The sequence below is a fragment of the Podarcis bocagei genome (genome assembly GCF_964188305.1).
Source record: "Podarcis bocagei genome assembly, chromosome: 5".
Taxonomy (NCBI): Eukaryota; Metazoa; Chordata; class Lepidosauria; order Squamata; family Lacertidae; genus Podarcis; species Podarcis bocagei.
In genome coordinates, this window is record NC_138129.1 from 78,360,593 (window position 1) to 78,937,308 (window position 576,716).

The 576,716-nt window shown below is 41.9% G+C and overlaps 12 protein-coding genes and 1 long non-coding RNA gene across 49 annotated transcripts in view; 6 read left to right on the plus strand and 7 right to left on the minus strand.

The window, feature by feature from the left end:
* Positions 1-5,442: 5,442 nt before the first annotated feature.
* Positions 5,443-54,831, minus strand: LOC308586916 (uncharacterized protein). The gene is made up of 6 exons (XM_081194118.1): positions 47,411-54,831; positions 44,919-45,017; positions 42,475-42,720; positions 40,917-40,983; positions 15,014-15,194; positions 5,443-7,664 (listed from the first exon to the last, which is right to left on the minus strand). The coding sequence occupies exons 1-5, from the start codon at positions 47,423-47,425 to the stop codon at positions 15,016-15,018; spliced, it is 606 nt and encodes a 201-aa protein (XP_081050244.1). The 5' UTR covers positions 47,426-54,831; the 3' UTR covers positions 5,443-7,664; positions 15,014-15,015.
* A 15,771-nt stretch (positions 54,832-70,602) lies between these two features.
* On the minus strand, positions 70,603-88,016 carry RWDD3 (RWD domain containing 3). 3 transcript variants are annotated; one of them, XM_081194100.1, is made up of 5 exons: positions 87,730-88,016; positions 81,990-82,037; positions 75,326-75,813; positions 73,556-73,653; positions 70,603-73,452 (listed from the first exon to the last, which is right to left on the minus strand). In XM_081194100.1, exons 1-5 carry the CDS (start codon positions 87,812-87,814, stop codon positions 73,338-73,340), a joined length of 834 nt encoding a protein of 277 aa, XP_081050226.1. In that variant the 5' UTR covers positions 87,815-88,016; the 3' UTR covers positions 70,603-73,337. The 3 variants fall into 3 exon arrangements, with proteins under 3 accessions (XP_081050226.1, XP_081050225.1, XP_081050227.1); XM_081194099.1 differs by having other exon boundaries at positions 73,556-73,671; positions 87,730-88,009; XM_081194101.1 differs by lacking the exon at positions 81,990-82,037 and having other exon boundaries at positions 73,556-73,671; positions 87,730-88,001.
* Positions 88,017-93,447: 5,431 nt separating this feature from the next.
* Positions 93,448-103,594, minus strand: HCCS (holocytochrome c synthase). 2 transcript variants are annotated; one of them, XM_081194103.1, is made up of 7 exons: positions 103,489-103,594; positions 101,233-101,375; positions 99,244-99,386; positions 97,661-97,809; positions 96,399-96,518; positions 95,640-95,726; positions 93,448-95,426 (listed from the first exon to the last, which is right to left on the minus strand). In XM_081194103.1, exons 2-7 carry the CDS (start codon positions 101,336-101,338, stop codon positions 95,228-95,230), a joined length of 804 nt encoding a protein of 267 aa, XP_081050229.1. In that variant the 5' UTR covers positions 101,339-101,375; positions 103,489-103,594; the 3' UTR covers positions 93,448-95,227. The 2 variants fall into 2 exon arrangements, with proteins under 2 accessions (XP_081050229.1, XP_081050230.1); XM_081194104.1 differs by having other exon boundaries at positions 95,640-95,722; positions 96,395-96,518.
* Positions 103,595-103,723: 129 nt separating this feature from the next.
* Positions 103,724-131,828, plus strand: LOC308586922 (uncharacterized protein). Of its 15 annotated transcripts, XR_014008114.1 has the most exons (7): positions 103,732-104,406; positions 105,612-105,744; positions 108,955-109,029; positions 112,171-114,086; positions 114,871-115,049; positions 120,171-120,337; positions 130,358-131,828. XR_014008114.1 is itself a non-coding variant. In XM_081194127.1 (5 exons), the coding sequence occupies exons 2-5, from the start codon at positions 104,381-104,383 to the stop codon at positions 130,478-130,480; spliced, it is 393 nt and encodes a 130-aa protein (XP_081050253.1). In that variant the 5' UTR covers positions 103,724-104,027; positions 104,311-104,380; the 3' UTR covers positions 130,481-131,828. The 15 variants fall into 15 exon arrangements, 1 of the variants encoding a protein (XP_081050253.1); XR_014008112.1 differs by lacking the exons at positions 105,612-105,744; positions 108,955-109,029 and adding an exon at positions 104,831-104,903 and having other exon boundaries at positions 103,730-104,406; positions 113,937-114,086; XR_014008113.1 differs by lacking the exons at positions 105,612-105,744; positions 108,955-109,029 and having other exon boundaries at positions 103,731-104,027; positions 104,311-104,406; positions 113,937-114,086.
* On the minus strand, positions 110,491-147,090 carry LOC308586912 (TLC domain-containing protein 4-B-like). 5 transcript variants are annotated; one of them, XM_081194108.1, is made up of 7 exons: positions 146,814-147,090; positions 131,818-131,983; positions 129,056-129,145; positions 123,257-123,315; positions 121,519-121,613; positions 120,381-120,454; positions 110,491-114,509 (listed from the first exon to the last, which is right to left on the minus strand). In XM_081194108.1, the coding sequence occupies exons 2-7, from the start codon at positions 131,973-131,975 to the stop codon at positions 114,194-114,196; spliced, it is 792 nt and encodes a 263-aa protein (XP_081050234.1). In that variant the 5' UTR covers positions 131,976-131,983; positions 146,814-147,090; the 3' UTR covers positions 110,491-114,193. The 5 variants fall into 5 exon arrangements, with proteins under 5 accessions (XP_081050234.1, XP_081050231.1, XP_081050235.1 ...); XM_081194105.1 differs by lacking the exon at positions 146,814-147,090 and adding an exon at positions 141,056-141,556; XM_081194109.1 differs by lacking the exon at positions 146,814-147,090 and adding an exon at positions 140,658-140,773.
* Positions 147,091-154,492: 7,402 nt separating this feature from the next.
* Positions 154,493-199,362, plus strand: ALG14 (ALG14 UDP-N-acetylglucosaminyltransferase subunit). 5 transcript variants are annotated; one of them, XM_081194113.1, is made up of 5 exons: positions 154,505-154,997; positions 158,357-158,508; positions 164,182-164,304; positions 185,061-185,587; positions 196,864-199,362. In XM_081194113.1, the coding sequence occupies exons 1-4, from the start codon at positions 154,856-154,858 to the stop codon at positions 185,289-185,291; spliced, it is 648 nt and encodes a 215-aa protein (XP_081050239.1). In that variant the 5' UTR covers positions 154,505-154,855; the 3' UTR covers positions 185,292-185,587; positions 196,864-199,362. The 5 variants fall into 5 exon arrangements, with proteins under 5 accessions (XP_081050242.1, XP_081050239.1, XP_081050241.1 ...); XM_081194115.1 differs by lacking the exon at positions 196,864-199,362 and adding an exon at positions 195,011-196,856; XM_081194112.1 differs by lacking the exon at positions 196,864-199,362 and adding an exon at positions 187,006-189,405.
* An 8,988-nt stretch (positions 199,363-208,350) lies between these two features.
* On the plus strand, positions 208,351-233,280 carry CNN3 (calponin 3). The gene is made up of 7 exons (XM_081194088.1): positions 208,351-208,518; positions 225,718-225,839; positions 227,822-227,888; positions 229,310-229,447; positions 230,007-230,123; positions 230,851-230,997; positions 232,154-233,280. Exons 1-7 carry the CDS (start codon positions 208,462-208,464, stop codon positions 232,499-232,501), a joined length of 996 nt encoding a protein of 331 aa, XP_081050214.1. The 5' UTR covers positions 208,351-208,461; the 3' UTR covers positions 232,502-233,280.
* Positions 233,281-234,512: 1,232 nt separating this feature from the next.
* On the minus strand, positions 234,513-332,887 carry SLC44A3 (solute carrier family 44 member 3). Of its 7 annotated transcripts, none has more exons than XM_081194027.1 (18): positions 305,122-305,374; positions 303,226-303,310; positions 299,501-299,563; positions 264,617-264,724; positions 263,861-264,003; positions 262,554-262,690; positions 258,310-258,403; positions 257,631-257,800; positions 256,009-256,098; positions 255,208-255,332; positions 253,602-253,788; positions 250,825-250,990; positions 244,373-244,529; positions 242,562-242,645; positions 238,805-238,942; positions 237,712-237,948; positions 235,821-235,916; positions 234,513-234,726 (listed from the first exon to the last, which is right to left on the minus strand). In XM_081194027.1, exons 2-18 carry the CDS (start codon positions 303,241-303,243, stop codon positions 234,715-234,717), a joined length of 2,025 nt encoding a protein of 674 aa, XP_081050153.1. In that variant the 5' UTR covers positions 303,244-303,310; positions 305,122-305,374; the 3' UTR covers positions 234,513-234,714. The 7 variants fall into 7 exon arrangements, with proteins under 7 accessions (XP_081050153.1, XP_081050156.1, XP_081050155.1 ...); XM_081194030.1 differs by having other exon boundaries at positions 299,501-301,310; positions 303,156-303,310; positions 305,122-305,373; XM_081194029.1 differs by lacking the exon at positions 299,501-299,563 and having other exon boundaries at positions 305,122-305,373.
* A 3,081-nt stretch (positions 332,888-335,968) lies between these two features.
* On the plus strand, positions 335,969-347,115 carry F3 (coagulation factor III, tissue factor). The gene is made up of 6 exons (XM_081194092.1): positions 335,969-336,151; positions 339,296-339,410; positions 341,158-341,345; positions 343,425-343,609; positions 344,918-345,077; positions 346,067-347,115. The coding sequence occupies exons 1-6, from the start codon at positions 336,073-336,075 to the stop codon at positions 346,210-346,212; spliced, it is 873 nt and encodes a 290-aa protein (XP_081050218.1). The 5' UTR covers positions 335,969-336,072; the 3' UTR covers positions 346,213-347,115.
* A 6,265-nt stretch (positions 347,116-353,380) lies between these two features.
* On the minus strand, positions 353,381-398,312 carry ABCD3 (ATP binding cassette subfamily D member 3). 2 transcript variants are annotated; one of them, XM_081194033.1, is made up of 23 exons: positions 398,181-398,312; positions 383,759-383,792; positions 381,912-382,010; positions 380,295-380,383; positions 376,918-376,987; positions 374,826-374,923; positions 374,527-374,650; positions 373,228-373,284; positions 369,679-369,821; positions 368,957-369,026; positions 367,287-367,356; positions 366,428-366,525; positions 366,246-366,337; positions 365,684-365,772; positions 365,529-365,601; positions 363,769-363,832; positions 362,438-362,515; positions 362,282-362,347; positions 362,103-362,192; positions 360,733-360,852; positions 358,838-358,942; positions 357,940-357,996; positions 353,381-356,666 (listed from the first exon to the last, which is right to left on the minus strand). In XM_081194033.1, exons 1-23 carry the CDS (start codon positions 398,297-398,299, stop codon positions 356,589-356,591), a joined length of 1,983 nt encoding a protein of 660 aa, XP_081050159.1. In that variant the 5' UTR covers positions 398,300-398,312; the 3' UTR covers positions 353,381-356,588. The 2 variants fall into 2 exon arrangements, with proteins under 2 accessions (XP_081050159.1, XP_081050160.1); XM_081194034.1 differs by lacking the exon at positions 376,918-376,987 and adding an exon at positions 378,083-378,152.
* Positions 398,313-398,320: 8 nt separating this feature from the next.
* Positions 398,321-513,515, plus strand: ARHGAP29 (Rho GTPase activating protein 29). 4 transcript variants are annotated; one of them, XM_081193953.1, is made up of 24 exons: positions 398,321-398,425; positions 455,192-455,535; positions 482,515-482,658; positions 490,587-490,683; positions 491,694-491,766; positions 494,306-494,372; positions 494,844-494,981; positions 495,246-495,310; positions 495,721-495,831; positions 495,938-496,018; positions 496,543-496,728; positions 496,936-497,073; positions 499,351-499,541; positions 501,306-501,469; positions 501,836-501,964; positions 503,930-504,028; positions 504,943-505,106; positions 505,865-506,053; positions 506,150-506,287; positions 507,774-508,006; positions 508,304-508,616; positions 508,710-508,818; positions 509,047-509,157; positions 511,494-513,515. In XM_081193953.1, the coding sequence occupies exons 2-24, from the start codon at positions 455,274-455,276 to the stop codon at positions 512,381-512,383; spliced, it is 4,092 nt and encodes a 1,363-aa protein (XP_081050079.1). In that variant the 5' UTR covers positions 398,321-398,425; positions 455,192-455,273; the 3' UTR covers positions 512,384-513,515. The 4 variants fall into 4 exon arrangements, with proteins under 4 accessions (XP_081050079.1, XP_081050080.1, XP_081050078.1 ...); XM_081193952.1 differs by lacking the exon at positions 398,321-398,425 and adding an exon at positions 451,863-452,110; XM_081193954.1 differs by lacking the exons at positions 398,321-398,425; positions 509,047-509,157 and adding an exon at positions 451,862-452,110.
* LOC308586935 lies at positions 431,040-447,124 on the minus strand. The gene is made up of 3 exons (XR_014008149.1): positions 446,990-447,124; positions 440,835-440,898; positions 431,040-431,759 (listed from the first exon to the last, which is right to left on the minus strand). It is a non-coding gene; the product is annotated as an uncharacterized lncRNA (long non-coding RNA).
* A 3,639-nt stretch (positions 513,516-517,154) lies between the features above and the next one.
* ABCA4 (ATP binding cassette subfamily A member 4) overlaps positions 517,155-576,716 on the plus strand; it is a 97,227-nt gene continuing 37,665 nt past the window's right edge. Inside the window, exons 1-17 of one of the 2 annotated variants that reach the window (XM_081194921.1) lie at positions 517,155-517,554; positions 523,658-523,801; positions 529,883-529,976; positions 532,025-532,166; positions 533,217-533,353; positions 536,685-536,812; positions 544,618-544,815; positions 549,861-549,950; positions 550,916-551,156; positions 552,454-552,593; positions 553,655-553,771; positions 554,854-555,051; positions 561,862-562,067; positions 563,070-563,246; positions 568,294-568,516; positions 573,171-573,392; positions 574,798-575,002. In XM_081194921.1, coding sequence (XP_081051047.1) covers positions 523,736-523,801; positions 529,883-529,976; positions 532,025-532,166; positions 533,217-533,353; positions 536,685-536,812; positions 544,618-544,815; positions 549,861-549,950; positions 550,916-551,156; positions 552,454-552,593; positions 553,655-553,771; positions 554,854-555,051; positions 561,862-562,067; positions 563,070-563,246; positions 568,294-568,516; positions 573,171-573,392; positions 574,798-575,002 — 2,584 coding nt within the window. In that variant the 5' untranslated portion in view covers positions 517,155-517,554; positions 523,658-523,735. Of the gene's footprint in view, positions 517,555-519,997; positions 520,767-523,657; positions 523,802-529,882; positions 529,977-532,024; positions 532,167-533,216; positions 533,354-536,684; positions 536,813-544,617; positions 544,816-549,860; positions 549,951-550,915; positions 551,157-552,453; positions 552,594-553,654; positions 553,772-554,853; positions 555,052-561,861; positions 562,068-563,069; positions 563,247-568,293; positions 568,517-573,170; positions 573,393-574,797; positions 575,003-576,716 lie in introns of those variants that run through there. The other variant, XM_081194922.1, reaches the window with a different exon arrangement.

Consider the following 576,716-nt stretch of genomic DNA (forward strand, 5'->3'; position numbering starts at 1 on the left):
AAACCAATAATTTTCAAATATAATCAGATTTAAGGTTTTAATAAGATTCATCCTCCTATTCACACTTGCTTAATTTAAGGATATTAAATCTGCTCAGGAATGAGCTGCTTTTCAAAGCCATGTGTGCCTATTACAGGATTTTATTCCTGATGTGTTAATAGGATTTAATTATATTAGCTTCAGAGACAAGGGACTCGCCACAATAGTCAAACTTGATAAAAATCAAGCAGAAACATGCCAGCAAAGTACTGACCAGTCACTCTTCCTTAAAAGACAAATGAGGCTTGATCATTTTGACAGTTTGTACTCTACTGATATACCTCCTTCTGAAATGTAGAAGGCAGTTTATGGCAGAAAACCTCGTGTAAAATATTTGTATACCAGGCACATTCATGTGAAGTAAGGTCTCAAACCAATAAGGAACCAGAAACTACTGGGTCATAACTTTATTGGCAACATCATTGCCTAATTTGGTGCAGCGAAGTGCATCCATTGGGTAGCTTGCCTACTGGCCAATATCACCACCCAGCCTGCTCACTGGGTTGAACCAGAGAAGTTGACAAACAGGTAGGTGCCACCATAGAACATGCCAAACATCTGGGTCCACAAACAACTGGGGAGTGTGATCACTGGCCTCCACCCGACCCAGCTGGGACAGAATGTCCTGAACCCCTAGCCTACCTGGCAGCAGTGGCATAGCATGGGGGGTGCAGGGGGGGCGGCCGCACCGGGCGCAACATCTGGGGGTTAGGGGGCGCAAATCCACGGGTTAGGGGGCACAAATCCATGGGTTAGGGGGCGCAAATTACTTGCCTTGCCCCGGGTGCTGACAACCCACGCTATGCCACTGCCTGGCAGCAAGTCAGTATGTCAAGTCCAAATGTCCAAAGGTGAGGAAAGGTAGTCCAGGGTCAATTCAAGGAACCAAGTCTGAAGTCCAGCAGTGCAGAGTCAAACCCAAAGTTTGAGACCCTCCCACTGAGGCCCAGGAGCATCCAAGCCAAGGTCCATCAAAACATGGCCAGTTGAGCAGACGCAGCACCTCAGCTCTGCTGCCCTTTTATACTTTGCATGCTGATTGCAGCATCTGGGCTTGATGAGGCATTTGACCCTCACCTGTTCTAAGCCTACTCCAGATGAGGAGTCACACACACCTTCCCAGAGCTAGCGAGCCCCTCCTGGCCAGCTATGGAGCTGGGCAGTGGGCCCTTGCCTGCTTCAGCCTCCTTCTCCTTATGCCTCAGAGCCTGCTGTGTTAAAGGGGACAGGGACCCCTCTGGCTCTGATGATGGGTCCTGCTGCTCTGGTTCCTGTACCTCCATCTCCACGCCATCCTCCGTCACCCTGTGCATACTTCCTTCCTCATTTCCTGCTTGCCCTGGTGTGTCCCAGTCCTAGCTATACACCTTGCCGGGATCCTCTTCCTCTTCTTCCTTCTCCCCAGTTCAGGACACAGAAGCTTTTTGGGGTGACTCCAAGACCCCTTATGGGGCTGCCCTCATAAGCTGTGGATCCCACACAATGCTCTCTCCTGCTAATGGAGAAATTGTGACAGACTAACGTAGCCAACAAATAAATACATACTCAGAACCTTGCTGCTGGGAAGGCAAAAAGCCTCCTGGTGAACCAGCCAATAAAGACCATGAGTAAAACTCCTTCTTGGCCCCGTTAAGCAGCAGTTGACACTGTCCACAGCAAGGATGACTGCGATCCAGGCAGGGTCTGTGGAGAAGCCCAGAGTCTGAATATGGGAATGGAAGGAGAAGGTCTTCTACACAAGCCCCACCCCCCAGGAACCAGCATGGACTACCCATGGGCTCCTGGGGTCCCAGGACCACCTGAGCTGCAGCACAGAAGCCCACCCAGATGAGAGCATGCCTCCACTTCACCAGTGTGCAAAAGTGACACCCATCACACATGTTGAGAAGTGGCAAATTGGCTCTTAAGATGAAGTCAACTAGTTAACAAAAAAGCTGCCTTTCTGTTTGGGTTATTCCTCTGCTGCAAGTGAGGGTGCTGTGTTATAGAAGTTTCTGGTCTACTTGTGCTATTTTCTGCCACATCCAACATATAGTCCAAGATGCAGTGGTCACCACTCGTTGGCCCAGTGACCTCCACACCAGCACATTTTTTATCCTCTCTTTCTTAGTACTTGTGCAATGAATGAATGTTGTTAGTGCAGGACAGAATGAGCCATAAATATACAGCCATCTAAACTTACAAGTGAAATGGTTGACGGATGGCACAGCATTGAGCATTTTTCTTTTCTCAGAAGTATACAATGCAACAAATGCCAGGTTTTTACATATGCATTGTAGACCAATTTTAGCAAAAACTGGCTTAAGATTTGCTTGCAGAAATGTTGCAAATGTTGCAAGTCTATTTTATTTTATTTTATTTTATTTTTTGCAAAGCCCTGAGTACCAGAGTAAATATTTGTGTCTCCTTGAATGTATTACTGTACTGAAAAAAAGAGGGCCTAGGACTTGCCGATCAGAAGGTTGGCGGTTCGAATCCCCGTGATGGGGTGAGCTCCCGTTGCTCGGTCCCAGCTCCTGCCAACCTAGCAGTTAGAAAGCACGTCAAAGTGCAAGTAGATAAATAGGTACCACTCCGACGGGAAGGTAAACGGCGTTTCCGTGCGCTGCTCTGGTTCGCCAGAAGCGGCTTAGTCATGCTGGCCACATGGCTCCCTCGGCCAATAAAGTGAGATGAGCGCCACAACCCCAGAGTCGGCCACGACTGGACCTAATGGTCAGGGGTCCCTTTACCCTTTACCTTATAGACACCACACAACCCTGGAACAAGAACCTCTGTCCTACTGCCATTGCTGAAATAAGATGGTGCTTCTCTGTTTCAGCCATAGCCAGTTTCTCTCTTAACTGCTTTGCATTTCGTTTTTCACAGAAGCTTCTCTTAAAAAAAAGCCTGCTCCATATTCCCCTCTCCTCCTTCGACCTCCTTTTGACTACTGAGCTCATAGCTTTATACAGGTCACACAGAAACGCAGCACAACATTATGAAAAGCAAGGGCATTAACTGCTGCCTTGATTTCTTCCTTTCCTGTGGCTAATTAGGTTAATGGCAAACAGTCACGGAAATCGAAGGCCTTCTGCAGCGGCACAGTTGGGCAGACGACAATGGGAGGGAGGCCCAGGCTGCTGTAGTCTGCATACATCATCAGTTTCTCTGCCAGCATCATTTGCAATTGATTGGAAACCTTGGCTCTGGCTAAGTTTGCATGAAAGCTAAAAGTACAGCAGTCAGGGTTTCCAGTGCCTGCACACAACTTTGAGATGGAAAAAGAGAACCGGCTCTCACAGAAGCAAAAAGGGGAAATGTCTGGTCTGCAATGTTATATAATAATAATAATAATAATAATAATAATAATAATAATAATAATAATTATTATTATTATTATTATTATTATTATTATTATTATTATTATTATTATACCCCGCCCATCTGACTGAGCTTCCTCAGCCACTCTGGGCGGCTTCCAATCAAGTGTTAAAAACAATACAGCATTAAATATTAAAAACTTCCCTAAACAGAGGTTAGAGAATCCAGTCCGTGTTCTTCTGGGTTGCAGTTCAACAGGTTCTGGAGGAGTTCCAGTCCAGGTTTTATAGACAGCTCAGGAACTCTGGATCCTAGCCCAACCCCCTGCAATGCAAGAATCTCAACTAAAGCATCCATGACAGATGGCCACCCAACCTCTGCTTTAAAACCTGCAAGGAAGAAGAGCCCACCACCTTCCAAGGGAGTCTGTTCCGCTGTCAAACAGCTCTGTCAGAAAGTTCTTCCTGATGTTTAGTCAGAATCTCTTCTTAGTTACTTGAAATTTCCTGTTACTTGAAGCCATTTTTCAGTTATTACCCTCCAATGCAGGAGAAAGCAAGCTTGCTCCATCTTCCATGTGACAAACCTTGAGATATTTGAAGATGGCTATCATATCTCCTCTCAGTCTCCCCTCTTTCAGACTAAACATACCCAACTCCCTCAACCATTCCTCATAAGGCTTGGTTTCCAGACCCTTGATCATCTTGGTTGCAATCCTCTACACACGTTCCAACTTCTCAATATCCTTCTTAAATTGTGGCACCCAGAACTGGACACGGTATTCCAGGAGTGGTCTGAGCAAGGCAGAATACAGAGGGATTATTACTTACCTTGGCCTAGACACTTTACTTCTGTTGATGCAGCCTAGAATAGCATTAGCTTTTTTGCAGTTTCATCACACTGTTGACTTATGTTAAATTTGTGGTCTACGAAGACCCCTAGATCCTTTCCACATTTACTACTGACAAGCCAGGTGCCCCCATCTTAGATTTGTGCATCTGGTTCTTGCTGCCTAAGTGCAGAACATTACATTTGTCCCTATTGAAATTCACAACTGGATTTTCTCCCTCTCTCCTCCTTCTGCGTGCCCCCTAAAGAGTACATTTTACAATGTTCAGTTCTGATACATCCACTGGGCATTTCAGTTCCAAATTTTGAAGGCTGTGTGTTAGGTAGCTCAATTGGACTGGTTAGAAGCCGTCTTTTCTTCACTAACTATGCCACATGAGAACGCTACCTTTATTTTGAGGCAGAAGAAATGCAGCCCTTTGTTTCTTGTCCTTATTGTTCCTTAGTTCTTTTTCTGGCCTTTTTTACTGTCAACCTACTCACAGAAATATCAAGTGGAAGCTAAGGTTAGAAATCGAGACAGTTCACGCCAAAACAAATCAGTTCCTGTTAGAGTCAAAAGTTGATTCCTGTTGTTATATTGTCCCTTCTCACTAAATTGATTTGATTTATTTACTAAATCCCTCCCTGTTCAAAGAATCTTGTGAATTGTAGGGGAACATAAAACAATAGCCTTCAGAATTGAATTTAGGCCACCCAATTGAAGATCACAATTGAGATCTCTGCTCACTTACAGGAGGCCTCATCCTCTGGTGACACTGGAAGTGCTGTAGAGATCTTGGTCTATTTATTCATATTTGGTGGGAATGCCCACATGTTAAAAACCTTTGGAAGTATTTGGAGTCTTCTCCATTATATCCACAATTACAGGCCAACCCCTTTCTCCAAATCCTGCCTTAGCCCTACTACCCAGAGAACTGGTAGGCTTCTTACTAACTACACCACAATTAGCGATAGCTCGACAATGGAAGAATCAGACAGAAATACCCCCGATCATATGGGAAAATAATATCTGGGATGCAGCAATGTCTGAGTGTCTCACAAGACACAGAAGGGGAATTAAAGGCATAACAAATAGAGACACCCTCCAAGAAAGGTGGAGCCCTTTTCTCAACTGTGTCAATGGCCAAAATCCAAAACCTCATTATACCAACAGCTTAACATTCTCAGTGGAGAGGTTACATTAAGTGATATGTTTGAATGTTGAATATGTAAGTTTATGTCAATGGATAAAACAAACACCATTAGATGTACTGCTGGGTAAGTGTTTAATAGTTCTTGCATTGGCATTGGCATTTGTTTAAAAACAAAAACAAGGGACGCGGGTGGTGCTGTGGGTTAAACCACAGAGCCTAGGGATTGCCAATCAGAAGGTTGGCGGTTCGAATCCCCACAACGGGGTGAGCTCCCGTTGCTCGGTCCCTGCTCCTGCCAACCTAGCAGTTTGAAAGCACATCAAAGTACAAGTAGATAAATAGGTGGGAAGGTAAATGGCATTTCCGTGCGCTGCTCTGGTTCGCCAAAAGCGGCTTAGTCATGCTGGCCACATGACCTGGAAGCTGTACGCCGGCTTCCTTGGCCAATAAAGCGAGATGAGCGCCGCAACCCCAGAGTCAGCCACGACTGGACCTAATGGTCAGGGGTCCCTTTACCTTTAAAAACAAAAACATTTTTTTAAAAAAAAACAATAGCCTTGCGGAAGAACTTGGTGGCGACTGCAAAACCTGTTCACCACCCTATAGACTTGTGTGTAGCCCATCTTGTGTTCCATCAATAGTCTCCTGGAGGCACATTACACAAGCAATGAAAAGAAGTTGAGTTCTTGAGAAGCGGTCTTATTTCCCACATACCATAGGTTCACTGTTGACCTTTAATTTGCATTAGCACACTGTACATTTGTGATGATGCCCAGAACTCCTTTGCCTGCCTTTGTCTTTCCCTATAGTTATTAGGAGTGAACCATATTCATGTACATTTCCAAACAAAAGGGAGCCAGACTACCGCATGATGAAACTTCATTATGGCCAACTCATTTTTCCCCTTTTAGTTTTGAAGCGCAAGGTCGGGGAGGGGGGTTAGTTTTAGTTGTTTCTTAACTGGATGACAGATTTTGTTCTAATTAATCTAGAGCACTGTGTATAGAAACGACTGCAAAAGCAAACATGTCTATTAACAGAAAAGCAGTGATTACTGCTTGGCTTTCAGCCAGTAACTCTACATAAGCAATGAACTGATGCCTGAAACTGTCTTGGTGCCATATGGGTTCTGCTGTAGCAATGAATTGGATCCAACGCAAGGTTAAGATGTGTCAGATTTAACGGGGGTTTAATTGATACTGGTAAAGAAACTCTAAATAAAGAAACAGTGTGCGTGAGGGAGCTATTAGAAACAAGCTGCATGCTAGCCTCTCTTCCTTAGTTTGTGGGCAACAAAACATTCACTCCGACATCTAAAGGAGTTTCCAAACTCTTTACTTCTTTCGGTTCAATTCAGTCGAAGACAAACAAAACAAAAACAAAAACAAAACAGCAATAATAATACTTCAGGATAACAAGTTTACCTGCATTTAATTGGCACTGAATGGGAACTCTAATCGGATTCATGCTAATAGGCTTTGGGCACTGTTATGGAGACTTCAGCCATTTTGCCAGAAAACGAAATAAAATAAACATAGTGTGTTGAGACCCAGAGTACTCCCAGAGTACTCCAAGCTCTCTGCCTCTGGCTGCGGTCAGTCGGAAACTTCAAAAGGTTCACAAGCCAGGCATCTGCTGTTGAGTATCATCCTCAGCCTCAGAATCACCTCTCAACAGGGCCAGGATCCAAAGAGCTGCTTAGTATCATGCAAATAAAGGAATGGATGGCTCCCTGAACAGGAACACTTCTGTTGTTGTTGTTGTTTAGTCGTTTAGTCGTGTCCGACTCTTCGTGACCCCATGAACCAGCGCACACCAGGCACTCCTGTCTTCCACTGCCTCCCGCAGTTTGGTCAGACTCATGCTGGTAGCTTCGAGAGCACTATCCAACCATCTCGTCCTCTGTCGTCCCCTTCTCCTTGTGCCCTCCATCTTTCCCAACATCAGAGTCTTTTCCAGGGAGTCTTCTCTTCTCATGAGGTGGCCAAAGTATTGGAGCCTCAGCTTCACAATCCGTCCTTCCAGTGAGCACTCAGGGCTGATTTCCTTAAGAATGGATAGGTTTGATCTTCTGCAGTCCATGGGACTCTCAAGAGTCTCCTCCAGCACCATAATTCAAAAGCATCAATTCTTTGGCGATCAGCCTTCTTTATGGTCCAGCTCTCACTTCCATACATCACTACTGGGAAAACCATAGCTTTAACTATACGGACCTTTGTTGATAAGGTGATGTCTCTGCTTTTTAAGATGCTGTCTAGGTTTGTCATTTCTTTTCTCCCAAGAAGCAGGCGCCTTTTAATTTCGTGGCTGCTGTCACCATCTGCAGTGATCACACTTCTGTTAAGAGGCGACAATGCACAACATTTTGTTTTAGGTGCCCCTTGCGAGTTCTATAATTCAGGTCAACATTATGTGAAGCGCCATTTCATCAATTTTAACTTAAACCCAGAGCCTTCCCATTTCACTGGATGGCAGACAGTTCCTATAATTTCCGTTAATAAATTAATTTCCCTTCATTTACTGCCACCCTATTTTTAAACCAGGCATGGTGGGTGGATGCTGCATCCTTCCAGAGTTTCCAAAACTTAGGTCGCTCCAGCTGCTTTTGGACTGAACACTGGTCCTCATAGCTAGGGATGATGGGAGTTGTAGTCCAAAAACAGCTGGAGGCCCAAGTTTGGGAAACCCTGCTATAGACGATGTTGGACTATAACTCCCATTGTCCGTGGCTATGCTGGCTGAAGTTGATGAAAGTTGGAGTACACCAACATATGGACAGCTGAAAGCTACCCACCTCTGTTCTAAACTCTCACAGTAATACACACACACCCTTAAACTAAAAAGTTCTTCACAGCACCAAATGATCATCAAGCATGTGAGAACGAGGCAGTCCTATCAGACTGCAAAAGCGGGAGAGAAGAGGAAGGGGGCAATTCCACTGGCTGTGCTGAGAAACCAGCAAGATTTGGCTCTTCCTCAGTTGTCACCTAGCAGCAGCCGGTCTACTAGGCTATCTCATCAGTACGGAGCTGTAACTTTAAGAACTGGTCCCTGGCTTTGTTTCCTTCCTCCTGCCTCCCCATCCCTTTCCCCTTCAGTGCCACATCTTTTAGATTGTCAACCTGAGTAATTGATACGTAAGTCGATTTGGGAGGTTTTGCACTGAAGGGGAAATGCTTTAAATAAACGAACAAACATGTACCTGCAAGCATTGCTGCAGCCAAAGTCTTACAACAAGGTATTCTTTTTAATACCCATGTGCAAAGACAGAGCTAAGAGAGATGCAGTGGAATCTCGTATGTGTCTATTCAGAAGTAAGCCCCACTAATTTCAGTACAACTCACTCCCTAGTAAGTAAATTTAGGATTGCAGCCTTGTAATACAAGCTCTTTCCACTGCAATAAAAGGAGATGCATCAGAGAAGAGGGAAAGCGTTAGGTGAGATCACTGTCTCTTTTTCAAGTTCATCCCCTGAAGGAGCAAAAATTTTTTTAACACTGCATCACAAGAAAAAATAAATACAATGCTTTGGGGTAGGGATCAAAAGTGGTGGGCTTTTTCCTTAACAAAATACATACAAGTATTTTTTTAAATAAAAAAAATTAACATATTTCTGTCTGGGGATTTTTGGACTATGAATCCATTCAACTGCCTCACAGCCCTCCTGCTAAAATAGAACGCTACGTGCTGTTATCAAATATATATAATTACAGGGAGAGATATGAGGGCAAGGAGACGGAAGCTTATTAACCAAGTCTCTTTCTTTGTTAAACTACCTTAGTACCATGCTTTTATTAGCTATCTCCATTATTTAAGTAGCAAGAACACCTTGAAATGTGAATTTCTTCAGTAATTGCTGTTCTGCTCCTTCCTGAATCTGTACTATTAAAGTCAGCATTTGCAGCCAGAAGTTTAGATTTACATTCCTTACTCATGTAAGCTAACCCTATATTCACGATACACACACACACACACACACACACACACACACATATCATAACCTGATGTTCCTCGCCTTGCAATAGGGTAATACCTTGACCTACCAACTTTTATGAGTATGTTCTATTATTTTTAATGTTTTGCCAATCTCTGCTTATTTCTCTGTAATTCATGCACTTTCCTTCATGGAGTTTTCATGAAGTTAAAATTCTTTTCTGCCTGTGGGGGTGGATTACTCAATCAGGGTTTGTGCAATAAAATAAAAAAAAGCTGTAATACAGCAACATTCACCCCCCTGTTTCTCTGAGCACAGTGCATCAAAGTAGAACATATTTAGGCAGAGCAACCATAGCAGCCTTTTCTACAGAGAGGATAACTGTTCTGGGAAAGGAGGGGGGAGAGAGAAGAAAAGTTTTATTTATGTATGGAGTCATCAATGAACAGAGCAGTCCAGAGATATAGACACATTTGTGGTGTACATGATCATTTCTTTTGTTCCACTGCCACTAACGCCTCTAGTTAAATGGGCTTTGCAGGTTTTGAGCTATTACCAAACGCTGCAAAACCTGTTAGGATCAAGATCTGAGAGAGAGAGGAAAAAGAGCATGCCATGAATAACTTGCAACTGTCTGGGAAATAAAAGCTATTGTCTGCCTCTGCCCACAACATCCAAACATTTCTTATATATACTAAGTTCACACAAGCACAAATGCAAATAAGGCACACACACAAATCTCGTGGATTACAAATCACCCAAGGAATCATTTACTACCGTAGTGTTAATGTGCCATCCTTTGAAACCAGCTGCTGAATTTTCTTTCTTGCTGTCCTTTCGAACAACAAATATGTTGGAGAGGCAAGATTGCCATGTTATTGCCAATCCTGTAAGACATAGCCTTGTACACTGGAAATCAGTATGGAACACTGCACTCCTGTAACTTTTTACAGCCTTTAAATTGCCAGCCTTCTGACTACATTTCTTCAAACAATATTGCCATCTGAGTGATATCAATCAAACCGTACTGCCCTTTGATGTCAGGACTCACAGAGTCAGCCCACTTGACTGAATTCTGATTACCTCTGTATTCAGAGGAAAATAAATGTGATTTGAAAGAGAGATCCTAGCCAGGGTTTGTGAGTATTTAATAAAAGCAGTACTGATTGGGAGGAGAATAATGCCTAAAATATTATATTGGGAAGCTCAGGCATTTCTATAGGGAAGTTTCTTTGTCAGGTGATGTATTAGGAGGCTCTTCCTGAATTTCTGCAGCTTCTAGCCATAGAGCATCAAGACGATAATAAAAATGAAGCAATTTAGCTTCTGGTTTCAGTTTTGATCTGATAGGAATTGAACCACCTTATAAATCTTCAACATGCTACTGGTTCTCCTGGGGAAGAGCTTGACTCACTATCCAGCCTTTACAATACTTTCGTCCTATACTCTGATAGCTTAGATTCAATCACCCGTATATATTTTTTCCTTCAGCTGAGCATTTGTTGGAGCATGGCTCAAAGATAGGCAGCCCAGTCCCATGATAAAACTTGAAGCCTCGAACATGTGCTTCGCAACTTAGAGTGCTGCGATAGTTTTGCAAAGTCATGTTCAGAGTTAGCATCATAAATGATCGTATTAACTGCAAATATGATAGATGAAAGACAGATATTAATTAAAATTTATATGCCACCCATCTGACTGGGATGCACCAGCCACTCTCCCTACAAAATATTAAACACTCAGTAAAATAACATCAACCATTAAAAACTTCCCTGAACAGCGCTGTCTTCAGATGTCTTCTAAAACTCAAATAGTTGTTTGTCTCCTTAACTTTTGATGGGAGGGCATTCCACTGGACGGGTGACACTACCGAGAAGGCCCTCTGCCTGGTTCCTTGTAGCTTCACATCTTGCAGTGAGGGAACCTCCAGAAGGTCCTCAGAGCTGCACACCTCAATGTTCGGGCAATGGAGGTGGAGATGCTCCTTCAGATATACAGGGTCACAGCCATTTAGGGCTTTAAAGGTCAACACCAACACTTTGAATTGGGCTCAGAAACATACTGGGAGACAATGTAGATCTTTTAAGACTGGTGTTACATGGTTCCGGGTGGCTGCTCCCAGTCTGCATTCTGGATTAGCTGTAGTTTCCAGGTCACCTTCAAAGGTGACATACAGTGCATCGCAGTAGTCCAAGCGGGAGATAACCAGAGCATGTACCACTCTGGCAAGACAGTGCCCAGGCAGGTAGGATTTCAGCCGGCATACCAGAAGAGCTGGTAGACAGCCGCCCTGGACATAGAATTAGCCTTCACCTCCATGGATCCAGACAAGTCTCATTTGGTCTAGTCCTGCAACTTCACCTGTCTTTAAAACCAGCCTCATATAGCAATAACCTCACCTGAAAATAATTAGGGGATAACTGGGGGCAAGTTTGTATCATGATCATCTTCATCATCTTTAGCGCTATCTATATATGTGTCTCAAGGTGATGGACACAACGTAATAAAAACAGCTAAAAACAATTATTTTTTGTTTATTAAAATTATATACCTCCCTTCATCCGAGAATCACAAGATGGTTTACAGTACAAAAACGCAATAGTGATTAGCATAATTAAAAATGGCACAGCAAATTAATCGAAAAACAATAAAAGGAGCCACCCATGGCAGAGGCCTCTTCACCTGTCTGAGAAATCTTGTGAGAACAAAAAATGTCTTCAATTGTTTCTGGAAAGTGCAGATAGAGAGCACCTGTCATAACTCAACAGGGCAGCCACACTAAAAGGCCTGCTCTGAGTGACTGTGGATATTTCTGGAACTTTTAAGGTTAAATTGTGGCCTATTGGGTATATAATGGATAGGCAGCCTTTCAAGCCTTTCAAGTCTTCAGAAAAAGTTGGAATCAGCCCAAGGTGGTGAAAGGCCCTCTTTTTCATCACCACTACCTGAGTATCCAATCAAGCATTAAAATGGGGCCTGCACTGCCAAAGGGCGGGGGGGGGGACTAATTTTTAAAATTTGTTGTGTTGCTCAGTCAACAACAAATATGCTTAAAGTTCTTTTTTTATAAGATATTTATTAAAATTTTCAAAGTATTACAAAGTAAAAATAAAAAAGTTTAAAAAAATACAAAATAAAAATGGTTAAAAACAACTCATTCTTTCCATTACTTATTTTTCATTAGCTTATTTCCCGGACCTCCTCACGCCTCCCTTTTTGTATTCCAGTTCAGTTTGTTGGTTCAGCAAATCCTTACCCTCTTTGTTTATCCTAATCATTAATCTTAAAATATTGTAACGTTAAATTTTTGCCTATTAATAATCCATTTTTCATATTCCCTTATAGTATTACAGCTGAAAACCACTTAATTTCTATCCAACATCATTCTAACATTCATTAATTTTACAATATTTCTGTAGATAGTCTTTAAATTTCTTCCAATCTTCTTCCACCGACTCTTCTCCCTGGTCTCGGATTCTGCCAGTCATTTCCGCCAGTTCCATGTAGTCCATCACCTTCATCTGCCATTCTTCCAGGGTGGGTAGATCTTGTGTCTTCCAATACTTTGCAATGAGTATTCTTGCTGCTGTTGTGGCATACATAAAAAAAGTTCTGTCCTTCTTTGGCACCAATTGGCCGACTATGCCTAGGAGAAAGGCCTCTGGTTTCTTCAAGAAGGTATATTTAAATACCTTTTTCAGTTCATTATATATCATCTCCCAGAAAGCCTTAATCCTTGGGCCAAATATGCTTAAAGTTCTTTCCTACTGATGGACTACAGAAGAGAATAAGAAACATTTCAGCAAAGAGCTATGAACTTATGCACAAGGCAACTTAAATCCAGCTGACTTTGGGATGTAATCCGTTTAACGGTGTGCTGGGTTGCAGCCAAAGCCATTTGGAAGCCAGAAGTAATATCAAGTTAAATTCATTATGCAATAGGAACGGTGAATATTTACCATCTTTGCTCAAGAGAATCAATACCTGAGCGTTTTAAAGAAAATATTGATGGTTTCAGAAACTCGCCAGCAGCTGGCTATATTTGAGCTGCCTCTACAATGTATATCTGGGGTATATCATGGGGGCCGCAGACATCCCCTTTGTTGGTGTGTGCAAATTCTCATTCTGAAAGTATGGCCCAGAGGAAAAAAGTTTGAGAACCACAGTCTTAGAAGATCGGTTCTTGGTTTATTTATGTTCTTCCTAGTGATAAGGAAACTATTTCTAAATCTAGCTCTTTCTGCTGTATGGGCATGGAAACTCAAGCAAATACTCCACCCCCACGACCCACAGCTAGAGAAAGTGTACTATACTGGCATTCCAATGTTATGTACAGGGATGTGGTACATAGGGGGTGGGGGTGTATGATATGACCATTCAGTCATGTGGGAGTCTGGAGTGTTACAGGGTTGTCCCCTCGCCTTCTGTTGGTGAGAACTAGTCCTAAAGTTTGGTTATACTGGTTTGATTGTAAATCAAGCAAAAAATGTCAAACCCTAATTGCAAGTAATCACAAGCGAGTGGGATGTCAAAAGGGAGGACAGTCTGGCATCTATTTGACAAGGCAGGAGACGAGGCAGTTGACAAAGGTTGTGTACTAGTCATTGGCTCCTTCTTGTGTTGTGGGCAGCGTAGGCGGGTGGAGAGTTAGCTAAAAAGAGCAGGGAAAAGACAGTACAAAGTACATGAGAAGGTACAAAATAGACTGCAAAGTGAGATGGAAGGGAATTATCTGGTCCTGTTTATTCACAATGGTTGATAGCCACCCTGCGCACAAAGGAAGAGGCAGAAATAAAATGTTCAAAATTAAGAAAATAAACCACTCGCTTGTTACTATTGATCCTGACCTGGCCGCTGAATGTTCATTTAGCTACTGTCATATAGCCAGTCTTCAAATTCTCCTTTCTTGGTGTAATTAACTTTTCTTTAAGCCAGCCCAGGTCACACAGGCTGATTAAAATGTAGCTGTCATCTCAGTACTTTTCTGATGAGTTTTCAAAAAGTTTTTTTTCTCTCTCTCTCTCTCGTTGCATTCTCCCTTCACCAGGGCTGGTAATAACAGGACATTTTCTGATACACCACTGCAGATTAACTCCACCCCTAGATGGCTCATTTTTCTAGGACTGACATATGTCAAAAGGTATCTTGAAATCCCCCCCAAACCCTTTTTTCTTTTTGGCAGTCAGCAAATGTATCTCTGTCCCCTTCTGAGCTACCTCCCATGCCTCCCAGCATACAGAATTAATTTCAATCAAATCCATCTTCACCATTGGTGTAACTGTGCTTTTCCCTCCCTTAAAGGACATTCCTCCCAAAACAATCAACTCATCCCTGATATGAGTTAGGAGAATGATGACTAGAATGGCTTAAAGCGGGGGTGGACGGGACGACCACCAACTTGTTTTTAATTTCAGGCTTCTAAAGGTATCACTGTATCTTCAAGAACCGTTTTCTCTTTTCTATCTAAATTAATCATTTGTCTGTCGCTCTTCCAGAAGGAGACGACATTTTATGAACTTTCTGAGCTTCAGCTTCTGCCTTCGCGTCTATTAATTTCCTGTCGACGCATCACCTGGCAAGTAGAGTTGCACGTATTAGTGGTGCCATACTACTAATGGATTAGGAAGCAAACACATGTTGTTTGTTTTTTAGCTCAGGCGTTGGCATGTGCAACCATTGGTTTTCTGTTCCAATCTACACTTCCACATTGTGTCGTGAAAACCAGGTAATTATTAATATAGGTCATGCATACCTTTATTTTCTTGTCCCATTGTGGACCGCAGTGATGGGGAACCTGTGGCCCTGCAGATTACAGGTCCCCTCATCTCTGGCTGTTGGCCATGCTGGCTGGGACTGATGGGAGATGGAGCCAAACAACATTTGGAGGGTGTCCCCAGCTTTCCCTCCCTGGTTGACCAGCTCCTTTCTGTCGTCTAATAAATAAAAAAATAAGGTGTATGGAAGAGAAAATAGTGCAGAGGCTGTTGCAAAAATGAATTGTAGGGATGTAGAAGAGATTCCACCTATTGAATGAAGTATCCAAGGACTTGTGAAGGGCTCTGGGCACTGCATAGACAGACATGAAACTAACACTAATGATCTAGAGACATTCTGATACAGATTAGAAAATCTATTCATTATGTCTGTTCCTGAACTCTAGTTCTTTATGTATCTGTATTCAGATTCCCATGTGGCAAAGCCCCCAGTTCTTCCCATTTTAGCGGTAATACAGTTTCTGAATAGCACCTGTTGTTATTTTAATTCACTCCTGTGATAGCGAGCTCTGAGAGAGACTTGGAAGGGGGCTTCCATTTTTCACTTGTAATGGAGATTCTCTTTCATGTATTTACTTGGTTGGGCTAGTGTGTGAGAGAGAGGGGGGACGTGGATGATCTTTTTCATTATCTAGGGTGTATTTTCCCACTATATGAGAGAGATCCCAACTCTATCAAATAATAAGATCTTGGATAAAGTTCAATAAGCCCTAAAGCTCCAGGGTGAGAAACTAAAGCTGCTTTAACAAACCCCACCTAAAGAAAATTAGACTAGTGCAACCATCGTATGCGCACACTCGTGGCAGTAGGTCCCATTGAACTCATTCGGAATTAAACAGGAGTGAGACTGCATTGGATCAGACTGCATGGAGAACCTCAGATGTGGCTTACTGAGCATGTACTCAATCCCACATTTCACCAGGGGTGTGTCACACACCTGAAAGAGGAAATTGTGCGGGCTGTATGTACAGTTACAAACAAAACCAAACACAGAGAAGAGTTTCAGAACTATTGACAGCATTGTCTGCCTTCATATTAATTATTCCGTCCTCTCAGTAAATAGGTTTGGGGAAATTCAAGGGCTCTGTGAGAATGCTTCTGAGCAGAGATGGCGAACCAGTGTTCCTCCAGACAGACTGTGCTAAACTATAGTTCTCTTCATTGATGTCAGGGACTGGACTGAGGAGGAATGGTGGCCTCCGTCCTCATGAACCCTCCCGAAAACAGGAGGACAGTATAGAGGCCATAGTTCGGAGGCTGCAGAGGGGAGAAGCTGGGGGATATTGGGAGAGGAACAGCGGGAAGAAGAAGCACCAGGGGAGAGACAGCTGACAGACTCAGTGTCTTTGGAAAGCATGCCAGACCCCCCCCCCAGGTCCCAGCAAGCATTGAGAGTAGTAGAACAGAAAGCTCAGAGGCAGAAAGCACAGTTCAGCCACTGCAGGGATGACGTATGATAGGAGAGATGGAGGGGGTGGGACTTTACTCAGAGCAACACCATTATCTGAGAGGCAGCATCATCCATCTATCTCTGTGAATTTTGAATAAAATTACATGGTAAGAACTTCTTGTTTTCCCATTTCTGGCTGCCAGCCATGAGGGAGGGGGTGTTACGATATAGAAGCAATGAGGCCGCGAGCTGGAAGCTTGAAAGCAAAACATCAATGGGAATGTTGGGACTGTTCCGTGGGAAACAGAGGGACAGTCTATTCACAGTGCGAAGCACCGGAATTAGCTCAGAGTGTAATATGAGCTGTACAGGAAGTACAGGAGGAGTTTGTCTCTCGGCTGCTGGAGTTTGAAGAGAGCAGATGTGTTTTTCTGTAACGCTGCAAAGACAGAAATAAATACATGTAAATACGTTTCTGTCTATCTCTTTCCCCTGCCCACAGGGGGGACAGGAAAGAGTGGTGTGTCCTTCTCACGCTGAGGAGGATCACCGATCGTGACCTCTGCCTGGATCCTGCCGGAGAATGCAGACAGGGAGGTCAACCGGTGATTCAAGCCGGGTGCCTGGAGAGTGGCCAGTTTCTCCTGATAATGGCTTGAATCCCAACAGGGGGATCACTGCCCGGACACTGAGATCCAGCACCGAGGGCCTTCTGGCGGTTCCCTCATTACGAGAAGTGAGGTTACAGGGAACCAGGCAGAGGGCCTTCTCGGAAGTGGCGCCCGCCCTGTGGAACACCCTCCCTTCAGATGTGGAGGAAATAAGCAGCTATCCTATCTTTAAAAGACATCTGAAGGCAGCCCTGTTTAGGGAAGTTTTTAATATTTAATGCTGTATTGTTTTTAACACTCGATTGGGAGCCGCCCAGAGTAGTGGGGAAACTCAGCCAGATGGGCGGGGTATAAATAATAAATTATTATTATTATTATTATTATTATTATTATTATTATTATTATTATTATTATTAGATTCCCTGAAGCCTGACAATTTCTGAATGGGATACATTGCTGAATGGGACTAATAGGACTTGGCATCCAACAAGGTCTGGAGGGCCACAGGTTCCCCCACCGCTGCTTTGAAGCACAAAGGAGGAAGGAGGAAGAATCAGGAACAACCTAGCATGGTTGGACCCAAGACCACATCCCAGCAGGCAACCCCCTACCAACCCCCTGGGCTTTCTGACCATCAGTTTCACTGCCCTGCTCTTTTTCCTTCCACACTCTTGGTAATTTTCATATGTAAAAACAACTTCAGCTCCAGTACAGGCTACAATAACTTTCCATTTTCAGACCTTCGTTCATGTAAGTCAGAGCTTCCTTCATGCCAAAGCACACTTTCTAGACTATATTTCTGTGTAGGACATGGTAGAGGGCCATGCCCCAGCCCTAGTTATACATTGGTAAACATGTCATTAAGGAGGGCTATTTAGGAGATTCTCCACGCCTCCCCAGGAGCTTCTGAAAAGCACTATATGGGAGTGGGGAGGGGCACCATTTTGAAATAACCTTGCAAAATGCCATCTGTAGCCCAGTGAAACGCTACAGTTACTCAACACTGATATGGCAGCTATCTCTTTTGCTGTCTCTTTGGAATTAGTTTGTGTTTTGTAGCTGGACATTTTAAAGATGATAAATGAATGAAGGGCATTTTTCTGTCACTGCTCAAAATGGGTTTGGGATATTTCCTGTCTACCCTTAAGTCTCTTTGATGGTCAGTCTCCAAACAGCTTATCTGTCTGGTTTTCAAACTAAACACAGGACTACTCTAGCACTCTGAGATTCTAACCTTGGTTATTACTTTCTTCTAGCCCCTTGACAGGTTTTGACTTCTGTTGCCCCCCTTGAGATTTCCTTTCACATTCCCCCCCCCCATGTTGAGTCATTTTTAAGCTTCTGAGCATTTGCTGAAGGTGAGGGGGGGGGGAATTATTACTGTCAATAACTGGCACCTAAAATCTGCTAAACACCAAAACCACACTTTCACATAATATGGAATGCATATGCCATGCCACTTGGGTAAATTTTCATAAACAAAAACTCAATGTGCATCCCAGATTCCCAGTGTACGAACAGTGCTGGTTCCAGTGGAGTTATGATAGCAGCAGACTTTGGCAATAAGGGTGAGATGTGCATTCAAAAATCATTCGAATCACCAACAAAAGTTATGAATTTAAATTCTTATATGCCAGTCTAGTACAATGATATCTGCATACTAACAATACCATTAATTCATTGCAGTGTATTTCTATACATATCTATACAGCTATGGAAAATCAGATTAATTGGGTAAAACCATTATTACAGTCGTTGTCATGGATATTTAAACATCTAGCCAATTTTTACAAAATCCACATGCCACACGTTATCCAGTGTCTGTTAAAAACATGCCAATTTTCAGTAATTTCAGGTATCACAATACGTTCTCAGAAAGTTGCAAGACCAGCAGTGTGGGTGATTATTTATTTCCTGTACACACTCTTGCATTACGTATTTCAAATATGCCATTTATCCTGAGAACAAATTGCTTCTCCTGTGGCCTCTGTTCCACAAAGTACTCCAGCGTTTTTCAGATTTTGCACCTTCAAGGAACCCATTCCACATCAAAGTAGCCTACAGTGAACCCCTCTGCATGTCTGCAGCTCTGGCCAAGTCTATTGGAAAGGCTTCGTCACATACCTGATGAACTGAGTGTGCAATCAACACTCTCCTGGGCCACTAAACACAAGGTATGATTGGTACTGATGGGCAAGCTGTCTTTCAGGTAAGCTTTCTCCCATTATTGATCTTTTCATTAAGGAACTCCTGATAAGCCTCTTTGCTCCCCAGAATACAGTTTGAAAACCATTGCAGAGCAATACTTGACACCAGTGGCTCGTAAACCTCTCCCCAACACTGAAGACCATTATTCTGGTTAGTTTTTCTTTGAAAACTAACCGGAATAATTTTCTTATTTTCTAGTCACCATGTGGAAGGACACTAGGGCTTCCGGATTACCTGTTTACTGACCTGATTTGTTTGCACAAAGTAGGTTAGACCATGTCAACTCTTTATTGAGCTTTCATTATGAAAGTTTGTGCCAGGAGTTTGTGTGATGTTGTGCCAAGCATGTGGCATTCCATACTTTGCAGGAATGTTGTGTCAAGCAGGTGCTGCCCCATACTTTTCGTTTTCCTGTCACTTTCTTTACTGCAAAAAGTCTGGTTTGGGGGGAGAAACATATGTGTTGCTGAAGTTCACCACATCAGCTTTAATTCCTGGGAAGCTGTCACACCAATACCAGATTAGTTAAACTGGAGTACAGGGTTCAAATCAAAGTGCTTTTGATGATCTTCAAAGCCCTAAATAATTTAGGTGCGAGTTATCTTAAGGGTGGCCTTCACCCATATCAATCTGCCCCACATCTTAAGATCTACAGTGGTACCTCAGGTTACATACACTTCAGGTTACATACGCTTCAGGTTACAGACTCTACTAACCCAGAAATAGTACCTCGGGTTAAGAACTTTGCTTCAGGATGAGAACAGAAATCGTGCTCCGGTGGCACAGCAGCAGCAGGAGGCCCCATAAGCTAAAGTGGTGCTTCAGGTTAAGAACAGTTTCAGGTTAAGTACGGACCTCCGGAACGAATTAAGTACTTAACCCAAGGTACCACTGTACTTTGGAGGCTCTATTGAGATACCTACCTTTAAAAACAGATTGGAAGATACACAGAACAGGGCCTTTTCAGTGGTGCCCCCTCCCCAATTGGCATTCAGTTCCAAATAAGATCAGGCACACCCCACCCCTTGTTAATTTTAAACAGCTCTTAAAACCTAAGTTTTCATCATAGCCCTTGAGGGCCAATTAAGCTCTATAAATATTAGGAGGGGTTTTCAGCCAGCTGAACTCTTCTTCTTTTTGAATGATATTCTTGTTAGATTTTATGGGTCTATATTCTACATCACCTGAGGGGGGGGTTGCCCAAAGAGCAATTGAAGAAATCACATCTATTGAAGAAATCAAATAAGTCAAATAAATAAAATCATGGTAAAAACCAGTTCCCTGAAGCGATCAGGGGAAAATAGTGTGCTTAGAAACAGAAGGTGTCTTAGACAGCTTTTGTAATGAAAGGAAGGAACACTGCGAAGCAGAATTAAGGCGGCTTTTAACCTTTTCCTGGCAAGGAGAGAATATGTGAAAGCTCCAAAGTTAACCATTCCCTCCCCAGCTGCAACCCTCCCAAATGTGCCTCCAAATATATATCAATGAAAGCTGTGTTGCTATGCAGCAGGAGGGGGGTTAGGGGAGCTCACAGTGCACAGGAAGGGAAGTGTTAATCATTCTCTCCCTTGCTGTGACCCTCCCCTTAAAAAATGTCATACAGCAATTAGATTTTAAATAAAACCTAGCTTTTAAGAAGCCAGGCTCTTGCCTCGGGGAGTGGGTCAGAGATGGCAACCCACAAAGTGAAAATTCCCCGTGTCTGCTCTGAACTACACCAAGGCTCTGGCTTGCTAATCCAGAGGTTGAATTGGGATACAATCGAGAATCTATATTTGAGAAGAGAAAGTTTTCTATATGCAGAAAAGCATGCCGTTTTGAAGCAACGGGTTGCATCCAATGAAGTTGTCCCATTAGCATAAGGGCTTTCTTTCCTTCTCCTCTCGGCAGGTCCCCCTACAATTTTGGGGGGTTCCTCAATCCTTCAGAGTGGATTTGGGGAAAGTGTAGGGGGCACAGAGATCCGAGGGAGAAGAAGTTCTGTTGTGCAGGAGAAGGCCCTTGCACTATAGGATGACTTTGCTGGATGCAACCCTCATTGTGTCAGAAGAACACATCCTAATAGCTTATAGAATCCCAAATATTTCCCTACCCTCAAAGCCACCTTCCTTTCATCACATTGTATCTTTGACTAGGTTAGAGACTATTATAAAAAAATAACAATTAGAAATTCATTTAAATAAATGATGAAACTATTGTCATTTCCCCTTGTGCAAACTATGCTGGTTTTAAAGGGAAAGAGGGGGTGCAATTTCTTTAAAATAAAAATGAAATCACTAGTAGGCCTAATCACATTAGTAAGGTAAAGGTAAAGGGACCCCTGACCATTAGGTCCAGTCGTGACCGACTCTAGGGTTGCGGCACTCATCTCGCTTTATTGGCCGAGGGAGCCGGCGTACAGCTTCCGGGTCATGTGGCCAGCATGACTAAGCCGCTTCTGGCGAACCAGAGCAGCACACGGAAACACCATTTACCTTCCCGCCGGAACGGTACTTATTTATCTACTTGCACTTTGACGTGCTTTCGAGCTGCTAGGTTGGCAGGAGCTGGGACAGAGCAACGGGAGCTCACCCCGTTGTGGGGAGTCGAACGGCCAACCTTCTAATCAGCAAGCCCTAGGCTCTGTGGTTTAACCCACAGCGCCACCCGTGCCCCAATCACATTAGTAAGGCTTTGCAAATTCTTCTCCACCATATTATTTCCATTATGACAAAAACTGATGAGTCAACGGAAAAGACTCATCATCACAAATGCTTGCTGGTGACAATCCCATCAATAACACGATGTCAGGGCTTGTGTTTTCTCTCTCATGCAAGGAAAACTCTACATACCCATCATTGAGAAGTGGACCCTTCCAGGGATAGTCCCAGATTTACAGAAGTTGTCCCGGTTTCTGATTTGATCCCAGAATGTCCTGCTGTTCCTTAAAGGTAAAGGGAACCCTGACCATTAGGTCCAGTCGTGACCGACTCTGGGGTTGCGCGCTCATCTCGCTCTATAGGCCAAGGGAGCCGGCATTTGTCCGCAGACAGCTTTGGGGTCATGTGGCCAGCATGACTAAGCCGCTTCTGATGAACCAGAGCAGCACACAGAAACGCCATTTACCATCCCGCCAAAGCGGTCCCTATTTATCTACTTGCACTTTGACGTGCTTTCGAACTGCTAGGTTGGCAGGAGCAGGGACTGAGCAACGGGAGCTCACCCCATCATGGGGATTCGAACCGCTGACCTTCTGATCGGCAAGTCCTAGGCTCTGTGGTTTAACCCGTGTCCCTGAGTGCTGTTCCTTAGGACATCCCTATTTTCATCCAAGAAATATTGGAGGGTATGCACATGCCACTAAAATAGTCAGAAGAATTAATAATAAGAGACCTGCAGATTCAGGAGGATGTGAAAATAATCAAGCTCTCACTGAGCAGCAGCAATGGAGAAACCTTAAAGGTTTTAGGCCTGAATCCTATATATGTATTACAATACAATTGATGGCCTTCCTTATTCATCATGCTGTTGAGAGGATGAAAGAGTGTGCACTTTCAAATTGTTCATTTAATTGGCATAGAAGCCTTGATCTATTTAAATGGTAACGTTATGAAAGAAGGGTTTATTATTAGCTAGCATGTTGTTCCAGTTACTTTTTCAGCTTTAGGTGCTTTTAGAAAGCCTTTTGAAAACCAAGGAAATGTTTCTCATGGTAGAACAGAGAACAGCTAAGCACAAAACCTGCATGTCTCTTTCATCGTAATCATGTGTACCCTTCTGAACACTCCATTTTATTATAATTATTTGTCAGCTCCTGATTATAAGTTATTTTATTTCTTACAAGATGCTGAGCCTATGCTGGACATACACAAGATATTGTACAACCGTTTGGATATATCTTTGATGTTTTTGTTGTGTTTTGAAGAAAGTTCTGCAAGTAAAGTTTGGAATAATATCTAATAGGTCTGGACAATGCTTTATTCCAAAAGGAATCAGTTTTTATGCATCCAGTTGCTTCAAGCTACACAATATTAATATCTGCAGTGTGTGTGTGTGTGTGTGTGTGTGTGTGTGTGTGTGTGTGTGTGTTGAACTGCCCTTAAATCTCTCTGACCATTTTGGAACCCAAAGGAGCAACACCAAATATCTCATGTCACTTCCAGTGAGGGACATTTAAATGGGCATATACATACAGAAGCGCACAGTTTTTGCTCAGTGCAAAGCTTTATCTTTTGTTTTTAGTCCTGCACCAGAGTCTATTCAAAAATATCCATTTGACTTCTGAATTTCAACCTTTGTTCCTGGCTTCCCTCATTATCCAGCTTGTCCTCACCAAATACTGTGACGAACTTGTGCTGTGATATAATAGGGTGCTTATTTTAAAAACAAAACATTGCATGTGGAATCTTTACAAGCTCTGCTAATAATGTTATGTTTCAGAAACTATTAATCATCCTACTTGACCCTATTTGTTCTGTACCTATGGGAAGTGATAGCCGATTACCACCACTTTGTTTTCCATCTGTGCTCTTTGATTACTTCACTAAAAGAAGAAAAAGATTAAAGTGATATAGTTTGTGCAGAACAAATATGCTGGTTAAAAGCAGGCATTTAGCAGCGGGGATGGAAATGCTGCCTGATAATCACCCAATACGAGTGCAGTGTAATGAAAATGCACAAGAGAGGTACCTTATTTTGGCTTCTTTCGGATTCCGGTGTGCATAGGGCATGCTAGTCTCTGTTAGTATAGTATCAGTTATTCCCATGTATATTAGATACCTGAATATAAATGAATCATAGAATGGTAGAATTTGAAGGGACCTTTGAGAGTCATCTATCTAATCCAACCCCCTGCAATGCAGGAATCTTCCCACATTCATCTCTGGCTGGGCTCGAACCACCAACCTTGTGGTTAACAGCCACAAGCACTGACCCATTGTGCCACCAGAGTATGGTCTTAACAGAAGGCAAAGCAGTCTTAAGGCTTAAAGCATTGTGTTTGCCACAGCAGCTGGGATCTGAAGGCCTGCTTAGGCGAAGTAAAAGCCTTGTGCTAGCATCATTTTTTTTTTTAATTTTAATCTGCTCTTTGGACAGCTGACCCCATGCGATGCAGGTGTAAGGGTAAGTAGTTGCAACAAATTTCATTGAATTGTTGTTGTTGTTGTTATATTTATATATATACCCCACACCCATCTGGCTGGGTTTCTCCAGCCATTCTGGGCAGCTACTAACAGAATATTAAAAACACGATAAAACATCAGCCATTAAAAACTTCCCCTTCAGATGTCTTCTAAAAGTCAAATAGTTGTTTATTTCCTTGACATCTGATGGGCGGGCATTCCACAGGGTGGGCGCCACTGCCTGGTTACCTGAAACCTCACTTCTCGCAGTGAGGGAACCGCCAGAAGGCCCCTGGCACTGAACCTCAGTGTCTGGGCTGAACGATGGGGGTGGAGATGCTCCTTCAGGTATACTGGGCTGAGGCCGTTTAGGGCTTTAAAGGTCAGCACCAACACTTTGAATTGTGCTCAGAAACATACTGGGAGCTAATGTAGGTCTTTAAGGCCTGCCCAAGACATTTTGGCACCTGAGGCAAACCCCAAAATGCCCTCCCAGCAGGAAAGGATAGGTGAAGATCTACATCAGGAACAAAGGGGGTCTGCTGTTAGCAGGACTTAGCTAATGCTGTGAAAGAACCTTTGATTTAGCAAAGCCATATTTGTTGTTTCATTGTTTCTGAGGATTTTAAAAAAGATGGTAGGGCAATAATGCAACAAGTAAGGTAATGCAGTCTGAATATGTTTTCAAGGTTTCGGGCGCAATGTGTATGTTACATACACATGGTATTCAAATAGATTTATGGTCATTAAAGCACTATATCTCTATGGATAATGAAGATAATCCTGAGTTGCAACCAAGAATGCCACATTTGTAACTTAACATGTTATCTGATAACCTATTAATTAGTCGTTACCACATATTGCTGATAGGTTGGGTTGTTGTTTTTTTCCTTATTCTCCGTGTATCAATGTATATATTAAGCATTGCATCATAAATTGGCTTTTTCAAGATATCACAACAGACAAAAAAGTATCATAGGAGCAATCCTATGAATAGGGAAAGAAGAAACCAAGAAAATTGCCTGACTCAGTGGAAATGAAGTAAAAGGGGGAAAAGAACCAGTCAGCACTATAATAGTTTTTGTCCATTCCACAATACAGCTGAGGGGAAGAAATGCTCCCTGCAAACACAAAGGGATGGCATACAAAAGAGATCCTTGCACACTAAGATATTATCAATAGCACCCTGGGGGAAAGAGGGGAAGGCAAATTAAATATATTCAGATTAATGTGAACAAGATGCTGCCTTTAAGAAAAGCTGGGTCTGTTGGAAACACTTTTCGACAGCTATCCTTGGCTCTCAAAACTCTTCCCTTCAGGAGATCCTTGGCTCCCCAAAGCATCTCAGTCTGCTGTTCACAACAGCTTACCTTCTCGTTTGATATTATCTAATGTAACCTAATTAAAGTTGCTCACCAATAAGCCGCACATTGAATTTTAGATGGTGCATTTTCTTCTGTGTTTTTGTATTTTCTAAGGCGCAAATATTCTTTGAACTGATAACTTTCCGCGACACTCCACCTTTGCAGCATCTGTGCTACTGACTCTCAAACTTTGGGATTGCTGAAACAACAAAATTAATCAATTTGAGCCGTGTGACTCAAATTGGGTCTACTAGACCCCAAGTTTCTAAGAAAATTCGCTTCTGGAGCCCCTACGGGATTAGGCGCCCTCAAGCTTAAGCCTCATTAGTTTCATCGTAGATTTGCCCAGGGCCTTCTTTCAGCTGGAACTCTCCGGAATGGCATTCTGGAACTCTCCGGGACTCACAGGATCTTTCCCTCTTCAGTAAAGGTCTCTCTTGGCAGGCAAACCCAACTGGTTCCTAAACAAAAGCCAAACCCCTGCAAAGCTTGCTTTAAAGGAGATCATAATGACTCTATCACACCATCTTCAAGTATCTGAAATGTTTATTGTCAGAACGCAGCCTCAGCAAGACAGCAGTCTTGAATTGCTGCAGATGCCAGGACTCATTCCAGAGAACAAACAAACGGCCGCTCTTTCAGCACTGTGTTTGGGGATAGCAAGAAGACTTGAGAAGTAACATCTCAGCATTCAGACACAAACCACTGAGAAATCCATCGCAAGCCTAACGCAGCCAGGTTGCGCTGGAGCTACCACAAAGAGGCACAATGGAAATATGATATAGGAGACCATCCAGCTCCATTAAAGTGGGTTTTGTCAATGGACTTCAGTGGGCATCGAAGGCAGAGGTGGGTCTAAGGCAGCACAACCATTTCCGTCCACACTGGGCGCTGAGCCAAAGGGGGGGTGCAACTATGACGTAGCGAATTGAGCAGAACGGAAGGCGGGAGGTGCCAAATGTTGGCCTCACACAGGATGCCGCTGAAATCTGAAAGGCCAAAGTCCGCCCCCTAGGCAGCCATAGTTGCTGATTTAAAAGCAAAGTCCAATGCAGTGCATTGTTGGATGGGAGCCACCAGCCTGCATGAATGTATCCAGAGATTTAGCAGCCGATGTAATTTTCTGAGCCTCAGCATTCATCCCTGGAAGCTCATCGCTTGAAATGAGATCACACACACACACACACCAGACCCACCCACCCCCCCCAAAAAAAACCCTTCATATAGCATTAAGGAGCTACACTGAAAGGCAATGTTTGTTTTGAAATAAAGATTACAACCTATACAGTGCTTCATAAATATTTGCATTGTATAATTGTTTCAGCAAATGAATTGGCAAGCCAAACCACACAAGGATGTTACTCTCTTTCCCCTATCCCCGCACCACCCCCATTACAAAGCAGAGACGCTGCAGAATTTTAATTAGTTTCTTTCTAAGCATCTGCGAGGTCTGGTCACTTTTTCCTTTCTTTCTTTTTTAACCACTGTATTGCAAAGATTAACTTTTCTTTCAAGGCTGCCTCTCTGTCGAATGTGATTACCCGTTTTTATAAATCTTCCCAACCCAATGAATACCTGTTAGTTAGCCAAAGGGGGGGGGAGGAGAAAGAAGGAAAGAGGGGGGCCTCGGTGACAGTTTTATGGTGTGAGTTGCAATTTTGTTTGTATTTATGTAATGCATTGTGCAGCCTATAATGTGCTTTAATGTGTTATTGTTTGAAAGAGGCTGAGTTCGGTGAGAGTTCTTGAGCGAGAGGGCAATAAAATTGGATCCCTTGTATCAAACTATCTGAGCTTCATTAAAGTTGTGCTTTCAATGGCCAGAGGCTGCCAGAAAGAGGGCAGGCTTCCTTTACTGTGCTATAGCTTGGCTTAGCGATACTAACATTAAAAAGAAAGAGCACACTCTAAACCAGCATTCCTCAAAGGTTATGAAATTACATTAACCGCGAAGCCTTTCTAAAATTTACTAAGGGTTGAATTCCACCTAGCACTGATGAGACCATTCGTTGGACTCAAGGATCTCTCTGTGCACAATGGAATGCTCTCCCCTTCTCCCCCCTCTTCTATAAGGCCCCTAAATCTGTTCTGGGATTCCCCTGACCCTCCAGAGCAGGTTCAGGGACAGCACAGAACATGGGAACGGGGAAATGAGAAGGGGGGTATTGGAAGAAAGGATCGGTGATCTGGGGCAGCCTGCAACAGCCAGGAGATGAGAGTCACAAGCAGGAGAAGCTGCAAGATTGGAGAGTGAAGAACAGGTGCAGGAGAAGGAAGGGGTAGGTCAGGCTAGTGTAGAGTCAACGGCTTCTACACCACCACCACCTGTCCCCATCTCTCCTGCTGCACTGTCTCCCAGGTCCAGGAAGGATTGAAAAGAGAGGAGCAGAAACAGGCTACATGTAGGTGGAGTCTTCACCTGCTTCCACACAGCTCGGGTGGGGGAGATACATAAGATGAAGTTGGAGGCAGGACCTCACTGATGCTGCAACTGTCAAGGAGCTGCCAACGAACCAGGTCATCCACAGGGCAGGCACACACAGAGAAGGCCCAGAATGCCTTCTTTTTTATTAGCAGAAAAACAACAATACAGCAATGTCCCTGTTGAAACAAAGCTCTATGCATGTCCCTCCCCTTTAGCCTCTCATTCTGGAAGGCTGCATCGAGGGGCGAGCTCCTCCTCTGGCCTGCTTGGCACATTGCTCAGCAACGTGCAGCAACCTCCTGGGGTGAGGGGTAAGAGGGGGGGCAGAGTCAGTAGGACTGGGACTGTGCATAGGCTGTGACTCTCGGTTTCCAAGGCCCTCCTTCTCCTGGACCCCCCTTGATCGCCCAAGTCTCCTGCTTCTATCAGCGCCCAACTCATCCCTTCTGCTGACTGCTCCTCAGTGTACCACCACCAGGCTCCAGGCTAAGATGTCACCTTTAGAGCCTTCCCTGGGGGGGGGGCTCTTGAGAGGCAGGCTCCCAGCAGTCTTCTTCATCCAGCCAATCCAAGCCATCCCTGGGGGGCTCTTGGGCTGGCGGCTCTCACCACTCCTCCACCCAGTGGTCCCTGACACTCATCCGGTGCACACCTGGGAGTAGTTGAGAGAAACGGAACTGATGGATAGGTGTTGTGCTGGTCCCGGGGGGGGGGGGTACTGTGTGGCGAGGTCCATGTCCAGTTCAGGGTGTGGTGTGGAGGCTGTCTGTCAAGGCTAAAGCGGGGCCCAAGGCAGGGAGTCAGGCAAGGTCAGGAACTCTGGCAGAAGAGCAGGACAGGGTGCAGGCAGGAACAGGTTACCAACAATGTTGCTCCCACAACCTGGGACTAGGGCTGACTGGCTTTTATCTGCCCCGAAGCATAGGGCGGCCCCAGTCCACAGGTGACTCGCCTCTCCTGGCCTGGAGGCGAGCACTCCTTCTGCAGGAACTTAGTTCCCTCCGCCTCTCTGCCCTGAGCCTCTGCAGCTCAGGTGAGGCTGGAGGGTTACCGGACCCAGAGGCAACCTCTTCTTCCCCTGATGGGGCTGAGAGTGGAGCACCTGCAGGCAATGGGTCCTCCATCAGGGGCCAGAGCAGACTCAGCTGGTGCCTGCACCTGAGGATCCAGCACAGGTGAGGACCCTTCAGGCTCAGGCCCCTGCCCCAGCTCAGCCGGCCCTGGAGGCGGGGACTCCTGTGCAGGCTGGGATTCCTCAGGTTCAGGCTCTGAGTCCGAATCCCAGGCCATCACAGGCGTACTTTTAACAATAAATTGTTAATTCCTGACTATGAATATCCCTTGCCTGACAACGCTATGACACCTCCCGAAAAACTAGAGTCACCATTGGGAGCAATCACTGCTGCCCAGAATCAAGAGCTTCCTCATGGATGACTATAAATTTTGTAAACACAGCAATGTGATAATCATTCTACACAGCCCAAAAGGTAATCTGATATAAACATGGTGATACTATGTACCGATGCCTGAAGTAGTTGCATAATTTCATTGCCAGGCCAATGTGAAATGAACACAGTAGGAAAGGAAGAAACTGGGGGGGGGGTCACAAAAGGAGCAAGTCGTTTGGGCTCAGCTCTTCTCTGATTTGCATAAGGAAAAGTGTGTGGAATGATGCAAGCTGAGTATTAGCCAAAAAATAATGAAATAAGGACTGTCCAGCCTGGTGGAAACTATTGCCTTTTCCCCAGATTTCAGTCAGACAGCAGAAGCCAAGGAGGAGCATAGGAACCTGTGGAGATGGACCTTCCTGCTAGGTGCACCACATGAGGGTGGAGATGGCCTGCAAAAGGAAGCCTGACCTTGTGGTCCTCTTGACATTTCTTTCCAGGAAACAACACTGTTGTGTACGAGGGTCATTCCCCCTAGCCTATTACACTTGTACTATTCTGTTCTGGGTTCTGTTCTTGAGAAGCACCAGGCTATTCTGCAGGATATGTCTAAAAAAAAGAGGGGGGAGGGGGATGTCCAACCAATTAAGCACTGGATTATTTTCTCCACATCTTTGATAAAGCACAGGCGGTGACCATTGCTGGAAAGAGCAACAGGGCTTAAATGAAGTTGAAAATTACTCGAAGTCACAACGTAGCTTGGGCACAAAGGCCTAACCTTCATGTTTTCACTGTGACATTTCATATCACAGATAACATTTCATATTGTGTTTCTGATGTATTGTTCCCCAGGCTCCCTGCTGCTATTCTTCAACTATGGGGATGACAGCGTGGAATGACATGCTTTGGACTCCTTCAGTAACAGTGTGCACGTATGTGTGTCCAAAGAGGTTGCTTAGTGGTTAAAAAACCCCAGAAAATCCCATCTATAAATGTATTTTTATACATTAGCCAATTTTAAGCAAGAGTTTGCTACTCCAACAATGCCCACAACATTCCCAGAAGCTTCTGAGGGAAGGCATAAGATCCTTGATAGTTCACTGAATAAAAAGGAAATCACTATATACTTTGTAAAATTTAATGTAACGTTAAATCAGCCACTTTTATTATGAAACGAATTACTTTCTCTCTTTTACACACAGAACTTCCCCCTTTCTCCTATACAACTAAGCATACTCATATACTTCCTAAAATAAAAAATAAACCACCTACAATTTGGTAGTTATAATTTTCCTTGGTCCATGTTTTTCTTTTTGGGGGAAGGGCTCCCTAAAAGGTAGTACTATTTTAGGGAAGAAAGTTTAACAAAAGAGTAGGTTTTGAGATTTCCACAATCCCAGTCGATGATGATCCCTGAAATAGGGTTGCCATATTGGCAAATGTTATGTACTGAAGTTCTCATGCTGGGCCAGCAGGGGGATACTGTAGATAGTTTTCACTCAGGTCCACATATGCAAATAGGGGGTTGAAAGTGACGTTCAGTGATTGGATAGTTACAGAAAATGGTTACAGTTGCGTTGTAGTGGAGCTCTATATAAGCAGGCTGGCTGAACCCTTCAGTTCAGTTCTGTTCTGGCCTGTGAATAAACAAGAGCTGTTTGAAGAATTGCTGTGTCATCTGATATGCTCACCCACAACTTAACAGCAAAGTTGTTTAGTTTTGCCCAAAGCTTTTTTATTGTGCAAAATCCCATTACAAAATGACGTTTTTGAGCTATTTTAATGAAAAATTGGCAAAACCATCCATCCAGACTTCCCTAGACATTTGGGCCAATTTCTGCTCAGACACTGCTACAAACCCCAATATTCTGGCTATGTCCGGGAAATATGGCAACCCTACCTGAAACTTCAGATAAGAGCTACACCTGTTTAAACGTTCCATACTTGCTAGTAGTTGCTGGGTAATGCTTCAATTTCGCCACAGAGCTATTGCACTTTGAAGGAAATTCAGCGTACACACTTTGCTACATATTTCTTTGTAAAGAACAAAAAGGACACCATCCATTCTGCGTAACACCTTCACTTCAAGAAAAACAACCCTTGAGCCGTGCTGAATTTACACATCGAACCTGATATTTAAATCAAGCCTGGATCAAATACCACATGAACTGCCTCTGGCTCATCTGAACTATTCCGCTTTTTGCAAATGCCCCATTTCGATGAACTGCAATCCTTTCCTCCTCCCCAACTTTTATATATATAGAGAGAGAGAGACAAGTTCCTCAAGATGGCCCCCAAATTCTGACTGAGATACCAACTTGAATGAGGCTGTTGCTTAGCAACACTTCTCTTTTTTTGTTCAAATTACATTTTTAAAATCCAGTATGTGCTGGATGTGAATAGAAGCTGAAAATGAGGAGCTCTTAAATTTTTTGCTAATGCTATCAAAGCGCCCCAACAAAAAAACAAAAAAAAGGTTGAGAAGTACGATTGTTAAGGGTGGTTTTCCTACCCGCCACCCACCCACTTCTACGATACCTCAGATGAGAATCTCATTTATATAGCAATAATCTCCCTGCAATTTCAGGTCCTATATATTCCTCAGGAGTTTTGAAAAGAAAATAAATGATCGCCCAGTTTCTATGCTACTGAGACCATCCAATACAGCAATGGGCTTCCTTACTATTCATCTCCTGCCAATTCCATGTTCTCTTCTACACATACTTCTCTTCGTAGTCTCCTTTTTCCCTCTCTGATTTTCTTATAGCACTGTCAAAACCAGTATAGAAGGAAGAGTCTGATTCAAAGCCCCAAAGGCCACTCCTACTCTTGATTCCAGTGGTCTCTGAAAAAGAATCTGTTATGTTGGATGAGTTTCGGTTAGTAAGGCTCGAGGCCAGAGAGGTGATTAATGCCTCCTTTGCCCGAGCAGGGGGTCCCTGTCTGCTTGAAGGAGGCAATGGTTAAAATAAAATAAAAAACCTCCTCAAGAAATTCCCTGGATTTGGAAAATCTAAGTAATGATCGGCCAGTTGCTAATTGCAGCTTCTTGGGAAAGGTTCTTGAGCTGGTGGTTGCAGACCAGAACCAGGCACTCTTGGGAAAAAACTGATTTTCTAGATCTACAGTAGAACCTCTACTTACGACCGCCTCTACTTGGGCCCGATCCAAGTTGCGACCGCGGCAAACCCGGAAGTAAATACCGGGTTTGCCATGATTCGCACACATGCAGAAGTGGCATCTGCCATTTGTCCATGCGCAGAAGCGCGCAGCCACCAAATGCACCTGCGCACAATGGAGCTTCTACCAGGAAACTGACTTACAGACGGACCTCCGGAACTGATTCCGTCCATAAGTAGAGGTTCCACTGTATTGGTTTGGGAGCCAGCAAATGCTAAGCATGCACATGGGTGGTATTCAACTAAGCTTTACTCAGTCGCATTGAAATTAATGGACCTGACTTATTTATATTTTCTTGAACACTGTTCTGATTATTTTATGGAAGGACAGCAAAATTATTTCTTCGGATTTCAGGAAGTTGCCAATCTTTCTGACATTTTCTACATTTAAATTTATTCACAGACAACATGCTTTTGAGTCACTATCTCTTTTGCCGTATCTGGAAGCAGTTGGTGATCTCTGAGTTTTGTTTAGTTGGTTATTTGAAATACTGATTATTGTCTTTTCAAGGGCTGCGTGTTTTGAGAGAAAAGATGTTTAAAATGCATGCTGAAATGTGAATTTTTAAACTGATTTTTAAAAATAAAAATGCAGTTTAATTTGGAAAAGGGGGAGGATAGACTTGTGGAACAACACCGTGAAAGCAACACAGATCAAAAATTGGATGATGCACCCATTATTAACTGAGGGTGCCAGAGAATTCTGTCAGAAATGGAAATGGGAGGAGAAATTGCCACAATTTGCATGTGTTTTCAGGGCCAGGAATAGAAATTACGTAAGTGAATATGAGCAGTAGTTGAAATCATGCTTCTTCTTCCACAAATGTTACCGAAATAGTTGTTACCGAATTTTCTGCATGGCTTTAGATGCTTCCCTTTTATTGAAATGCATTGAAGTTAATGGTATTGATTTCTTCCTCCATGGATAGTGAGAAAAATAATATAGGTTTTATTGGAAGCAGAATGAACCCCCTCCCCCCCCCAACATCCCTATTCCTAAGTGGAGTACAAGGTTTGGTTAGAGATGCATCTAAGCTATATTGTCCCATTCTACCCACTGACATAAAATCCAAAGTCGTTGAGGTTTTGGGGCAAAATTGTGCTATTTATATTCACTGCCGACAACTGGAGACAGATGACATTTTCAGTTAGACTTGGGGATTGCCATCTGCTCTCCATTTCTAGAAATTATGCCTTTGAACGCAAAGATTTTCCCTACAGCTCTCTGAGGCACAACAATATAGGCCCCTCTCAGCATTGAAGCCTGTATTGCAGACCCTCCAAGTGTCCCTATTTTCAAGGACAGTCCTGGATTTACAGAAGCCATTCTGGTTTCTGATTTGATCCCGGAAAGTCCCACTTTTCCTTAGGATGTTCCTATTTTCATTGGAGGACTGTTGGAGGGTATGGAGTTATGAAACCTCTGAGTCAAGGAGATAAGTAACTATACAACCTATAGATGACATCTGAAGGCAGCCCCATATAGGGAAGGTTTTTTTAATGTTTTATTGTGTTTTTATATATGTTGGGAGCCACCACAGTGGCTGGGGAACCCAGTCAGATGGGTGGGATATAAAAAATAAAATTATTATTATTATTATTATTATTATTATTATTATTATTATTATTATTATTGAATAGGACGTCCCTATTTTCATCAGAGAAATGTTGTAGGGTATGGTATTGTCACACAAAATCTGGCCTTGGCTTTTAAGTTCATCATGGGGCAGGGAGATTGGTTTAGCAAAATACAAAACGAGAGAAAGCCATATGAGAGGATCAGTCTATTGTGGCAGGTATTAATTTAGAGGTGAGAAGAGCTATGAAAAAAGATGATGTTACAGGTCAGAGGGAACAGGAGAGCCTTTTCTGTAGGCCAATTACAAGCATTTCCTGCTTTCTGTGTCATCCTGCTGCATGTAAAACTAGGAGACTCCATGTAAACACTTCATTATTTTCTAGAACTCCTTCTTTGACCTTTTTAATCTCTGACAGGCTCCGAGTGCCTTTTAGGATGAATCTTTAGAGTTAACACCTCAACTTCAGGCGGTAGGAATCTTTAGACGGAGAATATTAACTTTACTAGCAAACAATGGCAGAGACTCAGCCAGCTTGGATTCCATGGCAAACAGAACCTGCTGGAAATTCCCTCTTTTATAAAATGGTTAAATATATGGGAGACTTGTGCTCCTTTCCCTCAAGGCTAGTGGCATAACCGGATCTGGGAGGAAATTAACTAGAACCAATGAACAATAATGAATGGGGTTTCTTCGGCTATGTTCGAAGTAAGAGGAAGAACAAGCAAGTGGTAGGTCCTCTGTATGGTGAACATGGAGAAATGCTCTTGGGTGACAGAGAAAAGGCGGAACTACTCAACACCTAGTTTGCCTCTATCTTCACCCAAAAAGAAAGCAATACCCAACCTGGTGATAAGAGATTAATTGATGTAAGGCGGGATCTGCAGCCCAAGATAGGAAAAGAGGTAGTAAGGGAACACCCAGCTACTTTAAATGAATTCAAATCTCCAAAGCCTGATGGGCAATATCCAAGGGTACTAAAGGAGATTGCTGGTGTAATTTCAGAGCCTTTGTTACCTTTGAGAATTCTTGGAGAACAGGTGTCTACAGACTAGAGGCAGGCAAATATTGTCCCCCTCTCCAAAAATGGGAAAAAGGAAGACCCAGATAACTACCGACTGGTGAGCTTGACATCGATACCAGGGAAGGTCTTAGAACAGATAATTCAACAGTCGGTCTGTGAACATTTAGAAAAGGATGCATGATTACTAAGACCCAGCATGGGTTTCTCAAAAATATGTCATGCCAGACCAACCTAATTTATTTTTTTCGATGGAATTACAAACTTGGTGGATCAGGGAAATGCTGTGGACATAGTGTATCTTGATTTCAGTAAGGCTTTTGACAAAGTACCCCATTATATTCTTGTGGGGAAGCTGGTAAAATATGGGTTGAATGAGGTAGGTGGATTGTGGCTGGTTGACTGACCAAACCCAAAGAGCACTCATTAATGGTTCCTCGTCATCCTGGGGAAAATGGAGTGCCACAGGGTTCTGTCCTGGGCCCGTTGTTGTTCAACGTCTTTATAAATGAATTGGATGACGGAATTGAGGGGATGCTTATCCAATTTGCAGGTGACACCAAACTGAGAGGGGTAGCTAATGCTGCAGAAAACAGAATCAGAATTCAAGATAACCTTAACAGATTGGAGAACTGGGTGCAAGCTAACAAAATGTATTTCAGTAGGGACAAATGCAAGGTTCTGCACTTAGGCTGGAAGAACCAGATGCACAAATATAGGGTGAGGGACATTTGGCTTACAGCAGTACAAGTGAAAAGGATCGAGGGGTCTTGGTGGACCACAAGCTTCACATGAGTCAACAGTGTAATGCAGCAACAAAAAAAGCTACCGTATTTTTTGCCCTATAGGACGCACTTTTTCCCCTCCAAAAATGAAGGGGAAATGTGTGTGCGTCCTATGGGGCGAACGCAGGCTTTCGCTGAAGCCTGGAGAGCGAGAGGGGTCGGTGCGCACCGACCCCTCTTGCTCTCCAGGCTTCAGGAAGCTCTGCGCAACCCTCGGGAGACCAGCTCCGAGGGTTGCGCAGAGCTGCCTGCAGTCCCGGGATCAGTGCAGCTCTGCGCGGCCACTGGGAGCGTGGCGCGAAGTCCCGCCCAGCTCCGGATGGCCGCGCAGAGCTGCCTGCAGTCCCCGGCTCAGCGCAGCTCTGCGCGGCCATCAAGAGCGGGGCGGGACTTCGCGCCCCGCTCCCGATGGCCGTGCAGAGCTGCCTGCAGTCCCGGGATCAGCGCAGCTCTGCGCGGCCACTGGGAGCCGGGCGCGAAGTCCCGCCCCGCTCTCGATGGCCGAGCAGAACTGCCTGCAGTCCCGGGCTCAGCGCAGCTCTGCGCGGCCACCGGGAGCGGGGCGCGAAGTCCCGCCCCGCTCCGGATAGCCGCGCAGAGCTGCCTGCAGTCCCGGGCTCAGCGCAGCTCTGCGCGGCCACCGGGAGCCGGGCACAAAGTCCCGCCCCGCTCCAGATGGCCGCGCAGAGCTGCCTGCAGTCCCGGGATCAGCGCAGCTCTGCGCGGCCATCGGGAGTGGGGCGCGAAATCCCGCCCAGCTCCGGATGGCCGCGCAGAGCTGCCTGCAGTCCCCGGCTCAGCGCAGCTCTGCGCGGCCACCGGGAGCCGGGCGCAAAGTCCCGCCCCACTCCTGATGGCCGCGCAGAGCTGCCTGCAGTCCCGGGATCAACGCACTTCTCCCCATAGCCAGCCCCACAAGCTCGGGGGACAGCGGGGAGGCAGAGCGCGCCTTCCCGCTGTTCCCCGACCTGGTTCTTCCAGCCCCGCCCCGCACCTGGGGGGGAAATAAAAAAAATTTTCTTTATTTCCCCCCCCCCAAAAAAAAAAAAACCACTGGGTGCGTCCTATGGGCCGGAGCGTCCTATGGGGCGCAAAATACGGTAATGCTTTTCTAGGCTGCAACAACAGAAGTATAGTCTCCAGATCAAGGGAAGTAATAGTTCCACTCTATTCTGCCTAAGCCAGGCCACATTTGGAATACTGTGTCCAGTTCTGGGCACCACAATTTAAGAAGGATGTTGACAAGCTGGAACATGTGAAAAGAAGGGCAACCAAGATGACCAAGGGTTTCGAAACAAAACTTTATGAGGAGCACTTGAAGGAGCTGGGTATGTTTAGCCTGGAAAAGAGGAGACTGAGAGGAGATATGATAGCCGTCTTCAAATATCTCAAGGGCTGTCACATGGAGGAGGGCGCATGCTTGTTTTCTCCTGCTCTGGAGGATAGGACTCGAACCAATGGCTCCAAGTTGCAAGAAAGGAGATTCCGACTAAACATTCAGAAAAACTTTCTAACAGTAAGAGCTGTTCAGCAGTGGAACAGACTCCCATGAGAGGTGGTGGACTCTCCTTCCTTGGTGGTTTTTAAACAGAGGCCATCTGTCATGGATGCTTTAGCTGAGATCCCTGTATTGCAGGGGGTTGGACTAGATGCGCCTTGGGGTCCTTTCCAACTCTAAGATTCCATGATTCTATTATCATCATCATCATGCAGCAAATGCCACAAGTATTAACGAGAAAGGAACAATGATCAGTTCTCAGTCCTTTCTGCAATGGCATCTGTTCCCCCAAGAGATGTGCATTTGCTGAGAACGGCCAAGCTGTTTATCCCCGCCGCTTCTCCTGCCCCTTTTCAGCGAGAAGTACAGGGCAGGACAGGAAGCCAGGACATAGCTGGGAATGAAAGCTTTCAATCAGATGAGAGGAGCAGAGAGGAACGGATGCTTTTCACAGGGGGAGCTCAGTCAGATTCCAGTTGCAAGAGTGCAAGGTCTTTCCAGGGCTGTCTGCATTCTTTCATCATCATTAAAGCTCTGTGATTATATGCTTTTGATTTTAAAATTACACAATACAAAATCCAAGCGATAAGAGTGTAATTTAGAACAAAGGAAGGCAGAGGAAAAGCTATAATTAAAGATACACACAAATGCTAAAAACACTGCATAGAAAAACACTGTAGCAAGGCACAAATTCATGTAATGTGAGCGGGAGAGGGCATGTAACAGACGGGTGCCCTTAATATGAAGCTCTGAATTTCACAAGCATGTTCCATACTATGTTGCCGTTGCTATGGTAACTACCTTTATTTTCTGAATCTGTACAGATGTGTACAATTCATGAACTTACGGCCTGTGAATTATTGCTTTCTGGGGGGGGAGGGGAGTATCAATAACTTATGAAGCTTTTTTTTTTAAGGAAATCACTTCTCGATTCCTCTGAGGGGTGTGGGGCAATTGTACCTGTTTAAAGACAACAGAGATCAGAAATCTGCATGCAGGCTGCAGAGGAGAAAGTGAAATGAAGATAGTTAAGTAAAATTACCGCAGCTGCAATTCTACACACACCTGGAGTAAGTGCCAGGGAATTCAGTGTGAATTACTTCCGAGTAGACATGTATAGGATTGGGCAGCCTGCATTCTATTACATTTCATAGGACTGTTGGTCATCCTACTGGGGAAAGTAGAAAAACAAAGATGAAAGAACTATAGTTTAAACACGAACAAATGCATTTGTTGCAAGAAAGCTAACTATCAGAGTCATGTCACATGAAATGCTATTTGCAGCAGAAACATTAACTAGTGATTTTTGTTTTTAAAATGTGCAAAACCTGTTAGGAAAAAATATTGTTTTTTTAAATGCACACACACACACACACACACACACACAATTACACATTGATTGAGGGCAGAACTCAGCCAGGTTAAGCCTATTAAAATCCCACAGGGAGATCTTAAGTGTGTGCTTAACTCTTTCATTTAAAGTGTTTATATATGGCTGGGTCAGGCCCTTGGTGCGTTTTGTGACATTGTTTGCAAAAAAAAAAAGCAAAGCCTTTTAAAGGAAATCCCTTGGTATTTCAACTACATGTTCTACCTGCGCTTAAGGGGAGGGGAGTGTAGAATTTGTTTTGGTGTGTGTGTGAGAGTGTCAGTGTGTGTGTGTGTGTATGTGTGTGAGAGAGAGAGAGAGAGAGAGAGAGAGAGAGAGAGAGAGAGAGAGAGAGTCTAAAATCCACATGTGAATATTTGAATGCTCATTTCAGCAAATATCCCATTAGGTTTAATGGAAATCTAGGCTTAGGAAAAGAAATTATTACAGTGTATAAATAGATGGAAATCACAGATATGCAGTAAAAATCTGTACCAAAATTAAGTTGGTGGGGGAAATGTCAAAACGTATAATTTGCTTTTGTAGGGCTTTAAAAAAAAACCCACGCATGCAGCTTCCAAACACAATCCTGCCAAAGTTAAAAACTTTTTTTAAAGTCCCATTGGTTTTTATAGCAAATTAAACCACAAGGTTTGTTCTTTCCTGTGGGAACTCATGGGATTCTAAAGTGCATAACTTGGTGGAAGTGTGCCCAAAATGTGTGTGTTTTTTAGAGAAAAGTAGCAAAATATTTTGTAGCAGAATGCATTTAAACAAAAAACCCAAAATACTCTGGGCACATTCCATCAAACATTAGTGTGCAATATTCACTTCACTGTGTTTATGTTGGCTGTCTGTGCAACTCAAAAGAAATTTGACACCAGCAGTAACTTCCCCATCATATAATGTTTTGAGGGTCAGTTCAGAGCATCAGTTTCCCCTTATTCACGCAATACATTTGAATTGCTGCAGGGTCAAATCAATATAGCAAATTCTATTTGTACATGCAAGTATTCAAGGAGAAGCCTCTCACCCTGAAACGCCACACTTCTGGGTCAGGACTTCTAGAGCGGCACCCCATGAGCCACTGGGTGGAAATGTTGTCCTTGCATTGTGTGGACATGGAAGTGCTTTCATAAGGAGGGATAGAGACTGCTACCAATGTACTCTCAAAGGCTAGATTTTTGGTAGCTTCCCAGTCCATCATAGACTGGAGTCAAGCAGACAACTTTAATTCAAGCACCTAGATTGGGAGCTAAAGATCTTGGAAAGTAGGTCCGTACCCCAAAATGGTTCTGAGCTTGGTTTCTTTACACAAACAGCTTCCCTTGCTGTGCTCAGATATGGCAACCCTCTTTTGATGCTGATGGGCTTTAAAAAGCAGTGTCGGCACTCCAGACTTTTAGTATTTTGCAGAAGGGATCTCAGCACCTCCCAGATTTTTAGGTTTGTGCAACTGGAGCAGATTCTAGTGATCTGATGCCCTAGTGCAAAAAAGGAAGCCAAATGTGGATTCACGCTATCCCAAAGCAAATATGAGCTTCAAAAGAGGCTTTTCCCTCCCCCCTAGAGGAGTGTAGCAGGGGGAGAAAAGGGTTAAAATTCCACTCTGTGTCCACTGCAATTTTAATCATTTTCAGCCAACCCCACCCCAGATGCTATTTGCATTTAAAAAACAGCAACTGCCCATGAAATGCAACAACATATTGTGGTTTGGCCCTAATTTTGTCATGGATTTAGGCCCTCGTATTCCAGGGATTAAATACACACTTAGGAGGTAAACAGCTGGGGAAATGAAAGAGAGAGTAAGTTTTAATGGTGGAATAAGGAGACGGTGGTGAAGACAGGGGGGGTTCTGTCATAGTTTGACGAAGACTGTTACATTCGTCACTGATATTATTACAAATCATAACTGTGTGTTATTTATTCAAGTCATTATTAGAAAGATATAAGTTATCGCTTACTGCCAATTCCATCAAGGGCAAAGAATACTGTTGGTAAGAAGATTTCTTCCTTTCTGCCTTGCTGTTTCTGCAAGAATTACATAAATTACATTTAAGTCATTGGATAATTATGAACTTTCTTCTCCTTTATATTTATATGGAATATTGATTGAATTGCACACTGTGCTTTTACAATAAAGTGCTCTCTCCCTTTTTTTAACGTTGGTTCCTTTGTTCATCCAAAAGGAAACTGACAGTTATCCTTTTATAAGCTATTCTAAGAACATTTTCCCTTCTTTGAAACTGATTGATGCACTCTTTTAAATGTTCCTGCAAATATCTTTTGAATTTAAGTTTCTGCATAATGTAATAAGATAAAAAGAATTCTATACTTCAACAAGAGACATTACAAAGCAACCGGAGACATTATCAAGAGCATTAACAACCTCCTAATAGCAATAAAACCTTTTAACTGTCTGATGTTGAACATGCTCCCACCAAACCACCACATATTATGGTAATTGGCTCCAATTTCTGAATCTTTCATTGCAAAGTTACAAGTGAGGTAGGAACTGAGAAGTAAACCTAAATCCACAGCCTCGCCAGTTTATCCCTACCCACCTAACTCGTTCCTTCCCTACAAACCACACACCATTATAATGTTGTTTATGATGTGTGGGATCAGCACACATCTGTCTTCAGGCAGCAGCACTCCTGCCCTGTTGCAGAAGCTGTTATACAACATTTCGTTCTCCGAATGAGTTCTAAAAATAATTCACGTTTTTTTCCTCGTCAAAATCTATCATAACACCTCCAGTTGTTGCCTGCTGATCATCATTGGAAAAGGAAACTTTTACGCTATTTTTGTTATCAATTTTCTGTATTTAACCTTCCTTCTAACCGAGCCAAAGTTTAGTTTCCAGTTTGAGGCTCTGCTAATTGCATGAAGAGAAGTAGCACAAGAGCAGAATGGTTTTTTAAAAAATAAAATAAAAAAATCTGCAAAGTTTGTTCAACCCTATGAAAGCACATGAAAAAGCAGGGATTTCTTGTTTGAAGGCAAAATGAGGTTTAATGGCAATGTCAGCACAAACACTTAACCTTGGGTTTACTTCCCATTTAATGCTGCGAATTCAGATAAATTGTCTATTGTGCAGCAAAGTTCTTTAGAGCCTGACAACTGCACACTGGTTACTTGACTCTCCTCTTAGTGTTGCTGATCTAGCAGCATCTAGCTTTCTAGATGTCTTCATTGCTTTACTATAATGGTCAGTTTCACGTGTGATACATGGTTTGATTACTGAACAGCTCATGACTTGCAGCTGCAAACTGACTCCCCTTGAAAAGCACTGAGGTTTGAGGTGCCACGAGAAGATCTGACCGTTCTCGCTGCAATGCAAAGTCTGCTTTAGGATTATAAAATTTCTGTTTCACTTCTCAGTTTTAAAAGTCCCAAAGTCATTTACTACCAAGAAGAGAAAATATTGTGATCAAATCACGGAAGCGAATGCAGAACACATTTAACAATATAATGTCACTCGTAGCACCCAAATGTCCAGGAAAACCAAAATGTGTTTACCTGGCAACAAAATGATGACAAGGTTTGGGTCAGGCGGGCCTCCCTTGGGAGTGCATTCCATAATGGGGGGGCTGCTACAGAGAAGACCCTTTCTCTCATCGCCATTTCCAGATTTCCCTCAGAGGTGCCATGTTGGGAAAAACTAGCCCATTTGGGGTGACTCATCCACATATGAGGAGCACAAGTTGATGAGCATGAATGTTCAAACCAGCCCTCCATCAGATTTGGGCTAAAGTGTTTGAGGTGCTAAGAAAGAAAGCACAAAGGAAGACTAAGTGGAGTAATTATTTCAAAGCAAAGAATATACATACAGTGGTACCTCGGGTTAAAAACTTAATTCGTTCTGGAGGTCCGTTCTTAACCTGAAACTGTTCTTAACCCGAAGCACCTCTTTAGCTAATGGGGCCTCCTGCTGCCGCTGCACCACCTACGTGCAATTTCTGTTCTCATCCTGAAGCAAAGTTCTTAACCCGAGGTACTATTTCTGGGTTAGTGGAGTCAGTAACTTGAAGCATCTGTAACCTAAGGTACCACTGTACTGTTGATACATCATCACTCAGATCCAAATTAAAAATGGGACGCGGGTGACGCTGTGGGGTAAACCACTGAGCTTCTTGGGCTTGCTGATCAGAAGGTCAGCGGTTCAAATCCCCACAACGGGGTGAGCTCCCGTTGCTCGGTCCCAGCTCCTGGCAACTAAGCAGTTCGAAAGCACGTCAAAGTGCAAGTAGATAAATAGGTACTGCTCCGGCAGGAAGGTAAATGGCGTTTCCGTGCACTGCTCTGGTTCGCCAGAAGCAGCTTAGTCATGCTGGCCACATGACCCAGAAAAACAGTCTGCGGACAAATGCCGGCTCCCTCAGTCAGTAAAGCGAGATGAGCACCACAACCCCAGAGTCGTTTGCGACTGGACTTAACTGTCAGGGGTCCTTTACCTTCACCTTTTTAGGGCTGTATAAACAGTTCTCTTCATTCCTGCTTCTGGATTCCGGAACTGTTTCTGGATTCCCAGCTCCCATCATCCCTGACTTTTGGCCCTGCTGGTTGGAGCTGGTGGAGTCCAACAATATCCGGGGAGCCACAGGTCCCCCACATCTGAGGAAGTGCTGAACGTATCCATATTTTACACCCACAGAGACCCCTACGCAGGGAGCAAGACTCTTCTAGCAACAAACTGGAGAAGACAATGTTCTGGGGTTTTAAAATTGGCCACAACTTCATTGATTCCAGATGTAGGTAGGATTTGGCTCGGCATTGCATGTAAATTCCTCTCAGCCTCCCTGGAATGAACAGGGTCGAGGCTAGGATAATTAGTCATCCACATCACACTCGGATCGCAAGCCTCTGAAGGCAGCTCTACACCTTGGCTTTGGACAGAGATTTCCATCTAGACCCATCTACCGGGGTTCCCTGTGAACACACACTCTTCTGAGGTACCATATGTTTCCTTAACTTCTTATGAGGGGAGCAGAGGTGGACTTTGGTAATACGGTGCCCTCAGCAAGGACAAAATTTGGCACCACCCTAAATCCAGCACTGAGGGGAGAACTTCTGTATTCTGGGAAGCCACAGATATGAAAAATGACGGGCAGCAGCATCTAAGTGGGTTTGTTCTTCACACCTAGATCATGCCACCATTGATGCTACTCTGCAGCTTCCTAAGCAAAATGACGAATTCCATGTGGCTACAAAGGAATTATACACATACTTCTTCCTTAAAGGGGATTCTGTATTTTGAGAGTGAAATTCCCAGATTGCTAAGTATTCAGCAGATTTGAGGGGATTCCTAACCTGCAGATGCAATCAATAAATCAGCGGGGTGGGGAGAAAGGACCATATTCCGTACGTTTCCAAAATTGAGAAGGTAAACAATCCCTTCACTACAAATGGCTCCTGTAAAAATTTACATCAGGTGAATGTGGTTCACCCCCCCCAAAAAAAAAAGCCACCCTTGGGAGTCTTGCAAGTCTAATGAGGCCCAGGGCCCAGAGGTTCCCCGCCAGTACTGTAAATTAAATGCTGCAGCCCATTAACACTCTCATTATTAAGATTCTTTAAAGAGAGCCTTTGCAGTGCTCCAGCAGCTTGGTATACAATTAAGAGATAGCTCTTGTCATGAGCCCAAACATTGTCAGAGCTTACAATTAACTGACCTCTTTGCAACCGCTCCTGAGGAAATAACAAAGCTTAAGAAAAGGGAAAATCGCACAGTTTGTAGAGTGCCATTACTCAGATATTCTGTGTGCATGTGTGTTGCTTGCTAGTAGCAGCTGTGGCAACAATATTAACTATTACGCGTTTGTTGTTCTTTTAAAAAACACCTCTGTATTAAACATATCCAAGTCACACTTGGTAATGAGCGCGGCTTTATTTTCAATAAAATGAAACGGTATTTTGAGTTGCTACAGATTGATTTTCTATAGTCATTCGAATGAAATACGCACCATGTTTTTTCCTTGCTGGCAGTTAGCCTTATCCAATGGGCTCAGATCTCTTGGATTTGTAAAATACTCTTCATACGTTATAAAGCCCTGGATGCAGAGCTGAAGGAAGAACAAGAGGAGGAAGAAGAGGAGGAGCAGGAGGAAGAAGATGAAGAAGAAGCAGTCAAAAATAATTGGTGTCAAGTTATCTTTAATATTACTGTATTACATTGTTCACCAGCGTACAGGCACTTTCTATTCACTTCGAGTTACAAAGTGCAAGCTGTCTTCAGTAGTGTCATTATAATTAATTTCATGGTGGCGTTTTGAAAGCCCAAACTTTACAACGCACACACACACACAAAAGTCAAAGCCATTGCATGCCTTTTATAAGTAAGCAGCAGTAAAGTCACACACACAAAAACACCTTCACAAGCCAGGTAGCAATCTTTAATATATACCCAAGATTAAATCATATTGAGGGAGGCTTTTTAAGAAATAAATAAAGAAGGGGGGAAGAATAAGGACTGGCGTTATTTTTCTCCTGTAAACACAATAAGGTGCAGATTATAGATAAAACCGAACATGGGCTAAGCCTTTAAAAACAGCTTGTCGGCTTTATCATGCAAGTTTAAGTCACGGTATTAGTGCCTTAGACTTTTTAAAAAGACGTCATGGGAGGCACTTTGAAATTAATTAAAAGCCTGCATTCATTTGTTTGGGAAAGATAAACTTTATTCATGGGGAAATAACCCTGACACACTTCCCTGCCCGCCATAGTTTTCAAGCAAAAATTAGACACTGCCAGTAATATCTTAGTATTCCTTTTCCTTGGGGTATGACATACAGCTATACAGGGTATGAAGATTTCTGAAAGAAGTATTTATTACTGGTACATCCAAAAGATTTCATGTATTGCATCAGAAAGGCTTGATCGACACCAGAATGATCTGTCAGTTTGTTCTTCTAATTTTTTTTTAATAATATATATTATTATTATTTTTAAAGGTGCTTGCTTCGGAAGTTCAACAGCAGCCCCTAGTGGAAGCCAGGAGTACTGCTGCTCTGGTCCTTTTCAATACAAACCCACCCCGCAGACCCTGGCAGCTTGCAAAAACCAATGGCAATTGTGAAACCAAGTACCCTAGAGAGACTGCATTAAAAAGGCAAATTTTGCTTGTGCGCTGGCTGTGGCCTGCATGAACCGCTGCTGCTGGCATGTCACAGTCAGAATGCGACCTCCAGGACATTGAAAACGCTGGCCTTTGTCATGGTAATCATTGCAAATTTCAGCCGCTGTCACTCCGAGGGGGGAGCAGGAGAGAGACACAGCCAACAATATACATCTGTCTGGACTGTCACATTCATTTTATGCATGAAGTCTAATAATTACCCACTGAATAATACCAGGGGGTGGAGGTGGGGGGGAGCAGGGAGGGAAGCACTTCGGAATAATGTTCAGCGTGGCTTAAGTCAAAGCAAGAAACAGCACAAGCATGAGCCTATTATGAACCTTTGCTGCACACCTATTATTATGATGAGTTCTGCCTTACATTCTCGCAAACGGAAGACACAAAACAACCCTTGTGTGGAGGGGGAAAGTTTGTTTGAGCCTCTCACACCCCTGAACGGCAGGTCACAGCAGCATTCAAAAGCTGTGAGAGTTGTGGCAGCAGAAGTTACCCTATCTCCTTCGCTACTTACATTGCAGCCATTTATTTGTTTTTAAAGGTCTCATAGATGGAGAAAAAAAATCCTCGCCAGCTCCGGTTAACTGACTGGAATTCCATATTGTTCATTAAGACACTGGAGTAACTATAGATGCTCCACGGGCAAAAACAGAGTTCTGTTTTTGGAATGTTAATTGGAGATGCCATGTGTCCTCTTTTCCCAGGACACGTCCTCTTTTGCATCGGTATGTAAAATGAGAGTCGTCACAGCAATCCATAGTTAAAAGTAGAAGTCGGCAAATGTGTCCTCTTTTTTGCTCTTCAAAATATGGCAAGCCTAGAGTCCATTTTAGAGGGGGGTGAGGGGGAATTGACTTCTTTGGCAGTTACTGCTTCTTGTCTTCACAAGTCCACTTGGTTTTTCAAGGTAAGCGATGGTGGGTGGCAACAAAAGAATGTCTCTATCCAGAGTTATGAAATGTGCTTACCGGTATTTTTGTAGGTGAATGAAGTTGCACCTATTGCTTTTAGTCAAAGGTCTTTTAAAAATAAATGATAAACAGACAGACAGACAGATATACAGTGGTACCTCTGGTTACGAACTTAATTTGTTCCGGAGGTCTGTTCTTAACCTGAATCCGTTCTTAACCTGAGGTACCACTTTAGCTAATGGGGCCTCCCACTGCTGCCACCACCGCACGATTTCTGTTCTCATCCTGAGGTAAAGTTCTTAACCTGAGGTACTACTTCCGGGTTAGCGGAGTCTGTAGCCCAAAGTGTTTGTAATCCGAGGTGTTTGTAACCCGAGGTACCACTGTAGATGATAAAGTAGTAACCATAAACCTTGTTTAATGGCATCTGGTAGATGCAAGTCTTTGAATTTCTGTCTGTATTCTCCTTGGTTTTGGGTCCTCTCTGAACTCTTCCCAATGGAGGAAAAGGAAAGATGGTGCCACTGGTGAAGATACAGGCCTACCGCTCTTTGACAAGAACACTTATGTCTTTATTCCCACCCCCAATAAATACTTTGGCATGGAACTAAAGAATAGGAACCAATCCATTCAGTCAAGTGTTCCCTCAGCTTAAGACTGAAGTGACAAAGCCTGCAAAAGTTTAACACCTCAGTAAGAACTACTCCAGGCCGGCCCTACTATTAAACAGAATGTGGTGACTGTCTCAGGCGGCAAATTCTGGGTTGCATCCTCCAGAGCCCTCTGTTGGATGACAGAGGTGTGAGTGCAAGCACTGAAGAATTAGTTTACAGTCCAGTCGATTTCTGTACATGAAACGGGGGGCAGCCATCTTGTTTGTCCTTCACTTCAGGCTGCAAAATGTATTTGTCCTGTCCTGGAACCACCTCAGTCTTCTCTGCCAAATACAAGCTGTGAGTTGTCTGAGAAGCACTGCCACATTGCATGTATGTTCTGTGTAGGGATGGGTGTCTATTTCGGTTTCTCTCAGTTTCTCATTTTTCCAGTCTTAAATTCAGTTCTCCACATTTCCACATCTTCTCAGATTTTTTCAAAAGTATTTGTGAAAACTCATCCACATTTCTCTGTATATACACATTTCTCTGATGTACATATTTTAACAAAGCAATTTTGCCTAATACAACAAATTTTGTACATTGCTTTCATAAATATATGGATTTGATGCAAACTTTACCCTAGTATATCCATTTCTGCACATATCGATTGTCCAGGGAAGTGCATTGCAAATCTCAGAGGAAATGTGGATTTCAGAGGATGGATGTATTTCGGTTCACACATTGTTTCGGAAATTGTGAATTATGTAGGTTCGCCTTTAAATGTGAAATGAATTGAATGTTTTCCCCACCCCTGGTTCTATGTGTAATGCTTAGGACATCACCAGTGCTCAGCTGGAGCTAAATAGTAATAGCAATGTTACAAAAGCTATGTTATTTGGGGGGGAAATGAACATTAAACATTTCCCTATATAGCTACAGCTGAAGAAGGAGGGAAACAATCTAATTTTCATATGCATTCAATATAAAAGAAATGCACAGGGGGTGAAAGCAAAGAGATATGAAAGAGAACTCAATGGGATTCAATATCTGAAGTTATAAATGTCTGGATAGTTCTGCTACATCAACACTGGGAGAAGGAAAAGTAGCTGGATTGTAGTGCTCCTAATAACACCATCTAAAGCTTGTGTTACCTGGGGATTAGATGAATGAGGGTGGAGGGGAATAGAGTTGCTGAATGTAAGCTAAACAGACAACTAAAAAGGCTAAGTTCCATAGTCAGAATTTCAAACATCATTTTTCTTCAACTGGCTAAAGTATCAAAACTGTTAAAGTCTCACTTAGTATCATAGCATCCATCACAGACAATTTGAAGCAAAGCAATTATTTGTGATCTCTTCGTACATTCATGTTATTCTTCAGTCCTTCCACTATTTGAATACTTTCTTGCTCCAGCACTGATAACAGCGAAAAAGTCCCAGCAGGGAACTCCAAACCTCCAAATCTGTCTATCAATTACTGAAATTTGCCCGTTTGAGCCCAAACATAATTTCTTTTCAGGCAGGGGAAATGCTGCAGTGGTACAGGGAGGTAGGCAAAAATGAATGAATTTGTAGCATAAAAACAGAAGTTTTGTTCACATACAAAATAATTAATGTTAATTTAACAAACTTGCCATGCACCTGTGGATTAAGGCAAGAATCTAAAGAATCTCACAACTTAGCTCTGCATGCCTGAGTCAGGTTTGGATTTGGGTTTCTTGAATGGCAGCCCACTATGCCTGAAGGCCAACCTAAGGAAAGTTTTGAAAGAAGTTTGTGATGTAACACTGTGTGTATGAGAGAGAGAGATGGGCATCCACAGGGAGGCATATTCCCTGGATTCCCAGCTTTCTATATTTTCTTCTGTTTACATAAATCTCTACCCTTGTGGAACCTGAATTGTGTGGCAAGAAGTGCCCGCATTCTTCTCGTTATTTATTTTGTCAGCAACCAGCCTCCTCTACCTTCCTTTGGTTTTAGCCAATGAATATGTCATAGAAATGATTTGACATTTAGAGAAGCAGATCTAGATAGGCAGACAAGGAGACAACTAGAGTGGCACACCCACAATCTAGGGAAGGCACTTCCTGATTCCTTTTCAAGCCTTTTATAATAGGTCCTCTTTTTCCAGGACACATCCTCTTTTTCATGGGTAGAGTCGTCATAGCGATCCATAGTTAAAAGTAGAAGTCGGCAAATATATCCTCTTTTTTGCTCTTCTAAATATGGCAACCCTATTTGCACCCCAAAAAAAGAAGAAGCAGAAATGATGGGTAGTTCATTATATTTTTCTGGATACCCATAGTGTGCATATTGGTTTGTGTATGTCGTTCAATGAAGCCAAAAATCTCAGTGGCCTACCTAAAGTAACTTTTGGGTCCCAGCCTGATTGGTCCCAGACCAGAGAGATTATCACATAGCACTTCTCTTTTTCCCTGGCAAATGCCCAGAACTGTCAACTCTCACATGCTCAGAGGCATGAGGGTACCTGGATCTTCCTTGCCCATCCCTACATATCCAGAGTTATACAGAATTGGCGGGTGGCGCTGTGGTCTAAACTACTGAGCCTCTTGGGCTTGCCGATCAGAAGGTCAGCGGTTTGAATCCCCACAAGGGAGTGAGTTTCCGTTGCTCTGTCCCAGCTCCTGCCAACCTAGCAGTTCAAAAGCACACCAATGCAAGTAGATAAATAGGTACTGCTGTGGCAGGAAGGTAAATGGTGTTTCCGTGCACTCTGGTTTCTGTCACGGTGTTCCATTGTGCCAGAAGTGGTTTAGTCATGCTGGCCACATAACCCGGAAAGCTGTCTGTGGACAAACACCCGCTCCCTTGGCCTGAAAGCGAGATGAGCGCCGCAACTCCAGAGTCGTCTTTGACTGGACTTAACCGTCCAGGGGTCCTTTACCTTTTTATATAGAATTGGTAGGAGTTTCCCCAAATACGTGGTTCAGGTTTCCTTCCCCCACACAGTGGCTCATTGCCGCATGCAGACACAAAACCAACAGAACAAATTATACAGACAGAAAGAGGCAGATTTTTGTGCATGGGCAAAGACTGAGCAAATCTGTACATTACAAGGATTGCCCTCTTTCTTGCGTATTCCATCATAAAAGTGCATCATCTGAGTGAATTTGATAGGTATGCTCGTTTATGACATCACACTGTGACTCGTATCAGTTTTAGAAAATGTTATTGTCAAGTCTTAATCCAACAAATTTTCAATAGCCCAGTTATTCTCCGCTAGATAAAAATTTAGTACAGGGAAAATCATAAAGGGATTTCAAAGAACTGCAAGTTTGGAAGTATTTCTTTAAAAATGTCACCACTAATCTCTGCAAATCGACAACAGAATTTAATAAAAGTTCATCAACATTAATTGCCACACTCTTGAATAACTTTTGCATGTAATTATTACAAATCTAAAAAGACATTGCCTCGGGTTCAATATCTTTTGGGATCATCTGCTCTGTATGTTATCAAAGCTAACGGAAGATACAGCAGCATAAATTAATCTTGCTCCAAAAGTAAAGGAAATTGATGTTGTATAGTGCAATTGGAGTGGAATTTCACTCATCCTAAATCACAGTGGAGATCATGGTACTCCAATGATTTGTAAATTGCACTTGGGAAACCCTGAGGTTCCTTGGAAGCTTATTTCTCAATTAGGATGATAATATTGAACAAGACAGTTTGCCCATCACTACGGATTTTCCCATGCAATATGCAGGCATTATAGCATCATCGTTTTTTTAAAAAAAATAAACCAGATCAACTTATGTATATGCATGTGTGAATCAATCCAAAGTGAAGGGCATGGGAACCAGGTAGCAATAAAGGGTGTGGTGAGGTGGATGCAGAGAGACAGGAAGCCCTGGACAGCAATCTAAGACTGCAGGCAGTGTTGAACTTGAGGCTCAGTTGTTCAGACAGACAAGGGCATGTGTGTGGGAAGGTCATAAAATCACAGTACTGTAGCTTGTTCCAGGTCACCTGACTCCACACCAGCCCTTCCTCTCAAGGTACCTATCTTTCTTTGAAGCATAGTGGCAGCACACCAGGCAATGGTGCTGACTTAAGAAATATATGAACAGCTTGGCTGGATCAGACCAACGGCCTCTCGAGTCCAGCATTCCATTTCCCACAGTGACCAACCAGATGCCTATTTGAGCCCAAAAGCATAACGTGAGGGCAATAGCCCTCTCCTGCAGTTATTCCCTGGCAACTAACATTCATGCACTGGTAATCCTTGTTGTTGGCCAATGGCCAGCTCCAGTGACATTTGACACCACAGAAAATTGTGGGGAGCAGTGAACATACAAGCACATACAATAGAGCAGCTTCATGGCTGATGGATGGAATATATTTTGCTTCACAGTTCAGCTTTACAGTTCCTTTGATACTTCAGGCCTACATGTCACATGCAAGTGTGTACAGGCAGTGGACATTTCGTGTGTGTTCAACTGGCGTGTGGCCGCTGGCCCACACACTATTTTGGGGCCCCGGGAGGGGTGTGTGGCATGGCAGGCTTATGTGTGCACTGATGATGTGCACGATGACCCGGAACAAGACCCCCATGCAAACAGTTGCCTGTATAACGGTAGCCCAATGGCCCATTTAAAACAGGAAGTGACACTGCCAATCCAAGACATGTTGCTGCCTGAGACAAGATGGCGGCCCCGTTGCCTCATTCCGTGTGCAGAAACTTTTTGGACTGGCAGCTGAACACTGTTGACAGGACTGTTCACTGCACTTGTGGGCAGACAAGTAGCCGAAAGAACAAAGGGAAGGCCACATGGTACAGACAGGAGGAACAGCAAGGGACATGCTGCTGTTGCCCCCAACATCTTCTCTCTATGGTGATTACCTCACATCATCTAACGGTAGAACCGGCTCTGCTTCCAGTGGAGCAGAGAAGCCATGAGGTGACGGTAAGCTTAGAACTTTCCCTACGCACTATTTTCACATTCCAAATTGGCCACTCCCCAAGGCTGCTCTCTGTATCACAGGACTTTAAATACATATACATTAGGCCGAGAGCCGATCAAGTATCTCTTCCTCCGGGTGATTCTCTGCTTCCAGTGATCTAAATGAGCCTTGGGGCTACTGTTACATGCATTTTTCTGTAACATGTACTTTGGACCTTATTCTACATGAAAGACTGACGTTCATTTGCAGATTCAGCCAGGGTGTCTGGGTTGTAGCTCAGCCCTTTGGCTCCAAGGAAGGCAAATGTGTCTGTCTGTATGTTCCCTCAGCCCTCTTGCTCACAGTGCTTTCTCCCCGGAGTTTATTTGCATGAATAACGGCAAGCACTGATATAGGCTTTCAGGGTATTAGACCAAACCTGTAAATGAATGCATTGGTTCATCACAATTCATTAATCAAGACTGTGCTGGATTTAACAGACAGCAGATTATTAGACACCAAATTATACAGACTGGGAGTGGCGGGGGGAGAGTTCCCAGAGGGTCATATGTAATGTGAATGGTTTTGCATAAAACTATAAACCCCTATTAAATTAAAGACACACAAAAATTATGTTCACTGCTTATCTAAAGTAATTTTTTTTAAAGGGATGTTACACTAATTTACTTCTTAACTGGTCCTGGTTACACTGCAAAGGGCTAAAGGTTAAATGCAATGTTTCCTTTGATGCTTGGCTAAGCAACTCATACTAACATACCCTTATAGAGGTGAAGAAATTAATGAAATTACTACTGTAATTCATTGCTAATGGAAAATCGTCAATGCATTAAGCCAAGAGTTCAAACAAATTCTCTGTAGACCCCAAGACCTAACCCTATGACTCAGACTATTAGACTCACAACTCTTTTTTCGAGTTCTCTCAACTGGGGATCATGAGATGAAATTGTCACGTAATTCCACAAAGTTTGCAAATTGTTGACCTTGGTAGCTGAGGTCTCCCCACGAGCAAGCACAGGGGAGGGGATCAAACTTTTAATTTCCACCTCCATTCAGAATACTCCCCCAAATTACCAGACGGGAAGAAGAAAGCAGTCAACCCAGAAAATAGTCAACACTCTGAATATTGCAATTTGTGGGTTAATATCATGACAACCAAGTAGAGATGAACTGCTGGACAAAAACTACATATTCGTATCAAATTGTAGAACACAAAGCATACTGACCTTTCAATATTTTTTCTAAGTACCTTGCAACCATGTTTGGGGACCAAAAGAGCTTTGTGTTTGGCATTTATAAACACCAAGGAAAGTGAAGCAAGCCTGCAAGCTATTTGCCGAGGTTGTCAGTGCATCCATTGGGTAGAAGTTCTAAATATTAATGGGTGTGAATGCATTTCGGACGACTTGATTGCTTCCCAGTGGGAAGGAGGACATATGCCCAGTCCAGGAGTCTTAGACCCACCAAACAGAAATGCGGGATGGGGGACTCTTGTGGTCTATTTTAATGGGGGACAGTCAGGAAAGCATGGTTGCTGCTTTCTTCCCACTGGAGACAAAGCCTCACGTCAGTGTACCCTTCCCAAGCAGAATGGAGATTTTGGAGCCAAGATGCTTAGAAAAAAATTTAAATTGTGGCAGCACCAAGTTATAGGGAAGCATTTTCCCCTCCTCCTCCTCCTGCTGCCTGGTTCTTTCGGGGAAGCACCCAGAGTCTGCAATCATTATAATTCTCAAAGACTGGAGAATTGGTTCTGATTGAAGTGAGGACCACTTTAACATCAAAACCCAGCTCCCTTGCACCATTAAAAATTATTAATGTTAAGGCTTATCGTGTCCCTTAATTATATAAAACTCTACAAGGAATAACAACCTGTAAATTTACTATGCAAATGCTCTTAATTTATGACAGATTGCTACTTCAAATACAAGTATTAAGTCACTATTAGATTTGTTTAGGTAATGCACTAATATGCATCACTGAGGTCTTAGATTTCTAAGTAGCAATAGTGTTTGTTAGATGCAAATAAGGATTACTTTAATTAAAACACCATCCCCAGCATCTCAGAAGATTTATTCCAAATCTTTATATAGGGCAGATTCATTATCTTTCTGCAGTTAATAAAAAATACAGCCTTCTTTGGTTACATTTTAGAATTTAGCATTGATTACTATTTTGTTACTAGAAATAAGATACTAATGTCTTTTAATGCAAGCCAAAAGCAATTTTGTCAGCCCAATTAAAATACTATTGAACAGTGGCTAAAGAAACTTTAATTTCTGCATAATTATATAGTGGGTAAATGTTTTTGGTATATATATTTTAAGCATATTAAGCAGCAGAAAGCATACACACCTATTATATTTAGCTAGATCGGCCACTTCCAAAAGAGATAACTGAAGGACTGGAGAGAACAGGTTGATGTTGGGTGGGTGGGTGAGATAGAGAGAGACACAGACAGACAGACAGACAGACAGACAGACAGACAGACACAGAGAGACACAGAGATGGACTGGTTAGACACAGAGAAATGGTGGGAGGAACCAGCTAAGGAACCACCGCCAAGGAACATAGAGCCCAGGGAGTGGTGGTGGGACAATGATGAGTGGTCAGGGAGAAGAGGGAGAAGCAGAAAAAGACTAGGAGGAGGAGGTGTCAGAAGCTGAAAAGGAAACAGGGCTTAGTGAGCTGGGAGAGTCGGTGGCAGAAAGACGTTCAAAATCAGAGGCAAGGCTGGAGCAGGAGGGAGGGACGAGGGAGGCCAAGAGGCAGAGATGAGTCAGGCTGGTGAAGAATCACTGGTGTTTCCCCTCCTGCTGAGACAAGCTCCCCTCCCCTCCTTGTCACTCAGAACCAGGAGAGGCATGAACAGGGTGTAGGAGAGGTTGACTGATGCAAGCGCAGTCTCCAATTGCTTGGAAAAGTTCACCATTCTTCTTTGAACATCCATGTTCCCATCCTGCTTTTCTGAACACATTAACACAAATATACAAGAATTATTGCAATCTCCGCTATTAATTATCTTTGGGGTATTTTCCCAGATCTCTTGCTCACAACCAGATATCCCCTCCTAAAACTCAGTGATGAGCCATGTTTGCAGCCACACTCATCTGTATTGTGATATCTTGCAAGCATCGGCAGAGAGCAGTTTTAGAATCAGAATAGCAATATAACTTCATATTGTGGTTCGAGGACCCGACCCCCGTGTGGTGAAATAAAGACACAAGGACACGTGATATATGGTTAATGGGCAAGAAAAGGCCACAACTTTATTGGTTACAGCAATGGAAAAGGTATTGGCTTAGGCATTGGATGATGGGTTATTCAACCAGTAGGTGGAGCCTGTCGATGCTGATCCGACTCTAGGCTCACCCCCGCTGTCACCGAGGGTCGTGCCAAGGCCTCCCGCCAAGCAGGCATCGGACGGATACACGACCCCCAGATTCCTTTAACGGAATACCCCTAAAAAATTGAAGGCATAGGCGATGGCCACACCTAGCACTTCGACACACCACAACACATTATTCCAATGCCTAACCTACCCGCCAATACCGCAAAAAAGTTGTGACGATTGCTACGAGGTAGGCGAAAAAACCAAATAGCCTAGTGCCAAGTGGAAAAACTCCTACCAGGCCCCCCAGGCAAACGGGGCGACCAACCTAAGGTCCATAGCAAGGCCAAAAGAACCTAAGCCCTGACTAAAAGGGAGTGGAGGGTGGGTGACTTCCCGCAGAGGCGACGACGGAGAATGAGGCCGGGGAAGGGCTGTCGCTGCAGCAAAAAGCTGCTGAACACGCCCCCTCAGCGGCACCTGGTTGGGTGCCCCACAGAGGGGGCGTGAGCACCAGCCAGGTGAGCTGAAGGCAGGGGGCTACGCCCCCTGCTAGGCGGAGCTCGGGCTCCCGACCACAACCCCTCCCCTCTCTTTCAGGGAGGAGAGTCTTTGTGGTTCGAGGACCCGACCCCCGTGTGGTGAAATAAAGACACAAGGACACGTGATATATGGTTAATGGGCAAGAAAAGGCCACAACTTTATTGGTTACAGCAATGGAAAAGGTATTGGCTTAGGCATTGGATGATGGGTTATTCAACCAGTAGGTGGAGCCTGTCGATGCTGATCCGACTCTAGGCTCACCCCCGCTGTCACCGAGGGTCGTGCCAAGGCCTCCCGCCAAGCAGGCATCGGACGGATACACGACCCCCAGATTCCTTTAACGGAATACCCCTAAAAAATTGAAGGCATAGGCGATGGCCACACCTAGCACTTCGACACACCACAACACATTATTCCAATGCCTAACCGCCACCCGAGCCAAAGGCTCGCCGCCAATACCCTCACTGCTGCAACCAATCCCAAATGCTTTTGCTGACACTAGCTAGCCAAATGTCGCTCCCCAAGTCCGATAAGTGGACACCATCATTCCGGTATAGCGCTTGGTCGCTAATACGAATACAATCATGCCGGATGACACGGCCAGACATAAAGCGCACTCAACGGGCTACCGCCCGATTTACGAGTTTCCTGGTTCTTTCAATGGCCAAACAATTTTGCGCTCCGCGCCACTCGAGTCTTTTCAGGAAGGAGGACCAGAACACTGTCGTTCTGGGGCACAAGGCTGCCAAAGTATTCAAGTCTCTTTTAATGCTCCCCAATAAGTCCACACTCTTTCTGCTGGTTAGGTCATTCTCTCCCAACTGTATTACGATGGCGTCGGGAGGGCCAAAATTGGCTACTTTCTCCCGGAGCAAAGGCATCAGCTCCTCCCATCGCATGCCTCTTCTCGCAAACCAGGAAACTCGGACATCATTTGGGAGGCCAAGGTTAGGTGCCAGGCCGCAACTTGCTGCACGTACGCGGGCCCAATGAACAATACTGTGGCCGCAGATCCACACGTTTCTTCTGCGCAGCGCTAGGGGTAAAGACAGAAAAGACGGCAGGTAAGAGGGGCCCAGCGACTGGAGGCGTACTAGCGAATGTAAGACTTATAAGCATTTGATCTCCACCGGCCCATTTCTTTGATCCTATCCGCCGGTAGCCCTAAGTGCGCAGCCGTGGTTGCGGCACCAATCCTAAAAGAGTGCGCAGCGTACTCCTGGGCGGATAGCCCACAGGCCTCAATCGCCTTGCGCAGCACCCTGGTGAATTGGTATCTCGACATGGGCGACCCATCCTCGTGAATCAAAAACGGACCTGGGCCAGGTGGCCTAAGGTCGAGATACCGCCTAGTGTCCTTTACCGGACATGGACCCTGCTGTGTTGACGCTGAGAGTTTGACCAGGACACCCTTGCCGGCCTGATCGGTCTTGGACTGTCGTATGAGCACTGACACAGAAGAGCTAGACAGCTGCACATCCTCGCACCGGAGTCCGCGGTTTGAACCCCGTGCACTAACTTCAAACACAACCTCCTCTCATCCACTGAAACCAAGGCGGCAAGGAAGCAATTGGAGGCCAAAGCCTCTGAACCCTTAAACTCAACACAATTTAAACTGCTGCAGGAGGCCTTATAATATAGCAAGCAGCAGCGTTGGTTAACAAGTTGTGGTAGAGCACAGAAGGGTCCCCCGCCGGTACTGGGTAAAAAACAAATACCGGCCAGCTAGGAGAAGACGGGGAAAAGAACACCCCAGCAAGCTGGGGGGGGGGGCAGAAGCGGAAATCTAAATAGCCAGGCACGACTGGGAGCACACTCACCCGCAAGCCAGGTGAGGTGAAGCTGTAATAATCTCAAACAATAGCCGCGGCAGCAACACGTAGAGCAACGCACGTGGGCTGCACCAATTGCTAGTGAATGAAAATGGGTCCCTCAAAGCCCCGCAAACAAAACAGAAGCTGCAACACAGGTTGGGGTTGGAAGCAACACGCGTAGGTACTTAGATGAAGCCAACCGGTCACCCCCCAACGTGTCCAGCTCTCAGTCGGAAGGGGGGGGAGAGGAACGGGGGGTTGCGGAAACAAAGCTCAAAGAGCAGCGGAAGAAGGCAAACTCCGGCAACTGGGATTTAGATTCTAGGACTGGAGGGGAAGCGCCAGCAACGTCTTTTAAAACTCTAAAAACCTCCAAACAACGCTGTGTTTCCCAAAGTTAAACTGCTCAAGCGGAATAAGTAGCAGGCACACACTCACCCCCCTCTATGGCTCTGGGGGGAATGGAAGATAATGGAGGAGGTGGAAGCAAGCAAAATAGGCTATATGCGCCCGTCAGCTAATAGGCGGCTGAACCCTGCCGGCGGCTGCCAAGAGGTATCGACCACGTGGCTAAACAGGCACCCCGGACCATGGAGCTTCCCTGCAGCACCCTTAAGCTCTCTTCGGCGCGCATCAGCTGTTTGGCGGCCTGAAGCGGGACCGGCGGCTCCCTAACGCAGCCTGCACGTGGGCTGCAGCCCAGACGCTCAATGGGGGAGTGAGCTGTTTGCGCGCGTCAGCTGTGAGGCGGCCGGAAGCGGAACCGGCGGCTCCCGAAGGCAGCCTCCACGTGGGCTGTAGCCCAGCCGCTCAACCAGCGGAGATATCCCAAGCGTTCTGGCTAGAAAGTGGGGGAAAAACGGGTGGAAAGTTGGTAACGAAGGAAGGAACGGTCACGGAGAGGCACTGAAAGGCAGCGCCCACGTGGGCTAAAACCAGCACGGAAAAGAAAAGGATTGAAATAGGAGCCGCTGCGAAGCCCAGGGAAAACAAGCGGGACAGGCACAGTAAGAAACGCCAAAACAGCGCTCAAACACTCACACACTCAGACCCAGCCTCAGCTGCAGCAAAGAATAAAGGACTCAAGCACTCAGCAGACGCAACACAGAATACTTCCCTGGCTTCAGGTAGCGGAGACCTCCTATCCTGACTTCCCGCAGAGGCGACGACGGAGAATGAGGCCGGGGAAGGGCTGTCGCTGCAGCAAAAAGCTGCTGAACACGCCCCCTCAGCGGCACCTGGTTGGGTGCCCCACAGAGGGGGCGTGAGCGCCAGCCAGGTGAGCTGAAGGCAGGGGGCTACGCCCCCTGCTAGGCGGAGCTCGGGCTCCCGACCACAACCCCTCCCCTCTCTTTCAGGGAGGAGAGTCTTAATGAGTAGTAGTGGGTCCCAGTCTCTCACAATGACTGAGCCAGGGCTGATGAGAGTTGCAATCCAACATCTAGTGGGACACAGGCTCCCTACCCATGATCTATAGCAGTGTTTCCCAACCTTTTTTGGGCAAAGGCACACTTGTTTGATGAAAAAAATCTCGAGGCACACCACCATTACAGCCCCGTGACGTCAGCGCGCAGCGTCACGCCGGGAGGGACGCACGAAAGTGTAAGTTTCAATTTTTCCCCCTCCCCCTTGCCGGGGAACCTCCAAGCTTTGGGGGTGGGGGGGGAGGAGGCAGCAAAGCGAGGCAGGAAAGAGAGCGCGGCTTGGCTGGGTGAGCTTTGGCAGGGGCAGGGAATGAGAGCCGCGAGGCGGGCGCTGCGGACGGAGGCGCTGCCCGCCGAGCTCGCAGGCAGCCAGGCAGGCAGACGGCGAGAGCCCCGCGCTGGGTGGCCTCTCCTCGCCGCCGCCTCTCGCCGCCCGACTCGCCCGCCTCCCTCCAGGCAACATCTCGCGGCACACCAGGCAACATCTCGCGGCACACTAGTGTGCCGCGGAACAGTGGTTGGGAAACACTGATCTATAGAATCTGAATGTTCCCCAGCAAGCCAAAAGACTTGACAAAGGTAAAAGACAAGATGGTAAGGCTACAGAAGTCCAGCCTGATCATAATGATTGTTTTCTGCATTATGAAATGCTTAGCGTTGAGTTGGCTCTGTAGGAACTGTTGTCATTTGTGATTAGGGACACATACAAGCAGATACTTAAAACATGCCCGACAGATAAAAACCATGTTAGAATGCACCCCTTGGTAATGTTGGCAAATAGATTTGTGCTCCTTAAGTACACAGTAGACATTTCAATTAATAATTCACCTTGCCAATAGTTTTGTAATATTCTGTAAACAAGCTAATGAAACCAAAGCTTCACATTTTGTGTGCACTAATAATGCTTGTTTAGAAAATGATCATTAGTGGATTTAATTCAGATCTGCCAACTCTAGTTAAAAATTATTGCTGTTTTCATTCCTCTGAAAGGAGGCAGGGAAAGGGAGCATCCCGCTGTTTTGAAACACACTGTTTATGGCAACCCACTAAAAGTTATTTATCCATTTCTCTGTTGTAAATTTGAAAGCGTTGAGGGGAAATAATGCCACAAATATATATATCACCAGAGTACTCGCAGCAAGCGGAAATTCCCAGTTTAATTAAAGACAATGAATATCATCTTCCTATAGATCTTTTTGTACCATAAAAGATGTCTTCCCAAACAGCGGGGGATTCGGGCCTTATCAGAGCAACAGCAAAATTAATGAAGGTTCACTTGGGAGGCTGGGAACAGGTCCTAGCAACAGATAAAAGAGAAGAAAGGAACAGGAGAGAACAAGGCTTGTCATCCCGAGGCTATCTGATACCGCGGTTGTCTCACGTGCATTGCTTTCGTACATCACAAAACTGTCCCCGGCATTCTCCATGCCGGTTTTGTGATGTGTGAATGTTCGTTTCTCCTTGATCTCCTTTGCTCCTTTCAGGGTGCAAGCTTCCAATCTGTCCATTCTGCCGCTTTTGTCAAGACAAATGCCTACCCTCCTGCGTCCCTCGTCACCCATCAGTTTTCAGTGTTTGCACACCACTTGCGGACAATATAAAAGAAGCAAACAGGGTAACCGCTGTGAGTCCGTTCTGCTCCAGAAAGCCCTGAAAACCGTGTCTCAGACCCGACGGTTTTGTCAATGTAGATCCAACAGTAGGGAACCTCAGGCTTTCAGTGCTCCCCCCTCTCCAAGTCACACCCCACACTGTTGAGGCGGCCACCACCCCCTCACCAGCTCTGCTTTGCATCCTCCTTGGGTGTTTTGCCCTGGCTGCAATGTGTCCTTGATCTCAGATAATGCTCCTTTGCTTGGAGAATAAAGAAGTATGAAGACACACCTCCTACAAAAAGTTAAAACTTCCTTTCATTACTTTGCCCAATTTTGCTTTTGCTTCTGCCCACTTCTGGAATACGGCCCCTGAAAGGTTGCCTAGTTGTGAATGTGGCTATCGGGTTCCTCCCCACAACATGTAGACATACGCACATTACATCAGATGGCTTTAGAGTGGTCCTTAGTTGAGTCATCTTCAGCCTAGCTCCATCTAATTTCACCCATTGCCATACTAAGTACCTACACTGGCACATCTGACCAATTGGTGCATCTAACCCAGTGTTTCCCAAACTTGGGTCTCCAGCTGCTTTTGGACTACAGTTCCCATCATCACTGGTCCTGCTAGCTAGGGATGATGGGAGTTGTAGTCCAAAAACAGCTGGAGACCCAAGTTTGGGAAATTCTGAACATTTTCTTCAGCAGTGGTGAACCAGGTGTCCCTGAACAGCTCACAAGCTTGCCTGAGCTTCTGGTAACTATATATTTGAGCGATGGCATAACACTGCCAAAACTAGTGATGGAGACTTCCCCATGCCTAAACATTTATCTGCTGATACCACTGGCATGCGGTCTTCTTGAATCCGAATGGCAGGTTTCTTAATTACTTTATCCTCCCCAATACCTCCTTCCTTGGATGCACAGCTCTGCATCACTAAGGGACTCTTCTACCTTGAAGAAGACCTTGCAAATTGCCTCGGTTTTGCCTCCACAGAGGCTGCTCCTGTCTTCACACCACCACTAATGTGTCTCAGCTCACCCGCAGAAAAGCCAGACTCACTAGCCAAAAAGGGGAATTGAGAGCTGCAATTACTTGCAGGCATGATATGCACAACTCTGGGTTGGTCAGTTGTCCCTAGGATCCTGAGAACTAAGGAGGATTTTTAGGTTTTTGGTTTTTACTATGTCAAAATTACAGAAAGCAGGAGACTTCTGAAATTCTCTTCTCCATATAGTTTATGGAGAGGCTGTGGCCCTCCAGCTGTTGTCGGACTACGACTCTCATCCTTGACCATCGGCCATACTGGCTGATGGGAGTTGCAGTCCAAAAACATCTGGTACTCCACTCCTGACTCGGTCAGTGGTTGTATGTATTACCCTGAGCACCACAGCAATTTTGAAATATGCTGCCCTTTTAACAACAAAAAGGGGTACCAAATACTTGTCAAGTGAGTGTTATTAAAATATCAAGAAATTCTGTTTTTTAATAAAAACCTCAAAAGAATGAAAATGTTGACATTATTAAGCATGTTGTGAATTTTACATTACAAGGGGTGGGTGGAGAGAGAGAGAGAGAGAGAGAGAGAGAGAGAGAGAGAGAGAGAGAGAGAGAGAGAGAATTTGCCATATACATAAATATCACCCACTGAAAGACTGCTGGCACTGATGTCTCTTCTAGGTGCTGGATCTGTCTGTAACGGAGAACATGAGATGCTTGTTCCTAGCCAACGTGCACTTTCCAATCATGACTCATCCTTCAAACATTTATTGAAAATAGGCTTTTATAGCTGTGATGTCAACCTTTCTGAAAGACTGCAGATGTACAGATCACAAGCGCTAAAGCAAGCTAAATTCATACTAGGTTTCCCTGGCAACTGAAGTTAAACACATCTAATGGAGAGATCCTGTCCTCATGTTTTGCTTATTGGGCAGGGCAGGATCGCTCCTAAACACAAACACACACCCATATGCTGATGGAACACAAGGTATATTTCAACTTGAATTGGGGATACAGCTGTTGCACATTAGCAGAGAAGGTGCCATTTCCCACTCTAAATCAACCAGATTTTGCCAGATAATTCAATTCCAGAACAGAAGAGCTTCACACTATTAAAAAGATATTTGTCTTTGTAGGATCAAACTTAGCTATTCTAAAATTCTAGACCTTCCTGAGGCTTGGGCTGTTTTAATGGTATCACATCTTCCTAACAGCACCCAGTAAGTGCCCTTGTGAAGTTATACTAATATCACCCATTTATTTGTCTTAAATCTGCAAGTAATAGCATAAGTATCTGTCATTAGTGGTGATATGCTTTTAGATCTATCATTACCCCTTTTAAGGTTTTTTTAATGTTTTATAAAGCAGACAGAAGACTAATGTTGGCTGGGTGATGTATTAATAAAAATACATTCCGATTTTTCAAAAAAAAATGCACGCCCCACGCCCCAATGTCTGATTTCTTTAATTTAAAACCACTGCTTTCTATCCTGTCCTGATAACACAGGACACAATGAACACTTCTGACATTCTTCTGTCTTCCTCCTAATGCTTGTAAAGATACTTGAAAGGTGTCTCCATATTAACCCAGGATGAACATATTTAACACCTTCAAGCCTTTCATCACAAAACTTGCCTTCCAACTTTTATCATCTTGGTTGATAAGGATATTTTAACCATCCTTTCAGCTTTTCCTTTCTCTTTTGCCACTGATGGTGTTCTCATCTGAATGCTGATCTAAGGAAAGCCATCATACTTACAATGGTATAGTCTATAGTGCTATTATTTCCTGCCTCAGAACAATGGCACAAATTTCCATAAACAGGGCTTCTCAGAGCAAGATTTTCTCCAGCTCCCGTTCCTCTAAAATCTGCTCCTGTGGATAGGGGATGAGGAGAGGTGAGGTTAGATGGCCCGTGATACCCACTCCAAGACTACAGTATATCTGTAACAGGGATTAAATGAGATGCCTCGGGCTTTTAGCCTAACCCTTCAGTCTTGCAAACAAAATTCATGTACAGAAACAAAATTCTTCAGTGGATCAACAGACCTGGTGCAGAAATGTCTCCTCTATCAGAGAGAGAGAGAAGGAGAAAACAACTGCATTCACCAGCAGTACAAGCCTAACTCCTTGCCTAGTCCCATATGTTTTTAATTTTTGGATTTGAAGAAGAGTTTGGATTTGATATCCCGCCTTTCACTCCCTTTAAGGAGTCTCAAAGCGGCTAACATTCTCCTTTCCCTTCCTCCCCCACAACAAACACTCTGCGAGGTGAGTGGGGCTGAGAGACTTCAGAGAAGTGTGACTAGCCCAAGGTCACCCAGCAGCTGCATGTGGAGGAGCGGGGAATCGAACCCGGTTCACCAGATTACGAGTCTACCGCTCTTAACCACTACACCACACTGGCTCTCTTTTGAATATTTAACTCCTATGCTGCTTAATATATTAAATATATCTCTAAGCGGTGAACAGAAATCTGAAGCAACAGACGACTTAAATTGTTACAAAAATACACACTTATTAATTAATGTTACTAATATAAACAAATCAATATCAATTCATTTTCCTCCCGGTTCTCACCCAAGGTCCAAACAAATGTTCAGCTCACCCACAGAAGTCTTACAATGAGAAGAGCTGCTGGAAACAGCAGACATCACCCTTGTCTCTCAATCTAGACTTCTTATCAATGGGCAGGCCCAAGGTAGATGGCACTTCCCCAAGGTGGCCACAGCTGTGTCCCATTCACTCTCCACACCCAGTTCAAGGTGGAGCAGGTTTCTTGAGTTTCCCAGGGGGTCCAGAGGATGAGGAAAGCTTCCCCCTCTCCACTCACAGCTCTTTTGCACCCTCTGTCCTCCTCTTCCAGCTGCTCAGATGAACTCTCCATACTGTTTTGTTTCCATGACTGCTATAATCGTTATGGGTTTTTCCCATGCTCCTGGCAGGTGCCAGCTTCTCAACTGGCATCTGCAGCTATGATTTAAGCACCAGATTGATCTGAATACATTAGCAGGTGAGAACGTTTATCCAAAAGTTTCACCTTCTGACTTCTCCCCTTGTGACCTCAGAAGAGTTGTGATATTTGCCTCTTCTGGTTCGGACTAAATTCACATTAATAAAACCCCGTTTTCTTCAGCATGCTTCCAAGCTTTCTACTTTGCTCTGTTCAGCAAATGAACTGACAAGCACTCTTTCTTTACTGCACTTTCAGAAAAGTAGATAAACATGTTGGATAATGGGTAGAGAAAAGTTTTATGCAAAGGAAACGCAGAAAGCCACCCTATATGAGGTCACACTATTCATCCATCTAGTCTTGTATACCCTAACAGACAGTGGTCATCTGCCCCCTGAACTTTTTTTTAACTAGAGATGTCAGGGGTCTTCTGCATTTGCTCTACTGCTGAGCTATAGCCTGGCACAAGAATAGCACAGTTTACAGGGTGCTCCTAAGAAACCTCATTCAGAAGTGAGTTAAATGGGACTTAACTACCTATGAAATGTGCTTCAGATTCCAAACTTGGCCACCTTAATAAAGGGCAAAAAAGCCAACGTCTCACTACGGCTTCATCTGGAATTCTTTTTTTTCAACACAAAGGCTGGATGCTGAAGAAACCTAGCAAATTACCATAGGTACCTGCTACCACAGATTATTTTACAGGCTAGAGGCAGAAAGTCAACTACAGTAGTACCTTGGTTCTCAAACGCCTTGGTTGGTACTCAAACAACTTGGAACCCAAACACTGTAAACTAAAAATAATTGTTCTGGTTTGCTAACGTTTTTCAGAAGCCAAATGTGCTCTATTTTTAGTGTTATGCTTCCGATTTGAGTGCCACACTTCCGTTTTGAGTGCTACGCTGAAGTCTGTCTATTTTTGCTATTTATTTTGCGTTTTTGTGGCTCTTTTTTGTTTATTTTTTGTAACTGTGTGGAACCCAGTTCAGTTCCTGATTGATTGATTGATTGATTGGTTGATTGAATGTGTGACTGCAGCACATTGTTTATTGCTTTCATTTTATGGATCAATGGTCTCGTTAGATAGTAAAATTCATGTTAAATTGCTGTTTATGGGGTTGTTTTTAAAAGTCTGAAACAGATTAATCCACTTTGCATTACTTTCTATGGGAAAGCACGCCTTTGGTTTTGGAACGGACTTCCAGAATGGATTAAGTTTGAGAACCAAGGTACCACTGTACCTTTGCTATCCTCCCCACCAAACCTGTAATGGATTATTTCCTATGCATGGTAGGAAACACTTTGATTTCCCATTCAGCTGAATGGACAATTAGCACACATTCAAATGAATGGAAAGGTCTACACATGAAATTCTGGATTTGTGCAAACCTTGGTTTTCCCACCATAAACACAGTATCTATTAAGAGGGGGAAGTGGGCAAAGAAGGAGCCATTAACACACCTTCAAGGTATGTTAATCAGGTCCCACAATTCATTTTCGTCCTCTGGATTATAAACCATAGATAATCAAGGTTTGCAACAGAAATGCTTACGAACCATGATCAGTGGAACTGATCACCAGAACGTTAATGCCATGTATGAACTGATTGTTTGCATTAAATTATGCACAAGAAATACAAACAAGAAAAAGGAAAGAAATTAAAGCTTTGTTCCCTTATTAGCATAAGGTTAAAGCCAATGAATACATAATTGTTCCACACCCAAAGTATTAAAGGATTTTATTCTTAAAGTACAAAGAAATTACAGTAATATGCAATGCTGCCTTATTTTACAGGCAAATTGTTGAGTTTCCCCCTCCCTCTCCTTTCCTTCTCTCTCTGAAAAAAACACACATTTTCTTGCTGGAGGATATTGCCATGAACAAGGCTAGACAGCCAAACTAATATTGATTCAAGAGCACATATCTGAGAACAGCTCAGAACAATAACTCTAAAATGCTATTAGCATATTTTCATTTCAAGTTCCATTTACGTCTATAAATCCCATAATTAAGTTACACAATACATATTTCCCGAGTAAGATAACACAAAATTAAGCATAAATATACAGACTGCAAATTGGCAACAATGCAACTAATGTGAAACATTAAAAAGATATAAAATACATCCCAATACTACAAAATGTATGAGATTATTCCAATAATTACAGTTTATTGTCATAAAGACAATTACCGGCTTAAGTTCAAAGACAAACATGGAACTTACAACGATCTATCAATCTCATGAACATCAGCATTGTTGTGTTATTTTAATTTACCCAACAGTCCCAAGAAACGGCTTCTTATAAATAACATTCCTCACCACGAGGGTAGTGATTTTTTGCTTTTATGTTGTTTTGAGTTTTCTGCTCTTCAGAAAACTTTACTCTTCACATTTACAAATGGTTAGTTTCGAAATCTGACTTATCTCGGTATTAGGGTGCCCTGTAGCCTCTTTTATAATTTTGTCCAGTTCAGATATAGAAAAGAATGTTTAAAGCAGCAATGTTTCACCATTATTTTGCTTATTGGGGGTATAATCTATGACCAAGCACTTCACTGGCATATTCTCTATCAGCATATCCATTTAAAAAAACCAAACACAAAACTTCCATTACAGTTTCACCATCCCACTGAATCCTAGCCCTACAAACTGATAACACTGTTACCCAAGCACCATTCAGGACTGAATTGGGGAGCCCTTCAAAAACTCAGGTACAGTTTACCTCATACATCTGGAATCCACACAACTTTTTCCTGTCTTCCAAACCATCACCTTGTCTTCTCCCACACAGGTTTCACTGGGGCATTGATAATAAGCTGCGCCTCACACCAACTGCTTCCTCCTACCTTTCGAAACGAAAAAGTAGCCTACACCAGCCTTCCTAAAATTGGTGCCCCCCAAACATTTTGGACTATAACTCCCATAAACCTCAGGCAACTTGGCTAATGGTGACGGAAGATGGGAAACTGACCCTTTCCATCTGCTCAATTTGGGTAAGAAATGCTTGATACCTTGGTACATTGTTTCTCAGTTCTTCTGCCCCATGATGTCAATGGACCTTACCCATTTCTCCAGTGTGGTGTAGTGGTTAAGAGCGGTGGACTCGTAATCTGGTGAACCGGGTTCGCATCCCCGCTCCTCCACATGCAGCTGCTGAGTGACCTTGGGCTAGTCACACAGAGTGTTTGTTGTGGGGAAGGAAGGGAAAAGGAGATTGCTAGCCACTTTGAGACTCCTTAGGGTAGTGATAAAGCGGGATAACAAATCCAAACTCTTCTTTTAGGAAGATGCCTGTATCACATGCAAATTAGCCTTCAGCAGGGGACCACCACCCCCTTAAAGATGCCAGTTACTTGCTTGAACGCAAGATACCTGCATGCTCTTTACTGTCAATGGCTGATAGATGAGGAAGCAAGAGTATTTGCTTTGATGGAATCAGGTTGACGTCTACTTTGATGTTCTCCAGGTGCCTGAGCAACAGCATGTTCTTTTAAAGTATGTCAAATTAAGCAGAAAAACTCAAGTCATTTCTTATGCTGAATTGATATGTCGATTTAGACAATTTAAGAACAGTGAGTAACAAATTAAGCAGGTGATAGAAGATCGATGCACAAAGCATCTGTTATTATCTCTGGACCTGACAGATAATCAAGCTCTGTTGAACAGGTAATCAACCCTTCTTGCCTGGTGAACGAGGAGATGTTTTAAGGTGGTTGCAGCAGGATCCCAGGATCATTGCGTTGTGGCTCATTTCTGAATGTACAAATGCTGCGCCAAATGTGCTGAAGAGTTTAAGCTGCATTTCCATCTCCAGCCTTAATAAGAGAGCAAGTCAGCAAGGATCACCATCAAGAACACCATTTATAGCGATAGGGTTTGAATATGAATGAGGCTTCAGAGCTGCCTGCGTGACTTACTATACCATCAGCTTTGGCAACAGAGTTTATATTTTTCTGTTAACTACCATACGCAATTGCTGCTTTTAATGCAAAGCATTTGCATGACCAGACTTGGGTCATTGCCAGCTTCTCGCAGAGGCTAAAGCTTTCCTGAAATGTCACGGCAAAGTTTTCAGAGCAAGGATCTGAGCAATCCATTCTGCCACGGGATACTTCCTGACAGGAGTGGCCATGGAAGTCACTCAGTGCTAGCTTCTTCGGGATCTTTTCGTAAACCCACAAACTTTGAAATAACATCCGCACGTACGGAACAAACATAAGTGAGAGGCGGGAACCTCTGTCTAGTAAAGTAGTGAACTGTGCAGCGTCTGAGGACCCACATGCATGTATGCGCAAAAGCTTTATGACCATAAGGATGCTTATTAAAATAGGCAGAATGTGAACACTGCAAAGTTAATAGGTTTAATCATCATGACTTCCACTCAATAAGCCTGAAATGCAGGAACCTGCCACTTAGTCAAGAGCTTCGCTGAAATAACTATGCAGGAACCTGCCACTTAGTCAAGAGCTTCGTCAGAGAATTGCAAAGACACATTTCCCAAGGTACACCAAATGGTTGCATGTGTTGTCCCTGCATTTGTAGCATGTGCATAACTGTGTGTGAGAGAAAGAATGAACTCACATGCACACCGTGTTTGTAGCAAAACATGGCAAGGAGGATATATTTTCTGAGAATATTCCGGAAAAACAATCTCTCAAAGGACCTGTTGATGGCATTTTACCATTGCACTGTGGAGAGCATACTAACTTATGGTCTGTGTGTGTGGTTTGGGAGCTGCACGGCCAGGGAAAAAACAATGCTATCCAGGGTTGTAAAGACTGCAGAGAGAATAATTGGGTGCACTCTTCCCACCTTGGATCAAATCTATGCTGCCAGGTGCCATAAGAAAGCGGCAGAGATAGCGCAGGATAATACGCACCCCGGAAATGATCTCTTTCAGCTTCTGCCTTCTGGAAGAAGGTATTGGGTTATAAACGCCAGGGCTAGCCGCCTGAGAAACAGTTTCTACGCAAATGCAATTCTGGTTCTAAACGCAGCATGAGGGGTCTCTATAGTATAGTGTATTTTAAAATGGGATTTTAGAGTTTTTAGGGGTTTTTGAATGTTTTATGTAGTTTTTATGTAGTTTTATGTAGTTTTTCAATTTCATTGTTCTGCATGGGACAATGACAATAAAGATATCTATCTATCTATCAGTGATTAAAGCATTGACTAGACTAGCCGCCCTAGCCGCCACCAAGTGCTGAATTCACTAGGTTGGAGAGATGGCGCTGACAAATATTGCTTACTACTACTAGCGATGTAGTGGAACAATGATAACAGTGTTTAGGCATCACCCATGTTAAAACTCACTATCACTATGGAGCAAACAAATTGTACACTGGTTAAACAGTATGGTTAGAAGAGTTTGCCATGAAAAGTGGTAGATCACATAGGTGTACGTATATAAAAGGGAACAGAAGCAGCTCGTTTGGCAACATTTAATTTCATTTCACTTTGAAGTTGCATACCGCCTTTCTATATTACTATACGCAAGGCAGGTGACAAGCTGAAGGAACAACCAAACTGACAGCAAAGATTGCACAACTAATAACAATCTGATCCCATACAAAAAAAGTCGTAACGAAAACATCTTTAGAATAATCAACTTATATAAAATAAAGCAATATTCAATAATCCATTAGAATAGTAAACAATATAATAAAATATCAGCAAATAATTATTAAACATTTACATTTAGCCATTTACAATAAAGAATTCCTAAACTGTAGTCAATAAAAATAACAGCAAGTCACAACGCATAAAACACCAAAAAAAATACAAAACCATGTAAAAGGGTCAAGCTGAGAAACAAGGATGCACAATTTATATATTTTTAAAAATGGAATATCGCTGAACTCCTCTCCTCTCTTCCCAGCTGCTTCTGCTGTTCTCAAAGTCATGGTCTGGAAAGGGCTCCTAGGGCTAGAGGGTGGGGCAAGGCGGGTGGAAAAAGCCATTGCCTGATGGCCAGCACAAAGTCTCTCTCCCCTCACAGTTCTTCATCGGGAAACATTGGGGGAGAAAAGTAGTTCCTTGGACCAGGTATGGGGAACCCGCAGCCCTCCAATGTTGCCAAACCTCAAATCCTATCAGCCCCATCATGCCTGGCCAAGGATGATGGAAGTTGTCATTCAACAATATCTGGAGGGTCAAAGATTCCTTCACACATCTTCAACTGGTGTCATGTACCAGACATCTCACCTGCAATTATAGTGCCATCTTCATGGTATCTCTTGAAAGGGTATCTTTAACTTGTACTGGATGATAATGGGTTTTAGATGAGACCAGAGAGATGGAGGGATGAAAGTATTAGGATAGCATCTGAAGTGTGAAGGTGAAGCATACCACATAGTCAGAGGTGTAATGGGCCCCTTGTATCAAAGGCTTTAGAAACACTGCCTTAGTCTGATCCAGCCAAGGCTGTGCTGTGTTCAACCCCTCCTTTCTTTTAAACATCCATGTTTTATGGTTGTTTCCTAAATGTCACAAAGGCAGATGCTGCCATCTGAAACACACGAGCTATAAATCTGATGTCGAAGAGCCATTTCAAACCCATTTCATCTGTAGATGAAATACTTAAGTATCTGCCACAGAAAACTGAAAGAGGTCCCCCCACACACACACACTCTCTTTTTTCCACTCTCTTTTTTACTATTGTCGCAGTAAATAAGCAAGTGTGGATTGAAATGACATCAACCATATGCTTTGAAATGAAGAAAAAAAAATCACAAAGCTCATTCCAGCTTGATGAACTCCAAAGAAGGTCAACCACCTTCTGTATGTGTTTGAGCACTGTTTTGTATCGCGAAAGCAGAGGGGGGGGGAGAGACGCACCACAATTTGTTAAGGGCTACCCACAGCCGGATGCAGGTTTCTAGAGAAAGGAAGTCAATTTGTAGTCTTCCAGATGTTGTTAGAGGTGGTGATACATCTGACATAGGAATGCTACAGTCATCTACAGTGGTACCTCGGGTTACATACGCTTCAGGTTACAGACGCTTCAGGTTACAGACTCCGCTAACCCAGAAATATTACCTCAGGTTAAGAACTTTGCTTCAGGATAAGAACAGAAATCGTGCAGCAGCACGGCGGCAGCAGGAGGCCCTATTAGCTAAAGTGGTGCTTCAGGTTAAGAACAGTTTCAGGTTAAGAACGGACCTCCGGAACGAATTAAGTACTTAATCCGAGGTACCACTATATAAGGAAGTGACTAGCTATAAAATGGCCCTCCAGAGAATGCAAGACTACAACTCCCAGCATCCCTGTCCGCTGCTCAGAGGGCTTGTGGGAGTTGAAGTCCAACAACATTCAGAGGGCTATAGGTTCCCCACCTCTGAGCTAATAAGTTGTAGGGGAAATACAGGCTTTTTTAAAAAAAGAAAATCATAATTAGAATGGTGGTACATGAAAACCTGAGCGTGAAAGGGTTTGACCAAGAAGTCATCTCTGTGAAGTTATTTCCCCTCATTTCCCCAAATCTAAACAAGAGCAAATAAAACTTAAAATGGCTGCAGTCTTGGATATGCAACATCTTATTCACAAATTAACAGTGCCTTCCTACACATGTCTATTCGGAAAAATTGTCCTGTTGAGTTCGGTCGGACTTATTTCCAGGAGTTTGTGCACAGGGCTGCAGCCTAAGCTGCTTTGGGAACTCCTAGAGCAGAAAGGCAGGCTAGAGATGAGGTATAAACAATTGCCATTTTTCTTTATTCCCAACAGAGTTCATTTAAAATGTGGTGGAAAGAAAGGGGTGGTGGTTCTTGTACGGCTTTCCAGGTAGCATAAACATATCCAAAAAAATGTCACTGGAAACAAATTATTCTCAAAGATCATTTATTTATAGAAGAAAGGAGGAACAATCCACCCTGGTCCCAAAGAATAGGGTGATTTCTGTGCTGCCCATGCTTCCCATCTGACCTATGGTTTTTAAATATCATTAATACGCAAAGTGTTCCAGCAAAGAGTTGTCACAATCAAAAACATCACCCGTTCTGAGTGTGAGGAGAACTTCCCAAGGAGACAGCTTCTTCCTGACATTTTGCAAGAGACACTTCAGAGCTGTCCTCCACCAAAACCTTTCATTTTACCTTCTCTCGGCATCCATTTGATATGTTCAATGACAGTTTTAGTCTCAGCCACATGTGCCTGCTTCAGAATTACTTCAAGCGAGCCAGCACAAACTCACTGAACAGTTCTGCCAGGCCCGCAGCCTTGAATTCATTTTGCAGCTCACCCAGCGTTGAGTACTTTTTGACTTCAAATGCCTGAAACCTATGTTGTACAAGAAAGACTTCATGAATATGCCTGCTTCCGTGTCAGAATGTAATTATCAATTCAAAGCTGCTTTTCTAGCCGAAACAGTGCTAAATTATACCTTCTGTGTGCTGCCTGGGCTTTTGTTTCTGAAAGAACGCTAATCATTTTCTCTTTACACTTCTTTCCGCTCGAATCCACATCCACCTTGCTGGTTTTCTGAAGAAGAAGATATTCCTAAATCACACACACACACAAAAAAAAAAAACACACACAACATCAGAACATGAAACGTCAACTGTAAGAGCCTGTTGATTAAACTTTATTGCTGAAAAATAAAAATGGGAGGGAGCTCATCCTTAGCATTGCCCTGGTCAAAATCTCAAGGTTCTTAGGACTAAAGGTGAAAGACCAGGTGAAGTCTGAAGTTGCAAGACCAGTGTTACACTTGTGTTACCATGTAAAGCATGGAAAATATACACCCATGATGGGATACATGAGGGAACGCTGGTGACATGCTCCAGTTGTGCTGGCCAATTATTATTATTATTATTATTATTATTATTATTATTATTATTATTATTATTATTTGATGCACCAAGTCTTCCAGTGTTCTTAACTGCAGCTACCCACAAACTTCTTAAAACCATCAGGGTTGTAATTAGCACTAATTTGGATGATTCTTGCTATTATTTTAGTTTGCTGTTTTAATGTTTCACATTCTGCACTTATGATCTTCATAACTTGCAAACCAACCTGTGACCATTTGGTAAACGGTGGTATAGAAATCCCTAAGTGAGTAAGACATATTAGGAAGTTACATTTTGAAAGAGCAAACATTTATGAGCAGTCTACAGAGTCATTTGACCTTCCTACCTCTATGGTTATGTTACATATACTTATCCCTTTTTAAAAAAAAAAAAATCCTAGTTATGTCTAGGTTTGCAGTTGGCTTATCCTGATCCAAATTATGTAATCTATCTTAGAAAACAGGGTTCCACTGCAATTCTGCTACACTGACTATGAAGAAACTTGTTGCAGGAAGACAAAACACCATATTCTCCATAGTGCAGCCATAATCATATGCATTAGTCTCTAAGGGATGTGGAAGTGCAATGGTCACTATTTACCAGAAGTCTGTTTGGTTAGCATTTGGTTCCATCTGTTCCTAGAATAGGAATAGGCCACAGTAGGCCTCAGACTCCCACCAGCTTCCTGTCTGAAAACCAGCTTTTTTCCTCCCAAGCAAAGATCCTGTGCGAATTGCCACAGAAGTTCGGCACAAAGTTTTCCCAACATGGACTTCAGCCGATTTCTTCCATGTGTGAGGAAAATGCAGGTAAATGCCACCTGAGATACAGCTCTTGGCTAACCCAGTGTTGCTGTTTCCTCTGGAGAAATGAGGATTAAAAGATCCCTTTGCCGGGGGGGGGGGGATCAATGGGTGGGGCTAATATTGCTGGCTCTTCTTCAATTAAGAAATAAGCTCCCTGCTGAAGTTAACAGCTGACCAGATCCTCTTAACCCAATGCTAAATCTTGTTATAAATCAGGATTTCCCAAACTTGGGTTTCCAGATAGTTGAGTACTACAATTCCCATTATCCCTGACGACTGGTCCTGCTAGCTATGGATGATGGGAGTTGTAGTCCAAAAACAGCAGGAGACACAAGTTCGGGAAACCCTGCTCTAAATACAAAGGGCATGCGGGGCGGCAGACAGGGGGCGGACGGGACACAGAGCTTAAACTTTAAAAAGACATTGCTGTTAATAAAACAACCAGTTTCACAAAAAGCCTAACAAACATACAAATAAAAACCTGAATGTATTTGAACTGACATAGTTCTCTGAGCTATCAGCAACCGAACCGGCAAATCAGAGCAATGTCTGCACCTTAATGCTCGCTCTGTCTCCTTGAAGAAGAATCAGAATCATCTTGCCCATGAACATCAGTCTTCCAGTCAGCTTTAGATCTGCACACCATTTTTCTACTGTTTTGACATATTTTCCCTTCGCTCTCATATGATCTAAACGCAGAAGGGCAATCCAGACATCCTCCTCCTCAGGTCCGTCTGTTGATAGAGTACTTTCCCCACTGCAGACTGAAGTTTCAGCTTGCTCGACAGCATCCTTAAGATTCTGCTTTATCCAGAGAATCAGCTCGTGTACCATGGGCTGTGAAAAATGCCTCCTTGCTTCCTCGAGTAATCTCCCTTTCACGGCTGCACACTGCGTCCTTGTAAGCTGCTCAGAGCTAACAGAGATATTCGGCAGGCTTGATGGGTAACCAATCGGCAAATGAAACAACAGCTTCAATAATATATCTGCGCCCAAAGGTCCTTTTGCGCTGGTCTGAATCCTAAATGTGATTCCTTCCGTCTCTGAAAAAGCATCCAAAAGCAATGATCAACTGAGAGTCAACTAACATATTTGCAACAGTTGTTTGTTCGTTCTTACCCTCAGAAAAAAGCTTTATTTACTCTCAGGGGGGCGGACCTGAATGATCTATTAATATTTCATAAAACTATAAAATGTCTGGTGTGAGATTATTTTTGTACAGTGGAGGGATAAAGGTAAAGGTAAAGGTAAAGGGACCCCTGACCATTAGGTCCAGTCGTGGCCGACTCTGGGGTTGCGGCGCTCATCTCGCTTTATTGGCCAAGGGAGCCGGCGTACAGCTTCGGGGTCATGTGGCCAGCATGACTAAGCCGCTTCTGGCGAACCAGAGCAGCACACAGAAACACTGTTTACCTTCCCGCCGGAGCGGTACCTATTTATCTACTTGCACTTTGACGTGCTTTTGAACTGCTAGGTTGGCAGGAGCAGGGACCGAGCAACGGGAGCTCACCCCATCGCGGGGATTCAAACCGCTGACCTTCTGATTAGCAAGTCCTAGGCTCTGTGGTTTAACCCACAGCGCCACAGCGCCACCAAGTACAAAATCCACACATCAAATGTGACGTGTACCATGCAGAGCAGAGGTGGATAACCTGCTTCTGCCTGAGGGTCATATTCATTTGTGGGCAACTTTGTACAGCTAAAGTAGATGTGGTCAGATGACCCTAGAATAATCCCAGTTCATGAACATATAATCCCAGTTCATTAACACAGTCCAACCAGGAAATATCACCAACGGAAATATCAGGGCCAGTTAGCGGTGCAGCCTGAGAGAGAAGGATTTGGTTAGAAGCCTGAGGGCCAGGTAAAATGGCCTGGAGGGCCACATCTAGATCCTGGGCCTGAGGTTTACCACCCTTGATGCAGTGGCTAAAATACTAAGATTGTAATCCAGTATCTACTTACCTGGGAGTAACCCATATTAAATCAATAGGATTTACTTCTTCGTTTCCATTACTTATTTTATTTATTAGACGGACAATACTGCCCTTCATCATAAGATCTTATGGTTCACAGGATAAAAATACAAGGCACAAATAGATAGTTAAAACAAAAACAACAAAACAAGTATAAGATTGCACACTGAGCTGTTTTTGAGAAACTAAGATATTGCATCCACCATGAATATGTTGGGTGGTGTAACCTGGGAGAGCAGGATTCAAACCCCCACTTGGCTATGAAGTTCACTGAGTGACCTTGGGCCAATCACTGTCTCTAACATGGGGAAGGGAGAACCATGAGTATCGCCTTCAGCTCCTTGCAGGAAAAGATGATATATAAATGTAACAAATACAACAAATATTTATTAGCATGGTTTCCCAACCTGAAATATGCTGAAGGTACAAGTTATAAGTTATGTAAATAAAACATTAAGTGAAGCATTTTGGACATTCAAAAACCAATATATAAATGGCAAAGCATTGTGGCATGTTGTCATGTGAATTACGAACTGGATAGGCTACTTCCCAAAAGAGGCGAAGGAAAATCAGTAATCAGGCCAAGCCTATCATTTTCAAGTCACACTGGAGAGTGCTCAAAACAACTTTAAGAAAGGAAAGGAAAAAAAGAGTGTCTAAATGATATTACGCTTACTAAGGTTCCTGAATTCTGCCTTTGGTACTTCTCTGTCCTTTGTGCTTAACAGGGAAGTCGTACAGCCAATTGTTACCCTAAGCATTTTAGTTTAGGGATTAAAGAAGAGATGAACGCTTTAACACACCTGTAATAATTTAATCCAGGATCTGAATTCATAGCAATAGATCTTGAATGGAAAGCAATGTGGAAGGGCCTGTTTAAGTGTTAGTGAAATTCAATATAAGTCTTGGGAATACAAATATGGATTCCATCTAATCAAGAACTATTAGTTAAGATAAGCCAGGACTCTTTGAGGGTGAACTAGCAAGACTTTGATTTTTTTTAATCATGCAAGGAAAGTCATGTTGCTTAAGCGTCAAACTATTTACAGCAAATAGGCCCTTAGACACAGATAGGGCAGGACGGTGCAGAGAAAGAAGGATTAATACCCCCAACTTCTTATGTTGGGGGATTTAACCCCCCTATATCTAGATCACCGTTGCCTGAAGTTTGCTTCCTGCAAAACAAAAAAAGAATGGTAAGAGGGCAATTTGAAGTGCATGCTTAACATTAACTGGCAGTTTGAGCAAAAATGATGGCTTTACAGTAACGTTTAATTTTTGCTTTAAACGTTGTCAAATGCTGCACAATTCTTGTTAATGCTTCAGAAAGGGGGAAAGTTCACAAGTCTTTGGTCCACTTGGGAGACCACTTGGGGGGTCATCAAATGAAACTGACTAACTGGCAAGAGATTCAAGCCAGAACAAATTTCTTCACAAACACCCATAATCAGCTTATGGAACTGACTGCTACCAAATGGGAATGGCTTTAAGCCTAGCCCCACAAATTTGTCTTTCAATGGCTATTAGAAGATTGTGATAATGATGGTGTAAATTATTTTGCATTGGTGGTTTTCATTATATTGTGCATCACTCTGGTTTCCCAACTGGGAAGTAGAGCAGCATATTTAAAAAAACCAAAATAAAATAAATGAATAATACTGTTGAGAGACAGGGTACCCCTAAATGAATACCAGTTGCTATGTGTACAAAAATACTACAAGGAAGCACTGTTGACTTCATGACTTACGGTATTTGTGGACCTTTCTGAACCATCTGACTGGACTAGATGGACTCTGGATATGGTCTAGCACAGGTCTTCCTAGAGAATCATAGAGTTGGAAGGGACCGCAAGGGTCATCTAGTCCAACCCCCTGCAATGCAGGAATCTTTTGCCCAACGGGGGGCTCGAACCCAGGACTCTGAGAGTCAAAGTCTCATGTTCTACTGACTGAGCTATCCCAGCTAAGTTATGTCTTTAGAGTTCACAGTACCCTTTATAGGAGACCCCTGCAATTTATGAACCTTTGCTTTACACGTACCACACTTGTCATAACAACAGGCATTTTGGCAGTACAGAATAAGGTCAGAGAGATCCCAGACCACAAGATCCCAGACTATCCACTGAAACCCTAGTTATGCACAAAACTTGCTTGAAAATACGTAAGTTCCAAGCCAACAGAAACGACCGACCTGCAAGAAGTTCTTCAAAGTACCATAATTCTTTCTTCTATCTTAAGTGTATATGGTACTGTATGACTAAAACTGTGAGCCAGGAAGCTCCCGGTTGAAATCTTCCCTCAGCCATAGCCACTAAACTGGCAACGCTGCCATTACAGCCCTATTTTCTAGAGAGCTGTTGAAAGAATTACTGCAACACGAAAGGCTTTGAACACTCGGAACGTGCTATAAAAATGCTGAGTTTCATTATTGTCATCAGACTAATCGCATGAATCAAAGGCAATGGAAAAAAGGAGAAGAACGGCACGTGGTTTTTTTTGTACTGTGCTGTTTTCCAACAGTAATGCAGTCAGCGTGAAACAATAGCAACACTTTTGCTAAATTAAGAGGGGACAAGGATCTCATCTGCTTCTACTAAAACAGAAAAAAAGTTAGGGTGTAAGATGAAAGGTGCTCTTTTTTCAGATCTTCACTACATCGTTTCTTTGATGTGTTCCAACCACTTCACCCCATTCCTTCAAAAAGTTGCTAAAATGTCAACTTGATTCATTCTGAAGGGGTTGGGAGAGACAGATCTGAAAGACGCCGCGAAGCAGTCCCACGTTTCAGATGAGTTCTTTTGAAGTGGCTTGTCTCTTCCCTACCTCCCAAGATCTACCTCGGCTTCATGGGATGGGCAATGGAGCTATGTCTGATTCCTGCCTCCCGCCCCTTCCTCATGGCTGACACGGCTTTGCAAGCTTCAGTGCCCTCTGCCAAACAACAGACGAAGACGGTTTAGTGAGTGACATCAGCTGAAATGGTTCAGACAACCCTGAGCACTATGAACAGCATGCCGAGAAATGGAGTCTCCTTCTCAGTAGACTGTGTTGCCCTAAGAGGAAGACATTGCACCTCTCTTCCATGGGCACTTTCAAGGAAACAAGAGGGACACAGGCACTGACTGATAGGCAAATACAGAAAAGCCAACCACAGAGCAGCAAAACAGCTTGGAGAGACTTTTATTGTTGTTGTTTAGTGGTTTAGTTGTGTCCAATTCTTCATGAGCCCATGGACCAGAGCACGCCAGGCACTCCTGTCTTCCACTGCCTCCCACAGTTTGGTCAAACTCATGCTGGTAGCTTCGAGAACACTGTCCAACCATCTCGTCCTCTGTCGTCCTCTTCTCCTTGTGCCCTCCATCTTTCCCAACATCAGGGTCTTTTCCAGGGACTCGACTCTTCTCATGAGGTGGCCAAAGTATTGGAGTCTCAGCTTCAGGATCTGTCCTTCCAGTGAGCACTTAGGGCTGATTTCCTTCAGAATGGATCGGTTTGATCTTGGAGAGACTACCATTGTCTAAATCATGAGGACTCAAGGTCTCATGATCTGGACTGCTGTCAAGAGATTTCCAAACGCTGGCCTACAGCATATCAAACTGCAACCCTAGTCTTCTGTTTCACTTGCTGACGCCATTTTCCAACCCCATGCAGCCACTGGGAGATGTCAGCGCCTCCCCCCATGGCCGCACAGAGTGCCGGGCACATCATGTGAGGAGGAAAAAACTTAAACACGTAGCAGAGTTCCCCCCAAAAAAGACCAGAGGTAATTGTACTTCACCCAGCAGAGCTTTACTGCTACTGAAGGCAAATGAGCATAATGGTCACAAATCCAATACATTCAGGATAGGCACAGTCCATAAGCAATCTAGTTGCAGCAGACTTAACTTAAACTTACTTATAACTTATAATAAGACTGAACCTTAACACTATAGCATACAGAACAGAACACCACGCCAGAACAAAGTGACAGAAAGAGAAAGTGTGAAACCCAGGCTCCTCCTGGCCTGACTGTTATAGTCAGCATGACCTTGACAGAAAGGATAACAGAACCAGTTTAAACCAGCTGTACTCAGCTTCCCAGAAGGAACAACCCAAACATCAGAAACCTTCTGCCTGCTTCTTTCACATAGAAAGAAACCCTCCAGAACATTCTTGAACTAAGTAGAATAGGAAATATCTCCACTCATCAGATCAATACTTTCTGTACTAAGAAATACAAACTGACAGGGCATCCCCCATTTGAACAGACCAGCTTCAAGTTGGCTAGGGGAAGGCATGGCAGCAGCAGCGGACCTGACTGACCCAGGTTCCAGGTAAGGTCCACCTATTTCTTATATAAAGAGGCCACGCCTGAGCCATCCATTTGGGTTTGGCATTGGATCCTTTGCCCTGAGAATCAGATTTGGTCCTGCCCGAAGGAGAGCGGGTCAGTCCACATGGAATACTCACTGAAGCACAGAATTGTAGAGTTGCTGTATTGGAAGCCAGGGAAGGATATTTTTTCCTGCAGACAAATTGGGCCTCTTGGGAGGTTTTTGCCAGCAATCATAACTTGATGGTGGATAAGGCCAATATTGGGCTGGATCCTTAGCCTTTTGGGTACCCCGCTAAAGGGGTCTGCGAGGGGGTGTCTCTGTCCAGAAGCCCACACAGGGGCTGTGAGGCTACAGCAACCTTCCAATATGACACTCCTGGTAGGATTGATTCAATGTACGCCAAAATCCAGGGTCGGCCCGGCCAATTAATCCATTAGGAGGAGATGACTTTGTTTTTGTTTTTTCTCTTTTTTTTTTGTTTGTTTCATTTTCTTTCTAGGTATATAAAATTTGTATATAATTTTTGTATACATGTTAGAAATTATATTATAGTAAGTCCTGTAATGTAATATGACAACGTTTACTGATGTAATATAAGAATGTTAACAAATAAATAAAATGCAAATAAATAAAAAAAGGAAGGAGATACATACCCAATGCCTTCGCCAAAGCCTACTTACACCTGCAATCAATAAAGCTGAGGCCTATTTTAACCCAATACCAATGTCCTGTATCTTATTATCTTCCTTATCCGGCCTGCAATGCAAAACCAGCCGGCCACCTTTGTGCCTCGAGTTTGCTTTGGGGTTATTTTTCTTGCACATTTCAAAATAATACTGACATATCAGGCTGAACATGATAACAGCCCTGACTCAGAAGGGGCGCTGGCAGCTGAAGTTGGCGGATTACAAGAAGTCTCCCTACCTACCTGTAATAGCACCTTCTATTTGCCTGACTCTTTCACAAGAGGCGCTATCTGAAATAGAGCGCAGTAAATTACCATTCTGTTGACATTTATTGTGCTAATAAGTTGGAAACCCAGCACATTCTCACTCATTTCCCCTAGCTGCATGCTTATCATCAGTAAATTTAGTGCTGGCATACTTCAAATTGTTTTCTGTGTTTGGTGTCAGCTAGAAAGGGCTCCCTCTCTACCCCTCCTTTTTTTCCTTTTGCTGGCTTTCTGTGTCACCCACTCATTGTGCATTTCTGAGCATTACGTACCTGCAGAAATCCAAATTTTGATGAACAAATATATGTTTTATGGCAAGATAGCTAAGCAAACCATAGAGGAGGACGAGAGAGTGGATTAACAAGTAAATTATGTCGGTCTATCGGCAACACTAATCTTTGAGGCCAGACAAGAAAAAGTAAAGCAGACCTTTGTTAATTAGCTGATTTAAATTCATTCACACATCATTTTCAATAAAACGCCTGCTGCATGTTGAGCGGGTCTCTCCTAAGCTTCAGAAAACTCGGATGTTTTTACAGACTGAGTGGAGGGAGAGCACCCCATACCCACCAACCCTCAAGAAATCTCCACTCTGACCCATTCACGTCCCTTGATTTTAACACAACCATCTCTAATAACGGGCCTAATTTGTTTTCAGTTGATTAGCATTTCCAAACAGCTGAATATATTTGAAACATCTAGGCAGTGTGCAAAATACAAAATGGAGATAAAAGCAACAATCAAGCAATAGCAAGGTCCAATCTTATGAGTCAGAGAAAACCTAGATAGAAAGATATGCCTGTTAGCAAACAATTATTAGATGCTCACTATAGAAAGTCACTGCCAACCTAGCAGTTCGAAAGCACCCCCGGGTGCAAGTAGATAAATAGGGACCGCTTACAAGCGGGAAGGTAAACGGCGTTTCCGTGTGCGGCTCTGGTTCGCCAGAGCAGCGATGTCACGCTGGCCACGTGACCCGGAAGTGTCTTCGGACAGCGCTGGCCCCCGGCCTCTTGAGTGAGATGGGCGCACAACCCTAGAGTCTGGCAAGACTGGCCCGTACGGGCAGGGGTACCTTTTATAGAAAGTCACTAGCAGAGGGACTCGGGAGCGGTGGCGGTTTCACCAGTGATATACTGCTGAGTGATCGCGGTCCGCTCCTCATACCAGTCCTGGGAGATATATTGATATATCACCCAGGCCTAGTGCCTCAGTGATCAGGCATATGGGATTTTTTCCAACCCTAAACATGGGTAAGCAACATTACAGCCGATTTGTATTTTAACAGCAAGCATTTTCATAAATTATTCAATCTAATTTGGATGCTACAAAGATACTCCTGGGATCCACAGAGGCAAAACTAGTTTTGTTTTGCAAAACTGATACATATCTCATACTGGAACATTTTGCAGGACTGGGAGGCACAAAAGATCTCCAGCTTGATGCTGGAAATAAAATGTCTTGCCTGCATTCCCAAAGCATATTATCGTCTAATTTTTATAATCCTCTTTTGACAGTTATTGATTGTGTTTTAAAAATATATATTCTTACCAGACCAAAGATAGGGTTTGACACCTGATTAACAAAACCTTCTCTGATTAATGCGTTAATAAATCAAATGTGCATTTAGGCTGGCCTCAACCAGAGCCAGGGCCTTCTCGGCTGCAGCTCCAAACTGGTGGAATGCTCTGTCAAAAGAGACTAGGGCCCTGCGGGACCTGACATCTTTCCGCAGGGCCTGCAAGACAGAGTTGTTCCGCCAGGCCTTTGGTCAGGGCGCAGCCTGACTCCCTCCTCGGGCAACCTGCACATAATTCTGCTTAATTGGTTGCCATCAATTTGATTTAATTAATTTTTATAATGAAATATTTTTAGATTGTGTGATTATTTGACTGATTATTTGATTGTTGTTAGCCGCCCTGAGCCCGGCTTTGGCTGGGGAGGGCGGGATATAAATAAAATTTATTATTATTATTATTATTATTATTTGTTTGCAGCCTATGACAATCGTTTTGAGAAAGACAGCAAGCTTCTCCTGTTCTTTGAGCAGAGATGGCTACACTGTGGCCCAGATCACCTGTCAAAATGGCTCACAAGGAAAGATAAGGAGATAAGGAGAGATAAGGATCTAGCCAGCCAATGGCAGCTCCCCATCCCCTCTTTAAACCTGGAGAACTTACTCTTGGAAAACGGAGCACAAATCTCCAGTTTCTACAATTCCCTTTAGCAAGTCAAGCAAATTCTGGCTAGTGTCATTCATTTACTAATCACAATTTGTTATATATATACGATATATATATAAAAAATTGTGACAGAAAATTGACACCCATTAGACTCTCTGCTATGTCAAAAGTTAGAAACAGTAAAGATGTGTAACTTTTTTATATCAAAAAATTGACAAGGAGAAAAAAGAAGCCAAGCTGGATTTGCTACCATTAATTATGAGAGAGTCTGGGATTAATTATTTAGGGTAACTTTTAGGTATGCATGTAATGCAGAAGCAAGGAAAAATAAACTGTCACAATGGGCCACATTCAGATGGTGATACAGTGGCTTATTAAGTCAAAATATGAACAACTTCTTTAGAGGGCATATGCAGCCATTTCTTGGTGTAAGTAAACAAACCAGGAAGTCTCTAGTTAACCATAGTTTCTCAAAGTGGATGTAATGGGAAACTATGGTTAATCAGGAGATTCCTGGCTTAACCGCAGTTTGAGTGAAGGGAGGAGTGAAAGTGTTCTGAGTGGATTGATCCAATGACCGTTTGAGATCCAATCTGACTCAATATCTCAGAGCAGTCGTTTTCAAATTTTCGATCTCCGGGGATCCCTTCCTTCACATGCGCTTTTCTCCCAAGGAACACTCTGTCTGCTGCAGAGGTTTCTAAGCTAAGTTCATGCAAAGCACAGACCAGGACAGAATGCACCCACCACACTATGGCTGCACACTGGAGACAGAGGTGGCAAAGATGGGCCAGCTCTTTTTTAAAGGAAAAGTCTGCCTACCATTACTGATCTCATTCAAAAATGCCTCGTAGGTTTCAGAAGAACTCAACGTCCCCCGGAAAGCTGTTTGAAAAGCTACAATGCTGCAGGGGGCGGGCAGGGGACGCTGAGTTTTAACAGAGAAATTGCCACACATTTGCAGCACACCGCAGTGGGGGAAGCAGCTGAACTGTTTTTGGAACATACTCAGATGCATATTTAATGTGCATTGGTGATGTTTAGCAGTCCGACAGTAAACTCGTGCAAAGCAGCCTTGGGGTCTTCGGAGGCGACTGGCAGCAGCGGAGAATGTTTGGTTCAGCTTGCCAGCAGGTGTTGACAGAAAAGCAGGGTACAAGGGCAATGCTTACAAGAGAGTTGGGAACAGAATGGGAACACTTTGCATGTTTACAGACATTTGAGCTGGGAGGAGAAAAATAAAATAAATAAAACTTACATCATTTTAACTTTCCCCCCCATGCTAAGATTCAAAAAACGCCTGAGAGAAAACATATCCAGTAGGAAATTGGGATTTCCTTCCACCGCCCCCGCTTGACATAAAAGGAAGAAGGTATCAGTTGATGGAGAGGGAGAAAAGGATGACAGAGAGGGAAGGGACTCTCAAATATCATCAACAGAGCTGTGTATCCACCGTACATGTAAAGCACATTCCCCGTCTCCTGGCAAAAAAACCAACAATCCTGGGAGTTGTAGTTTAAAGGTGCTGAGAACTGCAGCTCTCAGGATTTTGGGGGGAGGTGTTTTAAATGTATGGTGTGTACACAGCTCAAGTTAGTTAGCTGCTCAGGGCCATTTTTAATGGGCTCACTCAGTAAGCTTGATCTTTCCTGAACACCTGATTGATCCCAGACAATCACCCTTTTGTACAATAAAGTACAGATAAAGGAATGCAAGAGAAGTCTCACGGGTATTTTATTTTGGATGTGGGCATCAGCTTACATCTCACTGCACGCATCTAGGCCAAAATATATCGCCATCAAGCCACTCTCTGTCAATAAAACACACAGGAAGGCAACATCCGCTTGGCTCTGAAAACTGGAGTTCTGGGATCATGTATGTTGCCTACATGAGCAGTCAGACCACTTGCTGCTCCTCTGCAGCTGCTGTCTGTTACAGTGGTGCCTCGCAAGACGAAAAAAATCCGTTCTGTGATTCTCTTCGTCTAGCGGTTTTTTCGTCTTGCGAAGCAAGCCCATTGAAGGATTCGCGGATTAGCACTATTAGCGGCTTACCTGCTGATCGGATCAGCTGATAAGCGGCTTAGCGGCTTAGAAAAAGGGGAAGGGGGGGGAACCAGCAGGAACTCGCAAGACATTGTCATCTTGCGAAGCAAGCCCATAGGAAATTTGTTTTGCGAAGCACCTCCAAAACGGAAAACTCTTTCGTCTAGCGAGTTTTCCGTCTTGCGAGGCATTCATATTGCGGGGCACCACTGTATTTAAAGGGGTATCTCTGGGAAGGAATAGGAACTTACATGGGGGGAGAGAAAGGCAAGGGAATGTCTCAGCACGTTGCTTAAAATGTTTTTAGAAACACTGCATAACTTGAAGAAAAGGGGCAGCACCTGCACACACAACAAACTTAGTTCTGCCTGTTTTTGAACCTCAGCTTCACATTACATCTTGTTTGTGGGCCTATTCAGGAATGTGGCAGTGAAACAGGAAAAAAAAAGTTCTTGCAATGTCTCAGCTGCCCTGGCTGAAATCAAACCACTGATTTTATCCTTTTAAAAAATATATATCTACTTTTAAAAAAGAAGAACCGTAAGCAAGCAGGAACAAGAGTTACCTAGTGTATCTCCTCCTGGATTATTATTATTATTATTGCATTGGTGCTTATTTATGCCATTAAAAACCACCATGCACTCAAGAACTTAGGCCCCATAATGCAGTAGCTTGACTTATCGAATTTGGACCTGGGAGACCAGGACTCAAACCCCAACTCAGCCATGAAACTCACAGGATGACCATGGGCCAGGAAGGCTCAAGCTAGCCTGCGTCTCCCACTTGTCAGAACATAGGAAGCTACCATATACTAAGTACCACCAGTGGATCCATTAAGCTCGGTACGGTCTACATCGGCAGGCAGCTGCTCTCCAGGGCTTCAGCCAGGGTTTTCTCTCAATTATGCTCACACCCTTCTCAAATGCAACCCGTTCCCCCTTTATCCATGGCTGCGTACAAAACAGCAGGAAAAATCAGTAACCAGACAATGGTACTCTGCACATGCTTAAAGATACTTTTTAAGGGAAAGCGTAGGGATAAAAACTGATGAAGCAGCCACCACGGGCACCTGGACAACAGATTAAGCATTCTTATTATTATTATTATTATTATTTAAAAACTGTGCAACGATTTCAAAGGGGAGGGGAAACTAGGGGATTGCTGAAAGGGGGAAGTTCATCTTCGCTAATGAGAATCAAAAGTAATTCTGATTTTGATGGGCTGATAAAGCTGAAATTCATCTACCGCTTGCTGCATCAGTGGCCTTCTTAGCTTCTTCTCTGCCCTCCAGGAGCCGCACAGAATTTCCCCCTCCTCATTTTTATGGGACCCCTGCTTTTCAAACGGGTCTTTTCCCCTCCCCGTGGTGTTGTTTTGAAAGCAGGTGTGCTAAAAGCTGCTCCTATCTGTCGTCATTAGGAGGTTCTCAGCAAAAACTCCCGGTTATGGGTCACTAAGCCAGCGGTGCTAGGATTGGGAAACAGTCACCTGACACCTCCAGCACTTCGCATTCATCTTCCCCGCAGTAAATCGCGGCAATCGCAGAGAGCTCCTCTAAAGCCAAGTCCGACATGGCAGAGAGACGCGCCGCCCCTTCCGCCCGGATTGAAAACGGGGACGGGCTTGAAAAGGAGTCCCGTGTCCACAAGGGGGCGCTCCGCCTCCTCCGCTCATTAAGGCAAAGGCAAAGGATGCGGCTTCTGCCGCTGACAGCTGATTCGTGGTTACCTCTGGTTGCCTCAATAACCACTGTTGTGTACTTTGTGGTGAAAAGAAACCCGTTCCTTCGGGACAAAGCACTGTAAATTTAACAATAAGAACAGTCAGAGGCTCTGCATTCCTAAAGTGTGAAGTTTGATTGCTTTCAGAATTGTTTTTTTAAACAAAGGACCTTTAAACAAAACTTGTGCATGGGAAACAACATAAACTGAAAGTGTGCAAATTGGAAAATTATGGTTATATGGTCCTTTGTAACTCTTCTCAGGTATCTGAAACCTTCCTGGCCCGCTGTCGGCACTGAATTCCGTTGAATAGGCAATCTTTAATTCACAGATAAGTAATCTTGAACAATTCCAAGAAATGCTAAAAGTAGTTCAGTCCTAAACATGGCATAGTGGTTAGAGCTCTGCACGTAAAACAGGGTGAGACCCGAGTCCCAATCCTGCCCCCATCTCCATCACAGAGTTCAAATGGTGTGGTGTTGGGGCCCAGTCATCTTGTGTCAGCCTAAGCTACCTCACAAGGTTGTTGTGAAAAGAGCTGCTTGATCTCCTTTGACAAAAGGCTGGATAAAAAGAAGAGAAATAATGCAGGTGGTAGAGAGAGGGGGGTGAGAAAAATAAACGGTGGCAACTAAAAAAAAAAGCAACCTGAAATATACTCAGAGGCAAGTGTGGATTTCATGCTCTTTATTTAGCTCATAGTAGTGAGGAATGCAAGTTTCCCCAAAATATCTGCTTTATATACATTATTTACACAATATTACACAATGGGCTGCACGTGATTGGCTAATTCCTGGATTCTCCTGTAGGCCAATCAGGTTGTGGATTCACTTCCACCTGGAGTTGGATTGGGTGGCTCCTGCGGACCAATCATATTGCTGCATTGTTCTAGGACCAATCAGACTGCTGCATTCTGAATCCTATTGTTCTAGGACCAATCAGACTGCTGCATTTGGATCCTATTCAACTCAGTACATAACACAACCCATGGCAAAAATAGACAGCGCAACCCAACCCATGTAGTATTATCATGTGAGGTGGCTCCAAACAATTACCTACAAAAGAAGAAGGATTATATGGGAAGTATCTCAAAAGTCTCCACCAAAAGCCTCTGTCAGCTAAATAGAGACAAGGCTTCCTGTGATGATATTAATAACTAGGAGAGTTTATGGGGAATTAGGTGCTCCACGATATGCTGCGCCCGTTATTTGTATGTGGGCAGGGTAGGGCCCAGGCTTGTGGCAAGAGTGTGGGCAGGAGGAAATCAAGGACACACTTTCTGTTTGTACGGCAGTCAGGTTGAAGGCAGCGCAAAACCCTCACGACCACCGCTGCTTTCAGCTGGTGTCATCCTGGAGCATTGTGGGGAAATAAATGGGTGGTTATACAGAGCCACCTGCCAGAATAAGCTCACGGCCAGGGTCCACTGGCAGAGGAGGGAACCATCAGCAGCACCTTCTCCCAAGGCTCCCTCAAAACGTATATGTATTTTATTGTGGGTGCTTAAAATGTCGCCTTCATAGTTGCTGTGGCGGGCCATGAGCCCTTAGGGTCAGGTGGGAAATATATCCGAACAAGCATTTTCCAAGGTACCAGGCCACAGCTGCCCAAGTGAAAGGGTGCTTAACAAAACCACAGTTTCCTTGCTGCTGCTGCTGTGCAAAGATAATTGCACATAAAGCAGCAGGGCCACAAAAAATTCACTTACAAATACTAAGGCAAAAAAACCCCCCACAATTAAAAACAGCAGTGTGGCCATGTTTCAGCAGTCTACATATTTCATACCTGTAAGTATGAAATATTTACAAACTAATAGGGGAATGAGCGGCAGGTGACAGAAACAGTTGAAGAGAGGCTGTCAAAAGTGCAGCAAAGTATTGCTTGCTCCTGTCAGGAAGGCGTCTATGAAAATTAGCAGAAACTTACCACCTTCTTCTTTTATGACAATCTTTTCCTCCCTTCACACTCCCCCAGCAACCATCTTCCTTTCTTAACAATGCTTTGTTTAATACATTTTATACATTTAAATAATTTTTTAAAAATAATAAGTCAATGTAAATGTCTTTTAAACTGACACTATCTAAAGTCACTGAGGTCCCCACACACAAGTTCTTGCACTCTGACATTTGGAAGTCATCAAATGAGACAGCATAATGTCAGTTTGATATTTGTCACACTATGCAAATATCCGCTTCATGTCAAAGATCTAAATCCCATCTAAACGTAATACATTCTCTTGTAGTCACAGGCTTGTGAAAATGCTAAATATTTAAATTCAAGATGAATGTCTATTCTTGGCCTTCTGTTGCATTATTACTGTGTAGGAACTCTTTTCTATTTAAAAAAAAATCCAGTTGTGTGGCTCACAAAACTAATATTATTAGCTGTTCTTATTATTAGCATACCAGCTAATTAGTGTGGCCTACCAATTCCTGGTATGCGAACACTTGTAACTTAGCCCTTTGCAGATTTAATTCACATATAAAAGATATGTGTGGATAAATGGAACTGCCATCAGAATATGGCTTGTTGTAGCCATACTGTTGGGATGTACTGATGCTTAATTGAAAGGGTGCAGTAAACACGCATGTCCCACAGCTAGGGAGGAGAGTACATTTGCACATCCACAGTTGCACTATTCAAGCATAGATTTATATTATATTATCTTTTCTGCTTTCTTCTACAGAAATTTTATCACTTTAAAACTCACCAATGTTGGCAAGGTCTCAGGACCCAAACAGAAACAATATTAATCCCCAGTAGTCAGAATGACTGATTAAAGACGTATTAGTGAATAATACAAGGTTCAGAAATTAATATTACAGCAATGGGGGGGAAGAAAAAGGTCTTCCCTACTGAAGTATGCAATGTGTGCTTTTACACCTCATTTGTAATAAATGTAACCATTTCATTCACTCCTGATTTTTTATACTTCATTACAAAGCTCATTGTGTTGAACCTATATTATTATGTTGTATGGTAATTGTTCTCTTTATGTATATTGTCTGCTTTGGTTGTTCAATCATTATATGTATGTGATGGAGAAAAATCCATCCTTTTCAAAGTATTTAACTGGTATCCAACTCAGCTATAGATGCCATACTTCTGAGAGGATTGAACAAAGTCATTTAATGCACTGCACTCTTGCGTATAAAAATGCAGCCATTAAGTTCATCTGCAGACTGAGAGAATAACACTTTCTGCCAAACATGGCTGTGTTTTAGAGCAGGGCTTCCTAAACTGGTCTGCGAACCGAGCTTCATTCAGGTGGTCTGTGGTGTGTGTATGGATTGGTGGTTGAAGACGGGCGACGACCCATCCATCACATTAAATGTTCTTAATTTTTAATTGCATTTGAATTGCTTCTTTTATTTCTTATATTGTATTTTGTTGCCTTGCAATTTGAATTCTATGGATTATTTGAATTCTTACCATAAAATACAACATAATTTGAGTTCTATACAATAAATTCAGTAAGAAGTAAAAGAAGAAATAACAGCACAATTAAAAAGCAGGGAGTGCATCTAGCACCAGTGCATCACATTTGCTACAGCAGGCAGGGGGGAAAATTAAGTAGTCTGGCAAGACCCTCAAGTTGTCTTGCAGTTGGGTGGAATCGGGGAACCACTGTTTTATAATACTGTTTATAGTTGTGTCATAGGCAGCAATTTTAGCAGAAGGGTACTTAATACATTCACTTTTTACCACCAAGTAATGTAAAATGTTAATGTGGGTCTGCAGGGGCAATGTCAGGGACCATATGGTAAAGATATAATGTGTTCGTAACTTTAGCTGCAAGGATAACACACTTGTTACTTAATCCTTCCCACCTGGGGAATGTATCACTCAGACTTTCCACACGCAGAAACTTTCACACCTCCATAATTTCAGTTCCTTTCGAACATTTTCTTTTGAGTGACTTTTTTCTTTTTAAATGACCTTTATCTAACTGCTCAAACAACCCAAACTGCTTGTGAAATCAAAAGGATCAGAGGGGTAGGTTTATTTGGAACAAGAACAGATGGGCAGTAGTACTGAGATGCTACTAAAAAGAGCTCAATATTGTATGCCCAGAAATCATGACCTACATGGTGTTTTTGAAATATGTATACCCTAACCTGCATGATGTAAAATAAATGAGACTGGCATTTTTAAACCACAAAATTCTGCATTTCACAGAAACTTGAAACTGTGAGGGTTTTGTCTGAGGAATTTAAAAACTATGCAAAAGTCTGTTAGACAAACCGTTAAAGAAAAAGTTTTATTTGAATGCTTAATTGCTATTATACAGTCAGGCAGCATATTTCTTTGGAAGGTAAACTGTGCTTTATAAAGGTCAGAGCAGATTTAAATGTTGTAAACAGAGTTTTAATCTTTTTCTTATGACTCCTCAACTTTGCAAGTATCTGATGGCCTACCATGACATTTGTGGTGTTAATGCAGTCACAATAGCATCATCCTGTGCAATTAATTCATACCTACAATTTGAGAAAGGTCAGATTAAGTGGAGACCATCTGCATCTTCATAAATTCTTAACTACACGCTTTATTTCATCAGAAAAGGAAACATAGCTGTCATTTTCAGAGGGGGGAAATCAAGTCCCTTATTTTTGCAAGGTAGAGTTAATCATTTAGATCTGAGCAAATGGCTCACAGGTGCTAACATATTCCTGAATGAACTTAAACGTGTTAAAAAAACACCTGACTAGAGGCCCAAAACAAGAACACTGCATTTTTTTTGTTCCAATACAAGCAAGCAAAGTATGAACCATGTGTCTCCTTTTAAAGGAACAGAAAAGGCACAGAAAATTCTGAGTAAAATGATGAATTAAAAACAAAACAAAATGCAATTTAAGAAACTTATTTTCATTTGAAAGAATGTCTTTCCTGGTAATATTCATGCCATGAAACAGCTTCTCCTCACAAAATGCAAAGGAGGCAAATCCAAAAGTTTGGCTTAATGCATTTTTTATGAACTCTGCCAAATGGGTACTCAGTAAATACATATTCTGTATAGAGCAAGCATTCCTGGAAATTTTGATGTTACATTTCTGTGTTTAAATGGCCCATACTGATGAATTCAGATGCATGTATTTTCAGTTTCAAAGTGTCTGTGCATTTGGCCCAATATATTTCATACTGGAACCTAAATAGGTTGTTGTCCTCAAAGACATCCACGCCTACCATACAGATGATGGGGGAAGCCACATAACCTTGAGGGCAGTTTGGTTTTGTACCCTGGCAATCCTGGATGGGACTTTTCAGGCTGCACAAAATCTCCCCAACACAGCAAGAGCAATGGGCAATTAAAGCAGGCTTCTGCACACATGTATCATGCTTTGTTCCAGCCTTACTGACTTAGTCAAAAAGCCCACAGGCATGGAAACATTTAAGGAACTCCAAGGCTTTGAATGCTTTGCGCATTGCTAAGGTATCACCAAATCACTGAAGTGTTTACCCCAAGAAAAGAAAATCAGACAAGCAATAAAGTAAAAAATAGTTTATTAAAACCAAAGACACACCAATGAAGTAGTTGACGTGTAACTGAATTCATCTATATACAATGAAAATAAATGTACACACACTAGAACAATGGATAATTGGACAGCAAGTGCATCTTGTAGACATGCCAATATTCCTTGAACAACATCAATTAAGATGCAACATTCAGCATGTCAAGAGGTAGAATTATTGCATCTACATATCTATATAGATACTCCTTGCTGTTTTATACCTACCCTGTATGCTTTTTCAAACACAATTCCAAGATTATTTAATTTAGCAAATCAATTGTGAATAATGTTGAGTATATAGATCCTTCAACAAAAACATTATTGGATATCCTAATAATCAGTGTGTGTGTGTTGTGGTTTTATATCTTGATTTTATTCTGTGAACCACCCTGAGACCCCCATGTATAGGGCAGTATATAAATTCAAATAATAATAATAATATTCTGTCAATGGTTTTCTCCCTAGCAGCATCCCCCCCCCAAATTCCTCTTTGCAAATGTTGTTGTTATTATATCTTTATTTTTTGTGCGAATAATTCCTTCTTTATTCAAAGGCTCTTGAAGAATATGCTTGCAAGGGATATGTACAACAGCCTTGCAAACAATTATACAAGAGTGAATCACCCAACTCTGTCTTCACTCACCTTGCTTGTCCTTGTGCTCTGTCCTTTTAAAGCCAAAAGGAGTGGAGGTGAGAAGGACAAACTGAGTGTGCAATCCTCATAACTTTTATTGTGTTTTCCTAGATACAACCAGCAGCGCTGGTATAGACTTGTTATCAACTCAACTGCACCTACAATTGGCCAAGTGACTTGTCTGCAGCCATCTGAACAGGGAAATGGTACACTCAGGTTTTAACTTGGAGGCAGTTGTTACATTTCCAACACAAGCTGAAAGACTTATTTATGTGTAAGTTTGGATTTAGTGGTAAACGCTGTCATCTCTGGAAAGCAATATTTTTGCCTACATTCATCAAACTAAACGAAATGTTTTAAAGGCGGTTCCATTAACAATACATTTTTGCACTGCATAACTAACTTTGGCATTGATGTTTTAAGACACCTTTCTTCTTAAAAGGGCAAATACAGAACCACACTCCGACGTAAGTGCATTTTTTTTCCAGAAGAGCAACTTAATTAGCCAAGCGCCACCTTAATTTCAGCTTAATATAAAAGGCAGGATATGAATGCTGTTGATTCAGATGACTTCTGATTGCTTTTAAACTGAGTCAGTTACACATATGGTTGTGCATGAATCATGGTTACCTTGAGAATGTATACACTCAGTGTAATATAAAATCTATGGACATTTTAGTCACTCAAAAAGGATTTTGTGGATTTTAAAAGACTAAATGTCATTTTATTTTTTACAGCAGAAGGTATAATTTCAAAACAGTTTATGCACTCATCTTTCAGGTTTTATGTTATCGCTGTTAAAAGGTTGTAATTGCTCGTCCACTAAGATTACAGCTACTCCCATTGCATAGCACTGATATACTACATTCACTAGTTGAGTGCCTTCCGTATTCCTTATTGAGCATGTTTCCATAGAGTTTTTCTGAAAGGTTAACACCGTTGGAACACACACACTCTGTATTATTTAATGAGAGGCTTGTTTAAATAAATGTAATTTCTCCTCCAATGGAAAGTAGAATGCTGTTGACTTAAGTCACCATAAACTTTTATTAAAGTCCAAAGTTAGGGCAGCACCACTTTGCCCAAATAGTGTAACTGTTCATACCGTGCAAATTTAGTTATGAAGTCCAGCGCCACCAAGCCACTTTCATCCTGTCCCATACTGCAGTTAGGGAATCAAAAGCCGGACGGACATCCAAAATGGTGAACTGATAGTTCTTATCTACTTCTCCTCCATCATAATAGTCAATTACATATCGAACTTCCTTTCCACAGCGATCAACAATCCAATCGTGTCTATCAAAAGGTAGTTCATAGCTAGAAAGAAATAAAAGTCTTAATGCTGTTGAATTTTAAAAAGTAGTCCAACTGTATATCAATCATTACATATGCCACATGTAGCAAACATTAAAGTTAAGGGACCTAACAAAGACCTGCCTCGTTCAAGTCCCATTCTGTTAAACACAAAGATTCCAAATTTTAAGACTTTTTGTTTTTAAAATAGAAAGCAATCTGCTCTATACAGCTTACCCCATCCAAGACCTTATTCTGGCTCTTGGCGAGTACTCCTTCGCTTTACCACCAAACCGAATAAGTGCTGGTCCACATGGACACTCCCTAAAGGCAATTTCAGAAACACATAATCAGCAATCGAGGCTAAACAATTGCAGTCAAAAGGACTAAGAAGTATTTGTTCGTGACTTAAATGTGTCCACCATACAACTATAGATACATTTCTTAACTTCAATTTCACAACAGCAAAATGAAATTATAAAATGATATTTATTCTGTGGAGATCACACCTTCCTGTGTCAAAGGCAGCAGATCCCGCCCCCCTTTTTATTTCATACACACACACACCTCTCCCTTTAATTGTAAACAGCTTCAGAGAAGCAATTTTTGTCAGGGCTGTGGCAGGCTTTGCATGGCTACTATTTATGTAACAAAAAAATTGTCACGTTAATTGAACTCACAAAACTACCTCGTCTAGTGTGACCTTTAGATGCTAATTGCAGAACCCCAAAGCATCTTTCAACAGTCTCTGTGAGTTATTTGACCTCTATGGTTCAGAAAGTTAAAGAGGAACAAATTAGTTCTGAAAGTAAAAAAAAAAAAGCCTAATCATGTTAGTGAAAGACCTGCACCAACTTCTCATTTCCATATGTATTTCCTTTCAACACGAAAATGCACAAAACCTAGAATTGCTATGAGAAAACAAAAACTCACCTGTATATCTTTTATTACAAGATACCGTATCAAACTGTGAATATAAATTGTTGCTGTACTTGCCTTGCATGAAGTGCTTCCCATTTTAAAATTTCCTTCCATGCCTGTTCATTATTCTGATTATGAATCTTGATTATATTATTCATATCTTCAGGTTTTATGTCATCATCTTTCCATCTCCATCTACAGAAAGCAATATTGAAAAAGGAGGTATCAGAGGGGAACTGTGGAGTTCCAAGTCTTTATTTTATTGTGCGAGGGGGAACTACTTGACTGAAATCAAGTTCCCCATCTCTCTGCCCTTCCTCCACTGAACAAAGAAATAACTAAGTAGAGATGTTATTTGCCAAGCTGGCACAAAACTCAAATATGCCAACAGCGCTAAGTTTCAGTAATATACTACTTGCCTGTTTCTTGCTGTGATGGTAAATCTTTGTAGGCTTCTTCATTTTTCAGCTAAACTGGGTGTTTGCATAACAGATTGTGGGCCTTTTCTTCAAAGCACAGTCAAAAAGCATAAGTTTAATGGGTTGGTTCCATCAACTCCTTCTGTTTGCAGACTCTAATTCAGAGGAACCTCCTGCTCTGCTAAATGGACATCATCCCCACAGGCAGAAGGTTGATTTCCCCTACAGCCCCAACTCACACTGCTCCCAAGGGTACCCAAAACCCGCCAGAGCAGATTTTCAGGGGGCTGAAAGATGCATGCTATACTACCTACACATTTTAGTCCTTTACCATAGTTGTCTAACTTCTAAAAAGCTTGAAGACATTTTTGCTCAATCACACAACTGCCAGTAGTTTAGAAAGTCTGCATTATAGTCTTGTCTAGAATCAAATGCTCATACACCATGGTTACAAAAAGGCAAGTTGAGAGCTTAAGCATAGCTTCCAGGCAGACTGATTGACAGCATAATCCTATGTATATTTACTCAGACTTATGTCCCTGTGTTCAACAGGGTTACTCACAAATAAGTGTACACAGGACTTTGCAAACTTAACTAGGCCCTGTTCACACCTGTATGTTAATATTTAATGAAAGCACATCAAGTGGTTACTCAAATAAATAAATGAGCCAGCACAGGCACAGCCTCAAATATATTTCAGGGGGTGAGGGATGGGGAATAAAATGAAGAGAGCAATGGGAGAGGCAATGGATGAACACCTGGATGTTTATAAATCCACCTTAAATCCCAGGTGTGCTGAGACAGGTTACAGTTAATCTGAGAAGCACGAGCAGGGTGATTTCAATGCACTTTTTGTTGTACCTGCACCAGCAGGCTAGTCAGCAAACTGATGCTGTACTTAATTTATAATTCACTTACCCTTTTCTAAGCATTGCATTCCAAAACATCTGCTCTGAGGGATAAACCCATTTTTGTTCAGAAGATGCTCTAGGAATAGTAGACTCTTCTCTCACTGTAGACAATGGAAATGGTTGATCGGGGGCTGGTAGCTGATTAGGTGCTGGCATCTAAATAAGGAGCAGGAAATAAGAACAGTGAATATTCTGTGGTAAAGAACCATATCTTCAGTGATAACTTCCCTCCAGGTATGCTTCTCACCTACTCTACTTAAGACATCCTTTAACAAGAGCAAGTTTCATTTAGTCAAGCATTTCAAAGAAGATTGTTTTGTCCAGAGTACTCTGAATGACCCAACACATTGGTTACTTGCTGTTCAACTCAGGAGTTACTTAACATTTGGAAGCAAGAATTCTGCACTGTTAAAAAACAGACTTTATGGGAAAGATTCAGTAAACCAGCCCTGACAGCAAGAATTCTGCACTGTTAAAAAACAGACTTTATGGGAAAGATTCAGTAAACCAGCCCTGACAGCAGAAGCCCTGTGCAAGGACTTCCACTTGCACAACAGGCTTCCTTCCTCTTCCGAACCTGCTGTCCTAAAAGGAGAGAAGGGGAAGGGGCAGGTTGTTCTGTCTGGAACAGTTGCGCAGACAGAGCAAATGGAAGAGAGGATTGTTGAATTCCACCCTATACATTTATTTATAAATAAATTATTTTATTCATGCTTTATACGTCTGAGGTTGGCTTTTCACATTACCTTCTTTTTTGAGCCTTAGGATGCAGAGATTCAAAGGCTCTGAAACCAGGAGGGTGGATGCCCTTTACTAATTTTTAAAAAATATTTTAAACATTTCTATACCACCCTGCATTCAATTCGTATGATGTTTCAAGCTAAAAAGGAACTAAGTTAATGCACGTAAGTAAACTGAGCAGATGATTAGCATTTTAAAAACAACTCATCAAATCTCTAAGGATATTGACAGACATGTCCCTGGTAGGAAAGGAAAGGGTGTCCAAAGGGGAATGACAACAGAAGACATGGCATTAGTTTTAACAAGTATTACTAGAAGAAGAACAAAGGAAGGCAGGATCTGAAAGGCTGAAGCTTTCACTTTCTACAGGTGTTAGTCAAGATTACTATATTTACAGTCAGAATGGCCTTAAATTAATACAGAGACAATACTATGCCTGTCACAAATGTTCTAACTTGCTTGCAAAAATGATAAATTGAACAGAAGTAACGCTATCAGCCTGACAATTTCATAAACAGCAGATATAGAGAAAATTATATTTTGATGGCTACTGTCTATTGTTGAGAGCAGCCAAATGCAATACTGCAATATTAAAAAGCAATATTCAGGATGACTGCCTTTTCAGTCTGAAGACAGGGTGATACTCTGCACTACAGGGTAAACAGCTCAAAGTAATCTCAGTTCAGTTACATTTACAGATGTCTGCAACATGGAATACCAAGTTTTTAGGCATTACTCTTAAAAGTTGCAGCAGAAACATATCAGAATTCTTGTTGGCCTCGTAATAATGTTAAAATATCACTTTTATATTTGATAGCTGCACACTAGGGGGGGAAACTTTGAGGCTACCATATTGCTAGGATCAATCTTCTCATGCATTTGAGATTTCACAGGGCACTCCACATATTCGTATGCTCTTTCTTGATGCGCAGGAACAGGATAGCTCTGGTTCTCACTAAGACTGCCAGCTGACTGCATATTCATTGGACAACCTGAAACAAAACAAACCATAATTTTGTGCAGCAGAATATGAATTTAATGGCAAATGATCTAGTTCACTGTGCCCTTAATTTGAACTTTATTCATGCTTCTATTTATACTGTTTGATGTAGTATCACTGGAAATGTATTTTGTAAGTCAATATTTATATTGCAGCACAATATACCCTGAGGCTTGGGGACAGGTGAATAAAGCAAGCATGTCTCTCTGCACAGCTTTGCCTGGCTATGCCAGGCTTCACTGGCAGGAAGGCTGTTCTGCCAGAGGTCCCACCCTACTGAAAGCATGAATAGGTGGAAGTTGCCACTGGCAGCAGCCAATGTAAAGTCCTGTAACAGGGTGTTCCAGAGCTAGGGAACCCATGGAAGACAATCTTACTCGGCAATGAGTGATCGCCAGAGAAGAAGAAGAAGGATCAAAATAGATCCTAAGCCAGTTCAACAAGCTGTAAGATCCAGCCCTCGTTTCTGCACATCCCCTGCCACTGATATACCAAAACAACCTCCTTTTCCTATCAAGCACAAGTGGTAGGGTTGTGTTGGCTGTTTCACTATTCTGTGAAGCCCTGCTGAAGCCCAGCCAGAGTTAGGACTGGGACCTCGGTTCACATTTTGATTTATGAAAATAAATGTCCTGTATTTCTCTTCTGTAGCTGCAATGGAAAAGTCATTCATGAAGATTGTTTTTTCTCATTAGATTACTAGCTAGGGTTCCATTTAGAATTCATATAACTTCTGTTTTACAACAGCTGCACTAGTTGCCAGGCAACATGTTTAATGTCCTAATGATTGGGCCCAAAATATCAGACGGATCATTTCCATCACTATTCTTGGGTGTTAGGAGTGGGCTCTCTTGGTAATTGCCTCACCCTCAGAATTGTGAGGAATGGCAAGAGAGAGCTTTCTCCCCTAAATTGTGGAACTCTCTCCCCACAAAGTGTGTCTAGCATCTTCATTATGCAGCTTTCAAGGCATGCTGAAGAGGCATCTCTTTACTTTGGATATTAGGACCTTTGTTTTAAGGGACCTGCCTCTTTTGTTGAATTTATATCATTCTCTTCATCTGAAACAGTGTTACATGTTTTATAATTGCATATTGTAATGCTGTAAACTTAAGATGAAGAGGTGGGAAGGCAACCTTATAAATAAATAAGTTATCATAATGAGAAGATCGAATAAGAATTCTAATGTTGGATAAGAAGAGTGTCTAGCCTGAATTCAGAAACTTCTTAATGAGAAAAATAAATCCCAATGGAAAAAGACTCTCTTGCTTTAACATCCACACATTTAGGGCTTAAAGAACCAGCCATATTAGCTCTGGGTCCACAAATACTGGCTGGCCTTGGAAGCCAAGCCAAACGGTTGTGATTGCTGGGACCCCATTTCCCTTTGTCGCAAACCTCATACGAGGGAAGAGATACCCCACTGCTTCCCTTTCCAGCTCCAAGCTTGTTGGTTTGGTCCTACACTTCTAGCATGGTCCAGAGACCTTGACTCCAAAGACACTACCCTTGTCCACCCCACCTTTCCTTACTCAAGCTGAAAAGACTGGCAGAGCCTTGCTGATTTGGCCTGGTATAGCTGAGGCATTTCAGCCACCTCAGAGGCTAAACAATCACCACCCTTCACTCTACTAACCTTTGTGTAGGAGAAGGGGAGAACTACATAGAAACTTTGCAACCTGCACCCACCTCTGTAGCAGCAAGGTTGCTGGGAGTTCTCATATTTACCAGGCCAACAAAAATGTGGAAACCTATTCTTATTGTTAAATAAGCCTCTTTGAAGCGATTTTAGAATCATTTTTCACATGCTTAGCTTGTTTAGTTGAGTGAGCAATTACCTTCCATGTTCTTCTGGTGCATTGGACATTGTGAAGGCACAGCCTGAGGCTGTTCTGATACATTTGCTTGGAGTGCAATTGATGGGGAAGATGCAGATGAACCCATGACAACCTTGTCCTTAAAACCAGATTTGACAGGGCATCTGAAATGCAAAGTCAAGCATATTAATACAGTGTATTATTTACTAGAAAAATGGAGAAATAAAACCAGAAAGGTGACTTGCTAAGAATAATAATTTCAGAGATTGGAAGTGAGTAGTTATGGTCAGGTATGAAGCATGGCCATGAGGGTTATTAAGTACTAGAGGGAAGACTTGGGACAGTGGCTCCAAGTGAGAGAAGGCTCAGAATAGGACAGACAGAGACCCTGAGTGACTTCCAGGCAGCAGCTCCGAACAAGGGAAGGTGCACTGGGCAGCAGCCTTGGCAGCACACATGAGTCTCTCTCTCCTCCTCCTCACCACATGCTCCCTATTAAAGTGAAGTGCTCCCCATTTTATGTGATTTCAGTTATGCACATGGGGGGCTGGAACATAACCCCTGTGTAAGTCGGGGGATGCTTGTAAATATAAACCAGGAACTATCAACTGCACTTCCACCTACTTTCCACATGTATCTTTGAAATTTACAGGGAGGGAAATGTCTGGGGTACTTCAAGTCTTACTAATATTCCTACTCGGAGGCGGGCTTCGCCAAAGGATTCAATGGCAAGACACTCTCAGAGCATTTCATGCAGTGACTGCATAGACTGGATTTTCCACATCAGAAAGGAATTTGGTAACATGCACGCCTGTCCATGTCCAAGCGCTTTCAGGTAGTCACAGCCACCATTCACCTGGATGGTGAGAATTTTCTGTGCGTCAAACGTACAGAAACAGAGGAAGCTACCCGAAGTACATGAACTACTATAGTTATTGAAGCAGTGGAGACTGGTCGATTAAGGCAAAAGGGGCACTTTTCCACCAGCTTCAGCCTGCCTTCTTACAGCCAGTCTTATGGGTGACAGTGACTATCAGCTTCCTGTGCCTTAGTCTGTGTTGCCCTTGAACTTATCAAGGAGGATGGGAACAAAACTAGAGCTGGTTGGTTCCGCTTGTCATTGGCTCTAGCTCCACTTACCATTGTTCTCCCTGCCTTTCAAGCTTCCATCTCCTGTGGGCGCTATCCAGCCCACAGACTTGAAGGCCTCAAAAAGGAGGGGAGAAACAGGACAACTCTTAGGGGATTTCTTTTTCTCATTCTAAACAGAGAACGGGAGCTGAAAAAATAACAAGGTTCTTTATCCAGTCCAGCACATGGCAGTTTAAAAGGTCAAAACCAGAGTACAACTACTGGATACCTGGGATACCCGAGTCAGTAGAGCACGAGACTCTGAATCTCAGGGCCATGGGTTCGAGCCCCACGTTGGGCAAAAGATCCCTGAACTGCAGGGGGTTGGACTAGATGGCCCTCGTGGTCCCTTCCGACTCTACAACTGTGTGATTCTGTGACTTTTTTCTATCCTGCTGCTTCCAAGATGAGGCAGCCTGACAGCATTTGGAGATGCCATGTGAAGGCGGGCTAAGGATCAATGATTTAGCTAATTTTAGTACAGTGGTACCTCAGGTTAAGTACTTAATTCGTTCTGTTCTTAACCTGAAACTGTTCTTAACCTGAAGCACCACTTTAGCTAATGGGGCCTGCCGCTGCGCCACCGCTGCACGATTTCTGTTCTCATCCTGAAGCAAAGCTCTTAACCCAAGGTACTATTTCTGGGTTAGCGGAGTCTGTAACCTGAAGCGTCTGTAACCCGAGGTACCACTGTATTTTAGTAGGAAAGGAGATGGGAGGGGGGAAAGCGCAGAATGAGAATCTGGATTTCCGGCTTTTAGGAGGATCTGCCCAGGGTCACCTTGCAGGGGTCCTTGACGGTTATAAGACCAATGCAATGCATGCGCAGGGAGGTGGGGCAGCACACACATCACCAGCCACATACGAGCCTTCACACAACAACACGGGCAGATCAGGGCGGCGTGAGCAGGCCGAGGCCACGAGCTGGGGAGCTGGACTTGTCGAGGGCGGGTGTCTCCTTGGTCACCAAAACCAGCTCATACGTTCAGTGGGGAAAGCCTGAAGGGCGCTTCTCCCTCAGAGGGAAGGCCTCGCCGCCCACAACACGCAGCGGAGCCCGGATGCCTCTCACGCAAGGCGCGTGACACGCCACCACACACCCACCCGAATCTCACCGGTGGCGGGGGGAGGACAACTGCCGCTTACCTGTTTCCTCGACCTCCTCGGGGGCCCCAGTCACGAGATGCGGCCCACTTCTCGCGAGAGCCGACGCTGCGAGATCAGGGCGGAGCTCAAAGGGCCAACGGGACTGAACTAAGAAGCGGGTGGGGAGGATGGTTTGTGCGCGCGTGCGGGAGGTGAGTTGGGGTGGGGAAGGGGGCGGGGCCTGGAACGCAGCGCTCCGCGAATTCAAAAAGGCGAGGGCGCGAGGGTGGGGGGAATGTGAGGTTCCTCGTTTCCACGGTAACCGCAGAGGTCGCTTCTCTCCCGTCGCGAGCTCCGGGCGTGAGAACAGTTTCTCTTCCCGCCTTCAGGCTTCGTTTTGAAAGGGGGGGAAAGTGTAAATAATAGCACAGAGCATGCTAAGAGTGCCTTTCCTTCTCCATGGAGTAACTATAAACCTCACAGCTTAGCCAATGGCGCTTAGCTTCCCATGTCAAAGAGGGTTCAAGGCGAGTAAGCTCGATTATTGTCCCTTTTCACGTGAGGAAATTAAGGCTTGGTGGTGACCAATGGGGCAAAGGGTGCTTTATCGTGTCAGTCATTTAATCCGCCGGGTCCTCTTCATTTACTAGTAGAAGCTGTGGATAGATAACCACGCCGCCCCCTATTTATAGTGGATCACAAGCACACACATCTTGGATTAATTGGATCCCCACATGCGACCCCCCGCCCTTTCTTCAGATTTCCCAAGACGTGGCTGAAATCTAAACAGCAGCGCATCCCTGGTGGAACAAATTGCGCTTTAGCTCTGCTGAATCCTAAGAAATGCAAAACCGAAAAGAGTGGCTATTTTATTTGTTCCAGTGTGACACGTGTTGGTGCTGAAGCGGCCAGGCGTTCCGGGCCCGTTCGACCACAGCGTTCCGGTCCCGTGATGGCTAAGGACAGAACAGAGAGTAGGTGAGGTCACCCTTCTCCCTCCAAAACCTCCTTCCTTCCTTTTGCTCTCTTTCTGTTGCCACTCCCTTTCTCCCTCCCTGCCCAGCGGACAGGGACCTGCAACAACAGGTCGTTTGCAGGTGCCCACAGGTTGCCCACCTATGAGGTTTTTCCACCTGTAATGGAAAGGCTGTGAAATTCTAAAGCAGGCTTCCTCAACCTCCACCCTCCAGATGTTTTGAGACTACAATTCCCATCATCCCTGACCACTGGTCCTGCTAGCTAGGGATCATGGGAGTTGTAGGCCAAAAACATCTGGAGGGCAGAGGTTGAGGAAGCCTGTCCTAAAGTATGCAAAACCTTGCACCAAATTAACTTTTTTTTAAAAGGAAAGCAAAACTGAACGGACAAAAATACATATTGCTGTCAAATATTATTTCACTAGCGGTTCAGCACCGGTGCTGTGGACAGATCAATTAAAACCATGATCCGTTCTGGAAGAACCACCATTCTGGCAGGTAAAGAAAAAAACACCACCTCAGGCCTTTAATCGGAACTTAGCTTTACAAGTGGCACTGAATGAATTGGGGAACAGATAGGATACCCAACACATTATTTTTCCAACTATTAAAAAATGTAACTATCTGACAACCCTGAAAAATTCAGCTACTTAATTCAGAATGTTACTAGCATTTTATTTATTATTTTGTGTGTGTCCTTTATTCATTGCAAAATAGTGCTCTGTTAAGTTTGCAGCAGCAGCAACAAGTTTAATACTATGGCAGGTAATAAAACTGTCATTAGCTTGTGTAGACTGCAGTGAATTTCATTAAGCACACAGAATTAGTCTGTATATGTATAATCAATAATATTGTTTACAAAAGCACTTACAATGTTGCTTTCTACAGTAAAGCAATATTTAATTGTATCACATCTCTTATTGCTTTGGCACGTTAAGTTCTCGGATTCACAAAACAATTAAGCTTTATAGTCCAGTAGCTTTAAACATCTGTAGAAATCGTTTATCCATTTCTCCTAATGTTTCTACAATTGGAGACTATGAAAAAGAATTATCTGTTTATTCAATGCTGCTATACAGATCTAAATTCTAGAATAGCAAGTGAGAACAGAAAAAGAATGAACTAAGTGGCTCATAGAAAAACAAATGCCAGTAGTTACACAGTCATATTATTGTATTGCTTTATTATGTCCACATGGAACTATAGTGCTGCTATTAAGACTGTTCAAATGAGTAGACAAAATGACAAGATTGCCTACCGCTACTAACTTTGCAAGTAGAAGTAGCTGCAGAGGGAATAATGGCTCTGCCTACTGAATTACATCCTCAGTTCATGCAAGGTATGTTAATGATACCCAACAGGCTTGACTAGCATCCCACATGAACAATGTATGTGGCTCAAACATTCCCAGTAACTGATTGCAAGAGGCACAGGGGTTGTGTGTCACACAACAATTCATCAACAAACAAGTAAATGTGGAAGAAGGTTCTGCAAACATTTGAAATCTACAGATGTAGAATAATGGAGTGGCATAACAACCAGAAATTATATAAAAATTATGAACACTGCACACTGAGGGAACAACCATTAGGTCAGGCCTGCACAAGGTGTCCTGGCTTCTGAAGTCAACAGATACAACTTTCTTAGTTGTAAAATTAGTTCCTAAAGGACACCTGGATGACTCTGCTTCGTTTTTTGCAAGCACTTTTAATGAATGAAGTTTTAACCTGGATTTCTGCTTATAACTTCAATGCCCTTACTAAAGTTCTCTGCTTTCAGTGTTGCTGTTTTGTTGTAAATTATTTTAGTTCTGTGAATGGATTTTAATTTATTGTTGCTGTTATATTTTATTGTTAGATGCAATGGAAACCATCCTGAAAAGAAGGATAAAAATGCTTCACATACAAATATATATATATATATATATATATATATATATATATATATATATGCCCGTCTTAATAGATGGGAGGAAACAACTGTTGAGTATTCAGTGTATTCTGACTTTCAACTCAAAATGGCATACACACAAAATCAAATTGGCAGACTTATTAAGACAAAAAAGTACCATACATGTGCAATTCTGAGGTTGTGCACACTATGGGCATAACATCACATTAAAAAACAAACAAACCCCAAAACAACTTGTTTGATATTAAAGATCTTCTTTCCAGAGCCTTTGAGCACACATCCCAGACCTCTCATTTTTCACAAAATCAGTAAGAAGAAAGGATATCTGATGACACACTGGAAAGGAATGGGAACGGAAATCATTTTCACTTTTCAGAAATCTTCTCATTACCACTATACAGCAAACCCGACCACTTTAGTGCTATAGCACAACAGAAAAACATTTCAGGAGAAATATACAGAAAATGACCCATTTCACCCTTTCCTCACCCCTCACCCCCACCCCCATGTTCCAAGCAGCACTACAAGATTCCTGTTCCAGATTTGTTGGAGGGGCATTGATACACAGCAACTCTTGTTGTGGGTCCACAATGATCATGTTTATGTAACCAAATGTATTACCGTATATTTGGTTGTAAGAGCATATCACAATACAGAAGATAACTTTTCACACTTCACTCTAAAAAATCTACTTAGCTGATCGCTATTACTTTTTTATAGTGTCTTATTTCTGCCACACGAGGCAGCCATCTCATTCTACCTCACAGTGTGTTAGGCTTGTATATACAATAATTCTGGCTACTCCTTTCCCACAGGAAATAAGCCCGTTTATAAAGTAGCTATATTCAGAAGCTGGCAAGTCATTCCAGCTTCAGTGCCAAGTCATTCCTGTTCGTCATAACAGGAGTAGGCTGTTTTAGTTAACATAGTACACACAATTTGAATGAAGAAATTCCAAGAAATACTGCATTCTCTTCCTTTATTCTTATTTACCAGTGCCTTGAATACACATGCAACTTATTGCTTAGACATTATTGCATATACCTCAAACATGAGCAGCCTACACAAATTTACACAAACAGCAAGGCTTTCAAATACCACTGAAGAGCAAACTCATACGCCTATCACAAGCAACATTTAAAAATATTCAAGCAAATGTTAAAGTTCACAAATTGTTTGACCACCCTATAAAGTCAATAGTGCTATCTCACTCTTTTGTGCCATTATCATTATGGGGCTATCAAATCAAGAATATTGCAGGCTTTCAATTTAGTGCAATAGGATTCATAGCCCATCATCTTTATTCCATCCCTGTAAGGGACTTTTCAGTGCTGCCTTTATCAAACATTGTGCTATGATTTAATAAGGCCCCATATCATAGATTCTATTGCACCCCTTTTCCAGCATGGATTTACAACTCAGCAATGTATCTCATTATACTTATTTCAGTAGTGTAATTGGAAAAAAACATCTGTGAAAACTAATACAGAAATTTGGTTCTTGTATTTTTAAAAAGCATTTAAATGAACTTAAAAATAATGTGACCTATTTATTTGAACCAGATTTCTGAACACTTTCCTTCAGAATTTGGGCACCAGTAGCAACTGCTTTTTAAAAAATATATTCTGCAGTACACACTACATTAACTATACATCTGCTTCAGTTTGTAGTAAATATTTACAGATTGTATCAGATTGTGTCCCTCTGCTGCAAGAAGGCTCTTTGATCCAGACGATGCTTCCAGGATCAGAAAAGGGGTGGGGCAATTTTCCCATTTCCTCTTGGAGTTCCCTGCTGCAGTCCCTAAAGCTGAGCCGCAGGAGAATTTCGTGATTTGCAAAAATCACCTCTCCACCACCACTTTTTGTTCTCAAAGAAACTTTGCTGGATCAAAGACTGTTCCAAGACACAATTTGATACAACTCTTATGATTTCATAACTGACAGACACAATCCCACAAACATGTTCTTGTCAGGAAGAGCGTCAAACTAGGTGAGATGCTGGAGTTCTATGGCTAGAACTTCAAAACCTGTTTCTTAAAAAAAATCGGCGGGGGGGGGGGGGCTGATCCAAAATAGACAGTGGTGCTGGTGCTGGTGTTATAACCTGCCCTCATGGTATTTCCCTGCTGGAAATCACTGGCTCTGAACATATTTGCTGCAACTTAACAATAAAGAACTTTCAGAAACATCACCCCATGTGGTTTTTTCCATATACTGGGGCAAACAGTTGTGGGGCGTGTGTGAGATCATATTCAGCAGAAATTTGGACAGGCAAAACAGGTTAACTCCCCTGCCTTGCTCAATCCAGATCAGTGTTTCTGCTTCTGCCTTTTTTTAAAAAAAAAGAAAATGTCAGGAATTAAAGTCATGGAGCTTTCATATTATGCCTAATTTGACCCACAGTTTGATTACTCAGAGATATGTCTAATAAAAGGGGGGAACCACAATATTAGACAGTCAAAAGCATAGGTATACATTACATATATTCTCACTTTCTGTATTTTGGAATTCACTAGCATAAGGGTCTACTTCATAATGCCAGTGTTACCCCAGGCATGATTTGTAGGCTATTACTGGATTAGTAGTATGAATATAAAATGATCTCTGTTTTCCCATCAGGCTCATTTGCCTTGCAGGGTTAAAGAAGATGGTGCTGCTAGCATACATGATTTTAATTATAGTACAAAATAACAAAACTCACCTTCAACCAGGTATGAGAGAATATATTTATTACTCCATCTTGGGGTTTAAAATTGTTCAAGCAGGGCATATTTTAAGTAAGTATTTCAAAGGATTTTCAAAGCAGTTAGCAGCACAACCCTATACATGCCTGCTCAAAGGCAAGTCCCATTGATTTCAATGGAACTTATCCCAAAGTAAGTGAGTATAGGATTGCAGCCTAATTCACCAAGATCCAAACAATTTACTTTAGGATTTGCACACATGTATGAAGTTTCATTTTTCTTTTTTCAAAACGGCAAGCAAAATGTTCACAAATAACTTTTTAAAAACTCATCTGAGTTTTAAAAGCAGCAATGTGGCATGGGGTCTCCAGTCCCAGAAACAAATGCAAAGCCCCTACCCCACACATGTTCTTAGGATGTTTAATCAACTGGCCTTGATTAACAGTTTCTGCTGTGTAGCAAAAAAATCTTCCCCTGCTTCTGTAACATTACCTTTCATTATTTCTGCATACTGAACTACTATTTTCATTACACGGTGCATTAACTCTCACAGTATTATTTCTCCAAATATTTTGGGGGACAGTATCAGAATGCATTAATAGTAAAGCTCAACGGAATCTGTAGTAGATAAAAAGGGCTTGAATCCAAATCTTATTTAATAGGAGGACCCTCACATAAGAGGGTGCTGTGATCTTGGCTTCCTGCTAGTAATTCTTCTCTCAGAGCAGCTATAGGGTGTATAGATGCCCTTTTCTACTCATATGTCTCCCAAGATAAATGGAGATGATAACCTTAAAGAAATTGGGTTTAACTTCTAAGCCATATTTTAAACAAGGAAATAATGACTTAAAAAACCAACAACCTTTAAGTTACAACACATTAGGCCACATCAATGTTTGAGTAAGTTACTTGCTAGACTTTAAAATGTGATTTATAAATGCGAGCATATTTTAAAAGAGGCAATAGGGTATTTTTTACCTTTACCCACAGCAGGGAAAGTCAGCTTTCTAAGTTTGGAAAGCCGTACCCCCACTCTCACCATCCATCAAGCAACACATACGGAGTTGCTGGAATATTCCTGGCTGTTATCTCAGAGGATAAAGGAATGTCCTAAGTAGATAGATGCAAGCCACCAGGCTTAGAGTAGATGGAAAAGTAATAAAGGAGGCACTTGCTTCCACTGAATCTGGCTTCACCATCCTCTTATGTCCTCATGGCATCTTTCTCTTTTGCAGACATCAAATATATGCGCAGTCAGGAAAACCAACTTTCTCCATAAGAATTATCATAATGTTGGAGAAAAATAAATAATGTTGAGGGACAAATACAACTCAATAATCATTATTTGGCCCTGATCTACGGTATTACTCCCCCACTCCCTCCCCCACTCCTTTTCTGAGAGTGTAAAAGTCTCCCAGCTCTACATGACAGTGTTGTAAAACACAATCGAGTTGAATCCAGGTTAAGTGAGTTAAACTTCAGTCTCAATTAAATCAGTAGCAACCGATTTATTCTGGATCCAACCCATTTGATCCAAGATACATATTTTAGCATTAGGAAAGGAAGATGGCATTATAGAGTGATCTATATACAATAATGGATAATGACAGAAGCTGCTCAATGCCTCAGTTTTCCAACTCCTTCATGCTATAGCATATACTGTATAAGGAAACTTAAATCCAAACAAAGAAATAAGACTACACAATGATTGCATATCTGGATCAAAAAGCAGCTTAAAAGATTTATGTATAACTGTAATAAATAAGTAGTGAAATTAAGAGGACTCTCCAATTATGCATCTTTTACTTTCTGATAAGATACCACAATACCACATCTGCCCAGAAAAATTAAGTTATTTTAAATTCCAAAATATGTAAAGCACAACACAGCCAAAATATATTAAAGTGCAATTCTATGTATGTCTACTTAAAAGCAAGGGCCACTTAGTTCAGTGGAACCTACTGTATATGTAAATACAGGATTGCAACTTTAATGGAAAAGAAACTATGCATAAGCACAATTGTGATTCACTATTACAGAGTAATTGCAAACAATACTGATAAAATATTTTGAAGGGTACTTTTCCAGCCCAAAGCAAGTGTTCTTTGAAGTGATTTGCAACATATATAAATAGTGGTCTTCTGCAAGCACAATCTGCTACATGACACTGTTTGGGCAACTACTGAAGTTCCTTCCCCTACCCCCAGAAAAATCTGAAGAAGTGTGCATGCACACGAAAGCTCATACCAATAACAAACTTAGTTGGTCTCTAAGGTGCTACTGGAAGGATTTTTTTTAAGTTTTGTTTCGACTACGGCAGACCAACACGGCTACCTACCTGTATCTATAACCCAGAAAAATCAACAGCAAATTAGGGCTGGCCTACTCATTGGGCAAGAATAGATATATTTAAAAATCCTGAGTCTGGTTAAGGGACAGTGGTCAGCCAGCTGCCAAGTTCAAGGACATGGATCTTTGCAGTTCAGTAGGATCCTGCTACTTCCCTATAAGCAACTGTGCTTCAGTTTGTAACTGGGTTATTTTCGCAATCCCAGAGAAATGTGGGATAAGGACATGAAGACGAGCACCTTCACTATTTCCAGGTAATTGTAGCACTGTGGAGATACCACTCTGCTATGGCTGCTGGGTGGGGGATGGAAAGCATACCAACCTGGCTTAAGAAGTTGCTGGGTCCTGCTTAATAGCTACATTTGAAATGAGTAAGAACAGTATGTCTAGTTCCTTGAAAAGCTTAGTGGGTAACACTTCATTGAACCAGCAATCTGAGGATAAGTTTGTCTACAAGCAAGAAGAGCTTTCAAAGCTACTTCCATTATTCTGCATAAGTGGATGATTTCTTCTAACACATAATATTGGATTGCTATTTCAAAAGTTTTTAATTTAGAAAGTTAAAATGTGTTCAATTTTGTTTCAGGGATAACCCAAAGTAGCTAAGTAATGGTTAACAAATGTGTTAAAAGAAGGCAGTTTACAATCAAAAGAGGCAAATCAAATTAGAAGGATTAAACAGCACCCAATATTGTTACTGCTTGCACCTAACAGCTGTCTTTTCATAAAAGATGAGTCTAAACTATAAAAATATGTTTGTTAGCAACTTTCTGTTTCTACCAGGAAAAAATTGAATATATTTATGATTTGAATTTCTAGGCTTCTTATCCAGACACTCAAAAAAGCCTCCAGGAAAGAGAATGACACATGCACAGATATCACTTGATCTCTCATAATTTGGAGCCTAGGCTGAATGTGTAAAGTGCCACCATGGACAAACATTACATTTGAGGTGACAGGAAATTTCTATCCCTCTTATTCACGGTGTCTACAATGATCTTTCACAAATGCAAGTCAACACTTAAGTTACAGTTATCAAGGGATGAACATGAGTATCTGAACAGGGCCTCTGTGTTTATATTAAATATACAAAATATTATAACACTAATATGAAGAACAGATCCAAACTGTCTTGATTGTCATGACACTTAAAATGCAATTTAAAAGACCTTTGAGAGCAGTCATAATCTTATGAATCCAACAACATTTAGCAAGCTATAAGGAGTTAGAAGCACTCTAAGAAAAGGGGGATTTGCATGTTGTAATAACTCACTTTTAAAAACCTATACTAACTAGTAACCACAGGCTATTATTTGTTATGTAAGACAAATAACCTTTTGCACCAGGCTTTGTTAACAAATAAATATTGGAAGAACTAACACTTTAGGGACCATGAAAGGGACAAACAAAGGGACAGCAAAACAGCTTGTTCTCTACAATACTCCTGCATATTTGCATCACAAACATGAAAATGAACACAACCTTATTAGCAAATTATGACACATGGTATTCATAACAATCAGACAAAGACCTGTCAACTGACTAGTTGATCAACACAAGAATATAATACACCATAAAAGTGGAGGCCACTATAGCAGAGAACATTTGTAAAATTAATGCAAACAAATAGATTACCATTATCTGTTCTTGTGTTTCCTTTTTACATAGTATTCATCAGCAACATGCTCTTGCAATTATGTTGAGAGCTAAGCCACTTGAAGAAAGAAGTTTCTATCATTAGAGAGAAACTATCAACCTATCAGTTTTGTAGAACTGCTCCGAAGTTGAAAATAATAAAATGCATCTACTGTATATATAGTTTTAAATAGGGTTTTCCAACTTAGTAAAGCAATGTTTTTTTAACTTGCTTTAAAGAAAAAAGAGAGCGATAAGAATGTCAGTGAAAATGAATGCATTAGCTACAATTTAAACTTAACAAGCACAGTTGTTCTTGTGACAGATTCACATGTTCTAGACTCGTTAGTTTTTTCCTGCTTCAGTGCTGTAGTTCACACCCCACAAAAATCCTTTTGTTATATGACACTACACTAAAAACATAGATAGGTTCCAACAGCCATGATAGAGAAGGAACACTGGCGCAAGAATTTGCTAATGTCCATACTGTTTACCATGCAAGCATGTACTAGAATTCACATATATTTTAAAAAAACAAAAACCTGGGGGGTGGGGGCCTGCAGATTTCCTTTATGTACAGAAAGAATCAATACAAGTAATTGATTTAAAAGAAAAAGAACCCCTAAACTCTATGGTATGTGTTTATGTAAAACTGTTCTATAAATTAGAAAAGATCATGTGCATGCATACAAGGCAGCAAAAAACGTAGTAAAAGATTATAGATTCAAAGCAAAATTCTCGCAAAAATGTAAAAAAGTTGTCAAAAGATGAAACCTCAGTTATGAACACCATACATTAAGAAAGCAGAGAAACATGCCAGGAAAGTTGCCATATTAGCAGAATGTAAACCAAAGATCCTGACATTCACAGGCATTAAAAACACATTAGTCTAAGAAACCTGAGTGAGAATTCATAGGAACGTACTGCTAGAAAAGTTTGTTCCTTTACAGGTTCGTTTGTCTATTAAGTGCTTAGAACACACTACCAAGGTTGTATATGCAGCATGTTACTGTTTCCCATTCCATGTAATACAAGTCTTCAAATGAAGTGGCCCTGGGTGCCCAGGCAGTGCGCCAAGAGGAAGGCTACATTGAACAGAGGTAATACCTTTTTTCCCTTAACAGGAGTTTTTTATGGCAAAAGTGTGCATTGTTCTTTCAAAGAACCCAAAGTTCCCGTTATAGATGGTTGTTGCATTAAAAATCTTCTAGTTATATTTGCCATTCTTATTAGCTTTGGCTTCTCCATGTCCAATAAGACAAATAACTTTGTAACATCCCTTTGTGATTTTGACCATCCACTTTAAGTTCATGATGTCCAAGATAATGCTGGAGATAAACCAGGCGCTTTGAGCTGCAAGTCCTAATCTGTCGAAAGCTTCTGTTCCTACCTCAGCAGCAACCTTGGCATAATAAATTGGGATGACTATGATCCTCCCCAGGAAAAATGTGATTGTCATTAGTAGTCCATTGATGATGTTGGATTTTGATGCCTTGGAATACCCCAGTACTTCATAGAACCATCTGCAAGAGAAAAAATATTAACAGAAATTAAATCAAATTTTGTGAGTGCAACCTCTGAATACAGACTCAGATTTGGATATAAAGATTCCGTCAGCTCTACAAGCATTCAGAATTCCTGACTTTTATCATAGTTTCATTTCTCATCACTTTCATGCAGCTAGAAAGCTGTAAAGATATCTGTAAAGATATTCATAATTGCTAATGTTATGAATCTTTTTTATATATACCAAATTGTAAACAGATACAATGTTAGTGTCCTTTGATATTTTTTCCTACAGTGCTGCGTTTTGTGAAATACTCTGTTCCAGATCTAAGTGGTTCCTTCATTATTGTAACACAATGTCCTTTATCTTCCTGACAGATCCAAACGAATGGAACCTTGGTACTGAAATGAAATCCATGAAAGCTCTAGAAACAGAGTACAAAGAGTTCAGCACTACTCCATTTTGGCTTGCAAGAAAGGGCATGTGCTGGAAAAGTGAACGTCACATCTTGCCAAATCCTAGACAATATCAAAGCTTTGCCTCTCCCTCTCCACATGTGAGCAGTGTGAGAAAACATATTTAGGGCAGATGCTTATGTTACAGCAGTTAGCATTGTTACTATACTCCACTGGCTGATTTCCACATCACTCTTTTAAAGTAGGTTTATATTTATCTGCCAATACCTCTCCCCAATCTAGTTTTCTTACAATGGCATACTTTCCCCTACACTATCCCATGCTCCCAAATAGTTTTTGCATTTTTCCTTAACAAGAGCTACATGACATGGGAGTACGAGAGATGCTACTCCACAGTGTACATAGAATCATAGAATTGTAGAGTTGGAAGGGACCACGAGGGTCATCAACTCCAACCCCCTGCAATGCAGGAATCTTTGGCTCAACATGAGGCTTGAACCCACAACCCTGAAATTAAGAGTCTCATGCTCTATTGACTGAGCTATCCCACAGAGTTACATAGTGGCCCAAACATAAGCAGGATGGTACCAGGGTTTCTAGAAGGCTCTTGATCTTTGCCACAAGTTTATTTAAACAAAGCCTGACTTACAGATGGTCAGGGTTTCGCAAAGTGCAAGTGGGAAAGACCTATGATTCTATTTTTAATGCACATAAGCATGTCATTTGTTCAAACCACAAAGGCTCCTGCAAAATGATCCACAAGCTAGAACTACCAAATAGGAAAGGAAGGAAGGAAGCTTGGATTTGGTTTGGCTGAGAAATATTCTCCAACACATTAATCAAATATGTTGCTTCCAATTTCAGAACAGTATCTGGTTAATACTGTACACACTAGCTTGACATATCAGGCTTTTTAAACTTTTTGTTGACAATTTTAGAAGGATACTTGGGTTGTTTGCAAAGGTCACTGAGTTCAAAAGTTAAAAATATGACAGAGTAGCATTACTTGACTACTTCATTTTTGTTAATGATACAAACATGTATATCTGAGCTAGTGTCAACAATTTACATTATTTACCATCTGGTTCTTCTCAAATTTAATAAATCTATATATGAATGCTGATGGAATAGCAAATGCTTCACTCTCTCTCGTCACCTTCTGCAAACGTTTATCAAATGAAGTAGCAAGTTAGTTTTATTTTTAGAACACTGCTTCAAAAGAGGAATATGTCCTTTTTCACTGATAAGGCTTCAGTCTCAAAAGTCTCAGTATGGCTCTCTCAGGCAGATAGGCATTTTGTATTCAGTACATTAGCAAGATCACAGCTGAACTTTCCTTTCAAGATCTTTTCGTACAAAAGGCTGTGCATTCGTTGACTGTTCTTGTACTTAAGTGGAAGTCCTGGAGGTTCTTTTATATTGATAAATATAGCAATTCCTCATTTCAAAGAAGCAACTGCCAACAGGGTGCAGTATTTATCCGGTTAGCTGTTGCATTAAATTTTAAGTTTAGCCTATAATAAGGCCCCCTTCTGGCATTAAGTTCTCTGCATGGGAGCTTTCACTTCTTCAAGCACTGTATTAGTTACAAAACGCCACCATCAGCACCACATGAGAAATGTCAGCTCCACAGCTTCTTCCCACACCAGTGTTGCCCCCACATCTGGGAGCAGCATGGGAAGTAGCCATGGTGATAGTTCATCAAGTACAGTTTGAGGATTCAGACATTACATTGTGGCATGGGAGTAACTGTCAGATGATTCCTCCTTACAGTGCAATGGTAATGACAGAAGGGGCCCTCAATTGTCTGCAGAGAGCCTCAGCAGCCTTCTAATAGAAACAATTAAATTATTTGAGCCCATTATCTCTTAAGGACATGGCAGAGAAAGCTAGAAAAAATGTGTTGGCACAGTTCTAACATAGCAGAAAGGGGAAGCCTATTTGCCCTTCATTCCAGAGGAAGCAAAGACACTGCACAGTTTGCTGTCTAAGCCACAGACTGTGGGAAGAAAATAGCATCAGGGAATACTACAAGAACCAGATTTTAAAAGACTTAGAAAGAAACACAAGGGCTGCTGTACTGTACCTAAAAATACCCAGAGAAGCAAATGAGGGTGACGGTATGACTAACACAATATAATGAATTGGCACCCACAAATTCTAAGCAGTAAGGCTGAATCTTGTTGTTGTTTTTTAATGTATAAAGCTGCCTGTTTAAGTACAGGAATAGTATTAAATAGAACACTAGTTAGTTGATTAATGCTGTGACAGCAAAGTATGGTGGTGTGGAATACACTCTTTACATCGACACAGTAAGCCAAACTACGGCTAACCAGGAATGTGTAAATGGAGCCATGTTAATGCTCAGGCTGCTCATGTTTTGAGATGGATTTTGACTGAAACCTTTGATGTATGCCAAAATTTATTAAAGTGGCGGTTTAACAAAAAGCACCACCAGGAGAGAAAAAATTAGGCTACACCTTGCAAAAGATTAGGATGCACATACACAATACCTGACAATGAACACAACTGCCAAAATTGCATCACTTTACTGAGTAGATTTCAAGTATCCTTGTATTAGAGAATTCCAATCTTGTATGTAAAGATTCCTCAGTTTATGTGACTAAAAGTAGTCTTGCTTAGAAATGAAGACTGGCTGAAAATTGGTAATTGCTAACATTATTTTACATAGCAGCTTTGAGAGGATTTATGCCAGTTACAAAAGGGGGAAATTTAATGATACAAAGCAAAATTTTATTAAGGAAGTTAATACTCCAGTATTTAAAAATGTTCCTCATTGCTCTGATAGGCTAACAAAAATAACACTGGGCATCAATTTTTTACTTTTTGAATGTTGTCTAGATTTCTACAACTGATTTAGGGTATTTTTGCACTGCTGAATCAGGAAATGGCATCCGTTTCTCTCCATCAGGTCAGGTTTTCTGTAAACTGAATGGTGGGCATTGATAAAGGTAAGTACATGTAAATTGCATGTTGCTTCACCATTTTTCAAACTTCAGGGCTTGAACTTCTGTTTCTTGGAACTCCTGGAATGCTCAGCAGCACGGAGGTCTCTCTTCAGAGTCCAACAGTAGTCAGCCATCATGACTGCGTCCCAGCGACCCTGAGACCTGGTCTCCATCTCTTTCATGTCCTGATGGAATCTCTCCCCCTGCTCGCCACTCATTGAACCCAGGTTCTCAGGAAACCGGTCCATATGTGAAAATAGGTAGTGCATCTTGACGCTCATATTGCAGCCCAGGTTTCTGAAAGCAGTCAGCATGTTGTTGACAAGTTCTGCATAGTTTCTGGCCTTATTGTTGCCAAGAAACTTCTTCACTACCAGAACAAATGCCTTCCACGCTTCCAGTTCCACTTCGTTCATTGAGTTTCCGAACTCTGGATCTCTGATGAGCTGACGGATCTGAGGACCGTCAAAGATGACAGCTTTCAACTTCTCCATGGTCAATCCTGGAAAAGCCTGGCACAAGTAAATGAAGCAGTCACCATCCTTGTCCAGAGCCTTGGTGAACTGCTTGATGAAGCCGAGCTTGATGTGCAGCGGTAGGAAGAGTATTCTGTCTCTGTCCACCAGAGGGTCGTTGATGACGTTCCTTTCTTTGCAAGGCACCAATTCCTCCCGCACAGGCCAGTCCTTCTTCGTGTAATGCTGAGCACGGTCCCTACTATCCCACATGCACAGAAAACATGGGTACTTGGTGAAGCCAGACTGCTGTCCCAACAAAAAGTTCACCATCTTCAGGTCAACAGAAATAAACCACTTAACCAATTTTCTCCAGCACATACTTCACCGCTTCATAGTTCTCCTTCAGTGTACTCCAGTGAGCCAGGGTTACAGAGGCAAACTGGTTGCCGTTGTGTAGCAGAACACATTTCAGTGATCGCTTGCTGCTGTCAACGAACAGTCTCCAATCTTTGGGTTCGTACTGTGGCACTCCAAGCTTGAGCAGAAGCTGCGCAATATCTGCACAGTACACCAAGTCCTTCTCTTCCGAGAAAAAACGGAGGTACTCTTGATGCCTGTTGCGCAAGAAGCTGATGCGAGCACTGTCAGAGAGGAGATTTTTTTCCTTCAATCTGGATGCCAACAGTTCGGCAGAGTCCTTTGACAAGCTGAGGTCGCGAACTAGATCATTCAACTTCTTTTGGGAAAATGGATGTGGAGCATCATCTTCAAGAACCACTTCTTCTTCATGTCCTTCAACACTGGAGGCATCTTTGTCACTAATATCAGGAAGTTCTCCGAAGATAGGCACTGGAATTTCATCACAATGAGCTACAGGACGACGTGCTGATTGAAAATCAGGATACTTCGTGGGGCGGCTGCCCCATTAACTTAGTTTTGATCCCCCAGCTTTATGCTTTGCTGAACCAATTTATGGAAGATTTTGAGGTTTTATGACTTCAAACTGATCCCTTTTCGACATAATCACCCAGAACTATCGGACCTGAATACTTCTTGTCATTAAAATAATCATTTCCAATCAAAACAATTATATGACAAGGCATTTTACCCCCACCAACTTCTTCTAAAATGCTCCACACAAGCGTACATGTGAACAAAAACGTAAAAAAAGACATGTGGCCATAGCTCAAAAACTTGACCTGATTGAGCAAAACCAATGTGATTTTTGGATTCAGCGCATCAGATTCATCCTAAATCAGCTGAAAAAATGCAGACAACAAATTTGTTGTTGACCAGTGTAATTTATATGTATGTAAAAGAGTGTCTCTCCCACTATCAACCATCTTCAGCCCTACAAACAGCTGCAGAGGCCCTGTTAGTGGTGCCATGACAGGGTCTTATTGGAAGTAGTTCCCTTTTATGAAATGCTTGTCCTTGTGGCTGGCTCTCTTTATTATCAACATTCAGGAAGAATTTAAAAACATACCTGTTCACCCCAGCATTTGATGGCTGAAATATACTGTACCTTGAAATTATTAACTATGAGGATATGGGACTGTTTTAAAATGTTTTTACATGTTTTTAAAACATTGTGGGTGTAGTTTTGCTGTTTTCCTCCCTGTGCAACTTTGGGAGGAAAGGTGGAATAAATATAAAATAAACTTAGGAATGCTAGAATTATATAAAATGGCTCCTACCATTAACATTTGTGTTTGGAAACTAATAAGACAAGATTGAATAAAACCAATAGCCTAAATAATTATATTTATTTCAATGGACATACTCTGAGTATAACTTACTTGGATGCCTCCCCAAAGTTTGTTTTCTTTTACAGTCTTTAACATGCCTGCCTTCACAACAACCCTTTGAAGTGGACTACTGCCATTTCTAATATACTTTGATATGGATTGGAATACTACCTACTGAATGAACTGCATCGGAGCAAAGACCTGACAACAGGTCTTGCTGTGTAGTCCCTGAAATACATACTCTTGGCAACAGGCAAGTTAAGAACAGCTTATTAATGTAAGAAAATGTCACCTACCGCTGATTCACAAAAGGGGTAGATATTTCTGCAAGCAGACGAAAATTAGCAAAGTATGCCAACAGTCCTCTTTCCTAGATAAAATAAGCATTATCACAATCAGAAAGAGAGAGAGATAGAAAGTCTCAGAAAAGCTGTAAAAAAAAATTATTATACAAGATGAAATATACAAATTGAAATATACTGTATATTTCTACAAAATGCCAAATTAAATGTACATAATTAAACAGAATACACTTTAGAAAAGTGCTTAAACTCCCTCAGTTTGGTTCCCACACCACCTATGTACATCAAGTACTTAATGCACCTTGCATTCTGTTGTTAAAATTGTATAATGTTCAAAACTGAATTATATCTTCTAGCAAGGTCAAACCCAGGTTGGTGACCTTTTAGGGTACTTGAAATGGTTCAAGAAAGATCAGATGAGATATGAAATTAAGATCTGCTGACAAAATTGTAGTTTTACCCATTAACCCACAAAACCACATACTCAACAGAAACAAGTTGCATTATCAGAGACCTCTGTAGCCTTGTTTGCAAGAGCTCTGGCTTCGGCTAATGGAGAGGAGCCTTCCTTTGCCATTGGCTCTGCTGCTAAGCTCTTATGTAATGCTTACAAACATTCCGGTTGCTCATAATTTTTTAAAACTGTCAGCACATCGTCCCAAATAAGACTGCATTTGAACCAAAGAGGAACCAATCCAAGTAACTGGGTCCCTGGTGCCACCTGAAAAATAGGAAGCTGCAACACAACTGCTGACAGGAGTGAGGTTCCATCAGCATATTACAACTCTGCTCAAATATTTGCACTGGCTGCTGGAACAGTTAGATGCTATGTAATGTGCAAGTTTTAAATTTGTTTAAAATTATATTTCTGTGAAGACATTGCTATGATCCCCTAGACCCCAAACTTTCCTATAACTAGGTATGTGTAGCCCAAATATTTTAATAACCCTCACCTTTTTACTCCACCCCCATTGCCATCCCTTTCTTCTGTCATTAGGGCAGGGACCTCTCCTTTCATTCTTTAGAAAGCACTATGAACATGGATGGTGCTCTATAAATGACTAATAACGTTCAAATTATGAATCCCACATGGCTCCTTGCTCTGCTATTACAAAAACAATACAGCACTCACCAGTACAAAGTAGTAAGCATACAGAGCTACTAAATGGTGAATTACAAAATATATATCCCCAATCGCATTCCAGTAGAAAATAATAAGCAACAAATCTAAAAGAAAGAGAGAAAAATGAAAGGCTCAGTAATTTTCTTCAATCATTGTATTTCATCTTAAAGCATTTAATAGACAATCATTTGGGGGCAAGGAAGAAGAATTAAAATAGGTATCAAATCATGCAAATACTCAGCAAGTGACAATGCTTCTCCTAATCTATGCTACAAACAATCTGTAATAATTCCTGAAGTGAAAGCTGAGAGCAGAAATATAAATACAGTGTTTGGTGTATCTGCCTGTAATACACACCAGCCAATGCCAGGCTATAGCATGGTGAGGCATTTTATCCTAAGAAATTACACACTGGCACAGCAACGCTATATAAAACCCTTTCTGCATGAGTCACCATTATATGATACTTAGCCTGTCAAAGCTTTCCCATGACTCCCATGTTGCTGCCATGTGCTGACTTGAATGCAGGTGTCCATTGTTTTAGGTAGATTTTGTGTATGTGTGGATAGGACCAGCCTTGGAAGGCATTAATGTTGTTCACCATTTTGTCTCAATCTTATGCTGATGAAAATGTTTCATGTGCTGCTGACATTTTTAGTGAACATGCTGAGCTTTCCTCCTTTCACAGAATAAAACTGAAAGCACCAATGAACAGAGCTACAAGATAGATATTGGTATAAATCAATTAAAATGATAAAATAATAATAGTCTACTTGCCAGTTCCATTGGGGATATCTTTAATGCAATCTATTAAAAAAAAACAAGTCCAAACATCCCACTGTAGTGGCACCTCCAGAGAGAGGGCACACCAGTCAAACTACTGACAATGAGAAGAGTGAAGGATTGGCAAAGGGCAGCTATAAAATAGATAGGAACCCTTTTTCATGGTATTAAGGGTTATAGTTTCCAGCATATCATCAGGAAATAGAGCCCCAAGCCTGGATTGTGGCACCTAATCATATGACTGTGCTGCTTCCCACTAATATGAACCTCAGGTATAAATAATCAAGCCAATTTTAAAGTTGTTTCAATTTCCATATGGTTGTTTGGATGTTGCTATCCATTACCCCTGCACAGCCTCCACAGTTTATAATAAATTCCACCCCAGAATGCCGAAAACACTTTTGAAAATTATTTTTGGTTTTCCCATATGTTTTAGGGCCCAAAAGAAAAGATGCATATTCACGTATGCATTTTTTGCAGCCCTTTAATATGGGGGCTGGGGGGGGGGGGAGAGGTTCAACTTTCACAGGAACAAAACTGAACCGACCAGAAGATGCTTGCCATCTGGTTTAGTTAGCTTCTCTTCCCCTTCGTTGCATTGCTACAGTTATCAAATTACCGTACTGGTGCCAGATCAGGGTTACTGCAGTGGGGCAGGGGGGAGGGGAGGGTAATTCCTGTTGCTTCGGAGGAATGACTGGCTGTATTCAGCCTTGGAGTATTAGAAGCTGGCAGAGGAACTATAAGCTTACAACATTACAATATTGTCGGTAAGCATATAATCATATTTCCCACCAGCATGTTTCCCCACCCCCCAACACAAGAGGCAAGGAAGGTAAATTCTGCTTTTAAGAAACAGGGTTTCCTAAAGGCTAATACCTTGGTAAATATTTTTATTGTAAAAAGTTAAGTTGTGCATGGTGCAAATTACAACAAACTTTATAAATAACATTGTATACTTTACCAGAAATGAGGTAGCCTGAAGTAATAGCAAGGTTTAGTTGCACTGTAGAAGGCTCACCCCTATAAACAATGACACAAAGGATGCAAAAGTTATAACACGTGCAGGACAACTACATATATGTATATTAGTTAACACATATGGAAATATTTGCCTCTTTGCCCCAGAAAAACACCCTGCCTGCCCTCATGCCCACTTTTCTACCCTCCCACACAATTTGGGATGGTGTAGGGAATAAGAAACATTTAACTAACCGTGACATATGACAAAAAGGTATAGTAGCAGCTCTTCAACAAATAGCTTATTAAGAGTATGGACTATGAAAGATGGAGAAACTCTTCACTCTTCACTGAAAAAGTAAAACTACTTGGGCCTCTCTAGTCTTGTTCATTATACCAATGGTTTTCAGAGCCATTCTGTGACATTTTTTCTCTTCCTTTCTGCTGCTTTGCTAGTTTTTATGGGGCCGACAAGCAACATGCTAATCTATTACTGACTGATGGCCAAACCAGTTTGTTAATCTTTCTGCCATCACCTTCACCCTTTATGTGTGTGGGATGGGTTGTGACTCTGTGTGCAGGAAATGGTAGATTGTCCTCTGTCTTCTGCTTCCTAACCTTCACTGATTAGGCTAGATGTATGCATGGGCAAACATTTGGATTTTTTTTGTTTTTTCCGCTAAATTTTGAAATATTTTTTGTTAATACAGTTTGATAGTACAAAACAATCTTCTGCTTGTCTCATAGAAGAGACACAGGGAGTCAAAAGCTATTTTATCCTGTCTTTGTAGTTTATCTTCACTTGCATAAAGAATAAAACACAAATCAGCAACAAATGGGCTACCATTCTAGGGGCTACATGCCAGGAATAGGGGCCAGAGGTAAAAATGGGTGGAGCAACAGATGCAGAAAGAGTCACATTCCAGCCTCACAAAAGTCTGAGGCTGGACATACACCCTCCTGCAAATCTCTCCATCCTTCATCCTGGTTTTTTTAAAATAATATTTATTGCTTTTCCAACCATTTAAACACTACAAAAAACAACAAAAAAAAAAGAATAGACAATACAATACAATGCAAAAACACTACATAACACTAACACTAACACAAAACAAAACACTAACACATAAAACTAACAAAACAAAACAAAAGCAATTTAAAACACATCAAATAATCTTTCATTCACTTATTTCAACGACCTCCTCACACCTCCCTTTTTGTATTCCACTTCTGTTAATTATTTCAGCAATTCCTTTCCATCTTCCTCTGTTTTCTATCCTAAAATTATCTTAACATTCTGACCTTATTTTTTCCCTTTAATATTCTATTAATCTATTTATACTTAATTCCTTATAACATTTCTACTAAAGCCATATAACTTCATTCCAACATTCTTCTAACATTCATTAATTTTGCAGTATTTCTGTAAATAGTCTTTAAACTTTTTCCAATCTTCTTCCACCGACTCTTCTCCCTGGTCTCGGATTCTGCCAGTCATTTCCGCCAATTCCATATAGTCCATGAACTTCATCTGCCATTCTTCCTGGGCGGGTAAATCTTGTGTCTTCCAATACTTCGCGATAAGTATTCTTGCTGCTGTTGTTGCAAAATTCTATCCTTCTTTAACACCAATTGGCCGACCATGCCCAGGAGAAAGGCCTCTGGTTTCTTCAGGAAGGTATATTTGAATACCTTTTTCATTTCGTTATAAATCATCCCCCAGAATGTCTTAATCCTTGGGCATGTCCACCATAGGTGAAAGAATGTACCTTCAGTCTCATTACATTTCCAACATTTATTCTCGGGCAAATGGTAGATTTTTGCAAGCTTTACTGGTGTCATGTACCACCTATAAATCATTTTCATTAAGTTTTCTCTTAAGGCATTACATGCCATGAATTTCATACCTGTGGTCCATAACTGTTCCCAGTCAGCCATCATTATGTTATGTCCAACATCTTGTGCCCATTTAATCATCGCTGATTTCACCATTTCATCCTAAGTATTCCATTTCAACAGCAAGTTATACATTCTTGACAAATTCTTAATTTTGGGGTCTAATAATTCTGTTTCCAATTTGGATTTTTCCACCTGGAAACCAACTTTTTTGTCCAAATTGTATGCCTCCATTATTTGGTAATAATGGAGCCAATCTCGCACTCTGTTTTTCAATTTTTCAAAGCTCTGCAATTTTATTCTGTCTCCATCTTGTTCCAAAATTTCCCAATATTTCGGCCATTTGGCCTCCATATTGAGTTTTTTCTGTGCCTTCGCTTCCATTGGTGACAACCATCTTGGGGTTTTTTTCCCTAACAAATCCTTATATCTTATCCACACATTAAACAATGTTTTTCTAACAATATGATTTTTAAACGCTTTATGTACTTTTACCTTATCGTACCACAAATAAGCATGCCAGCCAAATGCATTATTGAAACCTTCTAAATCCAACACGTTAGTGTTTTCAAGAAGCAGCCATTCTCTCAGCCAGCAAAAAGCAGCTGATTCATAATAAAGTTTAAGGTCTGGCAGGGCAAATCCACCTCTTTCTTTAGCATCAGTTAATATCTTAAATTTTATTCTAGGCTTCTTGCCCTGCCAAACAAATCTGGAAATATCTTTCTGCCACTTCTTGAAACAATCCATCTTATCCAAAATTTGCAATGTTTGGAATAAAAACAACATCCTTGGCAATACATTCATTTTTATCACAGCAATTCGACCTAACAATGGTAACTTCAAATTTGTCCATATTTCTAAATCCTTTTTCACTTCCATCCAACATTTTTCATAATTATCCTTAAATAAATTCACATTTTTGGCAGTCATGTTAACCCCTAAGTATTTCACTTTCTTAACCAATATTAGTCCTGTCTCCTCCTGAAACTTCTCTCTCTCATTCACAGTTAAGTTTTTCTCTAAGACCTTAGTTTTCATCTTGTTCAACTTATAACCTGCTACCTGTCCAAATTCTTGGATCAGTTCCAATACCCCTTTAGTACCCTTTTAGGATGGAGAGATCCTGCAAATCTCTCCATCCTTCATCCTGGCAAGCAAAAGGCATTATCACACTTCAAGGACACATTCTAGCCAGGCAAAAGCAATTGAGAATGATGAGGAGTTTATGAGGAGAGACCCACTACAGATATATCTCACATGTACACAATGATCCCCAGTGATGCAACATATGAACTTGATAGACAAGACAGAGGATTAGGCTTCAAATTAATGTAAGACCTATATTTGAGCCTTAAATAAATCTAAGTTTTGTGAATCTTCAATGCAACCTTTTACCTGAAGAATGTAGCCAACATAAAAGGAAGAAAAGTGGCTGTGGCATGCTTGTCATTCCCCTATAATTTTCACCTACATTTAAATTGCAATTTCCCAGACTTAATTATATTTGCCTCTAATTGTTCCAATTCTCAAATGGCAAGAAAGAGTTCCTAATTAAAAAAGAAAATCTTTCATAAACTGACTTTGGAGCTTAACTCTGCCTTCTCTAGGGAGAAGGCAAATTTTAAACCATGATCATACAACATCGTTTCAATTTCATCAGCGTTTCTTTCAGTGTTTATCATCAGTCATAAAGTCAACTAAAATCAAACCATGGTGGACTAATCAAAAAATGGAAAGCAAACTCTTGCTGTACTAAACATCAAAAGGAGTGTGCAAAGGAATTCCAATCGTAGATAGACCACATGCGTCCAGGTTCTATAAAGTGCATAAACATTGCATCAATGTAAATTGTATAAAACTATTTAGGCCTAATAAGTAGAAACAAGTTTGTTTCCACTTAAAACAATGTGCTCACATTAAAAAAAGGGATCCTAGGTTTCAGTTGCAATCCAACACCCTCAGCAGGGATGTACAGAGCTGTGGGGCCATCACAGCATCTGCAGCCAGGATGGAAGGGAGCAAGCAGACTGCTGTGCACAACCGAGAGCAACAAATAGGCCTGGACTGGGAACCAAAATATACAGGGTGGTTGATTCCCTCATCACTTTCACAACACCTCATTTTCTACAGGCTGCTGCCAGCATGGATCTTACAGGCAGTCTTCCCCCAACACACACACACACACACAATGTGGAGAAGGGGAAAGCTGGACAGAGGGATACCTCCATTCATTTCAACTCTCTCCCCCAAGCCCAGCATAAGGAGGGAGGGCTTAGATTGCTCTGCCCATCATGAATTACATTTCACCTTGATTCTCATGATAGCGAGCCAACAGCAAGTTGTAGCTGAATTTTCTTGTGAAGATGTTTGCACAGATTTCTGGCAATTGTTGCTTGATTATTTTTAAAAAAAGGAAAGTATGAGAACAAACTGAAACTTAGCAGACATATGCAGATAAGGCATACAAACTGCAGTGCCAAGAACTACTGTCCCACTCCACAAATTAGCTGAAAATATGAATCCAGAAGGGAATTATTTCTGTACACACCACTGTACGCCTCAAAACCAGCAACAAAAACTTGAAGCTTCAAAATTAATGAGAAGCTCCAATTTGATCTTCAGCAATGGAAGTGGAATCCTACATTTTATTTGCTATTAAAAACTTAGTAGCGGTGGCGGAGAAAGAATCAGGCACTTTTTACTGCATTAGACAAGTAGATGCTGCTGAAAGAAGCACTTAATATAGCCTTTAAACCTTCTTCTTATTCCCCAACATGCTAGCTAAATCACAGCCAACTGAAGATTGAAACTATTTCAAAGCTCATCCAAAGAACTCCTATTCTAACAAAGGAAACTAGTTCTCTCCCTGAATAATCAGGCATTTAAGAAAGTTTATGTCAGTAGATTTATGTCAGTAGATTTATGTCAGTAGATTTATGTCAGTTTCTTACTCAATAGATTTAAAATCTGGTAAGTCCTCCCCCTGTCCCCTGTACGGAAATCTAACCCGTTATTATTGTAATGCTCCCCAGGTGGAATTAAGAGCAGGTAAAGGGAACACAAAGCACACATTCCAATGAATTGCTTCCAATAGCAACTAGCCACATTTCTCTTGTGCCGCTTTTCAGTGGAAATGCAAGATCAATACCAACATTCATTTTCTAGAAAGACCACCCTCGTTTTGCAATGCTTTGTGTCATCTTTACAAAACGTTTTAGGAAGCAAAGTGGCCTCAAACAGAGATTCTGAAAAAGGGATCTATAATTTCATGCCAAGTTCATACCAGTAAACCATACTGAACCTCAGCTACCTGCATCAGCACCTTATTAAGAAAAAGTATGCACAGTATTGGCTGTCTAATTCTTAATGCTGCCACAGAGTTCTCATCCACACGTTTTATTTGTAGTATCTCATGTTATTATTATTTACTTATTAAATTTATATCCTTCCTCTCGAAGGAGCCCAGGGCAGCAAACACATCCACAAGCAAAACACACAAAAAAGGCCTTGTAACATTCTCTTATCCAGTAGTCTCATGGTTGCCAGGAGCAGCATCCTTCAGCCATCAAATACCTGGGTAAACAATGGTCATAGCGGTAAACAGTATTTATTTAGACAGAAGGTGGTGATGATGGTATCAGTGAGGAAGCTTGCAGGAATTTTATCACTGTAAAGGCAACTTCAATAAGCAACTCTGATAAGAGCCTCAGAATTCTTCTCAACATTATAGCCAACACAAATAAGAAACAACACTTTGGAGCTTTTGTACAATTGGTAGAGGTAAATGTCTTATGCTTTAAATTAAGCTTGGAAATAATTTGACTAGCAGAGTGAAGAGCAATGGAACAGTCGAGTGGGGCAAGGAAAAGGGGAGAGGAGATTTACAAGCAAGAGTGTGCCTTACCAGACATGGTCAGCATTTACAGCTTCATCGTACAATAAAATATACAAACAAAATACTCCAACCAACAAGGCATGGAATGATGATACCGTCCTAAAAAGAAAAGAAAAAACACAACCCAATTAGGAATGAACTGGATTTAAAATTGGGGGAGATGGGTGCAACAATTATATGCTTCTAGAAATTCTCAAAATATTTAAACCTCAGTCAATCAATCAATCAATTTCTTTATTCGACCGATAGTCAGAATTAAAACATTACACAATAATTATAAACTATAACATCATAGGAGATACATAAGTAAGGTAGGGCCACAGAACTAGACCTCTCACAGATAACCCACAGATAACCTCAGTCAGAAAAGCCTGCCATTAATACAGATTGCAAAATAGTATCCATGGAAAATAGTTTTGAGTTGGGAGTCACCTACACTAGAATGTTTCAAAGTGCTTGTTCTGCATGTAGGAAACTGTATTATTATTATACGGCAATGCCATCCAAAAGCTGGGCAGATATGAGTTTCAAAGAACTCACCCATTGCAGGTCATTATCTAGTTTACTTCATAGTGAGAGAGGGAGACCTCAGCTACCAGGCTCCCTACAAACAAGAGTAGGATAACACCAAAAAGGGGGTTCCCTGTTATTATATACAGTGGTACCTCGGGTTAAGAACTTAATTCATCCTGGAGGACTGTTCTTAATCTGAAACTGTTCTTAACCTGAAGCACCACTTTAGCTAATGGGGCCTCCCGCTGCTGCTGTGCCGCCGCTGCACCATTTCTGTTCTCATCCTGAAGCAAAGCTCTTAACCCGGGGTAATATTTCTGGGTTAGCGGAGTCTGTAACCTGAAGCGTCTGTAACCTGAAGCATCTGTAATCCGAGGTGCCACTGTACTATTCATTTTCAAAAGGCCATTGCAGAAGCAGATTTAGGGCAGAGCTATAGTTCTACCATACTGGGCACAAAGTCTAGGGTGTACCACAGGGCGCCACAACTATTACCGTAGAGAATTGAGCAGAACGGAAGACCAGAGGCGGGAGGCACAAATTTTGGCCTCACAGGGTGCTGCTGAAATTTGAAAGACTGAAGTCCATCTCTGACCATTGTCATTTGTGTCCCAAGGTTCAAAGTGCTTCATATACTCTGCAGATAACTGTGCCAGCTTAACACATCAGGTATCAGAAACTTGAATTAGTGTTGTTGAAGCTTCACTTAAGGATGACAGCTAGCACATACAGGAACTCCAACACCATGACGCATAACTCTAACACTAATACATAAACTATGCGTGCTTTTTCATTCAGGCCATTGGTGGCACCAGCAGCAGCTCTGTGACCACATCCCCAAAACTAAAGCAAAGGAGAAGCCTTGAAAATACAGAGGTCCAGCAAATCTTTGGAATGGAGCCATACATTTCAGCGCATTGAACCGTCATCTAGAAGAACCCTGGTCAGAGAGAGAAATTTACAGAAAGAAAGTGAATCTTTTGTTGGTTCACCACACATCTGTTTGCTGGTGTTTTCAGAGATAAAACATTGAACAAACATTATCTTCCACTCACTTTGGGGCTTCAGTTAAGAAAAGCCTAACAGAAACTTTGCCTGTCGTAATGCCACTCCTTTAACGGCAGTTGGTAAACAGTCTTCCAATATCCATTCATTTGGCACCACTCCAACAGAGAAAGATGCCACTACTAAGTATATTCTCTTAGAAATATGGAGTGGTATTTTTCCTTACACCACAGGTAGATCTCACATTCAGCTGCAATACTTGCAACGTGAAAGATGCATTTAGAGCACTATTTTATAAATTGCTAAGTAGTTCGTTTTCCCCGTGTCAAATTTTAAAACGGAAATTCCTCAGAGCAGGGGCCTGTCCTCTTGAACTCTGTAAAGTGCTGTGCGAACTGATAAAGCTATATTTTTGTATGAGATTAATGGTTTCTCCCACAAGAGTACTGCAAAATATCACTTAGGCAACAAATGCAAAGGATATCTGCAGTGGGGGACAGGAGGATCGCAGACAAGATGTGCATATCACAAATCAGTTTTTGTGTATCTTTTCATATTTAAGAACAAAAGTATACTACATCTCAGTGGTCAATTCATGGAAGGCAAGCAATCAGCAAACAGGATACCATCCAATATTTTCTTATAAGTCTCCTACTAAATTCCATAAAAAGTACTTCTTGTGCTCTTATCAGTTTATTTAGGACAAGACAACACTGCTTCCGCTTTGCCCATTTTTGTGCATTTAACAGTAAACACTCAGCAGATGGAGTTTTCTAGTACGGAGCTGAAGTAACAGAGAAAGCTTACATTAGTTTATATGCAACCTGACTGCTCTTAAAAGCACAGAAGCAGGGCCAGTAAATTAGATGGCACCCCTATGTAACCACATATATTTTTCTGCAACTCAGTAATATGCACACTATGTAAACAAAGTTAAATACACTGTCAAAATGGCAACCAAGGTTCATTAATATTTTTAAATTCTAACTCAAGTCACTTTACTTTCACATTTATTTATCGGTACTTATTTATTATTTCAATTTATATCTCACTTTTCAACATATAACATCTAAAGCAGCTTTTGTGTAATGAAAACAAATATTTTTACGGTACCCAAAAAAAGTAACCAAGATCAATTGATTTTTCGAGGTACCAGTATGTTCTTTTGGCAAGTGTGCTAGGAAGCACAACTGAATTGTTACAAGTTTTTGAAAATCTATTAATAGTTGTATCCCATTGTTTATAAACTTTACCTTGAATTCCATTCGATCTTCTTCTTTTGGTCAAGACTGCTAAAACCAGAAGTTACACGTGCAGAAATCCAAGAACTTAGCACGTGGAAAAGAAGTTGAGATATAGCAAAACTGCTAACAGCAACACCCAAATTGAGTTTACTGAAGGCAGACATCATTCTTCAGCCTGTTAAGGGAAGAAGCGGTGGGGGGGAGAGTTCCTTAATTCAGGTATGGATTGTCAATGGAGTATAAGCAAAGCAACAATCATGTCAATTTAAATAACAACAAGAAACACAGAAGCTACAACTCTCTCAACAGCCATGGGTAGAAGAGAAGCAAACATGCATAAACCTGGAGGTGTCCAGCAGGGTGATTGGGCTGTACCTAAAGAAAAACACCTTTTGCTGCATACACGTTTGTCCCCTGCTCACAGTCCAGCTTTCTTTAATTGCAATTATAGTTTTAAAACCTTTCTAATACCAACACACACACTAAATAGATTGGCCCTGACCTCTCAAGTTATGCCAGCTGGGCAAGGGATATGATTTTCACTACATCCTCAACACCAGGATAACTCAAAAGTAATAGTTATGACAGTGCAGTGTCATCATTGTGCCATCATAACTTCAAGTCAGCCAGCTACACGGTTGTAACTGTGACAGCATAAGGGAGGGAAAGGAAGAGAGTTGAAGAGGAGTGCCCAGGTAAGTCAGAACTAGGGTTGGCATGTGTCGTCTTTTTCCCAGAACACACCCTCTTTTCCAGGGGTAAAATTTGGGACAATTTGCATTTATTTGCTTTCAATGGCCGCCATAGCGTCCTCTCTTTTGCTTTTCAAAATATGGCAACCCTAGTTGGAAACTTGTCCTTCTCCAGGGCTAGGTCCAGTCTCCCCACAACACTGATGTGAATTAACATCAGCAAAATACTCACACAAGAAGAATTCAAGGCAGTGATGGCCAGACCTGGCCCTCCAGCTGTTTGGGGACTACAACTCCATCATTCCTAGCTAACAGGACCAGCGGTCAGGGATGATGGGAATTGTAGTCCCAAAAACAGCTGGAGAGCCAAGTTTGGCCATCACTGATTCAAGGCAACAAACCCCAAAGCCACAGAAGACAGAATACTAGCTCAGTAGCCAATCACAAGACTTTCCCAAGAACATAAACTATGAGAGAAGCAGAGCTCACAAACCAAGACCTACAGCCTGCAGCCACATCACTCTGTCCCCATGTAGTTTGGACAAAGAAAATACAAGTGGAGTTCCCCAAATGCCATTGGTGACCACCTCACACTCATAACTCATTTTTCCTTGCAGAATATGAAATGAGGCACACTGAGTAAAACAAAGAGAAGTGAGACACATTGTTTGACTCAGTGTTCGAAATTCCCCAAGTGTCAGGCACGTTTTACTACTGGCGCAGGTCCAATTGCGACTATGTGGAGATTACTGGGCAACAGGTTGGCAACCATGGTTTAAAGAACCTCTGCCGTAGTCCATTGTTAATACCATTTTCCATTTCCACTGTATGTTTTTCCTTCTCCTTGCATGCTAGGACAAGTGAATTGCTGTAAGAGCAAGCGATGTTGTTGAGATCATAGAATCATAGAACTGTAGTGTTGGAAGGGACCCCAGGGGTCAGCGAGTCCAACTCCCTGGTGAGTAGACATTCCGTTGTGACGACCGTAACCTAGGTTTAAGGTGCCATTTGGTGTCCAACTTATATATCTGAGTTTCTAAGCCTATTTGTTCTAGAGGTACAGAGTGTTAACTGCATTTCATAAAGCTAAATGTTGTCCTGCATGAACCGAAAGTGCATCCTAGGATACACCCAACACTCTCAAGTGGTTGTAAATTACAGGGTAAGATCAATAGTGATGTGAAGGAACCTCCATTACTGATCTTATTGGTGAAGCTTAATAAACCTCCAGAAAAGCCCAAGGTTCCCTATAACATTTAAATTCCTGGTGCAGATTAAAAGCACTTCATAAGAACCAGACTTAGACCTATAAAAAACAGTCTATAACTTGGAAGAGTATCTATGCTTTACATTAAATATGTTTAACAGACATGATTTGTGCAGCCTACCAAAACAGTGTTGTATCAATTAGCCATAACCCCGAGAGACTAGATCACAACCCTGTAGACAATTTCTAATTTCAGCAGGAAATCAAATGAGGTTCTTTGGGGGGCAATTTACAGACCTTATTAAGAAACAATTTCCAAAGAGTGTCGACAAATGAGATAATGTTTTTTCAAGGTGCATTGATTTAATCTGCTAGGCAAAGCAAACAAAATCTGGAACACACATGATTGTGTTTAGCTTGTGTTCAAAGTATATGATTCAAAACCATAAAACAAAGTTTGGAGCACATATCCTTATATGGGACGTATGCTTATCAATTCTGTGCTAAGAGCACCACTTTTTAGCTATCTCTGTTTTTACCATTTTGCCTATTCCCCATGCAAACCTGATGGCATGATTGAACTGAAAATAATTAATAGATCTAGCATGAATTGTCACTGAGTGGATCCAGTCTGCTTTTTAAAACTAAGGGCTAATTTAGTAATTATAAAGTCATGGTCTATCCAACTATAATCAGTAAAAGGTAAAGGGACCCTGACCATTAGGTCCAGTCGTGGCCGACTCTGGGGTTGCGGCGCTCATCTCGCTTTATTGGCCGAGGGAACCGGCGTACAGCTTCCGGGTCATGGGGCCAGCATGGCTAAGCCGCTTCTAGCGAACTAGAGCAGCACACGGAAACACCGTTTACCTTCCCGCCGGAGCAGTACCTATTTATCTACTTGTACTTTGATGTGCTTTCAAACTGCTAGGTTGGCAGGAGCAGAGACCGAGCAACGGGAGCTCACCCCGTCGCGGGGATTCGAACCACCGACCTTCTGATTGGCAAGTCCTAGGCTCTGTGGTTTAACCCACAGCACCACCCGTGTCCCAATATTCCCAATTAATTAATTAATGCCACCAATATTCTCCCTAAGCTAATGGCTTCCTGTTGATCCATAAAACCAGAAGCTGAAATATATGTGCAGAAGCAGCCTTCTGTACATTTTTTCCCTTCTGAATTGTTTCTCCCAAATGCAAAATGATGCTATACAGGCAGTTTATTTTGTTAGTGCCCTGTGCACCTTTACCGTGCACCAGTTCTGTTTGTTTCAACAAATGCTTATTTCTAATCCTATTGAGCAACACTACACCAATAACATTAGACATGTACCATTTTTAAACTATAGAGTACAGTAATACCTTTAAATATTATTAACACTTAGAATCTCTAGTAAGCACAGATTTTTAACTATCTACCAAAAGCAGCCATTTTTTTGTTCCAGAGTGCTTATGAATGACTGTTACACTGTAACCCTATGCATAATTAGGCAGCAGTCATATACCGTATTTTTCGCCCTATAAGACGCACTTTTTCCCCTCCAAAAATGAAGGGGAAATGTGGGTGCGTCTTATGGGGCGAATGCAGGCTTTCACTGAAGCCTGGAGAGCGAGAGGGGTTGGTGCGCACCGACCCCTCTCGCTCTCCAGGCTTCAGGAGAGCCCCAGCGCCAGCCCCACAAGGTCGGGGGACAGAGGGAGGCGGAACGCCGCCATCCTGCTGTCTCCCGAAGTGGTTTGGAGGCTGACGGCGGGGAGAAGAGCGCTTCTCCCCGCAGCCTGCCCCACCACTCCGGGGACAGCAGGGAGACGCGCTGCGTCTCCCTGCTGTCCCCGGACCTGATCGCAAGGCGGGCGGGCGGGGGGAGAAGAGCGCTTCTCCCCGCTGCCTGCCCCACCACTCCGGGGACAGCAGGGAGACACGCTGCGTCTCCTTGCTGTCCCCGGACCTGATCGCAAGGCGGGCGGCGGGGAGAAGAGCGCTTCTCCCCGCTGCCTGCCCCACAAGCGCCTGGGGGGGAAATAATTTTTTTTCTTTATTTCCCCCCAAAAAACTTGATGCGTCCTATGGGCCGGTGCGTCCTATGGGGCGAAAAATACGGTATATACCTGAGTGCATGTCCTATTGAATTTACTGGGGCTTAAATCTGAGTTGATATGTATAGGATTGCACTTAAGTTTCAAAGAGTCCAGTAGCGGTGGACAAATTTACTTCCAAATAAATATGAGTAGGATTAGGCTCTAAAAGTTACATAAAAATCAAAGGCAATGTTAAACCTATACCTAATATTCCAACTCCATATCATCGTACAATTATTTTGAGCTACTTTCATGCAACCCGAACAGCTAACAATTGGCCAAGCCTTGCTACTAGGTTTTTACAAAACAGCCATCTAGCTGAACATTTGTGCATGCATTTCAACACCATAATGTAACTCAAGAAACGGGTCTTGGCAACAAGGAACCACGTCACGTATCTTCTAAGACTGAAACAGCTCAATACAGAGATACAAATCTGATTCTGGATGGTACATTTTCACCAACTGGCAAGGCCTCAGAATTGTCATTAAGTATTAGGTGGGTAAAGGTTGTCACTCCTGACCTATGTACTGAAAATAGTCCATGGCCATTCTTCTCTAAATTATTTCTGGGCCTCTCAACATGCACTTCTTCTGGGGCAACAAAACACAAAGAGAATAGGAAATTATAAAACTCAGTCATTTCAAAATACCGTTTCAAGTTTTGCCACTGCTTTTCGTAGTTATAGATACATCATCTCTCATACACACATCTTCTGTACAGACCCTAATTCAATGATAATTAATAATCAGGTGTTTCCATCCCAAGGTCCTTGCATAGATTATACATACCGGTACATAAACTGTTAAGTGTATACATAAACTGAGAATGAATCCTGGTAAGGCAGAACTATGCTATGAATAGGTGGTAAACAACCTGTTTTAGACAGGGCTGCACTACCTGTGAAAGAGCAGGTTCATAGTCTGGGGATACTCCTAGAAACAGGACTGCCACTTGATGCCCAGAAAGCATGAGTGGCAATAAGTTATTTCCTGCCCAGCTACTGCTAGTTCACCAGCTGTGGCCATTTCTCGACTGACACAGCTTCACCAAAGTAACTTACCCTCTGATCATCTCCAGTTTCGATTATTATCCTATGATCTACATGGGGCTACTCTTGAAGACTGTTCAGAAGCTACAACTAGTACAGAATGTGGCAGCCCAAGAGCCAAGTGGGGTGGCTTATTGTAACCATACAACAGTAGTTTTATGAGAGTAGCACTGGTTGCTACTGCTGCTATGCCCAACTCAAGGTGCTGCTGTTGACATATTAAAACCCTGAACAAAATACTTGAAGGAACTCCTCTCCCAGCATCAACCTGCCTGGGCCCAGAGATCTGTAGGAACGATACTTCCAGGGGCCCATCATAGTTGATATGCTATATCAGCTATATATCAGCTATATCAGAGACTCCTTCTCTGTGGTGGCACCCCAGTGATGGAACTCCCCTCCCATTCAAAATGCTACTATACACTTTTTAATGGCAATTGAAGCTGTATCTCTTCACCAAGAAGAGATACAGCTTCAATTTCTGGTGCAGTCAATCAGTGTTGCCCTTTAATGGGGGCGGGGGGGGCGGGGACATCTTTCTACTATTTTTTGTGTAAATCGCCCTGAAGTACTGCCCAGCTACTGCAATATAGAAATTTGTTGAAATAAAAGATAATAATAACAAGTCTTACTCATGGACCTTAGAACCTGAATTCCAAATCTCCCTTAGAACGCAACTGGCTGGTCCAAAACTGCTAAGGCCCTCCGAGATACCACAGCATTTAAGAAAAAGACAACCAAATAAGCTATGACCAAGCCAAAGACATCAATACAGACTGATAATGTGATCAAGAGAAGCAATATCCTGTGGATAAAATTACAAGAGTGAAAAGTTCAAAGGACAAGAAAAAATTCCATGACACGCTGCCCAGTCAAATGGAAGTACCCTACCAAACAGGTTTCAAAGAAAATAGGAAACTACCCAAATATCATATCTTTGCACCATCATCTCCTCTCCAAACATAATTATGCCTCATGCAAATGAATTAAATAAAGGCATTCATCCCAACAGCTCCAATCCAAAACTGTCCATATTCAAAAGACATTTTGCCTTATAATCACTGCATTCGTTTTGTTTAAATTATCTCCTAGCACCTGCTTATCACCAGCATTTCAGGTTCCCAATGATGCCTTAATTATGGGGAACTCCATATGCACTGCGGATTAGAAGCAATATAATTCCTTAAGAAATTCACATATATTTTAAACCTTAAAGCAGCCTATGCACACACTTACCTGAGAGTAAGCCCCAGTAGGAATTATTCCTAAGTAACCATATATAGACATAGATAGTTGTACTGGACTTTTACATATGAAGAGCAAAGGAGAATGATGTTAACAAAGAAACAGAAATAGAAGGGTTCCCCCCCCCACGCACATTGATTCAAACAAATATAAAACTAGTAAGAGATTAGCATCAAAAGACCCATGTGGAATTAGTATATAGAAAGCAGCAAGGCAATACTCAATTATGGCAGCAGTGATAGAAAATATTTTCTCACTTGGAAAACTGAAACTTGAAGGCAGCACTTCAGTAACAGGCTTGACACAGAAAAGTATATAGGCTACAATAATACTAGTGTGGCTTGACTGACCAGACACTAAGTATTCTACAGCGCCACTAAATTATACCACATACAGTAATAGATAAGGATTTAAATACTGCCTTTGAGAACTATGGCATTCTCTCGAGGCAGTTCAAAATAACACTCATAAAACAGATTCAAAAATAAAATGCATAGTAATAACCACATGAAAACCAGAAATCAAATGATAGCAAAGATTAAAATTACAAGGGCATTATAAATCAGTAAAAAGTTGGTGTAAACAGCCAGATTATTAAAGTGTACAGTGGTACCTCGGGTTAAGAACTTAATTCGTTCTGGAGGTCCGTTCTTAACCTGAAACTGTTCTTAACCTGAGGTACCACTTTAGCTAATGGGGCCTTCCGCTGCTGCTGTGCTGCCGCTGCACCATTTCTGTTCTCATCCTGAAGCAAAGTTCTTAACCCGAGGTACTATTTCTGGGTTAGCGGAGTCTGTAACCTGAAGTGTCTGTAACCCGAGGTACCACTGTACTTAAAAGCAGGTAAAGAGGGAAACAGAAACAGTTCCTGTGGAGCCGCAAGGCTTGACAACCTGACAAACCTTATGGGTAAATCCAAGAGCAGGGCCTCCACAGCCAATCTTAAAGGCTGCTGCAGATAGTCCTTTAAATAACCTGACCCCAAGCTGTTTAGGCTTCTAAAAAGGTAACATCTAGCATTCGAAATTGAGCTTGGAAGTGCATTAGGAGCCAGTGCAGCTGGTGCAGAATTGGTGTTGCAGGCTCTTATCACATGGCCTTCACACCTCTTGTCACACTCTCAAGGTATGCACCTGGCCCTTCAAAAGAAGTGCAACCCAATACAACACCAGTGACACACACCTTCACCCAGATCACATTTCTCCGCCGACATTACACCTGTCTTATCTGATCTAAATGCCAGCTTGTTTGCCCTCAGCCATCTCATGCTACCTCCAGACACTGTTCAAGACTTCCGCAGCTTCCCTGGGACAAGCAGGTGATGACACAGCAGCCTTTGGCACAAACTTGGGAAGCAGTAAATAGTAGTTTGAGCAACACCAGCAGGAAGTGGGAGGATGTGCCTTCTCTTATTTTTAACGTGTAGTGTAGTAGTCTTAGTGCTGGATGAAGACTAGTGAGGGCTGAGGTTCAAATCCCCATTCAGTGAGGAACAGGTGAATGACCTCAGGCCAGCCATCAACTCTCAGCCCAAACTACTTTACACTGCAAGTACAAAATGCGAGTGGGAGAACCATGAGTTCCTCAGAGGAAAGGCATGATATAAACAAGTTCAAACCTCTGGATCAGTTCTGTCAACGGCTTCATTTAGACCCTGAAAAGCACAGGAAATAAGATGAAATCCTGAAGCACCCAAAAGGCCACAGGGTGGAGCAGGTGTCTCTCAGCCCTACCTTCTGGGCTTGCCCTCTAGAAATGGCTCCCAATTCCAGAAGGAAACCATAGTCAATGGAATCCAAGGCTATTGAGCGATCCAGGAGAACTAACAGCATTGCATGCAAACCTGGTCCGTTCCTAGCATCATCCACCAGTGCGACGAGGCTGTTTCTGTCCCCCTATCAGGTCAGAAATCCGGCTGGAATGGATCCAAGTAATCAGCATTATCCACTACTACTTGGGAGTGCCCAGGAAGCGGTATCCACTGATGTAAATAAATCTGTGCGGTACTTAAAAGTATTGAAGTCCAAAAGTGTAAGAAGTCTGGGCTGAATCTTTGGTGCATTGTTTCAAAGCGGACAGGCCACTTTCACAACAGCGAAATAGCAGCACAGCCTGAGCTACAGTTAACACTCAATTTGAGGTTGGTACCTGGGCCCTCTCTGCTTGTTTACAGGGGTGCCAACTTTAATAAAATATGGGGGAGGGGCAAGTAAGCCCCACCACACACAATTATTCACATGACATGGCACCCACCCAACCCATTTGAATGGCAATGTCCATCACCTTTTTTGAGGGGGGCAGCCCCCTCAAATATTTTATTGGGGCTGCAGAAGGGACCTTGTCCCCTAAGCACTGGCTCCTATGCGTCAGTTATCTTTGTCCTTATCAATTCAACCAGATTCCTGGTCCTCCCCTTTTCTCGTTTCTTCTCCAGCAGCGCCCCATTTTCAGTCCCCAGAAGAAAGGGAGGAAACCAAAGTCAGGCATGGTGCTGGGAATAGGAAAGAAAAGAGGGGCCTGAAGAAGAGGGATCTCCTTGCAGACTCCCCGCTCCCCCACCCACCCCGAGACTCCCTCACCTTTTCACCCGCGCGCCCCCGATCCAGCAATTGCAGGTTCTCCTCCTTCCCTTAGCCACGCAACGCATTGGGGAGCGGGGCGGTGTGTATGTGTGTGTGTGTCGTGCGCGGAAAGGAAAGGTTGCTACGGCATTTCACCTCCCTCTCCGGCGGCGCTGCGCGACTTGCGCGCATCCTCACCTGCGCCCCGCTGGCTCCCCTCTGCCTTTAATAAGCCCTATAGCACTCGTCCAGAAGCGCGCCGCGCACCAGTGTCTGCAGCCGTGCCGAGAGAAAGGCGGCATCCCCGGACACGCCGCACAAGGGGCCTACGCGCCCGACACACGACCCGCTGCCCAGACACGTCTTCTCCCGTTTCTCGATGGGAGAAGCAGTCCCCCCCCTCCCCCGCTGCTCACCTGAAGTCTCACCGCGGCCGGCCGGGCGGCCCTGCCATCCCTCCTGGCGGGTCCCTGCAGCCGGGGGGAAAGCCCCTCACACGCCCACGCGGCGCGGCTTCTCCGGCGGAAACGGCCTCCGCTGCTGCGGTTGCTGCTGCTGCTACTGCGGCAGCCGCGACAGGCGCCCACTGCGGGATCGCGTTACGCCGGCCTCAGCCTTAAAGGGGCCGCCGAGCCGCCGCCGCCTCGACGTTCCCAGTTGCCGCAGGGCGGGAAGGGGGAAGCCGGCCAACCTGCCGCTCTCACCGCCGCCTCCTGGCCGCCCGCCGAGTGCCCGCGGCGAGAAGCAAGAAGCAAGCCCGCCTCGCCGGCCGGCCGGCTCCAAAAGGCAAGCAGGCAGGCGGCAGAGGCGGCCACCTGCCTCCCACCGGAGGGCACTTGCTTGCGGGTTGTTGATGTCGGAAACGCCCCCCCCCCTTTGGAGACGGGGCAGGAGGCGGGAGTTGGAGACGGACTCAGAAAAATCCACACACATCCCCGCCGCCTCCCAAATATTTCATCTTATGGATTGACAGGGAGGGCCTGGAAATTTCTCACAGGTATTATGAAGAAAGCGACACTTTTGCTTCCCTCTCCCCATACTGTCGAGGATGCGTGCGCCCCAACCCCAAATTTCACTGCTTGTTTCCCACCCTTACAAAAAACCGTATCGCCCCTGTTGTTTGAGAGCCAGCTGGGATTCATAGGCGGGATTTTATGCCCATTTGGCAAAGCCAGATTGTCACCACATGTTAGATTCCCATATTTCCTCCACAAGGCCATGTGCATCAGGGTTGGCTAACTTGGGACCCTTCACATTTTGCCGGACTACAATTCCCATCACCCCAACCATCTGGAGCTGATGGGAGCTGTATTCCAGCACTGGTGGAAGGGCATCACATCACCCACCCCTGAAGTATATGGTATTCCCTTCAACCACCTGCCATTTTATCTGCACAACCATCTTGTGAGGTAGTTTAGGCTGAACTCTCAGCCTCACCAGTCCTAGTCTGATAGAATTAATAATAATAATAAATAAATAAAACTCAGCCATTCTGGGCGGCTCCCAACATATAATAAAACATTACACATTAAAAGGTTTCCCCATACAGAGCTGCCTTCAGATGTCATCTAAAGGTTATATACCGTATTGGCCTGAATATAAGCCTCACTTTTTTTCCAAATTCCGACCGTGAAAAGTTAAACTGCGGCTTAAATTCGCAACCTTACAAAAATTGGCTTTTATTATATCGCTGCTGAAACAAGACATTAGGTAAAATGGACAGGGATGGTGGTAGTTGTAGTCAAACAACATCTGGAAGGCCACAAGTTCCCATACCTAAACTAAAGTCACTTCCACACCACACATTTAAAGCACACTTATTCCATTTTTAAGAGTCATGGCTTCCCTACCATCACCAAGAATCCTGGGAATTATAGATTGTTAAGGGAACTAAGTTGTTCGAAGACCCTGAAGCTACATTTCCCAGGATGCTTTAGTGAGGAGGGGAGCCATGAATAAGAGTGGTTTTAATGTATGGTGTGGATTTGGCCAAAAGAACTGGTTGCCAACTGGTAGGTTGGAAGCCTTACCTGCAGTACATCTCATACAAATATATGGTCAAAATTAATTGGATCCAGCATCAGGGGCACATTTAGAAATCTGATAAACTGTCATAGGCACCACCAATAAATGGCTGGGGGGGGTGCCTAGTCACAAAATGGCTGCCAAGGAGACCTGCCTTGTCACAAATAACTTCCCAAGAAACTAAGTGCAAGACAAAATTATGAATTGAATCCCAATCCCAAGCTACATATTTGCTACGCAAAAGACAACAAAACAAAAGGAAAAGTGATGATGCTCAGAGAAAGAGATCCAGTCCAAAAACCATACAAACTCCATCACAAAAGAAACGGACAGGAATAACTCAACCACACACTCCCTCAAAACCACAACAGAAACGCAAAATCCAGCCACCAACAATGCCCCCCTTGCAAAAGAGAGGCAAATTCCACCACAGAAAATTACAAATAACAAGCAAAATCCACCCCAAAATGCTAGCCACACAGAAAGAAGCAAAACACCCCCAAAAGGCAAAACAGGCATTACACAAACAAGTATGTGTGAGCATGCACATATCAAAAAGCAAGCAGACACCTTCCACCAAAGAGACAAAACACTCCTTCCATTGCTTACCAAACAGCAATGGGGGTCTCCTTTCCTTTTAAATAAATAAATTGGCAAGCAGGTGGATAGTTAGGCATTAGCATCCACCTACCCTGCTCTCTTTGCCTTTGCTGAGAAAAGGCATTCTGAAGAAAGGAAGAGGGCGGGGTGGCTGGAGGCCGTACTTAGTTTTCCAGCCAATGCAGCACCACCAAGAAGAAATACTTGTAAAATTCCAAAACAAATTAAACATTGGGAGAAGAAGGAACTTCAACAGGAAACAAGTAGGGTGTCTGGAGCGCCACTGTGCCTGTGGGCACCATGTTGGGAACTCCAGATCTGTCAAATATGTAAAGAATGTTGCTTAGGGCAACTATTTTAAAGATCACTATCTGCTATTTTGTAAGTTTGTTGAGAGGGGAAGATCTATCTCTTTTATTAACATTGATTTGTAGCACAACCCAAGGCATCCCTTGCTTGGAAGAAATTTCCATTAAGTTCATTTATCTGGATGTGGGTACAGGATTACAGCCTTAATGGCTAGATTCACACAGAGAGCTCAACTGCAACTTCTGGTTTAGGGGCTGAAGTGTGTGCTGTGTGTAGCAAATGGTGGCGAAACCAAGATTTTAGCATAACTCTAATTTGGAGGCTGTATTTGTCTATATTGGCAGGAGCAGGGACCGAGCAACGGTAGCTCACCCCGTAGCCAGGATTTGAACCGCCAACCTTCTGATTGGCAAGCCCTAGACTCTGGTTTAGACCACAGTGCACATCAAAGTAGATAAATAGGTACCGCTGCGGCGGGAAGGTAAACGGCGTTTCCGTGCACTGCTCTGGTTCGCCAGAAGCGGCTTAGTCATGCTGGCTACAACCCAGAAGCTGTATGCTGGCTCCCTCGACCAGTAAAGCGAGATGAGCATCGCAACCCCAGAGTCGTCTGCGACTGGAGCTAACTGTCAGGGGTCCCTTTACCTTTTATTTGTCTATATTATTGCCCAAATACAAACAATAGTAACGAAGATCTGAGATCTTGCAGTTTAGGTCTTTTTTGGGGTTTTAAAGTAATTTTAATTCAAAATAAATGCAACATGTCTGCATGAAAATAAATGGAGCATAATACCTGTTTATACATCTATGTCTGTCTGTCTGTCTGTCTGTCTGTCTATCTATCTTTCTACATATATAGGTGTATGTCCATTCCTATCTAGCTATCTACATATATAGGTGTATGTCCATTCCTGTAACATAAGGAAAATGAACTGTATTGGAATTAGCAGGGCAAGTTTTAAATGTTTATACACTCAAATAACTTAATTCCAAATGAAAACATGGCCTGATCTAGATTTGCTGCTTCCTGCCCTGCCCTGCCCCCGGCAGATACACTACTTTGCACAATCATAGCTGAATACTGTACTGTTAACTATGAGTTACCTTTGCTGAACTGGAGAGACTTTTCACTCCATGCACAACTGCTGTCTCCCCATCCTCTTTTAGAAATTATGCAGCATACAATATGTTTGCCTTTTGATTCAGACAGGGGCATCTGCCTGCCTTGAATATTCTCAGACTCGAAATGTGTCACTATAGTGAATGAATTTTAATTTATTTCTAGGTACATGCACACACACAGACACACATCACAAAGCAAATTAATTTTTTAAAAAACAGATAACCTATACTGACAGCATTACTTTCTCGGTAATGAAAACTGTATAAAATTATTAAATGGAAAGGGTAACCTTGCACAAGAAACTTTGGCAAAACTTCACTGAAACTATGTTTATTCAAGCCTACATCCCGTAGCCTTAAGGAGAGTTCAACTCCCTCCCAGGTTTCTGGACACCATGCTAAGATGGCCATCTTCTGGAGAGCTTTTGAGTTGCCCTTAATATCTAATTTTTATGTTTCTGATTAATGTAGCAATGTTTCTACTGATTAGTTCTTAGGAGGTATTTTGGGTTTTTTTAATGTAACTTTTATATGATTTTATGTTTAATATGTCTTATCATCTATCTTGAAGAGTTTGTCTGAATAAATAAATGGTAGAAGGAAAACAATGCAAACCAAAGCTTTATTGATCTGGACTCAATACACCAATCATCTGTATTCTGGCACTCTACACAATCATGAAGTTTAGAATTACATCAATTAGAAAATCCTTGTGTTGGTAAATACAAAAAACACCAAACATACCAATAAAGAAAACATTTTATCAAGTTAACCTGCTTACATCACCATATAATTCTTATCAATAACACAGCTCATGGTCTGTACCTATATATAGTATATTTACAGTGGAACCTCGGTTGTCGAACGCAATCCATTCCGAAAGACTGTTTAACTTCGAACAACCGAGGCGCAATGGGCTGTCAGCAAGTTCTATGGGGGAAATTGAGAAAGCCGTTCGACTTCTGAGGCACGTTTGAAAACGGAAGCAATTCCATGTTTTTGGCATTTGGCTTCCGAATTGTTCGGCTTCAGGTTCCACTGTGTGTGTGTGTGTGTGTGTGTGTGTGTGTATAAAATAAAATTTATACACCATGATGCACACCACAATTTACAAAAAGATGGAGCAATGAAGTCAAGAAAAATTAAAAACTTAAAACATACAAAAGTATAAATAAGTATTTTAATACATTTATAAGCACTGTTGTATCTTTATATTTGCTGGTTACTTTGGAGAACCTGGGGTGTATCATACACATATAGTATTATATGTATATTAATGCTGATAATATGCTAGAATTGTTTGCATTTTTACTGGAAGCAGGGTGGCTGGTTTTCTGCTTCTTTTGTAAACCACACTATGACCATTTTTGGTATAGACTAGCCTAGATAAATAAATTATTCTTGAAGGCTATGGTCAGGAAGGGGATTGATGAGTGAAGCCTTTGTGCATTTTTTATAAGCCTCAGCACCCTCTGCATATTCAAGTGGCATCAGATACAAATAGGTTAGATAAAAGCGAAATCGAGATATATTTGCAATGGTTTAAAACAAAACAAAAAGCAGGGAACAGACACAATAAGGCACTAAACTGAAAAGAAATCTCAACCTTTTCCTCATTCCCACCCTCCTGGGTAATTCCACAACCGATACATTTATAAACAGCTTTGTACAGGAGCATGCAATAATGGGCAGGTGCTCAGACACACACCCCACCTGATAGTGAAGTGGATAAATATCAAGGCAGCCAATGATATAAAGAGATGTCAAAGAATTCCAGCAGAAATGGCAGTGGAAATTGCCAGTGCCCACATATTCATCTCATGTCTGGAAAGGAAATCAATCCAGTGAATTCAACTGGTATTCACTGTGTTGTTTTCAGTCTGCAAATAATAGGGATAGGTAATTGATGACACATTTGCATTGTCTTTTCTTTTGCATTATGTTTCTCCATCAGAGAAGTCAGAAAATCCTACAGATATGGTAGATACCAAAAGCGATCTCTGCCCAAGCATTTTATGGACTAGCTTTACATTGTGCTTCCCAAGTACATAGTTTTTTGCAGACTTCGGCTTAAAACTATGTAATTGAACATCAAGAACCCAAGTTATGACTACTCACCTCAATAATGGGCTGATTTTCCAGTCTGAAGAGTATCCAAAATCTCCCAGAAGCCTTGCTGTGAATATGTGGTTATTCTGTACTTCTCAGAATGCAACACTGCCACTTCTGCTTGCTTCCTAATAAAAATAAGGTCAGGTTGCTTTACTCAAGAGAGAACATGCCAGGCCCAGAAACCTAGCAATTACATCACACTGTAATATGTAATCACATAGCCATAATCTGAGGATTTAACAAACCCTTACATGTTTTGTTTGTATTTTGTTCAACTGCCACACCCAACCTGCTTCCAGGCTATCATAACATCCTGTGCTTTACTCTCACCGTCCCAGATATGGTGCAAGAAATCCATACCACTTTTTAAACTCCGCAAGCAAACAGACATTAAAATTGCTTCTCAGCCTTCTGGCTAAAATCAAAGTGTCTGTTCTTATCAGTTGAGTATGTAATACAGTACGTTCTCTATGTAAGGACACAGTGTGAATCCGATTTTGGAACCAGGAGTTGGATATGAGGCTAGGTCCACCCACGACATGCATTGACCTGATATCGCAGGGCCCAGTGCAATTTCTTTTTTTGTTTAGGAACAGGTGAGTGAGTTCTTTAATTGTTTTCCATTCTCGTCAATGACCGAAATAAATTGATTCATTCATTAACTTGTTTTCACAAGTATGTTACGAAAAGTTGGGTTTTTTAAAAAAAAATGTTGGCGTAAACATACAGATTAGATTGGCAATTGACACATTTTCCTTTTCCCCCCATGTTGGAGTTTTGTGGTAATTGTTCCTCCATTTCTTTGTTCTTTATGACAGCCATCTTCTTTTCTCCTGTTTTGGGGGCTAGGACCCGTGAAGGTAAATGGCATTTCTGTGCACTCTGGCACTCGTCACGGTGTCCTGTTGTGCCAGAAGCAGTTTAGTCATGCCAACCACATGACCCGGAAAGCTGTCTGTGGACAAACACCGGCTCCCTCAGCCTGGAAGCGAGATGAGTGCCACACCCCATAGTCACCTTGGACTGGATTTAACTGTCCAGGGTTCCTTTACCTTTACCTATTTTACTTAAGGGCTTATTCACACCTCCATTTCCCCTGCTGCTTTCCCTCCAGGAAACCCAATCTGTAGAGCTGAATTGGAACAAACAGCAATTGGGCTTTCTGTGGATTGCCATTTGTTCTGATTTAGCACTAAAGAGCAGCTTTTCAAGGGGAAAGTAGTGGGGTAAAGGCAAAACTGCTCAGACTTGTGCCTAGAATGCACTGGACCAGTGGAAAATTGCTTGGACCCATGCTTTCTAGGCACTGGACAAGCAGAAGTGTGATCAAGCCCTAAATTGTTGTACTTCACATGATTATAATGAAGATTCGTTAAAAATGGCCTAGCGTTGATGTAACTTTAACTTCTTAATTCTGAGGCTGTATAGTGCTCAATATTAGCAGCAGGGTAATAGGTCTGGGGGGGACGCGGGTGGCGCTGTGGGTTAAACCACAGAGCCTAGGACTTGCTGATCAGAAGGTCAGTGGTTCGAATCCCCGCGACGGGGTGAGCTCCTGTTGCTCAGTCACTGCTCCTGTCAACCTAGCAGTTCGAAAGCACCTCAAAGTGCAAGTAGATAAATAGGTACCGCTCCGGCGGGAAGGTAAACAGCATTTCCATGCGCTGCTTTGGTTTGCCAGAAGCGGCTTAGTCATGCTGGCCACATGACCCAGAAGCTGTACACCGGCTCCCTTGGCCAATAAAGCAAGATGAGTGCCTCAACCCCAGAGATGGCCACGACTGGACCCAATGGTCAGGGGTCCCTTTACCTTTACTTTAATAGGTCTGGGACTTTCTTCTGACGAGCTATCCTGTCTGGCCTGCACATGGAGTCTTCACTTAACTACCATGGCTAAAAGATGTTAATTAGCTATCCATCAATTTATCAAATTCTCCGTCAAAAGTCATTTAAGCTAGTAGTCCCCCACATATTGTGCTACAGAATTTCCACTGTGAGAAGATGCACTTCCTTTTCTCTACCCTGAACCTACTACTAACTAACTTAAAGCAGTGTTACCAAATAGTATTATAAGATAGAGAAAAATATTATCTCTATCCATTGGCCCAGTTTGCACATAATGTTAAAACAATGATTTAATGTAATGAGGACAAGCTGTGCCTCTCCTCCTGGGAGAGTTTCTGCATTAACTACAGTTTAACATTACATTAACCCTAAGCTATGAATTTGCCAACAAAGGTCCGTATAGTAAAAGCTATGGTTTTCCCAGTAGTGATGTATGGAAGTGAGAGCTGGACCATAAAGAAGGCTGATCGCCGAAGAACTGATGTTTTTGAATTATGGTGCTGGAGGAGACTCTTGAGAGTCCCATGGACTGCAAGAAGATCAAACGTATCCATTCTTAAGGAAATCAGCCCTGAGTGCTCACTGGAAGGACAGATCGTGAAGCTGAGGCTCCAATACTTTGGCCACCTCATGAGAAGAGAAGACTCCCTGGAAAAGACCCTTATGTTGGGAAAGATGGAGGGCACAAGGAGAAGGGGACAACAGAGGATGAGATGGTTGGATGGTGTTCTTGAAGCTACCAGCATGAGTTTGATCAAACTGCGGGAGGCAGTGGAGGACAGAAGTGCCTGGCGTGCTCTGGTCCATGGGGTCACAAAGAGTCGGAAACGACTAAACAACAACAACAACAAAACTATGATTAATCTTAACTAAACTACAGTATGTTGAAATAAGCCAGCTTCTTAAACTATACCTTGAAGTTAGTGTCTTTCTGCCAGAGTTTGTTCAGATACAGATGACACAGCAAGCTGCGGTTAATGAACAAAAGCAAAAGCTTCCAACCTCCTAATGGCTGAACCAGGGGAGGAGTGAGGCGCAAGCCCAAGGCTTATCTAGGACCATCCTCATCCTATTAAATCAGGAGTGAGAAACGTGTGGCCCACCAAATGCTGTTGAACTCCCAACCCCCTGCAACCCCAGCCTGAATGGCTGATGGTCAGGGAGGATCAGGTCACCTGGGGACCACAATACACACACTCCACAAACTGTTTACTAAATTAAAATACCATTACATTTTCAAATAATTAACTGTTACCTGCTATTAACTTTGTATATTAAATCGATTGGCCTTTGCTTTCTAGTAGGTGAGGTAAGGACCACTTCGGGAAGCAAAAGTATTCCCTTCTCAGGTCACTACCCAATGCATGCTGCACAGGTAACAACATAATGAACTCCAAGCCAAGTCAGACACTCAGCGGTAGTTTTCTAGACCCTGTTTTTCAGGAATATCCAGTGGGGAAAAGAACAGGATCCCTCCCAGCACTTCAGGCAAGATTAAAATAAATGTGAATACTTTGAGCTAGGCAGCATGGATTATAGGTTTAGCTCTACTAAAGTAAATCAGTACTCCCACCTTCTCCAATGTGGTGCTTTTCATGTTTTCAACAACTCCCGTAATATCTGACCACTGGCCATAATGGCTATGGTGGATGGTATTCGGAATCTAACAAAATATGGAGGGCACGGAGTTGGTTCCCATTATTTTATTGTAAGCATTCTTCCCCCCCCCGCCACTCTTTCTGTTTTTAAATAAATTTTATTAGAGTTTAGAAAAAGGAATATAAAGATTATTATCTATTATCTATTTTATTGCAAGCTTTCAAAATGTGAGTTAAGACAGAAACTTATTTTATTTACGACAAGGGGTTTTTTTTAAGAAAAAAGCTGGGGGCTTGTTGTTGTTAAGAAATGGCATTTGTAAGATTTGTGAGGGAAGTCCTTAGAAAAGAACTTTCCATTTTTTTAAAAAAAGGTACTGCTAGATTCTCCCCTACTCTTGGCTGCTTTAAAAAGCAATTGAGAATTGTTTTTCCATGGAATTTTGCAAACTCTACAGATTGCTAACAAAAGATTTTTTTCATGAGCAAATCCTCTCAATTACTACATATGCAGCATTTTCTTCTATAGACAGTGCCACTCAGCTTGTCTGTTATGGAAAGCTCTTTCAGCACATTCTATTTCTAGTTTTTCTCAGTCAGATCCATAGGCATTTGGCAATGAAACAGCTGAACTGATCTCACTTGATGCCAGTTTCCAAAAAGGCTATTAGTAAGTGTGTACTAGAATCATTATCCCAAGGAGTTTCTTTCATTTCCCCCACTCTAAAACCATGGCCTCCAAAGGGTATTAATTTAATCCTGAGTTGGGAAACATGTGGCCTTCTACCTTGTTTCATAAGATCCTCTGTATCGTTCAGCTGGATGTTATGATTCCATCCCTGGTCTTTGGACCACCCCAATGGGCACCGCCAAGTGGGACGCAGGTGGCACTGTGGTCTAAACCACAGAGCCTAGGGCTTGCCGATCAGGAGGTTGGCGGTTCGAATCCCCGCGATGGGGTGAGCTCCCGTTGTTCAGTCCCTGCTCCTGCCAACCTAGCAGTTCAAAAGCATGTCAAAGTGCAAGTAGATAAATAGGTACCTCTCCAGTGGGAAGGTAAACGGCATTTCCGTGTGCTGCTCTGGTTCGCCAGAAGCAGCTTAGTCATGCTGGCCACATGACCTGGAAGCTGTACGTCGGCTACCTTGGCCAGTAAAGCGAGACGAGTGCTGCAACCCCAGAGTCGTCAGCGACAGGATCTAACACTCAGGGGTCCCTTTACCTTTTCTCCAAGTACTGCAAGGTGGCGTACATAGCTCATCATCTTTTTATCCTGTGACATAGGTTAGGGTGAAATAATGACTGGCCCAAGGTCATCGAGCAAGCTTCATGGCTGAATCAGGATTTGAATTCTGGATTCCAAAGTCTTAGTTGAGGGGTAGGGAATCTTTTTCAGCCATTCCCTTCTGGGTAAGGCTTCTAAGCAGCACATGGCAGGCAGGGCTAGAAGCAAAATCAGGCTGAGCAATGGATGCAAAAGGTATCTTTGTACGTTGGGCTAGTTTCCAAACACATTCAGACACTTTTCTTTGTTCTCCATCCAAGGAAGCAAGAGGCATTATCAGACTTCAATGGTATGTTCCTGGAATACAAAAACACTCAAAGAGTACTAGGACAAAGCAGTACTAGGACAGGGTATGGCCTGAGAAGAGTCTCCAGAGCCAGACAGAAAAACCTCATCCCTATCCTAGTTAAGCAATATAACCACTTTACCCAACAGTAGTGAGCCAGCTATAAATCACACTGAGCAAGTTGGATTCTTTATTAGAAAAAACAGGATCTGCAACTCATCTCCAAAAGGTCTCGTCCCCATGAAGTGCTTGCTGAGACTGAATGTCCCTGTCTCCCCACAGCTACCTAAGTTCCCTCTTCTCCAGGGTTTCCCCCAAGCACTCTGAGACTGTGCCTATGTGAAGCTAACTTATCCTCCGCACTCTCCATGCCTCTTGTGGTTCTGGGAGCTTGTCGCAGCTGGAGGGCGAGACACCCATGACTCTTCACCTGCCTGACTCAACTCTGCCTCTTGGCCCCCCTCCTCCCACTCTCCTGCTCCAGCCTCTGCCTCCGATTCTGAACTTCTCTCTGCCACCAACTCTCCCAGCTCACTAATCCCTGTTTCCTCTTCAGTGGTCCTTCATAGGAAAAAGGTTCTCCACTTGATTTAATGCACTCCAGGCAGGGCTAGATTTAGGTTTGATGAGGCCCTAAGCTACTGAAGGTAATGGGGCCCTTTATATGTTCAGCTGTCCTTTGTCAACAACAAATTGTCACTTGAATTGAATATATGCTATATGGTAATTTATGGACCTAAAAGATATCTAAAGTCAGTTGCCACTGTTGCTGTATGTAGGTTTTATTTTATTTGTTTTTTATCTTATATTTTAGAAATGTACATCCAGGTTTTTTTCCTTTAAATTTTTTTGGGGGCCCCAAGAGTGTGGGGCCCTAAGCTATAGCTTGTTTAGTTTATACGTAAATCCAGCACTGACTCTAGGAGAGCTTTTCTTCCAATCTGGATGCTACAGCTAAAATGAACTTAATATATAAAGTTTTGCTTTCTTTTGAAAAGTTCCATAATGCAAAAATGTGGTTTCTTTTGCCATGAAAAAGCGCTTCAAAGGCAACTTCCTGCTGCTGCTTTGGCAGTGTATGATTTTTGTCAGATGGTGACAAGGGAGAGTCTCAGGTTCAAACCAAGTTTTTAGGGCCCTCGCCCAAAACAAATTAAGGTACAAAAAATAGTCTTGAGAGTCCACATTAAGGTGAAAAGGTAATTTCTGGAGCCATGACCAGACTAACTATATGCTTTGGTTTCATCAAGGTACAGCACACTGACATAATTATTAATAAGTACAGCTTGCATTCTGCAACATGATACCTCCTGGCTTTTGTAATACCATGACTGTGAAAATCACATCACATGTCACCTGGCCGGTTTTCAGACTTGCATTCCTGGCAGGCAATAGAGCTTCTTCTCCCACAATCTAAAGGTGAGCAATATGGAAACATAAATTCATGAAAACAGCTGTGATCACCTGATATCACAAAAACAGTGAATTTTGTGGCATCTTAAGACACTGTGCAGCCCAATTCCAAAGCTGTTTATATTTAGTATGGAGTAAGATCCACTGTACTGTAGGACTTTGTTCCCTTTACTCCCTTCCTAGATAGTATGTTTAGGACTGAAGCTTTATTGTGGCATGAAATTTGGGGGACAAGAGCTTAATTCACCAGATGCATGAAACCAACTCTAGGGAAGGAAACTCCTAAGCTGGAAGATCACGTTGCAATAAGGCTGTTGTCTTTGGACAGAAGCAGGGTAGGAAATTATTGTTATTCAAGGTGAACAGGGCTATAGCAAAGAAACACATTAGGGATGTAGGACAGCAAAGGGGCACAGGTTAAACTTTAACCAGGTCTGTGAGACAGTAAAGACGTGTATTGATAGGCAGCAGTGTTTGTCAATTGTGGGGAACCTTTGATGAACCACACTTCCATCATCCCCAGTAATTTGCCATGTTGGCTGGGGCTGATGGGAGTTGGAGTCCAACAGTGGTTAGAGTTTCAGACTAGGACCGGGAGGACCACAGTTCAAATCCCCACTTGGCCATGAAGCTCACTGGGTGGTCTTGGGCCAGTCATTGCCTCTCAGCCTCACGGGATTTTTTGTGAGGATTAAATGAGGAGGAAGAGAACCATGCACAGCACCTTGAGTGCCTTGGAGGGAAAAAAGGTAGGACAAAAAGTGAGAAAGAGGTGAGAGGAGATAAATAAAATAAAATAAATAAATAAACAGCTGGAGGGCCACAGGTTCTCTAGTCCTCATTACTGAATTTCCTTCCACAAAGATAAGAATATCTTTTGCTGGACTCAAAACTTCCTCTCCAGATTTAAGGACTTAGGAACAAATTTTGTGCATTAAAACCAGTGCTTTTTTCCTTAAAAAATGTTCAGGGATACTCTCATTTTGACTCAAGAAAACCACCATTTTATAGTTACAAGTAGGTAGCCGTGTTGGTGTGCCGTAGTTGAAACGAAATAAAATAAATTAAATTTTAAAAAATTCCTTCCAGTAGCACCTTAGAGACCAACTAAGTTAGTTATTGGTATGAGCTTTCGTGTGCATGAAGATGTGTGCATGCACACGAAAGCTCATACCAATAACTAACTTAGATGGTCTCTAAGGTGCTACTGGAAGGAATTATTTATTTATTTTTTGTTGTTTTTTGTTTCCACCATTTTATAGTTCAAATCGGGACAAAAGAACAAAGATTCACAAAAAGTTTAGGTGTATGCGTCCCCCCAGGAAAAAAGCACTGATTAAAACACATACTATCAGCATAACTATGGACAGTACAATTCTCACCCTACACATTTCTAAACATTATTGTTTCGAAAATGGAAAAGCATGCTAGTTCCAGGAAATGTTCCCCTTTTGAAATAAACACCATCTGCATCTACCTACAGGCGCTGCCTGGAAAAAAACCCAAAAGAAAACAGGCGGCGGTGTAGACGACTCGCAAGCGATGGGTGGCAAGGTGACGATTAAATATTTTTGAGCTGCTTCGGCTCCCGTAGTCCGCCGCCCTAGCTACTGTCTTCCCCATGGAGTCCTCCTGGGTGACTCTGGGCATCGCAGCTTTCCTTTTCCTCTTGCCGTTTCTCTTCGCCGCGCGGTTCTTCCAAACGAGGCGCCCGCACGTCCCGCGTAACGCCGCCGTCAGCCTCCTGGTGGTGGCCGGTTCTGGTAAGAAAAAGACGGCGGAGTTTGCCCGCTCCGCGCTTTGTATAGCTAAGCGTGGCCTAGTCCACCCGGACTACAATACCCAGCAAGCACAGCGGCAAGCTTCTCCCCCCCACAGCGTTCTTTGGCGCGAGGCATCCTGGGATCTGTAGTTCATACAGTGGGCAGAGGTTTGCACGGATCGGAGGTTCGTGCATTTGGTTTCGGGAAACCACCGTGAGGAGCCTCGAATCAATTTATAAGTCGCCCAGCTAAAATGACTGTAGTTTTTGCTGAGGGGGATGCAAAGCCGGAAAGCGTCTTACAGAACCGTTCTCGCTGCTGTTGAGAGCAAATGCCACGTGCACTGCGGCTATATTATTATTATTTATTCCGCCTTTTCCCCAGACAGAGACTCAAGGCACCTTACAGATAAAATAAGAACAGCGGAAATAAACATTAAAAACATCAACCAAACATTTATATTATATTATATTATATTATATTATATTATATTATATTATATTATATTATATTATATTATATTATATTATATTAATAAAATATAATTTACTAAGAACATACAGATAATTACCGTGAAAACAGCACAGCCCCAGCCCTTTAATTCAAAACAGTCTGTCCCCAAAACCTGTTGGGATAAGAAGGTCTTCAGCTGCTGGAAGAAGGATAACAAGGAGGGAGCTAGTTTAGCTTCTCTAGGCAGGGAGTTCCAAAGTTGTCCCGGAGCAGGCACAGAGAAGGCCATATACCACACCCCTACCAAGCACACCTGTGAGAGTGGCGGGACTAAGAGAAAGGCCTCCCCGGAATATCTCAGAACTCGGGCAGATTTGTACGAGGAAATGCAGTCTCAGTTAAGTTGGACCTAAGCCATATAGGATTTTTTGTAAGTCATAACCAGCACTTTGAACGGTGCACAGAAACAGACCAATAGCCAGCTTAGCTGTTGTAACATGGGAGTTGTATGTGCTGTTCCTTATATAAAGAGTAGGTGCTACAGAGATGGTCCAAAGCACATAGTTGCCCATGACAGAAAATTAAAATGCACCAATAACAAGCTAATTAATTTACAAATCAAAATGTCAGGTGAGATGACCACATCAGGAAGCAGCTTCTTATTTTAAAAAATCACTTTCAGGTTTGTTTGTGGGTTTTTAAAACAAAAAACAAGCAATGTATATATTTTATGAAATAAATGAATGAATTGTGAGTGTGCAGCAGCAAGGTGTGAGAGGATAGCTTTTGGGAAGGGTCACAGCTCGATGGTAGAGCATCTGCTTTACATGAAGAAGGTTCTAGATCGGGGTCAACAAACTTTTTCAGCAGGGGGCCGGTCCACTGTCCCTCAGACCTTGTGGGGGGCTGGACTATATGGGTGTGTGTGTGAATGAATTCCTATGCCCCACAAATAACCCAGAGATGCCTTTTAAATAAAAGGACACATTCTACTCATGTAAAAACACGCTGATTCCTGGACCGTCTGCGGGCCGGATTTAGAAGGCGCTTGGGCCAGATCCAGCCCCCAGGCCTTAGTTTGCCTATCCATGTCCTAGGTTCTATCCCTGGAATCTCCAGGTAGGGCTGGTAGAGACCCAGTCTAAAATCCTGGAGTCTGGCTGCCAGTAAGTGTATGAGGCAGCTTCTTATTTGTATATACCATGGAGTTTGCCCTGTGCCCCCCAAATTAGCCTGGTGCGGAGGATACTGTGGTAACAGCCAACTGAATGGCTTCTGTTCATCGAGTGGGGGTGGGGAGGTGTCACCTTGTCCATCATCTCAGGCAGCAAAATCTCATGGGCCAAGCCTACACCAAGGCAGGTGAACTCATGGCATGGCTTACTCTGTGCCAGAGAATGAAGGGGCCGTGTGACTACAGAGTCTTGAGTTTAAAGGATGTAAATTGGGTAGCCAGACCCTTGCACAGCGGTTCATCTAATTGCTATATAGGTGAATATTTTTCCACTTGCGTCTCCTGCTGTTGGATGGGAAAGCTGCACCTTACTGAAATTCTCCCTTCAAGATAACTACGAATAGCATGAGAATCCTGCTTCATTTATCTATTCACAGAATGTTTGTTTGTTTATTGCATTTACACCCCACCTTTTTCTCGTAAGGAGCTCAAGACAGCATACAAGGGTTCTCCTCCTCCTCATTTAATCCCCACAACGACCCTGTGAGGTAGGTTAGGCTGAGAGGCGTTGACTGGCCCTAGGTCACCCAGGGAGCTTCATGGCTGAGTGAGGATTTGAACCCTGGTCTCCCAGGTCCTAGTCTGACACCCTAACCACCACCACCACCCAGCGCTGGCTCTGTGGAGGGAGTCAGCGTAGCAGCAGGGTAAGCTATTGGTTAGTCTCAATAGTGTGGCACAGTATGAATATACTATTAAATGCAGCAGTATCTGTGTAAAGGGTATTTCTCAATGTTCTACATGCAGAAGGTCCCACATTTAATCCTCAGTGTCCTCCAGACACAACCGGGAGAGACCTTTTTGAAACCCTCCAAGAGCAGCTGTCAATCAGCATAGAGAATACTGAGTGGGATCGATCATAAGAGCATAAGGAAAGCCCTGCTGGATCACGCAAAAGGCTCATTTAGTACCAAATCCTGTACTCACAGTGGCCATAACCACATAGCTATGAAAGCCCAGATGTTGGACATGAGTGCAAGAGGACTCTCCCCACTCTGAACTAATGTTCAGAAGCAAAACACCTCTAATACTGGAGAAAGTACACAACCATCATAACTAGTAGGCATGGGCAGCCTCTTCCTTCATTAATTTGTCCAACCCCCTTTAAAGGCGTCCCAAGTTTCTCTGACTTGGTATGAAGGAGCTTCTTAGGTTCCTAATATATTCCCAATAATTGGTCCCCTTCTAAAACAGACAGCAGCATCGCATTAGTAGAATGCTTCTTGCAAATATAGACAAAGAATGTAAATTTGCCACAGGAAACCCAGTCGGGTGGGGTACAAATAATAAAATTATTATTAGTAGTAGTAGGAAAAAGAAGTTTGCAAACCTCAAAACAATTTTCTAGTATGTTGTATATATGAATTTTCTTTTAGGAAGGCCCAAGCCATGTAAGCGTAACTTTTAAAAAAACAGAAATGAACTAGAGTTGGAGTACATACATATGGAAAACATTTGGCAGTTCAGACATTAGTTGACTGAGAGGGGGAAATGTGAAATGTCTGAAATGAAAAGCATTGTGCTTTGATATGACATGAAAGTTATCTCTGTGGGGTTTGATATATACCGGCTCAGTCATCAACACACATCAGTCTCCAGTTGATGCTGCAATCATCAGAGTCTTGCAGTTCGCTGATCTCTCACAAGCCACCTTCGCTTTTGTGTTTTTCAGGAGGACACACTACAGAAATCTTGAGGTTACTTAGTAGCCTGTCCCAGACATACTTTCCTAGACATTATGTTTTGGCTGATTCAGACAAAATGAGTGAAGAAAAAATCCGTTCTTTCGAACAACAAAGAGCTGAAACCGCCTCCAGTTCCTTGGTAAGTTGTGGCATCTTTATTGATAACTGTTTGTTTATATTTCACGTGCCGAAATGGTGACTTAAATTGCTTATCAGCATTGGGCTCCATATCTGTAGCTCCAAGCACTTTGCTTCTCAATTTATCCTGCTGAATTGCTTCTTTATGCTTTTATCTTTATTGAATCTTACCTTTTACTCACAAACCCAAAAGTTAGCCAAGGGTGAATGTGGCTTTCACTCAGGCCAAAAAAGATTAGCCACCCCTGCTTTTAACATAAGCCCTCGCTGAAATCAGCAAGGCATTTTCAAATAAGCATGTATAGAATTGGGGATTATAATCAATTACTGTTTGTTCTCATTCATAATAATAATAATTCTGTACACAAGGGAGTAATGTGCACACAGCCAGAGGTTTCTTTTTAAAATGTCTGCTTGAAAAGACAAGTTGCTTTTCATTTTTCAGTTTGTACTTTTCCCAATAAAAAGGGCTTGCTTATCTTCAGGATGTGGCAGAAAGTTCAAAGAGACCTCCATCCTTTCCTTCTCTTTCCACTGACAGTTTAGGAGCTGCCTGAAAATGCATGAGGGATCATTGGTCATCAATGGACTGCAGGTTTAAGAACCAGTGGTAAAAGTGATCTAAACGTATGAGCTCTGTTTCCCTGTACCTGAGAAGGATTTCATATCAATAAGGGTCTTCTGTCCATTGAGTAGAGTGAAAAATGTGGCACATCTGCCAATGCCATTTGCACAAGCACATCTGCCTGCAGTTCCACTACAATGCGGCTGCAGCACCAGACAAGGCCATGCTTTGTGTTGGCATAGCTGCTGGTAGCCGCATCCGAAAACCTAGGTGTGCTTGCCTAGCAAGCCCTAGTAGGCTCGGGATGTTTGTTGTTGTTTAGTCGTTTAGTCGAGTCCAACTCTTCGTGACCCATGGACCAGAGCACGCCAGTCACTACTGTCTTCCACTGCCTCCTGCAGCATGGTCAAACTCATGCTGGTAGCTTCGAGAACACCATCCAACCATCTCATCCTCTGTCGTCCCCTTCTCCTTGTGCCCTCCATCTTTCCCAACATCAGGGTCTTTTTCCAGGGAGTCTTCTCTTCTCATGAGGAGTCCAAAGTATTGGAGCCTCAGCTTCACGATCTGTCCTTCCAGTGAGCACTCAGGGCTGATTTCCTTCAGAATGGATAGGTTTGATCTTCTTGCAGTCCATGGCACTCTCAAGAGTCTCCTCCAGCACCATAATTCAAAAGCATCAATTCTTCGGCGATCAGCCTTCTTTATGGTCGAGGTCTCACTTCCATACATCACTACTGGGAAAACCATAGCTTTAACTATACGGACCTTTGTTGGCAAGGTGATGTCTCTGCTTTTTAAGATGCTTTTTAAGATGCTCGGGATGTTACACGCCCTTTCCTAGCTCTGTATGTGACTTCAGCACATGTATGAAACATGGTCAAGCTTTTCCTCACTACAGCTTAGCCAGCAACTCTGTTATAATCAGTTCAGCATGGAATATAGCCAATTCCCAGCGCATCTTGCACAATGAAGACAAACTGCGGGTGGGGGGGAGGGGCGGGGGAAACAACACAAAGAAATATTTCTCTTTAATCTCTTGCTACATGCAATTATTAACAAAAGTACCAGAAAGAAGGGTGGCATCTGATAGGATCTTTTACAAATGCATGTCAACATACATCTGTTTCCTTTTAAGTATCTTAACAAGTTCTGTGTAACCCAAACTCAGGAAAACGAAAGCTTTGTTTCAGTTGGACCTGCTTCTGAAGCTTTTAAATTTTGTTATTGTTAACATGCTTCTATGCCGTGTTTTGCTTTGTTTTGGGTTGAGGTTTCAGGCTTGGGCTTATCTCCACTAAAGTGTCTTTTACTTTGTAACATTTATTACAATATGAGATTGCTTTTTTTGCAGGGGGGGTGTTGTCGTCTGATCTAGTACCTATCAAGTTATAAGGGTTATGACTCCGCTGAGAACTAAAGTCTCTGAACCACATCACTGTTCTTTCTCAGATCTCTGAGGCGGAATTTTTGTTCCTACTTGGAGGGCATACATTTCTTTCTTTCTTTCTTTCTTTCTTTCTTTCTTTCTTTCTTTCTTTCTTTCTTTCTTTCTTTTTCGTTTGAGCGCTTGTGCTCTCCTCCATGAAACTAGAAGAAGGAATTTAGCCCCCCACCCCTGTAGAACAAGCAATGTTATCAGGCGAAAAGATGAAATGGAATAAAAAAGTAGATTTCAATATGTTGTTTATCTGAATTTATATAAGGTCTGCCACTTGATTAAAGAAATCATAGTGGGTTAGTCATATCTGCCCTGGTAGCTCAGTTGGTAGAGCAGAAGACTCTCGATCTCAGGGCCGTGGGTTTCAGTTCCACATTGGGCAAAAGATTCTTGCATTGCAGGGGGTTGGGTTTATGAGGTTTATGGTGCACTTCTGTGCACATCTACACTGAAGTTAAGTCCTATTGAGTTCAGTGGGTTTTGTTCCCAGGGAAGCAGGTACAGGACTGCAGCACCAACCCGTGAAGGATGCAGTCCTATTACACTCATGTGGGAGTAAGTCTCATTGAACTCAATAGGACTTTCATCTGAGTAGACATATATAGGCTTGCCCTGTAAGACTGCAACCCTACACATGTGTGGTGTAGTGGTTAAGAGCAGTGGACTCGTAATCTGGTGAACCGGGTTCGCGTCCCCGCTCCTCCACATGCAGCTGCTGGGTGACCTTGGGCTAGTCACACTTCTCTGAAGTCTCTTAGCCTCACTCACCTCACAGAGTGTTTGTTGTGGGGGAGGAAGGGAAAGGAGGTTGTTAGCCACTTTGAAATTCCTTAGGGTAGTGATAAAGTAGGATATCAAATCCAAACTCTTCTTCTTCTTCTTCTTCTTCTTCTTATTATTATTATTAAGAATGAACTCCACGGAATACAGTGGGACTTCCTCAGTTTAGTTTCTTCAGTTTGATTTACACATTGCTTCACACAACCAAAAAGAAGTTCCAAAGAGATTTGCAAAAATAAGAACATACAAAATAGAAGCGTCTATAACCACTTAGCCTAACATGAGGATGAGCACCATAAAGCAAACATACAAACAAACAAACAAACAAACAGCCAGACCATTAGTTCTGTCCATAGCCTGGGAGAATAAAAACATTCAGCCTGGTGCTGAAAAGCTGACAAAGTCTACTTAGAGGTTTTTAAGATTAAGCTGCATAAAAATTCAGTTCAAATAAAGTTATTTATTTAAGTCGGCACCAGGAGAGGTTCTCTGAGGAATCCAAGAATACAGGAAGGCATGGGAGCATAGGCAAGCCTTGTTGCTTGAACAAGGCTTAAGTGGAACAAGATGCCTACCTATACCCTTTCCAGGGGAATCGTGTAGTCAGCAGGAGTGGCAGGATCTCCAAGGCATGGATGAGGAATGGCAGGATCCCCAAGGCTGAGAAGCTGCCTCCTGGAGAGGTTCACAACGAGGGGGAGCTACACACAAATCCAGCCATTGCTGACACAAAGCTATAGAGCTGGTAATTTGTTGAGGGCAGGGAGTGGATCCTTGCATGTGGTCTGCTGCTTCTCTTAAGGAACTGTTGTGGGCAACAGATTAAAAAATTATATTTAAAAAAATGTAAAAATGAGCTAAAATAAACCCACTGGGGTAAATCGCACCACCACATCTCACCCACGTAAAACAGGTTGGGATGGCCTCCTTATGGCTGTGGGCTTCACAGCATTTTTCTCACCAACGTCACTAAAAATTCCTGCTCGTGTTTTCTGTTTGGACAAGACATTCCAAAGATGAAGGATTCAACATTCTTAGCACATGCAAGATGAAAACAACAAAACAGCTTCGGGTGCGAATGAGCACTAGCAGCCAAGGCATCTTCCATTTTTTGATGACTTAAAAAAAAAGGCAGTTTCTTTGAAGATGGAACCTACCTGTGAGGTAGCTTAGGCCACGAGGCAGTGACCGGCCCAAGGTCACCCTGAGAGCTTCATGGCCAAGTGGGGATTTGAACCCTGGCCTCCCAGGTCCTAGTCCAGCACCCTAACCAGTGTGCCACACTACCTTCTGCCAGATCAACTGGTGTGACAGCTGCAGCCATTCCTGGATCAAAATACCTTAGCTATAGTAGTCTAGGCATTAGTAACCCCCTGATTGGATTACGGCAGTGCGCTCTATGTAGGACTCCCCTTAAGGTTGGTCCGGGAAGCTACAGGTAGTGCAGAATGCTACAGCCTGGCTGTTGGAGGAGGCGCCCTATCAACAGCACATAAATCCTGTGCTGAAATAGTTGCCCTGGGTGCCAGTATGCTACAAGACTTAATTCTAAAGTTTTGCTATTCACATGTCAAGCCCTGAATGACTTGGGACCTTTGGGAACGCCTGCTTGTTACAGTCCTGCTTGGTCACTTTGAAGCTCAAGGGAGATACCCCTAAGTAGTGCCACATGCTTCCAGGATTGGTCTTACGTCCGCTAAGACCACAGCCTTTAGTGTGGCAGGACCTACCCTTTGCAGGCTTCCTCCGGTGAAATCAGGCCAGCACCTACAGTATTGGCATTTAAGAGGCAGCTGAAATCTCACCTGTTTGTCCAGGCCTTCCTTGACAGGGTCACACAGCTACATTCCTGTATTAATTTAATCTATCCATTTGCGATGTATTTGTTTATGGATGCAGTTTTGTTATTACTTTTTTCTGTGCCCTGTGTTTTTCTTCATTTGGTATAGAAATTTTTAAGCCTGGACAAACTGGTTAATCTTAGCTGTGGTTAGCTGAAGCAAACCAGCTCAGACCATAGTTTAGGCTGGCTTTTTTCTGCCAACTATAGAAAACAGTAACTATAGGTTAGAGTTTGATAGACACACTAAGCAAAAGCTTCTAAAGTCTTCCTTGTTGGGTGTAAGGAGGAGTGTGCAAGCATGAGGGTTCCTGAGGCTCATTTCTGCAACACTAAATTACAGCTAGCATTACGTCTGAGTTGCAACTTAGTAATCATTGTGAAGTCAAGCATACATTGGTGGGGATTAGTTTTGTACTAACTTTGACAAAAAGGCGTGTGAACCTGTGTCCTAACTTATGATACAAAGTGATGTGGAAATTGGGGGGATGCTTTGCAAGGTAAGATTAGAGCAGAACACTTTTAATAGGAAGCTCAGAAGATTTCAGTTCAACAGCATCTGTTGCTAGCAATTCATCTTACTGTCCACTAGGTGGAGCAATAAGCCAATTGTTGTTGTGCTGCCTAAGCTGCACATTTTGAGCACTGTTTGAAAAGTAAGGAGAGAGACATTTGCTTGCATTTTCCAAGTGATTTTATGCATCTGTGCTGCCATGTCCGGGTCTTGCACTCATATTCATCATGTGTTTAAAAGCATGTGCCAGATGCTGCTTGCATGGGAGGGGTGAAAATCCTGTGAAAGGTCAGGGCATCTGTGTGCTCTCTTTTGCAAATGGAGAACTCGCTCCTTTGGAACAGGGAAATAGGTTGCAATCTGGAGGCCACAGCCACGAGCCCAACCCAAGAGCCCCATCTCTGGTATCTGTTCCTTTTTTTGTGAATGGGAGGTGTGCAGCAAGCAAAGATAGCAGCCGCCTTATGGAACTATGTGCAAACTGTCACGAGTCATCTGGCGTAAATCTGTCCGTTTATTCCCTTGTTTTCCAAGTTCACCCTCCACCGCATTCCCAGAAGCCGGGAGGTCCGTCAGTTGTGGAGCTCCTCTGTGCTGACGACTCTGCGTTCCATGTTTTACTCTCTCCCTTTGACCTTCAGACTCAAGCCGGATTTGGTATGTAAAACAACTGTTGCAGACAAATAGTGAAGAAATGCCTTGTCTGTTCCAAAAGGAAATAACTATCTGGAGATAACAAACCTCTAAATATGCATACAAATTTAGGACTGGTTCCTGCAGGGTTTACTTCCCTCGATTGAGTCCTCCAACCTTTAAGCAGCTCTCTTGTGCAATGCAGCATTTTCAGGCTACTTTCAGTGTGGCAGTGGGTACTCATAAAACAGGGTATTATCGGTCTGTCTAGCTGATTTATATCAAAGGTGGCAGAAGTTAGATCAGGATCTAGTGGAAGATATTGCAGTGATTTGCGGCCAGATAACAAGGATTTCCGGTTCCAAAGTGTTTAACAACAGCAACAACAAAGTGACTTTTTATTAGACTGCTGCAATAAGAAGGCTAACCAGGAGTGAAGTTTTTGAAAGGACTGTGAACTCACCTCAGTTTTTCTACTAGAAACAAATTCCTTCGGCCCATGTGCTCAGAGGCACACCATTCTTTCATTCTAAATAGGTGTCCTTTGTGCCTTGCTTGGTAGGATCACGGGGTTCTAGTGAACAACAAAGTAGACTCAACATTCCTGTTTATACAGTATGAAAACTCTTATTGTCTTCTATTCATCTGTAATAAAGAGAAAGAAGTGTGTCTGATGGTACCTTGAGACTAAAAGTGAAATCCAACAATGCCCACCTGCCAGCAGAGCAGGCACCCTATTTAGAATGGATTATCTCTCTTCAAGGTACCCCACAAATCCTCTCTGGGCAGCTGGGGGATCAGGCAGTACAGATTTGGAAGGCCACAGGACCTGTAGGGGAAAGAAGATGAAGGGAAACTCCTCTCACACAAGCAGAAGTCTGCTTCCTTGGTGTTGGGATTGTTGCCCTAAATCTTTAGAAGCTTTTTTTTTTTTTTTTTTTTTTTGTAACATGGCAAAGCTTCCTTATAGGTAAAGGTAAAGGGACCCCTGACCGTTAGGTCCGGTCGTGGCCAACTCTGGGGTTGCGGCGCTCATCTCGCTTTATTGGCCGAGGGAGCAAGCGTACATCTTCCGGGTCGTGTGGCCAGCATGACTAAGCCGCTTCTGGCAAACCAGAGCAGCACACGGAAATGCCGTTTACCTTCCCGCCGGAGCGGTACCTATTTATCTACTTGCGCTTTGACGGTCTTTCGAACTGCTAGGTTGGCAGGAGCAGGGACCGAGCAACAGGAGCTCACCCCATCACGGGGATTCGAACCGCCAACCTTCTGATCAGCAAGTCCTAGGCTCTGTGGTTTAACCTACATCGCCACCCGCGTCCCAAGCTTCCTTATAGACAGTGCTAAATTGGACCTCAGATGCTAGGAGAAGCTTGTGCCATGTTGTAATAACAACGTTTTAAAAAGTTAGTTTCAAGGTAACTTTTCTTTCTGTCTAACTTTTCTTTCTAACTTTTCTTACTTATCTGGCACCACCCCCACCCTCAGAAGAGCAATGTGGGAACAGAGTGGGGCTTGTTGACTGTCCATTGCAAAGTCATAGGGGGTGGAACACTCTCCTGATTTCAAAGTGATTCTCCCGTAAAGCTAGTTGCTAACCAGAGTATGAAAGAAAACAAAGGAGAGACCTTAGTGAGCCCATCCCTGTTCCCTGTTTCTTCCCCATACATTGATTTTTGCTTTTCATTAAAGAGGAAGCAAAATGCCTTAATTCAAATGAAACAGACCGTCTTTATGCGACGAGTACATTAGGACATTGCCTTGTTACAGCGATGGCTCCGTTTAATTAGCATCAATTGTATTGAGTTTCCATCATGAGGGAAATTGTCTGGAAAATCAAACAGACCATTACATTGCTGGAGGAGATGATGTGGAAAAAGTCAAAGGAGAAAGGGTATCGGCGGGTAACTTAGCGATAGTTTAACTTCTGTATAGCTTTTTCTCTTGAAATAGCAGTGCCAAAAAATACAGAGCTGGTGCCAGAGGGCCTCATGGACTTTGCACTGAAATCTCCTCTGTGTGTGTTTTAAAAAAAGGGACTCTCGTTGCAAGAGAATGGAGTTTTGCCAGTGCATAGTGAAACTGAATACACTCTATTCTCAGCCACAGCAGCATCACACAGGTGCTTTGATTTAGAGTGACTTGTAGACTGGCTTGTGAAGTGGTGTGCATTGTGGCTAAGGGTGTGGCCACAAGTCCCCGGTTCAAATCTCTCCTCATCTGTGATTTTCTATAGGTGGCTGTAAGCAATCGGCTCTTTCTCTCCTCCCACTCCGGTCCTAATGCCTGTGGTATAGGGCTTGCAAGACTGTTTTGGTTAGGATTGCTGAAATAATGTATACGAAATGCTTTTGAACGCTCATCTGAACACATGCAGCTGCCTTATGCAGAGTCAAATCATCTCGTTTAGTGGTGGGGAACCTGCAGTTGTAGTTGCTGAACTACAAACCCCATTATCCCTGACCATTGGTCCTACTGAGTGATGGGAACTGGTGTTCAACAAGGGTCATAGGTTCACTACCACCACTGTAGTTCAGCTAGAAGGGGCACCAATAGAAAAGCACCAAAGGATACATCGTCCACCCAAAACAAATACATATTCAAAGTACTTCTGAAAGTCTGGAGTATGGTCGCTTTCCAGAGGTCAGCTGGCAACAAATTTCAGAGTCGTGGGGCTACCACAGAGAAGGCCCTGTGACGTATTTCACCGACTGCAGTGGTAGGCAAACCAAGAGGACCTCCATTCTTAATCATTACGTGTGGGCAGGTGGATACAGGTGTAAGTTGTCCTTCAGATAACTCTGACTCTGATCACCCAAGGCTTTGAAGGTGAAAACCAGCTAATGTAAATAGCTGGAGAAAAATTAATCCATTCGTAAGGGAGGCGGCGCCAACAGCTTTCTGTCGTAAACCCGATGTTACAGATGTTAACTGCCGCCTCTTTTAAAGTGTCTTGGCAAAGAGGATCTGATAACAATTGAAAGGGAGAGCTGTGTATTGTTTGATAACGTTCTCCCTGAACACTTTGAGGTATTGCATCTTTTTTTAAGAGCAACAGCGCAAAACCCCTTTATCGTACAGCTTGGCTTAATATATTATTACACGGACATTTATCAGGCAGAGCATCTAGCTTTGAGCTTGAAAGCCGCCTCAACAACAACATATATTTAACTCTGCTTGGGTGAGACTGTGTTTACTGAGCCGCAGAGCACCACATCCTTGGCAGACTACCAGGTCCCAAAGGTTAAAGAAGTCTTCAGAGGGGGTGGAACAAAAAGTTGGCGTTCCGAGTTGACAGCATCTGTCAAAGGCATCTGCCACGGAGCTCAACTTCAAAAGTGTTAAAAATAGGAAACACCAAGAAAAGCACCAAATGAGGCCCAAATGACACGGTTGCCGTGCTGGAATCTGTGGACACACTAGGCGTTAATCAGTGTAGGCAGGTTGTTGTTGCTGTCGTTCTTCTGTTTCTACTGTACTTCTAATGGGGAAGCAGTGGGATTTCGGAATGCTTTCAAAAAGTCACTTGCGCCTAGCAAGACCTGATTGTGCAGATTCTTGTGCCCTCCCAAACTCCTCTCGACGGCAAGAAGAAATCCGAGGAGCTCAAGGAATGCGAGATTAAGCAAATACAGCAAGCGCTGCCCTCAACATTACTCTGTGGGAATAAGTGGCAGTCAAGCAGCCTTGCCCGCAAGTAGGGCTTTGGTGGTAACATGCGGCGAGAGCCATTGGCTGTGGCACAAGGTTGTAGACACAGCACAGCAGGCTCTGGAAGACAGCATTCCGAGTAGATCACACGCAGAGGTTTGTTTATTACATTTAAAGCTTGTTTTTTCCTCCAAGGAGGTCAAAGTAGCATATGTGCCTCTTGCGTTTTTCCCTTCACAACAACTCTGTGAGGTAGGTTAGGCACAGAGATAGTAACTGGCCCAAGGTTATCCAGTGAGTTTCAGGGTTGAGTGGGGATCAGTCGGACATCCTCGCTGCTCTACCAATTCTGTCGTTTGCCTGTGCGTAGCAGTTTGTTGTTGTGCCGGCAAAGCAACTGGCCAAATAAGTCTACCCAAGTTGCTAGTCCACAGGAAGATTCTTACCAACCTGCGCTCTGCCAGTATAACCGCATTTAGCCATGAGGGTGTAAAAGACAGAGGACGTGCTACCTCAGTGCTTCGTTCATTTCCTTTTTAATGGGCCCCTCCATCCGATCACTGCTTTTGTGTATTCTCCCAGTGACAAACTTCCAATCCCTTTTCAGAGCAGGGTATTTTCCTCAGGTGTTATCCTCCCCTCTCTTTTAAAGGGTTTTCATCACATTTTCTAACCTAGGCGTCGGGTGGCATATTGGGAAAGTGAATTTATCCCCACTCAGCACACATTCAATACAACATTCGGGGTGGACAGGGAGGGGGTGGAGTTGGGCCAGAGTGAAGGGGCGGGGCCTGGGGAGGAGGTGTGGCTTAGGCCGAGTCCCAAGGGGTCAGGTAAAAATGTCTGGAGCATCATATTGTGCTCCTGTGTCTGAAGTCCTCCATCTCCATCCCTTCGCCCTAGAAAGGTTATGTGCTTAAAATTTTGTTCTGCAGCAATCCCATGGTAACCTCTCGTGTTTATGTTACATTTATAAGCAAAGCCTCCTGTTGTTCCCTTCCCTTCTCTCCAGTACTTCCCAACTCCCTGCCTCACACGAGGAGGAGGTGGACATAAATGTGTGGGGAAACTGCACAACGGTGATATTTATATCCAGCATTTAGCACCATTTGAGTTTCGTATATATTGACTAAATTACCTGGATGGGAGCCCTGAAACCTACCTAGGGTTGTAATCCCTAAATTGCAGTAGGGAGATGTAAAGGCAGTGTTAATGCCTGAGGTATGATACCTTGCTCAAGGCTGCTTGGCATAGTTGAGATCTGCACTGGGGGGGGGGACACTCTTCCTATGCTTAAATGTTTATAAATTCAAAGGAAAAAAGCAATATTCCAGGGCTTTTTTCCTTTTTTTTTAGCCAGAACTCACCGGAACTCAATTCCGGCACCTCTCAGGTGGGTGCCATTGCCATTCTAAGAGAACAAGGGAGGCATTCATAGTGCGTTCCGGCACCTCTTTCTCTATAAAAAATAGCACTGCAAGAATCTATCCATTTAGATAAAGCCTTCTCTATGACAGGCTGTTTTTCTATATGCACAGAGTCCTTTCTCCACCAAGACAGCATTCTTGTACATGCACAAACCCTGCATCCTATTGCCTGAAGTGACGAAGCCCAGGAAGAAGCTTTGCCTCTTGATTCTACCGACTGACCTAAGGCACTCCAATGTTTTCCTTCCTGCTCTGTGTAAGAGAGTGAGGAGGCAAGGATTCCATCTGGCTTCCTTAACCTTACTGGATTTCATGCTTCTTCACAGCTGGATAGGCTGGAGGCAGCTGTCTCGCTTAAGGCTGACTGCAACACCATTTGGTTACCATATCTCCCAAAGGTGCCAAGCTAGGCACGCTAAGGTGGGATTGGGTAGGGAGTGCCCTCAGTGCATACACATAGCATTACAGTGGTGCCTCGCAAGACGAAAAGAATTCGTTCCGCGAGTCTTTTCGTCTTGCGATGTTTTTCGTCTTGCGAAGCACAGTCCGTCGCAACTGCGCCTCTTCAAGCGGCTTTTTTAAAAAAGCGCAAGACATTTTCGTCTTGCGAAGCAAGCCCATAGGGAAATTCGTCTAGCGAAGCAACGCAAAAACGGAAAACCCTTTCGTCTAGCGAGTTTTTCGTCTTGCGAGGCATTCGTCTTGCAGGGCACCACTGTATGGAAATGAGCAAGCAGTGTAAGGTGCTGGATTCACAGTCTTGCTAAGTTCCACCATAGCAAACAGATACAATTGTTATAGAAACGCTCACACAGTGATGAAAGGCGATCTTTATTTCACTTAGCTAAGACTTTCCATTCTCTCCGCAGCTCTCAAAATGTCTTAAGTTCATAGCGCTTCTGTAGCATGCTAGAATGGATAATAAGGTATTGTTCCTTTGTAGCATGATTTGCATTAGGGATTCCCCCCCCCCCCACTTTTTATAAGAGGAGAGAGTACAAACCTAGATTACTTTCCAGTATATTATTGGTTTCTTCTGTCCTGATCTCTGAAGTTTACAGAGAACATAGAAAAATGGATGATGATGATGATGATTAAAAAGTAGATTTCTTCTGCTAGAGAGAATTTGCTAAGTTGCTTTGTGGGGGTTTTCCATCCATAACTTGTCTGAGAAAATACTGCTCTGTGTGTGCTCGCACAGGTGTGCGTGTGTGTATTGTCTCATGTGCTTTTTTAAATTGGAGAACACACATATTGGGGTTGTATCTAAAGTAGTGCTAGGTGAATGTTGCAAAAGGATTTCTGCTTGCACAACGGAATCTTCTTTCCCTGCTGTCCCCTCCATGCACTTCCTAAATCTGTAGGGTTTTCCCCAACTCTCTGGAACAGATGTAGGGTGTGCAAGGGGGGGAGGATACCATAGATCCTTGTGCTAACACAACAAGGGCATTGGATATCACCCTTGATGTGTAAAGTCCTAATGTGGGCAGGTCAATATTTCTCATAGAGTTGGCCACTGTGAGAACAGAATTCTGGGCTAGATGTCTTGCTCCTCTTATGTTCTCAACCTCTGTTCTTTGAAGACCTACCTAAAGATGGGTACAGCTGGATATGGTGTCCTCGGCAGGCAAGAAGGCCAACTTGGGGCTCGTATCCATGACCCTGAAATTAAGAGCCTCGTCCTGTACTGACTGAGCTATCCCAGACAGGCCTGCCAGAAAGACAATAGCGATGACACTTTGTCCGATATGTAAAGATAGGTGCTGCCACACTAAAGACCTGATTCTGACATTGGATGGATTAGACCTCCTGAGAAGACCATACCTGCCATTCTCAAGGGCAGCCTCACATAGAGCACAATGCAGCAATCCAATCTGGAAGTTACAGCGCATGGGCAACAGCAGTCGGGCTGTCTCGGTTAAGAAACAGCTGCAACTCTCATATCAGCCAAAGCCGGAGCACTCCCCAGACTATGAACCAGCTTTTTCAGGGAGAGTGCAACCCCGTCCCAAACAGTCAATTGATCAATTATCCAGACTTGGGAACCACTCACCCAGAGTGCCTCTGGTTTACCAGGATTCAGAGTCAGTTTCTTGGTCCTCATCCAGCCCACCAGCAAGTTCAGGCACTGCTCCAGGGCTTGCATAGCCTCTCCAATTTGGATATTACAGAGAAATAGAGCTGGTCACCCACCAGTTTGCCCCAGAACTCTTAATGACTAGGAGCTCTCCTTGGTCCTGCAACAACTGACCTTCCCTTGCCACGTCACCCCAGGGCTCCTTTGCAAGGCCAGAGCAGAACACCCAGTGTGAAAAGTTTGGTCTCTTCCCCTTCACGTATAATTTCAAGGGGGAGAAATGCCTTCAAGTCGACTAGAAATATATTTGTGCCAATAATAAGAATTGCAAATTGCTAACATGAGACATTCCTATAAGCTGCAGTGGATGCATCTGTGTAATGTTCATTTTGTTAATATTGAGCATGACAGAACTTAAGCTGAGCGCACTTTTAATCCCATTGGTTTCAGTATGAGAGAGTTAAGAACATGTTCAATTTGCCTGCTGAAATCAATTAAACTTAAACATATCTAAAGTTGGCAGGATCATAACAATTGTTCTGAACAACAACCAAAAAGCAACAATTTGAATTCTTTATACAGCCCATATTAATTTCAGTCAATATCAGGGCTGGCTAAGATGTGACCCTCCAGATGTTTCTGAACTATAGTCCTCATCCTCCCTGACCACTGGCCATGGTTGGAGTTGGTGGAAAGTGCCATTCAGAAACATCTGGAAGGCCACAGGTTAGCAACCCCTGGCCTAGATATACAATCCAGTGCTGCAAAGCAACCAAGTCAGAAACTTAATTGGAAAATATAATGGCCAACTAAGATCCTGGCCACTGGTCCCATCACCTCCTGGCAAATAGAAGGGGAAGAAATGGAGGCAGTGAGAGATTTTACTTAATTGGGCTCCATGATCACTGCAGATGGTGACAGCAGTCACGAAATTAAAAGACGCCTGCTTCTTGGGAGAAAAGCGATGACAAACCTAGACAGCATCTTAAAAAGCAGAGACATCACCTTGCCGACAAAGGTCCATATAGTGAAAGCTATGGTTTTCCCAGTAGTGATGTATGGAAGTGAGAGCTGGACCATAAAGAAGGCTGGTCGCCGAAGAATTGATGCTTTTGATTTATGGTGCTGGAGGAGACTCTTGAGAGTCCCGTGGACTGCAAGAAGATCAAACCTCTCCATTCTTAAGGAAATCAGCCCTGAGTGCTCACTGGAAGGACAGATCCTGAAGCTGAGGCTCCAATACTTTGGCCACCTCATGAGAAGAGAAGACTCCCTGGAAAAGACCCTGATGTTGGGAAAGATGAAGGGCACAAGGGGGACGACAGAAGACTAGATGGCTGGACAGTGTTCTCGAAGCTACCAGCATGAGTTTGACTGAACTGCGGGAGGCAGTGGAAGACAGGAGTGCCTGGCGTGCTCTGGTCGATGGGGTCACGAAGAGTCGGACACAACTAAACGACTAAACAACAACAGCCAATGTAGGAAAATATAAACAGAAGTCATCCATACCTACAAGGCAAAGCTCCTACATTAGAGGCAGAAAAATGAAACCCCAATTCAGAGGCGGTCATGCTTAAATCCCATCCATTTCAAGGGAACTTAAAAGTTCAGCACAACTTTAGTTGTCCCGCTGATTTAAATGGGACTTGGACTAACTTGCTCTGGATTGGGACCACCATTCCCTATTATTTTTTGTGCAGCTTTAGTATTTTAGGAAGGAGGCCTGCAGCCAGGGTTGCTTTTGTTACTGTTAACGGGGAAGCTCTCCTGAAACCAGTTAACGCACCTCCAGCACTAAGGACATCAGAAATAAATGCGGCGTACAGCAGTTCTGTGTATGGTTTCAGACCATTACCTTCTAATAGCGTTGAACATGCAGTTTCAACTGGTTCTATTCAGTGCCCTCCTGAGTACCGGAGGGGGAGAGGAGAGGAAGCTGTGATACGATCTCCAGTATTTAGAAAGAACACAGTGTGGCTGATAATTACCTAAGCAATAATATCTGATAGCATGAGAGAGGTCTGAGTGTTCTTTGTTTCATCAATAACGGAGGTTGCATTCTTTTGGATATCTGCTTTGGAAATATCCAAGCTGTCAGGCCTCTTTTGGCTAGAAAAATTGGAGGTGGGGGCGGGGAGAGAGAGAGTTGAGTTTAAACTGCCTAAGCATGGCTTTAAGTGCACACATTAGTCACAGTCCTGCAATCTGCCTCCCCACCCGCAATGCACATGGAGGGCAGGATGCAGAGCAGCTGTAGATAATAGGATGGGGACCCTCTCAGCCAGCCCCTAACTCCCTGCCCTCTTAACTTGCGTCCAGTCTAGGAGGTGGCCCTGTCTGTCAGTTTCCTCCACCTTAGTTGAAGGAGGAGCCTTTGCAGAATTTGGCAGGGAGGGAGATGGGGGGCTGACTCCTGCCTGTCATTGGTTCTGGCTCCACCTGCCATTCTCATCTCTGCCTTCCACCCTGTCAGTCCCAATGGACATCACCAAGCCAAAGTACATGTGAGACTCCATGATGTGATGCGCAGGGGGACCTTGGCTTCAAAAAGCTGCATTGCCGCATGCATGACCAAGAAGGAACAGTCTGGCTACTCACTTGCAGTATTTCTATACCACCCAGTAGCAAAGGTTCTCTAGGTGGTTTAGAAGTAAAATAATAATAATAATAAAAACCATAAGATACAAAAAATTAACTTGTAAACATGAAATCTAAAACAGAATTAAACCAGCCATGGAATTAAAAAAAAAAACCAACAGAGAATGACATCAGTACAAAGCAACTGAAAAACACTGAAAGGTCTGGGGAAATGAAATGTTCTTCACCTCGTGCTGAAAAAAAAAGCACTGGAGGAGCAACCACAGACATGACCCTCCCTCTGCAGCTTATTTGCTAGGAGTTCTCAGAGGCAAAAATCCTCTGAGGAGACACTCTGGATCCTTCTTTCCATATGTGAAATGTGAATTCTGACCTCAGAGTTAAGTGGCCCTTGCTGCATATTTGTCTGGATTGCAAATGGGCATTCGGATCAGCAATGCCCCCATTTTAAAGTCCTTAAACCCCATGAATTCCTGTATCTCTCTGGTTCCTCTCTACTACCCCTGCCCTTGTTCCTTGGTTCTCCTGACAATGGGGATGACATGAATGGATAAACGTAGCATTCCGAGTGTGGTCTTGCTGGTGCCAGACCAATGTTCTTTGGCCTGTATTCAATATCCGTATTTATGCAATGGGGAATTCCATTTATTTGCAACCTACTTCTGCTAAAAAGTTCACAGTTGGAGCATGAACACTCCGGAAGAAAAATTAACACTGGTTTCTGTTAGCACTGCATATTGTAGCTTTAGCAATGGATGTGCTCGCCCTGCCCCCTCTTTTATGTATGTAAGCATTCATGTAAAGTTCCTAGTGGCATAGGGTTAGGGCATCTTTTTTGAGCAATAGTGAAAACAAGTAATACAATCCACTTAGGAAAGGCAACACACACACCATAGCTGTCAACTTTTCCCTTTTTTAAGGGAAATTCCCTTATTCCGAATAGGATTCCTCGCAAGAAAAGGGAAAAGTTGACAGCTATCTCACACACACACACACACACACACACACACACACACACACACACACAATATTATTTGCCTCCTCTCCTGCCCTTTTAAACATTGTTCCAGAATTTGGTACCTAGATAAGCCTTCTTTGAAGACTGAAGGATTCCAGATTGCAATTTCAGATATGTGCTTGAGGAACCTGAAGACTGTTCCTGGGAAAGTGTGTGTTTAATTGAGCTCCTTCAGTCTTTCCATCATTGTGTTTTGATTTTTGGATCTGGCATCCTCCACTTATTTATTTTCCACACCATCATTTAAAAAAAAAAAAACAAACAAACTTGGTTTTGCAGGGCTATAACTCAGTGGTGCAGCTGATAAGGCCCTAGGTTCAATCAATCACCAGTCAGAAAAGCCCATGTTGGGTTTGACGGACCAGTCGTCTTACTCACTATAAAGCAGCTGCTTGCATTCATATATATGCTTGGAAAATATTTAATAGGGCCAGTTCTGGAGTTGCTTCTAATACATGTTTGGTTATGTGCATTTTTCAAACAGACCTTCCCCTTTTTGTTGGTGAATTATCATATTTTAGAATTAACTTTTTTACAGAGCTCTTTTGTCCTTATCGTTAAGACATGACGTTCTTTCCCAAAGGCAGTCTCCTTGGCTTTTCTTGCATCTTAACATAAAGAAAATATAGGGTCTTGTGGCACAGCCTCCCACCATGCTGGTGCAAATATTTGGGGCAACCACCCTACTGAAACAGCACAGTCAAAGAGGGCCAGTACTAAGCACTTGAATCAACTGTTGATCTGAACAGTCTACTTGCACGTAATTTATGTGATTCTGACAACTCTCACCCACCTGAGGAGGTTTCTAGCAAACAGGAGGTACCAGGCCTACAATGGGAAACCACAAGCCTCAGGAAGTGCTTAAAACAGACCTGCAAATAGGCATTTACCTGTGCCAAGTATGAATTTCTCCTTAGGCAACCAAATGTTAATCCAGAGTCTTTTCTTTAAAACATCCATGCAGCTTTTCTACAGCATAAACCTTTTTAAAATACAAGAAATCCATTTCACATATTCTATCCAGTTCTCTTATGATCATTTAGTATTTCACCATGAATCAGTCTGTTAATACTTTTACCTTCATACTTGCAGAAGCTGCCATTGAATTATTTTCCACAGCTGAGATACTTCCCCCATAATCACAAAAAGCAGCTTTCTGGTTTTAACTCCTCTTCTTGGAATTTGAAAGGTTGAAGGAGCTATAGGAGGAAGCAGACTGAAAAATGCTGGAGGGAGAAGTTTATTCCCAGGCTCCCTGTTCCAAGACGTGTTGTGGTTACTCTGGTTTGGCCCCATTAATTGAAAGTGGCTTCCGGATCTGAGCTTAGCAAGCATTGCCAAATTAAGAAGGCATGGAGAACAGAGAAGACCACCTTCCACCGCAATGCCCAGCTGCGAACAGTCCTTTGGAGTAGAATGTGAATTGCCGCCCAAACCTAAGCATGTTTGCATGGAAGTAAGTCTCACTGAGTTCAGTGGAGCTCATTTCTGAGTAAACGTGATTAGAATTTCAGTGTTATCTCTATGCATGTTTATTCTGAAATAAGCCCCGCTGTGTTGAACAGGGCTTATTCCACTGTAAACCAAAGGCCTGGGACAAGCCTCGCTGAGCACAGCTGGACCTGTCTTTCAAGTCAGCATGTTTAGGATTGAGCCGCCTGTGTCAGTTTGGGTAAAAAGGGGTGTGTGCTTTACATTCAGGCTGTAAAGGAAAGTAGGGGGAGAATTTCTTATTTGAAGTTACCTCAAAGCAGAGGTGCTAGACGTCTCGTTCCTCACCAGTCCCAGAGCAACTGTTCTTTTGCCAACAACTTGTAAGGGTATGAAATTAAAGGATTTGTTTTAATTTGTAAGGGGCTGTATTTAATTTTAAAAACCTATATGAGCAGGCAGACAGGCTGTTTGAAATTGTGGGTTGGTAATTGTTGCGGGCTTGCTTGCAAGGCTGGACCAGAAATAATTGCTGTGCAATCTTCTTGGAAAGCCAGATGGATGTAACAGCCAGCCGTTCCACCTGAGGCTGCGGAAGAAAACACAGCTGATCCTGGAATCTGTAGTTTGTTAAGGGTGCTTATTTCACAGAGCTACAGTTCCCGGCACCCTTTACAAGCTATATTTCTTAGGATTCTCCGTGAATTTTAAAATGGTGTAGCAACACTTGAATGGTATAGTGTACATGTGACCTAAGTCACATTGGGAGCTGCCTTAGCTGAAAAGTAACTTGCAAATGCATAGAATACATTATTGTGGCTAGATCCCAAAACCTTGTGACTGTTTTGACAGTGAAGGCACAGCAGAGGAAATGCTCCAGGAGGTCAAATTGTCTCTGTGAGCTTGAGGTATAAGTGGAAAGGCAGCCGAAACAAAAAAGTAAGCAAAAGAAAACAGAACAGTGAAAGTTGAGGAAATTAAGAAAATATTGAGCAGTAGAGGGAAGAAGGGGGGGGGTCACTGTCATATGGTGAGCCAAGGCCAGGAAAGCTTGGTTCACAGAATGGGAAGCACCTATGATCGGAAGGGTCCCTAACTCCCTAGAGATTTAGGGACCCACAACATGGGCCATGAAGGTAGTAAGGGAATGTGCTTCAGTCCTGATAGGATAATTTCGGCACCCCTTGTAAATGCCTCTGAGGAGGAAAAGTGGCAGCTCAAACAAAAGGAGTCTGATCCGTCTGACAGCTTCCCAATGCTCTCTTCTGTCCTCAAAGTTCCCTGCCTGAGAAGAAAAGTAAAATAACAGTTCAGAGTCATCCAGTGGTGAAACCACAGTTCTAAGCCAGAACATTTCTTCTTTAAATCCTTTCTTGCTTGTTCAGTAACTAAATCAGGCACCTCCATTTATCCTGCCAGGCTGTTTTGTCCATGCATGCCACCTGCCCTACACCTGATGTCAGGTGAGGGGCAGGTAAAGGTGGGGCTTTGTTGCAAGGGGCTTTGCATGCACAATCGGCTGGCTGAAGTGCTGTGCCCAGCAAACCCAAAACCTCTGGGGCAGTGCTTCCCAAGCACCCAACAGTCAGCTGCTTGTCAGGCTCTTGGGAAGCACAGCACAAGGGGCTGTGCAAGCTTCCTTCGGAAAGAAAAAAAAGTTCTGTGTTTTATGTGGCGCACTCCTCTCTCAGAAGGAAGCAGGTTGTATTCAGAGTGCTTCCCCAAGCACTTTGAATACAAGCTGCTGCTTTCTCTGCAGAGGGACAAATGCTCCAGTTTTAGAAACACCTTCAGCTGATGGTCCATTAAAAGGGAGCCTCTTTGAAGGCACACTAAATCCTTATCTTCCAAGGTGGTTGCTCTAGCAGACAAATCAGCATCTGCAGCAACCTCCTTTGAACTTTGCCTCTTGTCAGTCACCTGATGCCATGACACCCTGTGACCAACAAGTGGGTGGCTCCTCCCACCCATCAGTTGGTCTGCAGTGGGTGAGGGAGATAAGAATCCAGCTGCCCATTCCTAGTGTAGTTGTTCCCGAGCTAAATGGACCAATGATCTGAATCAGTGTAAGGCAGCTTCTTAGGTTCTTGTGCTCCACCTTGGTTAAGGAAATACATCTACTAATGGTCCACTCCTTAATTGGTGTTTGCATGGCCCATCAAGTAGCTTAAGAGGAAAACAAAAGTTGGGAAGCAGGCACACGGAATCGTGGACCGTCAAAAAGCATGAAAGACTCCATGTAGCACTGAGCAGTAGAGAGGTCCTGTGATGGGCTCCTGGTCTCTAGCGTGCAAATACTCTTTTGAAGCTTTAGGATTTCATGTAGCAGTGGATCGCTTCCTCAGTTTTGCCACATCTATCCCCACACCACAACACCTGCCCCAAAACTTTGGAGTAATATGGGGCCATTGGATATCCACGAGGCTATAAAGTACCCCACAGAAGAGCACAAAATGGGTGGCTGTGTAACATAGGGCAGCTCTCCTGTGCTTCTAGCAAAACCAGTAAGCAAGGCTCTGCCTGTGCCATTTCCTTGTAAGTGTTATTGTAGAATGGGGTGTATCAAGAAGTAATTGCTCATGCAATCACTTTATATAGCCCAGGTTAATAGTAGTAGTAGTGGTGGTGGTGGTGGTGGTGGTAGTAATAGCAACAGTAATAAAACAGCACTTTTATTATTCATATGCTGCCCATCTGACTGGGTTGCCCCAGCCACTCTGGGTGGCTTCTAACAATTATAAAACCACAGTAAAACATATAAAACTTGCCTTCACTTCTTTATTTGTCTCCAGTGTAAGGATGCCACAGTATAAGCCTTTTATCAGTCTTGGCCATCAATCATTTTGCCTTCATGAATCTTAAAAGTGTGTGGGGGGGTGTCTCTCTATTTTTGTGATTCCAAAGCATCCTTGCATCACGCATCTGGAAAAACCAGTTAATTCTGCAGTCTAAACCTACTCCACCTCCATGCCCCACCTAGCAAAGGGTGTATGGAGAGTAGGAGTGGCAAATGAGGTGAGGCTTCCTTATCTCTACAGTCACCCCTTGTCATTATAAACCAATTGCAACCATCTCTGTGCTGCTTGCATTCCAACTAGGCAATGGAAGCAACTCGTCTTCTCTCTCACCCTGCTCTACAAAGCTGCCAGGGCTCTCAAAAGCTTCTCAGTGGCTGCAGCAGAGGCAGTTTAGGCCGAGGTCTGGCTAGCTAGAGCTAACCCTCTTGTTACTTAGTCACATCAAAAGTTCAGTATAACCAAGTTGCAGGATTTGATCGCAAGAGCACTCTTCCCCTGCTGTTAATTAATTAAACAGGCGCACACACATGTATAGTGGGTTGCCTAAGGCTTCCTAGAAACACTTGGCTGGAACTCTGTAAAGGGGCCACTCATGTATAAGCCCCATTAAAACAGTGTGTGAACAACATGGCAGGATTACAGCTTAAGTGTCCAAGCAGGGATTTCAAACACATACTAATTTAACATCATAGCTGTTCTGCCATGCCAACTGTTCCATGTGGGAAAGGCCCTTATAATTGCTCTTTGTTTTGTAAGGCACTAGCAAATGAGGGAGGACAAAGATGCTGTTAGGTGCCTTCACGAATCACTGCCAAAGTTCAGGCGGTTATTTGGCCACAAAGCAGGCTTTGGCAAGGAACATGGAAATACAGTGTGTTACACTACCACTGCTGGACTTACAAAGGCCAGTGTCTACGGTAGCTTTCCGCTCTGATAAGGGCCTTAAGCCTTTCTTCAGCAGAACGGCTGCATGCTCAAAATGTGTGGGTTTGCACCAAGAGTCTGGAATCATTGTCCTATTTCGTTTCTTTTAGCTTGGGAACATCCCGAGATCTCCAAAGTGGAATTAAAATACACATAGGAGTTCATTTGTTTCAACAAGTGGCCTAAAAGTGTCTTTCTCCCTTCTATGGACAGTTTGGCTGACATTTAATCCATGCAAGGCTGGGAGCTTGGTTTCTGCATTGGAAACTAGTAAATGTCATTCGCACAGATTTACACATTCAGTAGACTGAGGCAGCTTTCATCTGCAAAGTGTCAAAGTTCAATGGATGCCAAGTCTGGGGGGAGGGGGAACGAGGAATGGTTTCTGCTGTCTTCATACATTTTGCCTACATCAACTGGATCTGTTTTCTCCTTTGCTCACAGGGTGCTGCTATATACAGTTGTGCATTTCGGTCCTGTTTGTGGGTTGCTACTTGCAGTTAACCTGGGAGTGTTTATACAGTGCAGTCCCTATGCATATTAATTCTGAAGGAAATCCCACTCTGTTGCATAGTGCATGCTCTCAGGTATTTAGGACTTTCAGTGTTATGTTCTGTGGTTAGCTCTGCAGATTGCAAAGAACATAAGTATCGCAGAAAACAGGAGTCCTGTGTCAGGCTCTTTCCATTGGTAGGGTCTAGTTTAACTTTCTCTGTATCCTGATGCTATTTCAATCATTTCACCAGCAGCAGCCAATTAAAAACACACTGAAATGATGGAAGGGCTCAGGGTAGGTTAAGCTGGTTGTGGGAGTGAGGAAGGGTAGAAAAGCTCAATGCAGACCTGCAGTTTTTGTTACAACAGCCTGTTACTCTTTGTACTGTGAAGGGGAAGGCAAGTGAAATCCCTGCAATGGAATAGAGAAAGAAAGTAATATAGACAAAGCCCAGAGGACATCTTTTCAGCACAGGGAAACCTTCGGCTACGCGAACACTGGATCGTAAAGGTTCTATGAAAGTACAATTACTGCCCAATTAAAGAAATCAATTGATTCAACAAATTGAATAATGTATAAATTTGCTCAGGCAATTTGTTTGAAAGATTTAAACTTGTTTATCAGCTTGTTTTATGGGGGGGGGGTAACATACTTGGTTTTGGAGGCACCATCTTAGGCTAAATGTTCCCTTCTCTGTGAAAGTGAAGGGAGAGTACCTCTTCCAATGTGGACCTAGCCAATTTTAGGTGAGTAGACTCAGGTTTCGCTATCTGAACACAATGCATTATCAGGAAATCGTTTGTTAGGTAAGCGTTCGCAGAATGAGTCAACAATTTCCATTAATTTCTATGGTAAAAATTCTACTGCGTTCCCGACCATGGAATTTTGACCCCAAAGGGATGTAGAAACTCAAGAAAACCCTCTGAAACCTTGCAGAAGGGAAACAAGGAATGTCCAGTGTCTCACTCCCTCTCTCCCCAATGATTTCTGGTGAAACGGCTGCACACACCGGCAAAACACAAAAAAGTGAGATTTGTTTAAGGTTGCTTATTTGTTTACAGTACTACAAGCAGGTCTGGCTATTTGGATATCTGAATCTGCAGTGTGTATAGCGAGGTTTGGGTACTAACTCCTCTTGTTTGGATAAGTGAATTTTCATATAATGAAAATGGGGCCTGTGTGTACATTAAAATGTGTTGGGGAAGTCTTTTCAGTTGATTTAAAACTGGGGCAGGGAACTTATAGCCCCCCAGATGTTGCTGACCTATAATTTTCTAGCATCCCTGACTGTTCACCATGCTAGCTCAGTTTGATGTGAGTTAGACACCAACAATATCTGGAAGGCCACGTGTTCTCCGCACTGAGTCAAAAGGTTTTTTGAACTAACTGATTAATTAATTAAAGGTTACAGTCCTAATTAAAAGAACAGAGCTCTGGTCAACACATTCTCTTACTGGAGGTGAAAGAGGGGAGCAGACCGGTTCCACACACCATAGTGGATTTCTGGCAAAACAATTGGCTACAGCCTCTGCTTCTTCCATATTTTCTTTCCCTTGTGGGCTGGCAGTTGGAAGTGTGTGGATAATTAGTACTCGGGGGGGGGGGCTGGATGTGGCCAGTTGTTGACACCTCAAGAATACCGTCAAACAGAGGTGGTCAAAATGCTGTGAACTAATCTCATGGAAAGTTGTATCTGGGTGAAAATGGAACATGGTAAGGGACACATTACAGTTCTGCCGACACAGAATTTGTGAGGTGATTCTCTCTTGAATTAAAACTGTTGAACAGTTAATAAGAACTGTAGAACAACTATGCCCAAATTGCTATTGCAGATTTTAAGATGCCTTTCTACCCTAATGGGGGAACCAGTTACTATTTATTTCAATGGGAGAATAAGACAAGGAGGAGGGGAGGAAATTCTTAAAGCAGACTCCTGCAGTTTATTTTTTTCTCTTATTAGCTGTTCATCCCCACAATAGCCTACGAAAAGAGTTCTCCAAAGCCTAATTATAATAAATTCATGGATGACTCATGCTGACCACATTCGCAATTCCTCTTCTCCCCACAGAAATCTTGGATAGTCCCACAGCACATTATTATTTTCCCTGATAATTTTCTCAGAACTGCAAGCTTCCTTGGCGCACGTTAAGGCACACATTTTGATTTAATATTTCTGTAGAACCCCATCTGATTTAGAAGTTTTAGGCAGCTAGCAGTAAAAGCAGGACGAAAAAACCAAAACCCATCAAATATCCAACACGCCAAACAGGACTACATGTGAGAGGAAATAGGGTACTAGCAGAAACGGCATTCCCATGTTTAGCTCTTTCTCCTCAATCTAGTATGTGGTAGCACACGCCATTTGTAATTATGCCATGGTGCTGTTAACAGATTGTAGGCCTCAAGGCAGGGGGCCCCAGTTACTCTTAGCACTTTTGAAGTAGTTGATTCTTATGTACCTTCCCACAGACATGCTCACATCATTCCTGTCCCCTCCAACAATTCCCTCCCCCTAAGCTACTTTTCCATTGTAGGGGAATTTTTCGGCACTTTCCCACCCAGATCTGTAGCCAAGCTGGGGCAAATGGGTACCCAGCCACCCGTGAGCTGTGCTTTACCTCTGCTGTCTCCTCCACCCTATTTTTTTTGGGGGGGGGTTGTCTTTTTAATTTGTGACAATGACAGCCTCCATCTAAAGCAGTGTTTCCCAAACTTGGGTTCTCCAGCTGTTTTGGGACTACAACTCCCATCATCTCTAGCTAGAAAGACCAGTGGTGAGGGATGATGGGAATTGTAGTCCCAAAACAGCTGGAGGCCAAAGTTTGGAAAAACCCGACCCAAAGCATGACAGGGTTTAAAAACAGGAGCAATTTAAGAACCGGGCCCTCTGAAAAAAAATCAGTGAACAAGGCAGGGTACATGTATAACAGAACCTCAGCTGGAAGAGCCCCCCCAAAGTTAGGCCAGCAGCCATGAAGCGGGGGGGGGGGTCAAATTAATTTCCACAGTTGGATTCCAATCACCTAGCCCTAGAAAGGACAGTAGAGACAAAAAGATTGGGTGACCCCTGAGCATTTCAGCGCCAGATTGGTTGCCCCTTTGTTACTGAAAGGATCATCACAAGGATAGGAGTGGAATTGGGATTGTTGCCTGAGTGAAATAAAAGAAGGGTAGTAACAAAGGAAGGAATGGTCCAGTGACACCCATGCCCTGGGAATTTATTTGAGAATTTCTACATCCCTGTGTGCAATATGCATTCTCTCAGGCTGCATCCACACCATATTTTTACAGCGCTGTTGAATCCCTTTAACAATAATGACTCCCCCCAAAAAAGAATCCTGGGAATTCTATAGTTAGTTAAGGGTGTGGAGAGTTTTTAGGAGACCCCTATTCCCCTCACATAACTACAATTCCCAAGTTCCGTGGGAGGAGAGATGGATTGTTAAACTACTCTGGAAATTGTGAGAATCGGGGGTCTCCCAACAACTCTTGGCCCCCTTAACAAACTACAGTTTCCCAGGATTTTTTTTTTGGGGGGGGGGACCACAACAGTTAAAAACGGCTTAGTAGTTCTTTAATTGTATGGTGCAGACGTGGTCTCACTCTCAAAGGCCATAGGTGGCAAGTTACACTTTTGGGTCAAGATTCAGTCCTCAGTATCTGTAGAAAAGTTTTGTGCTCATTTGTTCAATTTGTATCCTGCCCCTTTCTCTCTGAAGGGTACCCAGGGCAGTCAGCAGCACAAAACCCGAAATAAAACAACATCCAGTATGCAATAATTAAAATGCCCTAAAACTCCTAAACGCACCTATCCCCTGCCGAAAGCCTGGACAAATAGCAAAACATAACCATTTCCAGAAGGGGAGCTGTGTTAGCATGTTGCAGCAAAAACAACATCAGCTGCATCTGATGAAGCAGGACTCTGGTTCATGAAAACTAAGCCATAATAAATGTGTTAGCCTTTAAGGTGCCACAAGGCATTTTGTTGTTATATAAAAATGGATGTCAGATGGCTGGGATCAGAAAGCCCTCTTCCCAGAGAACTGCTGCGAATTGATATCTAAGCCCTGTTTTGACTCAATGGAAGCCATCTTCATTTATTTGTCACCATAGATTGCAGTTTACAGAATAATACAAGCAAATACTAGATTCTCTGCACCTTAAAACCCCAAATTTTGACAGTGGAGAAGGCAATGGTTTTGGTTTTTTCCAATAATCATTTTTTATTTTGTCTTGAACTGAAATTGCATTAGCCTTTCACTTTTGTTTTTTATCGTCCTGTATGACTGATGGGATTTATCCATTAATGGTGGGGTTTTGAAATTTAATTTTCTGTCTGGCATTTTTTTCTTCTTCTTAGGTTTTGTGCAATGGCCCAGGAACTTGCGTTCCCATATGCGCATCTGCCCTCCTGCTCAGGATGCTGGGGATAAAAAGCGTAACCATTGTATACGTCGAGAGCATCTGCCGCGTGGAAAACCTGTCTCTGTCCGGGAAGATCCTTTACCACTTTTCAGATTATTTCATCGTCCAGTGGCCTGCACTCAAAGAAAAGTATCCCAAGTCTCTCTATCTTGGGCGAATCGTGTGACACGAAAGGACAAGCTCAATGTGTTTTAGTACCAACGCTGATGTTTTTTTCCAACCGGTCCTTCATAAGTTTACACAAGTCGAGCAAGACTCGTTACTGTATTTCTAAAAACCAAAGTGGACCGTATGTGCGTACCGCCCAGTATCGCATAGCTGGACACCACAAGATTATGCTTCTCTTTCCAGTTGCCGTCAGGAGCTCAACTCTACCTCTATTTCATCACTTTGGTTTCCAGGACTGCTGCCCTTCATCCTCATCTCTTTAAAAAGTCCCTTTCTCATGAGTCAGGGAATAAGGTAAATGGAGTAATATGGCAGGGGGGGGAGAATATTAGTTTGTGATGAAATCGCACAGCGGAGTGGATTATTGATGCGGTGTCCATCAAGGTGCATGGCACTGTAAAAAACAGTAAGAAAAAAAAGCCTCCCCCTCCCCAGCTTTCATTGGATATAAGTATTTATTTTATTTGTGTTGATTTTCCTTTTTTCCTTTATGTTTTGTATGCACACACACACACACACACACTTCATATCCATATAAAACATGAAACTGACGTTTGATGTTGGCTTATCCCTAAGGTACCACCTAGGAATCATGGAAGTAGGGCTGGTCCCCCGCAATCATCTCATTCGCAATCACATAATAATGTTTTATTCACCTACTGTCACAAGTTTTTCCCCAGTCACTAAAGGCAAGGATGTTGGCTGGTGCTCTAGTCTATTGCAATGAGATTCCGTTGAGATTTTATATAGAGAATTCCAACTGATAAGATACTGGCCTTGGTCAGATGTTGACATTCCACATTTCCTTCTGCCCTCTTTTCCATGTGGAACAAGTCAGAACTGGAATGGGCTGTATTTGTTTGCACGCAGTTTCTCCCTGACCTGTTCACTCTACCCGTTACCTGCCTTCTGGTGTAAGACTATGTGGTGTGTTGGGATCCTGAGGTCTCTCCTTAAAGGCCATTCAGGGCAGTGGCTTTAGAGCCATAGCTGCACCGAGCGGTTGCTTAAACATGCCCCTTAAATTATAAGAAACAGAATCTTGTTCTGGTACCACAGCCCTTGTTTCCTGTATGCAAGCAGCAAAATCCCTAGTGAATATTTTGAGCATAAAGGAAACGGTCGTATTAACTTGGCCTGAGGACAGTTTTCGTTCTGCAGCCTTTCCAAAAAAGAAACCCCATAGCATTAAATCCAGTATCATTTTTCCTTTTGGCCTCTCAAAAGTTGGCCCTGTGTTCTAAAGTAAGCTTTCTAAAGCATTGTGTTTAATTGTTAAGATAAATAAAGAGGTAGCGGATGTCACAAGCAGATGAACCGCATGTGCACGAGGGAGACAGATTTTTTCCAAGCCGAGCGTTAAATCTTTTAACAGTGTTGAATTACAGGGAGGAAACTGTCATTAGGAAGCAGTGAGACTCTTTAGCCCACTTTGCAGCCCCATGTGTGTATAATGAGCGTTAATGATGCCAAAAAAGGTAAAATGTCACTTTCTCAGTGAACTTCAGTATATGTAGGTTTTGTATGTTTAAAAGTTCAAGACATGTTTAGTTAGCGTGTGAAGCCATTCCCTCCCTTAAATGGGAAATGGCATTTAATATCAAACACTGTTAGCAAAATCCAGTCTCCCATAATATCTATTTTCTAAGTCTGTTGCAGCCTTTTTTCACCCATCTGGCAAATCATAACTATATATGTTGTTCTGTATATAGAGCAATGTAAACACATCTGTCATCTGCATATACTGAGTCACATCGATGAACAAATTTTGGCTGGAGAAACATATACATTGAAGAGAGTAACAGAAAAGTGGGAAAGGTCCACATGATGCACAAACGAAACACGAGGAAGCCAAACAATAATCCTATACATCACTGCAAGAGAGTGATAGTTTTTACTTTCTATAGTAACTGTGACTTTTGATCATTTTTTCTAGAGGGATGTTAAAATATGGAGAGGGATAGCTTTGATACGAAGAAGCGAAGGTGCCTGTGGTTTGCAAACTGTTCGGATGAGTAGGGTTTTTTTAAAAAAATTAAAAGCCTGCTTCTCTATAAGTATTCATCTTGATGCTGCCATGTTGATACATGGGTTGATAAGTAACCTTTATCAGAAGGTGCTCTTCAGTTTGGCCAAAAGGTATGCTTCAATTAATATCCCATGAAGCCTGGTTCACATTTTGGGAACACTCTGTTTTCATTTCGGCAGAGGAACTGGCATCTACATGAAGCTACTGGGAGACATCATCTGGTGATTTGGAGCATGGCACCACCAATATGCTGGTTCCACCCAGCTCCGTATCTCCATTCCATCGGAAAGGCTGTGCAGGTGCTGGACCTGTGTCTGGAGTCTGATGGACTAGATGAGGACCAGTAAACTGATGTTGAATTCTGAGAAGAGTGAGATGTTATGGGTCAGCCATTCCCAAGTTCATGAGTTAGGAAGATGGCCTGCCCTGGGTTGGGTAAAACTCCCACAGAAAGAGTAGCTATGTAACTTGGCAATTCTCATCAATTCCAAGCTGTCACTGGGGCCCAAAGTGACTACGGTGATAAGGAGTGCTGATGCCCAGCTCTGGATGTTTCACCAGCTACCACTGTTCCTGGACCAAGATAGTCTAACCTTGAATATCTATGTTCTAATAACCTGTACAGGCTACTACAGATATCCTTGAAAATAGTCCAGAAGCTGCAGCTGATGCAAAATCCCACTGAAAGAGCAGTGAGAAGGAATCTTATCGCCTGATCTTCACTGCATTGGCTGCCAGTGAACTACCACACACAGTTCAAAGTGCTAGTGTACGAAACCATGAACAACTTGTCACCCAAGTAATCGAAGGAGCGCCTTTCTCAGTACAGTGGTACCTCGGGTTACAGATGCTTCAGGTTACAGACTCCGCTAACCCAGAAACAGTACCTTGGGTTAAGAACTTTGCTTCAGGATGAGAACAGAAATCGCACGACGACGGCGGGAGGCCCCATTAGCTAAAGTGGTACCTCAGGTTAAGAGCAGACCTCCAGAACGACTTAAGTTCTTAACCCGAGGTACCACTGTACTTTCTAATCTGGACTTTATGATCAATGGGAGAGGCCCTTCTCATGGTTCCATCAGTGTTGGCAGCAAGGAAGATGGTCACACAAGACAGCATTCTCAGGGGCAGCACCTTGCCTATGGAACAAGCTGGTTTTCTCCTGCTCTGGAGGGTAGGACTTGAACCAATGGCTTCAAGTTACAAGAAAGGAGATTCTCAGTAAACATCAAAAAGAACTTTCTGACAGTAAGAGCCGTTTGAACCAACCCTTGGAAGGTTGTGGACTCTCCTTCCTTGGAGGTTTTTAAGCAGAGTTTGGGTGGCCATCAGTCATGGATGCTTTAGCTGAAATTCCTGCATTGCAGGGGGTTGGACTAGATGACCCTTGGGATCCCTCCTAACTCTACAATTCTATGATTCTATGAACCTCCTCCTGGGTGAAATCAGGTTGTCCTCCACTCTAGGCAGAATTTGGAAGCTCACCTATTTGTCTAGGCCTTGGAGGTTTAACTGGTGTTATGGAGCTCTTAGCTTCTGCTGTCTTTATTGATGAGAACCTGTTAGTTCATTTAATGGTTTTGTGAAGAATGCGTTGTTTTATGCTGTTAGCCACTCTGTGCTCCATTGTAGGATGAAAGGCAGGATACAAAAATGTGAAATATATTTTTTAAAAGAAATTAACAAATATTCCCATCCAGTGTGAATACATAGACCTCAGCTTTCCCTACTGTAGAAAACAGTGTTTGGTTTCTAGTGCATTTTTATCCTTTGGCTTAGGTGTGAAATAAATCAAATACCCAAAAGTAACCTTGTGTTTAGCTGCCGCAGAGCCATTAATGTGTTTAATGGCTTCTCCATGGAACCTAAAGGGCTAAAACGCTTTCTTGGGAAGAATTCTGTGCAAAATGTATGGCTCAGCACTTAATATCCTTGGGAATGACCTGACCCTCGCTTCGACTTATGTGTGCTAGCTTTTGGCCTAGTAACTCAAATGGGGGTTATATTATCAGGACTTCCTGCAGCCTTGCAAATTGTTTCGGTAAATAAAGGAAGATGTACTTACTGCCTGTTATGGCTAAAACTCTTTTTCGTTCCCTGGGAATATTTATTGCACGGTCCTTATATATTTTTGTGTCACTCAGTTTGTTATGTAGTCTAAAAGATGCTGCTGCACTGCATTTGCTTACATGTGGAACAACTCCCATAGCTCAGTGTTAATAGAAAACATAGGTGGTTGGAGGACTCTGGTTGGGTCCCCCACATTTCCAGTTGAAGCAGGGATGGGGAAGCTGTGGTCCTCCAGATGTTGTTGGACTCTTAATTCCCATCAGCCCCAACCAGCTGATGATGAGAGTTGTAAGCTGACAACATCTGGAGGGCCAAAGATTCTCTATCCCTGAGTTGAAGGATTTCAGCAAGACAGTGGAGAGACACACTTGCTCAAACTAACAGTAAAGACCTATATACTAAACCAGACCATTTGGTCCATTAATGCTAGATACAACTAAAGCAGATCATCATCATCATCATCATCATCATCATCATCATCATATAATTTATATCCTCGCCTTTTAAGAGGAAAAATCAGTAATTGGTTTTCAAGTATCCTAACTAACTAACTTGATTTTTAAAAATCCATCAGTTATGAACAATCTCAGCTGCTAACCAGGATAAGCCTTTTAAACATCAGTAAAGGCCTAAGTAAGCAAGCCTAGGTTTTTAACAAGCATTTAAAACATCCAAGCAATGAAGTTTCCTGAATCTCTTGAGGGTTTCCAGAGGGTTGGTGCAAAAACTGAAAAAGCCCATTTCCACAATGTTTCCAGAGGACAATTCATGGGGCCATAGTATAGCCAGTGGGGTCTTCTCCTAAAAATGCGAGAAATGGCTGTGGTACAGAAGCATTTGTGGGCAAGAAAATAGGAGCTGGGTAGTTAACCCTTCCCTTGCCTGCTGCTTTTCCTCTTCAACTCCACCCTTCTCCAGCCCTCTATTTTCTCTCCATTTGCAGGGCAGGAAGGGAGGAAAGGGAGGCGGCCAGGTAGAGAGGTTGCAGAGGAGAAGCTGGGACCGATGAAAGCTTTCCCCCTGCAAATGCCACTCTCCTGCTTTGCACATTGGTGCCTCATTGTCAGCAAACAATCAGTTGGGAATCCCTATCAGTTTTCAATGCATAACATAGTTGTTGTTGTTGTTTTTCCAAAGTGGGGAGGGACATGACATTAAAAACTCAGGTAGGCCAACCTTAGCAACTTTGAGGCAGGGTGGTAGAGAGATAAAGCTGATATAGGTGTCAGATGCCTTAGTTAGGGTAGGGCAGCAACAAAGAATGCTGCAGCATATGTTTTGCAATTTCTTTAATGGTGTTCTGACAGTCTGGGTATATTAAAAGGCAACCCTACTAGGGCTGCCCAGGGCAAGATGCATGTTTCTGTTGAGTTTTTTAATTTGCAAAGTCAAAGTCTTTACTTTGATCTGTACTGCAGTTTCATAGGCAGGTGTCATCCCTGCTGCCCTGCCTGCAACCTTTTTGCAGGGTTTTTTGGAAGCCACTCCTGGCTTGTTTAGACTTGTTTAGCTTGTTTTCAAAAGTGATCTGGTGTCAACACATTAACAGGCTCTGGAACAGATGAATCTCGCCTAAAGTTGGGAAAACATCTCATCGCCAGTGGAACAAGGAAGATCCATTAGTGGAACAGGCTGTTTCGTACAGCAACCAAAAGCCAAGGCCAAAGCACATTTTGAAGTCAAATCTGGTGCAAATGCCTCAGTCGACCATAACCTTGAGAGAGAAAAGATCTTAACCTAACGCTAAACTGTTACAGCCCAGTTGCTGCCTGCATAACAAAGCACAGGTCGGCTTCAGGCCTTGGCACATTAGAAGAAATATATTGATTTTAAATTTCATTTATTGCTTCTTTCATCTCTTGCATTGCATTTCATTGTATTACAATGAGTGCAAATGGAATGCAAATTGTAGTACAATAAAATGCAACATAAGTGCGGGGGGAGCAATGAAAATGCAATTTAAAAAAATCATACAGTGTCCATCACAGCGCAATACAATTGCTACAAAAAATTGGGAACCATAGGTCTACCAAACAAACCAGCTGGGTGTTACAGTGCTTTGTCCTTCTGCCAGGACGTTTGGAATGTTTTTACACAGTAAATGTGCGGCTTTTTCCCACCTAGTTCTCTGTATGGCTCCCACTTTACCTCCCACAATAGGCAACACACCTTGGGAGTACAGATCAAGTCAGAAAATGCCACCTGGCCTGAGTATGGAGTTTTCTTCTCTGCCATGCTCATCAAAGAGGATATGTCGCGTCAGCAACAACTTGCAAAAGAAAAAAGCATTCCCAGCAGGATGCTCACTCCCGTGAACCTGCTGCTCAGTTCTGGTCTTGTTTGCAGCAGCACTCAGGAAGTGATACCGCCAGGAGACCTCACTTGCAGGCACTGAAAGAAGCTTTGATGATGCAGCGGACACAGGTTGCTTATTCTGGGCCTCTTCTTCTTTTCCTTAATGGAAACTTCACATGTGCAAAGATCTCTCGTCTTCCATAATAGCTCCTTCAGAGCCCCATAGAGAAAAGATGCTTCAAAGTAATGGATCATGAAACGTCATCTCAAACCAATTCTTCTGTCTTCAGGATATTCCTGTTGTGTTCATAGCTAAGTAATAGAGCAGGTTCCATTCAAAAAGTGCCAACAAGATTGGATTCCCCCACCCCAATCCTCTGCTAACTTGAAAAGTTGTTTCAGAGAGTATGGTTTGGTAAAGGCATCTTAATGCAACAAATGCCAGAAGTTTTAGATATTTTGTTTTAGTCTGTTCATTCAGGACTAGCCACGAGTCTTTGCACAATCATTCTTTCTTTTACATTTCTCCTTTATGCAAGATTAATTCTTCTATATACCCCTTTGAAGCTTCCAAAAAATATGATGAAATAAATTATCTGCTGGATTTAATGAAATAAAAAACTGAAAACATGTCAATGAGGAATATAAATGCAAAGAATACGGTATTTGCATCCAAGGGCTGAATTTAGTTCTTCACAGATATGTCTCTTACTTGCAAGTATCTGAAGAAGTGTGCATGCACACGAAAGCTTATACTCGGAACAAACTTAGTTGGTCTCTAAGGTGCTATTGGACATTTTTTTTATTTTTTTATTTCGACTGCATCAGAACAACACGGCTACCTACCTGAATTGCAAGTATCTGTCTATGTAACACGCCAAGACTCTTCACATTATGAAAACAATGTACACAATTATGAGTTTACAGATCTGACAATGCCTGAAATTTCGGTTAAAACTAACAATTTACACTGGCTGAAACCTGATTTCAGAAGGTGTTTTTTAAAAAGTATTGAAATGGTAATCTGAAGGTTATTAGGTGGAGAAATAGCTTATTCCCCATCAAATTTGACCAAAGCAAAGAATTACAGAAAGTGAGTCAAGCAAAACTATTTTCATCAACAGGTGAAAGCAGAATCAAAGGTGCTGCCTGACCCCTATAAAAACCTATAGGTTAGACTGGTTCATTGATCATAACCATGAGAAAGATCTGCCGTTCTTAAATGCAGACCATCTCGGTCAGCACAGAAGAAGCTGGCCTGACAAGTTTAAGGCAGTGAATATAGAATTTTCACATTTTACTCTCTGATAACCCCATGGGGTAGGTTAGGCTGAGAAATAGTGACTGCCCCAAAATAACCCAGTGATCTAAAAGTAAGAATTTGAACCCAGGTCTCTTTATCTAACGTCTTCATGTCAGCTGCTGCATCTACATGGCATAAAATGGAGTCTTAAATGATGGGCGTGTGATAAACAAGCGCCTGAAGTCTTTCTGTAGACAGTGGGACTGCAAGTGAAGCAAAACTAGGGCTAGGGCAGGAAAAGCTTGAGAATTGTAGCACTTGCCTCTCACACTGCCTTTGACACATTCTGAGTGGACTACCACCCCTCCCTGCTCTGCTCTAAATGTCCTAATAAAATTGTGAAGGGAGTGCATGCCTTCTAGGTGATAGATGCATTCCTGTGGCAGTATCATAGGCACCCATTGCTAGCTTTGTGCTTCTGACACTTAAGAGAATCAATTGATTAAATGACGGCTGGAAGGGGCATTTTTTAAAAAAAACATTTCAGCAGCTTGATTTAGTTCAATCATTAACCCATTTAATCAATTTCAGGCGCTTATTCCTTTCCCCAGCAGAGCCATTTCTCTATACCCATAAGCTGCAACCTAATTTAATTTATCCCCCATGGGGGATAGTGGGGAAAAAGACTCTGCTTTGACAGTTCTTTAATTGGAATAGTGTTCACATTCTACTTTGTACATAACCATATTTTGTTTCTATATGCATTAAAGAATAAGCAAAGATGTGTGGTTAAAAGCTCATAGGCCGGAGGAATAGCCTAAAGTTGTTCCAAAACCAATGTTGTTCCATATAAGTTGCCAGTGGTGTGAAAAAAATAATCTTAGCTGTTACCATATGAGACAGATGCTTTCCGTATTTTGTCGAGTCTAAAGCAGCTGTTCATCATAAGCAGGTATGGCAAGGCTGAGAAGAGATTGTGCTCCTTTTGGGGTTTTTAAGGGGAAACCAAAGTCCCTTCTGTAGTGCCTCTTTTGTTGTCGCCTACCCACAAACATGCTGTTCAGGAGTTGTCCTTGACAAGCATCTTCGCTTTCATCCTAGAGAACTGGTAACGATAAATTGCCGGATTCTATTTTAGTTAATGGATATTTTTTTTAGAGAAGCCGACACAGCAGAATTTGCATTCTGCTATAAATTAAGAGGGAATGATGATATACACTTAGTGGCTGACGCTGGTATGTGAGATAAATCAAAGTTAATCACTGGATTATCCGGTTTTGGCAAGGATCAACCTTTAAAATGAAAACAACAGAAACAAACATGATAGCTGAACTATAGCAACATGCATTCTACCAACTTGTGAAACACCGTCAGTCTCTAATTAAACTGTCAAGTAAACTGAAGGACAGGAATTTCAGCAAAGATGCTTTGTGTATTGTTCGGGTGGTGTGTATATATAGATAGATATTTCTCATTCTAAATTAAAGTTCATAAACAGTATGATGGGGGAAATAGACCAAGGACTGAGAGTCGAACCTTCATACATAACACTTGAAATTTTAACTAAAGGGGTATAGGGGGGGATTCCAAAGGAATCCAGCTTTGCCATTATTATTTTTGTTTGTTCGTTTGTTTGTTGCCTTATACCACAAAGGTCTCAAAGCATATTTAGAAGTGCATGCAAGATAAAGCCAAAAGTGGTCCTCTACTAATTTCCCACAATTGAACCTCCCTTTTTTCCAGCTGCATTAATCTGTTCACCATTAAAACAGTGAACTTACAAAAGCCAAACAGAAGAAGAAAAGGTTAACTATCAAATGCCTGCAAATGACAGAAAATTTTGGCCTAGCATCAAAAGGATGGCAATGTTGGTGCCAGGTGGACTTCCCAGAGGGTGGGAAGCATCACAGGTGTCCTCAGGTGTTTTTCTAGGGGAAGCAAAGTAAATACTACAAACAAACATGACCATCATATCTGGTAGATTTTATAACTAAGCACTGCCAAGGCCTCTGGGAAACTTGTCTTCCTGGTCTACCCTTCAGTTGTTTCACAGTTCGTAAATCTGCTCTCTTATCTAAAGGCAGACCTGGAATCCAGACATTGTCTTCCCACTCGCCGCTGGAACCCAAATCCTTTCCCTAGCTTCCTTCATCCCTTCCCACCTTTAACTAATTGCACAGTTGCTACAATCAACTTCACAATATGCCCAGCCCAGCATAACAACTTAACAACAGTCGGCTGTATTTCATGGTTGTAATATGATACTCTTAACTCCTCAGTACCCCATCCAAAATGGGGATAGCAACACCGACTTCCTTTGCAGAGTTGATGTAACCCAAGCTGTCTCAGCCACAGCCACAGCCCCACCCCTGCAATGTGGGTATAATAATGATGGCCTTTAGCTGAATTAGCATTAGCCCGGTAATTTTCTTAAATGTTTATGGACATTTTTTGTATGGAATAAGGCTTGAGTAAGAAGAATCCTGAGGTCCTCCTTTCTTGGCTCCTACCTTCTGTTTTTGAATTGACACAATACTCCCCAGTCACAGGTACTCTATAATTCTGGATCCTTGAGTTGTTTTATTTCTTTTTCAAAAACTGTTTTAAATTAACCTTTATTAAATTTTAAGAAACATAAAAGGAAAAAATATTATAGCTGTCAAAACAATATCATACACTCCGAAGCCATAAAGCTCACTGGATGTCATTGGACCAACCTCTCTCGCAGCCTAACTGACCCCTCACAGGGTTGTTGTGGAAGTTAAAAGAGGAATTGGGTACTGACACTATGAGCTCCTTGGAAGAAGTGTGGGTTAAAAACTGAATTAGAAATTGTGATGCTTTGCTGCATGGAACACGGTAATATTTTATCTTATTCTGGCCCATGAACACCAAATGTGTTGTAGGTTTAGATTAAAATTAAGCCAGGGAGATAAAAGATTAGTGTAGGGATAAGTGATTGCAGTTGTGATCATTTGCACATTTACTTGGGGGCAAATGCCACTGAATTCAGTAGGACTTAGTTCAGAATAACCATGCTTAGTACTGTGCTGATTACATAATTAGACTGTAGTCACCGATATTCCCAATGGTGACCAGAGGAGTTGCTTCCTTCTCCCGGGGAACTGAGGATAGATGCCAAGGCAAAGGGGAAGAAGCAAAAGTGAGCTGCAGACAGCAAGAGCAGGTCTCCTGACAGTTTCCTTCTTTGGCCAGGATTGTGTGCTGGCACAAAGGCTGACTCCATGCAGGACTCCCTTGTCCTGAGCCATGGAAGTGACCATCTTGACAGTTGGTTGATGGCCCAAGCAAGGGAAAGGTCAGTAGTCCCAGGTTTCCAAGCAGAGAAGAAAGTGAGGCAGGGCACCTCAGTAAAGGGACCTAGGTGTGGGTTTCAGGACCACGGTCAGTGATCCAGCAGCTGGGGTACGAGATGCAAGTTGTCTCAGCAGAGTCCTGGCTCAGCTGTCAGATCTTTCTAGCCTGGACTTAGCTGCTCATTGACTAGAGGCTCCACCCCCTGAACTCTGAATGTAGCCAATCAAAGGGGCAGTGCCTTCATCTGCAGCTGTTGGCTTATTCTAGACTTTAGCGTTTGAAACTGCAGGGATAGCTCCTCCACAGATCTACAGTGTCTCCTTGAAGCTTAGGAGAGAAGATGTTGGTTCCAGTGACAACATCTCCACATGGGATGGGTGAGGGAATTAATGCATCTCCCCACCCCCACCCCCCAGGGGCTGCTGTCATCAGAGGACTCAGTCTCTGATGATTCCTGGTGTCATGACAATCCTTGGGCCACCACCTCAAACAAGACGCTCAATGGGCTCAAACCTGATAATGGGATTCAGAATGGGAAGTTCCTGCTTCTCCTGGCCCATTAGATTACAACCAAAATTTTGTGCAGATATTCTCCGACTCCTCATTCTCTTCCAGAGGCGCAGGGGAAAGAACTGGAACAGGGTTGTAGTTCTGTTGTCCTAAGAGATCTGTCTCTGACTTTGTTCTTCCATTAGCAATGCACAAAGAAGGTATGTTAAATGTTAAGAAAAGCCACCACACCGTTTTGGTTTTCACAGCCAATCAGCTGCTGCGACAAGGGGAACAGAGGACATGGGTGATTTTCACTGTAGGGGGTGGTGGTGGAGGGCATCAGTATAGTGAGGTTATTGTGGTGTACCACAAAGAGTTTCACATTTCCTCCTGTAGCAAACCAGTTGCATGCTGAAGGAAAGCGGATGAAAACAAAATAATTTAATTAAGGATGTAATCCTTCCGTGTCAGTCACTAATGTCTACTGTCTGCGGCCACCTCCTAGCTATGCCTCACCTGACAGTACAGCTGAATATACCTTTTCTTTAAACAAAAAAAACAAGGAAAGGGGCAATCCTTGCAAACAGGATTAATGAGTATTGCTTTAAACTGTAATTTTCTGCTGGCTACGGTGATTAATGTTTCCTGCTCTGTCATAACACTGTCCAACTAAAGTCTGGCACTGTGAATTGTGACCTTGCTTGCAAATCTAGCTGGCAATTAAACTGGGCGAATGTCCTAATCGTGCCTTCATTCTGTGCTGCAGAATTAAATTATCTGTTGGGATATGGGAAAAGGAAATGATTCACTGCAGCTGGAGTGTAAAAGAGGGTGTGTGGCAGCTATTCAGGTGTTTTGGATCACATTCATCACTAGCTGTTGAAGCCCCTGACTTCAACAGACTCTCATTTGAAGACAAATCTATCTCTCCTTTTAGAATGCGTTAGCGATAGTGGTTGATGATCAGAACTTCACTGTGACACACGGTGAGGACACAGAGCTTAGAACAAGCCATATAATAAAAAGTGGCTATTTTTCACGTTTAATATACTTGGGGTTTATATAGTGCTTTTTAGAGTTTTCAGAGCACTTCATATATGCATTCTCTCATTACAACCCTACAAGGTAGGTCAGAATTACTGCAAATGGGGGGAAGCTAAGAGAGAGGCCCAGTTGAAACCGTACCACCCTTTTGTTACCTTACTGTCGTTAAGGTAACAAAGGAAGTGACTCTGTGCCAGAGGACAAATGGGTGGACCCCCTCCCTCAACTGTCTGTTAGATAGAAAGACAAAGGCAAGAGTTGAGGTGCGTGAGCCAGAAGCTGGAAGCTGCCTGCAGACTGAGCAGCTGAGAGACAGAGCCACGCCTGATTTCTGCTTGAACCCAAGGCTGTGGCTATGGGAGAAGCAAGACCCTAGTGGGGTGTTAATGCTGTGAGCCTCTCCACTGTAGGCTCAGGTTGTATATAGGTATAAATAAACCATACATCATAAAGACACCACAATCTCTGCTGTTCCTCATTCCAAGGAAACCAAACGCTGGATAAGAGAGAGAAGAAGAGAAGAGTTTGGATTTGATACCCCGCTTTCTCACTACCCTAAGGAGTCTCAAAGCGGCTAACAATCTCTTTTCCCTTCCTCCCCCACAACAAACACTCTGTGAGGTGAGTGGGGCTGAGAGACTTCAGAGAAGTGTGCGTAGCCCAAGGTCACCCAGCAGCTGCATATGGAGGAGCGGGGAAGCGAACCCAGTTCACCAGATTACGAGTCCACCGCTCTTAACCACTACACCACACTGGTAGAGCATGGTAACCCCGGAGTCTCACACTGCTTGGAGATTTGGGTGATGTGGTTTCCAGCTGCCTGGGGTAAATGTGAATTGGCAAATGAGAGGTGAGCATCCATTATATTTTGTTATAAATCCTCCCTAAAATGAAATGCCCCAAATCTGTTCCATTACCAGGTAATTTAATATCAGGGATACAAAGTTCACAATAGATGTCCCCCCCCCAATCAACCGTAAGTAAATAAATTCAGCTGGTATCAATGTCGTTGTGTCATGAGGGATGGATTTCTTAGGTCTTTGTACAATGTGAATATCAAATGTTGACTAATCCTCTGGAGAAACACAATTCCCTTGAAATTTCTTTATTGATCCCTACATGGTTGAAAGATTCCCCAAGAGCCTGGCTATCACAGGTTCACAAAGAAAAAAACTACTTGACATTAAATATTTAAAATGATTACCAGTAATTTGATTACACAGGACTCTAGATTGCATAGAATAACAGGAAACGGAGCTATTTACAGTTTAGAATCCAAATTTGCAGAGCTCAGAAAGCAACAAAACTGATTTAAGGGTTGGATCCAGAGATCATCATGCTTAGAGTAGACCCACTGAACTCGGACCATGAGGTTTCAGTTAGAATCAGAGAACTGTAGAGTTGGAAGGGAGCCCAAGTCATATAGTCCAACCCTCTGCAATGCAGGAATCTAGTTATGGTTTACTTAAGTTCCATTGATTTCAAAGTGTGACTCACAGAGCAATCCAAAATGCAGTAAGCTAGTGTCACTATGCCAGGGTAAATCATACCCTTCCATTCTGGAGGACTTTTTTGGTTCCTAGTCAGTGGTGCAGCCAGGAATGGGCCTTAAGGCTACAGTCCGGGACCCTGCAACCCAGCCCCCACCCCATGACCACTCAGAGAGTGGCAACTATGGAAAACAGTCCCCGCATCACCACCTGGGCCAGGATGTTCAAGCCAGGGCCCCTGAAGGAAGCATGCTCCCTCCTTCTTAAAAACATTATAGAGTTGGGGTGGCCAGACAGGCATGTATGTTGTTACAGAGACTTATCATATTGTTTTTATTTTAAATATATTATTACATGCAATCACACTCTCCGAGCGGTGAGCAGTTCCAGGGATGCCAGATGCGTTTTCCAGGATATATGGTTTATTTCGGACAATGGGGCACAGCAGAGACTGTGGTGTCTTTAGGATATATGGTTTATTTACATATATATACAACCAGAGCCTAGATGGAGAGAGTGCAGACAATTCACATTCCAAGAGGGTCCTGTTCCTTCCATTGCTGCAGCCTCAGATTCCAAGAGACCCCAAACATTGTGTCTGGCCCTCTCCGCAGCATAAAACAGACAGCGCACTTTGTGCTCTGCCCCCTTCCACCTTGCAAAACTGACACTTATTTCCTTTTTATTTACCTTATTGCCCACTGCAGTTCTGTCCCTCCCTCCTAAAACTCTGACCTTTTGTCTCTGCTAACTATCTCCTTAGAGAAGGGCTTTTGCCATTTGCTGTCCAACCCAGAAAGTCTCTGTTAATGGCCTTTTTAATGGGACATGGGGTCCCATTTTAATGGGACATGCTCTGGTCCATGGGGTCACGAAGAGTCGGACACGACTAAACGACTAAACAACAACAAAATGGGACATCACCCATTTATTTGTGCTCTATTAATCCGTCACTCCTGGCAATTACTTCATCAGGAAGCCAGCCTGGCTTATATTTTTACATGCTAACTTCAATGTCCGGCTCTCCAGAATTAGAAGAGGGGGGTTCAGAATTAGAAGGGGAATCCAGGCACCTCACAAACTTAGAACAATCTTCTGTACCAGAAAATGGTGCTCCCCTAACCCCCCAATAAACCAAAGTCTGTTTTATTCTCAAAGTCATGATGGCGCTAAGATTTAAGTGAGTTTAAAATCTGAATGTGCACATTCTCAAAGTATGGATTTTGTTTATAATCGTGTTTTTAACGTTATCCACCTCACCACACCCCCCATGTTTCAGAAATGCAGACACACAGTTGTAGAGCATGGAATCACAACTCTGGGTGGGTGGGTGCATAATGTCAACTGTGTGCTTTGTAACTAAAGCAATACACGTGGATTTTCTTAAGGGGATCCCCATAAGGCCATTAAGTTCTGTGTCCAAAATCACCTAGCTGCATCACATTTCCAGGCCACAAATAATTTCTGCGAACAGCTCCCCTGCCTTGTGACTTTTAGATAGGAAACTATCTCCTCTGTCTAGCTTGTAGAAAATGTTATACAGCTCACATTTGACCTTCATTCTCTTAACGTATTGTTTCATTCATTAGTAAAAACCAGCAGGAGCAGATTAGATCTAATGAACAAAATGTGTTCCTTTCACATTTATTACCAGTGACAAAACATCACCAGTGGGATGCCTGCTTTTCTTACTGGTGCCAATTCTCTTGATATTATCACTAGCTTTGTAACATTCAGTACTTTTTTCTTTTTTGGTCAGGGCCTCAGCACAGAAAATATACTAATCTCAGATTTCATTGCCTATAAAAGGAAATGTCTTGGTCTCATGGTTAATGGGGGAAAGCATTGAAATATGACTTGAACCTTAAACATACAAAGCTTTTTTAAAAAATGCATTTTTCTCCACATATCTTGTTACAGAGTATAGTAAGAAAAACCACTGGATTAGAAAGGAGGAAATATTGTAATATTGGGGGTTAGATAGGGGAAGGTTAATGGGGAAATAAACTGCTTAAAGTTTTTGGAACACTCTGGCCAGGTACATCCTTTTGGTGGATGGAAACTGAAGGTGATACACAGAGCTATGGGAACTAAATAGTTACACGTTTGCTTTTTGATGCAGGACGATTCTGGGAATGTTCTGAGTATGGAAAACTGGTTATAGAAGGGGACAAACCTCCCCCCCCCAGCTAAGGATGAGGTAATCCAAATGTTTGTGTGTAAAGGACAGGATGTAGTTTTAAGTCATGGACAGGTGGGGCGGGGACACACACAGAAAGCTGAATTTGGGCTCCATATGCATCATGGGGCTCTGGCTATCACCCTGGAGATACGATATGGGAGCAGTGGGGTTTGGTGTCAGTTTTAGTGTTTAAGCTGTGTCTCCCTCTATGTTCAAGCCGAGGGAGGGAGGGAAGGAGAATTTAAAACCAGGTATTAAAAAATATATATCAAATCAATGTCCGCTCCTTTCAAAGGGAGCCAACCCCAAGTGAGTGTTGTGTCCTTGAACTTCTCATCGCTCAGAGAAGTGGGATGAGCATCGACTATGTATGTGTCGCTATGTATGTGCCATGAAGTGTGTGCCACTAAAACGGATTATTCAGTGATGGCAGCTCTTCAGTAGTCGGTGGCAGACAGGAGCATTGCTAGGTGATTAAAGAACTCAGGATGCAGACCCATGGCAGAGATTTGCAGACAATTTGTGTATGCCTCAGTTTTAAATTAAAATGGGTGGCTGGGACCTCATCAGCACTTGTGTTTTTCAGTGTGCCCAGTCATCCTAAAAGCAAAGTAAAATAAATAAATTTAAGCCTGGGAAAAAGAGGGGAAAGGCAAGGTATCATGGGCATTCCACCATAGCCCCAGGTTAAAAGAAAAGCTTCTGGCTTTTTAACAAAAGTTGTTTCCAATGTTTTTTTCCAGTTCATTATAAATCATTTCCCAGAACACTTTTGCTATCTTACATGCCCACCACATATGAAAAAAGGTATCGTACTTTCATTTTCAGGTCATTTTCTCCGAGGCATGCCGACCTGCCCAGGTGTGGAGCAGTTAAGTCTGAGACCACAGTTGGGACCCTAAAAGTCCACTGCTGACGGTCCCTTGGCAAGTGGAACTTGAATTTCTCACCTTTAAAATTTGGCAAGCCCTGCTGGGACTGGCATTAGTCAGAAGTGTTTTTCCAGCTTCCCAGTAAGACACAAAGCCACACAAAACTTTGGTACAGGTCTGGAGGAAATCAGACAATGTTATTTTGGGGGTGAGGGTGGGGCATTAACTACAAACCCCAATGAGCTGTAAATAAACACTTACGGGTTGCATCACAAAACCCATACTTTGTGGCAAAAAATGAGTACAACACTTAAGTATATTTTCGAGCTGGACTAGATTTGGAAGTTTTCAATTACTGGATCTCAGTACAGATACAGTATTTGGGTGGGGCGATGTTTGATTAAGTTTTTCAGTATAATGTTGAAGAGAGCTTCCTGAAAGTGAAATGAGAATGACCAGAGCAAAGAAGAAGTGAGAGAAGAGGAGTATTCTGGAGGAAGGGGGAGAAAGTGAAGGGTAAATGACCTTTTAGCAGCTTGCATGTGCAAAAGAATACTGCTCTTGTAGCAGCAATGATATCCAAAACCTACCTGGCTGTAATAGAATAAAGCGGAATAGGAAACATATGTTTGGCAATTATGTGATTGGTGCTTGATATTTTACAAAGCATTTCAGTGTTAAAGAAGATACAAAAATGCAAAGCATATACATTTGAATTTTGTACCATCCATTGCACGCATGGTGACCTTACCACTCTAATGGAACACTGTAATTGTAAAAAGAGTCCAGTATTTTACCAAATTAAAAGACGGTACTCATCTGTGTGCAGAAGGCACATAGGGAGGAGACATCCTTTAGTGCTGGAACGTTTTGTTTTAAATGAAGACTAGTGTTCATAATTATAGAGAACCACTACTAGACTGTGCTAATTTCTAGTTCTTTTCTGTAAGTCACCCACAGCCCAAATTCATTTTAAACATTGGGAATTTGTGATCAGATGCTATCAATACAGAAAGCAACTGATCCTTAATATGAAATTTCATTTTAGCCATTATGAGCCACTATAATTCTTATCTATATTAAAACCTATATTTTTTGTTTTGCTTCTTTCCAACTTCACATTTATATTCTGGAGTTTGTGAGCATAGCTTTTGAAGAAGAAGAAGAAGAAGAAGAAGAAGAAGAAGAAGAAGAAGAAGAAGAAGAAGAAGAAGTCTGTCCAGACATCGATTTTGAAATATCCATAAGCGTAATTTAGGATCCAATGATGACTGCCAAGAAAATCTGTCATCATCTATTATTTGCTACAAAGCAAGCATGAGAGAAACACAGGTGCCTCGCAGCATCCACAGTCATTCAAAAAGCAGACGAAACTCTTTTGGGACAAAATGATGAAAAGAGAAATCTGTCAACATAGTTTGCAGACTGAGAGCTGGGAAAGTCTGCACCTAGTAGAACAAATGTAACAAAAACCAAAAAGGAAAGAAAGAAGAGAGTAGCTATTGCTAGACACTGTGTCCACTACAGTACTTAAAGTGAAATTACATGAGTATAGAAACATTTATCTCCAAGGGTTTGTACCAGCATGCTGCCATTAACTATATGAAAGACAGGGCTGTGGTTCTCTATTTGAAAAAGAAAAGAAAGTCTTAGCCATACAATGACATGGCTGTTCTCTCAATTGTGGGAATATGAGTCTTTCCAGTGAGATTAATAATAATTGACACCTCAGTACAACAGCCCTCCATGTGTGGTAGAGACGTCGTAACTCCTCACCAGATTTTTAACTCTTTTCCAGATTTCAGGTGGGGGGGGGGCAGTGAGAAACACCCATTGCTCTGCTTTCTGCATGCATAAAATCCAGCAGTGTGTTAATCAAAAATGAAGGGAATCCAGTTCAGATTGAAAGTATAGATCTGCAGATCCTCTTCTGTAGGTACAAAGCTTTGTGCATGCCAGAGGGGTTGCAATGGCAACCCAGTGTTGATAACTAGTCTCTCTTATTGAGTGGCTCTTAGGGGGCTGCCTATGATCTAAAATGATGCTGATGGATATGCACATCTGAGCCTTCATCAGCCGAGCAGCCCCTCACATAGCACCTTTCATTTTGTTCCTGTTATTGATCACTTTGGCATTTCGTCTTTCCTCCTTCCAGGGGGTTCAAGATGGTGTACATGACTCCACCCCCATCCCATTTTATCGTGAAGTTGAGACTATGATGCAGTTAGGAAATTTTAGGCCATGGTGGGGAACATGATGCCCTCCAGATGTTGTTGGACTGCAACATGCATCAGCCTCAGCCAGCATGGGCAATGGCCAGGGATGATGTGAGATGTAGGCCAGCAACATCTGGAGAGTCACAGGTTTCCTGCAGTTGTTTTAGACTTTGGAGTGATGGTTTTATGGGGCCCCTTCTTTAGATGCTAACAGTATTAATGTGGTAATTCAGCCCTGCTCTGTTGGGAGCTCCTCTTGCTTTTTCTGTTGAATTCTATCCCAAATATTGTCCATTTGGAACCGGTGGGTTGAAATTGCCTATGTTGCTGTGCACAGGATGTTCTTCAAACCATTTTCTTGCAGGAATACGTCTAGATTAGGGCCAGGGCATTATGAGTTCTATGCCAATTTGTTTTTGTTTTTTTAATGAATTCTAATATCTATATCCACAGAACCAAAAGAACTATTAAAATTGGTGGATGCTCTTGTTGTCAGTTACTCTTCTACCACAAATTTACACTGCTGTTCCCATGTTTTAAACAAGTAAATAGTTCTTTTTTCCTCTGTTCATGTTTAACTGCAAAATACAGCTCAAACCTAAAAGCAACTCAATTAGCAAGCCTGAGCCTACTGTCTTTTGTAGTGTTATGGCACTATTTGTTGCACCTACATAAGGAGGAAAGAGCAGATGTAGCCTGTACACATTACCGATTACACCCATCTTCAATGCCCTCCCACCTCTGGTATTTGAAGCTGAGTACACATGACATTGGGACGCAGGTGGGGCTGTGGGTAAAAGCCTCAGTGCCTAGGGCTTGCCGATCGAAAGGTCGGCGGTTCGAATCCCTGCGGCGGGGTGCGCTCCCGTCATTCGGTCCCAGCGCCTGCCAACCTAGCAGTTCGAAAGCACCCCCGGGTGCAAGTAGATAAATAGGGACCGCTTACAAGCGGGAAGGTAAACGGCGTTTCCGTGTGCGGCCCTGGTTCGCCAGAGCAGCGATGTCACGCTGGCCACGTGACCCGGAAGTGTCTTCGGACAGCGCTGGCCCCCGGCCTCTTGAGTGAGATGGGCGCACAACCCTAGAGTCTGTCAAGACTGGCCCGTACGGGCAAGGGTACCTTTACCTTTACCTTACACATGACATTAGCCACAACTCATATGCATCCTACACTTTCTTTAAAAGTGCAGTCAGTTTTTTAAGAAATACCACTGTTTGATGCATTTCTCCTCAAACCAACATCCATCTGATTTGAAAACATATTGCTGTTAAGCCGAAGTATGTACATTTCAGACAGAAGACAATGCATGTGCAAATGACAGTTTCATTGAATTGGAGTTTGAGGGGTGGGTTGCAGGCATGGGAAAAGGAAAATGCACACTGGGTGAAAACATATGCATCCTCTGGTGTGTACAGCAATGTAAAAACACAAAAATGCAACAGCCACAAACCCCTTACAGTCTCTCATCTCTTCCCCCTCCCCCAAATGTTCTAAAATACAGTGCTTTCTTGTGACCAGTCTCTGTTTCAGGATGTCCTTTCAATATTCATACAATGTGTTTCACACTGTCCATAGTGGCTGTTGCACCGGCCAGAGGTGGGAGGAGACACTCTAGCAATGGAGCACATTTGTCCCAGTGATTGGATAGGCTAATGTTTCAGTCCGCTGCCTCTTAAGTTCCACTCATCTACAAAACATTTGTAGGAGTTGTCATATGTTATGTGTGCACATGCACATTCTGCCTCTTCTGCCTATGACAGGCAGAAGTTCAGCAGGTAATGTGTTTATTGTACCAAAGATATGCAATAATAGGCAATGACATTGTGAATCTCTCTCACTCTCGCTCTCTCTTTCTCAAAAGCACATAAACCCTGCCAGGGGCAAATGTAGCTACTCCTCTTATGAAGTCATCCCACATATCCACAATTCCCTGTGATGGAGCCAAGGGATAAAATAATTGAAGACTAAATTACAGGAAGAGTGTGTGTGTGTGTGTGTGTGTGTGTGTGTGTGTGTGTGTGTGTGGTTTAGATTCAAGTGATGTTTAGGTAAGGAGAGAATCAGCACAGCCACTGATCTAGTCCAGCAATGGCTTATTTTCTTTTTTAACAAGCATCTGTATCTCTCGTGCACCATGTGTTAGAAATTAGTGGCTATTTCAGATTCCTAAGGCAAAGTTTCCTGCATGTTATTTTTCCATAACGTTGCTACAAAGCTCTGAATGGCAAGGGATTCTTTACTGATCTTGATGTTTCTCCACTTTTTGGCAAAAAATGATGAGCAGTTTACGCTCCAGTAGTTAATAACTGCCAATTCTCCCTTTGGCTATCCCCTGGCTCCGTGATCTTAGTACACAGTTCCCAATATGTTTTCATAATAACTTTTTCCACATATTCTCCTTCACTTGAGCCTTCCTTCTCATAGCACCTTCCCTAAATCCCAGAACTTCCAATAGCCTCTTATCCACCAGATGCCCTCTGCTAAATGTATATTGGTTAAGAGTGTTTATTAAATTATATGAAGGAAAAGAAAGAATGCAGCTTTTGTAGGAATTTATTGGTGGGTGCACTGTTCTTATTCAATAGGGGGGGAGAAGCACCCTGCACATGGTCAGATGCCCATAAAGCTATTTTACCAACTGATGTGTGGTAAAATTCTTACCTGGCAGGATGATGCACAGAGACAACCGTTTTATCATATGTGCCTACTATGTGGTAAAATTCTCATTACCACCTGAAAGGAATTATAAGCATGGTCTCACTGCAGGTGGCTGAAATGATTATATTACCTTGAGAAGAGTTTATCCCAGAGTAGTTGTCATTTTGAGTGGACTCAGATGTGATCAACTATCACCATGATTAGCCCAGAGTTTTACCCTGGGGTATTTGTTTATTTTAAATGTTTATATCTCACTCCTTTGATGCAAAAGCACCACTCAGGGTGGCTTACAACATTTCAAATGACAATTTCATAAAAAACAACCAAATGGGGAGAGGAGAACACCTTATCCTCTCTCAATCTGGGGGTTCCCTATGCAACTGATGTAGCCCTCCTGTCCTAGGGGGGTCCCCCAGCAGGTGCTTCCCACCCCCCACCCCCTGCATCCAGCCAGTTCATGACACTGGTGCGGCTGCTGCGGGATCCTGGGCCCACCAACATCCTCACAGCTGCATTCTGGGCCAGCTGAAGCATCCCAGTTAACTTTTCAAAGATAGCTGCCCGAAGTGGAGGGCGTTGCAGCAATCAAGCGTTTCCCAAACTTAGAAGTCTCAAGCTGTTTGAGGACTACAACTCCCATCATCCCTTGCTAGTGGGACCAGCAGTCAGGGATGATGGGAATTGTAGTCCCAAAAAAAAAACAGCTTTAAGGACCAAAGTTTGGGGAAAACAATCCATCTTGGTTGTATCCAAGGTCGTGTGCCTGTGAATGTTTTTGTTTTATTTTATGGGTTTAGCTGCATGGAGTTTATTCCGTGTATAAACCAGAGTAGTTTCTATTGGAGTCTGATCTTCCAGGGGATATGATTTTGCCCTGGGGTGTTGTTGTGTGGTACGAGCCCAGATGAGAAGCTGAGGGGCGTTATAATCCCCCCCCGGCCGTTTCGCCGCCTCAGCTCCTGTGAAGGGAAATGGATGTTTCGGCGGAGGCCGCCCTTTCGGACAAGGGAGGGACTAGAACTTTCTGCAGCCGGCAGCTCCGCGGCGGGGCTCCCCTGTCAGGCAGCCTGGCCCACGTCCCTCCCTTCCTCCTTCCCTCTCCCCCTACGAGCCCGGCCCGCCCTCGCTCTCTCGGAGCTCAGGCAGCGCCGAGAAAGCCGCCCAGTCGAGCGCAGGAAGGCAAGCAGCAGCAGCACCAGCAGCATAGGCAAGCCAGAGCGTTACCACCTCTGGCGCACACGGACACCGACCCGCCGCCATGACCCACTTCAACAAGGGCCCCTCGTACGGGCTCTCGGCCGAGGTCAAGAACAAGGTAGGGCGCGCGGGGAAGAAGATGGTGGTTATCCCAGCGCCTCCTTCGGCTTTTGTTCGTGGACCGGGGGGGGGGGACGCGCGGGCGACAAGCCCCCTTTTTTTCCTGAGGGGAGAGGATGGTTTCGCTCTCCTCAGGGTCAGGGGAACAGACGCCCCCCCCCCTCAACGCACAACTTTTCGGGCGAAGGGGGGGGAGGGAGAAAAACCAAACTCCCAACTGCCTATTTCGGACGTTTTTCGTTTCCCTTGCCTGCTCCATCATCCCCTCACCATGCACGGGATTAGGTGGGGTGGGGGGGGCGCGTGAAAGGCGAAGGTTACCCCAGCCGTGTGGTGTGTGTGTGTGTAATAGGGGGGAGTTCCTTTACTGTGGGGCACGAGCGAAACGAAGCCCCCACCCCAAACTCCGGCTGTGTAGGACGAGTGAGCCCCCTCCCCCTTGCTTCTCGGCAGGAGGACTGGAAGGAGCCCCCGCTTTCCCCCTCACCGAGACCACCATTCTCTCCCCTCAGAAGACGACGGGTGACCCCCTTGTCGTCCTCAGATGTACGTGTGAGGTAAATCACAGGCTGGCACTCCCGGCACCGCACCCCATCTGCCTCATTTTACTTTATTTATTTATTTTTAATGGGTTGCAAACAAAGCCCTTCGCTTCCAACCGCGCATTTATCGCGAAAGAAATCGCTAGAGAGACAAAAGCGGCTGGGCGGGGGGGGGGGCGGTGAAGCCGAAGCCCCCGCGGACCCTGAGCTCCCTTCCTTGACGGCAGAGTCTCTCGGCTTTACCCACACGCCCCCTCCCCGTTTTATTTTCCTGGGGTTTTGTGGGGTGGGGACGCGAGACGAGAGGGAGGCTTCGCTCTCCCCTCCTGCCTGTGGAGACACCGACTGTGAGGCGCCGCCGCCGCCGCTTCCCCTCATCCCTCGCTCCTTTCGGTGGCGGGGAGAAGTGTCTGGCTTCGCCTCCTCCTTGGATGGGGAATGAGGATGGCCCGCTCTCCCTCCGCAGGCGGGGAGGGTATTTCTTTTCGCGTGTGGGAAAGTTTTGGGTGTAATTTTTCTTTCTTCCTTCCTCCCGCTTAAGAGGAAAGAAGGCCCAAGGGGTGTGCGCGGGAGAGAGACTTTAGTAGAGGGAGAGAGAGAGAGACTTTGTTTCTTTCTCTCCCAGCTGCAGAGGCCGAGGCGAAAGCCAGCCAGCCAGCCCAGCCGCTCCTCCTTGGCAAATCACTGCGGCGGGACAAGCCCGGGTCTAATGAAGAGAAAAGCGGAGGGAGGAGGAGGAGGGGTTGCGGGAGCGGGGGGGGGGCCGAAACAAACAAAGAGGAACGCTGGTTTGTGGCTTCGGGACGCGCAGTTCTGCGCTCGTGACTGCGCCTTCTGACGTGCGGTGGGGGGGGGGGGTGACACGAGTGTGGAACTGCTGCTGCTCCTGCTGCCTTAAAAGATTTCCACCTCCTCGTTTCCCTAGGAGCCCGCACGCCCCGGCTTGCGGGACCCACCCAGGCTCGGGAGATGGCGGCAGCAGCAGCAGCAGGGGGAGCGCGAGGTGATCCCAGCCTACGTGGCTCCAGTCTAGAGCTAGCGAGCGCCAGGCAGGATGGTGTGCTAAGGGGATGGCTGGTGCACGCACTCTCCTGGTTCTCCCTGCCTCCCTCCCTGGGTTACTACTTCTGATTGCCCCTTAACAAGTATGTGGACGCAGAGCTCTCCTCTCAAAACAGGACTGGGCGGCTAGGGCGAGGAAGTTTGTGATTTTAGGTTGTTGTTTTTTTAACCAATCCCCCGATAACAGCATTTAAAAGACCAGTACCAAAGACAGAAGGCAGATTGATTTCTGAAATGGAGGTCACTTTTAAAACACTGGCAGTTGTCAGATTAAAATGCCACCAAGGATGAAGTTTGCTGTGAAGATATGGGCTTGTTGTTTGTGGAGAAAGGATGATTAAAACAAAATGGGAATGGGACCCAGTTGCAGCTTTCTCTGAATTCTGCCTTGTTTGCCCCCAATGTATAGTGTTCCTATCCACACCTCTATTAGGCTAGTCTTTTAGCACCCCTCAGCACCTATATTTGATGCTATCTCCTCACCTACACATTTCCTGTACACTCTTGTATGCAGTCACATTTACCCAAACACAGTGATGTACTGAGATGGGAATGGCGTTGGTTCTCAGGCTTTTAAAAAAATCAATTCCATGCTAAACATAAGTATGAGAAAGGTAGTGAGATTCTGCAAATGCACACCGGGTCCATGTTAATTTACTGAACCCACTTGGTCTGGGAAACAGATGAGAAATGCCACCCCTGCCCCCCCCTCCAGCTCAAAGTCCCGGCACATTCCAAACACATTACATCATGGGGTATTGGGGGGAGCCCAGCCAATCCGTGTGGGCGTTGTGCACAGAATGCTCATTGTCTCCACACTGCTGCACTCAAGTCCAAAGTGGTGGGGAGGAGTGGGGGAAGATACACACAAAGGAAGCTACTGCGGCTTGGGGTTTAGTTTCCATTAACTCTCCTGGGAAATAAAATATTCCAAGACTCCTCTTCATCTTGAAAATGTGTTACAGTGGCACCTCATCTGTACACTAAAACAGCACTGTAATAAGGGAACATTTCATACATGGAAATAATTGAATGTAGCAGTAGCTGAATATTTCAGCTTTGAATGACTCCTATGCACTTATTTTTTTGCTCCAAGACAGTTTCACATACTTTAGCTGAATGTTTGCTCTGGTATGCATCCCAGTCCCATGTATCTTAATCTGATGCATGTTTAATTGTAAGTAACAGCCCAGTTCTATATCTTTTTTCCCCTCAGAAGTAAGTCCTATTGAGTTCAGTGACTATTACTCCTAGGTAAGTGGATATAGGACTGCAGCCTAAGTCCCATTGATTTAATAGGGTTTATTAAATAGGGTTTAGAATGCAGTTCTAGGATTGCATTCTAAATGTGGTGCTACAGGTTTGTGCTGAATTTTGTGATGTCATTTGGAACAGACATCAAACTTTGCAATATTGATAGATGTGAGCAGGATATATTTGAGCAATAATTTCTTGCACACTGCACTCCTTGACAGCATAAGTGGAGAAAGCAGTTCATTTTTAATATAGCCCTTCATATGCCTGATTTATGCAGCCATAACCAGAATAGTTGTACTAAACAATTAGTGCAACTATTTCAGATTTTATTACAGTCTGAATTACTGAATTACTGTTGTGGAATAATTTAACTCCGTTTTATTTACTTATTGGCAACCACTGGAAAGAAAACCAGGAGTTTTGTAGGGCATTTGTTACCAATGAAAGACACCTGATTCCTCATATCCAAGAAGGTGTGCTATTTTAGGTTTTTGTTAAAGAGTTTTAAAGGTTTTGAACTACAGAAATATAGCAAGTATTAGTCTATTATAAGTAAACTTATAGAAGTGTTTTCCAGAGAGGCACATAATTATTTTTCAACAGAAAAAGGCAGGGTAACTAAGAAAATAAATATAAAACTTTTATGGCATACGTCTCTCCCTCATCTCTTCCAGAGTGACTGGCTAAGGTGATGAAGGTTAAGAGGGCATGGGCTAGGCAGGCCAGAACCCCTTTCCTTTTCATTCTGCATATTCTGTGCTATTCTGTTACTAACTTAGTTTCTTCCGCAGGCTATTTAATTAAAAAAATTCTATACAATTTTAACTACAATGCTGTTATAATTAATATCTTCTAGAATCTTGGAGCACAAACTAGGCTCAGTAGAATTTTGGACTTCTCCCCCCTTTGTACAGCTCACCTCCATACCTCTTCATATTAAAAAGTGGTTTGCTATATGCCATGAGGAACTGCTGTTGGAGAAACATGTCCAAAGCCTCTTTGTACACACCAAACTAGTTATGGCACTCTATAAATCTATCACTAAAGTAACTTGTCAGATGCTTTGTAAAAAGAAGCTATTCCTCTTGATAGGTGGCTTTTAATAGGGATCTTAATGGGCAGTGTGAGTACAACATTTCTATATACTCTTTTACAAGAAAGTAACTCATGACTTAGATTTAGGAAGTCCTGACAGTATGAGCTGTTCTAAACTGGAGCAGGCTGCTTAGGAAGGTAGTGAACTTTCTACAGTATTGGAATTTTTAAGGCAGATGATCATCTAACAGGGATAATGTAGTAGTTAATTTCCTGCATTAGCAGGGGTTGGACTAGATGAACTTTGAGTGCATTTTCCAACTTTGTGGTTCTTATTTTAAAATGGGACTTATTTTTATGAAGGAGTCTTATAGCCTATGTGACATTTGCCTTTCTTTTAACTCAAGCCTTCCAATGTCCAGTCTACATTTATAGTTAGTTTTCAATAACAAAGTTGCAATGACTTAACAGAAACTGTTCCTAAAAGAGCTTGTAGCTATTTACACAGCATTTTTAAGCTGCTGCAGAACTTGATCCTGTTGATTTTCACAACTTCATAGATCCCATTTTTACAGATAAGAGATTGAGGCTGTAATCCTGTGCACACTTAACCTGGAAAGCTGTTAAAATGAAGATATTGGGATTTACTTTGGACTAAACAAACACAGTTGAGAGGCAGCACATGCTTCAATTTATTTCTTATTTCTGTTTTATTTTTGGGACCTTGTTTTATTTTTGGGACCTTGCAGAGCTGATGTTGGTTAAGTAATATGTCTGATCACATCACAAAGTTGTGATTCATTTAAAATATTTTTCTAATATCAAGAAACATTGATGTAGTCAAGATTTGGGGGGGGGGGGCAGAACCAAGCTATCTGTGATGCAATTGGTCAGTTAAGTATTTTTATTTATTTACTTGATTGGGAGGGACAGCTGTCACCCACCCCCTCTGGCTATGCCTATGTCAATAAACTTGTTTCTGCTCCCAAAGGAGGAATAAGGAAAAAGACAGAAAACAGTAAGATAGAAGAGAAGATGACAAAGTATTAAACAGAAGTTTTCTTGCTTACTAGCTATAGTGGATGTGGGTGCATTTAAAGTTATAAAAGTTCTGTTTCTTTCTACTGATCATTTATTACTCTGAGTAAGAATTAGATTCCTTTTTTCCATCTTACTGTTCATACTTCAATGAGGCAAGTATTCACACTTTCTTTTTTAGGCAATGTTTAATAATAATAATAATAATAATAATAATAATAATAATAATAATAATTTATACACAGCCCTATTCTTGCAGGTCTCAGGACGGTGCACAGGATAAAATCAGAATATAAAACCACAAAATGAAAACAACAACACCACACTGTTTCTTCCCTATGGGTTGTCACATTTGGTTATTCTTTATTATTTAAATATGCCTAAATTTCCCACCACCTAGCTCCAAAATTTGTCTTAGAATCTGGTAGTAATCCTGTTCCTGAGAAATAAGGGCAATAAAGGTTTGTAGTTCATATGATAATGCTAATCTGGGGATGAGAAGAAGGTGAGAAAAGTCAAAATAAGTCCTCCTTCCCCATCCCTTGAAACAGTGCAAAATTAGAATATTCTTTGCTGCTGCCTCCCTGGGTGACAGAACCAATCATACCGACACATGCTATTTAAAAATAGACAAAAGGATTTCCTCCATAGTAGGGTTCTAAAAATTCTTGAGAAAACAGGAAAATACAGTGAAGATAAGTGGGAGTAAGGATGGTTTTCCTTTCCAATTCTCCTTAGTAGAGAATGAAATTCAGATATAATCAATCCCAGCCCTTCTTCAATGATTGTTGAGCAAGTCTATATCAGAATAGAATTATTTCCTAGCACTTGTCTTAAACTGGTGGGTTGAGACCCACTAGTGGGTCACAGCATGATCCAAGGTTTGTCGTAACAGGAGTATCATATAAATATATAGTAAAAGATTCATAAATGCTTCCCCAAATGCATATTTGAGTTAAACATGGGCCCTGGGTCTGAAAAGGTTGATAACTGGCCCTAGCATTCACACAGATTGAGTAGGAGCACAGCATATACAGGATTTACTCATCTGAACTAACTGACACAAAAGAGAAGCTCGACAGGCATTGGTAACTTATGGCATAGCAACAATTTAGATAATATTAGGCAATTTACATGTTAAAGTATTAGGGCAGTGTGCAGAACTCAAAGCCAAAAATTATTTTGAAAGACCCTTATTAACAATACAATCCTGTGTTGATTTAGGCTTGCCTAAAGCAGACCCTCCAAGTGTCCCTATTTTCCAGGGTTGTCCCTGATTTAGAGAAGACGTCCCGGTTTCTGATTGATCCCAGAATGTCCCACTTTTCCTTAGGATGTCCCTATTTTCATTGGAGAAATGTTGGATATTAGGCACCCATAGCTCTGCATGGAGTCAGGCTGTTAAGCTACTACAAATGTTTTGTTAAATAAACTGGGAACACAAGTTAGGATTACCAGGTGTCTGACTGGCATGGGCCATACTAGTACTGAGTAGGTTATTTATTATTTGGGATAACTGCTCCTTCTATGTTATGGCTACAATTTGGAGAACTATAATATATGCTCTCTAAGCCCAGCAAAGATTAGAGGTATTCGATTTACAAAACCACACTACCACATGGCAAACTGCTCTTAAAATTAAGGGAATATTGTAAAAGCATTTAAGCAAAAACGTATGTACTAAAACAAAAACAAAATGAGAATCTCCTTTGGGCAGTGCCCAGCGCATTGTATCTGACAAGCTTTAGGCACTGGCTAGTTTTTTCTCTCTCCCACTGTTAGAGTTAAAACCTAGTCAAAAGTGTTTTGGTGTGGCCCAAAGTATAATGACCGACCACTAATAAGGAACCTTCTTGGACAATGAACATCTGGGTTGCAGTCTCTTAAATTCTGTGTGATATTAATACAATGCTGTTATTAGTTCATTGAGATAGTCCTGATATTTTATTTGGCCTTTTCCACTCTGCCTAGTCTTCTAAGATCTGTTTAGTCATCTGCATTTATCATCATAATTTCCTCTATTTCCGATCTTCAAGCTCTGTCAGGTCTTCTGTAGCTAAAATTACATCACCCATACCTAAGAAGGAGGAATCCACAGGCTCAGCTGAGCCCCAAAGTTTGCTGAAATACAAAATATCTGATAAACCAAACAATAAAATGATAAATAGATTTAAAGAAGTTAAAAATAAAAAAATTGAAAACAAACATCAATAGACCATTGTCGGTGATGTACTCTTTATTGCCTGCTTAGGTCTGGCGGAATAGGAAAGTTTTCAGCTGATGTTTAAAACGTGTCAAAGAAGGTGCCTGCTGATGATAGGGATGACAGGTAAAGGCAGTTAAACATTTGCTAACTGCCTGCCGAAGTTCCTACCTCTGTTTTCTTCAATTACTTTCTATCCCAAGAGAGTGCAAAATTCCAGCTGGACACATATGTTTAAGTACCCTGGAAGTCAACGATGAGTAATAGAGAATCAGCTCAAATTGTTATTTAGATACTTTCACAGATCTGTCTGCTAATAACTAAAGTTTTCTGCTTTGTTATAAATGGGACCAAATGTCAAATGTCAGTAAGTCAATTTATTTGTATACTGCTTTTCTGTGTACACTATTCTCAAAAGCAGTTCACAACAAAAACTGTTCTTATGAAAACAAAGATCCAAATACATTATTACTCATACAACACATAAATATGTAATTATCCATCATTTTCCTTATAAAAGATTTCAGAACAATTTCACAATTAATACTGAATAAAAATCCCTCAAAAAACCTTGTATTTCCTTACTAACATGAAGAGAGTAAAGATACCAGACATCAAAATGCACAAAAATATGAGATGTAAGGCCACTTCTTAGATAAAATTCTACTTACAAAGTCATAGTCTTGCTTGTCAACAAGAACTAAATAACTGAAATAAACATTGCTATTAGTGATAGTAATAGCAATTAAGTGGAGGTGTTACAATGATTAACAAATAAATGATATCCTACCTTTTCCCCAGCAGTCCATTTCCTCTCTTTTATCACAGAAACATATTAATGAACCATTCCTGTCTTTGTCTCAGGCCTGTGCATCATGCTCTGTCCAAGAGGCTGTCCTGTTTTATTTATTTGTAAAATGTTTATCCTGCCCTTCATTATGGGCCACAACATAATTAAACCAACAGCAGCAGTTTACAATATAAAATTCAATGTACACATCACCCCAGCTATAGGCAGATACAGTGAAAGGCATAGTGAAAATGAAATGTTTTCAACTAGCACCAAAAACTAGTTTATGCTAGTGTCAGTCTAACCTCAGGAGGAAGATTGTTCCATCACCAAGGGGGCTTTATTACGTGCTTCAGACGCTTGGTCCTTATTTGATGATGGTATGGCCAGGACAGTGGGAGGTGCCTTCAGATAGCTGGGTTCTAAGCTATTTAGGGCTTTGTACATCAAAACTTGGGATGTGGGTGGTGCTGTGGGTTAAACCACAGAGCCTAGGGCTTGCCACTCAGAAGGTCAGCAGTTCAAATCCCCGCAACAGGGTGAGCTCCCATTGCTCGGTCCCTGCTCCTGCCAACCTAGCAGTTTGAAAGCACAAAGTGCAAGTAGATAAATAGGTACCACTCTGGTGGGAAGGTAAACGGTGTTTTCATGCGCTGCTCTGGTTCGCCAGAAGTGGCTTAGTCATGCTGGCCACATGACCTGTGAGCTGTACGCCGGCTCCCTCGGCCAATAAATCGAGATGAGCGCCGCAACCCCAGAGTCCACGACTGGACCTAATGGTCAGGGGTCCCTTTACCTTTACCTTTACATCAAAACTATCACCTTGAATTGCACTCAGTAGCAAACAGGCCCCAGTGCAGTTTTTCAAGGACTGGTGTTACATAGTATCTCAAAGGTACACTAGCCAACAGCCTCATGGCTGTATTTTTTCCTAGCTGTGGTGTACTATCCACCTGCAAGGGCAATCCAATGTAGAGTACATTAAAGTAGTCTAAGGTTCTCGAAGCTACCAGCATGAGTTTGACCAAACTGCAGGAGACAGTGGAAGACAGGAGTGCCTGGCATGCTCTGCTCCATGGGGTCACGAAGAGTCGGACACGACTAAATGACTAAACAACAACAACAAGGTTCGAGAGTATGGATTACTGTAGTCAAGCTATCTCTCTTCCCTGCCCCCGCCCTGTGACTGTACCTGATCCTTCAAGGAGAGTCCAACCTCATCCAGAAGACACTGTTCATTCCCAGACCCAAGAAGCAATAATCTATAGCACTGCCATTTAAGGTAATCCAACCCCTTACTGCCTCCAAACACAGATTAAGCACTTGCACAGCTCCAACTGATTGCAGTGCAGAGGAGAAATAGAGCTGGGTGTGATCAGAGTACTTGTGACACCTTGCACCAAATCCCCCAACGACCACTTCTAAAGGTCTAATATATTCATTAAATGATGAATTATTAACGGGGTCCCTTTAAGGGCCGGTGGTATCACCAAGTCTTGAAGGCAACTTGCAACAGTTTTCCTTCTCTCATTATTCAGACAGGTGGAATTAAGAGGTCAATCAGAGGAATGTTGTTAAATTGGAAAAGTATCACTCCAGTTTTTATTTAATTTGTTCAAGGTTTCAGAATATGTAGGAGATTTCTGATTAAGTGTAATGAACATCACCAGTCGTCTTTCCTATAAAATAACATTACTTTTCAAAAGAAAAAGGCTGTGTTGCTGAAAATTTGGAATAGCTCTATAATAGACACTGAGATTTCTCTTGAGTGGGTGCTTTCAAGAATGTAGCCAAAATCACACTGCACATTTAAAAACATCAGTAAATTGCAAGTATGAAGTTGTTATCTGCTGGGATTTTTCATGTTTGCTACAAAAAAATATTGTTTATGTGTTACTTCACCTGAATATTACTGAAACATTTGTTGTTATTAAAGAGAGTATACAAAGCTTGCTCAAGTGGAACTTTATTGTGCTACTATCAATTTGTTGTACTTGGTTTTGTCCATCATCTCATTGTCTTTGAACTCCTCTTTGTCTATGTGCAATACATATATGTCACGGCAGCAAAAAACAGAAACAATTGACAATAACATCAAAGCACAGTACAATGTTACTTCTGAATAAATTTATGGAAAGAGCAGGAACACAACATTGCATGAATGTTTTCTCCTCTCGGGTATCAGCCTCATGACGTCTGTTAAACAATTTATGTGTTCTGTTGTTTGATGTATGTAGGGGTAATTGCACATAGATATAGAGGTCTATATAGATTTTGCAGGATACTTGCTACCTTTGTAACAAGACTTTCATTTTCCCAGGAGCAAAACTTGGCACAGAGACAAAGACTTGACCAGGATATGGTGCAGACCCTCCCTGCTATTCATGATTTGCTCTGGGATATATTACTAATTCAGATGGTATAGATATTTGGGTATAGAGTACAGGCATTTAAATAGGGACTATAAAGTATGGAAAAGAAAAATATGGAGTATAATCACTTCTTAGCATTTGTTATTTATATAAGGGCAGACCAACTTCTTAAGAATAAGCAGCTAGAGTAGAATGTAGAATACAGCAATTAATGAGTAATGAGATCTGAAACAAATCAGGTAATTTATGATACCTGTTAATACACTAATTACCTACCACTAGACACTTAATTGCAACTGTGTGTACAACACAGTAGTTAATCTGACCTGTTTCTCCATTTTTTTTTTTTTTTTTTTTTTTGGCTTTTGAACAGTTTCGGGAGTTGAGCAGACTCCCAGAATGGATTAAGTTCAAGAACCAAGGTTCCACTGTACTGCCAGAATGTTCACATAGCACTTATTTGGATACAGCCCAATGTCTGACTTGGTATAAGGCTGCTTCCTATATTCCTGTGTTGCTTGCACAGTACATGGTACATGTCCTACTTGCTACATGTTAATTTTCAAATAGTACTTCACTGTTACTTCATTTAAGACATTTATAGACAGTGGTACCTCGGTTTACGAACGTAATCCGTTCCAGAAGTCCGTTCTTAAACCGAAAACGTTCTGAAACCGAGGTGCACTTTCCCTAATGAGGCCTCCCACTGTCGGTGCCCTTCCACCGTTCGTATTCCGTTCTTAGACCGAGGCAAAGTTCACAAACCAGAACACTACTTCTGGTTTTGTGGAGTTCGTAAACAGAATAGTTTGTAAACAGGGCTGGTCTTAAACTGAGGTACGCATGTACTGCTTAATTATTTGTGTTTCTAACTGATGCTCTTTGCAGACTAGTAAGGTTAGTTTATGTGCAGTGTGCAAGATCATAACATTGTACCACAACATATACATACAAAAAGCAATGATCCCTCTCTGTCTTTGAAAATATAAGATTCAGTAGCTTTTTAAAGAACCTGTAGGACTAATCAGAATAAATGTGGCTCCTATAAGGCTGAGAGCAGAAAAGGGAAACGATTATGATCAATTCATTGCCAAAGCAGAGATTAATTTTACATGATGTACTAGGTAATGAATTACTAGAAGCCTGAGCAATATTGCCTGTCTATTTTATTTATTCAGTTGAAAATTTCTATTTGTCCTTCTATCTGGTTGGTCCCAGCATAAAACAATTAAAAACAAAAAAATCAAATAATAATAGTCTGGTGCAGAAGCACCTCACCTATGAGTGTGAAGCCTTTAATCTAACTTCCTGGCAGGCTGGTTGCTTGCTGCTTATGAATAGGGGGAGAGGGGTGAGGAGGTCAGTGTGGTGCAGACCACCAGCAGGAGCACCAGCTTGGCTCCACCAGTAAGTTTGCACCATGCCAACCTAATTGTTGGCTTACAAACTGTGGCTTATTTTAACTGGTTTGGCATTTTGTCTGAACCAGACATCCTTTCCTAACCAAGGTCTGGGATGTACTGCTGGCTGAAAAACTTATGAAGTCAAAACAGAGTGGATCAGGGAGCCAGATATTAACATTCATGTGTAAATACATGGCATTCCCTTATCTATGTTTCTAGATCATGTGAAACCTTCAGAGACAAAAAAATAACTTTGGTATTATTTGTATTTTCAAAACATTTGTGGTCTTAACCTTATTCCTAATGAACACTGGACATTGTAATAACTGCTTCTGTACATCCTCTTCCTGAGTCAGTTTGAGTTTCCTCTGGATATGTAGCAGGATACAGTTAATGTTGTTTTGTTGTTTTGTCTTACTATAGTGATTCTGTACAATACCTCATAGCTGTTCCTGAATTTATGAAGTCTGTACCTATACTTCTTGAAAACTTTATAAAAAGTGAATTGTTAATAAACAGCAACACCCCTTAAAATAAATTTAAATATTAATATATATAAATGTAATTATAACTGTTTTAATTGTTATGTCAGTTATTACCCTTATCACCTACCTATTTTTCCTATTAACTAATTTAAGAGCTGGCAAGAGTTTAGAAAAACAAAAGGCTTGTCTTTATATGTATAACATTAATAGGAAGTGACTTCAATTACATTTCAGCTGTAGTTATATGTCCCATGTGCCATAGGATATATTTTATTCCCCCTCCCTGACACTGCAAACTTATGAGACCCTGGCCCAATTGGCATAGGAGGTCCAACTTTAGTTGGGCCAAAAAAGGAGAATTGCCCAAATTGGGCATTTAAAAAAATAAATAAATTCCCAATGGGAAAACATTTTTCCAAATGGGAGGAAAATAATGTTTAAAAGAAAGAAAGAAAAAAGAAATGCAGAATTCATGGAAACATACCAGAGCATTTCTCCCATGCTAGCAAGAAACCCACAGGACCTTGGCTAAATAGTAGTTCATCTGACTTCAGTTCCCTACCACCACTTTAGGATTACCGCCTCAGGCACTTTTAATTTATTCTTTATTCTTGTTTATTAAATCTCACTTTCCCACATATGATTAATTCCTATGCCCAGTGCTTTTTTCTGGGGGGACACAGGGGTACGCATACTCCTAAACATTTTGTGAATCTAAGTTTGGCCTCATTGAGGGGCAGTATTTCAATATGAGTAGGAAAATGAGAGTACCCCTAAACATTTTTTAAAGAAAAAATAAAAGCACTGCCTATGACAGTTCCAGCTCTGCAACTTGCAGACCTGTTTCAGGGCTCCATTTCCAGTCTTGCAACTTCTACGCTTCTATACCTGAGCCATAGCTGTCAACTTTTCTCTTTTCTTGTGAGGAATCCTATTCAGAATAAGGGAATTTCCCTTAAAAAAAGGGAAAAGTTGACAGCTATGACCTGAGCACCTGCTCATTATTAGAGTAAATGATTGTAAGTGCAAAGTATAGTGGTACCTCGGGTTACAGACGCTTCAAGTTACAGACTCCGTTAACCCAGAAATAGTACCTTTGGTTAAGAACTTTGCTTCAGGAGGAAACAGAAGAGAGTCATCCAACTCTGCTTTCTCTCGAAGCCCAGTCCTATAAACAGGGCTGCATGTGGCGTGAGCTAAAAATAAATTCTGCACAATTTCCATGTGAAGAATAGCTAGACTGTACAGATTGAACAAATATTGTACTTCTTATATGCATAACTTATTTTGCTTTTTTTACTTATTTTTTTTGGCTTTGGTGGTAATGGAGATTGTAAACTATGCAGGTCATTGAATTCTTGCTCCCAGTTACTGGCAGACCTATGGATTCTTGAGATTCCAGTAGAATTGCCTATATTCTTTAGTCCTATTCAGACTGTCCCAGTGTACAGTGAATACATGGAGGAGGAGTGAGTGGGACTGTTCCTTCTGGCCTCGCCTGCAGTGTTGCTCACCCTACTGGCCCAGCCCTTGAATTTAACTCATAAAGGGGAAGACATCCTCCAGTGATGCAGTGGATCAGCGTGTCTGGCTATTAACCAGAAGGTTGGCGGTGCAAGTCTACCCAGGAATGCTGTGGGCAGAATTTTTGCATTGCAGGGGGTTGGATTAAATGACACTTGGGGTCCCTTATAGCATTAGAATCTATGATTCTAAGATCTGAAAAGGAACATCTGGGCACATACAGCTGTATGTGCTTTGGTGATCCATGTTATGGGAAACCCTAACTGTGCAGGAGTAGAAACTGCTTTTAGCTCCTACATGTGTTTAGCTTTATGTACATTGTTGTTTCTTTTCAGACCTTTGGTCCAAAGTACAAAGGTCATAGATTGGTGTATGTAGAATGTGGCAATGACAGGCCAAGGAAAGTGATTTTCAAGCCTACTTTTTTAGGTCTTCATGTGTGAAGAAAGTCTGAAACTGGCTTGTCAATCACATCTGTGCAGCCATGAGCTTTAGAAACCGTAACATTGTGAGTGGAAGATTTTTATTTTTAGGATAGGTACATAGTTTGTGAACACTTCCTATATTTTAAATAATGTAATATGCTGTAATCTTTCAGAGAATAGCAATTATGCGTTCTTTCAGAATCGTACAAGTAGCCTTACGTCATGTGAACAACACACCTTATAGCACAGAAGCAATTACTACACAAGTACTGGACATGATAGAATATTAAAATCTGATGAAATTATTATTAGAGCTACAAATGACTTATTTGCCTTTACAGATGAGTACTGCAGGTCTGTCCAAAAACTACCTAGTTCAGTGATATTGTGAAGGAAATGGTGGGGCAGGGGAATACAAACACAGCATTGTCTGCATGTGTGTAGTAAATGTTTTTTGGAGTTCTTGGTAACGTGTCATGTGGCTAGTCCAGGGCTATTGGAGCATAGTGAGGAAAGAAGCATTTCAAGGTACTGAGTATTTTACTCCTTGTCTCACTATGGAAATATCATGTTTCAAATGTTCAGGAGGGTTGAGAAATGAAGATTGAAAAATGATGACTTGGCAGAAACAACAAAATTGATGACATTCCTTGGTAATAAATGGTCTGGATAGAAACATTACTCACCCTTTGTGCTCTCCAGCTCAACAGCTGAATGCCTTTCTCTGAAAGCCTCTTGTGATAACACGCTCTTTTAACTATCTCTAAATTATTAAAAAGGGTCTCAACTCAAACATAGAAGCAACAAACTGTATATTATAAACACATATCGTATTATTTATTGATTGGGCAGATGAGGCTCATCAACCTGGGAAGGTAGCCCATGTAGGAAGGAAAACTCTGATCCTAAACCTCCACTACTTTTGTGAGATACCTTTGGAAGAAGAAAAGGCTTAAGGAGTAAACCCTATACAAATCCAGAGTGGAGTCCCTAAGATGGTTGGATGGTGTCTTGTATGCCTCCTTCCAGCAACTCCTGCAGCCAGGCTGGTGCCAAACATATTCCTCTGCTTTCCTTTGGACCACATCAGCAAGGACAAGGGTTGGGCTGGGGTCTTGTCATCTGAGCAGCCCAGGACTGCCATACACACTGCCCAGGCTTGCACCCCAGGGGAGGTCACTTTGGTGTTGTTAACACAGCAGTTTGGCTTCACCCCTGGAGACGCACCCCATTGTCTCTTGAGACAAATGGATGATTAACAACATTGATTTCAACCATTAGAATTAAAATTAAAGAACAAGATGTGTTCCTTCTGATTGTATGCTGTGTCAATTGTGAATATTACTGCATTTGATAATAGGCATTACTGTGTCTGGGATTCAATTAAAGATACCGTAGATAGAACAGTGGTGTCCCTATATCTGTGCATGTGTAGAGAGCAGGTTGTGGAAAGTTCCTTATAGGTGCCAAACAGATATTGAGTTCTGTATGTGCAGGTTGTTCTCGGCAAAAGCAGTGCATCTGTGCTTCCATGTAGAAGAACCACCACTTCCATAGCTCTGTTGGTTTGCTCCACCTAAGGCACGAACCCTCCATTAAAAAATAATTAATTAATTAATTAAAATAGTTGTTTTTCCTGCCCATTGACCTCAGTGAGGGGAAATTACTATACCAGTCTCAGTAGCTTCAGACCTTTGTAGGAGGCACGTCAGGGGAAGGAGGCTTAGCATCCTGTGAATTCATAGCTGCTCCCAGAATGCCCCATGTTGACCCTCTGCACCAGTGGAACATTGCTGGTGGGGAATCCACACCCAGAAAAGTTTTTCCTGGCGCTCCAAGGTGTTTCCAATAGTGTAAGTGTCATCCTGCCAGTAGAGTGGTGCTTCAGTGGCCTTTGGAAGGCTGAAGGATTGTACTGTAATGTTGTTGCTTTATTAAGGTGATATTGAAACAAGAGCCACATTTGTTTTTATTGATGTCTCAAAACTGAATGCAAAGAGTAAACACATTTCTTAGATGCTGTATCCATCATTTCACATATGTTGCTGTGTTTCATAGCAAGACCATACAAGCATATAGTACACTGTATTACTGTGAAATATTGGCTCTGCACACAGCCTACAGATTCTGAGAGACTTGGAGAACATACATATCTTACTCCTTGTTAAGCAGGAATATCAGTAAAAGAGTAAAATATTGTCTCTCCTAATCCAACTTAAAATAATCAGTGTGAAGACTAGAGGGGGCAATTTTCTTTTACTATTCATCAGCAACTCTGCTTATTAACTGCCCAAAAGTATGTTAAAGAGTAACAAATCTGTGATTTGAGTTTGGTATGTTAGGTTTTTCTTTAATTTGAGGTGTATCTACATATACAACTGGAAGAGGAAAGAACAGTCTTTTTTACCCTTGAGCTGCAATCCTGTGCACACATAATTGGGAGCAAGCCCTGCTGAACTTAATGGAATTTATTTCCAAATAAACATACACTGGATTGCATTGCTAACTATATTCTCTGACTCAGATTTGTTCCAGATTTTCTTTCTTTCCCTCCTTGTGTCTAACATTATACTTTTCTAAATGATAAATGAATGGGAATGGGGTAATATAATGCAAAAGTGGTTTTAAAATTTGGTATTGGAATGCATTTTTTTCTTTTTACTGTTTACTGTTGCTATAGTGCTGAACTGTTAATTTATAAGTTATGAATCAGCTGTGATGCAAGTGGTTTACTAAGTGAACAGAATGACATACAAGGAGGGTCATGTAGAATTTCAGTGAATGCTTGCATCAGCAGAGTATGCTTATGAATAGAATAGACATTAGACAAGAGATTTCCAAAGAAAAAACCCTTTGGTTTATTTGAACAGCTGAAAATTATCATGAGGGTTTAGAATGATAAATACTGTAATACTTTATGCTAATTAGTGATGCTGATTTCTGGGATAGCATTGGATCCATTTTCAGATGCTTTTATAAAATATCCTTGTCTAATCAAATATGAATTTTGCATTATTAAAATCAGAGAAAGTGTTGAATTGATCATTATTTTGTATTGCAGATTGCTTTGAAATATGATCCACAGATAGAGGAAGATCTCCGCAACTGGATTGAAGAAGTTACTGGCATGAGCATTGGAGCCAACTTTCAATTGGGTTTAAAGGATGGCATCATACTGTGCGAGTAAGCCACATCATGTTTTATTTCAGGCAGAGCTCTTTAGTTTCTAGGCCAGTAGCCAACTTTTTCAGAAATAAGATCCACATTTAATTCTAGGACACAGTGTGATTCCCCCCCCCCCCCATTATTATTTTACCAGATATACCCAAAGACATACTAGGGTCCCTTGCATCCTTTGTAGAGAACTGTATCAGCACCACCCACCCCCATCACTTTACTGCAATAGCCATTGGCTGAGCCCTCCATCTCAACGAACAAGCAGGGAGCCAGGCAGGCAGGGTCTAGTTGGGTCCCCTGGGGAGAGGGGGCATTGAGGGCTCCACACAAAAGTTAGGAGAAGTTAAAAGCCCCTGTCAGTAGTGAGCATGAAGACAGCAGTGGCAACACTAGTCATCCTGTCACCCCTACCCCCGCCCAATCTCAGTTTATTCTGAGGCAATTGTAATCCAAACAACTTGCCTGTCATGCCTCTCACCTCACACAAGTAACTCTTTCCTCAAGTCGGAGCATTCGGGGGTGATTTTGCACCCCTGGCAGGGTTCTGTTTTGCCATTCCCTGGATATGCCCACCTCTCCCTCTCTCCCTCTCTCCTTTAGAATTACAATACACAAAAGAGGGCAGGACTGCTATCTTTTAACAGGTGTATAGAACAGGTAATGTTGGAAGATGCAGCTGCCCTTGCATAAATAAATAAAAGTTGCACCTACCAAAATATTTTTTACATGACTTTTAAAAATAAAAGAACACTGTTGTCCGTTATAACTGGCAACTCTTTCTCTCTGCCTTTTCTCTTCCTCTTAAAAAACAAAACACAAACAATAAATAGCACTGGTATCACTAGTGTGTCTTCTAAGCAACACTGAAAAGGGAATAGGATAATATACCAGAACCTTCCCTGCCAAAGAGCAATTAAAATCAGCATAAGAGCCAGCTAGATCAGGCCAGTTGTCCATTTAGTGGAGCATTCTGTTCTTATGGTGGCCAACCAGATGTCTGTGGAAACCTGCAAGTAGGATCCAAGCAGAATAACACTCCCATCCTGTGGTTTCCAGTAAAATTACTAAGTGCTGCTAGGGTTGCCATATTTCAAAAAGTAAAATTCTTGACACCCACAAACTTGTTGGATCTTTTTATGGAAACCAAAGTTGTTGAGCCTATCTAATCGTGTTTCTAAGGGCCTGTTCACATGTTAAGAAAGAGATCTGCCCTTGATACAAAAAGCAGCACATGAAGCGAGAAACAACATTCTTTGTCTTCTTCCCTTACTTCATTGTGCTCAGCTGCTTCAAGCAATTTTCCACCAGCCTAGCTCAAACTCCAGAAGTGAGCCAAGGGGAAAGCTGCTTAAAGCAACAGATTGCAATGAGATAGGGCAGAAAGGGTGAATGGGTTTGCTCACTCACACTGTTCCCCCATGAATCACTCATTTCCATTTATGAGTGTATTTAAAATTTATAGGAATTTAAAATGTAACAAATTCATCACACAGGATGGCATGTTTTTCCTGACATTCTCATTTTCTTCCTCCTTGCCCCCCAAGGAGGACATTCAGATATGTGGCTCTAGTCCCTTCTAAAGTGGCTATACCAGCATGCAAACTGCCTTCCAATAAGCTGTACGTACAAATAAAATATGCAGTCATACCTTGGATCCCAAATGCCCTGGAATTCGGACGTTTTGGCTCCCAAACCCAGAAGTGAATGTTCCTGTATATGAATGCTCTTTTGGAAGCCCAATGTCTGACGGGGCTTCTGCGGCTTCTGATTGGCTGCAGGAAGCTCCTGCAGCCAATCAGAAGTCGCAATTTGGTTTTCGAACGTTTTGGAAGTTGAACAGACTTCCGGAATGGATTCCGTTCAACTTTCAAGGTACAACTATATATTGGTTTTTATCTGTGCATTAGTAGTGCTGTAATATGGAGATTAAAATTGGTGGTGGCTATGCGAAAAGAAAGGCAGTTTATTTACTTGATTGTTTTTTACAGGCTTATCAACAAACTTCACCCGGGATCAGTAAAGAAAATCAATCAATCCAAACTAAACTGGCATCAGGTAAACAAACTAATTTAAATACTGTATTCAAATAATATAGTGTCTCTCTCTGAAGGAGAGAGAAAATGCATGAATGAAAGCTTAATGACAGTTATTGTCACAGTGAGGCCTTCAACACCTTCGCCTTTACTGATTTATTTTTGAGGAAACAGCAATTGTTCACCTTGCAAGCATTAATGATTAAACAGTATAAAGCTTCTCTTTTTACTATTAGAATACCATTGAAAGTACCAAACCTGGTAATTTAATATTATGGGAGTAGAATATGAAAAAACTAGACAATTATTGTAGAAACTAGAGAAGTGGTGGGTTTGATTACAACTTCGTTAGGCTTGGTGAAATCTTTTTCTCTTCACAAATGCCCTTCTATTCTGCCCCCCCCCCCACCGTTACAGCTATATACACTTTTAAATTATTAATTGTCCAAGGAATCTGGTCCATTGTATTTGCTTTCCAAATAAATGACCCATAGAACTACAGGAACAAATGTAATTACCCATATTGCACAAATCAGGAAAGAATAAATGGGCAATACAAAATGAAATTGAAAATAGATACTGAGACAGGAAAGGTCATAGTAGAACACTTGCCTTCTTGAGAAACTTTGTCTCTCACTGAAAACTTCCAGATTCTTGCAAACCCCTACCCAACACCAAGTCCTTGAATTCCAAACACCCCAACCCAAAATCCAAAACCCCCCAAAAAAGTTTTAAAAGTTTAACTTACCAAATGGCTGCAAAATAGGTTTTGGAAAAGTTTTCCAATTTTTGAGCCGCTTCGCAAGACGAATTTCCCTATGGGCTTGCTTCGCAAGACGAAAACGTCTTGCAAGTTTGTTTCCTTTTTCTTAAAACCGTTAATACAGTTGCGACTTGACTTCGAGGAGCAACTCATAGAACGCGGTGTGGTAGCCTTTTTTGAGGTTTTTAAAGACTTTGGTAATTTTTGAAGCTTTTCGAAAACTATCCCTACACCGTGCTTCGCAAGACGAAAAAACTCGCGGAACGAATTAATTTCGTCTTGCGAGGCACCACTGTATTGGCATTTTTTAAAGAGATTGTTTTATTCAGTTGTTATTATTGTTTAAACCATCTTGAGTCTCCTTTGAGAAACAGGGGGAATAGAATTAAAACAAAAACCAAAAACATGCAAGCATGTGTAAGAAAATCCTGACAGCCACTTTAAAAAGAGAAGTAGGAATGAAAGGGGGAATTTTAGAGTGGAGAACAGGTCAGGTAAAGGTTTAAGCAACCCCAGTACGCGCCCCCACTCCAAATTGCTTGAAACCAATTACAAAGTGGCTTTCTTTATTTTTAAAAAACTTCCAAGTTTATTACATACTTTCCCATACAGTATTTAGTTCTGCCTTATGTAACAATATCATCAAGCACTAAGACCATCATGCATTTATTTAATTTCAGCTGGAGAACATTGGGAATTTTATAAAGGCCATACAACAATATGGCATGAAACCACATGATATATTTGAAGCAAATGATCTCTTTGAAAACGGAAATATGACCCAGGTTCAGACATCACTGGTGGCACTAGCAGGTCTGGTATGTACATAATGACATATGCAGTCCAGTGCATTACACTGATCTACTTGTCTAGCAGCTATATTCTATTACTCTTGGTAAAACCAAATATGAAGCTTGGCCTGCAGAAGTTGTGGGATGTTATTCATGCCTTCACCTCTGTTGCCAAGTAGCTCTTGAAACTATACAATCAATGATCCATTAATTCATGGGTAGGCAAACTAAGGCCCGGGGGCCAGATCTGGCCCAATCGCCTTCTAAATCCAGCCCACGGACGGTCTGGGAATCAGCGTGTTTTTACATGAGTAGAATGTGTCCTTTTATTTAAAATGCATCTCTGGGTTAATTGTGGGGCATAGGAATTTGTTCATTCCCATCCCCCAAATATAGTCCAGCCCACCACAAGGGTTGAGGGACAGTGAACTGGCCCCCTGCTGAAAAAGTTTACTGACCCCTGCATTAATTGGATTAAAATTGAACACAGAATTGTTAAATCAAGGACAACCAAAAGCAAGTGATATGAATGGTATTCCTGTATAAAATGTGTATTAGAAATGCTGTTATTTTATTCTCCTCCTAGGCAAAAACCAAAGGCTTTCATACTACAATCGATATTGGTGTCAAATATGCAGAAAAGCAAGCAAGAAGTTTTGATGCAGGAAAACTGAAGGCTGGACAAAGTGTGATTGGTTTGCAGGTAAGCAGAAAAGTTGAAAGTTCACTAAGGCTGCAATCCTGTACACACATACCTGGGAGCAAGCCCCACTGAACTCCATGGGATTGTGCTGTATATCAGTATACACAGGAAAACCTTTTAAGGTGTAATGGACAATTATTTATGCTTAGTAAACAGCAGGAGTGGCTTTGAGCCACAGCAATAGCCTGCTGGAAGAGGCACTTGCTGCTGCTTACTTGGAGGGGCAAAGCCCTGGCAGAGCCAATCTGGCATTTCCTCTGGTGCATCTGCATAGCTCCAACCTCGCCATCACTTTGTCCCTCCAGGTAAGCAGCAACAACATGAGGAAGCATACTTGAGGAAGAATAAGGTAGGTCACAGTAGAATTGCTCTATTCTGGTCCATCATAGATCTGGTTTACCTGTTAACATGAAAAGCGTGATTAACACTGCCTCTGTTATTCCTGTGCTACTCAGTAACATGTGAATCTTCTGTTCATGTAATCAGGTGGATTGGCACTGTAATTACACAGCTGAAGTTACACATGTTACTGGTATGGTGTAGGCATGGACATGGTGGCAATTTCTACCACACCACTCAATGTAATTTGTAGAGTAGAAGACAGCCGTGAAGATTTCAGGTTGGCTCTCTGTAATTAATCTTTGAATAACCCTCTCTGCAGTCACACATCATCTTAGGACTTAGTACTTTCTTCAAGTGATTCAAGTGATCCTCATTCTCTTTATAGATGGGAACCAATAAATGTGCCAGCCAGGCAGGCATGACTGCCTATGGGACTAGGAGACATCTCTATGATCCAAAGATGCAAACTGATAAACCATTTGACCAGACAACAATAAGCCTGCAGATGGGTACTAACAAAGGGGCTAGTCAGGTAAGCAAAAGTTACTTTCATATTTAAGATATTTGTTTCTGCAGTCCTAAACTTTATCTTTCATTGTTTGGTATTTTATTTATTTTAAAATATTTCTAGACCAGCATTTTGCACTAGCTGCAGCATCCACACCATTTCTGTGTGCATTAGAATAATGTAATCTGTAGCATTGGGGGGGGGGGAATAACCTTTTTTGATCCGTGGGCCAGATTCTTACCAGGATCTTCCTAAAGGGCCAATTATGATTGGTGGGTATAACTTTGAAAGTTGAGACTTCAGAGCATCTATGGCAGCAAGGTGCTGCTAAAAGGAAGCTTTTCTTCATTGTGGCAGCTGGTCCAATGTAATCCTCTTTGAAGCTTGGCAGGTTCAGGTACATGAGTTTCTTCTAGTGAGCTCTCTCACACCTAGATCAAACTGGATGGACCCCACATATCAGCTGATGTACAAGGTCAGCCCTGTTTAGCACTGGGTTCCAGTGCATGAGTTTCCTGAAACCAGCTCTCTCACACAGAGGTAAATCCTGGTTGGTCAAGATGTGCATCAGCTAATGTGTGGGAGCACAGTCTGCTTTACACATAGGACAGAAGCTGTGCAAGGGGGCTTTGCAGTTGCTGACAAACACAATTCAATGAGTACTTCCTAACTACAAACTTGCTCCTTCAAGGGGAGTGCAACCCTATTCAGAAAAGGCAATATGACCCAGTTCCTGAACTTGAGACCTGCTAACCCACAATAGATATCAACATGTACTGGTGACATTGTGTTGCAAATTCCTAATGACTGCTCCTAACAGCTTCATATAGAAGTTAAATAGCTTGGGGGTAAGATGTAGCCTGCAGCTCAGAATAATCAAAGAGGCTGTGAAATTCCTTACCCAGTTTATAATCACTTAGGATGCTCTTCATCCTTGCAATACACATACAAATTTGTGAAGATCCTCAGCATGCACCCATAGCTTCTTCCTAATGTGCTTTATTCTGATTTCTGTGATGGGATGAGGAGTCTATTGCTTGCTGAATCTCACTTAGGAGACTTCCATGCTGAGTAGCTTAGTATCTGGAAAATGTTATGCACACATGCATTCCTGCCATCACTCATTATTATTTTAAAAGTCCCAATGCTGTTCAAACTGCTTTAAACCCTTTGTTTTTAGGCAGGGATGCTTGCACCAGGCACAAGACGAGACATTTATGACCAGAAGCTCACATTACAACCCATGGACAACACCACTATTTCACTACAAATGGGCACCAACAAAGTGGCTTCCCAGAAAGGGATGAGCGTTTATGGGCTTGGACGGCAAGTATATGATCCAAAGTATTGTGCTGCACCAACAGAACCTGTCATTCATAATGGAAGTCAAGGAACAGGAACTAATGGGTCAGAAATCAGCGATAGCGATTATCAGGCAGAATATCCAGATGACTATCACGGCGAATACCAAGATGAATATCAGAGAGATTATCACGGTCAGTACAGTGACCAGGGCATTGATTATTAGATTTGCCTCAAAAGCTCAGTATTAGTTTATTATTTTATTCAGTAAAGAACGAAACTAGCCTTGTGGAATTGTTACCCGTCTTCTTTACACATTATGCTTCATGTACCTAAGGAAATAATTGCCTTACATAACATTCCTTTTTCCTTTCTCTGCCCTTTCCTTCTCTAGTTGCCTTTAGTGCTGTAACAGTTGCAGTCTACAGCATAACAATAACTGCATATGAAGTAAAAAGGAATACTGTGAAAGGGGGAGTTCTCTTATACAGCCAAGTCTTTTAATAATAAAAACTATGCATTTTTTTACAACCTTGTTCTGAAATGAGCATTTTACATACTATATCAGCCCTTTCCTTTTTTAAAAATGTTTTTATTTACAGTTCCATTATGTGGAAAACTGTAAGACTTAATTGTGGACCATGCCACAAAAACTGAGGTTGTGGCTTATTACCTGCAAGATTTCTGTCTGTTCATAAGTACTTGCTTGCTAACCTCTAAACTCACAGTAGACATAATAAATGTGCATTTGTGATTGTGTGTGTTCCATTCCAATATCTAAATTGACCAAGCTTATAGAAAAAGAGCTGTCTTGCTTAAAAAGGGAGCTTGTATAAATTCTGAGCCCACAGAAGTCTCCATGTTTTGATGGTGCGTTGACTTTTATTTCTGTGCCATAATGTATCCATGTAGAATTGCCTTTTCTTTGAATTGTATTTATTGCCACATTTCTCATCATAAACCGATCTTGTTGTATTTTTTATAAATAAATGTTGTTTTCTTGGAGGCATGTGATAACTTGTGTTATTAAATACAAAATTCAAATTACAGAAAACATTTACAACTGTCCCTTTGTTTATAACTTATCCAAAACGTATTCTTTCCTTTTCAACAAAACAATTCATTGGAGATTGGAAATAATGCACTCATGTTGATTCTACCTTGCTGCTTATAACTTTTACTTGTAAAAGAGAGTTCATTGCCAAAAGTTTAGAATTCAGAGACATTCAAGGCAAAATTTACTTGCAGCCAGCAGTATGCTTTTGAGACTTTAAAGAGGTGGTTTTGCTCAGAAAGGGGGGAAAAGGCCTGTTATGCAGATGTTCTTTGGGAAATAAGGGCTTGTCTGAGCTGTGTGCCACATAACTTAATATGCAAACCAGTAGAGGGTCAGGCTGCATCTTGCCCTCTGCACACAAAGAAAATGACTACTCTTTTAGCAAACAGACTACTAGTAGTTGGGGATCATCATTTGATGTAATGGAACATAAGTTTATCATAAAATACTCTTGTATAGAAATAGTACAATTACTTACCCAGATAGTGCCTATAGATATGTCTAATTTAATGAGGCTTTGTCCCTTGAAGGATGCCAAAATAAAAGGAATGCATACAGCACATATTCCCAACCTCTTGGTCTTTGTTGTTAAAGACTTGCCTTCTTGACTGATCACTGATTCTCCTTTGCAGGATACAATTGTTCTTCAGGACATCAATGGTTCTGTTAATTTAGGACATGCACAATGTTCTCCATAAAGGACTGCAATGGAAGGAACCTAATCATATGAACATTACCAAAAATTCCTAGATAACATGATTCCACAATGTACTCCTTACCATAGGGGACCCTCTAACTAGCACTGCTTCTTAATCTATGACATGATTATTCACAGTTTAGATGTTATCCAGGCTGCATGGTATACAGGTGACTCCCAACTTACGCTGTGCCTACATTCCAGGGATAGGATGCAAAGCCAAAATCAAGTGTAATAAAAACACATTGGTTCAATGGCAGGTGGGATTGCCAAAGTCTTTTCCTCAGACACCAACCCCATTTAATTTTTTTCTACAGTTTTTTTGCCAAGTGCATAAAACTGAATGCACACAAATTAAATGCACGTAAATTGTGAGTTACTTTTATATAAAAGTTGCTGAATCAATTTCATTGTGCTTTCTTAAGGGGCTTTATACCAAAAAGACAGTTTTATCATGTCGAAGTGCAAAAAACTTACAGCAGATTTGATAATTAGTATAAAACATCTTTAAATACTATTTCAATAAAACCATACATAATGCTTTTTTTAGTTTTTCACAGAGTTAGAGTGAGTTGATCATCTCTTCCAGTGCAAGAGGTACAAGCTGATTTAGGAGATAATTTATCTCAAAATATTCGTAACCTTCACTTTTATCTGAATTTTGCTGTGTACTTTTAGAACCATCTCAAGTTCTGGCCTATAGTTAGGAAAAATGAAAAATGCATCAGATTAGTCATAATGGTAAGACAAAGTCTGTAAAGCAACACAAAGCATATGAAGAGATAAAAAGAGAAAGATTGGCGTAGAAATAATACTTCAGATTATTCTGCTGGCGTACGTTTGTCTTTTGTTTTGGCAAAAATACTCAAAGACCCACATACAATGAGAAAGCCAAGTACAGCCAGTCATAAACACAGTAAACTTAAAACCACACTTCCAGACTGCCTGACTGGCTTATTTCCATGCACCAGAAAGTTCTGAAAAGAAAAAATATGCAAGAGCCTAAGCTCTGTCGGGGCTTACAACATGAGCACTACGTGCAGTTTTTCTTTCCTGGCAAAAACTATTTTGGCAGAAAAAAGATGGCTGCTACTGTAAAAACCATGCTCAGAAAAAAACCCCAATTTTTAAAAAACTCAAGTCAATTATGCTACAGATACACTAGTTTGTTTCAAAAATTCTATTTTTTTAAGTGGACACTAGAGTGAAATTATGTCAGAAACATTTTAAAGATGCTGCTACTATTTTTAGGAGAAACTACATATTATATACTTTATCTATGCTCTACCTTAAAGATGCCCATGTAAAAGAGGGGGCACAGGGAAAACAGCAATTGGTTAGTGCTGTTTTTGTTGCTGATTTTAAAACTTGATCTCATTAACACACAAGCAGACAGTACCCCTCCTTTTTTATGGTAAATATGTAGAATACAGCTTAAGGAAAATTACATTATTCAAAGGAAGAATGTAGCGACATTGAAGAAACAGGTCATGGCAGCCTAATCCTCTGGTATATACCTAATATGGTCTGGGAAGATTACATATCAGAACGTAGCGCTATGCTCATGTACCCACTATGCTTGGCTTTCAAACAGAAAGATGCTAAAGCGTGTTCTGCTTACACGAGCAAAATATCCCACTCTGAAATTAGGAATAATTCTTCCAAAAGTATCCTCCTCCCCCCTCTAGAAGTACTGTACTGGAAACACAAAGTATAAAATACATTTGTACTGCAAAGAAAATAACCTTGTTATTTGATGTCTATATATTATGGCATTTACTTGTTTCTTACCATAGGCTGAAGTTCTGTGCCATATTCCTTGTTATGAAGGATATTTTTATTTCCGTGTGTGTTCTCTGCAAACTTGCTGCTCTGATCCAAAATGTTCTACAAAGAACAAAACAACCAGTTGACTGACAACCTACTTCTGATTCTTTTTAGCCAAAGCTGATGTTTTCTGCGGTAATACAGATATTTGCAAAAGGAAAATATCTGCCCTTAAGAACATAAGAATCGCCTGCTGGATGAGGCTAACGGCCCAACTATTTTAGCATCCTGTTGTCACAGTAGCCAACCAGATGCCTATGGGAAGTCTGAAAGTAGGACTTCAGCACAATAGCACTTTCCCCACTAGTGATTCCCAGCAGCTGGCATTCAGAGGCATGCTATCTCCAACAGTGGAGGCAGAATATAGCTTTACTGTCCATGCATTTGTCTAATCTTTTAAAGCCACCCAGGTGGCCTTTCACATTCTCAAAGTGAATTCCATGGTTTAAATATGCAGTGTGTGTAGTAGTACTTTTTTCCCCATCCTAAATTTTCCAATATTCAACTTCATTGGATATCTCTGAGTTTTAATGTTATGAGGGAGGAAAGATGTTTTTTCATTCACTTTCTTCATAAATTTATACACCTCGATTGCTTCTCCTCTTAACTCACCTTTTTTCTACACTAGAAAGCCCCAAATGTTACGATCATGGAGTTTCTCCACCTCCTTGATCAATTTGGTTGTCCTATTCTAGATCTCTTGATAGAAGAACAGTTGAGGAAAATATCAGTGCTGTTCTGTTGGCCTTGCATTTCATGTTCTACTGGACCAACTTTTTACTCAAACACTTGAATACTCTCACACCAAGAAATGTTGGTATATATTTAAAATATATAATTAAAACTATACTCCTAAGCACAATTATCTGGAACTCCTATTAAAATGAATGTGATTTTATCTGTATAAACATATAGAATTGGTACTTAAGGCTGAAATGCTAAAGATATTAGCAGGAGGACCCACTGAAAATAAGTGGGAATGGTTTCCTGTTAAATCTGTAAATCTGTTTAGGATTATGTTGTTAGCTTTTATACCTTAAGATGTGCTGTAGAAAAACGGGGGGGGGGGTGTCACTTGTTGCTGCCCAACTCCCCAAGGGACTGAGTCCCCCAGGTCCATGATCGGTCATAGATGAATGGGCGGAGGCAGGATGAAGTGAAAGCAAGGCAGATCTTTATTTTTCTGTTGCAACAGAGTTCTCTCCTCCCCTTGCACGGAGGTAAGAGAGACCAAGAACCAAGTATGCAGGAACCTTTAAAGACTTTTGAAACTGCCCAACCCCTTAGCCAAAGACCACCCTAAAAGAATCATACATACATCACAGGATGTCAACAATAGAAGGAATTGTTTAAGGCTTTAATCCTGCAAACACCTGGGAGTAAAACCCACTGAGCATAATAGGGATTATCTGAGTAAACGTGCACCAGATTGTACTGCACATCATATTAAGACAGTAATCCTACACACACTTATCTGGATGTAAACCCAATCTGATTCTGTCATAAGCCCTGTAGAGACTTCTTGGCAGGGCTGCTCTCACTCCAAAGGACTGGAGTGAGAATGTGGGGTTGAACCCTGTCTAGAAGGAGCTGATCTGGATGCTGGGGAGGGACCTAATGGGTTGCCTGAAGAGAGTCCCACCTCACTGTTATTGCATAGCCTTAAGGCAGAGGCAGAACCACTGATGCAACTTCAATTCCATCTCCTCTAAGTGAAGTTCTCCCCAACCCCAGGAAGGTGACTGAGACCAGGCTCATCTCCACCTCTGTGGCCAAAGACATGGCAAAGATTATCGCGGTGTGAACAGACCTACAGAAGTGCCTGCCCAAGCTAAAGTTTTGTCTAACTGCTTACTATTAATTCTTGGTCCATGAAGTAAGGCTTCTCTGCAGATCCATCATTTGTTTCTCTGTCAACAGCAAAGCAAAGCAATAGGGCATCCACTATTGTCTGAAATACTGATAAGAAGTTGTGGGCGATGAGATAAGCCAAAAAAGCAACCAGCAGCAGTGGAACTACCCAAACGTGTAATTCACGGTTGTAGTTAAATGCCATCAAACCTCCAAAAACTGTGAAACATATCACAAACACCTGTATGAAAATAAATGTAGAGACCATATTTCAGAAGAAGCTATTGCAGACTTCACTCACCAAAGATGACCAAAACATTTAAGTGTATTTGGCATTTAGAGATTATTGCATTCGAAAGATTACAGGGAATGTCTTATTTCAAACCTTCCCTCTGCTTGCAAAATTGTTTGCTTTGTTCTTTTTAATTCTTATCTGTATATTATCTTAAATTAAAACTATTAACTGCTTGAGGAAAGCAGCACCATTTTCCAATGCTTGCTTCAGATGTAATGGCAAATTATGGTTTGGCATTACATGAACAAGCCTTATGCTTGTGCGATTATCTCCTTCCTCTCCTTGTGCAGCCTGATTCCCTCTGAGTTATAACATCACAACAATTCGCCAGCTTGCTACTACAACAGGACTGGAGAAACTACAGTGTGCACAAAAGGACCTTATCTGTAAGGTATTCTTAAGATGTCTTCAGGTGGGGTATTAGTTTTCTCCTAGTGCTTGTCCGTCTGACTCACACAAAATAGGAAGTCAGGGAGGGCGCAAAGGAAAGGCACTGCAACTCAAACTCATATAATGCCAAGTCACAATATTGCAGAATGCCCAACCCAACTCAAACAGGACTTCCCTGTTTACTTAAAAATTTCAAACTTTGTTATTTCTCTATAAACATCACTCATGAATCCTTATTTATTTCTATATATTATACTGTACTGATTAGGGGAGATTTCAAGCAAGGAGCAATATTAATTGCCATGAGAGGAGAACTGAGCTTTGAGATTTTTGAATTCCATTGTTACACAAAATATTGACAAGACAGTATTTTCAGTTAATAATCAATGGCACAGTGATAATAAGGTTTTACCTTTCCTAGAAATATAACAAAGTCACTGAAGCAGCTGATTGCTGTGGCATTAGCTGAACTTTTTGATAAAATAACAGCAGCATCTTCTGCTGAGGTCCAAAAGTATGTCCCATTTATGGCTGTTGCTGTGTATGCATTCTGTAATTAGAATGTAAATTGGTTTAGTTTTTTTAAAAAAGGAAGGAAGGAGAATGAAAAGTACAGTAGAAGGTAGAAATCTTAACCCAGCCAAAGTTAATTCAAAATCAGATTTGACAAAAGTATTCCATAATTCTATGAAAAATATCTTGCATAACCTTTGAACCTAATTTTCAAAAACCATAGAACTTCTTCTTAACTGAAATGGTTAACAAAGTTAAAAAAAAAAAGCTAAACCTCTTACCACAAATTAAACAGTTTTCTTTAAACCTCTAAAGATCAATGCCCAGCATTCCTCAAGGATTTAGTTACTGAAGTACAAAGTGGGTATATAAATGAAAGAGGAATGTGTGAAACTGTGTACAATTATTCTTTTCAGCCATCTGAAAGCAGTCGTATTTTGTTTAGAGAAAAAGAAAAAGAATTACATCATTCTTGAACTATTTTTTAAAAAGCCATCTCATATTGGCATTCTTAACAGAGATTAGCAGAGAGCAAAGTGATTCTGCCAAAAGAATTTATAGTTTTCCATATTTATTTGGGATTTGAATACATTAGTTAGTTTGCTTTTTTGAAACTGAAAAATTCCTCAGCATCTGCTGAAAAGTGTCGCTCAGACTAAGATTTATGCCCCAAATTTGAATTTTCTTTTCATAATTAGGAAAGTTTTGGGCTTTGATTTAATGAATGTACATCATTGCACTTAATATAGCAGTGGAGGTGGAAGAAAAATCAAACGAAACGTAACTTGCAAACATGAATTCTATTGGTAGCTGACTACTTTAGCAATTTCTAAAGGGGTGACAGAGTTCATTGGTTGCAGCAAAAAAAACCCCTAATATCCTTGTGGCACTTTAAAGATCGACCATTTATTTTGAAATATGTTGCCATGGACTTATATCCGATGAAATGAAATCCATGTTTACAGTTGCAGCCCCCATCTGCGGAACATTCTCCCTATTGAGATCTGCCTGGTACCTTCACTGACATCTTTACGGTGCCTGGTAAAAACATAACTCACTCCTCCCCCACCAGGCTGTTGATGGACTATTATGATGATGTATTTGCTTTTACTGTGCTGCCAGTAGGGATGTTGTTGTAGGTTTTCTATAAATTGCATGCATTTTAGTACGAATGTGTCAATATTATAATGTTTTTAAACATGTTTCAAGTCTCTTGGACACCTCTGTGTAACAAGCAACTAACAAGCATAGCAAATAAAACAATTTGTTAGTCCTTAACATAACACAAGATTCTTTACAGGTAGGTAGCCGTGTTGGTCTGCCGTAGTCGAAACAAACTAACAAGATTCTTTGTCGTTTTGACAATTTTAACATGTTTTGTTAAAGACTTAAATCCTTTGCTAGATAATGTTCACCGCAAGTCCATAGACCAAGATAACCAAAATTGCAACGGCAGTACAAACTAGAAAGTCTGGAACACAGACAATTCAGTTACACTTACACCCAAAGCATTTGAGAGACTACTTAATCCTTTATATACCCAGTAAGTCACTGTGGTCTACAATATAGCTTTTCCATCAAGTTCTAAGGATACCAGAAACCCACTTCACCGAGACTCAGAGCAGGGCCTTGTTCTGCAGAGCAGCACTCCTGTCGGGACACAACAGACGCCCACTATCTGAACTTTCTGGAAACAGACAGTTTTGTTCTAAGAAGATTTCCTAGCTGGATGAATAGGTCTCTGATATATCTGCTGTTATTTCCTGTGTTGGGGTTTTATTGGTGTGTGTGTGTGTGTGTGTGTGTGTGTGTGTGTGTGTGATTCAGCTGTTTTTATTGCATTTTGCACAATGCCTTGAGGTCTGCTTGGAAGGTGATAAATAAATAAATTACTATCCTACAACTCCCTTTTAGAAGAAATTCAGCCCCTATGTTCCAGTGCCTGGGAACCAAAGACTATATTTCTCACAGATAAATAAGGAATGGGATTGTTTACATATTTTGAAATAGCACAGTAGACAAAAAAAAGTACTTAGGGGGGAAAAACATCCCTCTGTACTTCACAACACAGAATGAATGTCAAGGGTCTTGGAAAAACTGACCTGTTAGCTTCATGAGAAAAGCCCTGTGGCACAGGTCCAAGCCCTAAAGTTTCCTGCTTCTGAAGAATAATTGCAACTTTGTGTAACAGCTGAATTCAGTCTTCCATTCTAGGACTCTATTAAAAATGAGCTCAGTGAAAAGAGGAGAGCCATAGCAACAAAATCTTCTTTTAAAAGAAGCCAAAAACAAGCTGGTCAGACGTGATTGTATTTAGCTTCTTTGGTTTGCTCATACAATCTGGTTGGTCTCAATCCATGCCACATACAGAATTGTCCCAACCCAGGTACATAATAAGTTTTGTTGTGAATCATCTGCTTTTTGCTGGCTGAGAGAATCCGAGACCAGGGAGAAGAGCTGGTGGAAGAAGACTGGAAGTTTAAAGATTACTTATAGAAATATTGCAAAATTAATGAATGTTAGAACACAGTTGGAATGAAGTTATATGGCTTTAGCAGAAATGTTATAAGGAATTAAGTATAAATAGATCAATAGAGTATTAAAGGGAACAAAATAAGGTTAGAATGTGTTAAGATAATTATAGGATAGAAAACAGGGGAAGATGGAAAGGAATTGCTGAAATGATTAATTGATGTGGAATACAAAAAGGGAGGTGTGAGGAAGTCGTGGAAATAAGCGAACGAAAGATATGACATTGAAATTGTTTAATATGTTTTAAATGGTCTTTGTTTCGTTTTATTTGTCTTATGTGTTAGTTTTGTAGTGTTTTTGTATTGTATTGTGTTGTTTTTTGTTTATTTGTTTTCTTTCTTTTTTCTTTTTTGTTTGTAGTGTTTAAATTTAAATTTTTGGAAACTCAATAAATATTATTTTAAAAAAACAAACAAAACAAAAATAGGATGATACTAAATATTTAGTATGACTAGCAGACTGAATTCATGAAATTACAATTTTGCATTTACACAGATTATTTATTCACATGTCTTTTATTTAAAAAAAAGCCCAAAATAGATAAGAGAAGTTACGTAACTCCATAAAATAATTGTGTCAAGGAAACATTAAGAAAACATTCTATATAATAATTTCAAGCATAATTTTAAGTAGCAAAACCACCCAGTTATCCTATAAACAGCCATTCAAAAATGCATTTTCATAACTTATATCCTCAAAGATTTAACATAATAAAAAACAAGAAGGATATATGAAGATAGAGATTGCTGATAAGTATAAACTAATTGTCATATCTCTAACTTGGGACTAATCTGTCTTGTAGCTGCTTTGAGAGCCAACAGACTCTAAGGACAGCGAAGCATGCACAAAAATATCATGTGGTAGCATCAACCAAGCACACAATTGTTTACTCCTCAAAGACGATAGTAGTAGATAATGCTTATTTTTGTGACAAACATGCCAGTCACAGTATACAGCTGTGATAGTGACCAACAGAATTAGCAGTTCTGAACTAATGCTAAACTGAGCAAGTAAAAATTAAATAACTTTTGAAGTATTTTCATAAAGAACCTCCATTTTCATTCTGATTTTTTTCCACTAAAAAAATCAAGTATCTATACATAACTTCAACTGATATAACATACCTGGTTTAAGCATCTTAGGCCTCTTTCTAGGCACCAGAAACAGCAGCAGCAGCATTTGAATATGCATCTTGCACATGTATTCTTCTGCAGTGGGAAACAGCACTAATTAGTTGTCAAAGCCAGAAACATATTTGCAAATTAAGTTTTCCTTTTTCCAGGACACCCATTGTCAGAAAGCAGTGTGAAGTACTTCTGCATCAGCTATGCAGTTACCACCTCTGTTGTGTTATGTTCTTGGTTTAGTCCTGGCGTATTTCTTGTGTTTTGTCTGAAACAGACATACCATGGTTTGGGTTCAGACAACATGACAAGTCATATTATGGCTTCCTCGAGACACTGCAGGCACCATGTATGAGGGGGAGGCACATTCACAATTAAACTATGATTTAAGACAAACTGTGCCTTAACAAGACATGTAGATCAGGCCTGTGGATAATTTTGGTTAAGCTTCCATCTGCTTAGAAAATAGAGAAACAGAAAGGCTTAATGCTGTGTGTTTAGCAAATATAGTTTGCAGCTTGACACCCAGACAGCTGCATATTGTCTTATTTCTTAAGGGGGAGGGGGAGAAGGGGAATTCCTTCCAACAGAAAGCTGTTGCAACTGCAAAACCTGTAGGACAGTGGTACAGTACATGGAGCTCTGTGGACCATAAAAAACATAATTTTGGATGTGATCTTCAGACAGGCAGTAAATAAATGTTTATACTAGCAGCAGCAGCAACAGCAGCAGCAGCAGCGTATTAGATAGCCTGTTATGTTCTTGGGATTCATACCCGAAAACAGGGCCTCAGTGCAAAGTAGGACATTCTGTATAGGAAAGATCACTAGAACTTTTACTGAAACATTGGTATGATCCAGACGTTTTAGCAGCATCTTGTCTCCTTCATTTGTAGGTCAAATTCCCATAACACAGACTTTCTGGGAAACTTAGTCTTACAATTATGCAGTGATCTCCAATGTATTGCTATACATTATTACAACATTCTGCACAGATCACAAAAGCCACTGCCATTCAATACTATTTATTCTCCTTTAGAAGAGGAAAATAAAAGCTAGAAAAGCTCTTTTAATAACTACATTATGTGACAGAGATGAGCAGAACACAAAATATTTTTTATCATTTTAATGTAAATAAAATGTTTAAAGGATTCAGGATATTTTAAAAATAAAAATGCTGGGGATTAGAAATTAAATCTAAAATTAATTCCTGTAATAAGCATTGCATTTTCTTGATTTGTGCCATCAGCCTTTTCCTGAACAGTCCCCAACATTCAAAATGGTCTTGTGCTTGTAAACTATTCAGAAGCTTTAGCTTCTTCAGAATGTGGCAGCTTAGTGCCAAAGGATGGTGTGTGAGGAAAATGAATTACTTTAGTGTTTATAATTCCACTAGCTCCATACTATCTTCACAGTCATAATTCATAGTTCCAGTTTTAATCCATGAAACCCTAAATACTTCTTTTGTCAAATACTTCTTTTGTCTGTCTGTTTAGGTTGGTTTCCAGAGGTGAAGGCAGGGGTGGGGAACTAATTAGGCACACAAGCCAGAGGTTCCTCACCCCTAGGTTATAGGTAAGCCATTAAGGGGTGGAGACTTTTAAGACTGCACAATGGAAATGTTCTTTCTTGAACTTTGTAAACTGCTGTGAACATTTGGAATCGGGATGATATTGTGCTATAAAGCTCAATAAATAAGTAAGTAAAAAATAAATACAAGAGCGGGAAATGATGCTCAGATATCATTACTTTCCGCTCCCTGATGCATTAACTGCTATATGATGGCATTACAAAACTAAAGTACAAGCCTACCTTTTTTTCCAGGATGCTATAAATTGACAATAGAATAATCCTTGGGACTCTCACTATTGTGATCAAAAAGGACCCTTTCACAACTGTTCCCAAATGATAACAAAAAAGAATTGATATGGAAGACAGGACTGGATGACTTGGTGGTTTACTTTTATTTCTAGAACGAAAAAACAACAACATGTAAAACTACACAGATAATAAAACGAAACACAATATAGCTATTAGGATCGGCATCTTATAGTTTGTTAACCAATTATGATGGAAGTCCTGTATCTACTGACCTTTGAAAAACTGAATTGAGCCCACGTGCCATCAAACTGGATGCATATATATTTAAGGCCATTATAATTTACACGTTCTCAACCCTGCCATTCCAGAAGCTCCACTATGTATGTGACAGTGCTGGGGGCTACAAACCACTCAAAACAACTGTGCTATCCAATCCTATTCTCTGAATAATACACTGTGGAATACTCTATGGAAATTAATCTTCACACGCATTTAGGAAATTCCCTGAATGAAAATGCAGTTTCACATGCTTAGTAGAGCCCTGGGGAAATTTGCATGGTCACCACTTTCCCTAATCTGATGGTCACAGGAGAACCCATCTTTTGAGTAAACAGATCTGCTGCTTCCAGCAAAAAGAGTGGTGTGGCCCCCAGTGAGACCAGAAACACACATATGTATAGATAAGGACACATAAGAGGGCATTCAGTGTTATGGCACACACTATCTCCTGATATGCTACAACTGCCTATGGCATATTAAAAACGGTTTTACTCAGGCAAACATTCAGGAAACAGTGCTTCTGCTTTTGATTCTATTCTATAGGACCTTAAGATTAGTGAATTTTATCCTGTTTTTAATATGCTGTGTCCCGCTTGGAAACATTTTTTATTAGGAGCCTAATTATTGTAAGTAAACAAATAATTAAAAAGTGGAGAAGATTTTAATAGAGCTCTAAACAGGGAAAAGCCGATATGAAATTTGTAGTATACAGTTTTTAGCTAATCTCTTTCCCTCCACACTAATCTGATTAGTCCCTATTTGCCATTTCATTATAAACTCTAATTCTTCTTCTCTTCAGTTATTAAATATAAGATTAGGCCTCCTTTCTGAAAAACTATAAAACTGGTATGCAGTACTGCTAATGGTGAAATGAGGACTTTACTGCTTAGGATTGACTGTAGCATTATAATGGATGGGGAGGGGGGAAGAGATCAAACCATAGATTTCTGTGAGCTGGCTTTTGAAGGTGAGGTTAATGGGAATCGCAGGACACAATTGTAACAGAACTTCTAAAGTATTATTTGAGTTCAAGCTTGCATTAATATGAATCCAAAACAAGCCTCAAGAATGAATGAAATGAGAATCACACTTTAAAATGTTCACTTTTTCAAGTGTTTTCTGCCATGACCTTTACAAAATAGGAGCAGTGTTCGCAAAAGAACAAGAGCCAATGGGTGAAGTATGAAACTGAAGTTCTGTAAATATATTTTTATTAAATCTTCACCTAAGCAGGAATTTAAATAGACATAGCCACATCAGCCTAGGTAGGTATCATAGTAATACAATCCCTACAGCCTTTCCACAGTAATAGCTACACTACAGCTATAAGGCTATATTTATATATGCATGCACCACATTATTTTCAATAGGAAATACCAGGAAAATGGTATGCATTCATTTCAGTTCTTCAGGCCAGGGGAACAGTTTGGGGGTAAGTGCTGGATTTCTATGTAAAATAACTACATTGACATACTTTCTAAAAGTCATCATTCTTATGTTTCTAAAATAGATCTTTATCTCGGTTTGAATTTAGCTTAATCAAATGTCTCTTCATAAATGCTTACATGTGAAACACCTAGAGACAATATAACTGCAGAATATATTAAAAAATATATTAACTGAGCATATGACATGCATAAAAGGCAAGGATTATGCATTTATTAATAATTAATTTCTTACTGAAAGCACAAGAAGGAATTGTATTCGTATGATTACCTTTTACTTGTAAGATTACCTAAAGTGTGTTCATTAATGTAGTCAAATGGTAAATTTTGAAGTGTGTTTGGATGTCTATAACAAATTCTTCAACTGCCTGGTTCCAGCCAAGGAAAACTGAAGAGAACAGGCTCTGATAATGTTTTGCGGCTTTATGGGCTCTAAGCAGGTCAAGAAACAGAACAAAGACTTTCCTTTTATCTAAGATCGAACCAAAAATGCAAAAGATGCAAGATAAGAGACAGCTGGTAGAGCTAATATGGCTCAGGAAATGTCATCAACTGGTATATCAACCCAAACAACGTCATTCAACTGCAGAGAAAAAATCGAAGTCATCTAATAAGAATGCTGAGTTAGTACTGGGCAGTGGAGATACATGGTTACTGCACTGGGCTAGGTTCAACTGGGCAGTACCACACGGCTGTTAAGAGGACTCTTAAGAGAAGAAGATACCCCTGATGCTGTTGCAGACACTTTTACAACATGAATTTTCTCAGCTGAATTCCTGCTTGCTGAGATAGTTTCATGGTGGCATGTGCCGTGTTCCTTGTGCTGTTATAAAGTAAATAAAATAATCTACACTCACAAAATTGACTGTGGATTTGTCTACGTAATAAAAATATATTTAAATATTTGTGAAATGAAGCTCCCTTTCCTCTGTGAAATACAAGCATGAGGTATCTTATTCCATAGCACCAGAGAACTTTACAATCTTATGATATGGTCCAGCACTTTTCAGGCACTGTATTTTTTTAATGGAAAGCGAAGCTAGCAATGCATCTTTCCCCCACTACTATCACTCCAACAATCCTTTGCTGCCTTCTATATATTTCTGATTCGAAATAAACGTGAAATAACAGCAAGAGTATTATTACCATTTTTACAGACTTCCCCAGTGTCAACCAATGAAATTAGGCCTGAGTTGGGATTTCAGCCCATACCCACTCAGCTGCGCTGCCACTCATTTAAAGGTACCGAATTTGCATCCTTACTCATCATAAACTGAAGCTTAAAATGCAACCTCTCAATATGAAGTTCTTTTTAAAGGCAGATTTCAAAATACTGAATTCTGCTTTCATAAATCATAAAAGAGTAGGTGGTAGAGGAAGCTGTATTTCTGTTATTAAATTATGAACAGCTCTAAAGAATGCATCTTCTATCTAAAATAAAAGAAAGCAAAGTACAGTTTCAGGTCAAACGGACGACCCCTGTAAAGCTAATCCAGCTGAAACAACTCTCCACCCTCCCCACTTTTAATTCCGCTTATGGAGAGACTGCAAAGTGCCTAATAGATTGCTTTGTGTAGTGAGGAAGCAGGTTTGCTGAGGTAAAGGCTGCTCTATTTCCTGTAAATGCTTACTAGCTAAAGGGAAAGGCTCTGCACGCAATGTGATAAACAAAGCTCTTGTGACATACCGTACTACTGCCCAAAAGCGTGTGATAGGATTCTTGCTTCATCTTTCTACACGCATTAGTCCGCTGCATTGGTTTAAATACCTCTATGTGCTGGCAAAGCAAATCATAGGAAGAGGGACCGACACTGTAGGGTGGCTCATTCTCCTTGGCAAATACATGCATTTCAATGCTAACATACATCATCTAGCATTATAAAAGAGAAAACGGTGTAGAGCAGACAAACACCCTCATCTGATGGCTCTTGCTTTGAGAGGTGTGCCAAAGGAACAAAGCCATTCTGAAGGTCACAGTGGTGCACTTTATCAGAAGGGGAGAGTGCGAGGAGAAAAGGCATGCTTGTTACCCTTGGGAAAGGACTGGTGAGATCAATATCTCTAGCTTGCATGAATTAAGTCAACCCTGACCTGTACTATTAACTGGGGTCAAATTGGATGGATGGATGGATGAATGGAATAATATAACAACAGTGTTAGAAATGACTATTTTTTATAGTCATTTCTATATGACCTAGTTTGCTAAATCATGGTTTACAAGTGACAGTGCCGTGCGCTGGTGCACATGGACTACAAAATCTTCCCTATCACTGCCTCAGTTTTTATCCCAAAATACCAGTGTGTTCTTTCTTCCTTAGCTTCTAAAACCCTCAAAAGGGTCATTATAATTCACACACTGTCCTTTTGGAAAAACCATGGGTAGGAGAATTTTATTTGTTTATTTTCTCTCTCTTCCTCTGTCTCATCTGCAATAAAAATCTTCCCTTGGTGCTAGGGAGGGAGGGAGAGTCCTCTTGGCATGTCCCCTGAGGCAGTGTTTCTCAAACTTGAATCCCCAGCTGGACTACAACTCCTATCATCCCTAGCTAGGAGGACCAGTGGTCAGGGATGATGGGAGTTGTAGTCCAACAACAGCCAGAGACCCAAGTTTGAGAAATATTGTGAGGTGACCCATATGGGCTCTGAGGTGCATTCAGAGCCTTGGCTCAGTCTATGTGCCTCTTGTGCCCCCTAGTGGCCCAGTATGTCATCAGCAGCATGATGTAAGACCAGTACATATGTTGTAGAGAGACAAATGTAATATTTTGAAACAAATTCTTACTGAAATCAGCACACAGTGATTTTCCTAAGGAGAAAAACGTGCTGGAAGAACTACTATGAATACAAATACCTCCATGAACATTCTAAAAACACCTACCATTCTCAACCTTACTTCACAACTGACAATGCCAGTAGCATTCTTTCTTCCCAAAGGCAACATTCCTCAAATAAGCACTCATTCCATTATATGAGTGGGTATTTAAAAAAGCAGCAATTACACCACTAACATTTGGGAACATTCAAAATTTAAAGAATGAATCATATGTAAAGTGAAACTGACAATGGGCATAACCCAACAAATCAGCCTCACACATAGAGACAAGCTTGCACAAGCCAGACAGGTTTTTCAAGTATGAAAAATTGCTTGCACAAGCTACCCTCATATGGGATCTAAATTAATTCAGACAGCTGAGAACATATCACTTTGCAAGAACAACAGTATTATGTATGGCATGTAGAAAATGAAAGTTTATGAATGTAATAGAGGATGAGTTGCTAATTTCATGAAAATAAAAAAAGGGTTTAAATAAACTATTTGTCAAAATGTAACAGAGTTCTTGTTAAGAGGTCATTAAAGATAATATTTGTATAGAATGACACAAATTGCAAAAATTTTGAAGGTTTTGAAGGTTGATTAACACCTTCACAAAAGGGGAGAGAAGTGGAAAATCAGCTTACAAATGATTGCCAATACATGAATTCTGGAATGACTGAATTCCGGCTATTAGACAGTCCATTCTGAGATAAAACAGAACAAATACTGTTGCCGGAGGCATGGGGTATCCAGTTATGGCAGCCTGCTCACACAACAGCTAGTAGAAGCTTCGTTCAGCTGATTCCAATAGGTGTCTTGCACTTATGAAATATATATAATAATAATAATAAGGGTTGTGCAACATGACAGTTAAGCTTGTGAGCTTCTGCTTGCACAACATCAGCTTTCTGACTCCTTGTGTGAATGTTATGTTAGATCTCATCCACTGGCTAAAGCTAAAGCTGCCTAGGTACTTCTAGAACATACAGCAATGGCCCTATCCCTCACAGTTACTCTCATAGATACACGATTAAGAGACCTGTGGTGCACAGTTCGCTTACAAAGCATTTATGTATCACTTTAGAGAGTTCAACATGTTTCACACACATTATCTCAGTAATCATTACAACAAGCCAGCAAAGTAGTTCAGTTTCATTATTCCACACCAAGGCTGAGAGATAGTAGCCTGTCTAAAATAAAATACTACGCTGGTTTGGACAGAACACTAAACAGTAGCTTAAACAATCTGCTTCAGTTTCCCAATAACTGTTGTTTGTCAAGCCACCCAAATCAGGAGCTAAAGTTAGTTTGAACTATGATTTTACCTAATCAATTCAAGATCGTGAACAATAGCTTGAAGCTGGTTTGTTAAGACAAACAACAGATAAAACTAACCATACAGTGAAAGATTACAGTTAAATGAAAACTGAAACAAATACTTGTGATTTCCTCCACAGACACACTGGAGAAGATGAGTGGAGAGTGCATGAGCCCAAATATCACTCACATAGGACTAAGCTATTGTTGTGCATTATGTTCAAATGCAGCCACTAAGTTCATACCGTAGTGACATTCGAAGTAAGAACTGCTTAGTTCACAGTTCTTTCTAGTTCACATTTGAAATAAAAAGTGTGTAGTTTACAGTCTGTTAACTAAGCTACAGTGGCTCTTGTTGCAGTTCATCTCTAACAATGTCAGAATAACCAACTTTGCATTCCAATACATATCTACTCAAAGTAATTTCTGAGTTTACTACCAGGCAAATAAGTGAGTGTAGGACTGTAGCCTTAGCTTTCAAAGTCCAACCATCCGTGGCTTTTTAAGAAAACAATTTCTTTCACAACAGATTGAAAATAAAGACTAAGAAATAAAACTCCTGGCAAGAAGATAAATGCCGCACATACCGGTTGAAGAAGTAAGAAACCACTGCCCCAGCCACAGTCATCTGCTGACATGCTAGAATGAATTCACTTGTCCAGATAAGCCCAACTAAGTGGTACCACCACATGTATCGAATGCCAAACCGAATATTGTATTCCACTTGACCTCTTGAAACAACCTGGGCATTGCCTGCAAATTCAAGACACACACAAAAATGTAATGACTCGACAAACAAATTTGTTTTTTTGAAATGGTGACATTAATCTAATGTACTTTTCCTTAGTTCAACTATTCTAACCATGATTGATTTTTTAATATATATAATATTCAGCTGATTTGTTGTTAAATGGGTTTTTAAGAATTATAAATATATAAACCCTGGTGGACTGGCCCAACTGAGAGCAGTGGAGATGGATGACTTCAGGCTGTTGTTGCCACATTGGAGCACCTGAAGAGGGCTAATGAATCAGTAATACATTATTCTCCAGAACGTTTTCTTATTAGCACATATTTGCAAACAATAGTTTCAAACCACAATGTGCAGAGAGTGGGATTCACCCAGCAACCCCCATCAGAAGAAACCCTGTACAAAGACTTTTGCTTGTGCAACAGGGCTCCCCTCTTCCTCCCCACATCCCGTTTGTTCCCTGAAATTGGCTTGGGAGAGTGGTCAGGAGAATCCCCAGAACAGTATGCAGGAGAGAACTGTGGGATCATTCCTTCTGGCAAGGTGAAATGCTTGCACAGATGGAATGTTTGTCACAGCACGACTTGCATTCCACTTAGAATGTTGTACTTTTGATAGCCTTCTGTAAATATTTGCTAATGATTTAGTTTATTGCATGGAAATGATAGGCCTGGAATTCAACGTTACAATGCTGTTCAAACCTGTCAGGACTCTTTATAAGTAGAAGGTTGTGCCAACATTTATTTTATTTAAGGCCTTCCACTCTTCAAGGAAGCCTGAAAGTGGTCATCTGGACTAGAAAAGCAGGGTGAAGAAATTTTCTGGTAAAGGGCAGACAGTTCTAGGCAGGAAAGTGGACTCATTTTGGAATGTGACACAATTGCAACACTTAACATTAATGAAAATAAAAAAATTCCTTCCAGTAGCACCTTAAAGACCAACTAAGTTAGTTCTTGGTATGAGCTTTCGTGTGCATGCACACTTCTTCAGATACACTGAACATTAACATTAACATTAACATTAATGGGCAGGGATATACAAGCAATTTAACACTATCTCATGCCAAAGCATGTTTGCAGATGGAGTAGGGGAATTTATTGACACCTGATACAGCACAATGAGTACTTAATGGAAATATTTGCTGAGTGAGGAGCAATTCTGAGACTTGACTCTGTGACCTTGTCCAGGAATGCTGTTCTATGTGCAGACTTTTAAAATACATAGATGTCAACTGAATTAGTTTTGCAACAATTACATCAAGCTAATGTTTTGCACTGCAACAGCTTGAACAGGGCTGGATTAAATCTGATAACTGCTCGCTTGTCACTTAAAGGTGTAGGAAAACAAAAGTTTATCTTTTGGCAACTACTTGTACATACTTTCCAGAGTGGCAGCCATGTTAGTCTTTTGCAGCAGACACAATAAGGTGGCATAATAATTTGGTCAGTTTTGAAGGTGCCACAGGACTCTTTCTTGTTTTTACTTCTACAAAGCAGATTGTAGCTTGCGTGTTAAAATTGTATAGATATTAACAGATACAAGCTGACAGCTAGAACAACGGGCACCCTTTTCGACACTCCACAGAAAGGGAAATGATGCCTCTAGCATCTTGCCTATCCGATTTGACACTTATATTGGCCTCATCTGCAGGTCCCAGTAAGTCAGCCTTACTCTCACAACCTTGGGCAGACCTCTGGGAAAGTGAGGAAAGAACTGACACAGAAGCCCAGGTTCTGATGACATGCTAAACCAAACCTTGAGTTTAGCTCAGCATGGCCAGCGAACAATAAATATATGGAAGGAATGAAGTGGCTGCAAGTTCCCCTTCTAGAAGCTTTCATGTTTGTGTGGTCCCAGTAAGCCATAGCTTGACTTGCTGCAAGATGCAAATCAGGCTATTGTGCTGTAATCTTCCTCGTTACTTTACGTGCCATCTGCACACATTTTATTCTCTCCACATTTTTTCTACAGCAGAAGCAAAATATTTCTTTAGCAGGTGTGGTGCATTAAATCAAACCACTGTACATTTATTGTACTGTGCTGTTTCAACAATAAGCTACAACATGGATTTATCAACTTTGCCTTTCTAACTTGAGGTCACAACTACCCAAGCCTCCTTAAAATGTGTCTAAGAGAAACTAAAGACAGTTTTGCCAAGAAATGCTGACCTTTATAATGGTGCCAAGAGCAGCAAATCAAAACAGGAAATAAAACCACATGGCCCAGAACATGCTTTAAGAAGAGTTGGATAAATTCTAGTTGACACCTAAAATGGTTGTATGATACACATCAGCACCTTTGTGGCAACTATATCCAACATACATTCTTAAAACAGAGCCAAGCAGGTACAGCATTTGTAGCAGAAAACAAGGCTGTTTTACAAAGTCAACACAAACCAAATATTATTTTTAGGATCTAACGTGATTGGATTCTATATCCTCAGTAATGTGCCAGACGACTTACCTTTCACTTATCAGGAACTATGGTTGAAATACAAAAAAATTAAAAACACACGTATACATTTACATTCGTGTGTATATTTCACCATCAAAAGTGCATATTTAACAGAAAATAATCAATATAGTCTGGTATCACAGAAAAAAGTCTACTAACCTGCAGTGCCTAAGCTAAGTAACACAGCCACCCAGTACACCCAGAAGAAAAGAAGTATTGTAAAAGTCCAAAGAGGCTGGCAGAACAAAGAAGGGACGTTGCCAATAATTTTATTGGCAACATGAAAGAGCTGTATAGTTTGGTGAATTCTCTTCCTTAATATCAGTATCAGGAGAATGAGAATAACCTACAAAAAAGGGGAAAAAATACATTAAAATGTTTCAGTTAACAAATTAACAACATTTGGGATGGAGAAGTATTAAGATTTTAAGGTCATTCAATCTTGGTTCAGGAACTTTTTTCTAGTTCCTACAGAACAACCCTAGCAGAAGCAGAGATATAAAATAAAAGAGTCCTGTCTATGGGTAAAAAAATACTACTACTGGAACACAAAATTGCACCTTGTTGCAGAACTGTTTCTTGTGCAGCTAAAGGTTCAGCTTTTAACAGTGTACTGCAAAAAAAAGTTTTGCAAAGGTACACTCAAAACAACAGAACAAGCTTCTTCTCCTAGCATGCCACCTTGTGCCAGCAACAGGGTATGCCAGCGTGTGAGATTCTCACATGTTTTTACAGGCTCTTGAGACCCCCAAATCCACAATGATCTAATTTGAAGATGTCTCACAGATGCCTAATACACAGTGCTACAATCCATCTATGCAGCAGCTCTATACTTTTTCCTCTCTACTACAACAAAACATGTATAGAAGCATAGCAAATGGTGATCTTTAATTCTACTGTAACACTATCAACAATATATAAACATACCAAACTACTGAATTCTGAAAATCATAAACTAGAATTTGCAAATGGCTCCATTAATTGTGGCATGGGTCATTTCACATTCAACACTAAGCCATATAATATAGCTGAGTTGAGTCTAGAACAAGCTAGTTGCGTGCAGGTCTCATTGAAATAATTACTTATTTCTGCCAAGCATTTTTTTCTGGCCCCATTGACTGACTAGCAGCAAAAAGTGGAAAAAAATAAAGTAGTCCTAGCACTGGGGTAGGCAGCCAAGCACACTGATGGGGATGCAAATCACACCTCCAGTCATCAGATGGATCATTTGGTGTGTGGAGAGAGAATGAGAACCACCATCCTTGCCTGTTCTGCATAGATCAGCTGGGGCAGGGGGCTGTGTGCCTCTACAAGTCTGCAGGTGTGAAATGTAAGAATGCATACATAAGCATGTGCGGCCCACTACTCCCAGCCTTCACTGTTCGAGTGGCGGTTAGAGAAGAAAGTTTTTCAGGGGTCTCTAGTGCAGGCATAGGCAAACTTGGCCCTCCAGCTCCCATCATCCCTAGCTAAGGACCACAGGACCAGTGGTCAGGGATGATGGGAGTTGTAGTCCCAAAACATCTGGAGGGCCGAGTTTGCCTATGCCTGCTCTAGTGATTTGTGCAGGCCAATGAAGTTGTTGATTTCTCCCTACCAGAGACCTGCAGCAGTGCAGATGGAGACATGAGGTGCTTTTTGCAAACAAAAATGTCAAATTACCTGTAGCGTTCCAGTTTATCATATACATCTGAGGCAGCCCTACCTTACCCCATGCTAACAAATTTCCCACAAAATGCTAATGACTATGTGATAAGTGTCTTACCGTAATGATTGCAGATAAAATAGCAAATCCAAACAATAATTTCATGTTTTCCTTTTCTGTTTCCAATTCTATGCTGGGCTCATTGGTGTAATTATAATACAGCCACCACATGATTCCTGAAACAACTGGAACAAATACAGCAATACAGGCATTATTTATTTCATCTGAAAGACACAAACTACCTAGGTATACTTGCCTTATCTGCAGCGCCCATGAAACTGAAAAATCAGACTAGCATCAAATGGTGGGCTTAAAAATATATAATTATACTCGCAAGCTTGAAATAAAGTAGTGTTGATGTATGGGCCTTTGATTTTAAACTCTTGCTGATTCAAAGTTATGTAACAGAATGTCCTGGATGGTTAACGGGTATGTACCATGGAAGCACGTCAAAGTGCAAGTAGATAAATAGATACCGCTCTGGCGGGAAGGTAAACGGCATTTCCGTGTGCTGCTCTGGTTTCGCCAGAAGCGGCTTAGTCATGCTGGCCACATGACTCGGAAGCTGTACGATGGCTCCCTCGGCCAATAAAGCGAGATGAGCGCCGCAACCCCAGAGTTGTCCGTGACTGGATTTAACTGTCAGGGGTCCTTTACCTTTACCACAGACAACCAATTGGGAAACACTGTTCTCGAAGGTCGCTGAAATTTGAGGGCACTTTTGAAGAGGAGGCATTTAAGGAGGGAAATTAAGAGCCCTCCCCATACATGTGAAACTGCACGCGGTAATTTGAATCCTAGCAGATAGATATAGATGCACACAAAAATATGAAAATATATACTCAAAGGATCAATACTCACATAATAATCCAAATATAAGTAGTGTAAGAAAAATATGGATCACAAGCACGCTGATGAATCTGAAGGCTAACATGATTATTATAGAGAATGCTGCAAATGGAGAAAAAAAAGTTACTATAGTTGACTTGTTAATCAAGCTGACTACTAACACAATCCTATGCATTTGTACTCAGAAGTAAGCCTCACTGGGTTTAACCAGCCTTAAACCAGTTAAGTATGTACAGGCAGTGACCATTTTGCGCATGTCCAAACTGACGCATGACCACCAGCACACATGCTGTTTTGGGCCCTGGAATGGGGCAGGAAGGGGAAGTGGAACAGGCTTACACACGGAATGACACAGAACACAACCCAAGTGCAAACGGGGAGTTGTTTGTACAGGATTGCAGCCTAAATGGTTTACATGGGAATTTTAGATGTGACTAGAGATTTTCACAGCGCTCCGGCCGATATCACTGCCAAACTACCAATAAACCCATCTGAATTTAAGCAGCCTTACTGTGTGCATGATTGCAGCCTTTGATTTTAATAATTTTGACAGCTCTTGTAACCCTGCTTTCTATGTTTGTTGATGCCATACACAATTGGCATTCTGGCTGCTTCAATGCCCTATCCAAATCAGTGTCACATTACTATTTGCAACATTCATTCTTGGTTGATCGTACTAGAAATCCACAATCAACCTTCTGTTCTTCACAAGCTGCTCATTCATATTGAGGCAGTCTGCTTAATGCTTTTTCGATATTAAGCAAAATACTGTCCTCTATAATTCCCACATCTTCTTTATTAATCGCTCTCAATAGTACCAGAGGGTTGTAAGTATGAAGGATTAATAATGTATATTGAATTTATTGACATTAGCAAAATAGCAACTGCCAAATTCTGAAAGAGCAATAAAGAGTAAATTCTGAAAGGACTGCTTTAGGAGAGCAACTCTATGTCCTGAGTACTTAATTCGTTCTGGAGGTCCGTTCTTAACCTGAAACTGTTCTTAATCAGCCACTGCACGATTTCTGTTCTCATCCTGAAGCAAAGTTCTTAACCCGAGGTAATATTTCTGGGTTAGCAGAGTCTGTAACCTGAAGCGTATGTAACCCGAGGTACCACTGTAATCATTTAAAATAAAAACTCAAATGCCTCCTGCAATCCACTGAGTCATATTAATTCCACACAAGACAGAGGGTTACATCCATGTTGTTCACGCAGATTTCTAGGTGTGCAAGGGCACAACTCCTTCCTCTCCTCTACTTTGCAACCTTTCTACCTCCCCAACATCTGCTCCAGAAGGTTGGGGAACAGCTAGATTAGATTTGATGGACATGCAAAAGCCTAGTGTGTAGGATAGGAAGGGGAAGTCCTAGTGCACAAGTGGAGATCTGTTGCTTAATCAGGCAGACATCATTGGATTCTATAACTAAACCCAATATTAGAGAATATTCTTCCTCAGAGGTCTTCAGGAAATTGCAATTAACTCTTACCTGACCAACAATGACATACAATATAGTGCAATATACTAAATAAGACTCCGCAACTTCAACTACAATTATAATAAATGCAGTTCACTTCTTAAATGAAATGCGGCAATGATATTATATATATATAAAATAAAGCTATTCGCTTACCTAGTGCAAGGAAGCACAATCCTATGACTGTATCTCTTCCTGCCATAATCCCACCCAGAATCCGATGAAAAATATCCACTTCATTAACCACATTTATCAGTACAGAAGCAAACTGGGAATAGCACTTAGCATTTCGTGGAACACATCGATTAAACAATGGGAAAGACACACTAGAAGGTTAAAACAAACAGACAGACAAGACATTGGGTTTAGCATTTCAAAGACATTGTTAAATTTAGGGAGGAAGGGGAACCATGCTCTCACTGAACCTACAATATAAACAGCAATACATTGCCAGAGAAAACTGGCATTATAGAGGTTTCTGCATGCGTGGATTAGACTACTTGGGGACATTTAGATCCGGAGTATCTTCTAAATTTCTTATTTCTTTATTAAATTGATTAATGAGATATAATTATCTATATAGGGAGAGAATAGGAAAAACCCTTCTCCACAAAAGACTAAGGTGACTGGGGCTAGAGTCCTATGCTGTCTCTGAGTGCACCTCTTTACTTTGAGTGAATTACTGAGTAAAGAAGCAGGCAGAAATTAGAAACAATATTCAAATTGCAGTATCTTCCCCTCAAGATTTGAAACTCAAAAATTAATAAACAAGTAGTTGATTGCTTTGAATGAAAAACTAGCATTTAGGCAAAATATTATTCATGTTATTCCTTACCTTGGAGGAACTGGTAAGGCAGGACAAAGCTCAGCAGTTTTGAAACTATATGTACAACCGGTAACATTCAAATTGTAAACACAGAGGCAAGAACCTACAGAAAACAAACCCACATAAAAAGACATTCTGGTTATCATTTAAAGAAACTAGAAAGGATGTGAACGCAACTTAGCTTTATTTATTTAGAAAATTTATAGTCCACCTTCCACTCCAACACACAGTATAACAAAGCAAGAACTTTACAATGAAACTAAGATACAATAAAAAATTAAAGAAACAATTAGTAGAAGAAGAAAACAGCAACCACTAAAGCAAAATAGGCATGTTACTAAAAGTTCGTCTGATTAAATAGGTCTTTAAAGCCTACTTACAAAGGCCAAGGATCTGAATCTCACAAATTTCAGTAAGCAATTGGTTGTATAATGCAGGGCCACTACCAAAAAAGCTTTCTCCACTAACCTAAATGTGTTGGATTGTTAATCACAATCAAATAAATATGGGAGGGGATGCTATGTTAAGCATCTTGGACCCAAACTCTAAAGGATTTTAAAGGTGGGCTGTAGTACTTTGAATTTAGCCTTGAAACAAGCTGTGAAATGATGGATCTCACAGGCAATTAGTGTTATATGCTTCTTGTGGCTAACACCCAAAATCAATCTAGCAGGTGAGTTTGGCATCAGCTGCAGCTTTTGAGCAATCTTCAACAGTAGTCCCAGATAGAGCACACAGCGGCAGTCTGATCAGGAGATTCTTGGGGTAAACACCAGTTAAATACATATTTGCTATATGTAAGTCACCTCTGGAATGTTTTGTGGGACCTAACAAACAATTTAAATCTCATTATTTCATCATTCTAAATGTATTCTGTTAATATAATAGATTTACTTCTACTATCACATTCTAAAACATGTATCTAGTCAACCACACATTTAAAGTTTGCAGGATGGATATACTCAGATCCATGAAAGTAATCAAGACATTATGAAGCCATATATTAGGCACCTTTCCGCCCCTCAATTTCTTATTCAAAACTTTAAGATCCATACAAAGGTACTTTGAGAATCATGCTGGGTTGTATTCAACATAGCGCTTAGGTGAACATTCCATCAGTGCAATGATTTCTCCTTGCATAATGAAACATTTACCCCACTCCTCCCTCCATGCACCCCTAAATCTATTCTGGGAGTTTCCCCAACCCTCTAGAGAAGAAGAGAAGGTGACCCCATTGTGCTACAATAATGTAGAATAATTTATTTTGAGCTTAAAATCTGTCAAAGTACAGTGGTACCTCGGGTTAAGAACTTAATTCATTCTGGTGGTCTGTTATTAACCTGAAACTGTTCTTAACCTGAAGCACCACTTTAGCTAATGGGGCCTCCTGCTGCTGCACCGCAGCTGCATGATTTCTGTTCTCATCCTGTAGCAAAGTTCTTAACCTGAGGTAATATTTCTGGGTTAGCAGAGTCTGTAACCTGAAGCATCTGTAAACTGAAGCGTATGTAACCTGAAGCATATGTAACCCGAGGTATCACTGTACATCAGACACAGAAAATGTAAACATGAGAATTAAAATATGGGAAATGCTTTGCAGCCAGGTCCTATATATGATTGCACCCTGACCACTACTATTTGTACATGGGTTATGAGCCTCAGCAGGGAATGTTGCAGCATTTCTTAGGTAAACTGGAACATTTTAAATTTGGAACTACTGTAAATTGCTACTAATGCAATATAAAAAGGTAAAGGGACCCCTGACCATTAGATCCAGTCGTGACCGACTCTGGGGTTGCGGCGCTCATTTCGCTTTATTGGCCAAGGGAGCTGGCGTACAGCTTCTGGGTCATGTGGCCAGAATGACTAAGCCGCTTCTGGCGAACCAGAGCAGCGCATAGAAACGCCATTTACCTTCCCGCCAGAGCGGTACCTATTTATTTACTTGCACTTTGACATGCTTTTGAAGTGCTAGGTTGGCAGGAGCAGGGACCGAACAACAGTTGCTCACCCCGTCGCGGGGATTCGAACTGCCAACCTTCTAATCAGCAAGTCCTAGGCTCTGTGGTTTAACCCACAGCGCCACCCACGTCCCTTCTAATGAAATATATTCATTACAAAAATGTGAGTGCTAACATTATTTTAGCTTACTAAGACTCTGTTTTTTTAAAGAACTGGACTAAAATTATTAGAATGAGACCAAAAACACCAGTTGTTTAACTTCATAAAAAAACCCAAAAACAAAACAAAAAAGGGGGGAAGAATTGAGTTATCTTCAATCCCTTTGCTGGCAAAAAATGCTGTGTTATTACAAAACTGTCATGCAAAGAATGTCTGGATTCTATCTTATCAGTATTCAGAATTGCCAAAATACTAAAATCAGGCTTCCTGACAATTTGAACCAATGTACGAGAGTAGAAAAAATGCAGAAGGGAAAATATTGAAAATGGTTTTGCACCCCTTCTTTCTTTGTATTTGCTTTAATATAAAATAATCAGGCATAATGAGATCAATTTAGCCAACTGCACTGGATGTTGGTCAATTTCTGGGCAAAATTCAAAGTGCTGGTGTTTATCTTTAAATTCCTAAGTAGCCTGGGACTCAGGTGTCTAAAGAACTACCTACTCCAATCACACAATAACATCCCCAAACAATAGTAGCATCTTCAAAGTCTCTCCTTCAAATCCCTCTACCTTTCGAAGTTAGGAGTGCAATGGTTAAAGAGGGGGCCTTTTCAGTTGTGACACCCTCAAAGTGAAGAGTTTTCCTCATAGAGATGGCACGTTCTGCACATCACCTGACAAGAAACCTGATGCATTTTCAGCACCAGGTGAAGTCCTTTGTACATGCCCAGGCTTTCAAGCATATTATCTCAGTAGTTTTAGCTGATGGTTTTAATGGCTGTTAAAGCTTCTGCTGCTTTGACTGTTTTTCTGTTTAATGTTTATGTATTGTATTTTGTATCCAGTTAACTATTTTATTTTATTTTTGTTATCAGCCCTGGGAGTATTTTTAAACTGTTTATATAAGTCTATAAATAAATATCACTATATAGTCCTTAAGGTACATACAAAACTTGGGAGGAATATTATCTAAAAACTGAAGGTTTCCACTGCTGTTGGTGCTACTACTATTACAACAAGTGCTATTATTCAACATTTATTCAGGGAAATACTGTAGAGGCTGGGGAATATCATAGGCACAAAGATACAAGTCATAAAAATGGGATAAAGTAGTACAAACAAACGGGGAATTGCTGCTCTTTAAAGAGGACAAAGGAGAAATAACCACAGCACAACCAAAGGACATTTGGAGAGGGATGCATGAGAGATAAAGGGCAAACTATAGTTCAGTGCTGGAGCAAATGCTTTGCATGCAGAAGGTTCCCCGTTCAAATTCCTGGTATTTCTAGTTAACAGAATAACGATGCAATTAAAAAACAACCCTTCAGCCAGGTTCAGGGGCCATCCTGATAGTTCCACCACCCTCATAAGTGTGATGAGCGGGTGGCCTGGGAGAGAGCATTCTCTGTGGCAGCTCTACACTGAGGAATTTCCTCCCCAAAGAGCTGTGTCCAACATCTTTATTGCATTGTTTTCATCAAATGCCAAAGATTCATCTCTTTCCCTTGGCCTTTGGCAGTTGACATATATATTTTTAAGACCTACCCTATTCTTGTGACTGTAATTTGTTTTTAAATGTTTTAAATGCACCTTTTTTAATTGCCGTTCCAGGGAAATGAGTAAGAAAATTCCATTTGACAACCTTAAGCCTTTGGTGCGTCTAAAGTAGCTTCTTGGAGCTTGGCCATTGTACTTTTTGTTATTTTAAATATGTGTTTGCCTTTTTGAATCTGTAGTGTACTATTGTTTTTAGCATTTATATAGAAGTGGAATGCTCTTTTTTCCAGTGGTATATACGTTGGGAAAGGGGAGAAGTTAGTTAGCAAAAAATAAGTGTGCACTAGTCTAAAGTGGTTGAACAAATTAACAGTGTAATTCTACACATATCTACTTTAAAGTAAACCCCATCCAGTTAAATAGGACTTTCTCCTATGTAAGCATGTATATGATTGCAACTTTAAAACATGACTACACAACTATAATTAAGCTGATGGCAAATATGCATTTCAACCGCATGACTATTTAATATTGTCCCTTTCATATGAACGTAAAGTCAAGTCAAATCTTAATTTTTTAACTGATTAGGTTATTACGAAAAAAAGGAAGACTATAAAGAACTTTACCACATACCGTTATTCTTTGCAAAAAATTGAATTTCTTCCAAGGAAGAAAGCTGCTCCTGCGGACAACTCGATACACACAATGCAGTTGAATTAATTTTGAGATTTTTTATTTCCAAATCACATGAATTCAAAAAGAAAACAAATCTAGGAGAGAACAAGAAAACTTCGCATTAACAAACAACTAAATTTTCACCTTGCCTCTCCAACAACCTGTTTTTCCTGTACAAAACAATTTTTAAATTTAGAAACACATAAAAGTGATTTTTTTGTAAAATATTTTGAGGGGTTTTTTAAAACAATCAAACGGCATATAAATTTTACGAAATAGAAATAAATATTTTTTTCCCTGAACACAATACAGTTTTATTGCAGTAAAAATATAAGGTCAAGTCTACTGCTGATCCAGTAGGGAGTAATATTTACACCCTAGAACAGCCTTTTTGAGCCCAGGGAACATGTTCTCTCTCATCTGGGAGCGACATGTCAGTCATGGGCATGGCCAGAGCCAACTGTGGGCACAGCCACACAAAAGCCACAAGCATCCCTCCATCCAGGCAAGCAATAGGTGTTATCATAGTTCAATGACATATTTCAACAAGACAAAAGCACTCTGGTAGCTCTGGGGCAGTGTGGATGAGTGTTGTGTCCTGCTGAGGGCAGATGTGGCTTGAATAAGGGCATGTCTTTCTTAGAGAGGCCAAAGGCCAGGACAGAAGTACTTGGAAGACCACGTTCGGTCTCTAGGCTTCAGGTTCCCAATATTTGTCCTAGGGGATTTCAGTGATTTGGGAGCGAGGAATCCTTTTTTAAAAATATAATTTGAGATTTTAAAATTATTGAGGTTCTACATTTCGGAGATTTCATTTTTGTTTTAAATGTCATATATTGCATCTTTTATTGCTGTAAGCCACTCTTGAGACCTACATGGCGAAAAGCAGGATGTAAATAATTAACAAATTTGTAAACAGCTAAAATATATAGGATATCTCAACCTTATTGAAGTCAATATATTGGCATTTACAATTAGGGTATTACTTTAGGCATCGTTTATGTATTCCTGACTGATTACATTTTACTATTATCATTATTATTACTACTATTTATTCAGTTTTTATACTGCCCTTCATCCAAAGATCACAAGGCATAAGATCACAACATAAAAATATGAAACGAGAACACAAAATACATAATAAAAAACAAGAACGAAAACAAACACATTTAAAAGGAAATAGAATGTTAATCAGCCAAAGGCCTGATTTTATTTGCTATAGCTTTTGATAACACTGCAGCCTTTTGAAATAAGAACATGCTCACTTTTTATCCGTCATATCTTGTCCCGACAATGGTGCACCGACCACAGGAGTGTTCTTCCGACCACATATGTTTCCATAGCTGTCATATCCAAACACAAGTCTTTCTGCAGCTCCAGCTGTTATAGCATAGCCAGTTATAAACATCTATGAGAATACATATGAAACCTGTCACACTGTTATGGAATCCAAAGCAGGCCTCTTTTCTCCATAAGAATCACTGTTATCTGCCAAGAACTCCTTCTTTCCACAACAGCAAGGAGGTTAACTCACACAGAACTGAGCCTGAGCTTTGCATAAATAATAACAGTGGTTCCCTGGGGAAATCCTCTAGGACACATCTTAGCACTTATTCCCATGAGCTCAACAACACTCAATATCTATGCATATGTGTGAAAACTGAAAAGCCCAGTATACTATCTGATTGGTTTCCCATTGTCTGACAACAACCCTCTCCCTGCCTCCTCACAACAGAAAAACAAGTTGTTTGGATAGGTCTTTTTCTTTCATAGAATCAGAATCATACAACTGTCGTTGGAAGGGACCCTGAGGATCATTTAGTCCAACACCCTGCAATGCCAGAATATGCAGCTGACCCATTTTTGTTGTGCCTTTGCTGGCATATTCAAGTTACTGAATATGGGGGTGAACAGGGAAAGGAGAGGGAGGGGAAGTTCCATTGTGTAGCCAAAAGTTGTTGTGCTAGCAGAACTGTTTCATTGGATACCACCCATTTCATCAGGAATACTATGGTACTTACCAAACCTGACCAAAAGAGAAAGAATATCATCAACCAAATGGGGTCTGTGCATTTCCTATACATCAACGGTCTCCACTTTCTTGGTTCAGGTAACCCATCTTCAGAAACCTGGAATTTTATATATATATAATGATGCAATTATATAATGGATATACAGTATGACTGTGTCTTGCATGGGAGTCATGTTCTGCGGATGGCACATATATGCAAAAATGTTTATATTTGACCCACCCCTTTGGAAAATGGCCCCTGTGTGAGCATTCTTACCTTTTTGGAGCCACATGCCAAGTTGGCATTGCCCAAGCAAGGCAGAGCGCTTTTAAGCGAGATCTTGTGAGAGTATTCCATGCTGGAAAAGCCTTGCACAAAAAGAGCTTTTAAGCTCTCCACCTTCTGTGCATTTAGTGAAACCTCACAATGCATGTCCAGATGTGATTACGCTGCATTAAAAATTAGAGAACATAAGAAGAGCCTGCTGGATCAGTCCAACGGCCCAACTAGTCCAGCATCCTGTTCTCACAGTGGCCACCCAAATGCCCATGGGAAACCGGCAATCTGGATTCAGACACAAGAGTACTGTACTCTCCCGTCCTGTAGTTTCAAGCAACTGGCATTCCACCAACTGTGGAGGCAGAGCACAGACAAGTTTATGTAGCCAACATGTCTTCTTGTGTGGCAATCTCTGCCACTGACTTTAATTTAGTCTCTGCATAATGTGCCAATCACCACTCTATTAAAAGCATGCATTGTCTCTAAGTAATGAAATACCTGGGGAAATTCTGATAGGTGTAGTAGTTAGCAGGTATAAATACCCAGAGACAAAAGGTGTGTCTATAAGGGCCATTCACTTCACAAATTCATTTCTCACAATTCATCCAGTGCCTGCCTTCAGTCCATGGTAGTATCCTACCTCTCTGAAGATGTGGGGAAATATTACAGGTCACAAGGCCTGACAGGAGTAATGGCAGCACAAATTTTCTCTTTTAGTTTTCTCACTCTTGTATACTGTAAAGGTAAAGGGACCCCTGACCATTAGGTCCAGTCGTGGCCGACTCCGGGGTTGCGGCGCTCATCTCGCTTTATTGGGAGCCGGCGTACAGCTTCCGGTCATGTGTATACTGTATAGACATACCTAAATGGGAAACTGAACTTGTGTTGGCACAACATCTATTTCCACACTCTGGTTCTGAGCTCCTGTTCACTGGGCAATACCCAACAATGTAAACTACTGTATGGATATTATGTTTCTCTGAAACTTTATCTCACAGTACAGTTTAATTAACTTTATTTTTCCATTCTAGGCAAATACAAACACATTTACATTCACTTTAGTATGAAAACCCATGACTGCACAGAGGTATGTAGTATTTCTCAGATGGGTGTGTTTACAGTATGATCTGATTACATGTCATGAAAACTTCGCTACCTGCATCAACATCATTTGCAGGCGGCATCTATCTTCCCCCATGTTTCCCGAATATATGATGCCAAACAAAAAACAAACAAAAACAAAACACTCCAAAGATAGCTTCCTCTGGGACAGATAAAACCAGGACTGATTTTGCTGGCACAGTATAAAAAAACACAGCCAGCAGCTACGTGACATTTATTTATTTTGATTTACTTCCTTTCATTAGAGAATGCTTTCAGGGCAGATTTGCCATTTTTCTGCACTGCCAGATTCCAGAGAGGAACACTATTGTGGAACCATCCCTGAGGGAGAACCGTCACAGAAGTTTGCCCAGATCAGAAATGCTCTGAACCTTTACCCCCTCGCGCTTTATTTCCTGTGGCGGCCCCTTAATATGTGCCGTTTGTGGTGACAAAAAGATAAGCGTGCAAGGAGGCCTCTTCACTCCGGGAGAGATAAAAGCAATGCACCTGTCGGCCTAGGAGGCGGCAGAGCCCACGGCAAACGCGCCGCCATGGGAGTCTTGAGGAAGAAAAGTGAATTTCAAGTGGAAAGTTTTGGCGGGGTATCTCGACCGCCTCGTCGGGGGCCGTTGGGAGCAGGCGGAGGTCGCCTGGAAACAGCAGCAGGAGGAGCAGCGGCAGCCGAAACCGCCTTTTTCTCCCCTCAGGAAACTTCCCGCCACTGAGGTTGTCAGCGCCGCCGCCTTCCCGCCCCCCAACTCCCCTCAGGCTGAGCGCCCTACCGGCTGCGAGTGGTGGCCCCCTTACCACGTATTCCCCGCTGTAACACGCCATGCTGCTCTCCTTCCCGCCTCCGCCTTTTCCCCTCTAGGGCAGCAGCCGCGCTGGGCGGCTCCTCCGTCCTGCTCTGCCAGCCCCGGGAAGCCAGGCTCACGAAGGCAGGGCCGCGACGAAGCTGGGCGCGGACTGCTCGCTCTTAGCGACGACGAGTCAGCCACCCACCTTCCTACCTTCCCCGCCGTCGCCTCACCACCCGCCCTCCCGCAGCCCGGCGCCCTGAGGGCAAGCGCCGCCTTGTTTTAACTCGCCGACCCCCTTTTTCTTTTTTTTATTTGGCCGTGCCCAAGGCAGCTGGCGCTCCTTCGCCGTCCCCTAACCCTGCAGCCAACTCTCTTGAGGAGCTTCAGGTGGACTTAAAAGGCAACGTGAAACCGCCCGCGCGGGCGCACGGATGACCAGAACCACCCCAAGTTTCTAGGATTCTAAAGTCAAGGCGCTAAAAGAGGGAAAGGGCAAATGATGCACTGCTGTGAAGAGCCAGGGCATAAGACTTCACTTTAGAATACATTTTTGAGTCCGTTTCTTCATGGGAACACGAAACGAAGCTGCCACCTTGCATCTTCAGAAAATGTTTTCTTTTTACAAGAGCCGCCAGGGCGCAGCCTCCGACTCTCCGTAGCAGTTTTTTATTTTCCCATTTGCCCACACGCTTCATAGTGCTTTGCTCAGATTCACACACCCCTTTTGGCTCGCGTCCCCAACAACTCGCAGAAGGCTCCGTTGCCTTCTAATTGTTACAGCATCAACTTGGCAAGCAGTTGCACAGGTTGGTAACCGTCCTTCCCGTAGGGTTGCCGCCTTTGAACCTGGTCATTTATGGATGCTCAAAGCACTCACGACACGGGCAGAGTGTGTTGAGGAGTGTCTTGTAGCTGTAATAATAATAATAATTATTATTCCTCAGGTGGGCACAGACCCTTCATGCAATCAATTTCTGGGTTTAGACCAGGAGAAAACAATGCACAAGAGTGCCGAATAAACTTTAATTGTGCAACCTGAACATGGCAGTATGTGATTGAATCCCAGCCAATAGGGACATTCTGAAAGAATCTGGGGAACAATGTCCAAAACAGCATGCTGGGTAGCAGTTGCATTGAACAGAACACTACTGGCTGCTTTGTTATATATGCAATGTGTGCAAATTGTTACTTAACTACACAGAGAATTATAGCGCAGTGCTATAAAGAGAACAAGATAAGCAGGGCAAATAAAATGCCAGTGAACAAAGGCGGCGGGGGGGGGGCGGTTCCTACTTCCACAAGTTCACCAGGAACCTTTAGTAGAATATGTCAGCTGCTGCTGTCACCCAGTGGCGTAGCGTGGGTTGTCAGCACCCGGGGCAAGGCAAGTAATTTGCGCCCCCTAACCCGTGGATTTGCGCCCCCTAACCCTAACCCCCATATGTTGCGCCCGGTGCGGCCGGCCCCCCCTGCACCCCCCACGCTACGCCACTGCTGTCACCGAAGGTAATGATGATGGCACTGGGGACCCTTTTCTTGCTGTCAGAACCTGGTGAACTCACATTTCTGGACCAAGGTGATAAATAAGGAAATGGAGGCTCTAGCCACCTGTGACTGCACAAGCTGCTTCTTCCAGAAGCTAAAAAGCAGAGGAGCCACAGAATGGTAGCCAAATATTGTAGTTGCTTTAATTGCATGCAGTACTTTATTCAGTTTGGCCTCCCTACACTGCCAAGTAATTGGATTCTATTCCAGTTTAAGTATCTACAAGTTGTAAATATCTTGCAGTCTGGGCTAGATTAGAATTAGATTAGATTAGATTAGATTAGGCAGTGCTCAAAAGTCCAGCTAGTATTTCACTTAAGGAGCAGCACAAACTTGTACATCTCGTTGATAGCAGTAACTTTCCATAACCAGATTGCAAATAACAGGCACCATAGCAAAACAGACTTCATACATTTGCCTCACACGAGTTGCTTCTGCAGCTACAATAGCACAAACCAGTCTACAGATTTTAACACCCAGGTGATAATCTGTAAAATTTAAACTGAAACTAAAAGTTTGAAAATACAAAAGTTTTGTAAGAAAATATGTAAGACACTTGGCCACAAACTGCTTTATTTGGTATGAATTACATTTTAGCAGCTGGGCACATCATGTAACATAAGATGCTAATCTCCTGTTCAATTTAAGCAGAAACCAGACCTTTGTAAATTAATTAATACACTTTACAAAGAAGTATTTGGGGGAGCATTAAAATTAACCTTAGATTTCATGACTGAGGATACATCCAGAAAAACATGCCTAAATTCTGTTGAAATGCACGTTCACCCACAGTTAAGCATTCAAGTCGCATTCATTTCAGCCTTCTCTAGTTTGTGCCTAGAGAATATTTTCTGTGGCTGCAAATTTTGAGTTAATAATAAACCAAGTGAAAAGAAGATGCAAAGGAACAGATCTTTCAAGCCAGGACATGGTCATATTATGATTTAACTCTCCTAAAAGATTGAAGGTTTCTAGATTATTTACTTTTCTGTATTCACAACCACAAAGTTGTGATTCATGATAGTATGTCAAGCAAATTGAGCAAAATATTGCCTGATACTGTATTTTAAAAGAAATATTTTAATATTTTAGCATGTTTTACTAACACACATATGATACCTTCTTCCACCTGGTGGTGGTGCTCTAAGATGTTAAAGATAGAGTAGTTTCATTATCTGGACAAATAAAGATACAAGCTTTTTTATGTTGATGCTTTATGTTGATGCTTAATACAATGCCGAAGCTCCAGCACAAAGATGGACATCCTTAATATCATTGATTTTGATTTTTCTTGGATTGTGGCAATTTCCTTGAAACTGGATGCAATCCTATACACACTTACTTAAAGTTAAAATTTAATGTTAGGTGGCAGGAGAATCATTATTCAATGTGTTTCACATTAGGAGATGTTTCATGCTGTAATTTAGTACTTTTGTGCTATAATAAAATTAGCTTCAAAGGTAGCACTTGACTGTAAATAAATGCCAGGGGAAAGAGAAATTTAACAACAACAACAACAATGTATGAAACACTGATTTAGTCCAACAAGAGACTACTTCTTCTGTGAGATCTGATAAACTCCAGGAAAACACTTCTGAAGACTCTCTGATTCCAAACAATGCTTGTGTTAATTTTGTTTGTGGCTCTAAAAATGTATACATCACACCATCATCCAAAAGTGAATTTCAAAGCAATAACCATAAGGACTGAAATTCCATAATTCAACATTAGAATAACATGCATCAATAGAACAGAAATACAACAAAATTGAAAGGAATAAACTATTCAACCAGCTAAAAATACAGGATGTTAATATTAATGTAGCTTAGAGTTTATTTTATTGGAACAGGGTTAGACATGTCAGACATATATGGAGGCTGTGACAAATGGTAACTTCAGATCCTGTACTTGGTTTGTTGTTTTGTTTTTCCTTACAATTATTTATAATTGTATTGGTTGTATTTCATTTATGATTTTGTGTTCAGCCTGGAGTTTTAATATATCAAGATGATGATGATGATGATGATGATGACAAGAAGAAGAAGAAGAAGAAGAAGAAGAAGAAGAAGAAGAAGAAGAAGAAGAACAACAACAACAACAACAACAACAACAACAACAACAACAACAACAACCTATTGTCTGTGGAGCTTGGAAGACTTGTGTTTTGCAGCACCTTCACATTTATGACCATGCATACTCTTCATCAAGTTATATGTAGATTCCTCACATTATTGAGGGAAAAGTTGACAGAAACTGAAGGGGAAGTCCCAGAAGTTGGGAAAGTGAATATCTACTGACAGATTTTATGACTGAAAAAGAATGAACAACTCTGTAGGAGCTGCCTATGCAAACACGGAATGTCAGTGTTAAAAGATTTGTCCATTGTCTCAAACTGTATGTCTAGGTGTGGCTAATACTAACTCAAAAGGTTTATGTAGAAGATTTGTGTTTGAACAAGTAAGCAATCATACCTGTTAACATCAGTTATCAGGTGGCTTATTGAAAGATGCAGGAGATAAAGTAGGCGGCTACTTAAAAAAAAAATCACTTTATTAGCATGTCCGTTCTTCAAAAAGACCTTACAGCAGCATATCTGGGGCTGACCCTGTTTTAGCCTGCAAAGTAAATTAGTCTGACCATGGTGAGCCCTGCCATGCTGCAGGATGAGACAAGCTGCTCCGGGCATCACTATGGGTGTGTGTAAATAAATGAAAGGATGAAGAGGTGTCTGAATGGTATAGTAAAACCAAGCATCAGCCTAAGGCAGCAGAACATATTGCTAACTTACACTTATGCATTGCCAGAAATTAGGAAATATACGACCAAAAAAGGAAGCAAAAGAAGATATGATTTTGCATAATATTTGCACATGCTAATTTATATGCAGAGATGCAAATTTAGAAATAATTACTAAAATTTAAATAGAAATACATCTCCCTATAGTGAGGACAACTGTCACTAGGTGACCTATGTGCTGCTCAGTCTACTGTCCAAATGCTAATAGTTAATGGGCTCTCCTTTCTTAGGGTTCTTTATCTCTACATCAGACTTGGACTGCACAATCTTGGATTCCTTCAAACAGAGGGTTGTTCTCTGAAAGTGCTGCAAATAGAGAACTGTCTTCTGTCTTCAGCACCCTTGTCCAAGATCACCCAGTAAGCTTTATAGCTGAGTAAGAACTAGAATTCAAGTCTTTCTTATCCCAGGGCAACTCTAGAACTACTGCAAAACACTGGCTGTCAAATTAACAACAGAATGATAAACAGGAACATCAGCAAGAACAGATTTGCCCATTACTGCATCTCTGTGGTGGGCTAAGCAGGGATTTGAACACAGTTCTTCTGGATACAAGACTATACAGGACAATGCAGCAATAAAGATTGTGTTCACATTAGCGACTTAGAGTGCACTGAAGTCCCCCACCCTGGTGACTTTCACAATTCTTTTCTCCTGAGCTGTTCACATCAGCACAGTTTCATCAGTGTCATACTTGTTTCTCTATGTGTACACACAGGGGAACCTTGAAAGGCCGGGGATGTCTTTACCCTATGCCAATGTTTTCACACCTTAGTTAGAGAACGGTTTCAGGACTCCAGTCAGCATGAAGCTGGTTTGAGAAATGATGCATCAAACAGCAGTATCTTACTACAAGATACAGGATACATATACATTTTGGATAACGCCGTGTGAACACAGATTAAAAACCAGCACTGAAATGCAGTGAGTGCTTAGTAAACAGGAGTGTGAACACAGCCTCAGTTAAGCCTCAGAAAATGTCCAGGATCTGAGTTTTAGTAGAGCACCTGTAAACAGTGGTAGCACTAGAAACAAATATTGAGAGAGGACAAGAAGGCACAATGTGTCTTTCTGAGGGTGAGAGTAGATGTGAAAAGTGCCTTTCTTTCCAAGGGTCCAACAGTGGAGTGGAGCATGTAGGGAGAAAGCTACTTGGTGGGCAGATGTGTACCCTCTTGCTCCCTTCTACTGCCATATAAGCAGATACAAATCCCCTTCACGTGTCACTGATATGAAGGGGGCTGTATGTGTTGAAGAGGTAGCAGGGCTGTGCTGTCCAACACCAATGCCATGCAGCTCCCTTATCCTATCCCCAGAGTCCACACATTCAGCAAAGACCCTGTGTGATCAGCTGAATGGAAGTCTGTGTGTGTAGATGTCTAAACCTGGTGCAGTTGCTCATCACCTGTATGTTGAGGGACGGGGCCAGTGGTGTCACCATCACTGCCCCTTCAACACGTGGAGACCATTATTGTGTGAGTAACACATGAAGGAGGCTTCATTGTTTTGCAGGGTGATTTGTTGTTGTTTAGTCGTTTAGTCGTTTCCGACTCTTCATGACCCCACGGACCAGAGCACACCAGGCACTCCTGTCTTCCACTGCCTCCTGCAGTTTGGTCAAGTCACAGGCAAACAATATATGCAGTGTATGTTAACCTTGATGCTGTTTTGCTTCTACACATAGGGTTACCAGGATCACAGCATGGGTGGCACAGCACAAAACCCCGTCTTATTTGAGGTATTTATTCTGTTTGCAGGCTAGTGGATACCACTCTTTGGCATGATGATGAAGTAGGCTTGGGCCCATGAAAGCTTACGCCAGAATAAATCTATTAGGGTGATATCCAATTAAATCATAGAGGAGGCACACTGAAATTAATGGACTTTGAATGCAAGGGATTTGATGTTTTAAACTGAGGAGTTTAAGGGGAAAACAAAAGTAATCAGCACATATAATGATGATGTTTTTTTTTAAAAAAAATCCTACTGCTTTAAAAAAGTTTTAACTGCTACTGTTTTAAAGACGTTTTAAGCGAATGTTTTGACTGTTTTTGAATATTTTGGTTTGTTTTAATTTGTGAGGAAGAGTGGGATAGAAAGTCAACAAATTAAAAAAATAAAAGATTGCTGTCAAGTTTACCTTCTGTGCCTCGGATGCTAAGAGGAGTGTGCCTTGTTTCATGGCTTGTAAAAACTGGCCAGAAAACTCCCCTGGGGCTGCAAATTTCAGCATTGGCATTGAAGGCTGCTTTGTCTTTTAATAAGCCTGGAAGGCAGGAAAAGAGAGCAATCCTTATTACACAAAAGGTGCCCATGAGAAAGTGACCTGGGCAAGAAGCCAAAACTGGAGCTAGCCACCCAGCAAGAACCAAGCACCAGCGGGCTTTCTGACCACAGCTAAAATATATTTGGGCATACACTTATCCCTGTTCAGTTGTGAATAGAAAGGGGACAAAGTGTTCTTGCCTGATAATGGAACAGAAATTCCAACAGCCAGCACCTATACTTGTCATGTGTTCATTTCAAAGGAATGCAGCTGAACTGGACAAGCTTCAGCTACTGGTGGCTATTTATTAAGTAAGAAAGCAAACATAGTTAAGAAGCAGAGAGCATAGCCCTTTATGTAAACATTGCTTCCCCTTCATTCAGAAGCAACTGTTTTTCCTTCCAAACGCATTTAGCAAATATGAGTTCATGGATGAAATTAAACTATGTGCTATTTAAAGCGATTGCTTTTACTTATAAACAGGTGTTAACAGACACCCCAAATGTTATATCGGTCCTGAATTAAAGAAACAGCTGCTGTGGTGACAGACTCTCCCCAGCAGGTGACAGCAAAAGACAGTATTTTCTATACTTCCCCATGAAATAGTTTGAAGCCCAGTTCTGGTGAGTGGGAGGTATTGCTTAAGATTGGTAGTTAAGAAAGTTTCCTCATGTCTGAGGGTGGAAAAATAGGCTAAGTCACAACAATCTCACATTTGCTGGAAGAACAGGGAATGAAGGGGCACTGAGGGAAATGTTCCCACTTCAGAGATAATTGGCTTGTTGCCAAATACATGACAAGACAGGTCCAAAATCATCAAAGGTGAAGCAGGCTGGTCTCAAGGCTTCAGGCCTACCTTAGTGGGGTGTTTAAATTTTTTTGTTTTGGCCAAGTCTGATAAATTTCTGAAGCTCTGTCAAGCTCTCCATGAAAAGAAAACACTAGCCTAGGGGGAAGGGGAGAGAGATGAGTGGGTTTCATCTTGTGACTGACAGCTGTGTAGTTCGCAATCAGGGAGTGACTTTACCAGGGATCACAGTGTGGAAGGAATGTTAAAGAAAATAATCAGGAACTGTTCCAGTGAATTTTCTTCTCTGTGAAAGTTGTCTCACTCTCTTAGGAGCAGTGTCAGGTGGCTTCTGTTCCAAAGGGTTTATTGGGTTGGTGGGTGTGTTGAGTGATCTTTCCTTTTTCTACTCCAGACCAAGCCTTTCCTAAAATCCCATCCCTTCAACCTTTAAAAAAATTATTTGCTGTTGTGTTAGAGTTTAGACAAGTCACTTCCATGGGAATCTTGAAAGCACCCAGAATATGATACAAAGGGATATTTGTACCTTATGTCAGTTCTAGATTACTCATTCCAAATAGATTGTTTTCAGCATTAAAACAATTATTGCATTTTGATACATTTTTCTGGTGTTTTGAACTAACTGAGCTTTATGTTTTACCTATATAAAGGCTATGTACACACCTTATCACATATGCACATTCTTTCCCTCAAAGGATACTAGGCACTGTAATTTACCACTCATAGAGTTACAATTCCCAGCAACTCTTAATGAACTACAGTGTCCATAATTATTTGAAGGAAATAATGCACTTTGAATGTGCTTTGAAAGTACAGTGCAAGCTGTGCAAGCAGCCAAGGATGTAAAAAGGCAGAAAATGAGATTTCTGCTTACGAGAAATAGTTATCAATTATTTAATGTCACATAGCCAAGAAGAAGAACACACGGGTGATATGCAGAGAAGAGCTGTATCAGTTCTCAATGGCTTCCATGGAGTTCAATGGAATAAAGTAAATAGGCAGCAGTAGCAACATGGGCCAGGGTTAGGAGTTTGTCAAAGCAAAATAACATGCTCCAGACACTGGAATCACCATGGGCAGGTTTAAGACTCACAATAACAAAGAGTTAATTACCCAGTATAGAAAAGAGACACCAAACACTGAGACAGCAGTGCAGGTTGGTATGATCCCCTACATGTTTCTAAGAAGTCTTTATGAAAGGGAACATTTCTGTATTGCTTAAGAAGAGAAACTACTTTGGTTTGCTGCAGCACGAAAGCTCAAGCTTCCCATAGAATGTGTTCCCCTTTGCAAGAATTGCAAAACAAATCTAACTCTATTTCTGCTTCTTCTTAGAGCTGTCGTGTATGCAACCACGGAGTGACACTTTTGCACAATCCTTGTCACAGGAAGTCTATCCGGAGGCTAAGAACCTCAGAAGGGGAAGCTCTTATTTTCAGCAGTCAGTGTAGCATGCTTTTAAATAGAAAAAAATGTATTTTTGGTAACAGGATGTTGTGCTTCTTCATAATGAGCAAACCCCCAATCACTGACCTATAGCAGGGACCTATGGCGATTATTACAGCACAGAAGCAAGCTGCTCACATCATGGGAAAATTACATCATCCATAAACTGCTGGGGAAAACTCAGGAAAACAACACCACAGACAACTCATGAACTCACTGAACTCTATATTCACTTACTCACATTAATATGTATTTTAGTGGAATACCCTCAATTGCTTCTGGAGTTCATAGGAAAGGGATGGCTGGTACCTCTGATTCAACCCCTTAAGACATTAATCGTGTGATTTCCACCACTGAACACAACACACGCGAAAGGTTAAGCTACTGCAACATCCTGTTTCCTGTAGTCCGCAGCGAGATACTTTGGGACAGCCCATTAGCAGGTGATTAATGTGATGGTGTTTGACATGTACTCTATCCCTTGTGTTTATTATTAATATTATATGAACACACTCAGCAAAAACAGTTTTGATTTGGGATACCTGTTTTGATTCTGCTGTCCTTCCACTAGCAATTGGTACTGAAGCTCAATCCAGGTGAAACTGATATGCTATTCGTGGGTGGTTCCTCTAAGTTCATCTTGTTCAAAATGAGATCGTACTCCCACTGAAGGAAGAGGTTTGGGGGTTCTGCTGGAACTCTTCTGTCACTTGAGACACAGGTGGCCTTGGTGGCAGCAAAGTACCTTCGACCAGCTTTGGCTGGAAGCCCAGCTACACCCTTATCTGGACAGGGACAGACTGCTGCAGTGATTTATGCTCTGGTAGCCTATATATTGGATCACTGTAGTGTGCTATGTATTGGACTGTCCTTGAAGATCAGAAACTGCTGCTGGTGCAGAATGCAGTGGCCAGACTGCTGCTGGGGACTAGGTGAGCTAACCTAATAATACCAGTATTAGCACATCTACGCTGGTTGCCTATATGTTTCTGGGACCAATTCAAGGTGCTGGTTTTAAACCATAAAGGAGATGTGAGCAACCTTTGGCCCTTTAGATGTTGCTGAACTACAACTCCCATCATCCCTCACTATTGGTCCTGCTTGCTGAACCGCCCTGAGATCTTTTGATGAAGGGCAGTATATAAATCAAATAAAGAAAAATAAAGAAACGTTTGGAGGGCTAAAAGTTCCCCACACCTGCTATATGCCTTATTGACCACATCTCCTGACAAGAATAATCCCAGACCTCAACATGTGTCATCTGAGGCCCTTCTTAATTGCCACCCGCCTGCCCGAGAATTGTTTGGAAGGTGGCAACATGCCAGAAAACCATTTTGGCTCCCTATCTATTGAATGCTCTCCTAAGTAAGACCTGCCTGGTACCAACACTGACCTCTTTTCAGCACCAGCTTAAGACTTTCCTCTTCACCCAGGTATTGGATGGAATTTTATAAATTATAAAATTTGATTGTAACCTCTGTGTTAGGCAACTAATGATACAGTAATATACAGTGGAACACTGTCCCAGAATGTAGAAATTTTACTTAGCTATCCTGGCCTCCTGTTTAGTCCTTAAAATAATAATTAAAAAATCTCTTGCGGCAAACCAGAGGTGACACTAAACGTAGTATATGAACTGCTGAGGATAGTGGGAGAGATTTTCATTTGCAACACATTGCATAGGGAACAGCAGTTTCTTCCATCAGCTGGGTCCTAATAAAAATCCATCAGCAATATGTAGTAGCTATCAGCCCCAAAATTCAATATTTTATGGGAGCTTACCCTGTGAGGCTAATAGCTGTTGTGGGAGATGATTTTAATTGGCACTTTGGTGTGGGAGGAAAGGATCAGTCGCCCATTCCCCATATACCATAGTCCTGATGAAAATCAGGTTCGCCTATAGCAGCTATAACACTAAAAGCCATGACACTTGGAAGAGATGCTTTTGTAGCTTCCTTGGAGTTTCCTACTGAGTGGGGCAGTGAGCAGCTACACATGCAGAATACTGTATGCTCTCATTCCTGTTCCTCTCATTCCTCATGTTGTCCTTCATGTAATTACTCCAGACTCTGGCAGCAGGCAGGACTCAAGCAACATGGAGGGGGAGAGACTCAGCATCATTCATTCAATTTGTGCAGGAAATTCATACACTGGCGTCAGCAGGTATGCGTCACTATGAATCAGGTGTTTATACTGAATAATGCCCAAGGAAAATAATGCACACTTAAATTCTGCTGGCCTCTCTAAGAGATGAATGAGCTGGATGCCTGGTGCAATGTGACCATCATCTAAGACACAACGAAAGACCCAATGGTTCTCACTGGTGACAAGAGAGGCAGAAAGCAGTGTTACAGAATAAAAATCAGAATTAGATCCCTTCTGCTAAGGTTTGGACTAAGGGCATGTCCAGAGGCTGAAAAGGTGAAAGGGTACAGATTCAGATGAATCTGGAGGTGCCCTGAATGATGAGGTATGATGAGTATTCTTTCCTCCATTTCCTTTCCTCTAAAAGCACAGAGAAATCCAGTCTGCTTTGCCCCAAAGTTTCCCCCTTCACAATGATACATCTACTGTGATCATGCCTTAGCGGAATACGTTTGGTGTGCTCTGTAGTTTACACAGCTGCAATCCCCAAAGGAGCACTAGACCCAAACACTTGCAGTCAACACTGCTTATCACAATCATTATTCAATAGTTGTGCATGAGCAACAACAAAGACACCGTCCAAGCTAAATATTACTTTAGCATCTCTTCAGCAACATATATTCAGCATGTAGGAAGTTAGCTGGCAGCAATTCAGGCTTGTGGTATGTGGTTACAGTCCTTTAATTTGACACTGAATTATGCTGTACTTTTTATGGGAACCTGCGCTTGAAATGACCAAACGCTGAACTCTCAAGCGTTATTCCCCCAAAAGAACTCAAGCTATAGTTTATACAAAGGTTTAGTTACCATAATATTCACTCCAACAAACTGTAGCTTGTTTAATTCATTTTATATGCTTTCTGAAAAGCCCAGATGCATTTGATTCAATATTTCAATAAGTTTTATCAGATTGCTTTGGTGGAAGCATTCATTCTGCCATCCCTTGGCAGCAGCAATAATGATATTTGGCACAGGGTTACCTATCATCAGAAAATTGCAGATTTGACATGCTTTCTTTTCTTGCCAGACTGCATGGAAGGGGTTTGTGTTGTTAACTTAACAAATTATAACATAAGCAGAGCAATATATGTCAGACTCTTGTTACCCCCAATGCAGCCTAAATAATGTGTAAAACACCACTTTATGATAATAACCAAGTCCTTAGGTTCCAGGAAAAGGCACAAATATTTTTCAGAATGGTTTTCTTTATAATTTGATTAAGATAAATAATAAAATAAGATACCAAAAACAACAACAAAAACAGTCATGCCATACATGGTGTCTGTGAACAAAGCAAAGGAATTATGTTCAGAAACCAAGTGACAGAATGGCAGAAGTACATTTTCTTTTGAAAAAAGAGAAGTGTAATATATACTGCTACCCAAAAAGTGACCTGGAAGTGAACTGATTTGTTTCCAGAATAAATCAGAAACAAATTGGTTAATCTGTTGAGCTAGTCCAAAGGCCGTTCCCTTACTTATTTTCCAGTGGTGACAGCAGGAACAAGATTAGCAGCAAAGAGCAAGTTGAAGAAAAGGGTTTTCCTTATTTTCTCATCTTACTCTGTCATCCCAATATGCTCCATAATATGTTAGAGCTTCAGACTAGAAACTCTTGGCAACTGAAGTCTTTTCAAGAACTACTGCCATTGTAGGGGTGTCATGTGAAAATGGTCTAAGACATAAGAATCAAGGAGCAAATATGAAATGGATGAGAGCAATTTTCTGGTATTCTGAACCAGTCAGTTTAATTTAAAGTGATGCAAGAAAAAGTTCAGGTTCTCTTTCAAATAATAGGGTGTCTTGTTGCACACTCCTGCTCTCTTTATCTCAGATGCTAACCACAAACCTGTCTCTACATGTGCACTATCAAAACTTCCAGATTAATTGCAGAAAGCTCTGGAACTGTAATCTCTGCTTTCATGTCTTTCACCTCACATTCTGAGATACTTCTCAGTGAACTCTTTGAAAGCTCAATTGTACTAAAATGAACAGAGTTCTATCAAGGCAATCTACATAATATAAAGCAAGGCAAAGCAGCATTGCAGAAATGAATTCTCTCAAATCTTCTCTTTCCCAACTCATTCTTACCATCCTTGCTTAAAACAATTTCTTCAGCAAAATATATTTAAACCTCCCTACACTGCCATAATTGCTCATTTCCCCTCAGCAACCTTTGACTTGGTCAACCCTTTTCCAAGAATCCAGGTTTGAAACTTTGTCACTGTTACATCCCATAAAGGAATGTTACATAGCTGTAGTTGCAGATAAGAATGTAGTTTCTCTCTTAAACTCTACGGAATAGGGCTGTGCACTGGATTCTGCTGAATCCCAGACCCACAACTGGATTGGGCTGAAGTAGTAACAAATCACTACAGGGCAGCCCAGTTTGCCGTAAATCAATTTGCAGATATTTGTGCAAATTTGTAGCTCCGAACAGTCTCTCTGAAATCCAGATAGTGTCTCTGAAATGTTGCAATTTTGCAACACCGTGTAATGAGCATGCCAAGATGGGAAGAGTGGGAGGAAGGGATCTGGAGGAAGGCTAGAGTGATTTCACTCCACCCAGCACTCTCTATTTGCTTAATAAGAGCTGCAGGGCTAGCCTAGAATGCTCTCACTTCATCTAACATTCTCCAGTCTTCAGTGGTGTGTGTGTGTGGTGTGTGTGTGAAGTCTTAAAAGGCAGAACTATCTTATAAGCTCTTAGAAAGTAAAATGTTTTGTGTGGTTGTTCAGCTTCAGCTTCTTTTGTAAACAATCTTTTCTTTTCCTAATCAACCCCTGTCCTGTCCTTGCTGTTAGGAACACCACAGAGCTACCTTATACTGAGTCAGACCTTTGATTCATTTAGCTTGGTGACTAGCAGGGTTTCAGTGACTCTCCAGGGTTTCAGATAGGAGTCTCTCCTAGCCCTACTTGAAGAAGTCTGGGATTAAACCCTACCATTGAGCCTCAGTCTGTGCTTGTTTTTCTCCATAGAATAATGAGGTACAGAAACTTACTTTAAAAAACCCACAAATCTCCAGTTTACCTACAAGATCGTCTTATCCAATATGGTCCCATTCAACTGCTCTGAACTATGGAAACTGGCACTTTTACAGGTGCCACATGCTACCTGCACTGCATTTGTAAAAAACTGATCCTTTAGTGTGACGGCACCGACATTCTGGAACTCCTTGACTATAGATATCAGGCAGGCACATTCACTGTATTCTTTTCAGCTCCTGCTGAAGTCATTCTTATTTAGACAAGGTACCCAGATGCTTAGAAAGGTTGTGCAAGTTTTCATTTGTTTTTTGTCTTCTTTCTGTATGTTTTAAATTATGGTTGTTGTTAAGGAAAAAATCTAGGTGTGAGGCTGCTCAGTCATCCAGCTCGTCGGGTAGAGCCCGTGGGTCCCTGCAGAATAAAGGAAGGAGTCCAGCCAACCGGAGCAAATAGCTGTAGACCAAAGTTTATTGCGCAATAGGTTCAAAGAGCAAATTTGAACCCCGAGGATAGGGTGACAAAGACTTTTAAAACTTTCCCACCATATCCCAGAATACAGTTCATACAGCATCATTGCTACATCACTGACATGTCACAAAAGGGGAGGGGTTAACCTTGGCAAACATGCCCAGACAAGTCCTTGGTACAAGATTAGCATAAGCAGACATGGCAGGGCAAGACTGAGGTATAAGCTTAGCATAGACAAATATGTCTTAAGTACCCACCACCCAAAAGTACAATAGAAGTTCCTTTGCATGTCTGGAGCCTGAGGCGAGTCAGGTGATTAGATTTGGCTTCCTTCTGCTAACAATGAGCCCAGCAATTGTCACCTCTGGGAACTTCCTGGAGTCCCTTTTCAAGGGGAAAATAGCTTTGGGATGGAGGAAACTGGGAAAGGAGATGATTTTATATTATTTTTAAAGCTAGGTAACTTCCCTGAGCTGTCAAGTTGAAATGATACATTCAGGCATAATATTTGTAATATTTAACTTTAAAGATGTGCCCCGCCCCCGTAATTTCCGTAACAGTTGTAAAATTTTTAGAGATGATTTTCTTGTTTCATCTTTTTTGTAAACTACTTCTACAATCAAGTGGTATAGAAATTATGTGCAATAAATGAATAAATACTGAATTTTAATCTTCCAGGTTCTGAAGTTTCACTATCTCAAGCTTGATGGTGAAGCTATGCACATTCCTACCCCCTTCCCCCACTGTTAGGACCTAGTTTAGAAATTATTTAATGCATGTCATCACAAAGAAGCAAGATTTGGAGACAAATCTAGAGACTGAGCACAGAGTTGCTGACAATTATACGCATGCACAAAGAGAGATTCCCCCGTTGCCACCCTTTGAGTCACACAGTTCATTCTCCTGAGAGACAACAGCATAATAAGGAGAGAGAATAGAGTAGACGAGCGAGGGGGCCCTCAATTTCCTCTAACCTTTCAGTTACATTCTTCCTCTGCTTTGCCTTTTGGATCTTTCTACCCAAAGAGAAGAGGATAGTTCAAACGGAAACATAAGAGGACAATTGAGGTGGAGAGGTGAATGTGTGGAAGGATTTGAGTCATCTCCACTTCATCAAATCGAGGCTCGTCCTTACCCTCTAGTATTTTCCAAAGGACCTTTTAAAAATAAATCCCTAAAACATTAAAATATTTTAAACAATGCTGGTGCCATGAACCCCCCCACTCTCGTAGAATATTCAGTTTTCTAAAAATTAGCTATGTCTCTAGCTTTTTGCTTTTTTTTCACTTTACTTTGCTTTGCTTTTGGAGATATAAACAGAAGCAAACAGCATTCATTTAGCCTAACTGTTAAATTAAGGGCCAAAACAGACAGTATGTAAATATGCATAAGTCTGCGTATGCGCCACAGTCCAAAAAAACCTCTTCCCTAAAGCTCTTAATCTCCGTTTCTCTCTTGTCACTGGCTGTTCTCTAAAAGGGAAGCTGCTAATAGCATCAATGACATTTTTCAGTGGGTACACAGAGCAGGCAGTAGGGTAGCCCACCCTTCAGGATTCTCTTGAGGCCAATCATGGAGTGGAGTTCTGACAAACCACTACTGCTATTTCACACCAGCAAGCGTCAGTGAGGTCCATGAGCAAGGTGCTCCTGCTCAGCCATCACTAGTTGGCCGAGCCCTTAAGAAAATGATAGCACCACAGGGGCTTGTTAATTGCCTTGGCTCTGGGCCAGGGCAGTGGAGAAACAAAGTGGCAGTCAAGTGGTCTGAGCAGGAAGGTGTAGGAATGAATGAACAAGGGGAATGATGGAAATCAGTTGTGGGGAAATGCTGCCAAATGGAATTAGGAAACTGGAAGAGGGGCTGAGGCCACCTAAAGAGGGACAAAGATAAGGAGCTGGGCCTTCATTCAGACTCCTAGCTTTTGAGATTTGTTCATTCCACCAATAAATCGGTTTTTCTAATAATTCCCTTGCAAACTAAGGGGATTACTCTAAACTGGTGGAAGGAGGAGTGATGGAGAAGTCTACTAGAATGATCTCAAGCCCAAAGCCCTGTCTCTGTGGCAAAGTGTAGCAGCTGCTGAACCAGAAGAAAGCCCCTCTCTACACTATACTGGACACATGGCTTTTCTTTTTTAAAAAAATAAACAAAAATAATTCAGTCAGTGGCAGACAGTGGTGATGATGGTAGTGAAAGACATCCAGTGTCACAGTAATAATAATATAAAAGATTAGGCATTTGTGTGGTTTTAGCTATGGATGGTTCAAGGAAGATGTATTCAAAACTTGATTTCACAAAGTCAACACAGTTACAGCTGAATACACTCTATGCTGCAAAAGGTAATTCAACATGAAGGAAGAAAAGTAGTGAGAAAGCCACGCAGAAAACATAAAGCAAAATGAATCAGAGAAGCATAAGAAAATAATGCCACACATCTCATCTTTTTAAAAAAATACCCAAAGGAGACTCATCGCAGGAAAATCTGGTGACAATAACCACAGCAGGGCATAGTATTTCCCATGATTTAATTCTGCAAGCCAAGATCATGCAAAGAAAATGCTCCCAAGAATATTGCCTGATTTGGAAATTGCAAATGATGATGGTGATAAACAAATTATGGTGGATGGATAAAAGCAATCAAGTATAACAAAATATACTGATAGCAAAATCTAGAACTTTTGCTTAAGGACTTGGATGGTGCACAGTCCCCCACCCCACATACCACAAAGAGCAGAATAAATTCCTCCCAGTAATGGGTGTTACGTTTCTGCGACAGAGGGAATTAACTATGGCTTGCTTGATTTTTACAATGACAATGACAAGTTTAAACTAACCCCAGCTGGTCATTTTGAGGTGAGTCTCACCTGATGATCTCAATACACAGCTAGGTTGATGGGCGGGGAGACAAAAAAGTCAGAAGAAAATTCACTGAGCTGCATTTGGAAATAGACTAGCAATAAGTGACATTCTTTAAGCAGTGGTATAATATGAACTCAACACCAAGTTTCATTTGTAGTCTGGTCTTATATGTGAAAACTCCCCCTGATGTAACAAACTGTCATTTCCCTCCTACTGGTGTCCTCCGCTACACAGAATCTGGTCTAAGCAACCTGTGCATGTTTATCTGTGGTGGTATTATTTGCACCATGGAATAATTCAATTAGAAGTAAGAATTAGCAGTCTTTCTCAATAGCTTCAAAACAGCTCCAAAACTATGACAGCAATTTACTGTTGAGGTCATCTGGGAGTGACACTCCTGCAAATCACACACATAGCCAAGAAGTCTTAGCTGAATGCAACTGAAAATAATCTTAGTTAAACAGATATGAGCATACTCCCTACTCTGTACTTGCAATGAAAACAACAGTTGTGTAACATTTGGACCTTGCATTCCGCCATTTGAGAAGTGCTATACAGTGAGAAGAAATTGGATGAAAGCAGACAACTGAGAACCATACAGAGTAGCACTCACTTACAGCTGAAACTTCATGGGGAGTTGACTCTCTCACTGGTGGAGGAAGGGGGTGTGTGGTGTGTGTGGGTGACACCGCCCCCCCTGCCCCCCTGGGATGCTCGCTGCTCATGGAGGGTGCACTAGCTCCACCTCTGGACCCTCTGCCTGTAGCTTTCACCCACAGAGTAAGATTTATATTATCATGCATCCTGTTTATGCGGTTGCCATGCAACTACCTGGTGGTGGTAGTGGTAATCCTGGAATTTGCCAATGCTGGCTGAATTCCTACCAATTTTAAGAGTTTATCCAAAAAAGAATAGATCAGGAAAGCAGAAGATAAAAGTGCATCAACACTCCTATCGTAGAATGAGGCCTATTTTATGCCCAGTCTGAAATTAGGTTAGTACATTTCCATCAAAGTTGAAGTTGATATTCATTGGTAGAAGTTTCCTGTCACATTATATCATCTCACATAGTGAAAGTCAAGTTTGCAAACTCTGCATAAAGTGTTAAGTAATCACCAGATTAAAAAAAATCAATATAGGAACATATGATATGTTCAATACAATATAAGCCCAGCATCCAATTTGCTACCGTGGTCTCTGGGAAGGCTGAAAGAAGGGCATGAACGCAATAGTCCCCTCTGACTGTGGTTCCAGCAATCGGTATTCAAAGGTATGCTGCCTCTGATCCTGGAGACAACAGCACAGAGCCATAGAAACATAGATTTGTAGAGTTGGGAGGGACTCTGAGGGTCATCTAGTCATCTGGAAATTTTCTCCAGACTGTGGCCAGTGTGATGTTTCTTCATGGCCACAAGAGCTCTAGTGGGCACAGAGAGCTCCCATGCCCCACAAGGGTCAACAGCAGAAAGAGGTTGGGTGCACATCACTCTCTTAGAATGGCAGCATGGACATGGGGGGCAGGGGAAAGCTGCCCCCCATCAGTAAAAATCAACAAAACTCAATACAAATATGAGGTTCTGGTCCCCCACAACAAAAATCATGGCTATACCCATGAGTGGCATGAGTTGTGTTTCTCTCTCTCCCTCCTCAACACATTATACAGTGGACGCTTGGGTTGTGAACGTGATCTGTGTGGGAAGCATGTTCAAAACCCGCAGCGTCTGCAACCCACAGCACCACGTCTGCGCATGTGCGGGTCATGATTTGACATTTCTGCGCATGCGAAAAGTGCAATTTAGCACTTCTGTGCATGCGCAAGCACCGAAACCCGGAAGTAACCCGTTCCAGTACTTCTGGGTTCGGCGCGGTGTGCAACCCGAAATCGAGCAGCCCGAAGCGTCTGTAACCTGAGGTATGACTGTAGAGGACTTCTCCCCTAACTGTTAACACCTTGGCTAGAGGGGAATTAGAAAAGGTGCAAGAACTGTAATCAGTGTGAAGCTGGTTTGAGAAACAATGCATCAAACCGTATGATCTTGTAACAAAATACAGGACACATGGGCGCTTTGGATAATGTCATGTGAACATGAATTAAAAACCCAGCCCTGGAAATGCAGTAAACAGGAGTGTGAACCCAGCCGGAGAAACCTGATCTCCCAGCCCATCAACCCCAATTACAAAGCAGAAGTGAGCCAGGGAAAAGGTGCCTGGGGTGATGAACGGTAGTTGGGTAAGGCAGTGGGAGGGGGAGAATTCAGGTCCCCTCACTCAGACACCCCCTTTGACATTAAAAATCGCCCCATCCCCAACTTCACATATGATTGGGATAAACATGTAATTAAGCAAAATGTGGCTTCCCCTGTTTTCTCTAGTTTTACTAGAAAGGTTGCTTACTGAGCATGGTTCCCAAGAAGATTATGCAAGATGATTATGCAGCGTAAAGGATGTGGGCTGAATTACGAAAAAGCAGAACCCAAAGATAATGTGGTATTGCTGCATGTTACTTAGGAGAAATATAGTTCTGCAAAATCTGTTCTTAATCCCAGTTTTCTGATTCATTTTCCCTTCTTTTAGAAGCAATTGTCTTGGGAGCAATCAAGAACCACAAAGAAGAAAACCCATATGTTCCAAGATTAATTTCAGCAGAGAGCTACATTACTTTCAAGACTGTCTATGCCTACATAATATTCAGAATGATGTATACATCCAATAGCTGGGGAACAATTCCCCCCCCCCCTAATTAAAACTGGTGACACCTATTCAATGGCTCACTTTTAGAATTATCTACCCAATACAGAGCCCACACCTGATTGGAAGGAGGCTAGCTCAGAGAATAACTCATGTAGAGATGCAGTGGGCAGCCTCCTCTGAGGGTAATTCTGGTGCAGACCTCTATAGGAGATGATTGAATGACTCAGCTGCATCCACTTGGCTTAGTAGATGGGCATTCTATTCTGGAATGGTACACTGAGCAAACAGGGGCCTTAAATCAATCAACCAGTTTCTCATGGAACACCTACGGTTCCTTTGCAGCACATTGGTGTGCTCTGGCAAGCCATTTAGGAATTACTGACTTAGATGATATATAAATCTGGTTTGATCAAAACAAATTAATTGTCCTGTTGATCACAACAAATTAATTATCCACTGCAATGCAGTGACATTAAATCTTTCTCCAACCTAGCTGGAGAAAGAGGAGAGAACAGAAGGTGGAACTGTAAGGGGGGGGGGGCTTTCCCCATCCTTTGAACCCCCTGGGAAACTTACCAAAACTGCTGGAACTGGAACTGGGAAGGTGTGTCAGAAGGAAAATGAATTGATATTGATTTCTATATATTCGTAAATTTGTACTAATGTAACATTTTATATGTAGTTCTTTATTTTTGTAACATTTTATTTAAGTTGTCTATTGTAGCTTCAGTTTTTTGGTACACTGCTTAGAGATCTTTTAAATATATTAAGCAGGATAGAAATTAAATAATCAAATCAAATCTTTATTTTGAGGAAACCAAACCCAATGGACTGGGTCCCCTGAAATCTCTCACTACTTGGAGATTAGGGTGTACATAACAATATTTTAGCTTTACTGCACTGGTGCTGATATACAAAATGTCCTTTCACAATGCAATCCTAAGCACGTTTACTTGGAAGTAAGTTCCACAGATGTAGGTGTGCATATACAGTGGTATCTTGGGTTACAGACGCTTCAGGTTACAGACTCCGCTAACCCAGAAATAGTACCTTGGGTTAAGAACTTTGCTTCAGGATGAAAACAGAAATCGTGCGGCAGTGGCGCGGCGGCAGCGGGTGGCCCCATTAGCTAAAGTGGTCTTCTGGTTAAGAACAGTTTCAGGTTAAGAACGGACCTCCAGAATGAATTAAGTTCTTAACCAGAAGTACTACTGTGCAGTATTTGCAGCCTTAGCATGCAGCTAAGAAACTTCTACACGTTCCACTTTATTAGCTGCATCATGCTCAGTAAACTTATGGATGTGTTTGAACAACAGGGTTTTTTAAAAAAATATGTGTTAAGTCCATGAAGTTTCTCATGCTGCTAAATTTGGAAAAGATTACACAACTGGGGAAATTATGAAGAAAAAATGGGATTCCTGAGTCAGTTAATGGACACTGTGGACTACAAGCAACTATTGAAATGATTCTGTGGAACTACAGTAATAATTATAGTAAATTGCTAGGGTGAAAAGGTGAGATGAAGATTTGACATATACTGGGTGGGAAGATGTATGCTGCCTTTGCTTCCACAATAGACCTTTTGTTCCAGAACATGCCTTTGTTAGTGGAAGAAAAGGGAAGGTGGTTTTTGCCAATTCCTCCTCACCACTGCAGCTCAGTGTCCCCACACCCTTAAAACTAGTCCCAGGGAGTTGAGGGAGAGACTCCGCAACAGTGTGGAAAGTGGTGTGGGAGGTTGGGCACCAATTGGATGCCACCCAATGTCAGTCTTAATCACTCATTCTCATACAGATTTCCCACAACTTGCAAGTTGTGTCTGCTACAGCTCCGAAATGTGTTGCCAGCACTCCTGGCACCATGTTCCCTTCTCAGCATTCTTGGGTTGGTTCTGCTGCAATGTGCTTTAAATGTATGGGGTGTATGCTGCCCAAGTTGTTTGCTTTGTGGCACTGCAACACTTTACTCTTGTGCTCTGTAGGCTCATCCAAAAGACCAGAATAGAACAATTGCAAAAAGTCACTGCTTGGCATTATCAGTGGTAAAAAGGATTGGGTGTTCATTCATCCACCATAGATTAAATTGCTGCTATTTAATGCAACATAAAATTATTTTTATTATTATGTTCCATTATGTTTTATATATTCTGTAAGCTGCCCAGATTGGCTGTGGAAACCCAGTCAGATGGGTGGGGTATAAATAATAAAATTTAAAATTTTATTATTATAACATAGCCATCTCCATAAAATTCAGCATATTCACTTTACAAGATGACAGGCTAACCTTAGTAAGAAAAGATTTGCTGTAGTCTGTATCCTGGTGGTTTGCGGGAAACCCCAGTGCTGGAAAGAATTTGAGTGAATAGCTTCCAGTCTGTGACTGACTTGCTCATATACTATTTCTCCTGTAGTGTGGTCACTCCAAAAGATGTATGATCTTTTGAGGTAGATTCTTGACATCTCATCAATGGAATTAGAACATGCAGTGGGATCCTCATTGCCTGTGGGCAATAAGGACGGCGCGGGAAGCAAGCACAGCACCTGGAGACCGAGAGAACCACAGATAAGTCAGACTTAGTAAAAGTGAAAGCTGAGTCATAAGGAATTTGTGTTTGAAGATCAAGGAAAAGTCCAAACTCATGTGTACAACCACATCATTCACTTGATTAGTTCACCATATCTGAACTCTGGGATAAAGAACTAATGGCCACCAAAAGTTCAAATAGGGTCTTTTGTCCCACCAACCCTCCCAACCATTGCTGTACATTCCCATGTGCCAACTTTGATTCCCACTGTAGTCCTGTAATTTCTTTTTCCAGGATGGCAGTTTTCTCAATGCTGCTGCAATTTGCAAGGCAGGGCAGGGCAGGGCAGGGGATGAGCACAGACAAGAGTGCTGGACTAGACACAAACCCTATTGCTACACCTCCAAAGTAAAACTTTATGCTTCTACCCAAGGTGTGGTCTCATTCTTATTCTTGTGCAATGGAACTTCTTCTCTGACTTTGCCTTCTATTCTTACACACAGACAGACAAGATAAACCACCCTCATTCCCCTTAAAGATCTTCAGTTCTTAAAGGGGTTTAACAATCGATGTCTCTTCACAGGGAACTCCAGGGATTGTAGCTCTGTGAGGGGAATTAGGTCTCCTAACAACTCACAGTTCTATTAGCATATTAGTTTCCAGGATTCTTTGGGGAAAGCCATAACTCTTTAAAGTGGTATGATACTGCTTTAAACATATAGTGTAGATGCAGCCATACTGAAATAGGATGAGATTTCACTTCAAATAAGTGATTGCCATTTTGTATTAATGAGGAAGTACATTGACACTATAGAGTTGTATCAATACATTTTGAATTGTATGCTAGGACAACTTCTCAAGAGGATAGCAAATTCCTTCTTATACATGAACCCACTTAAAAATATATCATACCTATTCTACACTGACAAAATCAAAATGTGGGTAGTATTCAGCTACCAGGCTGATGACATTACTTGTTTCTTTTTAGGTTGTGGAAGGAGGTTCTAGGCAATTAATTATGTAGCAGAGGACTATGTTCTATGAAATAACTTGGTTACGGAAAACCTTGCATGCTAAATTGAGTGAGTAAGCAAACAAACACAGACATGGTTCCTGATGTTTAGAAGTGGGAAGACTGCAGCACTGCCAGAGGCTTAAGAACAACTTTTTCCCACCAGTTCAGGCAAAATCTTAAAACTACATATTTTAGGTATGAGCTTCCCTCTAAACAGTGAAATAAGTTATACTTTCCACCCACTCATTTCCTGAGTGGAAACGTTCCTCTAGTATCACATCCCTGATTGATTTTCTGTGGAAGCATGTCACTGGAAGCTATTGGCATTTGTAATATTTGAGCTTATTTACAAACGTGCAGCTTGAACATGGTTGGATCACAGTTTAAGCAAAGATTGGATTTTTTCTGTTAAGGTGATGCAACGGTGAGATAACACTTGCTTTGATGCAATGCCATCTAGCCTCCCCACAAATAAATCAGGATGAATGCTCATTAAATACCCAACATAATCTCTCTGCAAACAAATGAGGCTGAAATCCCATTAAACAAGTAGTCCAGAAGTGACCTCCTGTCTTAATCGCACTTGAAAACTGCAGCTTTTGACTTCTGTTTCCTTAATAACACCTATTACAACATCTTTTGAGAAATGGGGTTGTATCTGTTTTTGACCCATTTGTAGGAATTAAGAAAGATCATCCCAAATTTAATTTCCATGGAAATGGAATAGCCTGATGACTAACATTCCTTTTTTCAAGCCCATGAGTCTGGCCAACTTATTGTCTCACAGCAAATCAGAGAATGCATATATTCAAAGAAATCTGACAGAACAGATGACTGTTGTGGTATCTTGGTGTGGTAAAATAAAAATGATAGGGCTGAGTTTTGTCAAGGTGGGCTTTGTAGAAATTGTTGATAGCAACAAATAGTAAAATGGCAGCTATGTGATGTTTCACAAACCCTTATTAGTTAAAAAGGAATTTGGTCACTATCATGCGCAAGTGATCTGAGGATGCCCTTAAAAGCTGACAAAAATAAAGAGCATAATCATCAGTTCCAGCAATTGCAACATGTCAACACATAGCATGCTCAGCCAAGTAGTCATGGAGATGCCACAAGTCTAAAGCAAGCAGCAACCAAAGCATAAAGCAACCTTTAGTTCTGTGTACATTCCTAAAGAATCGAGCTGACAGCATAATCCAATCATCCATCGTGCGCATGAGCGAGTTATACTGCCCATAAGTCTGTTTGTATTAGCACAACACAGCTAGGACTGGCTTATAGAATTTGCAGAATCAAGTGTTGAAGCTTTTCCTGGATCTGATTCCTCAATAAACGATCATGGCAGGCATACCTCAGACTCATAACTGTTTCCTTACACATTAAAGAGATGATGCACATCTCCATCTATTTTGTGGCCACTTCCCAAGAAACATGGAACAGTAATATGGGAAGCAGCTCTCATGATTGCAACTTCAGCTTGGAACCAAACGTTCAATGATTTTGAACTTGCAGCCAAACCTTAAAAGGAGCCAAACCTCTAATGACAGATTCCACAGTTGCCAGTGACTGCTTTTAAACCATTCCAAAATGACTGTCTAACACTCACTCAGTCACTCACTCTCACTCACACACTCTGAGTTATTAAGGAAGGAAGCCAGCCAGCCTACCCCAATTATCAAACAAGCACACAAATTAGGTTTGTACTTTTAGGCACTCCAGAACATACAGAATCTAGGAAGCAGAACACAGATTATATCCCTTCAGCTCACTAACACATGCAATAGCAAAGGAACATTAAAGCAGCCACAGAACAATGTCCAAAATTTTGATGGAATCATATACAGGACAAACGTGCCATGGTGTAGGTATATACATGTCTCACTGTAGGCATCACCTTGGTGAACAAAGTCAGGCCCTGTTCATGTGAACTGACACCTCTCATGTTTCTGCCACAGGGCTGGGGAATCTGTGACCCTCTAATTGTTGTGGACTCTGGCTCCCAACAACCCTGACTATTGGCCATTATGGCTGGGGTGGATGGAAGTTGGAATCCAACAACATTTAGAAGGCAACAGATTTTCCTGCCCTGCTCTAGTGGCGGACCTAGAAGCAATGAAAGGAGGTAGGTTATTCCAGGTCCACATATATCATTACTTACTGGTGCTATCTGTCACTATTACGTAGGCTAGCAGGTAGCAATTAAGGTAGTAGCACAAGCCAAGAAGCTGAGTGGGGAAGGCAGGACAGGAGCAGTCTTGCTCTGTTGGAATGAAGGGGCCTGGTGTGCATCCAATTTAATAACTTCCCCTAGCCTCACCCAGCTTCTACCAGTGCAGAGGTGAGCATGAGGGCAAACACTATTACTTCTGAAAGATTCGTTCTGTGGCAGCAAATGGTCCACCCTATCACTGTCTCCTGCAACATCTTTCTGCTGTCCACAGGGCTGCTGACTCTTAACACACCATGGAAGACACAGACATTTTGTGAAGATGACTGCAGACTTGCAAAGTGTAAAATTGCACCTGCTGATCAGGTCTTTTGAACATGTCTTTTGTATGTGCATACAAGCCAGCTTGTTGGGGGCATGAACCAAGGGCCACATTGGCCAGCCAGACTCCCCCCTGGGCAGGTGGACAGCACAGCCCCACTTTGCTCCGGTGGAGGTGGAGTCACTCTGGTAGCAGCGGTTTTGGCTAGGCTGGCACCCACCCATCCAATATCGAAATAGCACTGAGAATATTTCTCACTATGCCAGTAAGTGTAGCATCTTGTGAACATAGTTTCAATAAATCAAAACTCATAGAAACTACTTAAGATCAAGTATGAATGAAACCAGACTAACAAATCCCGTGATCTTGTCCATCAAGTATGAACTACCATCAATAACAGACTTTGATGAAATTATTACTGAGTTTTCTTCTATTAAAGCAAGAAAAATAAAGTTCTAATCACATCAGATTTCATTGAGGAGATTGCTATTTAAAGCTAGAGTTGGCCTAACTTTAAAAAAAGAATTCAAATAACAACTCTTGTGAATAAGAACTTGTAACTTGTGACTTGTGAATAATACTAATAATAGTTTTCTTACTTTATATCAACCAAATTACACAGATATTGCAAAAGCAATGCCATTTTACATCATACAGTATTATAATGTAAAGTTATCATTGCGGAACAAATCAGCATGATATTGTTTGTATGTTTCATTTAGGCCTATCTGTGTATTGTTTTACAACTGAATTACATAAAAAAACATGTCAAATGATATCACAATGTCATTTTCTTTGCTGAAAGCTTTTATTAAGAATTAATAAATTAAATATTGGATTTTCTGTGAAAAAATTGCAAGGTGAAGTGCGTGAGGAATTGAATGGGTGGAGGGGAAAGTTGGAGGAGAGGCAGAAAGAAGAGTTAATTTGTCCATGGCTAGGGGGCGCAATCTGGACGGTTCTGCGAGGGGGACAAGATCTCCCACCTCCTTCCCATGGCCCAGCGCCTCGCTTACTGGGCTTTGAGATAGTGCCCCCTAAACTCAGTGCATGTGCACTGCTCACACAGGCCTAAATCTGCCCCTGTACAAGTGGTCTAAATAACTAAAGAATAAAATTAAACAGAATTAAAACTTATGAGATCTGCTTGTTTGTTGGTTTGTTTCTCCTTCTTATCAATTTTTTATATTGCCCTTCAATATAAAAATCACCAAGGTGATTTACAGACAAGAATTACCTCATGGATAACTCTGAAATAAAAGGTTCATGGATAGTGTTTTAGTAAGCCAGCCTGATCTGGTTACTTTTGCATTGCAAGGGAGTGATTCACAAGCTTCCTACTCTACTGCAGTCCTGCTGTTGTGAGTGAATCGCCCCCTCAGACTTCTATCCAGCAGTGACAGAGAGGACTATCCTCTGTAGAGAAAAATTCTCAGGACAATGTGTTCCATTCAGCATGTGGTTTGAGGAGGTGTGGTTTGGATAGCATAGAGTATGATGACCTCCAGATGTGCAAATTTCCATCAGCCAGCTTTCCCCCCTTAATACAAGGTAGACTCATACTCCAAGACACTATCATTCTCTGCTCAGCCAGAGTTATAAATAAACTCCTTAGTTCTAAAAATATTTCTGATTAAAAACTATTAAGGTTTTTGGTGTTTTTTTAACCTCCCAAGAATATTGCTGCCTCATGCAGAAATCTTTAAACACACAGTCAAAAGATTCTGGAGTCAATAGTGTGATGGGTTTCAACTGTAGACTGCAAGTTTCAGGTCTCTGCTCATCAGGGAGAGTGACTTGGGCAAGTCAATATCTCTCAGGCTAATCTGAATGATTGAGAGGATTAACATGAAATAATGCATATTGATAAATCAACATGTGAGGTACTGGTCATGTGTTGTACAGTCAAACCTCGGTTGTCGAACATAATCTGTTCCGGAAGCCCGTTCAGCTTCTGAAATGCTCAGCTTCCAAGGCACGGCTTCTGATTGGTTGCAAAAGCTTCTTGCACTCAAGTGGAAGCCGCGTGGGACATTCGGCTTCTGAAAAATGTTTTAAAACCAGAGCATTTACTTCTGGGTTTTCGGTGGTCGGGAACCAAAACGTTTGAAAACGGAGCAGTTCAACAACTGAGGGTTGACTGTAGTACATTTTTGCACAAGAGAAAAGAAAGTCTGGAAGACAATATGTTTTGAGTGTTCTACAAGTACTCATGATATTGTGGGTTTGTGACCATTTCCAGCAACAACAACAACAACAACAACAATTTATTTGTATCCCGCCCATCTGACTGTGTTGCCCATCTGGAGTTAAAACTCATTGCTGAGTTAAAACGCAACAAGCTGAGTTAAAACTGCTGCATTTCAAAACACATTTGTATGCCTTTGTACATATCAGTACAGCTGAATACATCTCCAAGTTCCCTGCTGTCTGTCCACACCAGTCGGTGAGGGGGAGGGTGGGTGTGGTATGTCTTCATGTAGTTTACTTTTGTTTGTTTTTTAATCAGATGGAGCTGTTATGAAGCAAATGCATCAAAATGCAGTATTTCTCAAGAAACTATTTGATAAATATGGACAAACCAGCAGCAGGAGTGCTCTGGGTGGAGAGTAAACAGGAGTGTGTACACAGCCCAGCTGACAGCTATCCCTTTGCTGTCAGTCTCTGGGGTGAAGAGTGGGAAGAAAGAGTTAGAAGGAAGTAACAAGCAGAGCCTAGAAATTTTCTGGCAGTCATTGCTATCATCTCCTTATGGCTTCTCTCAGGAGACAAGCAGTCTTATTTTGCAATGACTGTAATTTTTAAACTGTCTTCATGCAAACCACATTGCTTTAGTCAGTCCAAGAGCTTAGAAAAGTACAGATGACAGTCTGTTGGTCCCTCTGTCCAGGAAGGGGAATAGCAAGCAGAAAATTAGATGTATATGTTAAATTCTGGCTATTGCTGACCCCTGGGCATCCCATCCAAAAACACTCCCATGCTATGATCCTATAACAAAGTCCAACCATCCACAGCAAGCAATCTCATTTTCTCTCAGTTGATGGATCATCTGTCTTTTATGGACTCCAGGACTGAAACTGCTGGTCCTTTCTAGATTTGACTAAAAAGGATAACAGAGAGAATAACAAAGGGGGAAGAAATTAACATTCCTAACGCCATTTTTTTTTTGTGTAGAGCAGTGATGGCCAAACTTGGCCCTCCCATCATCCCTAGCTAACAGGACCAGTGGGAACTGTAGTCCAAGTTTGGCCATCACTGGTGTAGAACATATACTACACTGTGTCTTCAGTAACCTGCCTATTAGTCCTGTTCCATAGCTGAGCCAGGAAAGGAATCACGTCCTGGGATATGAAACAGTTTGAAATGGACCCCAAGCTATCTAAACATAGTTGCACCAAGTCTGATGCCCTACAGGTCTACTCAAAAGTAATCTCCATTGAGTTTCATGTGACTTACTGTCGGAAAAAGAATGTATAAAATTGCAGCCTTACAGAGCAATCCTAAACTGGTGAAATTTACACTGGCTTGAGTTACCTCTGTTCAGGAGTGGGGCTACTCCTGGCTGAGCCTGCCTGAGCCTGGCGGAGAAAACAAGCCTTTAAAAAAGAGTTTGAGTTATACTACCTTTCTTGCTGGCTTAAGTTCCACCAGGCCACCAGGTCATGTGACTGAGCAGGAAGAGGTTTAGAATAATTCTATCTTTGCCCCACCACACACCTAGAACATCCCTTTTCTGGTGTAAATCCCCTTGGCTTAAGTTCCACTGACTAAAACAGCATAGCCCAGGCTCAGATGGGTTAAAGGAGTTGAATTAGTGTATCTCTGGCTGAGTCATGATAGAGTTATGCTAGCGCAGCCCTCGTAGAGCCCCAGATCATCTTGGATAGCCCAACATCCACCTATTCCAAACTTGCTCATCATGGCAGATATTGGGTCTGGATTGCTATGACAGCTAATGTTAGCTAGATTTAGTGGGATTAAACTCATCAAAAGCCAAGTATTTCATCTTTACTAGGTTCAAGAATAGTTTGCATGCGTATTTAAATGTTTCTTTCTTCAGATTATGTTTGGCATCTTTTTCACCGGAAAAAAAGAGCTGTTACTTAAATCAACACTAGCAGCGCTGGACGACACCCAGGACAATGCCTTCTAATAACAAACTTCCAGTTTATGATAAATCAACATATTGTACTACTTTAAGAATGGAAAATTCATGTGGGTGATCCTGCAGAGAACAAACATAACAATTATGTAATTTTCATGAGCTTTCTGCTGAGAAAATTTATGGCAACCAAATGTATCTTGTTATTAAATTTCTTACTTCTTGTGACTTCATTGTAATGGCATGTCATTTCCATATAAGCGTATATATTATAATATTTGGGGTTTTCCTTTTGTTTTTTGGCAAAGCCCAAAATCTTTGGCAATTTTTGCTTTGATTACCTAATCTGGATTTGTATTGGAGGGAATGGACTGAGTGGGGTGGGCTTTGGATCAGAAATAGAGGAAATTATGTCAGGGTTTTTTTTCCAGCTGAAATTTATTATATGCTTGCCTAAAAAAAAGTTCAAGGGAGATAATGATGCCCAAACCCCCATTTGCTCTGACAGACTGTGTTGCTTCATCCAACATTTAATACAAATAACCAACAGTACTTATTTCCCTAGATGTTTGACTCATGCACCACTACAGTTCCAAAGGTGATTTGGTTTTAGTTCCAGACACATATTATGAAATTCCTTAAAAGGCAATAATAGAAATATCACTTTGAATGAATTAACTAAAGCGAAACTGGTGTTACATTGCAAAAAAAAATAAAACCTGAGCATTGTTGGGAAGGCGGGAAAACCCTTCCAGAATTATTGACAGTCAAGGGATTTTGATTTGTAAAAGAAAGGTTGACCAAGATTGTTTGCTTTTCATTGCTGAAAATATTGAAATGGGACACTGATCCTTTGTACTGATTCTAAGGTTTTATTATTATTGTCATAAATTTGATGGTTCCAGCAGCTTTGGTGTAGTGACTCATAATATTCAGTTAGGGTTAACAATCAAATAAAAGATTTCAAGACTGGCGTGAAGTATTCAAAAATAGGGCTTTGTGGATGATTTAACTGCTGTGATGTGTTATTTGGACACCCGCTGAACCATTTCACAAGACAACAGTGCACAATAATATCTCTGACACAAGACAGCTGTGGAAGTCCTTGTTGCTGGTTATCTGTCTTCAGGGCCGAATAAGACAATAAAGGTATGGCAAAAGTAAAGTCCAGTCAAAGTTAAGTCCAGTTAAAAGTGACTATGGGGTGCGGCACTCATCTCGCTTTAGGCTGAGGGAGCTGGTGTTTGTCTGCAGACAGCTTTCCGGGTCGTGTGGCCAACATGACTAAACCACTTCTGGCACAACAGAACACTGTGACGGAAGCAAGAGCGCACAGAAATGCCGTTTGCCTTCCTACCACAGCGGTACCTGTTTATCTACTTGCACTGGTATGCTTTTGAACTGCTAGGTTGGCAAAAGCTGGAACAGAGCAATGGGAGCTCACCCCGTCATGCGGATTCAAACCGCCAACCTTCCGATTGGCAAGCCCAAGAAGCTTGGCGGTTTAGACCACAGTGCCGCCTGCATCCCTAAGACAATACATAGCATGCAGCTGTGTATCTTGCTATTCCTTAGCTAATTACAGGCATGGGGAACCTAATAGTTACAGGGAAGGCAGCATATAGGCAGTGGAGACTTGTCTTTTCACTCCTTCACCATGACCAGAATAGAGATCGCTGTCACCGCCAAGTGTGGCAAAGAGCCAAAAGACCCCCTTTGGCACCATTGGAAACTCCCCCCACCCTGCCCGATTCCCAGCTGTGTGGCGTTGCTCTTGGACCTGGGGAATTTTTAATTACACTTGGATGAAGTTGCTCACTTTCTGACACCTGGGTATGCCCATTTATGACATAATTCTCATCACCCCTTGCTGGCAATAGACATCAATATGAGAAATTGAACTTGAACAGGAAACAGACAAGTACGAAATAAACTTGGCTGTAGACATAATTTCATGAAATGTGATTAAGTTTTCCTGTAGCTGGGATTAATACTTGTGTATCTGCAAAGTTAGTAACATGGAACACAATAAGAGAGGGAGAGAGGGAGAGAGAATCAACCTAGAGTCCAAATATGACACATTTCTCTGCAGATGAGATATATGAACTCTCAAAACTAAGTATGAGCTTGGGGATTCAAAGGTATTTACTGGGATTTTTATAGCAATTATAAAGACAAATAATGATTGAGAAAAAGAAAGGGAACTAAAAGAAACACGTCTAAAATGCCCCCATCTATGGAGCCAGAAGGATTTAAGTCAACAAGATATTATAAAATAGTCCGAGTTTACAGTCAGTCATCACTGATTTAAAGCTTTGAATAATGCTTCTTTATCTGTGTTTCTCTTGGCTTTATCAACAAGCCTTCCCGTGAAGTTGCTACATCTTTCCAGTGAAAGGCTTCAAAGAAATGGACGCTTGGTTTTATCCATGGTGGGTTTGCCCCAAAGTTCATATTTTTTGTTGAATGGTCTTCATTTCAGACATCATATCCAGCACTCACTCTTCTTTGCACCCCATTTATGAAAAAGGGGTCAGTGCTGCAAGAAGAGCTGGTTACTTACCTCTTGCTGTGTGGCCAGAATGGAGGTAGCATGACACTGGAACACACAACCAGACTTTATCCCCTGAAGATGGGTGGCAAGGAGAGTTCAGCAATTAGCTGTGGACTCAATAAAGAACTGACAGCACATAGATACTTGGATGCCACTCAAATGGATGTCAGTAAGGGTTCCCTCAGAAATGTTCTACCAACCACTCAAAAGACATTTTGGAGTAGGGATGTATAGTCTGATTCTTGGTACCAGTTCTAATAATGTTATTACAAAAATATATATGCATCAGACTCACATGTTAACACTCACAAAATACAAGCCCATTTTTGTTACATTCATAAATATCATAGATCCACATTAAGACATAAGATAATGACTGCGCTTCTGTGTGCATTTGGCTAAGTTACAGGGGCAAAAAAGTGAGAGAAAGATTAACAATAAAACAATGAATGTTAACCAGGGCGTTTTTTTCAGCCAGAGCTCAGCTCTAGCACCTCTCAAGTGGGTGCCATAGCTATTCTAATAGGACAAGGGAGAAGTTCATGTGGCCTCCAGCACCTCTTTTTCTAGAAAAATAGCACTGATGTTAACAATGTTTAATAGCTAAGATAATCACCACAACAGTGGATCAATAAGACAGGAGTTAAAGTAAGTACACATTTCAGGAGTATCCAGTTAGCATACAATTAAGATCAAATGTTGATGATGACAGTGGTTGACTAAATTGCCATTGCATTAAAAAATAAAAAATAAAACAAAAATAGCATTGGGGAAATCTGCGAAATTCACAAAGAGAGGGAACACCAGGGCAATGTGTTTGTGCAGTGTATGTTTAATTAATTAAGCATGAATCCTTTTTCAAATGAAACCCAATGGGTCTAATAAACTACTGCTGCTAATAAAAAAAAATGTCCCGACTGAAAATAGCATGAGTCTCACTTCCCAGAAAAACAATGACAATGGCATGCGTATGAAGGCGGGCTGGACACATTCTTTTGGTCCACTGGTTACAGTATATTGTTTAAGGCTAAGCTTTATTCTGGAAATACAGATACACTGTGGTTTTTACAAGTACAACAGCTTACACATAGTATTACAGTTATTTATGATGTCACTCTGCAAGTTAGCAATTCTGATTCTACTATTTTCCAGGACACATGGTTACCTGGTTTTCAGAAACCAGCAAAATGTCATATTTATGGGGAAGTCTCTGTAATTTTTTTCCTGCACAACTCCTTGGATGAGGTTGCATGTGGCTTATTTGTGATTATGATGATGATGATTATAAGTTGTTAGTTGCTTTATCTTGCCCAGGGCATGCCAAAGTGATTGATAACTAATCAAATAAACAATACACCCAACATAGATACATTACAACCAAGAGGAAAGAGAACAACATTAAAAACATTCTACCCATTTTTAAAAGGCCACAGATAGTTAAAACCAAAGGCCTAGTTATAGGAAAAAGTTTTTACATGGTGCCTAAAGATATTTAACAATTGCACCAGGCAAGCCTCTCAGGAGAGAGCATTCCACAAATAGGGAGCCACTGCAGAAATGGCCTATTCTTGTGTTGCCACCCTCCAAACCTCTTGTTGAGGGGTACATGAAGAAGGGCCTCGTGTGTCATCAAGAAAAAGGTAGCAGAGACTAGAGAGCATTTCTGAATATTTGTCACACTTTTTCATGGGTGTATCATGGGTGCTGTGGTGACATTAGCACTACCGTATTAGCGAGCTTCGCCCTCCATCAGTAGAGCAGCACTTAAATCATTCCCTATAGTCCCATAGCTGGCCCAATGCCTAATGTAGCATTGCGACTTCCGGGTTGACGCGATCTGGAAATGGCGGATTCCCTCCGAGCTCCGGAGGGAATCGGCTCCACTGAGGATGGGTCTTTGCCGCGCCGGCGACGCGGGGACCCTTAAAAACCGCAGGCGCGGAAGCCTGCAGACTGAAGACTCGGCGGGTGCCTTAAGCGCCCCCCCTGATTCGCAAAGAGCCTTTTTAAAGGCTGCGGAGGGGATACGGGGGTGGCGTGGCACTGAGAGTCGATCGCTACCTCGGTGGAGCGAAGCCGCGAGCCATAACCAGAGAGCGCTGACTTCCTTCCTTGAAAATTTGGACTGAAAGAATCGCCCGTGAGTAAGACGGATTGGGACTTTATAAAAATTCTACCTTGAATTGGAGACGAGCGGGGGGTGTCTAAAAGGAAGTCCGCACCCCCCCCTTGCAGACGATCTAAGCAACGGCGCAAGAGCTAAGCTGGAGAGCCTACCCCTGGTGGGGTGAGTTAAAAAGGACATTAACTTCCGAGATTTAACTAAGGGAAATTTTGGGTTGGAGAGTGGAGTTTTGGGAACCCTCTTTTTGTTTTAAACAACCCCCCCTCCCGGGCCCGGGAACGTCCTGCCTTGGTGCCTGTGTAAGAGCTGCGGAGTTTGACAGCTGTCAAAGCTGTCAAACGGCCGATTTAAAGTGGAAAATTTATCATCTAAGATCCCTCTGGTCTAAGACGAGTTATAATTGAGCTAAAACTGTTGGAAACAAAGTAATAATAATCAGTTAAAGGATTGTTGGTGAAAAGGCTAATAAGTAACCAGATTCCCCCTAGGGGGAATTCTGTGAAACTACAATGGATACAATGGCTGTGGAAGGAAAGTTACTAGTGGAAATCGAAAGGATGTTTCAATTGGTGGGAATTTTACAAGAACAGAGCTTGGCCATGAATAAACAACTTGAGACTATGACCTTGGGAACAGGCAACTCTGCTCTTAGTATTGAGGACCTCAATGAGAAAGAATCCACAGCTGAATGGGAAACAATACCTACAGAGCTGGAAGAGACTAAACAACAAGAAAAAGAAGAAGTAATCCTGGGAAGCAACAACCAAAAGCTGACATCTGCGGAACATAAGCAAGGAAATGCTGGGAACATATCTACTACAACTCTGCGAAAGACACAGAAGAAGAAGGAGGAGGTCCCGGGACAAAATGGAATACAGAAAACTAAAATAAAGAAATACGATTGGGGCCTCCGTTTGGACTTTGATTGTGAAGAGATAGGCTTTGTGGAAATTCTCCAGCAGTTACTTTTGAACCCCCTTGTGGGAAGAGGATACACTTTGATGGTGAAAGAGCTTTTCCCAGACCTGACGACTGACATAAAGGACTACCAACAGGACAGGCGGAGAGGGACTGAAAGGGATTTGAAAGCCTCGGACGTGAGGAACCCAGGCTGAGAATCTCGAATCTGGATCTTTATTGGGAAGGGACAAAAACCGGGGATGGGAGGGAGGGAAGAAGAGACTCTTAAAAACTCTTAAGACTTCTAGGTTTGGTTAATATGACTCTTAATTAAGATAAAATGAAAATCGATGGAAGAGAACTTAAGTCCAACTTAGGAAAATTAATTTTTATTATAAAAAAGGTAACAAGATGAATAAGATTGTTAAGAGGAGAAATACCAACTTGCTGATATAATCTTGAAACTGGGATGCACGAGGGGAGGTGGGGGGAAGTCAGGGAACAAGTTTATGAAACGGGGATTTGCTGATTTTATACATGTTTTTGTCTTTTGTCTTTTCTTTGTGTATGTTTTGTCTTTATAAAACCAGAAAACCAAATAAAAATTTTATAAAAAAAAAAAATAATGTAGCATTGCACCCTCAGTCCAAGCTGCAGTCCTATACACATTTCTTTAGAAGATTGCCCTGTTGAACTCAATAGAACTTACTTCTGTGTGGACGTTCATAAGATTGCATTCCAAGTGAAGAAGCTGCCAATAGAGAATCAGTTGTTGTTGTTTTTTAAAAACCCCACTATAAAAACAAAAGAGATAAATTATGCCTTTTTCCTTTCTGTATTGAACTAGTATCAACAAACGTATTTACATAGACTGTTGGTTTGATCTGATAAGCCTGCCAAAAAAACCACCATGCTATACAAAAATCTCAAGCAGAATTTTTGGCTTTGGAATACAAACTTCTCTTTATTCAAAACCACGCAATGCTTGCTTTAAATTGTATTAAAGAAACTGGAGATGCAGAATCAAAGCAACCTTGCTAGCAAATCCACAAAAACATGTTAACCCATGTTGGTCATTTATGGGCCCATCAACAACCTGAAAATAAGAAACAAAACTTCCTATTTTGTGCTTGTAAAAGTTTTCCCATCTGGTTGCTTGGAGGCAATTCTTGCTGACCACAGTTTGAGTGGCTATTATAGAAGCCTGGGCTTAAATAATTCTTAAGGCAGGCATCCCCAAACTCGGCCCTCCAGATGTTTTGGCAGTACAACTCCTATCATCCCTAGCTAACAGGACCAGTGGTCAGGGATGGTGGGAATTGTAGTCCCAAAACATCTGGAGGGCTGAGTTTGGGGATGCCTGTCTTAAGGCATATTTGTGTATGCATTGCATGTAGGTTTGCCTTTTCACAAATCCTACTAGAAAAAAGAGGCAACATTTTATCAGATACTGTAACCACCACAGGAAGGTCAGGGCTGTCATTTAGTTTCAAAATTTGCATAGTAAGAAACAGAAAGAGGAAATGCTTTCAGCACCCATGGTGTCATCACTGCTTCAGCTTTTTTTTCTTTTTCATTTTTTGCGATAAGTCAGCTTTACCAGATGTGTTTAATGTACCAGGAAGAGACAAGACAATGAAAATGCCACTGTACACAATTCCACAATTATGCAGAAGTGGTATCTAGTCAAACCTTGGCTCCCGAATGCCTCAGTTTTGGAACATTTCGGCTCCAGAACGATGAAAACCCGGAAGCAAATGCTCCGGTTCTTGAACCTTTTGGAAGCCGAACTGGCTTCTGGAATGGATTAAGTTTGACAACCAAGGTTTGACTGTGAATGAATTTAACATCATGATGAAAATATATATTGGATTATCATAATGTGGAAAAAACCTGCAAAGATAAGGCTGCTTCTAAATTTCACTGCTAATTGTGAGGGGAGTGGGAATCTAACCTTACAAACAACAATTGTCTCATATAGGCACATGCTTTCAGCTAACAACCAACAGTTGGTGTCTGAATGGAATCTTTCCCCTTCTTGGGATATCTGGAAGCATTTAGGACAAAACAAATTTGTACTAATTTTGGTAAGCAAATGTGTGGAGCCCCACAACAAAATGTTGCAGGAAACTAATTTAGTGACTGCAAATATGTGGAAAAGTACATAAGCATGTCAAAAATGGAACGGTTGATAAACCAATAAAATGTCACATTAGCACCAGAAGTCCTAAATGCATTGACTATTGGAAGCTGCTATATACCAAGGCAGACACGTGATACCTCTAACTCAGCACTATGTACACTGCACTGATTAACAGTAATTATCCCGGGTTTCATTTCCCCCCCAATAAATTTTATTAAAGTTTGAAATAAAATATACAAAGGTTAATATCAAATTTTAAAAATAAAAAATAAAAGAAACTAATCAAAATAAAAACACAAACCTAGAGGAGGCATAGAAAAAGGGGATGGGAAAAAGAAGAAAGAGGGAAGAAGGAAAGGAAGAGAAAAAAAGATTCTTGGCCTGTCAGCTATATATAGAAAATTATTCAAAACATCCACTCCAAGAAAGCACCCAACAATTCCACTTTCTATAAACCAATACCTTCTTCAGTCCTCAAACCCAGATATCGTAAGTTCATACAGATGCATAGGTGCATACAGATGCAAGAGTCTCTCCCACATCAGCACCTGTGGAAACAGATTGCTACTATTTAACTCAGTGTTTTAGCTAGAAGTCCTGCTACTGTGGAGATTAGTGGTTCAGGCTAGTTTTTTAATATGAGACAAGGTAGGGCAGCAGCACCCCAGCTACTGAATATTCACCCACAACAGCTCTTTGCCAGAAAGAAGAAGAGTGTGCTGGTGAACCAGGTGCTTTGCTGCCTTTGCTGTCTTTCAGGTGCACAGGCATGTGTAGGAGGAATGCTGGGTGTGCCAAGGAACACCCTAATATCTTTTTTAAAAAAGACTTTGCAAGTCCCTGAACTTGCTCAGCTGTAGAAGGGCACTTGCTGCACCATGGCATTACCTGCCTGATCAGGTGCGCCAATCTTTCTAACATGCTCCTCTCAACTGCTAGAGAAGATTAGCTTCATCCACAGATAACAAAGGATTTCATCACTTATTAAAAAATAGCACATGAACTGGGTCTGGCAATATGAGTCTATTAAACCTAAAGATTATCTGAAGAGCTTCTTTGTGCAAGCATATTGAACAAGAGCTATATCTGAAACTGAAGCCTGTTACAATCTTTGGCTAATGGCAGAGCCATTTTCCCAGTGAAACTGTGAGCACTTGTTTAATGTTTCATTAAGCAACAATCATTTTCCTGGTAGTGTTTGATGTTACTAACGCCAAAAGCTCGCAGACTTTTTCTAGTGACGTGCGTACTCCTCAAAGAGTCTCAGAGTTCATGTATCATTGTGATACAAGCAAATAAAATCTCTCTTATCTAGCACATAATTGAGGTGCTATCTGATTCATCAATCTGAGATTAGTTTTGATACAGCTGGTTTCAGCATTGTTCTGTCACTGATACTTCCCACACTCCAAATGCCATTACTAAGCAACAGTAAACACTGATATTTGTATTTTATGAAAATCTCCATTAACTGCAGAGTGCTTTAATATCAGGTATAGATATATAATTCCTAGAGAAGATTCAGGATGTCACTTGAAATATAGTGTGCTTCCAGACGATTCCTTAATATTATAAATGAGCTGTTCAGATATTGCAAATGGGACACTGGCAACATTTTTTATTTATTTATTGGATTTCCTCCAGAAAGAGTAAATCAGAATTAAATAAAGGAGAAATTAAAATACAAGTTGGCATTTTCTATACATGAAGAACACTCATCCTACAATGAATACCTGCCTGACTCTGGAAGCATCTCTGTAAGGAAAACATCCTCTGATAAATACGTTATCTTGTTAATGCCCAAGGAAGTAACAGGTATTTAATAAATATGTATTTCTAGACCAACCTCTGTTGAAGAGGAAACTTCCAGGCTTTCATGTTACAGAGAACTTTTTCTGAGACTAGCTTGTTTTAACTCTTAGAAAAGATGGCACAACTAAATTTCTGTTGGGCTACATCAAGAGCTCTGTGTAGCTTATGCCTTGCATTTGCTACTCGGTGACAGATTTTCTATGCTTAAAAAAAAGACTGTTCAGCAATTGCTACAGAACTTAAAAACAGAAAGTAGTGTTGTATATTTTACACACACACACCACCACCACCACCACCACCAAGTACCTGACGAACATACACTCATTTATGGGCAGGAAAGACATGAACAACAGTAGTGTCAAAATAGGTGTGGAAATTGAATTATACCAATCCACAGTTAGCATGTAGTGGGAGCAGAAGCACAGGTGTGGACAGATTACTATGACTATAAATCAATGCATATACTGTACAGTTCAGCTGAACTGCTGCATTTTTTGTTCAAGGTCATTGCTTCTTTTACTATAACTTTTTAAAACTCTAATTACATATATACACTATTTATTCATTATGCTTAGGAAGAGTAATTTAGAACATATGAGAGCCACAGTGATGTAGTGAATGGAGTGGTTTAAAGTCACATCCCTTTCCCTTTTCGAAGTCAAAATAGGATGTCTACTGTTACAGGAAAAAAGAGGTCTCATTCATAAAAACTATGACAGCTACCACTGCAGAATTGCTATCAGATTGGTAAATACTTCTACAAAGGAATTCTTTTTTTTTTAATAAGATATTTATTAAAGTTTTCAATATATTACAAAAAGAAAAACAAAGTAGAATCAAAAGGGAATACAAAGAATAAAAATAATTAACAGAGTAAAAAGAAAAAGAAAAAAGCAAACCCCTTCCCACCGTGTAAAAAAGAAGAAAAAAGAAGAAAAAAATTCAATAAAAAGAAAACAAAAAAGTGACAAAAATACAAAAAACCCTAACCTTTAAAAACATTTAAAAACAAATTCATTGTTTTCAGACCCTTAACTGTCATAGCCTTCTTTCTTAGACTTCCTCCTCCTCCCTTCCTTTGTATCCTAGTTATTAATTATCCCAGCAAATCCTTTCCATTCCATGTTTCATAAAATTCTGTCATTACATTACCCTAGACTATTTTGTTTTTTTTAATAAAATATTTATTAAATTTTCACAAATTATATAAACACAACAATTCAAACAAACACACATACAAGAAAAAACAAGCATAATTTCAAATCCTTATTTTCTTAAAACTTACTTCCCCGACCTCCTCATACCTTCCCTTTCTGCATTCCAATTTCAAATATTCAGTTCAGCAAATCCTCACCCTTACTTTTATATAATTATTAACCTTTCTTTTCTTTTAACTTAATCTTTACAGCTGTAATCCATTTAATTTCTAAAACCGCATCGTTCTAACACTCATTAATTTTACAATGTTTCTTAAAATAGTTCTTGAATTTCTTCCAATCTTCTTCCGCCGTCCCCTTTCCCTGGTCTCGGATTCTGCCAGTCATTTCTGCCAGTCCCATGTAGTCCTTCACCTGCCATTCTTCCAAGGTGGGTAGATCCTGTGTCTTCCAATACTTTGCGATGAGTATTCTTGCTGCTGTTGTAGCATACATAAAGATGTTCTGTCTTTCTTTGGCACCAATTGGCCGACAATGCCCAAGAGAAAGGCCTCTGGTTTCTTAAGGAAGGCATATTTAAATACCTTTTTCATTTCATTATATATCATTTCCCAGAAAGCCTTAATCTTTGGGCATGTCCACCAAAGGTGAAAAAAAGTACCTTCAGTTTCTTTACATTTCCAACATTTATTATCAGACAAGTGGTAAATTTTTGCAAGCTTGACTGGAGTCATGTACCACCTATAAATCATTTTCATAATATTTTCCTTTAAGGCATTACATGCCGTAAATTTCATACCGGTGGTCCACAACTGTTCCCAGTCAGCAAACATAATGTTATGACCAATATCTTGTGCCCACTTTATCATAGCTGATTTCACTGTTTCATCTTGTGTATTCCATTTCAACACCAAGTTATACATTCTTGACAAGTTCTTAGTATTGGGTTCTAACAGTTCTGTTTCTAATTTTGACTTTTCCACCTGGAAGCCAATTTTCCTGTCCAATTTTGATCTTATCTTTCTATAATAGAATAAACCTTAAAATTTAAAACTTAAGTCTTAACCTTACCAGCTTCTTATAATCATAATATTCTTTCATAATTCTTTAAGCATCTTTGCTAAAGCCAGGTAATTTCTTCCAACATTTTTTCTATCATTCATCAACTTTATAAAGCATTCTAGTAATAAGAAAAAAAAGAAAGGTACAAACAAATCCAATTTTTTTCCAACGTCCCTTCCTCCTGGTTCCGGGTTTTGTCAGTCCTTATTCTCATCAGACTAGCCCATTAACCTGGTAGCCTTATGTCCGAGGCCCTCAAGTCACTTCCATGGCCCTTCCGCGGCTCTTCTTCATATTTGTAGCTGTAATTTCCCTTATCTCCTGCTCGTGGTAACTCCAGCTTGACAATGTCTCTTGCTCGTGGTAGCTCCAACTTGACAATGTTTTTAACCCTTCTCGACAGATCAGACCCTTTTCCGTATTTGTCGCTGCTTTCCATGTAGAATTTAAAAGCATGTTTCAAGGGCCCTCCAAAATTGAGAGCCCCTGTAGTCCCAAACATTTCGCAGCCCATTACCATATTTAAAAAGTCCAGACATCCCAACATAGGGGGGTCAATCCAGCCCCCCAGGAATTCTACTCATCATGACATTTATGACCCATGTTTCTTGGAAGAAAACATGTTTTGCTGACTTATTTGAAATAATCCAGTGGTCCAGCAAAACAGGGTTTGTTTCTTTACTCTTTTGTGATTCCATGCATCATTTTTTAATGCATGCATACTCTATGATATAGATTTTTTAATTGTTCCTCTGAATCAATACACTTTCTAACACCTTCAAAAATCTATAAAACAGCACCCTAATTAGCTTCCTTGGTTGCCTAGAACTATACAGGTTCTCTGAACACAGCATAATTATACTGGAAAACTGCAAAAAAAATTGACGTTCCAGCTGTACTACAGAAAGAAACATGGGCTAATACTCTTAAGTATGACTAGTATTTCTAACAAGTACTGTAGTAAACACTGTAAGGTAAAGCTTGAGAGGCTGCCGGGTGTGGGGCAGTGATCTAGTAAAGAGCTATAACACCAGTTTGTTAAAGCATTAAACTGTCATGCTGAATGGAATAGGGTAAGGAGGTATAATCTACTTATCTCAATATCAGAAATGATATAATCTACCTATCTCAATACCAGAAAGGAAAGGGGGGCTCACAGTAGCTGCTTTCTCTCTTTGTACACTTGACTGGATCCATTCTTCGAAAGCCGTATGCGTAAAAAGTTATATGCAAAGAAGTGCATAGTACACCTGTGCACGCTGTGTGTGTGTGTGTGTGTGTGTGTGAGAGAGAGAGAGAGAGAGAGAGAGAGAGAGAGAGAGAGAGAGAGAGTGTACAGGGAGCCATTGCTCAGTGCTGGAGCAAAAGGTCAAAAGTCCTTGAGAGCCCTATGCCCAAGACTTTGTGCAGGAAATGCAGCAGATCATAGGAATGGACTTTAAAGGGAGTTTTAAAATCATGCAGGGGAAATGTTTTTCTCACTGGCTGCCATTTGTTTTCATTTACTTGCTACATCAAACAGAGCTACCTCTGCAAAGAAGCCCCCCACCCCAAATGTGAAAGGACTCCAGGCTTCCAAAAGAACATTTGATCATGTTGAAACCAGTGAAGAGGACAAATTCTGTTTGCTTTTCGTCTGTGAAAAATGAAGGTTTGAAGTGGATCTGCAGGGAGCAGCAGGAACAAACAAACTTGACATTTTTACTCTGTTTATCTTTCAAATGGAGAGCTCTTGAAGATACATTCTCACTTGCATGATTCATTATGTTGGCACAACTGTGCAATCATAAGCACACTGATTCAAAATTAAGTGTCCCAATGGAACTTAATTTTCTAATAAGTGTTATGGTCACAGAGGCTAATCCTAAACACTATGGCAATCCTAGGCGTTTTTGAGGCATCAGGCATAAGCCTGCATTTTATTAATGTTTGATCAGGACTTGTATATTAAAGAGGGCTTAGATTTTCAAAAGTAGATTTTCAAATGTTTCATGCCAGGCAAGAAGGCTAGCTGCTTAAGAAAACACTGGTAATGTTTTCCTAGACAAAGGGGCCCCTTTTGATTGATAGCAGAAAGCAATTCTCAAAGTCGTAAAAGCTGAAATTACAGACTGAGTAAGAACACTGACCCTACATGTTATAGAAGATAAAAAAGGCAGAGATAAACATGATTAGGAATGAGTAAATAGTAAAATGATACCATGGGCCTCTCTTAAACCTTGAGCTGTATTTTCTAAGGCCAGAGGCAAATGGGGAGAAGCATCTAGCTGACAGAGAAAGAGAGGATTTTTTGGGAAGTCTTTTTAAAGCTGTATCTTTCTTAAACTGAGAGAGTTTGAGGAAGAGCTAATGGGAAAAGCAGCTGGCTGGAGAAGGGGGGGATGTAAACTGAAGAGGTTTCTTCTGAAACTGTTTTAAACTGAGTTCTTTAAACTGAGTTCTTTTTTTTCTTTCTCTCTCTACTTTAAAAAGGCCTTATTCTTTTAAAAGGTTACCTATGATAATGTATGAAATATATTAGCTTAAATATATTGGCTTAAATGTAATTATGCAAAGGATTTAACAAATGCTAGAAGAGTTGTATTTATCCTGGAATTAAGTCAGCCAGCAGTTTAGCCCCCCCTGCCAGACAGGAAGACGCCATCAAATGCTGTCCGGATATATTAGCTGTCAGACATTTGTTTAGCAACCTTCAAATGAAGGATATCTTTCAATGTTGATGTGAAACTCAAGATCCTTGACATATGTTTAAGATAAAAATTTAAGATTAACCATTTGTTTTAGAAGGCAATAGGGCAGGGAGGGCAAGAGGTGAGCTGGTAATTAAGATTCCTTGTTGAGACACATGTAAGATATATTACTACTTATTTGTCATTTATAGATGTAACAATATATAGCTCTTTGTCCTCCATATAAGGACAGGAGGATGTGGGTGTATCTTTTAGGATTGGTTCTAGCAATCAGCCAATAGGAAATCCAACTAGGCTGATTGGACAGAGGCAGCCACAGGAGGAGCAAAGGGGGCTGGATTAAGGGAATATAAGGGCTGGCCATAATGGCAGGAGCCAGGCCAGAGCTTGGTAGCTATATACCACTGTGCCTCTCATTTATTTGTCTGACAAATAAATTATTTTAATTTCTCTGTTGCTGCGTTGAATATTTCATTCCAGCTAAGCGTTAACCACAAGCAGGGTGCTACATTTTATGGTGCCGTGACTCGGATAAGTGGTCTGCTGGAACGCAGCGCCTTCGCCTCACTGGACGGGGTACAAGAGAGAGGACAACTGTGCCTACCCAGCGCGCACTGGAAAAATTTTTTCCAGGGGAACGCAGCAGTCTCGTCTGTCTGATACCCTGCCCACCGATGGCGACGGACCGGGGGGGACCAGAGAAATAAACAGGGAACCAGCTAAGGGTAAGTGCACTAAGGGGTTTTGGCCCTCCAATTAATTGGGAGGAAGAGAAGTCCTGATCAAACTTCTGCGTCTCAGTAAAGGGGAACTGAGTACGCTAGGTGGCTGGGTATATCAGATGGTGGTCTGGTGGGGGGAAAGGGAAGAATGGGAGGTAGTGTGTGGTGAAGTATCTAACGCATTGTATGTGTGAGAAAGTACAGAGCAATCTGTAGCTGACCTGAGTGTGGAGTGGGTAGTACTTCGGTTCCCAGTGAGGCGACTCCATCTGGGCAAGGAAACCCACGAAGCGTGTGTGTGAGTGACTGAGTGGATACTTCACAGGGCCATACAATGGGAGTTGGGGGTTCAAAAGGGGAAAATACACCTCTTGAATGTATGTTAAATAATTTTAAGAAAGCCTTCTCAGGGGCGTATGGAGTCAAAATGACGCCAGAGCGCCTGAGAACGTTATGTGAATTAGAGTGGCCGAAGCAAAATACTGAATGGCCATCTCAAGGAACCTTTGATATAAATTTAGTAAGCAAACTTTGGTCTAACATCGCCAAAGAAATTGGAGGGTGCCCAGAACAATTTTCATATATAGATTCCTGGCTGAGCACATTAAATAAAAATCCTCCATGGATAAGGGAATGCAAAGTCCAACGATGCAAATTATTGGCTGTAAAAGCCGAAGCTAGGAAAGGAATCTTGCCAAATAAACTCAAACCCATTTTTGAGGGACCAGAGGAAGAGCTGCTTCCACCTCCACCTTATGCTCCACATCAAAGGGAGCCTAATCCAAACACTCCACCAGTTGTAACCCCAAGGCAAGAAAGTGGAATGAATAATGGGGCTGGAGTCACAGAACTTGATTCCTTGATAGATTATGATAAATATCTTCAGGAGGCATTGGAGGCCTATAATAAAGCCCAAGCAGAAGTGGTTATTCCATCTGTGAGTCCCAGTAGAACTCCATCTACAGTCTCTTTTAGTGAAACAACTGATCGCCTACCCCAAACTCCTGTACATCCAAATCCTAGAGAATTATTACAGAAGTTACAGGGAGACCTTGATCGGTCAGCAAGCAATACAGCCACCTCAGGCTATGATGGACTTGGTGACTTCAATAATAAATACTCATAGTCCTACTTGGACAGATTGCCGCCAGCTCCTGAATACTCTGTTCACCACTGAGGAAAGGAGAGACATAATTGAAAAGGCACAGATATATTTGCGTGAGCAGGCCAGAGTGGGAAATATTTTTAATATTGACCGTCATCTCCAGGACAACTTTCCCTTGGAAGATCCTAATTGGGATCCAAACAATGTAATTCACCTGGCCAGACTTACCACCTACCGCCAGACGCTTGTGCAAGGTATCCGCAGGGCATGCCAGAAGCCCACTAATATGTCTAAAGTCTCAGGAGGGTAGACGTGTTACCCATAACACTGTTTCGTGTTCGGTGCACACCCACAAAAAGACTTAAGTTGTCACCTTTTGAGCTCCTGTATGGGAGACCGCCCTCCTTTGTTCAGGATATTTCAGCTGATCTTAAACAAATAAGAGACCATGTGACACAGGGACAAGTGCAATCTCTCTCCCGTGTTTTTGTCTCTCTCCCGTGTTTGTTTGTTTGTTTGTTTTTGTTTCTCTTAACAGGTGGGCCCTCGAGCGCACGCCGTGCAGCATTGCCGTGCCGATTCATCAGCTTCAGGCTGGCATAGCATATGGGTGAAAGAGTGGAAACGTGATCCACTTGCACCTAAGTGGCGTGGACCTTACACCGTCTTGCTCTCTACTCCAACAGCGGTGAAGGTAGCTGAGGTGACCCCCCTGGATTCATCACTCCCGTTTGAAGAAGTCCGAAGGCAGTTGGACGTGCAAAGGTGACCCCTCTAATCCTCTTAAACTGACTCTCTCCAAAAACCCCTGTATCTAGCCCTACCGGGAACGGGCTAGGTCACGGGCAACATTTGACGACCGGCCTGCTGCAGCCACAACCTGGAAGCTGGCTGACCTGCGCACGCCTGAAGCTTGAGGAGCGTCTGAACCAGCGACTGTGAAAGGGAAGATTCTCTTATACAATTGATTGACTGCCCCCTTGTGGAACAATTATCAGGGATATTACACATTGGGGATCCTTGGGATATATGTTTTGGTCTTGGTGGTTCCCCATTTCTGTCACTGGGACAGATATTGGGACTAATATTTATATGCTATCACAATAAGGTAATCTTTTGTGGAAGGAATGCATATGCTAGACATCAACATGATTTTATTATTAATCCTGATCCCTTGGGAAGGGGAGGGGTCCTTGAATCTGACCAAATTTGCTAAATATGGATTCCGCTATGACCACAATATGTGGGTAGGTTTAGCTGAAATGGTAAGCCAATGTTGCAAATAGGACTAATTGCCTTGTTTGCTCTCTTGGGCCAGATGATTCAGAGGGAGGTATGCCCTTATTACCGATACCATTAAATGCCATTGGTATGGTAAGCGAAATGCCACACCAAACAGAAGTACAGAATTTCCCCGGATGGAACTCAACTAAACCATTACGAGTTATACCTGTACAAGGGGAATTCTGTGTACATAGATCATCAGATGCAGCTGATTCTACCATGATAGGCTCTTCTCATTGTCACTATACTTGGGATAATATTAAGAATACCTGGGCACACGATACTACCTATCGAACTCGGGATGCCTTGCCCTGTGCACCTCCTTTTATTCATGCATGGAAAGTGGTATGGAACATAACTGTGACAGAGAAAGGCAATCTAACATACTGCACTGTGAACTCTCTACCTCTTTTGCTATTTCGCCTTCTGTACTCCACGTACCAAAGACCTCAGACACGATGGTTGTGGTGGATATGTGGAGAATGGGCATACAAGAAACTCCCCTCCAAATGGAGTGGGACTTGTTTCCTGGGATGGGTATTACCACCAATGTGGATTATGCCCACTAATTTGGCCAAGCGTACACGAAGAAACGCTGATATTTCTCATATAGCAGGAGGAAGTACCCAAAGTTGGAGCGGTACTGATGATTGGCCACCAGAGCGCATTATAGCCTATTATGATCCTGCCTCCTGGAATCCTGGTGAGCTCATACAAGGGGCACGGGATCCTATTTATAATCTAAACAGAATAATTCGATTGCAAGCAGTAGTGGAACTTGTAACCAATGCAACGGCCAAGAGTTTGAGACTTATTGCACAACAGTTGGATGAAAGTAGAGCCGCCATTTTGCAGCTGAAAATGGGAATGGATTATGTACTTGCCAAGCAGGGAGGCCTATGTGGAGTCTTGAACTTGACAGGGAATGCCTGTTGCTTTAACATTTCAGATAATGGTGAGGCAATCCGTGTGTTGGCCACAAAGATGGAGAATATAGCACATGTCCCAGTACAAACATGGGAAGGATGGGATATGGGATGGCTCACCAATTGGTTACCTAATGTCACAGGACTCAAAGGGATACTATTGTCTTGCTTGTTTTTCTTGACAGTAGTGGTAATGGTTTTATGTATGATGCCATGTATCATTTCATGTTTTAGAAGTACAATTAGCAAGATGGTTTCAAATGAAACTCTACCTCATATCATGGCCCTATACAGAGCTTTACCTCAGGAATATGATGAAGGTCAAGCTATCAAGGACACTTGGGATGAAGGTCCTTGAGCTTGAAAGGGGGGAATGAGGCATCAGGCATAAGCCTGCATTTTATTAATGTTTGATCAGGACTTGTATATTAAAGAGGGCTTAGATTTTCAAAAGTAGATTTTCAAATGTTTCATGCCAGGCAAGAAGGCTAGCTGCTTAAGAAAACACTGGTAATGTTTTCCTAGACAAAGGGGCCCCTTTTGATTGATAGCAGAAAGCAATTCTCAAAGTCGTAAAAGCTGAAATTACAGACTGAGTAAGAACACTGACCCTACATGTTATAGAAGATAAAAAAGGCAGAGATAAACATGATTAGGAATGAGTAAATAGTAAAATGATACCATGGGCCTCTCTTAAACCTTGAGCTGTATTTTCTAAGGCCAGAGGCAAATGGGGAGAAGCATCTAGCTGACAGAGAAAGAGAGGATTTTTTGGGAAGTCTTTTTAAAGCTGTATCTTTCTTAAACTGAGAGAGTTTGAGGAAGAGCTAATGGGAAAAGCAGCTGGCTGGAGAAGGGGGGGATGTAAACTGAAGAGGTTTCTTCTGAAACTGTTTTAAACTGAGTTCTTTAAACTGAGTTCTTTTTTTTCTTTCTCTCTCTACTTTAAAAAGGCCTTATTCTTTTAAAAGGTTACCTATGATAATGTATGAAATATATTAGCTTAAATATATTGGCTTAAATGTAATTATGCAAAGGATTTAACAAATGCTAGAAGAGTTGTATTTATCCTGGAATTAAGTCAGCCAGCAGTTTAGCCCCCCCTGCCAGACAGGAAGACGCCATCAAATGCTGTCCGGATATATTAGCTGTCAGACATTTGTTTAGCAACCTTCAAATGAAGGATATCTTTCAATGTTGATGTGAAACTCAAGATCCTTGACATATGTTTAAGATAAAAATTTAAGATTAACCATTTGTTTTAGAAGGCAATAGGGCAGGGAGGGCAAGAGGTGAGCTGGTAATTAAGATTCCTTGTTGAGACACATGTAAGATATATTACTACTTATTTGTCATTTATAGATGTAACAATATATAGCTCTTTGTCCTCCATATAAGGACAGGAGGATGTGGGTGTATCTTTTAGGATTGGTTCTAGCAATCAGCCAATAGGAAATCCAACTAGGCTGATTGGACAGAGGCAGCCACAGGAGGAGCAAAGGGGGCTGGATTAAGGGAATATAAGGGCTGGCCATAATGGCAGGAGCCAGGCCAGAGCTTGGTAGCTATATACCACTGTGCCTCTCATTTATTTGTCTGACAAATAAATTATTATTTTAATTTCTCTGTTGCTGCGTTGAATATTTCATTCCAGCTAAGCGTTAACCACAAGCAGGGTGCTACATTTTTACTATGCTGTAAGTATGTCCCATTGAACTCCATGCAATTTACTTCTGAGTAGTAATGTGAGAAATTTGTTATCACTTTAAGGCAAACCTACCTAATTTTCTAAACCTGTGAACTGAAGCACAGTCGTTATTAAAAATCTGCACTTTTCCAAATTTTGTGGCAGTTTCCTAGTCAAAAATACAATTTTAATTTTATATTGGTTTTATGTATTATATTGAAAGATGCTTTGAAGGAAAGTACTAAGTGCAATAAATAATAATAATTGATGATACAGTCTTAAATCATATTCATTCTAAGCACACCCAATAGTTCATAAAACAAAACCAAAGGCTAAACCCTTTACAATAGCAGTGAATCTGTTGTTTGGTCATCTCATTATTATGTGATTGTATCCTACAGTTTGTGAGTCCCCTTATCTAAGGACGCTGGCCCAAGAATTCTCCTGCAAGGTTTCTGCTGCAATTTGGTCTGCTGTGAGTGTGCATTGCAGTGAGACGCAAAGGCCCACCCATTGAGCTTCCATGTATGCACCGAAGCACCTCAAACTGAAGTTCCCTGGCCTCCCTGAAAATCTGGAGCACGCCAGTAACATTGCTGTCCAGTAATTGCATGGCAATCACTTATTTGATGGATGAGCAAAACTACAGTCTCCATGTTGTTCAATAGCTGCTGAACTACACCAGCTCACGCACCATGCCAAATTCCTAAGAAGGACACAGCTCTGTTTTATGTCAAGGCAACTTCAACAGGGTGCCTCAAGGCACATCAGCACTACTGATGACTGACCGATAAGACTGTCCTTTCTGGAATTCTCCCCTCCCTTTTCTCCAGCAGCTTTTCCGCACAGCTGCATTCAACTTCTTATATTTGCTCAAGAAGAGTAATTTCTGCTTACAAGACTGCAAAAGAACAAACTAAACTTTTAACCTAACAAAAATAGGACACAACAAAACCAGTATGTGTTCTAAGCACAGGCCAAACATACAGGCTGTTTTGTTTTTCTTCCCAATTTGGGGAGGGAGGGTTGTCTTCCAAAGCAGAGACCTGCCTTGTCCTCATAAGACAGAATCTCTATTAAAAATAAAAATTAAAAGTTTATCACGTTACTTAAGACTAGATCGGGGATGTGGGGAACCTCAACTCTATGCCACACCCTCTTTCCCCAGGCCACACCCTCTTTGAAATGTTTTTGCCTCACAAGAATGTGTCCTTGAACTCTAATATTGCGGATTGTGCAATCACATTATGTGCTGTAATGAATGCATTATATGAAGATGGAAACACCGAGTTTCCGAAGATATAAACCATAGCACCTCTGTGGAAAACATATTGAGTATATGCAACATATGGGAAGTGACGATGCATTTATCACACTAAAGATGGATGGCCTTATTTCCATAAGATCTTAGTGCTTGACTCCACCGAATAAGCAGCCCATTTGGTACAAGAGAAGGTAATAAGTTAAGTTCAATAAAAAAGGCAAATATGTCCCAATTTATACCAGAACCTTAAGGTAACGACAAAGAACCCAGAGAGGAACACAGTATGAATCAACAATGTAACTGAAAACTAATGTAGACATTGCAGAACTCAATGCAATTATGATGTAGCTAGGTGAGAACAGATGTGTTTATTGCAACTGGAATAATTGTGGGTTCTACTTTATCACCAGAAGGCAAAAGGGAATGAAGTTGTAATGGCTTAGTCATTTAATATCTGGTCATCATAACTCCCAGCTCCACCAGCCTCAGCCTTGGTAAGTGGCTAAACAAACCATCTCAGGATTCATGTTATGTGCAATCCTAAAAACTATGTTATACCACATGCTGTAGCACAATCTACGCAAGATAAATGCTAATAGCTTTCAAAAGAAGCAGTAAAATACATAAAGGCTACCCCTTAATTCTCCATCTCCTGTTGTAAATTCTTTTGGAAGAGTAGCTGATAAGTGGTGATAATGGCCATTCTCATGTAATAGTTAGAGCAGAGCCTGGGAATCTCCAGCCCATGGGTCTAATTACCGTACTGGTCAGCACCAATCACAATACTGGTGCTAGAGTGCATCTTCAAAGGAGGTCCTCTTAGTGCCGATCAGCTGAGAGGTGCTGAGAGGTAGCCTCATTGAAGTCCATTTTGTAGGCAGACATGGTTGTGTTTTGAACTAGGATGCCAAGAGAACCAGCTTCAGATCTCCAGCTCATCCATGAAACTTTCTGGCTGACTTGGGCCAGTTGCTTTCTCACAGGGTGTCTCTAATGATAAAATGGGAGAAGAGAGCCATACTGCACTGAGTTTCTTCAATGTAAATAAGTACATACATTTTTTAAAATGCAGATTGACCCATGGTTTCTTGCCACACAAGATTTATCCTTTTCTCTTTCTCTTTTTTTAAAGGATCAGATAGTATGTGCTGGGAAAGACCTCTGTATGATGAGACCCTGGAAAATTGCCAGATACAACAGACAACACTGCAGGGGTAAGGAATTTTTTTTCTTTCCCCAGGTCATGTTTGCTTCTAGGCCACTTTCCTGTGGTGGGCAGGGTCAGAGAAAAAAGTTGGTGGACTAATGAACGCAATGTTCTATTTGGCAACCCAAATGAAATTGTGCAGGCATAATAGAATAATGTTGAATTCCAGTTATTAAATGGGGCTTGAGCTAGGAGAGACTGGCCGGGTAGTTACATTTTAAAAAAATTATGTTAATTAATATTTTAAACTTGGAAAACTGGGATAGAAGAAGAATTAGGAATTTCCTTAGACTAATGGATGGGAGAGAAATTTGGTTCAGTTTACATTTAAAGGTGGACCTATCTAACTTGTACTTTCTGAAACAAGATGTTAACTGAAATGAAGCCATTCTTTGACATTTGTACATTTCTGAATTTTGCTGTACAGAACTCTCCAGCCAAGCAATGTGTAAGAATAATATATATTAGTGAAAATAACATACAAAAATGCATTAGATTAGTGAAATCCCATCCTTAGACCAAGAGAAGAAGTCTGCGTTCTGCAACATTTTTACTCGATGTTTTCCCATTAAAGTCAACATAAATGATCCTGAATAACTAGGCTTCAGGGTTACAACTGAAAGGATTAGGTCATAAAGGGTAAGCTATTTAGAGATTTAGAGCTGCAATTAGCATTAACCCAGGTGCAGCCATGGTTCAGGCCATGGGAAAAAAGGCAACTCTAATTCATCATATAAGTGCTTATCACTCACATATTAAGTTTCCATTCATCAACTCTTGGGCTGAATGATATTCCATGTGTGGGTGACAACATATTTGGAATTACCCCAGCCATATGTTTTTTAGATATACTGAGTTCAATTCTGCTTTTGGATATAGTCAGAGAATTTGAAATACAACCATCAGTTTAAAGGAAGGGGACATGTATTCCTTCAGATTTTTGATTTTTTTTTACCCCTGAAAAAGAGGACTCTGTCTATCCATAATCCATTTTTTCACTAGTTATTAGAATACAGCTGCAACCAGGGAAACAAAGTCAAGGCAAGGGTTCTATATTGTATCTTAGACACAAGGAGTCTTATGATACTTTAAAGTGTAATCCTAGGCATATCTGCTCAGAAGTAAGTCCACTGAGTTCAGTGTAGCTCACTCCCAGAATAGAGTATAATGGCATTAGCTTTCATTGTCTAGCATCTACTTAATCAGATGCAATAAGTTATTTTCAGCTGACAAGTTTATATAGCCCATGAAAAAAATTAAACAAATTTAGTTGTTTATAAAGTTTTCATCCCACCTATTGTCCTAAGTCCCCAGGGCCCAACAGGTCACAACAGTGAAAGACATGAACATTCAACAAGACATTAAAACATAATAGGAGCTTTTCTTATACTGTGATTCACCATCCACGCCTGTGTTGTCTACACTGGCTGGCAGCAGCTCTCCAGGATTTCAGACAGCAACCTCTCCTAGCCTTAACTGGAGATGTCAGGGATTGACACTCAATTGACCTCCCTCTGGCTCAGATCCTGAGGTCTACCAGGACAGAGAACAGGAGAGGTAAGATAGTGGTGAGTTCGGCACAGTGCAAACACACCAGTGGAGCCAATCCGGTGCTCCTGCCTGTGTTTGCACTGCACTGACCTCCCCCACTTCTATCCCAGAATGGAGCAGCAACTCAGCCAAAGAGAGATAAGTTCAACAGAACGTATTCCCAGGTAAGTATGTCTAGGATTGAAGTCGTACTGCATCTTACACAGAGATGGACCAATTTATCCTTTCACTCAAAAACATTTTTGCATCAAAATTCTGCTCTGGCTGTCTGTAGGTAACTTTATATTTAAAGATGCAGCAATGCATGGGACTCATTAAATATCCTGCTTAAACAAATGTGAAACTTGAGAATGTCAGTGTCAGCAAAAGACGCCCTGAAATCCGGTTAGAGAAACACTCCCAAGAGAAACAAAGAATGGCTCAACAAATACGTTGTTATGAAATACAGCAAGGGTGGCAGGGACACAAGCACAAAGCAAAAGGATTAGCGAGTATATGGACAAATACAGTGGTACCTTGGTTTAAGAACAGCTTAGATTATGAACAACTTGGATCAAGAACGCTGCAAACCCAGAAGTAGGTGTTTTGGTTTGTGAACTTTGCCTTGGAAGCAGAACATGTTTCGCTTCCTGTTGAGTGTGTTCCATTTGTAAAATGAGTCCCCCACTGCTATGGCAAAGCATGCCTTGGTTGAATAATGCTTTGGTTTAAGAACGGACTTCTGGAACGGATTAAATTTGTAAACCAAGGTACCACTGTATATCTGTTTCCAAAATGGGAACAAACAACACATCATTCCTTAAGTCTCTAGTCCTTGATTTAAACTGAATGGTTTTTAACAGGAGTGATTAAAAGGTAGAATAGACATTTTTAGAATTTGATCAGCTCCTTATGCAGACAAAGATCAAACTACCTTGCTAGTGCAAAACCCATTCAATGAAGCAGCACATGTCCAAGAATGTCCAGAAATGTTCCATATCCTTCAGAATGAAGGCGCAGAATTTTTCCTCAAATGAAACTAACATATGACATGATGAATAAGTATTAAAGCTAGGGCCTTGACTCTCATTTCTTCTACAGGGATTCCTTTTTAGCTCCCCCCCCCCGCCCAATTTTTATTCATTCCTGCTACTTAGACAAATTTGTTTCTTTAGAGGTGGGGAATCTCAGGGCTGGGGGCTGAATGTGGCCTTCCAGGGTCATCAGAACTCCCTGAATCAAAGTGTTTTTGCTTGGTTATAATGTATTTGGAATGCCTGGCCAGAATTCTGATAATGCCTCTTGCTTGTCTGGATGGAGAACAAATAGGTGTGTGAAGAAACTAGATAAGGGTAAAATTTACATTTGTTGTTTCACTCACTCTTGCCTTGCCCTCCACTGGTATGTAACCCTCAAAAGGCTTTCCAGAAATTAATGTGGCCCTTAGGTTGAAAAAGATTTCCCCTCCTTTGCTTTAGATCATGCATTTCTCCAGATTTTGTAACCTAATTGTTGACAATGGCCAAACAGTCCTTCCCCCAAACACTTTGAATTTTAACAAGTTTCCCTATCTTATCTTTACATGTCTTAATTTGTAAGAGTGCTTTTCCACAGAAAACAGGAAAACGAAACAGAACCTCTATATTCTGAAGAATTTGGAACAGTGTAGCAGAAAGATGCAGACTCTAAGTAGGAGGCTAAATTATTGAAACTTCAGACCAAACCCAGAGACCTTGCAATTGTAACAGTAAGATTAACAGGTGTATTAAGCAATGTTTCTTAAAATGATATTCCCTTTGTGGGGTACTAATGCCACTTGCTTCTGAAGCCACTGCAAGACAGACTATAATGATCTGAAAGAATGCAGTGGATAGCAGGCAAAGAGAAGTCTTCAGCCAACAGTGATGAGGGATGCAGCTACCATGTGAATGTTGTAACTATGTGGTGGTTACAAAAAGACACAAATGCCCCTATTTTCATCTGTGAAATGTTGGAGGATATTAAGGATCAGTATCTAGGAAGGCAGATTTTGCAGCTAGCAAATGGGGATGAAAAAGCTAAGCAGGTCTGAACTAGTAGCAATGGTATCAGCAGCAGAACCTCACAGCACATGACCTCTTTGTTGAGCATTTTTCTCAATTTGTTTGCAGATGGATTAGTAAACACTGGCTATTTAAGAAGCATTCTGATCTGTTTGCGGGGAGGTTGGATGATCCCACACTTTCCAGTGCACTGTCCTCTCACTTTCCTGGTAACAAAAAGTCCATGGGGTGTGTGTGTGAATTTGCTATGCAAGACCTCGTAATCAACTATAACTGTGCAATTTGCTGCTCTCCAACTGAGTCCCAGACTCAGAATATAACAATCTGAAAGAGCCCCAGGACAAGGGCTGTTCATACAGCCCAAAATGCTCACACAGGATTTTCTTTGCATATAGTGCCAAACTAGAAGCAGATATATACAGTTGCATAACGTGAGAGTCTTTGAGTTGCAGAACTATAATCATAAATCTAAATACAATAGTGATTGCGCTAACAGAAAACTTCTAAATCAGCAACAGAGAAACTGAGATCAATATGAGATCAAGACCTGAGAAACAAGAAGATTAATGCATGCATTCAGTACACACAGAAATCATGTTCGGCTCCTGCAAAAGATCAAATGAATTATTATAACACACCTATGTTGCTTCACTGATAATCTGCAATATGTTGCACAACTATACTTTCATTTTATGACTGCTCACAGCATCTGTTTTTAACAACGCCATAGAACACAGCAATAAACTGTGTCATTTCCTTAATAAACCCTAGGTGTTTACACAGTCTGCAAGTTCACCAAGTAAACAGACAGCATAAGGAGGAACTTTAAACATAATTATTTTAGCTTTCAAGGAAACATGAGCTTCAAAATGCATTATTTAAAAATAAAATTAAATACCTAAAATTGCATTTGACATTCTACATACAAGTGATTTGTCAAAGACATATGTATAAAAACGAGAACCCCGCATTTTGCACTCCAGGTTTCCAACAGATCATTAGATACTGGATTAAGAAACAGAAGGCAGTGTAGCTTCACCCCCCATCCCTTCAGTTTGGTTGGCCTTCATTAGAGACAAGCCTTTCGTGTGGCAGGCCCTATGCTGTAGAACTCCCAATCTGTACAGGTTCGGCAGTAACTATCCCTGCCTTATTTTAAACATCTTCTGAAAACCACATTGTTCAAACAGGTCTTTTCTTTAAACAAACCAGTACATAAGAACACAATAATCACCTGCTGGATGAGGCCAATGGCCCATCTAGTCCAGTATCCTGTTCTCACAGTGGCCAACCAGATGCCTGTAGGAAACTAGGGAGCAGAACACGAGCATGAAAGATTCCTCTCCAGCCATTGGTATTTGGGAGCATTGCTGCCTCCAGCTGTGGCAGCAGAGTAAAGCCATCATGGATAGTAGCCATTAAAAGTCCTCTCTATGAATTTGTCTAATCCTCTTTTAAAGACATCCCAGGTGGAATCTACACACATATTAAAAACGTTCTGAAATTGCTTTTTTTAAAGCGTGTTTTTTTTAAATATATTGAATTTTCCATCGCCATCCAGTGTCACATTGTATATTGAACTTAAAACACACTGAAAACGTTTTATTTGCTGCTGTATAGCTGAGTCTCAAGTTGATGGCCATCACTGCATCCTGGGGAGCGAGCTCCATAGTTAGACCCTGTGTTTGGTGGCTGGGAAGAAGGTAAATTCCATGCTATGGATCATTAGGAAATAAAACTGCCAATATCATAATGCCGTTATGCAAATCTATGGTGCAACCACATAGGGACAAGTATCATTGCCCTTCCATAGGTTCTCAAAACCTGTTGCTATATTAAGCTTGCTTTGTTGCCAGCTTAATTTTTCATTTATTTAAGCCTGAGCAGTTTTGCCTAAGGCTGCAAACCAATTCACACTTAGAGTGCTTCCCTAAGTGGCTGCTAATTGCAGCCCCAAAGCTGCTCAAGTGCACACTTAATCCAAATTTCCCATTTAATCCAGATTTACAATTTACATGGAAAGAGTGGTTCTGAATTAAATGGGGAGGGATATGGGACAGCATTTTGATGATGATGATGATGATGATGATGACAATGATGTTGTGTAGAATATGCAGAAAACTTACAGGCACAAGCAGCACCGAGTGTACAATAAACTGTATTGTGCAAGTGTTCTTACTTGCAAAGGAATGTGCAAGACTGGGTTCTAAGGGGACAAATTCAATTTAGTTCACATTTAAAGGTGAGCCTACATAATTCACACTTTCTGAAACAGTATGCGAACTGAAATGCAGCTGTCCCTTTGAAATTCATACTTCTTTAAATTTTGAATAGCAGTTCTCCAGTTCTCTTGTGGGCAAGAATGATATACTGGGGTGAAGTGCCCATAAAAACTCATATAAATGAAAATAACACAGAAAAATGCATTATTTTAGGTGAGACTGCTTTGCAAAAATGCGTGCATTTGGTAAAATTGCATATCAAAATGTGTATTTAGGAGACATGCACACTAAACTGCTGGTGAATGCTCATGAAGACTTGAAAAAAGGCATGTTGATGATATAATGCAGAAAAATTAGAAACAGTGATAAATGAAATAGACAAATTTGCCCATCCCTAGCTGTAAGTGGTTTCATTTCTTTAAAACATTGTCCCTCTGCCCTCTGCCCAGTGTACAGCTAAACAATTTCCCGGAATAGTACCCTGCAAAGAGGAAAATCAGACAAGAGGAGCCTAGGAATACTGACTCCACAGTGGGAGTGCGTATTTATCAAAAGGAGCAATGTAATAAGGAGAGAGAGGGGAAACAAGAAAAACACAGCAGCCACTGTTTTATTCTTGGCATCGAGCCCACATGAACACAATTTCACAAGACAACATTTTTACTAATGCTGGGCTCCAGCTTTTGCTGTGTCCACAAAAAGTGATGCCAATTCACATCTGTTTCTGAAAAGCAAATTACCTAGGATGTCACAGGTTTTCAAGCATTTCAGAATCCTGCAACTGGATTAAAACAAGCAATAGATCATTTGGCATGTTCTATCTATGTATCACATTCACAAGACCACATTCTGCCTCTTGGGCACCATAGTCAAACCAAACAACAAGCAGGATTATAAAATGGTGACTATAAAGCCTTTGCAGCTAAATAAATTAAATTTTCACTCCTGTACTGGAAAAGGTTGATAATTCTAGAAGGAGGGTTATCGTTTTTGTTGTTACTATGTTATGTATTTTTGCGTTTTTTATATTGTAAACCAAATTACTCAAACAAGGCAAAGTGCTCCTTGCATGAATATTTTCAATACACTGTAATTTACAGGAAGTCTTTTCAAAAAGGGTAGCTAAGCAAAGAAGAAATGAACTTGTATGCAGAATACATTGTGAAAAGAAAAGGAAAAAAGCTCCAAACCACAAAGTATTCAGTGACATGAAAAAATGCTGAGGAAAAGGGCCAAGGGATTAGAATAAAGAGAAATGGCTTTCAGGCACTAGGACATAGTTTTGCACATATTAGAGATAACTAGTCTAGACAGGAGTAGGGTGGTGTGGATTCCAAGTGCTCCTTCAAAACCAGACCCTGAGTGGTTGTGACATTTTCTGGTCAATATTAAAGGGCAAATGCATATTTCCAAGTTTGTTTGTGTTTAAGGGAATTCCTTCTTTTTTCTTTTTCTTTTTAGTATTTTAAAGATCCAAAGGAACAGCAATCTGAACTGAAAGACACATTAGAGTATGCATTCCCTATTGTCAAGCACCTTCTTTCAGTGTATCAGTGACCAAGCACTTTAGCCTGAAGAGCTGTATTGTGTTAGCATTCAGATGTTCAGATGCTACTCAAACACTACAAATGGCAGGGCTTTTTCCCAGCTTCGTAACTAACTGTAGGTCTGTGAAAGGTGCCAACAATTTCTAAGTGATTTTTCAACATCTACAGCAAATGTCAGTTCCCATAATTCTTTGGGGGAACCCATGACAGTATGATTAAAAAAACCAAGTGTGTATTTATTTTATTTTAAATATTTATAAACTGGACTAGCAGTATAACAATAACACATAAATCACATTGCATATCATTATGTTACAACATATAATCTAAAACTAATAAGAAAGCCCCTGCAAAATCCTATAATACATTGCAATTTAATTTAGCTAGCATAAAACCATTTCCAAAGCCAAAGTAAAATAATAAAATAGTACCATGTCTAACAGACACACTGCTGTAGATATTCTATGAGAAAAAATGCTATTAGTAGTTTCTAATTAAAAACAAAGGTGGTTGTGTTGGTCCATAAGAAAAAGCTGCAGTCCATAGTTGGGTAATGCCTTTATTATAGGTAGGGATGGAGGAGGAATTTGTACTTTTTGAAATGACAAGCAAAACACAATCATCCTTCAAAATTCACATTCCTCTGAATTTTGTGATACAGTCCTCCAACCAAACAATATTTACCAAAAAAATGCATATATTAGGGGAAAGTGTGGACAAAAATATATTTATGAAAATAACATAGAAGATGCATTATATCAGAGAACATTAGTTGTAAAAATATGAAAATTAGTCAAATTGCATACGAAAGTGCTGATTTTTTTTGTGATGATTTTTTAAAAGCAAATTGCTGCAGAAATGTGATTTAGAACTGAATTTCAGATTGGAAAAATGAGAAACTGAGAGAAACAAAATTGGCAAACCATTCAACTCTTATTATGACCAACCAAAAAGTCACAAAAATAGGACTTGAAAATAGAAAATTTGAGTTTTCTAGAACACTTCATCAGTCAGGATGTTACTCAAAGCAAGGAGTGACAGAATGAGAAAAGACAACAAAATAACAAAAGTACAAAAATAAAGCTAGAAGTTGTAGCAATGAGATCGGTTTGCTCTCAGGCCTATGACATCTAGCCTAACTGTTGTATTTCCTTTCTTCTTCTTTTCTCATTCCATCACCTCCTGCTTCACATAACATCTTGCCTGATTAGGACTTCTGTCACATTTTTGTGACTTTTGGTTGGTCCTAATAAATGTATCTTCATCTAACTGTGGACTTCATAGTAGATTCTACCCTGCTAGCCACCCTGAGAATATAAACGCATGTTGACAGTGTACGATATAAAATAAATAACTAATATTTGCTGGTATTCTCGACTTTGACTAAATAATCACTCTACTTTTTTATTCTCATGATGGAACTTTGTGGTCAGAAACCACATGAAATCTTGTTCTGAATGTCTCTTTATATTCCTGTCCTTTTATTGTTGAGGCTAGATAGGAAACAATATTGGAACATGGTGCCAGGAAAAGCTTGATCAAATAGCTGCTATTCTCTTTCAGTAGGTATCTAAGTAGCTAGGAAAGAGTTAGAAGAATGGCTAACTGTATACAGATTAATGTGGATGTGTTTGGGTAATTTATGGGATACCACGTCTATTTTTATTTTTGTAAAACTGAAAGAGCAATTAGTAATAATCACAAGCAAGATTACAGCTGTTGGAGAAACCACAATGTGGGTTGATTATTTCCTTCATGACTGCATATCTTTAAACTCCCATTCTGTGTGTAAACCTTTGAAATGGTCTCCATGAAAACAGCATTTTACAGGATTCTTTTAGAAGAAAAAAAATGCTTCTTTCATCAATTTATTTTCCTGAGTCTTTATTTGTGTGCACCAGATTATTTTGTATTAGTCATAAGGTTGTAACAGTGGAATAAATATTTTGTTTGGTGCCATGAGCATTTGGGTAGCATGTTACTTTGGGAAGCACACTATGAGTGAAATATTTTTAAAACAGTGATAAGGCTATCACTTTAGGTATCTGTCCTATTTTCTCTCTGCATCATTCCTTCAACATTTCCAGTTTATCTATACCTATAAACATTTCTGAAAAACCTAAAAGCACAAACTTTCCACATCCCAGCCTGGTTTACAGGTGAAGGACAATATATGAACCAGAATAATAGAAAAGGCATTGCTCCATTTCTTCCAGTGTCTCTACTATCACTGTTGCTCTCCAACTTTAAATACAGACACATTGCCCTCAATAGCTCTACTTTGCACATTTAGCATAATGGAACAGGTATGTTGGACTGGACTGTTCCATTTTAGTGAGAAAATCCCAGTGGCGTAGAGTGGGTTGTCAGCACCCGGGGCAAGGCAAGTAATTTGCGCCCCCTAACCCATGGATTTTAGCAGGGGGCAGAGAGCTGCAAGTGCGAGTGTGCCCCCCCCCAGATGTTGCGCCCGGTGCGGCCGGCCCCCCCTGCACCCCCCACGCTACGCCACTGGAAAATCCCTAATCCACACTTTCAGAACCAATGTGTGAACCAAAACACAATAATTATTCAGAACTTGCCCTTCTCTGAATGCATAATGCAGTGCCCATCTACATAATGACTACAAAATGAATATATTAGGGGAAAGTGTACAGAAAAATGCATGTATTAGTGAAAATTACATACAAACCACATTGGATTAGGGGGATTTGCTTGCAAAAATGTGGTAACATTCAAAACTGCATATGTACAAAAATGTGATTTTTAGTAGAAATTTACACTTAAATGCTGGTGAATTTTCATGAGGATTTTTAAAAAAAACAACAACACACGGATTATTGCAGAAATATGAAGAACTGGATTCAAGATTGGAAATATTAGAAACTGAAAGAAGCCAAAATTGACAGATTCATCCACCCCTAGCAAGTTTACAGTGCCACAATTCCTTCTTGGTATCTCATATACAAGTGCACAGTCACACAGAGAAAGGTTAGCATTAACTAAGCCATATCATTTCAGGCATTTAATGTACACATTCTCCATGAGGCCTGATGAATGTGCACAATGGCTGGTTATGCACAGAGACCACTCAACTCACATTACCCCTAACATATACACACATTTTGCTGGGCATGTTCACACTTGTCACTTTTCCAGAATGGTTGTAACAAGCAGGTTATAAAGAACAACATTCATATATATATATATAGAGAGAGAGAGAGAGAGAGAGAGGTGGACGATTTCCTCTTTCATCTCTGTGAGTTACGTCAGCAATTTCCGAGTCACAACTAAAGAATGCTTTACTATTACGGTATATGGTCAAACCTGGAATGTTTATGAGAATGTAGTTTATCGTGCCAGCAATCCATACTCATGATTACTATATCATTGGAGAAACAAGAGCAAGTCCTGGCCTGAACAGTTTCTATCTGTGGGGCTGCCTGGATTTCGATAGCTAACTATTACAGTATATCTTGTACGCGGAAAGAATCAGAAATCAACATAGTAGTAGGAATTTGGCTAAGGGTGACTGCATCACATGTTCATAACATTGCATTTAAAAATAATTAACACAGAATATTTGCCACATTATCCTAACTCAATCACCAACCGTTTTGTGTTAATCAGTATGTATTTTCTGCTGGTGCACACACAGCACTCAAAGACTATGATATAGGTAAGGGATCAGACAATAGGAATAAGCTGTCCCTCCACTGTTGTTCAGAAAGGCCCCCCTTAAAACTGCTTTATCCTCTGTGTTTTTAGCCACATTTTGACATTAAGTCTACACTGACATTAAAACTGGTAAATCCTAGCTCAGTTGGGCTTCAGGCGTAGTTGCTGACTCAGATCTGTACTGGTACATGGTAGGCTATGGACTGCAGCCTTAACTACATTATCTAAAATAAAAGAGCAATCCAGTCCCTTGATCCACTGTACTGGACTGCTGGAGGGAGTCTGGATGCTATAATAATAAGAAACAGAACTCATCAATCATTAACAGCACATAGAAGTCACCATCCCTGTTAAAGGTAGACCTGCTCTCATAAGACTACTGGGGGCAGGGGCAGAAGTCCCAGCTTTAAAAAAACAAAACCATTCATAGTTAGCTATGAGTGTAGGAAAGAGGGGAATGAGCATCAGGTTCTAAAATTTAAACTAAGTGTCAAGGTCTGCTCCAGACAGTGGGTAAAGAATGCCCCAGATCTTATTTTTTGTACTACAGTAACATGGGTCTGTAGTGCAGTAGTACCAACACTTCCATACACTGCTAAAGTGGCACAGACATGTAGAAGAGGACATTATTGGCAATGTCAAAGACTATCCCATAGGAGTCCATAAAACTTGATACAACTATATTACATTAAGTAATGTGGGTGTGCTAGTTGGAAGGTTCTCAAGGTGGGGCTGGTGGACTTTATCACTGTTTGGATTCTGAGAACTACTTTGAATCAAGATGGCAGATCAAAACATGGTTATGTTGTGACTTCACATTTTTGGGGCATATATTTTGTCGCCTTTCAGAACATTGGCACCAAACTTGGCACAAGGTTATTGAAGTGAGGTGGCAAAGTTTGTTGATGTTTGGTCAACAGCCACCATTCTGAATTAAGATGGTGCACTGAAAAATCACTTTGGCGTGGCTTTGCCCATTTTTCAGCATAGGTTCAATTTGCCTCATTGCCAAACTCAGCACAAAGGTCGCTAAGGCAGGGGCAGTGAATTCTGATACAATTTAGATTCCACATGCCATTTTGAATCAAGATGACAGACTGAAGTGGTGACTTTGCCTGGTTTTTTGCCATAGGTTCAGATGCCTCTCAAGATACTAGGCATGAGTTGGGGTGTGCGTGCTGGACTTCATGGACATTTGGATGCCAGGCACCAATTTGATTCAAGATGGTTGACTGAAATGTGACTTTGGCATGACTTTGCCAATTTTTAGGCATAGGTTTGATCACCTCTCGATATATTGTTGCCAAACCCAACACAGGTTTTCCTGCCTGTAGCAGCCATGGTAACTGAAGTAAACATAGTAAGCTACCTTATAAAGAATTGGGCCATTGGGCCATCTAACTCAATACAGTATTGTCTATACTGATTGGCAGCTCCCCAGGGTTTCAATCCCAGCCCTACCTAGTGATGCTAGGAATTGAACGTGAGACTGTTTGCATGGAAAGCAGATGCTCTACCACTGACTTACAGCCTAAAGTAAACTAAAGACTGACATCTCACAACAACTAAGTGACAATTTTGCATTCATAGTGTATTAAAAATATTTCTTGGCAAGACTCTGACTGAGCAATGCAGTGCAAAGCACAGACAGTGTTTAGCTAGCATTCTGAAATTTAATCTCAAATTTACATTAATTGGGATTATATTAGAATTTTATGCACAACTGAATTTATAAAGCAGTAAAATAAGAGCACATACCAAGACTGACTGGGCATGATCCATTAATGTTTTCTTTCCCATAAAATGATGCTGAAGTGACTATAAATAATTTTACATTAAAGAATGTGCTGAGCCTTCAAAGGAATGTACCAAACACTTGGAAGAATATATACCAAGAATGCAGATCTTTTCCCTACCTCTGTCTCCCTTTCTTCTCCCACACATACCAATACTGTAATTAAACTTTACTTAACTCTACTTAACTCACTTTTTATTAGATTGGAATCTAAAGAAGCTTCCTATAATTATTTTAAACACCCATGTATCTTTTTAGCAGCAGCTGAGCTAAAACGATTATCCCGTTATTTTAAAGGCATTATTTTAATGAGGCGATATATAAGTATTCTATATAAATAAATAAATTCACAGACCTAATTCTTTGAATGAACATTCAGTTGGAAATCTTCACATTCTCTCTACTTCTTTCTCAGAGGTCTTTTATTTCTGGAATGGCACCATATGAAATGAATTCAGCAAAGTTCAATAGGATTTCAGAAGCCACCTATGTACTGGACTGAAACAGAAAATATTTGCATCATAATCAGCCTGCTTAACGGATACTTACCTTCCATTACATCTCATAGTTTTGTGCAGCTAAAAAAAAACTGCAGTTTTTCTAGATTCACAGACATTGATATTTAAAGATAACACCTTACATGTTTGCATTTTTTATTATATTCAAATCAAATTTAGCACCATCCTACTACCTATTCGCACAAAATCACAAACAAGTGTATGTCCCTGTCAGGGGTTCAGAGACAGAGGCACAGGTGAGGGGGGAGACGGAGAGCTATGGGGAAGAATCCCAGGACAGTGAGGAAGAGGATGACAATGACTTGAGGTCTTCCATGAGTCTCTCAAGTGAATCGGAGGATTCCCAGAAGGGGGCGCCCCTAGTCAGGCCAAGGGGGGTCACAGGGGGGGACCTGCCAGGAGCAGGGAAGCAGCAGGGAAACCCCGAGTGGGAGTGGGAGATCGGGGCCGGCTTCCCAGCAGGAACGAAGTGAAGAGAGTGGAGTTCCCAGTGTGACACACGGAGCGGAGCAGGAAGGAGACAGGGGAAGGAGATCGGGGCAGGACGTCCTGCCGGAAGAGGCGGAGAGTAGTACAGGGAGTAGTGTAAGTGTCAAGAGAAAGGTCAGGGGTAGCGAACGCGCGCCAAGTTCAAATGTGGAGGCGCGCGGAAATGGGGAGAGCTCGGAGGAGGAGCCTGGCCCCAAAGCACGAAGGAGGGGGGAACAGGCATCTGAGGAATCCGCTTCAGGAGAGAGCAGGAGGGAAGGAACCCAGGGGGGCAGAAAGACCCTGCGGAAAAGGAAAGACAGGAAGAGGTGGACTAGCACAAGCCTCTTAAGCTGGTGTAGGGGCGGGACCGATTCAGAGGGGACTTAAAACGTCTAGGCTAAGAGACGCGGGGCTGCGCGCCTCGGTTGTGGAACCAATAATGAACTGCAATAAACATCCTTGTATATAAGAAGAACCTGGCGTTGGTCTTTTGTGAGCTGAGACCTGAGGCAGCCCTGACAGTCCCTTTCAACAATACTGCCAGATTTTTCTCCCCCAAATCCATGAAATAAATGCTGTCTTTACAAAGCCTTATAGGGAAGTCATGCCCTTACTGGCAAGAAGTTTCAAGGGTTTGCCCAACAGGTACTGCAGCCCATGGCCTGAATCAGGTCAGCCTCCACTACTTTAACTGGCTGCATAAAAGGTAAAGGTAAAGGGACCCCTGACCATTAGGTCCAGTTGCAGACAACTCTGGGGTTGCAGCACTCAACTCGCTTTATTGGCTGAGGGAGCTAGCATACAGCTTCTGGGTCATGTGGCCAACATGACTAAGCTGCTTCTGGCGAACCAGAGCAGTGCACAGAAATGCCGTTTACCTTCCCGCCAGAGCGGTAATAATAATAATAATAATAATAATAATAATAATAATAATAATAATAATAAATTTTATTTATATCCCGCCCTCCCTAGCCGAAGCCGGGCTCAGGGCGGCTAACAACAATAAAACAGTACAAAAGTACAACATAAACAACATTCTAAAATCATTCATTATAAAAATTAATTATACCTATTAATTATACCTATTTGTCTATTTGCACTTCGTGCTTTTGAACTGCTAGCACAGCAGGAGCAGGGACCGAGCAATTGGAGCCCAACCCGTCGTGGGGATTCAAACTGCCAACCTTCTGATTGGCAAGCCCTAGGCTCTGTGGTTATTTAACCCAGAGCACCACCCGCATCCCAACTGGCTGTATAGTAGCAATAAATTCCTCAGTTACTGCTTTTTGCAGCATGGAGATACTGCAAGAAATGAAGCGCCTATGTACATACAGCCAAATTACCATTTGAGCGAGTCCTGAGAAAGTACAGGTACTTCCAGGTGACTGTTATTGTGGGGTTGGCGCTCCTCATGCGTACAAGCTTGTCATCATGGGTCTCAAAATGCCAAACTCTTCCCCCTTTCCTTGTACCGCTTTTGATACTTTTTGTGATATAGCAGTACAGTATATAAATACTTTTATGGTTTCCCCCTCCCTTCTGTATTCTCATTTTATTCTTTCATTTGTTCCCCCCCAATTTATTAGTATTTCTGCATTTTGTATGTGTTTATGTCAATAATCTTTCTGTATGAAAAACGACCATAATAATAATAATAATAATACAATTTCTTATTGAATTTAAAAAGAAATAAAAATAAAATAATCGAATCCAGATTTGCCCACCATAGAAAAATCCACATATCCACATAATCATAGAATTGTAGAGATGGAACGAACCCCCAAAAGTCATCTAGCACAACCTCATCATCTCAACACACCGTCCCCGCTCCGATGTGAAACCATTTTGGGCCCCTGCTTAGCTTCGCAAATTGCACTAGCAAGTTTTATCGCTGCGCCCCTGGATGAACGAAATACCTGATGCCAAAGACTCAGTTGCGCTATATCTGGTCAACAGGTTTCATTCATAAGCCTCTCTAGGGAGGGGGGGGGGGAATAATAATACGGGAACGAAATTCTCCCTGGGTGCTGGACCCACTTGAGGGGAAGAAATCAGCGAGGGGGGGGGTTGGACTAGATGTCTCCTCCCCCCAGTTAATTTTAGGACTGGCTAAGCCGAAGATGTCGAGTGGCCGCGCCCGTTTCCATAGCGCCGCCGAGGTCGTGTCCTTCGCAGCTTGTTCAAGGGGAACTACAGGGGGCGGGTTGCTCTAGGCTAGGCAAAGCGCCCGACCTCAGTCGGAAGTTCTCCTTCTCGTCCCTCAAAAAAAAGAGGCGCCGCTTTGCTTCGCCTCACACACCCCCGCCATCTCCCTCAGCGCTTTCTGTTCCTTTTCGCCCGTCCTTGCCAAGGCACCTGGGCAGGGGGAAAAGGCGGGAAGCCTCGCTCGCGGCCTCTCCCTCACCTGGCCTACGCGCGGGGCAGGGAAGGAAGGAGCGGCCCTCTCGTCTGCGCCGCGGGGGTGTGGGAGCTGAATCACAGCCAGCCAGCCACCGGCTGACTCACGCAGAACACACTCCAGCCAACCCTCCCCGTCTAACCCCGGACTTTCCCGAGTGGGGGCCGGTACTATAAGAGAGAGAGGAGAAACTCACTTCCGCGCCTGATTGTGTTTTGCTCGCGCGCGACACCGACACCACGCGCGTTTCCGTAGCCAACGGTTTTTGTCCCCCCTCTCGCCGGACGTTCGAAGGGATGGCGGGCGCCACCAATAGCAGCCGGGCGCTGCTGCTTCTCCTCAGCGCGCTGCTCTACCTGGCGCGCCTCAGCTCAGGTGAGTCGAGGAAGGCGCGAGACCGTCGCAGCCTTCGGGCTCTTGCTCTCTCGCTCGCTCTACTTTTTCTGGAACGCTTCGCCTCACCGGGTTGCGCGGGCGCGCAGTCTTGCGCCGCCGAGGGAGCCAGCCGGGACGCCGCTGGATTTTTGCGTGCATGGACTCGCATAAGCATGTGGAAGAATTTTTTTCACTGTTTTTCCAGCCGAGCTTCTTCCCGCTTTGTTTATAGTACCTCGGACAGAGGGGGTTGTGCATTAAAGGGGTGCGCTCTGTTGTTCTGGTTTGGGCAGACTGAAGCCACAATCCTATATGCAGATCTTATATTTGGAAGGGTCCGCCAGGGTCATCTAGTCCAACCCCCCTGCAATGGAGGAATCCAGGGGTGCAAACTTGAATAAAATATTTGGGGGCCCAGGTAAGCTGTGCCCCACATAATCGATCACATGATTGGGCACACACACACCTATTTGAATGGCAGTGCCCATCAACTTGGAGGGGGGCCTCTAATATTTTATAAGGGCGGAAGGGACCTCAGCCCCTAGGAGATGGACCCTGAGCACAAAATTCAACCGAAGCATCCGTGACATGATGGCCGTCCAATCTCTTTCTTAAAATCTCCAAGGAAGGAGAGTCCGTTCTTGTGGGAATGCATTCCACCGTCGAACAACTCTTACTGTCAAAAAGTTGTTCTTGGTGTTTAGTCCAAATCTCCTTTCTTGCAACTTGAATCCATTGGTTTGGGTCCTAGCCTCCCAAGTTGGAGCTACCTAAGCTTAGGTTTTGGCTAAAAGATTACTCTTCTCACAGTGGGAGGATGAAATAGCGTGAAAGGTATGGAGTGTGTTGGCTGTGCTTCGAAATATAGTCGCTTTAAGTTATTACGAGTGATGTTCATGATGCTCAAGGACAACATTTGTAGATATGCAAGCCTTTCAGTATTAATGTTTTCCCGGTAGAACCTTTAAAAGGAAAATAACAAAGAGGTACAGGTTTTCAGGCATTTCTGATGGAGGCTCAAAACAGATTATTCATACATTGTAAATGGGTCGCTGGCAACAGGTGTTTTTTATTTCATTGGATTTTGTGGAAAAGGTAAATCCAGTTGGAGTGGGGGAATAAGGGCTAGCATTTTGATGCTAATGTCACGTATAAAATATGCATGCATTAGCAGCACCGATCCCACAATAAGCACCTGTGCTAGACATCTTCCTCCACCCCATTTCCCAACTTTTTTCTACAAGACCATTTTCTACCTGAAATCATTTGGCAATTCTGTGGCTTAATGGCACTGTATTTGTCTAGTTCTATGTGATGTGTGAATTTGGTTCTTGTGGATATCACAGGAGTGGATATACTGGGGTACTGTCCTATAAAATAAATGTATTGTTCAGAACAGACAGTGGAATGTGGATTTTTTGGAAATTTCATGGAATTATTAATTATACACATCATACATCACAGACACAGACTGGAATTATGAACTGATTGTTGGATGCCTCAGAAGTGGACATTTTGAGCCGTTTTTGTTATAATGGGTTTGTCTGGAAATGATTAATGAAATCTTAATATTGTAAGTCTTGAAATAAATATTCAAGAACAATATTTTAAACAATTTGCACTGTTAGTTGCAACAATTTTATTGACAAAATATCTGTGCTGTCTTGCCTCACTTTCTAAAGCTAGCTAATTAGGTCACAGTGTTGTCGCATTTAGCTGGATCTAATAAGGGTATTAAGATGCCATTCCTGCCAGTTCTCTAAACCTGAGTTTTTTTGTTCTTAATTACAGTACATAGCAATTCACGACATTAAAAACCCCCAGTACAAAACACTTAAACTTGATCATTACCTTCTAATACCTTCCTCTTCATTTTCTGAATAGTGTATATGTTTGTTTTTACTTAATTTTCTAATTTGGGTATTGATACATCTATTCTATAAAGAATTATTGTTAAGTGGATATACTAAGGAGTACATGCTCACTGTAAACAGAATTCAGTTTATGTATAGTTTTAGTTTGTAGAATTACTTTTCTTGCAATTTGTTTTTCAACAAGAATTGAAGCATGCATAACAAAAAAAGATTGATGGCCCATATAGCTGAATGTAATCTGCCAGTTTTTAATGACCAAAATCTAAATTATTGCTTCTGAAGCTTGGGAACCCTCTTAATAAAACATTTTTGTCAAGCATTAGAATGGGTTTAAAGCTTGAGGAAAATTACAGACTGTTCCCAGAATAATAAACAATGTTGTGAAGCTGAGGCTGTGAGGAGCATATAAATGTCCCTGAATAGAAAAGAAATCTGTCTGGAAGTGGAGCATAAGTAAATGAACCTTCTCTGCATATTCAGCATTGAAAAAGGGTTATTTTGCTAAGGTCCATTGGGACTACCATCCTGTTCCTCATAGTGGCCAATCCGATACTACAGCGAAGCTCACAAGCTGGGCATGAAGTCAATACCCCTCTCCCATTGTTTCTTCCCAACAGCTGGAGGCTCCATACATCCAGCCACTTATAAGACAAACTCTCCATGAATAAATACAATGAGAGTGTGAGTCCACATTTTCCTCTGCCAAAATCTCAGATCAGGTCAGAAATGAGAAACCCGTGGCCCTCCTGGTGTTGGCTCCCAGTTCCCATCCGCCCAGTTAGAATGGCCAATGGCGGGGGACTATGGGTTTTTCTGGCACAACATCACACCCTTTTTCTTTTCTTCTCCCACACGCTCTCCAAAACCTTCTCTAGAGCTGATTTTGAGGGCATGCCAGGGTTGGGGCTTGGAGAGGAGGGGAGGTTCTCTTCTGCCAGCACAAATCTCTTGTGGCAGCAGTATGGAAGCATTGGACACTGCCCTGTGGAAGTTGTCGTCCAGTATGGCAATACTTAGATATTTTGGGCATATCGATCATGCAGATTTGGACTGACTTAACAGTCACTCCTGTCCAACCCTGGAAACTAGTCATGCGAGAGAGATTGGGACTCTTGGTGCCATCTATAAGCTTTGTGAGTGGCCATGAAACTGATAAACTGATACATTTTGTAGTTAAACCCTTAGCCATTTGTTGCACACAAAGAACTGCAGGCCATGGGGTAAGCCATATATTGCCTGACTAATCCTTGTTCTATTTCTACTTTTAAAGGCAACTCTGAAGTAATGAAAGCAGTCAACATTACCTGGTCATCCATCAATTTTAAGACAATACTACAATGGGAGCCCAAGCCAGTCAACTATTTTTATACAGTTGAAATAGATGGGTAAGTTGAACATAAACATGGAGATTGCTACCACACGTCTAGCCTGATCTTAGTGTAGTTATTTGAAAGTAAGAACAATTGGTTTCACTGACTTTGCATGAGGCTGCAGTTTAATGCATACTCTTACCACCCTTCACCCCCCAAAAGCAAAAGCAACGCCACAGTTGAATGCAGATTTGAGAATGAAGACTTGAGATCTGAAGCTTTCTAGTCCCCCATTTAAAAAATATATCCAGCTACATAGGCTTGAATTGTGTCCCTCTTCTCCTGATTACCATGAGGCCTAATTAGTCTGTTTGCATGTTAAGTAGAATTTGTTCCTAAGTAGACTGTTAATTTTTTTCCTCTCCACATCCTTCTGTTGCCTTCAAAGCAAAAAAAAGCAGTTTACATGGGATTAGCTTTAACAAGAATGCTTGCACATGGAGGAAAGTCTACCATTTGGTAATTGTAGTAGCTTTGTGCCAGTCTATCGCTGATCTGTGTAATGTGCACTGTGCTGCGAGTAAGTTGTGCATGCTCTAACGTAACCGAACTATGGAATCCCAGCAGCAGAACTGGGTACAACTGCTAATATTAGACCAGGAGTGGGAAACCTGTGCCCTGCCAGATGTTGCTGGACTACAGTTGCCATCATCCCTGACTATTGGCCATGCTGGCTGCAGCTGATGGGGAGTTGGAGTCAAACAACACCTGGAAGGCCACAGGTTGCCCAACCTTGTTCTAGACTCTGCATGACTTTCAAAGTGCCTTGGGGGACACTGTTTTTCTTCTCCACTAGATCAGCTAAACAAAGGGAGATGATGAAGATCGATAAGTTTTAAAAAGATTACTTTGGGTGCTGCTTTTGTTTTGTTTTTAAGCAAAGAGAACTGGTCAGACAATACTGATGTAAATAGCATTGTACTTTGTATCTGACAAGGACTGTATGGGGGCGCTTTCTGCTGCTAACTTTTGGCAGTGATGAGGTGTACATTCTGATATTACTGCAGTTAGCCAGGTATTGCCACTTAACACACTGGTATATTCCTCACTGAAATAAAAAAAATGGTTGCCCAGAATTGTGCCTTATGTAAAATAACTATTTCATGATCAATATGGTATTTCTGGGGGAAAATTATCTAATTTTGATAAATACTGTACTGCACTTACTTCAGACCTTTGTAGTAAGCTACCTGTCATTGCTAATATGAAATTTCATACTTAGTTATGTGTAATATCTAGGAATTACACTAAGGTTGTTAATGATTAACAATTCAGGCATGGATGATAGCTCAGTGGAGAGTACACGGTTTGCATTTGAAAGTCAGATCCTGGTATTTCCAGGTAGATCTGAGAATATCACCTGTCTGACACCCTGGAAAGCTGCCAGCAATCATTGTTGATAAATACTGAGCTAGATGGACTGTTAGCCGGACTTGGTATAAGGCAGCTCCCTATGTTCCAGTATCAACAAAGATATCAAAGCTATGCATTTTCCTGCTGCCTACTGTGTTTTAATTAACAAAGTTGCCCTATAAGTAAAGTTATTGGAAGTGGCTATTTCCTATTAATTCACAGGCATGAAACCTTTATCTCCCTAGTTATACTCTTCATTGCATATTAACAGACACAGACAAGCTCACAGCTGGTTTTGTTAATTTGATTGGGCCTGTTTACAAAACACAAAACAGGCAAACTTCATTATAGTGAAATATTTTCATTCTATGAAATATTAGCTAATGCAGTATGCTCTTGATCTTTACAGGGACCGATTAGTTCGGAAGAAAATATGCATTCACACTTCAGCAACCGAATGCGACGTTACAAATGCGCTGAAGGATGTAAAAGATGTCTACGTTGCTCGCATATATTCTGAAGTGCCAAACAGGGACCCTGATGATTTTGATATCCCACCTTATGAAGTGTCTTCAGAGTTCATACCTTATGCCCAAAGTAAGTAAACAAATATTAGCCCTTCTTTGTTGTTTTCACAGCATGGGTCTCTGCATACAGATTCTAAGTCTTACAAAGTGTTGAGATACTTGTCCGTGCACCAGACCCGTATGAAAGTTTATATAGAGAAGGCATCCTATCTGTCTGCTATGCAGTCCTGAAATTGACGGTTAAGGAACAAAACATTAGTTGTGCAGGAAATCCATGCATTAAATGCAGCTGTAGGAAGGCAAGGCTAATTTGACTGGGAGCAGCAATGGTGAGAATGCTTCCTCTGCACCATTCCTCCAGTCAAAATTGCCTTTTCCTTTGCTGCGGCTGCTGCTTGCACCATGGTGAGAAAAACTGAGGACAACCCTGTACCTCTTATCTCCATATGTAGCACCATTGGTAGGGAAAATGGCGCAGCAGAGGGAAAGATTAAACCTCTTCCCCCTCCTCCGCTTCAATTAAACTGGCAATGCTCTCACAGCACACACATATTGTTTAAATAATGCTGAGATACTAACTCACGTAAGTGGCTGTATAACGTGTGCTTTCTCACTAGACCATCCTACCTGGGATACCATTTTGGTCCTGCGTTTTGTACCATAGCTTGCAGAGTTTGTATCGTAGGATTCTTGTTGATGTACATTGGTTCTTACGCAGACAGGCATGCCAACCAACATGCTGGGCCCATGGAGCGAGGAGACATAGCCAAGATCTCCCTTCCATACCAAAGATGCCAAACAGTGTCGCCTTTCATTTCTCTCTTTCTGTTGTTACTAATAACATCATGATTTGTGGCACACTGTGGTGCACCGCATTGTAAGTGCTTGTACAGCAAGCAAATCAGTCTTCAGGTCAGGTTTTGTGACAGGAGTGGGGAACCTCAGGCCCAGCGACCAAATGTCACTCTTTAGACCTAACTGCAGATTCTCCTGGGCCCCACACCAGCTCTGCTATGTACCCTCAAGTGCTTTTGCCTGGTGAAAATGTGTCCTTCAATTGTGATCATGCTTCTCACTTTCCTGAATGGGAGAGGTGGACATGTAGAAACCTTTTATTTTTGTGTAGCTGAAATGTAGCCTACTGTGAAAAGTGAATACTGTTTAAATTGCTCTGCCTGCTCCACTGGAAGGCTGCCTATAAGAAAGTATGGCCCTCAAGCTGAAAAAGGTTTCCCCCATACCCTTCTCTATGATGTCCTAAGTCAGGGCTGTCCAACTACCAAGAGACTGTGATCTACTCCCACTATAAAAAAAAAACTGGCAGTGATCTACCCATTGCATGACCAGAGTTGTTGAGCTTAGGCCTCCCCTAAGCCATCTCCTTAATTATGCCATGAGAAAATAGTGCAGCAAAGCTTTACAGCACAGTCTGAAAGCTTACTGTGGATGTTTGGTAATAAAACCCACTAGGATAAGGTTACCAGATTTTTTCCAATGAATCTGGGGTCACTTTTCAACTTCCTACTAAATAGATGGATTTTGTCAGGGGAGTGATTTGTAAATCCGGGGACTGTTCCTGGGAAACAGGGACATCTGGTAACTTTACGCTAGGAAGTCCTTTCTGCTGGGGATAACCCGGACTGAAATTCCCAGGTGCCAGAAAAGGTTATTTATGTATGTATTAATTGAGGCCCGTGTTTTCTTAGCCCCAAAATGGAAAGTGAGTGAGGTAACTAAAGAGGATTGGCAGCTTAAGTTGACAGAATATGCACAACTTGCAGATCTAACATACATAAAAAGAGAGTAAGAAGAACATATGTTTAAAGAAGATTGAAAAACATTTTTTGAGTATATGGAAAATAACTGTACAGCTGAAAACGCTGGCAGCATTAAAATAAATTCAACAGAGTAAATAATCCTTGATGGATGTAAAAGTGGGAAATTGATTTGAATGGTTACAGTAAAATATGCAGGGATGAATACCAAAATGAACCATGGAAAGAGAAGCAGGGAAGTCACTGGATATTTTAAAGTTTGTATAATGTTTATTTGAAATTGTAAAACAGAAAAATTAATAAAAATTATTAAATTTTTAAAAACCCTGCTTGGAGTTGATTTTTAATCAGTGCAAAAACCACTTCTCTTCTAGCTGAGATTGGCGTGCCAACAATCCAAAGTTTTGAACAAAAAGACAAAACTTTGAAAGTGGAGATAGCAGATCCTCTAACGCCTTACAGATTTGAAGGAAATGGAAGCTTTCGAAGTATTAGGGACATATTCAAAGATGATCTAGAATACACACTATACTATTGGAAAGATCAAAGTACAGGAAAGGTGAGCATCTGTTTTCAATCTCCCAAGTCTTTAATCTCCTTAATGTTTATAATAAGTACAAAAGACAAGTTGGCAATCTAAACTAAATTTCTACTTAAAAGAAATGAACTATAGCCTTAAAAAGAGTTCAGTACTTTAATATTCTCACCGGAGGCTCTTCTCCAGGTCCCCCAGCCATCTGAAGTGTGATACTATTGAAGAAAGGGGCTTTCAGCGGCAGCACCCTAATTTTTGGAATGCTGTCCCAAAATAAGTTTTCCTGGTGTCTATTATGGTGGAATTTGCTCCTGCAAGAGGTAGTGATGACCCTTGACTTGGATGGCTTTAAAATATGGCCAGATAAATTCCTGGAGGATAAGGCTATGTTCTTCCTCTGCAGTTGGAGGCAGTATGCCTTTGAATGCCTGTTGCTGGAAATCTCAAAGTGGGGGAGAGGTTCTGCTTTTGCGTTTCTCATAGATATAAGCTTAGAAAAGAATGCAGGACTAAATGGGTGCCAGCAGGGATTTTTTTTAGGTTCTTATTATGCCTTTCTAGCCCTAAGTAAATACCTTCTTATCTTTACAGACTTTCAGATTAGTATTGGTCTGTTTTTATTTGGACGCTACTTTTGCAGAGCTGCTGCTTTTAGCTTATTTCATATTTTATCATGCCCTGATATTGTATTTGAATGGTATAACCCTGCAAACTCTATTATTTAATCCATAAAGTTTATGCCTTTGCATAAAAGTTAAAGGAGACCAAAGTTAACATAGATTTATCTTCTTTTGTTTTTGATGTTAAAATTTTAATCCGTATTAAGTATTAACCTTTTTCATATTGCAAAAAGGTTAAGGTTAGGTACTTAAAAGTAGAGGCTGATGCTAATACTCTTCCTTAAATTTGTTATACATTTACAAACCGATCTATCTTTATCTTAACCTAGTATATTTAAGTATTTGAAATATGTCAAAAGTTGCTTTCAAGAAAATGGTGTTTCCAAGGCTACCTTCATTAGTAACAAATGCACAATTTTATGAATGTCAAACATTAAACATACAGTTCAATTTACAATGAAACAATCAGTTTAAGCAAAACCCAGTACAACAAAATTCAACAGTTACCAACCACCACCAACATACAGCTATTAACTTCCTGCTCCTACAACCACTTTTTATTTAATTTAATGATATGACTATTAAGATGAAAGTACTTTTTCTCCTTTGAGCCTTTAACTTACTATGTACTTTGGACTTGCATAATCTGTATTCAGTGTGAAGAACTAATTACTTGCAAATACATCTTCAAATACTTTTTTTCTGATTGTAGAAACAGGAAAACACAAAAAGCAACCTCTTTGAAATTCGTATCGACAAAGAGAAGAACTACTGCTTCTATGTTCAAGCTACTGTTCCGTCACGTTCAACAGACCGTAGCAGTCAAAAAAGCAGTGTAAAATGTACTAGTGTTAGAAGAGACGAGCTGGATGGTATGTATCATGACACCACAAACTTAGCCTTTGGTATATAAATCATTCCTATCAAATTACTTTAAGCCCTTGCTGATGGATTTCAGTTTAGACCGCTTTCTGTGAAAGCTGTTGCCCAGTGATCTCTAGGTGCATTCACTGTTTTACCTATTTCTTGCTGCTGCAAAGTTGGCACTGCAGATAGTCAGAAGTAGTTTCCTTTCCCAAAATTGTGTTTTCATCTGGTCACTTTCTTTCTTTCTTTCTCAAGGGTTGTCTACTTTTTTCCCTAAGAGCCAAATTCATATCCAGAAATATCACCAGCCCAGGAGAACTTTATCCCTCAGTATGGAATTTTGTGGCATATATATTTCCCAATGCAAAACATCTAAGGCATACATATGTTAACTATGTAGCACAATTCTTTGTAAGCTTTAATCAGAAGCATATCCCAGTCAAACTTGGCTGCCATGTCAATGTGCATATGGTTGAAGCCTTAAATGTGGAGGACCTGGAAGTCCTAGAAGGGCTGTATCACATCATTGTTCTGAATGTGTAGGTGGGTTCTAACCAACTTATGAGTCCTGCATTGGAGCAAATCTATGTTGTTTGTTTGTTTAAGTATGAAGTGGTTTCATAAAAAATACATCATGCTTGGCAGAAGGACTGATTCCACATTAAAGGGATGTGGGCTTTTTTGAGGACCAATTAGATGTCGCAAGCAACAAACATAGGGAACTATGTTAGAGAAGGGTTCAGTTCCATTGACCACATTGTGTATCCCATGTTAAAACACCAGCCCTGCTTTATATATGATTGTTACAGACACATAATTAAACTAATGTGATGCCCTGCTTAGGACTCTTAAGATTTTAGCCTTCAAGAGAAACAGCTCAACATATTTCAGGTTTGGAATCCAGATTAGTTTTATTCTGAAAACATAGCTAGTAGCTGTTGGGTGAAAAGCATGTCCTTGAACTGACTTTGTGTCTTTTTTTCTTCTTCTCCAGGTCTTGAATTAGAAGTAATTCTTATAATAGCAGCTGTTGCGGTTGGAGTCATCGCTCTAATTATTATTTTATCTGTGGTTGCATATAAATGCACAAGATCAAAGCCTGCAGCAACAAAAAAAGAGAGCATGCCCCTGAATGCATAAGGGGGAGAAACACAAATCGGCTTTATTGCTACAAAGGCGACAGCTCAGTCGGTAGAGCATGAGACTCTTAATCTCAGGATTGTGGGTTCAAGCCCCATGTTGGGCAAAAGATTCCTGCATTGCAGGGGGTTGGACTAGATAACCCTTGTGGTTCCTTCCAATACTACGATTCTACGATTTTATAACTCCATAAGAAATTCTCCTACCTGTGGAAGCAATGACCACAGACCCTTCAATCAAGGGGCGTTTGTTGTTTCTGTGAAACATTTATAGTTAAAACACTATTTTAAAAACCTGTTTTATTCGGCAGCAACTGTGATAACTTGTTTTAAAATGTGCTAACTGACAGATATAGTGAAAATACTACTGTTTCTTTTGCACTTTGGGTGTATATTTAGATCTGTGGTTCTGGGTACATTAGCTGGTACGGGTTATAAGATGCTATAAGTGTAAGGAAAGGGTTTTACACTCTTGCCAGACTTTATATAATGCGTTATGGCGTGAATCAATATAAAACATTAGAATGTTCCAGATCCAGGTACATGCTGTAAAGTTTGAAAGTTCTGAAACTGACTTTGAAGTTCCCCAAAGTTGATGGCCAACTTTATTGGCATCCACCTTGAAATAACTGAATACGTACAGGATATCATACCTGTTATGTATCAGGATTTAGCACTTTAAATTTATACTGCTTATTAACTGCTGGACAGAGACAAAATTAACTATTTAAAGTGGCGTATGTCTATAAACAAAGTTGATGTAATTTGAGATTCTTTGTGTTACTATGTACAATCAATGTCATATTTATGATTTTTATGAATGGGTGTTTATTTTTGTATATATTGCACTAACTTATTATATCTAATTTTTACAGAAATAAAGGTAAATGGGAATAATGAAAAATTCTTGTTTCTTGAATGGAGGTAGGGTTTGTCATTGCTAGATGCTAAATGATTATGGCTTAGCGGCATGCCAATAAACTACCGTACTCATTACTGTACATTTAATCTCAACAATGGCTCCACTTGCAGGCTTACTGTGGAAATGCATGGGTTGTATTCAAGTCTATTTCTACCCTGGGTAGACCTACTGAAATTAATGAACTGAAGTTAATCATGTCCATTAACTTCCAAGAGTAGGACTAGCATTGGATAGAAGCACATATAATTAAAATAGAAAATAGAACAGAACCAGAATAACAAACTTGGCTGTGATATGATTAACAGATGGATTTTAGGTACATTCTCCCTTTTTTAGTGGTACAGCAATAAAACTGCTGTCACATATGTAAAGCTAAGCAGGGTCCAGTAAGGTTTCAAATTGGATGGGGAATGCCGTGTTGAGATTCCTGCGTTGCAGGAGGTTGGACTAGAGGACCCTTGTACTCCTTTTCAGCTCTGTGATTCTATATGCTTGCACTATGAGCCAGCTCTGCTTTTGGCACTGAAGCAGCACCAACCTGAGGTGCAGCAGGGGACACCACAGAGATCGGGAGAAATCATGCACAGGCAAACAGATGTGTATATTTACAAATTATTTCTAGAGCAAAAAAAGAGTAAAGTGGAACAGCTCTTCCCCAGTTCCTCCCACTGACAATCCCTCCCCTTTTAAGCCTAGTACATCTGACCCAAAGGAACAGTTCCCCAAACCTTAACTACCCTGCAATAAAAATTTATAGAGCACCAACAATAAAATGCCAAAGGAAGCTGCCTTAAACAAAGTCAGGCCAAAGTCAAAGTTCATCCAGCCACAGATCTCTCCTTGACAAGGGACACGTCCAGTCCTACCCAGATTTTTTAAAAGCAGATTTTCCAGCTGCACAAATAACCTGGCAGTCACCCCACACTAAAAACAAATGGACACAAGCTTTGCTCCCTGCTTACACCCTGTATCAGTAGTGGTTTCCCCATAGGAGTCAGTAGTTCTTCTCTACTAACTATACTGTCACCAACAGGACAATCCAATGGCCACTGCAGTTTACAGCACTGCTGTAAATATTGGGCACTGAGTGTGTGTGTGTGCTTCATGGCCTTGAGGAACAAAGTCAAATTATTTGCAGGGTTGCCAAATTACAAGAACACTGCTATGATTCTTGCTACCATAGTGCCATTGACTGGGACATCAGACCAACTGAGGCTTTGCAGTAGTTATAGAAGGAACACAGGGTGCAAGATGGGCCTAAGTTGCAAAACCAGGAGTAGTTTAAGGCTGTTTACAGAGATGTGACAAAGCATTACGTGCCTGAAGATGAAATAGAGGAAGCAATGCACTAACAGCATATCCTTGCACTGTTGATACAAAACACCCTAAACAAGCTATTTTATACCTATGTTTTGCAATGCTGAACTTTCTATTTCCATGGGTGTGTTAAATACTGTAACTAATTGTTGCTGCCATGTTGGCATTCATATAAATCTAAAACCTTGTTTAGGAGCAGCAGAGTTTAATTAGTGTGTCACTAGCACAGTAGATGAAAGACAGGCTGCTGCCAAAATGCATATAATGAAAAGAACGTGATTATGAGCTTAAGTAGGAACATGGCTCATGTGACCATTTAGGACAAAGAGCTTATGGCGGTGCACAAACCTCTCTCACACAAAAAAAATTCAAGATTACCAGGCTACTGCATTTCTGTTGCTTAAATCTCTCACCTACCTCATAATCCTGATGCTGAAGTGATGACCAGTTCAGCCGGCGCATGGTACAAAAATGCTATTAGACCAAGTAGTTTTGATTTGGTTGGGGGGATTCAAATTTCACAGATCCCTCATGACTTGGTACAACTGAACTGTTCCCTTGCATCAGTTGAATTGGCTTTGCAGGCAGCTCTTTGCCAGGTTGAAGCTCTCAAGCTGCACACATAGTCTTCCTAATAAAATGAAAAAGGCAATCTCACCTACCTGGAGATTCCAGCCCTCTTCCTGCCACCTGAAGGGGGTCAGCCAAAACTGGAGACTTCAGGTCAGCCCTGGAGGTACAGCAACCCTTCCTTGTACTCTAACTTTTATAGGCATATTGGATCCCATTTTATTTCCTCAGTACTTTCTCTATATTTGTGGTACTCAGATGAATGTTATGCCTCATTTTTCAGGGCAGATTCCAACTCTAAGATGACAGAAAATATAGCTAGGGTCCTTGTTGCAGCCATCAGAATAGGTCACAATTATTAAAGGGAAGATTTCTAAATTTCAAAGTCCATCTAAAAACAGAGAGTGTTCGACAGATTTTCCAATGAGAGTTAGTCACGGCACCACCGCTAAGACGACACTTTTTGGGATGGGAAGTAGTTGAGGGATTGGGAGGCTACCCTCTTCTGATCCCTCCCTCTCCCAATTAAGCTGTCTCCAGGGCTGAGAGGTGAGGAGCAGAGCAGGGAAATTACCAGGACCCGCCCTGTGACCTCACCAGGGGTTGTCCCTAGGTCTTCTTAGGTGCAAGGCAACACAGTCAATTGACCTTCCGTAACTGCTCATGTTGAAGCATTGAACATTAATATTTGTGGTCCCCCCTTTAAAAAAGGTCATCAAGCTACTTTACAATGAATGTGTAGTATGTATCAGTTGAAAAACATTTGGTCCTTCGGATACTGTTGGGACTATAGCTCGTACTCTTCCTCACCATTGTCCATGCTGTCTGTGGTGGATAGGAGTTGGCTTCTCACAACACCTAGCAAGAGCTGGGTTGGTAAGGAGAAGATGCCATGAGTTTCAGCCACTTCTATTCCAAAATGGCAACATACCGAGGGCCACCCATTGCTCTAAGACCAGGCGTTCTCACAGCAATGGTAGAGGGCAGATGCTGTGGTAGTGTTTTGTGACTGGGTAGGAACCCTTTGGGAGCCTCATGGATTCTACTTTGAATGCTCTAAAGGGTGAGTGAGATACACGTGGTAACAAACAAACAAAGAAACAAAATGGCAGTATCCGAAGCAACATCTCCTTGCTGCAATAAGTGGAATAGATGTATAGGTGCCATCTCTGCTGCTGCTTCCAGGAAAAAATATTTGCTGAGTGGGAAGTCTTGTATGCAGTTGTGTCAGAGCAAGTTCCAGATCCAGAATTCTCCAGTGTTAAGATGGATAGTGTGTGCTCACTGCAGCTACCCTTTGCTATCTTTTATCTGTAGCTAGATGTGTGTTCAGCAATCATATTATCCTTTGACTGCAGCCATTCCGTGCCTGAATCCTTGCTCCAGTAAAGTTTGAGTATACAAAGAATTGCCCCTTTCCCCTTCGCGGCCCCCTTTCTAGAATTTAGATTCTGGGAATGTAGGCTTCACTTTACAAGCCGGATGAACTTTGGCGGGAGACAACAAAGAGTATATTAACATTCCTGTGGTCATTAGCAAAGATAATCTTGCCTTCATTTGCATGCCGAGGCTGATATCTGGAGAGAGAAAAGCCTTATTAAATTCCCTTTATAAACAAGGTATCTGGTTCCCGTCAATGCTTTAAACAAGGCAACCTTGTTGAAAAGGCAAATAATTGTGTCATGACGCTGGTATTTCTTAAACAGAACTCATTGGCCTACGACTCCACAGCACATCAAAGCATACTCCACCTTGGGTGTTTTAAAATATCAGGCTATTTTATCACTAGCTCTTGTAAATCAAAATAGCAACTGCAATTGAAAAAAGTACTACTGAGCTGTACTTTTGTGCAAGTATGATTGAATTGAACCAATCATAATCATAATGTTATTTATAACCTGCCCATCTGGCTGGGTTTTCCCAGCCACCGTAATATTCAGCAGTGGTGTGTGCATGTGGAAAACAGAGTAGCAACAGCACACATCCAGCAACAGGACAGGACAGGATGAGATGGCAATGGGAGAGGTCCAAGTTGGAGACAGGCAAGCACCTGTGAAACAATGATGCTGGCTGCTGCCTCACCCCACCACATCCCTGTCCTGGTGAGTGGGGATACAGCTGTCATTCTGCCCATATCTAAGCCAAACCATGGTTAAGTGAGAAAGACTGGGTGTGTGGATAACTCACTATAAAAATGACTGCAATCCGCTCCTCATCCCCCTCCCCATATCCTGCTGCTGCACTACTTGGAAGCAAGCTATGGTTTGGCTTAGCGCTACATCTGAACCAAGGTTCCTGGTTTGCCCTGTTCCAAACAAACCATAAGCTGTTGCCAATGTTTGTTCCTGGCTTGCAGCTCACTGTTCATCAGGAGTGAGACAAGCCACAAGCCCTGGTTTGTGCATAATGCTAAACCAAACCATGGTTTGGCTCCAGAGAGCACAGTAGCAGGATGATCATGTGAACAGCAAAGCAGTTGCAATTTTTACTGCGAGGACTTGCATGTTCAGTTAGCTGCTAAGCCAACCATAGCTAATTGGGCCATTGTCTGATGCATTGGTGGCATTCTTTTAAAAAAATGCTTTCAAATGTTGGTTTGGAAGAAATTAGTATATCCTTATAATGACCATTTGAAAAAATGTACTCTGAGGAAGTTAGAATCTCTGCTGGAGATGGAAAGAGTACCAAGTTGGGAGAGCAGGCCAAACTTGTGTGCAGCCTGTAGCACCACAGAGCTGTCCTACAAACTGATGAGGTAGCAAGGAGAACATTACTAGAATACTCTTTATCATCCAGCACCAATAGGGTCTATCTTAAAAGAGGTATCTCTCCCCTTCTCGCTCACACCAATGAAGAAATGCCATCATGCTCAATCAGATTTTTGAAAATCTGCTGCTCATAAATCACTTAAACATTGCAACCTCTCTTCAAAGCAGGAGAAACCAAATTTGTCCTTGAAAAACCAAATTTGTCCTTTACAAACCAACTGGTTAGCCTTTGAGCCAACTTGTGAAATGGAAGCTACCATCTTAATCACCACCACAGAAAATGGCTGCACATTTCATTTGGTGGAACAACAACTCTCAGAGATGACAAAAGGCTGCAAACATTTCTGTATAACATTTTGTTATAGGATGTCTGTCCTTTACAAATTACCCATTAAATGGAGGTCCTTTGTCCAATCTGTCTAAAATTTGGCAGATTCAATGCCTTGGAGTAGAATACTTGGATCAGATATTTCAATGGCACCCAGACAACCCTACCTCCATTAAATTACCAGCATCAGAAAACTGAAATCAACTGAAAAACTAGAAAATTATAACTGAAAATTAAACTAAAAATGATTTGTTTAATTATTTATTTGCTCTAGTCTAGTACATCCCTACACAAGATGCTGAGGATCAACCACGGCTTTACCAAATTTACGCTTGACTTCAACAAATCCACTAGGATGTTTCCCAGCACAAGCCCCCTTTGAATGAACGGGGAACCCATTTGATGAGAAAACTACCATATCATCCAATGTATTTTGAGGATCTTTGAACAGCTGCAGCCCAAAGGTGACAAGACAGAATGTGCTACAAAGCTCAATTTTTACATACATTGTGGCTTCTGAAAATAACACCTCCTGGGCTAACAGCTGACATGCTCAGGAAAGAAGCCCCCCCTGCCTTAGATATGTAAGCTGCCCTGTTTTTCCGGCTTGCGCAAGCAAGCAGAAGGCACAGGTCAGCTTGCAGAGCTGACACGCAAGGAATAAGCTTCTCTGCAGTTTGGATCTGCCCTGTCCCTCCTGCTTGTGCACGGAAGCAGGAAGGACAGGGCAGCGATCCTGCACCTTTTTTTCTAGAAAAAAGCACTGATTCTCAGTACCCTGATGGTTGCATTGCGTGTAGATAAGATACACAAGCACCCTTTCATGTATAAATTTTCTTTCCACAAACACACACACACACACACACACACACACACACACACACACACGGGGGCAGGGATTTTAACTCTGTGGTAGATCGAAGACATGCTTGGCATAGTAACATGGTAGCAATTCAGACTTACGAGTAATAGTTTGATTTAAAAGTATGATTGTTTGTCATTGTACCAGGCACCAGCCTCTTAAAATATGAGCTACTGATCCCAAATTTGTTGGGATATGGACACCTATCTGTAAAGCTTGGGTAGAGAACATGGTGTCCTCTAGAAGCTGTAGAGAACAACTCCCAACAGTCCCAGTCAGCATGGCCAACAATAAGGAATAATGTTGCAGTCCATAACATCTGAAGAGCACCACCGCTGACTGGCTGTGCTATGAGCTTTAAAAATGTTCAGAATGAGACCAGTTTGTTCAAAAAGCCAAGGATCTTTGTCTCAGATTTATTATTCCAGAGGCACTTATATAGAAAAATCTTACATTTAGATAGTGTCTTTCCTCTCAAAGGGCTTTACAAGCTACAATATATTAAAGTACAGCAATTATGTCCCATTAAAATGGGAGCCATCTATGATCACCAGAGTACCAAATACCACCAGGATGAAGACATGGACCTGCTTCATTTGTGCTGACCTTCCCATCACCCCAACAATTCCAGTTCAAGCAATCATAAAAGCAGTGATCAACATACAAGACAATAGCACAAATTCATAGCTGAACCATGTTTCTGAATGATTACTCACCACATCTCAAAAAAATTCTTCAACTAAAAAGCATAATCTCAAACACTGCTTCCTTTGAGCACTGCTCTGGTTCATTTTGCATTCATAAACTTACTATCTCATGAGGTCAGACTATTTTTGATGACTTGATAAAAGCAGGGATATTGCAACTTGAGATGTCGCAAAAGCCAAGACAATTTCTGAATACGGAGTTCCCCTGGACTTTGTATCTGGTGTTTAATTCAAAGAATCAGTTTTATTGGTTCATGGTTACTGAAGTTAATTTTGTCTATCAAATAGAGCAGATAAACAACGCTTGTGCTCAGTGTTAAGTCTCAAACTGCAACGCCTTCTGGCTATCTGCAAAAGATGTTCTATAAATAATGGGTACTTTCTGCTAGTTAGTGACAAAAAAATACAACATTCTTTAAAAAACCTCATCTACTACTACTCAATTTTAGTGCAGATGTCTCTGAAAAAAGAATACAAATATTGAAAAAGCTGCATTTTCCATTCTAAAAAAATTATAGTTCTTTAAAAAACAGATGCATTCAAGAAAACCACTCCCTCTCAAGAACAGCCACTACATAATATCAACTTGAAAAGCAGGTGTTATTTGGGAAAAGGAAGCTTCACTAGCAGCAGAGCTACCTGATTCTCATGGGTTATATGTACCTCTGAATCAGATCATCACTAAGCTGAAACTGCTGGGCTAGATGATCGATCTGTGGAATTAGTTTAACATCAGCCTTTGCAACACGATCACCTTGCAGTAACCACGTTGGCTATCACAACCAGTATCAGAAGCAGTCTGCCCAAGTTGTTCAAACAAACAAAAGTGGGAGTACAGAATGGCTTGCCATACAAACTCCTTGCCATACAAAATACAGTCGTACCTCGGTTTTCAAACAGCTTAGTTCTTGAATGGGCTCCCGAATGCCGCAAACCCAGAAGTGACTGTTCCAGTTTGCGAACTATTTTTGGAAACCAAAGATCCAATGTGGCTTCCACGGCTTCTGATTCGCTGCAGGAGCTTCCTGCAGCCAATCAGAAGCTGCACTTTGGTTTCCGAACATTTTGGAAGTCGAACGGACTTCCGGAACAGATTCCATTCGACTTCCAAGGTACAACTGTATGGAGAAAAAAATTGAAATGACGACAGATAAAGTTAGTTCAGTTTTTAAGCTGCTTCCAAGCTCGATCCTTCTGTAGCTCTCCACCGATTATTCATATAAAATACATGAAGAAAAATGGCATTTATAAACAGTGGACTCAAGCACCGTATTGGGAGCAGGACGAGGAGAACAAAAATTTGGCAGGTGGTATCTTACTGTGAAAGGGGGATATTCAAGACTGATGTGTGGTCACTAACAATATATGTTGATATTACAGCAAAGGGGGGGGGAGACAGTGATCATATTTATTTGCATATGTAGTGCATGCCTTCTTGTAGTGCATTTCTATGTTACATCACATGAACAAAGACAAATACCTAGGCCTGTGTCATACTCCATGGGTTTTCAGAAATTCCTATGGGCTAAATGGCATATTATTGATCAGCCAGACTAGTTAGGCACTGTCTTCCCAGCCCCATATATGGGGCCACCTCTAAGGAATGATCCCATAACATCATGTAGCAACAATAATTGCTTCACTTGGAAAACTGATACTCCTTAAAGCCTCAGTTATATGTGGTCTTGCCAGCATCTATAAGTTTGCGATTGGCTTATTATTAGTTTGGGAACTGCTCATGTAACATTAAGCATTAGGCAGTTGGCATGGAAGTTATTCCTAAGAGGCAAACACACACAAAAATGCTCACATAACAGGAAACAGTTCTGAAAGGCTTTGAACTGCTGTGTCTCAGGCAATGAATGCGGAACATACACAAACGCCCCAGAAAGAAAAGCATGTCACCCTGTAAAAGTAAATAAATCTGAATTCATGGGGCAGGTGCCCTTGGCGTTTTATTATGAACCTGTGCACAGCTTCCCAAAGCTATCAAATGGATCAGACCCACTTCTAAATATTAACATCGGTGATCTCTGTTTTGAAATACAGAAAGTGAGTTCCTATGTTTAACTTTTTATTTCTCTTTATTCTCCAACTTTCCCAGCTTCCTCATTCCTCTTCATTTCCCCCCACTTCCCTTCCCAGAAGTGCACGAAGCACAGGCAACAACAGAATAGCATTTTATTTTAATTTTTGAGCCGGCTAGAAGACTGGGACCAAAAGAGCCGTGGGAAGCTGTGGACAGAGACTGAGACAGAGATCTTCACTGGAATAAGCTCAGATCTTTAGCAGTTAGAAATGTAGGTCCAAGGTTCACTTCTCTCCCAATGTTCCTGCAAAGCAGAGCCTCACCCACCCTTGGCCAAAGGAAAAGCTTGCTGCCCTGTGTAATGATGCAATAGAACAGGCTAGTACTGCCCTGAAAAAAGGTATGATATTCAGTACAATGAAATGATGCATCCAGATATGACACAGAAATTCACGTCTCTTTGCACTGGGAGCAGAGGAGGTAGCGACCCTAACTTTAATAAGGGTTCTTCCCCAGAGGAAGCAAAAGTCAAACAGAAGTCGAATTAGTTGACTTCAGAATGTTTACATCCCAGGATGAATCAAAGTTACAGTGATTTAAGCCCAATTTAATTTAGGCAGGTTTTAAAAACCACAAGAATAAGGACATTCTTAGTACATAGTAATATTTAAACCAACATATACACAAATTAGTAATATCCTACATTATAATAAATGCCTCGGCAGCTTGTTTTGGACACTTTGTTATCCTACACTTAGTAATTGGTTTAAAGAATGAGCCATCTGTTAAATTACATTGTACTTTGTGCCTTTCTATGCCCCGTGCTGTTTTCAGTCACTGAAGTAGGTTGTAGATTTATGCATTATTGTTGTTTTTAAGAACCAAATTCAATTGTATCTTCAGTAATCCTCTTGAACTCATAGTTTCCTCTTCCGTCCATGTGAAGGTAGAACTGAGGAGAAGGAAAAGTACAGATTAGCTAACTTGATTTTAATATATAATCTCTGTTTAAATAAGGGTTGTCTACAGAAACTCCTATCACCACATTTCTGCTTGGAAAGAACACTGTAAAATGTTGAATGTCTTATACCTCCATCTGGTGGCATTGACAGGAGCTCCAACTATTTATTTTGTGATGATAAAGTCATCCGGTTGCTGAAGTTTGGTCTCCTAACTCTGACTACATGTTCAACTCTTTACTACTGAAATATGCAGACAAATGGCTAAAAAGAACGGTGAATTCTTCACATATTTAAAATTGCTTATCAAATCCTGGGGGAATCTGCTTTGGGAAATTAGGTACGGGGTGGCTGTGCTTATTGCCTTTTAAACTATGGTTTCATTTTAGCTATGTGCAACCGCCAATTACCACAGGAAAGTCATATAACAGTTCCTCTGAGCAGCTGCTTACCTGATCACCCTCACTGTGTCTCAGCTTCCTGATCTGTGAGTGGGTTTATATAGCATACATGTATGTAGTGAAGGTGGAAAAATTATCTGAAACACTTCAAGCACTTAGGAGACCCAGCATTTTATCAGCCTTGTAACTAAGCCAGGGAAATTACTAGCCTGATTTGCCTTTTGAACTACCCTGCTGAAAGTTATCTTTTACCAGACAGATTTGCACAACCTCTCTGTTCAGCTTGGTTTTACCAGCTGAGTGCCTTCTTTTGCTGTCAGCATGGAAATGAAGCAGGCTTGCAAAGGATAAACAGAACCATTTGTCCCTCATCCACCTGTCTACACGCTCACCTGAATAGAATTTCCAGTAAGTTATAGTGAGCGAGAAAAGCTGGAAATAAGGACTGTGTTATATAAAGATTACTGTCAGGTGTGTTTTTTTTATCTTAATCATCAGGGTAGCCACAATGGAATGGGGACTCACTTTTTATTTGCAAGAAAGCTATCTGATTGGGATAGCAATAGCTCATCATTCTTTATGGCTGTTTTATGGTGTGTTTTTTTAAATTTCTCTCTTTCCTCTTTTCATTTTTTAATGGCTTCCTTCATGTTTTTAAAATGGCTAATTACTATTTTAACTTACACTATTAACCACCTTGTGCTCACTGTGAGCTATAAATGTTTTAAACAATTAATACACTTCAGCTGGCACAATTATTCTGTAATTTTGCAAAAGTGCTGTGAAACTGTTCGTTTTATTATTGAAAACACTTGAGCTGGTAGGAACTCAATGTATACTTACGTTTAAACAAGAGAAATCTTACCTCATGGTGTTTCCAAAGTGATTTTCTGTGAGATACAGTGAAGAGGGTGATACCCACCTAGAGTGACAGAATATAAGATAAAGTAAGCTTTAAGCTTCATCCAAAGAAACTAAACTCTCAAAAGCTCCACATTACATGGTACAGGGAAGCTGTGATTTGATACCCCAAAGTCTATTTCTGAAAGCAACTGCTGGGGCAGAGGGGGTGCAATTTGGAAGAGGGCTACGGTGATTGAGGTCGGGGTGTGGACCCTTTTGGTTCCATACCAGCTCCACACTGCAGAGTGCCCCTGCCTAGGTTATAACACATTTATTCTGCTGCCTGTGAATTTTCAGCTCCACAGCTAGTAGCTGCTCTAGGAAGGGGTTTGGGGTGCCAAATGGTTAAGCTCCCCTGTGACCCTAATGCAAAATGCATCCCCCTCCCCAGCTGCTTTCAGAAAATGACTCTCTGTTCTAATCATGGCTCTCATGCGGTTTGGTATCGCTATTAGACATTATCACATCTCATATATGGACTCAATTTTTAAGTACCATTCATTACAACTTGGGCGGGGGGGGGGGAGAATTAAAGATGCACACAATCTTTCTCACTGACAATCAACAGAATTTGATTTTAAGAGAGTTAAACTTTGACCTGCCAATGCACCAAAAATGTGCAGAAAGTTTCAAGTAATAAACTTGCTAATTTGGATTCCCTCTCACTCCGGGCATGTTTTGAGTATCCTGTGCTTTAGTCTAGGAGATGGTTGACCCAATCTAGGTATATGAACATAAGGCCACTATAGCAATAAGATCTTATTGATACTTCTTGTTAGAACAGTTCAAAGTTAGAGTTTAACTGACAATGCAAACAGCCAATGGAATCTGAACAACAGAAAGTATGAATGCATACATACTTTCCGACAATGGCTGTAGATGTAGCCTTCCACGTCAACGCTAACAGCGCTGGTACATTCGTCCAGAATTGCAAACTGGGGCTTATGGTAAAACAATCTGGCCATCTGCAATGCAAAAACAAATGCAAAAGATCTAACACACGATATTGTGACATATTTCTCATTTACGTTTTTATACGCGAGTGAGGGTCCCACCTGAACGCATTTACAGTGGCAGAGGCTGTTGTTGGAGGAGGAGGAATGAGCAGCCCGAAAGCGGCCCTTTTGGGCTGCTTGTTCTTCCTCCGCCTTTGCCGCCACCAGCCTCTGCCTCTCAGCAGCACCCTAGGTAGGCAGGAGGACAGGAGGGGCGGGGGGGGGGAGAGAAGCCCCCTCTGCCGTGTACACATTCATGCATGCACACACACACTCCGGCCCACCAGGAGGTTTGTGGTGTGCTGAACCGGCTTATACTCAAGTCAATAAATTTTCCCAGTTTTTTGCGGTAAAATTAGGTGCCTCGGCTTATATTCGGGTCGGCTTATACTTGAGTATATACGGTAATTCAAACTATAGCACTGGCATAGAACTACGAATTCATCCCACGATCCTCAAGACGGCACCAGCGACCTTATGATCTTTGCATGTGGCAAAATACATTTTGCATGTACAGCCAGGGTGGGGAACATATGACCCTCAAGATGTTACTGGACATATTCCATAATCCCTGACTACTGGCAGTGTTAACTGTGGCTGACAGGTACTGGAGTCCAACACCATCTGGAGAGCCTCAGGTTTTAGGTTTCTCCTACCGTTAAAAGGGTGAGAAAGCAGGTGATGGAGAGAACCTTGGTTGAGATCCTAGAGAGGCACTATCAGTCAGAGTAAATATTGGGCAAGATGCTCAACTGAGTCTCACCTGGAGAAATAAACCCTCCTAAGCCACTGTTCTTTCAGATATGCCAAAAGAACATGACCACAAGAACACGCTCCCCTCCTGTGGTTTCCAGCAACTGGCACAGTGGTACCTCGGGTTAAGTGCTTAATTCGTTCCGGAGATTCGTTTTTAACCTGAAACTGTTCTTAACCTGAAGCACCACTTTAGCTAACGGGGCCTCCTGCTGCTGCCGCGCCACTGGAGCACGATTTCTGTTCTCATCCTGAAGCAAAGTTCTTAACCCAAGGTACTATTTCTGGGTTAGCGGAGTCTGTAACCTGAAGCGTATGTAACCTGAAGCATATGTAACCCGAGGTACCACTGTATTCAGAAGCACCGCTGCCTCCAACTGTACTCATATTTAATACTGGACAATTTTGCTTATATTTAATATCGGACAACAGCTTTGCTGTTGCCAGGCCTGAGGAATTCCCCTGCTTCCCTCCCGATGGTTTCAAGGAGCCAAGAGGAAACAACATAGCTTTAATTATTATTTATTCCGTCTCTACGATAACAGACAAGAACTCACGTCTTGCCACCATAATGACGCTGCTCACTCTGACTCCTCCTCCTTCCCTCTTTCCCAGCAACACATGCGCTCCTACGGGGTCTTCCCTTGGACAAATTCCTCTGCACATGATGCTCTTGTACCCTTAAAGACCTTTGTGTTTGAGGGGAATGTAGATCATCTATGCCGTCTAATGAAGTGTCCGCCCCCTTTCTGTTCCTGCTTCTGTTAAATCCTCATAACTAGGCTGCTTGTTAGCCTCTGCCTATCTTGCTCATAGCTTGGCTGTAAATCAACACTCTCTCCCTCTTCCCTGTCAGTGGCAGGAGAAGCGGGAGGTGATCTCACCCACTTTTCAGTCTCTGCATTCCAGTCCCTGACAGCTGTTCTTAAAACAATTAATGCCTAGTCCTCAGTGTGGTGCTGGAAAATATAAACATTTTATAAAACAACAGTGTAAAGACCACATACGGCCATCCTCTGTTTCTCTCCTCCACTGAGAACATCCATCCAGTCCTGAACACTATCCCAGCCTCCTTCACGGTCCAGGATCTGACCCAACTGGACGTTGTCCAAGTACTCCTTTAACACCTGGAAGCAAAACAGCATAGGTCAACAGGCTTGAAAATGTACTTATTTTACAACTTATTTCAGTTTTCTCCACCCTCTCCACCTCCAAAGGATGCTGAGATGGTCAGGATCAAAATGTTTGATTACGAGGTATTGTTTAAAGAAAATAGAAGAGGAGAAATGTACAATGACAATACAAACTAGGAAATGTGTAACTCTGATTATTGCAACGAAAGATTTACGGACAAGCTGAAGGAAGTCTAGAAAGAGACGACAATGTAAATTTTTGTGTGAAAAATCTTTTTTTGATGGGTGTATCTATGTTTGTTGGCTTTTCTTTTTTTTGTATGGTTTCTTTTTTTCTTATCTTCCTTTTCTTTTTTCTTTTTCTTTTTTGAAAAATCAATAAATATTTATATGCAAAATGTTTGATTACATACTGAACAACACCAAGCCCTGCCAGCAAACTGGAGTGAGTACGTCTCATTGCTGTCCATCCCATGCACTGAAGCTGAATGGAAGCTCATGCTGCTCATTATGCCAAAAAACAAAAACCAACCTCACAGGAGTTCTAAAAATTGTTCGGCCTTTAACACTACTGCCAAGAGGAAGCCTGGCCGCCACTTTCTCCCAACCCCCCCCCCCCCCGAGATGGGCAAAGCCATTAGCACTGTGGAGTGGCACTAAATCTTTCACCTTTTGGCCTTGAGATAGGACAGGAAGCAATCAGAACTTCTGCTTCACATGCATTTGGGCTCCCCAATTAGGGACGTAGCAGTGGGGAATCAGCTTTTTTGTGCATCTAGACTCCCATCTCAAGTGGAAAGCAGAGCACAGGGACCAAGAGTATAAAGGATGTAGCAGCAGCCATTATGCCGCTGCTAGGTTGGACTGCATGTGGAGCTATCTTGCTTCATCTGCCTTAAAGGCCCAGTAGCACTAAAGGAGATGTATTACACACGCCAACTACTATAATAGAACTTGCCTATCCATCTTTCCCCCTTTCTCATGTACTCTGTGTTTAACTTCAGTGGTGCACAAGCCAGATGCTATAGTATTCACCACACTGCAACTACAACAAAATTGGTTGGATGAATTGGCCATGGCTTCAATCAAATGAAGTTTACTTACGAAAAAGAAGCAGCATAGCTATACTGTCAAATATTGTATGAAAGTTGTGGTTTTGCTGCTGTTTCTAATGTTTACCTAAGTTTACAGTGAACTTCAGCTTTTACAGCAAAATAATAATAATAACTGGGACATTGTTTTACCTGGTCAGAGATTCCTTTCCTTCTCTGCTCATCTACAGTATCTGGATAGATGACTTGGTCTCTGAGCGTTCCAAGAGTCATATATGGTCTCTGAAAGTAAATTGCCAGGAATCAGGACAACTTGATACACATTTTTAAAAGCAACAAGAAATGCCAAAGGCTATGACAGTTTGTTTTACCTGAGGAACATAAAACAGCTTTCCTCTCTCAGGCTTAGTCAGGCAGCCACCAAACAGGGGCCACAACTGCAAAGATAAAAGGAATAATAAAAGTCAATGAATTGTGATTTTGCGCCTTTTGATGTTAAAGGTATACTTTTTCCTGCATTTACTTACCTCACCAAGGACACGGAAGAGAGAACTCTTTCCACATCCATTTGGCCCACAAATCAGAACATTTGCACCGGATCGTACCTGGAATGCATATCATGTTTTTAAATATTTTGGAAAAAAAGGACTATGAGCAATATGGGTAACTGCTTAGGTTTTATTTGTATGTCAGCTCAACCTACTGTATTAACCAGGTCTCCTTATACTGTATTAACCACTGAACAAAATCGTTGCTCCACAATGTTCTTTCAAGTGTGAGCACTCAAAATGGAAAACTTCAAATGAGTTGCCCCCCAAAAATTAAAACAAATTCCAAACCCACTGTGTTCCTTTAAGCTAAAAAGTCAAATTCCTCTGTGTAACCTTTGCTCGGTTTCAACAACTGGAAGTCTTTAGTTAAACTTTAAAAGCTAGCAACTACTTAACTAGGAATCTGAGGATGCAAAAAATTACAAACAAATGAAGACTGCTTCCCTAAGTGAACTTAATAAAAAGAAAATACCACTAAATTCAGAGGACTACCGAGTAAACACGTTTTGGGTTTATTTGTAAGAAGAGGAGGCATATATGAAAGAATAAATTGGCTTACTTTCCCATTTTATAATTAGTACAGCATCTCCTTATATCCAGGACTATTCTAGGTGTTTAAGAAAATGCTTGAACTCCCATGTGATTATAATAAAGTTTCACTGTAGAGTCGCCCAACAGTGACACCTAGTGGTTTATAATTTGTTAAAATGATAATTCCAATGCACATATAATCCCTGTGATTTGGCTGGTGCAGCAGATTTGTGCATGGAGCTGCCAATAACACTTATGGACAACAACAAAAAACTTGTTAACTGTACAGAAACACTGTTAAAAACCATATGGACTGGACTATAAGGCTAAAACTAAGGAAACCATGAGTTGATCACATGGGTTCCTGTTCAATATTGTTCTATTCTCACATGTTCTGATGAGAAAGTTTAGATTTTTCTACCCACCTACTGAATGATTGGAATTAAAACCAAACTCTATGTGAACAGATGGCTGACAGTATATGGATCTTTACCGTTCCTTCTTGCCCTTCCACAGCCCCGGGAAAGCTTCTCTGGTGGGACGGGGACGACACTGGGAGAGGAGGAATCACCCCAAATCAGGCAGAGCTCTGCTAGTGCAAAGTGCCTCCACCCAATTTTGGGTAAGACAGGCCTCTGACACTGTTTTATGAGGGTCCCCTGACCTTCCAGAGAAGTTTTTCAGGAGTAGGGGATGGGAAAGAAATTTGCTTCCCTCATTCAGACAATGGACGTATCCCATTCTTTCAAGATGAAATCGCTCACGTCATGACATACCTCGAAGTTGAGGTCTCTAATCAACATATCGCCATTGGGTGTCGCCAATGGAACATGATCAAACCTACAAGGAAAAAAACAGATACTTTGCTGTTAATACTAAGAGACCATACTTTCTGAAGATGCACGGACACAGCCCTGTCATAAAACAAACAAAGTAGCGGGTGATGTAAAGTCGAACTACTATGCTTTCCATCAGATGATCAATGTGGGCAAGCGTGAACCTAGTCCAAAACTGCCTTGCACAGATAATAATAAATAATATATTGAATTTATATACCGCCCTATACCTGGGCGTCTCAGGGCAGTTCACAGAATAAAATCAAGATATAAAACCACAAAATACATAATAAAAATAAAAACAACAACCCAATAGCACCCCGCAAAAAAGACATTTTAAAAGGGCATAGGATGTCAAACAGATCAAACAAAGGCCTAGTTAAAAAGGATATAATGAAGGCGTCAGGCGAACCTCCCTGGGGAGAGCATTCCACAGATGGGGAGCCACCGCAGAGAAGGCCCCGTTCTCGTGTTGCCATCCTCTGGACCTCTTGAGGAGGAGGCACACGAAGGAGGGCCTCAGAAGATGGTTCTCAGGGTCCAGGTAGGTACATATGGAAAGAGGCAGTCCTTGAGGTACTGCAGTCCTGAGCCATTTAAGGCTTTATAGGTCAAAACCAGCACTCTGAATTGGGCCTAGAAACTAATTGGTAGCCAGTGCAGTTGAACCAGGATCGGTGTAATATGCTCAAACCATCTTGCTCCAGTGAGCAACCTGGCCGCTGAATTCTGCACCAGCTGGAGTTTCCGAACCATCTTCAGAGGCAGCCCTACGTATAACGCATCGCAGTAACCTTGAGGTTACCAGAGCATAGACAACAGTAGTTAGGCTGTCCCTGTCCAGATAAGGGCGTAGCTGGGCCACCAACCAAAGCTGATGGAAGGCACTCTGGGCCACTGAGGCCACCTGAGCCTCGAGAGACAGCAAAGGATCCAGGAGTACCCCCAAGCTACGAACCTGCTCCTTCAGAGGAAGTGTGACCCCATCAAGAGCAGGTGACTTCCCACTCATCTGGTCTAGGGAACCACCCACTCACAGTGCCTCAGTCTTATCTGGATTGAGCTTCAGTTTGTGGGCTCTCATTCAGTCCATTACCGAGGCAAGGCACGGGTCCAGCACTTCCACTGCCTCACTTGCAGATCATTGACTGGTAATTGCCTGTGCCAACTGGCTGCAGCTCTCCCAAGATCTCAGGCTATACAAATTATGTAAGTTATCTGCAAGCTTGTACAATTTGCATTCTAGTTCTCCTTTGGTATAATCTTACATGGTTAACGTTTCTTTCTCTCTCTCTTTCTTTTTTGCCACAGCATGCCTGGTAATGACTGCCGAAATCTCTCCTTGCGGTTCTTTTTGCTCCCATGCCACACTGAACTAGGACAAGGTTAGCTCAGAACAAGCCTCGGCTGCACAGGGAGTGCTCAACCCCATGTCTGGGATTAGATAACGCTCTAAATCAAATATTGGTTTAGGTAACCATGGTCCGGAAATAAAAAAAGATAAAAAACAAGGGAAGAGCAAAGTGGTTGGGGGAGCTGCACATTCGCAGAGTCCTGCATAGTGGAAACAGACCGGTGATCACTGAATTAAAAACAAAATTGTAAAAGTGTGGAGAGTGGAGTGGAGTGGAGTGGAAGTGTGTAGAACTGAAGGCGGCCAATGAGAGAAAATCTAACAAGAGAATAGATACTTTACATACTTGATAATATTGTCTGCAATGACTATTCGTCCGGAGCCAGGTATCAGTGGCACAGCTTTTTCCAATTCTGAATCTTAAGTGAAAAAGAAAACCATGCATTAGAAAGTGCACAAGTCTGACTATGAGTTTAAAGGCACATCAAGTCCGCCATTTACCCTTTTCTTGGGCTAACATAGTCCGCTGATATTTGCCACTGTTCAACTCCTTCAGAACTTGCATTAATTCTGTAATTCGAGCGGTGAACCTAGAAGTTAAAAAAAGGACACCTTATTAAACTGAAAAGGCATTACTAAATATTCTTCAAAAAATAAAGTGTTTCCAAAAGCTAATTAAATAACCAAAACAGCTTAAAATGAAGGTGCAATAATGCAAGCAAGTCATAATTACAAATTAGACAAGTTCACAAATCACATTAAACTATTTTCCCCATTAACTATGATTTACACGCTGAACAAGGAATATGCTAATGCATGCTGTTAAAAAGTTCTCTCTCCACTCCTCCCCAGATCCTGGCTTGTCACGATGTCTGAACCTTGGTTCATGATTTGTTTCCTCCAAATAACCACAGGTGGTAAGCCAAAAAGAAACCTTGGTTACCATTCATGGCTTGCATAGAAACAAACCACGAGTCCAGGTTCATATGTCACAACAAGACATACCCTGACTGCTATATATTATTGGGAAGATAATGGCAATAGTACATATTAATGGTCTTACCCAGCTAACCGTGTCATTTCACGGCCTGCGAGAACTATCCTGCCAAGCGCTTGAGACATTCTCAGTAACATTCTTCCACTTTGGTAGTAATCCTTAAAGTGACAAAATGCGGGGTTGATCATGAGTAAACAAACAAATTGCATGCTGTCCACTATAACTCAGCTCAGAAGCTTATTGCTTACCTCCAAAAGTTCTGCATGGGTACTATTCTGATGGCGAGGATGAGACAGGTTCAAAAATGGACGGCTAACAACCAGATAGCCAACGACAGTTGCAAGGTCTGAAATATTTTTTAGAAATTTATTTCAAAGACAGCTAAGAATACAAGTTTACAATGATTCTGAGGAAGATACATGAACCCAACACTAAGCAACAGCATGCAACTCTATTCTTTACTTCTCGTCAAACCCACCTGTTACACTCATTTCTGTTGAGTTTGTAGTTGTTTGGATCCAAGAAAGTGTGAGAGGAACTACGCTTGTGCAAGGCTACTTTTCCACACACCCACTCCTGACTAAAGAACCCCAAACATTTGTTCCGCGGGTTGGAGAGGACCGTCTTTGATGTGACATGATAGAGGTGCTACAAAGGAGTGGATTATCTGTGGAAATGGGATAGTGGAGAAGTGCCCTTTGGCTTCTACAAGGCGTTTTTGGATCTAAGCTAACCAGTAGTGTTGTCAGGACAGGACTTTGGGGCAGAAGTTAAGGGGATCTACTCCACAAAATGAGGAGGGTGCCCAAACACAGCAGAGTTGGCTGATGAAATAAGTGAATTAATACATTACCATCTAACTGAGTACACCACTAAGTGCACTACTGAAGTCAACAAATTGAGAGTGAGGTTATTATACATCATATTATTATTATTAAATAAATTTGTTAGCCACTCTATCTTGCCCAGGACAACCTAAAGTGACTTCCAGCCAACTCCCCACGCCCCAACCACCAGTGCAATTGATTTTTCCTCCGGTGCGATTATCACACAAAAGGGCCGGGGGTGTTATGCACACATACATTTGGAGAGGTTATGCACACTTACATTTGGCAACAATGGTATCTATGAAGCCCATAGTAAACCGGAACAGGATAAAATTGTGCAAGTGCTCTACCTATTGAAATGGAAAAAAGGGGGAGAATTATTTCAAGAGATTCTATATATTTAAAGCACTGAATCAATAGCTTCTAAAACAGTCTAGTTCTCTGCCAAGCCAGCATTAAAATATATGTACATTTGTAGGAGCAATAAGCAAACAAATGTTGAAACACACTACAGTGCACAAGAGGGAATTTTTCCACCAAGGTTGGGCACTCCATATCCAATATCCCCCTTTTGGTAAGCTTGAAAATCCCAACTTCCATTTAAAAAGGAGGACTAGTCTTCTCACAAGTAATGCTAAGAAAACACATGGGAAAGGGTAATATGTATTTGCACGCACAATATTACAATAGGATTGTGCAGTGGATTAAAAACAAACAAACCCAAATCCTTGGCCAAAGATAGGGTGCTTCGGGGGGATGTGTGAGCTGTATGAGGTACCTTAAAGTGAATGGGTAAACACCTCCTGAAGCACTTTCTGGTGCCTCAGCAACTTGGATGCAAAAAACAAAAAAGCTGCTGCAGGCAACTTGTCTGCTAAAAGTAAAACTAATGAATCCAAGCATACCATCTCAGAAAAAGGTCAGGGTGGAGTGAGGCAATGCAGACACCGAGGTGGGGAAAGAGCACTGAATAGCAGTGCGGCAGTGGGATGGCTGTGAGGAGCGTAATTTCCCATGGAGTTGTGGTGGGTGGGTGCTCAGCACTTCCTTAGCCTGCTTTCTTTCCAGCTAGGCTCACTTCCACTCTTAAAGCCCAGCTGGGAGAAAAGCAGCTGGGGGAGAGGGAAGCAGCAAGCAGAAGGGCACAGCACCCCGACTCACACCTTCATTGGAAATCTCACCCCTATCACTTACTACGGTTGGGTGGTAATACATGTTTGAAAGCACAGATCTGCCACTGTCTTGTTCAGTTCTGCCCATATTCCAATATAACCCCCAAATTCCTGCAGCTTTTCTTTAAATCAAATACGTTTACACCAAGTTGAAGGCCATACCATCCAAATGATAAAGATGCGCTATTCCCGCCCACCCCCCCACCCCTTTATTCTTTTGTGAAAAACTTAATCCTCTTTCAAACCTTGCTAAATCCTTTGGGTACAAAGTCACTAAGCAACTTCTGCTTCACACCATTCATTCAATTATGTAAGCAACCTTGGCGTGGGTCACTAAATCGAACAGGATGATACAAAATGGATGCTTGGCAGATTGTATCCTTTTTATTGGTTACAGTGTTGGGTTAGGGCTTGAGGGATCAGGAATCAACCCCTCACTTAACCATGAAGATCAGTCACTGGGTAACCTTGGGCAGGTCACCATCTCTCAACCTAGCCTATCTCACAAGACTGTTGCAAGGACAGAATGGGCAGGGGGACAACCATATATGCCAAAGTGAATTCTATGGAAGAAAGGCAGGCAATAAATGCAATACAATATATAATAATAGAGCCTGTGGCAATACACGCCACAAAGTAATTTATGCAGTGTCTGGAGAAAATATAGATTTTTTTAAAAAAATGACATAATTTCATTAGATGATCATCTCATTAAGATATGCCTCTAGCTCTTCTGCAAAGAGCCATACACGCACTGTTCTGCTTCATGCTAACTTACCAGTTTGTGGAAAGCTTTGTGAATGGTTTGCTTTTCTCTTTGATTCCCATTATAGAAAGCAATTTCTTCACTGCAAAAAGAGAAATGAAAAGAAGAATGACGATAAAATGCAAGGACTACCTGCAACAAGAGTGACTAGAAATCAAACGCGGGCTACCTGTCCAGCGGAATGAGGCAGAAATCTGGTGAAAGAGTCAAGGGGAGACAGAAGGGACTGCCCCCACCACTTCTGTCTGCAGGTAGGTGGTCAATTTTGAATGCCCCCCCACATCAGTAAAAACACACACAAAAACACTCACAAAAAAACCTTCTTGCAAGTCAAACATTAGAATAGAAAAGGGTGAACCACTCTTCTTGCTAGGCTAAGTTTCTATGTGCAGGATTTACAAAAAACAAATAGCACATTGGAGAATTCAAAAACATGGTCCCCGCCATTTGCATAGTAAAGCACTACTCTACCCTAACACTTCGTTCTATGTGGACTATGCAATCTGTAAGCCACACTTCAAAGCTGCTACAATATCAATCCAGGAAAACTGCCTCTTCTTTGAAATGGCCCAATAATAAGCATTAAATAGTTCAGAATTTTTTAGTTGTTTTAACTACAAGGAATTCAGGAGAACAGCTGATCTTGGGATTGTGATAAGTGCAAGTTAAATTTTTAAAATAAAGAAACACAGAAAGGATCTTATTTCTTAGTTGGCTTTGAAACAAATGCATACCTATTGGTAATGAGCCGGGAATTGACAAATCTGTACTCTCCTTCATATTTTTGTTCCGTGATAGTCATTTTACCAATGGGCCTTCTTAAACGTGTAAGGAAAAAGCCTGAAATAATCAAGTAGGCCATCATGGAAGCAGGGCCCTATAAATATGTAGGAAATACAAGAAGAATTCCAGAACAAAATGGTTAGCAACCACAATTTTTTAAATTAACATTTGCATATGTATGTGTGATAAAGACATGTGTAAGTCCCCCCCCCCCTTTATGGGCAACTATCTACAGAAGGATAAAGGATAAAACACACACTGTTCAAAGGGTATAACATTGAAGACATATTTGCATAGAAATTACCGTATTTTTCGCTCCACAAGGCGCACCTGACAAAAAGACGCACATAGTTTTTAGAGGAGGAAAAAAGGAAAAAAATATTCTGAATGAAACAGTGGATGTATGATTTTTGTGGTTCATGCTGTGGCCACAGACATGTGATTTGACGGTGAGTTTGGGGTAGCCCAATGCAAAAATCCTGAGGATCCATGTGGATCTGTGCTTTGTAACCACGTTTTTGCACCATTGTGGCCCCAGGCAACAGTGGGTGCGTGATTTTTTTGGTGCAGGCTGTAGCCATGGACATGCTATGTGATCTAATGGTGAATTTGGAGTGACCCAGTGCAAAAATCCTGAGTATCCATGTGGATCCGTGCTTTCTAACCACGTTTTTGCACCACTGTGGCCCCAGGCAACAGTGGCTGTGTGATTTTTTTTCTGCAGGCTGTAGCCATGGATATGCTATGTGATTTGATGGTGAATTTGGGGTGACCCAGTGCAGAAATCCTGAGGCTCCATGCTTTGTAACCACGTTTTAAGTGGGGAGGGAAGGAAAAGCACTGAAGGGACAAGGAGCACACGTGGGGTGTGTGGAGAAGGATGCTGCTAATAATGCAGAAGAGAGGTTTAAGGGGAGAAGCAGCATGCGTGGGGTGTGTGGAGAAGGATGCTGCTAATAATGCAGAAGAGGGGTTTAAGGGGAGAAGGAGCACGCGTGGGGTGTGTGGAGAAGGAGGCTGCTAACAACGCAGGAGAGCGGTTTATGGGGAGGGAAGGAAAAACACTGAAGGAGAAGAAGCACTTGTGGGGTGTGTGGAGGAGCTTTTCAGCTCTCTGAGCCAGGGAGAGAGGGAGGGAAAGAAAGCACGGTAGCTTTAAAGGAGCCAACCGGACAGGGTGTAAGCGGCTCCTCTCCCACTTTGCTGTTTCAAAGTGAGCCACGGAGGAGAAAAGGAAGGGGAACCATGGATCCTCTGCTCGCGACTGCAGCAGATCCCCCCCCCCGCCATCCGTAGGCATTCGCTCCATTAGACGCACAGACATTTCCCCTTACTTTCTAGGAGGGAAAAAGTGTGTCTTATGGAGCGAAAAATACGGTACTTAAGAACATTGCCTACAATTGAAATCTCCAATGACACACAAATTCCATGCAAGCAGACCTGCCCCATTCAATATTGGTGAAATATCTGCATGCAAAGAGCATTTTGCAACCTTGCACTGATGAAGTAACATTTATTTACATAGAACCTCTCAATGCACTGCTGGAAAATCATAATAAAACATGAAATGTGACATTTAGTACAGTTTCCTAAGGAAGATAAAGAATTCAGGTGTGCACACTTCATATTATGATTGATTAGATTAGAATCAATTAATAGCATAAAATAGTTTAATTACTTTATTTACTTCAATTATTATAATTAACTTCTAACAAATGAGTGCACCCAAAGAGATCCAGTTCTATTTTTATGATTTACTAATGCCTGTAAGAGATTTATTGCATGTCATCTTGTAAACTTTTACTTCGTAAAAATCATATTGTCCTAGTTTGAGCATCACGTTAAATCAGTTTAAAACAAGCTATGGTTTAATGTGAACAAATAGTATGCACTAGCATGCTGCTCATTTTCACCAAACGGTATGTCATTTTAATCTACGATTTATTGTGATGAGCAAACTGGGCTACTGATCTCCAAACAGAGTTTTCCAAAGCTAAGCTACACACAAGTCTTCCCTTTGAAGTCAATAACTAGGCAACTAGGTTTTAAAATCCTTATTCAAAGCTCAGCCAGACTAGTGTTCTCATTCAATTTATTGAGTTCACCCCTACTAAAATATTTAGAGGGAGCCATATACACAGATACTTCTGAAACTTTCAAAACCCTCATTCAATTTTATTGAGTGCTCCCCTACTTAAGATACTTGATTTTCCCTCAAGTATCTTAAGTAGGGGAGAACACAAGAAAACTGAGTAAGAGTTCTGAAAGTTTCAAAAGTATCTGTATGTATGGCTCCCTGCAATAAAGAAGACTTTAGGAATGCATGTACAGTGTTATTTTATATTGACAACAATATATTCAAATCCTTTCTAACCTAAAGCTGGAATCCTATCCACGCTTAACTGGGAATAAGTCCCACAGAACAATGTGAGATTTACTTCTGAGTAAACACAAATGGGATTGCTCAACACAGTTATTCAAGGAAAAAGTTACCTTTTGGGGATAAATGAACACTGCAGAAAACATTTCTCAAAGAAATATACTGATGAGACCAATAGATACAGGACGGGCTGCAGGAGGCACTGGGAAAATTAGTAATATAATCCTATACAAATCTCTTCAGAAGTTCCACTGAGCCCAGTGGGAGTTACCTCAAGGTAAATCTGCATAAAATCGCAGCCTTAGTGAAATTTTACTGAGGGATTCACTGCAGTTGAGCATCCAGGTATACAACCAAGGAAGACTGTTACAATTCTCAGCTGCATGTATCGGAACAAAACATTAGTATGGACAGCCCTGGCTTCTCTTTTACGGTACCAATGAATCCATTAAGATGCAGAACCTTAGCCTGAGCTAATGGTATTTCTGTTGTGCTGAATTATGGGACAAATGCAGTGGAGTCTTATTACCAGAAAAGGATAACAATAGGTTATTTAAAGTCTACCAGCTGAAATGTGGAAAAATACACTTAGCACACAGCAAGCTGAACCACACACTGGAAAGAATGCAGACATGTGATAATTTCATTTTTCACATGGTTGAATCAACCTCAGATGGGATAAGGGGTTTTCAGGACAAACACTTCCACAAAAAGTGACGTCGAACTATTGGCAAACCATTAGATCCGCTCAGATATGGAAGCCAATGAAAATTCAACAGCTTGGCTATGATGCAGTCACCTTCCAAGAGAGCATGGATTGTATACGCTTGTAACTTGTTTGTCTGTATGTTATGAAATTAGCCTATAAAGTTTCAACTGTGGCTTCCCCTCATCTTTCAACATATTTCCAGTGACATCAGCATTGACTTGAGAAATTTTCAAGAGCAGTTGCGTAATAAAATGGCCTGGAGTGTTTGTGTATTTTTTTTAATGCTTTGGTTCCAAATGTTTCTGAATACTAGATCTATAGAAAGTTCCCTGATAATACATTGCTTGTGCTGTAGAACAAATGGGTCATTTGCAGAACAATTACTGTACATGACGAAAAATGTGATCTTACCTGAGCTCCTATTGCACTTGTTAGCTTGAAGATATACAAAACGATATCCAAAAATGGCTGTTAAGAGAAGGTTTAATATTAGTTATCATGAGGCCAAAAAAAAAAGACACACAACTTTCAAAAAGTCCAAAAAGTACACAACTTCTAAATAAACTATCATGTTCTGCAAATAAACACAGCCAAATTAGCCAACAGAACACTGAAATATAAGATTTATATTCATTCTCCAAGAAATCAGACATTCCATTTATTAAGTAGTGGTTGGACATAGTTCAATACATAACATCATTGGATTTACCGTAGATTCCGGCGTATTAGGCGACTGGGCGTATTAGGCGACACCCCCCCCCAAATTGGCAGCTGCAATTCGGTGGGTTCGTCTTCTAAGCCCAGTCACCTAATACGCTGGGCAGCTCTGCACTGGGTGAAAGCCGCCCGGCACAGAGCGGAGCCCACCGCCCCTACTGCTGCTTTCGAAGCAGCATGGGGGGTGGGCTCCGCGCTGGGCGGCTTTCTCCCGGCACAGAGCCGAGCCAGCCTCCCGCTGCTTCCGAAGCAGAGGCAGGGAGGGGCGGACTCCGTGCCGGGAGAAAGTCGCCTGGAGTGCAGCGGAGCCTGCTGCTGCTTCTGAGCCGCCACAGCAGCAGCGGGGGGCGGGCTCAGCTCCGCGCCACCCATACCCGGCGTATAAGACAACCCCTGACTTTTTAACCTCTTTTCTGGGGTTAAAAAGTCGTCTTATACGCCGGAATCTACGGTAGAAAACGAAGAGTTCAAAACTTAAGACAGTAATATGCACCATCCTATCTATTCAGCCTATCTATTCAGTTTGTGTCGTCTGCTCAACAGCTGTCTACAAACTGTCTCCGAGAAAGTCTTTCAAGTTTATGAGAGGACTGAAACAAGAGAGACAACCGTCTGGGCCTTGATGTGGCTTGGCAGACAAGAAGCTATAGATTGCAAACATGGTGTTGTAAGCTGCTTAACAGAATGTGTGGAAAGAAGCAGCAGCTCAACTGAAACTACTTCAGTTGCATGTGACATGCCCTAAATGAAAGACATTGAAGACATTTGCAGTGTAGTACCTAATAATTTGTGGACTATAACTATCTTTGATGTGGCTGACTCAATCAAGTAATGCGCTGGACTTAATGCAAATGATATGCTGGTCTTAATACAAATGATTATGCTAAACAGTTACACGCTGATATTAATATACTTCTATCCTACAAATATTAAAATGATGTTTAATTATGCAGATTATGGAATTACCAAAGAATGGCTCCTCTTTAATCTTACCTTGCTAAGGTTTGAATACAGGTCTACTACACTGTTACAAAACTTTTCTACATCTTGTGTCAGCAGCTGATCTGGATTGGCTATTCTGTTGTCCAGATTCCCCATTTTGTAATAGGTATAAGTCCTAAAATGTGTGGAAAACAGCGAGTTAGATTAATGTGGCATTTTCTACTGAATTATGCGTTTTATAAATAACTGATAGCATTTTTAACAATTAAGCACATGATTTAAGACTGGTTTAAATTTAAATTTATATTAAATCATTAAAAATATTGGAGGGAGGGAAATTAGTCACTTACTGAAGATATTGCTCATATAGGTACTTGGTGAGTCGAACACGGAAACACAACTTAAGCTCATTTAGCCCGTACTTCAAGAAGTTGTTCACCAGGGAGATCTACGAACAGCAGCAGTACAATGTTACACAAACTCAAATAAGTTAAATAAGAATTGCTTCTTCACATCAGTAAGAGGGCAAAGTCTAAGCTGCATGAAACCCTCCACCTTAGGTTAGCTCAGATGGCATATTAAAAACCAGGATCACCGCCCATTGAATAAATCTTGGGCTGCAAGATTACTCAGATTACTCATATAAGATTACTCAGAAGTATGCTTCAATAAACTCAGTAAGAATTACCTCTGAGCATCATGCATGGGATCGTGTTGTCAACTTACATAAATTTGTATTCAAAATAGTTATAAACAACAACACCAGCTCGGATCCAGAGAACTGAGTGGAAGGTGTTTTAGTGCCATTTCCACGAAATATCATGTAAGGAAATAGAAAACTTTCCACTCACTATGTCTACTAGGTCTGATAGGAGCTGCAGTTCAGCAACATCTGGAGGGCCAAAGATTATCCACTCCTGGATTCAAATGGTGTTGTCTTGTTACCAGTGTGCTGCCAAAGCTTCCTGTGTCTGTTATGGGGTTTGTTTTGTTTTTATGATTTATTTATTTATGGTTGGTTGTGCAAGAGTTTCCAGAAATGGAAGAGGTTATATTGGATTTGGGGCCACATTTCTCATACAGCACTTTCCCCTAAGGTCAGAAACAGCTCTTTAATGAGCAGTGAAGTTTTCCACTAGTAGAACACCACCTTTGTATACAAGCCATGCTCTATTCTTTTAGATGATGCACACAGGTGTCATTGAATCATCCCCTCTTCTCTCACATATCGGAGAGAACGGCTGTTTTAAGATGGCACTCGCCATCTGCAAATGGCGAATCTGCTCATCTGTGAATTAGGGACACCATTTCAAGTCCAAGTACTCTTAAATATATTATTAAATTGATTAGTAATCTGATCCATCAACTACATGTGGCATCCCTAGTCTAAATCCTGCAGCCACAAAGTGATATCACTGTTTAAAGGCTGAAAAGTGCATGTACTTCATCAGAAGGAAGGACTATTCAGTTATTTTTATGTTGGAACTTATTCAGTTATATTTATGTTGGAACATATTACTTTAATGTTTTATCACAGTATTCATATTATAATAATGTAGACATCTTAAACAAGTAGCTCAAACAAGAGAAAACATATATGGGTATTATCTTGATTTACAAATAAACTCAATTTCTTGATAAGGGCTTACTGGATGTCATTCAGCTGTTTAATGGGGGGAGCTACACACAGTAGGCTATTTATGAATTTTAGAAGGGTGGAAAGGTTGTTGAGGCTTTCCACCAAGTTTGAGTTATTAATCTAACTGCTCTGTATACACAAATGCCTGTCTATATTTTTTGCAGTCACAACACACTAGAACAAGAATGCATTTTTCTACAAAACATTCTAACACTTGTAAAAAGCACTTTCTCATCTGACCTTGAGGCCAAAAATGCCAACAGAGTCGTATGTTAGAAAAAGATGAGAAACACTTAAGAAGGTTTCTACTTCTACTTCTTAAAAAAGAAAATTTATAAAGTTGTTTTTCTTTCCTCCCCGCCCTCCTTGGATTTCTAATGACCACTTCTCACCAGTTGCCAATAACATATTTATGTACATTTTTCTTCAACTAAAAATCTTGCATAGGGATGAATATAAACTAACATGAATAGCTAACATTTCTTCATCTTAGCTGCCTTCTGCATTTTAAAAAAAAATTAATTATACCCCTAAATACTCTGGATGTGGAGTATTTCACACACACCCTCAACCTTTAAACTGGAGTCAAATTTATCTCACTGCCTTTAAGTTAAAGCATTATATATTTCTTACAGCCCTTTGGGATTAATTATGACCCTAGATGCATGCGGAAGTTTTGTTGTTGTTGTTGTTTTTAAAGAAAATAACATGCCATTTCAATTTTTAAAACACAACAGCTAACTTTGGAGCTCATCTGAGACGTTGGAATTGGTCACGTTTACAAAAGCGATGTCAACACTTACAGCAGGCATAGCAGCGATGAAGTTGAACAAGTACCTCTTGAAATCTTTTCTGCTGCGGCCAATGATAGCACTGCAAACCACCACATGCAAAATGTTAGGCGTAAGGGAAGCAAAGCCCATCCCACAATGGTTCCATGAAGGCAAAGTAGAAAGCCATTTAAGGTGAACACAGGACAAGAAGTTCAACAAAGAAAGCAGCTGGACTCTAGTTCCACCATACAGGCATACAGATGCACTTCCACATCTGCCGACAAAGCAACAGCTGGTCTACCAAGACCCTGCTCCGCGTTTCCACTGCAGCTCTAGAACAACTAACTATAGAGGCTGTTAACATGGGGAAGGCTGCGGGTCTTCCAGGAAGCTTTCTCTCTCCATGGAAGGAAACAATAAGGCTGTCACCAAACAAGCTCAGTGTTGAATTCCACCCCTCCACGATGTACAGTTGCCCAACTTATCACTATGTCCTCATGTCCTCTCCTCATTCTCTATCGTTCCGCTTCTGTTCACAAAGAAATATGCATCCCAATGACCTCAGGACACCGGGATGGGGGGAGGAAGGAGCTATAATGGGCTACCACTTGAAGAGGCAGTTTCGATCCGTTTGGAAATAAATAAATAGCATTTGGCTCACTGAGCCCAAACGTTTTGATTAGCAGGATTAGAAATGAAGAAAGGTGTGTTCCCCTCCCCCCCCCAAAAAATGTGAGGAGAAACCAAAAACAGTGGAGGGTGGGGAGAGGGCAAAGTCAGGAATGGGTAGGTGAATGGTGACAAGGGTTTAAAAATCCAGTGAGGACAGAGAAGTTCTGACCATTTGGTAATGCCTTGATCTAGAATGAGAACTGAAGAGAGGCTGGGGAATTGTTTACTTTGTTCTCTCTTCTACCTAGGCAAAGGGGTTTACTTTGGAAGAGGTAGAAAGCAACAGTGAAGATAACCGACACCATTCAGTACAACTTGTAAGACCATACATTCTGAAGCAATTAAAATAAAAAAAATGGAAAAGCCACAGGAGCACCATAAACTGTACAATTTAGTTGACGTTATTCAAACTAAATTTTGGAAGACATAAACTGGAAGGAAAAAGCTAATTGCTTCAGTTATGCGTCAGTTATCACAGCATAAATGTAACAGGTGCATGCTAATATTAACAATATCTGTTTACCAGTGGAATGGAAACTACAAATTTAAAAAAGGATTTCTTGAATAGCGACAGATCCCTGCTTACGATTGCACTGCAAGAAAAAATGTACACAATTTAACAGCTCTACTAATGACTGAAGAGTTACCACCATTATATATTTATACAGTGTACAGTGGTACCTCGGTTTTCGAACGTAATCTGTCCTGGAAGACCCTTCGAGTTCTGAAACATTCGAAAACTGAAAACTCAATACAGAAGCCTCAATATGGAAGTTGTGTGGCATGACTTCCAAGGCACGTTCAAAAATGGAAGCATTTACTTCTGGGTTACGGCGTTCAAAAACTGAAACATTCATCAACGGAGACGTTCGAAAATCGAGGTACCACTATATCAACAATCATTACTGCTGACATGACAGACATACAACCGATTTAGCAGAGAACTAAATGTGCAAGATAAAAATAATAAAGTCAAATGGTATTTTGTGTACAATTGGTTCATTTTTTGTATTATGAAACCCAAACAAGAAACCGAAACTCAAGCACATTCCTCTTCTTTTAAAACACAGAAAGTCTCTGAATATCACTTCTGCCTACAAGACTGCATTTTATTTGCAGATTATACCCCACAGAAATAAATTATCCTGGATTATATTTTGTACAACAGGAAATTTGCCACAAATTGGTCCCTCCCCACTACCAGTATCTTATCAACTATCAGAGAAAACTAATTGTTTGCTTGGATTGAACTTTCACTTGTGACAATTATAACTACGTTGGCCTGGTTCACACATCACATTAAATCAGTAGCTAACATTCCACACACACACACCCCCCCCGAGATGTCATGGATCAGAACTGCCATCGACTCCAACCAGGCATAGTTAATAGCCAAGGATGATGGGAGCTGTAGTCCCACATATCTGGGGAGGATGGACCATATTGGATATTGTTACATTAAACTATAGTTAAACTATGCTGTAATGCAAATGTGCAGCACGATGCTGAACAGTCACCTGCTCATGCCATGTTGATGGGAAACAAGATGGTCTGGCTTGTCATGACGTCCAAACTCGGTGTCGTAGTTTGTTCATGCTTTACTGCTCACGCTTTGTATTTGGAGAAAGACAATCTAAGAAACCATATTCGGACATCACAACAACCCTGACTCTCTTCGCAGTGGTGTGGTGGCAGCATAAGTCGATGAACGAAGATGAACGAAGATGAACTGTTCAGCAGACACACACAGCATGCTACTCATTCCCATTAAGCATACTTAAGTTTTTAACTATGGTTTAATGAGACATATGAGCTAAGCCACTGACTGCATAATGGATGTATCAGTCCCCTTTGCGCAACACACTAAACCATGGTTTAGTGAGAGATGCATAATCTAGAACAAGCCTGAGCAAAAACTTATGCTCCCCCAGCATCTGAAACAAGTACTTCTGCAGCGTTTAATTTCCCTGTCATGTAATCTCAGCTTGTGGTGTAGGAACTGGCTGTTGTAGTTTAAAACAAACTCTGTTTTGTATTCTTCAAAACAAGCCAGCTTCAAGCCACAGGGGATAAATCTGGAATATTTAATTAATATGTTTTAAACCACAGTCTCTGATTCGTATGCAAAACCAGGTGTCTGAAAAAGTGAAACAAAACATGAGAGCAGGAGATTATGCCAGCCAAAGTTACACTCAGGTTCACGTGGGAGGGTGATGAAGCTGTGCTTAGTCTTGTTCCAGCTTGGAAATATAGCACTAAACAATGATAAGCTATTATATGCAAACAGGGCCAGAGGGAAGGCATGGTTTCCTGCTACCAGAATGAGCTGTGACAAGCCTCGAGCCCAGGCATTCCCCTCCTCAATGTGAGAAGAACCTGAAAACATCTGCATTTGAATTTAAACTAGTCACAGTTCCCCATGACTTCTGAACTCTGTAAACTGAGATTTCTTTTAACTATTGTTAGTAAGAACAAGTCATGATCAAACTGTGGTTAATTTAGAATTCACAGCTTCTCTTCCACACAGCTACAAGAGAGAATGAGAAGAGAAATAAGAGCCAGAGGCTCTTTTTGGTTCATTCTCACAGCAGGAACAATAATTTACCTTCCCATCCCATTATCTTTTTAAATCTAAGTCTACTGCCAATCCATTTTATGCAACCTTTGTCCCTAGTTATTGCAATCTTATACATCACACGAGTATATCATACAAGGATCAAATATGGAATGCTTACCTTTCAATAACAGTTCCGTTCTGAATCATCCAAATATCACAGTACGTGCGAAGTATCAGCATCATGGCAATAAGTACCAAATAACCTGTCTAGTAAAAGTAAAGTGAGTTGTCAGTGTTCACAGATGATCATTCCTTAATGAGTTTTCTACAAACAGCCTAGAGTCTTTCTTCAATTACAAAGGACGGGGCACAAATTTTAGTCATTTAGTTCAAGGTACTTGTGTTAATCCACAAAGCCCTAAATAACTTTCATCAAAATACCTTAAGGACTGCCTGATTCCTTATGCTCCACCTTGATCACTAAGATCCTCTGACCGGAAACTTCTGGTGGCTCCCATGCCCCTGAGTTTCAGTTGGCCTTCACCAGAGACTCAGGAAAAGTTTCTTTTAAGAAAAAGGCCAGTAAATGTCTATGTGTTGGATCCAGACAGCCTCTAGGCAAATCTCTACCCATGATATGCTATGTGAAACAATCTTAGCAGACTCGCTTTCTCCCTGTGCGCTGGAAAAAGCTGTTCCGCCCCCTACCTGAACTATGCTGCTCTAAAGGGTTGGGAGACCCTTCAGAAAAGTCTTAGAGGCAGTGTTGGGGGCTGCAGGTAGAAGGGGTATTGGCACAAATTGTCTCCCCCTCCCCTCACTGGATTTCCCCACTGGAATAGAAGGACCCTTTCATTCTTGGAAGGGCAAATCTGGACGCAATGCTGCAAAATTAAATAAAAAGCCGAAAAACATTTTAACCTGGATTAAACAGAAGGCCAGGCTAAAGAAAAATCGTGGAAACCATCTTATGCAAATCTCATCTATAGCCACTGATGTGTCCCATATTTATGAGGCTCAGTTCTCACAGCAGGTCTGTAATTCCCAATTTTCTTGATGTTCTCAATGACATATGAATAAGGTGTCATAAACATTATGCAGTTGGGGGAAAAGAGAAAGGAAAGAGAAAATAGGGGAGAGAGATTGTGGGGAGGGAATAATGATATTTAGTTCTATTGCATAGTGTTCATGCAAGGTTTTTGTGTCAGCATCACGTCAGTAGGTTCTTTACATATATATATTTATTTTTGTCGGCATTGCGAGAGATTGGGGGCCAGAGCATCGTTGGTTATATTCAGTTGGTTGCAGTCGGGTTTGTTTGTATGTGTGTGGGACGGGGGGCGGTGGGGGTTGTATACCCATATCAATTCATATGCTGTTGACTGGGATAAGTCATTGTCTTGTTGTGCTGAATGCAAACAAACTGTGAAAAAGACTATGATTTGAAAGTGGAGACACTATATGTACTTTTTCTTTTTTTGTTTATTTGCTAGTAACACAAAAAAATCTTCAATAAAAACTATTTTTAAAAGGTTTTTTAAAAAGTTTTTGTGACCTCAATTTTTAAGTCATCAGATATATGAGAAATAATATATATTGAAACCCATCAATTTGAGGCTTAAATGCATATTGTAAGCCATTACTCTGAGCCCAACTTAATTCTGGTAACTGAAAAGGCTGCATGGAAAATAGTTTGATATAAATGATATCAGAAAGTGATCAGATTATTAGAATCATGGTGACAGGTAAAAGCAACATAATTAGACAGGTTCATTGTTCTTCATTTGCAGCTTACCTCTTTACAAAATGTTCTAGGGACCATAACTCTCAGGATTTGTCGTATTCTCGCAAAAAATACTCTGTCTACTACAGCTCGTTCTTTCTTGACTTCTTTCTGCACATGAAAAGATAACACAATACAATTATCTTGCTGTTTTCTTTTTGCATTCCATATTGGTCAACTGACAGCACTGTATTAGATGCCATGCACACAACTGTATTTTAATCACTTTGAAACAGCCAACCCATTCTACATGAATTGCTGTTGGAAGCCTAAATCTGCCAAATACTACATAAGCTGGACCATAAAGAAGGCTGATCGCCGAAGAATTGATGCTTTTGAATTATGGTGCTGGAGGAGACTCTTGAGAGTCCCATGGACTGCAAGAAGATCAAACCTCTCCATTCTTAAGGAAATCAGCCCTGAGTGCTCACTGGAAGGACAGATCCTGAAGCTGAGACTTCAATACTTTGGTCACCTCATGAGAAGAGAAGACTCCCTGGAAAAGACCCTGATGTTGGGAAAGATGGAGGGCACAAGGAGAAGGGGACGACAGAGGATGAGATAGTTGGACAGTGTTCTCGAAGCTACCAGCATGAGTTTGACCAAACTGCGGGAGGCAGTGGAAGACAGGAGTGCCTGGCGTGCTCTGGTCCATGGGGTCACGAAGAGTCAGACACGACTAAACAACAACAACTACAACAACTACATAAGCTTCCATTTTTCAAAGAGGAAAATGTTTGCCTGCAGTCACCAGTGCTTATTCATGAATGGATCCAATAGCTTGGATGCTCCAGGTTGCCGCATAAGATTCTTGCCGGCCAATGCACACCCAATAAAGGACCTAGTTGGAGAAGGTTCTACTTCAAGAGGCAGTGGGCTACAGCACTTCCAATCAGATCAACTCATGAGTAAGCAAGCAGTCTATCCCAGGCATCCCCAAACTCAGCTGTTTTGGGACTACAACTCCCATCATCCCTAGCTAACAGGACCAGTGGTCAGGGATGATGGGAATTGTAGTCCCAAAACAGCTAGAGGGCCGAGTTTGGGGATGCCTATTCTATCCTGATATCTCACACAGGAAGTCTGGGTGCTTTCTTCCAAAGAATTATTCTGCTGCTCATTGCAGGTGTAAACTGCATGGAGAGGAGGAAGGATTAATGATCTCTCCTTATCCTGGCATCGAAACCCACAGGTGCATGGCCCTTCTTTACATCAGAAGCAGACTTCAACAGCACACATAGGCATCACATTTTGCAATATTTCCAAACTAAAGCTAGATGGGGAAAAGTCACCTAGTGGTAAACAAACTAAACAAAAAAGCATCAATAATGTTTGCTTTACGAAACATGGACAAGAAAGAAAAACCAGTATTATTTGATATATTTCAGAGTGCTAGGAAAAGAAAGGTATGGCGCTTAAGTATTAGCACCATTTAAAACATACTTTCTCTTGTCCGTACAAAACGCTCTAGAATGCCTTCTTGATTTTATTAATGTTAACTGATACAAATTTATCCAAAGTATTTTCATTTGCAAACACTACAGAAAAGCCACATTGATATTTTAGATTATTTACTCCAATTGTGTCAGGATCCTATATTCACATACCTGATAAGAAGCCCCATTGAACTTAATGAAACTTACTTCCAAGCAGACATGTATAGAATTGCACTGTCAATCTACCGTCACCACTCAAAAACAACAGGAAAATCTAGGTAAATAACCCCTTTTCTAAACTATTGTTTACTGAACTGAACAAAGACTATACTTCAAAGCAATTTATTGAGCTGTTCGGTGGAATTACTAGATTTTAGCAACCACCTAATCTGCATTAACATTGCCAAATTTAGTAAGACTCACCTCATTGCCAGGTAATGTTTTTCCACTTTTCTTTCTGCAAACAGAATAATTATTTTAGTTATTTTCTTGGTTCAGAGGAAGAGTTATTCAAAAGACATCATATAAAAATATCAAAAACCTTAAATTGTTTCTTTACTAGGCAAGAGTAATACACAGCAGTTTTTTAGAAATGAAAGCAGTTTAGCACAAGGCATACAGAAGCCAATTTTCAACCACAGAGGAAATGCATCCTTTATGCATTCCCTCTTGCCCCCTGGTTTTGTTGTTGTTTTGTCATGGTATGTAATTCTAGTATAAAATTCAATTATTCAGCATAAAAGCTAGCAACATTAAAGCGGCCAAATATTCTACTGGAAACCTTTTCATATCAATGACATTATTTCTGCTGACTTCATGTACTAAAGACACCTGACTAATTTACTCCTGTGCTGGACTGGAAAAAAAGTTATAAATCCTTACAACTCCCATTACTACCAGGAAAGAGTCTATTTTTAAGAAACCTTAAAACTGAACCCCACACTTTCAGGTGGACAGTTATTCATATGGGCTTCAGCGTCTAATTTTACAAAATTGGCATAAACAGCTGCAAGAATATTTCTGGATTTTAATGGTTCTACATTGTAAGTCTTGAGATAAGCACTATCAGTCTAAATAGGTGAGATTTGAGGTCAAAAAAGGACACAAAATACATTGTGGCTGGTAAGTTGGTCACCTGATTGTGTTCAGGGTAGTGGGGGCAGAAAGCATAAATTAGCACTGTCGGGTTGTGGTTTTTTTTTTGCAGAAAGGTAATTTTCATTGACATATTCCCCCCTGCTCTGGATATATATTATCCAAGAGCTATGATCCAAAAGAAGTCGTTACCATAGAATGCTCAAAGATTTTGATGAATACCTAAGGGAAGTTTATAAATTACTTAAGAACACACACAAAAATCAACGTTATTAATGAGAAAAATAATTTGCACAACTGAGCACTGAAAGTTCCTTTGATGTCTCAGCCCTTGTTCACATGTTATAAGCATTTATGTGTTCCATATAAAGAATATAGAGTTGGGGTGGGACATTTACTATCTCTGTAAATTACACCCTGCTGGTATTGCCCCCATCCCAGCATCCACACATGTGTGTATGAGCATGATGCGCAGGGACAGGCAGGTTAGGCTAGAACAGCACTAGCTGTAACTTAAAATTCCTGCCTGGGGGAATTATGGCAGTACTCTTTAAAGGATTAAAAGTACAAGACGCACAGTTAATCATTCTAGTACAACCTGATTCACTAGGTGTGGCACCAGTTCACAGGTTATTTCTGACAACGTCGCCTACAATGTGCAACTCAGTTACGAACACAATGAGATCCTTTACTCCCGTTTAGGCAGCAATCCTATACTCCCTTAGGTGGGAGAAATCCCCATTGGACTTGGTAGAATCTACTTCTTAGTACAGTACTGCACATATAAGGTTACACTGCTAATCAAAATGTAGCTGTTAGAAGGCCTTTTTTCCATTAAAGTTTCTTTAGTCTAAGTTTCCAGAGAGAGCCAGAAGTTACAATTCTACCAAAGGGCACAATACTTGGAAGTTTGGTACCAATTTTAAAAAATGTGAGGAGAGCCTGTTGAATCAGACCTATCTAGTAGAGCAAGAGTATCGCAACGGCCAAACAGATGCCTGTGGGAAACCCTCCAGCAGAACCCAAGTGCAACAACGCACTGTCTTCCTGGGATTTCCATCATTACTGCCTCCAACCATGGAGGCAGAGAGTAGCCATCATGGCTAGTAGCCTTGAGCATTGTTTTAACTATGGAAAGGCGGCATACAAATAAAATGATGATGATGGACAGCCTTATTGTCCGTGAATTAGCCTAATCCTCCTTTAAAGCCATCCAATTTTTGAAAGCCATCCTATCACTGCTTCCCGTGGGAGTGAATGCCATTGGTTTCGTGAAGTTTTGATCAGTGGTTCAAATTATTCAGGTTTTCCAGCCCCATTAAAATATATGAAAAACGTTCTGGAAAAATGTGTTGCACATGGCTGAAAGCAAAAGTAAAGCTAAAATCCTGCAAGGACTGAAGTGTTTGCAGACAGAGTAACCTATTAGATGCTATGTCCAATGACTATGTACATACAGTGGTACCTCGGTTTACAAACTTAATCTGTTCCAGAAGCCTGTTCTTAAACCAAAACTGTTCTTAAACCGAGGCACGCTTTCCCTAATGAGGCCTCCCGCCGCCGGTGCCCTTCCACCGTTCGGATTCCGTTCTTAGACCGAGGTAAAGTTCGCAAACCAGGACACTACTTCCGGTTTTGCTGAATTCGTAAACCGAATCGTTCGTAAACAGGACTGTTCTTAAATCAAGGTACCACTGTATCATGAAAAACTGTATCACAGAGTGGTACAGTGGTTACAAAAGGGTTCAACCACTTTTTTGGGTCTGTGGAAACATTTAGAAACTTAACAAATTGTCATGGGAGAACCACATCTACAACAGAAACACATGCATGCAACCCACTCATACTGCAACCATATACATACGCCCACATCCCATAGTGAACACCAGACTCAGAAGTTCCCCTCCCCAAGGAAAGTCTGCCAAGAGAAAATTGCCATTCTCTTCCACTATTTAATTTCACAACACGTGGGGAGAGACAATGATTGCGGCAATGCATACATGTGAGATAGAATCATAGACCTGGAAGGGACACAGAGGGGATCTCTGTGCAATGAAGGAATCTCAACTAAAGCATACATGACAGATGGCCATCCAACCTCTGTTTGGATGTCATGTGTTTAGTTGCTCAAGAAATCAAATCACTAGAGGTGCCCACACCCCACAACCAGTGCCGGATTTATGTATAAGCTAAACAAGCTATAGCTTAGGGCCGCACTCTCTTGGGGGCCCCAAAAAAAATTAAAGGGGGAAAAACTGGATGTACATTTCAAAAATATAAGATAAAAAACAAATAAAATAAAACCTACATACAGCAACAGGGTTTTGTGTTGTGTATGGACCTATTAGGTCCATAAATTACCATATAGCATATATTAAACACAGAAAACAGTGGCAATTTGTTGATGACAAAGGACAGCTTGACATATAAAGGGCCCCATTACCTTCAGTCAGTGGTGTAGCGTAGGTTGTCAGCACCCGGGGCAGGGCAAGTAATTTGCGGCTCCTAACCTGTGGATTTTAGAGAACTGCGAGTGCGAGCGCGCCCCCCCAGATGTTGCGCCCGGTGCGGCTGGCCCCCCTGCACCCCCCCACTACGCCACTGCCTTCAGTAGTTTAGGGCCTCATCAAACCTAAATCCGGCCCTGCCCACAACCTACGCTCCCAAACTCTGACCTACATTGAACACCAACTCTGCCCTACACTGAGATCCCCAACAGCACCCCTAAAACACTGCTCCACACTGAAACTCATACATCCTGCAACACACTGAAGCCCACCACATACCACCCTAGCAACACAGGGCTCAGTTGCTTCATAAAGTAATACAAGACCAGTACTATGTGGGACCATATCTGCTGGTCCCAGACACTCCATCCTCTCCATCTAAATTTGGCCATGGGTGCATGCAGCGCAAGCTATAAGCAAGTGCAATTTGTGACACTGCGCAACATCACTGCTGATCAGAGGCTATGTCTGTTAAGACAGGTTAACAGACCTGGTGAGGGTTCCCAAAGTCCCAAGGGTCTCCTTCAACTAATCCTTCCCAGAGATTGGAAGCAAGGTGGCAAGATGTTCCCACAGCCCTTTCCCAGGACTGTTTGTGCAGGTGGTATCGGGTCACTCTCTCTAGTTACCATTGTTCTCCCCTCCCTTCTCTTCTTAGAAAGTTCCTGGGAGAGGAAGGAGGATTGACAAAGTGGAGGCATTTCCTCTCCTTTTCCTACAAATTCCACCCAAGTTGCTATAGCCAGGTAGAAAGTAGAACCCTGAGTGCCAGTGGCTGGACTGGTGGGGGGGCAAGGAGACACTGCATTTGATACCAGTGTTGAGACAGGAAGCTGCCCATGTATGATTCCAGGTTTCCCCAAAATGAAGCATGTTCATTTTTTTTTAAAATCAAGAATTTCATTTCTGTTTCTGGCACTGGCTGTTGCAATTTGTTATGCAGTTCTTTTTAGCACAATTTTAAGGAAACACAATTTTATTTCTACGATAACCAATGTACACCTTTGGCTGCTCCACCACATTTCCTTTTCCATCTGTCTAGCATGTCAAGTACAGGAATCAAAGTGCAAAGGTAATGTAATAAGGTAATACATTACCTTTTACCTAGAAGAGCTTTCTTCTGCCAGCAGGCAAATGAGGGTACATATTTATGCATCAGAACAGTACACACAAGACACTTGCCCACAACTGCAAATTCCTTCAATGGTTTCTTCTGGGAATATTTTGTCCTTGTTGGGTACTTACTACTCTCCAAAAACCTCTTTTGTGATGCTTCTAAAACACTTTAAAAAGCTAGGAAAACAATGTGCTAAAATACACAAACCACTGTAACAAGGACTGTGAGCCAGCTAAAGAAAAACCTTAAGTCAATTGACCGAATTTAGTCAATGGATAAAATCTCAATAAATTTACGTACAACAAAAATAGTTCTAAATAAAAGCAAAGCTTTCTTTTTCAGTGATTTGCGCATGTCCACAACAAACACATTTTTCTCATACATGAAGGAATGGCTCTTTCAAGACAGCACTTGGCAGCTGCAGTTCTTATAAGTACTTGAATTAAGAATTGACTGGGAGCGCATTTTTAGTTGATCAAACTGTTCTGAATCATTGATTTTAAGTGATTAATGAAAAAGCTGCAGTCGTGACTATAATAACTTGACTCTCACCCCAACTGTCTTTCCCTTTTTCCTGTTCTCTCTTTGTATTCCACTGCACAATACAACCTTTGGGCTACAGAGCCGCACATTTATGCAACATTAAGCCACAGGAGCAAACAGTAGGCCTTTGTGCAAGTTATGTTCTAAGACCTCTGTGCTAGTCAAGTCTCATGATATTCTTTTGGGAGAGACTGAAAGGAAGAAAATGCAGGAGTGCTTTTCAGCACTACAAAGAATCTAGCTACTAGCCCAGAAAAAATGGTGACTGAGAGTGGATGCTGAGGCCAAACAGGGGAGACCACAGTCGCCTTCATGGCCTGCAGGTATACTTCCCCAAAGAACCTGAGTGCAAGAAAGAGAATGCTAGACTAGATGGACCTTGGGACTGCGTCCGCACACAACACTAAGCCAAACCATAACTAGTGCAAATGTATGGGGTTTGTAGGGAGGCGATTGCAGCCACTTTGCTTCTCTCCAGTCCTCTTAGCCACTTTGCTTCTCTCCAGTCCCCTTAGCCACCACTTTGCTTCTCTCCAGTCCTCTTAGCTTACATTGACTGAGTGCGTCATATAAAATAAATAAATCCCTGGATCATGGTTAAGCTCTCTCCTCCTTAACCGTGAGCAGTAGTTGAGGTTTGCTTTTAGTAGTAGGTAGTGATTGAGGAGAGAGCTTAACCACAGTCCCAGGTTCGCACAACATGCAAAGCCAAACCTTGGCTTAGCAATCAAGGTGTTACTATTAGTTTATAAAGTTTACCTTTTTTACTATTAGTTTATAAAGCCCTTAACAACTTGGGACCATTTTACCTACGAGATTGCCCCACCCTACATCTGCTCACACAACCGCTTTGATTGGCGGAAAGGGCACTACTGCAGGTGCTACACAGCACCCGTTCTGCATTTGTTGTTTAGTGCAGTGCTGTGGCACCCTGGGGTGCCTTGAATGATGGTCAGGGGTGCCACAAGCAACCCTAGCCTCTGTCTCTCTTTCTTTCTTTCCTTCCCTCCCTCCTCTAATGCCCTTGCATCTCTGCCTCCAAAAGGCTTGCACAGCTGTTTGTTGCAGCAGCCCTGGCTACAAGCTCTCCAGACGAATGGTGCTGCTGGGCTGGCCAGGGGGTGCTGGTTGCCAGGAGCTGAAGCGGCCTCGGAGTAAGCAAGCAAACGGGCAGGGGACCCCAGCCAGCCAGTCCGCCAGCCCTTGCTGTTGGGAATGGACAGACAAGCCCCAGGCCCTATGGGGCAGTGTGAGGAGGCACCTGTCTTTAGGGCGGGGGGGGTAGCTCAGAGACCAGGGGCGGGGCGGCAGCAGCTGCCCAGAAGACTTCCAAGGAGAGGTGAGGGGAGAGGAGGCTGAGGGAGCACTCCACAAAGAAGGGTATTCAATAAAGGGTGAGCGGCTGCCAGTTGTGCAATAAAGGGGTGACATATCTGGGCTCCCGAGCCCCAGAGGGGTGTCGCAGAAAGAATTTAGTTGTCAAAGGAGCCGTGGACTCAGAAAGGTTGAAAACTTCTGATTTAGTGTGACAGCACCTGCACTTTGTATCTCCCTGCCTATTGACACCAATAAGTGACAATCACTGCACTCTTTTCAGTGCCTGCCTACCCAGATGCTGAGAACATTGATGTCATTTTAATATATTTTAGTATTTAACTTTTGTATGTTTTAAAGTAGGGTTGCAATCCCCCCCCCCGATTTTCCTGTTTTACCTTTCATAAAGCACTTTGAGGGTTTTCTTACAATCAAACGGTACATAAATTTTATGAAATAAATAAAATGAACTGAGCTGAACTAAAAGGACTAGGATGCAAGTTCTGCTCCAGAAGCCAGCACACACATGCAGTCCCAGTCAGCCATGGTTTGCATTACCACATTGTGCAAGCCATGCCATAGTCTGACCTAGTTGGACACTTTTTATGTTCTTATGAGAGAAGTGGAATGCGACCGTCACTTAAAAAAAGAAAAAAGCCAGAGTCTTCAAAGTGTCAGCTAAGGCCTAAGCTTACTGATAGCAGACAAGAAGTGAACTCTCCCTTTCACTGACTCAGTTTTCATATGCCTTAAGGAAGAAGAAAGTTTCACGCCATTCCACAAATCATCTGAAGTATTTGCCAAATTCCTTTGTCACAGGTACCCAGTTAGAACGGTTCTAGGGTTACCATACAGCTGGTAAGCTCAACAACTCCCCCCCCCCCAGCCGCCAACTTTTCTGTCTGGATTATTTTCACTTTTTGAAATATGACAACCCTAAACAGTTCAATCTTTACATGGAACATCTAGCACTAATGCAGGCGTGGGAAAACTTTTTCAGCTGAAGGGCCAAATTCCCTCATAAAACCCTTCCAGGGGGAATGGCTTTGACCCTTAGCTTTGTACGGTAGGTTACATTCCGAACACACAAAAGTCAGGTTTACACGCACAGACACGCTCCATTCAGGCAAGCAATGGATAGTATGGATAGTTCAAGGACATATTCCAGTTCAAGGACCATCACTCAAGGAGGGTGTGAAGGCAGTGAGGGGGTTATGGCCATAGAAGAGGGTGAATGTCCCAGGGAGAGATCATGGCCTAGGGAGGGTCCTGAGGGCTAGACACACAACCCTGAGGCTCCCCACCCCTTTTCTAGTGAAATGAAATACCCAATGGCTTCAGAAACATGTAACCTGCAAACATTCAAGGACATATACAATGCAATGCTACTATTCACAACAGTATTTCTCAGGTTGCCTGTCCTCAACTTTCACCTTGTTCCCCCAACGCCACTGGGGCAAAGAGTAAAGTTTATTGAATGACTCATGTTCACCAATATCAAACTTCCTACACTGTAATAACCAAGCAAAATTCCTTTCAGTAGGGGAAAGGTCAATATGCTTGCTTGAGTTTGCATCACCATTTTAACACCCACGGAACTCGGTAATCATGATCAAACTCTTGTCAGGAGAGTTGGTAATACAGACTATAAAGCCCTTAACAATAAATTGCACAACATTCTAATCAAAGTCAACATCAAATTGGGATGAAACAAATGGATAAATTAGAACAGGTGTCCTAATGTAGGCACCTACAAATCTTTTCATCAGTAACAAGTGCCTCTTTCCTCCAGCCAGAAGGACAACAAACAACACACATCCTTTCCTCCCAAGCTGTTTCTTATCTTCTTCAAGGGAGAGAAGATCCCACATGTCTCTTTAAACCTTTGTGTCAGGTAAACAAAAGTTTAGTGTTATGGGCAGCCATTGTATGATAGCCCTTCTGCTGCAGAAAAGGTGTTTGCTTTCTAACCCTGAATCCAGATCAGTAATTTGTAGGTAGTGTGGTAGGGGTACTAAAGGCTGTGGTAGGGATCCCTAGCCTTAGATTTGACAACTTGGGTCCATTATTACTTTGACTGGAAATAGCCATTTTCTATATAAGAACTGCCACTCAGCAGTTCGTTTTCACTATTTATGGCTCACAATAAGCCGGTTCTTATTTCTTTAAGATGGACACATGCACAAACACACTCGACTTGGGCTGCCTCCTTTAATTCTAAATTATATACCACACAATCCCCAAATAAAAATTGATATCCATAATTTCTTAGAAAACTTACCCATTATCTTCACTAACTCATGTTAAGAAAACCTTTTTAGTTAGTCCCTTCTCCCTTGAAGAAATTGACTGTTATTAAAAAATTAAAACCATATAAAGGCTCAGGACCTTATGGCTTCACTTCCAAGTTTTATAAACAATTCAAAGAAACATTATTACATAATGGGCTGCCTATTTAACAACCTAATGAGAAGGGAACCCCTCCCCAAAACATGGTACCACTCCAAGATTGCAGCTATCCTAAAACCAATTGAAAACCAGCAGAAGGTAGAATCTTTTTGGCCAATCTCTGATTAACCTGGATTACAAAATCTTTACATCAGTGCTAGTCAACAAGATTGATGTATTTTTGCACAAATAGCCCCAGACCAAGCTGGTTTTGTCCCCCATTGAAACATCAATGAACCAATCAGAAAACTTTTAAACATAATCAAATGTGGTATGGACGACTTCCCCACTGGTAGTCATGGCCTTGGACATTCTCAAGGCCTTTGACTGCCTATAATGGGACTACTTGCTGGCAGTTCTATCTAAATTGCAATTGACCCGAAATTTATACACATTATGAAACAAATACACTCTGCATCTTCTGCCACAGTAAGAATAAACACACACACAGCTTTACTGAAGTCCATAGACCCAAAACACACAGTACAACAATAGTATATGTCAATAGTATAAGCAATATAAATTCATCCCTGGTAAGGATTTGACAGGTAACAAAGAAAGGCTGTTCATCCTCTACCTTTTTGTTCATCCTAGCTTTAGAACCATTAGCTATATGCCTCTGAATACCACCAGACATTAAGAGAGTCCAAACTGAAAAACTAAACTGCATGATCGGCTATTTGTTGATTATGTAATTATTATGACCCACCTGACCTCTTGAACACGGGAGCAGCCATACTTCAAGATCTTAACAACTTTGCAACACTAACAGGCCTGCAGGTTAACTTCTCAAAATTGGAAGCTTTATGCTTCAATGTATCACCTAAGATGCAAAAAGCATTCACAGAACACACAGGCATTAGACCAGGGGTAGGCAACCTAAGGCCCGTGGGCCGGATGCGGCCAAATCGCCTTCTCAATCAGGCCCACGAACAGTCCGGGAATCAGCGTGTTTTTACACGAGTAGAATGTGTCCTTTTATTTAAAATGCATCTCTGGGTTATTTTTGGGACCTGCCTGGTGTTTTTACACGAGTAGAATGTGTCCTTTTATTTAAAATGCATCTCTGGGTTATTTGTGGGGCCTGCCTGGTGTTTTTACATGAGTAGAATGTGTGCTTTTATTTAAAATGCATCTCTAGGTTATTTGTGGGGCATAGGAATTTGTTCATTTCCCCCCCCCCCCAAATATAGTCCAGCCCACCACATGATCTGAGGGATGGTGGACCGGCCCATGGCTGAAAAAGGTTGCTGACCCCTGCATTAGACTCTGTCACACAACGCTTAGCTATTTAGGAAAAATTGCAACAAGAAACCTTAGTATTAACAAAACAACCCCGTGTATGGCAGACAATTCTTCAAAATTTGAAAAAAATAGAGAAACACCCATTTTACCCCCAGAAACAGTTTAGCAATGGTAAAAATGATGATCCTACCAAAACTGTGATTTCTATTCCAATGACTCCCACTTTGGATCCCACTCAACCAGATATGAAGGTGGCAGAAAAAAAATTAATTCATTTATTTTTTCCTGCAAAGGACTCAAAATAAATGCCAAACTCCTGTACCACCCCGCAGTGGAAGAAGGCTGTGGTATCCCAAACCTGAAACTATATTTTATTGCTAACCAAGACATGCCATCCACTTTATTTTAGATGATACCTCAAAACAATGGGTCCAACTGGAAACTGAACTAATCGAGGGAATTCCAACCTCCACTTTCCCCTCCTTTTGTTTTTGTTTAAACCAATTCACAAACCAAGAACTTATACACCGACCACTAATAATGAACCATATGTTGCAGATATTACTGCAAATTTATTATGCTATTTTTGTGATATACAGATGGCATGAGAATATTTGGTCTATTTATTCTTCCTGTGTTTATTATTATTGTTCCTATGTTCCTTGTTTAAATGCTATTTAATAATAATAGTAATAATAGTTTCTTAGCTTCTAAAAGCAGAAGAGTCTCAGTTACCGAAGAGAGGATGTAAACAAGTATATGACAACCTACTTTGGACTTTGTATTACAACATCTGATTGCATGTTATTTCAGTTTGGCACTTAAATCAGCTTGGCAAACTAGCTCTAGTGTAGAAATAAGGTTATTTTATTCAAGCAAATGTTCATATAAGTAAACACTACTTGCAAATGGGAGGTAATGGGACTATTTTTATACTATACCAGGACATACAAGGTTACCATATGGCATTTACAAAGAATATAGATATGTTTCTGCTTCTACAGGTGAGACAAGAAAGTTTAAATGTATGAGTTCAAAAGTTAACTTTTTCATGGACTTGCAGAGTGCTTCATCAAGCTTACTACATCTGCCACAGTTTTCAATATTCTTATTTATTTCATAAAATCTATACGCTGCTTGATTATGAAAAAAACCCCTCAAAGATAAATAAATAAAATACCGTACTTAAAAACATATGAAAGTTAAAATACTAAAACAGATTAAAATCACCACTATTTTCTAGGCATCTAGGTAGGCTTATCTAAACAAGAATGTTTTTAGCAGGTGCTGAAAAGAGTACAGTGAAGACACCTGCTTGATCTAAATAGGCAGGGAGTTCCAAAGTGTTAAGTGCTGCCACACTAAACAACTGAGTTCTTACAAATGTGGAACAGGTAGTATGTGGCACCTGTAGTAGTGCCAATTCTGCCAATCAAAGCAGTTGATTGGGCCCATGTTGGGTAAGACAATCTCATAAGCTGCTCCCAAGTTTCAAAGGGCTTTACATACTAATAGGAACACACTGAACTTGGCCCAGTAGCAAATTGGCCACCAGTGCAGATCTCTGAGTACAGATGTTATATGCTGATAAGGCCTCACTCCTGTCAGCAGTTGTGCAGCAGCAGTTTGCACTAACTGCAGCCTTCTGATCAAGTGCAAGGGAAGCCCCACACAGAACACATTGCAGTAATCCAGTCTTGAAGTAACCAACTACAGTGGTACCTTGGGTTAAGTACTTAATTCGTTCTGGAGGTCCGTTCTTAACCTGAAACTGTTCTTAACCTGAAGCACCACTTTAGCTAATGGGGCCTCCTGCTGCTGCCGCACCGCTGGACCACGATTTCTGTTCTCATCCTGAAGCAAAGTTCTTAACCCGAGGCAATATTTCTGAGTTAGTGGAGTCTGTAACCGGAAGCATATGTAACCCGAGGTACCATTGTACTGTGTAAATTTCTGGGCAGAAATTATGTCACTTCATTGATATATATTAACACTTATTATGGTCCAGGCACTCAAATATTAAATAGTAATACTATCTTCATAACAAGTCCACAATTCATTGTTTTGCATCCCACACTTGTCTGTTTAATCATACATGCACATACACAGTAAGGTATCTTACATTAGTCATGCCCAGAGTAGACCCATTAAAGTCAATGGACAAGTCAATAATAATGATAATATTAATTTTATTAATAATTATTTATACCCCACCCATTCATTTCAGTGGGTCTACTCGGAGTATGATGAACATTGGACATCACTCATAAGTTTATTTTTTTATCATTTGAAATACTTATAATCAATAATGAAGCAAACATGATAAGCATTGGGCAGTGAGCAAAACACATCCCTGCTGCAACACTGTGCCAGTAAATTTGCCACTCCTGGCATATGTTGTATCTCACTTGTAACAATGCACACCAGCATCCAAAAAGGCGTTATCATCTTCTAAAATAATTTACTGTGACAATGCTATCCCCTTCTTAGGACCACTGTCTACAGGAAATTTCTTCCTAGACATGATGTCCTAGACACACGGACATCAGTTTTTTTGCATATCACGGTGATGCACCAGGGGGCAGGGATGGGGAATGCTTAAGGTCTTAAGTGTTTCACTTTCAAAAGATGGCTACTATTGTATTTTAACATTGGATAAAATATTGTTCATAGCATATCAATATATAATACTTCTCTTCAAACATTACCTTATGGACTGTACCTCAAGGCAACATAGTATTGTGCAGAATATAAAATGTATAATGACATAAAAGCATTTTGAAATATAATAAAACTGATCATTGCCCAATAGTTACGAAACTTTTGCATCAATTGCATCCAACCTTTCTCCCAGGCTTTGACAATCTACAATAACGTTTGTTATTATTTTGTTGTCAAAACTTTCTGTGTCTATAGGGGCTGTCTTCTGTTTTGTTTTGTGGTGTAATATATTGATTTGTGTCTTTAACAATGTTGTAAATTACTTGGAGATCGTTGGATAACAAGTGACAATAAGAAAGAAAGGAGTGACTCAAACATGATCTAGATACGGGTGAGTCTATCTTTTAGATCTGTCACTCTGATTATACACACGTGCAACTTTGAAACCAAACGAAGATATTAGTCTTTGCTTATCCCAAGCTGCATTTTTTTCAAGCATTTAGGATATCTCCTAAACTGAATACATCTGCCAAGTCATTCTTCAGAATATTCATAAGGGAATTAGAATCCAGAATCACAGGTCCCCATCCCCCCTTTGAACTCATGCATGCTTACACATTGTCTTTACATTCTGCACACACACTCCTTGTGCTTCTGCAACTTTCTCTTTGGGAAATCTTGCCCTGGGCAATTTAGATAAATGAAATTACAGGAAAAAATCCAGAGCTACCTGTGCCTTATGAAGGCTAACTAACAAGTGCCCATAAGGCAATGCACATGCCTCTTTAAAGAACCCAGGTGACAGTGCTTCCCGTATCCAAAGAAAAGTATAGTTGTCTTTGTTTTCTGAATAAAAGGGAGCCTTTGGAGCAAACTTCAGTAGCATCCAGGGGGGAGAAATGGGATGTCCGTCTAAACACTAACAGCACTGCAAAGTTTAATTCCCTTCTCAACTAACCTTAGTGTTTCCATCTCTTTAAGTAGGCCTTCTTTAAATACTGTGTGGCAGGCAGAAGTTCAGCAAATAGTACTATCTGACTGTCACATTTTGTGCAGTGCAGTGGCAAGGAATTCAAAGCTTCAGCCCCCAGATTGACCCAGCTTGCCAATTACTGTCACAGTAACCAAAGCAGTGCATGTGAAGATATTCTGGCACTCTAAAATGCTATGTAAACACCAATTATTAATATTACGTTCTCCTATAAGCTAATCTCTCAGATGTTTGAACACAGCCAAGGGTCTGCCACTAGATATCACCGGCTACAACTTCCAGCACCCACAACCCTTGTCTGCGCCGGCTGGGACTGATGGGTGTCGGGAGCCCAACATAATATAGTACCTATCCCAGATAAGAGACACAGCATCGTTAAGATAACACAAGCTGGGGGGGGGGGCTGTTGCACAGCACCTATTTTGCAGGTCTACCTGCCGCAACAGGTGTGCCACCGGACCCTCGATAGCTGTGCAACAGGTGCAATGTGCGGCAGGTGTGCCATTTCTAACCATCCCCGAGAAAGGAAGAGCCACATGCTTTCCCGGGTTGAAAGCCTCCAGGTAAAAGGATGTCAAGGTAACAAAGAGGGCATAGAAAGACTTCGGAGCCCCTGGGCAAAGCAACAGGGATCAAGGCACAGTGCGGCTCTGATTCGGTCGATATGGAATAGTTTCTGAATGTTGCCTAAAAATGCCACGCCTACGGAGTCCCTGGAAGGCTCCCTCTGGAGTCTCCCTTTGTTTCCCACCCCCTCTCGACCTTAAATCACCCCCTCGACTACCGGGGGCCACTTTATTCACCCCAACCATCCCTTTTATCCTGTCGGCGGAGGAGACTGCCGGGATCTTACTCTCTCGGCTGCCCCCTACACACACCCTACACCCAAAGCCCCCGGCCCCCCATGACTCGCCCCCGACTGACCCGTGCAGGGCGGCCGCCTTCCTCCGCTTGCTGAGCAGGCAGAGCACCGCGCAGGCGGCGGCGGTGGCGCCGGCCATGGTGGAGTAGCGCGCGGTGAGGAACTTGCTGTAGGCGGCCATGGCGGCGGAGGCGACGGCGAGCGCAGCCCGAGAAGCAGCAGCGGCAGGGGCCGACCGGGGAAGAGGCTCGCCGCAGCGCGGAGGATGCCGGGGGGAAAGAAAGAGGCGGCGCCTGTCAGCTGAGGGGTAAGGCAGCGGCGGCTGAGGCCCTGCCCTCGCTCTCACTCCTCTCCAGGCCCGCCTCAGGCCCGACTCCTCCTCACACCACCTTGGTTGGTTGGAGGCGAGCGAGAGGCGCCCGGCCTGGTTAAGCGCAATAACGGCAAGCGGCCTCTGAGGGAATAAGAGCGCTTGCGCTCGGTCGCCTCTCCTCAGGCCGTTATAGACGCGTCGTGTGTTGTACGAAGGGTGTTAGTTCTTTATCCCCCCCCCCCCAATATTTTAGTGAAGTGGGTTCTTTTTTTTTTAGTGAAGCGGATTCTCCGCAACGGCGGAGAACCCCATTGTTTTGTGTGTGTGTTTTTACTACAACTCCCGGCAGCCCCAGCGAGAATGGCCAGTGGTGGGACATGACGGGAGTTGTAGTCGCAACAGCTGGAAGACTTGCAAGTTTCCACCTTCCGAGGGTTTATGGTGCGAGGTTGGAACTTCAGAGCGGGCGCCGCCGTTATGGGCGAGCAAAATGCCAATTGTTGTGTGACAGGTGGGTTTGTGTGTATGGATGTCTTTTATATTGCGCAGGCACATACATCTTTACCATGTGCCTTTACGCTTGCACCTTCCTGCGGCATCCCTATGAACACAAATACTGAACAGTACTGTAGTTGTTATCTCCCATTTGGAAAGCTGTATATGTATCCTGTTTCCCCCCCTCCCACCCGAGACACATTATACCTACAGCTTACAGTTGCACAACAAGACAGGCTCATTTAAGGTTAAATAAGAGATTCAACTTGTTCTACAGCTTTCTCCTCTTCATGTTTGCAGTCTTGCAAAATGAATAACTGGGCTAGTTAGTCTTTCTTGTTTAGCAGGAAAGGCAGTTCCAAGGCTCCCAAGAATTTGAAGGGTAACTGTAGTTGCTTAAGCCCCCGCTCATTTCATTTTATTTCACTTTTAATTTGTACACCACGTTTCTATATTGCTATAAAGGCAGTTGAGAAGCTGAAAAAACAACAAAATATACAACAAAGATCACACATCTTATAACAGTCTGATCCAATACAAATAGGTCAAAATTGAAAATGCAACTTTAAAATAATCAATTTATATCAAATTAGGTAATATGCAATAATCCATTAGAATATAATAGCACACAATAATATTAACTCTAAGAATATCAGCGAATAATAATTAAACAGAAAATCACTCCCAACAGTTTCAATGAATCATTACTAAACTATGAGCAATAAAAATAACAGCAAAGTCACAATACGTAAAATATCACAATACATTTAAAAATCATCTTAAAATACCATACTGAGTAACAAGATAACTTACAAAATAATTTTAATTTTTTATAAAATCTGAACTCCCCAGCCACTTCTGCTGCTCTTAAACATGGCTTGGGAGAGGCTGTTGCTCAGTTAGTCTCAGTTAAGGTGTGGGAGGCTCTTTTTCCCTTCTTCACACTAACTGAGGGAGCTGGCAGGATGCTAGGACGGTTGAAACCGTTAAAGTGAGACAGTAGCAAGCTGTTATGACTAGTCACATCTCCCAGCCTCTCTTGGATTGTTGTGCTTTTTGGTTTTTGTTGTTGGTTTTAATGCAAGTCGCTATGAGTTGTCTTGTAAGAAAAGGAACTAACAAATGCAATAAAATAATGCCTCCTTTTTTAGAACTGTAGTCCTTAAAGGGCCAGCTCTCTAGCTGCAGACAGGGCCTTCTGCCTGTGTGGTGTAGTGGTTAAGAGCGATAGACTCGTAATCTAGTGAACTGGGTTCGGGACCTGCTCCTCCACATGCAGCTGCTGGGTGACCTTGGGCTAGTCACGCTTCTCTGAAGTCTCTCAGCCTCACTCACCTCACAGAGTGTTTGTTGTAGGGGAGGAAGGGAAAGGAGATTTGAAATATACTCAGAGTCGCAAAGTGATTTCATGCTCTTTATTCAGCTCATAGTGGTGAGAAGGAATGAATGAATGTCCCCTCAAAGTATCTGCTTTATATACATTATTTACACAATGGGCTGCACATGATTGGCTAATTCCGGAATTCTACTGTAAGCCAATCAGGTTGTGGATTCACTTCTATCTGGAGCATGATTGGGTGGTTCCTGCCAACCAATCATACTGCTGCATTCTGAATCCTATTGTTCTAGGACCAATCAGACTGCTGCAGTTTGGATCCTATTCAACTCAGTACATAACAAGATAGTTAGCCGTTAGACTCCTTAGGGTAGTGATAAAGCGGGATATCAAATCTAAACTCTTCTTCTTCTTCTTCTTCTTCTTCTTCTTCTTCTTCTTCTTCTTATTCTTATTCTTATTCTTATTCTTATTCTTCCTCTTCCTCCAGGCATCCTGCCTGGTGCTCTCCCTATGCTATTGGAGGTAGGCCTGGAGGCACTCAGTTCCTTGGGTCAAGGGGAAAGTGGACTCAATGAAATCTGATTCAGGGGGGCTAATGCCTGCTAGCTTCCCTAAACAGATGTCTTCTAAAAGTCTGGTAGTTGTTTTTCTCTTTGATATCTGGTGGGAGGGCGTTCCACAGGGCGGGTACCACTACCGAGAAGGCCCTCTGCCTGGTTCCCTGTAACTTGGCTTCTCGCAGCAGGGGAACTGCCAGAAGGCCCTCAGCACTGGACCTCGGTGTCCGGGCGGAACAATGAGGGTGGAGACGCTCCTTCAGGTATACTGGACCGAGGCTGTTTAGGTCTTTAAAGGTCATGAGTTCATGAGCAAAAAAGACGGCTGAGTTTTTCAACTACCTAAAACAGCTCTTCAGGATGATAACATGGATGCAGTGCTGGAAGAGAAGCAAATGTATTCAGTGCCAACAATGCCAATAAAAGGAATTAACTATTTAGTCCCAGCTCCTGCCAACCTAGCAGTTTGGAAGCATGTCATAGTGCAAGTAGATAAATAGGGACTGCTCCGGCGGGAAGGTAAACCGCATTTCCATGTGCTGCTCTGGTTTCGCCAGAAGCCTCTTCGTCATTCTGGCCACATGACCTGGAAAAACTGTGGAAGCAGACAAACACGGGCTCCCTTGGCCTGTAAAGCGAGATGAGTGCCGCAACCCCAGAGTCGTCTGCGACTGGATTTAATTGTCAGGGGTGTTTTATCTTTACCTATCATTAATTTTCGATCACAACCTCTTCATCAATAAAAGACCCTCCCCTTAAAAACCAGAGATCTGCCTTTATTTTAGTCAGTGAAAGATGGAAAAGTAATTAAGTATTGTACACCCAAGAATCAAAGACTTGGTAGTGTGAAAGTTGATTAACATTTCCTGTATGAATCAAACATTTCTGTTTACAGCGTATTTTCTTCATACTTAGGTTGCTCAAGACTTTCTTCCATAGACATAATTGTTAGGAGTTGTCCATCTTTCGTGTTTTGACTTGCCGCTTAAATATTCTTTTTATTACAGAAACTTCAGAGTGTTAATTGAACTATAGATTTGTGTCTATTGTTTAGAGTGTATTCAAGCCCCAAGGCAAGATTTAAGCACCATTTTTGCAATGTCACCGTTTTAGAAAACAGGCATTGTCGCATTCATTATTCTAGCTACTGCAAGTTGAGTAAAGTTATGGGAAATGACCTTGGTGGCAAAAAAAATGAAGTTACACACTCCTGCTTTTCAGGGCCACACACAACCAACTTCACATTTCCTCACCCTGTGTTGTTGTTTTTTAGAAAAATAAGATGAAACTATGGCTTGAGACCTTCCGAACTAGGAAGGGAAGCTTCTTAATCACATTCCCTTGCAAGTGATAAGGAAGCATGATTTCCCATTGCATCTGAATGAAGCTGTGCTTTTGCAATACTGTCTATGATTTAATCACACACATGCTATCAGATTATAGCCAAGGTTGGGCGTTCCATTTACCTGTGTGTAAAGAAATGTGCAAATGAGTGTGAGCGCATGCTGCCAAGCCTTGCTCCCTCTGGGGCATTGCCCTTCATCTTGTAATATTGAGGATGTAGTTCTGAAGAAGGGCAAGTTCTCTACTCATGGAGGCTTCTCACATCATTTAGAGCTTTGCACAGGATTTGCCCTGAAACTAGTAGAGGGCTGTACTGTAAACATAACCAAAGGCAATGTGGCAGAGGAGGCAGGATATTATTATTATATTACTTTATGCTGTGTTTTTTCTATATTTATGTGATAAATAAATAAAAGACATGCAGGGCTCTGAGTAAAGGAGACTGAAGCAGAAAAGGTGGCAGGGGGGACCAATCAAGGAAAGTGAGAACCAGGATTATCATAACTACTAGAGAAGTGTTGACTTCCTGCAAGGGTCCCTAACCCCTGTGAGCCTGTGGGTGCATTTTGAAATCTGTAATGGGCACCACAAAATACCCAATTTAGCAGAAGAAAAACAACACCCCCTGAACAACAAAGCAAATTCCCAAAATAAATGAGCTTCAAAAAACCACATTTACAAATAAAAATTGGGTGGGATAGGAGGTCTTGGTGGGTATCACGAGAAAGTCTTTGTGCCATGCTTGGGATCCCAGGATTTCCACATGAATCCTCCAGAAAGGGGAGGTAATGCTCATTTGGAACCCAGTAATGCTAGAGTGAGCCATAACCTGCTGAGGAAGGAGACACTCCCAGCAAATTAAGGTCAAGCCATCTGTAGGCGGTCTGCTGTTGCAAAAAAGAAAATGCTTTTGTGTGGGCAGAGCTTGGGACAGAAAATGTGCAGTACATCATGTGGGGACTTGTAGTACAGTTTTATAACATCTAAGTTGAAACGATGCTGATACCGTATTGGGGGACATGGTAACAAATGATTGTTGTTGTGTTTTTTTAAAAAAATTATTGAATGAATTTATGTTACAAAAAACAATAGAACCATACTACCACTAAATATAATTAAGAAATAAAAAATTACATACATCAATATTTAGTTTGTTATTTGTTATTTACCGTCTTATTTCCTCCCAAACATTACATACAAAAACACACATATATGCAGACACCTACACACCCGAACACAAAATGATAATAATGAAAGTAAATTTTTAGCTTCCAAAATCTTTTTTCAACTTTGACTTCCTGTCAATTCCCTTAGCATATATTTTATCTTACAATCGAATGTACGCAGAACAATAAACATTTCTATATAAATTTACCCATATATTCTGAAAACATAATAAATCCTTAATTGTTGTCCACCTCCTTTTAGTTCCTTTATCACTCGAATGCTGGCATGGAGTCAAAACTATTATTGTATTTTTGAACATATCTTCTATAACCATCCTATTTTTCTGCAATTTTTTGCTTTGAGTTTCCTCTGAGTTTGCTAGTCAATTGAGCCGTCTCCACCAATTCCTGTAATTTGATTTGCCAATCTGTTATTTTTGGAGCCTTGTGATCTTTCCATCCCTTGGCCACAAGTATACGAGCCGCTGCGGTTGCATACAATAATACCTCTCTTAGTTTTTTTGGGATCTCTTTATCTAAAATACTTAATAGAAATGCCTCCGGTTTTTTAGTAAAGGTTATCCCCATCATCTTTTTTAATTCATCGTATATCCCCCCCCCCAAAATCTTAATCTTTTCACACGTCCACCACATGTGGATCATGTCACTGTTATTTCCTCCACATCTCTAACAAGCATCCGACAAATTTTTATACATTCTTGATAATCTGGAAGGAGTGACCTATGAGCCGTTTTCATCGTGGTCTCTCTTATACTATAAAGGTAAAGGTAAAGGGACCCCTGACCATTAGGTCCAGTCGTGACCGACTCTGGGGTTGCGGCACTCATCTCGCTTTATTGGCCAAGGGAGCCGGCGTACAGCTTTCGGGTCATGTGGCCAGCATGACTAAGCTGCTTCTGGTGAACCAGAGCAGCGCACGGAAACGCCGTTTACCTTCCCACCGGAGTGGTACCTAGTTATCTATTTGCACTTTGACGTGCTTTCGAACTGCTAGGTTGGCAGGAGCAGGGACCGAGTAACGGGAGCTCACCCCATCGCGGGGATTCGAACCGCCGACCTTCTGATCGGCAAGCCCTAGGCTCTGTGGTTTAACCCACAGCGCCACCCGCGTCCTCTCTTATATTATAGCTGGCTGTAAATTTCAAATTTACATTCCATAAGTTTTCCCAATCTTTTAGCATAATTGGACGGCCCACATCTTGGGCCTGAAACAAATGAATGTTAATGATCTTAAATTTACTTCCCCTTTCTGATAATTGCCATTCCTGTTTACCTATGCATGTTTAACCTGGCCTGTGCAGTATTGCTCCATTCCAGTGTGTCTAGGAGACCTGTATGAAACTTGCATTTCTGCTAAACTGAAATAGCATTCTGCAGTTAGCCTGAGGTCCTGCGCCTCTTTCATGTGAACAAGCCTTCTGACAGGTTTCCCACAGGGAGCATATTAATTTTGTCTTCTGATTCATCTCTGGAGCCGGTTCAAGATGTTGGCAGTGCTTTGTAAGAGTTACATCTTAGTTGCTGTATCTCTTGGTCTTTGAGCAATAACACTCGTGGGAGAATAATTTTTAGTGAGTGGAAAGGCTTTAAAAGCCAGGCAAATAGAAGTGGAGTAGAGAATATTAGAATCATCCATGAAGTACAATTAGAAAATTCAAGAGGAGGGGCATGCCATGAGCATCAGGGAAGGCACAAAGTTTTAGCTGCCAGCTTCATTTTGGAAGTTGAGGCGAGGGTGAGTCAAGCTCCATAAGATAATTATGGCAGGCAAGTATTTTGCTGCAGGAGACACCTCTTAATTCTTAATTCTTAATTCTTATGCACATGGAGAAAATGACCTTCATGCACACAATTTTCAGAAGTCTTCCATATTTTCCCTTTGTAGGGCATCCTTTAGGAAAGGAGGATGAGCACTATGCAAACCCATGTTTTACATCACATAATTTTTTTCCTATCACCAACCAGCTCATTAGGTTGTTGTTTTTTACACGCTGACCTGGTGTGCACTGAGAGATTGGTGTAAATAAATACCGGTAATCCATTTTAACCATGCTAAACAATTTGGATTCCCTTCTCTCCCCTATTACAACATGCCCATCTGGAAATGACTGCTGCATTGCACCAAGGCAACATGGAAGGGCTAGAAACAGGTTACATTGCAGAAGGCTGACATCCAGCAAGGGTCGAAATAAGGAAGACAAGATAAGAGCGACTGTGGTCGTTGGACCAACAGTGGTCCACGAGTATCATTCAGGTGGTCCACAGTATGCTTGTAAAAATACAGTTAAAAACCATACAGCATCTAGCACAGTGCATTAAAATTGCTGCAATGGGCAGAAAAAATCCACCAAGACCCTTAGCATTTTTCAGGTGGTCCATGGAGTAGCAAGTTTGGGAAGCACTGTGTTAGTGCTTCATAATGTATTGTGAAGTTTAAATGTTGGGTGTATGGGGTGTTAGGGGAGCAGTAGTACCTCTGATGTGGGACACGTTGTGCTCCTTCTGGGGTAGTTTATCCACCTTTGGTCCCCACGCTGCAATCACCTCTCACCTGTGGATCTTAGAAGCTGTCAGCATGAGACAGCGACCATAACTTGGGAAATGGATTCAACTGGCTGACTAAACCAGGTGAGGGTAGCAGACGGGTCTCAAATCTTTGGTGAGCCATGAATTTGCCCTGCAGACAAAGACAGGCTCTGGTGGATTGAGCAAATGAGACCAATAGTGGGTCCAACAGTCAAGAAAGCAGTTAGTGCAAGTGCTGTAGAGGGAAGTGAGGGGCAGATGGGACTCATCAACCTGGAGAAGAGAAAGAAAATTCTGATCCTAAACCTCTGTTGCCTTGTGGGATATATTTGAGAGAAGAAAGGGCTAAGGAGTAAACCCTACACAAATCTGGAGTAGAGTCCCTAAGATGGTTGGATGGTACCTTGTATGCCTCCTTCTGGCAACTCCTGCAGCCAAGCTGGTGCCAAACGTATTGCTCTGCTTTGGGACCACTTCAGTGAGACCGAAGGGGGGAGGGTCTTGTCATCTGGGCAGCCCAGGACCACCATACACACCGCATAGCAGTGGTGTGCAGTCAGTGGGCTAGGGGGACTGGACTAGTCTCCTAAATGTTTCCAGTAAATTAGAGTATTAAAGACTCGTGCCTCCTTCCCAAAGCCTGGGAAGCTTCTGCCCAGCTTAAGGAGAGAGGCGCGATGCTCCGACAGGATCCAAGAGCCCTTCCGCCACATTCCCAAGGCCAACCCAACTTTAGGAAGAAAGTAGCAAGGCTCCAGCATCCTGTCAAAAGTCTTGTCCCTCCTTCCCAAAGCCCGGGATGCTTCTGCCCAGATTAGGGAGGGAGGCACAATGCTCACACGTGGGACGCTGGGCCCCTCCCAAGCTGGCGCCTCTGGCCCTAACTGTTTCCCTACAAAAGAATTCACCACACACCACTGCTGCACAGGCTTGTGCCCCAGGGAGGTCACTATGGTGCTGCGAACACAGCAGTTCAACTTCACCCCCCGAGGAGCACTCCATTGTCTTTCAAGACAGACAGAAGCCAACAGCCAAATATTGGACAGCCAGATTCAATGAAAGTATTTCCTATCTTCTTGTTGATACTACATTCCCTCCTTAAACAGAGAAAGGAAGGGATAATGGGTCGTATTTAGTCTCACACCACACGGTATGTATGTAATAGCAAAATAAAGCAATTAAAGAAACCTAGCATTCAAATACATACTGTTCACTAGGGGAAAGTGCTATCTTCATGCCTTTGCTTCAAGGCATACGGTATTGTGTCATTTCCACTCAGCGTAGGAGGAATTTTTCCAGCTTTTTCCCCACAGCATAATGAATCCCAAAGGCACACCGTTCACACCCCCGCATCTGCACCTAATTTAGTTTCCTTCTATGCCTAAGAGCCGGTGTGGAATTTGTGGAGCAGGGCAGAATTTCTTCATGTATGCAAAGGTGTTTTGAACCCAGTAGCTGCTTGGTTTGAACATTATTGACACACCTTACAAGAACTGAGAGTGGTATTGGGAGAGGTTTCACTTTCCATGGTGTTCTGTGGGCCATGCCTTTCATCCCACTGTTACCTCTGATCAAAGTTGTTACTATTTTAAACAACCCAAATCCTCTTTATAAGAGGCAGCATTGGACTGTGTACACACAATGAGCAGGGTTTGCAAAGTGCCTCTGGCACTGAAAAACTGTTGTCTTCTCTCCAGCCCATGTTGTCTTGATTCACTGAAGGATACCACAGGATTAGCAGATTTTTCTCACCTATTAATACATTAGCAAAGTCTATCTATAAAGCCAGAGTTCTTTTGCCTACTTTCCCCCCTAAATGCATCTCTTACCCTTTATTTCCCCGTCCTCTTGTATTTGGGGAATGATGCTGGCGGTTAAGATAAGAACAGTAGAAACAGTGGCCCATGCTTCCTATTCCTATAAATGTCAGACTTTTTATTACTGTATATCAATTAGACAGCACCAGCATGGTGTTTTACAGAATTTCACAAACCAAAACACAGACAGCTCCCAAGGAGCTTAACTTCTAAAACATGACATTTATTTTTAAAAAGGATGTCCCAAACAGGGAGGATTCCAAGCCTGTAGAGGAGGTGGGAAGCTGGCAGAAAAAAACATTATGCTAAAAGAAAAGTGAGGAATTAATAAAATCCCACAGCAGGGGCGGGGGGGGGGAGAGAATAAAATACTATGTTGTGCTGGTGGAGACTCGTTTCACAACATATTTTTCTAATTTTGTATCTGGGATAGCTGCGCTGCTGGCACACTTGCAAAGACATTCCATTGAACTTAGCAGGCCTGGTATCAAGGCAAATTTATTTGTGATTAATTCCCTAAGAAGGGACACTCATACACTGTTCCGGTCTTGTACACTTCCTGTAGACTTCACTTAAGACAAGGTAGTCCCTCAGAGAAGATGGGATTTACAGTGTTACCTCGGGTTAAATACGCTTCAGGTTACAGACTCCGCTAACGCTGAAATAGTGCTTCAGGTTCAGAACTTTGCTTCAGGATGAGAACAGAAATCGTGCTCCAGCGGCGCAGCAGCAGCAGGAGGCCCCATTAGCTAAAGTGGTTCGCAGGTTAATAACAGTTTCAGGTTAAGTACGGACCTCCAGAACGAACTTAACCTGAGGTACCACTATATAGTCCTGGAGGGCAAGACTACAAATCCCATCTTCCCTGACCATTGGCCGTTAATGGCTGAGGCTGATTGGGGTTAGTGTCATGGGCTGGCCAAGTCAGGGCAGTGCAGATGGAGGACTGGCCGAGCACCCAGGGGAAATCTCCAGTGGGATGTGGGGACCTCTACACAGAGTGGGGCAGTGTGTTAGTGAGGGTCCTGCAGGGCGGGTAGCTCCTGCAGCCTGCTGTCTTGCCTTAGCCACCCCTATGAAGAAAGCGGCAAGCCCCACCTCGCTTTCCGTCCCCACTTACCTCTCCAGGGCTGTTGGAGCATCTTTCGGACACTCCCGAGGTGCAATCAGATACAGGGAGTAGCTCTGCTTACCCAGGATGGATGTTTCACCAGTCTCAGCCACCCCTCAGGAAGCAGAAGCACTAGGAGAAGCCAAAAGGGAAGGGAACATAGGGTTCTACCTACTGTTAGTTATGTACTGAAGTTCTCACCCTGGGCCAGCAGGGGGATACTGTAGATAGTTATGCAAATAAGTTATGCAAATAGAACTGTCTGTTTCGTTTAGGTACCTGTTTAGACTGCTTAAGGGATGCGGGTGGTGCTGTGGTCTAAACCACTGAGCCTTGGGCTTGCCAATCAAAAGGTTGGTGGTTCAAATCCACGAAAGGATGAGCTCCCATTGCTCGGTCCCAGCTCCTGCCAATCTAGCAGTTTGAAAGCACTCCAAAAAGTGCAAGTAGATTAATAGGTACCGTTCTGGCGGGAAGGTAAATAGCATTTCCGTGTGCTGCTCTGGTGTTGGTGTTCCGTTGCACCAGAAGCGGCTTAGTCATGCTGGCCACATGACCCGGAAAAACTGTCTGCGGAGCGGACAAACGCTGGCTCCCTAGGCTTCTAAAGTGAGATGAGAGCCGCAACCCCAGTGTCGTTCGCGACTGGACTTAACTGTCAGGGGTCCCCTTACCTTTACCTTTAGACTGTTTATATTAATTGATACCTTCACTTCAGGATTGATAGAACATTCTTCCTGTTAACATCAGCTAGTACTGTGGAAGCTGGAAGAGGAGGAGCAGACAGAGGGTGAAGAAAGAGCGGTGAGTGTAGGGGGACCTTTCCCCTATCCTCTGGACCCCCTGGGAAACTCAACTGCACTTGGAAATGGGTATGGAGAATGCAGCTGAATGGGACACAGCTGAGGGCAGCCTGAGGAAGTACCATCCATCCTGGGCCTGCCCATAAAAAGCAAGTCTAGAGTGAGAGACTAGGGGGATGTCCACTGTTTCCAGGAACTCTTCTCGTTCTGAGACTTTTGAGAATTTGTTTGGACACTGGGTGAGAACCCAGGGGCTGAGAAGGAGGATGTGTCAGAAGGAAAATGAATTGATATTGATTTATAGATGTTAGTAACTTTGTATTATTGTAACATTTTTATATGCAGATGTGTATTTTTGTAATATTGTGTTTAAGTTGTCTGTTGTTGCTTCTGTTTTTTGTACACCACTTAGAAATGTTTTTAATAAAGTAGGTAGTATAGAAATTAAATAATCAATGGTACTTTGTTTGTTTTACTTTCTTTTTGTTATATTTGCAAATAAAAAATGCAGGTGGTATGCAATGAATTTTTACTCACAGTAAGTTCATTGAAATTAATTAACATGAAAAAGTTGGGTCCAGAAATTTAAATCTGAATATCTGGGAATAAGTCTACTGACTTCAATGGGTCATGTATATATAGTCAACTAAATTTTGTTTGGTGTATAAATATAACAGCAAAGACCTATGCATGTCTACTCAGAAGTAAGACCCATTAAGTAAGTTCCTAACAGCAATCTATACACATTTAGTTGGAAGTATGCCCTATTAGTTAAATTTTTAGTACTTATATGCCATCTCTCAGAACTAACCCTCCCAAATAGCTCAAAACATATTGAAAACACATCCATTAAAATTAGTCGGGTACATCTCCAAATAAATATGCATAGGATGCTCAGCAACAACCGTGAGGGAGCTGCAGGAAATCATGGCGGATGACAATTATTTCAAAAACCATTTAATTCCCACTTAGTGTCACTAGATGGCACTAGAAGACTTGATTTTTAAATAGTTCACCAGAGCTGTTTTTTAGAATGGGAAAGTATAAGAAGGCCTTACCCTCTGTGCTTCGTGTGAGTGGTGAGCATGTCACCTGGCTGAAGGAGAAGCACTCAGAGAGGCAACAGACAGCCTCTCCTGTGCCAAGCCAAATCTCATTATTTTGCTAGAGAGCAGGGCTGGCCCAAAACATTTTGCTGTCTGAGTAAGAGGACAAGATGGTGCCCCCTTCCACAGTATGCACAGAAGCTGATTAAACCTTCAGCACCAGCGAAGGGACAGCATCTTCCACCGCACCTGGGGGCAGCAGGCTAGCTATAAGGCAGCACCTGCAGCTCTGTCCATCAGCAAAGTGCTATGGTCATCATCTGCCTCACTGTCTAATGGTAGGGCCAGCCCTGCTAGAGATGACCTGGAGTTTCAGAATGCAAACTTTCAGGGTTTCCATTCACATCCAAACAAGACATTACAGCTATAGGCATATGTCTTAGATGCAGAGTGTGGGTTGTGCCAAACAGCGGCACATAGTGGGGGCTTGGATCTCATGGGGAAACACAGCGGATTTTAGGGCAAGGAAGGAACCTCCTTCCTCAAGCTGCCTAGAGGGGACATGTGGGCTGTGTAGAAACCAGACAATGAAAGCCCAATACTTCTTCCAAAGGAATTATGGGAACTGTAGTTGACCCATCACAGGCCTACAATTCCCAGCATTCTCCGGGGGAAGTGATGTGCTTTAAATGTATGCTGTGCACGCAGCCTTAAATAAATGGATACAAAAGTAGGCTGCTGCTCCCCTTTCCCACAGGCCTTTGCCCTGCCCTACCAAGCTGGGCTTGCTTTTAGTCTTGGAGCCCTGCTAGGAAAAACGTGACTATGAGAGAGAGCTGCTTGGGGAAAGCAGTGAGCAAGGCTCCCTCCTCCCTCCTCCCACTTCAACTTTTAAAACTACATACTGTACATTGGTTTGACTTCTACGTGACAACAACCCAGAGCTCAAGGCCATTTACTCTGCATCCAGCCCACTCCCACCACTGACTGGGAAAGCGATGTACACACCTTAGCAACAATCTATATCTATCCTGTATTGAGGCATCAGGCATAAGCCTGCATTTTATTAATGTTTGATCAGGACTTGTATATTAAAGAGGGCTTAATTTTCAAATGTTTCATGCCAGGCAGAGAAAACCTTGGCCATTCTCCTAAGACAAGGGGCCCCTTGATTGATAGCAGAAAACAATTCTCAAAGTCGTAAAAGCTGAAAATACAGACTAAAAGCAGGACATTGACCCTACATGTTACAGAAGATAACAAAGGCAGAGATAAATAATTAGGAATGGGCAAATAGTAAAATGATACCATGGGCCTCTCTTAAAACCTTGAGCTGTATTTTCTAAGGCCAGAGGCTTTTTAAAGCATCTAGCTGGGAAGTCTTTTTAAAACTGTTTCTTTCTTAAACTGAGAGAAAAGGCAACTGGCTTGGCTGGGGAAAAAGAAGCTTCTTCCTATTTTATTTTGAGGCTGGAAAGGAGGCTGAAGGGGGGGGAATGTAACTGAAGAGGTTTCTTTAAAAACTGTTTTTTTACTGAGTTCCTTCCTTGAGAAGCTTTATTCTTTTAAAAGGTTACCTATGATAATGTATGAAATATATTAGCTTAAATATATTGGCTTAAATGTAACTATGCAAAGGATTTAGAAAGTAACAAATTTAGATGTTAGATTCTTATTTCATAGAATCATAGAGTCCTAGAGTTGGAATAGACTACAGGGGCCATTGAGCTCAGCCTCTTGCCAGACAAGAAGACGCCATCAAATGCTGTCCAGATATATTAGCTGTCAGAACATTTGTTTAGAAACCTTCAAATGAAGGATATCTTTCAATGTTGATGTGAAACTCAAGATCCTTGACATATGTTTAAGATAAAAATTTAAGATTAACCATTTGTTTTAAAAGGCAATAGGGCAGGGAGGGCAAGAGGTGAGCTGGTAATTAAGATTCCTTGTTGAGACACATGTAAGATATATTACTACTTATTTGTCATTTATAGATGTAACAATATATAGCTGTTTGTGTTCCTTATAAGGACAGGAGGATGTGGGTGTATCTTTTAGGATTGGATATAGCAATCAGCCAATAGGAAATCCAACCAGGCTGATTGGACAGAGGCAGCCCAAGGAGGAGTAAAGGGGGCTGGATTAAGGGAATATAAGGGCTGGCCATAATGGCAGGAGCCAGGCCAGAGCTTGGTAACCATATACCACTGTGCCTCTCATTTATTTGTCTGACAAATAAATAATTATTTTAATTTCTCTATTGCTGCGTTGAATATTTCATTCCAGCTAAGCGTTAACCACAAGCAGGGTGCTACATTTTATGGTGCTCCTGTGACTCGGATAAGTGGTCTGCTGGAACGCAGCCCCTTCGCTCTACTGAGCAGGGTACAAGAGAGAGGATCTTTAAACTGCTTACCCAAGCGCGCACTGGTAAATTTTTCCAGGGGGAACGCAGAAGTCTCGTCTGTCTGATACCCTGCTCACTGGCGGCGACGGACCGGGGGGAAACGGAACCAACCAGGGGTAAGTGCACAAAGGGATTTTTGGCCCTCCAATTAATTGGGAGGAAGAGAAGTCTTGATCAAACTTCTGCGTCTCAGTAAGTGGGAACTGAGTACGCTAGGTGGTTGGATACATCAGATGGTGATCTGGTGGGGGAAAAGGGAAGAATGGGAGGTAGTGTGTGGTGAAGTATCTAACGCATTGTATGTGTGAGAAAGTACAGAGCAATCTGTAGCTGACCTGAGTGTGGAGTGGGCAGTACTTCGGTTCCTGGTAAGGCGACTTCACCAGGCAAGGAAACCCACGAAGCGTGTGTGTGAGTGACTGAGTGGATACTTCACAGGGCCATACAATGGGAGTTGGGGGTTCAAAAGGGGAAAATACACCTCTTGAATGTATGTTAAATAATTTTAAGAAAGCCTTCTCAGGGGCATATGGAGTCAAAATGACGCCAGAGCGCCTGAGAACGTTATGTGAATTAGAGTGGCCGAAGCAAAATACTGAATGGCCATCTCAAGGAACCTTTGATATAAATTTAGTAAGCAAACTTTGGTCTAACATCGCCAAAGAAATTGGAGGGTGCCCAGAACAATTTTCATATATAGATTCCTGGCTGAGCACATTAAATAAAAATCCTCCATGGATAAGGGAATGCAAAGTCCAACGATGCAAATTATTGGCTGTAAAAGCCGAAGCTAGGAAAGGAATCTTGCCAAATAAACTCAAACCCATTTTTGAGGGACCAGAGGAAGAGCTGCTTCCACCTCCACCCTATGCTCCACATCGAAGGGAGCCTAATCCAAACCCTCCACCAGTTGTAACCCCAAGGCAAGAAAGTGGAATGAATAATGGGGCTGGAGTCACAGAACTTGATTCCTTGATAGATTATGATAAATATCTTCAGGAGGCATTGGAGGCCTATAATAAAGCCCAAGCAGAAGTGGTTATTCCATCTGTGAGTCCCAGTAGAACTCCATCTACAGTCTCTTTTAGTGAAACAACTGATTGCCTACCCCAAACTCCTGTACATCCAAGTCCTAGAGAATTATTACAGAAGTTACAGGGAGACCTTAATCGGTCAGCAAGCAATACAGCCAGGCGTATAAAGCTGCTAAAAGAACGCCTTGGGACAAATACCATCCCCTATGATTTGAGGCCCCTAGAGCAAAGTGAAGAGAAAGATCACGTAGTAGCCCCTCTCAGAAGAGTATTTGATAGACTTGAGGAGCCTGTGCTGGTTAACGGGCTACCTGGACCAAGGCCACCTCGAACGTCGACCCTCCAGTACATTCCATTCACAACTACGGATCTGATGAATTGGAAAACACACACCCCATCTTTTGCAGAAAAACCTCAGGCTATGATGGACTTGGTGACTTCAATAATAAATACTCATAGTCCTACTTGGACAGATTGCCGCCAGCTCCTGAATACTCTGTTCACCACTGAGGAAAGGAGAGACATAATTGAAAAGGCACAGATATATTTGCGTGAGCAGGCCAGAGTGGGAAATATTTATAATATTGACCGTCATCTCCAAGACAACTTTCCCTTGGAAGATCCTAATTGGGATCCAAACAATGTAATTCACCTGGCCAGACTTACCACCTACCGCCAGACGCTTGTGCAAGGTATCCGCAGGGCATGCCAGAAGCCCACTAATATGTCTAAAGTCTCAGAAGTAGAACAGAAACCAAATGAGAGTCCAGGAGACTTTTTAGAGAGGCTGCAAGAAGCCTATCGTATATGGACTCCTTTTGACCCTGAAGCCCCTGAAAACAGCAGAATGATTACTGCTACATTTGTGGCCCAGTGCGCTTCTGACATTCGTAAGAAAATTCAGAAATCCGAAGGATGGGAAGGGATGCTGATGAGCCAAATTATGGCCATTGCACGCCGAGTTTATCGGAATAGGGATGAGGCTGAGAAACAAGAGAAGAAGAAGTGGCAGAAGGAAAAGATGGTAATGCTAGCCACAGCAGTGAAGCAAGACTACCGCCCCTTAAATGGAGGAAGAGGGCGGGGAAGGAATCCACCACTGGGAAGGAATCAATGTGCAAATTGCAAGAAGGAGGGTCATTGGAAGCGGGAATGTCCTGAACCCCTGAGGTTGGAAGAAGTACGCCCAGGCCCAGGCCCAGGCCCAGGCTCCGGCCCAAGAAACCAGGGACGGGGACGGGGAATGATCCGAGATGGAAGATATCAGAGACCTGGACAAGGACGGAGTAGGGACAATGTCATTGGACTGGCAGAGGAGGATTTTACCCAAGACTAGGAAAGACCGGACTCCATAAAGTTAGGCTTCCAGGAGCCCACGGTCACGATCCAATTAGGAAGCCATTTAATAGACTTTATGATTGATACTGGGGCTGAATACTCAGTACTCCCAGAACTATTGCAGAAAAAGGCATCCAAAAGTGTAGTCATTAAAAGTGCCACTGGTCAGTCAGCTAAGAGGTCTTTCCTCCAACCTTTGGAATGCCAGATTGGGGGACATCGTTTAACCCATCAGTTTTTGTATATACCTGAGTGTCCAATACCTCTCTTAGGTAGAGATATGCTGTCCAAATTGCAGGCCCAAATCACCTTCACTCCTCGAGGTCCAGAAATGAAACTGCCATCAAAGGCAGCAGGAATAATTTCCCTCTCAGTACCTAAGGAACAATCATGGCGCCTAATGTCAGCCCTGCAAGTCCAACCCACATTGGATACAGAGTTAAACAAGCTCCTCCGAACTCTACAGGTGCCACCAGGAGTATGGGCCGAAAATAGCCCACCAGGAATGGCCAAGAATATAGCTCCAATTGTAGTAACCTTAAAACCTATGGCTACCCCTGTATCTGTAAAGCAATATCCTTTACCCCGGCGAGCAGCAGAGGGCATCCAGAAACATTTGGACCGCCTATTAAAATATGGTCTGCTTAAGCCCTGCCAATCAGAATGGAACACACCCCTTTTGCCTGTTCGAAAACCTGGGACAGATGAATACAGGCCAGTGCAGGACTTGAGGCTCGTAAACCAGGCTATCGAGACCTTGCACCCAAATGTACCAAACCCATACACCCTGCTGAGTTTGATCCCACCAGAAGCAACATTTTTTACTGTATTGGACTTGAAAGATGCATTCTTCTGTTGCCGGCTGGCACCACAGAGCCAACCTATATTTGCCTTCCAGTGGGAAGACCCTTTGACAGGAACAAAAGGCCAGCTAACCTGGACGAGATTGCCCCAGGGATTCAAAAATTCCCCAACTTTATTTGGCACTGCCTTGGCGAAGGATCTAACAAGTTACCCCTCAATACCTGGAGAAAAGGTGGTTCTGCAATATGTAGATGACCTTATACTAGCAGCAAAGGATTTTGATACCTGTAAAGAAGGTACAGAGGAACTGCTCCACTTGCTCTGGGAAGCTGGCTACCGAGTTTCCCAGAAAAAGGCACAGTTATGTTTAGAAAAGGTCAAATATTTGGGCTTTGACATCTCACACCAACAACGAGCATTGAGGCCAGAGAGGAAAGAAGCTATTTGCCTTATCAAGGAACCTACCACAAGGAAACAACTCAGAGGATTCCTGGGAACAGCAGGGTTTTGTAGACTATGGATACCTGATTTCAGCAGTCTGGCCAAACCCTTACATGAAAGCACTCGAGGTGCAGAAAAGGACCCATTCGTATGGGGACCTGAGCAGCAACAAGCCTTTTTAGTTATCAAACAACGACTTATGGAGGCCCCAGCCCTTGGACTGCCTAATTCGGAAAAACCCTTTCAGCTGTATGTACATGAACAGAATGGGATTGCAGCGGCAGTCCTGACCCAGAGATTAGGAAGTTGGAACCGTCCAGTAGCTTATTTGTCAAAACAATTGGACTCAGTAGCAAAAGGATGGCCTCCATGCCTAAGGGCAGTAGCGGCCACTGCCAGCCTTGTCAAAGAAGCTGATAAATTTACCTTCGGCCAGACGATGTATGTGAATGTACCTCATGCTGTTCTGACACTCATGGAATATAAGGGTAGTTATTGGCTAACGAACCCAAGGATGGCTAGGTACCAAGGCCTATTGTGTGAAAATCCCAGGATTCATCTACGAGTAGTGAATATGCTCAATCCAGCGACTTTGCTGCCCCTACCAGAGGTAGATGATGAAGAATCACATGATTGTCTCCAAATAATGGATGAAGTTTATTCCAGTAGACCCGATCTGAAAGATGAACCATTGAAAAATCCAGATGTTGTATATTATACTGATGGTAGCAGTTACCTGCATGAAGGTGCCAGACGAGCAGGATATGCTGTGGTCACCAATGAGGAAGTTGTGGAAGCTGAAGCTTTGCCTGCTGGCACCTCGGCACAAAAAGCTGAACTTATAGGTTTAACTAGAGCTCTGCAATTGGCAGCCGGATGTAAGGCAAACATCTATACTGATTCTAAATATGCCTTCTTAACCCTGCATGCACATGGTGCTCTATGGAAAGAAAGAGGTCTAATAGGAGCCCACGGGAAGGCCTTGAAATATGGACCTGAAGTAGAAATCCTGTTAGAAGCAGTATGGGCTCCAGAACAGATTGCTGTAATGCACTGCAAAGGTCATGGACGAGGAAGGGATCCAATAACCAGAGGAAATCATGCTGCTGACAAAGCAGCTCGAGAGGCAGCCCAAAAGCCTGTGGGAGGATTTATAGCAGCCCTCATACCAGAGGTAGTTCCAGAAGAAGTTAAACCTCACTATACCCCAGAAGAGAGGAAGTGGGCTGAAAGGGAAGGAGCAGTTGTGAAGGACGGTTGGATGATCCTGCCAGACAATAGGATTTATGTACCTCATCATCTAGCAGGCACAATTGTAAGAAATTATCATGAATCTACTCACCTTGGCGGTACTGCAACCAGAGAGAGTCTCAGTCGGAAGTTGTATATTATTAACCTATCACAATTAGCAACTTGCATTTCACAGAAATGTGTTCTTTGTGCTAAAAACAATCCCAGGCAGGGACCGGTACAACCTCCTGGAATCCAACATGTGGGATATGTCCCCATGGAAAGCCTAATTGTGGACTTCACAGAGCTGGTCCCTTCTAAGGGATTCAAGTATCTCCTTGTGTTTGTAGATACTCTTACCGGATGGGTTGAAGCTTTTCCCACCCGAACTGAAAAGGCACGAGAGGTAACTAAGAGACTCCTCACTGAATTGATCCCGAGGTTTGGATTACCTAGATGCATTGGAAGTGACAATGGGCCAGCGTTCATTGATCAAGTAGTACAAGAAGTATGTCGAGTCCTACAAGTGAAATGGAGACTGCATGCAGCCTATAGGCCTCAGAGTTCAGGGAAAACTGAAAGAATGAATCGGACTCTGAAAACCCAATTGGCAAAATTAACCCAGGAAACGGGATTGGGATGGGTAGATGTGTTACCCATAACACTGTTTCGTGTTCGGTGTGCACCCACAAAAAGACTTAAGTTGTCACCTTTTGAGCTCCTGTATGGGAGACCACCCTCCTTTGTTCAGGATATTTCAGCTGATCTTAAACAAATAGGAGACCATGTGACACAGGGACAAGTGCAATCTCTCTCCCGTGTTTTTGTTTCTCTTAACAGGTGGGCCCTCGAGCGCACGCCGTGCAGCATTGCCGAGCCGATTCATCAGTTCCAGGCTGGCGATAGCGTATGGGTGAAAGAGTGGAAACGTGATCCACTTGCACCTAAGTGGCGTGGACCTTACACCGTCTTGCTCTCTACTCCAACAGCGGTGAAGGTAGCTGAGGTGACCCCCTGGATTCATCACTCCCGTTTGAAGAAGTCCGAAGGCAGTTGGACGTGCAAAGGTGACCCCTCTAATCCTCTTAAACTGACTCTCTCCAAAAACCCCTGTATCTAGCCCTACCGGGAACGGGCTAGGTCACGGACAACATTAGACGACCGGCCTGCTGCAGCCACAACCTGGAAGCTGGCTGACCTGCGCACGCCTGAAGCTTGAGGAGCATCTGAACCAGCGATTGTGAAAGGAAAGATTCTCTTATACAATTAATTGACTGCCCCACAATTGATTGACTGCCACCCCCTTGTGGAACAATTATCAGAGATATTACTCATTGGGGATCCTCGGGATATATGTTTTGGTCTTGGTGGTTCCCCATTTCTGTCACTGGGGGAATTATATTGGGACTAATATTTATTTGCTATCACTATAAGGTAATCTTTTGTGGGAGGAATGCATATGCTAGACATCAACATGATTCTATTAATCCTGATCCCTTGGGAAGGGGAAGGGTCCTTGAATCTGGCCAAATTGACTAAATATGGATTCCACCATGACCACAATATGTGGGTAGGTTTAGCTGAAATGGTAGCCAATGTTGCAAATAGGACCAATTGCCTTGTTTGCTCTCTTGGGCCAGATGATTCAGAGGGAGGTATGCCCTTATTACCGATACCATTAGATGCCATTGGTATGGTAAGCGAAATACCACAACAAACAGAAGTACAGAATTTCCCCGGATGGAACTCAACTAAACCATTACGAGTTATACCTGTACAAGGGGAATTCTGTGTACATAGATCATCAGATGCAGCGGATTCTACCATGATAGGCTCTTCTCATTGTCACTATACTTGGGATAATATTAAGAATACCTGGGCACACGATACTACCTATCGAACTCGGGATGCCTTGCCCTGTGCACCTCCTTTTATTCATGCATGGAAAGTGGTATGGAACATAACTGTGACAGAAAAAGGCAATCTAACATACTGCACTGTGAACTCTCTACCTCTTTTGCTATTTCGCCTTCTGTACTCCACGTACCAAAGACCTCAGACCCGATGGTTGTGGTGGATATGTGGAGAATGGGCATACAAGAAACTCCCCTCCAAATGGAGTGGGACTTGTTTCCTGGGATGGGTATTGCCACCAATGTGGATTATGCCCACTAATTTGCCCAAGCGTACACGAAGAAACGCTGATATTTCTCATATAGCAGGAGGAAGTACCCAAAGTTGGAGCGGTACTGATGATTGGCCACCAGAGCGCATTATAGCCTATTATGATCCTGCCTCCTGGAATCCTGGTGAGCTCATACAAGGGGCACGGGATCCTATTTATAATCTAAACAGAATAATTCGATTGCAAGCAGTAGTGGAACTTGTAACCAATGCAACGGCCAAGAGTTTGAGACTTATTGCACAACAGTTGGATGAAAGTAGAGCCGCCATTTTGCAGCTGAAAATGGGAATGGATTATGTACTTGCCAAGCAGGGAGGCCTATGTGGAGTCTTGAACTTGACAGGGAATGCCTGTTGCTTTAACATTTCAGATAATGGTGAGGCAATCCGTGTGTTGGCCACAAAGATGGAGAATATAGCACATGTCCCAGTACAAACATGGGAAGGATGGGATATGGGATGGCTCACCAATTGGTTACCTAATGTCACAGGACTCAAAGGGATACTATTGTCTTGCTTGTTTTTCTTGACAGTAGTGGTAATGGTTTTATGTATGATGCCATGTATCATTTCATGTTTTAGAAGTACAATTAGCAAGATGGTTTCAAATGAAACTCTACCTCATATCATGGCCCTATACAGAGCTTTACCTCAGGAACATGATGAAGGTCAAGCTATCAAGGACACTTGGGATGAAGGTCCTTGAGCTTGAAAGGGGGGAATGAGGCATCAGGCATAAGCCTGCATTTTATTAATGTTTGATCAGGACTTGTATATTAAAGAGGGCTTAATTTTCAAATGTTTCATGCCAGGCAGAGAAAACCTTGGCCATTCTCCTAAGACAAGGGGCCCCTTGATTGATAGCAGAAAACAATTCTCAAAGTCGTAAAAGCTGAAAATACAGACTAAAAGCAGGACATTGACCCTACATGTTACAGAAGATAACAAAGGCAGAGATAAATAATTAGGAATGGGCAAATAGTAAAATGATACCATGGGCCTCTCTTAAAACCTTGAGCTGTATTTTCTAAGGCCAGAGGCTTTTTAAAGCATCTAGCTGGGAAGTCTTTTTAAAACTGTTTCTTTCTTAAACTGAGAGAAAAGGCAACTGGCTTGGCTGGGGAAAAAGAAGCTTCTTCCTATTTTATTTTGAGGCTGGAAAGGAGGCTGAAGGGGGGGGAATGTAACTGAAGAGGTTTCTTTAAAAACTGTTTTTTTACTGAGTTCCTTCCTTGAGAAGCTTTATTCTTTTAAAAGGTTACCTATGATAATGTATGAAATATATTAGCTTAAATATATTGGCTTAAATGTAACTATGCAAAGGATTTAGAAAGTAACAAATTTAGATGTTAGATTCTTATTTCATAGAATCATAGAGTCCTAGAGTTGGAATAGACTACAGGGGCCATTGAGCTCAGCCTCTTGCCAGACAAGAAGACGCCATCAAATGCTGTCCAGATATATTAGCTGTCAGAACATTTGTTTAGAAACCTTCAAATGAAGGATATCTTTCAATGTTGATGTGAAACTCAAGATCCTTGACATATGTTTAAGATAAAAATTTAAGATTAACCATTTGTTTTAAAAGGCAATAGGGCAGGGAGGGCAAGAGGTGAGCTGGTAATTAAGATTCCTTGTTGAGACACATGTAAGATATATTACTACTTATTTGTCATTTATAGATGTAACAATATATAGCTGTTTGTGTTCCTTATAAGGACAGGAGGATGTGGGTGTATCTTTTAGGATTGGATATAGCAATCAGCCAATAGGAAATCCAACCAGGCTGATTGGACAGAGGCAGCCCAAGGAGGAGTAAAGGGGGCTGGATTAAGGGAATATAAGGGCTGGCCATAATGGCAGGAGCCAGGCCAGAGCTTGGTAACCATATACCACTGTGCCTCTCATTTATTTGTCTGACAAATAAATAATTATTTTAATTTCTCTATTGCTGCGTTGAATATTTCATTCCAGCTAAGCGTTAACCACAAGCAGGGTGCTACAGTATCTGTCCAGCCATTTCTTATGAAATTCTGCGTTTGGATGAGTTTTCCTGAATTGGGGGGGGGGGGACACAACCTAGCTGCCTGTAATGTTTACAGAGCCATATCATGTATACGCCACCATAAGGTTTGGACTTTTATTCAAGGCTGAACTTTAGCACCTATATTTCTCATTTAAATACCTTTGTGTGAAATATTTTTTCTTATTTGCGTGGCTTTACATAGCTTAACAGCAACCTTACATTTCAGCACAATGTCGTCATGCTATCCATTCAGTGTGTTTTCCTTCCTGTCCGTCCCAGAAGTGTTTACCAGAACAATCTGTTGTTAGCTAAGTGCAAAACCATTTCCTCTTTGTAGTAATGTGTGCACTGGTTTGGAGGTGCTGTGCCTCTCTTTGAATTCCATCTCTCTCTCGGGGGGGGGGGGGTTCTTTTCCTATATTCCTTTTTTAATCTTTAATACCTTTTTGTAATCCTTTAGAGTTTTTTTTCTTTTTACTCTTTTGCCCATTTGTATTATATGTAAGTGACTGTAAGTTAGAGGAGACATTTCCATTATGGGTTTACTTTGACCATTTTTATTCTGCATTACCCAGATTTGTTTCTGGGTATTCTAAGAAACCTATGCATTACTGTGTCAATGTTTTAGGAACCTTATTTCCTGGTCCCACCCTACTGAAGTTCCTTCCTAAGGGAATGACATGTATATTTTGCCTTTTATCCCTCTCCCCCTCCCCTCTAAGTAGCCATCAAAAGGTTTCATTAGGGCACTGCTAATCTCTGTAACCATCTCTTTCAGGATTTAGTGGGTGTAACTCATTTAGTCTGGAGTTTGAGGCTATCAAGATGTGTTCAAATGGAATTGCAAATATCCTTAATTTCTTTCTACACACCCTAGAAATGTGATTCGGTGTTGGACTTCCTCTGATCTTTTTGTATGGAACTGACGTATTACACTTGGTTTAATTTTTCTGCCCCAGTTAGGAACTGGCCATTTCTCTAGAGTTGACTCAAGGCAATAATCTCATCCACTTCTCTTTTAGGTAAATGTATTATAGAGCAATGCAGCAGTTCTCTGCCTTCACATTTACGGTACAACCCCTGTTTGCTCAGAACTGAGACCCACCAACTTCCTTTCCTGCAGGTGCACTTAGGACTTCAGCCTCTGTTATCTAAACCTTAGTGGTGAAAACAAAACAAAAACCTTACCAGAATTTATATTTCTCTTAAATGGGGTGAAATATGAACACAGAGTTCTTTCCCCCTCCCATCCTGTCAGTAACTTTGGGTTGTTTTGCTTTGCATCATGTTATTTAAAGATGCCCTGCAGGGCTGCTCTCATAACACCGTTGTGTAATGCTTGTGGGCACCCCTATTCTTTCGCTCTCTTAGAAAAGCTAGTAGACTAGAACATTTCTTACAGTGTAGAGGGAGGGAGGCGGATTTTCTATTTCTAGTACAAAAAAGTGGCATATCTGGCCTCCTAAAGAGGGGTCTCACACTTCCTGCTAGGGCTGCACACAGGTTCCAGCTAAATCCCAGGTTTCGAATCAAACTGGGCCAATTTGGGCCAACTGCAGATTTGGCCTGAACGGGTTGAGGCAGCTCTGGATCACCCAAGGTTGGACTGGGCCCACCCAGAACAATCTGGGGTTGTCAAAATGGTTGGTGGTGGTCTGGCAGCAAGGGATGGAAGGAAATGTGCAGGTAGCTCCCCCATCCTGACCATGAGGCTCACATCTCCTTTCACCACTCCTGACTACATGCTTAGTTAGGGTTTAAAACCGTAATTAAACATATGGGAAGGAAGGAGAAAAGAAGGGGACACATGTCTCAATCTCCTCACTCTCTACTTTATAACTGAGCAAAGCCCCGAATCAGTTCAGGTTCTGGATCTGGATTTGGGTCAGGTTTGCCGCAGACCATCCTGGGTTGGATCAGGGCCACTCACAAGTGTTGGCTTGAGCCCTGAACCTTACATTGTGTGTTAGTATGCACAGCCTGCTGTTCCTGCACCCACATCCCAGGCTGCCAAACAAAAGTTCAACGGCATAGTTTAACAGCAAACTTGCATTTCTGCACAATATTGTCATGCTAGACTTGGTAGTCTTGTCTATGGTGACAAATGATGTGTACAGATGTAGACATTCTGAGTAGTGAAGCTGCTCTGGAAGTGCACTTACTGCATTCTTGTCAAATGGTTTTTCTGTCCAGGACTGAGAGCAATTAACCAGATCTGGAACTTTGTTGCAGAAGCCAATAATGCACAGCACTGATTGGCTCACCTCTGTAACGTCCCAAAACACATCCTCATCTCCTAAGAAGTTCAAAAACCTTTTTTAAAGGTATATGCTGCTCATGTGGATGAAGTTAATGAGCTTGAGACTGTAGACTGTAGATAATCTTCTATTGAAATCTTTATCTGCCTTCAAAGGTCTTTGGCCCCATAGGTAGGCCCACCTATCTTCTCAATTCAAGGCCAGCAAAGAATATTTAAAATATTATTTTCCACATTCTCAAGGCTCAAACACATTCTGAGTCTGTCTTTCTTGGAATCATAGAATCATAGAGTTGGAAGAGACCACAAGGGCCATCAAGTCCAACCCCCTGCCAAGCAGGAAACACCATCAGAGCACTCATGACATATGGTTGTCAAGCCTCTGCTTAAAGACCTCCAAAGTAGGAGACTCCACCACACTCCTTGGCAGCAAATTCCACTGTCGAACAGCTCTTACTGTCAGGAAGTTCTTCCTAATGTTTAGGTGGAATCTTCTTTCTTGTAGTTTGGATCCATTGCTCCGTGTCTGCTTCTCTGGAGCAGCAGAAAACAACCTTTCTCCCTCCTCTATGTGACATCCTTTTATATATTTGAACATGACTATCATATCACCCCTTAACCTCCTCTTCTCCAGGCTAAACATGCCCAGCACCCTTAGCCGTTCCTCATAAGGCATCGTTTCCAGGCCTTTGACCATTTTGGTTGCCCTCCTCTGGACACGTTCCAGTTTGTCAGTGTCCTTCTTGAATTGTGGTGCCCAGAACTGGACACAGTACTCCAGGTGAGGTCTGACCAGAGCAGAATACAGTGGCACTATTACTTCCCTTGATCTAGATGCTATGCTCCTATTGATGCAGCCCAGAATTGCATTGGCTTTTTTAGCTGCCGTGTCACACTGTTGGCTCATGTCAAGTTTGTGGTCAACCAAGATTCCTAGATCCTTTTCACATGTACTGCTCTCAAGCCAGGTGTCACCCATCTTGTGCCTCTCATTTTTTTTGCCCAAGTGCAATACTTTACATTTCTCCCTGTTAAAATTCATCTTGTTTGTTTTTGCCCAGTTCTCTAATCTGTCAAGGTCGTTTTGAAGTGTGATCCTGTCCTCTGGGGTGTTAGCCACCCCTCCCAGTTTGGTGTCATCTGCAAATTTGATCCGGATGCCCTTGAGTCCATCATCCAAGTCGTTGATAAAGATGTTGAATAAGACCGGGCCCAAGACAGAACCCTGTGGCACCCCACTAGTCACTCTTCTCCAGGATGAAGAGGAACCATTGATGAGCACCCTTTGGGTTCGGTCAGTCAGCCAGTTACAAATCCACTGAGTGGTAGCATAGTCAAGACCGCATTTTACCAGCTTCTTTACAAGAATATCATGGGGCACCTTGTCAAATGCCTTGGTAGGCTACATCCACTGCGTTCCCTTCATCTACCAGGCTTGTAATTCTGTCAAAAAATGAGATCAGGTTAGTCTGACATGACTTATTTTTCAGAAATCCATGCTGACTATTGGTGATCACAGCATTCCTTTCTAGGTGCTCACAGACTGTTTGCTTAATGATCTGCTCCAGAATCTTCCCTGGTATTGATGTCAGACTGACTGGGCGGTAATTATTTGGGTCCTCTCTTTTCCCTTTTTTGAAAATAGGGACAACATTTGCCCTCCTCCAGTCTGCCGGGACTTCGCCTGTTCTCCAGGAATTCTCAAACATGACTGCCAGTGGTTCTGAGATCACATCTGCCAGTTCTTTTAATACTCTTGGATGCAGTTCATCTGGCCCTGGAGACTTGAATACATCTAAACTAGCCAAGTATTCTTGTACTGTCTCCTTAGTTATTCTGGGCTGTGTTTCCTCTGTTGAATCATTTGCTCCAAATTCTTCAGGTTGGGCATTGTTTTCCTTATCGGAGAAGACTGAGGCAAAGAAGGCATTGAGGAGTTCAGCCCTTTCTGTGTCCCCTATTTGCATTTCACCATCTTCTCCTCTGAGTGACCCCACTGTTTCTTTGTTCTTCCTTTTGCTACGAACATACCCATAAAAGCCTTTTTTGTTGCTTTTAACCTCTCTAGCAAGCCTGAGTTCATTCTGTGCTTTAGCTTTTCTGACTTTGTGTCTACACATGCTGGCTATTTGTTTGAATTCCTCTTTGGTGGTTTCCCCCCTTTTCCATTTTTTGTACACATCCTTTTTTAATCTTAACTCAGTTAAAAGTTCTTTAGATAGCCACCCTGGCTTCTTTCTTTCTTTCTTTCTTTCTTTCTTTCTTTCTTTCTTTCCTTTCAGCGGCTGTGTTTGGGTTTCCAGTTCTTCACAAGACTCAAATTTATGCTGCTGGTCTTGGTTTTCTTGAATTTCTGTTCCCTTCACTTATGCTAGCTGACAAAGTATTTTTGACCTAATTTACCCAAGTGCTCATGTAATAGGCATTACATTCATCGGTGTTGTCTCACTGTGCACCACGAAGCTACACATTATCAAAAATATGTGTCATTTTACAGCTGCTTATTCTAATGTTTAATTACTCCTTACAATAAGCTCACCAGTAGTTACATAATTTTAAAGAACAAGCAGTATTTTAAGAAAGTGACCTAGAAATGTGGCAAAATAATTATGTTGGCAATCAGATATTATTGCCCGTCTGAAAAATAGTTTGTTTGACAGTGTCTGGGAACCCCGAGCTAAATTTTGCTAGTTGCTGTGTTCAATCCACCAGGCTCAAGCACTGTGGCACCTTTCATTGAGGAATGTCCTCCACCTGGAATGTCCTCCCTAGGGAGGTTCACCTGAATGAATCATTGCTTGCCTTTCATTGGTCGGTGAAAACATAATGTATAAATGTCTTAGGAGAACCTTGGTATTAAATGGCAAGCATGTGTCCTATTTACAGAAGACAGCCCTATGTTTGCAGGCCTGTGAATTCAAGGACAGCCCTCTTATTTGAAGGCAGCTTCTATTCAAAGTCTAGATTGAAAATAAAGACCTAAAAGAAGAAACAGCAGGGCAAGGCCAACCTTTAGCACCTCAACAGCAGACAGATCACGTGGTCTGCTTCCCCACTTGGGTGAAATGTATTATAGTTCTTTTTAAATCACAGTAATTATTTGTATCTATACATAAAAATCAGCATGTGCAAATGTGATGCAAATCCAAGTCCTCTTTAGTCCCCTTTTTTGACAATCCATAAGTGGCCACACTATGTTACAGAATCATGGAATCGTAGCGTTGGAAGGGACCCTGAGGGTCATCTAGTCCAACCCCCTGCAGTGCAGGAACCTTTTGCTCAACGTGGGGCTCGAACCCACAACCCTGAGATTAAGAGTCTCATGCTCTCCCAGCTGAGCTATCCCAGCATAATATGCTGCTGGAGAATTGTTTTCGGTGTCGTGCTTTTGTTGTTGTTCTTTTCTCTGTTGGTTTTACCATTTGTGTTTTGATACTGCTGTTTTAATTGTTTTAATTTTAAATTGTCTTAAGATTTCTGTTGTTGTTGTCCAGGGGTCCTAAGGGCAGGAAGATGGCACACGAAATGGCACAGATAAATAAAACTGATTCATTGTAATCTATGGAGGGCTCGCAAGGGCAGCAGTTGGTGGACAGTCTTCCACTCATTGTTGAAGAGGGCACCTGACTGTCATAGGAACTGCCTTTATATTCATTGCATCACTTTCTCCTCTTAGGCTGCAATCCTATGCAGCCACCTGGAGGTAATTCTCTGTTGCACCATGTGAACATTCCACCAGCACGAGGATTTCTGCTTCTGCAACAAAACATTCTTCCCACTGTGCACCCTATAAATTGGTTCTAGGAGCTCCCCCCTTCTTCTAGAGCAGATTTGGGGGAGTTGTAGAACACACACAGGGGAAAGGGGGGAAGTCCCATTGCAAAAATGGAAATCCTTGGGCTGATGGGATGTGCTAGTTAATAATAATAATAATAATAATAATAATAATAATAATAATAATAATCTGACCATTGAACTCAGTGGGACTTAGTTCTGAGTCAACATTAATGAAAAAATGTTATAAAAGCTGTTGCAATCTCTAAAAAGAGAACACTGCTTGAATATATATCAGCATTTTTTCCTTAATGATTTCAAAACATCTATAAATGCATTCCTGCCTGTGCCTACTCAGAGGTAAGCCTCACTGAGTTCAATGGACCTTATTCCCCATTAAGCATGTAAAAGACACGAGTGTTTCCTGTTTGTGATCCAGCTGTTCTATTTATAAGTGTGGTTATTCTGTGTGGTTTTTCATGATCATATTCTGAAAAATGAACTTGAGTCTGTCTATGGAACTATGGTTTGGAACAGATTCTCCTTTCCCAGGAGCTATGGTAGTGTGACCTCTGGAGAGGTTTCTAACTCTGCTTTTTTTCTTTTTCTTCACTGGTGCCTTCTGCCTTTGGTTATCATAATTACACAATCAAACTCAGTGGTGGGGAAATTGTTCCAGGCATTCCAACATAATTTGTGTTCGGGAAGAAAGCCCTGAAAAAACAGCATAGCCTTCCCAAAAAAAGTTGCCCAACCTTTTCCCCAAGGTTAGGGTCCTTTAAACTGCTTCGTTCGTTTTTCCACACTAATTTGAATTAAATGTTGTGAAGACTGAAGCCGCGGAAATTAAAAACTGTCATTGATTCTTGTTCTGGACAAACCTGTGTGGAATAGCTATAATTAATTCCAAAAAACACTGCTAAAAACAATACACAATACCTAGCGTCGTATTGCAACAAGTCGCATATTTCACCTCTTTCCCTGTTATCAGTTCTGATCTCTCATTATGGGTTGTCCTGAAACTATTACTGTGAGCATTCACTAAAGGGAGCGCTTTCACGAAGGCACCTTGTACATCATTAGCAGATAAGGGAATTAGCAAAACTGTACGTAAACGTAGGCGTGTATCACTCCCACTGAGACTTGGCAGTGGAAGATTTGGAAAAACAAGGAAAGCATGCTCCACTCCATAGGAGTTGTAATAGCTCACAGGAATGTTGGCAAGCTCATCCAGGTGAAGACAATTAAGGTATCCTAGCAGATCTGGAATGTGCTTGGAGCAACCACTGGCTGGCTATAAGGGAAGGAAGGAATGTGTCCTGGTTTGTCTTTACTAGAGCTTGCATAGAGTCAGTGCAGGCCATCTATTTTCCAGTGCAAAAAAAGGGGGGAAATGGATCTGTTCCCACCTGAACAGTAACCATTTCACCTTCTTCCGACAGAGCTGATAATAGCCACAAACCCCCCTCTTAATCCTAGATTAGTTACATTGTTTTCTGTGGCTATGAAGTGAGAAAATTATCTCCACCAAAATGCCTGCCTGCAAATTCTGTAATTGTTTTTCATTAAACCCAGCAGAGGCCCCCAGGCACCCATATTTCCTCATGGAAAACACTCTTTGAGTGTTACCTGCTCTGCACGCCTCGCTGCCTAATCACAATCCAGGCCCTTGATTTCTAAGCGGTTAGCAACTCAACCACAGCGCATTTCCTGTTATTGGTTACTCTACAAGACTTTACCACCTAGGAACTGTGTTTTTCACCTCTTTTCACTGTAACTGTCTCTATATAAGATAATCAACCGAGTGTTATTAAGGGCAGAGTTTCACATTATAAATCAAACAGTTTTCCCACCCTGCCACAATGCAACACCCACCCACCCTGGGGATTTGCTAGTGGTAGGAAGCAGGTGATTAAGCCTTCCCCTGACCTCTGATTGTCCCTTGCAAAATTGCTGGGCTGAAACTGAGATGTAATACTTCACCACAAAGGTGAGATTTAAACTGTGTGCTGTCTGACCCATATCTATTTCCCTTCGTCACTACATTATCTATATTTTTGGTTTCAGATCCCAGCTGAGGGAATAGGTTTGAAAACAACCTGTGGGTACATTTTGAAGGAAATAATGGATGGATGGACAAAAGGGTTAAGCACCACTTCACCCTATGTTAGCGCTTCATTGGAAATGTTGGGGACAGTACAGTGGTACCTCAGGTTAAGTACTTAATTCGTTCTGGATGTCCGTTCTTAACCTGAAACTGTTCTTAACCTGAAGACCACTTTAGCTAATAGGGCCTCCTGCTGTCGCCACGCCGCCAGAGCACAATTTCTATTCTCATCCTGAAGCAAAGTACTTAACCTGAGGTACTATTTCTGGGTTAGCGGAGTCTGTAACCTGAAACGTACATAACCTGAAGCGTATGTAACCCGAGGTATCACTGTATTCCATGCTTGCTTCACAATGAGTCTCTCTGCCTTTAGTCCCCTAATGAATAAAATGGTAACAAATCATTTAGATAATAACCAGCCTCAACTCTGAAGTGCTTTATAATAATCTATTCAAAAATAATACTTTGATTCCCTCAGGTGGTGGTCAAGATTCCTGTGTAAGCATGTTGTAGACATGCTGCAAGGCTCAAGATCAGCTCAGCAAGTGTCTTGAAAGTGACAAATCGGAATGCCATGCTTTCTAGTCATGGCCAGTTTTTAGAAGAATCTATTTATCACAGGATAATGAAGAGGAGGGAGAGAGACAGGGAAATGGGGTTGTGGTTAAGATGGTGTGAGAAAGGATGCCGAAGTTTGCTGAAAGAGACGGCATGGAGGCAGGGGATTCTCCCCCGGCCTGCTGCGTGTGTGTGTGTGTGTGCGCGCGCGCGCGCAGATGGACATTAGGCATATTTCCCAGCTGAAACATTGGTTGCAGGCCTCTAGTCAAAGTGTGAGCTCCATCACCCATCTACCAGCTGTAGCTGAACAACAACATAAATTAAATGCAATTTGTTAATTATTTGTAAGTATCATATGCACATTGTTGTGTCTTTCTGGCTCACTAAATGTTTTCCATTTTGTTGTTAGGTGTTGAACTTAGTTGTTCTGCCTTGGGCTGTGGAAGTCCCCATATCTCTCTCTCTCTCTCTCTCAGTGAACTTTACCATTGGCTAGACTTCCTCAATTATATACAGGGCTTGACATACTTAACTTCCTAAATTATACGCAGGGCTCAGCAAAATCATATTTTGTTACCAACACATTTTCCCCTTCATCCAAATCAGCTTCATAGATACTGGGACAGCCATATTTAAGTTGATTTCCTTATTAAGGGAAACACATGGGACAAGCAACAAAATGTTTCAGGGCGGAGTGCTTCTCTTCAGGGTGTCCCCCAGCCTGCCATGTCCTTTTCCAGGATATTCAATATCACTCTTCCTCCTCCCAAGTTTCCATTCCCCTCACTCCAACTGTTGTCAGTGTTCCAAGTCCATTGGTTTCATCTTTTCAGTTGATTATTAGCCATAATGCACTTATCCAGTTGGAGTGAATCAAGTTGAGATTGAATTCAGTTGGAGTGAATCAAGCTGAAACCTCCATGAGATAGCCCGACTTCTGTAACAGAAAGAGGAAAAAATGTTTTAGAATAATGAAAGTGCACCTACAGGTTTTTCTTTTTAAAAAAAAAAAAAAATTATTGCATTTTTTCCAGACATAAACAGAAAACAGAAAGAGAAAGAAGAAAAAGAAAAATGTAAAAGAAGATAAAAAAGATCATAACCCTTCAACAGCTTATTCCAACTTTCCATCGAACTTCCCCACATCTCCCGCACAATGCATTCTTAATAATAAATTTATCAGCAAATTGTAACCTTGTTTCATGTGTTTCTTTGGTACTTTCAGTTGCAATTTAAGTTTAAATCCCTTATTGTCCGTTTACTCTAAAAACAAAGCGTATTATCCTTTTTAACATTTAAACTTTGATCCCTTCAATATTGTTTTCCAATTTCATAAATATTGCACTCTCATTGCTGGGGCTAGCATTTCAAATTATGCGTCATTTTATAGTTTATATAACTTATAAAGTTTTTGCAAATAATTCTTAAATTTTTTCCAGTCCTCCTCTATTGCTTCTTCTCCCAGGTCTCGGATTCTGGCAGTCATTTCGGCCAACTCCATATAGTCAATCAGTTGCGTTTGCCACTCTTCCAGCGTGGGTAAATCTTGAGTCTTCCAATATTTGGCGATCAGAATTCTTGCTGCAGTGGTAGCATACATAAAAAACGTTCTATCCTTCTTTAAAACCTTTTGGCCGACAATACCCAAGAGGAAGGCTTCCGGTTTTTTAGGGAAGGTGTACTTAAGCACCTTTTTTAACTCGTTATAGATCATTTCCCAGAAGACCTTCACTCTTGGGCAAGTCCACCAAAGGTGAAAGAATGTTCCTTCAGCCTCCCTGCACTTCCAGCATTTGTTATCAGACAAGTGGTATATCTTAGCAAGCTTGACTGGGGTCATGTACCACCTGTATACCATTTTCATAATGTTTTCTTTCAAGGCATTACATGCCGTAAATTTCATACCGGTGGTCCATAACCTTTCCCAGTCTTCAGACATGATATTGTAACCAATGTCTTGAGCCCACTTTATCATGGCTGATTTCACTGTCTCATCCTGAGTATTCCACTTAAGCAGCAAGTTATACATTCTCGATAAAACCTTGGTCTTTGGTTCTAACAACTCTGTCTCAAGTTTCGATTTTTCCACCTGGAATCCTGTTTTTTTATCCAACTTAACAACCTCGTTAATTTGGGCATAGTGAAACCAATCTTGCACCTTATCTTTTAAGTTTTCAAAGCTCCGCAACCTCCAATTGTCACCAACTTTTTCTATTAGTTCCCAATATTTCGGCCAGCCGGCCTCCATATTGTGTTTTTTCCTCGCCTTAGCCTCCACTGGTGATAACCACCTCGGAGTCTTACTTCCAAGTAAGTCTTTGTATTTCAGCCAGACCATAAAAATTGCTTTCCTGACAATATGGTTTTTGAACATTCCATGTGTTTTGCCTTGCCGTACCACAGATACGCATGCCATCCTAACGAATTGTTAAAACCTTCCAGGTCTAGGACATCTGTATTCTCTCATAAAATCCAATCTTTCAACCAGCAGAAGGCTGCCGCCTCATAGTATAACCTTAAGTCTGGCAGGGCAAACCCCCCTCTTTCTTTTGCGTCAGTTAGTATTTTAAACTTTATTCGGGGCTTTTTGCCCTGCCAGACAAACTTTGAAATATCCCTCTGCCACTTTCCAAAACATTCCACTCTGTCCACGACCTGCAAGGTTTGAAATAGAAACAACATTTTTGGCAAAACATTCATCTTAACAGCAGCAATTCGGCCCAGCAAGGAGAGCTTCAGTCTCGACCATGTTTCCAAATCTTTCTTAACTTCTGACCACAGGTTTTTCTGTCTCTCCTGAAGCCAGAAAAAAAGGCCTAGGTTTGCAGTGCCTAGTGCATATAGGAATAATGGTTTTCCTGTCCTTTTCTTGAGGACCATTCTCTTAAGGCAGATGTGTCCTCTGTTATTTGCTTTGACAGGTTCTAGTTCTGTAGCAGAAAGTTTGGGGCATAGAAAATTTATTGCTTTCCATGGTTCCTCTACACTGGAATGTTGTTCACACTAAAACAAAAACTACAACTCATATAATACTAAGTCATATAGTCAAACCAGTAACTGAAGTTAGAGCAACTCTCCTCTGAGGAAAGATTTGGGACCTTTTAATTTAGAAAAAAGGTGGGGAGAAGATATAAAAAATCATGTATGGTATGGAGAAAATAGATATGAAGAAGTTTCCCCCCTCACAATACTAGAACTTTGGTTCTAGTATTGGACAAGCAATGGACCCATCTCCCAAATATGAGCCATGCACCTATAAGCTCTCCATCTTTCCAGGATTCAATCTCAGTTTATGTAGCCTACTTCTGCATCAATTTACCAGTCCAGGACTTTCCCCCTGACTCAGATGTAATGGAGAAGTAGTGTTGGCTATCATCTCCGCTCTAAAACTCCCAATGACCACTCCTAATGGCTTAGTATGGCTTCATAGCACTGGGGAGAAAGTAGTCATCTTCTTCTTTGGCGATCACTCATAGCCAAGTAAGATTGTCTTCCGTGGTCTTAACAGTGAGTCTGTAAATGACTGTGGAGGCCAATTCTGGATCAACACGTCCTTCCACACTGGGGACATAGAATTCCAGATGGGAGTTGATCATGGTGAGGGTTTGCCAAACGTGCCTCCCTCTTAGCATGTTTCTCCCTTTCGTCCTGAGTTTGAGCATCTTCAAAGTCCATGACACCGTTGGTAAAGGCTGTTCTTCAATTGGAACGCTCACATGGCCAGTGTTTCCCAATTGTCGGTGTATATACCACATTTTATTAGATTTGCCTTGAGAGAGTCTTTAAACCTCTTTTGTTAACCATTAGCATTACACTTTCCATTTTTAAGTTCGGAATAGAGTAGTTGCTTCGGGGAGAAAGTAGTGCCCTGTGGCAGCCCACAGCATAAACACCAGGGGGCTGAAGAGCACTCTCCCAATATTACTTTATTTACCTGACCCTGCAGGTAGGACATTGGTCCAGAAAGATACCATAATCAATGCTATGGTACTCAGCCAAAAGCTGCTGAGATATAGAGAAGAAAGAGCAGCCTGAACCTACACTGACATGGATCCAGATAATCAGTATTATCCAGGAACGTATGCAGCCATTCCTCCAATCACTTTCCTCAGAAAATAATTCTTTATTACCAGACGAGAGTTCTTACAATCCATCGTTACTACCATCACCAGGTTACAGCACTGGTGACTACTAGGTAAGGAGGGCAAAGAGGGAGTGAGAAAGATATTGATCTGTACATATGATTTTTCCTAAGCAGCCTGCTCTTTGGCTTCAGGCTTCTAGTACACTTGCAATGGTGAAGCCCCCTAGCCTACGTCATCCATAGTCAAACATAATTAAAAAGATGCTAAGAAATAAATATAATTGACTGATAGATGTAGGAATGGCTGCGATGAGATGGGAGCTCCCAAACCTTCAGTGATGACTGATTAATAGACGTGTCATAAACCTGAGGTGGAAACTGTTGTATTAGAAGGAATTATATACATTTCCAAAGTATTCATGATAAGATGTTGAAAGACTGGGGAACTTTGCACAATCAAATGCTTGGAGTTTTGCAAAGCAATTTTAGAGCAGCTGTACCAATAGCTAAATTGGAATCATTAGAACGATGCACTCAAGTCTTTAGTGGGTAGGTTTTGCTAGAGGAAAGGTGAGGATCACAAAAAAGGTTTGTTTGGATGACTGAGCTTTGTGGTGAATTGTGGATTAGGGGCCTCACATTCTTGAAATCGTGCAACATCCACTACCATCAGAGGAAATGTTGTTGATAAAAAGGAATGCAGATTTGGGGAATTAGTTTACGCCTCTAAAATGTAAGCAGAAAATCTAATGAAAATAGTTGACGTGTTCTGGAATCAGTATAGCCATCCTTGAGATTTTAGTGGAGAGGGTGGGGAAAATGATTCCTGCCTTCATTAGCAACAAAGCACACTTAACAAAAGGGAGTGTAGCACCATTGAACACCACTCTACTCCACCCTGAACAAAACAGCAAGCAGCCCATTGCTAGGGGGCCTCCAAGAGAAAAGGGATAACAGCCAGCTATATTCATCTCTCGATACCCTAGCCAATGTTAATAGGCCTGGCACTAGGTTTGAGAAGGCGCACTGGGCATGGTGCCTCTGATGGCTCTTTGGTGCCCCTCTGCCTTCCCCAAGCTCATCAAGGAGCGACAGGGTAGCAGTGGAAGGCAACTGTGATGTCTGGCAGTGGTGCTGAAAGCATCACAACTCCTTCTGCCAACACTCTTTCAGCCCAGTGCTGTGAAGAACAAGGCAGCAGCTGCCAGCACCTTCATTATGCCCAATGCCTCTCTGCCTCCCATCCTTGATATAGTGTATTCCAAGGTTTGGGGACCAGAGGCATTGGGGATAATCAGAGCATTTTTTCAGCTGGAACTCATCAGAACTCAGTTCCGGCCCATCTCAGGTGGGCGCCATTGTCATTATAAGAGAACAAGGTGAGTTCTGGCACCTTTTTTTCTAGAAAAAAGCACTGAGGATAATGAAGCTGGTAACAGTGGCAACTATATGCTCTTTACAGTGCTATGCTTCCTGGGTCAGGATGTCACCAGCACTCCATGTATCAGCACACGCTTCAGGTGGTAGACATTTTTGCCTACCTGGGTTCCACCATAGCCAAGAACCTCTCGTCAACGCCGAGCTGGACAAGCTTATTAGCAAGGCTGCTACGGCAATGGCTCACTTCTTCAAAAGAGTATGGGAAAATGTGGTGCACCAACACCAAAATGAAGATCTGCCAAGCTTGTGTGTTGAGCATGATGTTTCATGGAAGAAAGTTGTGGGCAGCTTACAACCACCAGGAGCGACGCCTCAGTGCCTTCCACATGCGCTATATTAGGAAGATTTGGGGCATCACATGGCAGGACAGTGTCTCAAACAAAGATATGCTCTTCTCTTAAGCCTACATTCCCAGCATGTTCACACTCCTGTCTCAGCGACATCTACGCTGGCTTGGCCATGTACACAGAATGGAAGATGTCAGGATCCCCAGGGACGTGCTCTACAGGGAGCTGGCTTCAGTCACTGGCAAACCAACTCTGTGTTACAAAGATGTCTGCAAACGTGACATGAAGGCTGGCAACATCAACCCCCACCATCTGGGAATCACTTGCTGACAACTGCAGTGCCTGGAGACAGACAGACAGACAGACAGGTTGTGCATTCATACCATGACTGCTGGGAGGAGTGCAAAGAGAAGGAACAGCATGGTGCAGCTGCAGCTGCACAACCAGCCGCCTTCATCTGTCCTAGCTTCAACAAAACATGTCTCTCCTGCATCGGTCCCTACAGCCACAGCAGGTGCTGTAACCTTCCAACAGTTTGACTTCACCTCCAAAGGCACACTCCTCCATTGTTAACTGAGACAGATAGATGCCCAACAACAACAACAACAACAACATGGTTAAAAATAAAAGAGGCTGGTGTTAGCCAGAGTGGAGCATTTGCCCACCAAGCTTACAATGGGCCTATTAGCCCCAGTCATGGCCACATGTGCTGATTTATGCACAATGCTGATTATGCATATTTGCATACCAAGCAAGGTTTTTCAAAAAGAAAGGAAGTAGTGAGACAGTCAGGGGGCAGAAAGTACAAAGCAATGCTGCCTTTTGAGATACTCCCAGTATCACTTCCAGGACATTACATGAGAGAAAGAAGATTAAAAATAAAATTGCTCATGCATTAGTAGACAGAAGGGTGCTGCTTTTCCCCATTGGCAAAACATCACAGATTAAGTCCTCTGAAAGCAAAACATCCCTATAGCTACCTCAAGGTAGCTGGATCCAACTCAACAAATGTTGCCATTTTTGTGCCATAAAATTATCACCTGGAAAGGCTTGTACATGAGATCTCAGAAAGCTCCACACATAGTCTTATCCCAAGAAAATATATGTTGTGTGATTACACCTTCAGTACCACTAATGCAGGGGTGGAGCACCATTGGCCCTCTAGATGTTACTCAATTACAAATCTTATCAGCCCCAGCGAGCATGGCTAATGGCCAGGGAGGATGGAAATTGTAGTTCAGCAGCACCTGGAGGGACAAATGTTCCCCACCCCTGCACGAAGATCTCGTGCCAACTTCACATACTGTTGGTTATATATGGGCTCACTCACGTCATCTCTTTTCTTGCCTTAGTATCGTTAACCCCGATGCAATCTTATATCTGCGGTGACTGTGGTTCCTTCTCCCTTTTAGCTAATACATTTTGTTTATCCTGGTTTGTGTTCCTCAGGATTGTTGCAGCTGAAAGCACATGCATACAGTGGCTTATCATTACATATTTATTTATATACAAATCTGTGCTCTCTCCGCAAACTGCTCAAAGGAACATAGGATGTTCCCTTATACTAAATCAGACCATTGGTCCATCTAGTTCAGGATTAACTGGTACAGTAGAAGCTCTCCAGGTTTCCAGGTAGCCCCAATTTTTTTGTTGGAAAGAGAACCTCCATCACAAATATTGTGCGCATAAGACCATTCAGCAGTCACAGAAAACATATAATTATTGTGGAGATAAACCAAGTTAAGTAACTGAGGCTTAGAAGTCCCACAGGCTGGGTAGAAGGACTATTGCAGAGAGAGAAGAATGAGCATTCTGCAAAACAGCTACAATTTCTGCTGAGAGCTTTCAGGTTAAAAAAAAAAATCTCTTCTTTTGACCACAACAAGCCTTCACAATCAGTGCTGCTGCAATGATACCCTTTCAACTCTACTTGGCTGAACATTCTCTCCAAGTAAAAAAAAATATATTAAAAAGCTGATTGGTGCCCTGATGTGCGGGTGCGACACAAATTAATGATAGCATTGTAATGCCTCCTGGCAAAAGTAATCTAGATTCCTGTTTGCTAATGGAAACTCGCAGGAAGCAAATTGAGTCATTGATGTCTCAACAAAATTGTTAGCCCATTGTTTGACAGCAGAAACAAATGCACATTTTTGTTGTGTACGGCTTTCTGTTGTTGTTGTTGCTGCTGCTGCTGCTGTTAATTTTAAAACTCATTCTGTTCATCTTGATGTAGGATATACATAGAAGGTGAACACTGCAGTCAAATATAAAGCAAATATCCATAAAACCAGCAGCAGTTAGAAAAATGTTTTGGAGGAACACTGGACAAATCCTGAAATGCAGCATATTCTGCCACTTACATGAAGGATAAAGAATGCCACTAGGGTGGAATGGGAGCACTGAAGCCTTAGCATTTTAGAAGTTGTCAAGTACTTAAGAACCAGAGAACAGAAGCATCACATTATGTCAGCTGTTACTCTTTCCCTAATCAGTGAATATTAATCTTGAAGAAAAGGGATCACCGAGAAACAGAGTGTATTAAAAGCAGGATGTGTTCTCTGGCATTATATAATTTTCCCTGGGATTTTTATTTTTACCCTGTTGACAGACAGTGTAACAACTTTTTGAATCCAGTAAAAAAATAAAAGACAATCAACCCACAGCTTCTACAGTGCAAAGAGTGGTGATGCAAGCTGTGGGGATATAATGACTCCTTGTGATAACATTCCACAATAATCTTAAGACCAACACAAATATTTCTCAGTTACGCTGTGCTCTGCTGAATTCCTGCCCTCTGTTCAACAGGAAGAGGAGCGAGGATACACAGCGAAGGGTTCCCAAACCCCACTACTTTTGGGAGGATCTGCTGCCAAAGACAATTTTCTGTAGAACTACTGTATAATAAATCTCAAATCCTACCCAGAAGCTAAGATTTCTATATGTCTGAGGCTGCAATCCATGTATTTATTCTTAAAATGTCTTAAGCAGAAGTTTCCAGGGTGGTATACAAAAGTGTGTGTGAAACTATTCACATAACTTATGAATACTACATGCCGACAATAAGCAGCACAATAAAAACATAACTCTAAGGAGCAGAGGAGGCAGTTTTAATTACCGTATTTTTCGCTCTATAAGACGCACCAGACCACAAGACCACAAGTTTTTGGAGGAGGAAAACAAGGGGAAAAAATATTCTGAATCTCAGAAGCCAGAACAGCAAGAGGGATCGCTACGCAGTGAAAAAGCAGCAATCCCTCTTGCTGTTCTGGCTTCTGGGATAGCTGTGCAGCCTGTATTCGCTCCATAAGATGCACACACATTTCCCCTTACTTTTTAGGAGGGGAAAAGTGAGTCTTATAGAGCAAAAAATACGGTAAGATACCATCTCAAATGCCTGAACAAGTAGGAAGATATTTGCCTGGTGATGTTAAAAAGCACCAGACAGGTCGTCTTCGGGAGGGCATTCCGAAGTTGGGACACAGAAAAGGCCCTCTCTCTTTTGTGACTGCAAAATGTATCTCTGTTAAGAGCCTTTGGTGCATAGCGGTTAGAGTGTTGGACTAGGACATGGGAGACCAGAGTTCAAATCAACCTTGAAGCACAGTAGATGGCCGCAGATCATTTCCTGTATTGCAGCCCAATTCACAGGACTGTTGTGAATTGGGGGTGGGGAGAGCCAGATACATTACCTTCAACTTCTTGGAGGAAAGGTGGGATATAAACAGAAGAAGAAAAAATTTGGAGAGAGAAAGGCCTCTGCAGAAGACCTTAAGACACGGTGATATAAGGAGAGGTATTTCTTCAGTCCCAAGCACCTTAAATTGGGCTCAGAAGCAAATGAAATTCAAACAGGTATAATATGAGCAATGCTGGATATACCAGTCAAAATTCTGACAGCTAAGCAAGCGCTGCACTAACTGAAGCTTCCAGGGCATCTTACAAGCAGTCCCAGGTATATAACACATCGAAGAAAGTATGAATCACCATAGCAAGGCTATCTCTGTCCAGGAATAATTGCAGCTGGCAAACCAGCTGAAGCTCCTTCAAAGGCACTCTGAGGCACCCAAGACATTTGGTGCCTGAGTGACAATGCTGGATCTTCCAAAACTTTGTACCTGTGCTCTTTTGGGGGAAGTACAACCCCATGGGGAACTGGTTGGACACCCGTTTCAGTCCCACACGAGAACTACCAGCTCACCATGCCTCTGACTTCTCAGGATCTCACTTCAGTGCACTGGCAGTCATCCAAGCGGGCAGTTGTTCTGCGAAGAAAAATTATGAGGGTTTTTGTTTGGTTTCAGAGATCAAAATGTAGGCAGGCTGACATGAAAGCTAATCACTCATTTAGTTTACATTCCTTAGTGGGGCAAGTGTTGGGGAGGGGGACATGGAATGAAATGCTTTATCAAGGGAAATACTTCACCCAGCATGCCATCCATTTTATGGAATTCAGTACATCAAGGGGAATGATAAAAACTCTGGACATTTTGGGTTATAAGCTGAAGTCGGGTGACTTTATGACTAATTACCACATTTTTAGATATATAAAAATCGGGGTTCCTTTACTTACTTTAGGGCGTATACAGAACACCTTGTAATAAGGAAGGTTTGAAAGTTGCACTAAGTGAACCGGGCATCGGCAAACTTGGCCCTCCAGATGTTTTGGGACTACAACTCCCATCATCCCTAGCTAACAGGACCAGTATTCAGGGGTGATGGGAGCTGTAGTCCCAAAACATCTGGAGGGCCGAGTTTGCCTGTGCCTGAAATGAACCAAGTCCTTCCTTGTAGAGTTAGATTTTCCTTTGCACGTGCTCTAAGCGGTAGCCCTCCTTTCCAATTTATTCCTAAAGGGAAATTGATTTCTTCCCCACTCAAAGGCAGTGCATTTCACCTCTACTGGGTTTTCCGGAGTCTTTAATAGTGACAATACAGGTAGAAATTCAGCTGGTAAAGCTTTTAGTCAGAACACCTCTTTATTCATGGGAAAGCATCATGCGCTGAAATTCTGCCTGCCATGCAACTGCTAAAGGACAAGTGTTCTGTCAGAAAAATAAGTGAAGGTTTAAAGCTACTGTGGTCTATTGCCAGCTTTCAGCTTTGAAGCCAGAAAACATCTTTTTAGAATCTCTGTATGTCACCAGTTTCCTCAAAGGTACAACCATTTGGTTCGAAGTGATGTCCATGCTCCTTCTTTGAATCTAGGACAGCAGCTGTCATGAGCCTCCAGTTTTTGCTCTCCCTAAGGACCTGGGATAGCTCAGCTGGTAGAGCAAGAGGTGCTTAATCTCGGGGTCCTGGGTTCAAGCCCCACATTGGGCAAAAGATTCCTGCATTGCAGGGGGTCGGACCAGATGACCCTTGCGGTCCCTTCCAACTCTTTGAAATGCTGGACTCCAGTTCCCATAAGCCTCAGCACACAGGACCAATAGTCAGGGGTGAAAGAAACTAGTCCAGCAACATCTGGAGGGACACTGGTTCCCCAACCCTGCCCTAAGTCCCTCCAAGAGGCCTGTGTGATATTTCAATTGTGGCTGCAGTCCTGTACTCAGGCTCCCTAAATGTCATTGAAGGTAATGAGAGTTAAATGGTCTTTCTGTGTGTAGAATTCTATTCTTATTGTTATTATATTATTTACGCCATTTTCTCCAAGGAACTCAATATGGTGTGCATTGTTCTCCCCCTTTTCATTTCATCTCCACAAAAAACTCTGTGTTAGGTTAGGCTGAGAGGCAGTGGCTTGACCAAAGATCACCCAGTGAGCTTCACGGCTGAGTGGCGATTTGAACCCTTGTCTCCCAGGCCCAACACTCTAACCACTACACAGCACTGGCTTGTAGACCAGATCTCTACTGAAACATTCATTTAAAAAAAAACAACAAACAACTATTGGTACATAAACCTTGCTTATGTGTGACTGGACCTAAAAGCTCTTCTGCCTTCATGGAAATGCTTGGATGAATATCACCCCCCCCCCCGAGGAACTAATGTCCCTTCTGAAACTTAGGTAACTAACTTTCTGCATGACAAAAGTGCTATATAGGAGACCCACAAGTGCATAGACATACTCTTGAGTACATCACAGAAACTTCCTACATTTGATCAAAGATGGGCTTTTTCCCCTGATGTCTGAAATATTAACATGCTAGTCTGCTCCTTAGTTACTGTTCTATTTGTGCCTGTTGCAGCATAATATTGAGCGCTGGCAAAGAATGTGCAGCTGAACGCCAAACAAAATAGTTGAGATTGGCATAAAAAACAAGACTTCTTGCTGCATGTTTTGTCCTGACCTCCCCCACCCTTCTCCTGAGAACCAGTTTTTTTCCTTTCGTGTAAAAGCGGGAGGGGGGCAACAGAGTGAGCAGAGAGGGGAGGATTTGCCTTTCGGCTTGTCCCATGTTTGTAGATTGATGTTCACTCCAGCATAGTGCAGGTGCAGGGAAAGTACACAGCCTCCAAACAATTTTGTTTTGTTTTGAAATGCACAAAATAGAGGGGCAGTGTTGTGGCTTGCTTTCTGTATTTTGTTTTTGCTTAAATGGGACAGGCTGGTTGCTTCGGTGATAATTACATGGAAAAATAAAAGAACATCCTTTAAAAAGCGGCATAATTCACTGGGAGGTTCTCCTGCACATGCCCCATTGAAATCAATAACAGCTGTACAGGAACCTTATCCTGCCCATGTCAGTAGGGAAGCCGTTTCTGGTTAGAATTTTGCATGCACTAATGCTGCAAGAGCAGATGAAGCTCCCGTTCAATGCCCTGTGCTAATATGCATCGTTAACATTTTCTGCTAACAGAGGCCCATTGCTTAGATGGACTTGGAATCCCTTATCTGCTTTTGTGGAATGCAAAAACATATGAAAACCTAAGCACACACAACAGAGCACGATGCCTGTTCGGATCCGTTCCTCCGAAGAGATTTATGGACCTCTCATCTTTTAAAAAACCTTTTTGGAACAAACTGGCTGGATGTGTTACAAACACATGTGGATGGGGGAAAATTCAACTGGGTGCAATTTCATTATCCAGAAATAAATATTAAGAATGTAAGAGGAGACCTGCTGAATGAATCAGACCACAAGACTATCTAGTCCAGCTTGCTGCCTCCACAATAGCCAAGTAGAAGGCTTTTTGGAGGCCACAAGCAGGACATGAGTGTAACAACAGCACTCTCTCTGCCTGTGATTATCAGCATGCTGCCTCTGAATCTGGGGAGTCCGTATAACTGTAGGAGGCGTAGATCAGTCCGTCTGGACTGGGGACCATAAGTTATGAAATAAAGGTGATTTCCCTTGAACTCTATTTGTCTGTTGTTTATCAGAACACCCCTGCTTACTTCATAACTAGTGCCTGATAGACTTATTACGTGTTAAAGCTACCTAACCAAGTGGTCGTTGCCACCCTATTCTGGCAGCAAATTCCATCAATGAATTATGGGTGTGAAAAAGTACTTTCCTCTAATCAAGTGAAATTCCAGATGAAATGAAGGTTTTTAGAAAAGGATAAAAGTATAGAATTGTATTAAAAACATATACAATTATTTTGGGTTTGGGAAACATGAACTGAAATCTGGAAAATTTGCCCCTATCAGTAACTACTTTTCTAAAACAATTTTACTAAGCTGTTACCTAAGGGAACAAGTATTGGGAGTGGGTTGCAGCAATTAAAGCCCAGAAGGCTAAACAGTTGTTTAGTGGAAGCAGGAAGAGAAAAATATGTATATGCATCTACAATTCTACATAGTGGCAGTGGTTAAGTTAAGAAGAAAGAAGAGTTGGTTTAGTTAGTTGGTTTGCTTGCCTCTCTCCCTTCTCATGGGGCTGGCTGCATGCCTTCAGGCCATGCCATCACAGAGAGCATTGACTTATTTTACACAGTTCGTGGTTGAACTGTTATCAGTGGCGTAGCATGGGGGGTGCAGGGGGGGTCAGCCGCACCGGGCGCAACATCTGGGGGGGCGCTCGCACTCTCAGCTCTCTGCCCCTACCTGGCTCACTCACTCTCTCTCACTGCAGTGCTGGCTGTGCGAATCCGATCCAAGCCGCTGGGTCGCCGCCCACTGTGGAGGGGGTGGGTGCCAGGCGTGCGGTGCGGAGAGAGAGCGAGGGACTATCTGGGGGAGGGACAGTGCAGCGGCCGCCCAGCGCAGCGCTGAGAGCGGGAGAGAACCACACCAGACCAGACCAGGCAGCAGCAAGAAGAAGCTGGCAGCGGCGGCAGGTTAGGGGTTAGGGGGCGCAAATTACTTGCCTTGCCCCGGGTTAGGGGGCGCAAATTACTTGTCTTGCCCCGGGTTAGGGGGCGCAAATTACTTTCCTTGCCCTGGGTGCTGACAACCCACGCTACGCCACTGACTGTTATTACCAGAACCAGTAGAGTGGGCTGCATGATAGCTGAATATGAAAAAGGACTAGATAAATTCAAATAGAGGGATGAATAACTATTAGAAAGTTATAAAGATCCATCCTAGTGCATGAACGTTGTGAGATATTCATAGCTGCTTCTGCTGCACTCTTTTCTATCTCTTCCTCTAAACCTCTATTACAGGCATGGCCAAACTTGGCCCTCCAGCTGTTTGGGGACTACAATTCCCATCATCCCTGAGCACTGGTCCTGTTAGTTAGTGGTGATGGGAGTTGTAGTCTCAAAACAGCCGGAGGGCCAAGTTTGGCCATGCCTGCTCTATTACAACATACCTGCACTGTTCAGCTCCCACCCTTCCACCTCATATCATTGGCTGGAAGGGCAGGCACAGGGTGATGATGTCATATCACAAGTTGCATAGTTGTTAAGCTTTGCAGACTCAGGACCCGCCTTTAGCTCAGCTATGCATCTGGGGACCCACTTCCTATTTTCTTGCTGTGTATTTGTATGGTTGTCGTGCTGCTGCCGTCACCCACCTTAGGTCATTCTGTCATCTGGTAGCAGATCCCAACCCACCTGCTGGTATAGTGGACTTGTAAGGGCAGAGGACAAATAAAGGCAGAAAATCAGGAAGCTGAGGACCTTATGACATTTCTGTAGTGATTTGGTGAATTCCTTTTAGCTCCACCTTGAAATTTCTCAAATACCATGTGCAGCTTTTAGCTACATTTCTGCTTCCCTACTTAGCCTCTTGTTTACTTAAGTGCCCCGACTGAAAGCTTTGCATAAAGTTCCTCATGTATCCAGATACATTCGTGGTCAAAAAGTCAGATCCAAATGGAATATTTATGAAATCCAGTAGGGCTGTTAGCACATGCCTGAAAAACTGGCAGAAATTCATAGTATTGTATGATGAAAGTTTTGCTGGATAAAGGGCGATGAGGAATATTTTTCTGTCATTCATGTGGTGGATAGATGAGCAGCGGATTCACTTGGGCAATTATACTAACCAAAACACAGTTGGTAAGGGCATAGCTCTTGTTTCATGCCTTTCCCTTACCTCTGAAACATTGATCTTAAAAAGTAAACTTTGCAACAGGGACAAAACATCCTGGAACATGGAGGAATCTGGAGATCAGATACTACAATTGCTGCTGAAGCCATTAGTTGTGCAAGCTCAGTTTCACAAGGATAGGGAATCAGAGGATCCTAAAACAGAACATAGCAACATAGGAAGCTGCCTTATATTGAGTCAGACCAGGGTTTCCCAAACTTGGGCCTTGAGCTGTTGTTGGACTACAATTCCCATCAGTCCATAGCTAGCAAGACCAGTGGTCAGGAATGACAGGAATTGTAATCCAAAACCAGCTAGAGACCCAAGTTTGGGAAACTCTGAATCAGACCATCTACCTTAGCATTGTCTATATCAACTGGCAGAAGCTCTCCAGGGTTACAGGCAGGAAACTATTCTATCTCTGCCTGGAGACGGCAGAGATTGAACCTGGGACCCTCTGCAATGCAAACCATGTGCTCTACCACTGACCATGGACCACACATGGAATTATTTTACATTTGTTTACTCTCACTTCATTTTGGCATTTATAGCACCAATCCATCGAAGGAACCAATTTATTTTTAATCTTTCTGCATTTGGTGCCTTTATTCGTTCTTCCTCTAGATTTACTATTGACAGAATTGATAGCTTGAAACTCTGCAATGGGTTTATATATTTACAAAAGCTTTATTTTTAATTTAATGTTTTTATTGCCTTTTTTTTTTTGAGAATACAAACAACATTTGGTTTAAGAAATAACGCACAACGAAGTGGTGCACAAAGAGCATTCTCAATACAAACACAGTGTTACATACCAAAATGTAACACGGTTGCAGGTACCTGCATCCCTGGGAAGCCAGCCTAGTTTTTGGGAAAGGGGCAGGCGTTTGTTCACATAATGAAAAGAAACAAAGTCAAAGCGAAGTTACTGCCTTTTGATATGCCTCCCACAACCCTTCAATGTTGAGTCAGTTGTTCTGACAGTCCCAATTTTATTCATCCAACTATTTCAACAGGGCAGGACTGGGACTTTCCAATGGTTCGTTATTTCTGTGCATGCAGCTGCTAACAACAAGGCAATCATATTTTTTATCCATTACTCCCCCAAATTCTTTAATTTAGCGAAGAGGTACAGAGGAAAGAAAAAATGATGGATTAACTACTAAACGTTAACCTGTTGACCCTAGAGCTTATTCTAGGGTCAACTATGGTTAAAATCAGCTTATACTTATTGGTTACTATGGGTTGTGAAATACAGTATTTTTTTGCTGCTAGTAAGACAGTAACCATATTACTAAGTCAAACTCAGAGAAGACCCATTGAAACCAATGATCATTACTAATTTGGTTTTAATGAGTATGATTAGTCAGATATAGAAATAATCCACATTCTAACCTGCATTAGTTTTCGTTCTTTAACTACTAATAAATGTGCAAGGCTCATACAGGAATGTGGCGCTAGGTTTCAAGACCAATGAGCATAGCCTTACGGAATAATGGCACATTTTGAAACTTGTGCTTTGCCTTGATTCTGAAGGCTGCAAAAGACTGCATTTTTTTCTGGAAGCTGTATGCAGCTCTCTTTGCAACAGTACACCACTGTTGTTTGTTAAGGAGGACAAAGTCTAGGGATGTCCTTGGCCTTATGGGTAAAATGAGTAACAGTTCAATGCCTTGATTTTGCAATGTTCTGCTTTACCCAGGAACTATACATATTTCTTGAAATTACAAGTAAAGCAGATCACTGCAGAAGGGAGGGGAGGGGGCTTATAATGTCCGGCATATACTCAAGGGTAGCAAACACAAGTATTTTACTACCTTTTAGGCAGTCAGCCCCACTGGTTTTAGTGCTGCTTATTCCCCGGGGGGGGGGGGAGGTGCTTAGGATTGCAAACCAAAGCAACTTGCTTGAAAGCATTTCCCACTAAAATCCATTGGAGGTTACTTCCACTTAATTGGCTGGACCCAGACTTAGTCATGTTTAGAGTAAAACCATTGAAATCAGTAGGAATTCAGGTAGTTGTGGCTAACCCAATTCCCATGGATTTCAGTGGGTCTGCTCAAAGCATGATATGTCCAAAACTTTACAATTTCAGAATTCTGGAAGATGCATGGGGAGTCGCTGACCAAATACAAACCCACCCACAATCTTACGCTCGCTATGGCTCCAATAGCAGAAAAGCTTACTGATATTTTAAGGTATTTTGAAGCATCTTGTATAATAATTAATAGTAATATATGATAATATTTCATAGATCCACAAATGTTTTAGACTTTAGAGTACCTTAACCCTGATGCTCATCTCTTTAATGCATTTTTAATGCTCTTTAATGGGACCGCCTCTCCTGGTATGTCCCACAGAGGAACTTACGGTCTTCAAACAAAAACATCCTGAAGGTCCCAGGCCACAGAGAGGCTAGGCTGGCCTCAACTAGAGCCAGGGCTTTTTCGGCTGTGGCTCCGATCTGGTGGAACACTCTGTCACAAGAGACCAGGGCCCTGCGGGACTTGACATCTTTCCGCAGGGCCTGCAAGACAGAGCTGTTCCACCAGGCCTTTGGCCAGGGCACAGCATGACTCCCTCCTTTGGCAATCTTCACAGAACTTTAGCCTAATGGTTGCCATCAATTTGAGTTGAATTAATTTTAATGAAATGATTTTAGAATGTTGTATTATTTTATTTTTGTTAGCCGCCCTGAGCCCGGCTTCGGCTGGGGAGGGCGGGATATAAATAAATATTATTATTATTATTATTATTATTATTATTTCCTTTTTTTTAAGGTACACTATTTTAAACCATTCTGTATAATGATACCACATGGCATTTGATAGATCCTGCAGTGCCATAGAGTGCCTTTACTTTTTCAGCTGGAAAGAACCTACTGTTCAGCCCTCAGATGCCTTTCTGACTCTTCTAAAGGTTATGAGAGCATGTGTTTCCAGTAGGCCTTGGCTAAAAAGAAGCAAGTTTTCAAGAAGGCTTGTTTCAAGCAAGACTAACTGTGGAGCAATCCTCACCCATCCATCCTCCAGCGATGCGTGACCAGCATAGCCAACAAATGCTGATGTAATAGCCCCCAAAGTACAAACACTCTCTTTTATTGTTGTTAAACAGGCCCACTATTCACTGCTTAGGTGGTCAGCTTGTTCCAACCTTTGACCTTTTACCAAAGACCCATTCCATTCAACTCACACTTTCCCCCTGCATGCCTTTGCCCTCTGTCACTGACTTCTGCATTTCGGATTGCTGTATGGGGCTAGTATTTCATGGGCATCTCAGAAAAACTGGGCTTACAGATGAACTACTGTGTGCTTAAGATATGGCTGGATGCAAGCAATCATCTGGCTGACAAGAGGGCCCAGCTACAGCTGAACTCTTGAGCAGGGAAACGAGTGTCTTTAATTAAAGCTCACCTAGTGGAGCATATTGCTTAGCCACAGCATGAAAAGAAAATGAACGAGTGAGAAATATGTTAGAAGCAGACTGAAAGCAATAGGAAAAGGTTTGAGCAAATGGCAGGTTTTGTCTTTGTTCTGCTGAGAAGTTAAAGCAAATTGTTGTCTGATACAGCAAAGCTGAAGGGGGTAAAGATTCCCCTCATGTCTCTAGCTATGCTCAGGGTGAAGAATTACAGATTCTTGAGAGAAGACCAGGATCTTAAAAGGTATGGGTTGGTCATGGTTCAGCTTTAAGTGGAGGGAGCAAAGGCCAAAGAAGACCTACCAAAGCAACCATACATGCTTTAAAATTAGGTGTTATGTACCACAATCATTGGTGCACCCACAGCAGGGTTAGCCAATCATACCCTAAGCCATCCATATGTTATTGAACCCCACCTCCCACTTTCCCAGATTTTTACTGGCTGCCAGTTGCTACCTTTGGTCAGGCAAAATAGGGGACTGGGGGCCCCCCTAAAAATTACTTTACCTAGTGCAAAAATGACTTCAGAGCAACCCATTACAATGGCACACAGGGTTTGCAGTGGTTTATTTAATAAAAAAGAACAAAAGCACTATGATTTACAGCTGCTAGAAAAATATTGCACATTGCATATATAGCTGGGACTCGCTCTCTGAGTCCGACCAACCCCCACCCCCTCTGCCCACGCAAAAGCTCTCTCTCCTGTACCGGACCCCACAAGAGGCCCCTACAAGCCCCCTCTTTTGGTCTCCGACCTATCGGCCACCCCCCTGCCTGCAGAAAACCTGAGACCACTATAGCAGGCCCATGCACTGCAAACTCCCTCACTCTCCATGACCCACCCTCTGCCCGCACAGTTTTGAGGAGGAAGAGGAGCTTGAATACGTGAAAAAAGGCATCCCATTTGAAGTCCAAACAGGGCATGGGACAGTTTTCTCCAAAAAAGGAAGTTCACGTTTTTCTAGGGACGGGTAGCAACCCTAGCTGGGGCCGATGAGAGTTGGAGTCGATCACATCTGGAGAATACCCAGTCCTAGGGAACGTTTTAGATGCTCTGCTGGTCTGTCAGCTGTGAATCAAAATATGGCACAATGGGTTGTCCAAAGTGTGTCGTGTCATAAGGAATAGACATGCCATACTTTAATGCTATATAATGTGATGGTGCTTTGTTTCTGTAGATAACATGCATTCAAATGCACATACAGTATTGTACTGTATTTGCTGTTTTGCTTGAACAGATGTCCAGGCTAGCTAGCTTCCCATGTGCCAGCATTACTGTGAAGCCTGGCAACTCACGAAGGGTTCAGCTACTGTGTCAAATTACATTTCTGGCAGGACCCATATCATTTCCTGGATTATCCTCCCACCCCAACCTATGCCATCCCTGCAAATACACATGTTGAGTCTCCTCTGGCATGGCAGCAGTAAGAAAACAGAAGCCATCAGACTTGAGGGGAGGGCTGTAGCTCAGTGGCAGAGCATCTGCCTTGCATGCAGAACGCCCCACATTCAGTCTCTGGCATCTCCAAGTAGGACTGGGTGGGACTTGCTGCCTGAAACACCCAGAGAGCTGCTGCCAGTCCAGTTAAGTCCAGTCCAGTCAAAGGTGACTATGGGGTTGTGGCGCTCATCTCGCTTCCAGGCTGAGGGAGCCAGCGTTTGTCCACAGACAGCTTTCCGGGTCATGTGGCCCTGACTAAACCGCTTCTGGCGCAACGGGACACCGTGGCGAGTGCCAGAGTGCCAGGAAACGCTGTTTACAGTAGACATTACTGAACTAGGCAGTCCTAATGGTGAGACCCAGTACAGTATAGGCCAGGCAGCTTCATTCCTACTTATGTCAGGCCCTCCTGTTAGGCAGAGTGAAGCAAGCCACCCGATTGTGTGTGTCCTGTCCTGAAGAGGCAGGAAAGTCTGAAGCTTAACACTAGCAGGATAGATATCAACATAAATACATACATTTATAAATAAATAAATAAATAAATGACCTACAACCCTAAAGGCCTCCAAAGTTCAAACGGGACAGAAATTTATCCAAGGCATGTGCCAGAATATGGGGTCTCTCCCTGGTCAAATGGAGCCAATGGAGTGCGTGGTGCCTTTTTTTCTTTTCTTCCTCCCTCCACCTCCTAACAAGAAGGGGAAATTTGAACACAGCACCAGCCGGGCGTTCGCGCTCACACGTGGGTGAGGCCGAGCGAGGCCCCCTCTCCCTCCCCTTCCCGAAAAAGCCCCTCACGCCTTCTTCGCCGGTACCTGCTGCCCGATTAGCATGAGCCACGCCCCCGGTCGCGCTTAGCCGCCCAATGGGAGGCGGCGCTTGGAGAGCGGGGCGGAGGAGGAGGGCACATGCGAGAGCTACGGCACGGGGCGGGGCTTTGGGAGCGGTTGTGTTGTGCGGGTGGCGGCGTTGGCCAGTCTAGCAGCGAGCAGCGTGTGTGTGAGCGAGCGAGCTGGAGAGACAGAGAGAGTTCAGCAGGCGGAGGGGATGCGGCGGCCGCTGCTGATGCCGCCGCGCCTCCTCCTCCTCCTCGCGCCCGGGGATTCGGAGCCGCCGGCAGCGACCTGGCGACGCCTCTGAGAGCTGCCTTCGCGTCTCCCCCCACCTCAGCTTTTCCTCTCAAGTTTGCCGGGTAAGGAGGACGGGCGGTTTCGGCTGAGGGGGAGCGCGCGACGGGGATTGGGTCGGCTGCCAACGTCTGTCAGTTCTCCCTCCCTCCCCTTCCCCTTGGGGTGTGTGTGTGTGTGTGTGTGTGTGTGTTATTTTTCTCCTCAGGGCGCTCCGTCCCCACATGCAGTGGTTGCCCCTCGCGCAGTGAGGCAAGAGAGAGGGAGACTCTATGAGGGGTGAGGAGAGGAGGTTTCTCACGCCGCCGCTTCTTTTCTCCCCCTTCCCAAACTCTCCAGTCAGGCTCCGAGTTCGCTTTTCTGGGGGTTGTGTTACACACACACACACACACACACACAGACACCCCGCCACACCACACCCCGCTCTTGACAATTTCCTTTTTCTCTCCCCGCCCTCGTTTCGGGTGCGTGTTTCCACACCAGCCAGCTCCTCACCCCTCAAATCTCTGCCCTCCCCCCACCCACTCTGCCCTATTTTACACCACGTAGTTTGCTCAGTTACTATTTAGTTACAGCCAGCCCCGCTCACTCTCTCTTTCACTCCCCCCCCCCCGCGCCCCGTGTGTGTTTTGTAGCCGGAGCGTCGTCTCCTTTCGATTGTATTTAAATCCTGGGCATGGACAGCAGCAGCAGCAGGAGGAGGTGGACGTGCGATTTGGCAGCTGTGGCTGCTCAGGCATGGGCCGGTGAAAGGGGGCCCTGGACTGCCTTTTGCAGCTGGGAGGAGCGGTGCGCAAGGGGGGAGTGAGAGTGAGAGATTGCGGTCGCGCGCGCGCGCGCACCCCCGCCCGCGCCTGGCCAGGAATGCCAGATATTCCTTTGAAAGGGGTGGGGGCGCTCGGGCGCCTCCCTTGCTAAAAACGGGTGGGTTTATATATGTTTCCAACTGCTCATACAATACGCTTGTCAACAATTATTCAGTTTAGTTTTTCTCCCCCTTTCTATTGGCTGTAACTTGCCTTGCCCTGATGAGGGAAACTTTTGCTGCTGCTTCCCGTCCTCTTCCCACTCACCCACCCCCCAATCTGTCCACTAGTAACTCTGGGCATGGTTATGAGAACTGGGCAGCCGTATTGTATGCATTTGGTTTGGAGTCAGACCACTGTAGCCTGCAGGGCGGATTTATGCATGAACATGCATAGAGGGTTGACCCCAATAATAATTTAGGGACGTTATAGGTTGTTGGGGGAATGTAGGGACTTGCTTTCCTTCTTTTGGTGCAATTAAATATATATTGTCAAGAGTGAAGCTGTGCTCTTCTCTGATAAAGTATAAGGGAGTAATTCAAGAGTATATGTATTTAATCTTAAAACATCTAGATGAAAGTTTTACGGAAAATCCATATCTCAAAATAATATATGATGTAATAGTTGCAAGTAAGTCCTGAAAGCCTAGCTGTTCATGGAAATGTTATTTAATATGCAGTGTGCAGTTGACACCATAAGATTCTAAAACAAGTGCATATATTCAAAACTAAATAGTTGAATAGTTGTCATCTTTTTAAGTGTTTGGGGTGAGAGTGAGCTCCAGATAACAAGCCTGTGATGAAGCATTTTAAACACTTTAAGATGAGAATGATCCTTAATGCAGCTTGTCAGGGCTCCAAAATACAAAACCACAAGAGTTCTCTGTGTATAGCAAGTTCTGCTTGTCACACTACTAGTCATTATGTTTTAAGAGAAGGAAATGGTTAAGTGGAAGGGTAAGATTGCAGAACTCTGCATATGGCAACTTTGGAAGGTTGCACAAAGCTTTTGCATAACAGTTTAAAGGGAACTTGTGACCGCTTCTCAGTGTGTATTATCATGTAGTATCATGCATGTTGCTTTAAAACAAAGACTAAGTAGTTGCAGGTATGTTTATATGAAATGCTATGGGGAAGTGGTCAGTTATCTCGCTTGGTCCTACTTAAAACTATTGACTGTAAAAGGTCTGGAATTCAGATTTAACCCTAATTTCTTGTTTAATCATTTCTCCAGTAATTAATGAAAGTCATTTGTGAACCCAAACTGATAGGTGTTTTTCTGCCAAATCACAGTTTCAAGTATTGCTTGCTTTGTAAAGCTGTGGGAGAGGCATAGATTACAGCAAAAGTGTTTGATCAAGTTAATGTGTTTTATAATCGGCTATTGACAAACCAAATCATCTCTTCAAAAAGCAACTGAGATTTATAAATCACTTTATATTTCAAAAATAAAAAGTTGCTTTTAAAAGCAGTAGTGTATTTCATCTTGCATTTTTAACAGTATCTATTTAGGTGTTCTGGGGAGAAAATTGGATTTAATTGATTGTGACATAGAAATTGATTAATTGAAACTTGTGTAAATGAAGTCCTCAAAGATTTGGTTTAAAGATTTAAATATTACATTTTTTCTATGTGAAATACACAATTTCTTATTACTATAACTCCTTCACATTATTACCATTTTAATATTGACATGAGAATACGTTACCCATATTGTGTACCTGCTAAAACTTCCACTTTGGCCAGTGCTCATGCTTCCATGAAATATGCAATCATTGCTCTCTGCAGTTTTTCTATAGCATATATAGGGTGTGGAAACAGAGGATTTGCCTTATATATCAACTTTTTTCACAGATGCAAAATGTGAATCTGTAGTGCATACATCTTAGAATTGTAGCAGGTGGGGTAACCTAACTTGTTTTGGTGGTGAAATGCATTGACATGTGTATTTCAGTACTGAAGATGCAGGATTTTTTTAAAAAATAAAATACACACACACCTTTAATTCTAGTGATACTGTGCTCCCCATATCTTTGAAACCAAGTTCCTTTGTGCTTTGGTATACAGCTTCAAATCTGGAAATGGCTTGATAAGAGTAGCACATTTTAAGATAATGCAGTGTGGAATATATTTTCAAATACATACTACTGCTACTACTAATATACTTTAGTAATTTTAAGAGTTTGTATGTGGGCTGTGTATGTTGAGTATGTGGGATTGTATTAATAGAATAACATTTTTAATATGAAAAAGGTATATTCAACAACAGCATTTAAATAATGTTGTATTCCTGTTCTCTTTTCAATTGACTCATATTTGTTTCTGTTTTTTCTTCCCTCAGGACACTATTTTGCTTGGCAGATGGACCATAAGCAACACTGAATGTTAACTCTGGAAATTTCATAAGCTCTGCAGTGGCTGGGATGTTGCGACAGAACGGTGGTGGCAACAAGCGTGGTTTAGGATTAACCAAACTGCCTACCTCCAATTTCTTCACCATCTCTAATTCAGGAACCTGGGGGATGGGGCGCAGCACCAAGAGCAGTTCTTTGAGCAGCATTAGCTCCAACTCGGACTGCTATGACAGCACTGTTGTGGACCCAGAGTACATCATGCAACTGGTGAATGATGTCAGGAAATTTGCAGATGTTCTACTTTATTTGAAAGAAGCCATTCTTTCAGAAGGTGTGTCAGCTGCTTCTCAATAACTCCCAATAGCTTGAAATGTATTTTTGTAGCTAATTTCTTACTTGCTAGCATATGAGCAAAGAAATGTTTAGAAGGAACAGTGGCTGTCTTCTCTTGAGTATATTTTGCGGTATACAGGAAGTTGTGGTTTTTACTTTGCTAACTTCCTCTGTGAAACATTGAGCAAGTTGTTTTGTAAATGGGCATGTCATAAACAAAATTAAACTTCCCTTTTTAAAAAAGAAACATTTAAAAATTGGCATCTGGTAAAAATGGAAAAATGTTTAGACTCACAGACTTCTTTTGAGATAGTTTTTTTTTCTTGAGGGCGTAGTGGCACCATCGTTTGTTAAGCAGTGGCGAAAAGACTGGTGGCAGTGTTGTAGTAGCTTTGGATTTCCTGATTAGCAGCCTGCCGCCCGGCGGGCGGGGCGCCCTGAAGCAGAGCGCCCCCCGCGCCAGGCAGACATCCGCAGCGTGGGGAGCCTTGTGGGGAACTCCTGCAAGGCTCCCCACGCTGCGGATGTCTGCCTGGCGCGGGGGGCGCTCTGCTTCAGGGCGCCCCGCCCGCCGGGCGGCAGGCTGCTATCCGCAGCGTGGGGAGCCTTGTGGGGAACTCCTGCAAGGCTCCCCACGCTGCGGATGTCTGCCTGGCGCGGGGGGCGCTCTGCTTCAGGGCACCCCGCCTGCTGAGCGTCAGGCTGCTATCCGCAGCCTAGACATCCCTGCCGGACCTCCCGTAGGGCTGCCTAGGCTGCGGATGTGTTCCTGAAGCCTGGAGAGCGAGAGGGGTCGGTGCGCACCGACCCCTCTCGCTCTCCAAGCTTCAGCAAAAGCCTGCATTCGCCCCATAGGACGCACCCAGATTTCCCCTTCATTTTTGGAGGGGGAAAAGTGTGTCCTATAGGGCGAAAAATACGGTACTTCAATTCTTCTTTGAATTCTGATGTAAATGGGTAAGAAGCAAGCTGATTATACTTGCTCTACTGGTGATGTACAGTAGTATGATTAAGACTAGGGAAGGAGAAACCTTTTCATCTGCAGATCCACATTTCCTTTTGGTCAGCTTTCTTGGGGCCATTTCTATTGATAGGTGGAGCAAGAGGCAAAAATGAGTGAAGCAATACCGTTGAACAGTTTGGTAGTTTCTTCGCACCTGCACATCCCCCTCCATCTAGGCAAGCAAGAAACATTATTGGAGTTCCATGAACACATTCCAGCCCTGTAAAAACACCAAATGAGGGTGCAAAACAGGGCTGGGGAGGTTTGTGTGACCTGGCGAAAGTTTTTCTTACAAAATACATTTAAAAGAAATTCATAGCCTGTTTCAGGAGAATGCTTAAACAGTTGCTCTTACTTGAAATGAGGGGGGAAATCCAACAGGAATAAATATAATTTATAATATCGCAGATGTTGAAACTTTCAAGTGGGGATACTGTTTCTTCATTGTATCCTCTGCGGAGTAAGAACTGAATCCTTCAGACAAGTACTTTTCAGTACTTAATGGAACATAATATTCATAATATAGGTAAATAAGAAGCTGGTACCAGCTAACCTGGCATGAATTCCTTTCTAGGAATATTTTCTTTCTTTCTTTCTTTGTAGTAGATTCAAAGCGAGCATTGTGCTTTATAGACCTGTACCTTAGCAGAATAAATTTCTGAGAAGATCTGCCAAATGCCCAGTGAGATTGCTTTTGAGCAACAATGATACATTTTCCTCACTTCTTATGCTGCTGTCAACAAATCAACAAGAAGTGTGCCCTTATTCTTTTGTTTGAATTCAAAAGTCCCACTTTCTTGCCAAAGTATTATAGCAGTTTTGCCTCATCCAAGTGAATTAAGTATATTTATCCTTCTGCTTTTAAAATCAGAACTTTTCTAAGCTTTACATCTTAAAGGAACACAGTGCCATCATACCTATACATGGGCTTTGTTGCAGAATCAGCAAACAACTCTATCCCATTGTGCCGAGAGCAAGATCTAGATTGTTAGGCATCAGTGAGATCTAAACAAAACACTATGAGTATGAAACTTGTTTCTGTGCATTAAGACTTATTTCCTAACAGTTTCCCCCCACTTTTTTTAGGATGTCTGAGCTTCTGTTAATCAGCATACAGATCTCCATTTAGGAGACTTCTGTGCTTTAGGGAAAATAGTGCTGTCAAAAGGAATTCTCTGTGTTGTATCCTAAAGCAGCATTTATACCCATAACCTAGTCTGGACATAAGAGTCATGGTACTAAAATGTAAACACAGAAGATTTGTAGCCTCCTAGAAAATTAAAATGAGAAAATGCATGCTCCTGTGCTTGTAGGTTTTTTAACTGCAAGTTTGTGTCTCTGTGCCTTCATTTATGTGAAGGGCAGCTTTGGTTGTGAGCCCTACTTGTACATGCCTGTGCAGTGCCAACAGTTAAATATTCCAAAACAGATTGAATTTCCTGCTTGGTCCAGTAGTGGTGTGAATTTGGTTGTAAAATAAGGTGTGAAATTATTTGGCTTGGAGACTGAAATGGGGGGCTGCAAGAATTCAAAGTGAGGGTTGCTGAATGTCTTGCTTACTTCATCTTTTTGCCCCACTCCTTTGCATAACTTCCATAGACAGAAGAAGGTGATGTGGAAGTAGTGATAAATTCTGCTGGCCATTGCCTCTGAACTCATAATGTTGATGTTTGGCCTCAAATAAAGAATGCAGCCTGTGCGTCCCCTCTTGAGTTTGGCTCTGGCAGATCAGTACAAATGATAGCTAGGCATTACTTAGTGAACATGGACCAAATTTTCCTAGTCACCCAAACCTTTTAGCTGTATGGCTTTTGATTTTGATGAAGTTTGAAGATTGGGTGGGAGTTCCATTCTTTCAGTAAGTACAAGTTGTAACTAAAAGGCAAAGGTACCCCTGCCCGTACGGGCCAGTCGTGTCCGACTCTAGGGTTGTGCGCTCATCTCACTTAAGAGGCCGGGAGCCAGCGCTCTCTAAAGACACTTCCGGGTCACGTGGCCAGTGTGACGAAGCTGCTCTGGCGAGCCAGCACCAGCGCAGCACATGGAAACGCCGTTTACCTTCCCGCTATAAAGCGGTACCTATTTATCTACTTGCACTTAGAGGTGCTTTCGAACTGCTAGGTGGGCAGGAGCTGGGACCGAAAGACGGGAGCTCACCCCGCCGCGGGGATTCGAACCGCCGACCATACGATTGGCAAGTCCTAGGCACTGAGGTTTTACCCACAGCGCCACCCGCGTCCCTACAAGTTGTCACTACTACTGCCTAATTGCCATCCTTGGTTGTATATGTTCACACAGGCCATAGATAGGCAGAATAGGATTCTGACTCAGTTGCTTTGATATGGGCGTGTTGTGGATCATGTTGTGGATAGTGAAAGTGAAGAATACTTTGGAGGGTGGTGTGTGTTGCCATAGACTTTACAGCCTTGCTGTTTTGTGATGTAAAATTGAGCATATGTGGTGGTCATATTTAACACATACTACATAAGGTATGATTTTGAACAATGTTGTTTGGCTTGGTAATCTATATTGTAGAGGCATGGAATTGTTTGAAACCCCACTCACTTCTTTTTCCACCATACTGATTAATGTCCAAATAGCTCAAAACCAGTTACTAATGTTGAAGTTGAAATTAATAGGTGGGCTTAATAATACAAACAAGGAAATGCCAATTTATGAATGGAAATGCCAGTTTATGAATGTGGATTCATAAATGACAGTATTCCCTGAAACTTGGAATAAAATACTCCTAAATTTGTTTTAGTTGCATTTGTATCCCACCCTTCTGCCAGGAAGCTCAGAACAAGTTGTAGTTGGGTCAGGTAAATTTGGAGCAGGATATAGTTACTCTATTTGATTAAAACCACCTTATGAACTTTATAGCTAAACAGAGCTTTACCCATATCCATGGCTAATATTCTGGTCAATTCATGTCACTGCTGCTAAATGTGAGGGCTCTTGAATATATTGAGCCGTTTGAGAAAGGAAATAATTGAGTAGTAGTGGAAGAACAGGGAGGTATTGTGCTTTTAACCATTAACCTTTAAAGATTTAATGGTTTTTAATTAAGCTTTTAATCTAGTGACATTTTCAGCTAAAACTTATGTGCTGTTAGGATTTTAGTATGGAGCAGGTTAAAGCTCTTAAAGTAATTACATTGAAAGTTCCTAAAATTTTAGCATCATCTTCAGAGCATGGGGTATGCAAGTAGATTCAATTAATTTATATGCTGATCAATATGTTTCTATCGTGGTCATTTTGGCAGCATTGTGCATTTATTTGGTTAACTTAATATGCATCACTAAAAAAAGGTAAAATCACTGATCACTCTGCTTCAATGTGAACTGGTACACAGCACTAAACCAGGGTTTATTAAACTATGGTTTATCAAACCCTTATTTGTTTCTTAGTAAACAAACCGGAGTTAAGCTATCAAAAAAGCACAAACTGAAACAGTAGTTTGTTGGCTTATGAATCTTGGTTTGTTTTAATTATGGTTTTGCATAACATGAACATATAACCCTTCCTTAATAACCATGGTTTGTTTGGCCACCTGACACCCAGACACTCACCAAGGCTACAAAGGCACGTGGTAAGAGCTGCTTGGAAATAATTCAAATTTAAGAGAAACAAGCCATGGGTATTTTTTCATTTGCTGGAAAACTTATTGGATAAACTTGTGGTTTGTTCATGAAACCTTGGTTTGTGTTATGTGTGAACCAGGCCATTTCCGTTTAAAAAAGTACTCCTATTTTCCAGTGACTCTGTAGCCATGGCATTGGTGATATGACCTGAAACAACCATGGCTCAGTGACAGAGCATCTGCTTTGCATGCAGAAGGACCTAGGTTCAATCTGCTGCATCACTAGGTATAGCTTGGAATGTCCCTAGTCTGAAACTATGGAGATCTGCTGGCAGTCAGCATAAACAAATCTGAACTCAGTGGATCAATAGCCTGATTCAGTATAAGACAGCTTCTAAGGATGAGGGGAAACCCCAGGTTATCAAAATCTTTGAAGCTGTGTGGAACCTGACCTCAGGGTTTTTTTTTGGGGGGGGGGGTTGGCATAATTGGGCCACAATGAAGAATTAAAGCAAGGGAAAAGAAAGTCCTGATCTGTAAGTCTATATGATCATTGTTGGAGGATTCCTGCTCCCATCCCTTCTCACTATGTGCTTTTAAACTATGTGCTTTTTAAGAGTTGTTTCCTCTAGGGTGTAGTGTATGCCTGTGAATTTCCTCCACAGAAGTACCAAGCATAGTATTGCCTCTCCAAGAGAATGTAATTACAAATAAATAAGCAAATTAACACTTTTCTCACAACCAATAACTATAAAACAATGAGGTAAAACTACAGCTCTGTAATTCATCAAATCATATTTTATGTAATGGTCACAGACGTCTAGGTTATCAGTAAACCAGACACCCACCAGTATCATCAGGACTTTTACGTGGTATGGATTGGCTGCATATCATTATAGGTGCTTCAGCTAGTATAATATCTGGAAAGCTCTCTTTAGGGGTTGATTATGCTGAGTAGGGCACAGACACTGAATGACAGATACTTAGAATTCCAAACTGAAAAACAGAGTGTTGTGCAATCTAGAGTTTAGTGAATATATAAAGCTCTGAATCATAGAATTGTAGAGTTGGAAAGGACCCTGAGGGTCATTTAGTAGGCATCATAATAGGCATCACTGAAACCTGGTGGGATAAGTCCCACGATTGGAATGTAATAATGGGGGGATACAATCTATTTCAGAGAAACAGACCAGACAAGAAAGGAGGAGGAGTGGCGTTATATGTCAGGGATGTGTATACCTGTGAAGAGATCCAAGATTTAGAACATCAAAGCCAAAGTGAGAGCATTTGGGTCAAAATTAAGGGAGAGAAGAATAACAGGGACCTCATTGTGGGAGTTTACTATAGATCCCCAAGCCAAACGGAGGACATAGATGATGCCTTCCTGGAACAGATGGCCAAGCATGCAAAAGGAAAGGAGATAGTAATAATGGGGGACTTCAATTACCCGGATATTTGTTGGATGTCAAACTCAGCCAAGAGCATAAGGTCAAACAGATTCCTCACTGGCCTTGCAGACAACTTCATTGTCCAGAAAGTGGGAGAAGCAACAAGAGGAACAGCCATTTTAGATCTGGTCCTAACCAATGTTGATGATCTGGTTAGTGGGGTAGAAGTGGAAGGATCATTAGGCGCGAGTGATCATGCTCTTCTGAAGTTTACTATACAGCGGAAAGGAGCAACCAAGCATACTAGGACTCAATTTCTTCACTTTAAGAAAGCCGACTTCATAAAACTTAGGGAAGTGCTGGGTGAGATCCCATGGACAGTAATACTAAAAGGAAAGGGAGTTCATGATGGCTGGGAGTTTGTTAAGAGGGAGATACTAAAAGCACAACGTCAGGCAATACCAATGAGAGGGAAACATGGAAGGTGCCTAAAGAAGCCAGGGTGGCTATCTAAAGAACTTTTAACTGAGTTAAGATTAAAAAAGGATGTGTACAAAAAATGGAAAAGGGGGGAAACCACCAAAGAGGAATTCAAACAAATAGCCAGCATGTGTAGACACAAAGTCAGAAAAGCTAAAGCACAGAATGAACTCAGGCTTGCTAGAGAGGTTAAAAGCAACAAAAAAGGCTTCTATGGGTATGTTCGTAGCAAAAGGAAGAGCAAAGAAACAGTGGGGTCACTCAGAGGAGAAGATGGTGAAATGCAAACAGGGGACACAGAAAGGGCTGAACTCCTCAATGCCTTCTTTGCCTCAGTCTTCTCCGATAAGGAAAACAATGCCCGACCTGAAGAATTTGGAGCAAATGATTCAGCAAAGGAAACACAGCCCAGAATAACTAAGGAGATAGTACAAGAATACTTGGCCAGTTTAGATGTATTCAAGTCTCCAGGGCCAGATGAACTGCATCCAAGAGTATTAAAAGAACTGGCAGATGTGATCTCAGAACCACTGGCAGTCATCCTTGAGAATTCCTGGAGAACAGGCGAAGTCCCGGCAGACTGGAGGAGGGCAAATTTTCAAAAAGGGGAAAAGAGAGGACCCAAATAATTACCGCCCAGTCAGTCTGACATCAATACCAGGGAAGATTCTGGAGCAGATCATTAAGCAAACAGTCTGTGCGCACCTAGAAAGGAATGCTGTGATCACCAATAGTCAGCATGGATTTCTGAAAAATAAGTCATGTCAGACTAACCTGATCTCGTTTTTTGACAGAATTACAAGCCTGGTAGATGAAGGGAACGCAGTGGATGTAGCCTACCTTGATTTCAGCAAGGCATTTGACAAGGTGCCCCATGATATTCTTGTAAAGAAACTGGTAAAATGTGGTCTTGACTATGCTACCACTCAGTGGATTTGTAACTGGATGACTGACCGAACCCAAAGAGTGCTCATCAATGGTTCCTCTTCATCCTGGAGAAGAGTGACTAGTGGGGTGCCACAGGGTTCTGTCTTGGGCCCGGTCTTATTCAACATCTTTATCAACGACTTGGATGATGGACTCAAGGGCATCCTGATCAAATTTGCAGATGACACCAAACTGGGAGGGGTGGCTAACACCCCAGAGGACAGGATCACACTTCAAAACGACCTTGACAGATTAGAGAACTGGGCAAAAACAAACAAGATGAATTTTAACAGGGAGAAATGTAAAGTATTGCACTTGGGCAAAAAAAATGAGAGGCACAAATACAAGATGGGGGACACCTGGCTTGAGAGCAGTACATGTGAAAAGGATCTAGGAGTCTTGGTTGACCACAAACTTGACATGAGCCAACAGTGTGACGCGGCAGCTAAAAAAGCCAATGCAATTCTGGGCTGCATCAATAGGAGTATAGCATCTAGATCAAGGGAAGTAATAGTGCCACTGTATTCTGCTCTGGTCAGACCTCACCTGGAGTACTGTGTCCAGTTCTGGGCACCACAATTCAAGAAGGACACTGACAAACTGGAACGTGTCCAGAGGAGGGCAACCAAAATGGTCAAAGGCCTGGAAACGATGCCTTATGAGGAACGGTTAAGGGAGCTGGGCATGTTTAGCCTGGAGAAGAGGAGGTTAAGGGGTGATATGATAGCCATGTTCAAATATATAAAAGGATGTCACATAGAGGAGGGAGAAAGGTTGTTTTCTGCTGCTCCAGAGAAGCGGACACGGAGCAATGGATCCAAACTACAAGAAAGAAGATTCCACCTAAACATTAGGAAGAACTTCCTGACAGTAAGAGCTGTTTGACAGTGGAATTTGCTGCCAAGGAGTGTGGTGGAGTCTCCTACTTTGGAGGTCTTTAAGCAGAGGCTTGACAACCATATGTCAGGAGTGCTCTGATGGTGTTTCCTGCTTGGCAGGGGGTTGGACTCGATGGCCCTTGTGGTCTCTTCCAACTCTATGATTCTATGATTCTAGTCCAACCCCCTCAATGCAGAAATCTAATCAAATCAGTGCTGGTTATGAAATTAATTCTGCGGCTCATCTGATACATTGGATGATTATTATTGAGTAAGGACAGGGTACCACTCCAAGACTAAAATTCACCTGACCATTGGACCACTTGGTATTGTTGCATGTGCTTTCTGTATGTGTGGCTGGCTCTGTACAGCTACCATTATGTGCTTTATTAAATTTATTGAATACTGCTAGGAGTGGATAAAGTCATTTCTGCATGTGACTGAATTGCAAGAAGCAACCACAAGTTCCAATGACTCTGAAAATTGCTCCATTATGTATCCCATGAGTTCTGTCCTTCAGACCTTTTGATAACTAGTAAGTGAAGACTTCTGAATATTTCTTCAATTCCTGTAGCTCTCTTATGGTGCTTGAAGCTTTATTTCTGAAGCTTTATTTATTTTATTTATTTATGTCTGTGTCTTTAAGGTAACGTGGGGCATCCCACACATGCTTCCTTGACAGAGGGAAACTCCAAGCCAAAGGAATTTTATTTATATATCCAGCACCTGCAAATATGGTTACAGTGGTAACCATAAACCTAAGTTTGGTGATCAGTAGAGAGAACATCTAAATATACTTCTTATTAGATTAACATGTTGGAAAATAACGCTGAACAGTTCTGAGAGATTGATTATGCCTCTTTCCAAAATACTATCGGGCTAGACTGAGATTCTGCAATAGTGTGGCGCATACAAGGCTTGGCACAAATACCTGCACATCCTTCCCAGCAAGCCTCTGTAAAAACCCAGGCAAAATTACCTGGCAAAAGAACCTCACTGCAAGTGGAAAAAGAAACATGAGTGTCAAGCCATTGTGGCTGCTAGAAAAAATGTTTGCCAGCGAACGTTTGGGGATCTCTGGTAGGGGATTATTTGGGAATACATTTTAAGTTGATGTAGATTTAGGTAAAAATATCAGTGTTAGCCTCAAGTGTTGAAGGCCCACATTCTCCGTATTCAGATAATTTCAAGAGTATATTGAATAATATAGCTATGTTTAACTGGCTCAGATTAAATCTATGTACTATCAAAATTACCTGTGAAATCCATGCAATAAATGATAGCTTAGAGTTCCAATTAACTTTTAAGTCTAACGATCTAGCTGACTTAAATTGTGACCACCTCCCCTTCCCCCAATCGCATACTCTGCATTCCTTCTGAACAAATGTTCACTTGTTGCTATAGTGTCAAAGATCAACAGTTGGTAGGGGTATGTTTCATGAGCAAGTGTAGTTAAGCATTTAAACTCAACTCCTGTGGAACTTTTAATACATTTTTAACTTAAAATGTATTCTAGAATAGTATTATTAATGCAAGAAACTTTATGTTAGCAGTGTTTTGACTCATTCCTATTTTCAGTTTTAAAATACAGTAAATTTTACACCATTCCCTTTACTTTTTTCAAAAGATGCATGAAAAAGCATTGAAAATTACTCTTATTCAAAATGCCATATTTTTAGCTTTCAGAATTTGTCAGAATTTTTAAAAAAATCTGAAACTGGTACACTCTGAGGCTTTTTAACAAAATGTGGCACTTGGGAAACTTCTGTAATTTAGTAAAACAATTTCCTTCGGAATATTACATTCCTGTATGTATACATATATTAAAGCCTGTATTAATTTTAAAATGCTGTTCACCACCATTCATGCAAACAGATCCCAGGGACCTGTGTAGAACTTAGCATCTAAGGTATGTTTTATGCAGTTTTTTGAGTGAATAATTAAGGGTGGTGAGTAATCTCTCTGAAATTTGATTGTATAGCTGTTAGCATTGTCTTCAAATATAGGAACATCCTATAGGATCAGCAGGCAGGGGTGGGACTGGCGTGCGTCCTGGGGGTGTGGCGCACATGGCAGGTGGGCAGAAGTGATGAAACCCCACCGGGATCGCACTGCTGGGGGCGGTGCGCTCCCCCCGCACTCTTCTTCCTCTGCCAGTGTATAGGAACATCCACTTAGCTTGGGTAAACCCCTATTAAACTCAGTGAGAGGTACTTGAGCAGACTCACAGGATTTTGCTATTAGAGAAGAAGAAGGGTGAAGCAAAATGCTTTCAGGAAGAACTTTTAAGTACATGCTTATGTTGCCCATTGAAACCGGTTTGATTTGGAAGTGCTTCATTTTACTTAGATTATACCTACGAGTTTTGAATACTGGAAATTGGGTGAAATCTTCTTTGACTCTCACTCATTTTTATTACTGTCTAACATTAATTCAAAGGACGTGTAATAACTTGGAACACTTCCATCTTGGTCTCCTTCATTAAAACTATAAGTAGGTAGATCTAGTATGTGGTGTTACTGTGTACTCAACTTGACACTCACCATGCAGCTGTTTCCTCAAATTAGGAAACATTACTTGGATAAATATTTGGGCTGGCATTTCATGTCAACAGTAAGCTGAGTAGGAGATAATTTACTATATATAATTTTTGTGGCATTACATGCCTTCAAAATAGGATAAGATATAACTCATCTAGAGCACCAGTGATGACTATTCCATTCCACTAGTTAACTGTCCCTGGGAAGACTTGCAGTGGTATGCAAAACTTAAATATATGCCGTCAGTAATAGGCCAGCCATATGTAGAGTGATACTATAAAACACCTCTTAAATTTACTGAGTATCATAATGTAAATCTGCATTTTGTTCAGGAAGATTAATTATACCAAATACAGCAGCTAAATGTTGTTTTAGTAACCTGTAGTTGCACCTGTTCATGTTTTATATGAGAAATATTATCATATAATATTGTGTTAACTTTACACCAGCCTAGGTGTGTGCTACTGAAAGCAGTTTCTAAATAAATGAGTAAAGAATTAAATGGTGGTTTTCAGCCATATGCTGTAATATTACTGAAAGTCCACCTGAATGTTTTTCATTTAGACAGTTTCATCCAGGAGGTTCTTTACATTAGAACCTCCGTTGTGGATGTTTTTTAGCTGTTAAATATTACAATGGAAAGCTGTTATGAAGAGGATTCATTTTTAAAAATTAAGTAAAGTGCTAAAGGAGGTACTTTCCTGTGGGTTTATCCCATGGTGCATCTGTAAAGCCTGTAGCCACCTGGTCAGGACCAATCAGAACAGAACTGGCACCCTGCCACAGCTTTGTTTTTAGATATTGCAGGAGTGCTGTGTGATAAGCCTAGAGAAAAACTTGTCTTGCAGTACTCCACAGAGCAGGTCAAGAACACAGCATTGTTTTACCTGAAATGGGATTGTTATCCAATTGTCAGCCAATCCAATCATGCTTTGAATATGAAAATAGTAATAGGTCAATTAGTTTGAAACTTCTTAATGAAACTTCAGATACCATAGTTATTATGCCTTTGGACCATTTGCTGCATATAAAAAGTCAGAAGTGTTGTTAAAAATAAAGCATTATGCATAGACCCTGAAAGTTTTTGCTGCAAAGTAGTAAATAAAAAAAGCCTTTTAGGCAGGTTAAGGCAACCCCCTCAGGTAGCAAATGTTGACATATTCACAAGTGGCCTCAAATTTTCATTTATTTGGTTTGTTCTTATCAGCGTTATATTTTCTGCTGCAGGCAGCAAAATATCTTGGGCTACCTCTGTAGTAAGATACTACTTAAGGTTGACAAAGCAAAGTCCACCTCTTTATTAACACTCTGTAATCCCATAATCCTTGCTTTGTGTGGTCTTTGCTTAGGTAGACTGGGAGAGAATAGCCTTTTCATTTATTCAATTGCTTAGAAAATGGGAAAGTACAGGACAAATGACAGGTTAGAATGCTAAAAAAATCAAATATTAATTTCAAACATTTGTTTTTGTTTTTTAAAAGATATTTATTAAAGTTTTACAAATTATATCAAACAAAACAATACACAAACACAATCAAAAAAAGAACAAGTATAATTTCAGAACCTTATTTTCTTAAAACTTACTTCACCGACCTCCTCATACCTCCCCTTTCTGTATTCCCATTTTAAATATTTAGTTCAGCAAATCCTCACCCTTAATTTTATCTAATTGTCAACCTTTCTTTTCTTTTAACTTAATCTTTACAGCTGTACTCCATTTGATTTTTAAAGCCGCCTCATTCTATCACACATTGATTTTGCAATATTTCTTAAGATAGTTCTTAAATTTCTTCCAATCTTCTTCCGCCGTCTCTCTTCCCTGGTCTCGGATTCTGCCAGTCATTTCTGCCAATCCCATGTAGTCAATCACCTTCATCTGTCATTCTTCCAAGGTGGGTAGGTCTTGTGTCTTCCAATACTTTGCGCAAACATTAATTTTGACACACACGTGTGTGTGTGTGTGTGTGTGTGTGTGTGTGTGTGTTGTGACTTGATTCTTTTTCTACTTTACCTTGTATTTAACTTTGGAATATTATGTTGAGTTTGAAAGTAGTTTTTTTAAAAAAACAGAAACATTTAATAACAATTATAGCTCCTCATTAACAATTTATGTAGTAATGTTGTTGGGCATATACATTCCGTATTTTTCGCTCTATAAGATGCACCAGACCACAAGACGCATCTAGTTTTTGGAGGAGGAAAACAAGAAAAAAAATATTCTGAATCTCAGAAGCCAGAACAGCAAGAGGGATCGCTGCACAGTGAAAGCAGCAATCCCTCTTGCTGTTCTGGCTTCTGGGATAGCTGTGCAGCCTGCATTCACTCCATAAGACGCACACACATTTCCCCTTCCTTTTTAGGAGGGAAAAAGTGAGTCTTATAGAGCAAAAAATGCTTTGGCCATGATCCAGATTACAATTCAGTAGTGTATATACAATGTCCTGCCTTTCCCATGGGAGCCCTTAAAAAGGTATTTCTGAAGACTGAATTTACTCCAGATGGCTTCTCAATGTGGCACAAAGGGCTGTGTTTGGGGAGGAAAATCAACAACCTCCTCTCCAGCAAGAAGAAGTTTTTTCTGCTGGCATCTACTGTTTTAAAGGATTCAATCTAGCTGAAGACCCGAATTTCTGGCAATAAGTTCTGAGGGTGAAAAGTGAACATATGGTTAGCTGTACCATTTTGAAAGCAATGGAGCTTTGTATTTACATATAAAAAGAGCACCACCTATCTAAATCTGGCACTGGGAGTCAGATTTTTGTGACTCTGAAGTTTAATGTTGGCCATGAGACCAACTAGTGTTTCTGGATTTTGGCAGCCTTTTGATAAAACAGGTTAATACTTGAAAACCTTAACCTATTCAGTAGAGCTTTTTTTTTTTTTTTACTTGAAAGCAAGTAGCAGTTCAAAGTCTAAATACAGTAAGCTGTTCAAAAATAGTAAGAGTACAAGCCTGCCCACAGAGGACACCCTACATGCATGAATATACAGCAGTTGGGGCTATTGGGGTCAGTGGGAGGGAGATCTGTAAACTTCTGTGTCCCCATACAGCCCTTCTCTGCTTGCTGCATGGTCTGGTGGATCAATAACTTATATCAAGGTGAGAGGGAGAGGATTGGATGAAGATACTGAAGACATGTACAGACCTCTCATTCACCCTGATGGATTGCTGTGCTTCATGTGCTTCCTTAGGGAGAGAAAAACAGGACTCTGAAATCTTGGAAATGCTGTATGCATAACTGACTGAATTGTATTATAAGTTGTTGGCTAAATATATATATATAAAATGCAACGGTGTTATACTATATGACAGTTGATGACTGACTACCGTTGTGTGGTGCCGATAATACTATAAAAATGTGAGTGAAGAGAACTGTGAGGAAATGCAAACTGCTTACAGTTTGAACGTAGATAGCTACTTAAATAAGCTTTGTTCCCTAATGAAGCTTCAAAATGGCTTTCTGTTTCTTTTGCATTAGAATTTCTGAACACTCCACATCAGGTAAACAAAATTCCAGAAATCACTCCTTGGTAATAGCACTCATTTTTAAAAGCCTAATTTTAGAGAGAAGTTGCTAAATCGGATATTATATTGCTTAGCTTGCCTAAATGCATCTGGGTTGGATGAGACTGGAATATTAAGGCATATAAAATTCAAGAAGTTAAAGGAATAAGGCATAGAACATTTTGAAATAGGTTGATGAAAAGCAGCATTGTGGCAGTGCTTCCTCCCCAGTGGAGAGTTGCTCTGTAAATTTAAATGTGAATGTGGAAGAACTGGCTTGCTGGTGTTTGACAAGCTGCCTTACTGAAATACTGAATTGCTTGAGGAAAACTAAGAATAAGGCATTTTTCAAGGATAAACCATAGTTGACAGCACATTTAACTGTAGAAGGTTATCTCTTGCTGTATCTTAAAAACCCTTAAATATTGCTGTTACATTTTGGTTGAAGTAATGGCCGCATGGTACTCAAGACTGAATTCCACACTGTGAGAAAAGGAGACACCTGTTGATCCAGTGTACTCAAATCATTGCAAATTTCCATATTCGGAAGATGCTTGCAACAATAAGTTCCTAAACTCACAGCTACAAATCTGCAGTATAGAAGTGCTGTGGTGTTTATAAACCTGTGGGCCTGTAGCTGTCCCACATAAATATTGTAATGAGTTTTTCACTCAGTGAGAGAAGTAAGAATGACAGGTCTGAACAGCTTCAGGTACATTTTAAGAGATGAAATGGCAGACCTTCCTAGGATCACATTTATGCCACCTTGGGTTCCATGTAGGAAGAAAGGTGGAATTTATATGTAAGAAATAAATTGTATCGCATTAAAAAAAAAATTCCCAGAGATAATTGGTCAGTTACAGGTTGCTTTTTTATAAGGTCTTCTTTTGATATGTGAGTCAAGATAATATAATGGGATCTTATTTTGCAGAAATCAGTGTTACATGTTAATCATCTCCTCTATGCATTGACAACACATAACTTTGGTTCTCAAAAGGTTGCACAGGCTGCCCATACACTTCTGGGCCAGATTCAGAGTTCTTGCATTAATTTACAAGACCCTAACAACTTGGGTCAAGGATACCTCAAGGACTGTCTAAACCAGGCTTCCTCAAACTCGGCCCTCCAGATGTTTTGAGACTACAATTCCCATCATCCCTGACCACTAGCTAGGGATCATGGGAGTTGCAGGCCAAAAACATCTGGAGGGCCAAGTTTGAGGAAACCTAGCCTAAACCCTTACATCCCTGCCCAGTCACTAAGGTCGAAGAACAGGCTGGTCCAACTTTTCATACCAAGTGGACTGTAAGTGTACTTTGACACTGTCTTGTGCTGCACACCAGGGGCAGAGAGGCCAAAATTTGACACCCTGTCCACATGCTGACTTTTCAAAGCCAGGAAAGTGAGGCACCGAGATTGGAAGGATAACTAGGCCTGACAAGTGTTGCTGGGGCCTGGGGAATGCCAAATGTTGTGAAGGGTTCCCTCAGGCCACGTGTTGTACCAGCCAAACTTCAAGGGAGACACTATTAGTGGTCTCCTGGGGCTCAGAAACATTGTACTCATGAGAATCTCTGTGTTCAGCATTGTGGCCCAGTTTTGTAGAACTCCCTTCCGATTGAGTTCAGTTGAATTTCCAGTCCCTACCAATACTTTAAAAAAAAATTCAATAGGAGTTTCGATTAAAGTCTGGTTTTAATGTTTTAACTGTTTTAAAATCTTATTTTCCAATCTATACGCATCCCTTTTAAATGTTTGTAGTTAAACCGCATATAAATTGAGTAAAGAAATAATTCATAAATGTTCAGAAGCAGCTTTTGAGCACCAGCTGTGTGGAAAAGGCAGTTACAATGCCTGTGAATATTTAGAGGCATCTATCTGGCTGCTGTAGAAGCATATTGCTGGACTAAATGGTCCTTTTATCTGATCCATCAATGCATTGGTCTTTGATTGAGTGGATATTTTCCCTCTTATTGCATTGCAGTTATCTGTACTGCTGTTTTGCTAGTTTTATTATTGATGGATTCTGTAGTTTTACTTTATGATTTTAATATAATTTGTACTTGTTATAATTGGGATAGTTTTGTAGTGTGCCTTTGGACCATTTGCTGGACAAATAAACATTAAACATTTTCATGATCAGTAGACTTTCTTGCACTTAGGCTGAACTTCATTGGCTGATTATAATCTTGTACAGAACTCCCTGATGTCTACTAATAACTGGGCAATTGAGTAACTCCAGGTTACCCAAACTTAAACCTGCTCAGGCTTCTGAATAAATATTTGGTAGGTGTATACAGCTTTGTGTTTTGCCTTGTGAAATAAGCTCACTTGTGTGTTGGCTGCAAATAAAAAATTGAAAATGTCTATTAAAAGTTTGTTAACCTTATTTATACAAACAAATCTTCCACTTGTTAATGCAATTAAATGTGTTGGAAGTGATTCTCATTTCATATAATACTTGTCAGCTTCCTATCATTTGTTATGCAATTGATTGTTAGATATATTTAATTCATGTGGAAAGGTAGGCTATTTCCAAAATGATCCACTCAATACTCAAGTAAAATATGTTCCAGTAACTGAAAGTTCAAGTAAATAAAAGGATTAGAGCTTCCTGAAGTTTTCTTCCTGACAATAGGGCACTTATTGTTTGAGACTTAGGATGTTTTGATCTGGTAATGTTATTACAAGGCAGCTTTTGACTTCGTGATAATATGCTAGAGCTAAAGGGAAGAATGTATTTAGTACAGAAGACTTAAGTTTTCATTACTTTAGAAAGCCCTTGTCCCTCATGTCTTCTGTCATACGTGTCTGATATTGCCCATCTTTTGCCCTTGAGGGAATCATCTTAGGGCTTATCCACACTTACCTTTCTTCTCTTCTTTCCAGGCATGGTCTGTGCTTTAAAATTATGTTTCCAAATGCACCCTTTTTTGCTCTGTGGCTTTCCCTGTGAAAACCCATTCTTTATAGCTCAATCAGAGCCTTTGCAAACCTTACTATCTTAGGGTCAATTTAAACATTTATCAGAATTGGGTGGTAAAACTTTTCCTGGATAGTTATTTTGCAGCTGAGGGCAACACATGTTTGAATGCCTTCCATATAAAGTACATACATCCACTCACCCATCCACACAAAACTTAGCATTTTAAGGAAAGGTGTTCAACCCCAGCTATTTCTATTTTATGCTAACTTGCTTTGTGCAGGTAAAGGTAAAGGGACCCCTGACCATTAGGTCCAGTCTTGGCCGACTCTGGGGTTGCGGTGCTCATCTCGCTTTATTGGCTGAGGGAGCCGGCGTACAGCTTCCGGGTCATGTGGCCAGCATGACTAAGCCGCTTCTGGTGAACCAGAGCAGTGCACGGAAAAGCCGTTTAGCTTCCCACCTATTTATCTACTTGCACTTTTTACGTGCTTTTGAACTGCTAGGTTGGCAGGAGCAGGGACCGAGCAACGGGAGCTCACCCCATCGCGGGGATTCGAACCGCCGACCTTCTGATCGGCAAGTCCTAGGCTCTGTGGTTTAACCCGCAGCACCACCCGCGCCCCATTTTGTGCAGGTAGGAGAGCATTAAAATATGCAGCCTGAAGTAATACAGTATTAAGAAAAGCAGTGCCTCCAAGTTTTGATCCCAGCTGGTCCTGGGGTCTCTTAGCTACAGATCCCAGTGATATAACCTGGGATATTGCTTATACATGCAAAGCATTAACTGTATACTATAAACTGCAAAGTTGTGGCTGTGCTACTGCAACCAAATAGGTGACTCTATAGAAGCTCCAAACACTATTAGTACTATAAGTTTCCAAATTATTGCCCAAATTTCATTGTTTCAGTGTTTGCAACAAAAAGACCAATATTTTGGTATTGTCAAGATTATTTTGTGTTATAACAGCAAAACTCCAAAGTGAGTCAATACCTTTGAAGCAAGGCAGAACTACACCAAAGAGGCAACCTACAACACAGCTATGTCCTCCTTTTGCAAAAGAGAGCAACAGATCCCTGGCTGGTTTGAGCCCACCATTTAAAGGACATTGAGCCTGTTATTGCTGCAAAGCACTAGGCTCTTGTGAGCTACAAGCGGGTGTCCTGCAAAAAGAGGCAAGGAGCGATGTCCAGCAGATTGCCAGACAATATGCCAGCAACTGTTGGCCAAAGCCCCTGGATAGGACAGAATCCCAACAGAAGTGCTGAAAGCCGGCTTCAGTTCCTTCCTCATGATACACCTCCACAGCCACCTCTTGCAGTGTTGAGAACAAGGATCCGTGCCACAAGACATGTGCGACTCCAGCATTGTGACCCTCTAAAAGAACAAATGTTACTTCCATGACTATAAGGACTACCATGGAATCTCCCTGTTGAGTACTGTGGGGAAAGCCTTTGCTTGTGTAGATCTCAACATATTACAGTCACTCATTGGCAGGGTCCTTTCCCAAGTCAATGTGTCTTTAGAGCTCAGAGGTCAACATGATTTTCTCATCGCATCATCATCAACGGGAGAAACGCAAAGAGTAGAGATGTCCCTTGTATGTTGCCTTCATAGACCTGATGAAGGCCTTTGACCTCTTCAGCCACTGCTCAGCAAGACATTTCCAGTATGTTTGCACTCCTGTCTCAGCGACATCTAGGCTGGCTTGGTCATGTCAACAGAATAAAAGATGGTAGGATCCCCAGGGATGTGCTCTACAGGGACCAGGCCTGTTACAAAAATGTCTGCACATGAGACATGAAGGCACATAGCAACATCAACCCTGCCATGTGGGAATCCCTTGCAGATGACTGCAGTGCCTGGAGACAATCAGATTGTGTATCCACAGCAGTGACTAGAGGAGGAATGACCATTGGGAGGAGCATAGGAAGAATAAACGCCATGGTGAATCTGCAGCAGCACAACTGGACACCTTCATCTGCCCCCGCTGCAACAAAACATCTCTCTCCCATATCAGTCTCTGCAGCCACAGCAGACGCTGTAACTCTCAAATGGTTTTACTTCACCCTCAAAGGTGCACTCCTCCATTGTCTCTGAGACACAATGGTGAGAAGGGTGAAAGGGTTGCTGAAAGGAAATTTGCACATTTCATACACATTGCATTTTGCACACGTAATCGTGCAGGTACATACTTCAACTTAATATTCCTCATGGCTTCCACCTCATGTACACATGATGTGAGACTTCCAGTTTGAAACTTCTCAAAGTTATTTCGAAGCATTTTTTCAAATAGAACATCTTAATGCCAGCAACTATTTGGGGGTTTGCAGTCACTTTTATTCCAAAATCTAGATACAACTACTATTTATACATAACACATTAGTCAAAATAGTCACCTATTCAGTTTGATATTGTGGTATTACAAAATAATTAAATGTTTTTAACTATAATGTGGATTTTTATACAGAAGGTCAGTTATTATAAAGCACCAATTTCCAGATCCAGGTAGACTTTCTAAAACAAATTCATTATTAATTGATGGTTTTCTGCATAGTGTAGCTTTTATGCATGTGAGACAGAAATATGTACGTACATCTTCAGATTTGTTTCCCCCCCCCTCCAGTGAGAAATAAAATAAACACTCTTTTCCTTGCTTAGGATTCCTTTCCATTTTAGTTCCATCAGTATTCAGTAATGTGCAGCTAATAGTGTTTTCATGACTCTCCATTAATCTAAAAGTATTTATAGCATTATTTGTATCATTTGTACAGGAAAAGAATGCAGGTGGCTTTCTAGTCAATTTTGTTGTGAGTGTATGTTCCCTAATTTTCTAGAGAACATTCAGTATAGTGTAGTTTGTTCTTTCCCTTGGGGAAATTGTGTGATGAGTTAAACTTGGATTGTTTCCAATAGTTGCAGATCTGTGTGTCAGACAGCAGCAACACAATTCATTGTTTGATCATTTTTGCCAAGTCTGCAATGTTCATTGGGGAGTTTCAAATGCAGAATCAAACCTGGATTGTTTTATGTATTTTGTACTTTAAAGGATCTGCTAATTACTTTATTTGTCCCAGCGCTATTTTAGTTATTAGAAAAATTATATTTCAGTGTATTAATATTTTCAAGGCTCTAGTTTCAGCGTTTGTTCTTCCTTTTAAATATTGATTTATAATGTCAAACTTTATTTTTCCCCTCATGTCTAGGTTGGGGTGGGGGAGAGAAAATTGAGGTGATGTGACTTGCACTATAGTGAACATTTCAACTTTGTAATAACCAAATTAGAATTAAAAGTTGAAGGTTTACATTAAAAATCTCAGATGTTCAGAGAGGATGTGCATTTATGGTAGAGATTTTCATCTATACCTATACCTATCTCTTCCTATACCTGGCTCCCTGTGATACAAGTTTGTCAATGTGCTCTTAAATTTGAAAATAGGTTGCAATGCAGCATGGCTGACTGATCAGGTGCAGAGAGTAAGAAAGGTTCTCTGAACCAGGACATAACATATTTTCCCGTGTATAACCCCTACCCCCGTGTATAAGACTCCCCCCTATCTCCGTCCCTCTGGGGGGAGATTGCTCACCCCTGCCTGACCAACGCTGCTAAACGAACATGGCACAGAAGTCGCCAATCGTCTGCCCAATCGCCGCTACAGCAACCAATTGACAGCAACACTTGCCGCAGCCTCCAATCAGCCACCCTATCACCACTGACAATCTACTGCTCGTGGCACAAACCAATCCCCCGTCCCCACTCTGCACTATCCATGTATAAGACGAGTCCCAATTTTAAAAAGTATATTATCATAAAAAACCTCATCTTACACACAGAAAAGTATGGTAGATCTGAAAGTAACAGATGTGGCTGTGAAGTAAGTGGCTTTGAGTTCAATTTCACCCACACATCCACCACTGGTTTAGAGGAGATAACTATGATCTTGCTTATGCATACCTGCTATTCACACAATATGACAGGGAGAGAGATTTTGGGTTTACAGTTAAAAATCAATTCAATGTGAACCAATAGTTTTGGGCTGGGGATCAAAAACCCTATTTATTTTTAGATTACATTAATGAGAACATGATTTCTGACACCCGAAAAGTGTTATTGCACCCAAGCCTGGTAAGATCATACTGAGAGTAGAGCTCTTATTTAGCCACTAGAAATGAGAAAAGTCAGAGATTCAAAAGCAGTGGCCATTTGTTTTCAGGTCAGGGGACACATTGACCCATGGTCAACCCTGGGGTGTGTGTGTGTGTGTGTGTGTGTGTGTGTGTGCGCGCGCGCGCTGAAGTGCAAAATTAGGTGAGGTAAAAGTGGGTATGGTGAGAACTGCAGTTCTCAAGTCTACCTTCTCAAAGGCTTTTCCAGCAACGATTCTACATTATATTTGAATCATTTTTATTATTCATTATTAGTTTGGTAAAAATATTTTTAAAGAACTTATTTACAGGGGGTCTTGGACTCACACCCTTTTGACATCATTTTTGGATTGTTTGAGTCTCATAAACAGTGTCTAGCAAAAGAAGACCTGGCTTATACAACAGTGCTTTTCTCAACTGCATGTAATGTAATTGAAACTGACTTGGGAGGAAGTTGTGTTGAAGCTGACAAGCTTGATTATGGAACTTTATTTTGTGTTTGGATGGGTGGAATTATTAACTGTGAGGCCATTATTGTAAGTTAATATTTATTAGACAAAGGTATTCCAATTGGAAAGCAGGTAAATTGTGTGTTTAATACCAACTTGGGGCTTCTGTGTCTGAAACTGGAAAATAATTGCAGCATCTCAACAGGTTTTTAAGATTACCAACTAATAATAATAATAATAATAAATTTTATTTATATCCCGCCCTCCCCAGCCAAAGCCGGGCTCAGGGCGGCTAACAACAATCAAATAATCAGTAAAATAATCACACAATCTAAAAATATTCATTATAAAAATTAATTAAATCAAATTGATGGCAACCAATTAAGCAGAATTATGTGTAGGTTGCCAGAGGAGGGAGTCAGGCTGCGCCCTGACCAAAGGCCTGGCGGAACAACTCTGTCTTGCAGGCCCTGCGGAAAGATGTCAGGTCCCGCAGGGCCCTAGTCTCTTTTGACAGAGCATTCCACCAGTTTGGAGCTGCAGCCGAGAAGGCCCTGGCTCTAGTTGAGGCCAGCCTAACCTCTCTGAGGCCTGGGACCTTGAGGATGTTATTATTTGCAGACCGTAGGTTTCTCTGTGGGGCATACCAGGAGAGGCGGTCCCGTAGGTACGAGGGTCCTAGGCCGTATAGGGCTTTAAAGGTTAAAACCAGCACCTTAAACCTGATCCTGTACTCCACCGGGAGCCAGTGCAGCTGGTATAATACCGGATGAATGTGCTCTCGCAGCGGAGACCCCATAAGGAGTCTCGCCGCGGCATTCTGCACCCGCTGGAGTTTCTGGGTCAGTCTCAAGGGCAGCCCCACGTAGAGCGAGTTACAATAATCCAGTCTGGAGGTGACCGTCGCATGGATCACAGTGGCTAGGTCAGGACGAGAGAGATAAGGGGCCAACTGCTTAGCTTGGCGGAGATGAAAAAATGCCGCCTTTGTTATAGCTGTAATCTGCGACTCCATAGAGAGGGAGGTATCGAAGATTACACCCAAACTCTTAACGGACGGTGCTGGCACTAATTGCACCCCCGCAAGAGATGGGAGTTGCCCCCTCGATCCCATATCGTCCCGCCCCAGCCAGAGGACCTCTGTCTTCGAAGGATTTAACTTCAACCGGCTCCCACGTAACCATCCAGCCACAGCTTCCAGACATCTGGTCAGTGTGTCTGGGGCCGAGTCAGGATGGCCATCCATCAACAGATAGAGTTGGGTGTCATCAGCATACTGATGGCAACCCAGCCCAAAACTCCGGACAAGCTGGGCGAGGGGGCGCATAAAGATGTTAAAAAGCATCGGGGAGAGAATTGCACCCTGAGGCACTCCACACACCAAGGAGTGGCGTGATGACAATTCCCCCCCAAGCGCCACCCTCTGTCCCCGACCAGAGAGAAACGAGCGCAGCCATTGAAGGACTGTGCCCTGGATCCCCACGTCGGCAAGGCGGTGGTCCAGGAGTTCGTGATCGACCATGTCAAAGGCTGCTGACAGATCTAGAAGAATCAGCAGCCCTGACCCGCCTCGATCCAGCTGCCTGCGGAGATCATCTGTTAGGGCGACCAGAGCCGTCTCGGTCCCATGACCAGCACGGAAGCCGGACTGACATTTGATTCTTGCTATCTGATGTGTAAAACCTTACTAAAATTTCATGATATTTTAACTGAAAGTTCAAAGCCTTTCTAGTACACTACTTGTGTGGTAAAGCATTTATTGTTTTCTCCATGATAATATTTCCATAAAGGCAGTATTTATGGGAAATGTTTTATATCGTAATGTTTCAGCTTCAAACATTGGAAGGCTGAATTGTTGTTCTAGGACCTGAATATGCAGAAATTTATTCAGAGTTGGAATTTTCATCACCCTGGCTTACTCTAATAAAGTAGTTTTGTCTTTTTTGCTTGTGATTTTTCTGTTGAAGTTTCATTCAGGAAGGCCATCATTTTGCCTTGCTAAATCTAGACTTGTGAATAAAAGAAAGGGTTATGGTGGCAAAGAAAATTGGAATTCAAAACTAGAATTTCTGTATTGCAGATATTTCCTCAAATTCCCATTTGTTTTAGCTATGCCCATAATTCGTTTTATTCAGGTTGAAGTTGTTGGTTGTAGTGCAGGTCTAGTTTTTTCCGTACTAGTTATTACATATAAATTTACACTGTTCTTCAATGCATAGTATTATAAGCAAATAACAATAAAACAGTCTGATTCTAAAACAGTAAGTTCCTGAATATGCATAATTATATTTCTTAACCCATGTCAAGACATGGCACCTGCAGAGACCCATGGCCTAGGAGAAGCCCTACCACTGACCAAAGACAGTGGGACAATATCACAATTCTTGATGAGTGAAATGACAGGTGAAAGCAGAGCAAACAAATAATAATAGTAATAAAAATAATAATAATAATTTAATAATAATAATACCCCACCCATCTGGCTGGGTTTTCCCAGCCATTGAATATTAAAAACAATACAGCATCAAACATTAAAAACTTACCTAAACAACGGCCGCCTTCAGTTGTCTTTTAACAGTAAAATAGTTGCTTATTGCAACTATTTTGCAATATACGATTGCAATAGTTGCTTATTATCCAGAGATTCATGCTTTGATACTAGTTCTAGGCCTCTTTCCAATGAGAAATGGAGGCAAAGCAACTATGGAATTATGAGTGGCTGAACTTTAGGAAAACTGGGAGTTGGGTCAAATGTCTACCCTCCATGGAGCTGACCTTTGGGGAAAGAGGTTCTCCTGTTGGATATGGGGTACCCCCAAAACAGGTTTGCCAAGGGCATCCCTTCCAAACAACTCAAAAGGCCAAACAATAGAGAAACACTATCTTACCTAAATTCAGTATGCCAGTTTTTGCCTGCCCTCTCAGTTTGACCTGCGGCATCCTTTGAAAGCAGCCCGAAAGGCATTGCAATAGGTGTTTCAAGAACATAATAAGATTCTGCAGTATCAAACCAATGGCCCATTTAGTCCAATATCCTCTTCTCATAGTGGACAAACTAGATGCCTATGGGAAGCTCAAAACCACGACCTGAGTGCAACGCATCCTCCCAACTTGCAATTTCTATAGGGGGCTGGTTTGAGGAACTCTGCTTGACTGGGAATTCTCCCTTCCTCCAAACATAAGCAGGATACTCTTTAGGGCAAAAGGGTACTTGCAGGGGTTGGGTTGAAGTAGTTGTCCAAAGCAGGGTTTAGCCAGGGTTCTTGTTCTGGTTTTAATCAGAACTGCAGAGAATTACTGAGCTTCTGATACTTGCATTTCCCTTTGAGGTGAGCAAAATGAGCTCAAGAAGCTCATTTTTGGGCCTTAGCCCGGTGGACCTTGCCAGCATCTGTTTACAAAAGCTTGTATCTGAATAGGCAGTTTTCAACATTATTTTTTCCATTTAGCAGACACTGAGTAACTTGTTCTCTGTGTGATGTACAGAAACTGCTGAAAACAATTTAAAGTTAGGAAATCCATAAAACAATTAAACATAATTCAGTAAAGCATTCAAGCTCTTTTTAATGATAGCACTTTGGCTGGTACTGCTTTTTAAGTCCCCTTTAGTAGGGCAACATGACTATCTGTGCCTTCCAAAATCCCTACTTCTACATAACTGCTGTACAAGAACCCTATTGTTGAGTATATTCTCTTGAATATAAATATATATATATAGAGAGAGAGAGAGAGTGTTACACCTTTGAATTTACTTTTTTGGTGTCTTTGTGTAGTGAGGCGTTCTGGCTAACAGCTTAAGCAATTAATAAAATACTGCTACCTCTTTAAATGACCCCAAACATGATTGATCAGAACTGAAATTGCATTTTCTTTTTCTCTCTTCCTGACCCATTCATTCATACTTGAGGTTTGATTTTTAATTTGTTAAATAGTACCATTGTATCTGTGTAACTGTTTACTGGCTAATTTCTTTTGCCAGCTTTTCATCAGAAGCCAACTCTGGCTACTTCACAGTTCAGTCTTAAAATCATTTGATGTATGTAAGTGGTGTGGGTTGCAACTATCAAAATTACTGTTTTTGAAGGAGAAACTTTGAAACATAAGCCCTGTGTTTTGAGGGGAAAGAAAGCATTTCCAGGGAAAATGCAAAGTTTTATGCTGGAATAGTGCCAAACCCACAAGTACATGCTTCTGGTTCCATTGCTTTCACTGGAGGCCCAAGTGTCCTCAGTGGTGAGGACTGCTCATCACAAGCTTCAACCAGTGATGCCTGTTTCTGGATAGGATTAGCTTAGCCAACTAGAACCAATACATTAGTAACCTCAAGACTGTGCCAGTTTGTGTGGCTACCCTTAAGGCTGGTTTGGAAGTTGCAGCTGACCCAGAATGAAGTGGCTTGGTTGCTGAGTGAGGGGCCTTTCCCAGCACGTATAACACATGTGTTGAAAGAGCTGCAAGCTGGGTTAAAGGTTATTTTATTAACATATAAGGCCCCAAATAACGCAATATAAGATTACCTGAAAGAGCATCTCTCCCCCCTGCCGCCACCCCATAGACCCATTATATCACTACTATGGCTGAAGGAGACCCTGTTGTGTTGCAACCTGCAGAGTTCCATTGTGAGGCAACATGGATATGGGCCTTTATCTGTGGTTGCACCTGTGCTGTGGAATGAACTTCTCTCTGTAGTAAGGCAGGCACAAACAATGATCTATGTCCATTGCTTATTTTTCCTCTTCGCCCAACGCTTTCCCTCACCATTGATGCCAGTTTTTAGTGACTATAGTACTGTAATGATGGTCTTCCATTGTTTTATGCATATGTTTTTTTCCCTTTGTTGCATTCTTTTACTGTTGAATGCTGCTTTGGGATTTTTAAAAATGATAGAAAAGTTTTTATTAAATAATACATCTGATATCTCCAATGACTCCTGCACTGCCTTCCCAAAGAACTGTAGAATTGTACCCCAAATGATTCTTTACACTCTGTTTGAAATGCAACACTTGTTCTTATACATTTTAAGCAGGAATTAGTTTATGAAGGCAAAATAGATCTGGTCCACATGACTAAACTTTCATTATATCAGAGGTAAAACATATTTGCAGTGCTTCATGTAGATTTTTATAGTTAAATATTTTTTTCTTTCCTTTTCAGAAAAACAAGATTGTCTGCATCATGTTGTTCATGAACGTTTGGGCGAACTCCTGCGTGTGCTAAAGGCAATCATTAGCAAGCACCAATGTCTTAATTCAGTTGATATTCTAAGTGCTGCAGGAACAGTCATTGCAAAAGTGAAAGGTAAGGAAAAGGAGAACTTTTGCAACTTGATATAGTAAGTAAAGTTGCCTTGTGATGTAATACAGATGTTGCTGTTAGCACTTCTCCTGTATTTACTTCCAGAGACACTCAACCATATAATTTGCCAGAGGAGGAAAATCCCAAACCAATCCCTCAGACATGTGGGGGACTGCTAAATGAGGAACAGAGCTATTCCTCTCTTGCTAGCACACAGCAGGTGCATGCTAGACTGCAAACTTTGTAGGCTTACAAAGTTAGATTAACACTGTTTTAAACAGCTCTGTACTACAACAGAACTGCGGGACTTAGCTTGTTCACAGCGATTCTGGAGGGATCTTTGTTTAATGTTTCAGCTTATCCAAGTTTTTACTCAGACCAATACACTCAAATTGCCTAGTAAGAAAAAGGTCATTTACTGCTATAAATTAAAAGTACTAGTCTATTTGTGTTGCATGTTTTCATTTAAGGCAGTGAGATTTATGTCTGTACAGGTAGCGACCATTGAAGACGCGTCCAGTTGGCGCATGATAGCTAACACGTGGGTTATTTTGTACTCAGAAGAGGGCAGAATGGGGGCAGGGCAGGGTGTAATGGGGTGGGTAACACTCCGCTGACGCACACAGTAGCTGGGAACAGAATGCCTGTGCGGAATGGTCGCCACCTGTATTTGAAATATGTGATATGCTGGTAACTTGTATGTATATTGTTGTGTAGGATTGAAGCTAGATGTACAGGGTTTATCAGCTTATTTGGAGGAACAGTTGTTGCATAACTTTGGGTTCAAGACGGGAAAGAGAAACCACAAGTGTAAGAACAACTATGTTGTGAAACTGTTGTGAAACTGTGAGACTACTATTATTAACAAATAGCAACTCTCAGGAGCTTTGCTGATCATCAGCCAATTCTCAAGAGTGCCATTTAATAAGCATGATCAACCTAGCCTCTGCAAGATACTCAGGCTTTGTTTTCCCCTTTAGCTGGTCCTGGAGAAATTGAGACAGCTCTTTCCTTTTCTTGGGTCTAGACCAGGGTTTCCCAAACTTGGATCTCCAGCTGTTGTTGGACTACAACTCCGAACATGCCTAGCTAGCAGGGTCAGTGGTCAGGGAGGATAGGAATTGTTGTCCAAAAACAGCTGGAGACCCAACCCAACCCTAGACTAAGAGTAGGGAACCTTACAGTTTCAAAGCCACATTTTCTAATGGCTAACCTTCGAGCTAGGTGCACATGCCAACAGTGGGAAGGGTCAAAACAAAAGTGGTAGAACCTATCTAGACAGGGCAGAGTTGACAGAGTACATATGTCATCATATATACATGGAGCACATAGAATCACAGTTGAAAAGGACCCCAAGCGTCATCCTGTCCAATCCCCTGCAATGCACATCCATGTGCATGCATGCAATATGTTGCTTCCCCTCCCATAGCAATTACATTTCACTTTTTAAACACATTATTCAAATCCAGTTGTCAGTGGGGGATTTTTTAAAATGAAGATTGCAGCTGGGAAAGGTTCTGTTGTTGGGTTCTGTTGGCTTTTTTCAAGCCAAATTGCTTGGGAGCAAGGGAATGCTATGGGCCATATGGGGAGCCCTCATGGGCTGCATCTACCCCATGGGCCACTGGCTCTTAGCTCCTTGTCTAAAGGCTACCTACTATCATTGCAGCCAAAATAGCATGCCTGCTTCAGAATATCCAGGGAGCTCCATCAGTATTGGGTCTCCATCATGCCATCAGAACTACGAAACAACACAGGATTTGTGTAGATCAGCAGTGGTCAGTCTGTGGTCTTTGGACCCACATACAGCACTGTGCCAAAATCATGTCATTGGAGGAAGCCCAACAGGAGGAGAAAAATAGGAATGGAAGTTGAAATGGAGTGATAGACTGAGGGAGGGGGGAGCTTTCTTTAAGTTCAGTTGAAGACCACTGGTAAGAGCAATCTCCCCTTCCTCCAGCTGTATCAGGTGGAGAGGAAGAAGGGGGAGAGAAGAGATGACATCATCTGCCACTGACTTAACATAAGTAGAATTTCCATACATTTTGAAGTCAAGAAAGTACTTTTTTGGGGGGGAAGGGATACAAACTTAGGGGGGAATTTAAATATATAGGTAAAGGTAAAGCGACCCCTGACCATTGGGTCCAGTCGTGGCCGACTCTGGGGTTGCAGCACTCATCTCGCTTTATTGGCCGAGGGAGCCGGCATACAGCTTCTGGGTCATGTGGCTAGCATGACTAAGCCGCTTCTAGTGAACCAGAGCGGTGCACGGAAACACCGTTTACCTTCCCACCGGAGTGGTACCTATTTATCTACTTGCACTTTGAGGTGCTTTCAAACTGCTAGGTTGGCAGGAGCAGGGACCGAGCAACGGGAGCTCACCCCATTGCGGGGATTCGAACCGCCAACCTTCTGATCGGCAAGTCTTAGGCTCTGTGGTTGAACCCACAGCGCCACCCACGTCCCTCAATATATGCAATAGTCCTGCACAGAGAATTTAAAAATAACAGTTCATCTGTACAGTGACATAACCTGCCCTCCTTTCCTGCTGCAGATGTCATTTGACCAGCTCTCAAGCTTGTGTTTCGTTGTGTAGGTACTGAGCAACAGAGTAGGAAGGCAGGAGTTACATATCTTTAAGCCTTTATTATGAGGGTTGGGGGTGGACTTTCTGCCAAAACGTTTGCCTAGCTCTAGAAAGTTCAGGTGCTACTCTGTTTAGGAAGATAACCATAGAAGGGTCAGCTGGTAGAGCACCTGCTTTGCATGTCAAAAGGTCCATGTTCAATCCCTGATATCTCCAGGTAAGTCTGGAGACATCCCTTGTTTGAAACCACAGAGAGCTGCTGCCAGTCAGTGTGGACAGTATTGAGCTAGTTAGGGTGGCTGCATGTCCTCTTTTTCCAGGACGCGTCCTCTTTTTCAGGATTAAAATTTCTGTCTGGGCGGATTTTTAAAATTTGGCAAAATGTCCAGGTTTTTGGAGGGGTTGTTTTTTATTTTTGTTTATAGTAATCTGATTTTTAAAAATAAAAACAATTTTAAAAGCCCCACGTGTCACGCTCCCACTCTGCCGTTTTTCATGAATGGAATGGGAGCACTCTGCAGTGTGCCCGTGTCCTCTTCCCCGGGGCAATGAAGAGCGGCAGCTGTAGTCCAGTATTATGGTCACATGGGTATTTGTAGTTGCGGTGCCTGCTTCTCTACTCCGGTGGGCTATTTAGAGTTAAAAACATTGCTACTAGCAGTATATCACAGCTTCTATAGCCTACATATAGTAGGGGTATTTAAAATGAGAGTTGTCTTAGAGATCCATAGTTAAAAGTAGAAGTCAGCAAATGTCTCCTCCTTTTTGCTCTTCAAAAAATGGCAACCCTAGTTAGGTTGACCAATGGTCTGATTCAGTATAAGGCAGCATCCTTTGTTGTTCAGCTGAACAGATGAAGAGCCATAACGGTTGTTGTTATTTATTAAATTTTTATACCACCCTTCATCTGAGGATCATAGAACTGTTTACAATATAAAAACACAAAGTTACACATAATCAACCAGTTTTGTTCATTTGTAGCAGATTTGTTGAAGGATACAGTCTACATTCTGGATCTATATTCCTAAAGGAGTTTTAAAATTAGTCACACTGAAGTCAGGGTCTGCCTTCAAGCATGCAAGGTAGACTTCCTTTGTGTTAGCTACGTGTGATAAAACTCCTATTGTTACTACTTAAATTATCCATATAAAATTTATCTTTTCTTGGGGCCCAGCATTAACACTTTTGAAATGTCATTTGCATTTATAAATTGTTCTCGTAAAATAATAAGCATAATGTAACTATAAAAAACTGATACATCTCCTGTAAGTGTGTTTGTACTTTCATTTGGTTACCTAAGTGAGTGTTGTGGTTTCTGTGTTAAAACAGAGAGGCCTGGGAGAGTTACGATAGTGATTGTTAACTAAATTGCAATTCCCGAGAGCATTTATTTTGCAATACCATGAGGAGATAAATTTTTCAGGAGACTGGCATGAGGTCCAAAGCTTAAAATCACAAGGCAAAACTTAAGTGAAAAGTCTTGTACGAGGCCTTGGAGACATGTTATGAAGCTTGTGGTTTGTTCCAAAATTAGCAATTCCACTGCCCTGCCACACCCTTTCATTACTCTCCACTTGTATCTGTTTTTTCTTCGAACATCCTGTTACTTTTTAAAAAACAACAACCCCAGTCATATGTAAATAGGGGAAATGTAAAGACTTTTAACATCTTGGATTCCAAAATTTTGAAGCTTTTAAGAAACTTCAAACATGTCAGCTAAAGAAATGTGAATTTGCTTTACTAACAAACACTTGTTAAATAGCAATTGCAAAGTGCAGTAATCTTTGCCCGGGAAAAAAAGGGCAATCTGGTAGTATTCTACAGCGCATACATTTAAATCAGTGAATATTTAGAAAAATATACAGTTAGAAAATTTATTACGTAGATGACAAGTATCCCTTTAGATTGATATGCCAGGTTGTTATATAAGTCCTTGAATAGTGGTTTTGTTTTCTTTAAATGGTGGTTGGTGGCGTATGTTTACATTAATCCTTCCCATTTCTGTAAAGTTGTGTGCTCACTTGAAAATGTAGAGGCAAAGATAGTTGCCATTTCCAGACATAGAAACAGTACTACTACTCATTGTTGTCCGTGCTATTGTGTGCAGCCAGGATGTCCTGGGGAAAGACTCTGTTCAAAGCTGATGTTAAGTAATATCAGTGTGCCAGTAATGGCCGAAAGGAAGGCTATAGGAATCTTTGGAGGGAAGTGTTTCAGGAAGAAGGTAGGAATCTTGCACTTTATATCTTACATTTGTCTGTTTGCCTCTTTATAGAAAACATAAATGTGCAATCTTTGTCTTGTTTGGAATTTCGGATTATGAAAATAGGGCTGCAATCCTAAATAAACATAATGGAACTAAGTTACTGAATTCACTGCTACTGACTTCCAAAAATGATTTGTGTCGTAAATGGAGCAATGAAGAATTGCTTCCAGAACAAGAAAGTGTGTGCGTTTCTTCTGGCAACATATATTTAGAGAAAAATAGTTAAATAACTTGCATTGTATATTATACTTTGCATTTTCTTTCTTTCTTTCCTGGCCTTCTAATTTCCATAGTTAACCATTTGTCTGAAGTTTGGAAATTAATTTCCTGACAGAATTTTTCTCCAAAGGCCTAATATAAATGTAAATCTTGATTTATATTTGTGTTAGGAGTATTTTAATGTTCAGTTATATATACGTTTTTCTAAAGGAGAAGGCTTATTGCTTGAATATTATACACGCGAAGCATGTGATTTTAACAAAACTGAAAGTAGTTGATGATACCTGGCATTTTGAAAGTTTTACATTTTTCTTACTGAAAATAATGATCAGTGCAAAAGAGGATTGCTTAGTTCAAGACTCATTTGTTAAAATGCTTATGATGAATACAAACATACATTCTAAACTTTAGCGGAAGTGATTTGGGCGCATATTCAATGAATGCCGAGGCATTGTTTTCAGGACTTAGAATGTATGATGAAACCTCTTCCACCACACCTAGAATATCTGTCTGTCTAACTGTTAAAATCCATGTAGTCTAAGTAGCTCATTAGCTTATCATAGTATTGTATAATTACTAGAGAGTTAATTTGTATCATTTTACTGGAAAAACTCTTCCTTTCACAGAGGAAGTCTAATGGAATATCTGGCTTAGTATATTTGTTATCTTTTTGTGTTTACACACCTGGCAGGAAACTTTAGTTTTTTTGCACAATTCATGATGTAAGCTACAGGATCTTGTTCCAAATAAATTTCTTTCTAATAAGTTTACTATTTCTAACTTCTAATTATACATCCAATGATTTTTCTTCTATACTTCATTTTAAAAATTGAACTGAAGATTAGGATTTGATTCCAATTGGTTCATTTTACTGTGATCGGTAAGAGGTTCGGCAAAGCAGAAGTGGGAGAAAGTTCATGGAGATCTGCTGATAGATCACTCAATGGTTTGAGATAGATCAGTAAGGATTCCAATTCCCATTTAGCACTAGCATAAAAATAACATTCTCCCTTCTAAATTAGGCTTCTGAGATGAAGAAATATTGGTGGGGGGGGGGGAATCAGGAGCGAACTCTTGTGTAAAAGGATTGTGAACTCTGTTATGGTATTGAAATCAAATTCCTGAGCAGAGCATGTGCTTAGAGCAACCCTGTTCCTTAATTCTAAGGGTATGCTGCTCACCCCCCAGCCCCCACTGTTTTGCAAATAAAGCAGATGGCACAAGCCCGCCCCTGCTTCAGAGGATTCGAAAGTTTGAAGAAACTGTTTTCAAGCAGCTATCTGTGAAAAATGGAAACTGTTTTGAGGAGTGCCTAGGTATCAACATTTTAATAGTAATGAATCTCAGGGCTAAGCTAGATGAGATGATGGGACTGGGACTGCATCTCTAGTATCCTTAAAATTTTGGTCAATAGCAAATGATTGGGATGTAAACTAAACACACCAAAGCTGCTGTTTACCCTGCTATCAGTAACACTGACTCTGCCTCTACATTTTCCGCAATAGAGCAAATAGCAGCTTGAGAAAGAGAAATTACAGATGGACAAAATGAATTTAGTCCACATTTTTAATGAGCCACCTTAATTGCCAGTCCCAGACTTTTCTGGTAGGTCAGAATGTGGTTATCAGTCAGATTATGCACTTCTCCAAATTTTCCCATGCAGTTTTGCTTCAAAACATATGCACAAAAGCATATTTTATGGGAAAATGTGTACAAAAATGTGTATTTTAGGGGTATGTGAATTGAAAACATGCAAAACTATATATTTTAGGGAAATAATGTAGACAAAATACATAGTTCAGGGGAAATGATACAGTGGTGCCTCGCAAGACGAAAATAATTCATTCCGCGAGTCTTTTCGTCTTGCGATGTTTTTCGTCTTGCGAAGCACGGTCCGTCGCAACCGCGCCTCTTCAAGCGGCTTTAAAAAAAAAGCGCAAGACGTTTTCGTCTTGCGAAGCAAGCCCATAGGGAAATTGGGAAATTCGTCTAGCGAAGCAACGCAAAACCGAAAAACCCTTTCGTCTAGCGAGTTTTTCGTCTTGCGAGGCATTCGTCTTGCGGGGCAGCACTGTACAGTTTAAATGCATTCAATGCATTAAAAACCTGCAAGAACTGATTAAGTGCATAGGAAGGAAGGAATAGAAGGAATAGAGGAATAGGATGAATAGAAGTAGATCCATTTATGCCTAGGAGAGAGGTTGTATGATTTCTATTGGATAAATAGCACAAGGGGAAAGGATTGATCCTGCTCCCTCTGCGATGCAGTACCAATCCAAATGAGCCATTCTTCCCATCCTATTCTGTAATTCCTGCAAAGAAAAAGATTTCCATAATCTTGTCTAGTGTAGCCCTAACTAGTCTGATCTATTATGGGGTATTATTCCTTTATGTAGATTATATTTTGTTTTCCTATCTCTGAAAAACAGTTACCACATCTAAGTCTTTTGCTAAGGGAACTTGTTGTACTTCCCTTCTTGTCATGAGATATAGAGAATTCTCAGGTCCTTAAGCAGCTTTTGTAAGCATAGAAACTTAACATTGTTTTACATTGTCAGTTTTCACATATAGTCATTTTAACACGGCATTCCTGAAGAGGGTCTCATGGTAGGTAAATGTAGTTTAAAATTGTAGAAAGCAGGCTTCAGAGATACTGAGATAGAATTTATAATATCAGTATACTGCATTTAATGAATATTTGGGTACCTAGATGCTACTGTCAAATTTATAGATGTTCTATGTTCCCCATAATTATTACTTCAACAGGTTATATATACCCTGTGGTTTGACTTGGAAGCAGTTTCATGGCCTGTGAAAGTACAATCTGATTAATGTACTCTTCTTTGTTTTCTTCCTTAGCTGTAAACTTCAAGGAAGTTAATGAAGAAAACAAGCGAGAAGTCCTAAGTGAGATATTCTCTTCTATTGACACACTGGCATTCACATTTGGCAACATGTGAGTAAAAAATAATTAACTGTTCGGTTTGTTTCCTGAAGCACCTTAGTCTCACCTTCTTTGAACTCTGCTGAACTCTGTGACACTTTTGTCTGTTTGTTGGTCTATACTTTACTTGTCCCCCTGCCAATACTGTTTTGGACTACGTAGATGCTGCTCTTACAATATGAGAAAGAATGGGTATTTGTAAAGTACTCTAGCTGAGAAACTTAATTTCATTGTGTTCTGCTCCATTCCTTTCTTGTGACTGCTTCTTCATAATCATTTCCCACAGTAGCTCTGCCTATTTGCTCCAGTAATTGCAAAGGTACCTTAAGGGGAAATTAAGAAACTATGGTTGTGTTTAGACATCTTACTGAACAATGATTTAAAATGAATTTGTTGTTGTTGTAGAAACATGCTAATGCAAGATATTGAAGAGCATAGTCTCCCCCACACACTTGCGTGCTACTCCTGCCCTCCTCTTGTACAAGAGGTTTACTTGGATTACTTTCAAGCAGACCAATTTCAAACTGTGACCTCTCAACCTGGTTTATTCAACCATAGTTAATGTTAATCACAGTTCTGGGTTCTGATGGCGCTAGACAGTGTCATAAAGCAGATGCTTCCAGACTCCTCCCAGCTGCCCAGCAAGAGGAGAGGGGAAGCATATGAGCCTGGGAGGTAGCCAGGCTCGCTTATATCTCACTACGCCATAGTTTAACATGACAGCTGAATGCTTTCCATGTCTACCCAATGGCTGGGAAAATATACTCTTGCCTTCTCAGTTTGGTTGATTCTAATTTCAGTGAACCAAATCTTGAACTACCAGTGTTCAAAATAATTTGTAGTAAAATAGTTCCACATCTAGGTTTTGTTTCTATTTTTTACTTACCTTTTACAGGCGGAGGACGCCTTAAATAAACACTGAACATTCCCATGTGGTTGTCTGTTCTGAGTATTAGGTAGACATTTTGTTCTTGTATAGCAGGGCAAAGCATGAGTGAATTTTCTTCTGGTTCTCATGGCAGAGTTTCAGACTTCCTTATGGGAGATGTGGATAACAGCTCAACATTGGGTCTTCCCGTATCTCGACAAAGTCAGGTAGGGTGAATATATTTTTTTTAAGTTGTTAAAATACATTTTGCCTTTAGTAATATTATAGAAGAGAGCATTATTTTTTTGACTATCCAGCAGGATCAGTTTAAAATGGTTTTGTTGTAGAAATACGCTAATGCACAACTAAAACTGATGTTTTCTAAGAACTAATAAGCAGTTCCTAATTTATAGTAGCTTCTCTTTGGAGGTTCTTTACTGTGTTTACACAAAAGTAGTTAAGGTGCTTGGGCCAAGCAGACTTGAAGTAGGAAGCTGCAAATTAATTGCGGTGTCAAATTGTATTAGATGAAAAAGTAACTTTCAAGCCCTGTTTGTGCTTCAGCTGCTTGGTAAATTAAGTCAATGCTTAATCCAAGTAAGATGAAGATATTGTGGTTGGGGAAACAGATTCCTCCAGATAGAGATATGCAACTAGTCCTAAGTGGGGTTGTGTACCCCCTGAAGAGCTGGCAGTTTGGTAGTGAACATGGATGATGCTAACGGGGGGTGCTCAGGTGATAGCAGTGGCCAGGAGTGCTTTTTACCAGCTTTGCTTGGCTCGCTAGCTGAGACCCTGTCTGGAGAGAATGGATCTTATTTTAGTTAGCCATGCACACTAGTGACACCCAGGCTAGAGTATTATAATGCACTCTATGTGGGGCTGCCTTTAACGATAGTTCTGAAGCTTTGACTGGTACAAAGTATGGCTATCCAACTGCTGGGTGGCCAGGTAGCTAAAGCATATCACACCTGTGTTTTACCACTTGCATTAGTTACCAGAGTTAACTAATTTACTAGGCCTAATTTAAAATGTTGCTCATTTATTGCATTGTCCTATTGATATTGCTTGAAAGCCAGCTGATGGGGATGGGGGGGAGAGACAAAACAAAACTGGAAGTCCCAAGGAACATTAGAGGAATGGTATAAGTAATGTGGTCTCTGTCATTGGCAGAAAATCTTACTAAACTAGCATTAATAGGGTGGTGCAGGCAGTTCTGCCACATAGGGTGCTGAGCCGAGAGAGTGCAAAATTGAGAAGATCCATTTGGGGGGTTCCAATTTTTGGCCTTGCACAGGGCACCATATTACGAAAGATTACTGAAGTCCGCCCTTGATGGCTACCCTTGTGTGCTTATGAGGCAGCCATCTTTTTCCTTTATCATGTTCCTAGTAGGCTACTTTTTTAAGAGTTGATGGTAATATTGGAGGCATTGCCTCTCATTCATTTCTTTTGTCCCACTGCAATCTTTTTTTGTCCCACTGCAATCTTTCATCAAACAAATTTTGAAATTTTATGTTGGCTCTTTTTGAAGCACCCCAAAGAGATTGGGCTAAAAATACAGTGTGCAGCAATGTTTCCATCATATCACCTTCAGCTCTCTGAAAATGTCACCTGTCGCCAGCCAGTTTTCCAGTGTTTTGGTAGAGGAGAAGCTAATCTTTTTACCTTCTGTCACATTGAGAGCTTCCTTGATTGACAGAAAGGGGTGTGTAATTGAAGTTAAGCATTTCTAATATGCTTAACTTGCAAGCAATTGGCACATTGTATGTAAACCGGATTTTGTTTCCACTGATGCATGTTCATGCTTCATTCGTTGCACCCAGTCCACATACCATTTTGCCAAAATTGGCATCTGTTGTGCAAGCATAGAAATTGTAGTACATTTTTTCCTGGGAAAATAGAATACTTTTACTTGTACCTATATTTATTGCTCTTGGGATGCTTTGTAAAATGTGTTTGTACATGTGCAACAAACACGTGTTGAATATTTGTGACAATGACACTGTTAACACCATTCCCAGTGCCCGCCTATATTCTGAACATTTTAAAAGCTTTTTCTTATGCCTAATAGACTTTGCCTGTCATCATTGTCCAGATTCATATGAGGTTGACTAGCTAGAAAGTCTAATTTTAAATGGTAGTGCATATTGGTAAGGTTACCTATGGGCGGTTTATAACCTTTTTTGTCCAATTTTGTATTTTCCTTTCCAATTTTATTTATTTTTTATTTTTGGATGTGGGGGAGGTTCTGTTCGCTTTTACACCATAATGGACATTTGGGCATTTTCCTTTCTGATGGAGAAAAATGGCAACAATGCTTCCTTTCCATCCACTTTGCATGGACAGGGTACTGTGCTATTGAATTGAAAATATGTTTTCAGGAATATTGTGCAAAGTTTAAAACACACTTGGTGTCATGCTTTGACGATGCATCAAGTTCATTCATAAATTAGCCATTTTTTTCAGGGGGAATAGTTAACTTAATTTTGTTAAGTAACCAGCTCCATCAAAGCTTTAAAAGGCTGTTTGAAAATGTTTGACACATTGAAAGGCTTTCTATACTACCGTACCTAAATTGTCTTGCCTTTTTCAACCATTGTAGATTTAAAAGGGAATGGAGTTACCGTACTGGGCAGGATTGCATTCTACTCCATTCTCTTGCTATGTCAGTATTGAAAAACGCCACATAGTTAGTATATGTTGAGTGTTTAATCGTCTGTTTGCTTAGCTGATGCTAACAGGTTGCATTTCATTGAATGCTAGTCTTTTGAAAATCTTTCTGTGGATTCCGGGGGATCACTGCACGAAAAGGATGACGTACAAGGGACAGGTAAGCATTACATACAGTGTTTTTGGTCTCTGTTATGTTTTTAGACATGTAGAAATAATGTAGAAATAATCAAATTTTAAAATACCCTTTCTTTTCTTTTTTTACTATGGGGGAAACTATTGGTATTTAACAGAAGTGAGTTTAGAACTGAAGTTAGTCCCATTGAAATCACAAAAACTCTGTGTTATTGGAAGTTGTAGCATGAACTTCACCTATTTATACATTTTTTTCCTGTTTAGTTCATTACAGAAGAAAGTTTTATGTTGGCCATATGATTTGTTAAGATTTAATTCTGTGACCCTTTAATTTGTTCTAAAAGCCCTGTCAGTTCAATTTAGTGTCAACTAGCATTTAAAGAGAATCTCAAGATCAGAGCTGCTTTAGTCTCCACAGTTGGCTGATACAAGCTGTGCTGTTGCTGTGTGGTCATGTCGAAAATTCACTTTTTTGCATTTGACATTTTATTTTCAGGGCATCTTAGAGCTGAAGAGATTGATAGCGTTCTCCTAAGGAACGATAATGGAATTGAATCAGCTCTGTCCTATGCTAAGGCATGGTCAAAATACACGAAGGATATAGTTGCATGGGTAGAGAAAAAGCTTAACTTGGGTGAGTGGTTCTTTCTGGCACCTAATGAGCTTTGTCATGATGGAATTAAATCTGTTGTCAGGATTGTGCTACAGACTGTCAGTAATGTGATTTCTAAATTAGTAGCTGTTCACTGAAATGAATGGAACTGTTGCCTGTTTCCTGTGACTGAAATATTTGTAGCAAAATAGTGTCTGTGTACTGTTAAATGAAGACTACAGAGAAGTTTATGCTTGTTCTTGCTGCTCTCACTCACTACGTGAAACTGGTCTTCCTTCCCTACAGAAATGGAATGTGCTAAAAGCCTGGCAAAAATGGCAGAAACAACTAAAGCTATTGTTGGCCCTCAGGTGAGTGTTCACTTAATAAAAATGCACTGTTAATAACACACACTTCTATTGATCATGGAAGTTCCACTGAATTCTTCTTTGCTGTTTCCTTTATTTGTAGTTTTTTCTATTTAAATTCTGATGAATATTCTTTTGGCTTATTTTTTTGCTACTTGAAAGTAAGAAAAATTAAGCAAACTTTTTTCTTTTGTTTTACAATACTTTATGCATTGTTACAAGTGCAACTCTGGAACTAGGTTTTTTTAACTGAACATTTTGTCTTAATAGAATGAAGGTTTACATAAGGGTATTGATGTAATATACCAACTTAATTTTGTCACGGATCTGTCTAAAGCACTTTTTCCACTTAAATCAGTGGGAGAATTTGACCTAGAAGAATACTCTACTAATTTACATGTTTTGGCTTACAGGATTACATGCCATTCCAATCAATATTCATAAATGCATTCCAAAATGATGTAGAGAGCAGTCAGCTCTGGCAACAAACGGCATCAGCTCTCCAAACTAATAAATTTGTTCAGGTAAAACCAATTCTATTTAAAAGCATTTTTACATGCATAGCTCACAGGCATATATATTTTAGTCATTGACATTTCCTTACACAGTCATTGGATTTCTCTCATGTAGCCACTCCTTGGAAGGAAAAGCGAACTGGATAAACAAAGGAAGGAGATCAAGGAGCTTTGGCAACGAGAACAAAAGAAAATGGTTGGTATATTGGAACATAATATGTTGTGGGGGATGTCCATCTGCTTGCACAATGGAAATCTTCTTCCCCCAACATCCCCCTGTGTTCCCAAAATCTGCTTTGTAGGTTTGGGGAACTTGTGGAGCTGATTTAGGGAGGTGCAGGAGGAGAAGCCCCATTGCATGAGAAGACTTCACTCATACTATGTGAGACATCACCCTTTGTTTCAGATAGAAATTCTAAACTTCCAAATTTGCCTGCAGAGCATACAATATAGGCATTCAGCATATATTACTTACTGTAATTCATTGAAAAGGTTTTACATATTTTAAAAAAGAAAGAAAAATCCACTAGTTACAATTTTCTTCACATTTATGGCATAAAGGCCACCAGTTCCTATGCTTACCCATACTCCCATTCCCACAGCTCAATGTCTGGATTATGATGATTAACAAGCTTTGAGTTAGAATATAATGTGTTACATTTCTCTATTCTACAACATTGAAACTGCTAATATTGAGATGCTTTCTTTTGGAATGAGCAGCAAGAACTGGAATCCACCGTTAAAAAAGCAAAGCTATTATATCTTCAGCGGCAAGATGAATATGAAAAGGCAAAATCATCAACTGTTCGTGCTGAAGAGGAGCATCTGACCTCCAATGGGGGTATTATTAAAGATGTCAGTAAACTTGAGAAAAAACGAAAACTTGAAGAGGAGGCTCTCCTAAAGGTAAGAAAACTTCTTTAGATATGTTAGCAATGAAATGCAGTGTTACACTAGTTCTTGGAAAGATGTGATTTATAGGACATGTTGGCTGGTACGTATGAAATTATAAAGTGCTTTTATTGTGGACGGTTAAAGGTAGGGTTTCTTCAGGTATTTTAATAGGAAGTTTCTTCACCATCACTCATTCTTTACATGTTTAATTTGTTGTAGGCTGAAGAAGCCAATGAACATTTCAAAGCCAGCATGGCTGAAGTTGAAGAAAAACGAAATGATCTAGAAAATTTCAAAAGTGATGTCTTAACCCAGCTACGGGAACTTGTTTATCAGTGTGACCTCACACTTAAAGCTGTAAGAATGTGTTCCTTGTGTTCTAGACTAGAAGAAAATCATTATTGTTGGAATATCATGTGTGAAAATGATTTGATATATATCTCTGAAGCATTATGGCCAACACTGCTGGTATATTGACTAAAGCAATCATATTGGTTTTATTTGGGTCAGCCTATAAGCTGTGGTGTAATAGTATATCATGAACAACCCATGCTTCTTCTACATTTATTGTTTTAGCACAAACCATAGTTTGCCAGGCTGCTTGAATTAGAACGCTGTGCTTAGTGTTCGGTCTCCAACCCAAGATTGGAAACCCACTTCAAATCATGGTTTCATATTCTGGTTTGGAAGACTTGGCAATTATAGCATGCCAGTTCAGATGCCCTGACAAAACCATGGTTAATGCCAAACAGGAAACTGATAGGAAAGCCATGCAGAGAGGGGAAACAGGCAAGTCCATGACTCATTGCTCATCCTCCATACCCGTGGTTTGCAGAACTGTCTTAATGGTGTCTCTATGATTGTTTCATTCAGTATATTAGTAATTTTTAAAAGTAGTCTGGAGAACTATCTAAAGAGAGCCACTTGCCTAGTTCAGAGGTAATGGGGAACGATGGTTTTCCACAGTGCTGAAAGAGCTGCAGCAACCCTTTGTCTTGTGCACCCCCTGCTCTCCACTTTCCCCACTGTGAGTCAGAGATCAGAAATGCCAGATTCATTGGTTTTTCTTTATGTGCATTGGTACTAAGTAGAGAATCTCTTCATGTTCCTTTATCTTGAAACAACAGTGAGCCAACATTCAGAGCCTTACCTCATAAAGTGGCAAGTGGGGGGAAATACAGCTGCAGCTTTGGCCTGCCTTACCTTTGACTTAAAGCTTTTGTGACTTGATTGATAATAGCTTGTAGTAGATTAAATAGAATACTATTGTTCCTGGCACCCCGTTTTTGAAGTCTGTCCAGTATTGAGTGGTTTCCTGGTACTATGATGTCAAGCACTCTGAATTGCTAAATAGTGCTGCAAAGCATCTCATGAAACTAGACAAGCTTCACACAACATGTGGCAAAAGATGTTTGTGAATGGTTTGTCCATGAAGTTATTTATTTCATAAACTGGAATATCCATCTAGATAACATAAGTTTCCACAGCTTAATTATAGCAAACCATTCATGGAAGGCAGATATCAGGAAGACAAGCAGAAGAGTTCACGAGGTTGTGTATTAGTATAAATTGTCCATTTGTCTTTGGGAAGAAAGGCCTAGAATCTTAGATGATAAATCTGTTTTGTATACATACTTGCTATTTAACTTTAGTGGATGAACTGTACTATGATGCATTCTGTCTGTTAAGACTTACATCAGCTTACGTTGAATTGAAGGATACAGCTTTTTTGTAAATGTGGATGATACCGAAATGGAAGGGCATTAAATTTTAGCATTAAATTTGTTCTGCAGCTATGCCTTGCATATTTATCCTTAACTTTATAATAAATGGGGGGCAACCAAAGCAGCATCTTGGATGAGAGGCTGGTCCATATCACATTTCTAAATATGGAAGCTTGAGTCTTCTAGTCAAACTGCTGTGTACCAACTACAAACACTGCAATTTGTTTATGTTCTCTCTTCAGATTTCTGAATACCGAGAGACTTAGTTTTTCAACATTCTATAGTTTTCTTTCTTTTTTGGTCTTGCTGATTAAGTAAAGTTTCCAAAAAACATTGGTTTCTATCTAAACCAATTCTTTCATGAGTGAAATGCAGTTTCACTTGTGCAAAGTGGCTTCCATGAGATCTACCAGTTCTTCTTCGCATTACAGCTCCCTGTGTTATGCTAGAGGGTCTCCCAAACCTTAGGAAGGGTTTTTTCAGGCATTTAGGGGGCTTAAGCAAGGTTTGGAGGGAACAACCTGTTGTATAAGCAGGTTTACACTCATGCTTCTTTGGATCCAAACCATTACCACTACAGGCAATCAAAATTCACCCTTTCACTGACTTCTATCCATCAGTCTTACAAAACAGAGGTTGGTTTAACTATAAATACATCTTGCATCCACAGGCTTTCTTGAAACCTAAGTATACTGACAGAAGGGAAATGGAGGAGTTTAAGAAAAGTTGAGCAAACTATGACAGAAAGCTGTAATTGTGATTACTGACATACAGGCTAGTTTGTTTTTTTAATACCTGGAAAAAAAATCATTTGTGAACTATTTTTGTAAGTTTTAAGAGATGCGGGGAATATTTCAAACCTTTGTTTCTTGAAATAACTCTATTTCAAATATCTTTTTGTTCCACCCAGGCAACAGTTAACCTGTTCCAGATGCAGCATGCCCAGGTTGTGTCTCTACCAGTTAACTGTCAGTCCCTCTGTGAGAGTGCCAAGCTTTATGACCCAGGACAGAAGTTCTCAGAATTTGTGAAGAATTTGCCAAAAGATGATGTTCCCATTGAATCGGGTTCCTTTGAAACTCAGAGCTCCCAGGTTGGAGGGTGAGAGCTCAGATACCATCTTCGCTTACTTGGCAGTAAATGTGAACAAAATGCTAGAGGAATGTAGATAGAAAATAAAAGAGAGAAAGAACTTGTTACTTTAATAAGTCAGGCATTGTTGAAAAATGAATGGAAATGGGTCCTAAAAGACAGGTGACTTTTCATAGTGTAGAGCAGAGTTTAGTATTTGTTGTTGTTTTTTGCTGAGGATTTTTTTTCCATTTAGCCAAAAAAAGAAAGATATGGAGAAGGTACCTCAGCTTGCACAAGTTCTTGGCTCTCACTTAAGTTCGTTGTCCAGCCATTTGCAGAGGCAACATTTGCGGCAACAGTTGATGCTTATCACTATGTCTATTCTTGTTGCTGAGCATGAGAATTTGGGACAAGTGGGACTTGCAACAAAACACACTGCAGCATGAAGAATTCCTGGTCAGGATACTGCATTCTGTTACATCCTCTCTCCCCATTTTCCAGTCGTCGTCCTCCCACCAGAAAGTCAGCATTCTGTGGCTGTTGAAGATGCTCAGTCCTCATTGAGATGTTTTGGTGGTTCACCCCTAAGGGCTACTTTGTCTTAAAAAATATTGTACATTAAACCTTGGGGTTTCCAGAAGTCTGCTGATAACCTCCTCTTTTGAGCATGGGTGGTGCCATTTAGATTACATAAGCAACGTTCCCTGTCTGAGTATTGGAAATAAGGGGGTAGAATGATGGAAGCAGTATTTGAAGTTAGGCCTGTGGGCTCTTATACTGTTTAACCTCTGCAAGACATTCATAAAAAGCCTGGAAATGTTTTATTTATAAAAACTTTTTTTGGCAACATTTAATATCAGTATTAAGTCAGGTTTGGAACTTGATTAAATACTCATTTTATGTTTTCCGTTTCAAAAAATCTGAATATAAGAAAATGTAACTCTTTCAAAAGTTCTTAACGTAAAGCTTGAGGTTATAATAGCCAAGAAATTCAAAGTTAGTTTTGGGATACTTGTCTGTAGACTTCCTGCCTGTCATTAATTTGTCTTAAATCTATGCTCCAGCATTTCCAGAGATAAAAGGGAATTTCACATGCACTTCAACTAAGTCATCCAAAGAGAGCACCTATTTTAGTCTTTTGTTTTGAGCTCTCTCGTGATAAATTACTATTATGATAGATACCTAAGTTGTTAAGGCTATTACTTAGGGAAACATGGGCAGCTTCTGTTGTGCTGGGAGGAGAAAAGCTGATTAAGCATAGACTTCCTGCTGCTGAACATGACTAATAAGCTCTTTCTGCATTTGGATGTTGTGGATTTTTTTTTTTATTATCTAAAATTAGGGTGCAAATATAAGAAGGCAGTGGAAGTTGCATTTGACAACTTAATTACAAAAGTCCCGTGCAGAATTGGTATGCCTTACACCTCAATTGCAAATTGAATCAATCAACTCTGCTGATGGATAAATGCTGTAAGCACCAAAAGCTTACATTTGAAAATAAAATACTGGATGAAACAAATTTCATCCTACCACAGAGAGTCCCACAACTAACTAATAAATATTATATGCCCTTGTTCTTTGTTCAAACACATACACTCATTTCATTTCAAAACAAGGCAAAAAAGCACAAAATCCAACTCAGGACATTCTCTAGTTGGACTAACCTGTCCCCTCCATCTACTATCTACTGTCCTGTGGGAACAATTCAGGAGATGGGGGCAGGCAAAGAGCCTTGGAGCCTGCTAGGGGGTGGATATTTCCAAAAATAAAAATGTGTTTTCCTCTCCCCAGGGTTTTCAGTAAACGATCAAACAATGCCCATGCATCACAAGGAAATTTATCCCAGTGCTCAGGAGATTTTCCCGCTCAGTTACTAGAAGACATCACAAGTCCAAGCTGTCATCGATCTCAAAAGATTGGAGAAAAAAGATCATCAAGCACCACAGATGTCTCTGGTAATATTTTAGTAGGTTTCTAAATCTTCATGGTAAAGTAGTCTTCCTTTAAAGGTCACTACAGTAACCCATTGCCAGTACTCAGATGGTTATTGTAATAAACAAAAGATCATAATTAAATTAAAACTTTTTAGGTTATTGGGGTTTTGCTTTCTGTTTTGTTTTATTTTTCACTGATTTTTTATTTTAACAGTACTTAATTTGGCAAATAAAATATGACCAGAAGCTGAATAAGTTTGTTCTGCTTCCAGCACAAACCAAGCAGCAAATGTAGAAAATTGTTGAAATGCTTGTAATTTAATAGTACAAGGTTGGCTTTAATATTTTATTTTACCATTTGAGTTCATTCTTTTTCTTTTCTTACAGCTGTGCGTGGCCCCCCACCATTCAGATCCTGGTCAGTTGGTAATCAGAGTGGAGGAATGTGCAGTGATTCTGAAAGTGCAGGAGGAAGCAGTGAATCACGGTCTGTAGACTCTCCATCTGCAAGCCCAGGTACAGAGAATATTAATTTTCAAACACTAATAAATAGTATCTATTGGATGAAATTTCCAGTTTCAGCGGCAGTGGGCAGGGGAAGGCATAACTGCAGTGGACTGACAGACTACCATCTGGGGCAGAGGCTAGATGTTTGGCCCCTGTCCTCCATTTTAGTTGCCCCACTCTCTGATCTAGTAGTGCTGTTGTTGAAGGCCAGGCCAGTTCATGCTGATCATGTGTAGCCATAGTGCATAACCAAAACTGGGATGGGTAAGCTGGTTGGCCCTGACCTGACTTAGCTGTGCCTTTGTTGGTAGTCAGTACAGCACCAGGCTTGACTGTGGGGGTCAAGTGGTGGCGTTGCTATTATCCATAGAAGCACCATCTCTTTTCCTATCTTGGGATGGACTTAGAGAGTCTGCATTGGTTTGGGGTCAGAGAAATGGACTGGGGGTGCTTCTGATTTATTAATTACCCTGTTACCCAGCAGCATCTCTGAGTTGGCTGTGATGGTCTCTGGTGTGGCGTTGGAGGACCCAAGGACAATAGACTTGGGTGACATCAATATCCACAGAGACTGCAGTTGGGCCAGCTTGGGACTTCATGGTCTTGGTGACAGCCATGGGGCTGTGTCAACTGGTCATCAGTCCAGCACATTATGCAGGGCACACCCTTGAAGTTGTTTTTACCTCCAAGTGATATAAGGGATGGACCAAAGATTGGGTGGTATGTGTGTGTGTGTGTGTGTGCAACCTTGTCATAGTTGAACCATTATCTGGTAAAGTTCCAACTAGTGGTGACAGTTTCCCTCCCTGTAAGGGTGGTGGGCTCGTTCGGATGGCCCACCCTCAGAGGCTGATGTAACCTGAGGAGTTCCTGAATGCTCTGGAGGAATCTTTGGTATTCTGGGGAGCTTTGGGCTATGGAAAATCATGTGAAGACTAGAGTGCAAGTGGGGCAAGTCTCATTCTGAATCCAACTGAACACTGGCTAGTGCTCATAATCATGCCTACTATGTGGCAATGCAGATTGCGAAGAATACTAATTTTGTAGCTTGCGTTACCTCCTCTAGTAGCTGGTTGACAGTTTTATTGTGAACCGTCTGAAAGTTACTGACTCCCATTGTGGGTCTGCTGTGACCAACTGACTACACCCTTTGAGGATAAAGTCACATGACTTTCAAGTGAACTTGACTCTTCACTTGTTGCAATTCCGGATGAAGTACCCAATGCCAAGATCAGTGATATGTTGTGGGATCAGTTTTAGCTTATGCAGGCAGCTGATGTGGACAAGGTGTTGATGTTCACACACCCAACCACATGCCCTCTTGACCCCGTCCCACCTGGCTTATTAAATATAGGAGATGGAGTTGCAGGAGGTCATACTTTCTGCCTTGAATGAGTTGCGGATTTGGCCTCTCCTATAGAAACCAGCCCTGGACCTCTTGGACTAGAATAACCACCAACCAGCTGCAAATACCCCCTTTGGGAATGGGGAATAGTAGAGAGAGTTGTGGTAGGGTATCACCTAGCATTCTTGGATGACAGATAGTTTAGATTTGTTTCAATCTGGGTTCAGACCTGGTCATAGGACTGAATTTCCCTAACAGATGACCTTACAGAGAGCTGGACAAGGAGAGTTTGCCATTTCTCTTGCTTCTTGATCTTTCTGTGGCTTTTGATACCACTTACCATAGGAATAGGGAGCACTGTGATAGCACAGAGTAGCACTGAGATAGTGGGATTTTTTAGCCCCCTGGCGTTTATGGCCTAGTAAAATTATAATAATCTTTTGAATGCCTTTATATACTTGTTTTTAACTGCTTTTGTAAAGAATTTCAATGTTTTATTTCATATATTTTGTAAACTACTTAGAGGTTTTCTGACATTCAAGCAGTATATAATTTTAAAATAAATAAATAGATAGAATTAAATAGGCAGCTTCTTTTAAAGTCTGAAAAAAGCCTTGCCTCTTTCATAGGGGACTTTAAAAGAAGGCTTCCCCGGACACCATCTACTGGTACCATGTCATCTGCGGATGATCTCGATGAAAGAGAACCACCTTCACCTTCAGACTCTGGTAATGTATCCTCATAATTGAATTAATAATTTGCTGCAAGTAGGCTTCATGGTATTAATCATATTTGGATGCCCTTCCTTGAGTTTTGTTAGACGAGAGTAGGGAACCAGAGATAATTGGAATGTTTGCCTCGTCGGATCAAAGAAGTAGATTAGCGAATCCTCTCAGCTTAACATACACTAAGAACTGGAACTCTTTTCTCCAGTTTAGAAAAAATTAGGCTTAACTGCTTAGTTATAATGCCAATGTTTCTGCTAAATGCCTGCTTGATAGCAGAGTGGAAAATAGTAAGCAGCTTCTCTTCTGGCTTGCATGATGCATTGGCAGGAAACTTCAAAGCCCACCATATGTTTGAGCTTGTAGAAATGCATGGCTGGACAAAGGTTATTTTCCCCCCCAAAACAGAAGTACAAGATTGGGAGCTATTCCATATAATTATTAAATGATTCAAATTGTTCCTCAGCCCTTCTAAGGCTGCAATCTTCTACATGCATGCTCAGGATTATGGTCTCATGTTAAGGCCTCATTTCAGAGTATCTGAGTGGAAACATGCAAATATATTAGGAGGTAGAAAAGTGTGAGTGTGTATGTGTGTGTACCCACACAAAGATGTCTTTTTTATTTCCCTTGGTACATTTTTTAAAATATACAATTCAGAGCTAGTCCTGTACAGTCAACGACCATTTCACTGCTGTCACTGCTTGCAAAGGAGTGACAGATGGGAGGCCCCACTCACCTGTCAAAATGGCCCACAGGCAAGCCATTACAGTATTGTATATTCTTACAGTAGTGACCCCTGGGTGTCGTTTTATGTAACCAATAAACATATTGCAGTGTATAAAGAACTTGTTTTTCTATTATGCCATTCCCCCCCCAGTACATTAAAGAGCTAATAACAGAATTTGTGTTCTAAGGTTTGAATGATCTAGCATCTGAAATGACCAGTTCACCTGGACCTTTTCGAAACACGATTCTATCTAAGGCAGCACAAACCCACAAACTGCGGAAGCTGAGAGCTCCATCTAAATGCAGAGAATGTGATAGTCTGGTGGTATTTCATGGAGCAGAGTGTGAAGAGGTAAGAAATTCAAGCATTGTTTGGCTTCCTTGGGGGAGGCTTTGTTGCTGCAGTCAGATCATGTGAAAATTTTGCTCTCTGTAGGTTAAAGGGCTTCTTTCACTATGAGGTGCTCTAGAGATGTGAGGTAACTGATTTGAAGCAACCAGTGCTGGTGTCAGGGCATTTTGCGCCTTAGATGAACTCCCAAGTTGCTGCTCCCCTCTTCACTCATGACCAATTGAATGGCTCAAAGCCCACCCCACCCCCCAAAAAAACCTCTGCTAGGTTATCCAGGCTTCAACCTGGAGCTCATTGAGACTAAGACCCAAAGTACATGTTAAATGGGAAGTCCATTATAGGTTCTTGTGATTTTTAAAAAATGCAGCTTTGGGGGTTGCCAAGTGGATTGAAGTAGTGACATGTTTTCCTGTGTAGAGATAAGCACTATGTGGGGGAAAAATGTCAAGTGCAACACAAATGCCTGTTAAGTTTATACATAAGTCAACTGGAAACTTGTTCACCATTTGGCCCTTGCCCATCTTGGCTGATTAAAGCTGCATGAGCAAAACTGAGCCCTCTCCTTATTGTCGTGATTAACGAAGCTTTGGCAGAGAGGTCAATGCTTGTATTTTGGATCTGCCCCTTTTAAGAGCCTATTGGACTCAGCCGATCTAAAAATTATCTGCCCTTTTAAGTTTTAGGACAAGATGCTGTTGCTCTGCTATCATTTTGAACTGGGTTTGAAAGGACCTTTATTTCTGTTACATTTCCTCTAGTGTTCACTTGCCTGTCACAAGAAGTGCTTGGAGACTTTAGCTATTCAGTGTGGACACAAGAAACTCCATGGAAGACTTCATCTATTTGGAGTTGAGTTTACGCAAGCTGCTAAAAATTCCCCAGATGGCATCCCCTTCATCATAAAAAAGTGCACCTCTGAAATTGAAAGCCGAGCCCTAAATGTAAAGGTAAATATTTAGTGAATAGATGAATCAACACCCTTATCTTTAATTTAGCTCACCTTTTGGTTTTGCAAGTACTTACAACTTTTCCTTATATAAAAGGGTATATATCGTGTGAATGGAGCCAAATCAAGAGTTGAAAAGCTTTGTCAAGCTTTTGAAAATGGAAAGGACTTGGTGGAATTATCTGAACTCTATGCACATGACATAAGTAATGTTCTTAAATTATATCTTCGCCAGGTAAATATGCATAATTCTCTTGTTTCATCTGACTAGCAAATTAAGTATAAATGGGAGGCTTTCTGTTTTTTAGTCTTTCATATGTCTGAATTTTGAAACACTTGGTGGGAGGATTCATCTTTGAAGCTGCTGCTTACTTGTTACTTACACCCAGTGGATAGGGAAAAGGGGCAAGTAATACTCCTAAAATGGTTAAACTTTTTTGTCTCTGAGCCAATGAAATTGCTCCCTACTAGCTTATGGGGAGACATAGTGCTGGGTCCTAATTCCGACGTATTAACCATATAAATGTTAGATTTTTAATACTTTGTATTAATGCTAGGTTGCAAATTAGCTTCAGTTTTTTAAAAAAACTAAACTGTATTTTTGTAGCTTCTTTTTAAGTAAAACCTGAAAGTTCCACTTATGGTGTCAGGTGCTGCACAGCATAGCAGGAGTGTACTTTAACCATTTATTTTAATGGGAGACTTCCAGAACTCCCACCTAGAAGCAGAATACAAATAATATTTGAAAACAAAATAAATGAGAACCTTGAATGCCAGAATAAATGTGGATACTTCCTCTTTTTCCTGTATTACTAAAAATATAGTGGAAATTTGTTGAGGTCTGCTTGCGAAGCTGATTTTTGTGTGACTTGATCCTAGACATCTGTTGGAAACTTGTAATTAAGATATTTTGGGCCACTATGAGAAAACACTTGTCTTAAATTGCATTTGTTGTGCCACTAAAGCCAACATCACTAAAATCAGGCAACAAATTTGACTGGCTGTGGATTTTGGGGAGATTATTTAACAAGCTGAGATGTTGAAGCAGGTTGATTCCGCCACCCAAGAAGCATTCTAATCCTTCAGAAAATGTTCCTTGAGAAGCAAGTTGTAATAGGCTGAAAGCACTTGCCTTTTTGCCAGTGAAGCTGTTTTGACATTTTGCATGGGCCACAGGCGATACCTAACTTTGCTGAAGGTCAAGTGAGAATGCTGTTTGCCCATACTCAATATGAAAAGGGTATTTTATATTCTTGAATCAGTTACAAGGGTTTGGTTTGATGGGGTAGTTTAAATTTAGCAGCAAGTGTACTGAAAAAGACTGTTTTCTCTCTGTTCTCTATACCCTATCTGTGGGTGTCTGGTAGGTATACAGAAGAGGAGACTTGCCAGTCTCTTTGATGTTGTAAAAGGACAGACTAGTGTCACTACCTCTGGGACTCTGGTTGCTGTATTCCTCTTTTTAAAATATATACTATTAGTGAACAATTAAAAAAACTAACATTTCTGTTAATTTGGATTTCTTACTTTATCAATAAATACCACCTCATTTGCTTTCAGTATCTTACTTACGCAGAGGCTAAGTGACATCAGTATAACTAAAGCTCAGAAGCCTCTCAAAAAAGAAAAGGAACTAGACTAGACATCAGGAAGTAATAGGAAGGAAACAGTTGAATTGAGCTAAAATTGAAGTCTGAAATTTCTGATGTTCTTTCCCTCAGCTCCCTGAACCTTTGATTTTGTTTCGGCTTTATAATGAATTCATTGGCCTTGCAAAGGAGAGCCAAAGTATTAATGAAGAACTGGATATGAAACGGATGAGCCCCAGGTCCAAAAAAAGACAGTCAGTGTGTATTGAACTGAATAGGATCATTCTGAAAATCAAAGATCTACTGAAACAGCTGCCTGCACCAAACTATAACACACTCCAGTTTCTTTTAGGTCATCTGTACAGGTAAGGGAACTTCAATTCAGCCTGTACATATACATTCAGAAATATGCCTTTAGATTTTTGTTGTGTTCCTAGCTGGTGGTGTGAACATATTAATATTAATGAGGCTTAATATTTCCTTCTCTCTTTTTCAACTTGTCAACACTAATTGGATGATGATAGTGATGATGATGATGATGATGATAATTAATAGTGAAATTAATGTGGAGATTTGAGTAGTGTTGGTTTTGTAGTGAATGTACCATGTTGGGTTCGTAGCAATGTTCAAAAAGCCTCTCTGTATTTTGTTCTTTTATGCAGGGTTACTGAGCAATCCGATGAAAATAAAATGTCTGCCAGCAACCTTGGTATTATATTTGGCCCAACTCTGATCAGGCCACGTCAGACAGATGCTACCCTTTCTCTCTCTTCACTTGTGGACTATCCATATCAGGCCCGGGTAGTTGAGCTCCTCATTACATATTATGAGAAGATCTTTGATATTTCGCCGCAGCCTTTATCACCTGCACCTCGGTTAGAAGACAGTGCTGCTTGCGCTAAAAGTATTTTAACAGCTGAAGATAGAGATCCATATCAGCAACGAAAAACGTCGCCCTGTGTTGCTGTGAAAGAAGTGAGTGTCTGCTGTGAAACAATAACTTTCATTTACTACATTGAACTTGTGCTAGTGTATTCAGCCAATTTTTAATATTGCTGTTATTGACAGAGCATCCAGTTGGTCCAAAATGAGAGGAAGGATTCAGAGGCTAGTATATCATTTGAAGAACCAGATGGCAGCAAAGACACCCACCAGAATTCTGATGCATTAGTGACAGGTTAGTGTTTTGCATTTCTACAGTACAATAGAAGGATAGAAAAATGAAGCAGAACTTTTATTCACGTGTTCACTGCATGTCATTCTTCATTAAAGGGACAAGTATTGACATTTGTTATGGAATCCATAGAGCAGATTGAAAATGCATCGGGCTTATAGTCACTATCAAACTAGGCTTTCCTGTTGAGATTTAACTGCTTATGTTGCTGGCTGTGTTCCTATTTCCTAGAATGGAACTCCAAACTTGGACCTAAACAGAGTCTTGGCAGAAGGAATTCTCCTTCAGAACCCTCTCCTGTCTCAGTTTTAGAAAACCACATTGCACCAGCAAAAGAGCCAGGTCAGTTTCCTGAATTGCAAGTATTCATACAGCTATCTTGCTATCCTTCAGGTTCCTGTATGTTCAGGTACAAAATAAACCTTTCATTATTACGACTTCTGTTGGTGCAATGAAAAGAAGCCAATTCTTAGTTGACAGCTTACTGTCTCAGCACATCACGTGTGTTTAAAAAGCACATTGTTATGAAGCCTTTCCAAAGGGTGGTTATGCTGCTTTTGAGTTATTGGCCATGTTTGGACAGTCAGGTCTCAGTTCAATAAGTGGAGATGTGAACGAGCTTCATCTGTCTACATTCAGCTGTTTTACTCAACCCTTTACAAGAAAAGGGAAACAAGACAGGAAACTGCTGTTAGCCATAGCTTCCCATTACATCCTAACAGCAAGCAAGCCTGAAAATGAAGCCATGGGTTAAAGTTGGCTTCCATATCCTGATTCGTTTAGACAACATTAATCATAATTGACAGTTCAAACATAACAGGAAACTGTTTTTCAGTGAAAAAATGCCTTGAGTTCCCTCAAGTAACAGAAACCTAAAGCTAATTTGCTTTGTTTAAGTAGATAAAATGTATGTAATTAAGAACTGTGCAACACAAAGGCATATATAGGCCTATGAATAAGAGCATGGGTAGGCAAACTAAGGCCTGAGGGCCAGATGTGGTTCAATTGCTTTCTAAATCCGGCCTGCGGATGGTCCGGGAATCTGAGTAGAATGTGCCCTTTTATTTAAAATGCATCTCTGGGTTATTTGTGGGGACTGCCTGGTGTTTTTATATGAGTAGAATGTGTACTTTTATTTAAAACACATCTCTGGGTTATTTGTGGGGCATAGGAATTCGTTCATATTTTTTTCCAAAATATAGTCTTTCCGTCCCCCCAAGGTCTGAGGGACAGTGGACCGGCCCCCTGCTGAAAAAGTTTGCTAATCCCTGAATAAGAGTATAGTAAGAAGTATAGTAAGAGACCTGTTGGTTCAGACCAAAGACCCATCTAATCTAGCATTCGTTTCTCAAAGTGGTTGACCAGATGTTGATGGGAAGCCTGCAAGCAGGCCATGGGTGCAATAGCACTCCTCCTCCTTGTGAATCCCAGCAACTGGTGTTCATAAGCATACCGCAAATTGTATTTAGAAACACACTGGAGGTCGCGGTTAGCTATGACATACATGCCTAGTAGCCATTATCAGCCTTATTCCTCCCCCCCATGAATTTGTCTAAAGCCCTTTTTGAAACAATTCAAGTTCGTAGCCTACTTGTGGTAGGAAATTCCATTGTTTAAGTATGCACTGTGTGAAGAAGTACTTCCTTTTTTGTCTCATTAATCTTCTAACATTCAGCTTCATTGGATGTCCCTGGGTTCTAATATCGGGAGAGAACAAGGAAAACTCCCCACCCACTTCATAACTTTACATAAATAGACGTTTATCAAATACTAATTTTCTTGCATTATAGTAATGATACCCCTAATGTAAATAATCTTGTGAGTGAGGGATAACAACCATTTTTTCACTCTGTGTTTGAAAGAGAATAATATGGAGAGAGATAAAAATCCAAAGCAGCTGTTTAAAGCAGTATGTTTATACTTGCTGGCCCGATATATTTGTCTTGTATTAGCTTTTTCCTGAGGTCTGTAAAAAGGCTTCCTTCCTTCCTTTCCCAGAAGAGACATTTGATTCCTCCCAGGCTGATTTATCCTAACTATTGGGTTGTTCTTGTGAAAAAGTTAATAAGAAATAGGACTAATATTTCTTTTTGATTCATATCCAGAACTCTTTAAATGGAAGCTTCCTCCATGGCTTATATAGTACTATAATCCTAAACTGTAGGTATGGATACAGGTACAAATCTGGGTGATTGGGTACTGCAGTCTTTGATGCAAACTGTTCTACTTAAACTGACTATGCAAGTCCTTAGTCTGCCTTATGGAGTAATAACAGCCAGCAGAAAGATAAAAAGTCTCTTTGTGGCCTGCAGGTGTCAAATCCTTTGAAACAGTATGGCACTTTTTATTTTATTTATAAAAATATTTAAATACCGCTGTATCATAAAAATATATAACAGCCATTTGCAACAATATTGAAATATAAAATCAAACAATAAAATCACAAAAAGTTAAAAACAAAAAGAAATTAAAAGCAAACTTTTAAAATAGCCTGGAATTAATATGGTCTTGAATATAATGGCAATATTGGTGTTCTCTGCTTATTCTCTGAGAGGTGTGATCTTCTAAAATATACTTAGTTGCATTTAGAGACCAGTTTGATTTCTGGCTAATGTTATTCAAAGTTAATGCTTTCTCTTGGCAAACTGACAGTCAAAATAAATGTTTTTCTTCCTTAGGCAATGCTGTGGCTGCAGTTTCAGATCCAGATAATGAGCAATCTCACCCTCAAGTTGAAGATGGTGTTAAAGCCAGTCACCTTTTAAGACCGAATCGTCAAATAACCAAAGTTCAGTTACGCACTCATAGGACAAAGCCAGTTGTTCGTCCTGTGAGTTTACCTCTAGGTCAAATGCTTCCTCCCTGTGTTTTGAATGAGAGAAACTCACGAAATGCAGGTCTAAGTACAGAAAATATTGGCAGAAGTCCTGTAATTGAAGAAGTTTCCGAGACGCAGCCACTTCCAGCTGTAAATGCCGGCTGTAGGCTTTCTTGCTTTGACCCACAGACTCTGAAAAAAACTTGGGACAAGCAATATAAGCAGTATGATATGACTGCAAGGACAGCAATGATTGTGACTAACATACCCCAGGAGAACCGAACACATGACACTGTAAACTCAAGTGCCTTAACTACACATAGCAACCTTGCTAGCAACTCAGTAAATGCCATACTTCCCAATAAGCCATATACGGTACCTGTCAGGGCTGCAAGGGCAACAGCAGAAGGGCATTCCTCAGACTCTAATACGCTTGCTGCTTTCAGAACACCGAGAACTTTGCAACCACCACCAGGGACATTCTATAAGCCACCACCCATCAGTAAGGCCAAACAGAGCGATGAGAGTTTGGCACTCAAACCATGTGCAGCAGTCGTCAGAGATGAGACTCCACAGCTAGTTGTGAACCCTGGGCTTGTCCAAGGCTCCTTGGGCTCCTCTGGCCAACATGCAAAGCAACAAAAACCCACTTCTGAAGCTCTTTCCCCTACAGACTTGAAGCCCACCTACCAGAGATTAAGGCCAAAAAGGATGCAAGAACTAGAACACAGGGAAGCTCACTTTGTATAGGGTAACAACTGCTATACAACCTTTCAATGGGGAACTTATTTTATTTTATTTTTGGTAGAGGATTTCATCTTCGTGCCATACATTGGAATTATTTTTATATATGCCTGTATAGACTTTTAAAAATATGGGATGTGTTTAAAAAAGAAAAGAAAAAAGCTGTGAAAAACCATGAAGTTATTTTTTTCATTCATTAGATTTTTCTCTGAGAGTATTTAAATGCATTCCAAATATAGAAAAAGTTAATAAGGAGGCACATTCAAAAGCCCTATAATCAAATTTCATGTGTGGAATTGTATTATTGCTTGTGAAAGGCAATTTATTATGCATGGGTGCAGCAATGAAAGTGGCCACTTTCTCAGAGTAAATGATTTGTCAAGACTGCAGGGTATATGAAATACAGCTACTTTAATTTAAGAATAAACCAAAGCTTGAAGCAGTGCTCTAAGTGTCTGTAACCAGTTCCCTCCCCCTGACTCTGTGCAATGAAATGCGCCTGAATAGATTATGTACTGGCCAGCATGGCCTTTATATATTGTGTGTGAATATACATATATAGTTTTATATACCAATTGATTTTTTTTTTTTTTTACTATCTATGTTGTTGCTTAAAAGTTGTTTGTACAGGAAAGATGCATTATTAAGCTTTACTATAAAGATATTTAAAAAGTGTTCTCATCCAGTTACCAAGTGGTTTAAATGCACAAAACCTAGCTGGCTTATTGCCTTTCAGTTGAAAATAATGTGGAAGTTCCGTGTTACTAATAAGCTATCATTTCCCCTTACAGTAGGAAGCTCCTTTTATTGCTTGGTATAGATGAAGAATATAGGTCTGAGATTTAGTAAAATAGATAAAAATAACCAAAAAGCCAGCATTTAGTAAGTGCATTGAATGGTTTTTCACTCTGTATTAAATTGTTTTTATATGTACACTGTTGCTTAAAAAAATATACATTAACATGTTAATGTTTCACTGACTCCATGTATTCTATTATGCTTCATCTTACTGTATATAGAGCCATTTACATGTTAATATAATATACCATGTATCAATATATACACTCAAGTTTCTTTAAAGTTATTCTGTACAGATGGGTTTGTATTTCTGTTGCACATTAAAATGTTGGTAATGTTATGAGTAAATCTTAAAAGACAACAGTAAATGGTGGGGGTTACTTTCTTTTAACAAATCTGCTTTTAGACAGATATTTCAAAATGAAAAGGGGTGGATGTCAGTATTAAATTAATGGTGTATAAAACCTTTATTTCAGGGGTGGGGAACCCCCAACCCATAAGCTGGAGAGCTCAGCAAGATTTTATCCAGCCTCTGGAGGCCCTCCCAACCATCAAGTCTTCAGTACGGCCAGAGGGAGAGCATCATTTATGATGCTGGTAGACATCCTGTCTATGGTGGGCTTTAGGTTTTCCTGACATACTGATGAAAAACAGTATTCTTCTGGAGGAAAGGGGTTATTGATATGATGTAATGGCCTGATTATGCTTGTGGATATTGCTGCAGTAGTTCATTGTAGCATGTATGTTGTTTCCTTCTGTGCTGTTACATTTGTTATAATTTGTTTCTGCATACCTGCATTTAAGAAGTTGGTACTCTCAAGACAGATGTGGCCATACATATTGTCCCGCTTTAGCCCTAAATGGCTTATCACTTCTGAAGTAGGCAAAAGGAAGTGGCCAAGCAGGATGCGGCTTCCATGAGTTATTTTATGGAGTTATTTGTGCTCCCCCATTTGCAAAATAGTTTCAAGGTGGCTTGGAACATAAAAATACAAAACAATAAAAAGCAGGAGATAAAATGCAAATGCTTTCTAAAAGCCAGCTGAAAACAGAAGGACTGCCTGAATGACAAGGTTATTGGGTGGTAATGTCTGAAGTGTCGATAGTTTGGGTGTTGCTGTTGAAAAACTGTTTCTTTGGTAGCCACCTACTACCATTTAGCTACCTATGTGCCACTTTTCACATGGGTTGAAGCTTGTGAATCCTTTACAGATAAATAATCACGCATTTCACCATAGTCTAGCCTAGACTATGTTAAGAATATGCATAACTAGCCAGACCATATTGGTCAAGGAAGGGGTATAGGTGGAACACCAAGGTAAGTTGATGAAATGCATTCTGAACTACTGATACCACCTGAACACATCCAAAATTAATTATAGATGTAAAAGCATTCTCAAGCTGTGCATTTGCAACTTAATTTACCCTGTGGTAATAGCCCTCTCCCAGGAGCTTTTTTAGTAAGAGGGTGGCACCACGGCTTGGCAGGGGAATTGCACTGAATATTTGCCATCTGTTTTCACAAACTAAGATTTAAAAGGCCCTCTGAATATGCAAAACACCTGAAACAGCAGAGAATGTGAATACCATAAGGCACACAGGACCCGATAGAGATTGAGGCAATTCTTTAAGCATCAGTTCAATTGAAGCAATATGACAACCCCTCAATCACGCACATCAAGTCAGCTTTCTGATGCTATTGCATATCTGCAGTAATTCAATCAGATAATGCATGTCAATGTGATTGTCATGAGTTCCTTTATTTGCAAAGCAATATAGATTTCTTCATAAACCATGCCAGTGGTATCTATCCCCAGCCAAAAGGCCTTGTTGAAAATGGAGTATGACTAGTTAAGAAACTACTCCCCACTCCGGGGGGGGGGGGGAATAGTGACTGACTCAAATTTATTTGACCTTTCTCAATTACAGGGTTAGTTCCATGCAACACTGCATTTCCTCAACAAGCAGCTTTGAACAGAAAGCTCAAAGCACTGATTGGACACCAATCACAATCGGGACTGACATTCTGTGACTTGTCAGTTGTTGCAAACTCTTCTGCACTAAGATTAAGTTATTAAAATGTGCATGGTTGGTTAATGTGCAAGATTCATACAAACCAACTGTTAGTTTTAGTGAGTTTGGTGTACTTTCTCACAACTGGAAAACATTACCTTTATTATGACTTGAAATCATCTTGCTGTGCAATGTACTATATAATATCCATATAGTGTGAATGTATGGGCTACACTTTCAGATTGTAGTTACAGCTAAGTTAAACCCTTCAGTGAAATTTATTTCAAAAATACTTTTTCCCATATAAAGATCTGTGTGTAGGGAAAAATATGAACTAACTGCAGGGAACTGAAATAAAGTATGTTGCACCAATGTAAATATCAGCCCTAGACAGGGCTTTTGTGTCAATCAATGGGCTGTGTCACCAAAGAGCCAGCAGTTTTGCCAAAAAAGTTTTTGAAAAACTGAGTACTGTATTCTACAGTGTAACCTTTATTAAGCACAGTAGCTAGAAGAGGAAAACACTGAAACCCTTGGTAAAGGTCAAGGGTAAAGGGACCCCTGACCATTAGGTCCAGTCGCGGATGACTCTGGGGTTGCGGCGCTCATCTTGGTTTATTGGCCGAGGGAACTGGCGTACAGCTTCCGGGTCATGTGGCCAGCATGACTAAGCCGCTTCTGGCGAACCAGAGCAGCGCACAGAAATGCAGTTTACCTTCCCACCGGAGCGGTACCTATTTATCTACTTGCACTTTGACGTGCTTTTGAACTGCTAGGTTGGCAGGAGCCGAGACTGAACAACGGGAGCTCACCCCGTTGCGGGGATTCGAACTGCCGACCTTCTGATCGGCAAGCCCTAGGCTCTTTGGTTTAGACCACAGCACCACCCGCGTCCCAGTTGAAACCCTTAGTACATTCAGAGTAATCTGCCCTGTAACTATATTTAAATCAAAATCACATAAAGTACAGTAACAGAATTTAGACTAAAATTTAAAAGCTTTATTGTAGGAAGCTCATATTGAAGCATGTATTCTCCTAAATATGCACCCATTAGATGGCAAAACACATCTCTCTCCAGCATCTGATGGGAAAAGCAAATTCTAGCAACCAACTGTAAACTTCTTGGTGAATATGCTGGTATAAAATACTGTCTGTGTACATGGTAAGAAGGTAAATAAAGCTTAACAGAAGTAGAGTGACTTTACTAAGCTTCAGGAAAGGTCTGAGATAAGGCTAGAATCCCATTCTCTTGCACCCTTAGTCCAATTTTCCAGCCAGTAAGCTACAGTCTAGCCACATTAATAAGTCAGAAGGAAGTCTGCAAATAATATTAAAGAAAATACATGAAAAGGGGGCCTTGTCCAAAAGGAAGAGCTCTGATTTTCAGTCCAGTCCATTGGGATAAAGGGTCACTGGTGAAGTTTCTGAAACCTGTTGTTTGCCATCTACTTAGTTCTTGAGTTTTCTGCCTTGTTACTGAACATAATATTCCCTTTTGCTTTGCTCAATTTTTTCCATCCCATTTTCCCAACTTTGGTGTGCTCTAGGATTGACTCCCCAGCCTCGGGCTCCTCTTTGCTTGTTTAATGTATTCATATCTCGCATTTTCCTCCAAGGAGCTCAAGGTGCTCCTCATTTAATCCCCACAACAACCCTGTGAGGTAGGTTAGGCTGAGAAGTAAAGGACTGGCAGAAGGTCAAGTCTTAACACTGTTGTAATAGGGTTTCAGGTTCCTTTAGCTCTGCTAAATCTGGACAACTCTCAGCACAGAGATGTTATCATAGTTCGCTTGCCATTTTAACATTGCCATTACGTCAGCTGTGCAGGAACATGTAGAGCTGGCACAACAAGCCACCGCTGTCAGATTTGCATGGTAATTACATTCTATATACTTAACGCTGAACTCACCAAGTGCCTCTGAGATTTTGACGGGGTACTGGCTTCTATAACTTCCTGACCTAATTAGTCATGACAAATGTGTGTGCGTGCTTGGTTTTGGGTTTTTCTTTTCTTTCCCTCCAGGGGTTTAGAGAGCTCCTGAAGCCATAGCCTCAAATAATATTTGTTAAAACACAACATTAGTTTAGATCTACAAATAAATATTATGAGAAGTCCAAACTTTTTCCAACATATGCGCTATGCAGTGTTTGTGTCTAATGCAATGGTGCTTAAACTCTGAAAACAGAGCTGCCCCACATGAAGCTGCGGATTAAAGCAATCTCCTTACAACTGAGCTGTATTATTTTGTAAGTGCTCACTGTTCCTGAGATGCATTCCTCTGCAGTCATGCTGGACTTCCTTTCAAAACCTCTTTCAGTTCTCACAGCAATGCAATGCCTTTGATGGAGATCTCATCACAAATGAGGTAAGCTTGAAGACAGTTTCTTGTCGTATTCCTAATTGGTGCACTCTTGTTTTTTTTAAGACCCCTCATTTCTGTAATACGATGAGTGTCAAAACTGGATGTGTTTGGATTTTAACATATAAGGTACCATAAGCTGCTCTTAAATCTGATAACGAATAAAAATATATTTATAAAATCAAAATTGCAGTATAAAACAAAGCTAAGAGCACTGTAGGCTGTTAAATCAGCCATAATGCAAGTGGTAAACATTCAAAACAAATCTGTACGCTTCATTTTGCTGTGACCAGGAAAAGTCATGTTTATGTATTTATATCTATAGGCCAGCTTTCTGTCTTACCCCTCTGAGTAAGTTGTTAAATAGACAAAACAGCTAACAAGTTTGATCTGAAATACAAAGAATGGATTCTGATCACCTACATATTTATTAGATGCTATTTATGGTGACCTCATCTAACAGCAGCAATTCCTCTATAACAGATTTGGTGAAAGAAATTTTCTTGGTCCTGGGAACGTAATTTGGGCATAGGACTAAAATACCTTAGTGATTGCTCTATCTCATAATTTGACTTTTGTATACGTCCTCCAAAAAAGAGCCTTGCCAACTAGATGGAAATCTCAGAAATCCATAGATGAATGCTTTTCAATACTGTACCAATGTTATTCAATACCAAGAGCACATCCAGAGAGTGCATCCAGTAGGACTTTTCTCTCGCTCTCTTTTCAATCCTTGGAACAATAGATCTACAAACCGTATCACAAACAGCTTTTGGATGGGGCCAGTTGTATAGTTCCCTGGGATGAATCCTAAAAGTGCTGCAGCACTTTTTGTCATATGAGTTCCCCATTGAGAAAGACACAAATCTCTCTAGACTTCAAATGGTCTTCACCTATGATTTATTAATAGCATTTAATGAATTTAATTTAGCATTTGAGTGTACAGCATACCTGAGAAGGTAAGGGTAGTGGCTGCCAAAAGCTGCCCAGTGCATCCTGGACCCAAGTCATGGCGTGAATCCAGGTGGTTTTGGCAACCTTTCCACACTAGTTTCTGAACCTTTAGAATAAAAGATGTTAGTAGTTACAGGTCACCATGTCACTGTGTTACAGTTGTTTGAAAAGTTTCCAATGCCAGTATTCCTTCATCTGAAAAGGATGCATGACGTTGGAAGATGGTCTGTTCTTGCCTCTGGTACTGGAGGAGTTCACCCCATTTTTCCTAAAACCATGTGTAGCCTAGAGCAGTACAGATTACCCTCTGAACCACATTTAGCCTTATATGTCAATCATTTAAAAACGTGTGATAGTTTCCCTATGCCAAAATGGGATGCAGACATGGCTGAATGAAGACATGCCCTCAGGCCCATTTGGCTGGCTAACTACATGTCAGTGATAACATTAACCTAGCAAAATGCTACCCGTAGGTCAAGGTAAGGGAAGTTGTGGGCGTTGTTGGACTGCAACTCCCATCATCTTTGTCCATTGGCCATTCTGGCTGGGACTGATGGGAATTGGAGTCCAACAACATCTGGAGGGCCACAAGTGTCCCACCCCTGCCTTCAGTTGTGAAAACAAGAGGCATCTTTGTTCCAATTCATGAAGGTCACAAACGTTTCAGGTGCTGCTTCTGCTGCCCCAATGTGATATAACAACAAGCTCTCCTCAGTTCTAGCCACTAAAGACAAGCTCTCAATGGTTACTCTCCTTTTACATGCATAAAAAAGGTAAAGGGACCCCTGACCATTAGGTCCAGTCGTGACCAACTCTGGGGTTGCGCACTCATCTCGCTCTATAAGCCGAGGGAGCTGGCGTTTGTACGCAGACAGCTTCCGGGTCATGTGGCCAGCATGACTAAGCTGCTTCTGGCGAACCAGAGCAGCACACGGAAACACCGTTTACCTTCCCGCCAGAGCGGTACCTATTTATCTACTTGCACTTTGACGTGCTTTCGAACTGCTAGGTTGGCAGGAGCAGGGACCAAGCAACGGGAGCTCACCCCATTGCAGGGATCTGAACCGCCGACCTTCTGATCGGCAAGTCCTAGGCTCTGTGGTTTAACCCACAGCGCCACCCGCGTCCCACTTTACATGCATACATATAGATAAATAATTTTATTTGTGTGGTGCTTTTCCACACCATACTCACGGTGGCCTACAACATGAAAAAATACATTACAGCATAACAAAAGTAGTCATAAAATAAAACATAAAAAATGCACAACCAAATCAAACAATTTACATCAGCGCAACGTTGCATTTGATCCCATGTTTCCACAGCTCCAAACTATGTTTAGATATTGGGAGCTGGAGCAGGTAGGTAAATAAATGTACAAGCCCCCATTCTCTGCTTCCCCACAATTTTAGCCGAATCATGCCTACATAGACTTCCAAAAACAAACTAAGGGGTCGTCACAAAGTTGGGGAAAAAGGCCACATCTATCCCGCCCCTAATTAAGGCACAGGTTCAGATGATTACCGGTATTTACTGATTTCTCACCCTTTGCCTTAAGGTCCCACGATGGGTTCCAACATTAAAGCAATGTTAAAAACGGTCTAAAACAACTTACGATAATTAAAAAAATAAGGTGGGATCTAAAAATATATACATCTCAAGTGTCAAAAGCCAGGGTAAAGAGGTGCATCTTCTGAATCTTCCAGAAGCTGTGTTATGAAGAAGCCACCACAAAGAATGCCCTCTCCCAGGCCACCCCTACCCTGAGGCTCTGAGGGCAGAGAAACTAGCAAGAGGTCTCAAGAGGATCTGTGTGGAAGGAGGGGACTTTAGCTGGAATTGATCCCTTTACAGAGGACAGCCTTCTATTTGAAAGGAGCAGGGTTTTTTTTTTTTATCTGGGGGGCATGCATACCCCTAAACATTTAGTGAATCTTTGTACTTTTGTCCATTTACTGTATTTATTTTTCCCCCGATCTGAACTATAAAATGGTGGTTTTCTTGAGTCAAAATGAGAGTACCCCTAAACATTTTAGGGGGGAGCACTGAAAAGGAGTATTCTGTTTGAAGGGCTATCTGGCCCAAGTAAGGAGTAACGATAAAAAGAACCCTAAGGAGGGATAAGCTTGGGGTCTTGAAGCCACCCCTCACAGCACCATCTGGGCAGTGAAGTGAGCAGGCTCACAGGAGACTTGGTTACAATGTTATGGCCTCCATTGTGGAAGGAGCTATGCCTTTAAATATCACTCGCTTGAGACTCACAGGTGAGAGAATGAGTACAGTACTTAGTTTCCACACAAGCTCTGCTTGCAGATTTCCCCGCAGGTGTCTGGGTGGCCTCTGTGATAAAAGGCTGCTAGGCTTGCTAGGCCTCTGGCCTGGTTCAGCAGAGCTCTTTTTGTGTTCTTCCACAGTATGGTGAGTTATCTTGTATTTACCTTTAAATTATGGAAATTGTTTCAGAATGTTCATCTGTACAGATAAATGAGCAGTTGCACATTTTATGAAAACCTGTGTGGGTTTTGTTTTTTGGGGTGGTCTAACTCGCCCTCCAAGCAGGAAATGTGTAAATGGCCACTCTGCCTCACACAAAGCTTTTGAGCCAAGAATGACTTGGCTCAAATCTCATTTCTAAAAATGGCTTTCTAAATGCTAAATTGCTACTATATACTAGTAAAATGCCACTTGTTAAGGGTGCTCTGGAGGAGGGTCTTCAAATATTGCGGGAACTCTATGGCATGCAGTTTGTGCAAAATGTCAACGTTGAGTGTGTAGCCCAGGGATGTCCCTATTTTTCAGTCAAAATAAAAAAAATCCTTCCTGTAGCACCTTAAAGACCAACTAAGTTAGTTCTTGGTATAAGCTTTCGTGTGCATGCACACTTCTTCAGATTCTTCAGGTATCTGAAGAAGTGTGCATGCACACGAAAGCTTATACCAAGAACTAACTTAGTTGGTCTTTAAGGTGCTACAGGAAGGATTTTTTTTATTTTGACTATGGCAGACCAACACGGCTACCTACCTATTTTTCAGTGACAGTTCTGGATTTACAGAAGCCATCTATTTTCATCTGAGAAATGTTGAAGGATATGGAGTTACCTGTCCCCTCAAGGCAGCCCTTTAAATGTTTTATTATGTTTGATATTGGAAGGTGCCCAGAGTGGCTGGGGTAAAATAATAATAATAATAATAATAATAATAATAATAATAATAATAATAATAATAATAATAGGACATCCCTATTTTCATTGGAAAAATGTTGGAAGGTATGGAGGACCTATTCTTGGACTTCAGCTCTCCTAAATACCATTGGTCATGCTGGCTGGGGCTGGTGGGAGTTGAAGTCCAGTGATATCTGGAGGGCTGCAAAGTCCCCACCCCTGACCTAGAATTATTTTGCCCCATGAAACTCTGACTGAAATATCCTAGGTTTAGCAGTTAGTCACAGCAAATCATGACACATACTTACAGTAGACATCTTGGGAAGTGGGATATAATATATATCTGTGTGCGAGGGAGAGACATCTCCAAAGACAAAGTAGATATCAAAACTATCTACTGAAGTGAAATCAGCATCTTGTGTAAGTTGCTGGGCTACCTGCCCAGTATAATTAGGAAGTAGTGAATTCAAGTACTTGGTGCCTCGGTGGATGTTTTTATTTACATCTTCATTTAAAAACAAACAAACCCAGGCACTGCTGAGCTCAGAAATCCCACTTGTTTTATCCAAAGCAGAAATAGGTCACAGGCACCGCCTAGGTGTGTGGTAACACCAACAAGCCAGCCCCCACTTCTCCAAATCAGATTTACAATTTAATTAAGGAAGATCTTTGTCCCGTCTAATCCCATATGTCAGATGCGGCCACAGTCTGTTGAAGGAGGAGACACACTTTCTAAACTTACCTTTACATTTGATTTACTGAAGACACAGTTAACGTATTCAGATTGCCATGCCTCAAATCTGAACGCTGTTCTCTCGGGAGGCCAACATTGTTTCACAAGAGCAGTTGGGAGGAAAATATGTTTTCCCATGGTCCAATTTAAGATTTGTCTTCTAGGATGTCCAGAAAAGGTGTCTGTGGTGATAAAGATGACATATAGATGGATGGAGACCACCCAGCCCTTGCGACATGAATGGCACTATAATGGTGAAAAAGTGAGGGGGTGGTGAGCTAGCAGTTTAAGGGTTGTGAACAGGGATTTACTCTGCAAATCTAGAACAAGCAATTGGAGGGATGATTATTGATCAACATGAGCATAAAAAAGTAAGCAGTATTTCTGTGATCATTAATAGGGAGAAGAAATGTCTGGTGTGTATTATAGCACTTTTAAGAGCCAGCATAGTCCTACAAACAGCTGAAAGACTATTCTAATTCATAGGAGCCAATTTTTGGTCCGCCAGATGCCTGGGACTTTCCTAGATCAGCAGTTTTGCAAATTCCTTCCTGACCAGCCACAAAAACAAGTACTCTCAATAGTTTTCTGTAGCTACTTTAGGTCAACTGTGTATTGCAGCCTTAGGCCGGGGGGATGGGACCTGTAGTCCTCCAGATATTGCTGGACTACAACTCCCATCATCCCTTCAGAGGTGTCCATGGGACACCATTCCTTTTCATTGAAAAATATTCCCCTGGATTTATGGTCAGACTAGACTCTGAGAGCATTCTGCTTGTGAGCATCCACAGGCATCTGGTTGGCTTCAGAAGAGGGAACAGTATGTAGGATTAGATAGACTTCAGCTGATCCAACAAGGCAATGCTTATAGTCTCTAACCCTAGAAGCGGTACGCCATACAGTATTTCTGAAACTTGGGTCTCAAGTTGTTGCTGGGCCACAACTCCCGTCATGGCTGACCACTGATCCTGCTAGCTAGGGATGATGGAAGTTGTAGTCCAACAACAGCTGGAGACCCAAGTTTGAGAGCAATTTGGTATTAATCCTACTCCTGACACCACACAAATACAAGCGCAGAGTTGGCCATTCCAGATCGCACAGTTTCGCTGTATTGTGATCTTCAGCTAAAGTACTATCAGCTTCCAACTTCTGGCTCAGCTGGAGTTTGCTTCATAGCTGAGTTTGACAAAACAAAATGAAATCCAGCCTGCAGTTCTGCAGCCATTCAGGAACATCTGCTTATAAGCTCACTTCTTTTTCAGGATTCAGCTGTCTGCAAGAAGATAACAGCAAAGGATTTCTATTCTCCAAGTCTGGGATGCTGCCAATGCATAAGAAGAATGAGTTTCCTCAGACAGGTCAGGCTTCTGCTATGGAAAAACTGGATACTGAGAAAAAGGCAGAAGGTAAGCCAGAGGGAAGGAGAGAGAGAGTGTGTTTAGTTTGAGAAAATGCAGTTAATTTGCTCAAGAGAAATTAAAATCACTTTGGGAAAATCAGTTCATTTGCTCAGGGCTTTTGCTGAGATGTGCTGAGTTAGTTAATCCATTCTGTTCCTAGGATATTTTTACAAAGTACATTTTAGAATCAGGTTCATGGTGTTGCGTTTTCTGACAACAACAAACTCGACATACTGGACTGTTTTGTCACTAAAAGTCTCAGTGAGGAAGAATACCAGCCCCCACCAACAGAGGAAGTGGTGACTAGGATTCACTTCCCCTTGAGGTCCAGCTATGCTTACATGAGAATCTATTGGCACACAGTACTGTGAAGATAAAAATAAATGGACTTTTGCTACAGGAAGCAAATGTCCAAAATACTTGAAATCTTTTCTTGTGCTTTGGTTCTTCAAAGATCAGAAATTTGCTACAAAAGCACCTCAACTCGAAAGCGGGCATCCCATGAGACTGTGGGCTAAATTACAGAACCCTGAACTGCAAATGTAGACAAATGTGCCCTGTTCCAGAAAAGGAAATTCACACACAGAGGGACAGCATGTGCATGCACCATCTCTGTCCACATCACAATGTTCACCTGAGTCTCATGGAGCTAGCTAGATCAGGGGTTCCCAGACTGGTGTCTGTGGACCACCAGTAGTCCACAATTTTAATTTAGAGGGCCTGCAGTGTGTTTGTGATTTATAACTGAAGACAAGGGGTGGATATTCGATCCCTCACATTGAAGATCCATATTGATTTTAATTGCGTGGGATTCAAATGGTAATACAATAAAGCGCAACACATAAGAAAAGAAGCAATTGAAAAGCACGGCGCATCTAGCAATAGCACATTACAATGGCTACAACAGGCAGCAAAATCATCCCACGGTCTGCCAAGACTCTCAGCAACTTCCAAGCGGTCCACAGGGAGAAATGTTTGGGAGTCACTGAGCTATAGGCATTCTTTTATGTGCATCCAGGTCCCCATTGAGAGCAATCGGCTAATAATGAGCTTCCCACAGCTGGTGTTGTCAGGAAACTAGGAAGGCCAGGGTTAAAATGAGGGTTGCTTTATAGCAAACACATGCCCTAGGTCAGAGATGGGGGACCTGTGCCACCCCTCTCTCAGATGCTGTTAGATTTCAGCTCCCATTACTTTTTCCTTTTGGCCATGTTGGTTGGGGCTGACGGAAGCTGGGAGTCCAACAACATCCATAGGGCCATAGGTTTCCCATCTCTGCTTTATATATAGCAGATTCCGGATTGAGTCATTCCTTGGCATCACCAATTTCAACAGCTCTTAAATAGCAGGGCTTGGAAAGACCTCTGTTTGAGACCTTGGAGCAGCAATCAGTGCCAGAGCAGAGCAGTCCTGGACTAGGTAATGCAGGTTCTGGCTCAGTATGTCAGCTCCACGTGTCCAATAAACTTGGCTATTTTGGAGAAGGCCTGCAATTAAGTTAGCAGAACAGATGCTCAGGAATTTGATTTCAGTACCAGAACTGATCCTTTCTTAGGCACCCCCTGCCACCCAAAATAGTCCTTCGTTTCAGCAGCCTAATTGGAAAGATAGAAAGAAAAGGTTGTTGCTGTTGTTTTAAAAACAGCACATCGGAAATCCTTGGTGCTTCAGCTAAGATGGCTCAGCCAGTAGAGCATGAGACTGTTAATTTCAGGGTCATGAGTTTGAGCCCCACATTGGACAAAAGATTCCTGCATTGCAGGGGGTCGGACTCATGGCCCCTTCCAACTCTTACAAATCACGCAGAGAGCTGATCTTGCCTACTTTCTGCCCATCTCTGCAATAATGGATCTCCCATGCAAAATTTCATTTAGGCAACACGTATTTAATAGTGGTGTCCAATGGCAGCTTAGAATTCTGCAAAATGATTGTTTTTAGTATTGTTTAGTCTCAAGCTCAGTAAAATCTTAAACCAAAGATTTCTCATTTTGTGGAGTGGCATCATTTAGCGGGCTGGGGTGTGGGCTTGGAAGGCATGGACAAACATATATATATATATATATATATATATGACAAAGTTGAAACTTGAAAAGTGGAGAAGGAAGGGAGCCATCTTTTCTTTTCTTTTCTTTTCTTTTCTTTTCTTTTCTTTTCTTTTCTTTTTTGTAAAGACTTCTCAGGATTTCTGATCATGCTTCCTGGTGATACAGTGTGGAAAGCATTGACAAGCAGCATTTCTAAGAAGCCTCAAGCTGTTAACCTCCCTCCTTTCCCCTCTTCAAAAAGAACATTTCAAATTCCTGGCCTTGACCTTATTTTTTCATCAAGATGACCTTTTTTGTGTGTCTTGAGATGTTTTAAGATACTGGATCTGATCCAGAAAAGTCACTGGGTTCTGGCATTTTGCTGAATCAGGCGGGAAAGCTCAGAGCACCTTTCACAGCGCCAGAGCCTCCAAGGTTTATATTATATGAGGGCATTCCAATTACTGTACGTGAGAAACACAGCGAAGAGGAAGTGATTCTGAATGGGGCAATTTGAAACACTGCTCTTTTGTTTTTTTCATCCTGAGGCATCGGGAAGAAGGATTTCTGTCTCCAGTTAGAACATCTGGGTCCTTTCATTCAAAGCTCCCAAACTCAAAACACTTGCTGAGGCATTTCCAGGGGGTGGGGTGGAGGAGATTAGAAAGCCTCGGGCAAACATTGCTGCAATTTTTTAAAAAAAATCTGATTTATGTGTGAGACTTGCTGGGCCCATCTCATCATAGTTTGAAGTGAAGTGATGATAACAACAACAACAACAACAATAATAATAAGGCGGGAGGGATTGTTGAGCATGACAGCAGGCACTGACTAGTTCTTAAAACAGTGGCTAACAGCACAATCTTTTGCCATGATAGCTAATGAGTAAGTCCCACATTCTTAAATGGGACCTACTCCTTAATAAGTGTGTTTTGAATTGAAGAAAACTCTAATGCATACTTATGCTATTGATATGATGGACACTTGGAAATAATTGCTACTAAATTCTATTGGGCTGAACATGTAAGTATGCATAGTGGTGGAGTTTACACTTTGCATCCAGAAGATCCCAGATTGCTCTCTAGTAATGTGGACAGGTGGCCATGATTCTAGGACAGCTCACCTCACCACCCACCATCCATGTATGGCAGCACATCAGTGGCATTGTAACCTTATTCTACACTGTGGTTTGTTTGTCAGTCAAGGCCTGGTCTAACTTTTCAGTGTTGTGGTTAAGGAACTCATAGGATGGTAATTAGTGGGTATTCAGTGTAGCAAGATAACCTCAGCATGAATAATTATCATTATGTGTCGGTGGGGAGGCAAAGATCTGAATATGGTTTGCCAAATGTCACGGCAGCTTTGTGTATTAATTCCCTCAAACTACTTTGTGGCTTCTTTTCACGTAAGAAATAATGTGAACGTTTCTTTTCTTTTACCTTGCTGCTTAAAATAATAAATATATAATGATGTATAAAGCAAAAGCACACCAATAACACATTGGAGAAGTCTTAATGAAACAGCACTTGACCCAATTCTACAAAAAATCCACAAACAGCAAGACCAAAAGCTCATAAAACGGCAATAAAAATGCCGGCAAGGAACAGCCTCAATAAGACCAAAAAAAATAATAATAGTCAGCTAGAAGCTTTATTTTAGAAAGAGATCTTAAGCAGACACTTAAAATCATTCAGCGTCAGGGCTAGGTGAGTCTCTCCTGGAATGCCATTTGACAAGATGGAAGCCACCAGAGAAGGCCCTGATCCTTGCGACTACTTTCCACATAGGTCAGATGCATAGCTGTCAACGTTTCCCTTTTTTTAAGGGAAATTCCCTTATTCCGAATAGGATTCCTTGCAAGAAAAGGGAAAAGTTGACAGCTATGGTCAGATGGTAGACAGATCTGGAGCAAGGCTAGATGTGGGGATGAACATAAGGTGCTCCATAAGATATCCAGGTCAGTTAGGGTTTGAAAGGTTAAAGCCAGCACCAGAAACAAACCATGTTGGCAACCAACATAGATCAGGCAAAAAATGGACATATTATGTTCTGAAATCCTTATTCCAGTTAAGAACCTTGTGGCAGCATTTTGCAGTTTCTGGATACCTCAAGGGCAATCCCGTGTAGAGCAGATTTCAGTATTCTAACCAGGAGTTGACTGGAGCAAAAATAACAGTAGTGAGATCCAGTTGCATTCACAGTCAGTGTCATGTCTAGTTTTACTCAAAGACAGACACTGAACTATTTTATTTTTGTGGAATATTCATTTGTTTTCTAACCCTTAACGGACTAGTGTTAATATAATAACCTTTTTAATCTTCAAGAATGAGGGGGTGAAATGATTATGTAAGGCCAGCATAGCTCTAAAAGCTTATACACCTGCATCCTTATCAACTTTTGAGCAAAGATAATATTTGTATACAGAACTGAACTTGCTTAACTCAACATATATAAAGCTGGTGAGAAAAATATCTGTACTTTGACAAGCTAGTGCTTGGAATGCAGAGCGCTTCCTTTTCCGGTGTGTCATAAGGCTTGCTCTGTTCATTTAATATAAATGGGGAAGAGTATCGCTTCCCTATGATCATGTCTTCCAGTAATTTAATAGTGGTGTGAAATCATTGCACACACCCTCCACAGGCAGTAACCAGTGATGTAGAAAACCATAACCATGAGGATGACAAATCGTTCATCTGCTTTAACTATCTATTACCTAGTGACTCGGAGCAGAAGGGTAGGGTGGCAGTAGCTACACATTTTAAGTAATATGCAGTTTGCATATGAGCAATTGAAAATAGTAAATTCCACACTAAGTATTCAAATGCAGGCACAATTTTCATCTTTATATTACAGTAGGAAGCTAGAAAACATATACCAATGATACCTATAGTCAAATCACTGTCAAATCTACTTAAAGATGACAGGGATTGAACCTGAAACCTTCTGCATGCAAAGCAGATGCTCTAAGCTAAAGTCCTTTTCAAAGCCATTTCTGCTTTTTTGTGATGATGTATTGAGGGCCATCTTGTGCATTATACAGTGACAAACACAGGTTTAGTGCTAGGCATGCTCTAAACAAGGAGTGCACCCAAGTATGGCTTTCTGTAGAGAAGTATGACCCTGTAGAGATATACATGTTTTCAGCAGCCAGTTTCTCCCGTTCATGTTTTATATTTAAGGTGCACACTTAAAATTTATTATGAAGCTTGTGAAGAGCCATCATAATGAAGCTACCCGCATTTTTCACAATGGTTTTATAATTCCATGGGTCAATGTTGCTTATTGATGGGGCAGAAGGCAGTCCAACAGTAGGTTGAGCCAGAGCCAGTGAGAAGTGGAGCCAGAACCCATGACAGGCATGGCCAAGCCATTCTACCTTTTGTCCCCATCCTCCTTTCTTTTGACATCTACAATGGCAAAACAAAGACAAAGGAGAGGCACTGGTTATGTGTAAGAAGGCAGATGGGCTTGAAGGAATCAAGACTGAGTTTCATGGAGCATTGTCCCATCTGTCCTAATGGAGCAGACTCCAGTGTCATGGATTGGTCGGTCACTCAAGACTGAGCTATTGAACAGCCTTTCCAGCTGTCTATGAGACTTTTTTCTCCCATCAAGCTAAGCCAAACCATCGCTTAGTGCAAGTCTTCCAGAGTGGATCTTGCAGCTGCTTTGTTCTTTCCCAGACCTTTTTGCTGTTGCACCATGCTGATCTGAGCCAGGTTTAGCATGTCATCTAAACCCTGGTTTGTGGTTAAGCTCTCTCCACAATAAATATAAGCTAAAACCAAAAACAAACCTTGGTTACAGCTTATGGTTAGTCTGCAGAGAGAGCTTATCCATGAGTCTGGATTCAGACAACATGCTAAGCCCAAACCTTGGCTTAACTTAGCTCAGTGTACTAGCAAAAAGACCCAGGGAGGAGCCAAGGAGCTGCAAGCAGCCACATATTAATACTTGATTGTATACTGGGATGGCAGAATCATGTTTGATCAGACACTTCTGTGATTGGTGAAAGTCACAATGTCTTCAGATTGCATCATTAACTCATCCATCTTTTTTTCAGCTTCGTCTTCTGGTTGAACTTGTGTGGCCTATGTCCTTGTTTCTTATCCTTGTCTGGCTGAGGAGCGCCAACCCACTCTATCGCCAACATGAATGTAAGAGCATCATTGGTAATGGAAACAACTTTTGGCATGCAACGCTTCTTGCTTAGGCTTTGAGTAAATCAAAGCGGCCTAGGTTTCTGTTACATGCTTACAAGTTAGGTCTTGTTTTACCTGCTGGTAAGCAAGGAAGCAGATACAACAACATTTATCTTGAGCCAGTCCTGTATGTTGTGGGGACAGGGTTGAGTGCCACCAACCTGGAGCTCCCCATATTGAAAGAACATGTTAGGTGGCATCATTAGGATGGAATTTATTTGCCCCATGCCTGCTCTGATTCCCTACGATCGCCTATCTGTTACTGGGGAAACTGAGGTTGATGGAGCCTATCACTCTTCCCATGGCCTGTAGCTTGGGCCTTGATAGCAAATGTTTACTAGAAAAGTACAATGGGCATGATATAATGTTTTTGAGCTTTGCTGATGGAAGTAATTACATACTTTGCTAGAGCTCCCATAATATTGCACCAGTACACTAGGTCTAGGGGATTAATGTGGATGAATCATCTTGCCCTTGACTCCTACGCTTGTCCCTTTCTGCCCATTTAATCTACTGTCGTGGTTTTACCCTCGTCACTGCATCTCTTTGCGCCTGAAAGAGTTCCCTTCCACATAATTGGCGCAAAGTACATGCCAGCTGAGCTCACTAACCAGCCTATTGTCATTGACCATGGTCAGAATGCAGTCTGGTTTGTTATCAAAGGGAAGGAGATGTCAATCTGATTTTTTAACCATGTACTATTTGTGGAAGTGAACCATAATAATAATAATAATTTATACCCTGCCCATCTGGCTGGGTTTCCCCAGCCACTCTGGGCGGCTTCCAACAAAATATTAAAGATACAATAAAACATTAGATATTAAAAACTTCCCTATTCTAGAGAAAGCACCCTTCCCCCTAAGCATTGTATTCTTCTTATTTGTTTTGCCTGTATCTTTAGTCACTTCAAAAGCTAAGATTTTCCAAACCACTGGAGCTGACTTTGAGTTTGATATGTTTTCAGATTTCACTTTGCAGAATACTTTTTAGTAACTTAAATCTTGCCTTGTTGTTAAGGTAGCAATGTTAAATACCAACTTACCAAATTTTATGCCTCCCCCTCCCACCCCAAAGTTCCTAAATCAAACAGAATGTACATGGTAAGCAAAAATATTCAGACTTAAGAGAATATAAATTTGAACTTTTCAATCAAACACAATGTAGAAAAACACTGGAATATTTCCCCTTCCACCAAAATCCATTTTGGATCTAAGAACCATACAGCATTGACTTCACTATGCTCCCACTGAAATGAAAGGGGCACTCACTATAATTTTATTGAAGTCAGAGTTAAAATAAATTCATATGTGTAGGAAAAGCATGCCACAGAATGGTGCCTGATCTGTCCAGGTTCATAGTGCAAGTGTGGAACTTCATATTTTTGAAAAATCCCCTCATTCAAAAATAAATAGACGCCAATCTTATAGAGATGGCACATATCAGAAACTTTAGCTCTGGCATGCTAGCTTATCATGTGCAGGAATTAAGTGGTGGTGGTGATCACAGAATGGGCTCCTTTGAGAGGGGGCAGGGTAGATATTCAATCAATCAATCAATCAATCAATCAATCAATCAATCGCATAAATCAAAGAATGGTAGGTCAGCCTTCCCCAACTTGGTGCCTTCCAGATGTGTTGGACTACAACTCCCATCAGCCCCAGTTAACACAGCTGAGTCAATGGGAATTGTCCAAAACAGGCATAGGCAAACTCGACCCTCCAGATGTTTTGGGACTACAACTCCTATCATCCCTAGCTAACGGGACCAGTGGTCAGGGATGATGGGAGTTGTAGTTCCAAAACATCTGGAGGGCCGAGTTTGTCTATGCCTGGTCCAAAACATCTGGAGGGGCCATGTTGGGGAAGGTTGTGCTCTTCCAATTAACCTTTTAATAAAACTGATGTGCCTTAATCTAATATGCCACCGGATAGCTCAGTTGGTTAGTATCTATGTAAGCAGTTTTAGCTATGTTTATTTCCTCCTTTTTTGTTTCTCATATCAAGGTCACTTCCCAAACAAGGCGATGCCCTCTGCAGGAACTTTGCCGTGGCTACAGGGCATCTTCTGTAACATGAACAACCCTTGCTTCAAAAGCCCAACCCGTGGAGAGTCTCCAGGTGTCGTATCAAACTACAATAATTCTATGTAAGCTGACAGCGACTCTTGCATCTTGGGGAGGGAGAGAAATCTGCCCATGTTATAGGCTTCCATGTTCTACTGTGAAATTGTAGCTGAGGGCCGTAACTCAGTGGTAGGGTGTTTGCAGAAAGTTCCTGGCGGCTCAGTCTTCAGCATCTCCAGGGGAATGGGCCAATTAACTTTGAACCGCAAAATTAGACAGAGAATGTCCCCTGTCTAAAACCCTGGAGAACCACAGTCAGTCAGTGTGGACAATACTTAGCTAGTTGAGCCATGCTCTGATTCTGTATAAGGCACCTTCCTGTGTTTCTGTGCTCCCTAACGTTGCCTCTTATATATTACTGCATGAAAAACAACCCCCTGATGAGCTCACAGAGTGTGACCCAATTTTGTGTTGTTCAATAAGAGGCTAGGTAGAACTCATGTGACATAGGCTTATTTTTCTTATTGTTTTTTTTATCAGTGACTTTAAATATTGTTGCTGCCCACTCTGTGATTTAGACGAAGGGCAGGTTATAAATATATGTACGACTGTGTACACAGCATACATTTAAATCACATGGCCTCCCCCAAAGGATCTTGGGAACTGTAGTTTAAGGGTGTTGAGACTGTAGCTCTGTCCCCAGGATTCTTTGGGGCTGATGGAGAATGTGGTTTTAATCTCTTTTGATTTTATGGTGTGGATAGGACCATCATGGTAATGGGGTCAGGTGAAGGACACAGCCCCATCACCAGGGTTGAAGTTAAGAGTCAACTGCTTGTCCAGTCACCCTGCTTGTAAATGTAAGGAGGGGGTACTATCTTGTCTTCAGGGTTATATGTCATATTTTTTCCATAGCCCTGTTGGTGGGCATAAGTAGAAAGGCGTAGCACAGCTCACCTGCAGGTTAGAGGGCTCCAGTCTGGTGGGAAAGGCAACTGGCTGCTGTGATTACTTTCTCCACACATGTGCCCAGCAATGCTGCCTGCTGCCATGATATGGGGACCTCCTTTGGGAAATGTAGCAATCCATGCTAAGCAGCCTTTCTCCTCCTCCTGCTCCCCCACCTCCTTCAGTTTAGCAAGAGTGTACAAAGATGCTCAAGAACTATTGCTGAATGCACACGCAACAGAACTGGGCCGACTCTGGGAAGAACTACGCTCCATGACCCAGTTTATGGAAACCATGAGGACAAATCCCGAAAGGATTGCAGGTAATAATAGTTCTCTGTCATTTGGAGAAAAGCTGTTAATTATTTCCTTGCTCAGAAGATAAGCAGCGGTCACACATTTTCAACTTGATTAACCTGCAGTTTTTGCCAGTGACACAGTAATGAGACTCCCAGTCCCTCACTCCAGGTGCCTCTGGTCTCTGCTGCTTCCCTTCCCATCTGCTATCATATCCACCTGCCTGTCTCAGCTCCCAGCTTCCACAATTCACGTGGGCTCAGATTCTTACTTGGGCTTGACTTTGCCTCTCGGTCAGTGGTGAAAGTCTGGTCCCCACCCCCACCCCGGTGTTTTTGAGCCAAACTTCCTACACTTCCTGACCTCCTGTGCTCTTAACCTGAGACCCTTCCACTCCCCTTCATCTGTGCCAACAGCTTGTGCAAATACAGCAGTAATCCATTCACTCATTTGGTCAATAGACACAGTAATTTCTTTTCGGTTCAATTCTATACACAGCTATTGGGCTTAGGTTGGTTGGTGTGTGTGTGTGTATGTATGTAGCAGAGATGGGGAAATTGAGGCTCTCCAGCTGTGGTAGAACTGCAACTCCCATGATATCTGACTTTGACTATGCTGGCTGGGGTTGATGGGCATTGAGTCTGGAGGGCTGCAGGCTCCCTATTCCAGTTGCACAGGATTGCAGCTTTCATCCACAAGTTAGATTTTCTGGGTCAGTGACACATCAAGTCCAGACAACTCTACAGCACGCTGTCACAATGCAGGTTACAGGAGACCCCATTGTAACTCATCAAGCCAAAGAGCACTTGGCAAGCCTCACCTTTATGCTGCCTGCAGGGTCTGCAAAAAAAAGGGTAGGTGGTTCAGTGTCATAGCTACCAGAGGGTGGGGAGCTAGATGGGTGTTTTTGCCCCGGATGAAGCCTCCAGAGGGGAGCCACTGAGGCTCCCAGCGTCTGTGTGTGTGCGTAAGCAAAAGTGCATGCAGGGAGTGCCAAACTGGGTCTTTGACCCAGGTGAAATAAAGCCTAGTTTCACCCCTGGGTAGGTACAGCTGGTGAGCTGCATTCTGCTTGGTGGGTCACAAATTGCATAGGCCTTCATGAGTTGGTTGAGCACCAGCACAAAGTCCATGTCTGGTCAACCGTTCCCTAAGGACATGCTTTTCTTGTTAAAGAGGTTCTTAGCCCACTTGCAGGCTTATGTTCAATGGTGAAAATAACAGTGCAAACAGATTCTTACTAATCTTTCAGTTCTGTCAGAGATTGTGGCTGCTTACCTCTGTCCAGTCTGATGAGAGAGCAGATGCAGATATTCTGAGCGTATTTTTTTTGCAGGTTTTTGAAGAATTGCAAGGAGTAGGCCCCTAGGAAAGCTCCTAGAAAATTAGGCCACAGCAGGTTCTCCTGCTTGATTGGGAGAAGTCTACTCTGTAGTTTACTTAGCATAATGATTAATCCAGCCCTGGTCATGAGAAACTAATTGGAGGAATTCGGGACTCCCTACAAGGAAACAGGTCTTTGGGAGGTGAACTGAAGAAAGAGATTACAAAACCATTTCTCCTTGAGTAAGTGACTGAAAACACACACACACACACACACACACACACACACACCAAACTACAAAACACTCAAGAGCTTTGAAGCTCACAGTTCCAGGGCCACACTCCAGGCCTTTTTTTTGGAACTTTCTTCCATTCTTTGAAATCCCAGGTCTGCATTTTATGAGCACGCCAACCCCATTCAACATTCAGAAAAATAAACAAGCGTGGTCCAAATGCCAAGTCTCTTGTGTAATGTGCAATACAACTGTCATTTCACATTCAGGCACCTTTTTAAAAATAAAATAAAGAGTCTTAAACGCTGTTTGTTTTTAAATGAATGCACTTCTTTTAGGCCAGTATTTCCCAAACTTCTTAAGTTCACCCCCTGCCCTCCATTTCAAACTTACTCTACCTCCTGCCTCTCTCCCAATCCAGCACTGCCTAGTACGAGTGTGGAGCAATTCTCACATGGTTCCTGCTGTGCAGCGATTTCGATGTGGATAGGGCCTGCATTGGCATTAGGCAGCGGAATAGAGCAAAACGTTTCTGGCGCTTCCTAAAACGGCGTATCAGGAAGCACCGTTGGAACAAAGCAGACGTTTCTTCCAAATTTGGCGGAGAATGATGGGGCAATTGAGGGAGCTGTCAGCCCCACATGATTCAGTGTTGATCCTCTGCTAGAGGGCATGTGTCACCCACACCTTGGCTGATGGGAAGAAGAAAGGCTGTCTCAGCATCTTATCTCCCCTTTTGGGTGTCCCACTTTCTCCCAAGGGGACCCAACCCCACTAGTTCGAGTACTAGTGTTTTTAGACAAAGCTGGTGTCTAATGCAGGCAGAGAAATAGAGCAACAGCTCTGGGGAATTAATCTCTATCTAGATTACTTTTGTTCTATGTATGTCTCAACTCCTCAGTTGTAACTTCTCAGTTGTATCTTCTTTAAATAATATTGTAATAGGCAATATTTTCTGGGGTGAAAGGTGGGGGAACTCACCATGAAAGTTGTTTGTTTGTTTGTTGCAGGCCCAGTACCACACACACACACACACACACAGAGAGAGAGAGAGAGGGGGGGGGCAGTGGCTAAATGTAAAATGTGATTAATAACCTCAAGCAGACAATGATTTGGATTAGAAACGGGCACAACTTTATTGATTACAGATTTTTTTGGCTCAGGAATTGGGTGTATATCAGGCACAGGCAAACTCGGCCCTCCAGATGTTTGGGGACTACAACTCCCATTATCCCTGACCACTGGTCCTGTTAGCTAAGGATGATGGGAGTTGTAGTCCCAAAACATCTGGAGGGCCAAGTTTGCCTATGCCTGGTGTATATCTATTTCAGCCTCTGCCCCAAACATAAAATTAATTAATTTTTAGAAGGTAAGGGAACTCAGTGCCCTCCAAGTTCCTGCTCAAAAAAACCCCTTGCCTTTAAAGTACATTTTCCCCTCAAAGAATTCTGGGCACTGTAGTTTTACCCTTCCCAGAGTTACAATTCCCAGCAACCCTTAACAAACTACCGTTCCCAGAATTCTTTGAGGGTGTGCTTTAAATGTGTTTTAAAGGTATAGTGTCTACGCAACCTTCAAAGCCCTTGGCATGCATTATCTCACAATTTTTTTACCACAATCTTGTGAGGTTGGCCAGTGGAGTTGGGTGTGGGCCCAAGAGTCAGAAACAATGGTTTCCTTAAAGCCATGGAATAAATTTGTGGTTCTAGCTCAAGCTCAACCACTGTACTGGCTTTCTTAAAGCCACCATGGTGCACCAACTCTTAATAGGCCTCTTGTCCTTTTTGTCTTCTTCACACAGGAAGAGGAATACGAATCCAGGACATCCTGAAAAATGGGGAGAACCTAACTAAGTTTCTGCGTGAAGATGCGCGTCTTCCTGACATGGTGGTTCACCACCTGATGAATGCTCAAGTGAGACCTGAACAGGTGAGTCTTGTAAATATTGCAGCAAACGCACTCATGTTAATATTCTTACAGTATTTTTCTGCTGTCAGTACCCATAGGTTCATAGAATCATAGAATCATAGAATCATAGAATCATAGAGTTGGAAGAGACCACAAGGGCCATCGAGTCCAACCCCCTGCCAAGCAGGAAACACCATCAGAGCACTCCTGACATATGGTTGTCAAGCCTCTGCTTAAAGACCTCCAAAGTAGGAGACTCCACCACACTCCTTGGCAGCAAATTCCACTGTCGAACAGCTCTTACTGTCAGGAAGTTCTTCCTAATGTTTAGGTGGAATCTTCTTTCTTGTAGTTTGGATCCATTGCTCCGTGTCCACTTCTCTGGAGCAGCAGAAAACAACCTTTCTCCCTCCTCTATGTGACATCCTTTTATATATTTGAACATGGCTATCATATCACCCCTTAACCTCCTCTTCTCCAGGCTAAACATGCCCAGCTCCCTTAGCCGTTCCTCATAAGGCATCGTTTCCAGGCCTTTGACCATTTTGGTTGCCCTCCTCTGGACACGTTCCAGTTTGTCAGTGTCCTTCTTGAATTGTGGTGCCCAGAACTGGACACAGTACTCCAGGTGTGGTCTGACCAGAGCAGAATACAGTGGCACTATTACTTCCCTTGATCTAGATGCTATACTCCTATTGATGCAGCCCAGAATTGCATTGGCTTTTTTAGCTGCCGCGTCACACTGTTGGCTCATGTCAAGTTTGTGGTCAACCAAGACTCCTAGATCCTTTTCACATGTACTGCTCTCAAGCCAGGTGTCACCCATCTTGTATTTGTGCCTCTCATTTTTTTTGCCCAAGTGTAATACTTTACATTTCTCCCTATTAAAATTCATTTTGTTTGTTTTTGCCCAGTTCTCTAATCTGTCAAGGTCGTTTTGAAGTGTGATCCTGTCCTCTGGGGTGTTAGCCACCCCTCCCAGTTTGGTGTTCTTAAGGCAATGCATAGGCAATAAAATAACACAATTTTAAAAGCAATTAAAATTGATTAAAAACCAACCACCTTGAATGAAAAAACTAGAAACAAAAGCTCTGAAACGAAGGGCTGTAGCTCTCTGGTTGAGCATCTTCCTTGCATGCAGAAATTTCCAGGTTCAGTCCTTGGCATCTCCAGGTAGGGCTGCAAAGGACACCCACCTGAAACCCATTTAGCACTGCTGCTAGTCAGGATAGAAAATACTGCGCTAGGTGGGCCAGTGGTCTGACTGTATAAGACACCTTCCTATGATCCCATGATCCTGACAGCCAGCAACGGTTTATGCAACTATACTGCGGAATAAGTTATAAATGTCAAAGAACACCTACAGATCATTAATGAATTGCCTCCTGGAGTAAGAACACCTTCACCAGTCCTCAAAAATGAAGGAACAGGGACCCAAGGTGGGCCTTCATTGGAAGAGCAGATGCCATAATGGAAAAGACTCAGTCCCTGACCATCACTCCTGTCATCTGGGAAAAAGGTGGTACATGGAGCAGCATCTCTCCTATAGGCTTCAGGCAGCCAAAAAAAAAGGGGGGGGCATGCAGGATAATGTTTTTAATAAGATATGTAGGACTGTGTTATGTTGTCCCTAAAGCAGCCTATCTCACTTTATAGGTAGCCTCAAGAATAAAAGAGCCCATATCTGACAACCCAATAAATCAGTTGACTCTAAGATTTGACCATGGTTAGTGCTAACCAGTTGCTGTTCTCTTAACCCTGGTTAAGATCCCAGATGTATAGTAGAAGCCCATAAAATTTAGCTTATCTTGCCTATTTTTGTTCTCCGCCCCCCAAAAGGTGTGTGTAGGAGACCTGTTTTTCACTGTACAAGCTGAGCGGATGGAGAAAATGTTTTAGCCATGCCTCAGTCATGTGGCTGGTCAGAGCAGATGTTTACGCAGCCACAGGGAACACAAGCTATGGTTTGCAGACACTGTTTAAACAATAGTTTATAGGCGATCACTTAAGAGGAAATGCATTGCCACAAAAGAGGAACTGTGTCCCCCCACAAGAGAGGGTAAAAGCTTGTATAAAATTTGCACATGCTAATTTATATGTGTGGATGCAAATGCAGAAATAATTGCTGTAATTTAAACAAAGTAAAATACATCTTAGCAGTGGGAAAGACTTTGACCAGCAGGTGACATGTATGCCTGCTCAGTCTACAGTTCAAATGGCAGCTGCTGCTGAGCAACTGAAAAGCTATAGACTTAGCTTGAATATAGTCATGGCCACCTTAAACTACCCTATTGGTTTCACATCCTTGTTTGCAGCAAATCTTTAACCATTGGTTTGGTAATGAGACATAATACTTGGCCATTCTTCCAAAGCAATCCATGACTAAGGCACAAGTATTACCAGAAGTTGCCTTTATTGCTTTTGAGGCCTGCAGAGGCTGATGCTCAGTCATGGATACATGCCCAGTAAGGAAATTTTCATCCATGACTAGACCTGGCTTGGGCTCCCTCTGTGGTTGTCTATGCATCACTTTATCTCAATAGAAGTGTGAATGGGACCCCAATGCCCATGTTGTAGGAATGTTGAGAATCCACCACTCCTGATGTCAGTGAGGGCAGAGGTGGAAGGGCATTGTCAGGGCATTGTTCCAGGTGAATAGACTGGACCCTCGGATGACAGATCTCTTGTCTTGAATGCTCACCAAAATAATAGCACTTCGGCCAAAAAAATCCTTTGGTGGAAAATTGCAATCCCAGGTTATCTCCCAGCATTTCCTCCTCACAGATAGTTTGTATGTGATTCAGTCCAGGCTCTCATTGCCCCCTTCTGTCCTTGTGGCTTGGGAGCTGTGAGAAGAATGTTGCGCTTTTGAATGAGGCCGGCTGAATCAGATCTCTGGAACGAAAGCCTTTCTGACCGCGTGAGAGTGCAGGGAGAAGGAGGGAAGGACTCCAGCTGTCTGGGCACAATCCCTTTTTCTTTATTTTCCCCCTTTTTTCATTTTTGCTGTACAATGCCCAAATCTGGGAAATGTGTGTGGCTGTTTGTGGCCAGCAGGAGATAGAATTAATGAGCTTGCTTTTCACTTTTCACTCCTTTGGGGTTTTGAAAATTGTAGGTGGCTTGCATGATCATTCGCTGGATTGTTCAGCTGATTGGGTTCTGACCAGAGCTGTAGGAAGCTCCCTGGCAGCTCTCTGAATTGCACAGAAGAAAGCATTTTATTTTATTTTTACCCCTGACAGCCTGGGGAAAAAAAGTTAGGTTCTATGTGATGTGAAAGCCAGCAGTCTTTACCAGCACAAGTGGTTTCAGTGAAATAAAATCCTATCTCTCCCGCTCTTTTATTTTAACAAATAACAAATACTGCAGGGCCCAGTGTTGGTGACTTTGGGCACTCACCAGTCTTCTTTTGATGGGTGTTGAAAATACCAAGACACCAGGGTGTTCAATGGCAAGACAGTCTTAACACCCCATTAAAGAAACTGCAGTTGAGATCTCCTAAGAATAGCATGTTGGCCATCTCATCATGTATTCTTGTAAGGGTGCTTACTTGGCTAAAAATCAAACAGATTTCAGCACCTGAATAGTGAAGCGGAGTTCTTGATCATAATTTATCAGAGTGTGCTTGTACACACTAATGAGTGTGAACCCCCATTAATACAGAGTATACACTAACCTACATCCCATTCCCTTGTCAAAGTGGCCCTGCTGACCCAGGTCTGCAGATCTCCATTGTGATTCTTAGGGCTCATCTACACGCAGTCAGCCATCCGAGTAATAAACATTTTCACGGACTGCAGCGTAGTCTAAAGATGGGGTGAGGAGGTGGCATGTTTCAATAGTCTCATGTGAAAATCCCCAAAGATAGAAAATTAGTATGCCAGGGGTGCGGGTAGGCTAGAACCCTTCTCCCTGATGCCTAGCTTTCTTTGTGCAGTGTTTTTCATGTAAGAGGGAGCATGCCGTCATTCAGTCCTGTATTCCTGCCCCCCCATTCTGTAGCAGCAAAGCCATGCCATCTGCAATTCAATTTTTAAGACTGTCCGGTGTTCATCTGGAAATGCATCTGAATGTACAGTGCACATTTCTAGTTGCAAAGCAACTTCCTGTTTCCAGTTGACCAGAAGCTGCTCTTGGAGCTACGCTTTGTGAACGGATGTCATTACTATGGGATGCTTTGATGCTGCTTTGCCCACTGTTAATCATATATCCTGTTCAGCTCCCCCTGTTTAAATGCCATTCTGGAGAATGAAAAGAGGATACTGGTCAAACTAAGGCCTGTTTATGAGCATCTGAACCTCTTTTTTCTGCAAAGGGTTGAGCACAGCTGAAGCGCTGACCTCACAGCACCCTGGGAGTGCAGGAAATGACACACACTTGCTCATGAAAGCTAAACCTAATCTAGAGGCCACCTAACTGAGAAAATATTTTGTTCATCATCTCGAAAGTGCTCGGTGAACAATGGCACGCTGATAAAATTACTGGAATGTATTTCTCAACTGCTGCTTTGAGGCTGCAGGGCAGATAACAGGCAGCTTTTGACTCCCAGAAGAAAAATGGTGTGTGGGGGGGTGGGAGGTTGGCTGTAGTCAGAACTACCAGGAAAACTGTATGGAGAGGTGTAATATTTTTCTAACTCTGCTCTTCTGGGACATTTTCTGAATTGGGCCTCTGTTTGATGAAGCTTCTGCACATAAAGGACATCTTATGGGTTTGTGGTTAATTTCAGTAAGCCGATGTATAATCTTGTTTTCATTTCTGTGTCCTAACACAAGGTTGTTTTCTGATGTCCTTGGCCCATCCATCATGGGGAACACAGATGTTATTTATTATTGATCTCAGTGCTTTTTATCCTGCTGTTCTACAAAGTGTATTTATGACAATCACAGCAGCTGCAAATTATTTCAGGAAATAAAAACATCATAGAGAAAAACCAACAGTAAAACAATAATTGTTAGTGCCATTCCGCCCGCCCCCCAGCAATCTAAAAGATAGCTGCTCGGGTTTCATCCAAATTACGCATTAAAAATAATAATAAATCTTAGCCAAAAGTAATACAAATTCTGCAACAATAGTCTATGACCTGTACAGACACTGAAAATTATGCATACTTGCATCATTTATTTTATTATGCACCATTTATCCTGCAATGTTTGCTATTCTACATAATTTATACTGGCTGCAGTAATCATTTGGGCAGGGGACCAGGTGCCAGACCCTTTTATTTTCCCAAGCTTCTTAACCTGAAATATATTTTTAGTACCTTTAAGCTCCATTGTACAGACTTTAACGACAGATAGGTCATTCTCAGACTGTGTGCGCGTAATTGGCTTAAATAGTAGCTACGTTGTTTTTTTCTCTTTTTGGTTTAAAAGCTTTTTGGGGAGGGGTAAATGTATCAAAACATCGCATTTCCTAAAAAAAACTACAGGAATAGATATGGATCGCAGCTAATGTGTGTGTACACAGCCCTCTGCTGCTGTTTTTATTCTGTTTTAGGCTTATTTTCATATTGTACTTATGGTTTTGTTTTATTTTTACTTGTAAAAGAAGAGCCTGCTGCATAAAGCCCATCTGCTCCAGCCTCTTGTTACCACAGTGGCCAACCAGATATCTGTGGGAAACCCACAAGCAGAATTCATGCACAAGAATGTTCTTCCCTCCTGTGGTTCCTAGCAATTGGTATTAAGAAGCATTCCTGACTCCAACTGTGGAGGCAGAGCACAGCCATCATGGCTAGTAGCTTTTGACAGTCCTCTTCTCCATGAATTTGCCTTATTCTCTTTTAAAGCCATCTAGGTTGATGGCCATTACCGTGTGAGTGAGTTCCATAGTTTAACTATGCACTGCATTAAGAAGAACATTGTTTTATCTGTCCTGAATATTCGAACATTCAGTTTCATGAAAAGTTACCCATGCACTTTGCATGTTGAGACGCCGAGGCCACCCCCTCGTTGATGAATGAGACACAAGGACACAGATATTAGGTTAATGTTATTGGGCAAATTTAGGCCACAACTTTATTGGTTACAGAATGTGAGCGGTATTGGCTTAGGCATTGGAATTGACTTGACTATATCTGACTCCTGCCTGTCATGCAGGGAGTCCTGTAAGGGTCAACCACCAGTAGGGGGAGCACCGTTGGCGCAAACAAACTCGAGCTCCCCTGGGTTCCCGACGGGGTCGTGGCATGGTCCTAGCCCCACCCCGGGCTTTGGACAAGATCCGCACATCCCAGATTCCTTTAACAGAATCTGCTTGGAGGGGCAGGTGATGGCGACAAGCTCACCTCCCCATCATAAGATCAACCAATGCCTAACCGCCAAACCTTACAAAGTTGTGATGATTGCTATGAGGTAGGCGAAAACCAAATGGCCCAAGCCAATTTGCCAAGTGGAAAAATTCCTACCAGGCCCCTCAATGGCGACCAACCAAGGTCCATAGCAAGGCCAATTTCGAGAACCTGAAAATAGGGAGGGTGGGCGGGAGATCAAGGAAGCACACCAGAAGGAAGTTCTCTGGATCAAGCCTTGGTTTAAATGGGTCCCGGCCATGCCCCCTCAGCCAGCTGATTGGCTGGGTGGTTCTATGACGAGGCTGGGACCTCTGGGTGATAAGGGACTCTGCCCCTGCCCCCAGAGGGGAGTGGGTGGCCACGTGGTCCACCGCAAGTCCTCCCCACTGGGAAGTGGAGCAGATGTCTCAACGCCATGAATTTTATAAATTCTATCACATTGACTCCTACCTGCCTTTTGTCTATAAGCTACAAAGTTCCAACCTTTATTTATAGGGGAGTTGCTGCATCCCCTCAATCATTTTGTTCAAAGGGCCGTTCTGAGCCCTTTCCAACACTGCAATATCCTTTTTGAGGTGAGGGGTGGCCAGAACTGCACACAGTATTCCAAATAAGGTCACACCACAGATTTGTATAATGCCGTTATGAGATGGGCAGTTTTATTTTCAGTTCTTCTCCTAATGATTCCAGGCATGGAATTTGCCTTTTTCACTGCTGCCACACACTGGGTCCTCATCAAGCTATCCACTACAACCCCAAGGCCCCATTCCTGGTCTGTCAATGCCAATTCAAACCCCATGAGCTTATATGTGAAATTTTATTTTATTTTTGCCTCAACTTGCAACACATGCTTACATTGAATTGCATCTGCCATTCCCCCCCCCCATTTGCTCAGTTTGAAGAGGTTCTTTCGGAGCTCTTCACAATCTCATTTTGTTTTGATGGCCCTGAACAATTTAGTATAGTCAGCAAACCTGGCCACTTCACCGTTCACTTCTAAATCCATAAGAGCAGGGCTATTCCCCCCCCCCAGCCAGAACTCGCTGGAACTCAGTTCTGGCACCTCTCAGGTGGGCGCCATTGCCATTCTAAGAGAATGAGGGAGGTGTTCATGCTGCGTTCCGGCAACTTTTTATCTAGAAAAATGGCACTAGTTTAAGGACAAGTTTAAAAAAACAACACCACAGGTCCCAATACAGAACCTCCTGGAGAACTTTTGTTGTTGGGCAGTATATAAGTATTGAAAACAAATACAAATAAATAAAGGTCTGAGCTGTGCACTGACGCGAACTGACAGCGATTCTCCACATTGATAAAGAATACGTATGGTTTGTCTTTTTTAAAATAATAATATTTATTGTTTTCTATTTAAACAATCCAATAAGACCACATTAAACATTCCAAATTATACAAATTATATGATAATCAAACAGTCCAAATATTGTGCCAGATTATAATTTTTTGGCGGACTTCCCATCCTCCAAGGTTGGGGGGTTCTAATCTTGTATGGTTTGTCTTTTGCCTACAGTTTGCCTTTGGCGTCCCAGAGTTGACTCTGAAAGATATTGCCTGTAGCCAGGCCCTGCTGAATCGCTTCATTATCTTCAGCAGTCCAGGGGGCTTCCAAGCTGTGTACCAGGCAATGTGTGCCCTTTCCCAGGAGGACCTGCAGAAGGTCGAGGACTCTTTGTACGCCAACACAGACTTTTTCAAGCTTTTCCATTTGGTGAGTACTAGCTGCCAAAGACTGATCTTTTTATATATGGTTACGTTTGTCTTGTTTTTCAAAATTCTTGTTGCTTGGATAGTAGTGCTGCTGCTGTATTTGTCCCAGAGGAAGATGTAAAATGATTAGATGTCGTTACGTTGCTGGTCTCTGAGAAAAAGGAACCTTAGGTATGCTATACCTGTGGCCCAGCGCCATGGCGGGGGTCCTATGGGATCCTGGTTAAGGATTCCTGTGGAAAGGAATGGCTATCTTGGAAGCGGGCACGGCTGACTGGCTGGAGTCCTGAACAGGTGCATGCCATCCTGCAGCATTTTCCTGCAGGGCAGGAGATCAATAGCTCAGTCGGTTTGAACCCCACATTGGGGAAAGGAGTCCTGCATTGCAGGCGGTTGGATTTGAAGACCCTTGTGGTCCCTTCCAGCTCTACCATTCTGTGATTCCATAAGAACTGCTTGGTTTGCTATCATTTCATTTTAATTGCTTAAACTTTTGTATAACTCTAGACTACTTGATAGTAGGTTGTTGCCATTTTGAATTCATTTATGACATCTCTTACACTTAGTCCCTTTCCATGAGACATTTTTGTTTGTTTGCCCTTCATTTCACACTTGAGATTCTGCCAGAGTTTTATCTTTGGTATCCTTGAACATGCCTTGCTCTCATGAGCTGTCAAGGTGCGGTTTAGCAGCATTTGTGGTTGAAAACCGGAATTTTGCTCATACTAGGTTTTCCCTGGGAAAGCGGTGGGACAATAAATAAATAAATAAATCCGCTTGGACATGGACCTAGAAATCCCATAGCTGTACCTAGAACTTGTGGCACAAAATGAAGTATGGATGAGCCCTGGGGTTGTGCGGGCATCCACCCCATACTGTTAATGCACATGGCTGCCCCCAAAGGATCCTAGGAGCTGTGATTTGTTCAGATTGCTGGGAATTGAGTGCCACACATGTAACAAACTGCTCACTAAAAATGCACTAACAAACTTCCATGCCAGCAGTTTCTGCGGGTTATTTTTACTCATTAGACTGTGGGGAGGTAAAGAACGGAAGGGGGAAGGGTTCAGTACCTCCCTTTCTTTTACAGTTAACATAAGACACTCCCCTTCCCCCTTCTTTATATGTGAACGGGATGGCCTGCTGAAAAATGCACATGTGCACACCGCCATGATATCTTAATTGCCCCTTCATGTATATCTGCTGATGTAATTGTGGTTGATGTGGGTTGCCCCCGCCGCCACCCCCGCCTGCCGCCAGCCTTTCCTTCATACCTTGAATTCAAGGAGGTTTGGTGTGCGACGTATCTGAAAGATGATATGTGGTTAAACCCTTAAGGGTTTTCTTAAGAAGGGGGAATTAAACATTGAGAGAGAGAGAGAGAGAGAGAGAGAGAGAGAGAGAGAACAGGGTAGGGCAAGAGCTGCAAAACTACAGGTGGGAGACAGAGAAGGAATGAAAGTTGGGCTGATGGAATGAATAGTTAGGGTGGGTTTGCAGTTTGCGGAAGAGCCAGGGTGCATCCAGATGTGACTATTGTGGAACTGATGTTGCTTACACACACAAGTTTTTTGCAGTGTCTTTGTGTGATGTTGTTGTAATCATCAATACAATAGCTCATACCTTCAGAAAACTTTTAATCCGGATTTCCTCTTTCTGTGGAAAATCCAATGAGTAAAAATAACCTGTTATACTTTGGCAGCTACTTCTGGCATGGAAGCTTGTTAGAGCTTTTTCTTTTTAAGCGAGTGGTTTGTTGCGTGTGATGAATGATGTTTTAGTCGGTGGCCTCTAATGATAACAGCCCCTACTTCTGTTTGCTCCTCACCTGTGTGCAACTCAGCCTTCCCATGTTCAACACTCTAACCATTTTGCAAAGGGACAAAACAGTTACAATGCAGCAGAGGCATTCTGTTAACTTTCGCCCACTTGGGCATGGGCTTTTGTGGACAGCAAACAGCAGACAGCAGTGAATATCCATGACTGTAAAAACAGAAATGAATGGAAGTGAATGCATGAAATGCACACACAGAAAAATTGCCCGCCAATTGCAGTATGAAGCCCCTGTCAGTAAGGAGTCAGAAGGGGGATGGAGGGGGATTTCTGCTAGATCTTTTCCTTGGGAAAAGTTTGCAAGATCTTGTCAGCAGATTGATGTGGGGGTGAAGGGGAAGATTTGGGGAGAAGGTTAAATGACTGGAGTGTTCACTACACATTCACACAGAGAGAATAGTACAGTTGTGTGTGTGTGTTTTCTTTCTGGCAAAGCAAAGGGTAGAGCTGAAGGAGGAAAGGCTGTGTTTACAAATGTCAGAGTCAGCACATTCTTCAGATTTCCTCCAGAAGTGTTCAGCAGACTAGTACCAGGGACGGAAAATGTGGGCAGTGGGAATCAGCCAAGGCTGCTATGTGGAGGCCCAGGCAGAATGTGAGGAGGGCAGAGCAAAACATATCCACAGGACCGCTTTCATGTTTATGTTGGATGTCATTGTGAGTTGCAAAACTTTTCAGGTGAGCGAAAGGCATAGCAGAGTCTTAATGATCTCTCCATCGTTCTGCCTTCAGAGGCTACAGAGAAAACATCAACAGTAGCTCGGGGCTGTTTGGGTTACAGGCGTTCCTGTTCACTGTACACGACAGGTTATAAATACCAGCATGTGTGCACCGTAAAACTGTCAATTTGTCAGGTCCCTGACAGCCTGAGAGTGATCTGTGCTTTTCTCCCATTCTGTGTTAGTCTGCTGCCTGCAAGGAATGATGCCTTCAGCAGAATAGCTAGTCCCCGCACAAACCTTTTCAACTTTCAATCTGATTTAGGGCTCTTTACAACTCTGCCCCAAGGATATGAAATCTGAACTTTGCCTGCAAAGCAAATACTCTGGTGTCAGAGTTTACCTCAGCCTACACTCGGGTGAGCAATTGTTGCCCCCTGGAAGGGAATTCATTGTTATGGTTTGAAGGTAATTCTGGCATTGATTTCCTATCTTTAACCTCTGAGGTAAGATAGGCAGGGCATCGACAGAGCTACTGTGAAGAAATTGACCACAGATACTGGTGGGCCTCAGAATAAGCTCGCAATTTGGTCATCTCCTCAACTCTTCAGTCATTTTGGAAGCTGCCTTATACCAAGCCTTATACTATATACCTCATTATATGAACATAAATAGAGTCTGCTGGATCAGGCCAAAGGCCCAACTAATCCTGCATCCTGTTCTCACAGTGTCCAGCAAGCAGGATATGAGCAGAAGAGCAGTCTCCCCTCCTGTGTTTTCCAGTAACTGACATTCAGGAGTGTTGCTGCCTCTAGCTGTGGTCACATGAAAAATCAAATTCTAAAGGATGGTTGAATATTTTAACTAATCCAATCACTGGTGGGAGTGTGGGAGTGTGTGACAGAGCAAGGAAATGAACAGAGAGCAATATGGATTAGGCAAATTCTTAAAATTCCTTGTTCGCCCTGCAAAATCACTCACCGCAAAATTTCCTGGTCTGACTGGACTTTCTCATAAGGTGACAGGCCATGAATACTAGAGAGGCCTCCCTTGTAATCTATGGTATGTGTGATGCCACAGACTGATGCATTCTGAAATAATTTCAGCAAGCCAGAAAGACGATACCGATACCCGCAGGGTAAAAAGGGAGTGGATCATGTTTGGAATATGTGATTCCTCACAGCCTGCAGGGTGGGAACAAAAGCAACACCGCTCATGCTTTCTTCTTGCACATCCAGGAAAAGAAGTGGAAGTCTTTCAGATGTTGCAAGATCTTGGCCAGCACCACAGGGTCCAATCCACTTTGCCACATCTAGAAATGCTTGTCCCATAATAGGATAGCTATATCGTTGGGTGGCAAGCATGGAATCGGGTTTGTTCCCATTGCTTTCCATAACAAACTCAATCATCTGATCACGGTCCTGCTGCTGTTATCCTGGGTTCATCACATATTGCTTGCTGGCTTAATGGTCGGTAAACAGAAGCAGTAGTGGTGCATGTTTTGGGACAGTGGCAAAATCAGGGCTATGAGTTGGCATCCTACGCTGAAAGCGGCCCCTTGTAGAAATCAGTAACCTGCTTGTAAACCATGAGATTTGATGAATATGCATGTGCTACAAAGTACAAACTTTAGATACTCTGCAGAATGTTGTCCATTCGTGGATGGTATTAGATAATGTACTAAACAAAGTCAAATGAAAACTGATCGGTCTAGGCATTGTATGCAAATCCTAGGAATTCTGTAGATTTCCAAGTAAAATCTAAAATGTTTCCAAGTCAGGAAACATTAGGACATATGGAAAGGCATCGTGCTTTCCCTAGGCATTGCATCGTTGATAGAATCATAGAATTGTGGAGTTGGAAGGGACCCTGAGGATAATCTCTGTCAGTGCAGGAATCACAACTAAAATATTCATGACAGATAGACATACCAACCTCTGCTTTAAAACCTCCAGCAAAGGAGAGTCCACCACCTTCTGAGGGAGTCTGTTCCATTATTGAACAGCTCTTACCTTAAGTTCTTCGTGATGATGATCCTAGGAATTCTGTGGTTGAGATTAAACAACAAGAAGTCATGGTTACTTGAGCCTGAATGAATTTTGTGTTCAGGGTGTGTTAGGGTGTTCAGGACCAACCCAAACCATTTTGCTGCCTGAGATGAAGGACAAGGTGGAGCCACCCCCCATTCCATGTACACAACCTGACGGGACGGACAATTGCATCTTACCTTGAAACTTCCTCCACTCGGGCCAAGTACAGCAGGTTAGCTTAGGAAGCACAGGGCAGGCCATACAGATCTATTTCTTACTCTTCATCATTTTTTGCCTGAGGATGTTTCCTTGTAGTAGGGCTGGCCCTAAGGGGGTATTTTCCCTGATTAGAGAAATGGCATTGTCTTCTTGTAGAGAGTTGGAAAAGGGCAACTCGGATGACCGAGGCATTGGAGGTTTGGAAACACAGCCTAGGAGGCCAGCACAAGCTAGCTCCTGACTCTGAAAGCATTTAGGTAGATACTGGTCATGTCTCACCAGCATTCACTTTTCTTCTTTTACAGCTTCCCACTGTGTTAGACGGCAATGCTCAAGGTGCTGATCTACTAATGTGGGGACGAGTGCTTTCTAATGTGTCCCAAGCCGTGCAAGAGGTAACACTTTAGCATTGTGGGGTAGGAAAATGAGCGCAACTGGCATAAAAATTGAGTAAGGAACTTGTAAGGAACTTGCATTGGACACAGGCAGGCATACTTATGCAGTGAATTTAAACATGCCAACTGCTTGGGCAGTTTAATAATTTCACCCACTGGTTTTCCTTAATGCTTCTTCTGACTGCCTGTGACTTATTAAGAAACCATGCATTATACAAATCTGCACCTTCAGTGTCCTGGTAACTGATTGCATATTCCTCTATGTTAAACAAACCTGCAACTAAAAAGCTAGCTCAGCAGGAAGAGGAAGAGGCTAGAATCTTACCCCCTGATGTGCACTAGCTTTTCATTTGAGCACATTATTTTCACATGAGGTAGAATTCCAAAATGGTTTTCCCCATCTGAAGTTTGAAGTGGTGAAGTCCACAGTACAACCTACATTTCTGAATCCAGCTTCAGATTGACTAATGAGGATCTCTAATCTGATATATCCAGAACCTATATAGGACATCTGATAATATGCTGCTCTTTGTCTCCATGTATGAGGAAGCTGTTGCAGCTCATTCTCTGCTGTTATATACCTTGCCTGACTTCCAAACCTCCTTTTGGGTTTGGTCTACAGATTCCTTTGCCCACTTGATGATGATTAACAAGCAGCCCTTAGTAATGTGACTATCTTTAGTCTTCACGTTCCTCATCAAACCTGCATCTTGCTTCAGTGCAGCTTGGTACTTCTTTCAAACATCATAATACCAGTTCAACACCTTTTTTGTATTTAAGAGGGGCATAGCCAAAGATGTCCTTAATTAGAGTAGAAGAGAGCAGGAGCAGTGTTTGTTACTTTTTAAAAAGCAAAAAGCCTAGAAGAGGGCAAGTTTGCTGCAGTGGGCATATTGTTCAGCTTTATTATTCCTTTCTGTTCTTAGTATAACTATTCATTTAAAAAGTGCTTTGTTTCACTGCAGCTGGCACGTAGGCCAAGTGTTCAGGACCTTTTATCGACCCTACAGCCACTTCTGAGAGATGGGGAGCCTGTGTCCTTATGGCAGCTGATGAGTTCTTTATCTGATCTTCTCTGTGGCTACCCAGAGGGAGGTGGTTCCAGAATAATCTCTCTCAACTGGTACGAAGACAATAATTACAAGGCCTTCCTTGGGGTTGACTCCACGAAGAAGGAATCCATTTATGTTTATGACAACACAACCAGTAAGTCCTCCACCCCCCACCCCGTTGGCTGTGCTTCATGTGGGCTTGTATTATAAGATTAAGATTGATAATGCCACTGTTACGCCATTAGTTGTTTCAGGAATTTCACCTAACAACTTAATCCATGCAAAGGCATAAAGCAGCTGGAATCATTATGGCAGGAACCTGTGTGTGTGTGTGTGTGTGTGTGTGTGTTTGCTAGCAATGCAAGGTTGCTGTCATTTTAAGATTTGTCTACATTACCTGAAAGAGACAGGCGCTTCAGTGAGAGAGACTCCAAAATTGGCATTACAGCCAGGGGTGGGGAACACCAATTTGGCCTTCCCGATCTATCTAGCCCCATTTTCCCCCAAACTTGGGTCTCCAGCTGCTTTTGTACTACAGTTCCCTTCATCCCTGAACACTGGTGTTGCTAGCTAGGGATGATGAGAGTTGTAGTCCAAAAACTGACCTGGCTCTTAGGAATCTTCTGAGGCCATAGCCACAGTCTCCTCATTAGCCTTGCATCAGGCTGGAATGTGTCCTTGAACTCTGATTATGCCTCTTGCTTGTCTGAATGGACAATACAGAGGTCCTCGTGGTTTGGAAGAAAGGAGGCGTGTGTGTGTGTAGAAACTCAGCTACTGTAAAATTGACCTTTGTTGCTCCGTCCACTTTCACCTTGTTGTGAGGCCCTCAGAAATCTGACCAGAAAGGAGTGCTTCCCTAAGGTAGAAGAAGGTTCTCCATCCCTGCTACGTTAGGACAAGGGTGGGAAACCTTTTCCAACGTACCACATTCCCTTGTGAATAGCCATCATCATCTGGAGTAGCTTTTCTCAACTGTTGGGTTCACAGATGTTGTTTGACTACAACTCCCATCATCCATAGCCAGTGAGGACAGCAGCCAGGGATGATGGGAGTGGTACTCCAACAACATCTGGGAACCCACGGTTGATAAAGGCTGACCTGGAAGCCGCCACCACCGCCTGGATGGCACCAGTTTTGGAAAAGGCTGCTTAGTTCTGCTGCTGCTGCTGTTGTACTGCTGCTGTAAAATGAGCTCAATAAACCCTGGAATTTCTGTCCTTTAGATTTCAGTCAAGTACTATTACACTGCTCTTTTAACTAAAGGCATGGCGGCTGCATAGATGCAACCTGAACCCTTTTTGCTCTGTTTGCTAAGTTCCTAGAAACTGGTGTAGCTGCAATTTTCTGTTGGTAAGATGGAAAGGCTAGCCTGCAGAATGTCGTGAACAATTAAAAACTGGGCCAGTGTTATATAACGTATCTCCTTTCCCCTCCCTCTCCTCCAACAGCTCCCTTTTGTAACACATTGATCCAGACTATGGAATCAAATCCTTTAACCAAAATAGCCTGGAGGGCTATGAAACCATTATTGATGGGGAAAATCCTCTTTGCTCCAGATTCACCTGCCGTTCACGAGATACTGAAGAATGTAAGTTATTTTCTCTCTGCTACACCTATGCACCTGCAGTGTTTATAACTTGAGCGCTTTGCAAGAGAGGTCCATTGAACAAGTGGCAACCAAGCTGTTGCTGCAGGCAACAACAGACCTTTTCCCCCCTCAAGAAAATGTAACGTGGCCTTTGAACTCAGGACTGGGGAGGAAAGGGGGAAGCCCAGCCTCTTTTTAGTTCTCTAATACTTACCATTCGGGGTTTTTTTAAAAAAGAAATCCATGTAGCTACTATAGTAGATCTTTTTCTGCTTGCTGATGCAAACCCAGGACTGCAAAAATTGGAATGAAGCAGAATTGGTATAAATAATACACAAGGCCACTTTCTAATTTATTTTACTGCACTGATATCCCATTTTTTTTGGCCCACCCAGAGACCAGTCGCAGTAATTAAATAACAAAGCACCAATCTATATCATAATAACTGTTCAGGTTCTTAAATTCCACATGAATTCGCTATCCCTGTTCAGGCATTCCTCAAAAGTATGGGGGGAATAATGTGCAGAATGTGGGTGCAGAATGCATGCCTCACCCCCCGCCCCACAAAAACTTGTCCTCACCAGCCCCAGCCCCAACTCTTGCAGATTTGGAAGGGCAGTCTGAAAAGGGGGTTATTTGTGCATTCCCCTGAACGTGCTTAGACTCCTCCCTGCTGTCTGAGTTCCTGGCTGCAGAAGGACTTCAAGTGCCTTCAGCCAAACAGATGAAAAAGATCTCCCTTCAGGTATTCCCACTCAATATGTGAATGTTCAGGTGAAGCCACTGGTGATATTAGGGGCCAGGGTGGTGCATGCAGTCTCGTTCCCATGGCACATTATTGCCACATGAACATTGCCACATTATCAAGATGCATTTGTATTCTGAAGGCTGCAGAAATATGGATTTAGTGTTTGACTGTTCAGTAATTGGTTAGGGATGCTGTAGTTCTTGGTTTCCTGGGTTTGAGGGGTTTGGACTAGCTGGCCTCTAAGCCTCTTCCCAAATCTTTTGTTTTTCCTATGATTCTTTCTTCCTCTCCCTCCTGCAACTTCTTAACTCAGGCAAATTCCACATTTGAGGAACTTGTGCGCCTCAGACTCTTGACTAAAGCCTGGAAGGAAGTGGAACCCCAAGTGTGGAGCTTCTTTCAAGACAGTGTGCAAATGAACATGATCCGGGTATGTGCAGGATGCCTTACTTGGTATGGGAAGGGAACTGGAATGAGCTTGTTGCACATGGGAAGTCAGTAGTCAAAAGTATGGTTAAAAATGGAATATGTGAATGAGAGTGAATTATAGAGAACACAAGGATTGCCTACCCAGCTCAGTCCTGCAATCTGTTTCCAATAGCAGCTAATCTCATATCTCTGGCAACTCACAGGAGGGCATTGGGTACTCTACAGGTAGTCTGATAAATAGGCAGATGTTTAGTTACCCGCAGGATCGGCCCTACCATTAGGCAGAGTGATGTGATTGCTTCTGGCAGTAGGTGCTGGGGTGGCAGCAATCTCTCCTATCCCCCATTCCTAATGGGAGTCCCAAGCTATCCTGCTGCCCTCAGGTACAGTGGACGATGCTGTCTTAACTGAAGGGGCAACTGTTAGTCCAATCAGAGTCTGTACTTCAAATGGGAGGAAGTATCTTGTCCCTTTGCCTCAGACAGCGCTATGTCTTGAGCTAACCCCAGCTACAAGGGCTAATATAGTGTTGCCAAAGTTGTTGAGCTTTTCTGGGGGCCAAAGCTGTTGAGCTCAAAAATATATATGAAGTTTTTGAGCTAATTCACCAAAACCCAAACTTCCAACATGGGTTGCCATACATCCATTTTTCCCTTGGACATTTCAGTGATTTCCACCTGGACACGGTTTCCGACTGCTGTATTCCGGATATGTCCAGGAAATTCCGGATATATGGCAGCCCATGTTGGGTATCTTTGGTTATGACTGGTCTGGAGAAGGGGCTATGCTGCCACACCCATGTGTTCTATCTACCTCAAAGCCAGTGAACACAAGGGCAATTAAGGTTTAGCCTCTAAGTAGCTAGTTAGGGCAAAGGAGTCAGACCTAGGCGGGGTTACGCTTTGGGTTCCTCTACACCTGCGTGGATGGTTGGTGTCGTGATTCTGACTGAATTATCCATGTAGGCTTAGTGGCAGGTAATTCTTCCCTTGGAGTTACCAAGGTTGCAGTTTCAGAGGTGATAGAATACAAATGCATGTACAAATATAATATGTTAAATTAGACCTAATGTTTCTTCCCTAGGACACTTTGCAAAACCCTACGGTGAAAGGCTTCTTAAATGAGCAGCTGGGTTCTGAAGGTTTCACAGCAGAAGATGTGATCAATTTTCTCTACAATGGGCCACCAGAGAGAAGAAGGGAAGGCATGGTGAACTTTGATTGGAGGGATGTCTTCAGTGTTGCCAACCAGGCTCTGCACATGGTCCATGAGTACCTGCAGGTAAGACTGGTATCTTTTTCAATATGAGGATGGATGCTCATGACAGTATTAGAACATCAGTGCTCAAACATTTAGAAAATAAGAATTCATAGAAAGCATATAGGAGACACTGACTATGTTTGGAAGATCTCTTTCCTATAGTAAAGCAGCAACTTTCAATCCCTCCAGCCAGATGGATGATCTGCAGTGTTTTTAGGCTGTGTGTGTGCTGTTCAGGTTCATAACTTTCACAATCTAGGGAGCTGGCATTGGGGCTGATTTGGGCAAAATTTATTTGCAGTTATAATTGAAGTTTATGGTCCACAATGCAAATTCTAAAAGACAAAGAAGGAAGAAGCATGCAGCCATAAGTAAAAAAAACCTGGAATACCAGTGTGGTGATTTTCGATCTGTGTTCTGCAAGAGACATGGGGGCATGATAAATAAATTAATTCAGTAATTAAGGGCTTCTGTGAAGCCAAGGAAAGGAGGCTGCCCAATCCCTCTTGGCATGATTCACTGCTCTGGTCTTGCTTCCTTGTAATCAGGGTTTGTAGTTCTGCCACAGATCCATATTGAGTGTGATTGGATCATTTCTGACGCAAGGGCGCTGCAAAATTACCTTACCTCAGAGGAAAATAACTATTGTGTCTGCATGAATTACCTGCCTAGGCTTGTTCCTTCGAGCCCAGAGGTGCACCCAACAGTGATGCACACAGAAGCATGGGGGGTTGACTCCACTGCAGTGGGAGGGGTAATTCTTATGGGTGGCGCTGTGGTCTAAACCACTCAGCCACTTGAGCTTGCCAATCAGAAGGTTGGCGGTTTGATTCTCTGTGACGGGGTGAGCTCCCGTTGCTTTGTTCCAGCTCCTGCCAACCCAGCAGTTCAAAAGCACACCAGGGCAAGTAGATGAATAGGTACCGCTGTAGCGGGAAGGTAAAGGCTGTTTCTGTGCACTCTGGCACTCGTCACAGTGTCCCGTTGCGCCAGAAGTGGTTTAGTCATGCTGGCCACATGACCCAGAAAGCTGTCTGCGGACAAACGCCGGTTTGAGATGAGCGCCGTAACCCCATAGTCACCTTTGACTGGACTTAACCATCCAGGGTTCCTTTACCTTTTACTTTTTCTTACTGTAATACACTTGAGACCAAACATTGGATATAAGCATATAATACGCCTCCAGTTTTAATTCAGATGAGGACTTACTTGATGGAAACCTCCCCCATGAGAAGAGCTCACAAGCAAAAAAAAACCAAGCATGTCTATGGGAAGGCTAGGCTAGAATTTGTCTCACTGGGTCTAGTTTTCTGTGTCTTCCAACTTCCAGATCCTATTGCTCCCAGGCCAATTCCATCTTCTTGGTCCCATTGGGAAAAAGAAACAGAAACATACATTTTCTCCCATGGAGTCCAAAGCAGCAATTTGGAGGTTGAAAACCAACTAATAGGGAAGAGTTAAGACTTGGGTCCCAGTTTTACTGCTTGGGAGGCTGGTTTAGATTTGAAAAGGAAAGGGGGTGGCAAAGAGATTTGCATGTGATGTATGAAGGAAGAGTTGGCTTAAAAGCAAGTAAAGTGGTACCTTGGTTCTCAAACTTAATCCGTTCTGGAAGTTGGTTCCAAAACCAAAGCGTTCCAAAACTAAGGTGTGTTTTCCCATGGAAAGTAATGCAAAACGGATTAATCCATTCCAGACTTTAAAAAAACTACCCTAAAACAGCAATTTAACATGACTTTTTCTATCTCACGATACCATTGATCCGTAAAATGAAAGCAGTAATCAATGTAATGTACTATAAAATGAATAAAACAGTATGGAAGATGAGAAAAATTAAAATTAATTTTTTTTCTTACCTGCACTGATGATAGTCATTGTTTGGATGGGGGACTTTTATCCATTTCCGCAGTCACACAATCAATCAGTAGCTGAACTGGGTTCCACATGGTCACAAAAACAAATTAACCGAGAAAGCCTCAAAAACAAAAACACAAAATAAATAGCAAAAACAAAAGCACCAAACGTAATCCGTTCCGGAAGTCCGTTTGACTTCCGAAATGTTCGAAGACCAAGGTGCAGCTTCTGATTGGTGCAGGTGCCCTGGGAACAATAGCTGACAGCCACATTGGACGTTTGGCTTCCGAAAAACATTCAAAAACCAGAAAACTTGCTTCCGGGTTTTCGGCATTTGAGAACCAAGGCGTTTGAGAACCAAGGTACCACTGTATATGAATACTCTGCTGATAGTGTCCTCTTATTTTGGAGTTGTGTAACTTCTCACTTCTTATGTGTAAAATTGTACTACTCTTTTTTGTGGGGGAAGGTCGGCAATTATTGGGCATTGATCTTGCTTGGGTTTGGGAGGAGGGAGGTCTTGCTAACGAAGCAAAAAGTATGCTACAAAGGTGAACTTTTGGCATGGAGCAGGATGAGAGTTGAGTAGAACAATGGCTTGATTGCTTCCCTAGGGGTTTTAAAGAGAGGTCTTGGCAGGCATTAATTATGGGCCCCATATCTTTCTGACTTACGACTTTGGGCGAGGCAGACTTCACTTGGATAATGGGGGAAAGCAGCTTGATGCAAACAATTATTTGTAAGCATTTGTTGCTAGCTCTGATAGTTCCAACACACTTACATTTAGTTTAAAAAACTGATTTTATTGGATTTCTTTGTTGCCACTCTGAATAGCTCAGGGCAGCATACAAAAAAAATGCTCCAGAGCCTTGAAGCTTATAATAGAGATTTAGAAAACACCCTGTATGTGTCTATGTTGTTGAAGAAGGTAGAACCTAAGCTGTTTAAGCAGTTTTAAATCAATCTCTGTTTGGGCATTCATTTATATGCATTTCAAAACTGAGCATGCAATGGTATCCAGCTAGGGTCCAGAGCCTGCTGGCCGTCTACCTTGATGGCTTCTCCTTACTGAATTATAAATGCTAAGCGCTATAAAAACACTAGGTATTTTTGTGGCTGTTTTAGTTAACTTCTAGTTAAAACTGAAAAATACATAGGGAAGGGTTCATCCATAAGTTTCCTTTACGTTCAGTAACGAAAAACCTGTAGTGTAGTGTTGTACAATTTTATTTGCAAAGAAGGATGCTTTTGTGAAATAATAAGTTGCCTACAGTTACTTCATATTGTTGCTGCTGTTATCCTTGAACTAAACCACCAATACTGTATGCTCAAGGGGATTTTGGGCTTCTGGTTTTTGAGGCAAGCTATTTTTTGAATCTGAGAAAACCCAGCCTGTGGCATAGTAAGGGTTTTTGTTGTTGTTGTTTAAAGTCAAAAATTTACTGGGCATGCCAGCCGTAATGGTGTGCCTATAGCAGCGAGGTCTGATCTGAAGCCTTCTGCATGTTGTTGGACTCCAAACCCCATCAGCCCCAGCCATCATGGCCCATGGTCAGGAATTATGGAGGGCCACAGGTTCCCCAACTCTGGCCTAAAGCAGCCTTCCCCTCCATCACCCCTGACCATGGGACATGTTGACTGGGGCTGATGTGAGTTGGAGTCTAAAATATTTGGAAGCACCAGGATGGGGAAGGCTGGCTTTAAGTAACTCTTTGGATCCTGGTTGTTGCTACTATTACACCCCATATCCAAGTTTGACTGGACTTAACCATCTAGGGGTCCTTTATCTTTACCTTTTTACTACTGTTATGCATGGGGTCTTATGTTCAGGACAGTGTTGTTTCCTTCTGGGCCAGAAAGCTGGTTTTTCCCCCCTCAGGGGAAAAGATAAGCAACCTTTCCCCTCAAAGTTGCAGCCTAGGTTGCCATTTTGGATTTTAATAAAGGCTTTAGCAAAACATAGTTGCATCCAGTAAGACTGCATAGAAGTCCGTCCTTTATTTGAAAGGCTGCGTCCTGCCCAAGTCTAGTGTAATTTGCTCATCAACAGTTAGCAGCCGGATAGTATACTGAGCAGGACCAGAGGTGTCTATGACCAGTACCTACTGATGCAGCTGGAGCAAGAACTGCAGGGTGGGCTGGACCCTAAGAAGCTCAACAGGGAGCTATTAACCCATCAAACATCCAGAGGAGAATATATAAGGCATATATCTTCACTGCCAGCTATTCCGCTTCTTGGTGATGTTCTGCATTATTGTTTACAGCGAAGTCTTCTCCATCCTTCTTAGTAGAAGCCTCCACTTGAAGAGACCTCTGGTGGCATAACTTTCTGGAGGCTCTGGGCTCCCATTGAATCTGCTGCCTTTCCTCTTGAAGTGCAGGTGACAAAGGTTGAGCATTTAGGGTCAGGCCAGCACTTGGCCTGTGCTCAGATGGGTTAACAGTGGGGCTCAGGTGAGACATCCGTGAGCCAAAGCACTTTGGTCAGCCTTAGGACTTTTAATGGGTCCTTCCGTGTCCTCATGAGGTCCTGTGCCTCTTCCTCAAAGGAGGCCTTCTGATTGTGCAGGATCCTGACAACAGTCACTTGGTCAGTCTTCCACACTATGGTGAGACATATTTCTGTTTATATTATAGTTATTACTTTCCTGATTTGCATCAATACAGATGGATTTTGGGCAATTTTTTGTCATCCTTTTTGTTATCAGTGTCCACTTTTCAGTGATAGAACTGTACAATGTTCCTTTTTACATACAAGCATAATTATAATACAGGTGGTTTAAATACATCACTTTTTGTTGATCATCCACTAAAAAGCAATATAGCCTTGACATATCCTTTAAGTAAGGCGTATTTTGGAACATCATCAGTTTAGTTAAAACAGGATCCTTTCTATTCAGAGGTGCTTCCCCCACCCTCCCCCACCATTTAAAACAACATAAGAAAAGTTTCTTTAGATGACAAGGCCAAACAAAGGAGACTTTACATTTCAGAGAAGTCTGCCTGTCAAATCACAAGTTGTCTGCAAGCACTTTGATGTACAGTAATTGTTGGTTGTTGGCTTGCCGAAAAGACCATCTAGATAGAAGATAAGATCAAACAAGTTGGCTTTGTGTGGCATTCTATGAGGTGAGGTAATTAAACACATTTCTTCCTAGTCCGTTTAGGAACTGAATGCTGCCTATTTACTTGCCAAGATGAGACAATGATAATAACTTGCTGGTTTCGGAGTTAGGAAGCTCAATAAAAATACAAATATATGGTTATGTGTTTTTTTTTAATTACTTGCCATGCCACGTTTGCTCTTCCCAATTGCTTTTTCTGCAACAATGCACAGGAGTGTGGTCAAATGTCAATATATCAGCAGATATAAATATACATTTAAAGCACACACACCCCAAAGGAATCCTGGGAACTGTACAGGCAATGACCAATTAACGTGTCTCTGAATGATGTGTGCTTGTGCATGCGCGCATGGCGCTGAACCTGGAAGTGACAGAAAGTATCACTAAACACGTCCCTTAAAAGGTGGTACAGGGCACTTATGTGTGCTCTGCCAACATGTGTTGCATCTAGGAATGGAACCTCCGGGCGAAATGGTTGTTGACTGTAGTTGAAGGGTGTTTGGAATTATATCTCTGTTGGGGTGGTGGACTACAGTTCCCAGAATTCTTTTAGCAGGGGAAATGTGTTTTATGTATATCCCATGTACACATAGTGTCTTCTGCAGGGATGGATTATATAGGAAGTGTGGCATGGGACCCCTTCATCACCCCTAACACTTCTAAATAGACTCTGCTGGTCGTTACATAATAATAAAAGTTTGTGACAATTTTCCAGTCCAATAACTGTGTCTACCTCTGGATTGCTGCCATGGTTCCATTCAGATTCCATCATTTCTATGTATTCATTGTGAAAGACACATTTTCAGATGCCTCCTCAGCCCTCCTGCTCATTCCTCCTGGGCGTATATGCTAAGAATGCCTCCTGTTTTCACCCACAGCCGGCATGATTTCAACCCCTACACTTTTCCAAGCATACAGAGTAAAGTGGAGACTGAGTGAAGTGCTTACCCATAGAGAATTGTGTCTTGGTGCCTCCTCACTGCAGTGTGTTCTTTCTGCTGGATGTGCTGATGAGACACTTTCCTCTTGTCTTTACCTGGTGATTTTGTTTGCTCTCCCAGTCTTATTTTCCAGGTGGTGGGCTCACATTATCTTTTCCCTCTGTTTGTTTGCTGAGATGAAGGTTTCACTTTGGTGTTCTTCCTGGCTAGACATTTCTTTAATGACCAGGCTCCCAACTCTCACCCTACAATTACTCCATTCAGGCTGCAATCCTACACCCATTGTAATCCACATTGAACTTGCGGGGGGGGGGGACCTCTCTTTTGAATAAACGTATGTAGGATTGCATTGTCAGTCTCCACACGTTACAGGACGGTAGGACAAATGTTAGATGTGGAATATTCTTAAGTTGGCCTTTTCGGTCTTTCCTTTTATCTTTTAATCACCAGTTTTTACATATCACTTTAGCATGAGAATAGGCATAGAAGTCTTAAGGCGTGTCTACATTAAAATTTTAAAATGGTTTCAAGTCTGATGCATTTCCCAACCAAGAAACTACCAGCAATCCAATTTCAAACTGGCTTCAATGTGTTGTGTTGATGTTGTTTTAGAGCAGAGATAACCAATATGGTGACTTCGAGATACTGGTTTTATTCAATTATTTCAGTTATTAGTCACTTTTCAGGACCCAAACCCACAGAAAAATAAAAACAATAAACCATCAGGCAGAATACAAATCCCATGGTCAGGGGTGATGGGGAGTCCAGTAACATCTAGAGGGTGCCATGTTGGCTGTCATTATCTTGGAGTAAGGAGCAAAAAGGTTATAGTGAACCCATTTGTGCTCATGTAATGCGTATGTCCTTCTGTCCTACTTCAATGTGTCTTCTGCTTTTTGTACTCTCACCAGTGCTTGGCTCTTGATAAATTTGAAGGCCACGCAGATGAAACCCACGTGACTCACCGTGCTCTTTCTCTTCTGGAGGAGAATAAATTCTGGGCTGCTCTCATCTTTCCTGATCTGGACCCAAAAACCAGACTGCTGCCGCCTCATGTCAAATTCAAGATTCGCATGGATATAGATTCAGTGGAGAAAACGAACAAAATCAAAGACAGGTGATGGCAGTCTCGCATCTCGCAATGAGTTGAAGGCCTGGCCCAAGCTTGCCTTGCCTAGGCTATGGCTCTAGGCCCAGGTTGGCTGGAGTCAGAATATAAATCACAGCAGCCAAGACATTTCAGTGACTAAGACGGAATATCCTGGTGGTGAAAATATTATAATAAAAAGCTAGATAAATGATATTTTGCTACTCTTTGGGGGTTTGCCACCCCAAATTCTGCCTAATGGTAATCCCTAAATCAGAGGGTGTTATGAAGCAGATGAGCAGATGCTTGATAATATACAGCCATCCTTTATATGATGGTACAGTGTGGAATGCACATCTAGAATTGGACCCCACATTGTGTAGGCTGGTAACAGAAGAGAAGCCTTGGAAGCCTGATTTACTCGGTGTAACATAATTTATGGTAACATAAAAAGCAAAGTTAGCTGTGTTAGTTCATAGGAAGAGCTGGAAAAAACCAAGATATTGGGAAATAACTTGAATAGGACCAACTTAAAAAGTTACAAAATAGTGAGCAAGCTTTCTCCAGAATTCTTCGTCAGGTTGGATGCTGTACAAAGCTGAGGGGAGGAGATAGGAGACAGGAGAAGAAAACACAAAGAGTACATTAAAAATTGACTGGGTATTGTAGCCATACGGTTTGCATTTAGGCTCAGTCTCAAAATGGAGGCCGCAGACTGGCTGAATTAATCTCTGCTAGGTGTTGCGGGTTTCAGGTTACACTTAGGATTCTGAGACAAAGAAGCAATGGCTGAAAAGCCAATTTGGAAAGTATAAAGCACCAACAGTGACCTAGATCTATCTCCAGCCTTAAGCTAAACACACAAGTTCCTAGCTGGGTGGGGATCTGTAGTTCTCATCAAGGTAGAGCTGCCACTTTTTCAACCTTGAATAGTGTAAGTCCGAGGCTCTGGCAATTGTAACGTCAACCCTAGTCAGCTTTCCACCACCCTCAGCTTTCTAGGTTGAGTATAATGTTTTTATGTCTTCACAGGTACTGGGATCCTGGCCCAAGAGCTGACCCAGTGGATGATCTGCGTTACATCTGGGGAGGGTTTGCATATCTGCAAGACATGGTTGAGCATGGAATCATCAAGACGCAGACTGGAGTTGAAGTGCCTTCGGGGATCTATCTGCAACAAATGCCCTATCCATGCTTTGTAGATGATGTGTGAGTAAGAGCAGCCACAGTGATCTATTTCTGATAACTAATTGGGTGGCTGGGTGGGTGGCAGATTGGATTTTACAGGGGGATTGGCTGCTTTTTGCCTTTGATCTTGCTGAAAAGCTGGAGAAATCCAGGATGAAGGTATTAGGCAAATCTCCTCCCCACCCCCAAGGAGTCTGGGATGGGCTTCTGCCCTGGCTAAGTCTGAGATAAGGAGGCTGAAACAAAAAAACAACAACACCAAAGCACTGGAGCATTTTAAAACTTTAAAATAGAGAACAGCAAGGAGACCTTAGGTCTGGGATAACTTCCACTGGGAAAACAACAATCCATGGATTCATTAGCAGGAATGTACAGGAGAAGTTAGAGTTTATAGCTGTCTGAATCTTCCCATCAAACAAAAGGAGAGGGGAAAGAGCTTTTGTTTTTTTAAAAACTCCTCTGGTTTTTAACAAGAACTTGAAGGAAGGTTTGGTGAAACGGTACAGTGTTCCAAAACAATCAGTGGCTTTCCCTGTCTCTGGAAAACATTTTACACTGACCGACCTAGCAGGATTTTGTTCTCTTTTTCTCTCATGCAGCCACATATATTGTGTGGGCAGTTGTGCCCCAGAAATGCCCTTGCAAATCAGGGAGCCAGAGACTCTCCTAGCTGTGGAGCTGCCACTGGGGATTCCAGTGCGGTGAAATCGACAGTGTGTCTGACTAGAATCAGGGAGACCCATGTTAGGAACACAAGACGAGCCCGCTAGATCAGGTCAAAGGCCCATCTGGTCTGTCGTCCTGCTCCCACGGTGGCCAACCAGATGCCTGCGGGAAGCCCAAAAACAGGGCCTGAGTGTACTCTCCTCACTTGTGATTCCCAGCAACTGGCACTCAGAGCCACACTATCAGAAGCATAACCATTGTGGTTGATAGCCTCGCCTTCCATGCGTTTGTCTAATCCTCTTTTAAGACCTCCCAAGTTGGATGCTATAACTGTTCCTTATGGGACCGAACTGCAGCATTTATCTGGGCTGCGTGAAGAAGTACAGTCATACCTCAGGTTACAGCCGCTTCAGGTTGCATTTTTTCGGGTTGCAGACCACCGAAACCCAAAAGTACCGGAACAGGTTACTTCTGGGTTTCGGCGGTCGTGCTTTCTGCATGCGCAGAAGAGCCAAATCGCAACTCGTGCGTGCGCAGACGCAGGTTGCGAACGCTGCGGGTTGCGAACGTGCATCCCGTATGGATCACATTCGCAACCCGAGCATCCACTGTACTTTCTTTTGTCTGTCCCAAATATCCCAACATTCAGCTTCACAGGATCTGCCCGAGATCTAGTGGTATGAGAGAGAGAAGGTCAAAAACTTCCTTGTCCATATCACGTTCAAACACCTGATCAGCTATTAAGCTCGCAGTCTTTTCCTTTCAGACTTACATACCCCACAGGCCTGTTTTGAAGTTTTGTATGTGAGTGGGGAGTGATAATATGCCATCCTGAGCTCCTTTGTGAAAGTGAAAAAACGTAATAAATGATAAACGAAATTTGAATAACTTATCAGCACCCTGCCCCTGTAACAAACAGTCTATGAGCAGATAAACCTGAAGATAATGTTGCAGTAAAAATACAATACAAGCAACAAATCAAGCACAAGAATAAAACCAAAACAGGCAATTCAAAATAGGAAGCAAAGAAATAAAACCCCATACCAGAAAGATATAAGAGTAGGCACCATGCCAGGCTTCTTTAGGCAGGGCATTCCACAATGGGTGGGTCTGCAGTTGGGGCTTGTCAGCCTGGGAAGGTAGCCCATTGAGGAGAAGGAAAACTGATCCTAAATCTCTGCTGCCTTGCAGCATATCTTTGGGAGAAGAAAAGGCTAGGGAGTAAACCCTACACAAATTTGGAATGGAGTCCCTAAGATGGTTGGATGGTGCCTTGCATGCCTCCTTCTGGCAACTCCTGCAGCCAAGCTGGTACCTAACGTATTGCTCTGCTTCCTTTTGGATCGCATCAGTGAGGCCAAGAGGGGGGTCTTGTTGTCTGACCCTCCATGCACACTGTCCAGGCTTGTGCCCTGGGGTGGTCACTTAGGTGCAGTTAACGCAGTGGTTTGACTTCACCCTTGGAGGCACACTCCATTGGCAGACAGATGCCAACAAAAAACAAAGGGGTCTGCCACTAAAAAGGCCTTTTCTCTCATAGCCACCCACAGCCTTCGCTAGGTGGGGACACTCGGAGAAGGGCCTCAGATGATGGCTTGGGTAGGGACATGTGGGAAGAGGTCATTCCTCAGATACCAAACCCTCCAAACAATGAAGAGCTTTAAATGTCACACCTCTGAAAGCTCAGCATTGTTGAATAGTTCTGCAGCTACAGTATCTGAGCATCTTCATTTGCAGGGTTTTGTGGAGGCTCAGCTGTCTGTGCTGCTATGCGCAGGAATGGGGTAGGGGGTGGTAGGGTCATAGTCATGCATACAGCATTTGGGTTTTGTGTATCACCCCCTAACAAAAACCTAACAATATCAAATTCTTCAGCCTCTTACTTCAACTTCAGCTATCCATTAAGTTCAGCAATCCTGAGGTTAGAAGCTGAATGAACTTTCTTTTTCAGATTACAGAGGGTAAGAGACCAGGCCCAGGGTCTAGCTTTTTCTAAAGGTTTCGCATTCCTTTGATTTATCATCAATCATCATTAACCCCCAGGTCTCTTCTTTACATACAGGGAAGGGCTCTTAATGCCATTTTAAAACTGGTTTCACAATGGGGAAATGCTCGTGTAAAACGAGAGCTAGATTAATAGCGTAGGCCTAACACATAATGAGATGAGATCCCACTTACGTCGTCTTTTATAATTCCGCTTTCAAAGTTGCTTCAAGGCTGTCTCTTCTTCTAAATCATACTATGCTGGGTATGTGCTGCCATAGCTGCTTGTCTGTGAATGACGTGCCTGCTTCTGATGAAAGACAGCCCTCTGGTGGTTAGACCCAATAGCATAATTCTTGAATGTAAACGCTATTCTTTTAGAGTCATGCATTTTTAAAAAATTAAATTAATTAATTAAATTAAATTAAGCATTGATAATACTGCACTGAACATACAACCTTCCATCAGGTAAGATATATATTTAATATGTGGCATTTTTCCTACCTAGAAGGCACCTCAGTTTGGGGGAAATACCGCATACAGCATCACGTGTAAAAAATCACTCTTGTGTATCTGTTGTCTCCCCAGTGAATATACTGGCTCTATGCAGGAAAAAAGTGGCACGAATCAGGTTGCGGTCCTAACTTGGGAGTTGAACTCAGTGGGAGTTACTTATGAGTAGACATGTGTAGGATTGCATTGTCAGGATAGCAATGAGTTGACACTAACTAAATTCTACTCAGAGTAGACCCATTGACATTAATGGACCTAAGTTAGTCATATTTATTGATTTCAATGGGTTTACTCAGAGTATACTTATGCTGAGTACAACTCAGTGTGTGCACTGTATAGCAGCATCTCCCTGCAAATATAACAATATTTCTTACTCTCCTTGTAAGGTTGAAGTATGTGAAAGTAAAGTCACAAGTATTGTTCTACTTGGGTGTCATTTGTACGTTGTTTATATACTTATCATATTGATATCTCATCTTTTATCCTAGGAACTCATGATCCACCCTCATTTTCTCTCTCTCTAGACAACATAGGCTGAAAGTCAGTGAGCGGGCTTCATGGCTAAATGAGAATTTAAACCCAGCTCTTCCCATTCTTTGCCCAACACACAAGCTGCAACATGCTGGCTCTTGACAAGATATTGGTAGGGGGACAGGGGAAATACACAGTGGCTTGGCACTCTGAAAGTGAAGTTTGGCAGGGAAGCCTTATCATGAAGCAATAACAGCAGAATCCTTGAGGGCATCATTTTGTGGTCTCTAGTTTCTATTTCTGTTTCCTTTTTAAACACAAGGGTCTGTCTGGGAGGCACCAGCTTGCAAAATATATCCCTTCTCTGCCACAAATACCATGGCCTAGATTAATTCTCAAAAATACTCTTTTTCTCCATTTGTCCAGTAGCGACCTCACTTAGCAGCCAAGGTGAGAAATAGTCTGCCTCTGCATTCCTTTTGTTTTTGACTTGATCTGTCTTGCCATGATCTTATCTTTGGCTCCAGATGCCACCCCCTCTCCTAGCAGCACAGACAAAACAGACGCAGATAATCCCATAAACATATGATACAGGTTTATTTCCCCCCCCCCTTTAATTGCTACATCTCCATGTGCTGACTTGATCATATCCTCAAGGAGGAGGCATGGCTGGGCAAAAGGGCAGGATCTACCTCTAGATCAGGTATTTGAGAAGGATAATTGATTGCAGGGCTTTGGCGCAGTCAGTGTGGGTTCAGCCACAGCACAAGATTGCTGCTTATGCATGGCAGGGAAAGAATATTCCAGCAGAAGTTGATACACCTGTGAACAATTTAAACCTGCTCCCCCTCCTATTTTTAATTTGATTTCTTCCATTGAATTGAGATTGCCATTAACACAGAGCTCACACAATCAGAAGGTGTTTTCTGTTGTCCCCATAATGAAAAACCTTAGACAAAGATAAATCAACCACCAAGTGGAAATAGCAGCGAGCAGACTGGGGATAGGGGCTGTAGCCAGCTCTACCGAATCTTAAATATATTGGGGGTTTATATGGGTTATGAATTGTCTGCAATAACAGAGGAAGGCAATTTTCAAAAAGGCAGAACCCATAAATCCTTATGGGGCAACATTTCCTGTTCAAGCGAAATCCATTTTTTTAATCCACTTTCCTAATAATGAAGCTGCGCTGTCTTAGGGATGCCATGATGCTGTGCACTCCCACCAGTTTTATGCCAACTTAACTTTCATGACTTCCCCTGAAGAAAACTGGGAAGCATAGTTTGAGGATGTTCTGAATTCTCATGGAAAACATCAGGAGTTTCCCTAGAGAGAAGGAACGGCTGTTAGACCAGTTTCAGTCCGTGCGTCCCTTTCGCACTGCCTCTTGGAGACTGTATGATTTTAACCTTTGTTTTATTTCTTTCCTGGGCAGCTTCATGGTTACTCTGAACCGTGCCTTCCCCATCTTCATGGTGCTTGCTTGGATCTACTCTGTCTCCATGATGGTAAAGAGTATTGTGCTGGAAAAAGAAATGAGGCTGAAAGAGGCCATGAAGAACAGGGGGGTCACTAACGGGGCTGTCTGGTTCACCTGGTTCCTAGACAGCTTCATCATGATGGGTGTGAGCACGTTTCTCCTGACGACTCTCATTACGGTAAGAGCATCACCCCAGGCGAGGAGCGTTTTTCTTTTTCAAGGCCCAGACGTGCCATTTTGCACTCACGCTGCCGGTACTACCAAGGAATAATGGGAGCTATACGAAAAAGAGACAGACAGACAGACTTATGCTGGAAGGATCAGCCTCCTGAGCACGTAGCAGCAGGCGCATTCCTTTAGGTAGCCCCCAAAGGCAGCATCAGCACTTGACAGAGATAGATATGTTTACTCCTGAGAGACTCGCAAGATTGCCTTCATGACAGTGCCTCAGGTTGGATTAGGTTTGACAGGTCACGTTCTAAACATTGCTGCTCACTTCAAGGAGGCCTCAGAAAACAGGAATTTCTCTCTCTCTCTTTTTCTCACTAAGTCTCTCTCTCACTTCTTTTTAAACCTTACGGTGAGGCATCTACGCTCTAACTCATTTGTCACAACCACCAGCTGTTTGCTTGGTTCGAAAAAATACGTTGCTTCTGGGAGGGGGCACACAGAGTCATACCACTCAAGTGTGTCCCTCGGCGTTTGCTTTGATCTTTTCAATAAGCTCCACATTCCTCTATTTGGTCTGCAAAGTCTTACATAGGAAGCTGCCAGGTCAGACCACTGGTGCATTTCACTCAGTGTTGTCTACAGTGACCGGTGGTGGTTTCAGACAGGGGTTTTGCTCAGGAAAATTAACCACAAACCCCCCACATTTTCGATAACCTCCAAAGCTGTGTCAAACTTTTGCAGTTATCTTGCCAGACCTATTTAGAGGTGCTGTGGATTTAACCTGGGGGACCTGTTGCATGCTCCATCACTGATCTGCAGCCCATCCCTTTAACCTCTTTGTTTCCTTCTCTCTGACTTACTCGACCTTCTAACGTCCGCCAGACATAATAACTGGGCATTGCTTTGCAAAATGTAGAATGGCCCTCTTAGCGACTGCAAATATGCGCAACGCAGAGGGTGCCATAAAAGGCCAGAATCCACCTTTCAGCTTAATTGCTCACACAAAATTCTCTCAGGAAATAGCAATATTGATCTGCCTTGTCGAGTTGCACAACAAGGAAATTTTTGAATTCTCCAAAAGCTTTATATAAATGCTGAATGTTATCCAATGAGCATTCTAGGATAGTTCTGAATGGATTCTCCCTTGCTCAAAACACTCATGGACATCCGGTGAAGTGGAATGTTGGAAGATTCCGGACAGAAAAAAGGACAGGCTATAATTAAACAATGGAACTCACTCCTGCAGGCCACCAACTTGAGTGGCTTTAAAAGAGGATTAGACAAATTCATGGAGGATAAAGTTATCAGTGGTTACAAGCCATGATGGCTACATTCCGCCTTCATGCTTGGAGGCAGTACACAAGAAGGGCGAGTGCTGTTGTGCTCAGCTTCTGTTTGTGGGTTTCCCATAGGCATCAGGTTGGCCACTGTGAGAACAGGATCCTGGACTAGATGGGCCAATGCCTGATCCAACAGAGCCATTCTTAAGTTCATTAGAAGATGGAACTCTTGCTTTTAAGCCACGGGTCATCTTGGCAGCTGGTGGGTGGAGTGCACCTTTCATGCCTCTGAGTAAATAGTGCCTGGGAAATTTCTCCTGACAAAGGCGAAGCCGAAAATGCAGTGGGAACTATTCTGTCATATTGGGAACTACTTAACAGCATGAAAACATACCTCTGTATACCCATTGGCTTGGCATTTTTTGTTCTGCTTCTTCTTGTTGGGTGTGGCACTCTTGTTTTTTCCTGGTGACCCTAAGGATTTCTTTCTTTATTTAATGTTCTGCTTCCTCTTGCTGTTTGTTTATTATAAGGGTTCTATGTTATTTTGATTGCTTTGTGATTTGCTGCATTCTAAAACAAAAGAAAAAGCCTTCCTGATAAAGATGACTCTGGATGCCAGAATCTTAGCGCTTACTAAAGAACAAATATTTGTAAACAACTACTGCTAAAGCACAGTTTACTTTTATGAGAAAAGCCTGCTCCTGTTCAATTATTTCTCTGCTAGGCCTACCTGAACTGATATGGTGTGTCAGCTTTGACATTGTAGCTTGGCTTAGGTATGCAGTCCTATAGTTAGCACTTAACTTTGACACCACATTAATTTGGTGCTTATTGTTTGTTTGAGTTCACCAGCAGGGCCGATGTTATTTATATCTGGTGTTTCCCCCCTGGACTGAGGTTGTTTCCCACTTCAAGTCCAGATCAGTGTATCCAATATATATTTTTCTTCTTCTCTATAATAGTTAATGCCTTACGTGCCACATGTACGTTGCCAAATACTGCTGTTAAGAGAATGGCTTTGGCAGTATCTTTTGAAGAGTACATTAGGGGATCTGACATCTGACATATTGGCAAACTATGAGCTGGTTGTTGGCAATAGACCCCTGGTGATATAATCAGATACGCTAAAGGCCGACACATTCCTCTATAGGAGTTTATGCCAGCAGTGATATCATACCAGTAGTAATTCATACTGTATATTGTGCTATTCCATTACTGCCACTTTTCGTGTGTCATTCTTCCTTGCACAAGCATAATTATACTTAATGCTAATAATTACTGCTGCACATGAACAAGCACACTTCCTGTGTGGGATAAAACAACAATGATGGTCAATTGCCATTTGTAACTTTTGTCAAAAAATAGCTGTAGATATGTAAGGCCTAAAAGTACAGAACAATTGTCTGTCCCACTTGATTAGATAAGGTTAACTTCCAGTTGAGGTCCAACTGTTCACTGTAATGGGGTCCTTAAAGATTCATAAAGATCATCCTTGGTTTACTTAGCAGTGCAAAGGATCCTGGTGGATCTTAGCCACCCTCATGAGATCTCCCTGGTTCTGGGTATTTGAATGTCATTTAGCAGCAAAATACTATTTCAGCTTTTTAAAAGACAGCAACTTTTAAAAAGACAGTTGATTCCCCTCTTCATGGACCCTATTTTTCAGAGGACTGTAATCTGGGGAGAAGAGATGACATGCATAATCAGAATATGCTCTGAAAATTCAGTATTTTGGCTTTTTGGTTTAATTATTTTTAAGCATCTGCTTTCAGGCAAAGGTGCAGTGTGTGAATTTGTATAAAAACACTTCAAGCAAACTAGGGAGGTGGAGGAACATGTTTTTAGCCCCATTCCAAATCTCTTACTTTTCACATTTTGTAAAATTTTAGTCTGGTTGAACTATCTGTTTGACTGCTATAGGATGCAATGCTGTACATGCTTATCTGAGAAACAGTCGCATTGAACTCAATAGGATGTCTGAGTAGACATGCATAGAGTTGCAGTCATAGCAAAGTGATTGTCCCTTGACCAACAGAGGGCAGCTGCACAATTTATGCTGGGAGGAGCAATGATAACCTGATATTTTTTCAATAGCAACAATCCATGCAATGGCCTAATGATTACTGAAAGGCAGCTGCTTTTGTAATTCATGATTCAGTCCATGAGACACCCACATGCTAGACTAGACCTGTTATGTATTGAAGTTCTCACCCTGGGCCAGCAGGGGGATACTGTAGATAGTTAGGCAAATGAAGGATCGAAAGTGACGTTCAGTGATTGGATAGTTTTAGAAAGTTGCAACACTTACATTGTTCAGGAGCTCTATATAAGCAGGCTGACTGAGCTCTTCAGCTCAGTTCTGTTCCAGCTTACAAATAAAGAGCTGCTTGGAAGAATCGCTGTGTCGTCTGATATGTTCACCCACAACTTAACAAGACCTGTGCCTTTGAACTGCACTTAAAGCAAGTGAGCGTGCTGCCTTAATGATGAGCCAGAAATCTGGAGAACAAGTCTTCTGAACTTCTGTGTTTGAACTCTACCCTGTGATGGTGGTCCTCCTGCCTTGTTATCACCCAGTGCTCGGTACAGGGATGAGGAACCTGTGGCCCTTCTGATGATGTTGAACTACAACTCCCACCATTGGTCCTGCTGGCTGGGGCTGATGGAAGTTGGAATCCAACAACATCTGGAGAGAAATTCACCCAGTGCCTATCTAGGAGTGTGCAGGGTCATCCTGTCACCTTTTAATCCATGGCAGGCTACCTTCCCTACAAGATAGCTACTGGTAACCATGCCCTGATCTTAAAGGAGGCTGCATTACCCAAAATGCCTGATCTTGAAGCTACGGTTTTACTAGCAACTCTATGACATTGAGCAACCTGCTGCAGCAATATTGCAACATCTTGCGTGAAAGGAGAAGTATGATGAAGCCACACTGATGACATGCACAGCACAGAAGAAACAGCACAGCTTAAGCTGCCTGTTGCTATGATGTGGCATTTTACAAGGATTGGATATGTTGCATGACCGCATAGGATACTTAAAGAAATTCTCATACAGGTGCATCCTTCCACACAACACACACACAGTTGTTTAACAGAGATATGAATACCCTTCATGTATCTTACTGTCCGGCAGAAGGTAGAATATCAGACCTACTGATGAGTTTCACCCCAGCCCTTCTTTTTTCAATAGACTCTGACATAAATGCCTAGGCAGAGAGGATGGACAGCAATGAATGAGCAGAGATGAGTTATGGTCTCCGCCATGCTGTCAATGGAGACTGTGATTAACTGGATCTCTCTCTCTCTCTCTCTCTCTCTCTCTCTCTCTCTCTCTCTTTCTTTTTTCTTTCTTTCTTTCTTTCTTTCAATGCAGTATGGCAGAGTGCTTCATTACAGCAACCCCCACCTCCTGTTCCTGTTCCTGTTGACCTTCACCACGGCCAGCATCATGCAGTGCTTCTTGCTCAGCACCTTCTTTTCCAAGGCTAATCTGGCAGCTGCCTGCAGTGGCGTCATCTACTTTACCCTATACTTGCCTCACATTGTTTGCTTTGCCTGGCAGGACCGGCTGACTTTTAAGCTAAAGATTATGGCGGTAAGAAATCCTCTTCACCCACTACCTCCACCCAGCTCAATAGAAACCACAGTGCCCTCTAAACTGTGTCATTTATAACTTTTATAATTTCATCTTGTTTTCTCAACATCTTGGAAGCCTCATAGGTGGGAGATCAGTGGAAACCCATTGGAAAAGGTTTAAAACTTTAAATACTTAGGCATCCACTTCCAATATAATGCTTCCTGTAAATACCATTGTAAGCTTGCACTTACTGGAGTGGATAGTCTAACACAAGCTCTGGCTATCACTTGTATCTTCTTTAACAGAGGGAACCAGTTCGTCCCAGCTGCACTAAAGGTTTTCAACACCAAAGTAGCCCCAAAACTCCTGTATGGCATTCCATTATGGACTGGTACAGTTAGGCAATCGTTGGAATGCTTCCAATACAAATTTATGCACAAAATCCTGGCGCTGCCAAATTGTGTGCCATATACAGCCATTTGTCTGGAAACTGGACAAAGACTGCTGGAAACCAGAGCGTGGCTCACCACTATAAAATTACACCCTCGTTTGGCCAGGACACTCCATATTTACACCAGCTTTATGATCCCCACCTACGCAGAGCTCTTTCCCTCACAAGATTTAATGTCACCGTCTGCAGTTTTGCAAGGTAGATTCTCGAAAACCCCACTCTCTGAAATATACTGCCCTTGTGGCACAAAACAGGTTGAATCCATCAGACATGTTTTATTTTTATTGCCCATTTTATGCAAAAATATATTTGGCCCCCTTATCAAAGGAGGGGATTTTTCACACTGACTCTTCCAGGGTGTCTTATTTGCTGAACAGTTGTAGTAATGACATTGTGGAGAATGTGGCAAGATTTTTGAGTGACACTATTAAATTATGTCACCACAGGTCCTAAGAGCCATCTTCGTACTTCATGATGTCTGGACAGTTTTATCCTAAAGTATCTCCTACTACATTTTGTTAACTGTGTTGTGTTCTGATCCATGTATATGATGTGCTTTTTATGTCTATAAAAGAGATTGATTGATATTTGTGGGTGGGGAAATGGGGAGGGGGGATTTCACCAAATAATCTTTGTAGGGGGTTGAGAGGCAAAATTCTCCAACAATTTAGGGGTGCTTGAAAATGTCTTGGAAAATTGCTGTGATTTCCATTAGCTTAAAAACAACAATAGTGTTTTAATGTACACAGTTGTTAATGTTTATCTGTAAAGGGGGGAGGGGATAATGCAAATACACACACTCTGAAATTTAAAAAATTGGAAGATGAGTGGAGTGGAACATTCAGGAAAAACTAATCAAGGAAATCTACCCATCCCCTTTTCATTCCTTTGTCTGCCATATGTTCATTGCTAAGAGTTTCCCCCACCCCCATCAAGGTAACTTGACACCCCCCCTTCCTCTTCCTCTTCCAGAGCTTCCTTTCACCTGTGGCATTTGGGTTTGGTACAGAATACTTGTCACGCTATGAAGAGCAAGGCCTTGGGCTACAGTGGGATAACATCCGAACCAGCCCACTAGAAGGAGATCAATACAGTTTCTTGTTCTCTATGGAGATGATGGTTTTGGATGGTTTTATCTATGGATTGCTTGCTTGGTACTTGGATAATGTCTTCCCAGGTATGGCAATGTCTCTTCCCTGCCCATTTTAAATAGAGATAGCCTTATGGACACTGTTGCTGCTAAAGAGTGATTTTAATAGAACTGGATTTTAAAGTTAGAGCTTAACTAAACATTAAAATAAATCAAATAAATAGCATCTCAGAATGTTCAATGCCAACTAGTTGAAACCTAGTGCAAACACTAGGTCCTGTGGCTCTGTGTAGCTACCACTGCAGTTAATAAACATGATTATAGCCTTGAATATAAAATTTTGGTCCCTGTCCCTTACATTATGGTGTTTTGTCCCTGCTGTCAGCATTTTGGCAAATTATGCACAAGGGCAAAAGGGCAAAGGAAGTCTCAGGCCACTATTTGCAATTTGCCAGGAGAACGTATCATATGATCTTATATTCTTTTGCTTTTGTTCAGAAGAGTACAGTATATGGCATTTTAAGAAACTTGTCCTGCCGCATATTATATGTGTTCAAAAGCTAAAACAAAGCACCACAAAAGATCTTATCTGAACAAGGTAATCTCACACCTTACCCTTGATTTCCCTCTTATACGGGTTTCTAAAAATGACGCTGGTTACCACCGGATTGTTTTGGAGCCTTTCCCCTTCTGTAAAAAGACTTGTAATCTACTCCATTTTAAGGAACTTCAAAATAGCATTTTCATATCTTATCCATGGTGGAAGCAGATATAAGCTTCTCATTTCCTCGTTTACCAAACCCTCCCTATTTGTCCCACAAGGTAACTTTTTTTGGGGGTGGGGGAACGCCCACATGACATCATATATGACACAAGGTGCGAGGAAGATTAAGACACCACTGAGCTGCAGGGGGGTTGACTTGTCTGCACCTGCAAAGTTGTGTGTACAGTGTTTGTAAACTGGTTCTTGGGACTTGCAAAGCACTGCGCAGAGCTATGGAAGTGGCTACAGTTAGCTGACCATCTGCACAGGCAAAAATAGATCACCTATTGTCATTGTGGTGATTGGCTGGCTTGTGGTGGAAGGCGGGGAGTTACCCACCCCTATGTAAGGTCATCAAAGAAAAAATCCTTAGTACAGACACAGATCCAGCTTGCTATGTCTTGGTTTGGGTATGAGCTTCATGGGCTCTTAAAGATAGCCTGAAAGAAGAGGCAAGTTTTATGAGCCTAGGGATTAAAATCTGAGCTGGAAAAGAATTCCCACCTGATCCGCAAAACATCATCCCTCCCAGACCCCCCCACCCCACCCTTCCCGTTAAAAATGTACTGACTGGAAGCAGGAGCAGGCCAAAAGGAAGGAGGTGGTCTGTTCCTCCTTCTCTGGTGCCCTGCTACACAGCACACCAGGAGGATAGTTCTCTCAAGAGCCACCGACACTGCAGAAAGAGAATGAAATCTTTTAAGGCAGCTGGACAGTTTCATCTGCAGTGGCCCCTTAATCTTTGGAATTTGGAAATTAACTTTGAGGGTAGGATTTGCCCCCAGGAATCAAGTCACTTCATAGTGTAATGGAATGCAGAGTAATAGTTAGTGTAACTGATGATGTAGTGGCTAAGAAAGTGAGCTAGGAAATCCCTGTTTCAAACCTTGCCTTAGGCAGAACACATACTGTACAGGCTTTCACTGCCTGCTTATTAAAAATTCAACCAATCCCTGGTCTGGGGAATAGCTTAATTCCTTAATTAAATTGAGTTTCAGTTTTGAAAACAAAAGCAATCGGGAATGTGGTTATTCTCCC

Coding starts and splice junctions, on each gene's coding strand:
- SLC44A3 (XM_081194026.1), bottom strand. CDS start 267,485: ATGAAGCGTGTGGGCAAATGGGAAAATAAAAAACTGCTACGGAGAGTC. Junction 253,789..255,207: donor TTTTATCTGCAATCATTACG/GTAAGACACTTA, acceptor CCTTTTTTGTAG/GTTATTCTCATTCTCCTGAT. Junction 237,949..238,804: donor TTGTTATATTTCTAGGAAAG/GTAAAACCTTAT, acceptor ATTTTCATACAG/GTGTTTGTGATATGTTTCAC.
- ALG14 (XM_081194113.1), top strand. CDS start 154,856: ATGGAGTCCTCCTGGGTGACTCTGGGCATCGCAGCTTTCCTTTTCCTC. Junction 154,998..158,356: donor CCTGGTGGTGGCCGGTTCTG/GTAAGAAAAAGA, acceptor TGTGTTTTTCAG/GAGGACACACTACAGAAATC. Junction 158,509..164,181: donor AAACCGCCTCCAGTTCCTTG/GTAAGTTGTGGC, acceptor TTGTTTTCCAAG/TTCACCCTCCACCGCATTCC.
- RWDD3 (XM_081194099.1), bottom strand. CDS start 87,814: ATGTCGGACTTGGCTTTAGAGGAGCTCTCTGCGATTGCCGCGATTTAC. Junction 75,814..81,989: donor AATAGAAGGTGCTATTACAG/GTAGGTAGGGAG, acceptor ATGCTTTTTCAG/AGACGGAAGGAATCACATTT. Junction 73,453..73,555: donor GCCCAGGCAGCACACAGAAG/GTATAATTTAGC, acceptor TGTACAACATAG/GTTTCAGGCATTTGAAGTCA.
- LOC308586912 (XM_081194108.1), bottom strand. CDS start 131,975: ATGATGTCTGCCTTCAGTAAACTCAATTTGGGTGTTGCTGTTAGCAGT. Junction 123,316..129,055: donor GTAAATGCTGACCATGTCTG/GTAAGGCACACT, acceptor CATTGTTTATAG/GGGTGAGCCTTCTACAGTGC. Junction 120,455..121,518: donor ATGCTTACTACTTTGTACTG/GTGAGTGCTGTA, acceptor TATTTTATCTAG/GAAAGAGGACTGTTGGCATA.
- F3 (XM_081194092.1), top strand. CDS start 336,073: ATGGCGGGCGCCACCAATAGCAGCCGGGCGCTGCTGCTTCTCCTCAGC. Junction 339,411..341,157: donor TATACAGTTGAAATAGATGG/GTAAGTTGAACA, acceptor TGATCTTTACAG/GGACCGATTAGTTCGGAAGA. Junction 345,078..346,066: donor TAGAAGAGACGAGCTGGATG/GTATGTATCATG, acceptor CTTCTTCTCCAG/GTCTTGAATTAGAAGTAATT.
- LOC308586916 (XM_081194118.1), bottom strand. Junction 42,721..44,918: donor GCCAGCAAGGAAAAAACATG/GTGCGTATTTCA, acceptor TTTCTTTCTTAG/CACCTCAAACACTTTAGCCC. Junction 40,984..42,474: donor TGTCATCATTTTGTTGCCAG/GTAAACACATTT, acceptor TAATTCTTGCAG/AAACAGCAAGGCAGAAAGGA.
- ARHGAP29 (XM_081193953.1), top strand. CDS start 455,274: ATGTTGCGACAGAACGGTGGTGGCAACAAGCGTGGTTTAGGATTAACC. Junction 491,767..494,305: donor CCGTATCTCGACAAAGTCAG/GTAGGGTGAATA, acceptor ATTGAATGCTAG/TCTTTTGAAAATCTTTCTGT. Junction 494,373..494,843: donor GGATGACGTACAAGGGACAG/GTAAGCATTACA, acceptor TTTTATTTTCAG/GGCATCTTAGAGCTGAAGAG.
- LOC308586922 (XM_081194127.1), top strand. CDS start 104,381: ATGGCTAAGGACAGAACAGAGAGTAG. Junction 114,087..114,870: donor GAAGGCTACATTGAACAGAG/GTAATACCTTTT, acceptor TCTTCCTGACAG/ATCCAAACGAATGGAACCTT. Junction 115,050..130,357: donor TTGCCTCTCCCTCTCCACAT/GTGAGCAGTGTG, acceptor TTTTTCATTCAG/GCCATTGGTGGCACCAGCAG.
- HCCS (XM_081194103.1), bottom strand. CDS start 101,338: ATGGGTTCATCTGCATCTTCCCCATCAATTGCACTCCAAGCAAATGTA. Junction 97,810..99,243: donor AGATTGATCCTAGCAATATG/GTAGCCTCAAAG, acceptor CTCCTTATTTAG/ATGCCAGCACCTAATCAGCT. Junction 95,427..95,639: donor AGAATAAGGTCTTGGATGGG/GTAAGCTGTATA, acceptor ATTTCTTTCTAG/CTATGAACTACCTTTTGATA.
- ABCD3 (XM_081194033.1), bottom strand. CDS start 398,299: ATGGCCGCCTACAGCAAGTTCCTCACCGCGCGCTACTCCACCATGGCC. Junction 373,285..374,526: donor TGTATTCAAACCTTAGCAAG/GTAAGATTAAAG, acceptor TTCTCTTAACAG/CCATTTTTGGATATCGTTTT. Junction 369,027..369,678: donor TCCCGGCTCATTACCAATAG/GTATGCATTTGT, acceptor CTCTTTTTGCAG/TGAAGAAATTGCTTTCTATA.
- CNN3 (XM_081194088.1), top strand. CDS start 208,462: ATGACCCACTTCAACAAGGGCCCCTCGTACGGGCTCTCGGCCGAGGTC. Junction 208,519..225,717: donor CGGCCGAGGTCAAGAACAAG/GTAGGGCGCGCG, acceptor TTTGTATTGCAG/ATTGCTTTGAAATATGATCC. Junction 225,840..227,821: donor GATGGCATCATACTGTGCGA/GTAAGCCACATC, acceptor TGTTTTTTACAG/GCTTATCAACAAACTTCACC.